At 43.9% G+C, this 576716-nt stretch overlaps 3 protein-coding genes and 1 long non-coding RNA gene across 12 annotated transcripts in view; 3 read left to right on the plus strand and 1 right to left on the minus strand.

The window, feature by feature from the left end:
- Positions 1–140911: 140911 nt before the first annotated feature.
- LOC123621590 (cytochrome c oxidase subunit NDUFA4) lies at positions 140912–141379 on the plus strand. The gene has a single exon (XM_045527438.1). The coding sequence runs from the start codon at positions 140962–140964 to the stop codon at positions 141208–141210; it is 249 nt and encodes an 82-aa protein (XP_045383394.1). The 5' UTR covers positions 140912–140961; the 3' UTR covers positions 141211–141379.
- A 6192-nt stretch (positions 141380–147571) lies between these two features.
- On the plus strand, positions 147572–459771 carry NEDD4L (NEDD4 like E3 ubiquitin protein ligase). Of its 9 annotated transcripts, none has more exons than XM_045527439.1 (32): positions 147629–147732; positions 246021–246094; positions 317518–317599; positions 320514–320552; positions 322976–323029; positions 384798–384848; positions 392709–392770; positions 392917–393019; positions 394645–394811; positions 401173–401305; positions 402465–402641; positions 404997–405071; positions 406674–406733; positions 411599–411730; positions 412242–412361; positions 413470–413667; positions 418983–419060; positions 420497–420551; positions 420650–420703; positions 425984–426042; positions 433194–433259; positions 434950–435179; positions 436680–436801; positions 439023–439093; positions 440698–440793; positions 448536–448609; positions 451105–451165; positions 452644–452703; positions 453813–453920; positions 455218–455314; positions 456365–456437; positions 459352–459771. In XM_045527439.1, the coding sequence occupies exons 1-32, from the start codon at positions 147685–147687 to the stop codon at positions 459452–459454; spliced, it is 2982 nt and encodes a 993-aa protein (XP_045383395.1). In that variant the 5' UTR covers positions 147629–147684; the 3' UTR covers positions 459455–459771. The 9 variants fall into 9 exon arrangements, with proteins under 9 accessions (XP_045383398.1, XP_045383395.1, XP_045383397.1 ...); XM_045527444.1 differs by lacking the exon at positions 147629–147732 and adding an exon at positions 245678–245693; XM_045527441.1 differs by lacking the exon at positions 406674–406733 and having other exon boundaries at positions 147657–147732.
- A 44902-nt stretch (positions 459772–504673) lies between these two features.
- On the minus strand, positions 504674–549900 carry ALPK2 (alpha kinase 2). Its single transcript, XM_045527626.1, has 12 exons — positions 549755–549900; positions 545589–545790; positions 543539–543925; positions 535733–538973; positions 530966–531113; positions 527714–527841; positions 527582–527617; positions 522019–522293; positions 520472–520560; positions 517459–517676; positions 513209–513257; positions 504674–505456 (listed from the first exon to the last, which is right to left on the minus strand). The coding sequence occupies exons 1-12, from the start codon at positions 549898–549900 to the stop codon at positions 505240–505242; spliced, it is 5136 nt and encodes a 1711-aa protein (XP_045383582.1). The 3' UTR covers positions 504674–505239.
- Positions 549901–565203: 15303 nt separating this feature from the next.
- The window catches only part of LOC123621593, a 12296-nt gene continuing 783 nt past the window's right edge, over positions 565204–576716 (plus strand). The window contains exons 1-3 of the long non-coding RNA XR_006729194.1: positions 565204–565355; positions 569325–569467; positions 571280–571386. This is a non-coding gene — a long non-coding RNA (uncharacterized LOC123621593). The remainder of the gene's footprint in view (positions 565356–569324; positions 569468–571279; positions 571387–576716) is intronic.

Genomic DNA, 576716 nt, shown 5'->3' on the forward strand with positions numbered 1-576716 from the left:
GGAGGCCCGTCCGCTGGCGGTGCAGTGGGAACTCGTGAGGCTGGGGAGGAGGGGATGGGGACCCAGAAGCCCTGAATGCCAGGCTAAGAAGTTTCAACTTGTTTTTGGTAGCACCTGCTAGCCATGGAAAGTTTATGGTCACAGCAGTGACACATCAAGGTTGTGTTTTAGGGAGAACAATGGGGACAGTCTAGAAAAAGATAAGCCTGAAGATGGAAGTGTCACTTGAGAGACTAGTACAGCAACATAAAGTGGGCCGGAAGGGGTCACGCGTGGAAGTGGAAAGGAGAAGGAGAGATTCACGGATGCCGTGGGGGGAAACGGCCAGGGCCTGGAATGGCAGAACCTGCTGGGAGTGTCAGAGGGAGCGTGGAAGATGAGCCCCGTTCTCAAGACTGGGTGATGGCATGCTAGGAACAGCGGAGTCCACAGGAGGAAAGTCCCTTAGGAGGGCTCCACCCGTATGGGACAAATGCCTGCAAACCTAGGAGTCAAGAGAGGACTCTGGATTAAAGGAGGGATCCTGTGCTTACAGATCCACTATCGAGTGCTCAATCTGTTGCCTAAAAGAGATTACACTAGGACACATCCAATCCACACCTGTACCTAGATCTGATAAGTGCCACTCCAATGGCTGCATTTAACACCGCTGTGTAGACACCAAAGATTTCAAGCTAGGTTTCTCCTCTGCTCTTACAGGCCACACTGGGGGGAAGGGTGAACATGGGACATGATAGGCATTGATTCAAAGATTCATTTATTGGACAAATATTTGAGTGCCTACTATATATCTGGCACTTGTTTGCTGATGTATCCAAGCCACCAGAACAATCAAATTGGATCTTAAAAGGTGACAAATGCTTTGAAAAAACAGAACAGGGCTGACTGGCAGAGAGGTAGCTTCTGGGGTGTTGTAAAAGTTCTATATATTTTTTAAGCGTGGGGGGGGAGTGAAGAGGGAGGTTTGATTTCCTTTTTTTTTTTTTTTGAGTCAGGGTGTCACTCTGTCACCCAGGGTACAGTACAGTGGTGTCATCGTAGCCCACTGCAACCTCACACTCTTAGGCTCAAGAGGTCCTCCTGCCACAGCCTCCTGAATAGCTGGGACTACAGGCACTCACCATGACGCTCTGCTCATTTTTCTAATTTTAGTAGAGATGAGTTCTTGCTCTTGCTCAGGTTCAAGCAATCCTCCTGCCTTGGCCTCCCAAAGTGCTAGGATTGCAGGCGTGAGTCATTGCACCTGGCCAAAGTCTGTATCTTGATATGGGTGGTTGATTATGAGTGTACACATATGTAAGAGTTCATTGACCTGTACACTTAAGATTTATGCATTAAAAAATAAAAATCGAGCAGGGTTAAGAGATTAGGACTGGGAGATGAGTGACAATTTGAAATAATGTGGTAGGGTAGGCCTCTTGAAGAGTTGCCTTTGAAAAAGACTTGCACGAAGGTGGAGTTTCATCCTCAATGAGACAAATCCTTTGAACACCCATCTTGCATGGAACCTACCAGAAAGGGGCACGTTCAAACCTTATCATACCGCGTTTCCCCTCATGTAAGTCTTCTGCACCTTGGGAAGGAGACTCTTGGAGCATGTCAGCTAATGTTGCTGATGAAGGACATAGGACCTGGAAGTCCTGGCCCTTGTCCTCTCTGAAAGAACCATGCCGAACATGGGGATGCCTTGTCAGATCAATCATTGAAAGTGTCTCACATGCAAGAAGGACTGATTCTGATATGTGTCTTACACGAGTCACTGAGAAATAGCTTCTTTGTCCTGGCAAAGATCTGACCCCACCAGCCTCAGCAATTCTTTCCGAACATTCCCAGCTGGGATTAAATAAACACTCCGGTTTTATTTAGAAGTCACTCCCACTTAGCAATCAACACCTTTACTTTACAAACTGCTGTGGGAAATGATGAAATTTAACAGAGACAGCCATTTCTAAAAGAGAATAACAATGCTTTTCAGCTTTTGTAGTTCATAATTTCCTCCAACTGTTTCTTTTTTCCCCCTTTTCTTGGCAACACTCTTGTGCACATTTACATAATGTGGGTAGAAAGGCTGGAGAGGTGGCCAAGAGAGCCAGCTTAATTTTACTGCAAATTCATTTCCTAGAAATTTTTTTTACCTACAAGATAAAAACTAAGCAATGAAAGATATGTTTAAAGCTAGGCGATACTGTCTGTATTCAGTTCTTTGCTAAGCCCAGTGGTCATTTAAGCTAAAGCATTTAATGCCAATGGAAAGGTATTCATGCTGCCCTAGGTGCTATTCTAACCTGTGCTTGGCAATCAAGATTAACTCAGTTGGAAGGCAAATTCTTCACAGCCATTGTGTAAGAGCGCCTCCAGAATTTTACACATGATAAGAAGATACCTGTTAGGAAAACCTGTCTTGTCAATAAATGACATTAGAAGCTTTAACTACCTGCCCCACTTCCTTTTAAATGGCATTTAAAACAACAGATACAGATGACATATTCCATTGTCTCTGGCACAAATAATTTTCTAAATTCTTTCTGAGTTACTTGGCATTCCACGTCCTTTACTACTTAGTGACTTCTTTCTTCTGAACAGCATTTTAAAATAAAAAACTGGATTGCAAAAGAAGCATTAAACATCAAGTAACTAAATGTGTCTCAATTATTTTGGCTTAATCACTCAGGCTTAACAGGCATGAGATGTTAGAGGAGGTATTATTCCTGGGCCTGCTATTAAAATTTACTTTTCTTTTTTTCATATTCATAAGTCACAAATGTGTAGGATTGTCTACAGTTCACTTCTATAAGGAGGAGATTTTAATAAGCCACTTGCCATCTTTCTATATGGAAATGTAATGAACATGACATTGACCTGGTGTTGATACTATAACACCCGTTAAACTTAATTAGTATAATTAATGTAGACAGTTAACAATTCTCCAAAATACCTTGTGATCCTTGTTAGCATATGTTGCCATGTCTTCATGTAGTTGTGAGGAGTTTGTATGTATCATCTTATGCTCTGTTTTCATCACTTCCCCATGAAAACAATTTCCGTTTACAGCCTCATCCCTCATCCCTCCTGACCTGAACACTAGGTTTCCCCCATTCCAAGTTGCTTCCTATTGGCTGGACTCCTACGAGCACTTGCCATTTCCTCTTTGTGAAATACCCTATTTGCCTGATCTCTTCATCCTTCACATCTCAGCTCAAAGTGGCTTCCTCTGGGAAAGCTTTGTCCTGGTCTCCCCAAGACTAACCAGAGTCCCTAACATTTAATTAATCCTTGCACGTCCCACAGCATTTTGCCTCTAACTTCTAGGGAAAGCTTCCCATTGGAGGTTCACTGTTTACCTATCTCATTCCTCACTGCACTTTGAGCCCTTTTGATACCCAAGACTCTTCTTCTTGGTCTCTCTTGGAATAGAACATTAAATAGAGCACCCTAAGTGCTCATTAATTCTTTTAGAATGAATGAAGGATCTGCATAGTCATAATGCTCAATAGTTGTATAGTATTTTCTCCTGATGATTTCTTTAATCACTTGCTATTATTGGCTATTTATGCATTTACCAGATTGGTTTCTGGAAATATTAATCACAACCCACCACTGTTTTAAGGCCTATTTTAAGACCTAAGTAAAGGTCATATTTCTCTCTGGTTCCTGTTATTTTGCAGGCTGTGATTTTCTTCTTTTTATGTCATTCTAGAAATAGCATGATTCCAGTACAAGAAAAGTTTTTGTCTTATTAGAACTAGAATATGAGTAAGCCTTTGCTGCTGTCACTGGAGCAATAAAAAGCGGGTATTCAAAAAAAAAAAATTCTTCCATAACGTTACAGGAGCCTATGGTGTGCATGAGCACTGCCTTCCTTATTTTCCTAAATTTCCAGCAAGCATGAGTTGTTATCCCTCCCAATTAAAGAAAAGAAAATTAAATGCAAAATAAAGCAATGAGAAACAATTTTTCACTTATCGCATTGGCAAAGTTTTTTTTTAAGTTTGGTGTTACACGCATTGGCAGTGTTTATGAGGAAACAAATACTCATACACGATTGGTAGGTGTGCAAATTGTGCAACTTCTTTGAAAAGAAAGTTAACAATATCCCAAAATTTTAAGCATGTATGCCATGTGCCCCAGGAATTCATGTATAGGAATAGAGACATATATGAACATTTACACAAAGGTGAATGTACACATATACTTGTGGCTCTTTGCTTTTTCTACAAAAGACCAGAGGTGGTCTCAATGTCCATTAATAGAATCTACACTCATGCAATAGGATACGCATCTGTCATTTTTTTAAAATTACAGAAATCTAGTTGTGCTGATGTTTAAAATATCTGCAAGATACGTTATATGAAAATGCAAAGTACAGAAGGATATGTGTGTGTAAATAAAATGTGTGTAATGTTTATAGGTTGATTTCATTTGTGTAACATAATTATATATGTGTGTGATATATCCATTATCTAGAGAGAAAGGATGCATGAGAAATTGGTAAGAGTGCTCATCTCTATAGAGGTACACTAATTTTCACATATATTTTTCATAGTTGAAACTTTGTACAACTTTTTAATTTAATTTTTTGTCAAAGTAACATAAATTTTTTTTTTTTAATTCAAGTAGTACTCCAGAGTTTCTAAGGAAAGACATACCCCCCACTCTACCCCTCCTCAGGCTCAAATTCTATTCTCCAGAGACAATCTTTTTTAAAATTTAGGTGGTTTTTGTATTCACTTTCTATTACTAATAACATGCTCTTTTGCCGTATTTTGATGTTTTCCCATTTTAGACGTCATCTGTTGACTTCCTATCACAGGAGTCAGGTTTAACTGGCTTACGCTTCCCACTCCTGACACCCTCACCCCCACACTCTTATTCTCCCTCCATTATTCCATCATAATTAGATTGCAACTTATAGCTAAATCAGTATTCAGTGGGCACCTCTTTATGACTATAGAAATATTGTTCAAAGCTAAACTGTGTGGTCTACTATAATTGCATTTCCTTTCTCATAAGGTTTCCTGGTTTTGTCTTGAGTTAATAATTGCCTTTTCTATGCATGTAACAAAATTTCACATGTACCCCATAAAAATGTACAAATGTATCAAAAAATAAAGTGAAAGGTAAATCTAAGTAAAAAATAATAATTGCCCTTTTCCCCATTTACTTTGTTCTCCATGTGCCTGTCATTAGTTCAATCTCAAAATTTCTCATGTAACAATAAAATTCCTCTCAGTATGGCCTGACACAGAATTTACCAGTTTATATTTTCTCCCCTTGAGACAGTCCCTGCTGTGGCCTCTGTCCTCTTGCTCCGGTATGGATAGATTGCTGTCGTTATCCTGAGAATTCCTTTTACCTCTCTCTTTCACATCTTTTTTGTTAAACTTGCTAATTCTGGTGGAGCACATCTGAAAAAAGGAACACAAGAGAGAACTTCTGAGTTCTCGCAAAAGAACTGTATTGGTTAGGATGCTTTCAACTATGAGTAATAGTATTCTGGAATAAAAATGAGATTATCATTATTACTATTATTATCTCATCTCTAACTTCCTAGATGTTTGGTTAGTGGCTCAATGATGTCATCAGGACCCAGGCACTTTTCTTTTTTTTTTTTTTCCATTTATTTTTTTTAGTGACAGGGTCTTGCTCTGTCACCCAGGATGGAGTGCAGTGGTGTGATCATAGCTCACTATAACCTCAAACTCCTGGGCTCAATGGATCTTCCTGTCTCAGCCTCCCAAGTAGCTGGGACTACAAGCGTGCACCACCACTTCTGGTTAATTTTTTTCCAATTTTTTAGATTTGTTGTAGAGACAGGGTCACATTAAGTTGCCCAAGCTAGTCTCAAACTCCTGGCCTCAAGGGATCTTCCTGCCTTGGCCTCCCAAGTGCTGGGATTACAGGCGTGAGCCACCACACCTGGACTACTTTTCATACGTTTGCTCTACTTTCATCCCAAGGATGATGATGTCCCCCATTTAGGTCACAGGTGGCTGTAGCAGCTAGCTAATTTCATTTGCCAGCAGTCGGGTCATATGACCAATCCTAGCTGTGTGGAAGAGTAGGAGAATGAATATGCAGCATTTACAGTGTCTATTGTGGGAACAGGTCTCTGTCAATAGGAAAGAAGGAATTGGGGGAATAGCTGTTGGACAGGCAATCCACAGGGGCTGTATGTCAAACATGTCTTTATTCTACATTCATAGTTTGGCTGGGTATAGAATTCTAGGTTAGAAAGCATGGGTTTTTTGTTTTGTTTTGTGTTTTGTTTTTCAGAATTTTGAAGGCATTGTTTCATTATATTCTAGATTGCAACATTGCTGTTAGATGCTGGATGTTTTCCAATTCCCAATCCTTTGTATGTGACCAGATTTCCACTTTCTGGAAGCTTTTCCTTTGATTCTAAAATTTTACTGTAATGTGCCTGAGTGTAGGTGTTCATTACTTTTTCAAATTAGGTTTTGTTTCTGTTTTTGAGATAGGGTCTCACTATATCATTCAGACTGGTCTCAAACTCCTGGACTCAAGCAATCCTCCCACCTCAGCAGGTTAGCAGGAATTGCTTATTAAGAATTTCCGTGGTATTCTGTTTCCTGATTAGTATAAGACTCAAACGTTTTTGGCAGTGTTTCCTTTTACTTGTCCCTTTGGAACAGGATTTACTAGTACTGCAGAATTTGACTCTGAGGTGGCAGGAAATCATCTATCCTGTTTCTCTGGCCTGCCCCTCACCTGATAACCCAGAGTCCCCTAAAGTTCTCCAGTGAAGTCAGTCCCCAGCGGCCAGCTCGTGAACATGCACACACAGGTCTGCATAAGCACCAGGAGCGTCCTTCATTTCTTTCTTGCTCCCACCACTGACTCTAAAGCTGCCGTCCCCAGTTCCCTGGAGTTTTGAAGTGAAGGAACCTGTCCCTGCATTTACAGGAGGAGGAGGAGAAATTGTAATTACAGAAGATAGGCCCCTCATCCCTCTTTCACGTTATCCTCTGTCTGTGGGGACCGGAGCACTGGCTTGTGTGCTCTAATATCTGACAGCATTTCTAGAATCCCAAACAAGCCATAAGGACAAGGGATAGAGCTAATGAGTAAAACCCTACTGTGTGCACAATGACTTCATCCTCCGAATTATTAAAGGATGAGCTGATGCGTAAAGCTTGTTGCTTCGATCGCCTTCTTTCCTTAGGATAAGAACAGTCCCAGGATAGTCCTCATATCCTCATGTATTAAGAATTAGAGCTGAGTCTCCTTCCCCCAGCCACTAATGGAAGTAAATTCCAGTATTTAAAACACATGCCAAAAAAAGAAACTACTTGGCTTTTTAAAGCATGCTTCACTGGAAAGCTATTTTAAAATCCACTTGTATTCAAATCTAAGCAATCTGTGACATCTGATTGTGGGGCACCTGCTCAAGAATGATTCAGATTCCATCTTATGAGTCAAAGGTTGCTGTGCTTTCCTGAGTCCCAGCACTTAAGGCCGATACAGGCATATTTCCCATGACTCACCGAAAATACTTAATTTCTCAAAAACATAGATGATTAAATGCTGGCAGGGAATTGTGTCTGCTACACTGCCTGGTCCTAGGGTGTGCTGGGTGACAGTGACTGCTTTATAGTGGTCTTTAAACATTTTTGTATTCAACTTTTTTTCAGGTTTTCTTTTTAACTGTAACATCTTGAAACAGAGTCATGTGTCAAACAGGAGAGACCGGATGGGGCCCCAGTGGCAGGTTTACCATGCAGCTAATGACACTTGAACTTCAGGGACCCTACAAAGCCCTGTGCCTGATTTTGTATTCTTGCTTTTGTAATTTTTTTCTGATAGAACTTTCCCTTCCCTCAATTATATAAACTTTGGGCTCCATGAAACCTAGTTTCACACCTGATGGGACCCAGAGCCTCACTCTTCCTTCCTCTCTTCTTTGGCCCTCCCCAAGGAGCCCAAGTCCTCTGTGGAACAAAAATAAAAAACAACTCATAAGGTGGCACAATTCCTGGAGACACACACCCAGGCTCCCTGCAGCTGGATGTGGCCGTGTCATGAAGTGCTGACCAGTGGGGTGTAGGCAGAATGCGACATGAGACTTCTAAGAATGCTCTAAAAGTCCAGAAACACACTCTGTTCCTCAGCCTCCTGGTCAGCGAGGTGATCATGACGGCGGCCAAGCTGGCCTCCACCCTGCACCGGAGGGGACTTTGCAGATGGAAGCCGTTTGCTGAGGAGGGTGAACCGGAAAGCTACAAAGAGCCTGGACCCCTTATGACATCATGGTGCCACTCTATCTGCCCAGACTGCCTCCCTCTGTACTTATTTTCCATGAGAAAATAAAATCTTTATGTGTTTAAGTCACTATCTCTTCAGTTCACTGTTACAGCTGAACAGAGTTCCTCCCCATTCTAAAGAAAGATGCAGCAAATAAAAATAGGTCAAAGTCTAGGAGAGGTGGGAACAACCTGAAAACTCTCAACCATCCACCCATTTTACACAGAAGGACGCTGAGGCCCCAGGAGAGGGAGTGGCAGAGTGAAGCAACACTGACAGCCTCAATGGCCCTGGTACAGCCGCTTAGAGGTAGGTGCAACTTGTTCCGATAAAGTGTAAATGCTTTTCAGCTGTTGCTAATGCCAAATGACACTCTGTAGCAGATGGTGGGCGTTTGGAACATTGGAGCTTTAAGGAAAGCAGAATGGGATAGTATGTACAGTAGTCACCCCTTATCTGCAGGGTGGGGTGTGTTCTGAGACCCCCGTAGATGTCTGAAACAGTAGATAGTACCAAACCTTATATACATTATGTTTTTTCCTATGCGCACATACCTATGATAAAGTGCAATTTATAAATTAGGCACAGTAAGAGATTAACAACAATAAGAATAAAATAGAACAATTATAACAAGATACTGTAAAAAAAGTTACGTAAATGTAGTCTCTCTCTCTCTCTCAAAAAATCTTGTTGTACTGTACTCACCTAGTTTTGGACCATGGTGGTGGACCGTGGGTAACCAAAAGTGCATAAAGTGAAACTGTGCTAATTTATTTATTTTCCTAGACAAACTTATATGTACGTTATTCATATACACACATATAATATATATGTTTTATTGAGACCTACTCAAGGAGGCATTCATTTCAACCCTGAATCCCAGAAATTCAATATATTGAAAGGAAAAAGAAAAACAAAATTGGTGGGTCATTGTTCCTTCCCCACAGGGTAGAAGATGAGCGGTTGGTTGGTCAGAAAGTGTGACCTCTGTGCACAACCTGGGGTTGCTCCAGAAGGAGAGATGCCCAGAGCTTGAGCAATGCAGACGTGACTCGTGCTCTAGGCAAGCCTGACATCACCTGCACGTGCTCAGTCACGTCCGCCCTGCTCCCGCAGCGGCTGACTCCCAGCACGTCCCTCAGACCCATCTCTGTTTCGGTGCCTGTGGCCGTAAAATCTGCACAAGCAGAGCTGGGGACACAACTGGTGGCCAAGCCGCAGTGCTGGCCCTGAAGGAGATGACAGCTCTGTGGGTACACGAGCGAGGAAGCCAGCAGTCATCACCCGGGAGGGCAAGAGCGCCCAACAGGGAAGGCCAGCGAGAAGACAGAGGAGGGGCCCCTGACTCATGCTTGGAAGTCCCAGAAGGCTTCTTGGAGAAGGTGACATCTAAATAAAGACCTGGAGGATGAGTAGGAGTTTCTGTCCTCCGCTTAGTCACTGTTAGTGGTGGCTGCTGTCATGTGACAGTTCTTCACCCCAGATTCATAGAGTGAGGCAATGACGTAGGGAGAGAAATAAAATGCCCTCCCTTTTCCTTTCCTGGAAGGCTGAAGGCCTGCTCTGGAAAGAGTCAGAGGCCAGGGTCAGGGAGGAGGGTTAAGGGCCAAGGATGTTTTCCTCCCCTGAGGATGCTGGGTCAGGAAACACCCCCCTTGGCCCTTGGGGGGCTGTGCCCATTCCAGCAGTGGGCAGCAGTGTTTATGACCATGGGCCTTCTTCTCATACCCTCTCCCCACCATATATTTTATTTTGGGAACAGCTTTATTGAGATATAATTTACATACCATACAATTCACCCATTTAAAATGTGTAATTCAATGGTACTTAGTATATTCATAGAGTTGTTCAACCATCTCCACAATCAATTTTAGAACATTTTCATCCCCTCTAAAGGAAACCCATACCCTTTAGCTGTGACCCTTTGATTTCCCCCAGCCCTGGGAACTACTAATCTCTTTTGTCTCAATAGCTTTTACCTATTCTTAACATTTCATATAAATGGAATCACTTACGTGGCCCTTTGTCACTGATGTCTTCTACTTAGCATAATGTTTTCAAGGCTCATCTGTGTTGTAGCATGTACTTTGTTCCTTGTTATGGCCAAATTATACACACACAGAATTTTGCATGTGCTTCAGGCTGGCATCTGGGCCAACCATCAGTCCTGTACTTAAACATGCCACTGCCGGGTCAAACGCATCTAGAGCAAACACCATGGAATACATAGGATTCTCCGTCCCCTAAAGCTTCCAATCCATCTTCATCACCACCCCCCGACTCTGCCGTCATTGGTCTTCTGGACCAGGGAGCTTTCCCAAAGTGAAATACTAGCTTCAACAGTGACTGTCCCTAACAATGCCTGGATTAGAAATACAGAAAGGATGTCGATAGCAACATTTATAGAGTGCCCCCTATAACCAGATGCATTTACAAACACTGTCTCATGTCATCCTTATAATAATCTGATGTGGAAGATATTATCAGCTTCATTTTACCAATGAGACAAATGAAGCTGTGATAGTATAAATAACTAACTTGCCCAAAGCTGCTAAGTGGCAGAGGAAACATTCCATTCCAGGCCCATTGAATTCTCAGTTCTAAGATCTTTCCACTAACACCACACCGTTTCTGGAAGTCAGAGCGCAAATCCCTCCTGTCCAAGAGCCACTACACAAATCCTTGCTCGCAAACGCCAAGTAAGCTCAGAAAAAGAGCAACAGCGCAAAAGTTTGTGCTCGAGGAAAGCATAAGCCAAGGGCTGCAGGGCTCGCAGTGAGATTCTACCAGGATTGGGCCTGTGGGGGAAGCGTCCTGATATTTGAGACCCATAAAACAGTCTCCCTGCTGGTTGTCAGTTTGGTTCTTATTGGCTTGCCGGAAGTCAGTTCTCACATTTCCAAATGGAGACAGAGTATTTCCTTTGGAATTTTCTTACCCTGTTTTATTTTTGGGTGTCAACCTTTTCATTTTAGTCCAGGAAAGAGCTCGCTGTTCATTTCCTTTGGGGGATTTTTTTTCCTCCTTTTTCTAAGACAGCAGTACCTCTACCAGGAAAAACTGGCTACCAGAGCTGTCCCCAGAGGGTCGGCTGCTTTTGCATAGTTGTCACTGAGGCGTTTCCATCTAAAGCTTCTCTGTCATTTTGAGGTCACCTGAGAGCACGCGAGCCAGGCTCGTCAGTGACCTCATCCCTCTGGCCCTGGCCCAGCCACTTCAAGCTTCATCACCATAGTGTGCTATTTGCTAACATGGTTACGTCACTAATAATTCTTTTGCAAACCAGGAATTTCCCAGTTAATGTTAAATGGGAAAAGGAAGGTGCACTGGGGCTGCTGGCAGTAGGTCATCTTCATATTACAAAGGGTAGCCCACTTAGGGGAATAACTTTGGTCCTACTTAATAGATTCCTTCTGCTCTGAAGCACTCTGGGTGTGTTCTTCTGTAATCAAAGCAGCTGATCCCTGTCTATTTTCCTACAGAGATACATGTACTAAAAAATAATGCTTCTATGGGCTGGGTGTGGTGGCTCATGCCTGTAATCCTAGCACTCTGGGAGGCCGAGGCAGGAAAATCACTTGAGGTCAGGAGTTCAAGACCAACCTGAGAAAGAGAGAGACCCCCATCTCTACTAAATTAGAAAAAATTAGCCGGGTGTGGTGGTGTGCATCTGTAGTCCCAGCTACTCAGGAGGCTGAGGGAGGAGGATTGCTTGAGCCCAGGAGTTTGAGGTTGCTGTGAGCTAGGCTGACACCTCAGCACTTTAGCTGGGTGACAGAGCAAGACTCTGTCTCAAAAAAAAAAACCAAAAAAAAAAAACACCGCATCTGTATGTAAAATGAAATGTTATTCAGCCTTAAAAAGGTAGGAAATTTTGACAATTCGATGACTTTACGGACATAATGATGAAACAAGCCAGTCATAAAAGGACAAACACTGAATGATTTCACTTATGTGAGGTGCTAGAGTAGTAAAATTTATAGAGACAGAGAGTAGAATGGTGGTTGCCAGGGGCTAGGAGAAGGGGGTACTGGGGAATTATTGTTTGACGGGGACAGAGTTTTAATTTGGGAAGATGAAGAAGTTCAGGAGGTGGATGGTGGCGATGGCTGCACAATCAGGCGAATGCACTTAAGCCACTGAACAGTGCACTTAAGATGGTTCAAATGGTCAATTTTATGCTGCGTATGTTTTCCCATAATAAAAAAAATAGTGCCTGAAGGTGTTTTTAAAAGTCTTACCTGCTATCCTGCCAATTGCTCACTAGTTGCACCTTTGTAGCATGCCACCTACTGTCTTGAGCCTTGTTCCTCAAAATAGGGTCCCTAGACCCACAGCCCCAGCCTCATTTGGAGCTTGTTAGAAATGCAACATCTCAGGCTCACTCGTTAAATGCAAATGATTCCTGTGCAGGTTAAGGTTTGGGGGGGAGGCGCTGCTCTGGTCCCGTGGTGGGAAAGTTTGCATGCACAGTGGGATCACCTGGGGAGTTTTTAAATGACTGATTTGATTGGTTAGGTGTGACCAGGCATCCTGATTTACAACGGCTCACCAGGTAATTCTAATATGCAGCCAAAGTTGGGATTCACAGATCTAGATTATCTTGTCTTCTAAGACTTGGCACTTTAGTGTTTTCATGATTTTCTCATCGCAGTGCACCTTCATTTTCTGGGACATCATTTCTGAATGAAACACTCTGAAGTTCTGTTCAAAAAGACTCATCATCTTGACTTTTTCATAATCTAAATGCATGCAAGAAAGAGACTTCTTGTGAGCTCCCGTTTAATTGAACTCATCATAGAGCACAAGATATTTTATATTAACCAGTTTTCTAGATAACTAAAACTTACCCCTTTTGTGACCAAAAAAAGATGATTCAAACTTGTCATCATTTGGATGAAAATATTTCTAAAAAGGATTCATGTTTCCGCCATTCTTAAATAGTGGCTCCAAGGCTCATTCAATTATTTGTGAGTATGCTCAGGTCTCATGCAATATTTGGGGGTGGTATAGGTTCTCTTATCAGGGTTCCTGGGACTCAGAAACTCAGGACAAGAATGGTGATCACCGAGCTGTATCAACGGTGTGATTAATAGAAAATATTTGGTAACAGAGATGTTTAATACTAGACTAGGAGACTTCACCTAGACATTGAATCCATCCTGGGCAATTTTATTAATAGTTGTCCAAAGCCATTCACCTATGTGGTGTGCCTGAGAACCGAGTCCTTTCTCCACAAAAACAAATGTAGACCAGCAACTGTATAAGATCTAGGGGACAATGGTGAATTAGGACGTCCTCATGCTCCCTGAGCTACACTCTAGTCTGAGAGATGGGCAGGAAACGAATGATCAAAGTTATAGCTTCATAGCATCGGCTGTTAGCAAGAGCCGGGGAAAAAAGAAAACAGGTTAGGACGGGATTCGGAGCTACTATTTCAAATCAGTGCTTCTCCAATGATCTGCGGTGAAGGGCCAGTTTTTCTTTTTTTCAATCTGTTTCGGACCAATACCTTTTTAAAAGTACAATAAACATCAATTACTAGAAAAATAAAAAGAAACGGGAAAATCAAAGACATTTAAAACACAAGCTCAGGGCCAGGCGTGGTGGCTCACAACTATAACAAGCAAATGATGCTGTATTTTGAAAATGTGTCTTTGAGCCATTCATCAGTAGGCAGTTCTTAACAATTCATTCTGTAAAATTATGGGTCAATTTGAGTTATCTTTTCATGAAAAAAAATAGAGTCTAGATCTAAGAATTTCCTATTTGTGTGTCTTCTATTGATGGAAAATAAAATTCAAAACATTCTGTCGAATTCATAAGGTATGTGGTGATGTTTTGACAAATGTGCAATATCAAGATTATCACCTATTTTATTGATAATTATGGAACGTATTATGACAATCTATAATCATAGCATCTGTAGAAACTCTACTGACAAGCTTCTAACTTCTACTTTTGCCATTTAATCTTTTGAAAAATATGTTGTATTTCTTCCTTGCATGGAAGTATTAAGATTATTAAAAATACTGAAGATATCAGACAAACGAGATTGTCCTTACAATTCACATCTTTGAAAAGGTGGGGCAAACCTAGTTTTTTATCTTTCAGAGGCAAAGCGTTCATTTCGTAGTTCAAACCTTCTTAACAGAACTCCTACCCTTAATAAACATTATACCCAGCATGCAGTAAGTTATATATGATCAGCTTTCACATTATTACATAAAGACAGTAATCTCAATTTTAACACATTGGCTTTTCCTTAATTCATAATTTTTACTATGACACTAGTCACACTGTTTTGTTCAGCTGACTGTTTTTGTAGCAGGAATTTATGAAGGAAGCAATATGTTGATTTATTCCCATGTAAAATCCTTCATCTCTGTACCTGTTCCAGAAAACTTTCCTGTCATTGCAGCTACACCATCAGAACTCACTCCTACATAAAGCTTAACCTCCAAACTACACTGAATTGTCGATATAATCCTGAGTTTTATACAGTTCAGAGCAGTTGCCCCAACCTCCTTGTCCTCCCTACCCCATTTCCTGCTTTACTTTTTAAATCTTAGCCCTTGTGATGGTTAATGTTTTGTGTCAACTTGATTGGGTCGGGGATCCCTGACCCAGGGAGAACGGATTGGTAATTGCCAGGGGTTAAGGATGAGGGATGGGGGATAGCAAAGGCAGCCTTGGGTGATGGTGCAGTTGTGTATCTCAACTGTTTTGGTGGTTACAGGGAGCTACCCATAGACTAAGGTTGCACAGAACTACATACACACACACACACACACACACACACACAAATGTGTGCTTATAAAACCAGTGAAATCTGAATAAGCTCTGAGGAGCATATCAACGTCAATTTCCTGATTTTGATATTGTGCTATAATTATTCAAGATGTTACTACTGGGGGAGGCTAAGTAAAGGGTATACTGTACCTCCCCGTACTTTTTTTTTTTTGCAACTTCTGGTGAATTTATCATTGTTTCAAAATAAAAAGTTAAAAAGTTTACAGTCCGGCATAGAAAATGTTTTAATTTCACATTACCTCAGGATATACATATGTGTAGAACTAATAACTTACACATAATCGTAATTTGCTTTGGTAAATACATCTACTTGTAAATGTGTCCCACCATTGAATTTCCTGCATTCTGTTGCTAAATATAGTGTTATAGCATTTTTGATATCATAGTTATAGACTGTTCTCTGATTTTCCACATTTTTGCTAGGGGTACCTAAATATGACATGTGGGCCGGGTGCAGTGGCTCACGCCTGTAATCTTAGCACTCTGGGAGGCCAAGGTGGGAAGATCGCTTGAGTTCAGGAGTTCAAAACCAGCCTGAGCAACAGCAAGACCCCATCTCTACTAAAAATAGAAAAATTATCTAGGCATGTAGTCCCAGCTACTTGGGAGCCTGAGGCAGAAGGTTCACTTTAGCCCAGGAATTTGAGGTTGCTGTGAGCTATGATGATGCCACTGCACTCTAGCTGGGGCAACAGAGTAAGACTGTCTCAAAACTAAATAAATAAAAATAAATAAATAAACATGACGTGGGTAGAAACTTGATTGCCTGGTTTGATCACTGTGGTTACCTTTGTAAACATCTCATGGTCCATCTTGTTGGAGCACATACAGATTCTGTGATTCCACATGGTCATGGTAAGTTTGCTGTGCCCCGAGTAGTTGGAGGGTTATGAGTATTCTTCATAACTGTCACTTTCCAAACTTGTCCTTTGGTGTACTTTCATATTTAGTAATGCATCTGATATGCTCTAGGTGTGTGATTAATACAATGTAACTTTTTAAAAGCAAACATTACCATTTTGATCTTCTATTATTAATATTTACTAGTTGTTTTACATGTATTGTCTTATTTAGAACTCACACTAAACCAGTGAAAATATGTTTTTTCTTACATTGATACATAATATTTTGTACATTTTGGGATATATGTGAATATTTGTTACATGGATAGAATATATAATGATCAAGTCAGGATATCTGGGGTGAAGCCTGGCCCGGTGGGCTTGTCCTCAGGCCCCCTGATGGTGTGTGCAGGCACCAGCTGTGGTTAGGGGGCCTGTGATCCCCAGGCCACTGGTGGAAAACTTGGGTTGGATGGCAGTAATGCCACCTTCAGGGACAGCAGCCTAGGCCAGTGGGTTGGAAATATGTGTGCCAGTCAGGCCTCAGTCCAGATGGCACTCACATCTCAGCCTCAGCTGTGGGATCCCACAGTTGCTTGTGCCTAAACCCTGGGGCAGCAGCCTGTGCTTCTCTTGCACCTTAGCCCAGGCACTGCCAGGCCCCAACAGTGCACAGTCTGTCAGTGACAGGGCTCTAAAATGGTGCCTTGTGTGGCTGCTCAGGTCTCAGGGAGTGGGGCTACGACCCAGGGCAATCTTCCTCCCTGGGGCAGTGCTGTTGCATAATCTCCCAGCAGCTCCCTTGGTTATTTTCAGAGCCTGTGAGAGTTGAGGGGCTCTCCCCTGGCTAGGCTTGCAGGAGTCCATGGTGGAAGTGTGGACTTCTGGGGGTCTCTCTTACCCTTTCCTGGTACTGGCGAGTCTCTCTCAGCTCCCAGCCCATCCTGGCAGGGCAGGCTGCCTCACTTCCCTCTGCTTCCTTGCTTTGGGGATTTCCTGCTACTTTCCTGTTGAGTTCTAGTGTTGTCTCTTAGATGATCTATTCCAAGTGTGGTGATCCACTCACTGTTTTGGATCTTCTTAGTGGAGGAGCCAAGTATGAAATGACTCTAGTCTGCCATCTTGAAGCCCCTTCTGCTTTTTTTTCTATTTAAAACATAAATATGAGAAGTTATTTGTTCGAATAAATGTTGTTCCTTGAGTACCATTATTCCAGCAATACTGTTCTTATTCATAGCCCTGCTAAACTTTTTTTTGGCAGCGGGCGGGGTGGGGTGGGGTGGGGGGGAGCTTGTTTTTTTAACTTGGTAGCACATTCTTTTGACTGCACTCAGCTGTAGGAAATTTTCATCTTTTAAAATTTAGAACTTATCTTTCTGTCTGTCTGTCTACCTCTGTGTCTACTTACCTACCTATCTACCTACCTACCTGTATCTGTCTATCATCAAAAGTAATTCAGCACAAATTAAAGCATGGTAGTGTTTTTCACCTATCAGGTTACAGAAATTCATTTCCAATGCCAGCCAGGATGCAGAGCAACATAATACATTATTGAGAAAAATACACACACATATACACCCCTAAAGATATGGAGAAACAAACCATGTTCATAGATTGGTAGAATAAATTGTATAAAAATATCACTTCTCTCTGAAAATCAGTAGATTCAATACAATTCTAAAGAAGATCCCAACTGATTCTTTTTCCTTTTTCTTTTATTTTGTGGAATTTAACAAACTAATTCCAAATTTCATATGCAAATGCAAAAGGCCAAGAATAGCCAAGGTATTCTTGAAGAATAAGGTGAGAGGATATATTTTACTAAATATGAAGACTTACTATGACATTCATATAAAATGCACAATATACAGTGGACATTCATGTACAGAAAATGAAACCTGACTTTACCTGACACCATATACTAAAATTAATAACAGGTTGATCATAGATTTAAATGTGCAAGATGAAACAATAAAGTTTGTAGAGGATAATAAAAGATAATATCCTCATGTTTTTAGAATAGGGGAAAATTGCTTAAACAGCATACAAAATGCATTAAACATAAAGAAAAAGCTTAATGAATTTCCTTAAGAGAATGAAAAGCAAGCCACAAAGTGGAAGAAGATATTTGTAACATAATGAGAAGAACTTGTATTTGGAATATACACAAAATTTCTACAATTCAATAAGAAAAAAGACAGACAATAAAGGGAAAAATAGGCAAGAAGTTGGAATGTGCACTTTACAAAAGGTGATATCAAAATAGCTAAGGAACATGAAAATGAATACAACCTCTTCAGTCTTAGGAGAAATGCCAGTTAAAACTATAATGTGAAATGAGTATGTAGGCACCAGAAAGTTAAAAATTAAAGCAACTAAAAAGAATGGGCTGGGTGCAGTGGCTCACGCCTGTAATCCTGGGAGATCACACTCTGGGAGGCCGAGGCAGGAAGATCACTTGAGCTCAGGAGTTTGAGACCAGCCTGAGCAGGAGCGAGCTCCATCGCTACTAAAAATAGAAAAATTAGCGGGGCATTGCAGTGCGTACCTGTAGTCCCAGCTGCTGGGGAGGCTGAGGCAAAAGGATGTTTAAGCCCAGGAGTCTGAGGTTGCTGTGAGCTATGATGATGCCACTGCACTCTACCCAGGGCAACAGAGTAAGACTCTGTCTCAAAAAAAAAAGAAAAAGAATACAACATCATTTGCATAGTATTCCTTTCATTTGTGCACAACCTGAACTTAGTATGAGGAAATCACAGACAAACACAAACTGTGAGACATTCTACAAGGTAACTGTATTCTTCACAAATTCCAGTATAATGAAAGATAAACAAAAGCCGAGGAACTGTGCCATTTTAAAGAAAACTAAAGAGACATGAAAACAAAATGCACAGAGTGATCCTGGATTGAATTCCATACCAGAATAATTTAAGAATTGCTATAAAGGACATTTTTGAGACAATTGGTGAAATTTGAATAAGGTTAGATAATAGTGTTATTTCAATGTTAAATTTTCCAATTTTGGACCAGGCGTGGTGGCTCACGCCTATAATCCTAGCACTCTGGGAGGCCAAGGCAGGAGGATTGTTTGAGCTCAGGAGTTCGAGACCAGCCTGAACAAGAGTGAGACCCCCTCTCTACTAAAAATAGAAAATATTAGCTGGGCATGGTGGCAAGCACCTACAGTCCCAGCTACTTGGGAGGCTGAGGCAGGAGGCTTGCTTGAGCCCAGGAGTTTGAGGTTGCTGTGAGCTAGGCTGAGGCTACTGCACTCTAGCCTGGGCAACAGCAAGACTATGTCTCAAAAAAAAAAAAAAAAAAAAATCTCCAATTTTGGTAATTGTACTGTAGTTATGTAAATGAATGTTTTTGTTCTCGGAAAATAAATACACTTAATCATTTAGGATTAAGGGGCCTGGTATCTGCAACTTAGCATTAAATGTTCAGAAACATACATTATATAAGATATACTATATATAATAACTACAAATAGATAATAAAACAAATGAAGCAAATGTTTCCTATAGGCTAGATTGTTTAAAGACATTGTACTAGGCTTTTAATGCAACTTATAAATTTTTTTTTTTTTTAAGACAAAGTCTCATTCTGTCACCCCAGGTAGAGTGCAGTGGCATCATCATAGCTTACTGCGACTTCAAACTCCTGGGCTCAAGCGGTCCTCCTGCCTCAGGCAACTTATAAATTAACATTGATTTATACAAAACAAGGCTGTGAAAGTCCATTCAGCTATTGTATACCTGGTCTCAGGTATATGAAAGAAAGAGGGCGGACCTCCCTTATTTCCTTTGCAAATCCCCATAGACCTCTTCTATGGCAGGTCACCAACTGCCTTTTCAGACATTCTAGAGGTCCAGAGGTCTCGCCCGATGCAGGAGTCTCACTCTGAATTGTGGACAGCACCTTACCGAGGTACAATAAACTTTGGCGGATGGTGGTGACATTTACAAGCAATAAAAGAAGGTTGGGTTGATGAATCCATTATAGAGGTTATATCTGATAGCAGTAGTCTTGCTTTGTAAATCTAGTTTAATAGTTTTGAGCCACAATTTAAGACTGTTCATTTGTCATCAGAGGAAGTTTAGGTGACGCCATGGTCTCCTGAAAGGTAATCCTTAATACCGTCTTCCCGCCCGGGAGCATGTGCTTGTCAGAGACCACCGTGCACATGTCCCATTTTGCCTTCACACTCCCAGATGTATATTCTCTCTTTCTTGGCTGAAGCACAAGGAAAAACAATGCAGAATTATATTTTAAATTAATGGTACACCTATTGACTTCTAGTACTAGTTAATAGGCTGGGCTAGCTCTACTATTGCTAGAGAATGAAATTATACAAGGTTCATTATAATATTTTTTTCTTCCACCAAAAAGGAAAAACATCTTGCAAAAAAAGATCATTTCCATCAGATATAGTGCTCTTTAAGTGATCCACAGCTTAAAACATATATGAAGTCATATATGTTTATATTTGCCTAAAGAAATTCTGGGAGGATATACTTGAAGCTAATAAATAAAAGTAACTATTTACCCGTGTGGGTTGGAGAGATGAAAACTGCACAGATGAAGGACCCAAAAAGTATTCACTGAAAAATAATTTTCTATTTTTAAATTCATGAACTAAGTGATATATTAACTACTGAGGGGGGAAAAAATCCACAGCTATCTGGATAGACTCACCAAAGAGGCCACTTTGACTTTGTCATTGTATAACTGTAGTTTTCTGCCCCCTGAATGCCTCTTTTGTTATCTTCAGTTCATCCTGCAGGTGTTGTTGATAACAGGTGGCAAATAATAAGTTACAGTTTATGAGGTTACGTTCTTCCTCAATCTTAAAAGATGAACTTAGTACATTAAGAAGGAAGTTTGTGGCATTGCACAAGAGAAACAAGAGTAAATAAAATCTTCTCAGTGCAAAATGGACGACAGCAAACTAGGACAACCTCTATGGAAAGCAGTATGGAGATACCTCAAAGAACTAAAAGTAGAGCTACCATTTGATCCAGGAATCCCACTACTGGATATTTACCCAAAGGAAAAAAAGACATTCTATAATAAAGACATCTGCACTCGAATGTTTATAGCAGCACAATTCGCAAATGGAAAGTTGTGGAAACAACTCAAGTGCCCATCAATTCATGAGTGGATTAATAAAATGTGGTATATGTATACCGTGGAGTACTACTCAGCCATAAAAAATGGTGAACTACATATTGTGTTATTCTGGATGGTGCTGGAGCCCATTCTTCAAAGTGAAGTATCACAAGAATGGAAAAACAAATACCTCATGTACTCATCATTAAACTGGCACTAATCCATCAACACTAATGTGCACATCTGGGAAGTGACATTCATAGGGTGTTGGGCAGGTGGAAGGGGCGAGGAGGGGACAGGTAAATTCACACCTAAAGGGTGTGGTGCGTGCTGTCTGGGGGATGTAGCTCTGACTCAGGCAGTGCGGAGGCAATTCCGTGTGACCAAAGCATTTGTACCCCCATAATACTCTAAAATTAAAAAAAAAATCACATGAAAGGAAGCCCTTTAGTCTATTTTTTAAAAACTATTTGTTTGTTTTTCTTATTGCAAAAATAAAAACATTATTTCTGTAGTAACTTCAGAATACACAAAAATTACAAAGGAATAGTCCACTAACACTTAAGCCATAGTTTAACAGGAACTCAGCATTCATACTTTGAACCCATTTATATGGCAGGGAATGAATTTCAATTCTGTTGTAATATGATAGTTTATTTTATCTTTAGATAGGCTGTACCAATCTGACTGTTGGCAGGAACCACAACCTCCCTTTGAAACCAGAAATCCGTTGGCCCAAGTTATAAATGTGTTGTTATCTCAAATTCATTTGGAATTTTATTGTTTGGAATGCGAAACACAGTTTTCCCATAGAGACAATATAAAAATTATGGCTGGATTCTAACGCAAGACAGCAGACGTCCGTGTAATCCACAGTGACTCAGAGTGTCAACTGTCCAACTGTGCTGTACTATGCTTTAAAAAAGGAGGCTAGACCATTGCTTTACCCAAGAAAAGAAAAAAAAAAAAAAGTTTATACAGAAAGTATTTTGTTATACCGATATGACAAAATACAGTGGAATAAATGTAATGATTCACCTAAAGTGATTTTATTTCTTATTTATCAGCTTTATCAGCTTTACTGTTAGCTTTATAAACTTGACCTCTCACTTTTATTCATAGTTTCCACATCGCCTTCACTTTTTTCTAATGCCTCCCCATTTTTACTGTCATCATTATACTCAACCCTGCTTATGAATTCAAACAAATCATCTTCAATGTCACTGCGGAATTTTAAATTTAAAATAAGTCTTGTGCGTAGAGAACACAATCATTATTTTTGCCTTTTTCCTAAGGGTCTCTGAACCTTCTGGGGCTGTAAGGTGGTCTGAGTCACTCCTCCTCTAACCAGTGAAAATCATAACAACACAACCACCACCAACAAAAACAAAAATGGTCACAGCAACAACAACAATAACAAAATTAGCAGTAGTTCCTAGCAGTAGATCACTCACTCTGTTCCAGGCACCAAGTTTTAAAAGGCAATGTTTTTTGCCTTTCTGGACCATGAGGATTAATCTCCCATAAACAAACTAAAAAAGTGAGGGCCAACAATTGTCTTGGGGTAAGACTTGCGACGTATTGGGGGAGACAGATATTAAACAGGGCACTACGCCAAGGGCGGCTGGGAGGAAGGAGAGCACTCAGAAGGGCCAGACGCAGAGGCCTGGGGCAGGCATCTCTCTTGGGAGCCCCTGCTGAAGGTGGGAGAAGAAGCTGGAGCAGCAGGGAGGGGTGGGCGTCCCCTTTAGGGAGGGATCAGATCTGCATTTTAGAGAGCCATCGGGTGGGGATCAGCGGGAGACCCTGGCAGCAGGCAGGAATGAGTGGTGGGCTCCCCCTGGGGATGGAGCAGAGCATGAGCTCCCTCACCCCACTCTTCTCCTTCACAGCTTTCAAGTGAGGAGGGGCACCCACTCTGCCCCCATCCTGGGCAGCAAGAGACTTTGTCCCTCCCTCCTGAGCCAGGCACAGAGAGACTCCTGTCCCCCACTTTCTGGCAATGAGAGGAGATTCCTTTTCTCCTTCAATTCTCCCCTTCTCCTGCAAGAGCATCAAGGCAGGACCAGGTCTTTTGGTACAACCTTTACCTGACTCCTGAAATGGGTACAGTTGGAGGGGAGCCCTGGGCTGGCAGTGGGAGCCCTGGGTTTGACTCCCTGTGCCACCACCTGATCTTCTGAACAGGCCACCACTGCCCTGTGCCTCCATTAACTCCTTAGCCAGAGGGCGAGTTAAAATCTTGGCCTGTAAACCAGATTTCAGAACAGCGTTCACAGCGAAGAAAGTCTTTTCTGAAGCTGTTTACCTTAGGGTTTGATAAAGAACATTAAAGGCCCTGATTGGCGCTATTTAAATATTTGTTCCAGGACTGACATTTGCATTTAGGGTGAAATGACTTAATGCACATTATTTATGATTAACTCCGAAGCTCAGGGGAAGGGGAATAATACACTGAGTGCACATATAGCAGACGGATCACGAGTAAGATAAAGTCCTTGTTGTCCACTCTTCGTCTTAGTCACAAACTGTATCTCCATCTTGCCTCCACATTTCCAAGTGGATTTTTAAAAACTATTCTCGATGCTTTTAAAGGTTTTACGATCTCAGGGGGAAAATGCATGCAATTGAACTACACAATAAACAGTAAACACCAATTGCTCCCCTATGAAAAGCTAATGGTCTTCGAGAATTCTCTACAACAGACTCCACTTAGCAGCTAATAGTCTCCTGCTAATGGTCAACTTCACTCTCTGCAATAAGGACCAAGGCAAACGACCTAATAATTTTTAAAGAACAAAGGATACAATAAATGGACTGCAAATCACCCTATTCTCTGCAAGCAGCACTCTCAGGAGGGGAATTTCAAATTGCTAATGGCCAAAATATTGGACAAGTGGAGATTTTCCTATGGAGAGACCAGAGAAGGTGACAAAAGATAATGGCTTTCACAAAGACGACTGAAAGCTGGGAAAATTAAGTCCTTGGGTCTGTGGCACAATTTGAGCTGTGAAAGTAATTATGACCAGAACATTGTCTAGCCTTCTCCGTGGTAGCCTGGGAAGCAGCTTTCTGATTGCTTGCTGTTTAATAGTATATTGAGGCCAGAATAAGATGTACTATTAGAACCAAAAATCCTGGATAGATTTAACAAAATCCACCGACCTACCAGGGAGGATACATAAAAATAATTTTTTTTGCACTTTGATCTTGTGAGTACTTTAGAAATACCAGTTGATTCATGACAGTAAATATCCAAAACTAACCTAATGACATATGAATTAAGTTCTATAGATTAGAAAAATCAAAATATTGTGGAAACGTTATTGTAATGGACTGAATATTTATGTTCCCCCCCCAAATCATATGTTTAAATCCTTCCTCCTAATGTGATTTCTTCCTTCTAAGAAATTTCTGTTATTTATAGATTGTTCAGTCTATGGTACTTTTCAGCCCAAATGGACTAAGGCAATTGTGGAGCTAGAAACAACTGTGAGATCCTCTTATGAACAGAGCAGCTGACATTAAGGTTTTGTTCTGCAATTTCTCTCTTTGTTTTTCCCTGAATCATTAATTCCCCCTTTCTTCGATCCTAGGTTTTAAAAAAAAATTCCTCTCTTGACCCTTCTTTCTGCTCCAGGTGTGTCTCATTTTCTGTCGTCCTTTACATCAAAACTCCCCCAAGGTGTGTCAGTCTTTGTCTTGCCTTCCTTTCCTCTCATGTCTGGCACCTGCTCCACTCAGACATTGGACCCAAAACTCCACCAAAATTACCCTCATCAAATCCACTAGGCAATCTTCAGTCCTCGTTTTATTGGCAAGTCAGGAGCAATCCAACCAGTTGATCACCGTCTCCTTCCTCAACTACTTTCTTCACTTGGCTTTCATGATGCCTAATGAGGAGTCAGACAGATGGATACTGCTTTGGCTTGCATGTGGCCCCCAAAATTTCATGTGTTGGAAACTTGGTGGCCATGGTAGTGGTGTTAAGATGTAGGGCTTTCAGGAGGCAATTAATGGATTAATGCTCTTATTGCAAGAGGGGGTGAGTCCACTTGGAGGCTCAGTCCCCTTTTCCTTTCTGTCTCTTGATCTCGCCCTTTCTCCTTGTCCCACCTTCTGCCCTTCCACCATGGGATGACCCTCTCCAGATGCCAGCAGCATTCTCTTGGACTCCCCAACATCCAGAACCATGGAAAATAAATTTCTTTTAAAATAAATTACCCTGTCTTGGGTATTCTGTTATAGCAGCAGCAAACAAACTAAGACAGCCGCCAATGACTCATGCCTCCTTTTCCAGGAAGAAGAGCGCTTTCTGGGGTGTGGCAGCTCTAGGAGTTGGGTTTCCCAAACCACTTTTCCCCCTAGGTAGGGGCAATGGCACATGAGCTGAGGTGGTTAGGAAGAGCCTTCTTTACCCTTCTCTTCTCCACCTGGCTGCAGGTGGATGCCCAGGGTGACTTTGTCAGCCTGAGTCCCTGAATCACTGTGTGGAGCAGAGATGAACTTCAAAAACACAGCACAGCATCAGAGTTCTGATGGACGTGCCCTCTACCAACACAGACCAGGCCTGGAAACGTGAGGAGACCTTGGGGTGTACTCACTCGATGTTTCTCCTGCTGCTCATCGATGAGCATCCGATTCAATCTTCTAATTGCTTCTCTCTTTCTTTAAACTGAATTTTGCTTATTTCAGGACTTGTTTCCAACATTTCCCTTAATATTAATATTCCCAGAAAAGTATCAGAGAAATTTGAATTGATCATAGAATGAAAATAGATGTTCTTGGAAAGTAGAATTAAGATTCTTATTGGTTGATGGTCAAAGATTTATCCATGTTCATTGTCAAGGGTATGGATGCTTTCCAGTCTTCTCAGGGCTTCCTAATTTTGAAAAGACTGGAGATATTTTGAAATGGGCTAAATTAGAGAAATCAGGCAGAAAGATAAATTGTCTGTAAGATTACATGGTATATATTTTTTCTTGCCTAAATTTTTTTATTGATACATAATAGTACATATTTTGGGGTACATGTGATATTTTGATACATATATACAATGCACTGGGTATATTTTTGTATTCTCATTACTAAGGAAAGCAAATGGCTCAGTAAATATTTGTTGAATAAGAAAATGAATACATAAATGAATATATGGAAAGCTTCTATGAAAATGTGATTTATTCAGTGTCTGGAAGAACTTTATGAGCTTTGTGATGATTAGCAAATACTCAATTTTTCTCCATTTCACTTTTCACCTATAAAATATGAATGATGGAATATAACACAGGGTTGTTATGCAGTTCAAAGAAGCAGACATAGGGCCTGGCGTAGTGTCTGGCCTATGAGCTATGACTATCAGAGCAAAAAACCAAAAACCAAAATACAACTTTTTTTCATATTTAAATTTTAAAACCATTTATTTTTATGAGAGAAGGATCTAGCTTTCTATTTGTCCCCAATCAACTCTGTCACAGTGAAAATGTGATTCAAAAACACAGCACAGCATCAGAGTTCTGATGGACGTGCCCTCTACCAACACAGACCAGGCCTGGAAACATATTGAAGTTGTTGCCCTGTTGGTAGGAATTCTTTTTACTTCTGTAGTGAATGCAAACCTCACAGCAATGCAAACTCTTTCTTATGAACCTGGTATATGCTAAAAAATTTATTATCTTGAATCACTAGAGAATGAATTGCTCCAGAATTGTGCCTAGTTTCCTGTATTGACTCTGAATTGTGCAGGTTGGAATGAGAAGCATGTATTTTTCCCGTCTCTCTCCAGGGAATTCAGAGGTAGGGCCATGTTTGGGAACTCCTAGTGCAGCTTTTTACTTCACAGCCGAGGACGCGGAAAGACCTGCCCATGACGGTCAAAGCCGAGAGCTGTTTCTTGACCTTTGGTCTTTGCCAGACTCACTAGATTGCTCACTCAGCTTATCATTTCAAATGTACATTTCTACCCAGCTTCTTGTACTTTCCTGTGATTTTGGCCTTGAGGCTGTTGTGGAGACTCTGTACCAAGGAGGAGAGACAACCCTCAAGACACTGAGGACCACTGGTGGCGTTCATTTCCAGCTAGTCTCCATGCAAATCCTGCTGCTGGGCCCAGGCCAATAGTTAAATTCTATAAAAACAAGCCAACACCTACACTGATACAGGAAGTTGAGCTAGTCCACTCCCTCTGCCCATTCAAACTGGTGCCCTTAAAGCCCTGGAGCCACAGATCGGCACACAAGGCATTCTGAGAGCTTCTAGAAACCAACGAGGCAGCCCAATGCAGTGGTGATGAGCCTAGGCTCTGGAGCCAGAACCCTGGGCCACATTCCAGCTCCCACTTAAGATCTGTGCCACCCTGGGCAAATTTCCTCCTCTATGAAATGAGGATAATAATATTACCCACCTCGTAGGGTTGCTATGAGGACTAAGTGGGCTAATATTTGCAAAGAGCCTAGAATGCTGCTTGGCACTCAGTTAGGGCAAGGTAAGTGCCGGGTAAGTACTTTATTGAACATGTTTTAAAGCACTTTCCACCTGTCAATAATGGGCCCCTGGAACTTCTTAAGTGAATGAGGAATAGACCCTATCCAAACACATCCTGCTTTGAAACGTAAATTTCTTTATTGGGTCCCCAGGGGGTCCACTGCTCTTCCACCCAGTGAGACCCCCTGACCAAGGGACTGGTATTCCTCTGGTGAGAGAAGATGGGGCCTGGCTTTCTTTGGGGACCTCTAGGCTGTCATATCGTATCACACCCACCCTCTTCTGCAGTCGACATGTACTGAATCTTGCCTGGACTGGTGGGAAACTTGACCTCTTGGGGCTCGCCTTTGCTGGCGAGCCTCCATTTCTGACCCTTTGGATCCCAAGATGGCAAGACAGGGTGATGAAGCTCACATACTCTGTGACTCGGTGTCGATTATTAAAGTTCTCACATCCATAGGGACCTACCTCAGGCTCCACCTCTGGAGTTGGAACACATCATCAGTGATCACATCTGAGCTTCCCCAAAGTCCTGTAGAGCAATGAGGACAATTGTCACCAGGAAGTGGAGATCCCAAGTTGGGGTCATCTTATTTTTGATTACTAGTGATTTTGAACATCTCTTCATAACTTTTTAGCTTCTGTGGTTTCTCCTTCTGCAAATTGCCTGCATGTATCCTTTGCCTATTTTTCCATTGGGATTGGTATTTTAGTTTTCATTGATTTGCAAGAGGTCCATGTATCTAGAAAAACAATCCCTTGCTCAGAGAAACTGCAAATATCTTCTCCCATTCTGTTATTATATCTCTCATTAACTTTGTCTATATCCTTTTTGGAACTTAAATATTTTACTTTGTCTTATGGCTTGTGCTTTTAAAGTTTTCCTAAAACCTGTCTTTTTTTATCTCTAGATCACAGAAACATTTTCCTATGTTTCCTTCTATTAACTTGATGGTTTTATTGTTCATGTTTAGGTCTGTCATCCTTCTAGAATCCACCTTTATATGTGCTATCAGATAGTGATCCCTTTTTATTTTTCTCCATATAGTGAATCTGTTTTCCCAGAAACAACTACTAGATAATCTTTTCTCCATTGTTTTGTGTACCTCTCTTTATCATAAATACAAGTTCAATATGTAAATGGATCTATCCCTGAGCTTTCTGTACTATTCCATACATCTTTATGTTTGTTCTTGCACTAATGTCATTAAAAATACAATTATTAGAAAACTAGGAATAGAAGGAAATTTCTTTAACTCAACAAAGTTTATCTATAAAACATCTATAGAAAATATTATATTAATACTTAATAGAAAATCTTAGACATACTTCTTTTAAAATTAAGAACAAGAGGAGAATGCCTACTATTACTGGCACATTTAACGTAGTATCAGGAGGTGCTGGTCAATTCTATAAAGTAAGAAAATGAGATCAAAGAAGTACTAGAAAGAGATAAAACTGTCATAATATGCATGTAATATGATTATCTTCAGAGGAAAGCAAAGAGAGGAAGCACAAAAGTTATTAGAAATAAGAGTTGAGCATGGTTGCCTGACACAAGGTCAACCCACAAAATCATTAGCACTTTTCTCCTTGGCAATGACCAATTAGAAAATATAATTTAAAAAGATATCATTCCTAATAGCAACAAAAACTACAAAGCAACTTGGAATTAAGATTTTGAGGACCTAGAAAAACTTACTCTAAAATATTCACAAAAATAAAAGTCCATGTATAACCTCCTATAAAGGGATAATTATTTCAAAACAGAAGGATTTTTTTTTTTAAGTCCATGAATAGCTAAGTCAATCTTAAAGAAGATGGTGATGGGCAGCCCACCCTGCTGGACATATTTATTTCTTCTTGCTACAAATGAGTATATACAGTGCTATGGTAGCGGCCACCAGCTGGACCGCAGAGCTGGCTGGACATTCAACAGGGTGAAAAGCAGCTACCCCCTGCTGCCTGGGAGAGGTAAAGCATCCGGCTTGTCATCAAACCAATGCCAAAGAAAGATTTCCTGTTCCCTGTTACCTGAAAGGATTTTAACTCATGGGTATATAGGTGAGTGCAGTTAGGTCAACAAACAGTTCTACTCAACAACCACACAGGATGTAGAGCTTGTCCAAGTAAATTGTGTGATAACTGTGTGTTTTCATAGACAACAGAAGTCATTGCTACATACTGCACGTAATAATTGCTGGCTTGTTTAGCGTGGTTCCGGGTCTGTTAATCCCTTCACACATGACTCCAAGTTTGAGAAGTTTGCTAGACATCCACATGGTGACATCAGGTGACACTCTGATGTGAGTCTGGTGCTTGCCAGAGAGGGGGCTATGAGTTTGACAGCAATCAGCTATCAACCTCCCTGGGACTAGAAGAGATCACCTAGAGGAGTGTAGACACAGAGAAGAAGAGGGATGAAGACAAAAGTCCTCAAGAACATCTGTAGTGAGAGGTTGGGGAGCTGAGGAGGAATGGGTCACAGAGGAGGGGCCAGCGTGATGGGAGGAGAGTCACAGAGCCTAAAAGTGTTTTGGGGAATGAAAGAGCATTCAGCTATGTCAATTGCTGCTCACAGATCTAGTTAGGGGAAGATTGAGAACTGGCTTTGACATGGGTCACCATATAACATGATAATGACCTTGAGAAGTACCATTTCAGTAGGATGGTGGACACTGGGCAAGCTCAATTGGAGTTGAAGAGCTAATAGGAGGTAGAAAGGGAGCATCTGAAGTAGCTGGAGTGAGACAAGAGAGTTATTTTTTAAAGACATATGTAATAAAATCATGTTTATTTGCCAGTGGGAATAATCTGGTTGAGGGGACAGTCCACATTGTATGAGAGAAAGGGATAATTGCAAGAGCAGAGTTCTTGAGGGCAGAAGGGGATTGAAACCCAAAGCACAAGTTGGGGGTGGCCTTCCTCATCTCCAATAGGAGAGAGGGTGGAATGTCAGGTTCAAGCACAAGTAAGTTGTTGGACGTGGCGGTGGAGAAGGCATGGCTCTTTTCTGACTGTTCCCACCTTTCTGTGACATGCTGGGCAATACCGTTGACTGGGACAGTGGGGGACTGGGTGAGGGGGATTCGAGGAGAGAGGAGAAGGTATGAAATAACCATCACGGAAAGTGAGGAGGGAATGTTTTAGGGAATTGTAAGAGGATTGACAAGTATTCCTAAGTGCTACATGACAGTGGTGGTCAGGATTTGGAAGTAAATCAAATCAGCTTGGTTTGTATGATTTTTTTTTTTAAAGTATTCATCTGTTTAGGTGTAGTTGTAGAGTCAAAAAACAGTGAAGTTAGATCAGGGTTAGGTGTTTCTAGGTGTATCAGTTGGGATGTTTTTGATTGCAAGTAACAGAAAACCTCTCTCAAGCCACCTCAAACAATAAGAAAATGAATTATTTAACTTAAAGGAAGGTTCAGGCATAGGTCAAGCTCCAGGGTTGGTCGATTCAGTGGCCCCATAAGTTCATCAAGGGCCCAGGTTCTTTTTCTCTCTACTCAGCTGTCTACATAATTGGCTGCTTCTTAGGGCTCACATCTTGCTGTTGCGATGTGGCCACTATTAGGCCTTTGCAATTAGGTGTACTTGCCTCCTCATTCATGTGGACCGAGAGAGAAAGACAGTCTCTCACTAGCCAGGGAAGAGAGGGCTTTTCCTTCAGATCCCAACAGTCACTGGGGGAGTGGCATGTGCTGGCTGGCGTCAGTCAGGTCCCCTGAATCAGTCATTGGTGAGGGCCATGAGATTTCTAGGATGGATTTAGACTGGTGGTTCTCAAAGTGTGATTTTTGGACCAGTAACATCAGCAATACCTGGGAACTTGTTCAAAAAGCAAATTCTTGGGCCTCACTCCAGATCTAGTGCATCAGAAACTCTGAAGGAGGGGGTGGGACGTCGCAACCTGTGCTTTAACAAGCCCTCCAAGGTGATGCTGGTGCACAGCAAAGTTTGAGAACTAAAGGCTAGGAAAACATGGCGAACACGACGAGGGTTCTGTGAGGAAGGAGGCTATGGGAATAGACACCTGCTAGTGTCCACTTGACCAGGTGAGCACCTCAGAGTGAGAGAAGGTCGCAGAGTTTAGGGTGTTTGCAGTGGAGACATTCTAAGGATGGGCTCTGAAACAAGGACTAGAAGAAAAATGAGGACACAAAGGAATGATGGACGGTGGAAAAGTGGTGGTGTTAGTAGACTGAAGATCTCAGTGAAGTTGGAGAATTGAAATGAGCTGGCAGGGTAGAAGATGTGAGGGCCGTGAGAATGTACTCACAGGTCTCCAACTGCACGTGGATCTCCAACTCCACCCCTCACCCCCAGCTTTGATGAGTGCTCCTTGGACTGGGTAGCATTCTGAGAATCTTCCACCCAGCCTTCTCTCCCATTCTCCTCCGCTCATGGTTAGACTGTATCACAGTTCGTCAGCTCTCCCAGATTTACCCAACTCCCTCCTTCATTTTTTTTCACACAGGCACTTCTTCTTTTTGGGATCTGGTTCTTGGAGGGTGTAGACTGACACAGAAGGTTCTTGAGTAGAGTTTGAAAACGAGATTATGTGCCAGGTACTGTGCTAGGGTGGTCCGTGCCCTGCAGGAGCACCAGTGAGGGATACAGATGCACAATTGATCGTCAGAGGACAGCACAGTAAGGGGTGATGGGGCAGTCACAGCATTCTGGAGTTGACATGGGAATCCTTACAGATGGTGGGAGGATGGTGACACTATTGGTAGGGTAGATATCCTACCAGCAGAAAACACACCTATTAGTTTAGTGAAAGACCTGGTGTTCGGCTGCTAGCCTCTCAAAAAGTCCTCCCCACAAGCACCTGTGTGGGTACAGCTCAACTACTGCCCAGAATTAGTACAGTCTCAATGGATGTCGTTGCTTCTGTCAGGCATTAAAGGACAATTTCTAACATCGTTTCCCTTTAACGTGGCCATCAGCAAATAAATGGATGACTTCATGAGTATTGAGGAGAGAGGCAAATATTTTATCAAGGTTTGGTTTTAATGACAAAGTCCCTGTTTTCTGCCTGCCTTTCTTGGGTATTCCCCTTGGCAGCTGTCAACCTGCATTGAAGGGTTTCTGCCTCTACTGATCTCACCTGGTGGTTGTGAGGGATCATGGGATAACACAGGTGAGCTGCTTTGGAACCGGTGGGCTGCCGTACCGCGCGATACTTATTACAACTCGCCCTCACGTCTGACCACATACACCCAATGAAAGGAGTGAGCGCCATTCTCCTGGGCTCCATACACCCTTCCCTACTGGAGGGAATGTCGGGTCCCTTTTGGATTCTTAACCTGCCATCCAGGATCCATGAATGGACTTTAGGGAGACTTAGTCTCCCAGAATTGTGTGTGAACTTTTGCATGTATGTTTATGGTATTTTAGGGGCATAGAAAGGGGTTGGGTCCATAGTTTTCATTACTTCTCAAGTTTGTGACCTCAGAAAATATTGTCAGTCACTTCTTTTTAAGAGACAAATAACCTATTGTAAGGTTCTGTGTTGTGAAAACTTTGTCCTAGTTTAAAGCATACCTGTTGTTGTAGTTGTCCATTTTAGATTAAAAGAAAGGCCCCTTTAGTTTTGTGATAATATAACAAATACTGTACTATGGAACTCTGTGGGATAATAATAAAAAGGGCTGGCATGTGGAACAAATAGAAATTAATTTTACACCTAATACATCTCCATAGAGCACTGTCTTGGAAATTGAGAACTATTATAAAAACAAAAAAGTATAATTTTTCTTTTTTAAAAATTCTTTTGTTCCTTCTTTGCCTTCCTTCTTTCTTTCTTCCTTTCTCTCCTTCTTTCTTGTTAATCTTAGTCCTATATGTTTTCATATTAACACACAAAAGTTTGCATTAGAGTTATAGTCAAAACGTGGATATTCCATGACAAACTTAATTGTGTTAGAAGAATGCCAGAGGGGAAGTTTATGGTGCTTGTTCGTCTGACCTTTCCCCCGTTGAACACTAGAGGGCGCGCCACACCGCAGAGAGGGCTCCCTTCCCCACTGTTGTAAGGGTCGCTCCCTTGCCAACATTTTGCATTACGTGCACAGAGCTCAGCAGAAACATGGAAGAAGAGGGCCTTGATGATTTTGTACAGCTGTCATGAGGGGCCCCAGCAGAACTTCCCAGGTGTCTGTTCAGGCTGGCAGCTGTAGCTGATCCCAGATGGAGCAGCTCTTGACCAGACCCTGTGGGCAGCCTGCGTGCTGTCCCCTAGCGGATCCTGAGGCCTTCCACCAATTGCTCTTTTCTAGAATGAAAAGCCAAACTCAGGTCCTTCCTTGACAGGTGATGAAGCTGGTAGATTAATAGATCTGAGCTAATAGATTAGTAGACATGCTAAGGCATTTGTGAGATCTATTACGATCTGTGAATGAGAGGAAAATGATGATATAGATGGGAAATCGACATCAGGTTCGTTTCTTTATTTTTATTCACAATTTTCTATCACCAGCTCTATGCTGCAGACTGATGGTTGTATTCAAAGTATAGGGACTCAAGCACTGGTGACAACTGGAGGGCTGTCCTTAGACAATGGCCATCAAGCTTTGTGGGGTGGTGGTGGTTGTTTTTAATTGTCAAATATACATGAAATAATAATTTTGAAATGTACAGTTCTGTGGCATTAAGTCCATTCACATTATTGTGCAACCATTATTATCATCCATTTCCAAAACTTTTTCATCGTCCCTAACTGAAACTCTGTCCCCATTAAACAAGAACTCCCATTCTCCCCTCGCCCCAGTCCTTGGTAACCCTGTTCAACTTTCTGTCTCTATCGATTTGCCTATCCTAGGTGCCCCTCATAGGTGGAATCACACAATATTTTTTTTTTGTATGTTTAGCTTATTCCACTTAGCATGTCTTCAAGATGCATCCACGTAGCATATATCAAAGTGTCATTCCTAAATATAGTACATATATACAATGGAATGTTAGTCATCCATAAAAAAAATGAAATCCTGCCATTTACAGCAACATGGATGGAACTGGAGGTCATTGTGTTAAATGAAATAAGCCGAGCACAGAAAGACAAATATTGCAAGTTCTCACTTACATGTGGGAGCTAAAAAAGTGAATCTCATGAAGATAGAGAGTAGATTGGTGGTTACCAGATGCCAGGAAGGGTAGGGAGGAGGGGCATGAAGAGAGGTAGATTAATGGGCACAAATACACAGTTAGAAGGAATAAGACCTAGTGTTCAATAGATTAGCAGGGTGACTATAATTAAGAAAAATTTACTTTCATACATTTCCAAATAGCTAGCAGAGAATAATTAGAATGTTCATAGCATAAAGATAAACATTTACGGTGATGGATATCTGTATTTATCCTGATGTGATCTTTACACATTATATGAATGTGTCAAAATATCACATGTGCCCCCAAAATATGTACATCTATTACTTGTCAGTTTAAAAAATGAAAAAAATTTTTCTGTTGTTTAAGCAAAAAAAAGAAAAAGTCATTTCTGTTTAAGGCTGAATAGTATTCCATTGTATGTATATGTCATTTAGTGGTGCTATAACAGAATACCTGAGACTGGGTCATTTATTATATATTAAGAGGTTTATTTAGCTCACACTTCTGTAGACTAGAAAGTTCAAGGGCATGGTGCTGGCTTCTGGCGAGGGCTTTTATGCTGTGTCATCCCCTGGTGGAGTTCAAATGGGGAGCAGGTGTGTTTAAGAAGGAACAGAATGTGAGGGGGCAACCTTGCTTTATAAAAACCTGCTCCTGCAGAAACTAATTCATTTCCGAGAGAGCAAGAACTCGCTCACTGCTGTGAGACAACATCAATCTATTCATGAGGACAATGCCCAGCCCCCCAATCCAAACACCTCCCACTGTGCCCCACCTCTCAGCACTGTCATACTGGGACTAAAATGTCAACATAAGTTTTGGTGGGGACAGATCACATCCAAGCCATAGCAGCGTACACCACGTTTTGTTTACTCATTCGTCTTTTGATGGACATTTGTGTTGCTTCTACCATTTAGCTATTGTGAGTAACGTTGCTATGAACATCTGTATTCAAATATCTGTTCAAGTCCCTGCTTTCAATTCTCTTAGGTATATACCCAGAAATAAATCATCTGGTAATTCTATGTTCAATTTTTTAAGAAACCCACCATCCTGTTTTCCACAATGACTGCATCATTTTACATTCCCACTAGCAATGCACAAAGGTTCTGTTTTTTTTTCCACACCCTTGCTAGCAGTTATTGTTTTCTGTTTTTTTAATGACAGCCATCCTAGTGGATGTGAAGTGTCATTGCAGTTTCAACAAGTCATTTTTGACTAGTCTTGTTCAACCATTTTATCAGTGATTTATGTGGAAACAAAAGTTGCTTATCTGATTTGCTGATCAAAAGAAGGTAGAAGGCATGGCTGATGTGTTGTATGACAGAATTGAGAACCAAAATAAAGCTGACCACTTACAAAGGAATTGACAAACTACAGCGTAAGGGAGAATCTACCTTGAAACCTGTTTTTGTAAATAAAGTTTTATTGGAACCCAGCTACCTACATCCATTTGTACGTGGATGTCTATGGCTGCTTGGTGCTATAATGGAAGAATTGATAACTTGTAACAGAGACTGCTAAAATATTTACTATTTGGCCCTTTCCAGAAAAATTTTGCTGACTTCTAGGTTATTTGAAAGAGACAAATTTAACCATACAATAGTTAATCTACATGAGTATAAAATATTTGCTCTTAAGTAATAAAAATCAAGCATACGACAGGGATCCATTGGCTTTCTACCACATAAAGAAGAATATGGTGATTTTTTTTTTAACAATAGACTAAATATGACTCAATATGGAGTCCAGCAAAAGTCAATTGTAATATTACACCACATTAACAGGAATAAGCATCTAGAACAGTGGTTCTCTACTTTGGCTGCACATTAGAACCACCTAGAAGCTTAAAAAATATTGACATCCAATTCCTGGGGAACCTGATGTATAAGTTCTGGGGTGTGGCCTGGGCACCGTGAGTTTTAAAAGCTCCTTAGGTGTTTCTGACGGGCAGCTGTGACATTCCTGTTCCGCTGGGCTCGGGCCCAGTCACACCTACGGCTTCATTCCACGTGTCTCACTTTAAGGGACATAAAGACAAGCTGGTTCCTTTTCAAGGAGGAGGAGTCAGAATTGTGAAAGAGCAAGAATTCGTTTGTACAAGAGGAACAACTGCAGAAAGCACCTATGGGAGAACTCTGGAGTGACGGCTGGAAGTTCACGACTGGCATTCAGCATGTGACGGCTGCCTCGTAGAAGAGTCAGACGTCTTTTATGTGGCAGGCCCCAAAGGGAAGGGCAAACAGGGAGTAGAATTTATCAGCTCTTATTATTCCTTTGAAAAAAAACAAACAGCACCAGCCAAAGAGGGATGTTGCTGAGGGATCTTTTAAGGGACATGCTGAGGGTCCTCCCATCCACCAGGCCACTGACAAGGGGGCCACAGAGCAGATCCCCGAGGGGAGTGGGTGACAGTAACAGTGAAAACCACTCAGTCCCAATGGCGGGCATCGACTGGTGCTTTCTCGCACAGGGCGCTGTGCTCAGACACCGCATTGACTCACTTGTGAGTTCACACCATTCCCACGGGGAGGGGCTATGATTTTTCCATCCTATATTTGGGGAAGCCGAGGTTCAGAGGCTCTGTCACACATGGTGGCAGAGCTAGGACCCATAAGCACCCTGATGGATGGTTTTCCAGCCTGGGCTCTGCTGATTCTAGAAAATACAGTGTATAAATAACCAGAAATCTTAGGCTGAGTTTAAGCAATAATGAGGCTATTTTAAAAACAATTCCTTCAGCAATGACCCACGTAGATGGGAGGTGGTATTCAATGCAGTCACCTGAGAAAGCTTTATCCTTAGAATCCAGAATGTCAGGGCTCCAAGAAAGGCAAGAGGTGATCTAGGCCATACCCGCCCCCCCCCCCACATTTACAGACTGAGGACACTGAGGCCCAGAGAGGGTCTGGAGACTTTTCCTGAGTTACATATTTAATATTCGGAGAACAGCGTTCTTACTCCTGCCGCTTTAATCAAAGAGCCTTTTGGATCTCAGCTCAGCTCAGAGAATTGCTTTCCAAATCCATTCGACAGGCACACAAGGTAATCGATCTCTTCACTTTAGTGATACATTTTGACTTTGATTCAAAACATTACTGTGCACTCTGCACTCACTTCATGCCCCAGACTTGACTCTCAATGACTCACGAATACTTGCAAGAATTAAATCAACCCACAAAGAATGCATATTGCCACCATTGAGGGATTTACAAAGAAGAAACTTTTGATTCCAAATTGCTTTAAAAGTGACTTCCAAAGAAGAGTTGCCAAAGACATGTCGAGCAACATCAGAGTCACTGACATGGGGCACCTGCCCCGTAAATGCCCCTAGAGGGTCTAGCACGCCCAGATAGGTGCACTCTGGTGTACTTACCACCAATCTGCCACTGAATAGCTTTCACACCAGCTGCCACCAAGAGGGAGGCCCCTTCTGGGAAGAGGCTGCCGAGCCGGGCTGGCATTTCCCAGCACCCCACCCCCATCCACCCACCTAGATCTTGCATCTGGGTCTTCACCTGTGTAACAGTGAGCAGAAAGGATGCATGAGACTGTTGGACAAAGGTAATTAGAGAAAGCTGTGCCTTCTCTACTCTTGCTCATTTCCCATTAAGCAGCTGAACGCAAACGACTCCCAAGCTCCAGGGAGAGAGGGGAGACACAAGAGGGAAAGAACCTGGGTCAGAACTGGTTTTATACTTTATCTGCACAAGAAATAAACTTTAATCTGTAAAGCCTGTGAACTGTGGAGATTTGTCTGTTAGAGCAGCTGTCTAATTCTAATGCAGCCACCCAAATCAGATTTCACCAAATTGTAACATACAAACACAGAGCCTAACACAGTACCTGCCACACTAAAAGTACTCAGGAAATGTGTGTTGGTGAATGAGTAGATGAGTCTAAAGCCTATGATAATGGTATACTTAGTGAAAAGGAAGCTAAAGAATGCTAAATGGCTTTCAGAATGCAGAGGGTGTTTTGCGACATGCTGGCCACTGGTTTTCCAGCTGCACTCAGGAATAAATGAGGGGAAATGGGTTGTAATTGAGACAGCCACACCGGGGAATGGGTTTCTGAATCAAATGAGGTCATTTTTATGCATTGAGAGCTCAGAAAACAGACCGAGGAGCCTTTTCTGTTAGGTGAATTTCAGGTTCTCGGGTGGCTGATGGGTCTATACGTAGAGCCATGTCTATACGCTGTCGCCATCTTGCAATGCTGCCTCCTGAGCATCAGAGCTGGAGCAGCCACAGAGCACCTGGTCTGTTCTTCATGTCACAGACAAGGAAGCCGAAGCCCAGGGAAGTGGGCCACTCACCCAGGTCCCTCGGTCGTCACCCCAGGCAGGATAGTGTGGCTTAAGGGTGGGGGCAATGGAACCCAACTGCCTTGAATCCTAGCTCTTCTCCTTGCAACTAATTAACTTCTCCATGCCTCTACTTCCTCACCTTTAGAATGGGGATGATTAGAATAGCACCTACTTCATAGGTTGTCATGAAGCTTAAAAGTGTTATATTTAAAGTGCTCACAATGGGACCTGGCATATAGGAAGTACCGGGCAAGTGTTAGTGGTTGTTGTCGTCACTATTATTAATGAATTCACATTGCCCTTGTGCTGTGTCAGTGTTCTTAGGCCTTCAGAATAAAGACATTAAACACTGTGCAAAATGGTGAACCATAATGCATCAGAGGACGCAAGGAGTTCTTATACCACAGTCTCAGAACACACAGCCTAAAAAACCAAAAATTTGTTATAAAATAAGATGTGAATTGCTATTTGGCACACTTGGAGTCACTCATGAAGAGTGGTGAATTCAGGCCTTATTCATGTCTCAGGAATGCCCTAATGAGAGTCTAAGTGCACCATTGCGCTTCACTGTGTAAAGGAAAAGAAAACACGAGTGTAAAATTAATCCTAAACAAGACAGATAATGGAATATGAGAAGCAGCCCAGTGTTTGAACATGCTTTTCTCTGATAAGACCCAGAAGATATTGACTGCTGTGGATTTAATATTGCAAAGCAGTTTACCAGGTTTGGGGAATCCTAAAATGCCAGGCTTTTAGAGAACTGCCTAGACTGCACCAGGGCTTCAGTGAACAAAGCACGCACATCCTCTCATCAAGTTCTCCTGGCTCAACCTTCTTCATTCCACGGCGAAGTCCTTAATACATTCAATGGCAGATGATCGGCGACTTCTGCTTGGATGCCCCGTGATGGGAGACTCAGGGCGCCACAGGCCGCCCGCGTGTTACCAGGCAGCTTTGCCTGTTACAGAATTCTTCCCTAGGCCGGGCCAGCAATCTGCCTCCCTGGAATGTTGGCCCAATGTTCCTACATTTATCTTTTGGTGTAAAACATAATAAATCTCTTTGCTTTCTCCCTCTTGATGGTGGAGAGAGAGGGGGGCATTAGACCTTTTAGGGGGAATGCTGGTCCTGCCATTCGCTTAGCTATTGGACCTCAAACAAGTTGCTTAAGCTCTCATTGCCTTGTCTTGACTTGCTTATCTTTAAAGAGAGCCACTGAATTTTTACAAAGGGCTTGTGAAGATTAAGTTAAATAAGGCCGGGCGCGGTGGCTCACGCCTGTAATCCTAGCTCTGGGAGGCCGAGGCGGGTGGATCGCTCGAGGTCAGGAGTTCGAGACCAGCCTGAGCAAGAGTGAGACCTCGTCTCTACTAAAAATAGAAAGAAATTATCTGGCCAACTAAAAATATATATACAAAAAAATTAGCCGGGCATGGTGGCTCATGCCTGTAGTCCCAGCTACTCGGGAGGCTGAGGCAGGAGGATCGCTTAAGCCCAGGAGTTTGAGGTTGCTGTGAGCTAGGCTGATGCCACGGCACTCACTCTAGCCCGGGTAACAAAGTGAGACTCTGTCTCAAAAAAAAAAAAAAAAAAAAAGATTAAGTTAAATAAACATAATATAAAGCAGGAAGTGAGAGCTTAGAACTATTTATCCAATAGATGGTAGTTCTAATATCATTATTTGAGTTCAGCTCTTGGGACTCCCAAAGTCTTCTCTAAGCTGTCCATTTCCTCCAGCTGTCCCCACTGGCCTGGTGGCCGGCCCCCACCCCATCTGATTGCCTCCCTTGGACTGCTCACCTGAAGGCTTCACTTCTCCCTCCACTTGTCTCATCTCCATTGGTCCACATCCTAGAGAGATAGTCAAGGCAAGAATGAGTGCAGCTGGCCCCTGAAGGAATGCAAAGATGGTAACTTTGGGGGCTGAGCCATTCTGGTGGGGAGGAGGCCTTTGAGGTGCCCCAGGAGGAAGTCAGGGTCAAGGCATGAAGCACAGAGGTGGCTGCTCCAGGGTGTGGTGTGTGGCTAAAGAGAATGCTAAAGGGGAGATAGAAGCTTTCCTCCCAGAATGTTCAAGGCATCTCCAAGGAGCAGGAAGCCAGCCAGGGTTCAATGAAGTTATTATGTCCACAAACAAGAAACTAGAAGGTACTTCTTTTATCTTGTGTCCCTTGCTGAGCTCAGATAACGAGGTGCAAGAGGGAGCCTCTAGCTAAATTAGGTTTATTTACCACCCTTGATCTGGGCAGTACAGTTTCATGAAAACTGCTGAAATTTGTGCCCCCTTTTTGCAGCCACACATATGGATGATGTCTCTGATTTACTGAGCTTGCAGTCAACTAAAATCTTTAGATTTTTTTCATGAGAACCACCTTCAAGCAAGTTTTTTCCATTCTGAACATGTATAGCTGACTTTGGAAATCGAATAGGGACATGTATAAGAAACTAACACTGCGCCTAGCTTGTTGTAAGCATTAAAAAAGTGATAGCTCTTTAGGATAAGTATTATTCTCCTTACGTTTCATTTTCCTGGTTTCAGCAATCTACCTGGTTGAGGTTATTCTGAGTACTAATCCTGTCTTACACACACACACATGCAACGTGACTCATGGCTCCTAATTCCTTGTGATTTCCTGGGGGATTGGAGCATTTTTTGTTCTAATGAGGTGACTCTTGGTGGCTCCTGGCTGAGAGCTGGTCACCAGAAAGACAAAGCCATGATCAGAAGCTTGGAACTTTCAGCCCCGCACCCCCAAGGGTGAGGGCCTGGAGATTGAGTTTATAATGGGTCCTGCCCACGTGGGGAAGCCTCTATAAAAATCCCTGCACTATAGAGATTGGGGAGCTTCCAGGTTGCTGACCGTGCGGAGGTCCTGGGAAGGGGTGCACCCAGGGAGGGCAGGGATGCTGTGTCTTTTCTCCCGGACACCTTGCCCTGTGATCTCTTCCACCTGGCTGTTCCGGAGTTGAGCTGCATCGTTTTATAACAAACCAGTAATCTAGTAAGTAAAGTGTTTTCCCGAGTGCTGTGAGCCATTCTAGCAAGTCATCAAAGCGTGAAGAGGGGATTGTGAGAGCTCAGATTCATAGCCAGTGGGTCAGAAGCACAGGTGACAGCCTGTACTTGACATTGGCATCTGAAGAGGGGGCTGTTTTGTAGGTCTGAGCCCTTAACCTGTGGGGTCTGCACTCATTTCAGGTGGATAGTGTCAGGGTTGAATTGTGGGACGCCCAGTTGGTGTTTGCAGAGAATTGGAGAATTGCTTGGTGTGGGAAACCCTGCCTCCCCGCCTGGTATCAGAAGTGAGGTGTTCTGGAAGTACTGAGTGTTGTGAGTATAGAAGGAAAAACAGCGCATTTTCTCATACACACAGAGGCTAAGGGACTAACTGCGAAGAAAGGCGCAAACAGGTAAAGCACAGACTTCATTTATACCCCACAGCTGTCTTGGGAAGAAGTTTCCAGGAAGCTACACACAGAGAGTGTATATCCACATCCTAATCCTTGCAAGCTGTGGCTATGACCTTATTTGGCAAAAGGGTCTTTGCAGATATAAATTAAGGATCCTGAGAAAAGATCATCCTGGCTTATCCAGGTGGGCGGTAAAAAGAAAACTGGAGGGAGATTTGAGACAGAGAGAGGAGCTGTACGAAGATGGAGGCAGAGTTTAGGGTGATGCAGCTCAGAAAGCCACGGAATGCCAGGAAGCAGCCACCAGAAGCTGGAAGAGGCACGGAAGGATTTTCCCCTAGAGCGCCCGGAGGGCTCAGGGTCCTGCTGACATCTCGATTTAGGACTTCTGGCCTCCAGAACTGTGAGGGAATAAATTTCTTCTGTTTTAAGTCACCAAGTGTGTGCTAATTTCTTACAGCAGATGCAGAAACTAACACAGAGGACATTTTCCTTCCCCAGGGGACCCTTCTCAGAGTCTGAAGGACCTGCCCAGGAGAAAGAGTAAATCACCTACCTGTTAGCTTTCCGGCCACCTCAGACCCATGAGAAATAGGAAGTGAGGCTGGCGCGCAGTGGGACGGTAGTCACAGTAATCACTGGGCTGCACCTCATGCCGACCCGTTAAGGACTCTCTCCAACTCCCAGAAGTGCCCGATTCTACCCCAAAGCCAGACCACCCTCCCCAGGCCGAGGCCCATGCCCACCACAGGCTTGGCAAGCTGCAGGGTTTGGAGGAAGAGCCACATCACAGCCGGGCACACAGCAGGCCTCAGCACATCATGTCTGGTAAAAGGTTCAGAGCCAGAGCCCCGGAGCAGGTACCTGGGCAGACACTGTCACAGGCTCTCTTCACTTCAGCTGGGACCTGAGGTCTGAGAGCAGTCCCGATTATGCCCCTTGGTGAACTTCCTCATGTCCCCTTTCTTTCACTTTGGTGCACTTACCATAGTTGAACTCTCTCTTTATCACGTGTGAGGTTGTACGTCTGTCCCCTCCCCTCTGCCTGTCGTAAGGTCCATGAGAGCAGGCGTTCTTCTTTTCACACTGCATGCCCAGCACCTAGCACATGGCCTGGCATGTATTAGCTGCTCAAGTAAATGAATAGATGAATGGGGCGAAGGGTGATCAGGGCCTGGGGGAAGGTAGCGGGGGATCTAAACCAGACTCAGTGTTGCTAAAGGCATCCCTAAGGAATGGCCTTGCAGCTGGGCCTGATGCCTGGGGGAGAATAGTCTGGCGGGAAGGCGGGCCCAGGGCTCCAGGCAGGGGGAGCAGCTTGGAGCAAGTCCCTGGGCAGAAAAGTCATATAGGAAACCAGGGGCAGGGCCAGGCCTAGAATTTGACCCTTCCCACTCCCTGTCACAGCCAGGAGAGTCCCTGGTTTAGTTTTGTACTGGAAGGATTATTGTCAGTCATTGTTTTTTCAGCTCCAACATAGTTAAAACCATCACCCAAACACTTGCACCCAATCAGAGGACTCTTAATATTGAATATTCCATCGACTCTCAAGAGGAAACTGTAATTGCCTATTAGTCATATTGCAGCTGGCACCAGATGACTTCGGACAGCATGTACTCCGTGTTTGTGTGTGTATGTGTGTCAAGGGCTGAATACCGAGAAAATGCATAAAGGCTTAGAGGGCTGAGAAAATAAACAAGTGAAAAGATTAGTAAAGAGGAAAGCATTGAGTCATTTCTTTGAATTATTTGATGGATTCAGAATGGACTTAAACACCACAAATGGATAGAGCTGATGCTTTTAAAACCCCAAAAGAAAACTCTTTTATCTACTGCGTTGGCAGTGTTGGTTCCAAAGAGTTCAGTGTTAATGCAAATACAATGTGAAACTGCCCAAATCAGAATTAAAGAATTCTTAGTTCAGCAAACGCCAGGACAGAATAACAAGAATCCACCACCTACTCAAAGCTAAAAAATGCTTTGTGTGGCTGAAGCCCTTCTCGCCAAAGTGGAAACACCAACGCATTAACAAATATTTAATGGGGCTGACCGCGTGCAGGGTACTCATGGAGAAGTTTCTAAAATTAGCAACTCACTTCTGTGGCTGCCCTGAGAGATCCCTTCACATCGATTAATTGCACCTCAGACCCATTGTCGACGAAAAGCACCAAGCAGATGGGGGTCCTCTACCAGGAGTTTGCAAACCTGCCCTCTTGTGATTTGGCTTTCTTTTCTGGAAGTATCCAAAACTGGAGGCTGAGCTCATGTTCTCCTCCTCTGTTCTCTGTTCCCGTCTTCCCTCTTTTCCCACCACCATTCAGGAGGCAGGTTCAGGAGATACGGCTACAGATCTCCCAGCCCAGTTGGACCCCTTTAAAAGTTGTCCCGTGGCCTAGAAAATTGTCCTTCCACTATACAGAGTCCCCCTGAGGACACCAAGGATTCAAGGATTCCGTTACCATAAAATGACACCCCTGGGAAGAGCAGTATTTGATGAATGAGTCTCCCTTGCTCCCCTGGGGACCCACAGCATTTCTTCCCAGGCCGAGTTCTAGAACCCATCATCCTGTTCCTCTATCCGTACCGCTCTCTGATAACAAGTGTCTGAAACATTTTTCTCCAGATGCCTGGGCAGACACCTAGAGTCTGAGGGACCATCAAGTGCATCCAGTTGAGTATTGTTGGCAGTCGGAGGCGGCACTACACCTTTAGGAGCCCAGAGGCCAAGCCCACAATGGAAGACTGTGACCAGAGACCACACAGGGGCTAAGTTTCCGTGACTGACGGACAGCTCATTACAACCAAGCGATTGTCACTTCACCAGGTGTAGTAGATGGAATAATGGCTTCCAAAGATAGCAGGCCCCGATCCCCGAAACCTGTAAATGTTATGTTATTTGGGAAAAGGGGCTTTGTAGACGAGATTACATTGAGGATCCTGAGATGGGGAGATTATTCTGGATTAGCTGGGCCCTAAATACAGTTTCATTTATTCTTAAAAGAGGGGGCTGAGGGAGGTTTTACACACACACACACACACACACACACACACACACACAGGAGAGGGTGAGATGGAGGCAGAGATCAGAATGATGTGACCATAAGTCAAAGAATGCTTGAAGCCCCTAAAAACTGGAAGAGGCAAGAACAGATTTTCCCCTGGAACCTCCAGAGTGAGTGTGGCCCTGCCGACACTTGATTTTGGCCCAGTGAGAATTGATTTCAGACTTCTAGCTTCTAGAATTTTGAGACAACATCTTTCCGTTGTTTTAACTCAGCCAGTGTGCGGTGCTTTGTTGGGGCAGGCACAGGAAACCAGCACACTGGACACGGAACGTAAACAGAGGCACCACGTGTGCGAGACACGCCTTTCTCATCTGGCCTTTCCCAGAGTCAGGTGTGGCTAGGAAGTGTCAGTGCTTGGTGTCAGAGGTTGATTGCATGTGACCCTGGAGAATGACGTATGAGGCTTTAACAATCCAATGAGTAAACCAGGGGCAGGAAGTCGTGGAGGCGCCTTGGTGGCTGCCTGTGACCGGGTTAAGCCAGCATTCCTGTTGGAACATGTGTTTTGTACAAACAGGCCAGACATACCTGAAGACATGATCTCTGGGTTGACAATGGGCTCGAGTCACTTACAAACTTCATAACGCCAGGAGACCAGTGAGTTATAATCCCAGGGCTGGAACATAGGTTAGCGCTCACTTTGTTCAACCCATCTGTCTGCAAAGTCCCAGGGCCACGCAGCCCGCTGGGAGGGGAGCCTTTCCTAGGACGCTGTGAGTCTCACAACTCTCGTTCTCTGTTGGTTTTATTTCTGGCTCTACCTACCTGGTATGGACCAGGGGTTCAACCAATCCAGGGTCCTCTGTTTCTCTGGCGCTGTGTGAGGCATAGTCAAGTTCAAATCATCCCAAAGGGCTTAGAGTGGGTCAGAACTGACACAATCAACGCCTCGGCAAACAAGCCCCTAACGGGCACCTCCACGTGCTCCGCAGGAGTTGGAAGCCTGAGCTTCCGTCTTACATTCCTGTCTCCAAATCCCTTTTCTCTTCTCGCCTTCCCAGGCCCAGAGGTCAGCCCCACATTCTGCAGAGGGTTCACTGAGGGAGTGTTTCACATCAATCATGAAAAAAACGATCTCGTGGTCCCAGTGCCATGAAAAACAGGAGCCACACAAAAGGGGACTTCTTGGACCAAGAGGACCATGAGCTGTGGGATGGCAGACAAAGGGCAATGACTTCTTGGGTCTCCTCCATCACAGATTACAATAAAGGTAGAAAGGGACTGGGAATTTTGGGGTTCTCATTGTCACTGCCCCAGGGCCCCAGAGCCTCACCCCACCTGCTCCTCCCACAAGATCCAGCCAACTCTCAGCCACCCCTGAGGGGTCCTCACTTACCTAGCCCCAGTTGGTTCTCAAGCCAAGATGTCACAAACACCTAAATGTTTTGAAATAATCCCAATACCTGGGTCCTGTCCTGGAGGACCCTCGTCTGGAGGGGAACCCAGGTATCAACACTGTTTAAAAAAGAACTCTCCAGGTGATTCTAACGTGCACCCAAGACTGAGAATCCCTGAGCTGCCAATGGTCTTCAGGTTTCCATTTTGCACGTCCTCTCAACAAGCTACGGAAAACCTCATCCCCGCCACCCTGTGATCACATATCATAGCTTAAATAAGTGGATGCACAGGATGTTATTCCAGGCTTATTTTGTATATTATAATATGAACATTTCAAAATGAAGCTATTTGAAATTTATTATTTAAACATATCCAATGACCTCCAAACACCATAGTGATTTAATATCTATTATTCATAAAATACATAAACAAGCTCCTTATAACAGTCTAAAATTTTACACTGCTTCTTTTTCTCTTTGAAGTCATTTTTTCATTGCCTTTCCCTAAGGTATAATTTTAATGTAATGTATTTTTACACTCTAATGCCTGGCATTGATTGCCCTGTTTTATTTCTCTGTCACAAAAATATCTATATGAATTGAAATTTTATAAATAAAATTGTTTTCCTGTATCTGTAAGCCTCTAAGTGTCAAAAAGTTTCTTCTTGGTTATCACTAATGTAATTAGTACACATTATACAACATAATGTAGAGATAGCACAAACTAATTATTAAACAGGAAAAGTAAAGTTGTATTTGAAATGCATTTCTTAATGAGCCAGATGAAAGCATTTGTTGACAGCAGTGCACTCCAATGAGCTCATATATGTGGGGATGAATGAGACAGTTTGCAACAGTTTTATTTTTATCCTTCATTTTATAGATTCAAGTGCTGGTAAACATTGGCTTCCATAAATATGTAGGTAGAAACAGAAGAATCTCTCTAACAGCGGTAGCACTCGATTCCTTTTAGCTCTTTCTAAAGCATATGACAGAAATCATATTTTCTATCTATTAGTTGAGAGTTCAGTTAAATACTCCTTCCATCTTGCTCCAGGCAGAGAATTGGGAACCACTTGACTTGCAAAAGGATTTGTCATTCAGTCATTAGAGTCACTCGTTTCTCTCACTCTCTAGGAAGCACACCAGAAAGTTCTACCAAGATTTGCCACGTGACTCCTAATTAAAATAGTTACTCTTACGTTAGAAGCATATTTTAACACCTGGCATGTTCAGAAAAGGTTGGAAAAACCTGAATTATCATTAATTTCAATTCTTGTTTATTAATGTAATTTTTAAATATATAATTTTTAAACTACATGCTTAAACTCGGAGGTTTTTTCCCCAAATCTTAGAGTTACCAATTTAGCTCATTAGATACGTAGAAAATGTCTGCCTGTCATCTAAACAAAAAGGCCAATACTCACCATCAAACCAGACTGACTTTCTGTTAGAAAAAGTCCAAATTTATTTTTTAATCCACATCATCCTGTTCACACATGTCTTCCCTGCTGGCCCCCTTGCATTTCTGACTCGTCAATCCAAGACAGATGGGGAGCTGTCACACAAAGCTCTGCCAGGGATGTCATGCCTGTGTGACATAGGCATGACATTCGGGCATCTGCTTTGCACTCCTGGGGCTCCACCTAAGGGGGAGTGGAGTCTTTGACAGCCAGGTAGAGGACTGGTTACGGTGGAAGAAGTGATGTGTGTTAGTCTGGGTTCTTCAGAATCAGACGGCAAGATGGGCTTCCACATGCACAGACTTCACAGGCAAAGACTTCATTAGAGGAAACAAGGATGAGAAACAGTGGAGGTGAGTGTGGGGTGTGGGGTTCCAGGGAAGGCTGAGACACCTGCCAGATGACAATGCCAGTCTGAGGTCCCATGAAGGAAGCAGGGTGGAAGTGTCCTAGGTTGTCAGGTAGTCTCAGAAAGGTACAGCAAGCCATCGGGGAGTTCTCAAAGCTGGCTGTCGGAGGAGTCCCTTGTCTCCCAGGAGCAGATCTGCCTCAGTTTCCCAGTCACACTCAGTGGTTGGTTGAGAGCAGCCCATGGTGATGGAATTGTCCACATTTGTGCCCATGGATGTCCGAGGGCAGTAATTGGGGCCTTTAGTCGACTGAGCTCCCTGCAGTTGGAGGTCTGTGAGGAGCCATCTCCTGGCCACTCGAGCAAATGTTTAAATGAAACTAGGCGTCACTTCTGCTGCCCTGGTCTTTAACAGATTTGAAACAAGAAGAGGATGACACAGACCAAAACACCCCATTTCTTATGCCATGACTTGACCCTTAACAGCAACATACTTAAGACTGAACCAATCATCGGTTTGTAGTACCTTGATTAAAGAAGGCCAATGCCAATATATCAAATTGTCCTTGTTTGGCACCTGGGACATCTGTAATACCCCTGGAACAAAGTTCCTACTGGGACTCGGGTGAGTGAAAGGTTGCTCTGTATTCTGCATGTGAGAGAGAGGCGGTGATGAGAGGGCAGATGGGAAAGGACTCCGTGCACATAAACCAGGATGTCCCTACGGAAGACGTTCCCTTGGACATCCCAGGGGGGCAGTGGCTGTTTGGGTTTTCTAAGAAGCAGACACCAAGAGAGAATCAGATATGCAAGAGATTTATTAGGGTCACGTGTGGAAGATAAAGGGCGTGCCTTCAGAGCACAGCTCAGATCCGACACCTGTGGAGGGAGAGCAGGGAAGGAAGGAGGACGGGGGGAGGTGTCTCAGGGCAGCCAGGCAGAGGGGGATCCCCAAGGCAAAGGAGGGTCCACCTGCTCAGTCGAGGGCTGGAGTAGCCTGGGGACGCACTGGGAGGGGGGCCCCGTGCAAGGGCTGAGACCCCTCAGAGGATGAAGGATGCCGTCCAGCAGCAGGTTGCACCGTGTCCCCTCCTGGGGACATCTCTTTCCTCCCATCTTCTCTCTCTCCACAGTGTGGATCCTTCAATATTTCCTCTCCTTCAGGTCCCAACATACCCTCTTCCTGGGCTGTCCTGCTCCCCCCTACCCCAGCCCCGATTCCTGTCCTAGAAATCTGTAGGCTCCATCCAGGTGCACATAAGTCAAGGCTGGTCTCTCTCCTGCCCTCCCTGCTGTGTGGGGCGGGAGTGGGGAGCCCTGAGCCCTGAGGATAAGAAGAGTGGAGAAAAAAAAATGAGATGGTCTTGACACAAAGTGGCAGTTCACATTTCTTTTGCTGATTTTTCTTTGTCAGCCTTGGGCATCTAAAAATGCACTGGTCCTCCAGCCACGTGAGGGTTAATTTCTGCCTTCCCTGGGCCTGCAGGAAGAAACTCTGGGACATGTTGCTAATAGAGTCCCTATCATTACCTGGGTTGCATTACAAAGCTGCTCTGGTAATTTGGCCGTGGGAAGTGCCCTGCCTAGTCACTTTGTACTTTTTCCCTTGTGTGCAGCAGGTGGAAGAGGGAAGGGCTGTCCAGCTCCCCAGTGGCTCCTGGAAACCTTTATCTTTTATTCAGAAGCCTGGACTAAAATTTGTGTCTTTCACACTTTCCCAGTTCTAATCCTAAGTAGATGTAATACAAAAGAAATCTCACCCAAGATTAAAATATTATACTATTTGTGCCTTGTAAGAGTCTCAGAAATCAGTGTCAATAATCTCTGTATATGATTTTTAAAACTTAAACTAGAGTTAAACTTGTGGAAAAGAAAGAAGCGAAAAGTCAACACTAATTCACAGCAGACATGTTACCTTGTAATAATACAATTGAATTTTTTTTTTGCAAAAAAGAATGTATTTACAATCCTTCTCAATTAATGATCACCCACTTGATTGCAAAATTAAGTTTATGACATGCATTACCGAAAACTTAAAAATGCGGCATCTAGAGCCCAGAGTGATTAAGCAACCTATGCAAGGTCACACAGTAAGTAAGTAGGAAGGCTGGAATTACAACTCCTGTTTTTAGGCTTCTAGATCAGACTTCTTTGCTGAAGGGGATCTTGAGTGTCAAGTCTGGAAGACGAGGAAGGAAGCAGTGATGTCTGGGCAGATTTTGCCATCTGTAGCTCAAGATAAAATCCTGTTCTAGGAAAAGGTTCAGATTTCTTAAATACCAAGATTTGATCACAAGTCAATGACTGATGAAAATTTATCGTCTACAGTGATGTCAGACTCTGGTCCAAGCATTTAATTTTCTAATCATATGTTCTATACATTATTCCAAAGAGAAGAATCCAAAAGAGCATTCTTAAAGATGCAAATATTGCAAGGAGCAAAAAGTATAGGCAAAGTAAAGCTCTGCAGACCTGGGAGGTGGAAAGGGCTGTCAGATGCCATGGGAAGGGAGCAGATGGGTTTCCATGGGGCAGTGACAGACCTGTGAAGAAGTCACTTCACCTTCACAGCAGGAGTTCTCAACCCTGGCTGTGCATTAGAACCACTTGGGAAGCCCCATGCCCAAGCCACAGCCAGGACCAGAATCTTCCAGAGGTGGAAGGCCGGCATTGGGAAGTCTTTAGGGCTCTCCAGGTGACTTCAGTGTGTTGCCAACGTTAAGAACCACTGCTCTAGTGGCTAACATATAAGCACTTAATAAATATTTGTTGAATGGCTAGATGGATGAATGAATATCAGTGATAGAACTGAAAAAAGAAGAAAATTTGAGAAACTAAAAATGATGGTTTTTACTCAGACGGAAGACCCTGAGATCCTCACTCAAATTGCATACACTCTTCATTTAGAAGCCATTCTATCTACAAAGTTTGGATGTCAGGTTCTCAGCTCACAACAGGGATGAGAAGGGAAGATCGTGCTCTATGGAGCAGATGCACCAACAGCAGCAGGAAAGACATGTGTGATAGACTGAAAGACAAGTAAGAGATATAAACCCTACTGCTACGGTTGAATGGGTCCCCCAAAGTGCGTGTGTTGGAAATGTAATCCCCAACGCAACGGTGTTGAGAGGTGGGGCCTCTAAGAGGTGATTAGGTCCTGAGGCTCTGCCCCGTGAATAGGTTAATGTCATTATGGAGGGAGTGGGCTAGTTATCACGGGAGTGAGAAGGATGAGTTCTGGCCCCTTCCCCTCTCTTTCCCGTGTACTCTCTTGCCCTCACAACTACTGCCATGGGGTGACGCAGCAAGACGGGCCGTGCCAGATGTAGGCCCCTTGACCTGGGACTTTCCAGCCCCCAGAACTGTAAGAAAGAAATCTCTGTTCTGTACAAATTATCCAGTCTTTGGTATCCTGTTATAACAAAACAGACTAAGATACCTACAAAGCAGGAGATAGAACTCTAAGGAGAATTGTCTGGGGCAGTTTAATATCAGGGCAAACTGACCCACTCAGCCAGTTTCCCTGAAGGCGTCACTGTATTAGAAAAGCACAATAATTGGTGTTCGAGAATGAGTCATCCAGCAGGGGTGAAGATCCGTTCTGTCTATACCGTGTAAGGAGTCACAGGAGTACAGGCAGAGCACTAGGTTTCCATAACGCTGGCTGTGACAGGCTGCCCTGGCTAGAACCGTGATTTGTGTTTGGAAACCCTGATAGATTTAGTAGTTGGTAAAAGCATCACTTCGAAGTCTGCAGCAGAAACTGCTTCCTAAGAGAAACCGCTTCCTAAGAGGTAGATACGACATTTCTCACCAGGGCAGGCTGTCTGTCCCTTTGTCAGAGAAGACCCCTCTCTGGCAGGGGTGGAGCTACTGGTTGATAGACCTCTTTGGAGAGAAAACGTGGACTGGGCAACGTGGTCCAAATACAGATTTCTTATACTGAAGAGTTAAGCTTTTTCTTAGTTTTGCAATTAAATGTCTTCTTTAAGCAGAGATTTGTTATTTTCTTAAAAGAGATTTTATTTTCTCAGCAGGGAGTTCCATTGCTCTGGGTCTGTAACACATTGCCTGTTCTCAGGAGTAGTGTATGTTCCCAAGCAAGCTGGAGATCTAGATGAGTTTCCATGGGAACAGGAGGGCTCTGTTGAACTTGACCTCAGGCTAAAGGAGACTGTGCAAAGGAAGTAGCCGCATCTTGGAGGCAGAGCCATTTAAGCCTGAACGCCCCAGAACATGGGGGTGTTGGGCTGCCACTTTCCAATGCAACTTCATGTGTCCCACTCAAGGCCGTAGTGCAGGTTCTTAGGGGGGAGAAGGGACTTCCCCGAGAAGAGTGGCCATGGCCACCGACAATCCGACTAGCCCAACTCTAGGTCAGGAGATGAGAACTTGAAAGGTGAACTTTACACTGGGGGAGGTAGGGGGGAAAATTCCATCATCCCCCTGCACTTTCATGTCAGTTTTTCTGGACCCGCGGCGGTGCAGGGCGGTGTGGGAGCCGGCCCCCAGAGCTACACACGGTTAGGAACCCTCAGGGTGTGTCCAGGATGGAAGCGCCCAGTGTAGCCACATCTGTTTGCAGGGATCAAGTATCAGCTGTTCTTTGGGTTGTATTTCCTTTTTTCTGTCCCTAAACGACACATGAGGGGAGTTTGCCTGCAGGCAGCCCCAGAGGTGCTGTGGGGAGAACAGGGAAGGCAGGTCCCACGTTGGAATGAAGCAGCAAAGATGGCCAGAGGCCACCAGCAGAGGGCAGAGGTGTGCAGCGGGGCAGAGGGCACAAGATGGTCATTCGTGGCAAAGGCAGGAGTGGGGTCCCATCATAACGCCGTCAAAATGGAGGTTTAGGGGGACCTGCTCCTGGGAGTGTGGGGAGCGGCCCCAGGGGGCTCACAGAACTCTCTAGAGCAGTGGTCCCCCACCTTTTTGGCACCAGGGACCGGTTTCACGGAAGACAATTTTTCCACGGATGTGGTGGGATGGTATCCGGATGATTCAAGTGCATTACATTTATTGTGCACTTTATTTCTATTATGATTACATTGTACTATATAATGAAATAATTATGCAATTCACCATAACGCAGAATCTAATGCTGCCGCTGATCTGACAGGAGGCTGCAAACTGTTGGGCCTTCAATATTGGGAAACACTTGGAATCAGATGATTTGTATTCAAAAATTATATCTACCATTTACTAGCTATGTGACTTCAGGCAATCCACCCAAGACACAACAAAATGGGTACCTGATATTTATCCTCCAACCTCTTGAGGTTGTTTCAAGGATCAAAGGAGATAAAGCTCAAATATATTTTGTAAATGGTAAAATACTATAAGAGACTTAAAGTATTATTTTATCTTTGAAAGTTTTCCAACTAAAATGATGAAACATGTTAAAAAATCTTTGTTTTTATTAATAATCTGTTTCCCTAATACTCCAGGGGATTCTCTCCGGCAGGTGTGGGAAACACAGAGGGCATCTTTCCCAGCTATGAGTTCCACTGTCACCCCTGTGGGGGAAGGACTGTTCCTAGGAGGCAGTGCACGGCGGACAGGGCAGAGGCATGGGGTGGTGCACATGTCTGACTTACAGCAAAAATAGAAGCTGCCTCTTAAGCAAATAAATCAAATGCAGAAAAAGCAGCTCAGCATATACCTAAGATACCCAAACAGAGAAAAATATTTTTTAAGTCATGAAATGACAGTTTAAAGAATATTAAAGTTCTGAATAAAAATTCATAAGACAACACGTTCTTATTTGATTAACTTTACTTGGCCAGTATCTGATAAGCAGCTCTTTTAGGCAGGGCACTGTGGAACTTACAGTGTTAAGTAGATATCTGTCTTACGCTTAAGGAGCTGCAATCTTCAGAGAAAAATACACATGTGCAAAAGCAGTGATGGGCCAGACATGAGCCGTGAGGTCCTACACCTATGCCGTCCAGTATGGCAGCCAGCCACATGTGGCCACTGTGCATTTGAAACACAGGCAAAATCGAGAGGGGCTGCATGTATAAAATACACCCTAGAGTTCAAAAGGCTGGTGCAGAAAAGAGAATGTAAAATGTCTCATTAATCAATTTCATGCTGATTACATGTTGGAATGATATTTGGAGTATATTAGGTTAAATAAAACATATCAATAAAAATTTTTTAATTGGCTTTTCAATAGACGAGCACCAGTAATCTGTTAAATTTATTCATGTGGGAATCCTCGCACCCAAATGAGGTTTAATGAGATGCTCTGGTGTCCCTGTTAGAGTCAGTTCTGTCAGGCTAGCACCATTCTCAAGAGCCTCCTTCCCACCACATCTCTTCTTCCCACATGAGCAGCAATCCTCAAAATGTAGTTAGAAGACAGAGACTGTTTTCACTTGATTCCAATCAAGATTCTAAAATGCTTATTCTTTATCCCAGAAACTAGTTTCCCGGATTCAGGGAGCAACATAGAACACACACCTAACAACAGCAGGTGTCTGATGCTTCCAATGCTCTAGGCCAGGGGCACTTTTGCCACTATTCAGTTTCCTCCCACAAATGAGAACTCCTTCTCCGTAACCCCCTGGTATGGATGGTTGACTAACTAGATGAAAAACAGCCTGGTTAGAATCCTTTAAGCTTCCGGATGATGTGTACCATGCAGTTGTACCTTCACCATGTTTGAACTGTGCCTGATACATAATCAGTGCTCAGTAACTGGTTGCACTGATAATTTCTAAATGTTGTTATCCTTTAGGAAAGCTAAAGTCCAGTCACTGAAAGAAGCATGAACGCTAATGTTTTCTCTTTTAAAGGGTGAGCAGTGAAAAGTTAGCCCTTTGGAGATTCTGACTTTATTCTGCATAAAAGCTGCATAAAACCTGATGCCCTTATGCAAATGTCACCACGTACGCTCCTTGGCCCCACAGCCCAAGCACCACCGCCCTTTCTCCCCATGCATGCCTGGTGCTGTGAGCTCTCTGAGTTGTTTTCCTTTTGCAGCACTGAACCACACAAACAAGGGCTCTGGCAGCAGCAGGTATGTTCACCTCAGCAATTCTAGAAAATGCTTTGTAATTACTAAGCAGAAAGCATGAAGTCTGAGGCGGCTGGAGGACTGAGTCTTCAAACACAAAATCTGCTTCTAATTGACATTTCATATTTATCTCTTCCAGTGTGATGGAGAAATGAGAAAGCTTTGAACAACTGACCAGATGAATTTTCATTAAGAATTCATAAAAATTGGGCGACCTAAGATTTTGAGCACTATTTTGTGGGTTTATTGGCCATTTGTGCACCTTTTATGAAGTGTCTGTTGAAGTCTTTTACCACTTTTAATTGGGTTCTTGATTTGTGGGCATTCTTTATATATTCTGGATACAACTCATTTGTCAGCTATATGTGATCCAAGTATCTTTCCCTGTCTGTAGTTTGTCTATTCATTTTCTTAATAATATCTTGTCACGAGCTGAAATTTTAACTTTTGGTGAAATCCAACTTTTTTTTATGGTTAATGCTTTCTGTGTTCTGTCCAAGAACTCTTTGCCCACCTCAAGGTCATGAAGTTATTATGGTTCCTTCTAGCAGTTGTGGCTGTGGGTATTTCACTTAGGACTATGATCTATTTTAAGTTAACTTTTGTATATGGAGTGAGAGAGGGATTGAAGTTCAATTTTTTCCACACATATCCAGTTGTTCCAGCAATATTGTTAAAAAGACTTTTCTTTCCCCATTGAATTAGAACCAACAACTGGAAACAATCCAAATGTCCAACAGCTAAATGGATTAAACAAATTTCCATTATTGGATTCCAGTTTCAATAATGGAATACATTTATGGAACAATGAAATACATTCAGCAATTTTTTTTAGAAAAGAGCAAACTACGAATATATGCAACAACCTGAATGAATCTCAAAAACATTATGTTGAATGAAAGAAGCCAAACACAAGAGTTCTTACTGTATGATTCTACATACATAAAATTCTAAAACAGACATAACTCATTCTATATTAACAGAGAGCAAATCAGTCATTGCCTGGTTGTGGGTAGGGACAGAAACTTTTTGGTGGGACAGAAATGTTCTAGATCTTGTTTTGGGTGTTGGTTAAATATGCATTTGACAATTGTCAGATTCATCCATCTGAACATCCAATGTCTGCACATTTCATTGTATGTTAATTACACCTCAATTTAAAATACATTAAAGAAAAAAAAAGGACCTTCCTGGACTATGCCTAAGAAATAGCAAAGTTCCTCCCTCTCTGCAGATGGCTTGCTGTTGAAGGCTGAGAAAGAGATCATGCCCTTGACTCCTCCCTCTTTGCAAGACTGTGGGATAGATTTTTCAAAACATTGGCTAGGATACTTGCATTCAAAACCAGCTGAGTAAATAATGGGACTTTGGGAGCTGTTTTTTTCCCCCTCTGTGTTTGGAAATTTGAGTCTAGTGTATCTTTCTCAAGCACATTTCATTTAGAAGGTAATTTACATTTGCACGGAATCATGGCAACAGCCCATCTGGTCGATGGTTATGTAAGATCCAACGCTCATTAGAGTGTGACGTGCATTGATCTTAGTGAGCATATGAATTTGCACACTTGGGATTCAGGTTCTTCTGAAATAACTTCCAGCTCCAACCAACTACCATAGCCTGTTGTTTCTGACATTTTCTTTGCAACATCACAGTTAATACCCGTCTTAAGGAAATGGAATTATTGGGGGGCTTTAAATTCCCAATCACTATAGTAGACTTTCTGCTATAGTTAAGCAAGATGGTGTTGGCGGTTACGGGGGGGGTGCATGCTAGAAGAAGAGCTGTTTGTCATTTATACCTGATGGTTTTATCACTGAAGATTATTTGTAACAATGCAACAGCTGGAGCAGTAACATGATTCATATTAATATATGCATGTAAATAGGTTAGGAATGGAATTAACATAATTTCTGTGCTATGGTTTTCCCTTAGAAGTCGAGACTACTGGTTTATGTACAGTCTGCAGTAAGCACAGCCAGGCAGTGACATCGCTGGGCAGATGGCAGGCAAGGGAAGGCCATGTGCTGTGGATCCATGGGCGAATGCTAACGTTACAGTGTATGGGCGCCGCTCTTCAGAGAGGCCAAAGCAGATGAAAACAAAAGCTCCTTTTGTCTTCCAGAGTTCTTAACCCTTTGTCCTAGTTTCACCTGCCAGGACTTTAGAGAGAGGGGGATGGGGAGACACAGGGAGATGCCAGGACCAGGGCTGCCAAAGCAGAACCTTGTAGGAGGAAGGAGCTAGAGAAGAGGCCACAGCCGCCTGACTCCTGGGCTCTAGCAGGCAGCAGAGCCATAGCCAGGTGAGAGGGTGGGCTGAGAGATACTGGAGACAAAGGACAGGTCAGAAAAATGGTCCACAGGCCAGATAGAGTCTCAAAGCTGGGGGAGGGGGAAGGGTGGCAAGAAAGTACAGGAAACACCCTGCTCTAGGAATAGGAATCTGGCCAGAGGGACGGGAAGTTGAGTGTGATGCACCCAAAGACTTTGATTTCTCTGTAACTGAGAAGAAATTCTAGGCCATTTAGGAAAGAACAGAATTCAGCCGCAGGGCAGAGAGGCCTGTGGGTGGAAAGTGAACGTCTAGCTGGAAAATAGGCCTGGGAAGGCGACTCCTAAGTAGTCTTCTGTATTTTGGGTAGGTACCCAGGCGTGCAATCGCAGAATCGTATGGCAACTCTCCGTTTAACTTTTGGAGGAACTGCCAAGCTGTTTCCCACAACGGCTGCACCAGTTTACACTCCCACCAGCAATGCACAAAAGTTCCAATTTCTCCACATCCCCACCAACACTGTTTTATTTTCTGTCTTTTTTATTTTAGCCTCTTCGCGAGCGTGACATTGCAGGTGTGATTTGCATATCCCTAATGACTGATGATGGTGAGCATCTTTTCATGTGTTTACTGGCTAGTTATATATCTTTTTTGAAGAAATGTCTGTTTTGCCCATTTTTAAATTGATGTTTTTTATTGTTGAGTTGTAAGCATTCCTTATATATTCTGGATATAAGTTTCTTATTGGTATATGATTTGCAAATATTTTCTTTCATTCTGTGGGTTATCTTTTCACTTTCTTGATAGTGTTCTTTGAAGCACACACATTTTTAATTTTGATGAAGTCCAGTTTACCTATTTTTTCTTTGGTTACTCTGCTCTAGGTGTTATATAGAAGAAACCATCGCCTAACCTAAGGTTACAAAGATTTGCTCCTATGTTTTCTTCTAAGAGTTTTACAGTTTTATCTTTTATATATAGTTCTATGGTCCATTCTGAGTTAATTTTTGTATACAATATGAAATGGGTGTCAAAATCCAGTTATCTCAGCACCATTTGAATTGTCTTTGTGACCTTGTCAAAAATCAATTAACTATAAATATAAGGGTTTATTTCTAGACTCTCAATTCTATTGCATTGATCTATATGTCTATCTTTACACCGGCATCCTCTAGAGGTAAAAGAGCAGCAGAGTGGTTCTTAGCAATGGAAACCCCTGAAGAGCCCACCAAACACCCCATAGAGACAGTTGTCTTAGTGCAAAGCCAGCTTTCCATGGTACCAGTTCAAGACCCTAACAAGTGCTAGAGGATTTCTGGATGCGTCATGAAAAGGGAATGGGAAACTTGGAGGAGAATATAGTGGACTTTTTTGTACTCCCTAAATCCAACAAGGTGGGGGATGGGGAAGCCTTGCACTCAACCGTAACTTGGGCACATTAGTTGTGCCCTAAACAGTATAAAGGGCTGTCCTCGTTACATATAATGTATGTATAGGACCGTGATTACAGTCTTGCTTTGACTCTGGCCACAGGTACTTTTCTGGATGCATCCTACACTTGTCCTGTCCCTATCTGCCCACAGATCTCAGGCTCTCTGTCCCTCTACCTGGCTCCATGCTGGCTGCTCTGGGGTCCCAGCCCGGCTGAGCCAGGGTTTGCAATGCCTAACTCCTCTCATGCTTCCAGCCCTTCCTTGGCCACCTGCAGCCTGATAGTCCCAGAGGTATTGGTTTCCCATGGCTGCTGTAGGAAATTATCACAGACTTAGTGGCTTAAAACAACACAAATTTATTCTCTTACATTTCTGGAAGTTAGAGTTCAAAATCAGCTTCACTGGACTAAAATCAAAGTGTTGGCAGGACTGGTTTCTTCCGGAGGCTCTAGGGGAGAATCTATTTCCTTCCCTTTTCCAATTCTAGGTGGCACTTGCCTACCTTGGCTCACGTCCCCTTCCTTCATCTTCAAAGCCAGCAGGGTAGCATCTTGCTTCCATGGTCATGTTACCTTCTGTCTTCTCCTGTCAAATCATCCTTTCCGCTCTCTTAAAAGACACTTGTGATTACATTTAAGGCCCTTCTGGATAATTCAGGATTATTTTTCTATCTCAAGATCCTTAATATCATCTGCAAAGTCCCTTTTGTTATATAGGGTAACATTTACAGGTTCTGGGGGTTAGGACAAGGGGCTGTTATTCAGTTTGCCCCACTGGGGGTGGCTCGTTTGGCTGCACTGGCTGATTATAGCTGGTCTCTGTTCTGACTGGCTGGGTCTGTGCCAGTTGTCTGTATTTTAACTGTAGTTTCACTCTGAGCAGTTGTCAAATATTTTGATTATGATCCCCATGTTCAGCCCTCTTTGTTAAGGAGATGAGCGGATATAAATTTGTAGGAGGCTAGAAAAGACACAAGTGAGCTCAAAAATGTGTGAAATGGTTTGATTGGTGTTCTGCTATAAGAAAGTCAAGTGTGAATCCAGAAAAGGAAAACCACACACTAGAAAAGTCCAGAGATGGATTGGTCATATGAATCTGAATTATCAGACACAGTTAAGACAGAAGCCACAGTAAAGAGCTGTGACCTGCTATGACCTGCAGTTTCAAGTTGACCTGAATCCCAGGTAGAGAGACAGCCCAAGAAACCAACGAAGAAGGGCCTATTTCTGTGCAAGAAAGATAAGGCAGCCCCCAGAACATTCCTGAAACTTGGACTTCAGATAGGACTGAACAGGAACAACCAACAACTGGGCACACACATGTAGAACATTTACTTCCCACATGGGTCTCTGAACCCGTACTGTTAGCCTGTGACCTCCCGCCCTCCTTTGGTGGGAATGCTTCCCAGAGGGTAATCACTGGGTGGATCATTTACACAAAATCACTTGGTAAAACCTAGGATCTGGGCCTCTTCCCATAACAATCATAATCTCTGGGGGTGGGGTTCTGGAATATGCATTTTAATGAGGTCAGATAACTTTCACACGTTGAAGTTCCCAGGCAGTTCTGTGACTGTCACATTTGAGGAGACTTAGGAACATCATTTTTTCATAGGATTCTGTACAAATTATTTTGTGTCACCCAGGAGTGCAAGTGAAATATTCATAACTGTCATGGGAAGAGACCCTAAAATCATGGAAGACCTGAGAGGACAGACAGGTTTCTACTTCACTGGCCATCTGTGATTGCTTGGTAGTGGCTGCCTGGATCATGGCATTGAGATGAATGATGAGGCTTTGCCTGAGCTTGGATAGGAAGAGAGCAGTGATCAATTAGTAATGTCTGCCATGGCCAGAGATTGGGGATGGTGAGTGGTGGTAAATGAGTGCCTCTTTCTGCAATTTCCCCCTAGAAAAACCTAGTTTTACCTTCTCCTTTTATGGTAAGATATAATGTACATACAAAATGCTGGATGGAAACATGTATGTACAGTTTAAAGAACAAAAATAAAACATATCCTTTAAAAAATTTCTCTAGAGAGCAATTTCCAAAATCTTCTTGGATAACATGTTGCATTGTCTCACAACTTTCTTAATGTCTAATTTAAATAAATCCCTTTTGGCACAATCTAAGTCCAGTGCCTTTCATTCTATCCTCAGAGAAAAACAGAACAGCTGCTCCTGCTTTCTTATTCAATATGCCTCCCTATTTTAAAGAATTCAGTCCTTCATAAAAAAAAAATTAACGAGAGTCTTCTATTTTAATGAGTTATTTGTTTGGTGGATTGGCATTTTTTCCTCCCCCAAGCTCAAAATTCTTGGTTACAGAGTCAAATTAGAATAGAACATTGAGAGTAGAAGGAATTTAGATGTCATCCAATTCTTTCTTTTCACAGATGGGACAGAGGCCCAGGGAAATGGAGGACCTGGTTTGCCCTCATAGCAGAATCAGAACTAAGACCCAACCATCCTACCTCTTAGCTCAGAGTGACGTCTACCAGACTGTGATATTTCGACAATCAGTTTGTTTTGAAGTAAGAGAACAAACCCATGACCAAACATGTGTTGGGGTTCATTTTCCATACACATCACTGGCTTCCTGTCTCAGGTTCCTGGGTCTTTTTGCCAAAGGGCTTTAGATCCACATCTGGGGCAGGTCAAAAGGACTGGGGGTGCATTCCCCTGGGGCAGCCCTTAAGCAATGAGGGACCTGAATAGATGGATAAATACCCTGGATTCCTCCCCCCTTCCTTGTTGAGACAATGCTGGGGTCTTTGTTCCTGGTGACTCAAGCTCCGCAGCAGGTCTGAGCACTGGCTGCTCACCCCAGCCACTCTCACTAACGTGCCCTCTCATCCCCCCCAATGCCCTACTTTCTCATTATGCTTCTGAGATCACCTCCCAAATAAATTATTTGTACCCATATCCTTATTTCAGGATCTTCTTTTGGGGAAAAGCAACCTAAGACCAAGCTTTATAAGAAAAGAGCTGTATAAGAAGCTCAGCAGGAGCTGTGAAGTCAGGAAACTGCCTATGAATGGATTTCCAATGGTATAATCTTCGGGACCAGCTCCACAATTTACGGAGTGCAGTGAAAATGAAAATGTGGGGTCCTTTCTCGTTGAAAAAGTACTAAGAATTTCAAGAAGATAATAGCAGAGCATTAAGACAAGGGTACCCTTTTCTCAGTATGGGCCCTGAGTGACTGTGTAGGTTGCACACCCGTAAAGCTGGCCCAGGAACGCTTCAGTGTAAGAATCACTATGACAATAGCGATTCTGAATCTGTTGAGTCATTACTATGTGCCAGGCGATGTGCTTTAATTTGCATTACACCATCTATTCCTCATGACTACTGCAGAGGAGGAAAAGATTTCTTTTCCTTGCCCATCACGAGGTTCGTAGCTGAGGCCCCTATAACAGAAGGGAGATTAACAAGAGACAAACATACACATTTATTTCACATAAATTCTACATGACCCGGGAGCCTTCAGAAATGAGGACCCAAAGAAACAGGTAGACGAGTATTTTTATGCTTGGGTTTGATGAAGTGGCGGATAGTCATGGAGAAGTATGACTGGGCAAAGGGGATCTGATCTAATGGTGATGAACTAGGGAGGAACTTAGCAAGGCCTGTTTGTGCAAGGTTTTCTCTGCCCCCGGTTTCTCCAGAGATAAGGATGCCCCTTTCCTCTCTCTCTCTGCCCAGAAGGTGAGCACCTCTGGAATGAGGATTTTATAACCTCCTTTAAGGGAGAAGGGGGAGGGGAAGATGAGAGTGACCTTCCTGCTTCTGCTGTTTTCTCAAATGCCAACTTGCCATGTTTTGGAATAGCAGGTCCTGAACCCCATCACTACCCCATAGATCAGATATCATTTATTAGAAAATCTATCGTGCAAGGAGAGGAACACATGAGAGATGCTGAATGGGACCCTTCCTGTGGTGCTGGAAGCTACCAAACAAATTCTTAAAAGGCACCAAGTAAACTCACAGTGGTAGGCAGAGGCAGGGTCCATGAGCCAAGGAACGTGGGCAGCTCTAGGGGCTAGAAAGGCAAGGAACCAGATGCTGTCCTGGAGCCCCCAGGGCAGAACACAGCCCTGCCAACACCTTGGATCTAGCTCAGTGAGACTCGTGCTGGATTTTTGACCTACAGAACTGTGAGGGCGTACATTTCTGTCATTTTAAGGCACTGATTTCTGGCAATTTGTTACAGCAGCCATGGGAAACGAATACATCCACATTCTAAAGAAAGCAGCCAACAATCAGCAGATGCCTTCTTATAGAGCCAGGGAGGATGTAGCAGTGTGGGTACGATCACCACCCGTAACCTCGTCACTCTCCTGCCCTCGGCCAAGGTCGGTGGGGCTGGGGGGAGAGAGGCCGTGCCCGGGAGCCTTGCGGGGCGGACAGAGTTCCCCTCACTCATGAGGGGCTGCTTTCTCCTCTCTCAAGGGGATGTTCTCCCTCCTCCAAGCAAATGAAGGAGAGGCTTCCAGGAGAATCACTCTTCTAGACTGGGGGTGCCTGCCAGGAGCGGGAACTGGCCTTTCTGGGGACTTGCTAAGCTGGAGTCCAGGCAGGTGATCGGTGTGTCCCCAGCTCCACGGTCAGGCTCCGTTGCACTCTGGCCAAGCAAGCACTGCAGCCCCTCTGGCGTCTACCGATTCTGCCCGGGGACACAGTCATCGTTGGACACAGTCGTTGAGGCCATGGCAGCAGCAGGCTGCACACACTGACCTGACGGACCCTCCATGCTGCTTCGGCCGGAGCCCCACGGCCAGACCCTGCCGGCTCTTCTCAGTCCTGCATGCTGGGGCGTCCCTGCTCTTGGCCGGGGGAGGGCCCCGCTCTAGGAGGGGCACCAGGAGGGAAGGGGTGGAGCTACACGGAATGAGAGAGGGAAGGGGGAAAGCGGTCAAGGAGTGTCCCAGGGCCAGAAAGCAATAAAAATTAGTTTCAAAAAATAGAACAGGTAATCTTATTTTTTCCACTGTAAATAATATTTCCTCTCATCATCAAACTAACACATGTTCATTTGTATTTACCAAAATATTTGTAGACATAATAAATATTGTGAAAATAAAATTCACCACTACCCAGCAACGGTCACTGTAAATAGTGTGTTTCCTTTCAGCCTTTTTTTAAAACATGAGCTCTTACACATCTATCTTTATCAAAACTAAGAGTATATGTAGTTTTTTTAAACAACAAGGTTAAATTAGTATTTTTCCCACATGGTTGTTGGTTTGGGCTCTGGAGGCTGCTTTGGCCTATAGGAGGAGGGCCGGACACAGTAATTTGACCCCTGGGACATCCAAGAGTCGGTAAGCATCTTGGATGCTGTACTGGATTGAATAGCGTCCCCTCCCCTAAAACGTCACACTCATCTGGAGCCTCTGAGTGGGACCTTATTTGGAAATATCTTTGCAGATTGATCAAGAAAGGTCATATTGGATTAGGGTGGGCCCCAAAGCCAATGGCTACGGTCCACAGACACAGAGACACACAAGGAAGAAGGCCATGTGACGGGGGAGGCAGAAATTGGAGGGGTGTAGCTGCAAGGCAAGGAACACCAAGGATTGCTGGTACCCACCAGACTCAGAAAGAGGCAAGGAAGAGTCCTTCCCAGCACCTTCAGAGAGAGCATGACCACGAACACCTTGATTCAGACTTCTAGCCTCCAGAACTGTGAGCAAGTAAATGTCTGGCATGTTAAGCCACCCAGCTTGTGGCACTTCATGGCAAACCAAGGAAACAAATACATAATACATAATAATACTAATACATAATAACAACCCTAGGTCTTGTGGAAGGAGGTATGAAGGAGTAAGTAAAATCATTTTCAAGGGCAAACAAGAGTGAAAAGAAGCTGAATTTTAAGTTACTAAATTTAGAGAAGCAGTAGGAATCTGAGTCACCCTGGGGTGTCTTCTACTGTCAGATCAGCAATTAGAGCAGAAGCTTGGGTCAAATCCAGCTCCATCCCTTACCACCTGTGTGACCTTGAGGACGTCAATTCTCTCCTTTGGGCTTCAGTGTTCCCATCTTTAAACCTAGAATAACAACAGTTCCTACCCAAAGTGTTACTGTGAGAAGGACATAAAACCGAGGGTGTGAGCATCGTGCAGGGTCTGGTCCCTTGAAAGTGCTCACCAGTAGTAGCTGTTATTATTGCTGTTAAGTTATGGACACAATGATTTTTCTGCAATAAACTTGACTCAGTTGGTACAGGAAAAAAAAAATCTTGACCAGGCCAGCAAGCCTCCCAGCAAACACAATCTTTCCAGAGTTCCTGAGATGCCAAGATCCCTTTCTTACGATATTAAAGTCAGGTCCAAGAGATTCAGTCCACTTATCACCATCATCTGTGTAGATGGCTATTTGCTGGCCATCAACATTCCCAAAGACACAGGTGCTGTTTGGTTTTCTGCCAAGAACTTTCACATCAGATGACTCCTCAGTGTCATTCATTGCTTCATGAATCAGTAGAAACGTGGCAATCAGTGGTTTGGGGCCATGACCAGCTCTTGCTACCCATTCAACTCACACTCCGAGAAGACGTGACTCAGTGGGCCAAGCCAGCTTGGACATCTCTCCGCAGGGGTATCGTATATTCCAGGGAGCAGTGACAGGCACATTTCTGCTTGCTGAAGACCCCGAATGCTCAGCATTCTTTAGACTGTCACATAGCACTTCTTCCTCCCAACATTCGGAATCCTGGCGAGGAAACAGCCTTATGCTATTTCTTAGCTTCTTGGAGTTTGTAGTCACTTATCTTTTTTTTCTCCATTGGGATATATTTTTCTATTGCCTATTTTTTAAGCTGAATTTCCTGAACTTCCTTATAACGTTTTTCCTGGTGAGTTACCTCTTGAATGACTCTAGAACTTTCACCTTCTCCATCCTAAAGGATCTCATATTTGCCACCAGTCTCTTGGGAAGATCTGGGCTCAGCACACACCACACAGGTGACTGTAGGACTTTCTAAAGATTTGCATTATCCTGTACCTGTATGTAATTTAAGGTCTGCTTAAGCTCCGAAGAGTTTAAATAGATTCCCACCTGCTGGGCTGGCTTCCAGGGAAGACACAGGACCAGACACTTAGTTCTCTGATTGATCGAAATATAAGAACTAGTACTTTCTCCCTCTGTCTTTTCTTCTTAATCAAAAGTTCAGTAATTTACATGACAAGCACCCTTGTATCCACCACCCAGATTTAATAAATGTTAAAATGTCACCTTTTTGTGCTTCAAACATTGCAGGTACAGCTTGAGGAACCTCCCTCTTCCCTCTTTCTTATACCCTCAGAGAGAAATATCATTAATATCTTTTCCAGACATGTTCTTCTTTCTTTGCCCCGCTTGGTGGCTGAGGGGCTGGGGAAATGGAACTCTACTCGCTGCCTTTTCCTGCTTTCCATTTCTTTTGGGGGCTTGGATTGTGCTTTTTGAATGAGAGGAAATAGGCCCTGAGAGTCGATTATTTGAGATGTGGCTTGCAAGCATCTTTGTTAAAGCCGCAAATAGTCTACATTTCAGAAAAGCAACTTGGGTTATAGTTGAAGGGTCCTTGTAACAGATCTATCAAGCCCTAGAATATTACCTATCTTGCATAAGGCCAAAAATTGAGTTTATAATCCTAAATTAGCCTCTTAAATCGATTCATGCCCACAAGACTTTTTCAGTGCAAATTTTTTGCTCAGTGTTGGCTTGAGTGCCTAGGCAAAGCACCACTTTATCAATCAAAATAAAAACATTTTTAAAAGAGAACAACAGGAGACACTATCATCAAGCTTAAAACTGTGTGTGGTGGACTGATCTGAGAGCCAAAGGCAGTAAGAAAAGGGTGAGTTGGGGTGAAATCAGGATACGAGAGCGTGACAGCAGAGAGAAAAAGCAGCAACATGAGTGGAAGACAGTTGAGTATTAAAGTCGTGTGGGAGGCTTGCTGTCAGTTTCCTAAAATCTTTTCTTTGAATAATTCACACAGCACTCAGCAGAGTGTCATTTTTGTTTTTAGACCACTTAATAAATATTGATTATAATAGCAGAAAATGTAATTAAAAATTAAAATGCTATTATTCTTCAGATACTGAACCTAGCTTCCTAATATCATTTGGTAAAATATGGTCACAGTCTTGGACATGGACTTCAGGGAGACACAGTGAATCCTTCAACATCACCTGGGCAGGTACGGAATTGTTAAGGTAAAACCACTAAAGGAACAAATTTCCCTCCATGGTGCATCTGTGTCTTTTACATTTTAAAAGGCTCTTTCAGAAAATTTTCAGGGTAATCCAAATATAAATTTACCCTGTAATTTAAACTATTTCCCATTAGCAGCTTCTTTCACTGTGACTAAAGCAAAGTTTCGTGTATAACTTTTTTTGTTTACTTTCCCAATTTGATTGTAAATTTCATTAATCTCAATCTTACTTTTTACAACTTCTTTTTATGAAATTACAGGAGCGTTCCTTTGGAGAAATGCTTTTAATATATAGATTTTCAAGGTTCATGTTGACATTGACAAGCTAGGGAGCTACAGACTGTCGCAAGCCAACATCTTTTAAATTTGCATTTAAATTTTTTCTGATATTAAAAATGATACATAATGCTAGAAAAATTGACACTACAGAAAATTTTTTAAAAGGAAAACAGATAACTCATAAGGAATACAGATTATCGGTAGTATTTTAGTATATTTCCTTTTAGTTTTTTCCTCTGTGTATATAAGTTTTTAATAAGTTGGGATCATGTTGCATGAACAGTTTTGTTTCCTGCTTTTTTTCACTTTTCATTATATCCTATCATTACCTATATTATTAAATATTATTTAAAAGCATGATTTTTCAGTGACTGTATAATATTTTCTAGTATGGACTTATAATTAATTCAAATACAACTATTATTATTGGGTATTTAGGTTGTTCCTAATTATCTGTTATAACAAATAAGACATGTCCTTTACATAAATATCTTTGTAGCATCTCTGAATATTTCTGTCATATATATTCCTAGAAGTGGGATTATAGGGTCAAAGACTATGGACATTTTATAGACTTTTAACAGGTATGGCTGAATTGAATTCTAGAGAAGATGTACTAATTTGCTTTCCCACCAGCAGTTTACCACATGCCTGTGTCACTGCACCCTCGCCACCAACAAATATGGTTTGTAAAGTATTTTTCAAATCAGAGGATTGAAATGGAATGAAGAGTCAGAGCTTCAGAGATTTAGGGCCAAGTTCAGCAGGTCCAAATGAGGTTGTGGAGGAGACCTGAGAGGGGAAAGAAGCTGGGGCACACGGGAAGGTCTGCAGGTACCACGACACCACTGTGTGTCTGCAGAGTCCTTCCACAAGCCAGCACGTGGGTGGTGTGTGCTTGGGTGTGCCGGGCGAGCTTGAAGGTGCAGAGTAGAGGTAGCACCACGGGCGTTTCTTCTTGACGCCTCTGCCTTTGCCATAGGTCCTCCCAGCATGGCCTACCGACAGCCCTAAAGCAACCAAGAGCCCAGGCTCACTTCCGTTTCAAGCCAGTCAAGCAAGGACAAGATGAATATAAACAACCTCTATTCCATTGGAAGCAATTCTGGAATCAAGGCCCACTTCCAGGCCCAGGAGCCAGTGAGCCCCAAAATAAAGTGATGTTTCCACGTCACATCTTGAATTGTCTCCATTTCCAGCCAGTTGTAAGATCCAAAGCTCAGAGATGAGGGAGAGGCGCCTCCCAGTTCCCACCGGCTTCCCTTCTGCTTCTTTTCCATTGTCTATACCCCACCAGGGCTGTGCCAGGCTGGCTTATACCCGCTTGGGAAGAGCTGGTGGCTAAATGTTTGGGAATTTTGAGAGAGAATTGTTAAATATAGTTATTTAACAATTAATTGATGTAAACTTACCACTAAATAAATTATATCAAAAACAAAAGTGATAAATCCTCAACACTCACCACTTTTTAATCTTACTGCATTTTACTATTATTTACATCTGTCAAATCTGTAAGGGAGAAATACAAAATGGTTTGCTGCTATGTATCTTTTCAACTCCAAGTTCAGTGATGTCACAGTGGTGGCTTGAAATCGGCCACGGTAGAAGTGTTTGCACTGCAGAAATTGGCCAATGCTATAAGATGGGGCTTGATCTACTGTTTCATTGATTGTGTAGGCTTAGGAAAATAATAGAAAAATGTTAATAATGTGGATTAAACTTAGAGGTGTGTCATCTCTGCAGCTGTTACATTCCGAATAACATAACAAAATTGAGGAAACAGCGTTCCAGTATTGAAAACTATTGCCTGACTCAGCGAGGAAGTCACTCATGTCGTGATGAATTAGTGAAATTCTAACATTTGTCTTCCTTGTTTCACTTTCATCTTATGCATTGAAGAACATGAAAATATGAACCAATATTCATGTCATTACCACACTCATCTGTCAATGATGTGAGGGACTTCTTTGCTGGATTGGACAATAATCAAGCCTTTTTTTGTGACACAATTGTTGTGTGGTTTTTTTTTTTTTTTTTGAGACAGAGTCTCCATCTGTTGCCCAGGCTACAGTGCCGTGGCGTCAGCCTAGCTCACAGCAACCTCAAACTCCTGCCTCAGCCTCCCGAGTAGCTGGGACTACAGGCTCATGCCATCACACCTAGCGAATTTTTTCCATTTTTAGTAGAGACAGGGTCTCGCTCTTGCACAGGCTGGTCTCAAACTCCTGACCTCAAGTGATCTTCCCGCCTCGGTTCTAGAGTGCTAGAATTACAGGCGTGAGCCACCATGCCCAGCCATGACACACTTGTTAATGACAGAATTATTAAAAACAACAGATTTTGAAGAAATTGTAAGTCACAGTGATGCAGAGGTATAAACTGACAACGAAGGTAACTATTTTAGCTTAAATTTTTTTTCTAAAATTACATAAAGAAATTATTAACAGAAAATTTTACATCAACCCTCAAGCAGTCTTGTGACGATTACTAATGCAACATAAAATTATTTTTCAGATTCTGACCCCTAAAATACCAAAATGACAGAGCGATCTTGTGGTAAAGCTGAAAGAGCTCTCAGTTCAATAAACACAATTTGTGTGAGGGTGAGAAAGGCTAATTGTAGATCACATATCAGATTTAATGAAAATAAATTTATTGGGGAATAGGTATCAGCTCAGGATGCAAATCAACTTATTAAATGATCATTGACTTACAACCAACAGGTTGACTATAGGTACAAGAATGTGACAAAAACAACAAAACTTTCTGTGAGGATCACATGGCTATATGGAATTTTTAATGAAGAGTATTGTATGTTACTATTATTTGTGAACTGTGTGCTACCAATCCTTTATATCAGTAAAATTTGTAACAAACACATGTTTTTCGAGAGAGTTGGTTGTTAAACCCCTACCAGCACACCACTGCTCCCACTCACCCCCCACCCTATGTGACTGCCCCATAGGTTTGAGTTTCCGTCTAGGCTCCCTCTCCTCAATTCTGATCATGTCCAAAATTCCAGGCTCCTGCCTTTAGGCCAGCACTTCAATGTCATTGCTATTGCATTTGGCAGAAGGCTGTGTGCATGTCTTGGCTCTGAACAGCATCCTTCCCCAGGTTGGACGAGGCCCCAGTGTCCCTCGGGTCCCTGGCTGGGTTCCTATCACTGCAGAGACTCTTCCAAGGCTTAGTCATCGATTCCAAGTGTTGGCCTCCAAAATCCTGGATTCAATTTTAAAATAGTTATACAAATGTCATATCACATTTTTTTTCCCCAGAAGGAGCTACCAGCTATATGTTCTCCAGCCTTGGGAATTCTTAAGTTTGATGCTTTGACTTTTTGTGAATGCTGAGTTTTAAACAATTTATGATGAATTTGCCTTATATGAATGTTTGTGGGATGGAGCAGGGTCTGCTAAGTGCACATGTGCGAATGTGTGCTGGTATAAAAGAACATTTTTTTCCACTGGGCCAATATGGCTTTGTCAGCTTATTTCAACAGTGAAGTCTTATGGGTCTTGGTAAGAAATAACTTCTTTTCTGATCCCAGTTGAAAAACCCTAAAGAAATGAGGAAGGAGGGTGGGAATAATCTCAGTTATTACTTCAACAGCCTCTTCCTCTGCATTAAATTTAGCAAAGATCATTGCCTTAGACAGCCCCAAGCTCTTTCTTCTTTTTGCACAGATTTATCCCTGGGATCGTGCATCCCCATGCTAAGCCCCAGAGAACTGATTGTGTCGGTGTTTTCAGAATTAATTTATGGGCCCCTGGGGGCACTCAACACAGTCTCCTTTGCTCAGGTAACACAGGAATTGGCTGAGATTTTGCACCAGACAGATGTTGTCTGGAATACAAAACAAAGTATCTGCGCTACAAAACAAATGCAGGGGCTGAACCAACAGCACAAACTTACCATTTTCACTGTACAAACATCATGGCGAAGTGAGGTGGAATTCATCTGGCTTCTGGACCATAATCATTTTATTTTTGTTTGAAATTATTATATTACTCAGAATCATTTAATTTTTAAAAATAGTGTGTGAGAGCCATCTTAGAGATCAACTTGAGAGCATAATTGAGCATCTGAATACATTTACATCCCTTAAAAATAGCTGGTAGATACAAATTTGACCCCCTTTCTCCCTGAATCTAAAATTTCCTAGAAAACTTGAAACACCAGAAGGAGGGTAAAGCGGTGCTAATTTTTATCTGGGCTTAGTAACTGAATTAAGGTGAACAAAACTCAGGGTGCGTGGCAATCTTAATAAAGATAAATACCCCGGAGAGTAGAGTTTCAAAAAGAGAATTCCTGCAACCGTTTCATTAAGAAAATTAGCCTAGTTGTAAATATCACCTACTGAATCCTCCCTTATGTAACTCTTGGTTAATCACACAAAGAGCCACACATTCATATTCAGAAGCTAAAAAGAGAAAACAGCATATGGCTGACAAAAGGCGTGTACCCAGTGCAAAATTTTTCAGAGAGCATGTTCCCAGCAAACACAACGTCCTGCTGGCAGTTCCAAGAGCCTTAAAGTAACAGGCGTTCTTAGGGCCAGGGCTGGCGAGCCTCAGGGACGCCCTCCACCTCCCCACGATCTGCCCTGAAGTCCCCCTTCCCCCATGCCCCAGCTCAGCGCCACTCAGCGTAGATGCCGACAACCCCAGGACCAGCCCACACCTATCAAATAAGTCACTGCCTACTGACCAGTGCTGTCGAGGGAGACATTTCCAGCATTTAGGGTTGGCAGGGGAAGTCCATAAACCAGCAGGCAAATGAGCCTGCTGATGAAGTGCTTAAAAAAAAAAAAAAATCAAGATTTTTCTGTTCCTCTTCTCCCATGTCTCATCATATACTGGCATTATGCAAGGGTGTGCCAGGGACTGGGCTTTCTGCCACTTCTCTGCCAGTTACAAACTGTGGGATTTAAAACACCCCCATACAGATGAGACCTCGGTTTCCTCTTTGGTAAAATGTGGGGGTAGGATTAGATGATCCCTGGGGACCATCCTGGCCATAACAACTCAGTGACCAGGACTGCATCTCACACACGGTAGAGGAGGATTCCTTTAGGGCAGTGGTCCCCAACCTTTTTGGCACCAGGGACCGTTTTCAGGGAAGACAATTTTCCCATGGATGGGGGTGAGGGGGGAATGGGTGGCGGGGGGATGGTTTCGGGATGATACAAACACATTGCATTTATTGTGCACTTTATTTCTACTATTGTAATATATAATGAAATAATTACACAACTCACCATAGGTTGGGGACTCCTGCTTTAGGGGATTAAACCAGCCCAAACATGCAGAGGGTTTCCATAGTGCAGACAATGAGAATGCTCCTTCCGGAACCCAAACAACCCCAGTGATGAATTGTCACCTCCCGCCAGGGGCCGGCAAGTGGCCAGTGCCAGGAAGTCTCCCTGGGCACTTTTACATGGCTTCCTCCTCCTCAGAGCACCTCCACTCCCTCATCCAGCTGCCTTTGCTCAAGTCTAAGTTCAATTAAAACAATTAAAGCAGTTAGCAGATAGTCACTACGGAAGAAAGGCATGGAAATTTCCCTGGGAGAACGTTTTAAGGAGTGACTTAAGCGGCTGAGGCCTGTGAAAAATAGAATTTTTCTTACTGGAATTCACCAATCAGGGAGCCCGTGCGCTTCCCAGAGGTTTCCCCACGGTTCTTACAGATGCCAAAAGGAAGCTCACCAAGCAGGGAAGCCCAGCAACTTCTCCACCCAAATAAAGAGCAGCTCGTGTATAAATAGACGTAGCCCACTGTTCCAGTTATCTCTCGCTGCGTGAAAAGCTAACCCAAAATGCACTGGCTTCAAGCAGAAGCCTTTTTGTTATATTTCCCAATGATGTGGGTCAGAAATTCAAGCAGGGCATGGCTGGGGGATTCTTCCATGTCGTGCACAGAGGTCATTTAGTAATCTATGGACAGACTGGCCTGGAGGCTCCTCTTGTATGTCTGCTGCCTTGGCAGGGACTGCTGGAAGGCCAGTGGGTGCTGTCAGCTAAAGCACCTACATGCTGGTGGCTTAATGCTAATGGTCAATCCTTTGTTGTATTTTCTGCTTGTACTTGACCCAACCTCCTCCTCCTTCTCCCCATTCTTCTTTATGTATTAGTAATAACTATTATGGTATTTGTCCCAGCCTGCTTGGCCTTCTAGAACAAAACAGTATACCAAGGGGTGGCTTAAAGCACTGACATCTATTTCTTACAGTTGTAGAAGTTGAGAAGTCCAAGATCAAGGTGCCAGCAGATCCAGTGTTCAACGGGGGATTTCTTCCTGGTTTGTGTTTTCACATATTTGAGAGAAAGATCGTCTTACTAGTGTGTCTTCCCGTAAGGGCACCGACCCTCTCAGGAAGGCTCCGCCCTCATGGCCTAATCACCTCCCAAAAGCCCTACCTCCTAATACAGTCACACTGGGAATTAGGCTTCATTTAACATATGAATTTCGGGACACACAAACATTCAGTCCATAGCAATCTTCTTTTTAGTCCCAAAGTAATACATTCTCTTTGCAGAAAAATTAAAAATAAAGAAAATATAAGGAAGAAAATGACTCATCCTGCCACAATCTGGAAATAACCAAAGTAACATATTCTTCCATTCTTTCCTCTACACGTGTGTCCTTAGATTTACAGTTTACATTATATTTAGTTCATGTCTTGCTTAAATAAACATCTCATGACCATTTTCTTAAGTTGTCAAATATCCCTTGCAAACATTATTTTTCAATGCCCACATGGTATTCTCTTTCATGGAGTGCCATGATTTATCTGTTTCCTAATTGTAGTACATTTAGGTTGTTTTCAAGTTTTGCCTTTGGTAAATAATACCCTGAACATTCTCATGCATCAAACTTTGTTCACGTTTTTTATTATTTCTTTAAGGGAGATTCTGCTAAGTGGAATTCCTGGAATGAACCCCATCACCCTGAAATCCTTCCTCCCTTCCTTTGACGTAAGGGTTACTTTTACCCCCAAGATCCCATCATCTCCCAGATAATTGGTTCTTAACATAAACCTTCATCTTTTCTGTATACAGCTGATTATTAAACACATGGGACCTGGTAAGATGCACTGGGAGAGTTTAAAATTCTAGAAAAAGAAATAAAAAGATGATATTCAAATGGCAAAAATGTATTTCTAGTAAACCAAAAGAAATAAACACAAAAATTAGTGAAGACTAAAAGTTCAATAAAATGAGTGGTTATGAGGGCCATCTCCTAATTTCAGTTCCATATAGAAAAAGAAAATATAATAAAAATATTATGATATTCATAAAAGTGGGCAAAAATATAAAATGCCTGGGAGTTTATCTAATGCAACTGGAGCAAAATGCCATTTTCCTTAAAGGAGAGAGAAAATATGGTAAAGGTGATAATTCTCTCCAATTGTGTCAGAATTTTAACACTATTCCAATTAAGATGCTAAGAGCCTACTTTATAGACCCTAATAAAATAAACCTGAAATTCACTCAAAAAAATAAAGAAGGCTGGGTGTGGTGGCTCATGCCTGTAATCCTAGCTCTGTGGGAGGCCCAGGCAGGAGGATTGCTTAGGAGTCAGGAGTTCAAGAGCAGCCTGAGCAAGAGCAAGAACCCCTCGCTACAAAAAAAGAAAAATTAGCTGGGTGTGGTGGCAGGTGCCTATAGTCCCAGCTACTCAGGAGGCTGAGGCAAGAGGATCCCTTCAGCCTAGGAGTTTGACGTTGCAGTGAGCTATGATGCCACTGCACTCTAGCAAGGGTGACAAAAAAAGCAGCTTTCTCAAAGAAAAAAAATAAAATAAAATAAAGAGAATACTGGTAAAAAGAACAGTCAGACACAACTAGCTTTACTTGAAATTGATTTTATTATAATACCAAAGTAGGCAAGATGATATTTTGGGGATTTTTTTCTAAAACATAAGGATAGACCAAAAGAACAAAACAGAAATAAAATAGGTTCTAATTTGTGTATAAAAATTTAATATACAAGAAATCAAGCAAAACAAATGAACAGATGATGGAATCATTACTCTTAAAATGGTATTCATGTGGCTGGATATCCGTAAGTAAAAAAATTAATATGAACCCATACTTCTCATCAGATATTAAAGAATTAAATTTTTTTAATTGTAAAGACCAATGGAAATACAGAAAAGGATTATTAATGAAAGCGACTAGTAAACATTTTTCAATGGGAGTACTTGCACAGAAAAGGACATTTTTAACAAACTCTTAGAAGATTAGGGAGAAGTTGATTCTATATGTCACTTTTAAGTGAGAGAATTTTTTATTCCATGATCTGGAAAGTTCTGGATATTGGCATGCCTCTGGGTCCTGGGGAGGTACAGCTTACTTGCAGGCGAGTAGGGTGTATATATAAGGGATAAAAACCTGCCTGTTGACCTTCCTTCCCACCGGTGACAGGGGAACCTGTCCAACCCAGACCCTAGCATGTAAAACAGCATTGGTAGCCAGCTTAGTGTTTGAGGCATTGAATTCCAAGATCAAGTGGCTGCTATCCCAGGAAAGAGAAGAGAGATCAGCAAGGGTATTTGTGAGACAGAATTTCTTAGGAGCCCAGGGAGGTAGAGAGCAGGAATCTGTGCATAGTACGGAGGATCTTGGAGGAAGATTATGCCACTGAAATTCAGGTTCAGAATGTTCCTACATTATACCTCTTATGAGATTCCAGGGTTCCCCTGAACCTTAGGGGAAGCTCTGGTGGTCAGAGCTACTACGGCTAGAAGAGAAGCCGGGACTGTCAAAAAAAAGAAGCCACAAGTTTACTGGTTGTCTTCCCGGATACTTTGAGGGTGAGGGGTGCCAGCTCTGTGGGGAACCAGGCTGGATCACACCCAAGTTGATCCCAGCAATAATCGTGTGCCTACCAGATGGCCAGACATCACTCTTTCTCTACTTCCTTTATTGTTTGAAAAGCAGAGAAAAGTGGAGAAAATGCATTGTATACAATTTCCCATCTCAGCAGACATCTTTAAAAACGCAACAGTTCTGCCTGTAAGAACAACACATATTTTAGGAGACCTACATTTCTTTATGTATCGGATGTGTTCTTAACACTGTATGTGTAAACACATTTTTATAAGAGAGCATTTTATTTTAAGCACACCTAGGGGAGCTGACTACATAAAGGAACCCTGTGGTGAAACCATTTGTAAAGCAAATAATCACTTCCTGAATAAATCTGTCTCTAAGTCTGGATTTTCATATTCTGTATCAGATTTGCCTGAAGGAAGCACTCGCTACAAATTTATCCTCTGTTCCAATTAGAATTCATCTGTATCCATGCAACCTGTAGAATATTATTTCTATAACAAGTCACCAAATGTACATGCAATAATAGTCCAGCTCCATCAATAACTTTAGTTCATGTTTCACCTCTTATCCGTACTTCAGAAATGCAGCTCTATGTCTTAGTTCAGGCAGCAGTAACAAAGTACCCTAGACTGGGTGCCTTACAAACAACAGAAATTTATTTCTCATGGTTTTGGAGGCTACAAGTTCAAGATCAGGTGCCAGCATGGTGGGGTTCTGGTGAGGGGCCATTTTCAAGTTACAAACTACCAACTTCTCTTTGTAGCCTCACATGGCAGGAAAGGGGGTGTGAGCTCTCTGTGGTCACTTTAATAAGGGCACTAACTCCATTCATGAGGGCTCCACCCTCATGACCCAATTACTTCCCAAAGGCCCCATTTCCTCATGCCATCACCTTGGCAGTTAGGATTTCAATGTACGAGTTTTAGGAGATACAAATATTCAGTTCATAATAATATATTTAAATTTTTTTATTTTTAAGTATTATGAGTACATAATAGGTGTGTATATATTTATGAGGTGCATGTGATGTTTTGATGCAGGCATACAATGCACAATGATCGAATCAGGGTAATGGGGGTAATCCAGCACCTCAAGCATTTATCATTTCCTTGTATTGGGAACATTCCAATTCCACTTTGTTATTTTAAAATATGTAATAAATTATTGTTGACTATAGTCACCCTGTTGTGCTATCAAATACTAGATCTTAATCATTCTATTCAACTGTATTTTTGCACCCATTAACCATCCTCTCATCTTATTGAACAGAGGTATGTGGTCATTTTTGTAAAACCTTATGACTTAATCCACACCCAAAAAAGATACAAGTGGCAATTAACATGTGAAAAGAAGCTATGTCTCACTAGCAGTAAGAGAAATGCAAATTAGCCAAAACAGTGTACCGTTTTTATTCATCATACTAGCAAGACATTGATAATATCCAATGTTGAACAAGTTGTGCAGTGTCTAAATTGTAACAGATTTTTTGGAGAGCAATTTGGCAGGTTTTGTAACAGTTTTAAGTACACATACCTTCCCACCTGTAATCCTAGTGACTTGGGAGGCTGAGGCGGGAGGATTGCTTGAGCCAGGAGTTCAAGACCAGCCTGAGCAAGAGCAAGACCCTGTCTCTACTAAAAACAGAAAAATTAGCCCAGCGTGGTGGCACATGCCTATAATCCCAGCTACTCAGGAGGCTGAGGCAGGAGGATCGCTTAAGCCCAGGAGTTTGAGGTTGCTACCTCGGGGAACAGAGTGACACTCTGTCTCAAAGAAAAGGAAAGAAACAAATCAAAACACTAAAATTGTATAAGAAATAGATATGATGGACAGATAGACTTAAACATAAACATATATTGAGATATTAATAGGAATATATGTTAAAATTCCAAGAGGTTAGCCTTTGAGAACTGAGTGGGAGAAGTAGCACTATACTTTTTAATTCCATCTTTGATATTGCTTGATTTCTTATAAAGGGCTTATTATTTATGTAATAATTGCATGACTTTTAATTTATATAAAATTTAGGACATTTGTCATATTATATGCAAAAGGGAAAAAATTTACTACTGAAATAGACACTATGAGAAATACACACTAGGTGGAAAATACGAGAATTCCTCTCCTTGCCCCAGGTTCCCCATCATCGTAGCAGGAAAGCTAATCCTCAGTGCTGTGGACGTGACAGAACCCTGTGCACTAAGGTCCCAGTGGGAGAGAAGGCTCTTTTTCTGTTACCTTAAGAGAAATAAGCTCCAGAGGATGTCACTCGTGGCCACCTGCAGACGTGTCCTGCGAGCTGACCAGGGCTTCCAGGTGAGGAAGGCACCGGCTGGATGGAGAACGGGGCAGAGGGGCTTACCATGATTGAAACCCCAAGATGGTGCTGGGGAAACAGGGAATCATTGACTTTCTTTACTGCCTCCTCCCCCTTCCCAGCTTCCTCACCTTGCAGTCCACTGATTTCCAACTTCTCCAGGTTCCTCCTCATCCCCAGATTTCCCACAACCTCAAAGTCAAAGCCTCACCTTGGATGGGGACCCACCTTCCCCACCCTTCCCTCCATCTCTTTTGTCCCCTTGTTTGCTCCCAGTGGAGGGATTCCCTCTGAGTGTGCTCTCCCTGATGTGACAGCCCAGCTCCTGCTCGGCTGTAATGATTGGAGCAGAGACAGCCCCGTAGTTACTTAAGACACACTCTCAGCACTAAGGGACTAGAAATATGAAGAGTGAGAATTTGAAAGATGAGACCATCCTACACACTGGAGTTGGGATGTTCTCTGGGATGAGCTGGGTGTCCCTCAGATCCTATCAGGGAGGGAATCTGCTCCACCTTTCAAGTTATGGGATAATAGAAAGACCACTTTCCAAGGACCAAACTCACAGCCAATTCCCACATCGCAAAGCCAAGTCTTTCCTGGGGCACATCAGTCTCATCACTTCTTCAATGAGGAGGGTTGGGCCAAATAAGCACCTCTAGCTCTGATATCTTGTCATTTTATTCTTAAATTTGTTTTTCCCTGAGAAAGCAAAGGAAAGACCATTTAGCCACACTGGAGGCAGGAATGTAGTGTAATGATTAACCACTTAGGTTCAAATCCCATCCCTTCCCTTGCTGTGTATATGGGTAGGTTAACAACCTGAGTCTCAGTTTCCTCATCTATAAAATGCAGCTAAGAATGGCAACCACCTCCTGATTCCTTAGAGCTAAAAGACAGAAAAAAAACTTATCATAGCATTTGCAACAAAGTTAACTCTCTATGCACTTGGATAGGGCAGGCAGTAAGGCTACATATCTTAGAGTTGAACTCACTTTAAATACTGATAGCTAAATAATATTTTACCACTTGTAAAAGCTCACAAGGCCAAGCTCATTAGATCCCTAAACAACACTGTGCAAACGTGGGCGGGCATTAGCATCTCCATCCTAAGAGCAGGACAACCAAGGCTCAGGTGTTGGCAAGGGTCAAATGCTGGGAAGTTGTGAAGCCAGAACTTAGACATGTCACTCAGTATTCATTTATTCAAACCATCTGAGGGCCCACTAACTGTTGTATATTGTGCTAAGTGTAGGGGTAAAAAGATGAAGGCCAGGTTAAAGGGGCAGGTAACAGCTTCCCATGGCAGAGCCACAAAGGTAAGCCTGTTACAGTGCAAAGAGCCTGGGCTTTGCAGCCACCTGTCCTGGGCCTGAATCCTGGCTCCAGCACATAGAGGGGGATAACTTGGGCAAGTTACTAAGAGCTCACTGCCTCAGTTTCCCCATTGTGAAGATGGCAGACATGATGTTTACCTTGGGACTCAACAATGCAGGAATATTGTGAGACAACTTTGCAGGAAGATATGCAAAAAAAAAAAAAATTCACAGGGACATCCCCTTGATGAATTCACCGTGGTCCAGGCCAGAGTCCTTAACACAGAAGTCTTCAATCTGATTTTCTCAGCAACACGAGATCTCCCATCCAAGTGCTAACCAGGGCCGACCCTCTTAGTTTGCGACACCAGATGAGATGGGGCGTATTCAGGGTGGTATGGCCATAGATAGCAGGAGGCCTGATTCTTAGCGGCGTCTTCGTAATTGGCCGAGCCCGTGGAGACTGACGATGAACACTCATAGTAACTCATAATTCATGGTGAGAAATAAGATGACATATATCTAAAATCACTCATGTCATCATAAACAGTGTGCGTCGTCCCCCACGGGCAGACCAGCATAGGAAGCTAAAAACAAATGAGTTATGGGAACCGAGGGCTTAACGGCATCAGCTCTGTTTACCGGTTACACGTATCTGCCCGACAGAGAAGCTGCTTCCCGGCGGTGCAGACCGCGGTATTTGCTGGGAGGCGCACGCCCAGGATGGCGCTGGATTCCGACTGCACAGTATCTGCACTTTTCCCGATGTCGTTTTCTCTGTGTTCCGTGTTAGCTTGTCCCACTTCTGACTGACACTGTTTTCTGTTTGGTGTGTCAGCACCATCACTATGATCTCAGCCACTGGGTATTTTACTAAGCAAGAACAGAGACCGTCTTCTAAACAATTCAAATTAGAACCACTGCCTCTTTCATGTGACAGTTCCTTAGGTGTTTGTGAGAACAGTGAAAGTGCCTTCAGATGACAGCTACTCCCCAACACCACCCAAGGCAATGGAAACACCAAACAAAAGCCACCAAAGCGGCCAAATATGATCCAAAGCTCTCACAGCTGGGGGAGCTGAGAAAGCCAGAGCAGAGACATTGCAGACCCTGCGGTGTGTCAGGGGAGGAGATATAGTAACATTTATTTGACATATATTTGGACTTTTTGAATACTAAAATATAGAGGGTTAACGATGCATTTGCACCACCTCCTCCATGTATAAAACCTGGTCTGCTCAAGATAGTATCTATTTTAACACATCAGTGAAAAATATCAGCTCCATTTTATCTCCCATATTGAATGATAAGATCACGTCATTTGGACTTGGACCTCAGCAGACAGCACTCTGTCCTTACAAGGCTGTAAAAACAATCTTCTCTTTCTCTCCTCCCTGGTACGTTCCCTGGACATCTCAAGCTCTGTGCTAGATCCATGACATTTGAGAAGAGAGACCTCAGGGTACCTCTTGCCCTCTCTTTAAGCAGAGCATTGCATAAATACCTCAGCAGCATTCGGAACTAAAGCTCTGTTGAAACACTTGCTGAGTAGTTTTAATTTGTGGAAAGGAAATGTTATCTGGAAAAATAAAGTTCTTAGTGTTCTGCAATATTTTTACATTGTGGTAGGGCTCAGAGTGCTGGAGAAAGCACTCCAAGCTCAGAAGCCCAGCCCCTTTATTAGTAATTCATTTGCTTTAGCACATATGGGAGATAATGCGTTCCTTGGCTCTGTGGTCCAGGTGGGCAGCTCTGCCAGCAACGATTTGGAAGCACTTCTGAGCTGAGTGTCACGTGGCCTGCTTCAGGGTGGCAGGGAGGCCACCCTCCTGCTGGAGCTGCGAGGGCAGCTGGGATGCTGCTTCTCCTTCTGTCTGGTTCAAGTAAATTTCCAGGTTTAGCTGACGATAATGTATTCTGCAGCCTAGATGCTCTGAATGCCTACGGGAATGCGCTGAGATGCCCAGCGAGCATTTTTGGTGCAATGGTGCATTTTCATTTTCAACATAAGACTCTTTTGAGCCCAGTTCTCGAATTATCTAACAGTCACGTGGTGTCAGGGCCAGGGGGAGCAGGGGGCATAAGGGTCACAGGTTACAATCTAGAGTGGGTTCCTGTAATTCTCAGCATATCCTGTGCCAGACTATGGGAATGAACACTCTAACATGGGAAGCACTCATGTGTAGTAAGTGCACATGTAAACTGATTAAATCATCTGTCAGTCATCAGCATTTATTCAGTGTCTCTTAAATTGTCAGTGGTAGTGGAGAAGAGTGACAGTATAACCTATCTATTTTGGACACTGTTGGATGTAAGTATCCAACAAGTACTTTTTGTTAATTATTATATTAATATGAATCAGTGCTTGGTCAAAAAATAATTCACTCACTATTTTTCTTTAGATTGGGATTGCAGGATATGATGTCCACCCCCAGGTGGTGTGGCCCCATTTTTAAAGTATTTTGCTCAGGCTGTTGCTGAAATGAACTTGCATTTGCAAGTACAGTACCCACAAATTAATGCTACGAAGAAGTGGCCAGGAAGCGTGCTGCGTGAGAAGAGGAGCTGAGTTTGAGATTAAGCTTTCTGCAGCATTTGCTGCAGAGTCCTCCCGGCTTGATCTGCTGGGTGCTCAGGCAGCCCCCCTCCCCCGGCTGCAGTATCGCTCACATTGCCTTCTTGACAACACCCAGGGCAGAGGCAGCTGGTTTTCCCACCCGTGCAGAAAATAGCTTTGCTCATATGACTGGCACTTTGATTCTAACACACAAAGAAGTCTTTCAGACATCCCTTTTTATTAGTTCCCCTAACAGGCAAGTAAAAGATGTGATGTCACACATCACATGCGTCAAGATACTATTTACCTGGTCACTGATTGGTGGATCTGTTGGGGACCAGCACTGTCCAAGGCCCAGCAGGCCCCGCCTTGAAGGGCAGGATTGAAATCATGCTCAGCCAGTTTTTAGACAACATCTGGCCAGTGGGGAGGAGGGAAGTGTCCAGAATCTTGACATGTCAACTCATAATTCTCCAGGACCATGGTGAGTCCGAGCCTTTCCATCAAGCTTCCCTGCCCCTCTGGCCTCCCTAATGTCCCCCTCCGGTGACCTCCTCCCACACTCATGCTCTGCACCCCCTCTCGGATGTTGACCTCAGTCTCGTATCATTCTGTAACGGTTCAGGAGTGTTTGTCTTCTGTCGACAATGGGATATGACCATAGGTTGGGTGGTCAGGCCTTCTGGAAGAGTTGACATTGGGCTGATACCTCAGTGATGAATGTAGCCGGTTGGGATCCTCAGTAAACAGACTCTGGGAAGAGACTCTGTTTCTCAGGGAATGTTCCTGGGATCACCACCCATGGAGGGGAGAGGAAGGAAGCAGCACTGGGCAGAGGGAGGACGTTAGCCAGACGCAGGACCAGTGAAAGCCTCAGCCACACCCATAGGGGACTCTGGAGCTAAGACGCCTTGCAGAATTGCTCTGAGATGAGGCAAGAGGACAGGCATACACCCCTAAGATAATCAGTCTTTGGAAAAGGAAGCATGACCTTGGGAGAGGCCTCTCTTTTTGGCAGAGGCGACTCCCAAAGGGGACTGACAGCTGAGGGCTGTCTGTCGGCAACACTTTCAGCAGCTAGGGGAATGAGTCCTTCATTTCAAAAGGGGGGTCTGTGATAACTATGATATAGCATCCACCACAATGAAATACAAATATACAGAGGAAGAACATTCCAGGTAGAGGAAAGAGCAAATACAAAAGTCTTATGTCAGGGTGAAAAGAACTTTCCTTCCACTCTCTGAAGGTTTGATTTCTGGAATAAACTTGACAGCAGACAGATTAGCAGGAGAAAAAACATACAAATTTATTAACGTGCAAGTGCACGGAAGTCACACAGAGTGTGAAACTCAAAGAGGGTCCAGATAGTTGAAGCTTAAGTACCCTCTTCATACGGAAGAGGGAAGTGGGAGACACAGGCACATTTAGAAGGGTAAATGATTTTTAGAGATGAATGAGCCCAAAGAACAGACAATAGCAAATTTCGTCTGGGCTGCGGGTGTGGGGTCTAGTCTTTCTTCATGCGAAGATATCTGGTTGATGAGCTATCTGGGGAAGGAATTCACAATTGAACATCTTCTGGAGGATCTGGCCTCTAGGTAGATAGGGGAACTTCAGAGACAGCCCTCCTCTGTGTCTGCTGTACCAGGTGCTCTCAGTTTGAAGTCCAAAGTGGCGCATTTTGGGGTATCATTTTCTGAGCCCCAATACCTACAATAAGAGCTAGCTTGGTGTATATAAACAGTGGGAAGAAGGAATACAAATCTATTAATGAGAATGTCACAAAAGATAAGGAGTGGAGGTTGGGTGCAGTGGTTCATGCCTGTAATCCCAGCACTTTGGGAGGCTGAGGCAGGAGGATTGCTTGAGGCCAGGAGTTTGAGACCAGCCTGGGCAACGTAGTGAGACCCTGTCTCTATAAAAAATTTAAAAATTATGGCTGGGCGAAATGGCTCACACCTATAATCCTAGCACTCTGGGAGGCTGAAGCAGGAGGATTGCTTGAGCTCAGGAGATTGAGACCACCTGAGCAAGAGTGAGACCCCCCCCCCATCTCTACTAAAAATTGGCTCGGTGTGATGGTCCACACCTGTAGTCCCAGCTACTCGAGAGGCTACCACTGCACTCCAGCCTGGGTGACAGAGCAAGACCCTGTCTCTAAAAAAATAAAGAAGAAAACAAGGAGTGGGTGGAGAGCAGGCAGGAAGCTGGTGGTCCATGAGTTCAGTATTTACTCCATTTTACTCTAGTAGCACTGGGGAACATTTTGAGGGTTTTAAACAGGGGAAGCACAGGATTGATCTATACTTTCAAAGATTGCCCCGGCTGCTGGCAGTGAGTGGGCTGTCAGGGTAAGGGCACCCCCAGGGACATAGCAAGGTGCAGGTGCAGCGGTCAGGGAATGAGTCAATAGCAACATGGATTAGTGGTACGGCAGTGAGCTGATGAGGAGTGGCCAAATTTAAGGTTTATCTTGGGGGCAGAGACAACAGGCCTTGCTGATAGGTTGGATATAGGATATAAGGGGAAAAGAGAACTAAAGATCACTCCTAGGTTTGTAGCCTGCCCAACCGCAGAGGTGATTGGAGCATTAGCTAAGACTGGGAAAGAAGAAGTCTGGGCGTGGGTACGTGTGGAGTGGGAGGAAGAGAGAGGGCAAAGGAAAGCTAAGGATTGTCTTGGACATGGTAAGTTTGAGATTCCTGTCTCAATTTTGGTTCCCAGAAGCAAATTCTGAGACCAGAGTTTGAATGCAATAGTTTATTTGGGAGACGATCCAAGAAAACCTAGGTTGGGAGGTGGGGAATTAAGACAGGGAAGAGGAGGCAGGCAACAGGGTGTACTTTATGAAGCAAGTCAACCATGTGTAAACAACTGGAGCTTAATGCCACTGGGGAGCTCTGCAAAGCAGTATAGAGCACGTTCTTCAGAGTGGTCCCCACCAAAAGGTCAGGATGCTGGGGTGTTTATCAATGACTCACATCAGTGTTCTCGGGACTTCTGCCAGCTGGAGGCTGGAGCAGGGCAGGCTCTGACAGCCAGAGGAGGTCCTCGGGCAAAGAGGCAGGTGTGGCAACTGGAAGTCAGGCTGGCAGGCACTGAGGTGGCAAAGGCTAAAGGGATACCGGCAGGCAAGAAGGGCTCCAGAGTCAAGGTCTAGTTAGGACACCAGATAACACTCGGAGAGACGCTAATAGTATCCAAGGAGGCCAAGTGCAAGGGTCAATATCATTGTGCAGTTGGGAGTCACAAAGAAAAGACAAGCAGCAAGTGAGGTGGTGGCTGGACCAGAGTGATGCCCGTGGCCAGAGCGTATTGGCGCTGGCACATCTTTGGAAGGCCCTGAGTCGATACCTACAATGAGTATCTCCAGCTGCAGCGGCTCAGTGGATTGATTGAGATTGAGTGCACCATCAAAGCACGTCAGGTTGCTTCTGTGGGGAACCTGCTGCCTAAAGACTGATTACGGGACTTTGCAAGGTTATCTGAGATTCTATAAGATTCTGCATTTACAAATGCAGAAACCAAAGTATAATATAAGAAAGATAAGGGTTTTTCTTAGATTCTAAAAGTTTGCAGGCTCCCCTAGTTAAAGAACACTGTATTAAAAAAAAAGCTTATCTCAGTAACTTTTTCCACAAAGGGGGCTTAAATATTTTATCATTACTCATGAAAAATTATTTTTAAGATAATGAGCATGTGAAAACATCTCAAACCCAAATGCCGCCTTTTTCAGAATTATTTTCTTCCCATATTATGCCTTAATGCAGTGTCATTTTTTTTTATGACAGCCCAGCATCTATTCCCCCAGGCAATGGTAATTATTACTTAATTGAGGTCCTAATTAATTAGGAGCTATTGTCACATGTAATCATTTATTTATTTTAAATAGGCTCTTTTCACTTCATTAAAACCACAAATAAATGAAAGTGTTGGAATTTTCCTATAAGAATAGTTGACCTTAACTTCTCAATGTTCCTTTTCCTAGCCCTAGGTCATCCTACCTTTTTGAACTGGTAACTATTTTCAAGGCTTGAGCTGTGCTTTTTTTTTAACTAAAAAATGCAGAAGCTTTGTGCTTTAAATATATACAGTCTCAGCCAGGCGCGGTGGCTCACGCCTGTAATCCTAGCACTCTGGGAGGCCAAGGTGGGTGGATTGCTCAAGGTCAGGAGTTTGAGACCAGCCTGAGCAAGAGTGAGACCCCGTCTCTACTAAAAATAGAAAGAAATTATCTGGCCAACTAAAAATATATATAGAAAAAATTAGCCGAGCATGGTGGCACATGCCTGTAGTCCCAGCTACCCAGGAGGCTGAGGCAGTAGGATCGCTTAAGCCCAGGAGTTTGAGGTTGCTGTGAGCTAGGCTGATGCCACGGCACTCACTCTAGCCCGGGCAACAGAGCGAGACTCTGTCTCGAAAAAAGAAAAAAAATAAACAGTCTCCAATTTGGGACATACTCCTTAAGCATCTTCATGACACCCTGGGATAGCTGCTACTGTCCTCTCGGCTCTAATTCCTACAAATTTGTGTCCTTCACGATTGTTTAGGCTTAACTTTACTCTTAAAAAGTGTTTATGATCTTATATAAATAAACTCCATCCTTTTGGTTCTCCCAATCAGGGGTTCTACACCTTGATGCTCACTCTAAGAACTTCTATTAATACAATGGCTCTGAAGATTCCATGGACCATTGAAATTATAGAAAATTTCCTGCGACCAAAGTATTTGTACCCCCATAATATTCTGAAATTTACAAGAAAAAATAAAATAAAATAAATACTCCAAGAGATTAAAAAAAAAAAAAAGAGGAAAGCCCAAGAAAATTCTTTTACCAGATGATTATCTTTTAGAATTATATTACAGTACTCGGGTAAAGCCAATGTCTATTATTAAAACCAAATCAAATGCATGTCCATTATATTCTTGCATAGTATAATGAAAACCTATTACAAGGAAAAGGAGAATAAATAAGAAACGAATGAAAAACCAACAAATAAATACATTTTAAAGAACAGATGCAAACACAAAATAGGAAGAGATTAATGAGCCTATCTCAGAATGTAAAGTTTCAGAGGGCAGAAACCATGACTTTTTTCCTTCCTTCTGAAAAATCTAAAACAATATACTCCATTCTCCAAAGTAAATGCCTGTGTCCTGTGCTGCATAATAAAGCACGTTCCTACCAAAAAAAAAGAAAGAAAGAAAGAAATTATAGAAAATTTGATGTGTCTCTGCATTTGGACTTTTCTAGGGTAAAAATTTTCCTACAGCTTCTCAAAGGAATAGGTAACCAAAAGCCAAGCTCAAAAACACTTCGGTTTTTTTTACTAATTCCCATTTTTAAAAAGGATTTGTACAAATAATGTCCTTTGTTCATCTTTCTCCCCTTTAAGCCAGCTGTTCAGGGCCTGGGTCAGGCTGCTTCTGTTTATTGGATCATCCCGAAATAGCTTCCACGAACCTTCTTTGTGCATTCAGACCCAATAGCGCTCTCCTTTGTACTCTAAACTCACGTAATGAAGTACAAAATTATATTTCTCACCCTCTGATTCATAAAGTGGTTAATTTTGTTTTCCAAGAATGGAAATTATTAAGATTTTAAATTTGTCCTCATTTCTTTATAAACTGAAACATCGGTCTTGCTCACATAAAGATGTCCCAGGGTGTTAGTCATGCCAGGGAAAAGAAAACCTCAGGGACAATCAGAATGACAGCCAGAAGGCAACAGTTCTTTTCACGTGATACCTGGGACTGCGACTCCTGCTGTTTGATGTGACATTCATGGACCCATGGTCAGTGTGTGGCACCTTGGTGCCGGCTCACCAGCTCATGTGCCAACTCTGTCAGCACATGTATGCTAATTAGTTATCAGCTTGTCTGCCTCTTCAAAGGGGTGGGGACATAACCTCCTAGAATTTGTCTTCTAAACTCTTCTCCTGACCCAGGAAAGAAAAGTTGGATGTCATCGCTGTAGGTGTTCCATTGTTAGAACATGATCTGAAGATAGGCTTATGGGTGACCAAGAGGAGCCATGCCAAGAAGGTTGGCCATTTTGCCAAAGGGAATGGAAGCCACTAGAAGTTTTAAGCAGAAAAGAGTGATGATCAGACCTGCATTTGAGAAGCACCATTTTGGAGAGTAAATTAGGGAGGCAGAAGATTTGGGGGCAGAGAAGCCAGTCAGAATGTTGTATTTCAGGCTAGAGAAGTGGTGCTCTGTTCTAGATTGGATGCAGGAGGTTTGGAGAAAATGGGTCAGATACAAGAGTGTGTAGGATAGACTGACTCACTGGGGAGGAAGAGGGAGTGGGGTCAGAAAGGAGTCAAAGAGGACGTCTTGGCTTCTGGATTGTGTCAAGGTACATGGTGGCGTCAGTTACTGAGATGGGAAACACAGAGAATGAGCAGTTTATTCATCCGGGAAGAAAGAGATGAGGAATTCAACATTGGACGTGTGGATTTTGAGAGGCCTGTAAATCATCCAAGAAAAAAGCCCCACAGACAATTGGAGATACGAAGCCAGGAGCTAGGGGAGCGGTCTGGGCTGGACACACAGGCCCGTCCCCCTTAGGGTGTGGATGGTAACTGAAGCTTGTGAGCGATGGTTACCCAGGGACGGGAGACGATGAAGCAAGAACGGGGTCCAGGGCAGGCGCTAAGGAAGACCGATATTCCAGACATGGGTGAACAAAGCGGAGACTAACAAGAAGTCACCAGGGGTTTGGCAGGAAAATCGAGAGTGTGTGTTGTCCCACAGGTGAGCCATGAGGACATTGTGCTAAGTGAATAAGACAGTCTCAAAAGGACAAATGCTGTATGAGTCCACTCATAGGAGGCACCCAGAGTGGCCACATCCATTGAAACAGAAAGCAGAATGGTGGCTCCCAGGGGCTGTGGGGAGGGAGCATTAGGGACTTAGTGTTTAATGGACAAGAGGTAAAGAGTTCTGGAGGTGGGTGGTGGTGACAGCCACACAACGATGGCAATGCACTTAATGCCACTCAACTGTTCACTTAAAAATGGCTATGATGGTAAATTTTATGTTTTGTGTATTTTACCACTATCTTTTATAGAAAGTGTGTGCTGTCAGGGGAGCCAAGACAACAGAGAATTTAGAGAGCGAGAATGTAGCCAATAGGCAAGATGCCAAAAGGCCATGCATGATTATAACTGAGACATCTTTATTTAATTTAGCAACGTGGTGACCACAGATGTTCTTTTAAAAAGTAGTTGTATGGGTGTGGTGGCGACAGAAGGCAGATTTCTGTGGATTAAAGAGTGCAGGGCTTCCAGCCAAGACCATTTTGTAGGGTTAGGACAATAAATATATCTGCAATTTGCTACAATATAACAATAATAAATAAAACCTAAAAACGTGAAAATATAAAAACAAATGAAAATATAAAGACAGGCCACTAAAAAGAATGCAAACACTATTGCTGTAATAATCCCGAGCTACAAAGGGGTTGACGACTGATCTTAACTATTCTCAGTATCAACATAGGGCAGTATTTCCAAGTTGCAAGACCCAGGTCTGGACTGGCCAGGGGTGCAGGCAATTGTGAAAATAGACAGGGAGTGAGGAGCAAATGAGAAAGAGAGAGAGAGAGAGAAATAAGCCAAAATTCCACTGCAAATAAGCCAAAATTCCAAAATATATGAAAAAGTTTTAAGAAAGGCATTCAACAAAATCAACAGTCAAAAGATAAATTTATTCTTGGTGGTTGCAGTAATAAAACGTTATTAAACGTTTTAAAATAAGTATAAGATCTACAGAATGATAAATGAAGAAATCACACACCTAATAGAAATTTTAGCAGATAATACAAACAATTCATGAAAGAAGTAATGAAGAAGAAATAACGAAGAGGCAATATTTGAAGAGATAATGGCTGAGAATGTTCCACAATTGCCAATAAGTTCTTAGATCAAATGTGTTCTCCTCATACCGGAAGATTAAATACAAATAAAACCACACCCAGCAATAACATAATGAAACAGCAGAATGAAAATTCCAGAGAAAGAATCTTAGAAGCTACCAGAGGGAAAAAGTAGTCGCATTACCTAAAAGGGAATAAGTAAACAAGCCCCACGCTTCTGTCAGCCACAACAGGAGCTAGAAGACCCCGGGGCAGTACCTTCATGGTGTCAGGGTAATGTAAATGATTTTCCGAGCTATTATTCAAGACTGAGGGTGGCCGGGTCCGGTGGCTCACGCCTGTAATCCTAGCACTCTGGGAGGCTGAGGCGGGTGGATCATTTGAGCTCAGGAGTTCGAGACCACCCTGAGCAAGAGTGAGACCTCGTCTCTACTAAAAATAGAAAGAAATTATATGGACAACTAAAAAAATATATGCAGAAAAAATTAGCCAGTCATGGTGGCGCATGCCTGTAGTCCCAGCTACTTGGGAGGCTGAGGCAGGAGGATTGCTTGAGCCCAGGAGTTTGAGGTTGCTGTGAGCTAGGCTAACGCCATGGCACTCTAGCCCGGGCAACAGAGCAAGACTCTGTCTCCAAAAAAAAAACGGAGCCAGGCACGATGGCTCATGCCTGCAAGCTCAGCATTTTGGGAGGCTGAGGTGGGAGGATCGCTGGAGCCCAGGAGGTGGAGGTTGCAGTAAGCTATGATGGAGCCACTGCACTCTACCTGGGGGAACAGAGTGACAGAGTGGGACTCTGTCTCAACAACAACAAAAAAAGGAAATGGAAAAGCAAATCATAATGAAGACATAGGAAAATATCTTAAGAGACAAACAACACAAATCATAATGGAAATTATTTAGTCAATTATTGACTAAATTAAAATTTTAAAATTCTTGCAGCTGAGGACACCATCCATACATAGAAAAGACCAGGTGCTCTGGAAGGAGACACTTGGGATGCATACACATGACACAGGATTAGTTTTCAGTGTATTTAAGAACTTTTACAAAGCAATAGGGTAAGCATAACCTTAACTGAATAAAGGAATAAGCAAATCATTCCAGAAGGGGGAAATGTGAATTGTCAGTAAGCATATGGAATGAATGGTGCTTGCCCTTATTAGTGAACAGGGAAAAGCAAATTAAAACCACAATAATTTACCTTTTCATACTTATCAGAGCCTTGATTTTGTTCTGATAACCATTCCTTCCTCTATGGCTTAGGTAAATCATGGTTTAAAGCAATCTCAGCTAACAAGGCACCATGAGGCAATGTTTCCTGGAGGGTTCTGGGAAAGTTTTTTTTTTTTTTTTTTGGTGCTAAAAAGGAAATGTATCCAAGGAAGTAATATTTTTGTATATTTTTAGGTTTCCTGGTGATGCCTGGAGCAATGGCAGCCATTTTGTGAGTGTGAGCAGAGTGGGCTGGAAATGAAGACCCCAAAGATAACACAGCAGAACGATGGAAGGAATCTGGTCCTAAATGACATTGTTGAGCTGCTGAATTAACCATCTCTGGAACTGCCCAGCTGTCATGTGTTCTGGTGTGTGTGTGTATGTGTGTATGTGATATGTAACAAATTCTTGAAGACATTTTGAGTTGGGTTTTCTAATACATGCAGTTTAAATTATCCTACATGTCTCTGACACTAAACTGTGAACTACTCTAGGTAAGGGATGCATCCTGCTCAGCATTATTCTCTGCACTTCACACAGATGCTGAAAAGCATTTATTGAATAAAGAGAGAATACTCAGGCTGGCTCTAGACAGAATTGTAAAGTAAGAGAAGTTTCTTTATATTTCTTTCTTGGTCCCTTTTTTTCCTTCATCCCTCCCCACTTACATAACCCCCATGCCCACAAGGGCCCTCTAAGTTCTTCTCATGCAAAATGACTGGTGATAAAAATCTTCTTTCTCCACGACCTTCATCAAAAACACACCTCTTTTATTCCCATTCTTCCCCAGCCTCACTTACTGCAAAGGTTAATATTACTAACCATTGCACCAAAATTATTAACTCCTTAATTTAGATTCCTTCCGAGACCACATGTCCATCTTTACAGCTACCTGCAAAATGCCTTAACCAAAGAAGCAGCCAACGGTGGGCAAAAGGAACCAATGACAGTGAGTAGGTGAGGTGGCGAGGGATATTGGGGTCTTCCAGTGCCCACCATAGAGACAGCCGTGCCTCTCACTCCCCACCTTCCTTTACGGCCCACCCCAGCCTAGACTCACGAACCACGGAGTGACTCAAGCACCTCCACTAGAACCACCTTGAGGAATGAGTCAGGCAGAGCTCAGGCTGCACCCAGGGGTGGAACAATGCTGTTTTCTCCTCAGAGTTAAGAGGAACATGAGATTAATTATTCACCTAGACGGGGCCAGCATTTGAACCATGACTAGCCTGTTACCCAAGTCCGAGCGGCACCATTCACAGGAAATTTTATTTCCTGGAGAGTCTCTCATATAAAATATGGTGCACCCAGTGTCCCCTGGAATCATGCGAGGATGCCCTACTAGTTTGCACTCAGCCAACAGTTGAGACGGACATGGTGGCCTAGAGATGAACTCTCTTTACTTGGTGAGTGGGAGAACTCTCCAGAACCTTCTAATACAGACTCTTGCCCATCCGTCGGTAGAGATATGGAGCCATAAACAGGTGGACAGTAGAGACCAGAACCAGGAAGCATCCCTCCAAGGCAGTGATTCCAGGCCTGGCTGCATAGTCACATCCCAGTACCGGTGCCTGGGTCTGATATAACTGGTCTGGGGCGGGAGGAGTCTTGGACGGCGTCACCTCCTCCCGGCCGCCATGTGCCGGTACACACGAGTGCTGCAACCAGGAGGCTCACCCTGAGCCTTTGGAGTCCAGAGTTTTTAGTGGGGCTCACGCCTACCCAAGTGACCTTTAGTCTCCAGCCCTTCCCAGAGGTCGGGCTGACAACTTTAGTGTCCAGTTCCTCCAGAGGTCAAAACTGATATGCTGTGGCCCCAAGACCCCCTAATAAATCACATTGCCAGACAGTCGGGTGGCCAAAGCCCCCAGGCAAACAAAAATACTCTCATGCAGGGGGGACACTTCAGAGGCCTGGAGATCACCTGTCAGTAGCTGGGAGAAGAGACTAGATCTCAATCTGAGTAAGTTTAATTCTCCTCTGCACATCCTGCAATGCAATGAGCCCTTCCTTCCTGTTGTCTCTGGCCCTCCGGTGAGTCTCAAGCTGTGATAGAAGAGAAATAGGCGTTTCTGCTCTTCTCGCATGACCAACGACAAGCCCGTGTCTCTTCTCCCTGCGGTTTGTGGTCTATGCAAGACAGGGGTACAGCCAACCCTGAACCAATGCAGTGATGAAGGCCTGAGTTCAAGAGAAGGCATGGTTGGAAGATGTGTTATTCTACGTTTAGACTATAAAATTCCAATGGTACATTTAACATGACCAGAAAACATTTGGTATGCAGAATACATTTTCCTGCATACTTTAGGCATCTGTGAACATCATCAACAAAGCACAGGGACATTTGATTGAGTCATTGGAAGCCAGCATTCACGGGTGGCCAAGTGGATGACAGTGTCTTGAGCAAATGGTATTAGGGAACTGCAAAGGCAGGAAGAGCTCTATCGTTTCAATACAAACAGGATCTGAAGAGCCACAGCGTGAGTAACAACAGCATTGCTACCTTTTCTCCGTGGTGAGAGGTATGCATTTAGCCACGGACAGCACTTTTGACAATGCAAAACAGGAAGAGATGGTGCCTGGACACGAGGAAGAATCTTCTTGGGTACAGTTGGAACAATCAGCACATGCAAGACGCTCTTCTCTATCAGTCAGTCTAAATAAATCACTGTCCCTTACTTGGTCTCATGAATTTTGTAATATATTTTTTAATGAAAATGTTTATACAGACAGAAAGCTTACGGAAACGATTTGCCTGGTGTCCCGCATACACAGGGGCAGCCCCATTCCTGGCCCAGCTTGTACGGACTCTGCCCCAGCTCTGGAATCAGTCTTTTCTCCACGAAGCCTGATTCCTTATTGCCACTGGTATCAGAGAGCAAGTTCTGGGTGTTAGGTGAACTTGATGAACACAAAGCTTTGACCTTGGGAGTCACGGTTAATAAGACTGCATTGGTCATGGTGGTCTTTTATCAGATCACCATCTGTAATAGATAGTTGTCATTTTGGGCAGTCCAGCACACAACCCTCTCTTCCTCCTGCTACCCCCCCCATCTTCTGTGGGGTGTCCCTGTGGTGTAGAGCTGGTGGGAGGTGGTGACTATCACTATGGAAATGAACAAGGTCAAACCACTCTTCTCAGAGCTGCATGACTTAGCCTCAGCCAATTGGATGCTTTCCCCTGGGAATTAAAACCTTGAGCCAATATTACAGGAATGTAAGTGATTGGAGGTGACCCCAGTGGCAATAATATGTCGTACAATCTTTGCCTGTGTTTCTGCTGTCTCACCCTCTGAACCCCCTGGGTCTCTGACCATTTCCCAAGATTTATTTCATCATCTACCTGTTGATTTTCTAAGCCCCCAGTATTATTGTAATAAATCTCCCTTTTTTTCTTCCTTTTCTTTTTGTATAAGATAGTATTGGTTTTGTTTCTTAAAATGAGGAATCCTATTTGAATTAGCATACTATTTATTTCCAGGTTTTGTTTTTTTTTGTTTGTTTGTTTTTTGTCATTTAATATGGAGAACATTTCTATCCACTCAGTTAAGGTTTTGCAAATGGTAATAATTTAACAGTCTGTCTTGCAATCTTAGGATACGCTTAAAGTCCTCCAGGAGCCTGAGCCCATTAGAGGAAATTTCCATTTTAAAGTCAAAGCAGGCAGAGTATCTAACAACAGCTCATAATCCTTAATTGGTGATGGTTTAATTTTGCGGGTGTTAATGAACAGCTTTCTCAGCCACTTAAAATTTTTTGTTTTTAGAAAATGCTTTCCAAATATACTTTATAACAATAGGAAATGTTCAGTGGTAGAAATAAAAAGAAACTCAAAAATCTCAGTGCTGATTCCTGACCTTCATTTACTCAAAGCTTCAAAACAACCAATAAACTTTAATTAAGTTTATTTCAAACACATTAAGTTTTAAACAAAATAAACGGACAAACTTTATTTCATTTTCATCCCTGGTGCATTATCTGCATTTGGAAACATAGTAATAAAGAGACTGAGGTCAACACAAAACGGGCCAACCTTTTAGCACAGTTAACACATTGCAGTCTCCATTGTTATTTAACTTTGTATCTATTACATTGAAATGTATGTGAGTGTGTGTTGTTATAGTTCTCAAAAATAGTAAAAAAAAAAATTGTGAAAAATAAAACTTAAATTATAGGTTTCTATGTAGAATCCTAAAAAATCATCTAGGAACCACAGATCTGCTGGTAATGTTCTCCTTTCTCCTGTTTAATTTTCTAAATCATTCTCTTCTGGGCTTGGGTAGAGTCCCACCTTCTTGCTAATATCTTCCCTACGCCCAGCCTAGAGGGAGTTTTCTTTCTTCTATGTGCTTAAAGCAATTATTTTCCTTCCGTGGTAGAAAAAGAGGCAAGACATGCTTTTCTCTGACTGTTCACCATTTGGACTTGATATTTATTTTATCTTCATACATATATGCCTTATTTTTTCAAATTATTATAAAATACATTTTAAGCTCCTCAAAGGAGCCTCCAGGTCCTACATGAATACTTGCCACTTCATCAGTATTAAATTCCACTTCTGCCCTTCAGACCCATTTTTATCCACTTAATACAGTGTGTTTCCCAAACGTGTCACCTGCCACCTTTCCAATTTTGCCTTATCTGCATGCCACATATGCTATTTTTACTAGGCATGTTTTTCCTGCTAAATGAATTCACTTCGTAATCTAAATGAATTAATTTGAAAGGAAGCTTTCCATAAATGGAAAAACCAGTATTGTTTGCTACGAGTTGAAGGTAACATAAAAATAAAAACATTAAAAAGCAAGAACAGCACACTGTCATTGATTGAACTCTAGCCAGCTACTCTTGCCCTTGGGTGTTGAGTCTCACGGAGAAGGGGAGATCAAGGAGTGTTAGAGAAATTTCTCCTTGGATTGAGAAGGAGCACTGGAAAGGGAGTACCTTCCTTTCTCAGCGTGGAGTTCAATGCTACTTAGTTATCCATCCCTGCTCAGACCACCTGGGTGAGACGTCCACATGCTGAGGTGAGAAGTAACCGTGGAAGCTGAGCCCTGGGAACCCAGGAAACGTGTCCTGGACTGAGGGCCTTGGTTCGTGTGTCTGCACAACTCATTCTCCAAGCTCTCCCCCACTCTCTCTTGCATACCTCATCATTATCTGGGCCTTGCTTCTCCCATCTATAAAATAAGAGACTTCTACCAGACGCTTTTCCCGGTTGCTTCCAGCCCTGACTTTACCAGAATCTGCGATTACAACATCATGAAAGCAAAGTGTTCCAGAACTCATCATCCAGCAGTGGATCACCATCCAGCAGTGGATCACCATCCATCAAGCGCTCAGCACTGGCTCACCCACCGTCACCCTGAAGCAGGACAGCACTGTGCCCCCTCCACAAAGGACCAGAGCCACACACTGGAGAGACTCTTTTCCCCCAAGAAGGGCGGAGTGCCCAGGGAATACAGAGAGGTTTGAGCTTGGCTTACCCCTAGGATTTCCATTGTTCTCCCAAGTGCCAGTGACTTCTGACACTCTTCACATTTAATGACTTATTTAAATTTGTATCTATTGCATTGAAGTGTACGTGAGTGTGTGTTTGTTATAGTTCTCAAAAATAGTAAAAAAAAATAATTGTGAAAAATAAAATTTGAATTATAGGCTTCTATGTAGAATCCTAAAAAATCAGCTGGGAAGCACAGCTCTGCTGGTAATGTTCTTCTCCTTTAATGACTTAATTAAAGGGAAGGGAATCATAGACAAGCTAAATATGCTTTAGTGTGTAATCCAGTTTAAGTTAGCTAAAGGGCAGCTGAGCTATAAAATTATACTGAAATCACCCAGAAATAATTTTAAAAAAACAGAATGTTAGGGCCTATATCAGGATTCGGGGGAGTTAGAATATGTGGATTGTACGCTGGCCCTCCCCGCTCCTGGCAACGTGAACTTCTGGAAGCATCAGCTTCCCCATACAGTAGATGAGGGATTGGAGCTTCACTAGAAGATCTTCATTTGCTCTCCTAGCAGTTACCTTAAATATTTGCAATGACCCTTAGTTCTGAGCAAAAAAAAAATCCTGGAATCAAATATGCATTTGGTCCTGAAACCACTAAATAATACAAATGAAAATGGGAGTTGAGATTTGAAAACTGGCCTTTATAGAGCAGTTCAGAAAAAAAGCTTAGGTGAGTCACATTAAAAATAAATGGGTGAGACTTAAGAATTCTCAAAAATAAGTAAATAAAGTAAATGGGAATTTTTATATAAAATATGAGAATATATACTTCTCCAACATGATTCATATTAGTATACAAAGTTATTTTATATAATGATATTTCTGAACAAACATCATCTCATTTCATTTATTAGCAATAAGAATATTTGCCTGCAAATACATTTTGAAAAACTGTTGACTAACTGACAAAATATTGGCAAGACATAACACTTGAGTCTACAAGTCTGTTTGGGGATGTGTCATATTTCAAAACTAAACACTTAGGCCAGGTCACCTGCTTAGCCATCTGCTTCCTTACAAATTGGCCATTATACTAGCAAGGGTTACACACAGAGTTTAGAGACAAACCGTGAAGCTAGTATGGGCACCATCCCAGGAACATAGTCATGTTTTAGCAACAGCCAAGCCCCCGGAATTCTCATGCTAAACAGACTTCTGGCCAGAGGTGAAGCTGGGCTTTCCCTGTAGTCAACTTCCTCCATCACCAAAACTGGGAGTCCAGGCTTTTATTGGTGACGTTTGTGTTACAATCTCTGCTGACAAAGGCATTTAGAAAAGAACAGACAGTATAGTTTTATCTAAGTAAAATTTGTCCCCGTACAGGAACAAGTTCAGATGCACCTGAGAAATGAACCCGTCATTCTCTGGTCTTTCTGGCAGCCCTTGTCTACCTAAGTAATTAGAGATGAAAAACTTACAAGAATTACACGTAGTTTGTCTGCACTTGGAGAAAACCATATAAAAGTATGCACAACTTCATTCACTCAGACCAGAGCTGGGTAGAGATTTCTTTGACCTATCTGTACAGACTTGAGTTTGCTAAGCAAACTAACTAGATAAATGGCACAACGGAAGGGGGATGGGGCAGAAATGTTAACTACTAAAGAGAAGGCCGGGCGCGGTGGCTCACGCCTGTAATCCTAGATCTGGGAGGCTGAGGCGGGTGGATCGCTCGAGGTCAGGAGTTTGAGACCAGCCTGAGCAAGAGTGAGACCCCGTCTCTACTAAAAATAGAAAGAAATTATCTGGCCAACTAAAAATATATATACAAAAAAATTAGCCGGGCATGGTGGCGCATGCCTGTAGTCCCAGCTACTCGGGAGGCTGAGGCAGTAGGATCACTTAAGCCCAGGAGTCTGAGGTTGCTGTGAGCTAGGCTGATGCCACGGCACTCACTCTAGCCCGGGCAACAAAGTGAGACTTTGTCTCAAAAAAAAAAAAAAAAAAAGAGAAGAAAAGCAACTTTAAAGTTGCTTTTTAAAGTGTGTTCAAAGCATCTACTTCTTCAAAAAAAACCATTGGCACACTGATGTTTTTGTTCATTAAAGCAGATGAATTATGGGATTATTTTAATTACTGGAGAACTCTTCCTTTTACCAAAGATTTCTGAAGAGTTCCTAGAGAGACATGACATTTGAATGGAATTAGTTATAAAGTTCAAGCTACATACAACTGATGACGAATCTAGTTTAGGTACTGAGTGAAGGGTTCATGCATTTTAGAGGAGACATCGAATTGCCATCGGGGACTTAGAAAGCTTCCAGAAATGATACAACGTCTGGGATTTCCTTCAAAGGGATCTGGTTGGGGGGAGGTGGAAAAAGGAGGATGTGTAAAGAAAAACCAGATTGGCCATTGATCAACGTTGATGCTGGTGGTGAACACCTGAGGGCTCATTATATTATACTCGATACTTGCTGAAAATTGTCCATAATAAAACATTTAAAGTCTTAAAAAAAAAAAAACAAAAAAACAGAGAGGCCACAGAGGGCAAATAGGCAGATAGGAACCCGGGCAAAGGCACAGGCCATGCCGCACCTGCAGGGAAAGTTGGACGAGAGGGAGATGGCAGGCCGGCCGGTGGGTGTGGGCCAGTCTGGGTCCCTTTGCTGGTGCTGCAGGTGGCATTTTTGTCCCCTCGGTAGCAGGCAGGAAGGAACACAGAATGTCTGCCAGTGGCTGCCCTGGGTCAAACTGGGACGACAGCGAAAGCTGCCGCTGGTGCAGCCCACGCGCTCAGCTGGGCCACCTCCCCGCCCGCAGCGCCGTGTTCCCACCCACGCACACGCCGGGCGCGCCCCTTGTCAAATCCCATCTCAGGAACGTTCTGAGTTCATAGAGTCGATGTCTTTAAGAAAATACGAAGGTGCTTTTCTCATTTGCATTTTTGTGTCTATGACCTTGACATTGACTTGATATATAGACAGATCGGCGGGGCAGGGTGGGAGAAGGACTTGGACGGTGCAGGGCTGTTACAACGGGACTTCAAGACAGACGAAGGATTCACACTCCGTTTCTGGCATTTAACATAGGATTTTGCCCAAAGATCTAGTGTGACAAACCAGTTGTGTTGAGAAATATGATTTGCCTTTTATCTCCTCCCAGAGACCATCAAGAGCCCGGCCTGGCCACCTGCACTGTAGAGTTTTGGGTTAGAGACGGTCCCGTGGTGATACCAAGGACAAAGGAGAAAGCCCACCCCTTCCAGCCCAGGGAGGAGCAGGGGGAGAAAGGAGCAAGGCGGAAGGGAGATGCTAAGTTTCTCCACTTCTCTCCCCATCCCCTCAAGGAGTAGGTTGGAGGCAGCTTTAGAAATATCTAGAAATGTGTTGGAAAGCTGAAGAGCAGAGAGTCATCTGTTCCACTCTTGTCCATGGCTTTAGGCTGCCTCCCTGCCCTGATTTGGGGGTAGCTCTGTCCAAGTGAGCATAGCAGCACAGTAGGGTTAAGCAGATGGAGGGCAGGAGAGAAAGAGGAGGGGAGGAGGGAACGGAATATTTCTTCGATGCTCATCATTTTTAAGTAAAGAAGCTGTTACAATTATTGCAGATTACCAGATTAGGTTAAAGTTCACTAATTTCGTTGTTACCCAGTGGGTGGGTCTCTAGAGGAAGACCCTACATTTTATCTGAACATCTTGAGTGTGGCATCAGTGATTTTGTAGTCCTGCACGTGGATTTCCTGTGAATTTGGGTTCAGCCGTTGTCCCTTGCAGACACATCAGATTTATCTCTATAACTAAGGATGGAGCGGCTGTGACCCCAGGGGCCCCAGACACGCCCCTGCTCCTGCCAACTACCTCCTCTGGGGTGCCGGTCCTGTGTCTCACAACTGCAGCCCCCACGAATAGAGTGCCCACCGCACGAGACATCACCTTTGTCTAGCTGCCTCCTACTGTCCCCTTCACCCTCAATGAATTTGAACGCTGACCTTTACAATGACTGCATCACAGCTAACATAGACTGTCACTTGCCAGTGCCAGGCCCTGGACCAAATGCTTTGCATTGTCAGCACTTTCAATCCTCCTGTTTACCTTCTGAGGTAGTTGCCAATAATATCAACATTTTCCAAACAGGAAAATTGAGGCTTAGAGGGTTTAAATAGCTTGATTCCAAATAGTAAGGGGTAGAGCTGGGCTTTGAACTCAGGTCATCTGGCTTTAGAGTCTGTAGCTCTTGACGGCTTTCACAGGCAACACTACAGCTCAGCAACACGGGGCTTGGGTCGGTGGGAGCTGCTGTGTCCCCTGTGTTTGACGCCCGGGCCTGGTCCACCCGTTCATCCAGGCGCCTACCCTGCGGCACGCCCGAGCTGCAGTCATTGCTGACGTCCCTCTGTGGCCGTAGCCTTTCGTGATACTCTTTCTTCATCTTCCCCTCACAGTCAGGACTCGGGTCTCTGACATCAGCTCCTTGTTGGTAAAGCTGTTGGTGACTCCCCGTGGCAGTGAGTCACTCCCTCCTGCATGGTCCCACGGCATTTGGCCTGTATATAGTGCATTTCCCATGAAAACATAATTACATATGTACCAGGCAAGCACCTGAGCTAGACTGGGAGCCCCTGGCTGGCAGGTTAATGCCATGTTCATCTGTGAGTTTCTAGATTAGAGAGAATATGGCAGAGACCCTGGACTGCCTTGCCCGAGGCTCATTCAGCCCCTGGCCCGCTTGTCTTTCAGTATAGCAGAGGCCAGGAAGCAGAGAATGACAGGTGAAGCCAGGTTTCCATGTGTAATTTAGCTCCTGCCAATCAAACGCATTCATGTGAGGCTCTGATTCAAGACCGAGCTATGTTGGCAAAAGGCACAGGGCAGAGCATTCATTTTGCTGGAGTCAATCTTGATTTTCAAACTGCCACTCAATCTCTGAGTCAGACATATCTACATAGTCTGTAGTCCATATATTTGTAATAAAAAAAGAAGAAGCAACTTAATAAAACTGCTCTCTTGAATGTTACCAACAGCCTCCAAGACTCAGTTTCAATTTCCATCCATGGCCTGTTAGCCATGACCTTCTCACTTGCCTTTTCAAAGAAACCAGGCTTTGCCTTGCCTTTGTGATTTACATCCATCGGAAATTCTGTTAAATTTGCAAAGGATTCCAACTGTTGGGAAGAGAATGGGAAATAGCAATACAGAAAGACGACGTAATCAAAAGGAAGGATTATCGCTGGACAGCAAAACTTAAAAAAATGTCCACTGAATCCCTGAAATGACACACGAAAGTAATCTAAGCGTCCATGTATTCATAGCTCTCAGCTTTAACTTTTGCTTTTGTATTTTATATTATGGTTCTCTCCACTTCTAGGATTCTGTGCTTGTCTGACATCTATGATGTACCCAATAACCATAAAGTGCTCCAGGACATCTCCCATGGGCAGGGGAGTGAAGCGAGGGTAGGATGTCCTGGTAGAGTTCGGCCAGTGAGACAGAGGGAGGCCCAGTGATTTATTGAAGATCCAGAGAGTTGGCAACCAAACCTCAGGCAAGTCTCGAGATGCCTGCTCTGGCCTTCTACCACGCACTTCACGATTGACACCTTGTTCAGAGTGGCAAATGGCAGTAGCAGATGCCCCAGAACCAGAGACTGAGTCTCAGGAAATCTTGCCTGGCTCCAGGGGCAGTCGGATGGGGACCCAGTAGGTCGACAGAGCCATAGGAATGATGGAGTCATCTATCGCGAGGATTTGGGTGCATTCGGGTGATGGGCAGGGGTGTGAGGATGAATGAACCCTTGAGAATAAATCTTAGTTTAAAAATCCTGGAGGCCAGAAGTGATGGATTCTCGACAGCTCTATACCCACTGCTAAAAATAAAGTCTCAGTTTTAAGGCGGTGCCCACAGTTTGCTCTACCGGGATGGCAGCGAACTTCCTGCAGTTTGAATATTTACATTGTGTTTTCAGCACTGCTCGTTCAGATACTGTAGCAGGCAGCCACTTAGTGGGTGTTTAAAGATAACAATGCCCCCACACTCAGTCCTTTCTTTAGTGTTAATGGACAAGAGCAAGCTGTATGGATTCTTAAATAAAACAGCAGCCTTTCGTGACCTCCCCCTTCTCAGCCAGCTACTGGCACCAGCTCAATTATTCACTTAGAGCTGCAAGGAACGTTTCAGACATTAACCAAGTATTCATTATCCACGCCCACCCCCACAGATGATATAAAGGGAAAATAATCAAAGACATTTAAATCATCACAATTTTAAGAATTATAAAGCAGGATGACGGTTTTATTTTAGGTCTTAAGTGAAAGTGGATTCATGTTTTCCTTAGAAAACTGTTTTATTTGAAAAGTTAAGATGAATTTCAGCTCTGCTACCTGGTATCGAATCCTGCTTTTTTAACTTTGTCTCTGCAGATTCACCCCTTTTTCTCCAAACCCACTGTCATTGCTGTCAGTGTGACTTCGTGTGTCAGTTACTGGATTAGATAACAAATGTCCCCAAGAAAGGTGTGGTGCAGGAAAGTTTGGATGTCTTGATGTCCCTCCTAAGACCCACGCCTACCACCCTTGCCAACACCACCTCTTCCCAGGCCCTTCTGTGAGCACTTAGGGGTGGCCCAACCTCTGTTCATGCCTTCCCTATTACCTGGGTCTTTGAGATCAGTTTCTTAGGTGTAGAATCTGTATTTTGAAAGCAGAATTCCTATCCAAAATACTAAAATGCAATGATCCAGAAATGTATTCAATTATAAAAGTAATGTGACTGGCATGGTGGCTCATGCCAGTAATCCCAGCACTTTGGGAGCCCAAGGTGGGAGGACTGCTAGAGGCCAGGAGTTCGAGACCAGTGTGGACAATGTAACCAGACCCTGTCTCTACAAAAAATTTAAAAATTAGCCTGGCATGGTGGTGAGTGCCTGTAGTCCCAGTTACTCTACTTGAGAGGTTGAGGCAAGAGGATCCCTTCAGCCCAGAAGTTCGAGGTGACAATGAGCTGTGATCCTGCCGCTGCACTCTAGCCTGCGTGACAGAGCTAGATCTTGTAAAAAAAAAAAAAAAATGATAATGAGGATATAAAAACAAAAGTTAAAAATGTAGAAGACTCTTGAGTAAAAATTAAATGCCCTCTTGCCTTTGCCAATCCCAATCTCACTCCTTGGGGAGCTAGTTTTGACCATTTCTCTTTGTAAATTATAAGAAAGTATCCCGTGACTCTAAGTACTATAATATTATTTAAAGAAATATATGAAGGAATAGGATATATCTATTGACTTTTCCCCATGAAAAGGAAGAGTTTGGTTCATCTTCTCCCCTTTCCCTCCTTCAATAAATTTTCGTTTATGATATATTTATCTTTTGGTCCTTCTATGAGTCAACTGTGGAAATAAATAAGGACGAACCAAATGAGAAAAGCAAAGGCTGTTTATTCTGAGAGTGCTGTAGCAGGGGAGGCAGCCACCCACCACCACTTGCGTTTTGGCAGAGACTCAAAGGCAGGCAGGGCAGTGGGAAAGCTTTGCAGTGGGAAAAAGGGAAGGCTTCAGGTGTGGCCTCACCCAACGCCGTCGGCCTGGGGAAGCTGTAGGTGGACTGATTAGGAGTGGGCGTCCTGTGTGATTAGTTAGGGGCACACATGCGGCTTCCCCTGCTTGGTCCTAAATTGGGGATAAATGATTAGGGAAGCTGTCAGTTATTAGTCGAGTCCTGGCCATTTGGGGCTGATTGTTACAGAGGTTATTGTTTAGTTTCCTGGATTGTCACTAGAGACAGCAGTTTGGTTTCCTGGAAGTCTGACTTACGAGGGCTGTCTGGAAAGTATCCAGCCATTGTTTACGTAATGTGTTCCTATTACATGGCTGGACACTTTCCGGACAGCCCTGTCACTGGCTGGCTTCAGAGTTGTTTATTGTAGAGATGGGGACTGGTTTCCTGGGCAGGTTGCTGCAGGTTGTGGGTCAAAGTTCTATCTATCTATCTATCTGTCTATCTATCTATTATCTATCTATGTATCTGTCTATCTATGTATCTGTCTATCTATGTATCTATCTATCTGGTCTGGCCATTGTCTGTTTGGATATTTAGTCTCTCACAACTTAATAACTTTAAATAATAGAATTAAACCTCTATTTCTTGATCTTTCAACTGTAAACAGTATTTCTTTCTTCCCATTCTGTAAGATCCCACCAATCACCACCAATTCTCCCTACCTCTACCTCCCAACTTCTGCCAGCTCTACTGTTATTTTTATGATATGAAGATGCATAATGTCACTATCTCTTTTGGTATGTATAAATATTCCATGATGTGTCTATAGATCAATTTTGAAAATCAAGAGCCAATAAGCAGCATTTACAATAGTATAATTATGTAATATAAATATAAATAATATAATTAAAGAATATAAGTATTATTTACTATTTGAACAAAATAGTGGGACTTCATCCATAATAGAACTTAGGGACAGTGATTTTATGTCCCTAAGCCTGTACCACTTAATGTTTTAAGCATCAGTATGAAATTGATTCTGTTTCATTACTCTTGTGAATTTTTTCCCAAAGGTATACATGTCAGATCAACTTTCTTGGTCTTGAATATCTGAAAATGTCATTTTTTCGGTCTCACATCTGATTGATGGTCTGACTCAGTACTTAATTCTATGTTCTGGGTTTAGGACTTTGAAGTCATCGCTCTCTTGACATCTGCTATCAGTGTTGTGGATATAATCATCCCTTATCAACCCAATTTTCATTCTTTTGTAAGTAATTTGCTTTTTCCTTTCTAGAAGCTTCCAGGATTATCTCATTATCCTTGGTGTTCTGGAATTTCACACACATATGTGCTATGGACTGAATGTTTGTGTCCATGCCCCCACCAAATGCATATGTGGAAACCCTAATGCCCAGTGTGGTAGTGTCTGGCCGTGAGGCCTTTGGGAGGTGATTAGGTTGTGAGGGTGGAGCCTTCGTGGTGGGATTAGTGCCCTTGGTGGAAAAAACGTGGAAGCACTTGCTTCCCCTCTCTCTGCTCTCTGCAGGGTGAGGCTGCAGCAAGACGGCAGCTGTCTGTAAACTAGAAGGAAGGCCCTCACCAGAGTCTGACCGTGCGGGGCCCCCGACCTTGGTCTTCCAGCCTCTAGAGCTGTGGGAAATGCATTATTATTTAAGCTGCCAAGTCTGTGGTATTCAGTCCAAGCATCCCAAACTGACTAAGACAATGTGTCTAGGAAATTATTTTGGATAAAGCCCAGTTACTCTGCCTATGACTAGGGTTGGCATAATCTCACCAGGATTGCTATAATCTCCTCCCCTTAAGACAACGAATCTTCAAATACTGATTTCCGAGCTCCTCTTCTAACTCTGTGCTCTGACTATGCCAATCCTATTTTAAGTGATTCCAGTTTGTTATTCAGAAAGAGAATAACAAGAGATCTTTCTTAAGGGAAAGATCACTCAACCTCCTGAAACCTTCATTTTATTATCCATTACATGGAGATAGGAACTCTACCTGTTAGGGTGGCTCTGAAGCAAAAATCAGATGAGAATTTGAACACAATTCACTACCACAAATTATAGGAGTTACTGGGAGCAAAGAAGTGAGGGAACATGTGTACAATGATGGGAACTGTGGGTGTGTGGGTGTGAGTGAACTAAATGTTCATGAAATACCATCAAATACTCAGTCTCCAAAAGGATATACATGTGAAAAGAAAACCTGGCCTGGTAGATGTCCCTATATAAATGGAAGAAAACTTAAACGCAGCAATTTTAAAGTGTAGAAGAAGCTTGATGGTTTTCAAAAGCACAAATGAAGATTGTGGATTTCCAAAACAAATGTAAATGGACAGGGAAACCACATACAGGCTGAGCAGCAGAAACTCCCATCTGGGCCAAATGTGGGCAGATAGTGTCTGGGAGGGTGCATGGACCCTCTCCAGGAAAACAAATGGGAGAGGAAGATGAAGGCAGAAGGAATAGAGAAGGACAGTGACTTGGGAGAGCAATAACAATTTCTCAGCTGAGAACAGCTAAGATAGAAAACATAGCATGTTTGTGGGTGTATGTGTACGTGTGCATGTTTGTGAGTATGTTACAGGCCAAGCCAAGGAAGAAGAGAAAGAAAACAGCAATGAGAGTAGTTTGTAGTAAAATGAGCGATGGCAGATAAAGTCTGAAATAGAGTTAGTAGTTTTTGAAACATCAACAAAAAAGTGACTGGGAGGCTGGGCGTGGTGGCTCACGCCTGTAATCCTAGCACTTTGGGAGGCTGAGGCAGGAGGATCATTTGAAGCTAGGAGTTCAAGATCAGCCTGGGCAACATAGCGAGACCCCTGTTTCTACAAAAAAAATTTTAAATTAGCCAGGCGTGATGGCACTCACCAGTAGTCCCAGCTACTTAGGAAGCTGAGGGCAGGAAGATCACTTGAGCCCAGGAATTTGAGGTTACGGTGAGCTATGATGAATGCATATCATATGTTTGGGGCAGGGGTTGGGGTAATGCTAGTTAGTAAATTCTATTCCTGCAGTACCATAATCCCCTACACCATGAGAATGAAGTGGTTTAAGGGATTCCTTTAGGTCCTTGGGGCCCACTAAATGGTCCTCTCCTGAGGAACCCCATGATTCAAAAGTAATGAGGAAAAACAATAATGGCAAGGAGGTTTGCTTGTCTCTAAAGAATCAGTCACACAGCTCAGCAGTCACTTTGGAACTACAGAGAATACAGTACTTGGCTGTCTCGTCATCAGAAGAGCTTTCATCGTGAGCTGCTTCTCCAGCAAAGACCAGTTACCAGTGATCTATGCACACGTCTGCGTCGGGCCCTCATTTCTAGGGGAACTCAGGACCCAGGGCAAGCCACGTGGAATGGTCCCAGGTGTGTTTTTATGTCAGTGAAATCACATTAAAATGAATGTCACTGGGCGAGGTGGCTCACGCCTGCAATTCTAGCACTCTGGGAGGTTGAGGCAGGAGGACTACTTGAGCTCAAGGAGTTCGAGACTAGCCTGAGCAAGAGCGAGACCCACGTCTCTACAAGAAGTAGAAATATTAGCTGGGCGTTCATGGCGCGCACCTGTAGTCCCAGCTACTCAGAGGCTGAGACAGGAGGATCGCTTGAGCCCAGGAGTTTGAGGCTACAGTGAGCTATGATGATGCCACTGCACTCTAACTGGGGACTTGGAATGATAATGGTGTGTCACCACAGGTTCATCCCTTGTGACAAATGTCCCACTGTGGTGAGGGGTGATGACAGGGAAGGCTTTGAGAGTATGCGGGGGCAGGGAGTATATGGGAACTCTCAACCTTCCACTCACTTTTTCTGTGAACTTAAAAGTACTCTAAAAATAAAGTTTATTTAAAATATGTACATATAGTGTATATACACACACAAACATATGATAGTTACAGTACCTTGTATATCTTTCTGTGATATATTCTCCTAAAAGTAACTACTATTTTGAATTTGAAGTTTATTATTCCCATTTATGTCTTTTTAACGTTATGTCATATGTAAGTATCTGCAAAGAATTAATTGTATAGCCCAGGTGTGGTGACTCACGCCTGTAATCCTAGCCCTCTGGGAGGCCGAGGCGGGTGGATCGCTCGAGGTCAGGAATTCGAGACCAGCCTGAGCGAGACCCCGTCTCTACTAAAAATAGAAATAAAAATTATCTGGACAACTAAAAATATATATAGAAAAAATTAGCCGGGCATGGTGGCACATACCTGTAGTCCCAGCTACTCGGGAGGCTGAGGCAGCAGGATCGCTTAAGCCCAGGAGTTTGAGGTTGCTGTGAGCTAGGCTGACGCCATGGCACTCACTCAAAATTTGAAAGTTATCCATCTTGATTCACGAGGCTCTAATTCATTGTCTTTAACAGTGATACAGTATTTCATTGTATGACAAAACCACAGCTTATTAATCCATTTCCCTTTTGAGGGAAATCTAGGCTGTTTCCAGTTTTTGTGCTATCACTAATAATGCTGCCAAGGACAATGCTGTACAATGTTGTACATTTCTGCTTATGCTCATGGTGTTATGCTGGCTTCTCTGACGTAGACTCCCAGGAGTGGAAACCCTGAGTCACAGGAAATGCACAGCTTCGAGATTAAAGGTGTTACCAGATTCCTTTCCAAAGTGATTGCACCAATTATAGTCCCAGCACCAGGGAATGATAATCACCACTGTTCCACCAACTCATCAACACTTGATATTGGCAATCATTTTAATATTTGCCAACCCGTTAAGAACATAGTGGCAGTTTCTTGTGGTTTTAACAAGCATTTCCTCAATTAGTGAGATTGAACATACTTGCATATATTTATTGGTCATTCATATTTCTTCTGTGAATTGCCTATTCCTATCCTTTGACCATTTTTTTTCCTATTGGGTTGTTTTGTTTTTCTTATTGATTTATAGGAGTTCTTTATATAATCTGGATATTAATCCTGCATTAATTGTATTCATTTCAAATATTGTGTTCCAGGTTAGGGCTTGTCTCTTAACTTTATGGTGTCCCTTTGTTGCACAGAAGTTTTATCTTTTCAAGGAGTTGAATTTTATTAGCATTTTTTATGTTTATATTTTGTAAGGCTTATTTAAGAAAGCCTTCTCTGCCATGATGTCTTGATGATATTCTCCTCATTTTGAAACAATGTTTGCTTTTTTCATTTAGATGTTAATCTCCCTGGGATTGATTCTTGTGTATGGTGTAGGGTTAGGGGCTGTTTGGAAAAACTCAAACCGTGATTTTCCTCTGGTCTCACACCACAGCAGTCAACACAGACGACACCTTCTGTGGCCAAATGTGGATTTTCCCCCACACATGCCACGTAGCGGACACCAGCTGGATGTCATCGAATTCAATCCCAACACTATTTAACTGGAGATAGAGCCACAGGGTAAGGGCTCGGTTCCCAAATCTGTCCCCTGCTTCAGGCATCAGTTGCAATCCGGGGCCTCCAGAACTTCTGACCAGTTGGCTTCAAGTTGGGGTTCCCACAATCTCCTTCTGGGTTTGATTAATTTGCTGGAGCAGCTCGCAGAACTCAGGGAAACACTTGTCTGCATTTACCGGTTTATTATAGAGGATAGTACAAAGGATACAGATGAAGAGATGCTTGGGGTGAGGTATGGGGGAAGGGGTGAGGCATGGGGGAAGGGGTGCGGAGCTTCCATGCCATTCCTGGGCGTGCCACCCCCCAGGAACTTCCTCCTGTTCAGCTATCTGGAACCTCTCCATGCCATCCTCTTGGGTTTTTATGCACCACCATGTAGAAATGTGATTAGCCTCCAGGGTACGGGGCAGGACTTCTCTGGAATGAGGGTTTTATGACCCACAATCAGAAAGATAGGGGAAGAGTAGAGTTCTGCCTTGGGCAGGTGAAAGGAGGGCAGGATGCTGTCTCCCCAGGCCTGACACACCCAGCATCTTCACAAAAGACAAGGGCTATGGAAACTATGAGCCAGGAACTGAGGATGAAACCGTATATATATTTATTTAATCTCAACACCCCCGGGACCTAATTGCATTCTCTTCTGTAAGGATAACCAATCGTCTCAGCACCATTCATTAATTTTAAAGATATCTTCCCATTACCTGCATGCACCACCTCTGTTATTTACCAAGTGGCAGAGTGAGCCTGTTTCTGTGCTTCCATTCTGTCCCATTGGTCTATTTGCCTGTCCCTGCGTAATTGTATGCATTCCTGCAGTTCCTTATTATCTTATCTGATACAGCAAATCCCTCCACCTTGTTCTTGTAAGTTTGTTGTTTTGTTTTGTTTTGACCCTTGTTCTTCCAAATAAATGTTAGGGTTTGCTTGTCAAGTTCCAGTGAGGGGGAAAAAATTTCTGTTGGGATGTTAAAATTAATTTGAGAAAATTTATCAATAAATTAGGGAGGAGGTACTTTCTTATAATAAGGAGTCCTTACCATGCCGTCTTATCCTTTTTCTTTTAGGTTTTATTTTTATTAACATGGATACATAATCCCTTAAGCTGAAACTGTTAGGGTGAGCATGTTTCAGAATTCAGAAATTTTCAGATTTAAGGCTGGAAGCTGTGGCTCACGCCTGCAATCCTTGCACTCTGGGAGGCCAAAGTGGGAGGATCCCTCGAGCTCAAAATAATAAAAATTAGCCGAGTGTGGTGGGGTGCACCTATAGTCCCAGCTACTCAGCAGGCTGAGGCAGGAGGATTGCTTGAGACTAGGAGTTTGAAGGTTGCTGTGAAATAGGCTGATACCACGAGCACTCTAGCCTGGGTAACAGAGCGAGTCTGTCTCAAAAAAAAAAAAAAGAAAGAAATTTACAGATTTAAAAAAGGCAATATGATCCATATATCACATATCATTTCCCAATGTAAATGCTATTTACAGCTTGCCCCATCTTGGTGGAGCACACCCTCAGGTGTAGTGCGGTCCAGTAGAAGTTCTGGAGTGATGGAAATGTTCTATGTCTGCCCATTCAAATCAATACTCACTAGACACATGTGGCTATGGAGCATTTGAACTATACATAGTGTAAATAAGAAACAAAATTTTAAATTTTATTTAATTATAATGAACGTAAATTTAAATAGCCACCTGTGGCCAGTGGCCACGATAGACGACACAGCACCAGTAGCTTCCAGAGAAAGGTTTGATGGGAGATAAGTTTTTAAAGCCCTTACACTCCAAAAATATCTTTACTCTATCCTCACACTTAATTGATGGTTTGGCTGAGGACATGATTCTAGGTTAAAAAATAATGCACTTTAAAATTGTGAAGACATTGCTCCATATCTCCCTAGTTTTCAGTATTGCCTTTGAGAAATCAAAAGAACATTCCAATTCCTGAGCATAGGATTGTGATCTGTTTGGCCTCTGAAAGTTTTAAGGTTTCATCTTTGTCCCAAGTGTTTTCATACTTCCTGATATAGTGTCTTAGTCTTGGGCCTATTTTCATCCAATATCCTGACCATTTGATGGGTCCTTTTGATCTGAAAATTCATATCTTTCAGTTCTGAGAAATTTTCTTGAATTATTTCATTGATGATTTCTCCCCTTTGTTTTTTTCTTTTCTTTTTTTCCTAGGGCTTCTATTATTCAGATGGTGGACATCCTGTACTAATCTAACTTTTTTATATTTTTCTCTTCTCTCCATCTATTTGTTTTTACTCTGCCTCCTGGGAAATATTTCAACTGTATTCTCTGAACTTGCCATTGAGTTTTCAGTTTATGTTCTCATATTTTTAATTTCTAAACTGGTATTTTTGTTCCCTAAGTGTTCTCTTTTTATAACATTTTGTTCTTGGTTTCATGGTTGCAATTATCTTCCTTATCTCTCTAAGAATATTGGTATATTTTTAAATGTTTTCTTCTACTTGCATTGTTTCTGTTTCCTCCAAGTTGCGTTTTTTTCTATTTATTTGCTTTAGTTTCTGTCTTGTTCAAGGCTTTCCTTGGAAGCTGGTAAGCCAGTAATCCTTGATTGTCAACTCATATGTAAGATTTGGGGAATAAAACATTCTTAGAAAACTCTGGGCATGTGCCTGGAGTTTTGTCATCCATTATCCTCACTGTGGAATGACTTGTCTTGACCATTCAGTTGAGAAACCTGATATCATTTATGTCTTTAGGCATTTCCTCCTTTTCTGGTCACTTTATTCCCAGCAGACTCTTCCAGTCTCCTGCCAGGGGCGTGTTGTCTGACTGCTAGCCTCCTGCTACCCCAGAGAAGAAAGAAGGCAGAGGTTTAGCATCCACTACTCGTGGGCTTACTCAGTCCCTCCCCTTTTCAGTTCCATATATATGTACTTAAATCCAGAGACTATCTTCAGAAGAAAAACTTTAAATCTTCTGCCAAAGGGAGGGAATTATAGGGGAAGATCTATTGATCTGACTGATTTTTAAAGAGACGTTCAGATAAGCCTCCTTACTTTATTTTCTTTTTAGATTTTTTCTGTGGAATTTTGTAGCGAGGAAGGCCTCCTTACTTCAGCAATGTTTTTTTTTTTTTAAGGGACAGGGTCACCCTCTGTTGCCCAGGCTGGAGTGCAGTGGCCTGATTATAGCTCACTGTAACCTCCTAGGCTCAAGTGATCCTCCCACCTCAGCCTCCCAAAGTGCTGGGATTACAGACATGAGCCACCATGCCTGGCCATAATCTCTTTTTATCCCTCAATTTCAAAAGTATCTGGTGCCACTAATTTTGGAGCCTTTGGGCCATCCGTTCTGTGTTACAGAACAGGCGGGGTCTTTATTTTCCACAGCGCCAGCTTAGAATTCAGTTTTTTTGTTCTGCTAAGCCCCTTTAACAGCCGGGTCTCCAACCTGCAAAATGTAGTTGCTGTTGTCTTCTCTTCCATGCTCCTCATTCTTATGGGTTTATGTCTTTTTTAAACATCATTTTTGTGAAGTTTCGAGAGGAAGAAAAGTAGGTGCATTTGTTCCTCATTTTTTAAATGCCAGATGGCAAACCAATTTCCTTTCCTCCTCCTCCTCTGCTCAAAACTGGCTGATTCCAAAGCACGGTGCCTTTAATTGCACAAACATTTATTGAGCAGCAACTCAGGGTCAGCCCTGTGCTTGTCACTAACCAGAGCCACCCAAAAGAACAGACATTGAATGAATTTTGCTGAATTGCATTGCGGCAACAGGAGAATTCCAAAGCAAGATATTTGAGCTGACTGTCTGGGGTCTCCCGGCTTCGGAGGTCACCCAACTTTTGCCTACTACCCCATTGCGGCCATGATTGGCTCTTCTGGGCTAGTAGCCTGTCCGAGGTTCTCTGCTTGTAGGTATTAAACACATTGGACCTAAACCTTAGTAGCACTCTGCTCTGGCTAAGCGTTCCAATGAAAAAGAATAGAGTTGGACTCCTTGCTCACTACAAATATTTTCCACAAACATCACACGAAAGGAAAGGGCAGAAGCAAAGTATATGAAAAACGTCTGTTGAGTCACTGTCATTAGTCAGCCCAATTCCCCTTCATTTCTAACCCTATAGAACTGAACTGAGTTATTCTTAGCCAAGGTCACCCATATGGAAGTAAAGATCCGTCATGTGTCATTAATATAAAGCACTGATCATTCACTTCCTGAAATGGCATATTCAATGTGACGTGAAACATAAACAAACCTGAAGCTAGAGCTATTGCTGCAGATGGCAGGCCACTCTGAGAGGGCCCTTTTAGTCCAAAGTATATTTTTATACATTTTGCTATATGCCAGGTACTATTCTAAGTACTTTACAAATATTGTTACTACCCTATTCAAACTCTATGACAACATTATGACAGAAGTACTACCTGTATCCTCACTTTACATATAAAAAAAGAAAACCGGCCCAGAAAGGCTAAGGAACTGAACAAGCTCACACAGTCAGTAAGAGAAAGAGCTGAGACTCAAACCTTAGCTGTCTAAATCCAGAGTCTAGAAAGGTATGGACTCTCTGCACATGACTCTAAACTGGTGGTTCTCTGCTGGGGACAAATTTGCCTCCTGTTCCCCAGGGGACCTTTAGCAATGCCTGGAGACATTTCTGAGTCTCAGAACTTGGGGAGAAGATGCTGCTTGCAGCTAGTGGGTAGATGTCAGGGATGCTGCTAAACTGCCTACGATGCCCGGGACAGTCCCCCACAACAAAGAAGTGTCCAGGCCACGTGTCAGTAGCGCCAAGGATGAGAAGGCATGTTGATGTGCTAGTCAGTGACATTCTTCACCCAGTTTTGCAAGTTCTTCCTCCAGTCATATGTGGTATAACTTGCATTTCTTGAAATTAGTGTGGCCATATAACTTGCTTTGGCCAATGTAATGTCACTTGAAGTGACATGTCGCTTCTAGGCAAAAATTAAAAAGCCAGTGGATGACACCATGGTTTTTTTTTTTTTCTACTTTGGTCATCTTGGAAATCTTGGACACTTCCCTCAGCCTGTGTCCTCACGTGAAGGTGAAACAGAAGCAGAGCCTTTCAGATGACCCGTGACGGATAGGCAGCCTGAGCCACAAATACTCTTTGTAGTTTTAAGCCACTGAGATTCGAGGTGGTTTCTGCAGCATAACTCAGACTACCCTGACTGATGGGGGTGTCATTCTAATGCAAGTACCTCTGTCCCTGTCTCCTGTAACCTGACTCAGGTCCTGCCACTCAATTCCCAGCCTCCTCCCAAAGGCGAATGGTTTCCTGCCCCTGTACAACGTGGCCTGTGAGGTGTCACTCTTCCTACGCTGGAAGTGTGGCTTCGTCACTGGGCTAAACATATCTAGATTCCACAATGATGGACTTGCTTCCTTTTTTATTTCATGGTAAAAAGCCTCTGACATAACTTGTACAGTACTTGTTGCCATAACAACCAAGCAACTCAGATTTTCCAAGTTAATACACACACTTTCCAATCTCACTAGGCCTCAACTAGCTCTGGTGAGGTCAGAATTATTACTATAATACCTGGGATTACATGAACCTCAAATCCCAGGAGGTGTGGGCAGCCTTGAGTTATCGTATTCAGCTTTATTCACAAGTCTTCTCAGGGCTTCAGAAATCTAAGTGCTCCGACTTTACAATCTGTAGAACTTTCTTCATACATCAAATTAATCTACCTAGTGATGAATTGGAATTCCACTGGAGTTTCATCTAGTAGGGATTGATATGGAATGAATCAGGGCAAGCTAACAATATAGATTAATAAACTATCTACATAACAGTTTATTGTTTCAACTAATGAAAAATCTGAATACTCATTGTTAAATATATCATAGAATTAGAATGAAGCAGATAAGCAAGATTTGTGGGATCCAAATAAAGCCACGTAAAGACAGTAGAAGTAAGGACCATCACTATTACTTCCTCCTGGCAAAGAGCTTCTGCCAGGGGCATCTCTTTAAGGCCCTTAAAATGCCAGTCCTTGGCTGGGCGTGGTGGCTCACGCCTGCAATCCCAGCACTTTGGGAGGCCGAGGTGGGAGGATCACTTGAGACCAGAAATTTGAGACCAACCTAAACAACATAGCCCAAGACCTACAAAAAATACAAAAATTACCCAGCTATGCACCTGTAGTCCCAGCTGCTCAGGAGGCTGCAGCAGGAGGATTGCCTGAGCCCAGGAGTTTGAGGCTACAGTGAGTATTAATATGATGACACTGCTGCACTCTAGCCTGGGCAACAGAGCAAGACCCTGCCTCAAAAAAAAAAAAAAAAGTTATAGAAAGTCAAGAAAACACCAGGAAAGACAGAGCAAGGTAAAAGGAGCAGATCTGAATGATTACCTATATTTGTTCTAGTTACTGTGGCTGAATAACAAATTATCCCCAAATTTAGTGGCTTTGAAGAACAACAACTTTAATTTTGCTCGTGAATCTACAATTTGGACCTGGTATAGTGGAGATGGCTTGTCCCTGCTGTACTTGGTGTCATCTGAGGGGGCTCAAATGCCAGAAACTGGAATCAACTCAAGGTCCATTTACACGTCAGGTGGTTGATGATGGGGAGACTTAAACAGCTGGGGGTGGGACCAGCTGGGGCTCCTTGAACTGCCTCTTTAGCACAGTGTGGCCTTTCCGTGTGGTCTCTCCAGCGTGGTGACATCAGAGTAGCCAGGTGTTTGGGTTTCCTATTGCTGCACAGCAAATTTCCACAAACTGTGGTGTAAATAACACACCTTTATGCCACAGTGCCTGTGGATCAAGCTTAAGCCACATGGCTTCTCTGGGTCTTCTGCTTAGGGTCTCGGAGGCTGCAATGAAGGCGTTGCCTGGGCTACACTCTCATCAGGAGACTCAACTGGGCAAAGCTGCTTCTGAGCTTATTCAGGTGGCAGAATTCATTTCCTTGTGCTGTAAGACTGGGAGGCCCTGCCGGTTGTCAGTTGGAGATCGTCCTCCTGCCCAGATTCAAAGGTGCGGAGTATAGACCTCACCTCTCAGTGGGAGGACTACCCATCACACTATATGCAAACCACCTGGGAATGGGAATCATTGGTGTAATTATCTTTGGAAAAGATGATCTGCCACTCTTTGCCCCGTGACGACGACAGTTCACATCACTCTCACGTGTGCCATATATTTATTTCCTCTCCCTCAGTCTTTTATTTGCTTACCAAGATATGGCACAAGGGAGTGCTGCTACCTGTTAAGAGCCAAGTGGAAAAAAATTACTAATACAATCTGGCAGAAAACATTTTGAAAAGAACGTTTTTCATCTGAGCTGAATTTTGAAATGGGAACCAGTCAGTGCTACATAGGAGTTTTTAAATGAATGATACTCTCTCTTCGGCACCGTAGTTTGTAAGGTCTGGCATTGCTTTCTGTTTTATTTGTGTCTGTTTTCTCTCCCTGACAAGACTATAAACTTTTAGAAAATAGAGACATTGTATTTTGTGTCTTCTGTATTCCTTGAGTGGTAGTGCTGGTCCCGCGGGAGGAATTCAGCTTGTTCCTACTAAATGCATGAATTCCTCAATTCCCCCGAGCCCCCAGTGTATAAATTACTGCCAATCCTCAGGAAAGCCTAGCTTGAAAAGGTCGCTATTTATTAACTTTGCTATCACAACAGTCCTTTATCTCAAGAAGCACTGGGTGACTTTGAAAAGGCGGCTGGATGTCCAATGAAATGTCTTCCTTTCAGGAATATCTACAAAAGGAGTGGAAGGAAAAAAGAAAAGACAAATCTACTAAGGCACGTGGCTGTGCTCAGACATTTGGACAGCTCAGGGGAAGGTCTGGTCGTGGAAAACGTGCTCAAGGGACATTCCTCCCGCCCCACCCCACCTCCAGTGGAAGTAATTTCTAGTTTGAGGAGTTGAGCTGGTGAGGTGGCCTAAGGTACAATTCCATTTCCTCATTGTGTAGAAACATTTTGTAAAGCATGTTTGGACTCAGATATCTTTAAAAAAAATTTTTTTTAAATCAAAGCGAACCCTGAGCAGAGCTTTGATAAAAAGATTTTCCCCAATGCGTCCTACCTCCCATTTGTGCTATTCTTGCCAAACTCGCCTCTCCCCAGACCATTGCAAAATACTCTCCTGTATTTAACCATAGTTTCTCCTCTTTCTTCCTCTTACACACATACAATCTGCAGTGAGGAAATTATTCAGGTAGAAGTGGGAATGACTGACTGCAAATTGCTCAAAGCTCGGTTCTCAAACTTCTAATGTCCATGAACCCACCTAAGCAGCTTGGAGAAAACACAGGTCCCTGGCCCTACCCCCAGCCCCTGAAGGCTAATGTGTGCATGAAGTGGGCTAAGTGTGCATTTTCAACACGCGCTGATCCAGTGGTGGTCTTCTCCATGTTTTCCCAGGGCCAGCACTACATCTTACGGCAACGGCTTCCAATGCTTGCATAGCAAATTTTCTTTTCTCTTTTCCACTTCCCAAGTTTGCCTTTGAGAAGAACAGAAAACAAAGGATAGGACTAATTGATGAGGAGCCTTCCTGCTCTAACATCTATGATTCTATTAATTATATCTGCCCACAATTCCCAAATGTTCATAGCTTCCTTGCAAGACTGGATTTTTCTCTTGAAACCAAGCTGGGTGACTACAAATGTGTTCTAATTTCACAGGCTCTGTTCTCTGTGGAAGCACTTCTGATGAAACCCTATTCCCATTCAAATTAAAATTTAGCATTAGGGATTAAAATGAGAGCTAAAGAGGATCTCAAATTTGCTAATTTTTTCTTCTCTCCCAGGGTTCTTAGCACCATTGTAGTTTTGCTAATAACACCCTTTCCCGACTCATCTTGCATCCAAGGTAATATGGGCCTTTTGGGGTTCAGGGGCTGCAAACGCCTTGCACTGCCCCTCTGGCCAACGGCTCCTGTGTCATCCAGTGTAGACCTGTGTTACAGCTCCTGGACAATCTCGTTGACAGCACTGAGCTCAATATCCCTATTTCCTATTGGTCTGGTGGTAACAAGAGTCATTCGTTCATTCATTCATTGTGCCAGCTATTCCAAGCATGATGGCAGGAAGCCTAGAGTAGGAGGTATGTCTTCATTCCTCAGTTTATAATTGCTCCATCCATAATGACAGAGGGTATGGCTGGAGACCCACTCCCTTCATCATGGGAAACTAACGAGAAAGGAAAACTAGATTCAAGAATTCTGTAACTGTTTTCACTTATTATATGGATCATTAGGACCAAAATGAACTTAGAGCATCAGTCCCATCATTTTTTGTTTCATTTCAAAATATTAAGGGGGTACAAATGTTTTTGGTTACATGGATACTTTTTGTAATGCTTGAGTCATGGCTGCAAGTGTGCCCATCACCCAAATAGTGTTTACTGTGCCTTTTAGGTAGGTTTTGCTCCTCCCTGCTCCCGGTTCCCCTGTCCCATCATTTTGCTGATGAAACCAAGACCCAGAGAGATGAAGGAAGTTGCCCCGTGTTACACAGCCTGTCCCTGCTCTCCTCATCCAGGACTCTGCTAGAGCAACAAGCAAGCTGAGAAAGCCAATAATGGGCTTATATTTGCTAGCTGTTTTCATTAACATCTTCCTGGTATCCAAAGAGAAAAATGGCTTTCTGTTTCTTTGGTAAACATTCTACATTTTGGGGTAGGCCAAGCTAGAAAAAAAGATGCTAATCATCACCAACCATGAGACTTTAGGATTTAAGAGGCCTGTCTTCCAGCCATTCCCCTAATAGATCTGGACCATGAGGCCTCGGGGGCGGAGCCTGGGTTCACAGGAGCACCCGGGAGAGGCAGAGAGACCCGGAATCCTGGATCCCAACCCCTAGTGAATGACCACTTCCAGCCAGCTACATCTCTGAAAAATACATCTTGGTGTCAACCTAAAGTATATTTAAAAGGCAATGTTAAGATTTTTTCTAATCTTCATGTATTTGCGCTTGGACAATGTTGTGCTTTTATCTGCCATGCTTTGGTCCTTAGTGCTTGCACATGTCTCAACAGTGGCAGGAATGACATTAGAGGAAAAACGGCCTAAAGACACTTAAAAAACGTCCCTAATTAGATGACCTATATATGAATGTCTTCAGCGTTTTTTCAGAACACAAGAAATTGCAGCAGATTTCACAGTTGATAGAATGTCAGAACCAGTGCAAAATCTACACACAGTGAGCCAGAAAAGGGCCCCACTGATGACAACTCTGAGCTGGAGACGACACAGCGCACATCATCATCCGGAGCCTTCTCACACAGTATGACTGGGCACCAACAGCGTTGGCACAACTGGGAGCTTGTTGGAAATGCAGATTCTTGGGTCCACCCCAGAACTGCCGAGTCAAATCTATTTCCACAAGATCCCCAGGGGACTCGCACGCAGGTAAAGTTTGGGAAGCACAGGTCCAAAATATTTCTCCATCAATCAACAGAGCATTGGGAGGGCAAACAGGAGGCCCAGCAACTCAGAGTTCTACGGTTCCTAGCCTGGCCCTTGGAAATTTTGCCCAACCTTTCTGAGTATCAGCTTCCTCAAGTATAAACTGAGGCTCTGGTTGAACAGGCTGCTGTAATGAGCTGCTGGCAGAGAGCTTTTTTCAGTTCCAAGTGCGTAGGAGGGTTTGTGTGATGAGAGCTGAGTGACATGCATATCACGCCTTTGGTATGCTCCGTGAATGCTATTTATAAAAATGTGAATCACAAATGTTACTCCCGTTTACTTCCCAGCTCAGTGAAGAAGCGGGATGCATGGCACAAGTCATTGAATTGGGCAGCCAAAGTCTAATTTTTCCTCTGAGTAAATCCTGACTCATGTTTCGAAAGCAAAATTGCTGCCATTAAAAGGCAACATGTGATTCTTCTCATTACATTGCTTTAGTTTCTCCCTGTCTGAATCTTGTTTAATCCGAAGGCTTTGGGCACCACCTTTAAAGTTTTGACTTGTATATTGATCCCAAAGTAAATACTGACTAAGGTGGCGGCAAAGTCAACATAATTCTTTGAAAGGCAGTTAATCTGGGTGTTGAATGAAATCAGATGCCAGCAACACACACATTATTGTTACAGTTCTATTATACAACAGGGCTTAGAAGAATTTTTTTCTCCAGGTAGCAACTACCTCATATTGTGGGTGTGGAATGGCATCTCTGTTTGGCAAGGACCAAAGAATATTTGGCTTCATAAATCAATAACTATCCTCAAAGCTACTAGTGACCTCTGATCCGCAAGTCTGTCAGCAAGGAGAGATTATGGTAGCTATACTGCTGGTAAAATGCAAACCTGTTGGTTAAACATTTGCTGAAAGCCCTGCTAGTGACCTCTGATAAAAATGAACCTAATTTGGCCACGTGCCCTTGCAATGCTCTGGAATATCAGAGAAAAATAACTGCCTGAACCAACACATCCTAGCTCCTGGAGTAAGAGATTTCTCTGGGCTGGAACAGTTTTTTGGCAAAGATCATTCTCTTCTCGGTCTCTCTCTTCTACCACTGGGACCTAGGTGGTGGGATCTGTGTTAGGAGCATTTAAGTAATAATTACTGTTGTTAACCCTTCTGAAAATCCTTAAAATTATTTCATTTTCTACCCCCACATAGAGAAAAGGTGTAAGAATGTTTTTTCCTATTCGTCTCCTTCAATGCCTAACGTAGTGTTTGGCACACAGTAGGTACTTAAGTACTTAATAAATACTTCTAAAATGAACAAAGTATTCTTTCCACTGTACTACAACTAGACATTGTACAATCATCTTCTTCAGGGGTCCTCAACCTTTTTGGCACCAGGGACCGGTTTCATGGAAGACAATTTTTCCTTGGATGGGGCGGGGGCGGCATGGAGCTCAGGCAGTGATGCGAACCACGGGGAGCAGCTGTAAATACAGATGAAGTTTCTCTCGCTTGCCCACCACTCACCCCCTGCTGTGCGCCCCGGTTCCTAAGTTTCATGGAAGACAATTTTTCCAAGGACAGAATGGCGGGGGTAGCGGGGGGAGGCAGAGCTCAGGTGGTGATGTGTGGCCCCCGTTCCTAACAGGCCACGGACTGGTAGCCGGCCGGAGCCGGGGGTTGGGGACTGAAGATGTACTTGACCGCTTACCATATTGAATTATGTGATTCATTTCTATGGCTATTTCCCTTTCAGTGCAACATCCTTTTAAAGACAGAGTTTGTGTCTTATTCATCATTGTTTCTCAGTCACTTGGCACAGAACCCAAGGGTTGTGGGTTCGGCTTATTTTGTCTGGGGAAGTGGAGTAGCAGATGAGAGCAAGATAACCCTGCTTACAAATACCTTAGTGATGGATTTAACAAGCTTTTTTAAAAATGCGAGTGCAATGAGACCTCGACTAAGAAGGTAGGATCCAGAATTTCCCCATAAAAGGAAAATTAGGAAGTCAAGTACTTTCAGCTACATGGTAAAAGGGTCGGATTCCAAAGTTTAAAGGGAGTCTAGGAAAGCCCTTATTAATATTTTCTGTTTTCGCTGAAGGAAAATGAGCAGCTGAGAGCATACTAAATAAGAAAATACCAATCATGCATTACACATCTTTAATTAGTACTAATGGGTACTGTGTAATTAATTCAATTTTCCATCCCTTCTTCAGTGGAAACATCTCTCTTCCCCACAGTTTCCATTAGATGTTGTAAATGTGTCCTGATTTACTGCAAATAAGGTGCTTTCACTTGCTGACAGCAGTTCTCCGACATGCGAACGCTTGCTGCCTTCCGTTCTTATGAGCTGGGGCTGGCCCTGTTGGTCATTTACAGGAGAGGGACTCAGAGGATTTCGACCTTTGGGGTAACTGTGGTTTCCTCTACTTGGCTTAGCTCGGGAGACATTTCTCTAGCTCCTTCTCCAAGACCCATGACTATGCACATTTAACTCTGTCCCTGCTCACTTGAAGTCCAAGTACAGAGGCCACCCACTCCTTACCCACGTCCTAGCTCCTACTTCCTAATGGACACCAGGGTTAACTTCAACTTCCAGCCTTATTTTCCTTCAGTATAATCAGCACCATATAAATGTCTGCCTTTGTTTTCTACCACTAATTCCTGTTCTGAGAGTTGTAAATGATCTCATTCTAATTGCCCCTCTTTCATAATATTTCAAGTTGGGCTATTAACCAACAACCATCCCTTATTCATTAAACTTCCTGTAATATAACGTGTCAGCTGATGAAGTATTGACTTGCTCTTTTGCTCAGGGACTTCGGATAATACAGTACAAAGTCATGAACAGTGAGTATCTTTTAGATATGGTAGTTAAATACCTTACGCACTTCAGAATGCAAACTCATGTGCATATTGCGTTGCATACTCCAAGCTAAAAAGAAGATCAAATTCTGTTTTCCACTCCAAAATGTATTCAGGAAGGATGAGAAGAGAAAGAAAATGACAATGGAGGAAGACAATAGCAGAACCCTGCATAAGGCAGAACCTGGATCTAGGACTATAATTGGCTATAATCAATCTCCGTGAAACAAATAAACATGGATGTGTATTCATTGTTTCTTAGCAGTGTGACCTTTTGGCTGTATATGGAGAAGAAAAGCCTGGGAGTATGACCTTTGGGAGAGAAGATGAAAAACTGATCGGATACCACTTTTTTGGGGGGAAAGACATTCTCTACACTACACCTGAAGAGCAAAAATCGAAACCCATTATGTCAGGGCCAGGGCTGTGCCTAGCCGTGCGGTGTCTCTGTGGGAATCAGAAAAATGCTCCGCTTCCTTCAGGCAGCTACAACGCCTCACCAGGCACATGGCCTGCGAAGTTGAACACAGTTGCTTTTCAGCCCTTTACCCCGCAGCCAAATACCATGGAGCAGTGAGTGACTCGACTGCACCATCTTTTGAAGCAGCCCTCATCCATGCCCTGCTCGGAGTCTTTCTATGGTTTGTTATTGTTCTCGAGATAAAATTCGGGTTCCGTATCACAGCCCCAATCTCACTCTCCTCTCTTCTGTAACTCTATAGGCAAATGTGAGACCTTTGAACTATGTCTTTTGTGTCTTTTCATGCCCCTTTTATCGTTTTCAACTCTGTCTGTGCTGCAGTCTGTGTAATTTCTCCAGACCTATCTTCCAGTTCATTAATTCTTTCATTAGTCATGCCTAATGTTTATGTCCATGGAGTTTTTCATTTCAGTTATTGAATTTTTTATTTCTGTAAGTTCTAATTTTAAAATCTGTTATCTTTTTTTGATTGCTTCCTATTCCCTGAAGCTATTTTCAAGCTTTTGTACTCGTTTGTTTTTAATCTAGTAGGCTTAGTAATTTTTTTTACATATTTTCTTTTCACTCGAGTGCAGTGGCATGATCATAGCTCACTGCAACCTTGAGCTCCTGGGCTCAAGTGATCCTCTCCCCTCAGCCTCCCAAGTACGTGGGACTACAGGTGTTCAGCAACACACATGGGGTCTCACTATATTGCCCAGGCTGGTCTCAAACTCCTGGCCTCAAGAGATCTTCCTGCCTGAGCCTCCCAAAGTGCTGGGATTACGGGCATGAGCCACTTATTTTTTATTCACATATATTCATGGGGTACAAGTGCAATGTTGCTACATTGATATATAGGCTTTGTATTTTTAAAATTAATTTCTTTTGGATAATTTAAATATCTGAAATGTTGTGGGTCTGTTTTGCCCTCTACTTTTCTATTGGTTGGCTTTCACTCATGGTACCTGATTTCCTTGAGTGTTCATTCATTCATTCATACATTACTGTGAGCCATGTATTTTCCTTAGGAAAGGATTAGACGGAATTACTCCAGGCCTAAGATGAAAGTGATGTTCCCTGATATTTACACTTGCTTCCGCCAGGTTCCCCAAAATTTTAACAGTCTGGAACAACTCCAAAATAAGCTTATAGCTTAAGGTTTCCTGGGCTACCTGAGTGATAAGAATTTGGGGTATAAATCCATGGGAAGACTTGTTTTCCATTACAGCTTCTCTGGACCAGGGGTTTAATTCCTCCTGAAGTGCTCAGATCCAAGACGACTTTCTTTGGGGGTGAGGTTATTTCTGGTTCATCATTAGACATGAAGGGTAGGACCCCAACTTTGTGTGTGGGAGATCTCCTATGAGATTCCTTGCTGAAGCAAGCCCTGGGCTTTTGTCATTTATGCCCCTTTTATGTGAGTTGTACCCCTTGACAACTGGAGTTCAAGTTCAGAAAACACTCTCAATGTTCTGCTTATTTTGGGAGTTTTCTACCTTTACATGTATTTTAGCCTAATAGCTCTTTATTATCAGGTCAGCTCTTAAATGCTTTCAAGATTTAAAAAGACATATTTCATGCAGGCTGTTTGTAGTTATTTTCAGCAGGAGGGCCAGTCGGAACCTCTAGGTAACCTCAATACTAGCAGTGAAAGTCTGATCTCAGTGTGTGACCTTGGGCAAGCTACTTAACCCACTGGTGCTCAGTTTGTTCCTCTGTAAAATGAAGAAAATAATAGTACCCAGCTCAAAGAACTGTCGTGAAATATCCATAAAGTGGCAAATATAAAGTGCTTAGCACAATGCCTATCCCATAGTAAGCACTCACTGGGGCTTAACCTCTACACTTTTCCAACCTGCAGTATGCACCCTACCCACTCTTAGCTGTTCCTGCTGTCTCTCCACTTCTCTTCTTAGCTTTTTACCACAGTTGAACTTAAACAATGATTTCCGTGGCTATTATGGAACACCTGTCTTTCCAGCAGGACTGTCACCTCTTGGAAGCAGGGCCCGTGACTGTCTTATTTAATTCGATAGTTTCTCCAGTTCCCTGGTTTCCTACTACATGACATGGCATGCATTAGGTCCTCAGCATATATTTGTTGAATGAGGGGATATGCATTTCTACATTTCTAAGACAGCACAGACAGAATGTGTACTGTCTAGATGGAGAGGGCTTACTGGATAATTCCCAAGCACATGAGCTCGAATTGGATCAGACAAGAAGATACTAGTTTTTGATATCTCAGTTTCCTTTTCTGTAAAACGGGGACAACAGTAGCACCTACTTGTAAGCTTGTAGTAAAGGTCAAACCCATAAAACACTTAGTACAGTGCCCAGCGTGTGGTAAAGAACTCAATAAATGCTAGCTGCAATTATTTCTACTATCCTTTTTGTTTGTTTCTTAGGAAAATGGTCCACTTTAAGAAGGTCTAGGCAAAAAAATAAAAAATAAAGGCCTGGGGCTATCTGGAGAGGTAAAGTATGTCAATGTTTTAGCTTGTTTTATTTCTGAAAATGTGTGTGACGTGTGTTTAGATGAAAACCAGAAAAGGGCTTCTCCCTGGGCCTGTGCTGTTACTCTTTTCGTTCTGCGGGGTGTTACTCCAGCACCTAACTAGAGAAGATGCACACACGGTTACAGAAAGAGCTGGGGGCTCCCCATAGCCGGTCAGGTTTCGCCATTTGATTTACGTCAAGTGAAACAGATTAAAAACATTAATAAAAGTCATCAGAGCAGAGCAAAGGAATAAAATGTCCCGAGGAGACCCAGGAAGGGAATCCATCTTTTAGGTTGGGAACGTGCGCACCAGGCATCCAAGGCATAAGATACCAATTGTGCTAAGTGCAGGTTGGAAATCCTGTGGTCGTTTTGTACATCAGCCTTCAGACAGGTCTCATAAACTTGCAGACCTAGGTTTTCGTTGATTTCCACTCATGCAGACCTTATTCATCATCATTGCAATGTTGCCGTCACTGTTTGTCACCTCCTACCGCTGTGGTGTTTGCACCGTGGCACCCTGTGCAGGGATGTTACAGAAGTGAGTTAGGTCCTCGGGTGTATTTCAGGCCAGCTTTTCCTATCTCATGTCTAAGCCAAAAGGAGAAATGATGTTATAAAATAGATAACACTGCCCTATATCGAGGCTGGAGTGTAGTGACTGTATGAGTGGAAATAAGCTACAACAATAACAAAAAAATGAAAACATGTTTTGTTCCCACTGGAATACTGCCCCTGCACTGTGCAGCGAGCTTGTGACATAACTGCCAATGTGCTGTCAATCCCATCTGAAAGGAGAAGTGGCACACTTGGGTTTATTTACGTAACTTTTTAGAAAATGCTGATTTACATGGAGGAATCGTATTCAAGCCAAATGACAACTAGGTGCTTTTAAAATTAATCAACTGAAGTGTTTCTCACCTTAACCACATATCAAAGGACCCAGGGAATTTAAAAATACTCTGAGGCCCAGCTCCCATTCCTGATGGAATTAAATCAGTATTCTGGAGGTAGAGCCCTCGCTTTGGTACTTTTTAAGTCTCCCCGGATTATCGTAACATGCTGCCAGGACTGAAACTAGCTGACCTAGCCTCTCGTTATTGTAGTATAAATTTTAATAGCACTTAGGCTTGGAAAAACATTTTTCCAGCTGATGGTAGGAGAGATAGTATTATCCCCAATTTACAGATGGGAAAGCCAAGGCCAAACTTATTTAAAAGGTTATTGGAGGTTTAAGATTAGCCACTGATGGCCTGGCGGGGTGGCGCGTGCCTGTAGTCCTAGCACTCTGGGAGGCTGGGGCAGGAGGATCGCTTGAGCCCAGGAGTTTGAGGTTGCTGTGAGCTAGGCTGACACCACTGCACTCTAACCCAGGGTGACAGAGTGAGACTCTGTCTCAAAACAAAAAAATTATAAAAAGATTAACCACTGCTCATGTATCAGATGCAATAAATACCTTTGAGGAGAACACACCTCCTTAACTTTTCCTTGATTTTAAATAAAGGACCCTGGAATCAGACATTCTTAGACTGTGGAAGGACCTCAGCTGAAATGAGGAAACTGGGAATTAGAGAAGAATATGAGATTATCTCACCCATGTGAATGGCACCGGTCCCTGTGTGGCTATGGGGACCACACCTCCTAGACTGTATGGGCAAGTCAAAGTTTTACATGGTCTGCCTCCTTCCCAAAGCACATTTGTTTTGTTTTTCAAGCATGTGTAATGATTTTTTTTATTCCAAAAATATAGTAGCTGTCTACAGGACAGAAATATGTTTCTAAGTTGGAGTCTAGATCCCCCCACCCCCACTTCCCTCTCCCCTTCCAGTCTAACACTTTTAAAAAGCACAGGAAAGCAAGTTCATGAATGGCCTTGGTTTTGTGCAGGAATCGTTTACTCATTCACCCTGGACCTGTCTTTGCCCCAGTTACAAAGAGGCATAGCCAGCCATATCTTCTTTCAGGGTTTTCTTAGGCACTGTCATTTTCTGGTTTCTTTCTTCTTTTCTTCTTTAAGATAGGGTCTTGCTATGTTGCCCAGGCTGGTCTCAAACTCCTGGGCTCAAGCAATCCTTTAGCCTTAGCCTGTGGGGTAACTAGGGCTACGGGCACACACCACGGCACCAGATTCCTCTAATTTCTGATTAGTGGCATTTGTTCCCAGCCTTTCACGTTTTACTTAATTTCTTCCTGCCCTGTCCGTGGGCCGCATTCTCTCATTCACACTCTTTTGTGCCCCTGGGCATTGTTCCAACCTCAACCACTGCCCCAGTTCTCCCCCCATTACCAGCCTTGACTTGTCCACCTAATTCTGAGGCTGGTGGGAGTGAGGCTGAGTCTGAAGTCATGACCGTGGTAAACTGGGCGTCTCTGGGACTTGGGGTATGGGGAGAGTGAGCGACAGGGCAGTCAGAGACCAAAGAAGGGGATAGAGGCTGAGACTGGATCCTGGGCTCTGAGGTGCTGCCCGGGGTTTGGGAATGTCAGGGGGAGCTGGAATATTCTGTTGCTATTGCCGTTGAGTGCAGGGTCTTAGGTAGGGAATGATGGGGGCCTATAGGTCTGGGTAACAATGACACCGTCAACAAGAGATGAGCCAGCCTATCAAAGAACCCAGAGGAAAGGGGGAGTCTTTGCCTGAAGACAAACCAGCCTTGGAAGGAGGGAGACCTCTCAACATGGAGATGGCAGTCACGGTACTGTACGTGTGTTGTCACTCATCCTCCAACACAAACTCTGTGAGGACAGGGGTTGCTTGGTGAGGGGCACATAAGCTCAGTGAATTGTTGGGGAAGGTGTATGTCACAGAATGCAGTCACTCCACCGTACAGACATGGAGACAGAAACACAGTATTGCGTCAGACTTGCCTGGGTTCTAATCCTGACTGTGTGACTTCAAGTTAGCTCCTTAATTTCTCTGTGGCTCAGTTTCTCTCTCTGTAAAACACTACCTATCGTATAGGGTGATTGTTGCTGCTGTTATTTTATACAAAAAATTTTTACATTGCCCATGTATAGATTTTTGTGTTTGGTACTAAGATAAAAGGGATTTACCGAAAAAAAAAAAAAAAAAAAGGACAAAGTGAACTTCCTTTTACTATGCACTTTATTATCTGGAAGTCCACAATAGAATATGAAGATAATTAACATTAATCATGACCCCAAGAATACTTTGTCACTATATAGAATAACATTTAGTACCACTTACTAATTGTGACATTTCTATTGAATTCTCATTTAAAAATTAATAATCTAAGTATGTTATATGATGTTTCTCTGCTTATCTACATATATAATTAACAAAATCAAATTTTGGAACTGTGCCAAAGAATTCATAGTTGCAAATGTGGTCTCATTTTCTAAATTAGTGAAAAATGGGATGGAAGCAAGAAATGGAATCAGAGCGTGGATTCTGGCCATCTCTCTGGAAGGCTCATAGTGTGTTGTGTCTTTGCGGCTGTCGGGTTATGTGTGTGTGTGTATGTGTGTGTTGCTTAAACTAGGATTCAGGAGATACCAATAAAGTCAATTCGAAATGGCCTTACAGGTACTACATTTTAGAAGTAAGAGCTAAAGCCCATAAATTTCAGGCACAATGAGAACAAATTAGATTTTTTTTTTTTTTTTTTTTTTTACAAAACTGGTAATGACATTATAAAATCTTATAATTTTTTTTATTTTACTACCTCAAAATGTACTTTACCAACATGAGCTAATCAATCTTAAAACTACTCCTACATATTACTATTATGATCTCTATTTCCTGCTGGGAGAATGGAAGATAGAGTCATTAAATGACTTATTTAATGAGGATCCAGGAGTCTTGGATATTAGTCCTCAATTTTAAACCAATCATTGGAACATTATTTAGGTTAAAAAAAAACTAATGAATAATCTTTTTGACCGTTATTCATTTCAGAACAGCCTGGTCATAAAAAGAATTCTAGCATTTTCTTCCTTTAATAAAAACTGTTGTCATGGAAATATTTTAATTCCCTCTGTCCTCCAATTGCTTCCATCTGAACAGGACATAAACAAGCAGATTAACTGAGGCCAGTGAAGTCTTTTATGATGGAAGCAGTAGCAGGCTGTATTACAAGTCTTTCCAAAGTCCATCTCTCAGGATAAGAAAGAGTGAATAAAGAGCTCTTTGGAGGCTGGGCTCTGCTAACAATGGCTCCTTTTCCTGACTGGTTTGGTTTTCTCTCTCTCTTTCTAAGCCAGACACACTAAATCCATGACTATTCCTTGTGCAGAAGGCTTATTTTATTTTGATTCGAGAATAAAAATGAAGTTCTGCTTACTAGGAACGCCATGGTATCTCTCAGAGACTATTTCCCCCAAACATTTGATGATGTTTTTCAGGCAGTTCAGGCCTGTTGTTTGCTTTTCTTTCTTTTTTTTTTTAATTTTTTTTTATCGAGCCGGCCAGGAGACGAACCTGGAATCTTCTGTGTTGTTTGCTTTTATTTAAGTCATTTTGTGAGCCGATGCAGTTGCTCATCTCCTTCATGTTGGAGGACCTGACCAATGTATGCTTTTATATTTTCGCAACAAAATATTCTCCTTAATTCCTCCATATAGGAGCTATGCATCACATCACAATGCATGAATTTGTTTAAATGCAGTGGAGTGTGAGAGCAATTATAAAATTCAACTCAGAGCAGGAATGATTTATATCATGAATGAGTAAGAAAAGGGAGATTGAAGGCGCTATCTGAATTTGTGCCTGGATCCATGATTCCTAGATGTGCTGTTTTTTTTCATTCTGATGGGATGTTCCGCCCAGCTCCTGAGCTCCATTTGGCATATATCTTTTTGCAGAACTGGAGAAAACAAGAGATGAGTTTTGTTATGAGAGTTCTACAACCACCCTAGAAGTGGGTGATAGCCTGGGAGTGAGTGTGGAAACTGCAAGATTGGCTTTTGAGACCATGAATCTAGAAAGGTTATCCACTACTTTCTAGATTTTCATACTTAGCTGTGTGGGAAGACAAAATGTGGGATGAAAAGATTGCGCATAGTTGCAGGCATACAAACACATGCGTACACGCACGGCTGGTCTAGAAGGCCTGGAGTGACGTATGAAAAGGATTGTACTTCTTTTTCAAGAGAGACAAGGACAGTTTGTCTGAACTTGGAGCATTTATAACAAACACGATAAATCATTCATATAATTTCTTTTGTAATGCTGGAGTTGAAGGACAAGAACAAAGAGCTCATCATACAAGGTCAGACTGGTGGTGACTCAAGCCAGTATTCTGCCAGCAGCATGAGGGGGTATGGCACGGTTGTAAACCTCAAAAGTTTAAAGGGCCCTAAGTGAAATTCCCAAACCTTGTGCCTCTCACTAAGTGTTTGCTGTAATGATAAATGATATAAAAGCTCTCTCTAAATCTGTTGCCCACGGACTTAACTAAACATTTTCTTAAATTTATTTTCATTCTGAGGCTCTATCACTTCTGGGGCTAAGTTTTGTAAGCTTACTGTCTGTGGTGTAAAGTATAAAATGACTTATTTTAAGCTTCAAAGGATGTTCTTCAACTTGGGTGTTTCAGAATTTAATGAACAGACTGAGCCAGTCTCTCTTGTGTGTTTATGATTTTGTAGCCTTTCTTTATTTTAACCTGACCCTTCATTTTTCCAGGCTGGCGACTCATGATTTTCCAGGGTTAGTCTCGTGTGAAAACACATATATATCAAGCTTTTACACAATGTAGTTATTACATTTTGGGGAATGCGGTTGGATGTGTATTATTAAGCACATCCTAAAGTCTGCCGAGTATTCAGAACTTATAGATAATATTTCTGAAGGCTGACTGTATTTATTTTATTCACATAACTGCTTTGTGTGGCAGGAAAGAGTAGGCTTACGTGAATACCCTTATTTTCCTTACTTCAGTGGGAAATTCATCCTGGGGGAAGGATCTACATGAGACAGACATTTTTCTCTTCCAAATGAGTATCTTTGAGTCACAGAAGAGTTATTTGCCTCAAGAGGACTTATATAAACTCAGGAAGAAGGTGAGGTGGGTTGGGTGAGGCATGACAGCTTGAAGCAAGACAGAGGTCATGAACTCACTGACTTTAGTGATCTTCAGGCCTATTTTGCTGCTGGGAGTACATCAGAATACTGTTTGGAATCTCCTTATCGATAATTTTGTGAACTAGACCAGAATTTCAGAACAACATTTCCCTGTATCGGTTGCTGACATGATATCCACTCACTGACTAATGATTTAATAGGTGCCCACTACGTACAAGGCAAAGGCTCCTCGCTGGGGCCGTAGGGAGAGACACCATCTACAGAGTCCCTGCCCTCCTGGAGCTTACACTCCAAGGATAAAATCTGATGTTCCAGTCAGAAAATAAAACTTGTATTTATAGGCAGTTTTGATCTCCACGCATCAGAGGCTCTTCTTTAACCACCTGCCTATTTACAGTCTGATCCAAGGCCAACCCATCCGCTTAATGACGACACGGGGGAGATCCCAGGGAGAAGAGGTGGGGCCAGCAGGAGATGCTGTATTTAGGAGTCAGTGATACTACGTGGCCAAATGCTGCCTCTCCCATGCTCTCTTTTCCAACTCTACTCTTGGTCATTTCTCTCCTGGAAAATGAGGGCAAGGACATCTCAAGGAACTCTGTTGGATTCTGTCAGAACTGTCTGGAGGGGATTAGAATGCAGAATACCATGATCACATGGTCAGTGTGTGGGGGAGTAAATTAGTTTGCATGTCCTTTCTTGAGGAACTAGGATAGCGCCAATGGAGCAAGGAAGAAGGAAATGAATAGAAGATAAAAAACAAGGCATTGGTTGTGGGGAATAAGGAAGGGGAAGTACCTAGAAGGGCTCCTTGTTTTCTGTAAAACTATAAAATAATGGAACTGATTCATAAGGAAGCAGGTTTTGGGTATGGGAAATGCTTACTTTATTTTGGCTATGTTTGTGTTCACATGGAAATGTCTAATAAGGGTTGACATGTGAGTCTGGAGCTCCTAAGAAAAGTCTGGGCTGGAGATGACAAACTGGAGACCTCATGCTTCCTAGTTCTCCTTACCCAGCTTCTCTGATGCCAGCCATTCGTGGTTTTTGTTCTGTTTCTTTGGCCACTGCTTTTCATTTTCTTTCATGAGTGCATCTTCTAACGTCTTCATTTATGTGTCCTTCAGGCACCTCAGACCTTCAAACCCAGCCGACCAAAATTAAACCTGCCATCCTCCATGTCACCCCCAGCCCTCCCCCCACCTCCCCACCGCTAGCCTCTACTGCTTCCGTGGTCTCTATCTCAAGAATGGCGAAAATACCTATTCAGCTACTGATCCAGAAAACTGGAGGGGTCCTCAACTCTTCCATCTCCTTTATCTTCATATCTAATTGGTTCTCTACTCTTAGGAGCCTACCACCCAGATGTCCTTCAGATATCTCCTCCTCTTTCTGTATCTACTGCCACTACCATAGTTCAAAGTCCTCACCTGGGTCACTGCAACAGTCTCTTTACTGGTTTCACTGTCTCCAGTAGATTACTCTGTGGTCAGAGTAATCTTTCTAAAATGCAATTCTAATCTTATCACACTGATAGCGCCTTCTTAGATAGGTTATTCCTAGATGGTGGCAGAGAAGAATGCCTGTAACGTTAGACTTGCAGCCTATTGCATCATCTTAGAAACTCAGTGGAAAAACCAAGCCATTTACACCTTATTCCAGTAAAAAGTCCAGCATGTGACTCTCACTGATCCACTTGGGTCACATGCCCATTCCTGAACCCCATCACTGTGGCTGGACAGTCTGGAGTTCCGACTGGCCAACCTTGGGTCAGGTGCCCATCTTCAAGGGATGGAGTCGGCCCCATCCAAATCAGATGGATGGGGAATGAGGAAGTGTTGATTCCCTTTAAATAAAGAAGGATTTGGCTATAGAAGGAGTAATGGCTGAAGGGCAGAAAAAAAATTGCAGATGTCACAAACATCTTTTATTTCACTTTTTAAAAACTGTTTCCCAACATGTCTACCCTCATAGATTCACTAACAGCTCCAGGTCTCTCTCACTCACTCAGACCTCTATGTCACTGGTCATACTACTGGTTCTCTAGGAGTTTATTTGGGAGATGGGTGGATGGGAGGGAGAGGGGATAGGTTCAGTGGAGGACATACTGAATTTGATAGTTCCAGAAGCAGCTATGTGGTCAGTATGAGGGCTGTCTGGAAAGTATCCAGCCATGTAATACATTTTTGTTATATTAACAATGGCTGGATACTTTCCGGACAGTCCTTGCATACATACACACAGGTTTAGAGGTCTGGAACAGAGATGTGTATTTTAGTCTTTAGTGAAGAGATAGTAATTAAAGTAACTAAAGGCAGAGGAGAAAGGAAGATCATTGAAGACATAATAAAAGGTAGAAAAAAAGAAAAGGACCTCACAATGAGGCCCTTGAAGCTCACTGGATAGAGGAGAAAGAGCCGTGATGGAAACTGAATAGGAGAAACCACACAGGTAGAAGGAAAACCAGGTGACTGTGTTATCAGTGAGCCCAGGAAATACAATAGCAAGTTTCCAGAGAAAGAGATCGCTGTGGTGGACACCATTAAGAGAAAAAATAAAACAAAGACTAAAATGTATCCACCGGCTACAGTGCCCTGTATGTCTTTGTTGGTGAATGAAAGACATGTCAGTGAAGTGTTGAGGGTGAGACTCACACTGGAGGAATAAGGGAACGAACGGTAGTGAGGAAGTGTAGACAGCCAGTGTAGACATTCGATTGTGAAGAGAAGAAGGAGATAAGGTGGTCATTAGAAGGTTGCTGAAGTCCAGGGAGGGCTTTTTCTTTCTTTCTTTTTTGGGTTGGAAGAAAATTTAAATGCGAATGGAAAAAAGCCAGTGGGCAAAGAGGGGATACTTGGGAGGGGATGGGGCCCAGGCTTCCTTGGCATGACTGAGCTCTAATAGGAAAAGGACAAGGAAAGAAGGGGTAGGATGGGTGTGGCTGAGGGCATGTTTCTAGGTGTGGCTGTGAGAGACCTGTCTGACAGTTCCCGCTTTGTCCTAGAACTAAGCACGTAAAGTCACATCCACTAGAACGAGGAAGGAAGAGGGAGCTGGGGAATTTGAAAGCCTAGTTGAAGTTGGCAACTGTGAATTCAAAGTGGGTGCAAACTGCTGAGCTTCTTTATTTTCTTCGATGATTCTCAGCCACTTAAGGTTCAGACTTGGATGAAGCAGAAACAGCAGAGAACAGAGGGAAAAGCACTTTGGGAGTAATTGCAGGAGAGGGACTGGAACGTGGGACGGTGGGATCTAAGCTAGACAATGAAGGTGGTGAAGTCAAGACCAAGAGGTGGCAAAATGAGGGGAAAGTGGACGGAATAATGCTCTTCATGACGTCAGAGAACATGTGAGGCTGTAAATGGGGCGTGAGGAGTCTGTGGTCAGAGACTTGGTGTTTACATCACTGAGTTTCGAGGTGGAGCAGTTTGGAGTGTTGACAAGGTCTGGGACATAGGGAAGAAAAGAGAAAGTCATGAGAAATGAGGAGCTCAAGGACCTGAGGAGCCAGGAGGTTGGATGGCACATCTTGGCACATGTTCATTACATCCCAGGTGGGTTATATCGCAGGAGTCGAGCTGGATAGAACCGTGGTGAACCAGGTGCCAGTCTTCACTCAGTGTAGCTGTGTGGAGGGAGGGGGAATCTGCAGATGGCGTTACCCAGAAAGTAGTTTACAATGACACAAGCCTCAAAGAAGTGCCTTACAGAATTAAACTTTAAATTAAAGAAAGAAAATGCTTTTGTAATGTCCTGCAGTATTAACATAGGGCAATCAATGCTATAAAATAACAGAAGATTTCTTGTTTTAAAATTTTTTTTTTTTTTTTAGAGATGGGGTCTCTAGGCTGGTGTGCAGTGGCTATTTATAGGCATGATCATAGCTCACTTCAGCCTCAAGCTCTTGGACTCAAGTGCTCCTCCTGCCTTAGCTTCTCAAGTATGTGGGACTACAGGCATGCACCACTGCACCCAGCCAAGATTTCTGATCTTTTAAAAGGACGTGAGTTTGCATGATTATAAGAAATTTATGCTATCCTAAAAGCATAGGGGTTTTGTCTGTTTTATACTAACTGAAGTTGAGGCTTCACTGAGCAGATCTTGGGGACCTTGCAGAGCAAGTGGCCATTAGCCAGCAAGGCTTACTGGTATTATCCATCAAAAGGTAACAAAGGCCAATTCCTCAGGCTCAGTTCCAATCGTGGAAGACAGAGGATTCTCCCAGCTTCGGGTCCAAAGATGTTTGGTTTGGGGAGAAAAAGAAAGGAGGAGAAATTGTCTTCGTAAAAGTTTATCGTGGCAGTTGGCCTTAGAAGTCTTCATGCTGAAACAGGTAGGAGGCTGCAGAAAATGTGACTTTCTTAGCCAATAAGGCCTTCTGATGCCCAGAAACGTTGCTTTCATTTTGGATGCTTTTGCCTGTCTTTGGAAATGCTACGATTGGGCAGGCGGCCTGCGTGTGTAAGGCCAAAGGAAGCGTCTCTGCTTGTCTCCAGATGCTTCTGAGGTCATTAACCTCCTTCCAATAAGCAACACCCACTGTTTCCTGGCAGATCTTCATTACAGCTGGCTCCAGGGAATTCCAGAGACAACCATGCACTGCACTGGGAAGCAAAGGCGGAGCTCCCTGGGTGTGAAACACAACACTAAAAGCTGTTTTGTCCTTAGGACAGGCACGAGTCCTGATGTTTTTATTCCACCTTTACAGTTCAGAATTCACTTTCTAAACTCCTGGAGATAGGCTTCAGATTCCTTTAAAAATCTAGTAGGTGAAAAATCAGCAGCAAATTACCAGGCAACCCCCAAATTAATTCGATATATTGCTATGAGTCCTTGCATAGGAAGTTTTAAGAAATGTTGACAGCTGCTTCCACCTGATAGCCCAAGATCAGAAGGCTCAGTGTCCATTATCTCTACATGTTTTGTGTACAAATTTGAAGTCTGGACAAATGACATCTCCCGTTGTCTCATTCTTGGAGGTCTGAGCCTGTAGTGGGCATCTCTTGTCCTTGTGTGTTCAGTATTCCCATTTCATTCAGGGTCCTTTTCTTTCCTCATGCCATATGGTCCTTAGGGGGCTGTCCACTGTCAACTACCTTACCCTGTCCTCCCTTCCCCCTTGCACAGGGCTGGGGCCTGTGATCTAGTCTGGACCTTTCTTATTCAATAGTTTGGGGAGGGACCAGTTCTTCCCTGCACACCCCCCCCCCAGCTTTATTAAGGCATAATTGACACAAAACCACTTCTCTTCTGCAGGCAGGATGGATAGCTTGGGCTGCAAGCAGATTTCTCATTTATTAATACTATATCGAAAGAACCAGGCTGCAGCATGGAGCCAAGGGGAGACATGCAGAGCCAAGAGACAGAGCTTGATATCATCTGCACTTCTAGACTCAGGCATGCTTTTCCATTTGCATACAAATGGTAGCCCGGGATAAACACAGTTCTGCACTTCGATTTTTTTTTTAAAAAAACAACATATCCTTGAGATTACTCCATATCAGTGTAGAGAGAGTGTCCTCACTCATTTATACAGCTACATAATACTTCACTAAGTGGCTGCACCAATAACTGATTCAACCACTTCTCTCTGTTGATGGGCATTTGAGGTTGTTTCCAATTTTTTGATATTTCAAATGTGTGTGTCACTTCATATATCCTTTTGCTAGGGTGGATAGTCTCAAAAGTGGGAATGGTAGATTAATGAGTAAATAGCAGTGTGATTGGCTAGATTCAGACAAATCCCTCTCCATAGGGGTTGCTTTTGTACTCCCACCAGCAATGTGTGAAAGTCTCATTTCTCCACTAACTTGCCAAGATTGTATTGACAAACTTTTGGCTTTTTTTTCTCTCCTGTATTTTAAAATCATGTTCTCTCAAGTTTTGCCCTCTTTGGAAAGGCAATGCAGTGGCTCACCTCCAGCCATGGTAATGACTTGGGGTAAGACTCTGGAACATTCTCAGGGGATATGTTTTAGAGATGCTGGTGAACAGAATCTATAGTCTAGGGAGGAATCATCTGTGCTTAGGATCAAATTTTGACATAACCAATGATACCTAGGGAATATCCTATAGAACTAGAATATTCCATTCCAAAAGGGGTGGGAGTGGAAGGGGGAGTGGGTACAATGGGGTTTGCATTTGGGGAGGAAGATAGAGAAAATTATAGAGAAAAACATAGGATGTTAATTCACCATTATTAGCTGAAGGAGTTGGTTTTATTAATCTCAAGTGCTAACTAATAAATTGTGAAGCCACCACTGGTAATTAAAGAGGATTTCCATTATGTGAATCTTTTTTCTCTTTTTCATTATATTCCCCTACACACACACACACAGCAGAAAGCTACTTCAACATTGTTAGTGACATCCTTGGAATTGTTAGTTGAGTCATTTAATGACTTTGTTTTGGTCTTTCTTCTTTTAATACAAATAATAAATGTAGAGAAAAAGTAATTTAGAAGCATACTTTTAAATTTTATTAGTGGAGCAGTAAAAGAGTTCTAAAATGAAAAAAACACATTTTTCATCTTTTAAATTAAGTAGATATTTTCAGGCTACTAAAGAAATTATCATTTTTAAAATAAAGGACCTGTCAAAATTATTAAAGCTGCTGTTCTAGAATTTCTACCACAGAGTTGAAGGACATTATTTACTTTGCTTCTGGAAGATGAAAATGCAAAGGATGTAGGAAAAAAACAAAACATTCCCTTTATCTACCAAAAACTTTAACTCAAATAATTGCACAATTTCGACATCTAGAAAAGTATGGACTGAAATTTACTGCTGCACTTCTTGTGGTTTGCTGAATAATGGCCTCTAAAGATATCCAGTTCCTGATCCCTGGAACTTGTGAATGTTACATTATGTGGTAAAAGAGACTTTGCAGATGTAATAAGGATCTTAAGATGAGAGATTATTCTAGATTATGTGGGTGGTTCCTAAATATAATCACAAGTGTCTTTACCTGAGAGAGGCAGGGGGAGATATGACTGCAGACAGAAGAAAGCAGGTGACTGATGACCTCAGCAGAGAGGAATCTGAAGATGCTACTGGTTTTGAAGATGAGGGGAGGGGCGGTGAGCCAAGGAATTTGAGGAATTCAGCTCTAGAAGATGAGGCCACTGATTCCCCATTACGATGAACTCCAGAGAGGGCAGAGCACCTTGGTTTGGCCCAGTGATCCTGATATGTTGAACTTTAGACTCCAGAATTGCAAGAGAAACAAACATATTTCTGTTGTTTTAAGTCACCAAATTTGGGGTAATTTGTTACAGTGACTACATGAACTAATACACTTCCCAATTTCTAAGAAATAAGACCTTGTGTTTGAATTTAAATTTCATTAAATGAGTTAGTGGGGATGAATAAGAACATCAAGATATTATTGAAAAGAACAAATTTGGTTGTGCTTCTTTTAAGCAAAAAAATCCCCTAACTGTATTAAATTTCCAGTGCTTCATCTGTAAGGAAGGCCAATAGAACTTCCTCAGCTGGCATTGTGGTGGTAGACCAATGATCGGTCAGGCTTCTCTAAAGGGTCTCCCTGCTATAAACCATCCTAACTTTTAAAATATATTCCTAGGCTTGCAGTAAGCAAGGGAAATTCATCCCTGAAGGTCCTATATATTAGTCAGCTTTGGCTGCTATAATGATGTGCAGCAAAAATCTCAGAATCTCAGCAGCTATGACAATAAATATGTATTTCCAGTTTGCATTGCATTGGCAGCTGTACATTGGGTGACCCTGCTCCAGGCTGCAGGTCAGAGTTCAGGTCTGTTTCATGTGTCTTCTCATTAAGATTGAAGGAGCAACCCTTATCTGAGATGTGACGTTCTCATGGTGGAGGGCAGGAGCACAAAAGAGATGGCAGAAACTTGGAAATCAACTCATGATCTCTGTTTTGAACTGACCACACTGCCACTTCTGCTCATATTCCACTGGCCAAAGTAAGTTACACTGCTAAGTGCAATATCACTGGAGAAGGAACATTTACTGCAGGTGGGGGAGTGAATATTTGCCCAACAGTAATACAGTCTATGATACACCTGAAAGAGTTAGCTAAAACCAAAGACTGATGCAGTAAGCAGCAAATAAATGCTGTATCAGTGCTGCAGTAGAGGGGAGACTACCCCTATCCCTTCAGCCAGTGGCTAAGCCTGAGACTTCCATATTAAGTCCAGACTCTCAGAGGGGCTTAAAGTGGTCCCAGAGTGGTAGTGTTCCCTGGCTCTTAGTTAGCAGGAGCAAATACAAATTCATTTTGGATTCCCATAGACTAGGATTAACCAAATAAAACCACAACCAAATGAATTCCCAATAAACACACACACAGGATGAAGTTGCTATGAGTGAGAGTCAGCAGAAACAATGAAGACATATCCCAAACTTTTAGATACTAGACTCAGTTCAGGGCTTGCCAAGCAGGTTTGTTTTTCTCTCCTTTTAGACCCGAGGCCCTGCCGCAAACATGCTTCGCCAGATCATCGGTCAGGCCAAGAAACATCCGAGCTTGATCCCCCTCTTCGTATTTATTGGAACTGGAGGTACTGGAGCAGCACTGTATGTCTTGCGTTTGGCATTGTTCAATCCAGATGTTAGTTGGGACAGAAAGAATAACCCAGAACCGTGGAACAAGCTGGGTCCCAATGATCAATACAAGTTCTACTCAGTGAATGTGGATTATAGCAAACTGAAGAAAGAAGGTCCAGACTTCTAAACCAAATGTTTCACTATAAAGCTGCTTAGAATGAAGGTCTTCCAGAAGCCATCCGCACAATTTTTCACTTAACCAGGAAATATTTATCCTCTAAATGCATGAAATCATGTTGATGTATTGTGTTGAGGGTTACACTGATTAATAAATATCTGAAACTTGAAAAAAAAAACTTTTAGATACTAGAATTAGCAAAATATAAAATAATTAGTGATGAAATATTTAATGAAGTAAAATTTGAAAACACAATAGGAAACTATCAAGAACAAAGAGGCTGATTTGAAGAGAATGAAATAGAACTTTTAGATGTAATTATTGAATATAATTATTGAATGAAAAACTCAGCTGATGGATTAAACAGAAGAATGGATTCAACTAAATAGTTATTTAGCAAAGTAGAAGATTTGGAGAAACACTCAGAATGTAACACAGACAGACTGGGAGAGAGTATGTGAAAGAGGTTAAGAGTTACAGAGACTAGAATGAGAAGGTCTAACCTATAATTCACTGGAGTCTCAGAAGGTCAGAATATAGAGAATGGAGAAAAGACAATCCTTGACGAGATAACAGCTGAGCATTTTCCAGAAAGGATTCAAATCCACAGATAGAAAAAGTACAAAGTATATTAGCAGGATAAAGCAAGGAAAAGCCACCTGTAGACAAATTATAGAACCTTTAGAACACCAAGAACAAAAAGTAGCTAAAGGCAAATGACTCCCAAAGGAACAATAATTTGACTAAGAGCTGACCATTCACCATCAGTGGAAGCCAGAAATCAGAGGAATAATGTCTTCAAAGTGCTGAGACTCAGACAACAATTTTACCTTGGATAAGATGATTGACTATTTTTTCCTAAGGGGTGTTCTGTCCCTTGGCACTCCCAACATAAGTTGATTACAAACCTGAGACTTCAGAGTGATAATGGCTGGGTAAAACTGATCGAGGACACTAATCACATTGAGAACACTGATTTACATCCTGCCACATTCCACAACAGCTTGGAATCTGCTTCTAATATATAATTTCACGCTCTGTCATGGGTGAGGGTATTTTCAGATAAGCAAAACCAGAGTTTATTACCAATGGACTTTTACTAAAGGAATTTAAAAGAATGTCCCTCAGGAAGAAGGAAAATGATCCCAAAGGAATGTCTAAGAAGCAACAAGGAATCCTTAGGAAAGAAACTGCAAAACATACTGGTAAAACTAGAAGAAATCGTATAATATAGTAATATCTGATTTGGTGGTTAAAAAAAAAAAACAAAAGTACATAGCAATATCATAAAAAATTGATAAACATTTTTTAAGCTTCTTGTGCTGTTCAGATCAGAGGTTAAGATATTAACTTTTGATTTGCTATGTTAGGCATTGTTAAAAGAAAAACTTTAGACAAATTAAATTTAACAGAGTTTAATTGAGCAAAGAATGATTCTTGAATGGAGAACCCCACCCCACAACCAGAATCGGTTCAGAAAGAATCCCATGCCGTCATGTGGTGGAGATTTATGGCAGGTAAGAATTCTACCACTGAAACACCAATGCAAGATTTATGGACAAAAAACGGAAAGTGACTTATAGAAAACAGAAGTGAGGTACGGAAACTGCTGGATTGGTTACAGCTCAATGTTTGCCTTATTTGAATGTGGTTCAAACCTTTGATTGGCCAAAACTCAGTGATTGGTAGAAGAGTAGGTTATAGTCTGTTTACATATCTAGTTAGGTTACAGTTCCTTATGTATGGAGAAACCTTTAGGTCAAACTTAAAATATGTAACAAGGCAGCTTTAGGGTAAACTTAACAGCATGCATGTAAAATGTCAAGTGTAACCTGTAAAAGAATAGAAAGGCAGTGATTAACATTTCAGTCATAAGGAGGAAACAAAGACAATAAGAAAACAAAGAACAATAACATTATGCAATAAAAACTCACTAAAAAGAAAAAAAGGACATAGTAAAAATAAATCCAGATATTTTAGAAATGATAATGTTTAAGAAAAGTTAAATCGTGGCTGGGTACAGTGGCTCACGCCTGTAATCCCCAGCACTTTGGGAAGCCAAAGTGGGAGGATCACTCGAGATCAGGAATTGGAGATTACAGTGAGCTATGATTGATTGATTGCACCACTTCACTCCAACCTAGGTGACAGAGGCAGACCCATCTCTAAAAACAACAATGACAAAAACAAAAAACAAAAAAACCCAAAAAGGACAAATCACTAATATAGCCAGTTACAAGGCAGATATTTTGTCAGATTGGAAAAAACAGGAATCATATCTGTATCTTACGTAATATTTTACTTTTAAAGCACTAAAATAAATAGCACATAGGTATTCAAAATGTATTTCTTAAAAAGCTTAGCCATTTTTATACAAAAAGATGAGCTATTTACAAGTCATTCCTTGCTACTCACACCTCTACATTTGTCAAAAACATAGGGATGGGTAGCACCTTATATAATCATCAGCACCTTAAATTTGTGAGATTTCTTTATGCGTCAAGGAATGTTACTAAATTCCAAGAAGACACCAATTTTACAGGTACATGGACATCTTCAAAATGTCTGCTTAATGGGTTTTCTTTTTAAAGAATACAAATCACCAACAATTGAAGAGAAAAATCTAGTGTTATTTATGTGAAGCTTAAACATATGACATTATGTATTATTCTGCTTTGGGTACTTCCCAGATGTAATTACGATACACGGAGTTTTGCTAAGACAACACAGTAATTTGTAAAGAAGCTTAGCGTTAAAATGTTCCCTATTTGTGATTACCCATTGTACTTTAAAATTGTTCTTGCTAATTTTTCATTTCTGATGATCCAAGTGAAGAGTACTTGCCAACGCCCATGATATCACATCTAATATGTTAAAGGCAGCCTCCAAAGGGAACAAAATGGAACAAATTCTAGAGAAGAATCTACAAGTTAAGGTTCTATATAATCGTTGGGTAGATGCAAAAGTGAAGAGAGGAAACTGATTGCTTTGGATAGAACTGTTGCCCTCCCCCAGCCCCAAAGAAACTGGATTATTAATCTGAGACTTCAGAGTGGTAGAAAGTGGGTAAACTAATTGATTATACTAGTCACATTAAGTATATTTGTTCACATCCTGCCTCATTCCACAAAAGATTTGAGTGTACTTACAATAATTTCCTCTAAATTTTAAAAAAAAGGAATAAAAAACAGGATCACAGAAAATATATAAAGAATGGAAATATAAATCTACGCCAGAGGTCCCTAAACATTGCAGCACATTAGGATCACATGGGGAGCTTTTATTTTTTAAAATTTTTTAGAGACAGAGACTCACTCTGTTGCCCTGAATAGAGTGCTATGGCGTCAGCCTAGCTCAACTCCTGGGCTCAAAGTGATCCTCCTGCCTCAACATCCTGAGTAGCTGGGACTACCGGTGCGCACCACAACGCCCAGCTAATTTTTCTATTTTTAGTAGAGACAGGGTCTCACTGTTGTTAAGGCTGGTCTCAAACTCCTGAGCTCAAGGGATCCTCCCGCCTCAGCTTCCCAGAGTGCTAGGATTACGGGGTCAGCCACCCTGCCTGGCCACAGGGGGAGCTTTTAAAACTCCTGATGCCCACCTGGCACCCCATACTAATTAAATCAGAATGTCTGGGGGTGAGAGGCAGAGAGCAGTAGTATTAAAGATCCCTGGATATTTTTACATGTAGCAAAATTTGGGAACCACTGACCTAGGCAGATGTTCTCAACCTTGCATGCATATTATAGCACCAACTGTGATGCTATTGCAACTACTGTTGTCTGAATTGATTAGATCATTGTCTCCTGTGCTGGCTGCTGGGCACTTAGTCTGTTTTAAATCTCCCCAGATGATTCCAATGTGTGTCCAGGGTAGAGAACCACTGCATTGGGCGAGAGTTGATACATAATTACAAAGGGGATTGCCTCTTTCCTTTTTTTAAAATGGGTTCTTTTATGGCTTAAGGTCATAAAACTGGTTCTTGAGTTTTCTGGTGGCCAAAGTAGATAGAAAATCACAATCGGTTGAAATAATTTTTGTCATCCACAGTACAAAAGCTTACCAGCTTCTTGAAAACAAGCAAGCTTTTCCTCACAGGTCTGAAATAAATGTCTTGTTTGAGTCTTCTCACAGGGACGTTGAATGAGGTCATGGATCACGATTTTATAAACACCCCACAATAAATGACATATGGTAAGTTTTGTATTGTATCTAATAACCATCCCTCAGGGAAAGCCAACAACATGACCTCATAGTTGGGGAGTACAGGCTGCGGTGGCCGACATGTAGGAGCAGATGATAAAGGACAGGAAGAGCCACTGCCACACCCCTCTACAGCTTCTACATGATACAGCATCACCCGAAGGCTAAGCCTGGAACTGTGCCCCTCCGCGGTATAGAAAGGGTGTCCTGGGTAATCAGATATTATAATTTTCTACCACAACATTTTTAGAATCGATGACTTCTTTTATCTTTAAATAATATAAACTGTTCAAATTTGACAAAGGCCTGGCCAGGGAGGGTACACAAGCACTGATTCCCAACCATAGGAGTGACAGGCAGGGCGAAGGGCATCTTAGAATTTTTGTGCGTCTGTATGTGCGCTTGTGCCTTTTGTTTATCAAAAGAAAAACACTTTAGGTTTGAAAAGCTTGAAAAACCATGGTGTGGAAAGAACGAACAGAGAGATCTGACTTCTAAATACTCCTCCCTCCATAAAGATTATTAATTTTTTGTCTCAGTTGGGATTTTGTGGCATCCAAGTACTGCGGACTTAATGGTACAGGATTTTTAGAGAAGGCTCTTGAGTACGGTGTTGACTCTATGGGGCTAAGTCTTGAAAGGAAATACATTGTATAGTACACAATTTAAGCAAATCATATTGCAGGGAGGAAAAGGAAAGCTTAAGTTAGGATGGCTGTGCCCCTCTTTTCTTTTGGACGTGATCTAGCAGGGCCAAGGGCAGATTTTTAGTAATGGAGCTGGGGACTGGCAAAAAAGACGATTCTTTTGGGTCACGTGAGTTCTCTCTTCACTTCCTTGAATGAAAATCCTAAATGCACCCTCATAATACCCAAATGGGCACTTTGATGTTTTCTTTTCAGAGGCAAATGGGATGTTCTGCGTCTGTTTTCTTTTTGAATTCACAAATGTACTTAACACGTAAAATGTAAGGAAAGGCCTCCAAGAAAAAGTCTTGGAGTGACGAACTGCTTTCACTTATTTAAAGTAGTCTCTTGCATTCCTATAAATCGGAAGGATTAAATGAACTGTTTGCTAGAGAAACAGTAGCTAGGATGTAGGAGGAATCTTACGGTGGCTAATAAGACGTCTCAATCGTTTGCATATGCAAAGGATAACCTTAAACTTGAGTTTGATATTTCACGTTGCGGCTCAAAAATGAGTTGCCTTTTATTCAAAGAGCCACGCTGTCTGTTTTCCAGTGGGTGGGTGTGTACTCAGGGCGGGCGCTGTGTTGGTTTTGTTCCCTGTAAAGTTGATACAGGCAATGGCGACGCGCGGCCACACCGGGGCAGCCTCTCCCCGGCTGGTGGCCTGGCCAGGCGGATCGTTCCGGGGAGCTGACAATGTAGCCAAGTCCGGCTTGTCGGGGCTGCCAAGAATTTAAAGGGGTCTAGAAACATCCATCGTTCCCCCTTTTAACAATCTAGAGTGAGCTCAGGGATCTTGGTTAAAAGACCACAGGGGGAAAGAAACGGGCAGGGTGTTTGTTTTTTTGTTTGGAAAATGCCTTCATCGCCCCCAAACGTCCAGCCGCCCCCTCCCCAGAGCAGAGAGAAATCGAGAGAGGAGGGACGGTCAGCGGCGCAGCCAAACCCGCTCCGGCACGCCTCTGCGGACCCGCCCCGCGGCCGGGTGACCCCCGGGGTGCGGCGCTGGAGGCCGGGGGTGGCGTGGGCGTGGGCCAGAGCTCCGCCGCCCCCGCAGCCCGCGGCCCGCCCCCCGGCCCGGCCTGTGATTGGCTTGGGGGGCGAGTGCGCCCGCCCCGGAGAGCGGGGAGGGTCCTCGAGCGGCGCCGGGTGGGAGGAGGCGGAGGAGGGGCGGAGAGAGCGGGGGCCCGGACGGAGCCAGCGAGGGGGCGGGCGAGCCGGGGCCCGGGGATCGCGGAGTGAGCTCGGAGAGGGGCGGAGAGCGGCGCGCGGGCGGGGAGGGAGGCGCGGGCCGCGGGGAGGGAAAGCCCGGCGGGCTCCGCGCCGCTGCTGCTGCCGCCCGCTGCTCGGCGCGCTCTCGGGAGCCGCCAGCCCGCACGTCCCGCAGCCTTCCGGGAGGAAGCGGCGCAGGCAGCGGCCGGGGCGCGCGCGCGGCACCCTCACCTGCCGGCGCCGGACCGCTCCCCCGGCGGGGCGCGCGCAGGGCCGGGCGCGGGACCGGCGGGACCTGGAGGCAGAGTGAAGCCCCGGCCGCCCGCGCCGCAGCACAGCCGCCGGCAGCGCCTCGGGCCCCGCGCGGGGCGCCGGCTCCATGGCGACCGGGCTCGGGGAGCCGGTCTACGGACTTTCGGAAGACGAGGTGAGTGCGCTCCCTTCCCGCCCGGCACTCCCTGGGGAGTTCCTGCCCCGCGCCGGCAGGGGGAGGGGAATGGGGCTACCCCGCGGTGCTCGAACCCCGCGCCTGTAGGGGAGCCCCAAACACGGGAGCGCCCCGGAGCGGGGTCGGCTGGGGTCCTCCTCGTCGGGGTCCTCCCAGCCGGGCGCATTGTTTGCAAATGAAGCAGCGCGACGCCCTTGGAGCCGGGGTTCTTTCCGCCGCTCCCTGTTTTTGGGGAGGGAGCGGGGCACGCGCGCCTCTCTGTCCCTCTTCTCCAAGCCGCGTTTCCCGGGGCTCCTAGGCAACTTTCCGCCGCTCGCCCCTGCAGCCCGGAGTCCATGCAGGGTGTCACGTCTGAGTCGCGGCTGGAGACCCGTAAAGCGTGGGGGAGCCGGGGCTGCAGGGGAGTCTGATCGTCTTCCCTGGAACTTACTTTCTAATGTGTGTGTGTGTTATCAGCAGGCGCTCTGAAGCGTGCGTGTGCTTGTCCCGGTGGGAGCAGGGGGCCCGCGGGGAGCTGCGTTTGTCCATCCTCCAGTTTTGCAAAGTCTAAAGCCAGGATTGTGGGTTTCGGAGTCTTGGTCGGGGGAGGTGGTCCGAGGTGGTGGCAGGTGCTACTGGAAACTTGGGAAGGAAGCCTGCCATTTTTTTCCTCCCGAGGATTCAAAGCCCGGCACCTCCGGGTTGGGTGGGGGAGGAAAGCTCAATTGATCCCTTTTATTAATAAAGCGAATGAATAAGCCACACCCCTAGGCGGTCGGTTCGACTGGAAAGGGCTTTGTTTTTCACCTCTCTCTCTCCTCCCCGTTACCCACTCCCCGCTTTTGAAACAATCCTGCTAAATCACTGCTTAGCCCTCTCCCGACCAGCCTCGCTCGGCTCTTACTGGTGTGCTGCACTGCCAAAAAGGGGGTGGGACGCCTGTCGCGGGCGCGGCGTGACGGGCAGGCTGGATGGAGCAGGTAGGAGGGGTTTGCCATCTGGCGGGGCGCGCGCTCAGGTCTGGCTCCCCTTTTCGAGAGGTGAATTTACAATCCTTGAAGCATTACTCAGCAGGGAGGTATTTCCGATCTTGGTTGTGCATTTCATGAAAAGTTGATGCCTGGCAATTCAGGCTTTCTCGATTCCTCTTTATTCTCCCTCCTTTCTTTTTCTGAGATCCCCTCTTTCTCTGGCGATGGGGGTGGGGTTTGGAAGAGACAGGCTATTATCTGAAACAGGCTCACGTTATGGTTCCGCTCTCAGCGGCTCTCCTACTCTGTGCATGTGTGCGCGCGTGCATGTGTGCTACGTAAGTGGAATGAAATAGGTGTCTCGGGGTGGGGAGGGTGTTTGGGGCATGACTTTTTTTTTTATGATGGTGCTAGGTAAAGCTTGATGTGATATTTTAATCAAAGAATGATCACAAGGCAAATAATGTGTGATTTGTGGTTTTGATTATCTTGCCACGCCGTGCTGGTGTGAAATAATTTCTCTTTGTGTAGCTACCTGGGGATGGGTGAAAAGTAGCATTGTTTCATTTACCCTGGGGATTCTCCTCTCCCTCCTGGCTTCTCTCTTGCAGGAGCTTTGCCTTACATCCTCTACTTCTCTATTCAATTAGCGGCAATAGAGGGCGGGCAGTGAGCTCTTAAGAGGTGTGGAGATAGGGACATTCCTGAACAATGGGGCTGCTTGGGTTGAGGTATTGTGGGGGATGAAGACAGCTGTCATTCATCCTAGGTACTTTTCTAATGTTGCAATAAAATCATTATTTTTAATAGCTCCGTGAAAAAAATTTTAAGAATGTTTTGGGAAATGCAACTGGATAAATGAATCACATGCATGTCACTGTTGTTTGTGCTTTGTTTACACTGGCAGTGTCAGAATCTACCTAGAGCGCATCCTGCCACTTTTGTCTAGGTGACTCAATCTGATCATCTTAATTGGTGTCTAGTGTGAAAGTGGAGGATGGAATATAAACAGAATCTGAGTGTGTGTGTTGGTATGTGACTGGGTTCACTCCTGCGTGTTGCCACTCCTGCATGTTGCTAGAAGAGTATTTGGGGCTGCATGGGAAATAGCAATAGGGTGATGAAGACACCTTTTATTACTTGTTTATTGCTACGTTGCTGGTACTATTTAGTTCCACACACATTATTATTACACAGGACTAGTCCCCGTCTTCCTTTTTCAACTTTCTTCTACCAGTGAAAAAAATACACCAGGGCAATTTTGATGACTTCACATTTCAGTGGTATTTGCTTTTTATGGGTGGTTTCATGCTGCCAGGTTATTCTTTGGAGAATTAGGGAATGCCTGTAGAATATTAACAAATTGTTGAATTCGCACTGCTCGTTTTTGTTTCCCTGAGTTAGTCTGTGTAAGAAAACCGACAGAAGATTTTAACAGACTCTGAAAGTAGAATGCTTGCTGCAATCAACAGCGGGATTGATTTTCCAAGGCAGGTTAAATATGGGTGTGCTTCAGTTTGCAGACTTGGTGTCTGCAGAATATCACACGTGAAGATGTTTTGATTGCTATTTAGAAGAGTTACCTTATAAAACTCTTAGCAAAATAGGCACCTCTAGCTAGCACATTTCTTAAAAGTAAATTTGTATTTTTATTTGAGGTTGATGAAAACTATAATATGTTTGGTATACACTTAGTTATATACCTTCTCATAAAGACTGTTGAGCGTTCCGTACCGTAATGATGAATGAAGAATTGCATTAACCTAGAAAACAGGGGTGCCAACACTGGGGCACCACCTTATTCCATGGATGATCAGCCTAGGTCTATCCAGTTTGTAGAATGAAAGGGATTATAAGATGGGACCCTTTGGTTGCGTGATGGTATATGCTGTTTAATTTTTGCTGTGTGTTTCAGGTGGAGGTCCCTCTGGTGAGATAGAATTCATACTTAACCCTGATTTAAATCATGTCATTTTAGGTAACCAAAGATGAAGGATTTTTTATTGGAGGGATTAGCAGTTTGACAAAACTTATGATTCATGGGCCCAGGGTCCGATTTCATTTGGAATCAGAACAATTTGGACTACTTTCTGCAACTGGCTTGAGTCGTTAGTGGTTTTCTTTGTTTTTATTTGTTTTTGGCAGTCTGCAGCACAGTTGGTCATAGTTTACTTCTGAATGTCACTGTTAACTTTCCAAAAGCTTTTATTACGTCTTAGAAAGGTATCTTTTATTAAGAGGATTTTTCGCTACTTTCAATACTAGGTGAGTGAAGTACTAGGGTTTGAATGCCAGCCTTGTTATAATATTACATATGGCATTTAAAATGTTTTTGGTTAAAATGAGGCGAGTGGCATAGAAATGAAGGCTGGGTAGACCTGGGATTATACTTTTGACACCTTCTCTCCTTATTCCATACAAACAAGGATAGCTGGGCTAATGTTTCAGATGCTTCCTCTGCACCTTACTATCTCATTTAATCCTCGTAAGAACTCTGTGAGGTAGGCTGCGATTTACGCATAAGGATTGGAAAGCTCAGAGAGATTAAGTGACCTGCTTACGGACACATGGCAAGTAAATTAGGGAGCCAGGTCTGTTGAATCCAAAGCCCTAGTTTTTATAACATGCTAAATAATCCTCCCTTTCTTTCAAGGATTTTAATAGCTAGATTGTTCAAGACAATGTAAGATAAATATCACGGGTTGCAAACTGGTGGTTTCCTGGCCAGGTACATCCAGAGGCCCTGCTTAGCGTAGTCTCTAGAGTATTTTAAGGCTTGGAAACTTCATGAAAATGTTCACCTGGTGTAAAAAGGCAGTAAGTGTGGAAATGTATTTTGGTAAGAAAGGATCTTGTGAATTTTTTGTCCTAAAATGACTGGTTTGGTCCGAGTCGTCACCTGGGGAGACCTAGCTCTGACTGACCCGTTTGGCCATGAAAGAGAAAGGACAAGACAAAGTTTCAGGCATGTTTTTGTAGATGCTCTGTGCAGGTTGGGGTCCAGTTTGTAAAGGAAATTTATGAAGGAATTTAGTGTGTGATCCAGTTGGCTATAATTAGAAAATTTTAGTTATGACTTTTTTTGTTTAAAACATTAATTCTCTTGCTTTAAATTTTCAAAAGCCATTGAAGTAGCATTAAGTAAATACCAAAGTTATTATTCTCCAGGATTTAAACTATTAAATTCCACCTGGCCCAACTTTATTTATCCTCTCTAGGTGTAAAGGCTATTGCAAAAGAGACAGGTGTATAAAATGTAAACCCGATTTCAAGAAATAAAAATTAGTAAGTTCAGTTGGGCTCCCTTGTCTTTTTTCTACCACCCCCACCTAGGGCCCACCTGCCAGCAATGGAACTCACTGGATGGCTTCTTAAAAGGACTGCAGTACTTACAGCCTAAAGACTGGATTTTACTCAAGGATTTCCCAGAATAATTTGGGCCTCCTTCAGTTTTTGTTTTTTTTTTTTCTGGAGACAGAGTGTCGCTCTGTTGCCCAGGCTAAAGTGAGTGCCGTGGCGTCAGCCTAGCTCACAGCAACCTCAAACTCCTGGGCTCAAGCGATCCTCCTGCCTCAGCCTCCCGAGTAGCTGGGACTACAGGCATGCACCACCATGCCCGGCTAATTTTTCTCTATATATTTTTAGTTGGCCAGATCATTTCTATTTTTAGCAGAGATGGGGGCTCGCTCTTGCTCAGGCTGGTCTCGAACCCCTGAGCTCAAACAATCGGCCTGCCTCGGCCTCCCAGAGTGCTAGGATTACAGGAGTGAGCCACCACGCCCGGCCCTCCAACATTTAAATAATTCTCACTGCTTCCACCACTACAGCTAAGCTTCTGGAAATCTCATCCCAGAGTCATCTCTCCGGACTCTAACCTACAGGCCCCTCCAGAACCTGCTTCCACCCACGGTGACCTCCCCAAAAGTCCAGCCCATCAGGGATACCAGGCTCCGATAACATGCTGTGGTATAGACAGCTCCGTATCTTGCTTTGCCTCCTCCAAATACTTCTCATCACTCTCCAGGGAAACCCCATCCTGCCTCTAACTTCAAAACCATGCATTTTCAACCCCCTCCCATTTTAATAATTTAAATGAACTCCATAAAAAGATCTCTACACCCCTCTTTAGCAGGAAGTAGCTACACAAGGAAGATGTCTGCCCATTTTCCCAACTTCTGAGTTCATTTTAAATAGAAATTTAATCTTAACAACAGAAAAGGGGGAATGTTAGGGCGGCCTTGAATCTCCTAATTCTCTAATAACACCTAAAGATCCATCTTGAGCTCTCCCTACTCTTTGCTGCTTCTCCCCCAAACTAGCAGCAACCTGCTGGGAAAGACAAGGCCGCCTGCTTCCCAGTCTTTCTGTTTAATGTTTTCCCCTTTCTCATACCTTGCCCTTCCTTTTCTTACATGTATGTAATAAAAAGGGTGGCATATTCGGTTTAAAGAATTCAGCCGCCCCAAACTTCCATGGAAACCTCCTGTAGATCCCACCCCTCTCCCCTTCCTAGGGGCATATTAGGCCCAGTAACCTTTGCCAGTCCCCTAGGGAGACACAAGAATGAAATGCAGGAGGGGAACTTGCTTTCCTTATTCCTCCTGGTTGTTTGAAAAGAATTTACTCCTCCCAGAAAAACCCTCTATAAAACCCAAGGCTCTCCCCTTTTCTCTCCTGGATGGCTTTTTCGGCCTCCACCCATCTGCACCCAGATGCTCAGAGTAAACATTTTGCTACACATGAGGCTTCCTGTGTCTCTCTCTCTCTCCTCCAGACCTAACAAAGCCTTTGGTGATTTCACTGCTAACTGGCTCTCCAGGCTTCTTTGCTGCTGGCATAAACAAGCTACCATCAAGATGGCAAAACCATGTCGATAGTTTAGGTGCATACTTTAATTGTACTGCTTCTTGTTTAAGATATGATAAACTAAATTTTGATTCAAAATCGGACGTATTCTATTCTGTCACCTAATAGAAACAGAGGGACACTTGGGCTGGACTCTGTTTCTCCTGTTCAGTTCAGAATGGAGACAGAAGAGGAAACGGATAGAGGTGAGGAAGGGAATTAGCAATTCCTGAGCATTGTCTGCCACCTAAAGTCCCTGGGCTAGGCTCCTTAAATACATCTTCTCCTCTAATCTTTGACGGCTTTGCTCTGAGGTAGGCATTTTTGTCATTCCCATTTTATAGATGAGGAAAGGAGAACAGACAGAAGTTAAGCAATGTGAGGAAATTCATAAAGCAAAGAAAGTGGCCGAATAGGGCTTTGCACCCTGGCTTTCGGACCCCAGCTCTAGCATCTTTCCTGCTGGGCCCCCAGGTTGAGCCCTCACTGCCTCCTTGGCACCCTGGTTTCTGTTTTCTTCCTCCCACTCTCACACACTGGGTGCTAAACCTAGCCAGGGCACCTCCCAGGCATCCCCCTCTCCTCCCCGGCTTGTCCGGGACTGGTTATGGGGAGAGGAGCGTGTCTCCACGCCTCTGCTCTTTTATTCCGTTGCTTATTGAAATCACTTGAGCTTAAATACTACTGATGCTCAGATCCCACCCTCAGAGGTTCTGATTGAATAAGCACGGGGTGCAGCCTTGGCGTGGCACACTCTCCAGGTGATCCTAATGTGCAAAAAAAGCTTAAGGACCTCTGTTGTTTCTGTTTAGCATAGTTGGCACCAGTGCCAATGACACCACCTGGTTTTATTAGAAATGAGAAATCTCTGACCTGCTGAATCAGAAACTTTCCGGTGGGTGGATGGGGTCACGGAAGGGAGCCAGTATTTCTTTTTTTTTAAGAGATGGGGTCTTGGTGTCTTGCCCAGGCTGCTCTCAAACTCCTGGGCTCCAGCGATGCTCCGGCCTGAGCCTCCCCAGCAGCTAGGACTACAGGTGCACGCCACAGCACCCAGCTGGGAGCCAGCATTTTAACAAGCCTTCTCCATGATTCTCAAACTCTAAGATTTGAGAATCACTGTTCAAAGCAACAAAAGCTAGAGACAGATCATATGCTGTGGTTTGTCTGTCAGCTATCACATAGCTGCTATATTGATTGCAAAATAAGAGAAGTTTAATGGCCCCAGAGAATGAGTGTATTTTTTTTTTAATTTTTTTTTTTTTTTTTTTTTTTTTTTTAGACAGCGTCTCACTCTGTTGCCCGGGCTAGAGTGCCGTGGCGTCAGCCTAGCTCACAGCAACCTCAAACTCCTGGGCCTAAGCGATCCTTCTGCCTCAGCCTCCCGAGTTGCTGGAACTACAGAGCACGTGCCACCATGCCCGGCTAATTTTTTTTTGCTATATATATTTTTTTAGCTGTTCAAATCATTTCTTTATGTTTTTGGTAGAGACAGGGTCTCGCTCTTGGCTCAGGCTGGTCCCAAACTCCTGACCTGGAGCAATCTTCCTGCCTGGGCTTCCCAGAGTGCTAGGATTACAGGAGTGAGCCCCCCCACCCGGCCCTCCTTCAACTTTTAAATAATTCCGCTTCCGCCATTACAGCTAAGCTTCTGGAAATCTTGTCCGAGAGTCATCTCTCCAGACTCTAACCTACAGGCCCTCCAGAACCTGCTTCCACCCAGGGGAGCTCCCCAAAAGTCCAGCCCATCAGGGATACTAGGCTCCGATAACATGCTGTGGTATAGACAGCTCTGTATCTTGCTTTGCCTCCTCCAAATACTTCTCATCACTCTCCAGGGAAACCCCATCCTGCCTCTAACTTCAAAACCGTGCATTTTCAACACCCCCATTTTAATAATTTAAATGAACTCCATAAAAAGATCTCTACACCCCTCTTTAGCAGGAAGTAGCTACACAAGGAAGATGTCTGCCCATTTTCCCAACTTCTGAGTTCATTTTAAATAGAAATTTAATCTTAACAACAGAAAAGGGGGAATGTTAGGGCGGCCTTGAATCTCCTAATTCTCTGACAACAGCTAAAGATCCATCTTGAGCTCTCCCTACTCTTTGCTGCTTCTCCCCCAAACTAGCAGCAACCTGCTGGGAAAGACAAGGCCGCCTGCTTCCCAGTCTTTCTGTTTAATGTTTTCCCCTTTCTCATACCTTGCCCTTCCTTTTCTTACATGTATGTAATAAAAAGGGTGGCATATTCGGTTTAAAGAATTCAGCCTCCCCAAACTTCCATGGAAACCTCCTGTAGATCCCACCCCTCTCCCCTTCCTAGGGGCATATTAGGCCCAGTAACCTTTGCCAGACCCCTAGGGAGACACAAGAATGAAATGCAGGAGGGGAACTTGCTTTCCTTATTCCTCCTGGTTGTTTGAAAAGAATTTACTCCTCCCAGAAAAACCCTCTATAAAACCCAAGGCTCTCCCCTTTTCTCTCCTGGATGGCTTTTTCGGCCTCCACCCATCTGCACCCAGATGCTCAAAATGAATATTTTGCTACACATGAGGCTTCCTGTGTCTCTCTCTCTCTCCTCCAGACCTAACAAAGCCTTTGGTGATTTCACTGCTAACTGGCTCTCCAGGCTTCTTTGCTGCTGGCATAAACAAGCTACCATCAAGATGGCAAAACCATGTCGATAGTTTAGGTGCATACTTTAATTGTACTGCTTCTTGTTTAAGATATGATAAACTAAATTTTGATTCAAAATCGGACGTATTCTATTCTGTCACCTAATAGAAACAGAGGGACACTTGGGCTGGACTCTGTTTCTCCTGTTCAGTTCAGAATGGAGACAGAAGAGGAAACGGATAGAGGTGAGGAAGGGAATTAGCAATTCCTGAGCATTGTCTGCCACCTAAAGTCCCTGGGCTAGGCTCCTTAAATACATCTTCTCCTCTAATCTTTGACGGCTTTGCTCTGAGGTAGGCATTTTTGTCATTCCCATTTTATAGATGAGGAAAGGAGAACAGACAGAAGTTAAGCAATGTGAGGAAATTCATAAAGCAAAGAAAGTGGCCGAATAGGGCTTTGCACCCTGGCTTTCGGACCCCAGCTCTAGCATCTTTCCTGCTGGGCCCCCAGGTTGAGCCCTCACTGCCTCCTTGGCACCCTGGTTTCTGTTTTCTTCCTCCCACTCTCACACACTGGGTGCTAAACCTAGCCAGGGCACCTCCCAGGCATCCCCCTCTCCTCCCCGGCTTGTCCGGGACTGGTTATGGGGAGAGGAGCGTGTCTCCACGCCTCTGCTCTTTTATTCCGTTGCTTATTGAAATCACTTGAGCTTAAATACTACTGATGCTCAGATCCCACCCTCAGAGGTTCTGATTGAATAAGCACGGGGTGCAGCCTTGGCGTGGCACACTCTCCAGGTGATCCTAATGTGCAAAAAAAGCTTAAGGACCTCTGTTGTTTCTGTTTAGCATAGTTGGCACCAGTGCCAATGACACCACCTGGTTTTATTAGAAATGAGAAATCTCTGACCTGCTGAATCAGAAACTTTCCGGTGGGTGGATGGGGTCACGGAAGGGAGCCAGTATTTCTTTTTTTTTAAGAGATGGGGTCTTGGTGTCTTGCCCAGGCTGCTCTCAAACTCCTGGGCTCCAGCGATGCTCCGGCCTGAGCCTCCCCAGCAGCTAGGACTACAGGTGCACGCCACAGCACCCAGCTGGGAGCCAGCATTTTAACAAGCCTTCTCCATGATTCTCAAACTCTAAGATTTGAGAATCACTGTTCAAAGCAACAAAAGCTAGAGACAGATCATATGCTGTGGTTTGTCTGTCAGCTATCACATAGCTGCTATATTGATTGCAAAATAAGAGAAGTTTAATGGCCCCAGAGAATGAGTGTATTTTTTTTTTAATTTTTTTTTTTTTTTTTTTTTTTTTTTTTTAGACAGCGTCTCACTCTGTTGCCCGGGCTAGAGTGCCGTGGCGTCAGCCTAGCTCACAGCAACCTCAAACTCCTGGGCCTAAGCGATCCTTCTGCCTCAGCCTCCCGAGTTGCTGGAACTACAGAGCACGTGCCACCATGCCCGGCTAATTTTTTTTTGCTATATATATTTTTTTAGCTGTTCAAATCATTTCTTTATGTTTTTGGTAGAGACAGGGTCTCGCTCTTGGCTCAGGCTGGTCCCAAACTCCTGACCTGGAGCAATCTTCCTGCCTGGGCTTCCCAGAGTGCTAGGATTACAGGAGTGAGCCCCCCCACCCGGCCCTCCTTCAACTTTTAAATAATTCCGCTTCCGCCATTACAGCTAAGCTTCTGGAAATCTTGTCCGAGAGTCATCTCTCCAGACTCTAACCTACAGGCCCTCCAGAACCTGCTTCCACCCAGGGGAGCTCCCCAAAAGTCCAGCCCATCAGGGATACTAGGCTCCGATAACATGCTGTGGTATAGACAGCTCTGTATCTTGCTTTGCCTCCTCCAAATACTTCTCATCACTCTCCAGGGAAACCCCATCCTGCCTCTAACTTCAAAACCGTGCATTTTCAACACCCCCATTTTAATAATTTAAATGAACTCCATAAAAAGATCTCTACACCCCTCTTTAGCAGGAAGTAGCTACACAAGGAAGATGTCTGCCCATTTTCCCAACTTCTGAGTTCATTTTAAATAGAAATTTAATCTTAACAACAGAAAAGGGGGAATGTTAGGGCGGCCTTGAATCTCCTAATTCTCTGACAACAGCTAAAGATCCATCTTGAGCTCTCCCTACTCTTTGCTGCTTCTCCCCCAAACTAGCAGCAACCTGCTGGGAAAGACAAGGCCGCCTGCTTCCCAGTCTTTCTGTTTAATGTTTTCCCCTTTCTCATACCTTGCCCTTCCTTTTCTTACATGTATGTAATAAAAAGGGTGGCATATTCGGTTTAAAGAATTCAGCCTCCCCAAACTTCCATTGAAACCTCCTGTAGATCCCACCCCTCTCCCCTTCCTAGGGGCATATTAGGCCCAGTAACCTTTGCCAGACCCCTAGGGAGACACAAGAATGAAATGCAGGAGGGGAACTTGCTTTCCTTATTCCTCCTGGTTGTTTGAAAAGAATTTACTCCTCCCAGAAAAACCCTCTATAAAACCCAAGGCTCTCCCCTTTTCTCTCCTGGATGGCTTTTTCGGCCTCCACCCATCTGCACCCAGATGCTCAAAATGAATATTTTGCTACACATGAGGCTTCGTGTATCTCTTTCTCTCTCTCTCCCCTCCAGACCTAAGGCCTTTGGTGATTTCACCGCTACTGGCTCTCCAGGCTTCTTTGCTGCTGGCATAAACAAGCTACCATTAAGATGGCAAAACCATGTCGATAGTTTAGGTGCATACTTTAATTGTACTGCCTCTTGTTTACGATATGATGAACTAAACTTTGATTTTAAAAAAAAATGTTTATCTGGCTTCATTGGGACCACATTCTAACCTAGCCACCATCAGTGGCTTTTCATTATGTCCCGTGAGATGTGGCAGATGTGCTGTAGACTCCCCTCATCACTGCTCCCTGTTGTAGCAGGGGTCTCTCATTTGCATATAACTATCCAATTCATAACAAACACTTAAGGTTAACCTTTGGCATGGATACCATGTTTCTTTCTTTTTAAGATATGGTCAATTTTAAGATGCACCATTATTTTACGTACCACTAAGAAAGGGAAAAAAAATTGCTGTCAAATTTTGATACACTGTCAATGTTATGAAGTATCCTTATTTCAGAGATGTTGATATGTGAAAACAACGGTGTTTTAGAATTGATGAGTTAGTGATTAGAAACCTGGTATGGGATGGGCTCTGACGCCTGTAATTCTAGCACCTTGGGAGGCTGAGGCAGGAGAATCACTTGAGGCCAGGAGTTTGAGACCAGCCTGAACAAGAATGAGACCCTGTCTCTACTAAAAATAGAAAAATTAGCCTGGCGTTGTGGTGTGTGCCTGCAGTCCCAGCTGCTCAGGAGGCTGAGGCAGGAGGGTCGCTTGAGCCCAGGAGTTGGAGGTTGCAGTGAGCTATGATGACACTGCTTGGTGTGCTCTAGCTCCTGGGACAGAGCAAGACCCTGTCTCAAAAAGAAAAAGAAAAAACCAATTGGAATACCTCCAAGCCATCAGTTTCAATATATCTAATCATTTAACACTTTTAAGTCAAGTAGTAGTCAGATTTCTGCTTTTCTGTATCTGAGAAAAGGTCCAGAAGAAGGGGATTGCTCATAAATGGGCATTAGCAAAAAAGAAACTGGTAGCTTAGATGATATGTCCCCCGAATAACCATCTGTAAGTGATTAAGCATAGTTGTTAATTTAAAAAAAGTTGGTACGTGTGTGTTTTCAAGAGATTACTCAAGAAACCCTACGTGCCATCTTTGCAGCTGTGGAAAGGGGTCAGGACAAGATTGCTTTCAGAAATTACAGTTTAGATAGTGTTTGGATCTAAAGGTGGATGCAGCCAGGCGGTTTTTAAAGAAAGATATGGCTTGCCCGGTCATGCCAACTCCAAGTGCCTGTGTCTGGCTTAGCAGGCTTGAAGAAGGACAGTGCACCCAGGACATGACAGCTAACGTTTGAGAAACAAACTCAAAAGGGCCTGGGTTTTATGGTGACTTTTAAAATCAGTTTTTTAAATTGGTAGATATAATGCATCGTTGTAAATTCTGTAATGAGTAAAATTTATTTTCTTCAAAGTCATGTCTGTAGAATCTGTAGACACTGACATTTTTTATTTACATTACATTTAGTTTTATTAAGTCAAAATGTTTATTTTGTTACTGAAAAGCAGTTTCTCTAACTTAAAGGAATAAAAATAATTTTGTTCAAAGGGTGAGGACAGTGACAAAATGGGAGTCTTCAGATGATTGCAATTTCTTTGACCACTACCCAGGGCACAATTTAAAGGAAAGCCATTGCATGGGACTCGGGCATCTCTTCAGCGTAGTGGGTGCCCACATCAGCAGGAAACTTTCTTGGGAAAGTTTGCTTTGGGATTCTGCGAAGCTTTAATATACATGATATTAATATATTCAGGAGAAAAATGAAAAATATCAAGGGAGAAATTCCTGTGAATATACTAAAAGCCATTGAGTTGTATACTTTCAATGGGTGAATTATATGTGAATTATGTCTTAATAAAACTGTTTAAAAAGAATGATTTTAGAATGTGACATTATTGCAGCAATACATTTGAGTTCCTGCTCAATTGCTTCTATACACATTTTGAGGGGAAGAAACTATGTTCCTTGTTAATTTAATCACCTTTCTGCCTTGTGCAGTGTTTAAAATGGCATCATGAAGGCATGGCATCATGTGATAGATTGAGAACATATTAAAATTTTATATTTTGAGTTATAAGATCTGTATTAAAGAGATTTTATTGGTGTCCTTGGATTTTGGGTCTTAGACAAGTAGCCAGCAGTGAAAAAACAAATCCTGACTTAAGAGTTTTTAAACTCTTCCATGTTTTGGGTATTTGAATAAGTTTGTCTTATTGAAATATATCTTAATTGTTAACAAAGCAAACTATATATTGATCTTTAGACAATCCGTGTTAAAAAGGATCAAAATAACATACAAATAATACGATGATAGTGTTAGAGTAGTAGGATTGATGAAAGGTGTCAGAAGTATAACAAAATGTTACTTTCTGTTTTTGTATTATTATTTTCCAGGTCACTGTATAAACAAATATATTTCATTTTCTGACTATAGGTGGCAATGTTTGTACTGTTTAACGTTATTTTTGGCTTGGGTGTTGTTTGTTGGTGGAATATGGAAATGAGAGCATGATTTAGAGATGAGAATGAAGAAACTAGTTTTAGAAAACAGTATTTTCCTACAAACTTAAAAAAATAAATTATTTAACAAAAACACTTGAAGAGATATTTCTCAATATAGGCAATGTCAGGAACCATCAGTTTTCCAAGTTTTCAACCTAGAGCATATACAGATTTGGGAGAGAGGGACAGGTGTTTAGATTTGGGGAATGGAGTCCCTGCAACATACACACACAGAAGAGGTCCTTTTTCTCACAATCCTTCTTGGGTGCGTAGGGACTTTTAAATGATTTTAGTTCTGCAGTGTGGATCCTTGTATAACTTGCTGTTGACTTTGAGAAGTAATGGATTATTATCACTTATCCCAGTGTTTGCTAGAGACATACTTTTTTTTTTTTTTTTCAGACAGGGGTCTTGCTCTGTCACCCATGCTGGAATGCAGTGGCCCAGTCATAGCTCACAGCAGCCTTAACTCCTGGGCTCAAGCCATCCTCCTGCTTCAGTCCCCCAAGTAGCTGGGATTACAGGCGTGTAATACCACCCCTGACTAATTTTTTATTTTTATTTTTTAGCAACAAGGTCTTGTAGCATTGCCTGAGTGGTCTCAAACTCCTGGCCTCAAGCAATCCTCCTTCCTTGGCCTCCCAGAGTGCTAGGATTATACGCATGAGCCACTGCACCCAGGCTGGAATGTTCTTGATTCCCGATGTAAGATTGTGGCTCAGGTTCTAGCATAGAACTTGGTGGTGTAAAGATCTGGGCCACTTATTTCATGAACATACAGGGTCTCATTAGAGTTGTAGTGTTTTATTCTGCAGCTGAGCAGTCCGAATGCTGTTACTGTAATTCTTTTAGGTGAGAAAAGCCATATTACATAAGCGTATCTGGGGTAACTAGCTAAAATTTGATACTTCAATCGACTTTTTGTCCCTGACTCCAGAGTCCTGTATTGATTTACAGTTCACCAGGTTTAATGGCAAGGCTCTCAGATTCCCTTGCTGTCATCACATCCAGTGTTTGGTGACTTCTTGGCAGGCAAGCATCCACCAAGAGATTTTGTGTTCTTTTCAGACTTCCTATTCACCAAGAGAAAAGAGCCATTTAACAGTGAGTTTTTCTTAAAGTGTAAAAAGCTGTAATGTGAAATCCATCCTGTGAAAGTGGAACTTGGAAAAGCCTTGTAGGGGTGGTGGTCCCATGAGGAGAATGAGCAAGTGGAGGGAACTGTCCTATTGCTGGTTTGGGGGATACCCCATCTCCTGTCTCTTGGCTGGGCTCCAGTGGGCCATGGTCTTGGGCACGCTGGGGTGAATGTTGATGGGTTGCTTGAGTGGCTCCGGCAGGTGTCCACCTTCTGTGCTCCAGGTGGAGGTCGTGTTCCCTGTCTGGAGGGGACCTGGTGGCACAGTCGCAGGCTTGAGTTGCATCTCCAACTCTTGGTCTTGCCTATGTTGACAGGTCTCACATTCCCATTTGTAGCCTGACTCAAAGCCTGGCTGTCTATGTCTCCTTGGGTACAATTCTGGATCACATTGTATAACGTGTCTTTTAAGGCGTGTTGCAGAGCTGGAATTCCCATTGTGATAAACAGTGAGATTGTTGTAACGGTGAGAAGAGGTATGGTTGGCAGCACTGGCCAACATGCCCCAACCTGACGAGAGGTCACACTGACTTGTCCCAGTTGAATATCTGTTATGAAACAAGTGTTTTAAAGTGTAGAGTTAATCAGTTTTTTAAAACTGACTTACATGATTTTAAGTTTTATATTAGCGTTTTGGCACGTTAGACACCCCCAATGTGAGGAGTCTAGCGAGGGCAGGCTGTGGGCCAGAGATGTAGGAGATGAAGACCCTTCTATTAATTTTCAACGTTTGAAGATGTTTGTATTGTCTAGATTAGTTTTATTTACATGTGACTTTTTTTTTTTTTGAGACAGAGTCTCACTTTGTTGCCCGGGCTAGAGTCCCGTGGCGTCAGCCCAGCTCACAGCAACCTCAAACTCCTGGGCTCAAGCAATCCTCCTGCCTCAGCCTCCTGGGTAGCTGGGACTACAGGCATGCACCACCATGCCTGGCTAATTTTTTCTATATATTTTTAGTTGTCTGATTAATTTCTTTCTATTTTTTAGTAGAGACGGGGTGTCCCTCTTGCTCAGGCTGGTCTCGAACTCCTGACCTCGAGCGATCCTCCCACCTCGGCCTCTCAGAGTGGTAGGATTACAGGCGTGAGCCACCGAGCCTGGCCAACCTTTTTTTTTTTTTTTTTTTTAAAATGCTGGAAGTCACTTTGGTCTGGTTTTTAAGAAAATGAAAGCAAGCCTAATCTATTTAGTTACTTTGCTTAGTAAGTACTCAATATTAACTATTTAACAATAGGAAAAAAAAGTGTGTGCATCCTACAGAATTATAAGCTCCACATAGAATCTTCTAACTACCCTTGAAACCTGAGCATGGGAGTCTGGAAAATCCTGTGCTTTCTTTATTCTGCTTAGTTAATAAATGAGCTGTCTTTGGGTGTCGTCATAGAGCTGACAGCATCTGGCCCAGGGTGGTTTGGGCAGAGGAGGGAGTCTGAGGCTTTAAGAAGAAGCAAAACTGAAAATCAATTTGCATCCTTTTATCCTTTCCTCTCTCTTTCCTTCTGTGCTTCACGCATCGTGTGTGACAGATACCCACAATTGCAGTCAGCAAGTTAGTTTTTAAGCTTCCAACTGTCTGTATTCCTTCACCACTGGTTAATACCGGAGGCTAAGTGACTATGGCTCTAGGACTGAGCTGCATCTACAGGGAGCTAAACTCTCCTTGTTGATTTCGAGTTCTAGAGTATCTTTATGCTGATGCCTGAGACATTGGTATGTGCTGCACAGGCCATGCCTGCCTTTGGAATCTGTACTTTAATTTTCAGTGAATACTGTTAGTGAAAGAGAACACTTTAGGCTGGAGTGAGAGCTTCTCCTCCTCTGCTTTGAGAAGTGAGACAGAGAAGAGTAGATGCAGATGTAGCCATGGGAGTGATGGGTGGCCTGGGAGACATTGAAGAATATTTAATAACACGGAGATGTCAGTAATATGATACTAAGCAGAAAAAGTAGGTTTTAAAACTGAGGGTGCAGTAGAATTCTATTGTGGTTAAAAGTGTTTACACGTAGAAAAAAATGACTAGAAATATATCCTAGCATGTTAATGTTGGTTATCTTTGAGCAAAGGGATTACAGGTAATTTTTTATTATCTCTTGTTTTTGTTGCTTACTTGTATTTTCTGTATTTCTATAATAAACATTCTTTTTGTTAATATAACAGAAAGTTAAGTGAGGTCCAAAGACACCCTCCAAATGCATGTGCTTCAAGCTTCAGGTAAAAGTTAAAGCACTTGTCCAGTACAAATGGTTGATACAGTGTTTGTTCAGTTGCACGTGTGTTTATCAAGGGCTCACCTTGTGCTTTGTATCTAAGGATACCAAGGTCATTGCATTGTCACATTAGGAGCTCACCACCAAGTTGGGAGGTAGAAGGGTAGAGCAACAGTTGAATATTTTTCAGAGGAAGGGACTGGTAGATTGGATTTTTTTCACTTGTAGCTTACAAAAATATTAATAGGTGTATCATTTTTCTCTACTATGAACACTTACAATTTGTATTTCCATCCTGTGCATAAAAGTAATTTACATTTTTAGTAATGTTTTGTATTCTCTGCAATTTTTTGTGTGTACTGTGAAAATTGTGGTCTGTGATCAAATTCAAATCTTTCTCTATATTTCTGTTTTCTTGGGTTTTGAGTTAGAGATCTTATAATTACCCAATTGCTGTTTTGAATAATTTTAGATGTCAAAATGATAGCTGTGCATAGCTGTACTCAACTGTGTAGATGTCTAACTAGCTGTAAGCTCTTCATTTTGTCTTTCAGCTGACTTGTAATGTCCAAGTTGGGTGTGACCTAGAGTATGTCCCTTCCCCCAAAAAAGAGCAGAGTTGACAAATACCATGTTACTTCTAACTGGGGACTTGTCTTTGCCCCTTCCCCCACTCAGCCTTATAATATTTCTGAAATAGGATGCATGTTACAGTTGATACGTTTAGTGTGTTGGTGTGTTCCTTACACTGACACCATCCTTTCCATTCCTCTCACTCCCCCAAAATTACAGCTGACAGTAGTTGATGGTATCTTAGAATTGTGGGGCTCCAGTTGACCAGTCTTAGTTTGTGTTCTGTGGTGGTACTGGGATAGATTATTGGTAATTGTCGCGGGGACTATAGCCTTATCTAGCTTGTTCAGTTATGATGTGTGAATTAGGAAGCGTCCACCTAGACAGTAAGGAAATGGGCCAGCTCAGGAGTGTCATCAGGAATCAGATTTGTTCTTTTGTCTGCTTTAGCATGTATAGCCTGGCTCTTTTGTGCCCTCCCCTTTTTTTTTTCTACTATGTACTTGAAAAGGAAAGAGTGTCCTTCTTTGGCTTTCTTTTAAGATTAAGGAAGGCCGGGCGTGGTGGCTCATGCCTGTAATCCTAGCACTCTGGGAGGCAGAGGCAGGAGGATCGTTCGAGGTCAGGAGTTCGAGACCAGCCTGAGCAACAGCGAGACCTCGTCTCTACTAAAAATAGAAAGAAATTAGCTGGACAACTAAAAATATATATAGAAAAAATTAACTGAGCATGGTAGCGCATGACTGTAGTCCCAGCTACGTGGGAGGCTGAGGCAAGAGGATCACTTGAGCCCAGGAGTTTGAGGTTGCTGTGAGCTAGGCTGACGCCATGGCACTCACTCTAGCCCAGGCAACAGAGCGAGACTCTGTCTCAAAAGAAAAAAAAAAAAAGATTAAGGAAATCTTATTCCCAGAGTCACCCAGAAAATCTCTCCTTATGTGGCTGTGGCCTGCAGAGGCTTAGGTCTGCTTGTCCCTCAACCAGCATGGGAAGGAGTGGGTGGAGTGACCTTTATTGCCTTTGCCCCTGGAGCTGGGGTGAAGTTGTACATGATGACCCTTGGGTAATTCATCCACCATCAGATATATTATGCCCTTGAGAAATACCCTTGGCTTCATGGAACGCACATGCCCCCTTTCCTTATGGAGGCAGCCCAGATATTCATCTGAGTATTGCAGGGATCGCAGGGTGATACATTGTTACTTCTCTTACTCCTGCAAGGAGGTTTTTTTTTTTTTTTTTTTTTGAATCTGGTGATTTATGACCAAATAGGTTATGTTCCTCACAGCATCCAACCAACAAAGGGGAAGAAAGAGCAAGGTAACTACAATAACCTTCTGTTTGGAGAGGGGAAAACAAGAAACTCTCAGCGGGGCAGCCGGTGGAGCAGGAAGAGCCAAGAGTGCCGCCTTGGTCAGCCGGTCTGGCGGCTCTGGTTCCGCTGGACATAGCGTGAGCTTGTCCCTCGGTCAGTGTCCTCTCCAGCCGCACCTGCGTGGGATGGCACCGGCCAAGTTCCTTTTCCTGGGTCCTGCTTGGCATGAGTTTGGGGCTTCAGGATTGATTGTCTTGGGGTTGAAGAGCCACTGGCTGGTGGCAGCCAAGCTGGGAGTCTTTGGTAAAACTGCTTCCGTGAAGACGTAGGTTCCCGGTTTGTTTGCTTCTAGTCAGTTCCATGGGCCGATAACCACAGCCAGTGAATGATCTTATGTTGATGAAGTTGCTGGTTCTGGGAATTTCTGGGTCTTAGCCGCAGGTCTCAGTGCCCTGCTCATCCCCACTGCTTCTGCCCCGAGGCCACTTTAATGGCCTGGGATGAAGAGGCACATAGTTTGGCTCCAGCAGACAACAGGGCAGTTGAGCTCACTCTGCTTTTGCTCCCACATATCGTAAGTGACCGTGGCCAACTTCCCCAGACTGTGGGACTCACAGTACCCTCCCCACTTCCCTCTACTCAGCCATTCCAGTTTTGAAAAACAAATTTTTAAAATGGTGGTAATAGAGACATAACATAACATTTGCCGTCTTAACCATATCAAAGTGCACACTTCAGTGGTGTTAAGTGCATAGACGTTGTTGTGCCACCATCGCCACCAGCCATCCACAGAACTCTTTCCATCTTGCAGAACCGGCAGCGCCATACTCATTAACCAGCAACGTCCCACGCCCAGCCATCCCTGTTTTATTAGTAGCACCTCCTTTTGATACAAAATCTGTGATAGGGTTCTTGATTGTAAGCAACAGCAACTGATTCTGATGAATTTAAACAGAAAGGGAATTTATGGAAGTAATTTTGGGTAGCACAGAAGCACCTGTAAAGTTGGGGAGCCAGGCCTGGGAGTCGGACACCAAGGAAGGCTGGGCTTCTGGAATTGTAGCTATTTTATTTTTATTGAAAACTCAGCTCAGAGGTCACTGTTCAAAGCTGGCCACTCTGTCTCTCCACTCTTCCACCTTTACATTGCAGACTCAATAGCACCTCCTGCATGGTTGTTTCTACTAGTACTTCACTGACAGCAACGGAGGCTCGTTTGTTTATGTGCCTGTCTGAAATAGGTGAGACACCTCCTCAGAGCCAAGGCCACTTCCCTTTGGTCTGTCTCCAGACCCAAGCACCATGTCGGGCCCCCTGAGTGTTTACTCCATTAAGTGAAGATCTCAGATAAGGTGATCTCATGAGATCAGTTGGTCAAAAAACAAAACAAAACACCTTTTTAAAGATCTTTCTGAATCCTAATTTATGTAATGTAGATTACACTTCTATGTTCTAGTCTATATCATTACTTAACTATTTTCTTAATTATTCTCCTTCCCCAAAGTTCTAAGAGAAAAGACCTCCCTCCTCTCTAGACCCCAAGAGACGAAGGGCACAGACTTACCTTTGCTTGTTTTGTACCATTTTCCCCCCACAGATTCTTGACTGGGCAAAGACTGTCAATGCCAGAGCGTCTGCTTGAAAGCATCGTTGCATTTCAGACTCAGGATTAATGCTGCCTGGCTAAGCAGGGCAGTGTCCTTCCTTGTTGCCCAGGTGTTAAGCCACGACAACAAACCTGGAAAACTGAGAAGTCGCTTCTCCCCTGGAGCAACAAGGGTGTTATGAAATTTGAGATCTGCCAATCCAACCTCCTATCCACAGAATTGTCCACGTGCTAGGTGCAGACATAAATGTGTTACAGAAACTAACCTATTGTACAACATGGTGACCGTAGTTAAATTTGTGACATTTTTGATTGTCACAACTTGAGAGATGCTACCGGCATCTGGACAGTGGGGGCCAGGATGCTGTGGACCATCTTACACGGCACAGGACAGCCCCCACAACAGTACTCTGGCCCCAGATGCCAGTAGTGCTGAGGTGGAGGGACCCCGCGGTATTACCCTATCAGTTTTAATCCACATCTGATTGAATCCACAAACCAGTCATGTGAGATCACAAATAATATTTTTCTTGTTTTTCAGATGAGAAAATTGAGGCTTAGAGAGGATGGGTCACTTGGCCAAAGCTACGTAGCTAGAAAGTGTCAGAGCTGGAATTTGAACCCAGGTCTGTTGTATGTCACAATCCAGACGTGCCCTTTCTGTTCACTCTGCCGCTTCATTTGTCACCGTGATGTGAGGGAGGACACGTGGTGGATTTTGAGGTTCTTTTTCTGTGGTAGTGGCTCCAGACTAGAGGAGGCAGGAAGGAGGGTGGCTATTTATAGTCAGCTCTGCATAGGATCGAATTTTTCAATCCTGAAGGACTTGCAGCGGGTAGTTCAAAGAAATATGATCATTTAGAAGTTGGCTTTCCCCCACGGATAGAAATATGGCAACATTTACCATCTTTTCCTTTAAAAAAAAAAAAAACTCTTATAATTAAGGTCAGATAAAATGCAAAAGTTATAATTTAAAACCCTATTTATTCCCTGTGGATGTGAACTATTGCAGCCTTCTCCCGTTAATTACTATCTCTTTGGGAAGGAATAAGAGGAAAAAGGGAATGTGGAGGATCATATAGAAACATTCCAGATTTAGTGTTAGTTGAACTATTAAAAATATTTTGATTTGCTAGAGGTAAGGAGCCATTTTGAGATTGATTTGTTTTAGTTTAGAAGGATTAGAGGCTTTTGATAGCTCCAACTAGAATGTGGGGTTTACATTAATACTTCAGCTGCTCTCTACTTTTAATGGTTATTATCCAGTTCCTGGGAAGATTTTGGATGTATATAGCAGCCTTCCTTGGTGACCCGTGATATTGGAGCTTTAGGGACAGAGTCTTCCCAGTTGAACTCTTCATACTATCTCATTGTTGGCATTTTCAAAGTTATGTGTGTCCTTTAAGATAGTCTTTGGATGGTGCTCTGAAGGAGGCTGCTTGATTGAGATTGACAGAGTTGTTTTTGTGGGTGTGATTTCTAGGTGTAAAATAAAGTCTTTTTGTCAGTTCCGGGTCTTATTTTTTGCCTGATGCCGTGGTGCCCTGGCGCACTTGGGCTGGTGGGCCCTGGTGAGCATGAGGTTTCTGTACTTTGCCTGTAGAGTCGGTTGTCCTGAAAGGTGTTGGGACTCCACCACCAAGGCAAACTTGTTTGCTGCACCTTCTAATCTGCTAGGAAACAGATGTTCGAAGGGCATTTGGGGATAGGGTCTAATCGTGGTGCTCGGTAAGCAAACAAGGCTTTTGTTGGGAAAGATAAAGACTGAGTTTATGTTTTAAATGTGATACAGATTAATACAAAATCAGATAAAAATATGGAGAAAAGGAGAGCTTAAGACCTTGCTCAGGTATTACTGCTGTCAGAGTGTAGCTGGTAGCCAGCCTGGATTGTACTACAACATCGGACCCAAGGTCAGCTACTTCTGTTAGGTTCCTTGTTGTTTAGATTTACAAGTACAGTATGAAAGGAGTAAGGGAAAATTTAGACTAATTGAAAGGTTGATAAGTTAAAAGAACACTTCTAAACTTAGCCCAGTAATTGAAGGATAAACATAAAAATAACAAATGTTTATGTGTTATATTAAAGTTACTCTTACTCAGTGTTTAAGTGATTGTGCTTGTTTTTATCCCTCCCCCCAACTCCAGAATTTCCCGTTGAAGAATATCTTATTCTAATATTTCTTTCCTTGGGAAGAACAATTAGTCTTGTGTTTCCTTTTCTGCTGTGGGAAGACAGCAGGCAACATGATACAGTACAGCATTTTTTTAAGCTTGAATAAGGATGACCCCTTTTAGAGAGAAAACGTCAGTGGGGAGCCATGTGTTGCCTTAAATTCTTTTTATTATACTATTTCTTGAAATAGATATCCAAACATAAGAAGAATAAACATGTTTGTAGCTGGTATATCACCATAGCTATCGCTATAACACCCTGACAAACATAGAAATGTGTTACAAATCTAATACTCAAATGAATACGGTTCATATCAGCAGCATGACTTTAATGTGACAGGTGACGCTGTTTTGTTAAAACTACATGTCATCTATGCTCAGGAAGTCCAGGCTGCTGGGACAACTTTTCCTTTCCTGACCTGTCATGTGCCAGGTGTGGTGGTGACTTACCGGTTTCCTTTATTTCCTTTATTCAGACTTGTGTTGTTCTATGTGCTGAAGCGTGAAGACATCATTGCCCTAAAGTCTTATTAGCTGGAGAGACAGGAGAACTGCTGTTGCCATCTTGATCGTGAATACAAGGACAATGAAAGCCCCGCAAATCCTGGGGGAGTACTCAGTTACATAAGGTGGTCATGTAGATGATCTAGAATATGCTTGTATTAATGTATTAAGATCATCGTTGCCGGAGACTTCCTGTGCCAGGCGTGGTCTTTGCTCTCAAAGAAGTCATATCCAGCAGGGGGGGGGATCTTCACGGGTAGGGGAGCCTCTTTGGACGGCTTGTGTGTTTTGTTTGCCAGCTCTACCACTACACAGCTGTGATTCCTCAGAATACGGATAACTATCACCCGGCCCCAGTAACTTATCTGCCTTGAGATTGTCAGTTAGCTCTAAAACGTCTTGTGCATTTGTTGCTCTTTGATCTTGCAGAGATCTTGTCTTTTAAAGACAGTTTGGTACTGAAAATCTCCTTGGTAAATTAACACAATTCATTTAGTCTCTCATCTTTCCATTCCTTAGCAACCCTTATTCCATTGTCACTAACAGTGACCTTGCTGATTTTCCAAGTGGTAATTGCTTTTGTTGTATTTTTCTTTTAAGGCAAACAAAAATCAATTCTTATTGGCGCTGGAGTGTCTGAGAAGGTAGAGCTCAGAGCTTTGTGTGCTGCTCAGGGTGCGGCTCGTGCCTCAGCTACTCCACTTGTAGTTGCACTGTTACCTGTCTAGGTTTGGTGTTCCTGTCTTTCAGAAATTCTTTTTGCTTTTTAAGCCAGGGATGACAATAAAATATGGAATGACCTATTTATTGTTTTTAAGACCCATGCTGGTTGTTGCCCATCTCAGTATGCATTGCCACTCAAAGGTGGCTTCTTGGGAGCATTTACTGTAAACGGGGTGACCATGGGTCATTGTATTTTTTGGTTATCCTTAAACTCTGTCAAAACTGCTGCCTTAGCCAGATTACAAACCATGTTAGTCTCATTACCTTATGATAACACCTCGTTAAAATGGGCCTACCTGGGCTGAACACTCATCTTAGTTACTATAGTTGGCTTCGAAGCTGTTTCTAGAAGTGAAATTTATACCCTCGGAAAGCACACTTGCCCACCACTCAGAGTGTTGGATGTAGTGAGATACAGGCTTCAGTGGCAACTACTCCAGCAGAGAAGGTCTAGGAAGGTATTGAAAGATGACTTAACTGTTGAAATAAGTGTTTAGGGTCCCAGGGCTGCTATAACAGCATGCCAAAGCTCTTAGCACTTAAAGAATATTCAGAAAGAATCAGTCACACTCTTTAATATTCATGTCTTGTGGAGTTAGCGTCAGGAAGGAAACTTGGTAGATCTGATTCTAACCAAAGAAAATAATAGAAATTCCTGGTGAATTTCTATACAGTAGAAATGTATACATGTTTTCTTATTCCAACCCCCCCCCCCCCCACAGTCACTTCAGTTGCTTGTCTATTTCTTGTTAACATCTCATGACATTTTTTTGGTGAACTCTTTTTTGAAGCCTCCATTTTCATAGAAGTTAGGTGGTTTGGGGCTTTACTTTTGGCATTGATTTCTAGGCACTAGGAAATTAATTAACTGGCTGAGAGATTTTTCTCATCGAATACTGCAGCTTGTTTGGGGATTGGGTGTGTTTGTGTGCGGTTTGTAAATTTAAATCCCTTCATACAATTCACAGTGTCATTCAGAATTCATCATTTTTAAATATTTTTAAATATGCTTATCAATTTAAAGGTTTTAAGCCCTGAACTCTTTTAAAGTGAACTTAAACGAGTTTTGGGTTTTGGCAAGAAAGAACAACAGTAGAACAAAAATGAGAAGCGTAGTAACACTTAGCTGCAAAAAAAGCAAATCGGTGTGGAGAATTATGTTACTGGTTTATAGTTTTGATCAGCTAAGCAGATTGTAGTCTTAGTTTAAACCAGGTTTGGGTAAAAGTCCAGATTCAAATAACTTACTTACAAGTGTTTGAACCTAACTTTGTCTAACACCATGGTGACTTCAGGCTTCGAAGAGTGAAAATCAAGGGAAATGACAGTCCTAGTTCAGCTGCTTCAGCTCTGTGATGCCCTTTTGCTATTCTCACGTGGGAGATTATCAGGGAATGACTTAATTTGACATTTTCTGCTTAAAGCAATGGTTGGGGCTGAGGCTGGAGTGGGGAGAGCTTGCAAGGGCAAACCTGGATTGCCTGGTACACCTAGCACACCTGGTGCAACTATAGATTCTATGGAATTGGATATCAGCTAAGAAATGGAAGTGTGAGCTAGGAAGTGAAAGGAGTGGCTCTCTGGGGATGTCACATTTTTAGTGCTTCTGTAGCTGCCACATATATTGTCCTTTCTAATGTATAATTTGTGTCCCAGTGGAGCTCTTGAGGGGTAGCTGGCGGAAGGAATGTTGTGCAGTGTCGTGCAGGGTGGGACTGGAGGTGATCTGGGAAGCTGGCATGTCTTAGCTGGCCTGGGAATGCATAGATCTCAGATGACAGCTGGTGGTGGCAGCGGGGTGGGAAGTGGATGCAGGCCAGTCTGTGTCAAGGTGGGGGATTGGGCTTGGAGGGAGATGGAAGTTCCTGAAGGCAAAACCCGAGTGCACTGTTTGGCAGCAGGGCTGCAAGTTCTTAAACACAAAGAATAGAAACATCTCTGTCCCTGTTCTCAAACATGATTCGCTTTTAGTCTCGGCAGATGGAGAAACGATCATTACTTATTACTTGCAAAGTGAGAGAGCTAGATGAGGAAAGAGTAAGTATGATTCTGGGCTGCTCAGAATAAACTGAGCACATTCTCTAAATTACTGTCTTGTGTTAGGTGTTAGCCATTGATTCACAATTGCTCCGTAGGGTGGGAGAAGCTTGAGCGGGATGTCGGTGAGGTGGATGGTCCAGCTTTGACCCTGAATGGGGGGGAATACTCTGTTGTTGAGGGGCAATGCCGGGCCTCTGAGTCTTTTATTCTCCTTTTGAAAGGATGTGTTCTCCTGTGGCTCCCTGTTACACACTCTTCTCTAGAATAGTTTGTCAGAAGGTACGACTAGCTCTGCATGGCCTTGCTCAGCAGGTGTTAACAGTGTGATGAACACAATGGTCAAAGCCTGCATTTCTACAACTTTTCACATAGCAGAGCAGCAGCAGTGACAGAATTGAAATTGAGGCCATCTCAACTTTCAGGTGTTGCAGCCAGTATAAATTTAGTAATGTAGGAAACTTATTACTAAAAGCATTCTGGATTCTAATCATTTTTCTCTTTATTAGCTCAGTTTTAGGAAGCATTCCCAGGGAATCCCCTGGAAGAATGTTTGGCTGGATAGAGGGCAGTGATTGTGAATTTTCTAGATTCTTCTTGGACTGCTTCTGTTAAAAAAAGGAGTGGTCTCTTGGGACATGAGTAGGAAGCATTAATGCTGTACGGCTGTGTGACAGTAATCCTGAGTTTAAAATAATGGTAAGTGTCCCCTTAAAATTTCACCTCCTTGGTGGCCTTGAAAACCAACAGCCTCACCACCGTGGCAGATGTGAAAACCAGCAGTCTGGCAACCAGTGGATGGGAAGAACAAAACTGGAGCACCTCAAAAGGACCATCCCCCAAGAAATGTCACTATTTGACCTGCTTGGCAGATTGCTTTTAAAAGCTCCTGAGAGCTTGGCTTTATTTGACCTGACTCAGCTCACTTTGTGCAAACAGCTCTACCCACTGAGCATTTGTTGAAAACAATCAGTGATAATTGTTTAATCACAGCTGCCTGAGGTGGTGGTGCTATTTGAGGCCAACAAATGGTTGACCAAAAAAATGATAAGAAAAAAATGGGGGGGAATGAGGGTTTTGAAAAGTTCCCAGCATATTCCTGGGAATCTAGAAGGCTCTGTGTTTTCCCAAGAAAGACCTAAGAAGGCCCTAAGTTCTCACCTGTGGCTCACCTTGAGGCTTTATGCTAGCAGGAAGTGAAGACTAAGGTAGAGCTATAAACCATCTGGCAGAGTGTTGAAGGCATGTTCCTCCCACCCCCACATACATACACAGAAACCCTTGATAAAGGCTGGAAAATTTATTAGTTCAAGGCATTTAAGGAAATCTCTGTCTAATCATTAGTGACTTACTAAACTAAGCAGAAACTTCAGTGGCCACATGTGACTAAAAAGTACAGACTTTACAGAATCGGTTCAGGATGGTTACTGAGTAAACAGCAACAAAACAAACTCTAGGGCAGGGGGAGGAATCTGATTTTCAGAATGGACACATTGTATTATTTAAAATTTCTGGGTTTTGACAGAAAATAAGACATCCAAAAAAAAAAAAAAACAGGAAAATATGGCTTATACACAGGAAAAAAAATCTAGTTACTAGAAACTGTCCATGAGGAAACTCAGATTTGGGGCATACTACACAAAACTTAAATAAACTATGATAGATATGTTCAAAGAACTATAGGAGAGCATGTTTAAAGAATTAAGTGAAAGTATGGGCTGATGTATCCCCAAATAGAGAATGTGAGTAAAGAGGTAGAGATTGTTAAAAAAAGAACCAAATAGAAATTCTGGAGTTGAAAAGTATAGTAACTGAAATGAAGAATTCACAAGAGGGGCTGAAGAGCAGATATGAACTGGCAGAAGGAGAAAAATCAGTGAACGTGAAGACAGTTCCATTGAGATAGTCCAGTCTGAGGAACAAAAGGAATAGAAAAATGGAACCTTAGAGCCTTGTGTGACATCATCAGGCAGACCCATAATGGGAGTCCCAGAAGAAGAGGAAAGAAGCAGATAGGCAGAAAGAAAGTATATTATCGACAGTTGTATGCCAACAAATTAGATAACCTAGATGAAATGGATAAGTTCATTTAGATATAAATTACCATAACTGGCTAAAGAATTTAAAAATCTGAATAGGCCAATAACAAGTAAAGAGATTGAATTAGTAATCAGAAAACTTCCCACAAAGAAAACACTGGGCCCAGATTTCTTACTGGGTGAATTCTGCCAAGTAGTATCACAAACTTTTCGGAAAAAAGTAGGGAGGCAAAGCTTCCAGATTCATTCTGTGAAGCCATTATTAACCTGATACCAAACCAGACAAAGACATTACAAGAAAATAGCAGAACCAATGTCTGTATTATGAATATAGATGCCAGAAATCTCTAATCCTAGCAAACTGTATCCAGCAACATATAAAAAAGGTTGTACACCATGAGAAAGCAGAATTTATCCCAGGAATGAAAACTGGTTTTAAAATATGCAAAACCACTCAATATAATGAGGCATATTATTAGAGTAAAGGACAAAAACCACATGATCATCTCAGTAGATGCAGAAAAAGTATTTAACAAAATTCAGTACCTTTTAAGGATGAAAACAGTCAACTAGGAATATGAGAAAACTTTCACAATTTGATAAAGACCATCTGTGAAAAACCCACAGTTAACATCATACATAATGGTCGAAAACTGGATGCTTTCCTGTAAGATCAGGAGTGAGACAAGGGCAGTCATTCTCACCACTTCTATTCAACATTTTACTGGAGATTCTAGCTAGAATAATTAGTTAAGAAAAAAATAAAGACCTTGAGATTGGAAAAGAGGCAAAACAGTCTCTTAGTCACAGATGAAATGATCTTGAATATAGAAAATCCTAAAGCATCCACACACACACACAAACTTGTACTAATAAATGAGATCAACAAGAGTGCATGTATAAGAACAATGAAAAATCCAGAAATTTAATAAAATAATTCCATGTACAGTAGTATCAAAAAGAATAAAATACTCAGGAATAAATTTAACAAAAGTGTGCAACTTGTGTACAAACTACGAAACATTGTTGAAGGAAAGTAAGGAAGACCTAAATAAATGTACATTGCATGTTCATGGATTTGAAGACTTCTATTGTTAAGATGGCTAAAACTCCCCAAACTGATCTGCAAATGGAGTGCAATGCCTATAAGATTCCAGGTGGCTTTTGTTTGTTTGTTTGTTTGCATAAATTGACAAGCTGATTTTAAAACTGACATGGAAATGCAAGGAACCCAGAGTAGCCAAAACAATCGTGGAAAAAGAAGAACAAAATTGGAGGACTCAACTCACACTTCTCAATTTTAAAACTTACTATAAAGTTACAATTATCAAGACAATGTAGTTCTACTATGTGGATAGCCGTAGAGACCAGTGGAATGGAATTGAGAGTACAGAGATAAATCCTTACATTTATGGTCAGTTGTTTTTTGACAAGGGTGTGAGGACATGAATGGATAAACAAGATGTGGTAGATCCATACAATGGAATATTAATTCAGCCATTAAAGAATGAAATTCAGATAAGTGGTATAGCACATGGATGAATCTTGAAAACATGGTAGGTGAAAGAAGCCAGACACAAAAGACCACACATTTATTTGAAATGTCCAGAATAGGCAAATTCAGGGACAAAAAGTAGGTTAGTATTGACTGGAGGCTGGTGGGAGGGAAGATTAGGGTGTGATTGTAGTGGGTAAGGAGTTTCTTTTGGGGTGGTGAAAACTTACTAGGATTAGCTAATGTTGATAGGTGCATAGCTTTGGGAATATATTGAAAATCAAGAAATTGTATGCTTTAAAAGGGTAAACTTTATGGTATCTAAATTCAATCTCAGTAAACTGTTGTTGAAAAATAACAGATAAGCATTTGGAGCACCCCTCCATTCCTGAGATAAGGAGGTTAAGAGGGCAATGTGCGCTCTAGGGCCACAAGTGCCGTCTTATCTAATATGTGAGCATAAGTTTCCTCCTGTCCTCGCTATTCCTTGTACTCTTTTACTCTTAATCCTACCAAAATTATGATAAGATATATATATATATATATATATATATATATTTTTTTTTTTTTTAACACAATGAGGAAAAAAGCCATATAGATGATCTTGGGCAATTTGAGGGTATCCCAAAGCATCTGCCTGGTAGATGGTGTGAGACACTAACGTGGAGTGTGTGATTCCAAAGTAAGGAAGGATAATCTGTCTTGCAGAATAAAACAAATTCTAGTCTATGATGGTTAAGTCGAGGGAAAGAGATAGTGCTACATGTTAAGACAAGGTGACGAAGTCCAGATGGCAGGGAAATGGGAGAGAAGATACACTGTGCATCTGCGCACAGTGTTGGTGGTAAACGTTTTAATATGTGAAAGACGATTGGCTCAAAGGAATAGGACGGTGGGAAATACAGAAGAGAAATTGGTAATTCAGGAGGGTGGTGAGTGAGAGAAACTTCTCCATAGGGGAAGAGTTGGATGGGCAGTTATTGTTAGGACAAAATAAGAATAATAATAATAAACCCTGTATATCTCAGATGATTCTGTTACAGAGTCATCTTATCCACCATTCTCTTGGGAGGGAGAATGCTTTGCACAGACCCAATGTAGGATAGAGTTTTAGGACCAGAGAGCATCATAGTAGCAGGGACTTTTTGCTCCTAAAGAGCAAAAGGAAAGTAGTTTTAAGACCATTTTTTTTCCTGCGATGGCTGGAGATTATGTATTAATATTTTGTTACTGATTTTCCCCTGGTTTAGCAGTACCAAGTAATCATTAGGTCGGCACAAAGCTGTGTGGAAAATAACCCTTATTGACATCAAGAGAAATGCTTATGCCACTTGGTAAACATAGTGAATTGTATTACTTAAGAATGTTTCCCTTGATTGCTTGAACCAGGGTTCAGTGGAAGTGTGACCTGTCCATTCTTCTGTGGTCAGGATGTTTTGAGAAGCCCGCAAGTATGCGAGCTAGAAGGTGGTGTGTTCTGGGGCTAAGCCAGACTGCGGCTGGGTGTTAGTAACTCGAGTTGTATAAACTAATCTGGGGAGGCAGAGTGGGTGGCTAATGTCAGATGAAGAGCAAACCCTTAACTTTGTTCATAATACGTAACAGGGCAGTTTTCTACCTAACACTGGGTGAGTAAAGGATAAAAAATCCTTAGTAGCCTATGAGGGACTCTGCCTCAGGCTTGGGACTACTAACAAGGAAAATTAAAACAAAATTAGGCAAGATGGTAAGTTTTTATTTGTTGTAATGGACTGTTAGACTATAATGCAAGTGGTAGCCGGGGCAGCAGACTTTTCAAAAATCCAATTTGAGGTTTGGATCCATTTTCTTGAACTTCTCGCGTTACCTCTGGGTAACCACATAATGGGTAAAGTGAGAACTTGGCAAGATAAGCCGGCTGTCTTTCAACCCAGGCGGGAGCTGGAACTCCTGTTTCAGTGGTTTTCAAATCCTGCTGATCCTCAGAAATGCTCCGGTGTGTTCCCCCAGTGTTTTATAATGACAAATTCCAAGTCTACAGAAAAGTTGAAAGAATGTACAGTGAGCACCCGCGTGCCTCCCGCTTGGACTCTGCAGTGAACGTTTTCCTGTACTTGCTTTGTCATGTATTTATTCCCTCTCTCATTCTTGGGTGATGGATCCATTCCCCCGCATCCATCTGTCTTTTTTAAGATACATTTCAAAGTATGCAGTAGACACTAGCACCCCTCAGTCCTTAACCCTGCGTGTGCATGTCACTAGCGACATGTCAGTATTTGTTTGTGGGTCTCTTCCAGGAATTTTTTCCAAGTTTAAATTCCAAGTGGCATCAGAGAGCTTCTGAAGAGAGGATGGGGCAGGCCCAGGAATCTGTACTTGGAAAAGCTCACAGGACCTTGCTGGGATCCTCTGCCCTGGGAGTGCTCCTGGGGTTCTTCCTGGGTGACCGTAACCTAACATGCAAAGCAGGATTATCACCCGTGACCTGACCACGCATCTCTATTTTGGGCTTTCTTGGAATCTTTTGCTTAAAACAGTGGTTCTCAACTGGGGGCATTTTTGTGTCTCAGGAGACTTCGGGCAATGTTTGGAGACATCTTGGCTGTCACACCAGGAAGCAGGGCTGCCACTGGCATCTAGTGACTAGAGCCCCGGGGGTGCTGTGCAATGACCTCTGATACACCGGGCAGCCCCTACAAAGAGGCCTTACCTGGACCAAAGTGCCGATAGTGCCCAGGCTGAGAAACTTTTTTTTCCCTAGAAGAAATTGCCTAAAAGGAAACTGTAACAGGAAGTAAGTTTTTAAGCACTGAACGGGCCCTTTAGTGATCATCTCCTCAGTACCTCCCTGGTTTCTGCCAAATGCAGATATATGCTCCAGCAAGTGTCTAATTTCAGTAAGCTGATGTTTCTAAAAGTTTGTCAGAAGGTCAGTGATCTCAAACTTTGAGCAAATTCACCAGTAAAAGTAGTGTTGCCTGTAGCCTTTAGTTTCTTTTAATATATTTTAAAATATTATAATGAAAAACAGAAAACGGTGCTTTGGGATCGCAGTAATTAACATAAAACACAAGTCTCTTCCAGGTCGCTGTGTTCTAGGTCCTGTCCTGCAGGTGGGCAGAGGTGTGCTGAGGAGGGTGAAGCAAAACCACAGAGGGCGCGTGTCTTGGTGGTTGTTCCATGTGGAATGTTCCAAGGGTCCCCCGAGAATGGGGCCATTCTTCACAAAGTCTCATTTGACTGTGCAATGAATGGCTCTCCTGTCTCTTGATAAAGATGCATTTCTAGTAATGCTCTGACTACTTTTAATCCGTGTTATACCTGTTTTTAAGAAAACAAAATGGAAAAGGGAATAGAAAGCTTAAAAAAATGGGCAGGTCTTTTCTTGAGGTGAGAGTGGTTGGCGGAGCCAGTGGATGACAGGGTTTGCTCCGATCCTCCAGGGAGGAGGAAGATGAAGGTGAAAAAGTGACAGTGGTCAGACCTTCCCTTGCTTGGTTGATTTCAGGGACCCGATGAGACAAAATATGAAGGTGAAAACAGACTGCTGGGTTGGACTGGGTTGAGCTGGGCTTAGTTTGTGGATTGGTCAAGTCATTTCCCATCTGACGTCAAGGAAAAATAATACCTTGTATGGCTGCCAGAAGATTAAATGGTACTGTGAAGGGGAATAGTGTTGATAAAGAATGCTAGAACGTGTTCTTGTTACTTCTGGGTGTGGTGATCTGGCTGAGACTCCTGTACCTGCAGGGTGTGTGTAAGGTGGATACGTATAACTCAGGAGTGAGTAACCCGCTAGTTACGCCACAGCTAGTGCTGATGAAACCATCTCCATGGGAGTCCTGGCTCGGCTATCCTTGGGCAAGTCACTCAGCGGCTCTGATTTTAATTCCTGTCATTTTTTCATATCTGAAATGAAAAGAGCTACCTGGATGATCCTGAGGGTTCATTCATCTTTAGCATTGTCTACTTCTGGTGTTGAGTGTTCTGGAAGAAAGGGCTCTGGGAGCCGGGATGGCAGTAGTGATGAGCGTGGTTAACAGCACTGAGCCTCCGCTTCCTCATTTATTTGACGTGACAGTCACAGAGCACTTACTGTGCTTCAGGCCCTATCCTTAGGAATTTAAAAAATACTCACTTTTAATTTTCATAACAACCTATAAAGTAGGTACTGCTGTTGTCCCATTATATAAATGGGGAAACTGAGACGCAGCGAGGTTCATGATTTGCCCCAGGTCATAGCCAGCAAGTGGCAGACCTCAGTGGGGTGCAGGCCACCTGCCCGTGGGCTGTTAACCACTTGGCCACCTCCTTGGCTGAGGCCCTTGGGAAGGCCGCACGTGCCACCCGGAGCTGGGACGCTTGTGGGCTTCAGGGATGAGAGTCGTGGGGAGTGTGTGTGAAGAATTGGAGGTGCCATTTCCTTGTGGGTGGGGTCGTGGAAGTTTTTATTCTGTTCTTTTTCACCTGGGTGAGGTATGAGTGTGGGAATACTGAAGGGAATGTGGCGAGGGGAGGGCAAAGGGGGGACCGTGAATGTGGACCCTGGGGAGGTGGGGTCGTATGCTCATGGGGCAGTCCCTGAAGATGGGGAAGCCACCTGGGCAGGACACCAGACATCTGGCTCTGACATGGGCACGGCTGTTGGAAACAAGCAGTATTTTACTCAGGTTTCAGAGTTCTGGTAAAAGCTTTAGGTTTGACATCTGCCCTTTGAGCATTTTGGTTCTCACAGTATTTGATAATCTGAATGAAGCTTGTGTGTTGGATATGGGCAGTAAAGTGGGGTTATTTCTGCTAGATATCCTTGTTCCTTAGAGATATTTTTGGCCTGGAAAGGTGAGAAGTATATATTCATTAGCTTGAACCACCTCATGGATAATTTGTTGGGTAAAAAGAAACTATTACGAAAATATCTGTTGCTGTAGAGAGCAGAGCCGGGTGAGCGAGGCACATGTCCTTTATTCCTGCACCTGCTGCTTGTAGGAACCTGTCCCCACAGGTGGAGATGTGCAGCCACACTTGCCTGCTGTAGATGAGCACTGCAGGGGGGTGGTGTTTGTTTTAACCATCAAGTATAAGCAAGCAAGAAAAAGACAAAAAACCATCATTAGTAACTGACAGAGTGAGTATTGGTGCTTGGGAGACGCCCCAGGTGAGCTAATGTGTCTGAGGTCTGACAGAAAGTTATGCTAGTGGCTGGCTTGCCTTGTTGGTGGGGACCCTGGACAACTGTTCTTTTCCCTGATGTCCACTCAAACCCTACCAGGAAGATAGAGCAGCAGTTCCATAGAGCAATCCCTTAAGCTTTTTTTTAAAAAAGCTTCATTTGGGGTGAGGAGAGATGGTAGGTAGGTGGGTGGGTTACCTTGTCAGAGAAATGTGAGCAACCAGCATCCTAAACATCAGAACTCCAGAAATAAAAAGTTGTCTGGGTCTTTTAAAGGTGCTATTGATGATGTCACCATAACAGTGTTCTCTACTACTTTCTTTCTTTTCTTTTCTTTTCTTTTTTTTTTTTTTGAGACAGTCTCACTGTGTCACCCAGGCTGGAGTGCAGTGGCATCATCATAGGTCACTGCAACCTCCAACTCCTGGGCTCAAGCAATCCTTTCTGCCTCAGCTTCCTGAGTAGCTGGGACTAAAGGTGCGTGCCACCACGACTGGCTAATTTTCTATTTTTAGTAGAGATGGGACCTCACTCTTGCTCAGACTGCTCTTGAACTCCTGAGCTGAAGCTATCCTCCCACCTCGGCCTCTCAGAGTGTTAGGATTACAGGCGTGAGCCACGTCCAGCCCTCTACTACTTTCAATGAATAAAAAACATAGCTACATCGTGAATTAGTAGACGGTTGTGGACTAGCTTTGGAAGCTCATTTTCTGTTTGGGCAAATGCATTCCAAATTTCAAACTACTAGTTTACAAATGAAATTTTGGAATACAACCCATTTTTAAAGCAGGGAGTTTACTATTACTTGTACAAAAGGACTTTGAGCACTGGTTGTTGGAATTATCTCCATCAAAACAAAACACAGAGATAAACTCTATCCTCCCCTGCCTGATGCTGGACCGCAACCTGGGTTTACTTTGTTTTCCCACTCCTGCTTCTGAGCCTGTGTGGTGCAGGGTGGCCACTTGGCTCTGCCTTAGAGCATTTACCTTAATTATTATAGAGACAATTAAGAATTGGCTGACTCTGTGCTGAACTTTCTGTTTTTTTCCTGGCAATTTCTCCATAACAAATGAGTTTTGCACAGAATTGAAATTCTTATTTCCCCCAATGACAGCATCCTTATAGTTGGTGGTAACTACCTAATTTACTAATCTCTCATTGTATTTGACAGGGCTGTTTATTATATTTTAGAGTGAAGTAATGCATTTCTTTCATTTTTAGAAAGGAATGGTACAAAAAATGATGTTAACTCAGGACCAAATATGCAACTTGAAATCTTTTTTGTTCTGGTTGTTTTCTAATTAATAGTCTTTTTTACACTGAGATAGTACTGTTTATGCATTTTTCACGCTACCTTTTCAATTTATAAAATCAGCATTTCCTTTTTTTAAAGAGCATTAGTAAACATTATACATGATTGTAAAGCATTCCATTGTGTGGATGTTCCCTCAGTTACTTGTCTAATACATATTTTTGGACTCTCTGGTTGTTTCTAATGTTTCCATATTATTAATACAAAGAAGTCTATGGGAAACATTTTTACTCATCAGAATCTTTCTTTTTAAATGTCCCTTGGTGTCAGTTTCTCTTAATGAGTCAAAAAGTGTATATTAATACATTTTTAGTAGGAACTTAAATTCTAAGCAGAAATCTTAATAGATTAAGATTTATAAGAGAAAATACCTGTTTTGTTAGCAAAAGTGTAGATCTGGCATGATGCCCTAATACAGTAAAGGCTCAATAAATGTTTATTGACTAACTGATACAGTTTTGAACCTTGACATGTGTAAATGCATCAATGTGAAATAGGGAAATTAGGTAAATGAGAATATATGTCCCACTGTTGAAAAGATATGTAAAATGTGATTGATACTGCCTTCACTGTGCTGTCTTTTAGTTAAACAGCTTTCATAGCTCTCTTCCAAACTGAATCTTTGCAACCAATTCTTTCTTCCCCCTATTAACAGAGGAATCTTTTACTTTGCACTTTCAATTAACCACAGATTTTCTTAAGACACTTTTCAGGAACCTAACCTTTGGGGTTGGATGGAGACAAATGTATTTGTTAATCATTTGTGTTAGGTCAGATTATACAATTTTTAACAGATTTTTTGGCTAATTATTATTTTGGCTAAGGGATGGTTGGGATTCCTGCTAATTATTATTTTATAACCATTAGACCATGGGAGTGTACTCCTTGGTTTGGGTAGATTTTGCTTAGAGATATTGAAGTTTGAGCTGTTGAATTTCATACATATTTTATTTTGACTTTTGATCTTTTGAAACATTTGACTCTAACTTCATTGAGCTCTGTAGAACATTTATTGTCCAGATCTTTGTCAGCGAATAGAGCCTTGAATGGACAGCTCACCAGCTAATGTAAAAAGATTCCTAAGGTACAGAATAGGGTGTAAAATATACTACCTATTGTGTCAAAAGGGAGAAAATACGATGAGATTTTCATATTTGCTTGTATCTGCAGGAAGAAACTTTGGAAGAATTCCTAAGAAACTAGCAATAGTGGTTCTGCGTGGGTGTGGCAGGGAGTGGGGGAGAGAGTGATGCTTTTGTAATGTATCTTCTGATTTTTTTTTAACTATTTGAATATATTATTCATATAGGAAAACAAAATTTTATCTTCTAAAAATGTTAGGGAAAAACTTTTGAGTCTCTGGTGTTTAGCTGTTATTGTAAGATATCACACAGGACAGGTGGTTACATGCCTGATATATTGTAAGCATAACCAGGGCTGTTAGTTGGCTTATTTGACTTTACTCTTTTCTAATCAAAACGGTTTTTTCAATCTAAGGGAGTTGGAGGAATAATTTTGAATCTCTCTTCTGTTTTGGGAAAAAAGTATATTATCAACACAGTAGTTATCTAATGTGCAACAAATAACCTCAAAATTTAGCATTTTCAAACAGGAAGCATTTATTATGTCACACATTCATCATTCCTGTTTGATGAAAGTTAACTTATGTTTCCAGCTGTGTAGATTTCTCATTCTGCTTCTTGCCAGTAGAATTTTATTTTGCACTGCCTCTGGCCTTTTAGTCCAAGCCAGTGAGGTTCTGCTGGTATGGTTCTTTTACAAACGTTGTGGGTGTCCTATGAATCTTATTGGGGTTCGCTTTACTCGACAAAAGCCACACCCACAGATGTCTTCAAGATAAGCCATTCTGTACATTGGACTTCTGCTGAGGGACAGCACTCTTACTTCTCAGGAGCCTTTTTGTTTGCCAGAATGGGTCTCTGAGGCACTGCTTTGGATTTTTTCCTGAGTTCTTATTAACAAAGGATTTCACAGATGGTACCTTCAACACTGTCTGGAAATCTTAGCTAGATCAGCCATTTCATTAGTTATGTTTTCCACCTTGCACATTGTAGCAGCAACAGTGTTGGTAAACTTTCTGTCGTGAAATAACAAAAGCCCCGTTTCCTGTTTTCCAACTCCATTTTCCTTTTTTTACACTGTCACTCACAGCCTCCTGCAAGGCGTCAGTTCTCAGGCTCTTTCAGGCTCTGCAGGGTTTTGCTAACACTCTTTTTAAAGTCCTTCCAGCTTCTGCTCATTGCCACTCACACATTTTAGGTTTTTTGTATGTTTGTTTGTTTTTTATAGTGGCACACCAATTCCCATTACCAAAATCTGTTTTAGTTGTTGTATGTTGCCAGAGTTCACATTGCCCCAAGCTTAGTGGCTTCAAACAATGAACGTTTATTATCTCTCTCAGTTTCTGTGAGCCAGGGACCCTCGAGTGGCCCAGCTGGGTGAATATGGCTCAGGGTCTCTCGGGGGGCTGTTGTCAGCTGGGACTGCTGTCATCGGAGGGCTTGAATGGGGTTGGAGCACCTGCTGCCAAGCTGCCTCACTCACACGCCTGGCAGGTTAGTGCCTTGTTGGCAGGAAGCTTCAGTTTCTTGCCAGGTGGACCTCTCTGCAGTGTGCTTGAATGTCGTCGCTAGGTGGCAGCTAGCTTCCCCCAGGACACATGATTCAGGAGGCCAGGTGAAAGCTGCAGTTGATTTTGTCACACTCTCAGAAGTCACTTCTGCAGTGTCCTATAGGTTACATGGCGGCATTACTCAGTGTGGGAGCTGACTAATGGGGGTGTGAGTCCAGAAGGCAAGAATTATTCGGGGCCATTGTGGAGATTCAGTTAACAAAATTTGTATGACATTTAGCGACAGACCTCATAACTAATTGTGACACACCACTGTGTTGTATAACTTGCGAGATTCTGGTGTCTATTCTTATGTTAAATTGGGATTGCTGTTTCCTTACCATTTGGCCCCTTATGCAAAGCTTCCCATAGAACAGGTCTCACTGGGTTGAAGTTTATTATTATGTATATGCGCTCTGCTTGTATTAATATATGCTACTGAAAGGACCATACGAACTTTCTTATTGCATTTATGTATAAATGTAGCTGGGCACGTTGTTTTGTTACCCAGTGTCCACTTTATAAGTGTTTAGAGAAATGTTCCCTCCCCATCCTCCCGAAATCAGTGTAAGCAGAAACTTGGTTTCTGTTCTTGCCTTGGCTGTGAGGAAGCAGAGAGTGAAATTTGTAGTTCAAGCGTGGCAATTATGTTGATCCTACTGATTGATGTATTTAGATTCTCTTATACTTGATATTTTGCTAGGAGATGTTCCAGTTTATTTGTGGGAGTAAAAGCCAGATATTCTTGATGCAACAAATGTTTGTTGAACTCCACTTGCTTGCTGGACGCCGTCCCAGGTGCCGTACTCACAGCAGTGGACAGGTAGATGAGCGCCCCACTCTCCCACAGCTGCAGCCTGGCAGGTAGAAAACACCTTTGCCCCAGCGTGCAGAAGACTTGGCCTCAGGGAAAGCCTGATTCGTATATATTACCTTCCTGTCTTACGCCTCTTCAGTCTTGATTTCATAATCCTATAGTTTGTTCATAGAAAAAATGGCTGGAGAAAATATAGCTGATGAGAGTTATTGATTTTGGAGAAAGCTTTCAAAAGTGGTTGATGGGCATTGAATGAAATGGGATGATGGGGGTTTAAAATAACATTCAAATTTTGGGATTCGGATACATCTCAGAAAGGTGAAAGGTGAATGGAAATGCTACATCCCTTGGGAACAAGAGCTCCTACGAAGTGTGTTAGTCAGCCAGGGTTGCCTTAAATGAGCACCACACACTGGGTGGCCTGAACAACAGACAGTATTTTCCCACAGTTCTAGGGGCTAGAAGCCTGAGATCAAGGGGTTGAGTTTCTTCTGTGGCCTCTCTGCTTGCCTTGGAGATGGTCATTTTCTTTCTCCCTGTGTCTTCACATGGTCTTGGTTCTGTATGTCTTTGTCAAAATTTCCTCTTCTTATAAGGATACCAGTCAGGTTGGATTAGGGCCCACTCTAATGACTTCATTTTAACTTAACTATCTCTGTAAAGACTCTGTCTCCCATTGTAGCTACATCCTGAGGCACTGGGGCTTAGGACTTCAGCATATGAATTTGGAGCCCAGGGCACGTGTCAGCCCATAACAAGGAGTTGCTAAACTTTTGGACCTGACCGTGACACTTTTTGGGTGTTTGTGCTTCAGTTCTTGGCGTGTCCTCTGGCCATGGCTCTTAGTATCATCTTTCATTCTCCCTCCTTTTGGTGTGAGTTTATACCTGGTGGTCTTTGTTCCCTGCTCTTGGGGGAGATTTGTTGAAACTGTATGTGAATAGTTTAGGAGCCCAGTAGAAGGTTTTACCGTAAGTGTAAATTAATACGGGATTGGGAGGGGGGACCCTAAAAGTCCTGGATGGTGAGAGCTATTGAGCACAGCCTGCAGACCCTGCTTATGTTCTGTGGCATGTGAACATCTGAGTTTTGTTGGTTCCTTCCATTTTCTCCAGTGAATTACACTTTCCCATCACATTGATATTGTCCAGATATCACTCAGGGTTCATGGCATGTGCGATTTCAGACTTTGTCGTGTGTTCTTTCTGTAGGATGTTTTTCATAGAGGCATGCTGTTTCAAAACCTTCCAGTAGTAGACTGCTAGCCTGGATGAGAGTCTGAAGGTGTCTGAGTCCAACATCCAAGCAGGTTACCTCTCCATAGGTGCTCATCTGGCCAACGGCTGGGTGTCCCTGCTGACCAGGAACTTGCTACTTCCTGAAGCCCCTTACTTTACCCTTGGGATAGTAACATGGATGCAAAGGTTCTTCCTTGTTTTATTCACTGACCTTTTTTCCACCGTACAAGCTGAAAAAGAGACAGGTTGAGCCTGTGTCCCCAGGTCAGCCTTTCTCGGACCTCCTGCTTCGATTTCCCATGCTCCCTGCTCTCCACTGACTAGGTTCCAGAACGTCTGTATCTTTCTTAAAGTGTGGTGGCCAGAATCTGGCACGGTGAGGGAAGGTTCCAGAGCCTTCCGGTACAGCAGGTGGATGGAGCTCAGGCTTTGGAGTCTCTTAGATTTTGAGTTGATTTGCACTTCTTGGTCTGTGGACAAATGATTAAACCTTCTTGGGTTCTCATTCCACATTAACAAAACGAAGGTGAAATCAAACGAGATAGGATATGTAAATTACCCGGCAATGCCTGGTATGTGGTTGGTGCCCAGTGCATGGTGGCTGCTCATGGAATGGTGAATCGCTGTCACCTGCTTCCTTTACTGAGCACGTCCTCTGTGCCGGGCACGGTTGCTCAGGGCTTTACATGGACATACTTGTTTCATCCTCACTCTGGCCTGGAGTGTAAGTATTCACTTTAACCCTGTCTTACCAATGAGGCATTTGAGTCTAGAAGAGGTTTCGTGACTTGCCCACACTCATGCAGCTGGTACGAGGAGGAACCAGGGTGTTCATCTAGCTAGAGGTCCTCCCAAACCTGCTTTCTTAGCTGCCGTGCTGTGTTCTGACAACAGACGGTGGCAGGAGACTTTGTCTCAATGTCAATACACGTCTAATAGTTGCCCGAGACCACAGCAGCTCCTTGGGCAGTCACACGCTGCTGGGGGCTCATTTTACGCTTTGAGAAGATTCGAGCCCCTCCATGCCCTGGGAGCTGTGTCGCTCCCCTACTGCCCCTACACTTCTGCTTTTCGGCTCTGAGTTTGGGATGTCCCGTTCATCCGTTAAGTGTCATCTCTGGAACTCACGTTTCTGTCACTCCAGATACTAGGTTTTTTTATAGCTTTGTGTCAGCTCCAAGCCTGGTAAGCGCAGATGTGAGTCAAAGATGAAATGGCACAGGGCAGAAGTCAGGGCAGGCCCTGTGACTCACCACCAGCATCCTCCTTTCTTGTTGAGTTGTCTTAATCTCCATGCTAGCTGGAGGGGGTTGGCAATGTACGAGATAAAAGCCTGGACAGACTAACTGAACATCTTACTCTTTCTCCCATTTTGCGTAGAAGATGGATGATAGGATGTTAGATTTAGGTCTGTGTGTATGTAGTTGGAAGTTGTGGATGGGGGGTTGTGTGTGGAGTACAGGAAAGATTGCTGAACAACTCTTTGTTTGGAATGGAGGGTGGAGGAAGGTCTGGTGGGGCGGCGTATTCTGAGCCCTGGGGCGTCCTAGGGCCATAGCAGAGATCACAGGTGTTGAACAGCAGATAAAAAGCAATCAGCAGGGGATTTCTGATCAGACCTCTGATAGGGAAGGTATGAAAAGTTTTACAAGGAATGTTGCTAAACTGTTTATAATAAATGGAGCTGAGTAAAAATTGCTATTTGTGTACTGACTCCACAAGCCACTCTGCACAGCTCCGTGCCCACTGCTACAGAGAGAAGACAAGTAGAAGAGAACATTCTCCATCTAGAAGATCTGTGAGTTAATTTAAAAGCATAAAAGCAATAACCCTTGAAATGCAGTGCAAATGGCCAAAATTTCGACTTATGTGGAATTTTAGACTCACAGATTTAAAAAAGAGAAAAAATTCTGTCCCTGGTACCAGAGGGGAAAGTTCCATGTTTCCCTCTTTTGAGTGGTGTTTCAGCAGTATGTGCACAGGGTTGTTTTTTTTTTTTTAAGGTAAATGGTCAGGGATTTATAAAATGAGTGTGCCTTATGCAAAAAAGGACATTTCAATGAAATGGTGATGGTGGTAGGTTCTTTTATAGCTTGTCAGCTCTTGGGAGCATGGGTTTTGCCAAATATAGTGATTTTTAAATTTTATGACACCTAGCATGGTGCTTTTTACGTAGTTTTTCAAGAAGTATTCATTTTGTAGGCATCTTGAGTAATAGCGAGATGTTTGATAAGAAATCCGTAAGACAGTGTGTTAAGCACTCATTCTTACTCAGCTTTCCAATCTATGATAGTTGGTTAGTAATAACATTTCAAAATTACCTTTGTCCCTTAGGCTAGCTGATATTACAGTTTAGCAGGTTTTTCTTGAAATGTAGGAAGAGCAGACTAGAGTTGTCTACAGGTGGGGTAAGAAATCTACCACCCGACTGAGAGTGAAGTTGAATAGTCACTACTGTGCGTATGCTCATCTTCCATGGTTAGAAGTGCACTTGAAGAAACTTTCTCATAGAGAGAAGTGTGCTGCAGTTGGTGACAGTCTTCTTTTTTGGCAGTGCTCGTATGTTATCTAATGATACAGCACAGAGGTCAAATGTTGCACAATTTCTGCCGGGGGAGGAGGATTTCCGTCCACTTTCCAAACATAATAAACATTTTGTTCAGCACACTAAAGAAATTGAATTTTTTTTAGAAGAGTGATAGATAAGATTTAGAATAGGTAAAAATTGGAGGAATTTTAGTGTCCGTTATAAAATTGGATCCATTTTTTAAAAGTTGCTTTATGCCCCCAGGAAATGCTAGACAGAGACACAGGGCCCCAGCCCCGCTGCTTCCAGAGTGGTCGAGGCAGGACCGTGACACGGCTTCTTGAAGCCTGACTCCTCTTGTCACTCCTCATGCTGCCACAGACAGTGGCAGATACAGCACCGATGGGGACGAGCTACTCTCCACTTCCTGCAGAATAAAGGCCCGGTTTCCTGGTGCAGCTCGCAAAGTCCTCACCTGCAGGCCCACCCCCGCCCCCTTAGAGACTTCTCCTCCAGTGACTCCTGCACCCTTATCCCTGGCCATCCTGGCCTGCTGGACAGCCGCACCCATTTGACCTGGTGCTCTTGTGCCCAGCAGGGCTCTGGCCATTTCTTCCGCCTGGAATACCGGAGTTCCACAGTTTCTTCTATTTCTTAGCATGAACATTTTCCAGTATTTTATTTGAGCACTAAAAAGAAAAAAAAAAAAAAGGTGTGCCCACATACTTAAAATTCTGCCAGAAAGCTTTGACTTACATGATCTAGAGTTTTAGGGCTTAGCTTTTGGAAATGCCAAATGTTTACATTTTGGGGCTGCTTCTATTGGGACGAGCGTGCTTCCTAATCAACTCCTTGCTAGAAGCTAATGTTAGTGTATGGCTCTTACTTTTCATTTATTTTGTTTTCATTTTTTTTTTTTTCCTGGAAACAGAGCCTTGCTCTGTTGTCCAGGCTAGAGTGCCATGGTGTCAGTAAAGCTCACAGCAACCTCAAACTCCTGGGCTCAAGCAATCCTTCTGCCTCAGCCTCCCGAGTTGCTGGGACTACAGGCATGTGCCACCATGCCCGGCTAATTTTTTTTTCCTCTATATATTTTTTTAGCTGTCCAAATCATTTCTTTCTATTTTTAGTAGAGATGGGGTCTCGCTCTTGCTCAGGCTGGTCTCGAACTCCTGAGCTCAAACAGTCCTCCCACCTCGGCCTCCCAGAGTGCTAGGATTACAGCATGAGCCACCGTGCCCGGCCTATTTTGTTTTCATTTCTACAGGGTACTCTATAGCCAATAGCTATGATTCTGAAAATGTGGGAAAATTATTTTTGAATATTGAGTGACCTTTTCAGAGTGGTTTGATGATAGAAAGTCATTCAATGGTCATCCTGTCTAAAGCTAATCCACTTTAGTGTGATTCTAGATTTTATATTTTGAGTTTTCTTTAAAACAAGGAACATCAGTAGGTTCAGAAACTAGTTCCATGCATCCACTTGCTATAATGGATTTTTCCTTTACAATGGAAAAATACCATTGATCTGTCAAGAAGGCCCATAAATCATGGAATGCATTGTGTTGGGATGTGATTTCTTTTTAACCTTGCAAAGTCCTCATGATTGTGATAAATTGACACGTGGAAGAAGAGCAGGTGGCAGTTACAACTTTGGGATTTTTATTCTCTACAGATTTCACATTAGCCATTTAAGGTTCTGTTCGTCAAAGCATTAAAGTCAGTGCTTCATAAAATTTTAAATCAAATTTTGTCATCTCAAGAGGCAAACCATTTGGAATTCTTCCTTAAATTACAAAGAGGGAAAGGGAAAAAATGAATGCACGAGGACTGTTTTGTTCCTAAGACTTAGGACACAACCCTCCAGCTCTGTGGCTTTTCATTCTGATGGGAAGGAAATGAAACCATTGTAAATTACTGTTCAGAATAATATTTTAGTGCCAGCTCTGTGCCAAGTGCTGTTGAGAACATAGAGAAAGCAAAGAAAGTCCTTCTGAATCTTCGCCCAGGCCGCAGCTTGCAGTCAGGCTCCAGGGTCCATTCCAAGTGGGAGAAGCATTCCATTCCCAGGAGGGGTAAATACAAAAGCTAAAACAAACACATGTTTAGTTGAACTAATACAGCACCAGGCAAAGGCTTCTGCTTTTAATTGGTGAAGGACTTCACAAACCGAAGGTCAGAGCCCCGTGTTGCATCCTCAGCCATTTGTAGCACAGTAGCAGGAGTCCTTAGCTCTTTACCTGGGTGAGTTGGAGAGTATGTCAGGCCTTCTCTAAAGTTTAAAGTTAATTGAGTACAAGGACCTTAACTTCTGAGTAGACACACACAGGAATCAGACGTGCAAACGGAGCCAGAAGAGGTGAGCGGTTTTGGATGCTAACTTGGTACAATTGCATGCTGGAGGAGATTTAGAAGAAGACTTCAGCAGTGTTAAAAAACTACAGTTGCAGAGAGTGGATTTTCCCCTTTAGTTTTGTCCAGAAAATTGTCAGAATAATGGGGAGAAATCTGGCAGTTGGCAGGATGCAGAGCCCTGAGAAGGGAGGAGAGTTCCAGCTTGAGGTCAGGGCTGAGCAGAGGAGGTGGGGCCGGAACTGAAAGGGGATCCTCTCCCGGGTTTGTTGAGAGGCCCAGACACTGTCGCACCAGCCTGCAGGTGTGGGAAGGGCCCCGCCAGGGGACACCCCGGCCACTGCCTTCAGGAGCTGTTTTCACTTTGCCCGATGAGGGGCCTGCCAGGGCTCCTGAGGCCTTTCCATTCCCCCCCTCCCTCCCTTCTATTTCCTGTCATTTTCTAAGCACCCACAGCCTCCGGGTCTTTGATCCTAGGGTGCTGCAGAGACAGGGGCATTGTTCTGCGAGGTTAGGAGCAGGGTTCCCAAGGCCTGCTGTCTGGGTTCCAGTCCAGGCTCTGCCACTTTCCAGCTGGGTGACCTCTTTGTGCCTCGGTTTCCTCATCTGTACAACAGGAATAGTGATGGTCCCCATTTTATAGTGTTGTTGAGCTGTATAGAGCTGTATAGGTGTTAGCTGTTGCTGTCGTTGTCCTCGTTGTCATCATCGTGGTCGTGGTCGTCGTCGTCGTCGTCGTCGTCGTCGTCATCATCATCATCATCATCATCATCATCTCCTCCTCACATCTTTTAGGCCCAAACTCTCACACTTCCCTGAATCATTTCCAGAGCTCCCCAGAGGGAGTTGATCTTCTTTATTTTACATTCCTGTGGAGTCACAGAGGGATGCTAGGGTCAGAAGGTGATGAAGCACAGTCATCACTCTGTACTTACTAGGTTCGAAAACATCAAATCACTTACGCCCCTGAGCCTCAGTTTCCCCATGTGTTAAGGAAGGATGGTGATACCCTGCCCGTCTCTCAGGGTTTTGTCAGTAAGTGCCACACCATGCCATGAGCAGATGTTCTCAGCAGGTGCCAGGTCACTGTCATTATACTACTTGCCGTGACAAGTTTTACTTGCCCCCTGGTATTATAGCTGTGATGACTACCTTTTTTCCAGCCCCAGATTGGGACACGTGAAATGATGGAGTCAGACAAACTTATTTGTAGATACTTGAAATTGCAATTAGGTTTGACTATCTGGTACCTGCTTTTGTCCAGATTCCAGTTCTTTTGACTGCCACTCTAGCGCCTTCAAAGCAGGCTTCCTGGAGGCCAGCACCTGGTATCTTACCTTGTTTACTTCTCTCGCTGCACCTAGCACGGAGCCTTGCTCGTAATGGGCATTTGGCATGTGTTTGCTGAATGCATTTGTTATTACTTAGTAATAAATACCACACCTTTTTCATGGAAAAATAAACAGGCTTGGGTTCCCATGCACATGAGTGACATTTGTTGAATGTCTGCCGTGTGCCAGCCAGCAGCTTTGTTCTCTTAGTGTAACTCTTTATTTGATTGGGATAGTGACATTTCAGGTCATCTGTTGACCATTTAGGACAATCACTTGTTAAAAGGAAATTTAATTTATGCACTAAACAAGGCCACCACGTTGTACAACACCAGGGGGTGCTATCCACATCATAAGCAAAAGGCCTGCTTAATTGGTTATTCGGTATATTAAGAGAGTTGGAGAATCTGACCCTAAGGGATGTAAGGCTGGCCCTTTGGTTTTGAGATTTAGTAGCGGTGTGAGTGAATGGCAGGTACTACTTTAGTGTCCAGACCTTTAATAGAACACACACAACGTGGGAAAAGCTCTTCAAGGAAAAATAGCCCCAGGACAGATAGGTAATGTTCCATTTCTATTGCTTTATTTATATTCTTCCTGATTTACAAATTAATCTGAGACAGCTTATAATAAAAATGCAGGCCCAGTAAAATGAAAATGATCATCATAGACTCAGAAAGGAAGGGATAAAAATTGGATTTCGAGGAGACAGATGGTATCTTTGAGCTTCCTGGCAGCCAGGACAAAGAAGGAAGCTGGCTAGGATGGTGAATTCTCAGGCTTCTTAAAGGAGGCAAGGGCCCATCTACTGCTGTGGGTTAGTCGAAGTGGGTGCTGGAGTGTTTTTCCCACCTGGAGCTGTAGGGGCATTTGTCTGCAGTAGGGTGATGAGGGGCTCTCGGTCAGTAAGACCCCTTAACACCATGGCTGATTTTGAAATCACCCTCTGAAAGCTGAGGTTTGTGATTGATGGATTGATTGATTGAGACAGAGTCTCACTCTGTTGCCTGGGCTAGAGTGCTGCAGTGTCAGCCTAGCTCACAGCAACCTCACACTCCTGGGCTCAAGTGATCCTCCTGCCTCAGCCTCCCGAGTAGCTGGGACTACAGGCACACCCCACCACACCTGGCTAATTTTTTTCTCTTTTTAGTAGAGACAGGGTCTTGCTCTTGCTCAGGCTGGTCTCGAATTCTTGATTGTCCTGCCTTGGCCTCCCAGAGTGCTAGGATTACAGGCATGAGCCACTGTGCTTAGCCGAGGTTTATAATTTAGACTGTAGCTTTCTGAAGCCATTTCTCCTTGAGGACCAGAGTAATGACTGAATAAATTGAACATTATCTGTCACCTTCTTGTGAGAGATAATTGGTGGTGAAGGGACTTTCCCAAGGTCATAAATCTTTGCTTTAGTGAACAGACCTGGAGGGCAGTTCCTTTCTCCTGACTTATGTAAGCTCTTCTCCTGCCAGCATGTTATCTTAAACCCCAGTTTTATGAGTAGGATTAATATATTTTTGGGGGACCCTTCCCGCATTGAGAGCATAGGCTGGGTCTCAGCTTAGCTAAAATATTCCAGGTCCCTCTTCTGGGCAAGAGATTTTGACTCTTTTGTACACCACTTCGCCCTGACGGTGGGAAAGGCCTTACAACAACAACAACAACAACAAAACCAACTTTTTTTTTTTTTTTGGCTTGCTTTCCCTGTGAAACCTGAAGGAAAAAAACCTACTTTGCTTATGTGGGAGTTAGTGGAAATGGATGTTAGAGTATGAAGCCGCTTTTAGGGGGCAAAAAAGAAATAATGAATTTTAAATTAAGGAAATTTAGCGATAGCTTCAAAAAATGTCAGCAGGAAATGCACATCTTATTCTTTTAGGTGAAATTTCAGTTTTCATCTAAGGAGAGAGAGCTAACCAGGAGGAGGAAAAATACTAAGCAGAAAGACTTTGGTCAGTGGAAACGAACATTTCTGGGCTTAAAAGGAGCATTGCTTCTGGAATATTCAGCGCGGCCCAGCTGTGTTTCTCTGAGGGTGATGTCCTCCTCAGGGTTTGTGAAAGGCTGAACTTAGAACAAGGCTTTTGCAATCTGCGCCTTCTGAATACAGGTTTTGTTCTGTTGGTTTAATTTGCATTTGGTGTCTGGAGTGCCTGGTCATGGAAAGAGCCCATTCTTTGTTTTGGGTAATGAGGGCTGAGGTTTCCAATAAGTATGTGCCGGTTTAGTCAGTGTGGAGTGTCATTTGAGTAACAAGTGACTGTTGCTCATTGCACTGGTCCTGTGGGCCTCCAATTGCACACTAGGTTTTCGCACACCCGCCATTTAGTGGATTACAGAATGACATCATGAAAAAGAAAATTCTGTTTGCAGATGGAAATTTTGTCCCTATTTTGTGCATTTTTATTCTAGGGCAGATGCCTTTTTAAGCCTCTTCACATGGTTGGTTCTGCCCTTGTCTGTTACTTCATAGCAGTTGTCAACTGTACACCAAGAGAAAGGAACAAGCCGGGATGGAGAACTTTTTTTCTGTTTAATTGTCGTGTTGGGTGCTTCTTGGAAAGTGGGTGAATTATTCACGATGAATGGGGGTATTATTTTAAATTAGTATAGAAGCAAACGGTTAGCAACCCATTTATTAAGATCCTAAAGTTGGCCCGGCGCAGTGGCTCACGCCGTGTATTTCCAGCACTTTGAAAGGCTAGAGCCCAAGAGTTCAAGACTAGCCTGGGCAACATAACAAGGCCCTGTCTCTACAAAAAATTAAAAAATTAGCCGGGTGTGGTGATGTGTGCCTGTAGTCCCAGCTATTCTGGAGGCTGAGGCAGGAGGATTGCTTGAGCCCAGCAGTTTGAGGTTGCAGTGAGCTATGTTGCATTCTAGCCCAGGCAACAGAATGAGACATTGTCTTAAAAAAAAAATCCTAACATTGATCTGGCTACCAGGAAACTTTAGAACCAAAATGAGCCAAAGTGTTGTGTTCGTTGCTTGATTGGTTTTTTTTGTTTGTTTGTTTTTAGAGACAGAGTCTTGTTCTGTCACCTGGCTAGAGTTATCGTAGCTCACTGCAACCTCTAATTCTGGACTCAAGTGATCCTCCTGCCACCCGAGTAGTTGGGACTACAGGTTTGTGTCACCATGCCCAGCTAATTTTTTTCTATTTTTAGTAGAGATGGGGTCTTGCTTTTGCTCAGGCTGGTCTTTAACTCCTGATCTCAAGTGATCCTCCCGCATCGGCCTCCCAGAGTGCTAGGATTACAGGCATGAGCCACCTTGCCTGGCTGGTTGATTGGTTTTCATATATTGACTTAACTCCTAGCCTAGTTTTATTCTTTTCTCTGCTTTTCTTTTTCTAAACTTTTTTTTTTTTTTAAAGCTCTCTGGTAATTCATTTTGGAATAAGTCTGGGTGTATAGTTTCCCTTCTTCCCCTCCATCACTTGAATACATTCCTATTATGTCAGAGGCAGCAATGGATAAAGTTTGGTTTCTAAGGTCACAATGAACAAGAAAGGTTGAAGACAGCAAACTGCGTAGTTATGTGGCCTTCTTGTCTGCCAGAGATAAACCAGTATAACATTTTACAAAATTGTCAGACTGAGAGGAAATTGGCCAACAGAAATAAAAGTGCAGCAAAGAAGCTAAAAGTGATAATGCTGGAAGTGAAACCAAAACCTGCACGGCGCTTCAGAAGAAATAGCTGACTGTGGGAGTGTAGACGGTGCCTGTGCCGGGGAGACCACACCTGCAGCCCAAGGGGCACGATGAAGGTTCATCCACGTTAAACAAGGAAGGTGGTTGTGAGGAAAAGTATAAAGGTGTCCTAGAGGAAGTGACGTTGGCAAAACAAACTTCCCGCTAAAGGAACTCTCAGAGCTATTTCCCAGCATAGAAAATGCAAAGGATAAATCGTGTGCTTTTCCAAACTTACGGCTCCTAGCAGCAGCTCACAACAGCTGAAAGGTGGAAGCAACCCCCTTGTCCGTCATTGGATGGGTAGATGAACAACTAGATGAATAGATAAACAAGTGGATGAATAGATTAAAAAATAGATGGTGGTATATCCATACTGATGTAAAATTAGTCACAAAATGGAATAAAATACTGATACATACTACATGTGGACGAACCTCGGAAGTACTATGCTAAGTGAAAGCCCAGACACAAAGGCTTACGTAAGATTGCATTTATATGAAATATCCAGAATAGGTAAATCCATAGAGACAGAACACGGATGGGTGGTTGCTAGGAACTGGGGTTGGGTGAGGGAACAAGGACTTACTGCTTAATGGGGACAGGGATTCCTTTTGGGGTGATGAACATGTTTTGGAATTAGAGGTGGTGGCTGCACAATATTGTGAATGCACTAAATGCCTCCGAATTGCTAACTTTAAAATGGCTAATCTTATATGAATTTCATCTTGGTAATAAAAAAGTATGACATTTCACCAAGACACAGAAAAGATGCTGCTTTTGTATTGTAAGTTATGCAACAAAAGGTGACAAGCACTTTTAAACTATTCTTAATAAGTTCTTTACAAAGAAATAAAATAGTTTAATTCTCTGTATTTCTAATGTTTTAAATGACAGTGTGCTCTTTTGCTATTTTTTTCATTTCCCTATCCATTTATAACTGACTGTAATAGAGTTTTTAATGTGTTGACAAAAATTTTTAAGGGTCACAGAACAATTGCAGTTTTTTCCATTGATTACTAAGATTGCTTAGCAGCGCTTCAGCGTGTATGGTCATTTTTATGGTTTTGTGCTACTGCACAAACTGATGATTGCCTATATGCATATGTTTCACTACACACATACCCGTTATAGTGCATGGTTGCAGTGTATGCCATTCACTCTGCCAGGAGGGGTCTCTGCCGTAGAAAAAGGTGTGCTGGGCTTGCTGTAAGAAAGCAGGGGAAGTCATAGGTGGGATATTAACAGTTGGATTGGTGGAGCCTCGGCCGCTTCTAGGAAAGAGAAGAAGATCAGTAGGCATTTGAGTGGTGGCGTCTGTGACTTACAGGTGTGGTCAACATCAGAGTTGCGTGTGGGGATTGGCTGGCAGCTGTGTGACCAGCAGCTGGAAGAAACAGTGGCACTGGATGTGTCCTTGCTTCAGGAAGGAGAGCACGAGAGCCGAGTGCACAATGGGCCATAATGACGCTGTTTAGCGTGAATTTATCTGATGCTTTCAAGCATCTGTGCCCCATCTTCCCGTTCTCCCTGGACGGTGACACAGGCCGGGCTGGCGTTCCAGTTGGGCTGGCGTGTTCGTGTCCCCCCAGGCTGCACGGTGACACGGGCTGTGCTAGGAGTACAGTTGGGCCAGCGTGTTCTCTCGTCCTCACCAGACAGTGACTTCGTAGGGTAGAGAAGTGCATGTTAGTCATTTTGGAGGCTCCTATGCCTGGCAGTGCATAACAGCTTAAATTCTTATTAATGAGCATAATATAATACAAAAATCAAGATTTTAATCTAAATCTTTTAAAATTACCAAGGGAATCTGTTTTTGCCTAGGATCATTGGTAATGTTTTCTGGCCAAAGCTGCTTTTTTTTCTGAGCCGTGTGTTTATTTTCCATTCCTCTCTTTTATTTATATTGTGAAAATGATCAAGAAAAATAGATGGTATGGATCATGGCATGATATCCCAAGTCAGTGTATTACTGTGGAGCTGACTCCACGAATAATAGCTCAAATCCTTTGACTACATCTTATTTTTTATTAAGCTAAAATTGAATAACTCTAGGGTTTCTCCATCAATGTTGGTTGCATATTTCAAATGGTATTTTTAGAAGGAAGAAATACAAAAGCTAACCCACAAGAAATCATGTGGTGGAGGTCAGAGTCTGTGATGGTGGCTCAGTTATCTTGTACAGCACACTCTTTGCCTTTTCAAGGGGCCAGCCTTCTGGAGTGTTTAGATTTCAGGAATTGTCTTGAAAAAAGGAATGTTAGAATACCCAGCAGCTAAATGGCAGTGTCAGCTGGCAGCTCAGCCAGGGCCATTTTGCCCTGTGGAAAGAAATCATAATTGGGCCAGCTGTTGATGTGTCCACAGAGAGGAGAGACCTTTCTTTCACCTGATCCAGGTATCAGATGACTCTCATGTAGGCACAGGTCCTGCATGGGGACGTCCCTGCTGCAGGGGTGGCCCGGGATCCTGGGGCACTGCCCAGATCATCTTTCAGGCTGAGAGCCTGTGTCCTGAATTGTGGTTGGAATTCATTCTGGGATTGCAGAAGTTCCTTTTTATCCATGCTTAAGTTTTCCCATTTCAACTGTAGCTCAGGTTTTTTAACCCTAGTAGAAGCCTTATTTATCTTTAGGGGTTTAAGCTAATTTTGAAACGGTTGTTAGTGAGAAGGTACTAAAAACTGCAGCTCACAGATCTCCTTTAATGTTTTTTATTTGTTTGTTTGTTTTAAATATGAACAGATTTCCTGGCTAAGACAAAGCAGAAACCATCTTTGAGCTTTTAGGGCCGTGCTTTCTTAAACAACTATCTAAGTGACCCGTCCATAATTAAAATTCATCATCTAAATTAGAAAATGTGTTTTCACAAGTTTCTAATACTCAGGCAAATTTGTTATTTACGTTGGAAGCTGAAGTGTCGCTTCTAGTGACAGTTTTGCTGTTGGGCAGCATTTGTGTAGCGTAAAGGTGTTTTTTTCCTCTGGAATCCACTGGGAGATTTTTAAAAGCCGTTATCTTTTTCTTATTCTTTTTTTGTACCACGTGAAGGCACAGCAGCATCTCTTCCTTTTCAAAATCCAGTATGTCTTTGTATGGCACTGGACACTGATTAGCAGAAGTCATTCTGGCACATAGAGAAAGGAGCCACAGACTTTCTGCACCATCCAGGGTAGGTTTCCTGTGGCTTGCTGTAACAGATTACCACAAAGTGGCTTAGAACAACGCGGATTGATTGTCTTGCAGTCCGGTAGGTGAGGCGTCCAGCATGGGTCTCCCTGGGCTAAACTCAAGGTGTCGCCAGTTTCAGCTGAAGGCTCTGGGAGAGGATCCCCTCCCTGCGTGGTCACAGCCAGCAGAGTAGCATCTCCAGCTGTCCTTGCTTAGTCACGTCTTCTCCTCTGCCTCCCCTGCCTCGCTTTCCGCTTGCAGGCGTCCTTGTGGTTACATTGTGCCCACCTGGGCAATCCCAGATAATCACCCTATTTTAAGGGAGACTGATTAGCAACCTTAATCCCCCTCTGCCATGTTACCTAATATAGTCACAGGTTCTGGATAATTAGGATGTGGGCATCTCAGGGCACCGTTATTTTGCCCACTACTGTGGTGGACTAAGTCTTAGGTGTTTATTATCATTGTGAACCTGGCTCCCTGGCCTTTGTCTTCTCATTGATTCCTGTTGGTGTTTGCATGAGATTTTTTTCTGATCTGGGCACACAGTAAGTGCTTTAAAATCACAGCGTTCATTTGCTTTCTGGGAATGTGTCTAACCCCCACTGGAATCCGTGGTAGTAAATGATGGAGGTTTTTAAAGCAATCTTAGGCGAGATGCAATTCCCTGCCCCTTGGGGTGGGGAACCTGCGGCCTTCTGATTTCAAGAATGTTTTTTTTAAAGCACCAAAGCAGGCAAGAAAAGCTTCATCTTTCTCTGATGCACGCCTTTTAATAAAACAACTTGTTTTGTAAAATTTGGATTTAGTCAAAAGGTAGCAAGCGCTTAAGGACCTAGAAGGCCACATGTGGCCTTAAGGCCGCAGGTTCCTCACCCCACTTTGTTTTTTCCCATTAATGCAGGATATTAATATACTAAGAGGGACACCCAGGAGTCCTCCCAGGATGAACTTAAGTTTGTCATAATGGTAGAGGTTGTTGAGAAATACTGGCTTCTAATTCCCAGGGCTTTGGTGGGGGATGAGGCCATGAAGACAGTCTGGAGCAAGAAAGGGAATTAGGATTTTAGGACTTTTGGAAGAACAACTCACACTTTCCTCGTTAGTTCTGTTTAATAGCTGCTTAAATGGAGAGAACGTGTGTCCTGGATGTGTTGTACAACATTGTAAGAGGGACAGTTGGGACGTGAGCCAGACGTTGACAGATGGGAGCAATTCCTTGAATATTACTAATACAGAGTGAGTTAAGTTTTAACTTCATCTTTTGTGCAATCTTGACATTATAGATCTTGGAATAGGATTATTTTTCCCTTGCTAGGAGGTTAGAAAAATCAATGCAGTGTGTCCATTTGGCAGGCCCTAGAAAACATTCTGCATTTGTTAACTTTAAATTTGGGTTGGAAATTAAGGTTGTTGGAGGAGCGATGTAGGTTTAGGCCTAATGATTTTTAAACAGCTTGGTCATACTCAGTCCTGCCAGATTTCCCCCAAAACTACTGTGTCCTTCTCTGGGGGTCCTGTGCCTCTACAGGGATCATGCACACCCCCCAGTGTGCCTCCGTGGGCTGTGGCTAACTTAAGCTGGTCCTGAATGAATATAGTGACCAACTGGTCATTTGGCTACAATTCCTATTCCAGACAACATAGTTGGAATTGCATTTCTCACTCATAGTCTTCTTGCCCTGTGAACATAAAACCATAATCAACCATAAAACCATTTAATTTTATGGAAATGGAAAATCAGACTTACTTTTAAAATACTATATTTTTTTAAGCTCAGAGGAACAGAGAGCCATGAATTTTTCCATGCTTTCTCCAAATGTGGTTTTGTTTTATCTGAGGTTGTCCCAGGTGCAGATTTCTGAGTCCTCCCCAGACCTGCTGCATCAGAATTTACGGGCCTGGGTCTCAGGAGTTTGCATTTTAAAATAGCCTCTCCAGGTGAGTCTGAGACACTCTAAATTTAGGGCCAGCCCATGCATGGCTTGTGAACTCTTTTGCCCTATGCGATAACACAGTGCCTTGAGTCTGGTGTCAAGTGGGTCCAGTAAATACGGCCCACCAGAGAAATAACCACCAGAAGAGTCACAGAGGGAGACCAAAGTATCATCTTCCTAAGTGCTAAAGCTTGACATAGGAGAATGTGGCTTGTATGGCCAGGCCAGTGGACTTTGTAATACAGAATGTGGATGGAATTAGGCAGACTTAACACCCCCTGTTGTCCACCCTGGTCAAGTCAGTGTGGGCCTAGGCTGCCTCCCCACGCAGACGGTCCATCCTCGAACTGGCCTCCATATGGAGGATGAAGTGCAACAGGAGGAAGGGGCTTGGCTTGGCACAGCCGGTTCTTCATCCAAACTCATGCCAAGCCTGGCCTGTTCTTTCTTAACCTGGTTGGAGTGTGTCAGAGTGGGAAAGACCGGAGGATTGTGCTGGCCGGAGCTCCCTCCATCTAGAAGGGAATTTCAGGAATAGGAAAGAAGCGTCCCCCAGCATACCCAGGATAAAGCAAAAGCTTAGTAAATAGTTGAGGAATGAACTAAGAATTTTAAAACAGATTTTGGTCGTCCAAAGCATTTGCAGAACTGCCTCTTCTTTTTTTTTTTTTTTTGGATACATTTAAGGTCATGATCCCAGACATTAATTTAAATCAGCACATATATTATTGAGGATGTAGGAATATATCCAGGCCCAGTTGCCTTGGAGCAGGAAAAACAGCCCATCCTTATTACCGTCTAGAATAATTTATGTTCAAGATAATATGCAATCAATTTATTTTTTATCATGTTCAAATTTGATTTGAGTACATTTTTGAGTTTGGATGTCAGCCACATTGCTCCTTTGCATTAGTCCTTATTTGCGGGAATAAAGATTAATAATAAATGGGAAGCAGTCAGCCATGTTTTGCTCTTTATTGGAAGCCATATGGTAGTGGAAAAGGTAAAATCCTAAGCTAATGAGACTGGGTCTGTAAGTATGAAAAATTGTCCTCATTGCCCTCCGGTCACCTTCGGATGTGTTTCCCTGGGATTGTTTGAAATGATGCAAACGTGGCTCACGGTAACCCCGACACGCTTACCCAGTGACATGCAGTATATAGAGCATTTCCTGTCTTCCTTGTTAATGCTGTCAAGAGAAGCCTTCTCTCTCCTGACCTCTGGGAAGTGGCTGCCTGTGCTTTATGCAGGTGTTCTCATTTTTTAGAGTAGCTGCTCCAGATGCAGCATGTGTGAATGCCAACCCAGCAGAAGGAAGGTACCTGACACTGGAGGCTGCACAACCCTACGGCCCTTCGTCTCCCCCAAGATGACTTAACCAGCTCGCTTTACTTCCCTTTTCATTCCTAAAACAGTCCCCGAAGCTCAGCAGAATTTCAGAGAAGTTCGATAAACCTTAACCTTTATCTGGCTCATAATTCGCATGTGCTCCATTAGGGAGCACACAGATTTGTTCACGGACGCGTCGTTATCAATATGTGCTTACTCGCCTGCATTCTGCCGGCTTCGGCTACGTCATCCCAGGCGTGGGAACCGCTGCTTTGCAGGCGCTTACGCGTGTGATGCGAGGCTGTTGACGCAGAATTCGTGGTCTGAAAATTTATGAGTAGATAAAAGTGGAACTGAATTGGTGAAGCAACCTTGTGGCTTTGCTTATTTTTTCATCTCGTTTACTTGTATAACTAGAAGTTCTGCTTCATCAATAATTGTGTTAAAACAATTTGTTTATAAAAATAAATTAAAAAAAAAATCAGTCTTAAGCATTGCTCTGCTGATTTCCAGGCCTGTTCACCACCCTAGGAACTTGTATTCCTCCTCCTCTTCCTCTTCCTCTTCTTCTTCTTCTTTTTTTTTTTTTTTGTTATCATTTGGCCAAATAGTCTTTTGTGCCATATCTTTGAGAATGTCCTGAAATGCTTACTCAAACCATAAGCCATTAGAGCTGAAGGGAAGCCTGTCTGGCTTCTTTACTTTCCAGCTGAGGAAGTGGCTGTCACTTCCACCTAAAATAACTGTCAGTCGAGGACACGCTGTCTTCAGTGGAGGCCGCTGGTCCCACTGTGGGGGGAGCTGGCCTCACTCAGCACTGGTGCATCTTTCTTGTTCCCTGGGTGGGCACGGGCTCCCGATCCCCTTTGGCCCCTCCAACCTGAGGAGGGCTTCTTTTGAAGATCTGACCTCAGCTCACACTACCTGCACCCACTGTTCTGGGGTGACACCTCAGCACCTGGGTCTCGGTTTTTGTCCTTACCTGGCCCCCAGGTCATCCTAAATAAAGGCCCTGTGGGTCTGCTGCTAGTATACTGGCCTCATCCTTTCTTGTTGAAGTAAATCCAACAGTATTTCTTTCCCTGTAATCCAAGCCTGTATCTTAGTTGATAATGCTTTACCTGTGGCGCTTAGATTCTGCAGTCTGCCCTCTCTGACCTTACCCCTGTGTCCTGCCTTCCTGTTGTCCCCACCTTCCCCTTCTGTTCTGTGCTTCTCCTGGGGCAGGGATATCTGAAGCATCTGGAAGGACTTTGCTAAACTCCAGTTGCCTATTCACGGTGGCTAAGGACCAGAACAGTGTGGGAGGGGGAGGGAAAGGGTGGGTGCCTGTATACATCTGCATGTTGAAAGAGGTCCCCAGGCCATTCAGATGTCCCTCCCTGGCCCCAGCCTAGCCCCTTGGCCTGCCTGGACCTTTCCATTCCATCAGTTGTGTTACCCCCGTATTCAGCCTGGACGCCTTCATCAGCAGCTGCCACAGTGCCTTTGCACCCACACCACGTGCTTTTACCCCTGATCTTTTTACTGACCTGCTGTCTGGATGACCCTGGTGTCCTCCTAGCTGCAGAAAATTACTGGTGAATGTCACCAAGCTAAGCTGTGTGGCTTTATGACAAGTGGATGCTCCTTAGCTTGGGCTGGACGACATACTGAGAGTTTGCAGTTGAGCCTGACCCTTGTTGCTGCCCAGTCCTGGCTGTTGGTCTGGCCCAGTGGTTCTCAGTTTTGGCTGCACATCTGAACCCCCTGGGGGAGGTTTGAAACCTCACCAGTGCCCTCATGCCTTGGGGCTCACACCCAGAGATGCTGATTTCATTGGTTTGGGACCACCATGCCTGGCCATTGGCAGGTTTGTTTAAAAGCCACCCAGGTGGTTCTAAAAAGCAGCCAGAGCTGAGAACCAAGGTCTGTTCTCTGGCTCCCCAGACCTCCCTGAATCTCACCTTTCAGTAGAGCGTTGCCCATTGCACCTGCACTGTCACGTGAGCCATCCTGCTTGATGGATGAAATCTTTGAAGATCCTCCCTCTGCCTGTTGATCGTCTTCTTGCCAAAGTCCCCCTGCCCATCTCTGGGTCTCCCCCTCAGCTGCTCTCTCTGCAGGACCCTCGGCCTGTGAACCATCTTGCTGCCTGCCTTGACCGTCAGCCAGATGAGACGGCCCAAATAGAAATGCTGGAATCGTGTCAAGGCCAGATGGCCAGGAGGGGAGGGCTGGGGAGTGAGGCACAGGAGGGAGAGTGAAGGCAAGGCCTTGCTCTGTGCCCAGCCACGCGCAGGTGTGGCTTAGCGCCCGCCCCATCAAATCATGGCTCTGCTGTTCACCCGCCAACTGTGCGAGGTTAACTATAGTTACCACATCTCGTTTTGGGAGGATGCAGTGAGGTATTGTCATGTAATAATAGACTCTTAGCACAATGCTCGGCTCATAGTGAGCATTCAATAAGTGTTCCCCCTTACAAAATGTCCCTCCCTACCTTCACATTCAGGAATATTTTCTTTAGTCCATGAGATGTAATCTACCTCCCAGTCCCCCCCTACCCCCATGTGAATTTCTTTGTGCTTGGGTGGTCATTACCATATTCTGCTTGGGCTGTTTTTATAAACTGCAGATATTTTGAAGATCCAGAGTAGGTAGGTGTTTAGTATTTATATTCACTAATTGATGATGATGTTTTCTATCAAGAGATGAACATACCAACAGATATTTGTTAAAATTGAATTTAACCTGGGGAAGACATACTGTTTCAGGTACATGATCTCTTAAGTGTCTCTTCCTCCCTGTTGGGGAGGAGTAAAAGGACAAGAAGAAAAGAGAATGATATTGGAAAGAGAGAGAATTGATAACTAAATGTCAAATGCTAACGTTTTATTGTAATAGAGGACAAAACAAAGGATTCCCACGTGTTGGGATCCAGGATGAGAGTTGGGTATTATTTTAATTTTGCCTGTTACTTGAGCAAATTAATCTTTTGGGGCCTTATTTTCCTCAGGGACAACACATAGAATTAGATGAGGTGGATATTAGATCCCTTCCCTGCGCTGCTGTTTGGAGATTCTGCAGTGAGTAGTGTGTCTGTTACTTTGTCTCTTCCTAAAGTTTCATTCAGCGATATGTTTTCTATGTATATTGCATCTTCTGGTTTTTAATGCATTTTAAAATGATACCAATAATATGTGCTTATTTGCATTCTTGAGAAACTCGGAAACAGCACAGCACGTGGGCTGAAAAGTGAAAGTGCCCCGCTGCCTTTGTGTCCCATCCCCCTCCCCCGCCTTCTTTTCCCCAGGGAGGAGCCGCTGTGCGCAATTTGGGGTGAAGCCTTTGAGAGATCCTTTTCTTTGCATGCCCATACACACGGTTCTCTTCCTGCCTTTTTTATAGTATTATTTCAACTTACAAAACGAACTGAGTTTTTAAACTTGAGAGAAATTTCAACCTGTGTCTCTGCTCGTGCTTAGATCTTTGTTCCACTAAAATCAGCGTCTGGGAGTTGCTCACGTCTTTGGGCTGTGTCGCCCTCTCGTGGTGGCCGACTTTGGTTTCCAGCCGCCATCCTGCCCTGGGGCTGGAGTGCTAAGTGATGGTTGTGTGCTGACGCCGACCAGCTGATGACAGGGTTGACTGTGTTCAGTTGCTGACAAGTGTCTGCAACACAATTTAGTGAGCTCTGGAGTTGCTGTTGCCTTTCTCCCTGCAGCTTGTCGTTTGTAAGAGACTTAAAATCTACGTAACTTTTCAAAGGAGGCGTATTTAGGTACTGCTGAATTCATGAGGCTGTACTCAGATGATTTATTGTTTGCCATCCAACCAGTTTTAAAGTGGTGTCCACCCAGGGCAATGACTGTTTGCATCGCTGTACGGTTCTTTCTCTGTGCCCTTGGGGTCCCCTGTCTGTTGCGGGCAGAGTCTCCATGTCCCCTTCCTCCTCTGAATGTTCTGTCACTGCCTGGCTCTGATGCAAATGTGGCTGGCTGTCCCCTGAAGACACTGCTTCCCTGCTAGTCCCCTCTGGGAGTGCCCACCCAGCACCCTGCCTCTCTGTCCGTGAGCTCTTCCTCTCCAACCACCTTTCTGCACCTCATTTTGGCAACCCTCTTTAATCTTGTCGTCCTGGTTAACTTCCAGAACCCTGACAGAAAGCATCCCACTCCATATCTTCTGTTCCCATCCTTCCTACTTGAGACTCTCCGGAGCTTTGCAGCTCTGAGGACCGGCAGCATTTGCACCAGCCTCAGGTGCCCTCCGGGCCGTGTCTCTGCAGCCCAGACCTATGGACGCCCTTGCAGACAGCCAGCCTGCCTTGTGCTCACTGAGGAGACCCCAGCTCTGGTTGGGCACCCAACCCTGGTGAAACCTATTTTCTCGATGATTCCAAAACTGCCAGCTGGACTCATGTCACATTTGTGACCACATCCTTCAGGTGGTCTGCCATCATTCTATCAGGAATCTTACTACACTTTTCGAGCAATTTCACCAGTCGGAAAAGATTGTTTCACACCCTGTGCACTCATCAGTTCTCCACCCCTCCCTCCCCCTTCTCTCAGCTGATGACTTGACTTCTGTCTCACGGAGGCAGAGAGGTGCCCTCCCCATCTCACCTCTGCCTTTCCACCTGCCTGCGGCCCCTCATCTACTCCAAGACACCTCTCTGCATCTCAGGGATGCTGCTCCTGCAGCTCCCCCTTTTCCTCCTGCATTATTAGTTTCTTCCTTTCTTCTAGCTCATTCCAAATAGCTTAAATGTTGGTATTTCCTTTTAAAAATTTCCTTAAAAGTGCCGTCCCCCTTCAGTCACTGCTTGCTTTGTGCCTCTCTCCATAGAAAGCAGACCTTGAGAGAATAGATCCTGCCTCCTCCCTGTCTACCTTCTTGCCCCCACTTCAGTCTTGGAACCACATCTGTTCATGCTTCACCAACTAGGATGACCAGTTGTCACTTCCAAGAGTGCCAGAGGATGTCACCCTATGGGACACCAGATATCAGTGCCCACTTGTGCTGCCCTGGGCAATCAGTCAGGGATCCATGTCTGGGCACACACGTGCATGGTCTGTCCCCTTCTTCCTCAGCCCTTGGTGTATTTGAGAGTGTTGACTCCCTCCTTGCAGCCGGTCGCCTCCCAGGTTGCATGGAGGTCTGTTCTTCCTCTGCCTTGGTGGCCACACCCCTCCAGGCCTCCTTTGGCTCCTCCTTTGCTTCTCTACCTCTGGATGTTGCCAGCTCTGGCTTCTGCCCCACACTCTGTTCCTTCTTCAGTCTGTCTGCTGATGTTTCATCCAGCCCAGAGCTTCAAGCACCCTGTAAGCTGAAGACTCCTTACCTCTGCACTCTGCATTTAGACAGCCGTCTGTCTAATGGGTCCCCTTGACGACCAAAAAGAAGCTCAGACTTCACAAGGACAGAGTGGAACCACCTTTGTCCTTCCCAAAGCTACCCCATTGGCACGTCCTGCCCATCATCACTGAATAGCACCATCTTGTACCCAGTTTCTCAGTTAAAAACCTGATTTATCTTCTTCCCTCTCAATCTTCATTCAATAATAATAATGATCACAGAACATTTATTGAGTGCTTACTCTGTGCCAGACACTATTCTAAGCATTTGAAAAAGAGTGTCTTAAACTATATGAGGAAGGCTGTTAATAACCTATTTTGTAAATGAAAAATCTCAGGCACTGAGAGGTTAAATAATTTGCCCACAGTCACAGATTTCCTAAGGGTTGGGGCTGAGATTGAAATCTAAGCAGTGTGATCTTAAACCTGGGCTCTCAGCTGTAACACTGTCCTTCCTACATCAGGAATGGTGTGTATGTGCGTGTGTGTGTGTGTGTCTGTGTGTGTGTGTGTGTGTGTAAAATCTCCCACATCTGACCAGCTGAGCCATCATCCCTAGCCAGGACCTCCCAGCCCCACCTTCCCTCCTTCAGTCCTTCTCCATGGCACAGAGTGATCTCTGCGTGGGAGAAATGGAGCACATCACTTCCCCAACGGGCCATCACGATTAGGACAAAAGCCTACCCCAGTCTCTAAGCCCTTGTAGGGCCTGCCCCCAAGTCCCCAGCCCACAGCTAGCCCTCCCACTCTTCTCTGTGCTCTGGCCTAGTGCTGCCAGTAAAACAGAACACGAACCCCAAACGCCAGCCACACGGGTACTGCACCTTTTCTAGTACTTCCATTAAAAAGTAAATAACAGGTGCACTGAGTTTTAATACATTTTAGTCAACCTATCATATCAAAAGTATTATCTCAAGAAGTAATCGGTATTCATACAAATATTAATGAAATAGTTGACATTCTTTTAGCCTGGATCCTGGAAGCGCAGTGGGTGTTTGACACAGCACCTCTCAGTTCAGGCAGCCACGTCTGAAGTGCCCGGTAGCTGCTTGTGGCCGCCCTATGGACAGCGCAGGTCCCGCCGCAGGCACCCTCTGCCCGGCACACACAGCGGGCGGGCTCAAGCCTTAGGGACTTGGCATCTGCTGTTGCATTGGCTCAGAATGCTCCTCCCCTAGGTATGCACAGGGCCACCTCCTTCAGCCGTGACCAGGCCCATCGCCCTGAGAGGCCGTCCCTGAAACTCTAGCGGCAGCCTCTGTCCGGTCCTTGTCAAGACAGTTCACACATGGCACAGTTCACCCATTTAGCGTGTGCAAGTCAGTGGCTTCTGGAATGTCCACACACATGTGCAACCGTCCCCAGTCAATTTGAGAACATTTTCATCACCTCGAAAAGAAACCTTGCAGCCTTTAGCTGTGACTCGCTATTTCCCGTTCCCTCCAACCCCTGGCAACCACTAATCTCCTTTCTGTCTATATAGATTTGCCAATTCTGAGTATTTTATATAAATGGAATCATACAGTATGTGGTCTTTTGTGTGTGGCTTCGTTCACTTAGCACGGTCTTTTCACGGTCCATCCACGTGGTGGCAGGTGTCGCTGCTGCACTTTCTGTGGCCGAGCAGTAGTCCGTTGTGCGGACGTGCCGCCTTGTTGTTTTAATATGCACTCTCCCATTCATGGGCATTTGGGCAGTTTATACTTTTTGGCTGTTGAGAGTGATGCTGCTGTGAGCATTCGTGTACACATTCTTTTCGTGGACGTAGGTTCATTTCTCGTGGGTAGTGTGGCGACTCTACATTTGCCCATCTGAGGGTCCGCCGGACTGTTTCCCATTCCTCCCGGCACCGCACGGGAGTCCCGTCTCTCCACGTCCTCCCCGACACTGAGCGCCCCTTTCAGTCTCTTGCGTAGCACTTGCTAAAACCTGGAATGTGTTTATGGAGTGTGTTGGTTTGGGACTCAGAACCTCAAGTTGCCAAGATGCCTTATTTACTCGGACAGACACTTGCGGGTGTCTGTGGCCCCTCTCGGGAGCGTCAGCTTTCTCAGGATTCCGGCTGTGCTGTCTTGGCCACCCCCACCGCAGCCGCTAGGGTGGTGCCCACCTGGGTGGCCCCGGCCTGCCTTGGTGTTGCCTGACAAAAGGACGCCTGGTTTTCTGTGTGTTTCTGTTCCCTTCCCTCCTGGGGTCGGGGAGACCCGGATCACTGCTCCTTGCTGCGTGTGTAGCCTTTCTCTCTGCTCCCTACTGGTGCTGTTCTGCTTTCCTCTGATAGCAAACCTTGTATCCTGGCATCCTCCGCTCCCTGTGGACGAGAGCTATGCTGGCCACAGGAGGTTGGGTATTCAAGTGGAGATTAAATTAAATTAAAAATTCAGGTCCTTAGTTGTGTCAGTGACACTTCCAGTGCTCAATAGCTGCCATAGAAGACACTGCCAAAGTAGACGTCCCCGTCATCACAGGAGGTTTTGCTGGGCAGTGCGGTATTAGTTTTAAAATATGGTTGCTTGGCTGTGTGAAGGTTGAAGATGATACATTTCCCGTTACGATTCATGTATTCATTTGAACATCCCTTGTTGTGGCTGGTTGTGCAATTCATCTTATCCCAGGAAACTTAACAGGTGAAAGAACCCTAGGTTTGAAGTGGTTTAGATGGGGCTCCCTGGGAATTTCTATGGCCATCTGTCTGTATCGTGGCCTCTGAGTACCTAATACAGGCATCCCGGCAACTTGAAGTTTTGAGTCCCAAACTAACACGTTCCGTAGTATAAACAACCAAATGCAGCCTAAACCCTGTTCCTTTTCCCTCTTCCATTGGATACCCTTGTTTTTGTTGTCTCAGGGAACTACTTGTAACAAGGATGAGTGCTGGACATCCTGGTGGGGTCTCTTCTTCCTAGGATTTGTAGGCAGGGATGCTAGATAGTACTTGCTGTTACCATTATATAATGTTGGGATTTTTAAAAGCCCTTTCCTGCTTAATGCACTGTGGCTGAATAGCACATTTAAATGCCTGACGCGTAAGATGTAGTCTCTCTTGGATGTTGTGGGCAGTGGTGGCTTTTATTTTTCCTGGTTGAACTTGGCCTTCGGATTGCTGGGAGCGATCTCACTGTACTGTTAATGATTTCCCACCTACAGTAACCCACTCTGCTGAGTACATCAAATACAGTGTGGTTAGTTCCAAGCTATGAAGCACCCGTCACGCATGTATAACAGGCGTTCTCTCTCATTAGGAGAGGATTTTGCAGGGGGTAAGATTTTCTAGCATTTATTTTCAAAACAAAGATTCCGATCATGCATGTGAGTCTTTAAAAAAAAAAAGTGGCTTTGTGCTTTATCATTTTATTTAACAAGTATACGTGTTTGTTCAGCCCAGATTTCTGAGAGAGAATGTCCTAAGAAAGTTGCCCAGCCAGTTGCTTGTGCTTCCTTACACAAAAGAATAAGAGAGGCCTGCTTAGATCTCCTCGGTGCTCAGTTATCAACAGTGCGGGAGAAACAGAACAGCGGATTCAGGAGGAACAGAGTCATCTGCATTTGGCTTCAGTGTGTGTACCGCCCTGAAATCCGAATACAGCTGTGTTCATCCTGTCCTGGGATCAGATAAAAGAATGGAGGCACATAGTGAATTCATCTGGCTCCTCATTTCACTTGGCCACCTTCTGCCCCTCCTTTCTGGAAGCTTCTCCACTAAAGGAGAGCGCCTGACTCAGTTCTTACATTCTTTCTGGCCCATCGAAGTTAGGGAAATTCAATGTTACAGTTTCAGAACTCTTGCTGGTGGGGGGTGGGAGAAGATCAACAAATGAGGTCATTAAACTACGTGTTCTGCACATAATAAACTCTTGAAAGATTCGTCACAAAGCCAAATACGGATCTGGTACTCTCAGCAGTCAGGCGGGATCCGTTGTGTGCGTCTGTGGCTCCATTGTGATTTGGTTGGTAGTGCATTAGCAGAACAGTTGTGCTCTTTGAACTTGGGTTTCATGTAATTTTACAGACAGACGCCTCTTGGGATCTTGCGTTCATGTATACCCGGAAAGTTGTGGGAAGAACAATTTAGAATTTTGAACCAGTTTTCTCAACAAGTTTGATTATACCATTTGAGACATGTTCTTGTGTAAATGTATTCTGAGAAGGTTAGAGAAAACATCCACTTTGTATTCTAAAACAGGTCCCCTTCCCTCTCCCTCTGCCAGTGAAACCCTTTCCTCCGTTCTGAAGCAGAGGAATTAAGCCTAAGTAACACGAAAAGCACCAGAGGTAACTTCAGGAGATGGAAACCACAGAACCGGGACTCATTGATTGATCAAGTTTCTAAGCCCGTTTTTCCCCTACTAGGGCAATCTAAACAGTCTTTAACTGTATCCTGACTGGTGTTATCTTAACACTTGAAAGTTGTGTGGTTTTTTGTGGTGGGGGTGGTGGGGGTGGTGGGGTTTTTCTTTGCCAACCCCTGGAGAAAGGGGGTTAGGAGAGGAAGACCTATAGAACTTCCTTAAGATGAATTAAATGTGGGGCTGCCACATAGGAATGGATCCAAAGGATGCTGAATTTAAACGATTATTTTGCAGAGGTGAATTTGGCTTAGCAATATAGTACTATAGAGTAAAAGTTTGCCTGTTTGGAAGCATAACAAAAGGTACTTTAATAATTGAGTTTCTTTTTCTTTTGAGCCCTCTGTTGTCAGGTAGGGTAGTGGCACGGTTGGTTACCTTGTAGAATGCTCTTAGGGAGTTTATGAAATTGTCACATATCCCAGTTTTCTCATTCGCGAAGGGGCATGGAGTTGTCCTGCAGTTTAGTGAGTTAATGAGTGCAGGGTGTTTGGCAAATGGTAGGAGCTCTAGCTGATCCCACTTGCCTGTCTGAGCTGAGAGGGCCTTGGACCTGTCGAGGACTTTGAACTGAGCAGTCTGTGTTATTCTCTGTTTTTTTTTTTTTTTTGTTTTTTTTTCTTTTTTTTTTTTTGGTTGTGTTTTGATTTGATTAGAATTTTTTTTAAGGGGAGGAGTGTATGGTGTCATAGATTTGAGCTCATAAAAACTTTATGAAGAATGTCAAAATGAAGTTAAAAGGCAATGGATGGGAAGTGAAGTGATTTTTAACAGATATGGTAGCTAGAAATTTGAGATATTTAATGTATCAGGAGATCAGACAAATCAATGAGGAGATCCCTAAACTCAAATAGAAAATGTTTGTTAATTCATACTTAGGAGATTAATACTGGCTTTAAAAACCATAGCGTGCATTCCAAAGCCAGATGGAGAAGCCTCTTTTCTCTGTAGATTTCCGTCATTTGTGATGTTGTCTGGCTTCCCTCCTCTTGTGTGCGTGGCACGTGGTGCCAGTAAACTTTTGTCAAAGGGACTTTTAGAAGGAACATGAGTATCAGCTGGGAATTGGATGTCTGTCCTGTTTTATTTGGGAGAGCCTGTGTTTTGACCCAAGTGGAATTCTTTTGGTTTTATATGCTTAAATGTTAGTGTTTATTTAACAGTTTGAAGCTTTTGAGGAAAGGGATAATTAGGAGAATGTGCTCCTAAAGTTTCTATGAGAAACTCTAGAGAGTTTTCACTACTCTTCTGGTCTGCATAGCTCTGGGGTTTGCTCAGGGGTCTCTACAGCCCCTCATTGAATCTTGCCCCAGGGAGGTGGATGGTCAGATGAGTTCGAGCTTGGAGGAATTCACATATGGAAATTTGTGCACAATTACTGTGCCTGATTTAGTGGTTAAGACAGGACTTGAATTTAAATCTTTTTTTCTTTAGATCTTATGCTCTTTCCATTAATGAGCATGTGTTGGGAGGAGGATGTATGTATTTAAATAAGGAGTAAAACTCCTAAATTGCAAGTTGAATTTTTAGCAATGTAGCATTTCCCCTCATGCACACTAGACTGCCTTGTGTAATGTCACAATAATGAAAGAGCTAATGTGGTAAGTGCATATGCCATGCCATTCCATGCTCTGAAAACTTTACGAGTATGAGCTCATTTAATCCTCATAATTATGGGAGATAGATATTAATTTCAGTCTCATTTTAGGGATGAAAATGAGAGGTACAAAAGAAGTGAGTTTTAGAGTCTTAATTTGGCTGTCATTTGTCACCCAAGTCAATTAAAGCAATTCCATTTCCTAGGTGAAAATTTAGAATTTTTTTTTCTCTCTCTCTCCTTTTTTCTCTTCTCTCTCTTTTCATTACTCCAGGGTTGCTATGATTGGACCATTAACAGCCTCAAATCAGTGGTTTCACATTTGATGGAATTGCCTGCTTAGGTGTTTCCATCTCTGTAAAGGCGAGGACTGGCCTTCTTATTTGTCTAATATTAGCCCCACTGTGATGCGTGTCCAGAGGAAGCCCTGAAACAATCTGTGATGAATGAATGAAGTGGAATGAATGGGCCAAGAAGTGGACGTGAGCTGTCCAGGACGAGGGGAGACGGGGTGCGACGCAGCACACTTACCCAGCCTCTTAAGACCCGTCTAGACTTTGGCTTTGTGCGGTAGTTCAGTAATATTCTCTCTTATTCAGGGAATGTGCTTTTTAAGCTGCAGTTTGTTGCAAACGTGTGTGTGCCTTTTCTGAGAGCCCAGGCTGTGTATGTTGTGTTTGTGTAATTCTGCCTGATTGTAAATTAGGCCACTTAGGCCATCTGACCTTGTACAGAGAGATAAAAATCACTTTCTTCTTCTCTGGAAGCTATGTTCGTGCAGACTGTGAAATTCCAAGTTGTGATCCCAGGCAATCTGCAAAAACTAACCTTTGGCACACTTGGCCAGAGCTAACCTCTTTGTAGTAAATTCCCCACTGGTTCTTGGCTTTTCTGCGGAATTAACACATTTACAAAGTTTTCTTCATTGGTATTCCTGGTGCGTGGATGGGAGTATTCTTTACCCTGGATTTGTGGGAGTGCTTTGTTTGTCCTTGGGTCACACGTGTGATGAGAGTTAAGCCAAAGCCAGACTGAACGTGGAAAGAACGGAAGATCTCCTGTGGGGAGGTCCCGGGGTCTCCAGTCTTGGCCGAGGCTTCCTGGAGAAGACACTGGGTTTGGTTTTGCTCTCCGACAATACCCTGCGTGTGGTTGCCCAGGAAGCTAAACGCGTGCTCCGCCCTGTGGCTAAATAGCGGTAGTTCTGCTGGCAAACCCACTCGCCAATTACCGCATCTACTCAGGAATCAAAAGATCATAAATGTAAACTCAGTTTGAAACTTTTTGTGACTTAGAGGTAAAGCAAGAAAATAATTAAGATAACAACTCACATGCTGAGGGTGTTTCGTGTGTTATTATTGTGGATGTTAATAACAATTTGGGCTCTCTGTGGGAAGCATTTTCCTCCATTTAATCAGTTGGCAAAGAAAATGCTTCAGGGAAGATTGTTCTACCTGAGCGGAGAAAGTGGAGTTTCAAGTAAGAATCTGACTCCATGCCCTGCACTGAGTTGAGATAATCTCTTTTTGATCTACCTACTGATAAAGTGGTTTTAATTACAAATTCTCTGCTTGCTTGGGGACTGACACAGACACTTGTTTTTTTTTTTCCCCCTCCTAGAGTTGGGTTTGGGTGGGGCAAGGACCACACAAAGAGGTTGCCGTCAGTGTCTCCAAGGGGCTTGGGTTTTGTTTGATAGGCAGGAAACTGGAGGAGAATGAGCAGTAGGAACCCGGGAGACACGGGCTCGGGTTGCGGTGGACACCCACAGAGGAAGACCTTTAGTACAGTTAGAAGTGGTAACGGAGCGGGGGATGGAGCAAGAGCGACTTAAGTAAAACTTTTCAGGTTTAAGGTCAATGGAAAACGAAGGAACATTCCGAAAGGACTCAGAAAAGCCAAGGAAGTCAGGCACTGAGATCTTGGGATTGAGAGGAGAGGCCAGTTCAGATCCAGCACTGTTCTAAAACTTTCCTTTAGGCACTTTTTTTTTGTTTCACCAACTCCTTCAAAACGTACAACCTAGCATTGAACATGGCATTGCACAAGGGGCCCAACAAATATTGTGTGCACTGACTGACAGGTTTTGCCACTAAGATGGAATAATAACGTGATTTTCTTAATTCATAGAAAGGAAAATTCAAGAAGCAGATAAGACATGTTTAAAAACAACATTTAAAGATTTTCTCCTATATATACTTCATCTTAAACTTTTGGTACCTACTACCGTATGTGTCTGTTGAATTCCAGGGTAAGGTGATATGTGATCGTGGGCCCAGAAGCCCTGGCAGAAAAAGAAGTTGCTGGAGGACAGCGGAGGGACGAGAATGAGGGTCAGCTGGGCCTGGGAGGAGGGTGAGGGTCAGCTGGGAAGGGCCTTCGGGGCAGGAGAAGTTTGCGCGTGAGAGGGTGTATCAGAGGAAAAGACCTGGAGCCCCGAGTGAGTATCCACTCCCCACTTCTCAGAGACAACCACATCCATCGCTTGACTGATTCCTTCAGCTTTGACTCCAAATCTCCAAAACATGATTTTGGAGCTACTTGAATTTTCAAACTTGCCTCCCGTTTTGGAAGCTAAGGATTAACTCTCTTTCATCCGCTTACCCTGTCTGTACCACACGCAGTACACTTCTCTCATCACATGGGTCAGATTGGTTTTTTTTGTTGACCTTGGATGACTTTGTAAATGCTCTTGACACGTAAGCTACATAGTATATATGCTACGATTACTTTCCCTTTCCAACTTTGCCTTTTTCTGTCTTGCATTTTATTTGCTAAATATTCCCCAACTTGTCCCCACTTGAACCCTGTTTTCAGTGTGCTCAGACCCGTTAGATACTGTCTGTATTCGTGAAGAAGTCCTCCCCAGAGCCCTCTGGGTGGTTTGGTCTGGACAGGTGCCCGAGGGTCTACCCTCGCCCAGCCGGGGCTCTAGGGCCACCACCCCGAGGACTCCCTTCACCTCTCTTGGACATCGATGTCTCTGATGGCTCTTCTGTCTTTCTTGGCTTCTTATATTTTCTAGTTGAGTGGTGCTAGTTTACTCTGTTCTAATCTATTTTTATTTCATTAAGTAAATAGGATGCACTCAATTGATTTTATTAATATAACGATGGGTTGAGTGACTTGCATTTTGAGAAACGCTGGGCTAGGTGACCACTTTGAATGATTCTCTGGCATTGCTGGGTGACTTCTTTCTTTCCCTCCCCCCCCCCTTCTCCGCATGAAGCATGTGTATACCTGATGCATACCTGATGTTTTGACACCACCTGGCCTGAAAAACAAGCCATGTTAGTTTTTTGATAAATTATTATACAACGTGGGAAATCAGCACCTTCACCAGTCTCTCTTCCCTCCTTGGCTGCAGGATGGTGTCTTAGCTCGTGCTGCTGTAACAGAGTACCGTGGACTAGGTGGCTTAAACAACAAACACATATTGCTCGCGGTTCTGGAGTCTGGGAAGTCCAAGATCAAGGTGCCAGCAGATCTGGTGCCAGGTGGGGGCCCACTTCCTGGTTTGCAGATGGCTGTCTTCTCATTGTATCCTCACATAACACACCCCACCCCCACACCCTCCAGTAGCAAGCTCTGTTGTGTCTTTTATAAGGGCACTAATCTCATTCATGAGGGCACCACCCTCATGACCTAATCACCCCCCAAAGGCCCTTCCTCCAAATACCACTATCTTGTGGGGACACATTCAGTCCCTGCTTTGCTGGCAATGAGAAAACAGGGCTGATACAATCAGAATAATTCATTCTGTCAATTTTATAATATCAGCAGCACCACCCTCATGACCTAATCACCCCCCAAAGGCCCTTCCTCCAAATACCACTATCTTGTGGGGACACATTCAGTCCCTGCTTTGCTGGCAATGAGAAAACAGGGCTGATACAATCAGAATAATTCATTCTGTCAATTTCATAATATCAGCAGGAATTTGCATGTTTGTTGAAAACAACCAAACAAATACAGAAGAAGAAACAAACAAAGTAGGAAGTGACAAACCCCTAATTCTGGTGGTGGTTAGGGACAGAAGAAGGGTCAAGGATGCCGTTTGTCTGCATTACTTGACAACAGCTAAAGTCAGTCTCCATTCTCGCAGAGCCGTGGAGATTTGGCAGAGCAGAGGCAGCTGTGTGTGAGGAGCCCGGCTTCAGAACAGCTGTGTTCACTCTGCTGCCTCCTTGCCAACCTCCACAGGGGCGGGGCAGGGGGACGCTGATGAAACCACTGCAGAACCCTTAAGAGGGAAGCGTGGCTGCAGCTGAGTGTGTGGGGGCTCAGGAGTGGAGCGAGGTTAGGGTGGCGAGTCGGCAGGTGGGGTGGGGACTTGGAGGTTATGTTGAGGCCCCTGGATTTAGAGTTTTTCACGGGGGTGTGACCTGATGTGGTCTGTATTTTGCTTGCATTGCTGACGCACACTGGTTCAGTGCTCTTTGTACTGGAAGGGGGGAAAGAGCAGGTACAGGGACCCAGATTGGGAGGCTGCCCGGGTGATCCAGGTGAGACGTGTTGGGGGTCTGGATTAGGACTGGAGCATCCAGAAGGTGGCTGGAGCAGTGATGTCCCTGTGTCCAGTCTCAGAGGGCTCCTGTCTGGCTAAGGACAGGGCGTGCAGTCTTGCAGCTGCTACGCAGGTGAAGTATGGACTATGGAGAGGGAGTGAATACCGGGGAGATTCTGTTGCTCAAGTCTCAGCCCGTGAATTTGCTACTTGATTAAAATCATAATTCCCCTCTGTCTCAAAAAAAAAAAAAAAAAGCCCTCTGCCCCGCAAAAGGCCACCAGCATGAGGAAATACACAGCGTGTTCCCTCATCATGTTACAAACGTGTGGATTGGTGCTGCCTGCTGTAAAAATTCCGACCAGATTGGTTCCTTTGTAATCAATGGATTCCTTTGTCCATTTCTGAGCAAAGGATTCCAGTGCTTGTCTCAGAGGAGGAATGCCTTTCTGGTGTAATCCATCCTTTTTTGCCCAGAATTCTGCTGCTGAATTAAACCTCTGTGCCGGCCTTGGCCACTCGCACTTGCGTGACTCCACTGGAGAGAAAACAGGTGGAGTGGCCTTGGCTCTGCCCAGGGTGCTGCTTGGTTTTCTGAGATTATCGGAGGCTCTGGAGGAAGTGTCAGGGTTTCGTCATTGTGCTCCGATGACCATCAAAGTGGCCACAATGTGGCTCTGATGAGAGAGCGATGGGACAGGAGCGTGTGGGTTTTGGGTTTGACTGACCTGGGTTTTAGGTCCAGCTGCCCATCACAAGTCAGCCTTAGGCCTGTTGTTTCTCTTCTCTGAGCCTCAGTTTCCTCAAGTGGGGATGAAGGAAGATACCACTTTCCTGATGGGCTTATTGGGAGGTTGCGGCTCAGAGGGGAGGGCTGCTCGGTTAGAGTTAATTAGCACCTCCGTGGGCCTGGGGATTCCCTCCCTCCCCTGATTGGGTCGGAACCTTGCTGGGGATGTAGGGAAGTGTTTTAAAAGCACCTTTTATTGTCCCTCAACAATGAGGCTATGGGAGAAAAGAGTATAAATTATTCAGATTAGAGAAAATATGAACTCTTATTCAAATATTATCACAGAGAAGTATAGTTTGTTGGGATGAGATTTGAAATCAAACAAAATTCCTCTTCTCCATTAGAGATGGGATGAAAACAAGGCAAAATATTGACCCCTTCCTTGAAAGACAGTTGTTTTTTTTTAAACTTCATTTGATGATAGTTTACTCTGGTCTAGTGAGTCCTCCTCTGATTCTGAAAGCAGGTTTCGATTTCCTGATTGTGTGTGCAAACAATCGTGATTCACATGAAGAAATTCTATTTCCCCACCAGACTAGTGTTAGGCATATTTTAATGTATATGTGTGTTCTGTGACTAGTGTTAGGAATACACACGTATGTGCGTGTATCTCATTTAGACTGAATGTAGCTGCTGCGAATATTTGAAAAATTTCCCCCACATGTCCCCAGTCTCTACGTTTCAAATTAAAAGTGTGAAGCAGTCTTAGAACCCACGCCTGTGGGCATGAACCCAGCTCTGCTCTTGCGTTCCAAGCCACTGTCTGCTGAAACTCACAGGGGCTGTGAAAACAACGCCGCCCTGTCCTGTGCAAGCCAAGTAGGAGGTTATGGTCACAGCAAATTTCAGATAAATGTTAATGGAGCAGGCGCCTGTTAGTTTTGTCTTTTCCTCTACAAAACTTCTCATTGAATTTCAACCTCCCACTTCTAAGTTCCTGTTCTGATTTATAATGTCTGCATAATTGTCTTCAGTTTTCAGAAGGAATGTCTTGTGTCTTCCTGTCGGGGTGTTTGGGGAGCTGATATTGACAGATTTTTCTGACATTTCGTAGCTTAGCAAATGGGCTCAAACATGGTCCAAACCTCAGAGGATTGCTGAGTGGCAGGTTTCAACTCAAGTTATGTAAAAGAAGTTTTTGGAATCTTAGCTTGTACTCTGTTTTGTAGAAACAACTGGGTTTAATGTATTTCTCGTTACTGGCTTAACAGCATCTGGGCGTTCAGGAAAAGATCTTTTCCACTTACCATTTTAATGCCAGATATTTAAGGAGCATTTAGGTCCAGATCATGACAGCTCTGGAAATAAGAATTTCGTTTCCAATCTCCTGTGCAGTAACAAGAGGAGCTTGAACATTGTAGTCACAAACCTCACCTGTCACCATTTTTTCCCCTGATTTTTAAACAATATTTAAGAAGAGTTTTTATCTCAGATGTTTTTTGGTTATCAAACAAGTCACCAATATCTGGATGCTGGCAGAGTCTTCCTTTATAAAGGGACGTGTGAGAGAGGAGTCCAGACTACAGGTTTGGCTCTGCGTTGAAATTGTCCTGCTGCGGGAGAAGAGGCCACTAGCACAAGTGGACAAGTACCCGGAGAGAGGTCAGGAGAGCTGGCCCCGAGTCCTGACGTGGAGGGAAACGACATGTATTGATATCTTTTGTGTACCAGGTATTGTCCTAGCTGCTTAATAAGCATCACTCAAGCCCTTGGCAACCCTCCAATATACATAACAAGGGATGTGTATATTATACCCCTGTTCACAGTAGGGAAACTGAGGCTTAATGTGCCCTGGGTCATGCAGCTGGTAAGTAATCCTACACTCTTGACCTCACAACATGACGTCTGACTAACTTTCAAAAGAGCTGGGAGACATCAGCTATAGTATCTGTAGTGTTACTAGAAGTTTCTATGATTCCTGTAAATATTCTTGAAGGGAGGCCGTTTAGTTTAATTCTGTATTTCTTCCTTACCTGCAATAACGACAACAGGGTCTGGGACAGGCTCTAAAGATCGCTGTGTGATGGCGTGTTGCAAACCCAGTGCCAATAAGGATGCGGTGCTGTTATATTTAGAGATAATAAGTAAGGCTGGCTCACCGGAGAGAGCGGGCGGCAGGATGTTTATGTTCTAGGACATAAACACGTGACGTGTGTCTGCCCCGTGTTCTGCATTCAGGTCCTCAGGGAGACTGCGGATGGTGTGGTGGATAAAGACAGCAGGGAGGAAAAGTAATCCTCCCCCTTGCTGGTCCCTGTGAAGAAGTCTCAGTGTTGGGCGGAGTGACAGATAGGCCAGCGGATTCCCATGCTGTCCAAGGAAGGGAGAAGGGAGGCCCAAGGGCCAGCGCTAGGAGTTTGCAGACATTGGTCCTATCAGACCATGAGGCTCTAGGTTGTCCTACATCTTGGAAAAAAGGATGTTAGTTCATATTATATAGAAATAGGCATTTTCCCTGTGATCTGATACTAAGTACCCAAAATATCACTTTAGCTATTATTAAGTCATAGGTTTCCATTTTTGTAGAAATAGCAGGTGCTTTAGTTAGTATTTTGTTGTTGTTGAAGTAATGGGATCTCAGATCTCTTTTGTTTTTGTTCTCTGTGGCCCAGACAGCAAACATTCTGCCACATTGTTTTATGACTGGTTATAAATTGAGAGCAGCGTCTTTTCTTTTTTCTTCTTTTTTTTTAATTTTCCAATTTAGTCTTAAGGGAATCTTACCTCTTTGAAGTATTGTGGCTTTCAAAGGGAGTTTTTCTGTTAAATGGTTTTTAGAAGTAGACTGTTTGCATCCAAATCTCCACCGCTGAAGGCTCTTCATGTATTTGCCAAATTGCCTTCTAGAAATACTGTGTCACTTTTCAGCCTTCCTTCTAGCAGTACCCGCCCCCCACGTTTTCACCAGTCCTGCGTCTTGTTATTCTTTTTGCTTTGTCAATTAGTTGTTTGAAAAAATATACTATTTTTTATTTGCATTTGTTAGTGTGCTTGAGAGTGTTTCCCATAGACGCAAATGGAAACAGTTCTGCTTTGTCATCAAGTGTGAGGGTCACTTACTGGCTTGTTCACCCAGATCAGTTTTCTCAAACTCCCTCAGCATCATTTTTCTCCCTGAAAATGGGTCAGAAGTAGCAGTGCCCGTCTCACCAGGCTTACTGCGAGGACTAAATGAGATGATGCAAGAAAGTGTTGAATTGGTACCTGACTTTCGGTGGATGCACAGTTGGCCTTAGCTCTTCTTAGCTGTCTGGCGTGTTGATCCTCGGGGAGGTGAGCGGGAGAGACGTGGGGCAGAGGGTGGATGCTGGAGTTGGGGTGTTCAGAGATGGGGCAGTGCGTGGTGGCCCAGTCTACTGTGGCTGCAGGTGTGGGCACAACGTGGGCAGAGAGGCTTGGGCCTCAGGACCGAGGGTGCTACGTGGGCATGGACCTTGACGTCATCTAGGATGATGCAGGCTTTGGGCTGGGGAGGAAGATGGTGCCTTTGAAGAGGGGATGAGTCCTGGGGTGTGGAGTGACTGGCCAAGTGGCCTGTAGATAATAAGGCGAGGAAAAGTCTTCATGACATGGAGGCTGTACTGGAAAGTGCAGGAAGTGTGGGAGAACCCCCTTCCTCCCCGGGCCTGTCCTCTGTGCAGAGCCAGCTTCAGGGACATGGGGCAGTGGTGGGAACGGTCTGGAGAAGAAGGAAGCCAGGGTGTAGAGGGTAGGGGTGGGCGAGGGGATGCTGAAGGGTAGGGAGCCACTCAGGGTCACTCCACGGGCGTGTGACCTGTGTCATCACTGGCCCTACAGTTGGAAGGGCCCCCTGTTTGGTTTAATGCTCTCCTCTCGCCATCTTGAACTTCTTACTAATTTCTGAATGAGGGGCATTTTCATTTTTGCACTGGGCCCTGCAAATTATGTAGCTGGTCCTGGGAGGATGTGGGTGGGAGAATTGACTGAGGGAGCGCGGGCGGGAGGCGGGATGGAGGAGGACGTGTGGGCAAGGGTGGGGTCGGCTGGTGTCAGGGCTCTGAGTGGGGCCTGGGTAAAGGTGTTTGCTGCAGGTGTCGGGGGGCCCAGGCTGGGGTGGGAGGCCAGGTGACTGGGAGATGTCTCTGGGTTAAAAATAGAGTAGCAGAGTGGCCGATAGCTCTGTGTCTGTGTGTGCTTTGGTAGCTTTTTTATTTTGAAATAATTTCAAAATCGGAGAGGTTGCAGGAGTGTGGTTGTGCTGGCTTGGGATCTGGGACAGGTTTCCCAAGGACAGCAGCACCACAGACCGAATGGCCGGGATCATTCTTTGTTGTCAGGGGCTGTGCTGTGTCCTGTGGGGTTTCCTGCATCCCTGGCTTCTACCCACCAGGTGTCAGAGCACTTCCCCTGGTGTGGTAATAAACGATGTCTCTATGCACTGCCACAATGTCGTTGAGGGGGGAGGGGGGGAAGACCACCCCCCAGTTGAGAAGCCATGTTTTAGAAAGATCTGGATTCTGTCTGGCCGCTGCCTCTCACAGCTGCGTGAGCTTGGACGCGATACTTGGTCTCTTTCCCGAAGCTTCGGTGTCCCTTTCTGTAGATGATCAGGATGGTTACTAATACCACTGCTCTGAATGTGCTCATTGCTGCATAAACAGCGTCGAGTGTTAAAATTTTAATCTTTGCTAATGGAAGAGGTATTAAAGTGCATGAGATCTTAATTTGAATATGGTGATGAGCGAGACTAATGTTTTATGTGCATATTTGCTAGTTATGTATTGTGGGCTTGGTTCCTGCTGCCCTTTGTCCAGTGGTCTCGTTCTGTTCTCAGTTGGGGCTTTGAATGTCCTTTTGCTGCCTGTGGCCTGTCTTTGCTACACCTTTTCTTCTCTGCCAGCAAATCATACCAGTCCTCCCAGGGCCACTTGACCAGCCCCAGTGACGGCTCCATCCACAGGGCTGGGCTTCTGTGCTCCGGCCATTACTGTGCAAAGGGCCAGGCTTGGAATGGGGCTTCCAGTCAAGCTGTGTGCCCAGGGAATGACAGGGACCCAAGAGGCCCACCTCACCCACCCACCACCCCCCCCCCCCGCCCCCCGCCATTTTTTTAAGTCACTGAAATCTTACTTTGTCTTTTCAACTCTGCTAATCTGCCTGGGCTGCCATAACAAAATAGCACAGACTGGGTGACTTAAACAACAGAAATTTATTCCTCCCAATTCTAAAGACCAGAGTCGGAGATCAAGGTGCTGGTGGGGTCGTTTCTCCTGCGGCCTCTCTCCTTGGCTTGCAGGTGGCCACTTCTTGCTGTGTCCTCACTCACATGGTCTTTCCTCTGTGCACACCTGCAGCCCTGGTGTCGCTGTGTGTGTCCAAATTTCCTCCTCTTACAAGGACACCAGTCGGATTGGATTAGGGCCCACCCGTATGACCTCATTTTAACTTAATGACCTCTTGAAAGGCCTCGTCTCCAAATACAGGCACATTCTGCGGCACTAGGGGTTAGGGCTTCAACACGGGGTTGGGGGGGGGAACCCACATCAGCACATAACACCAACTTAATTTTAAGCTTGTGAGAACAGACCAACGTGTACTGGATCACCGAATCCATATGCTTGGTATTTTAAGATTTCATTATTTGATAGCTCTAAGAAGCTGGTGAGAATGTCAGTGTCACTTGGCTGAGTGATACACCACTAATGGCCTCACACACCCGAGAAGCCTGATATTTTTGTCTTGATCGAAACAATGCAGATGGTTGCTGGAGTCACAGCAGCTGTGTGACTGCCTGAACTGAAAGTGGCAGAGAGGAAGCTTTTGCACAAGGAAGGTGAAATGTTACGAGGATTCCTTTAAGACAGGGTGTACCTGTAAACATTGACCGAAGGTGGAGGATGCTGACAACCGATGTTATTTTGCACGGAGTGTTCTGGGTCCTATTTATTGCATTTTCTGAAGAGGTAACTGACTTGCAGGCCTCAGAGAGTCTGAACTTGGTGTCCAGGTGGAACGTTCCTCAGACACCTGGGATTTGACATGAGCCGGTAGCAGAGCAAGGCATTTCCAGAGAGCACTGACCCTGTTGTCCGCTTTCCTGGGAGTCAAGTTAAAATTGATCTCCTTCGACCTTGTCACCTGGCAGTGGAAAGTTACCCTTGGCTGCAGCCAAGACTTCCTCATACTCTTCAGAACTTGCTCATGCCCTTGAGTTTTCCAGCTCTCCCTCACCGTTAATGTTTAGTGTATCCTCCTAACAGAGACGTCTCGCATTTGAGAAACTAACGCTTGGTAAGACTTTTCTTGGTGGGGGAGAAGGTTTTACCTTCCTGCAGCATTCTAAAACTCTAATTCGTCCATAATCATAATCGCATTATGTCACCTTATTATCTGTAAATGCTGGATCTATTATTAATAATTCATCTTTGACATAGTTGACCTATTTTTCTTCTTTCTTGAAAGATTGTGTTCAAACCTCAGGGTTTATTTAGGAACAAGTCTAAATGGGCCTGATTGGTTTTCTTAAATGGAGACATTGCTTTGGGAAATAAATTAAGAAAATGAATGGATTTAAAATGTATGAACACTGGGATGAAAGTTGTGAATTTGTTTTCTTTCTGAAGGGAAAAGAAAAATGGGTATCTATGCATGTTTCTCTTAAATCGTGCAGTGGGAAATGAATCTTTACTGTGGAGAGTAATTTATTTCTATGTAATTTGCCTGAGTAAGGCGCCTTCTGGGATTGAATACTGAGTAGGATTGTTAGATTACTTTTGGAAGAAATGTGAGCTTTCTCTTAAGTTTTATATTTCTTATCTGCCTGTTAAAAGGATTTGACGAAGATTTCCATGTAATTAGCCGAAATAGCACAGCATTCTGTATCCTGGGAAGGGGTGGTGCCTTTTAATTCTAGAATCAGTACGTCTACTTACCTGCTGTCTGCCTGGCTGGCCTGAGCATTGACTCTTCTGTGCTTGATGAATTTTAACTACTGGTTTGAAACTTTTGTTTCTAGTGCTTAAAAGGAAAAAATTAAAAGCACTAATGATTTGGGCTAAAAAAAAAATGCATTTTAGATCTCAGATAGCTAGATCGCTTTGAATGTTTCTTTGCTGAGGAGTAGGGCAAGGACCTGGAACAACTCTTCTTTTCCGAGAGGGGCACCACGTGTCCCTGCAGGTGACTGTCCCTCTGTGAGCTGTGTTGGTTGTTCTCGGGCTGGCCTGCTCTTGCTGGCTGCCTTTGCCGTGGTGGTTGGGTTGGTGGACACCCCGGCCGGGGCACTGTTTTGCATACTGGGGGGCCTTGGTCCACTGGGGTGGTGTTTCCAGTGACCCCCTTCTGCCGTGATCTTGCCTCACCACCCCAGATAAGTTTGTGGAAATCCTTGACCTCTACCTAGAAAAGAACTTTGAACTTTGACTCTGTTGGGACTTCAGGCCACACCTCAACCAAGCAGAGAGATTGGAATCTAACCTGCTCTTGAAAACCTCTACAGGGGAGTTTATAACTTTCCTGAGTGCTATCTCCTGGAGACTAACAACCTTGACTTTTTAGAGTCCTTCCTTTGCCAAACATGCATTCCTCAGTTACTTGCCTTAAAATGATCCTTAAAAATACGGCTGTACGTGGGTCTTCTGGCACAGCACCCTGGGGTAGGGTAGACAGAAAGACACGTGCTGCTTCTGCCGTGAAGGAACATGCACGGGAGGAAACTATTAGTATTTGAGGACGGCTCTCTGTGTGTTGGTTGGCCTTGCCTTCTTTGTTCTGCTTTGTTCTCGTCAGTGTTTGGCCGTGTTTCCTTTTTCTTTATTGAGCTTTACCACTCTACTCCTCTTATCTCCATATACTTGGATGTTCCTGTAGCAAGGGCAGCTTCGGGAGGTCACAGACGAGTTGAAGTCATTGCGAAATTTAAATTTCGGGTGCACAGGAGTTGCTCAGTAGCATTTGAGAAATGTGAGGGTGAGGATCTAGAACCAATGTGAAAATACAGAAATCACCGCTGCCCAGGAGTTCACGGGTGGTTGTGAAGGATGGGGCTGTGTGCTAAGTGGGCTGCTGCCTGGACTGAGTATTGTGTGCGTGCATGTGTGCATGGTGTGTATGTGTGCGTGTGTGTGTGCACGTGTGTGCATGTGCATGTGTGTGTGTTGCCTGGAGAGGCTAACTGGTGTACTAAGTAGTGCTGGACACGCAGGGCCGAGTGCTCATAGTAAGTGGGGTCAGAGAGCAAGGAGGCGTCTGTGGAAGGGGATGGGCTGGGACGTTGCTCAAGGGGAGGCCTGGACTGAGGTGACCAGCACTGCCCAGATGGCTTCAGGTCAGGACAGGAAGGGAATGTGGTTATTGCAGTGGGTGGGGTTATTCAAACCTATATGAAGTTATTATTCATATGTGTTTGAAATGGAGTATCCAATAATACATACCATAGGATCGAAAGATAGGCAGAATCTGCAAGATTTAGTAAAAATTGGATGAGACAAAGGGGTTGCGCCTCTTCCCCATGAAAACTATTTCATTTCTTATTATGAAAGTATAGTCCATGCTGTTTGGAAAAATAGCAAGACCCAACCCAGACATTATAGAAAATCATAGTCACAGTGAAAACACTCCCGCCTGCCACCATCCTAAAGTAACCTTTGTTAATGTTCAGTGTGTCTCATCATGAAGAGGGATTCTGGATCAGAATAAATGAGGAGCCACAGGGCTCTGGAACCAGATGGATGAGGGGCATTGTCTGAGGACCTGCTCGGTTTTCTGCGTAGATCCAGTTCTTCCCAGCATCACTGGCTCTGAGAGAGTCATGTGTTCAGGGTTGGGGTGCTGGGGAGGAAACGGGGCAGGCTTGGGGATGCACATCTGGGAGTCATCTGCATTTGGAAATTTTGTTTGCTCTTCTCATTCATTTCCAGCCAAGGTTTTTTGGAGAAGAGAGGAGTGAGCAGGCTCCCTGCAGAGGGAGCCGTGTTGCAAATGCGAAATGTTAAAGAAATGTGCAAATGGCATATTTTACACCATGGTATTTCCATGTTTGTTTTAATAGAACATTGTTTCTCAAATTTTATTGTGCTTCAGAAAATCACCTGGGCACTTGCAAACATAGATTGCTGGACCTGGGCCCCAGGGATTCTGATTCTGGAGGTTTGGCACAGGGACTGAGAATCTGAATTTCTGCCAGGTTGCCAGGTGGTGCTCGTTGTCGGGGGTCCACACTTTGAGAACCACCCTTCTACCCACCAAGACTTCCAAGAAGATGCTCTGTGCCAGTCCTGTGGCTCCTTAAGCATATCTTTTGCCATAGATGCTTGAAGGGAACCCAGTAGCCGTCCAGTGTGGGAAATCACAGGACAGGCGTCAACGTGCCGTGATGATTGACAGTCACATGCGGGATGGCTGATGCTTGTCCTGTGTCTTCAGGGCTTGGTGGGGAGGGGAGTCACAATGAGCAGGTCCAGGTTGTGGGAGGAGCGAGGCTCCGATGCCCAGACACCTGATCCCAGGCTGGGTCACCCAGATTCACCTGTGGAATAGTTATTGCCCTGTGGGTGAATCATTGGTTCCTGTCTTTCTACAGCCTCTCATTTGATGATAATTTTTTTTAAAATCACCCTCAGAAACATAACAGACTCTTTGTAGATAGCCCTAAAATACAGCAGAAGCTTTGTAAAAAGGTACAAAACATGTTGCAGGGACTGTAGTTGAAGAGATTTAAATTGGAAATGGGAAGAGATTGATACTTGTGTCTCCCTGGGGTGTGTGTTTGAAGATTCAAAGGAAAACCAAGTTGGTAAACTTTGTGAAACATTGTGAAAACCAAGTACAAAGTGCTTGACATTAAGCTCAAACATTAATTTCAAGTTATAGAAAGAAATAGCATTGAGTAGAGGTTGATCTATTTAAAAAAAGAATAAAATATTCTGTAGAAATTCCTCAAAAATAAAGTAAGAAATGGACATGTGATATGAGACTAATAAAAAGCCACAAGTCCAAGAAAAGTTCCCTAAAATGAAAACTAAACAATCCTCTCTTTGCAGGATTCCCTGGCGACTGAGCTCAGGGACTGTGCAAAGTAAGGACTCTCTGTATGTTTACTGGACTGTCTAGAACCTTCCACGTCTTGGGGTAGAACTTGGTTTCAAAGAGAGAAAACTATGAGGTGAGGAAGGAAGATCTGGGATTGTGTGCTGTAACCCAAAGGGCTGAACTAGGTAACAGTGACAGCCCCTTTAGCACCTGCTGATCCCAAGCTGCCCTTTGGAACTTGCGAACCTCAGAAGCTGCTTCCAGTGCAGGATTGGTTAAGCACGAATATTATTGAAAATATGCAGTTATCCTTCAAATATGTATGAAGCCCTCCTATGTTTCAGACACTTGAGATGCAAGAAAAATGTGTGTGTGTGTAGATAGAAAAACAAAAGCAATGTTGAAGGGATTGCTTCTGTCTTTTTGCAATATCCCCCCTCCTAGATTATGTTAAATCCATATTGTGACAATTCAGATATAACCAAACTTCATAAGATATTACATGTGAAAGAAATAAATATTTAAAAATGTATTTAGATGGTCTTTCAGAAATCTAGTCCATTGAAACAATTGAGCGTCCTGCACCTGCCTTAAAGAATACCTTAACGTGCTTGTTTGTTTTCCTCCCAAAGTGTTCTGTTGGAAATAACATAACATTTGTCATTTTAGTTTTGATATTCCTTAGTTATATACTCTTTTGAAGCAGTTCACACCCACATAGGAATTGAGGTTATCTTGTAGTTTGAGAATAAGCTAGACAACTTGACTTTGATAGTTTTAAGTTAAAAAAAAAAAAAACTCCAAATGAAATCCTTTAGTCTCATGTATTTTATGAGGAAACTGGAAAAAAATAATTTAACGGATTTATGTTCTGCTTTTTCAAAATTGCATGATTCAGAACACAAGACACAACCCCTATAAGCTAGGGAATAGAGTTTTTCAGAGTAGTTGTATAGCTAATGAGTTATCTCTAGGAGTTATGTCTTGGTAATAAAATGGTATTTCTGGATAATGAAGCTGAGCTGAAATGTTACAGCATATAATGGACATTTGCACATTTTAAGGAAGGAAAGCTCTAGAGGCATGATTCTGGTCTGCGTGAGGTCAATAGCATGTTTGTCTCCTTCTAAACAAGAAGCCAGTGAGTGACATGGATGGTTGGTCTCTGTTGCACAAGTGCCTGGTACATAAATTAGAGGTGGCCACCACTCACCGTGTGCTCAGCTGCATGCTTTCCAGCGTTCCAGCCACAGAGATAATAGAAGGGAAGAGGAATCGGGGATGGGTTCAAAGTATGAAGTTGCTTTGGGAATCTCTGGCCAAGTCCCTTGCACACATACATACCCTTATCCTTGTCACTCAGCATCTTCTTGTCTGGTGGTTGAAGCCTGCAGCTCTCCTAGGTTTGTGGCACTGGGCCTCCTGGCTTCTTGGTGTTTCTAATGAGACAGCTCAGTCCCCTTTGCAGCTCTTCCCTACGCCAGGTGTGTCTTCACTCTCTCATCCCAGCTGGTGATCCGGTTTCTCAGTGCTGTTTCACTGGAGCTTTTGTGCAGGCTTCAGGCTGGTCATCAGCCATTCCTTGAACCAGTGACCTCTTTCACTTTGTTACCTAGTCCTTCCCTTCCTGTTCTTATATCTTAAAACTACTCCAATTACCAGCCCGTTGTAACAGTAGTGTTGGTGTTCTTCCTAAAAGTTTTTTTTTTTTTAACATCTCTTGTAGAGCGGGTTAGACACTGTAATTTTTTTGAGGACTAAGATGGAATGGCAATAACAATGAACGGACCCCCCCCCAATTCTGTTTACAGATTCTCATTTTGGTTCTGTTGGTTATTGCGTTCTGGATACTTTGAAACTGATTGCAAACAGGAAGCATTCTGATGGATGAATAATCTGCATTTCACTATGAAGGAAATGGGAATTGTGATTACTATTCCTGTGCTTTGTCTTAGAGAAGTTACATACACGCCTGCGCTGTCGTGTGATCTTGCACAATTCTTAGACTGAGTCTTTGGTTCCCCATGTGCAGGTCTTCTAAAATCACAACATCCCGGAGTTGGGCAGGGACATTGGGGACCATCTGGTTCATTCTCCGACCTGCTGTGGTGTTCCTGGCAGGCCGCCAGCCTCTGCCCCCTCACCTGTGCTAACTGGCCAGCTCTTGCCTTGCCTCGTAGGCCACCTGGTCCATGTTTGACTTGAGTTAACGGCCGGAAGTTCCTTCCCCTCAGTAAGGCACATCTGCTTTCCTGCAGTTTCCACTCTTGGGGTGAGGTTTGCCCTCTGCACCCTCATGACAGAAGATGACTTTGCTTCTTCTGCCACCCTGTCCTCAATGAAAGAATCTGGTCTTTTATTTTATTTTATTTATTTTTTTTCTGACCAGGTTAAACATTGGAAGTCATTCTTCATGTGAATGTTGTTTGTTGGTTAACTATTCTGGCTACTTAGAACAGTTTTTTTGAGTTAGGAATACCTACAGATGATTTTAAATTCAAAGGGCGAAGAAAGCTGTGTAGTGAAAAATCTTTCTCTTTCTTAGGCACTTCTGTGCCCAGCCAACGAGTTCCTGTCCCCAGAGTCACCACTGTTACCAGTTTCTTGTGTCCTTGCAGAGTTTACGTTAAGCACATGCAAGCAAATATTTGTGTCTCCCTCCTTCCCCAAACACTCACACCCTTCCTTCCTTTCCCTGTTTATGCAAAGCCTGGCATACCCGACAGAGTGTTCTCTCTCTCTGTCCTCCCTTCCTGGGACAGTCTATCTTGGATTTTCAAACCTGTACGTACAGAGCACTGTTATTCTTTCCAATGGATGCTTATTGTTCTGTTGTTTGGATTTTGTCATTTTAAACAAAGCAAAACCACAACCTCCCTCTTAAATCATGCCCCTTGGGTTTGTAGGTAATGCTGGCCTGGGGTATGATGACATTGCTTGCTCTGGGCTTTTAACAATGCAAGTGGTTTACGCTGTCATTGTTCAGTCATATTGAACTAGAGAGAAAATAAAATCTTAAAGGTTTCTTCCCCCACTTTTGATATTCTCTCATCCTGTTTCTTATCCTGGTCTCCTGCATGGACTCAGGCAGCCAAGTGTGCACAACACCATAAAACCCCATCCTGGGCGATTTGGCCCATCACCCAGTCTGATGAGATCTTTCTGGATTCTGATTTAGTCATCTGATATCCAGTTGTGTATATTTGCCGTAAATTGGATTAGCCTTCTATCAATACCCTCAGCCAGATTTTCCTGGCTCAGAATGTTGTAGAGAATGGAGCCAATAATAGAGCCCAATAACAGTAACCCCCAGATACCTCCCTGTAGTCTTCTAATGATTATACTTTGGATATGAGTTAGCAGCTGGGCACAACTAAGTCCTGCCGAACTTTACTATCAGTACATCTTCACGTGATGATCCTGTCTGGAAAAATATGAGTGTGCCATTGGTGTTGCCATCTGGCTGGCCAAAGTCTACATACACTATGGATGCAGCATATCCTGGAACTATTAACTTTATCAAAAAAGGAGATAAGTTTGTCCGTGTGTCTTATTTTTAGCAAACCTTATCAGTAGATTGTTCTCCTTTGCTATGTGCTCACAAACTATTTAGTCATTCACTCTACAACTTTGCCTTGGGTTGATGTCATTTATTCACTCCCCTCTGAAAAATATTTGGGTTCCTAGGTCTTTGCCAGAGTCTGGGAAGTCAATGTTGAGCAAGGTAAGGGATTGCTTTGTGGCTTTCTGGCCGTGGACTTTTGCACATGTCCCATTGTCCTTGTCACTCCCTGTGATCTGTCGTCCAGCCCCTGCCCTCCGAGGACTTTGTCTTTGGGCACGACAGCTAATTTAAAAAGCAGTGACACTAAAGGGCAAGAGGAGAACTGTAGGGTACTGTGGAGCTGATTGCAGGAGGACTTACTGGTCTAGGAGCCCTGGAAAGACTTTTCAGAGAGTGTGACATTTTGGCTGATGTCTAGCGGACGAGTAGGAAATCTGAGCAAAATGAGCAAATTGGTGGTTCTGACAGAGAGAATAACTGCTGTAATTTCTTTGAGTTGGAACATTTGCCCATCTCTGTAATTCCCCTGCGATGAGCAGCAATTTCTTTTGGTCATTGTGGGATGTGACGTGGTAGACCCAGTTGTAGGGCCGGGTATCAGGCACCATGCGGGTCCCTCGCTGTTTGGGGGCCTTAGTTCTCCTTGTCATCGTCTTCTGGTGCCCTCTGATGTGGTCAGTAAGTCTTAGTGCAGGGAGACTTCAGACTGCAGCCCAAGAGTGGATAGTTATTTATCAAGAACGTCATGCCTACCCAGGAACTAGAAATAGTTACTTTCTGAGGATTAGGCTAACAGCAAATAAGGTATTGGTGGAAGTAAAATCTGTAAATAAGGGACTGAGGAATTCGAGAACATCCACAATTCCAGTGGAGGTGACTTGAGTGAGATCTGCAGGAGGTGGGGTTGGGATTTGATTGCAGTCTGGGGAGGGGAACATTGTCCATTATGTCACACTGTCAGGCCAGAGCCTAGGGGTGGAAGGGGAATGTTTGTTTGGAGATTAGGAGGTAGAAGCCTCGAGGGGATTCTGTCTGGCAGTGCCCTTCGAAGGCCTGTCCCGTCCAGGGCCCGGGAACCGGCGGCAGGAGTCTCCCTGCTGTGGAGATGGGCACAGCATGTGTTCAGTGATCAAGCTGTGCTCTGGTTCTGAGTGCTCACTCCCGACACAGCAGCCAGTGGATTAAGATTTGCCTGTGGAGTGAAGATGCGGTCATTGGTCCTGAGCCTTCAGATCCATGCAACAGGCCATTTCTCATTGTAAAATCGACGACTTGACACTTGTCTGAGTGTCCTGAGAGCTTTGTTCTTGTGTGTCCTATGAGATGCTGGGAGCTGCTGGCACATTGACACAAGCCCCGTGTCTGATCCTACTTAGTAGGACCCAGAACTGAAGGCCCCTGGCAGGCCCTGCCTCACGAAACCTAGACTTCTGCCAGTTTCCCTCTATTCAAACTGCCCATTCCCTCCAAAACCCAGCCTTCAGTTTATTGTGAGAGGTCAGAGTTACAGTTGCCTTGAGGAATCTAGAATTTTAAACCGTGAGCTATGATTCTTGGCTTTCAACAAAGTGCCATTGTTTATATGATCATTTTTAGAACTGTAAACACACGATAATTCTTAGGAGTCTTAGAGGAATTTAAAAATGTTTCCTGTCTTATGATTTAGAGATTTAGAACAAAAGAACCATTGATAAATGGATTCTTTGAAGACCTTTTTACAGGGAGTTTTACCAACTATTCTGGTAAGAAGAGAATTTTTAATTAGCAGAATAGGGTGACCATGTCCTTTGAGTTGGACCTCTTGCCAGCTCATTCCTCTCATGGTCCCTGCTCAGTGACAGCCTCCTCTCCCCTCCCTGTAATCATCGCATTACTGCGGGTTCTTGGCATGGGACGGTTTAACATCTCTCATTGAGACCCACTGTCTAAAAATCCATCCACTCATGGAAGAATTTGCGTCCTTGCTGAGACACACATTTGAGTCGTGTTAGATGTGAGTTCGTGGGAGCGAGCATGTCCCTGAGTACGAGACTCCCTCAGCCTCGCCTCCACCCACTCCTAACCTCTCAACCTGCCGTCCCCCTAAACCCAACTGCTTACCCATCGCGTCCTAGTGATGCATTTTACGAGTGAAATCATGTGGGGTAGTGACATCCACAAAGAACTCAGGAAGATCACCTGGAATGCTCTATTCAAGAGTCAGAAACAAAGGCATCTAATGTCACTGAAAGAAATGTCATGCCAGAACTTTTAAGGGATGAGTCAGAACAGTATTCAGTTACCTGTGTGATTCAGTGCGAGCCATGTGGAATTGGCTCTGGAATTGGTAGAAATCTTACTGGGTGCTCGAGTGCAGTTCTCTTGGACTTCGATTCCCACAGCAGCCCTACCTTTCTGGAACTGGAGGGTGTGGTTGTGTCTGCTCTGCCAGCCCCTCGCTGGACAGATGTCATTGTTAGAAGGCCTTCCTCCTCCCTTTCTCTCGCAGTTGGCTTCTCCCCTGGGCCTAGCCGGTCCTAACAGGGTCCCCCAGAGGCAGTTTTCTAGGTGGTTGGCCACTGCTGTTCCTTCAACTGTCCTCAGTTAACTGAGTTTCAGTTTCTTTTCCTACCAGCCCATCCTTCCCCTCTGAATATTTTCCAGTGTGCCAGTGGTTCTCATAAAGGGCCCAAGAGCCCTCGTTGGGATGTTGCCTCTTTTCTTGCTTCCCGAGTGCTGTGTCTGTGAATGCTGGGGGAGATTTAGCAACCTTGTTAGTGCTTTTGGCCTCTGCTGGTCTCTTCAGAATCTCCTGGTGTATTAAGCCACCCTCCCTGCTGTTGCTGTCTGTGCGATGATATTAAAAATATCTAGTTGCAGGAATACTGTACGCTATGCAGTATTTGCTTTACTAGACATTACAGCCATTAATTGATAGACACTTAATTTGCATGCCAGTATTTAATACTGCGGAGGAAATACTGACCCTAGAACACGTGGTGACAGTGAAGCCTGTCTCATTTCCAGGTAGCAGAATGCGCAGGATAACTCTTCCGATGTGTTCTCAGTTATAATCAGGCTGAGTATAGGGGTCCCTCTCTCCCTCCTTCCCTCCCTTCCTCTTTTCCTGTCTTCCTTCTTTCCTTTCGCAAGAGGTTATTCAAATCCTGTTACATCGAAACTCAGATCTTGCATTGAGTTAGTGCCCTTAGAGTCGCATCGTCCAATAGAAGTTTCTGGATCGTGGAAATGTTCTCTGCACTGTCCAATATGGTGCCTGCTAGGCATATTGAGCATTTGAAATGTGGCTAGTGTGTGACCAAGGAATGGAATTTTAATTTTAATTGACTTTAATTAAATTTAAACAGCTTCATGTGGCTAGTGGCTAGCCTATCAGACAGTGCAGCATTAGAGTCTAGTTGAGGAAATAAGACTTAACCTACAGGAAAAAAAAGACTGCATTGATTTGTTGCCTAAGTGCCAGAATCAGTGGCAGGTCTGAGAACGGGCCCAGACACACAGCCAGGCCTCCCACACTGGTGTCTGTGTCTCATCTCAGTACTGAGCTCGGGTTTCTGACTTCTAACTGCCTCTTGGACATCTCTACCTGCCCACTGGGAAGATAACCTCAAATTCAAGAAACTAACATTTTTTAATTTCCCTTAGCCTAAGACCTATTCTCCTTCCTTTATTTTCTACCAGCTGATAGTGGCAGCCCCCAGTAACACTGAAACTTTGCACTTGAGCAAGGTCCCCTTCGACCTTGCAGAGCCGGTCTGTCACCGAGCTGTGCTGTTGCCTTGGGAGTAGCTTTGGAGCCAGCCCTTCATCCTCCATCCTAGAGCCACTGTGCTCATCTGTCAGACAGTGGAACAGGTCATGTGATTAGTGTCCGTCCTCTCTCCAGGCTCGCCTCCCTTCTGACTGCCCCCTGCGCTTCTCATCCAGGGCCCTGAGCCAAGGATGGAGCCAGGTGCAGGCTGCTCTGCCGCCCCCACCCCTGCTTCCCTGCATGCCAGCCCCTCCCCACATATCCTCTTTCCCCTCTTCCCTTCCTTCTCCTCATTCTTAAAGCCTGGCTCAAATGTCCAGTTGTCTGCGGCTGTCCCCAACTCCCCAGCCTCCCTCCTGCTCCCCAGCCCTTGCATGTACGTTAATTTCTTCCTCCTCCGGGTTCCTGCAGAGCATCATCCATGCCTGCTGTTAAACCTGCTGTCTCAAGTTGTGATCACTTGTGTATATGCTGTTCTCCTGGTGTATGGGAAGTAAATTCCTGGAGGCTTGAACTCTGTCTTATTGGGTCATTGTTCCTGTGCTGTTGTCAGCACGGAGCACGGACTTGGGCTTGAGTCACTGCATGAACTTGAGCAGACCATTGGGGCTGGACGGGTGTTGGACGGGCAGGTACTGGGAGGAAGAGAGTTGGGTTCTGGTGAAGAACATGGGTTGTTCCTACAGGCAGCAATTAAAGTCAGTCATGGTGAGCCTTCCTTGCCAGGCCGACGAGTTTTAGTTTGATCCATTCCATCCTAGGGAAGCTCTATTACTGGGATGGTGAAGAGACAGTTTAGGAAGATTAGACTAATGTGGCAGCGTGGGAATTAGGATGAAGAGAAGCTGCCGCACATCAGCAGCAGCTACTCAGAGCCTGGCTCGGTAGTTTCTGAAAAATGAGCAAATGAGGTTATGCTAATGGCATAATGGCAAGTGTTGGACCTGCCTGCTATTAGTGGTAACATGAACTGAGGCTGCGGGATGGAGAAGGAGGGTGAATTTAGAGTTGTTTCGTTGGCACATGGAAGTTTCTCAGCTGTTCTTTATTGTTAATCACCATTCTTGAGTTTTTTCAAAATTTTACACTTATGAAATAATCACATATCCTAAAGTTTCTGGAGTTGCCTTCGTTTCAGAAATTGTAGTTATTAGGGCATCAGGTTCCATATTTGTTAAAAATAATACAACCACTGCATGTACATTGAGCAAGTCACCAAGCTCTGCTAATTCTGCCTTAAAAATGCCACTGCTTTTACATGGTAGAGAACACAGGCGATAGTCTGTCTTTCTCACTGGTGTCTTTTCCTTGTTTTGAAGCATCATCCTAACACAAGGAAAATCTCAACTTAGCAAAGAGATAAATTAGACTCTAATTATTACATGGGATTGTCCACATGTGTGTTAGTTACGCATTGCTATATAACAAATTATCACCAAACTTAGCAGCCATAAAGCAGCAAACATTTATTATCTCACAGTTTGCATGGGTCAAGAAATCAAAAGTGGCTTAGCTGGGTGGTTCTGTTGCATGCTTTGCATAATTACTGGCATATAGCAGGCAAGGGACTCTCATGAGGTTGCAGTCAGGATGTCAGCAAGGGCTGCCATCGTCTGAAGTCTTGACCAGAACGGCAGGATCCATTTCTAAGGTGGGTCACTCATGGCTGGCGGCTGGAGGCCTCAGTTCCTCACCACACAGAACTCTCCGTAGGGCTGCCCGAGTGCCCTCACATCATGGCGGCTGCTAGCTTTCCACCGAGTGATCTGAGAGAGAGGGGAGGAAGGAAGCCACAGTGTCTTTTATGACCTTGTCTTCAAAGTCATACACCGTCACCTCCACGTTCTGTCTGTTTGAATGAACGGAGTCACTAAATCCAGCCCCAACACAAGAGGGGGAAATTAAGCCCTATCACTAAAAGAGAGAAATATCAAGGATTTGTGGACGTATTTTATAACCACACAGCATAATTTCTTGAAGTTAGAGTCACCTTGTGCATTTAAGTTATGATTCTGCTCTGAAGGTTCATCTCTTTGCTCTTTCCCATTTGTTAACTTTTTTCCTGCTTAACATAATAATGGCCATTATCTAGTAGGGATTGAGAAATTTAGGTTGCGCAGAATCCTTTGTTCTTGCAAGTTTCTCGGGAACTAGTATTCTTTGGAGTTGGAATTGTCTAGAATGTTGTAGGACTGAAACTTGACCATGTGTCGTGTGTTGGGCTGACCATGGTGACCAGATGGCCACGGTGCATAGCCCTGTGAGTGGGGCTGTTCGTTGTCATAGGTCTTATCTGAGCTTCAGCTGGACCCATAGTCCAGGTATTGGGCTACTCTTCTTTTCTACCGTCTGTCTTTGTTCTCACTGCTCATATCTTATGCCTCTTTTCCACTGCTGGATAAAAGGCAATTTTGCACATGTCTAACCTCCACAGCTGATTGAAAGCTCCTAGGGGACAGGAAATAATGCATCTTGTTCAGCTCTGTGTTCCATTTTTTTTTTTTGCTAGCACAATGCCTTGAACACAGTTGTCACTCAGGGCGTTATTGTTGAATGTGTAGTTAGATGGTCAATGTGGAGAACTGAGAGATTTTAGTAGGGGTAGGAGCAGCATAAAGTCAGGGGACCCAGCAGAAAGGGGGAGGGAAGGGTTTAGAGCGCAGGCATTGGAGTGGAGAAGGCAGAAAGAGAGGGAGATGGGATCTAGCAAGAGTAGTTGGAAATGACAGGAGTGAGTGGAGTGGGCAGGTGATAGGACTGTGGGGGGGGATTTTTAAAAAAAAATACAGGTAGGGGAGGGATGAGTAGGCAGAACACAGACTTTTAGGGCAGTGAAACTGTTCTGTATGATGCTATAACATTGCACATTTGTCCAAACTCATAGAGTGCACAACACCAACAGTGAGCCCTAATGTGAAATAGACTTGGGGTGATCATGATGTGTTAATTGTAACAAATGTGCGGCTCTGGGGCAGGATGTTTATACTAGGGGAGGCTGTGCCTGGGTAGGGGCAGAGAGTACGTAGGAAATCTCTGGGTCTTCTGCTGTGAACCTAAAACTGCTCTAAAAAACCCCGAAGTCTTAAAAACTATATGACATGGGATACTGTCTCAGGGTTGGGGCAAGAATAGGTAGGAATGGAAAGAAGAATAATACCAAGTGTGTAGCAGGCACACAGTGGGCATGGTCCATATGTTACCTTATTTATTTTTAAAAGCAACTAAAGTTAAGTGATGTATATATAACTTCCATGTTTCTGTAGTCCAAAAATGTTGGTCATCTCTTTTAATCCAGAGAGCGTTACTGTGAGTCTGAAAGTGTTATGGGTTATAGGTAGAATTATAAATATACTTTGGAATATGGAAGGTATACATAAATTCATTTAGGGGAGAATGACCAAAATGTAGAAGTCCACGACTTAGGACTTCTTTGTCCACGTGGACAGCTTGTATGTGCGATACTGGGGTCACAGTGGCTCCCTGTGAGGAAAGAACACTATTTCCCAGCCTAGATGCCACCTTTTTTCGGGAGGGCAGCTGCCATTGTGAAGAATAAAGATAAAAAATAACAAGTCACCTTCCTAAGACAGTCGTAGGAGGAAAGGTAATTCCAGTCCCTTCAGTTTTGAGTTGGAGCTTGAAATTTATTTTACCATGGGAATACTTGTGATAGATAATGTATCTCATAGGCTCTGTGGGTGGGCTTGGGAATCCAGCAACTGCTTATACGTGCACAGTTTATATAAGCCAGGACTGCTGGAGTCCCAAACATCTGTCTTACAAATGAGCCTTCAGAATATCACTTGTTTCTCAGTTTGGACACCTTACTTGTTAGTGTGCCACTGTCATTTTTGGCTTGGGTACCTTGTCTTGTTCTATGTCTTGATAAAGAATTAGAAAATTCAGTGGAAAAGAAAAGCACATGTAAAGCACCTAGAGTCACTGCTGTTACACAATAACAATGCAGAACAATAGATTAATAACAGAAAGAGACCCTGAAAGTTATGTTTGGCCTAGCCTACTCCTTCTCTGCAGTTGTACAGTCAGTCTGTGAATGATGTTTTCATTGTCTAAGCCAAGCCACCTTAGTTAAATATTTATTTAATTCTACTGGAGTCATAAACAAGGTTCAAAATATCATGCATAGATTTTATGAAAGTAATAAAATGCTTCACAAAGTACAGTTGCTTGGCCTGCGGTCCATTGTACCTGATAAACTCGTCACACACCTTGTCACGTGCTTCCTTACAGAATGACGATGGCTGCTTTTCTGTGTTTGAGCTTGTCATTTGGAGGAAACAAAGATAAGAAATTTTTGCTGTATCTAAAACCAATTTGTAAAAACTTTTTATAGAGTAATGCTCTCTTGCCTCGATCTTCAGAGGAGTAAAATTTCCTGCAACAGCTGCTTGTAAATAGTAAGTGCTCAATAAAGGCCCTCTCAGCTCTTCACCTCCCAGCTGTTGCCAACGTATTTCATCAGACAACCGTTTCACATCTTCCAGGCATGTGGCTCTGTGCCATGGTCAGATGGCTAAAAAATAACTTGTAGGTGTGTATTTCTTATGACAAAAGTAGGTTTATTCATTTTAGAAATACAGCAAGCCTGGATGGTGTCATTGATTTACCAGTGATTTAAACTTATTCCTTTGTTTATCTTATGTATTTTCTGAAGTTTCTCACCAGAATTCTCATGTTATGCGCTGTGACTTGTGAGTGACTGTACCTGGATTTCCTTCCTAGACACAGTTGCTTCTCTGACTCCTTCTGATCAGTTACAAGTGCAAGACTAGGGTGTGCAGATGGAGCTGCTGCTGGATCTGAGCTGGTCGTAGGCAGGACCTGGTGCTTCGCAGATACCCCAGATTCTGTTCCTTAAAGGCCACGTCAGCCTTCCTGAGGCCAGATCAGACATCTGCTGCTCCCTCGGCCAGCTGCGAGGGTTGGCCTGGAGATTTGCCACTTTCCTTCAGCAGTATCCACCCTCTGTGGGTTGCAGTGGAATTCCCCCCTGTGTGGTAGTAGTTGGCAGAATTGCTGGTTTGAAGTATCTGTGATGGCAGGAGGGGTAGAGAGTGGAGGTGGGAGAAGTAGGGAGACAAAAATTAGGTGCCTCTTCTCTAGCAGTTTCTTGTTGTCTTTGCCCATTTTTGCATTGCTGTAAAGGAATACGTGGGGCTGGGTAATTTATAAATAAAAGAGGTTTATTTTGCTCATGGTTCTGCAGGCTGTACAAGAAGCATGACACCAGCATTTGCATCTGGTGAGGGCCTTGGGCAGCTTCCACTCACAGCATCAGGTGACAGGGAGCCCGTGTGCGCAGAGATCACATGGCCAGAAAGGGAGCAAGGTCGGGGGGAGGTGCCAGGCTCTTTTTAACAACCAGCTTTGGCAGGAACTAAGAGCAAGAACTCCCTCATTACCTCGAGGACAAGGATGGCACCAAGCCATTCATGAGGGCTCTCCCACCAGGCCCCACCTCCAGCACTGGGGATCAAACTTCAGCATGACGGCTGGGGAGACAAACACCCAAGCTGTACACCTGTCATCCATTTCTTCTTCTGAATGAGTCCTCATTCCCTCTCAAGTCAAGTTTGAACCCCTTAGCTTGGCAGACAAGGGTTTTGTTTCAAGCCATGATTTTCACTTTCTATGCTATGGGCACGAGTGGGCCACGTGCTCTTCTTACGTATAACAGAGAACTCCACTCAGTGTGTTTTCAAGTTTTGAACTATGTATAGAAAACAATTTCAGTGTGACATCCTCTGAGCTGAGCAGGCCATGGGAGGCATCAAAGGACTAGCAGCAGGGGACAGCCTGCTGTGAGGAACAGAAAAGAGCTGTGGCCTGCGTGGCATCCAGTGCTAAAGAAAGAATCCCCCGCGACCCGCCTGCGAGTTTGCCAGAGATAGTCGGGTGTCCCCGCAGTGGCTCAGAAACCACAGGAAGAGCTCTGTAACCCGGCGCTTCTGCAAACACCGAGGTGCTCTTGTGCCATAGTGAGGTTGTGTTTCAGTGATCCCTGCCTTGGCCGGCGCTGCTTTTCATCTCTTAATCCTTTCTCGAGGGCTGCCAGACGTTTCAGACGCTGCCGAACTTGAGTGCAGGCCACGTTTGAGAGCATAAGTACACACGCGCCCAGAGCGCTGTCTTCCCCGCGTCTGTGCGCATCGCTGCGTTTGTACGCGGGCGGCAGGTGTCAGGGCACACGGCTGGCTGGATGGAAGATTCCCAGAACGTAAATCACCTCAAGGACGTGCTCTGCCTGCGTGTGCGTGCGTTTGATCTGTGCGGTGGGTTGACAAAGGTCCACCCTCCCGTTCTTCCCCTGTTTTGTTTTGTCTTTATCTCCTTCGATGCTATGTGATCATTTAGGTTTTCTTTCCCTCACTGGGGTCTTAATTAAACGTACTGGCAGATGGATTTCCTGTTGCCTCTCTCTGGCTGCTCAGCACTTGAGCTCTCCAAGACTCAATCCCTGCCCATTTTTCCTTCTCACTCTTCTTGGATAATGTTCTGCAAACCTTTAGCTGTAACTGTCAACTCCCAGCTCCACACTGATAACTCTGAAGTCTCTGACTCAAACCAGATGTTTCTCCCGATCTAGCCACTATGTTTCCCCATCTGGTTGTTCATAGATACCTTGGACTCAAGCCTCTATTTCAATTTATGTTAACAGTTTGTGATCCACAGTGGAAGCTTAGCAGTTACCCCAGACTCCTGCCTACTGCTCCTCCTGAGCCATCTCAGCTACCCTGAGTGTCTGAACCCTTAAACACTTCTCTCACCCGTGCTCTCTGGCATGGTGCTGTCACGGGGTCCTGTGGGTCTGTCTGTCACCTTCAGTAGACCCAGGAACATTTCATGTTGACATTTCAAGGCCCAGTGAAATGGGTGAATGAATGAATGAACGGTTGACTGATTTCTGAGACACTTGGGATGATTTCCATTTACGATAACACTTTTTTAATTTCTTTTTACTGGAACTACAGAATTATTTTTGCTTGCCGATGCCAACATTTTGAAAAGCACTGTAATTTTGAGGAAATATTTTACCATATTAAATTCCTTTCTATCCCAGGCCACACATACGGATATATAAACTTTGAAAGGAGGAATTATTTGTTATATTCATGCTAACTTGTTGCGCTTGGACATTTCCCTCAGTGGTTTTATGTATGTGATTGTGCTCTTGGTACAACTGGGAAATAGTTCCTTTAAATGTCAGGGAGAATTGATGTTAATAACCTAGTTGGAATTAAATTTGTACTTAATTAACCTGGATGCTGTAAGTTTCTAGAGTCGAAGAATTTTAGAGCTGGAATGTTGCTTTTTGAACTTCAGTGTAAGGAGAATTGCTTATGCTTGAATTGATTTGCTCTGTATCCAAGTACTGGGCTGAGTAGAAATCATTGACTTTAATATTGGATCAGAGGGAGCCACTGAAGATCAGTTTTTTTAACCTTTTTTTTTTTTTTTTTTTTTTAAATTCCCATCCAACAGGGAGAGTCCCGTATTCTCAGAGTAAAAGTGGTTTCTGGAATTGATCTCGCCAAAAAGGACATCTTTGGAGCCAGGTATGTTTGCTTTGTTTTTTTTTCCCCCGTGAGTTCTACAGAACTTGGCAAATACTCTTCAAATTTAGGTGGGAATCAGAATCCCCTGGAAGGCTTCTCAAAATGAGTTCACTGGGCCCCACCTGCAGAGATTCTGATGTAGTAAATGATGCTGCTGCACCTGGTCCAGGGGCCACATTTTGGGGAGAGCAGGGGGATATGGATGGTTTTGCATCACAACAGTGGTTAACAGGTTTGTCCTTCATATGGGCTGATTTCATGAGGAAATTAGGTTCTGGTGTTTTTTTTTTTTCCTCAGTAGAAAAATATAGTGTGGGGGCCGGGCGAAGTGGCTCACATCTGTGATCCTAGCACTCTGGGAGGCCGGGGTGGGAGGATTGCTTGAGCACAGTAGTTTGAGACCAGCCTGAGCAAAAGTGAGACTTTGTCTCTACTAAAAATAGAAATACACGCCTGTAGTCCCAGCTGCTCAGGAGGCTGAGCCGAGGAATTTGAGGTTGCAGTGAGCTATGATGATGCCACTGCACTCTAGCCAGGGCGACAGAGTGAGACTCTGTCTCAAACAAACAAACAAACAAAAAAAACACTTGATTGGTGGTTTTTTTTTTCAATCAAACCCTTTCATTAAAAAAAAAAGTAAAATTGATTCAGATTGTATTTCTCAGTCTGTTAAGAAGATCCAAGGTTAAAATTGTAGAGGAATTGCATTCTAAATCTTAGAAGAGGCAAGCAAATTGAGCCTTGAGTTTTGACTGTTTATATGATAGCAGGCAGGTTCATTTCTAGGGCCCAGGGTGGAAAGGAATTATCCTTCAAGATGTTAATTTGAAAGATAAATGGTGTGTGGCCTCATGGACCAAGTGCCAGAAAATGAGTCAGAAATTCTGAACGCTGGTTCTGTTCTTCATTTTCTTAAATTAATAAATAGACACACACACCCTTCCCCCACTGGCCTCTCTCAGCCGTCAGCTTTCTCTGAAGCACCGTAGCTCTCCAAGGACCCACTTGCCGGTGGGTCTAAAATGCAAGTGTGAGGTGGCGGTGTAGCGTAGTGCCAAGTTGGCTTCTCACTCTGGGGTGTCACCGCCTTATAATTTTGCCAGATGACTTGCATTCGCCCTCCAAGTTATCTTGGGCAAATCCTTTCAAACCACTTGTGTCCTGTATGTGAGTATAAAACAAGGATAACAGTTTCTTCATAGCTGGCGTGCTGGAGTCGGGGAGGAACCATGGAGAGACCAGAGTGACTGTCGTGGTCTACAACTCTGTCGTGTTTTAAGGTGGCAGTCACAGCGTGGGAGGTTTCATAGTGTTTGTTCTCTGCTGTCCCCATGCCCTGCAGAGCCCCGGGCCAGGAAACATGCCTTCTCCCCCAACCTCATCACTGAGTGTCCCCTCCAGCACTGTGCCTGACCAGACACCTCATTCTCCCTTGGCAGAAGAAAGGCTGGATAGGAATTGGAACCTGCAGACAACAGGATAATGGACGGGGGAGGAAGGGCAGTTTCACGAGGCATGGTCAGAAACTTTCACGTGGTGGAAATCCTGTGGACGTTGATGTGTTTAAAGACAGGGGTTTATGGTCTGTGGGGCTCCAACTTCTTTGTCTCCAAGGGAGGTCGCCTGGGTCACTTGGCCTGAGGTGGGGCTGGTTGGAGGGGCAGAGTGAGACGGGCGGGCCGTGGTGGGGGGAGGAGAGCACTTCATCTCCCCCCCACCCCCAGCTGTGGCTCCAGCTCAGGGGACGGGAGTTGGTGGGGCGCGGGGCCTCCCTCCCCGGGCAGGTGGCGGATCACCCGCGGGAGGCCTCTGCCTGCAGCGCCCTTCTCCTTTTCAGCCTCTCTGCCCCAGGCCGGGGCTTAGGATACAAGATCGTTTTCCAGCTCCTTCCAGACCAGTCTCACTTTATTAAAGGAACCTTTGTTCGAAGAAGATTTGATAATTGAGCTGTTGCTGCGCTCGAACATTTGAGCCGTTGGCGCATGTGGCAAACAGCAGCGGTGGAGAAAGATGTCTGTCTCCCTGACCATACCTTGAGGTCGAAAAAGGGCAGTCATACAATCTGTCATCTAAACTGGGACACGTTTGTCTGGAACAAATGCTAAATCGAATGGGATGTCAGGACATAAGATGTAAATTGAGACTGTGGTCACCTTGGGTCAAAGGCATCCGGTCTTTATTATCCGTACAATGGAAAAAAAGGCAGTGTGATTTTTTTTCAAAATGGTTTTTAAAAAATGCTGAGCAAAAGAAAGTCTAGCCTTTAGAAAAGCAGGCCACGTGTAAAAATGCTACTAAGACTCAAAAGGGAAGGGAAACCCTGCTCAAGAGAAGTCTACCTAGGGAGCCCCCAGCACACCCCTGTTTGCCTGTGAGCGCTCTTCTGAGGGTGCGCCCCACCCCAACCTCGCCCAGATCTGGGGGCTCCTCTCACGGCTTGTCCTTAATGTTTGCTCGCTGGGTCCCTACCTCCTCCCTTACACAGGCCACCTACCCCACCCCCAGCAGGCTGTGTCCTGTCTCGGGCGTGCCGTGCTGCCTGGGAAGCACTATGCATGGTTCTATCAGTGGGCTTGACTTGTTCCATCATTCAGAATTGTTCCTTTCTCCCAAAGTAGATTTTTAACTTCTGCTGGCTAGGATTATATTTTATTTACTTGTTTTTTATTTTCCTTGGCCTAGAACTGCACCTAGCACAGTACTCCAGAAGTATTTACCAAAAAAGTGCATAAATTGGGACCAGATCTCATTCGTTCTCCCCTCCTCTTCCTACGCCTTCACTGAAAACTCACATTCTCTGCATGTTCCATTAAGTGCCTTTGCTTATGTTCTCCTCTCTGCCTGGAACCTGCTCACATCCTTTCTGGCAGCTACTTACTCATCCGTCAAGGCCCAGTTTGGGTGGCCACACACCTGGTAAGGTGTCCCCACTCCCCCATCATCCCCAGCCCCAGAGGACAGACACCTCCTGCTCCCTGGGCTGCAGTGGTTCTGCCCGTCTCCTCCTTCCTCCAGCCCCTGGTCTCAGCAGAGTCGGGAGGCTCAGAGTCTACAGCCCTGTCTTACTACTGTCTGGAGGCCCAGAGATCTTGGCACGTGGCAGTGGCCCAGTCAGTTGACTTGCATTTGTTGAGTGGAATGTCGTGTGTTATGCTGTGGCACAGGGTCACCAGCCTGGAGGGAGGGGCACCTTTTCTCTTCCTCTGGAGCTGCCAGTGACCCATCAAGCATCTCTCCCAGCCACCCAAGGGAGGCGCTTTTGTCTAATCCTTACAAAGGCTCTGTGTAGACCAGCAGAGGAGGCCCACGAGGACTTGGATAAAAGGTGCGTGCAGAGAGAAGGTTAAGAGAAGTGAGCTCCAGGCTGGGGTCAGAGGAAAGACTCGGGAGAGTCAGTGGGACGGCAGGCAGGGAAGGGGGCTCAGCGGACCCCTCTGGGCTCAGCCGGCTTGCCTTTTACACACTGGGTGATGGGGCAGGGACCAGTCCTGGTGTTTGGCCACAGTGACATGTGCAGTAAGGGGGTAGGTAAGTCGTGCTTTCTTAAAGTGGAGTGGAAGGAAGGAGGGTAGCGAGTCACAACAGCTCATGTTTCCTGAGCACTCACCATGTACCAAGCATGGTTGGAACTATTTATGTGGGAACTCATTCGATCCTCTGCAGCAGGTACTGTTGTTCTTTCTATTTTGCAGATAAGGAAGCTGAGGCAAAGCTTCAGTTCATTGTCAAGTCTACACCCCTAGTAAGTTGTGGAGCTGGGAATTGACTGAGCCAAGGCCTAGGCTCTTCATGTCAGTTACGGACTGTGATTTGAGTGTTTGCAGGTTGCCGGGCAGTGTGCATGGAGCCCAGTGTAATGCCATCAGATTCTGCCTAAACTTACGAAGAAGGAATCTCTCTTTGATAGGTGAGGAAATTGAGAGGTTATCATCATCCCAAGATCAAACAAGGATGTAGGGAGTGGTAAGAACAATTAAGCTCAGATTTATGTGACTTCTAATGGCACACTCTTCCCAATGATAGGTTAATACTCTTCTTGGAGGATAAAGGTTCAGGCATTAGGTAGGTCATTGGACTAGATCAGTGGCCCCCAGCCTTTTTGGCACCAGGGACTGGGTTCATGGAAGACAGTTTTTTCACAGACCAGGGATGGAGGGGATGGTTTCACGATGGTTCAAGTACATTACATTTATTGTGCACTTTATTTCTATTATTACATTGTAATATATAATGAAATAATTACAGAACCCAACATAGTGCAGAATCAGTGGGAGCCCTGAGCTTGCTTTCCTGCAACTAGACAGTCCCATCTCCGGGTGATGGGAGACAGTGACACCCAACGTGTGTTGCTTATGTCCAGTCTACTCTGTAATCTTGTTTTGGTTCCTGTCACTGCAGAAAACCCTGTTTCACAAAGATAGGATGATGGAAATGGAAGCAGGCTTTTCAGTGCTTTTGTGGCAATCTCAGGGATATTCCACCTTGACTTTAATCCAGAATGTATGGAGATTTGAAGTTGTCTCAAACATACTTGTAAGGCCACTGTCATTTGCGATCTCAAGCAGCTGATCGTCTTCTAGCATTGACAAAGTCGCTCACCTGGCCTATTCACTAATGGGTCAGGGATCCATTCCTTCCCCGTTTGGGGGTCCTTTGTGGGTGGGAAGTAATGCTCAAACTCTACTGAAAGCTGAGATAGGTGATCATGCACCAGCTGGGAGACAGAAGGCCCTGGCTCAGTCTCTTTCAAAATCTCTGCTAATGTTGGAAACATGTCAAAAATCCCAGTGTTCACTCGTCACCCCCATATTTCCAGTTTGGCTCTGAATGCAGCCACTTTATCTTAAGCCAGTTTGAACACAGTCGTCGTTCTCCCCAGAAGTGACAGATTTGAGTTTGTTGAGCAGGTTGAATATGTCACACAAGTAAGCGAGTTTTGTGACCTCTTCTATGTCACTGAAATGTGCTGTCAGTGGTCACTGTTTTTCTAAAAGAAATCTCTGGAGCAGCTCTTGTACCTCAAAAACTCTGGCCAGTGATCTACCTTTAGAAAGCCACCTCCCTTCTGTGCATAAGAGAAGACTTGTGTGCTCTGTGTTCATCTCCTCGCAGAGCTGCATGGACAGATGTTAAGTTAAGGGCATGTACTTATAATGTGGTTGATAATTTTAATTGCATCCTGCAAAACATTGTTTAGCTCAAGTGACATTTTTTGTCTGTCAGCATTTCTCTATGGATGACTCTATGGATGACTCACATTCAGAGCGACCTGCTTGATCCAAGTAATGAAACCAGAAAGCCATCCAGTCACAGCAGCCGCTCTGGCCATGCATACACTAACACAAAAAATAACCAATGTAGTTTTCCTGATATGTAATCATTCAAAGGCTTGAATAGTTGTGCAGCTGTGGTGTTGATTGGCAACGAAAGTGCACATAACATATCCTCATGCACATCTTCCTGAAAAACATATCATACAAAAACAAGCATTGTTGCCTTGTCGTCAGCATCGGTAGACTCATCAACCTGGATTGCATACCATGGTGACTCATTAATCCTCTCTAACCATTTTGCTTCAATATCCTCTGCTGTTTTATCATTTCATCTAGTTATGGTGCTAGCCAAAAGAGGAACACATGCCACCTTTTGAACGGCAGCCCTCTCCTAAATGTTCATGGCAAATGTCCTTAGCAGCAGGCAGGATCAACTCTTCACCAATAAATAGTAAAGGGCTTCTTAGCTCCAGCAGTGCTGTTAGCCACTGAGAATGATACATTCAGTGCAGACACATTTGGTGAAGTGGTGGCCTTCAATAATTGCTTCTGTTCTTCATGTCCATGTTTTTTCTTTTGAAAAACTCCACAGGCTTGTCTTTTAAAGCAGGGCACTTGATCTCCATGTGGCGAAGCAGTTTTGAAAGTTTCATGGCTTCATTGGATAGCCTGTCAACACACATTATACAAACTGGGCTTGGAGAATGTGAATCACCTGTTAAAATGAACCCATAATTTAAGTAAGAAACTTGGTATTTTCTTTTAAATGCAGCTTTCATTTTGTGGCAGTCTTAGAGTCTTTTGCTATCTCGTCATTAGGTCTTTCCCCCTTTTCTTTTTTTCTTCTTCTTCTTCTTCTTATTTTTTTTTTTGAGACAGAGTCTTGCTCTGTTGCCCACGCTAGAGTGCCGTGGCGTCAGCCTAGCTCACAGCAACCTCAAACTTCTGGGCTCAAGCAATCCTCCTGCCTCAGCCTCCCGAGTAGCTGGGACTACAGGTGCTCACCACCACACCCGGCCAGTTTTTTCTATTTTTAGTAGAGACAGGTTCTCGCTCTTGCTCAGACTGGCCTCTAACTCCTGACCTTAAGAGATCCTCCCTCCTTGGCCTTCCAGAGTGCTAGGATTACAGGCGTGAGCCACCATGCCCAGCCTCTTTCCCCCTTTTCAAAGCAGCTCTGCGGCAATGTTAATGTTTTACTCGTTTGTGCTAAGTTAGCTTGTGGGCTCACCAAAGCTGTGACTGAGACAAGTGCGCAGTGAGGGAAAGTGGTGCAGATGGAAGTGGTGAAATAATAGGTGGGCCACACGTGGACTAAAATACTAATCACTGTCAGATTCTGACTTAAAGCCTGCCACCAGATGCAGCTTGATTGTCACTTGCCACTGACTGATAGGGTTTTGATGTGAGTCTGTAAATACAGGTGAAGCTTCACTGGTTTGCCTGCTACTTACCTCCTGCTGTGCAGCCGGGTTCCTAACAGGCCACAGACTTTACGGGTCCTCAGCCCAGGGCTTGGGGACTGCAGGACTAGGTCACTATTAGTGTACCTCAGAAAACCTGAGATTTGATGATTGGGCCCCTTTTTTGTTAACAGATTTAAAAAACTGGCCATTGTATTTGATGGTAGCTGGTTACACTTTTGAATTGGAGTGAATATCATCAACTGTTAGATTTAGAATAGATGCATTTTGCAAATTAAGATCTTAAAGTTTTCCTTTTAAAGTCAGGATAGCTTTTCAAGTTTCAGACTATATTCCTTTTCAGTTAAGCTTGCATCTCAAGACATTTAACCTTTTGCCATAGGCTTAAAGCAGTCATTGAAGAGAGTCATTGAAAGGCAGGTTTTAGACGTAATCTCTTTCCCTTTTCCTTCTTAAATTTTGATCAGTGCCTTCATTTGAGATTACCTTAGATGCATTTGAGACTCTGAAGCTGCTTTTTAAAATGTAGCAATGCTGGCTGAGAGAACCCAGCTCTAGAATGTCGGGCTTCCATACGGAAGGTTCCAAGACACTCCCTGTGCAGTCGCTTCTTCATTGTGTGTGGTTGAGCCATCGGCATCAATTAGTATCTATTTGAGTTGCTCTCATTTTGTCTTTTGTCAGCTCATGATTCGAAATTTAAAACACGCATTGGAGGGACGTGGCAAAAGTCCTTCTGTCTCCTGGTGATTGAGAGTGATGGAGACTTGGTGCCGTGTGGGGACAGCTCTGTGACACCGGCCTTCCTCAGCCTCCTGTCCAGATTTCTTAGCATTTTACTGCATTTGCTTCATCTTTTTCCCCCTGAAGTATTCAGAAGTGAATTATAGACATCATGACATTCACTCCTAAATACTTCAGCCCACATCTCTAGAAAACAAGGACATATTTCTGTATAACTACAGTACTGATTTCACAAAATCAAAAGTAATTGCCTAATGGACTCTATTACCTGGTCCATTATCTGAATTTCCCCAACTGACCCTAAAATGCCTTTTACAGCTGGGCCGTTTAAACTGGAATTCGGTTGAGAATTGTGTATTGCATTTAATTGGTTGGTCTGTGAAGACTCTTTTAATTTAGAATAGAGGTGGTCTCACTTACCACATTGGATCATTTCCTGGTGGTATCATCGATTAAGGAATTAAAGTGTCCTTTTTTCACCCTGTGTTACCTGCGTAGTCCTACCTATTAGAAGTTGTACCTAAAGTCTTGATCAAATTTCGTGTAAACATTTGGGGCAGGGATGGTTGCTGCTGTGCGTCCGGAGGGACCCCACGTCTGGTTGTGCCATTATCGCTGGTGCCAAAGTTGATCCCTGGACTAACGTGGGGTCAGTCTGACAAATTACATTTTCCTCCCAGGTGACCAGCAAGTAATTGGTGAGGTGATGTTTTGGCATTGTATACGTGTATATTTTAAATACTGGTTGACTTTTTCTCTCAAAGGATTGGAAATTCTGTGTTTTTTTTTTTTTTCCCCTTTGCTTTTTAAAAAACACATTGTACAAAGGTAAATCTTCTTTCTCTAATAGAGAAACCTCAAGGCTGCTGTAAGTCCCTTGAAATTCCCTTACTCACCTGTAAGCACTTCTGGGTCAGCGATCAGACCAGGGTTTGCAGACTGCTGCCCCTGTGGACCAGACTGAATCCTCAGATGTGTCTGTCTGGCCTGTGGAGCATGAAAGCAAAAAAGCACAAATCTTGAGCCAGCGTTTCGGCAACTGCATATTAAAAATCAGGATTTCTAGGTTTCTGGAAGATCTTGGGCCTGTGTCCCTCTGAGGCTATATGCCTAGAGGTATGTGCTTTAGGTGGGACTGTGCCCTTTCGGCCACCATGGATGCCACACCTCCTGGGGTATGCTGATGTGGCTGTGAGGCCCCTTGAGGCATGGCCTACATTCGGTTTTGTCCCCTGCACTGTGTTTCTTTAGCATTTAGAAATGACCTCTCTTCCTCTCCCCTATGGCAGAGCAGTATCTTACACTGTGCAGACGCTGTGTTTGTGATCTGCGAGCTCCTTGCAAATCTGCGTTTCTCTCAGGAGGCCTGTTTCAGCAGCCTGAGCTGTCTAGGGCATTGCTGAGAATCACAACATCAACACTAATGGCCTCTGGGCCAGAATGTGTTTGTCTTACAATCCCTGCACCAATAGCTCGTACAGTTATTCTTGTGAGAGCCCCAGAGAACCTAACTCTTACACTCTTTGTTCTAATAGTACTCCTCCCCACCCCCCAAAGCCAAAATGATATAATTAACCCTTTCCCCCCAAATGTAAATAAAAACCCTTTTTGTTCCATAGCAACCACACAACTGTTTACATTTTTGTGTTTACCTCCTAGTCTTTAAATATATGAATGTAGCAACATTCTTTTAAAATGTGCCCATCCTAGCCTGCACACCATCCAGCCCACCAGGTTTCCCAGACAGGAACGTTAGAAGTGGTGAGTAGGTCACTGCATAGGGCAGGCCAGGCTCCATTCTGTGTTAGACCCCAAGGCTCGCTGTGCTACAGCCGGGTGGCAGTAATGGATCTTCGTCATCTTGAATCACTGAGAAAAGGATGCGTTGTGTTCAGTGTGCATGAATGGAGAATGCAGGAAATATCTGATCAGTTTTAAAAGATTTCCATATAAACTTTTTTTTTTTTTTTGGTCTTTCCAATTTTGGTAAATAAAGGAATGAGCTAGAGAGGTCACATTTCTGATGTTGTTGGACTTGTAAGAACCTTTCTGCAGAGTCCTCTCTGCTTGCTTTTCCTTGACTGCAGATGCTTGAGTATATGGGTGTTGCCAAAGGAAGCTTTGCCCCACCAAGTGGCTTGACAGACAGCAGGAGGAAAACTGTGGGACTTACTGCCCTCATTTTCTTCAGAGTCTAAATGAGGCTGTGGTCACAATGAGTCTGTAGGGCAGAGAATTTGATGCATTTTAGGAAGATGAGAGTGTCCAACCCTCAGTAGATGCTTGATAAATTTTGTTAACCTGGTCAGAGTGGAGCCTTAGAAAATTGAAAAATTTAAAAGCTGCTAAGAAGTTTTTTGGGAGTAGGATGTGTTTTGACTTAATTGCAAAGGTACCTGGAGGGGCAGAAATATGAGGCCAATTGCTGAGGTTGGTGAAGTCCTGAACGCACCCCGTGTCCTTTCCTCTGCCTCCTGCCCCGCAGCCTCTCCGCACCCTCCCTCTCCTTCATTCCTGAGCCCCTGGTGTCAGCATGCGCCCCCCAGCCCCACCCCCATCCCGACCCCCACCCCCATGGCCGACACCAGCATTTTTATCCTGGTGCCTTCTGTTTTTCTCACCATCTTTCTCTGTTTTTTGTTTGTTTTTTTTCCCCCTTGGGGGGAGAAAGAGTGTAAAAAGCTAAAGTATAAGGAAAGGAATGTTGCCAGCTCGAGATGAGTCAGAAATGAAAGCAGTTCTGAATGTGTAAGACAATGAGGAAAATATTTATTTTACGAAAGTTGAACTAACAACCAAGCCTTCAGGAACACAGCCAGAAGGTGCTGGTAGAGAGAGGTGCCGTTAGGATGGGGGGGGGAATGCTGCTGGTCCCCTCCCCCCAGCAGGGGAAGGGATTCCTTTCTCTGCCTGTCAGTGGTTCCCCGCCACCCCTGGGGGCTGGCTCTCCACCCCATCCTCAGTGGGACACCTTTGGGGAGGCCCTGAGAATGGTGTTCCCAGAAGCCACCAGGCGGAACCCACTAGGCGTCTGTCTTGTTGAAGGTGAAAATGTTCCTTATCCCTGAAAGTCATGCTTTTAAACAGGCACAATCCTAAATCCATTTTGGAAACATATCTTTGGAACTCCAAAATGTTAAACTCTCAGATGTACATCTTCTATGTTGTATTAATCTTCTAAGAAACATTTTCATAGACTTCATAAAATTATTTAATGTTAATATTTGGGGGAGAGGCCTGGAAGATAAGATTTTAAAGACTCTTTCTTTTATAAAGAGTGATCTGGAAGGAAGGTTAAATGAACTGGAAGGTTTTTCAGTGGTAAATAAAACCTTTCCTAAGTGCTGTAGGGAGTTATCCAAATCAGAGCCAGCAATTTTTTTTTCCACCTATAAAGGACCAGATAGTAAATAGCCGAGGTTTTGCAGGACTTATGGCTCTGACATAGCACAAAAGCAGCCTTGGGCTGTATGTAAACAAATGGGCATGTCTGTATGCCAGTGGCCCATGGGCCACAGTTTGCCAGCCCCTGACAGTGTAAGCCATTGATTCTCTACAATGTATGTATTTAGAACTAGGAGTGTTAGTATTATTTGGTCATGCTTTCTAGATTAAAGTCTCTCACAGAGCTGCTGGTCGGTCAATGATAGACAGTAATTCTGCTAGTATTGACTTTTGGGCTGGGGGAATGGGGTTCCTAGATAGTGTGGCAGCTTTTTTTTTTATCTTATCTGTTCAAGGGCAGCATGCTTAAAATATAGCTTATGAAACTTTTAGATATGCACTGTGAATGTTAAGGTCTATAAATGGATGCAACTATATAATGTTTTTGTCTTAGAGAAAATTATTCCCACTGCTTTGCATATAAATATATGAACAATAAATAACAATGAATATATATGCATACGAGCAGATGCAGACACATAATTTAAATGAAGGTATTGCAATTAAAATAATTGCCTGCTTTCCCTACTGAATACTACTTAGACTTATGACCTTAGTATGAGAAATATTTAATAAGGAATCTACAATGTGTAACTCCCCAGTAAATTATTAAAAGAACTGGCATTCCTACTGTAAAATATCAACACAAGTGATGTAAAATATGCCTCGATTGTTAATGAATGTGTGCTAACATTCCTTCTGGCATAAACAGAGGAATGGGTAATAAATATACTTCAAGGGTTGTTTGCATTTTCCTCCTTCCTTGTTGTGGGTACGTTATTGTACTTCCCCTATTGAAGAACTGATTATTGTTTCAAATCACTGTTATTTTTAAATGCTCAAAATTAGGCATTCGTGGTGGCAAAGTAGAGAAACATTTGAAAGAAATACTCTGTTTTGAGTATGGGAATGACTGGTTGAGAAGTCAAAATGGGCCAATCTTATACTTTATCACCCTTTCTTTTTCTAGTCAGAAAACGATAGTATTGTTTATATATTATTTCAAAACTTTCTCTCTTATACTGACTTGAATCACTTGAGAGTTCACTGAGAATAGAGACTTTCACTTTGGTGGAGTGATTTTAAACGTTATCTAATGAGTGTCTGCAAAACAAAAATTTGCAAACTCCTTTCTTCCAGGATGGTTTACTGGCCTCCCCCTTGTGTAATTGTATTTTCTCTTGTTAGTAAATATATTGTCAAACCATCATGTTCTAGAAATGAGATGAATCACTAGTGAGCCCAGGCTCTTTTGTTTGCCCTGGTACAGTGACTTGGTCTGGAACCTCAAAATATCTGAAACTGTTCTTTCTCTGGAAGGATCCGTGTCAGCAGATGGCTTCACCGTCTATCCAGGCACCCAAGCTGGGGACCTGGGGGTTGTCCTCGCCTCTCTCATGCCTCCTCCTCCATGTCTGGTTCAGTGTTTGTGTCCAGGGCTTCTCAAGCAGTGCCTGTGTCTGCCTTGTTCTCTCTGCCCTTCTACTTATGTACAGAATTCTCTAACACATAAACAGACGGTCTTTTGCCTGGCCACACTTCAGTGATTGCACGAGGCCGTCGGTGCAGCCCTGCAGTGCACCCCTTGCCTTGGGCTTCTCTGAGCACCCATGCTCGGTCCTGTGGTTCCCCAAGACCGTGCTGTCCCTCCTGGGTGCCCAGAACCACCACCGTCTTCCTCTTTGTGCAGCTGGCCTGTTTCTTGTCCTTTCTCGGGCCAGTGTTGCTGACCCGCCACCACCCTGCCTGGGTGGAGGGGACCTTGGCTTGCCTTGGCTGAATTTCTTTTTCCTGCTTTTGTGCTGTCCAATGATTAATACATGCCCTGATTTTCCTTACCCTATCATTTCATTAATTTTACTGTTTTATTATTTTATTATTCTATAAATAGGTATCTTTAAGAGGCTCACATTCTTTAAAATATACAGGTTATAAATTTTAGTAATATCAAAATTCTCTGTCAGTGACCATCAGATTATTTTCCTCTCCTTTCTACTTTAAAGTTAGCAGAGATGCCTTTATTTTTAAGGGAAGCCTCACCCGGAGGGGTCTGTGCCCACGTGGTGCTCATTAGAGGGAGGGTTTTGTGGAGCATGTGGAACTAGGAAGGTCTCAAGTGGCTTTTCCTGCGTGGGTCCCACTGCGGTGTATTGGGGAGTTACAGCTCCCTCTGGTGGCCATATTGTTGGGTGCATTTTTGTTCTAGACAATAAAAATGGTACACAAATCTAATAGTCCATCGAAGTTTTTTTTTTTTTTAAAGGACATTGTTAATTAAAATCTTGTTTGGTTTGGCAGGTCTCTAATCATGCTTAAATAGTGACACTTATGCAGAGGAAAGAATGGTTTTAGTTTAAGCAATTCCTACTTCTTAAATAGTGTGTTTTAAAATAGAAAATACATAGTATTAAAATCTATTTCCCCCCCTTTTCTTTTTTTCCCCTCTGTTAATTAATTCCTAAATTTGTAGAATCATCAGTAAAATGACACTCAGTAAAAAGGAATAATTAACTGATACTGGGAAGAAATTAAATTCTTCAAATGAGGAGTAGTTGATGTATTTCAGTATGTTGTCATAGACAAAATGAATTATAGATTTTTATTTTCAAATTTTTATGGGCCATAACTTGAACACTGTTTCAGATTTTTTTACAAAAGGAATTCCAGACTGATATACTTCATATAGAAAAATAAATATTGTTACAAATGGTCGCCTATGTCCATGGTAATATGGGGAACAGGTGTGGATCATGTCAAAAGTATTTATATTTGGCTTTGGAATAAAACATTTTTTTCCTTTGCATATGGTTCTGAGGTTGTACGAGTTTTTCTTAAAGAGACGTTAGTGAAGCAGCCCATGACATGGGAAAAACTCAGAAGGGGCTAGAGAGGTCTTTAAGACATTTTTTCCTATTGTCATCTCTTCCCTGTAGCTAACTGTGTAATAATGCACGTAGACAGCATTATTTTTCAGTTTAATAATAGTGTCCCTGAAAGAACCATAGCAACAGCATTTTTTAATTTTAATTTTTTAAAGTGCAAGTTTGGGTCTTTCTTTCTGGCATGCTTGAGTTTTGTTTTTTGATAGAAAAATTCTACTAGGAGCAGAGGAAAGAGCCGGGGGAGTCTTGGTGGAAGAAACGTGGGCAGACTGCCTAAGTGGTATGTTGCAGCGGAGGGCTTGAAACACAGTAGGGGGTGCTTAAAACACCCACAGAGGACAGTGGTGTGGGGAATTTATCTACTCATTTTGCAATCACGTCCTTCCCTTCCTTTGCCGTCTCTAAATGTCTGCAAATACTGACAAATTTACAAGACAAAAGCCATGCATATGTTCAATGGGACAAAATTGAGGAGGCAGGAAGAAAAGTGTCAGTTTGGGGTAATGTTAAAATAAAGTTTATTTTCTTTTCAGTTGCAGACATTAAGATTTATTCTCAGGGCTGTTAGGACAATTATTGCAGCTCTCTCCAGGGGCCTAGACATTGATACATTTTGATACTTAGTTTCCTTTTATTAGAAGATAGTTTGTTCTCATGAGACAGTGTTTCCCTGGGACAGCCGGATGGTGTTAAAATGCTATATACATACAAGGTCTTATTGTTCATTTTCTTTAGACACCTCCCCGTGACAAAGCAAGCAGATGAATGGACAAATGAAAATCCTAAAACAATCTCAGCTGAGACCTTCCTCTTTGCTTGACTTTATCCTCCGGGGCATTTGTGTGGCTCTGAGGCTTTCTCTGCAGAGTAAACTGAGTAGAAAGTGTTCCTACGGGGAGGGAAGAGCTAATACTATTGCTCTGCTTGCTGAGGCTGTAAATATTGTAAGCAAGCAAGGCCTAAAGTTGGGTTGAACTAAGAATGGACATATTAAAGAAAATAGTTTGATCGTCCATTGAGGAGAGACCAATTCTGTCCCCTTCCGCACCTCCCTCCCCAAAGAAACAGCAGTGCCAATAAAGCAGCACGTCATAGATCCTTTTCCAGATTACTTTAAAATTTACCTATTTAAATATTGAAAATGATGCATGTTATTGTGAAAATCTTATCAGACATGGATGAGGCAGGAAACAAAAGCTCCGCTAGGCTCTCCACCCCCAAGCTTACTTATAGACGCCTTTGAGAATAGCCCCCAAAGCTTTCTGTGGGGGGCGGTAAGGATCACATTAGACGGTCTTGTTAACTTGTTGTTTTTAATTGCACAGTTCACTGTGGAGCTGATTCTGGATCATATCGTATGCATATCTGTCTTAGCGTTTTCTGTGGCTGCACAGAGTTCGAAACTGTTCAGAAGCCACTGTGTTAAAGGGCAGCGGCCATCCCTTCAGATCCTAAGCTGCCAGGACTTGGCTTGAGCATGTCCTCGTAGTTCCTTTGGTCAGAGGAAGTGACTGCTGCAGCTGGACATTTACTGTTTGTGCCTTGATTTTTTTTCAGATGTGTTTTGAACCCATAATGTTTTGTGCACTGTGGGCGGTACTGGGCAGGGAGGGGACGTTATACAGGGTCTCAGCCTGGTCAGGGCTTAAATTCTGCACCCCCTTCATCTTTTAAGTGTTTGGCCAACTACAAAGGAAGCCACTTTGGAAGATGATCCCTCTCTGCCTTTGCACCTAGCTCTCCTGTCGTGGGAGACCTGGCCAGAGCAAGCTTCCTCCTGGTCACCTGGGTTGTCCTGGGAACACATCTTCCCGTAGAAATCGTGCTCTAGGTGAAGGTTGCCCGTACTGTGCCGGCCATCCTTGGTGCAAACGTTTGCCCCAGGGGGGCATCTGTGCTGGTTCTTAGAGCGTTTATTTGGCTGGGCAGTCACGGGCTGCATCACCCCCCCAGCATGCTCTCTGGCTAGGTAGGATGAGCTCTCTCCCCTGCGCTCTGAGCCACAGCTGCTCACCTGCAGGCCCCCTCCTTGGAGGGAGCTCTTTGAGTTGTATGTTACTTGGTTTGACTGGGTGTTCATTTCAAAGCTGTATGTGGTGCTCACGGGCCTATTACCTACAGCTGACTACGTCCTGCACGCGTGGGTATCATTTAAGATTGTTTCATCAGATTCCATTTACCCAGGTTTTACTTAGTTTGCTGTAAGTTTGCAAAAAAGATTTTTTTTAATTTAAAAATTGCAGGTAGAAACATTAATTTTGAATCATTTTTATTTAACTTCTACTCTCTTTCCTCTTTGTAGCCTATTTTACTCATTTTAACTGCTGGTGTCCAAAGAGTTCCAAGTTCATTTATAGGAAAAAAAAAAGTTAATTATCAAAAAAGAAATAACCACCTAAAAGAAGTAGGCTTGTGTTTGCAATCTGAAGGATTTAATATGTTGATAGGAGGGACTTTTAGAAGGAGGGTGTCCTGGTGTCCTGGTAGGCATGTCTGGCTCCAGTGTCACCAATCTCTTAGGAATTGCTCTGTTGGGAACTCGCAGCTCGTGGAAGGGTCTGAGGTCGTGGGTTTCCCCCCAGCAGCCTGCCCGGTGCGGTTTGGAAGGTGGAGAGACCTGGCTGGAGATGCTGCCGGGATCCTCCCAGAGGCCTTGTAGGGCACTGGGGGTGGCAGGATGGGTGGTTGGTGGCTCACAGATGTTTTCCAGAGGAGCTGGACCCATTCTTGAAGTTTCTCGAAAGGATTAGCATGATGTAGTTCTGTAGTTCAGAAATGTTTTTTCATGGAGTTGTGGTTTTGGGGTACAGAAATATGTTTGTCTGAGCCCTGCCCACTCTTCCCCCGAAACACAGACCTCACCCTGAGCGGGAGAGAGCACCAGGCTGTGTTTGTTTGATCAGCACTGGGAGTGCCCAGCCTGGTCCTGGTCCTCCTCTCATAGCGACAGTGCAAACGTGCAGCCGAACAATGAGCACAAGTTCATGCTAAATGCCACAGGAATGGCAGGGAGGCCTTCTGACCAGACTGTGGGGGTCATATTATGCCAAACTGTGGCTCAGTTCCCTGTAAGCTTCTGATAGAGAGTGTGGAGTTGGCACTGCTGCTAGGCCCAGAGTCCAAAGGGAATGATACCTTTTCCACATCAAACGCTTTACAGCTAGTCAGTGTCCACACACCTTAGTTTTTAAAAAAGAGGTTTAAAGTGGTTTCATCTCAACAACAACCCAAAATTATGGAAGCTATAAATGACCAGACTGATGAATACATCTTAAAAACCCATAAAGTTAAAAAAAAAAAACAAATGGGAAAATATTGCCAGTTTCTATCACAGAGAAAGAACTACTTTCCTTAATATATAATGAGCTCCTACAAATCAATAAAAAGAATAATAAATAACCTCTCATTGGAAAATGATTATTGGAGAATACAAATAAACAGTTCAGAGAATACAGCAATTAAACATACTGAGATAGTATTACTTATGATAAAAGAAATAGCAATGAAAACGCCAATGAAATGCCACTTTCAAGTACCAAATTGTCAAAAATTAAAATTTTGATAGCACTCTGTGTCAGGAAGGGTGTGAGGAAGCAGCTGCCCTCAAACTGTTGTTAGACCGTGAGTAAGTGGGTACAATCTGTGGCCATGTGGGAATGTTTATCAAAATGACAAATGCCTGCACTCTTAGACCCAGCACTCCTGTTTCTGGCAATTTATGTAACAGATACACGCACGTGTGTGCAGTGAAAGATACACCAGAACGTGCATTCCCTGCTTGATGCAATCACAGAGATTAGAAACAACAGGGGTGTCCATTAAACAACAGCTGAATCTGGGCTGTGACGTCAACATACCGTCTTCCTCTGCCCGCTGCTGCTTTTATTCTCAACTGCATTTTCTCCATTGGATGGCAGCTCCAGGCTTACATTCCCGGCAGAGAGAGGCTGGCTCCTGCAGCGTTGAGGGCTTGTGTGTTATTGGGCTGCCTTGAGTCATCCTGATCTCTGAGTAGGAGAATGGGATGTTCTGTAAATTGGCCTACAGCCAATCATGAATTCATGTATTTTTTAAGAAAAAACCCAGCCCGTGTGACTCACATTCCCGCCTGTCTTCATTTCCTCTTCACAGCCCAGCACATCTCTCTCCCTCCCACCCCCCTCGGCATTCTGTAGATGAAGGAGCAGAGGCTGAGATGGGCATTTCGAGACACTGTAGCTTTATATGGCATAATTGAATCATAATCACCCATCACTCTCATGACGTGGGAATTATTATTTGCGTTTTCCAGATGAGGAAAAACTGGGGATCAGAAAGGTTAAGGAACTTGCCTAAAGTCACAGCAAGTAAGTGGCAGAGCTGGAGTTGGATTCCAGTTCGTTTGCGTAGACTCTGTTCTCATGCTCACTGTGCCTGCCCGTCACCTGGGGCGCGGTGGCCTGGCGCCCGCACATCCTGGTCTGCTCATTGGCGTTTACAGCGCCCAGGTGCTGGGAGTGAGAGCTGGGAGCCCCTGGGCTCCACCACCAGTAAGTGATGAGGTCCTCACTTGGTCATTTCAGTATCCCTAGTGCTCTGCGTCCAGGAGAACTCTTTTATTTGTCTTTTTTATTGATACATAATAGATGTACATATTTTTAGGACACGTGATAATTTGATACATTCATATAATGTGGAAAGATCAAATCAGGGTAAGTGGGATATCCGTCACCTTAAATATTTATCTTTTCTTTATGTCAAGAATATCTGTTACTCAGGGGGATGGGCGGGACATGGGCAATATATATAATCTGAGCTTTTGAACCCCATAATAAGCTGAAATTAAAAAAAAAAAAGAATATCTGTTACTCTCTTGTAGCAATGTTGAAATCTACAGTAGATTATTGTTAACCATAGTCACCCTACTGATCTGTCGAACACCAGGTCTTCTTTCAGAATATCTAACTATATGTTTGTACTCAGTAATCAACCCAGGCTGGGAACTCTTGTTCACGCTGTCAGGCCTGTCTTCACACAAGAAAGTCATCTTGGAAATCAGTAATGGGTGCTTGGAGAGACTTTTAGCAGCAGCCAGTGGACAGTAAGAAGGACTGGCCGGGGAGCCTGGTACACCAAGAACTTTAGTCTCTGTGGCTTAAGGTCTTCCCTGGCCAGCAGTTGTCCGTTTCATACGAGGTGGCTCTGGAGGGACCTGGGGGACCCAGGGGAACTTTGTGACAAACTGACATTTGTCTTAATCTTCTGGGTGTTGGCTTTCTGCACTCATTGCTCACAGGGCTGCTAAACCAGGCAGGTGGGTAACCGGAGGACAGGGCAGGGGGAGAAGGGCACCTTCTGGAAGGAAAACCAGCAGCCAGCAGAGGTGGGGACTGGGGAAGAGGGATTAGGAAGTGGGGAAAAATCTTCCGGTTCTTCTACATCAGAGGAGCAATAAAAAGGAAATTTAAATTTAAACTATGTGATTAGGATTTAAATCCGGTAAGCTTCATCACATAAACCTTTGACTTTACATTTTCCATAGTAGATAAAAGTAGGAAAAATAGGACTACTTTTGTTTTCTTTCTCTTTACATGCATTACTGAGATTTTTTGTGTTCTTAGTACATTTTAGGATTAATTATGAAAATCAAATTACCAGACACGGAAAAAGAAAATATAAAATTAGTAATATTCGAAGATGGTTAAATGCTTCATTTCCTTTTCTCATGAAAAAAGCAGCAGACAGAATTTATGTTCTGAAAGCAAATATGGAAATCACATTAAAAATCAGAAGATCCTCACCACCGTCCCCCATGTGGGTTTCGTTTATCTTTGGTCTGAGTTAGAGGCAGAGAGAATTTGAATATGCTGCTAGCTGGGGGCAGCTAAGTTCCTTGTTTCTCAAGAATCGGGTGTATGTGTGGGGCTTATTTTATCTCGTTTGCATTTTTGCCACTTTGCTTCCATTGAACCCAGAGAGAGCTTCATGGTAGGGACTTGACATGTATTTTGAGAGCAAAAAGGAGGGAGTTTGCGGATGCACAGGCCAGTGTTGGGAATGTGAAGGGCCTGGAAGCAGAGAGGCCCTGCAGGAGGTTGTGTGGTCCGAGGCCTCAGCGTTCAGCCGTCGTCCCCTGAGACTAGGACCTGCCTGTGACGTGCAGGCTGACCCATGGGACTGTCCTCTGGCACACTATTTTCTCCTCTCATAACAGGTCTTCACTTGCCTTCTGGAAAAAAATAAATAAATATGAGTCAAAACATCCATACAGAAGTTTTGAGCTTAAGAGACCCCAGCGCTGGTGGTTCTCCAGCCTGACTTCGTGTTAGAGTCACCTGAGGAGCTTCAGAAATACGTTGCTGCCGGGACTCCCTCTGGAGATTGTGACTCAGTGGGCCTGAGTGAGACGAGGCTGGCCAGGGTCAGGGAGCACTGGGCGAGTCGAATTTTGCAGGCTGGGAAACTGAAACAGAGGTTGCCTGTCAGCTCAGGGACCCAGAGTAACAGGTGGAGACAGGACTAGACGTGGGCCTCCTCACCGAGGCTGGGCTTGTGTCCCAGCGTGCCACAGGCACCTCCAATTTGAGTCTTGTCCCGGCACCTCTCGAGTTCTCTGTTGCTCTAGTCTCATAGTCTCTACTCTTGACCTTGCAAATGACAGCCATCGGTGGGCAGGGCTCTGCACCCCTCTGCCTGCCTCCAACGTTATTTTTGAGTAATGGAATTTAAGCAAATGCGTATTCATGCCTGTGTTACGGAGAAGACTGTCTCTTTTCCCAAGGCATCTGTAGTTGTTAGTCTTGCAAGTGGGGCAGTTCATTGTCCCCCTGGTGAAAGCGGACGCCCGGCCTGATATTCTTCTAGTCTTTCTGTGTGGCAGAGATAGAAGTGGGGAGTTATTTCTCAGCTCCTGTTCAGCGGCTGCTTTCCTGACTCGGAAGCCCAGCCTTGACCTTCTCTCCCAGGCTGCTTTGTCCTGAGCAGGACTCTGAACAAAGCCCTTCCCTTCACCTGCCCAGGGCGCCCTCCCTGTGGGCTTTGCACCCCCTGACTGCTTGGAAGCCTTTATCCTCCTCTGATATTTGGTGAACAGCTGACACCTCCTGGGAATCTTTAAAATTGTTCTCTGAAGAAACCATTCTGCCTCAAGTGCCTATTTTTAGATTTTATAAAGCCCACGTCAAATTGTTGCTGCCTTTCCCTCTGTCTGCTAAGCCTGCTGTTTGAAAGGCAGCGACAGGATCTTTTGTCTTTAAAAGTTCAGCCCCATCTGGTTCATTCCACAGCCTCAGAATGCTCTGGGGTATATCTCTCCCCTCATTGTGACCAAAATCAAAACCCAAACCACAAGCAATAACCTTTACACCGCAGGAGTTGAAATAATACAACCGGGGGAAGAAAATCACTTCCAAACAATGAACCTAGACTATGGATTGCTGTGTCTTAAAAGTCTTGGTTTGCTCTGGTCATATTTAACCTATTCAACTAGAATGGTTTGAGCTTCAGGCTCTCCAGTGGGCCGTCCAAGTTCAGAACAAGTACATGGGATGGTGACTGGCTGGCTGAAGGGGCTGGCAGCCGTCATGTTCAATAATGAACTGTAGGAAACAGAATTCAGGTGTTCCCGTGGGGCCTTGAGCACCTCCTGCTCAGCCTGGGGTGAGTCCCTCTTTAGCCAGTGGTTTTGGCTTTTGTTTCATTACATGAACCCTTTCATTGTCACTGACGGCAACTTGAGGGGTGGTGAGAATTCACAGCAAAGCCCATGACCCAAGGCGGTGCTAGGAGCAGCTGTACCCCAGCACGGGTTGACCTTTCTCCTTCCCCTCCGTTTCCCACCTTTCTCAAGTCCTGCCTTCATCCCTCCCTCTCTCCGTATCGGCTCGCACAACAGAAGTCAAGTGTTTTTTATTTTGTATTTTTATGGAATAAAAGTTTTAGGGTCCATGCTATTAAATTTAAGATAGGTAAATGGAATGGTTTATATAGAAGCCTCTAAAAAAAACAAAACTCGAGTAAAACCAAAAACCAAGTATTCCTTTAGGCAAAAATTAAAAAAAAAAAAATAGAATTTTTTTTGGGGAAAAAAAGATATCCATAGTTAAAAAAAAGATTAGAAAGGGTACACAATAAAATATTAACATTATGTTAGGGTGGCAGGAGTATGAGTTAATTTTGCTCTTTGTGTCTTCTAAATTTTCTTCAATAAATATATTATTCAATATTATCAAATATATAAAGAGAAATGTCCATGCCTGTTGATCTAGCAAACACGTCAAAGGAACTCATCCTAAGAAAATAGTGAAGATTATGTCCTTATATGTTCAAAGGATGTGTGTGTGTGTACCCTCATATACTTGAAGAATTAGCTACAAGGATGAAACATCCTTTATTACAACAAAAAGCTTGAAACAACCTACATTAGCTTAATTGTACATCTTTATAATGGAATAGTATAAAGCTGTTAAAATGATGTTGCAGATAAATATTTAATGATATGGAAACATTTTATAACATAGAATGAAAAAGTAAGTTGCAGATTGGTTCCTATCATTTGATCCCAGCAAAGAAACATAATACAGACATAGAGAAGGAGATCTGAAAGGCTATTGATGCCCTGGTGTATTAGTAGTGTTACCTCAGAAAAGGGGTCAACAGGTGTTTATTTTCTTTGTGTCTAACTAAATATGCATCCATGTCTGTACATGTGCACATACAGTATATGCATATAGAATTTTCCTGTGAAGCACCTGTATTGTTTTTGTAATAATTGGAAAGGTTTATTTTAGATTTAAAAAATAAAGTTACCTCTATTTGAGGGAGAACCTATGATTTATACCTCATAGTTGACCTTTTACCTCCATTATTTAAATGCATCTTCTACCTTCAAGTAGAAGATTTAACAGTGATAAAAGAGCTTACAATGACAAACTGATTTCTGAATGGATGATTGATAATTATAATGGCTGAGATTTTAAATTGCCATTTATAATCAGTTAGTGTTCCCCCTTTTTCTGGTGTGTCTGGTTGCAGTAACGCTGTTTGGCCCACTTTATTGCAGGTTAGAAGCCTAATCTTTGCAGTGGGAAGCTAAATAATGAAGCTTGTTCAGAATTACATTACAGGGGTTAGTGCAGCTCTGAGCTCAAGAGCCTGGGATTTTGTGGCTACAACTTCAGCATTCAGAGCCTATTTCTGTTTGAGTTTTGTAGCTAAGGTCCTTGGCCTGAGGCTGTCTGAAGGTTCGCTCTGATATAATTGGTAAATTGCTAAGGAGGACACTGGCATTACTCTAGCATTATTTATTGGTGAGATAACATCATTACAGAACAATCACATTCAGCTAGAACTTGGTGTATAACTGGAGCACTAAATTTGTATGCACAGATGACAGGCATTGGTGACCTCAGAGAAGTGGACCTAGATGGTCAATGAGAGGCAGGCCCTGACAAGGTCTTCCGTCCGGGAAATCCCAGTGCTGACAAGGTAGCCGGCACAGGGTAGGAGTTTGATGAATACTTGCTGAATGAGATAGTGCTGGCGCTGGCTTTTCAAGTCTGGGTTCCTAAATATGTGAGCCTGGAGGATAAAACTACAGGACAAGGAGCTGTCACCATAACATATGGGCACTCTGAAACCAAGAGATTAAATGCATTGTTCAAGATCACAAATGATTCTTCGGTTCTCAGGCACTATTAACTGCATGTAAGGTTCATTATTAATTTAGTAACAAGGGGGACAATGGCAGGGAGGTTCCTTATGCCTTTGTATGATAGGCTTGCTGATTTCTGAAAGGTTAAGATGTTAAGTTGTCTTATATCAAGCAAAGAAGGTTGGGAGCGAGTTAGGGCATCATTAGAATTAGTTCTTCAGTCTCCTGATTCTTGGCTTATCTAGTTTAACGATTCATGTTAGCCCTTTGACAGTTTTGCACTCACTTGAGTGTTTTTTACTAGCTGCCTTGACATGCTTTTCAGTGCTTGCAGGGTTTGTTTCCGACCTCGCTGAGCACAAGCACCAGTGCCTTCTGCTGGGTTAGTTGGTGGTGATGCAGCCCACAGGTACTTGTCTCTGCCTTTCAGTGGGGTTCAGCAACCATCTATTTATGTTGAAAGGCGCTCTGCCGGGAGACGGAGAACACGGAGTTCTATGTCTCCAGGCATTTATCATGGCTTGCTAATTTGAGCTCAGCCTGCCACTTGAACATGGGCCATAGATTTCCAGATGAAAAAAACAAAAGGATCCTTTAATGTATAGAGTTGTCTCTCTGCCTGCTTGCTTCATTTCTGATTGTTTTGAACAATCGATATCCAAGTTGGGTATTGTCATGTTGCAACACAACACAAGCCTGTGTGGCCTTGGGCGTGCACTTGTGCTGGTTGCAAAGGTTTTTAAAGTGAAGTGGCCAAGAAGAGAGCAAGGCCAGTGTGTGTGTGTGTGGTGGTGGGGGGGTGAAGTCAGATGTGAGCACTGTTTCTTGCTACAAGCTATTTTATGTATGAGCTGTTTCTTTGGATTATTTTATATATGAAAATGTACATCTGATTGGAAGACAGAAGGTACTGAAATTTACCTCTTGAAATTGTTCTAGGAAAAATTAAACTAAATATCAATCAGATTCCTAATTTTATAGTCTTGCAAATAATATAATAATGTGGGTAAGAGTATCTTTTATGTGGTATTAAGTTCTGATGATTCCCATCTTCCTTTGTACCTAAAAGAGGCACCCTCTTCTGTCATACTGCAAACAGATGCTGCTGCCACATGCAGACGTGATTTGCCAGCTGTGGCACAGCTGGTCACCCAGGCCTTGTTACAGCTGCCTATAAAACCTGGATTTATTGTCCTCCCCCTAAGTACTTTCTTAGAAACCACTCGTATCATTTCAGAGAGTATCCCAGTGACACTGCTTAAATACGAGTCTTCTTGTTTCTTCTTTTTCCACAGCCTTCATTTCCTCTGGTAATTTCTCCCTAAAGGTTGACATCTGCTTTTGAGACCCTGCTGGGCCTAGATACATTCACTGGCAGTGGATGAAGCCTTTGGGGGAGTGAAGTGGTTGGGAGCATTTCTTTCTACCCATGTACCTGATGGGTAGCTCATGATTTCTGCCCTGATTTATGACACATTCTCTACTCCAGCCACACAGAACAGCTTTGCCTGAGCCCAGCCAAGGCTTGTTCACTGGTCTGGGCCCAGCTCAAAGGCTGCTGCTGCTTTGATACCCCCCGGGTCTTCAGCTGGTCTCTTCACTTCGCTTGGTGGGAATGCCTGCCTCGTGTTTTTCAGTAGTGTTGGTGGTTCTGTCGCTGTTGCGTTCTGGCAGCACACTGGCTCTTTGCTTCCCTTTTCTCCATGTGTCTTGGGAACTTCATTCTTTGTCACCACAATGTCACCACCCAAGGTGGGTGGGGAAGAGCAGAACTTTTACCCTCGCTCGTGTATTTAGTGGCCTGATCAAAAGTCTGTGGGGGAAAAAATGAAGGGTTGCACAGCCACACTAGCTGTCAGAAGACTAATGTAATAAAGGCAGGAGTTCGGCGGCTGCCCCTTGGAGAATGGGTTGAGAAGGGTGCGGGCTGGTGAGTGTAATATGCGAGAACCACCACCAGGTGGTGATGGCGGCTTCCTGGCCCAGGTGGGACTCTGGGTCTCCCCCTCCCATGGAAGGTCACTTGATAAGCTTAGTGTTGAACCATGTCCTTCTCATTCTTATTAAAGAGTGGTATTATAAGTAAGCTGTGAATTCCCATTATAAGAAATAATTGCTTTTTAGAAGGAAGCGTTAAAGACCTCTAGCGCAATTAAGATCCTATTCTTTTCCTTTTTCTTTGGCTGTTAAAGCCAAAAGTTCTTGGCCTTGAGATGAGAGTTTACATGGAACTTCGGGCAGAAGCCTCGTCTGCCTTGGGCTGCAGCTTGTCCCTGGCAGGGTTTGGGCTGAAGGGTTATGGGCTCTGTCTCTTTGACACTGCTACATGCAAAAATGACTTTAAACTTAGCCTCCCGAACCTGTTGGAGACATTGGTGAAAAAGAGAATAGGACAAACATCTTTTGCTGTTGGATATGCGTTGAATCAGTTTGTAGCCAGGGGAGGCTGACAGGGGTGACCGTGGTGGATTTAGGACAGTACTTTTAGACCCACAAGCTACTGACAGGTAAGGAAATGTAGAAGGGGCCAAGGCACAGTAATCGCGGGACTGTTGGTCTCTGGAACACCTGTGATCTCCTCAATTCTTCACAACAGTCCGTGAAGGAGGTTTCAGGATCCGTTTCTACAAATGTGGAAGCCGCAGGTGGGATAGGTCAGGAAATGTCCTCAATGTCACCAAGCTAATAGGGTGGTGGGGATGGAACCCAAAGCTGGTCCTGGAGGATGAGAAGTAGGCTCATTCCTTATGGATGGGGACAGTGGAGTGGTTCAAACAGAAGAGTCCAGAGGGGTTTCCTATCCCTCAAATATTCTTCCTTTTAACATTGGCATGGACATTTAGGGGAAACTGCCATTCATTTTCACAACGGGCCACTCCGTATGCCTTAGGGACCTCTGAGGTTTCAGGGTGACCTCGGCCAAGCCAGGTGCGCACACGTCTCACTGTGAGTTGGCTGCTAACTTTCATGATGTTTTGCTGCGGGGGCAGCGTCGTGGGGCTGTGGTTTGAGTTGGTTTTCGTGTCTCCCTTGAATACGCAAAGTTCCTCCTATAGTCATTGGCTGGGCTGCTGCCTCCGAGGAGCCTCTTCCCCACACTTGAATCTGCTCCCGATTCCAGAGAGGCAGCAGCTTCCAGCCCAGACGGGCTTCGGCACAGCACAAGCCATGCAGCTCGGGGGTGCCGGGCTGGGTGGCAGTGCGAGGGGGTCACCTGGGGGGTAGCTGCTGCGGAGCCCTCCCCTTGCGACTCTCCCAGCACAGCACCTCCCGCTCCAGGCTGTTAATCACCTGGCCGGGAACTGGAGGGGACCAGGATTTCTCCGTGCCTTGCTGTTGTTAGGGGAAACGGACCATCTGCATCCAGACCTGCCGGTCTCTTGCCTCTCCTCTTTAAAAACGAGCTCTTCCTGCCTGGAGTCTGGTAAGTGCCACCAGAGGTTCCGTTTTCCTTCCTTACCCGATCTGCGCTTATAGCATCAAGAGAATATTCTCATATAATGAGTCCATTAGCTTTAACTTAAATGTACCAGGATTTGGGTGACTATTTAAATTTGCTTGCGTGCTTTTTTTTTTTTTAATGTCCATTAAACATTTTTTGCCTGCTTCAAAAATCAAAAGGTGTACAGTGAAACATTTTAATTCTTTATGTGTGTTTAACCTCTGTCATCTTGTGTGGAACCTTTCTTTTCAGGGTAATGCACTGAAAAATTACACGGATAATGCTCTGGTGCCTCTCCCCTGCCCCCTTTATGAATAAATTCCTGCATTTGTCATCACTGTGTGCCTGAATGTCAAAAATAGACACAGTGAAGGGATCTGTCATGCAGAGTTCAGAGATTCGGTACAAAACCCCAGGTGAAATGAGGACAGATCTTTTATTTAATTTTTTTTTTCTTTTTAGACTTCATTGTGTGTTAAGTTCAATTTAAAGAACAGCTAATGCAGCCAGCCGGGTCGCGATGGGACCAGGTGTACTTCTTCATTGTTTCAGACTCACCTCCTGGGATACGCACACCTTGCTCGCTTGTTTTATAACCTTTACAGGAAATACCTGGGGATTCGTCACGTGACTCCTTACTTCAGTTTTCACATGTGTTCCCACAGATAAATCGTTTTGCTCTTATATGGATAAATGTTCAGTTAGGAACTTCTAAAAATTGTAAATGAGGTGCCTGACAGATCCTTATTCATTATCGCTTCTCGCACTCCTCAGCCTCCAAACGTATGAACTTTTATTCCCTTTAAGAGAAAATAAAACTGGCACTTATATTTTAAAGAGTACTCATGTTAATTGTCATTAAAAAACATATAGCAGTTAATCTCCAGGAATAACCTTAATCTCACTAGCTGGGATGGTGTGACTTGACCTTTTCTTTTCTTTTTTCTTTTCACATCAGTTATAAATAATGCTCTATGGTAAATATATAATTTGAGGAAAATTGCATTATGTAATACTGGAATGGAAAACCAGGGACGTGCGTGCTCCTTTGGGGTGATTCTGTAAACCATGAGAAACTCTCGGGCTGCCAGAGACAAAGGCTGAGACAGGTGTGCCTGCTGGCTCAAGGGGACTTTCGTGCGTGGGGGAGGAAGCTGAGCATGTGTAGCAACTTGAAGCATGTCAGAAAGAACATTTGTCAGGAATCTTCAAAACCGTGGCAGTTTGTAATGTGTGAAATTGAACTTCTGACCCTGTTTGCTTGATGGTGACTTCTTGTTTTGCTTGAGAATTGTGTGGTGTTGGGCCCCTGGGTGTGGGAGAAAGAGCAAAGCAGTTTTGTGAAGAGGGAAATGCCATCATTTTTGTGTGTGACTTGAGACGGGAGAGCCTAAACCATCACCTTAAAAGGAGAAGTTTCTGTTGAGAAATAGAAAATTGGCAAGGCACACACCACAGACCTTACCTGTAAACTGCTTTGCACAGAGGTGATGGTTACGCTTCATAAGGGATAAGAAAGAACAGAAAATAAACCCGAGGGAATGAAACGCGGCTACGTGTGGGCAGAAAGAAACCTGCACTGTTCGTTGCCCCTGACGCCCAAGCAAGACACCCCCATTTGGTTCTCTTCCTCCTGCACCATTGACGTGCCCTTCTCCTGAAATGACCCAAGCCTGTGTTTGACAACAAGAGGCTGCCACTTCATTCAAATGCATTCTTTCAACTAACGAACTCTCACCTCTTGCCAAGGGGCCTGAGTGCCTGGTTAATGATCTTTAATGTAAGTGATTCTCTGCCTTGATTAACGTTGAGCTTGGTTAGTACCGCACAGGTGAACTCCATGATCCTCCCACGTGATCCATTCCCTGCCAGCCACCTCCACACCTGCAGGAACTGGGCATAGCCGGTTTTCTCTTTATGTGCGCTCTTCCCCTCCCGTGGAATTTGGGCTGAGACAGTTGAGGTGGAACCCGGCTGTTCAGCAGAAGAGCAGCTACAGAGCAGTCTCTTTGGTGGAGGACGCGAGGGTGGCGATTTGGCTCCTGAAATCCGAAGACCTTCGGGTGAGCCTCCCCCTGAGCACGTTAGGGAAGGTGCTGCCCTGCGCTGTGTCCAGGTGGTGGTGGTGGGGCTGGGTGATCAGGGTCTCCCAGCTGCGGGTGCTGGGTTTCTCGCAGCCACCATGGCAACCACCCGCCTTCTTCACCGTTCTGCTAGGACACCCTTCAGCCCCCGCCGGAAAGGAAGGAGCCCTGTGGATGGCCCTGCAGCTCGTAGGGTAGGCAGCGTTAGCCATTTTCTCCTGACCTAGATACGTGGTAGTGGTGATTTCTGCATGGACACGTTGATACCTAAAAAAAAGATGAGAAAGAGCTTTCATAGTGGCAAAAATGAGAAATGTCCCCCTTTATGATTTTAAGGGACAACAGTTTTTAAAGAATCGGATGGCCTCAGCCTGCGGTGTCGCAGATTTCCCTTGAGGACTTATTTATCCTGTTGAACTGTTGATTAAGGTATTCCTCACCACCCCTGTCCCAGAACCTGGGGACGTTAGCCTGAAGCATTTACTAGGTACGTCCTTCCCAAGTGGATCTTCCCTTTTCCCTGGCCTTAATTTTTTTCTAGAGAACAGGGCTGTTGTAATGGCTGGTGCTGAGCGTCCCTGGTCCTCTGAGGTGGGATGTTGGTGGCACACGGTGGTCGACTTGCCCCATCTTGGCCCCTTTCCCAGACCAAGTTCTGCCGCGGGCTTGATTGATTCGGCTGCTGGTGGTAGAATCTGGTGTTTTAGAATCCAGGGATGGAAAGGATTAAGAATGATTCCTGATTCGAATTCCTTGTTTCTAGGGAATTACTGAATCTATACATTGTATTTATTGTTTTAAAAAGTACTAATTCGTAACAGTGGAGGGGAAGAACTATGATTTTGCTTCTTTGATCTTCCCTAGTGATCATATTTTCTGAGACAAATACTGGTTTTTTTTTTTAAAGTCATATAATTCACATTGAAATCTTGTTATATATGTTACAAATCACTTAAAGGCAGTGGTTCTCATCCAGTGGCAATTTCTACTACCTCTCCCACTGGACATTTGACAATATCCGGAGAGGTTTTGGTTGTCACAATTTGAGGGGGAGGGGCGGCGGGTGCCCCTGGCCCCTGGTGAGCAGAAGCCTGGGTGCTGCCCCACTGTCTACACGGCACAGGTAGCCCCTGCCACACAGAAGTACAGCCCGAAGTATCGGTAGTGCCCAGGTTGAGGAACTGTGCTTTAAAGAATGTACAAAATAAGAAATGCCGTGGAAAATCGCAAGTCTCTGGGTACCCTGTCCATAAGGAGTAAATGTTTGTTTGGTTTTTTTGGTACAAGTGCTCAATTGAGCCTAGTTGAATTAGCAAATGAATGGAGCATGTGAATTCTATATCATAGCTTTAATAAAATACATATTTCTTTCAAGTTCAAATTATTGGCAAAGTATGTTATTTTAACAAAGCTAAATAACTAACACAATAGATGGCTACTTGATCATTTGCTAGCGTCCACTGCCTGAAGAGCATCTTCCTTTCAACTGCGAGGCAGGAGAAGCTCCACGTGGGAGCCAGGGGGAGTCCTGTGGCTGAGGACGGGACCTGGGCTGATTTCCTCGTCTCTGTAGTGGGTGTAGGGTAGGGATGTCTCAGCTGCTTACCTCTCTGCACTGAAGGCTGAAATGTGGAGGAATTGTGGAATTTTAGAAACAGAAAGGGGATCTCTAAGTTAATTTAGTCTAATGCCTTCTCTTTGGAGATAAAGAAACTAGCCCAGAAAGGTTAACTTTCCTTTTCTAATCCATTCTGATGTGGTTTCTCCTTTGTTTCAGTTCTTAGGGCAATTTTTGCCTATTTAATTAATTCAGTTTTCAGTTAATCATGTGCTCATTTCCGACACCTTTCATTGTCATCCTGCCTTGCTATTTGAAATCTTCTAGGTTAACTTTTTATGTGTTTCCTTCTTGGCCCCTTCATCAAGCTCTAGATGAAGCTAACTTTGGGAATGGGATGATGACTCACACACCTTTGGGTCCTGCCAGTGCCCGGAGAAGAGTTTTGTAAGTTTTGGACCCCAGGAAGATATTTGTTGATCTGATCTGAATGACACACAAGCTTGGTGTGACTGAGCCATGTGAGAATTAGAACAGACATCCAGAGTGGTTATCTTCATGCCAGGACTCGCCTGCTTTTCACTTAGGGAAACCCGTTACATATTTGAGAAGGGGAAGTTCTCTAAGTTGGTGGTTCCTATAGCTGAAGGTCAAGGTTGGTTTGCTGAAGCACTGATTCTTGATGATGTTTCATCCAACATTGGCATTTTTCTTTGGCTTTGGATGCCTTTGAGGAACATCATTTTAGTCTTTTAGGCTTGGATTTGTTATGTTAGCTCTAATAGGCTTCCTATGGTTATGTTTTAAATGGGGAGGAAAAAAACAAAATTGCATCTTGGAACAGGAAAAAGGACATTAGGGAAAAACTGAGGAAATCTGAATAAAGTATGGACTTTTGTTAATGATAAATCAACCTTGATTCATTAATTGTGAGAAATGTCCTGTACTAATGTAGATTTTAATAATAGGGGAAACTGGCCGCAGGGTACATGGGAACTCTTGTGGTGTCGTTGTACTAATTCTGTAGTCTGAAACTATTCTGAAGCAAAATGTTTACTTTAAAAAGCACATGTTGGCGTGGATACGGAGAGGTAGGAACACTCATACACTGCTGGTGGGACTGCAAACTAGTACAACCTCTGTGGAAAGCAATATGGAGATAGCTCCAAGAGCTACAAGTAGAACTACCATTTTGATCCAGCACCTACCCAAAGGAACAAAAGACATTCTGTAAAAAAGGCGTCTGCACTAGAATGTTTTATAGCAGCACAATTCATAATTGCAAAGGTGTGGAATCAACCCAAGTGCCCATCAATACATGAGTGGATTAATAAAATGTGGTATATGTATATCATGGAATACTACTCAGCTATAAGAAACAATGGTGATCTAGCACCTCATATTATCCTGAATAGAGCTGGAGCCCATTCTCCTAAGTGAATTATCACAAGAATGGAAAAATGACCACCACATATTCTCACCATCGAATTGGTTTTAACTGATCAACACCTAAGTGCACATATAGTAGTAACATTCATCGGGAGTTGGGCACATGGGAGGGGGAAGGAGGGGATGGGCATGTACACACATAATGAGTGCAATGCACACCATCTGGGGGATGGACACGCTTGAAGCTCTGACTTGGGTGGAGCAAGGGCAATATACGTAACCTAAACATTTGTATCCCCATAATATGCTGAATAAAAAAATAAAAAGCACAAACAAAATTGCTGCCATTTTCCTAACAGATACAGTAGTACATTTTATTGTTTTATTTTTCTTTAAGACAGGCTGCTGCAAAGTTGTGTTCTGTGTTTGACATATCAGCTCTCTGGTCAGGATAGCTATCAAAGTGTCTCTTTCCAAAATGTGCCCAAATAATTTTGAACAATTTCAAACCACAGTATGTGATTTAAATTTATTTGCCATTGCATTTACTAACTCATTTGTAGGTGGTACATTCAAAAGACTAGACATAATTTTCAGGTTTAAAAAGTTACATCAACCAAAGTGTATTTGTAGATGACATTTGAAATACTATCAGCTGGTAATGCTACCACCAGTGTGCTAGTTGGAGAAATGTGTCCCATTTTTTTGCTGGGCCTCCAAAGGCATTTGGGTGACAGATATCACTGTCTCTGGGCAGGCTGGTGTAATTCAATGCCTCTGAAACCAAAATAAGGAACTTTGGTTCCTGGGTCCGATAAAGCCATAAAACACATATGGGCCTATTCTGTTTGATGATATGTCACTAAATATACTATTCTTTGTATTAAAACAAACATAGACGTAGTATAGACTATATGGATTTTTAAAGTACTGCTTGAGATTGCTGGCTTTAGGTTCATGGCCGCCAACCCCTCCTCTGTTTCTGTGGCTACCAGGGGACAGTATGAAAAAGCACTGGACTTGGAGATAAAAGAATTTGAATTTGAATCCATTTGAGTCACTTATCTTAGCTGTTAATGGACAAAATAGTCATCCTGTGCCATTTTGTTGTGAAAATAGAATGAGATAATAGAAAATGTATTTGAATACAGTGAGATCTGTACAGATGCTGAATATATTACTTTGCAGGAGTTAGGTGCACCCCACCCCACCCCCTTTTCATCTATTTGTATGGTAGATCTTACATTATGTTGACATTCACCTTGGGGGGGCTAAGGTTGGCTTTGCAGATCTATGTTCTCTTGCATTTGTACTCACGGGTATGTGTGTTAGTGTTAATGTTAGATGAAGATTACTTGGAAAGTTTGTTTTTATTACTCAAACATATACAGAATAGCATCATAGCAAGCAGCATGACGAAACCCCACCCCCCAGCTTTATTGCTTCCGAGTGCAGTTGAATGATTCTTCGCAGTCCTTTTTTTTTTAGCATATATACCATTTGGAATGACAACGAAAACATGTTTCAATGTCAGCTAAAATAATGTTTCTCTATAGGTTCACCACTAACTTGATGTTTGAGTTTGCTTTTTCTAAATTTAATTTTCTTTTTAAATTAGATAAAACGCTGACCAAGTCATAATAATTAGGTATATTTAAGTCTTCCTTTCATCCTTGACCCCCTATAGGTGACCGTTTTTATTAGATTTGGGGTTATCCCTCCATTGTCCTTTTTGGAAATAATATGAATATATTTGTATTTCTTTTACTCATTGAGTAGCACATGATACATACAGTTCTGAGCCCTGTTGTTTTCACTTAGCACTATATCCTGGAGCTCGCTCACTGTCTGCTTACAGAGGACTCCCTTGTGGTGGTTTATAGCTCTCTGCTATGGGGGCAATGTAGTTCAGTCAGTCCGCAACTGATGGACACTTGGGATATGCCCAGGCTTGTCTTTGTGTGTGTGCACGCATGGACAATAAACAGCCCTGGGCATGTGTCATTTTGTTTCTATCTAGGCATTCCGATAGGGATAAGTAAATTCTTCCTTTCTTGCCTTGTAGATGGTGTAGCTACTCAGTAAACTTTTATTCTCTCAACCTCTATCCTGCTCTTAACCCCTGATCAGAAATGCAGCTCTTTAGTCCATAACCCTTTCTTCCTGCCCCAGGTTTATAAAGTTAGAAAGGAACCTTAGAGATGGGTTTACCCTTCTTGTTTTATTGATAAAAGACCTGAGACCAAGAAATGAACTTAGGTCTTCTGTTCCCCACCCCGCAGGTGACGTTCTGTCTGTGAAACTGTCCTTCCCTCTGCCTGCTGTAGGTGGGCGGTGCTCTAGGGCTGTGCTAACTCAAAGGCTTGGTCCACGGACCAGCAGCATCACCTGAGAGCTTGTTAGAAATGCAGGATGTCCGAGGGACTGAGTTAGAATTTGCTGTTTACTGGGTTCCCAGGTAACTCACGCACAGTCAGGTTAGAGACTTGCTGGTGGTGGTCTCCTCCAGGAGGGGATGCGGCAGCGGTGTGTAAACAGGAATGGCACGGGCTCTTTTTGAACAAGTAGACTCCTCCCTTCCTCCTGATGCTCTCCTCCAGCCTGCCTGTCTCAGCTCCGTCCCTGAAGGGGTCCAGAGTGGATCTCTTTGGGGGTGGGATCTTTCCTGGGTAGTGCTGCCTTCCCTTCCTGCTCCATTCATTCAACACAGCCTTCATCCCTCTCGATTTGTCTTGGATGCATCATATTCCTCTTGTTTGGCAAGTGCTCTTGCTTTATTTCAGGACTCTGTTCATGCTAATTTGTACATTCGTCATGTGTTCAATTATGCATTTTCTCATCATTGATGTTAAAGACCTTAAAATGCTTTTGTTAGCATATATACCACAACATAAGAGTTACTAGCTCCATTTCTTTGCTTTACTGCTGCTGTGTGTGTGTGTGTGTGTGAGCATGTGCATGTGTGCAGGCATGAATATCTGCATTTGTTAGTAACTGATAACATTAGGCCTCAATGCATACTTGAATAAAAACTTAATAGCAAATTACTTCTTAAATTATCCACAAACTGTCTTGGGAGCTAAAGTGACTATAAGTAGTGAAATCATTGTCATAATAAAATCCTTTACTGTTAGATCGAGTGTTTCTAGTCTCTTAAATTTCAATTTTGGAAGGTCAATTTTGGGGAAGTGGTAGTAATAATCTAAGTATTAATATATCTAAATGCAGTGATGAGGTTTTAGTATGCTATAGGAAAGATTTTAGCATAACAATATGTAGTGTTAGTAAATGTATAGGGTTTTTTTTTTTAAAGACAGCTTTTTATACTAAGAAACAGATGATGTCTTTTTCTAAAGTATGTTAGCTGCATCTGAATTAGTAAATGTTAAAATAACCATGACTGGTTAAAATATTTTGCAAATTCTTTTTACTTTTTATATAATTAAATGAAATTCTCCATTTGGTAGTTGAGCTTGCAGATAAATTAAATCTTGCCAGACAGTCTGAGACAATTAGTGATTCAGACCCTAAAAACGTGTAGCATTTGAAAAATAACAACTATGTACTGCAACTTATAAAGGCATAATTAATTAAGGAAACTTTTTCAGTATTTTAAGATTTGTACTAGTTAATCTTAGCCTGGTTTAAGTCAATCCAGTTCAAACCAACTGTTATGAAAAAGCCATTGCTTTTAGCTACAGAAAATAACCAGTTTCATAGAATGACTTACAATAATAATTCAACTTTTTTGAATTCAAAAGCCTAGCTGACATTATACCAGATCTGTTGTGGTATCCGTCTGTACTTCACTTTGTAGGCACTAATACATTTATAACATAGTTAATGGTGATTCATTTATTCACAGTAAGCATTTATTTTGCCTTAGGTGTGTATGTGACAAGGTGGGTATGTGGAATACAAAAAGGATTTAAGGCAAATCCCTTGACATCAAGATGCTCACAATCTTTTTTTTTTCTTTTAATTTCTTCTTTTTTGGAGACAAAATCTCACTCTGTCACCCTGGTTAAAGTGCAGTGGCGCCATCATAGCTCACTGCAACCACAAACTCCTGGGTTTAGGCAATCCTCTTGCCTCAGCCTCCCGAGTAGCTGGGACTACAGGCACGCACCACCACACCTGGCTAATTTTTTTTTTCTATTTTTTTTCTATTTTTAGTAGAAGTGCAGTCTCACTCTTGCTCAGGCTGGTCTCAAACTCCTGAGCTCAAGTGATCCTCCTGCCTTGGCCTCCCAGGGTGCTAGCAAAGATGCTTACAATCTTAATAGAAACCTTGAGGTTTCCACTGGGGTAGGGTTTTCTCGGGGTCACGCCAGCCAAATGAATGAGCAAGTGTCTAGGTAGATGAAGAGAACACTTCTCACTTTATGGATACTTAGATTTTGTTGACTGGTATGACTTATGGGACTTGCTTATGTTTCGGAGCCTCAATCTTTTAAAAACAGGTTTAGAATTTCCTCAGTGTTAAGTATTGTATATCTTTATGAAGGTCACCTATTTGAAAGTTTAAAAGAAAAGGAAGAAGGTGCCATGAAAACACTAAGGAAGACATCAAATAGCTTGTGAGAGAACATGAACTTCTCCAACTCTGAAATCTCACGGAGTACAGTGAAGATAGGAAAGAAAAATAGATTAAAAAATAAAAGGCAGGAAAGAGGGGAACTCAGCATCGTAACGATAATAAAGTAGCACATGTATCAGACGCAAATATCCAATAGGCCACGAGCACCTCGGTATAAGATGTTTGAGTTGAGAGTTAAACTCATTGACTAAATATTATTTTATCAGCAGCCACAAGATATCCTAAGATCTGCCAAGGATAGTTAGCAGTGTAGAATCAATTATAGGTATCCTCTTTATTCATCTCCTATTTGTGTTTCCTGCAGTTTAGATCATTATTCCTTTTAACTCATTCCTAATGAACTAATGTGGTTTCATGGTCACCAGCTTCCAGCTAGTCCTTGGACAGTAGTGGGTAGGAGTGTGAGCAGTAAACCCTGAACTAACAAGCCTGGTAATCTGTTGTGTTCACAGATGGCCAAAGGAACAACAGATTAAAGAAAGGTAAATATAGTCACCTGGCAAAAATATTTGCCCTTTCTAAAAATTATGAAAGTTCTATTTAGGAGAAATGTTTTTGGTAAAAATATTTGAAAGTTTGTTTTATAATCATAAGTAGCTTGGGTTCTTTTGGCCAGAGGGGGGTGTGTGTTGTGTGTGCGCTCCTGGGCGGTGGGGAGGGAGGCAGCTGGCAGGGACTCGAGCGTGTCGATCGGGAGAAGGAAATGAGATGATGAAGTTAATTGGCAGAGAGTAAGAATAGAAAGCATGTAGGAAGGAGAGTCCTGAGATTTCAGGGCTAGTCTTTAGTCATCAGTTGAAGACTTACAGAGAAATGATGGAAAACACCAGTAATTAAGAAAGAATTATTGTGAAAAAGGGTTCCAAACCCTTTTCCTGGTATTCAGGTAGAAGATTATGGTTCTGGTCCAACCCAGTTTCCCTTTCACTTCCTTTTCCACCTGCCTGGTTGTAGACAAACTGAGCTGCCTGCCTTCCTTGTATATGTTCTGATGTTTGTTTCCTCAGAATCTTAGTGACCCGGTGCCGCCGCCTCTCTTTGTGTGTCTGAGCTGTGATACCAACTTCTGTATGAAGGCTTCCTTAGTTCTTTTCAGTCCTCGTTACTGAAATAAGGCTCTTCTCAGAGAAATGAAAGATACTTCCCTATGTATTGGGTACAGGATCCATCGAAACTTCCAGCAGGAGTATGGTGTGGTTCATCTCAGCAAAGTAGTTTGAAGATTACACCAAGTTTTCCAGGCAGATGTAACCAGTTGACAGACCTGTGTTTGCACTGGGTCCCTACCTCCTGTCCTAGGGTGTTAGCCCTTGGAGGACAGCACACTGTCCAGAGAGCACATGAATTCATCTTGGCCTGGCACGGTAACTTACGCATAGATATCTGGCATCATAGCTGAAGATAGGTGGGAGAAATAATACACAAAAACTGGAACTAGCACAGGTGAGCGAGAAGAGGGAAGGGGACAGGTATGTCACAGAAGTGACAGGTAGCAGAACTACTGGCCGAGGTTGGAGGCATTAAGGGTGTGGATGTTTGGGGGAGGCATGGTGGTCTACCTGTCCTTGACCTCATTAGGCAGATACTACAGCACTAACGTGCAGGCAGGAAGCAGCTGTATCCCCACGTGGGCACCTGTACAGGCCGCCACGGCGCACCATCTATTGTGTCGGGACGGAATTTGGGAGGATCCGGAGGCACTCAGTCCTCCCACCCATCCCATGCCCAAGAAACAGCCCCTTGAAGTGTCTGTGTCTCCTCTTGTCCTTGGCATTATGAGAGTGCACATTAGTTCTATTGTCTCTTTTCCTTCTCTTTAAGCTTTAGCATGTGGTTGTTTGCTAAGAATGGAAACATGTTTCCATCAGAAAGTGAAATTTAAGTGCTTCAAAAGAATATTACGGAATATCTGGAAATTCCAACTGGCCCAACCAGGTTATTTATTAACTATGACAAGTGGCTGACTGGTATTGAAGTTTGGAAAACAGATTATTCCTTTTAAATTTTCACAGATGAAAACTAGAGTGCCATGTGGTGGGTGAGGGGGTCGTCAACCAATTACCCCATTTTAAAGATTTTTTTTCTGGGAAATTGGAAACAATGATTGTTTATAGCCAATATGGGGCCTTGAATATGTCTGACTCCTAGTTCTGGAGTGTGTTTTCCTCCTTGAGAAGTGGGCTAAGGTGAGTCGGGTTATGTGCGTAGATGGGGAGGGGGGTGCTTTGCGGGCATTGTTACTTCTAGTGCAATAGGAATGCATTAAGGTACTTGGGCTGCTGGTCTTGTGCAGAGCCAGCCAGTGGATTCTAAGAGACTTGAAGGCTTAGAGCCCCCAAGCCCTATTCCACCTTTTTAACGTTTCTGTGACTTATTAATAGTAGCAGGAGTACCCATGCCACTCCTCAGTGATGTTCTCAGGGTGCAACCACACCCTTGACCTTGCCTCTGCACTCTAAAAGAGTCTGACATCAGGATCTACAGATTGCTTAAGCAGGATACAGTTCGGTTTTTTTTTTTTCTTCCCCATGTAAGGTAGAACTGTACTTTCTCCAAAAGAATGCACGTAGCCTACAGGGAAGGGATGGATTATTTCCTCACTGGTTTCCGATACCCTTGGAAACATTAAATGGTTTCCTGCCACCAAAGTGTTCCTGTTACAATGGGGATTTAACAGCAATATTTTACTTACTGGAATCCACTAGGGAAAGTAGGAACAAAGTGAAAAAATTAAATATAGGGCATATTAAAATGTTCATTTTGGTTCTGGTTCTTACAAGGACTTATGGTAGCAACCCAAATAGAAGTATGTGTTTTAACCAAACAGATAAATTATTAGCACGTTGGTTGTTTACATATGAGTCAGAGCATCTGAAATTCGTTCCCATAAGTAGGTTGAGCCTCCTTCTCAGCCTGTTGTCATAGGGTCTAAAAATGGAAATGTGAGTCCAAACTCTTTCCAGCTCATAAAAATAATTCTGAATTAGTAGAGCATAAATGAATGTGATTTTATTTGAGTGTCATTTTCAAGTTCCCCAGGACAGGTTGGGACCTTTTAAGTCTTCTAAAATTCCCTGTAGTGAGGATTAAGAAAACAGTAGCAGCTTTGCTTCTGGCCTTAGACAGTTTTCTAACTAGGTCAGAGCCTCTTACCCTGGAATAAGCAGATTCTCTTTGCCCCTTAAGCATCAGTTTTTGAGAGTTGCTGTTTGAAACTATCACATAGAGAAGGTCACTTTTTATAAAGATGCATTGCTGAACCCAGAAAAGGAGTGGGATCTGCATGATTGACTCTTCTGCTTACCAGGGTTATATATCAAATCTGGGCTTGAAAGTGCTCTTCCAGTGTATTAGGGCACATTTGTGCCTTAGCAAGATCCTGTGGTGCCTTAGCTTTGTAACACTGTCTTGATGACAGATAGAAGTTTAGGAATTAGGCTAAATGTAGTCTGACTGCAGAATTCATTCTGGTGGTAGGTTTTTTGTGTGTGTGTGTGTGTGTGTGTTGGTTTGTTTTTTAAACCTGTATATGAACCCAATCATTTTTTTCCTCAGAAATGTGAAATAAAGGGTAAAAACCTAACAATTCAATAAGGGAGATAGATAAGAGATGAAAGTTTAAACTTGGCCTGTACTCAGGAATTGGAGACAACTCCTCCCCCTCCTCTTTCTCTTGCTCCTGTGGCTGGTTTATTAATCCCCTTTTCTTAGAATGCCTACTAGCCTGTTAGTCCCACTGCCAAGCGGTCTTGTAGCTCTTAACGTTTTCATCTTAGGTATTTTTCTTTCTTGTTCTTTGTAAAAGTTCTAAATATCTAACAACATATCACCTAGAAAGGAAGAGCTGGCTTCACTATTAAAGAAGGTGAAAAAATAAAGGAATTGATTATGCATCATAAGAAATTAGAAAAAGGACAACTAGGTAAACAAACAGTAAAACTAGGATGGAGGAATTAAGAGATGAAGTTAAGATTTAAAGGTTAAATAAATCCAAGAGCTTGTTATTTGACCAACTAAAATAGACTTCCTTTCTCTGAATTTAGGAAAACGGAGAGCAGAAATAGATAGTAGGAAAGGAAATAGAACCAGAGATGCAGGAGGGATTAATAGACCTTATAGGAAAACATTTCATGCAACCCAACACATTTGAAACCATAGGGCTAATTTTTAAGTAAAACAGAAATTGCCAAAATTGATCCAAGAAGCATGGAAAAGTTGAATAGACCAATTACTGTAGAAGAGATAGGAAAGGTGATTAAAAATTACCATTGAAAAAGCCACCAGGACTCTGTGGGTTTCTAGCGGAGTTTTATCTAGCCTTTAAAAAATACAAAATCTGAGTGTTTTATGCTATTCCGGGACATAGTAAAATATGGAAAGTTCTCAGTTCATTGTATAAAACTAGCAAATTTTTAATTTAAAAACTTGATAAACTTTATAAAAGGATAGACCAATATTATTTATGAAAGTAAATGCAGAAATTTAATTTATTAAACAGACTTTTTAGCGTATCAAAAGGGTATTGCACTGTAATAGTTTTTTCTAGTAATGCCAGGGTGATTAACTATTAGGAACTCACCACTGTCATCCATTGTTGCACCAACATATTGAAGGAGAAAGTTGTGTGACCAGGTTAATAGAGGCTAAAAGGCCATTTGATTAAGTTTAGCAGCCATTCCTAATGTAGTACAATCTGAAAAAGCAAACTAGAAATAAAAATAAATCATTTAAACATAAAAAAGGCCACACACACCCACATACCCCCACCCCCACCCACCCACCCTCCCCCGCCAACAGCAGATTATTTCCTGAAAGGGAAAACACTAAAACTATAAATTAAAATTAGGAATCATTACTTCTGATACCAACTACAGGTAAAATAAATAAATAAATAAAATAAAATTAGTAATCAAAGATGTCTTCTTTTACAATTATTAATATTATTTAACATTGTCCCAGAGGTTCTTGTGAGTGTGATAAGACAATGAAATGTTTGTATGTCTAGAAATCTCAAGAGCCTATTAATAAAAATAAAAAATCAATAGAAAAAATTGTTAAGGTTGCTGGATAAAAAATACTGTAAGTCTCTCGTATTGTTCCTCTGTTTTGAAGATAAGCACCCAGAAATGAAAATTAAGTATTGCTTTCACAATAGCAACAGATAACCTGGGAAGAAATTGAACTAGTATCTGTGCCCTTCTTAGTGAAGGATATGAAATAAAATCTAGAGAAATACAATTATGTAACACATGAATATATCATATTACAAAATTATAAGTAAATGTATTATGATTCCAATTAGAATTTCCAAAGTGATGGGAAATTCTTTTTTCTTGAATGAAATAATCCTAAAGTTTTAGTAGGAGAATAAATGCATAATACCTGAGAAGTGCCACGATGAATATGAAAAAGAAAAGCAGCTATGGCAGATTTGGCTCCCAAGTGATGACAATATGCTAAAAGATCTTTGTGACCAAAGCAATGTGGTATTAACATAAACAGTTCAGTGGAACAAAATAGAGAATCTAGGATTATATCTCATTAAGTAAGGGAATTAATAGATAATAGATGATAGTTAAATACTACTATATAGTAGCATTCATTGGATGGTGCTGGCATAACCATCTCTCTGTCTGGGGAACAACACAGACCTCTATCATAAATTATAATCAGAAATAAATCTCAGAGTCTTCAAACACTTAAATATAAACAAGCAATCCAGTTTTTACAAGAAAATATTAGAAACTACTTATATGATCTTGGGTGAGGGAGGACTTCTTAAGCAAGATTTGATACTCACAAGCTATCAAAAGACACAAACATATATTCTAAAACTTCGCTGTAGCAAAAATATGTGGTTAAGTCAGTAGATTGAGGAGGGGTATTTATAACATACGTGGGGTTACTGTCTGTAATATACAAATAACTTAGGAATTGGCAAAAAAAAAAAAGAGAAAAATGGATTAAGAATATTGATACGCAATTCACAGAAAGCAAATGTAGACAGCCAGCAAACCTATGAGTAACAGTCCATATTTGCTAGGGAAATGGCAGATTAAAGCAACGAGACATTGCTTTAAACCCATCAGACTGGTAAAAATAGAGAAGAATCATCTTACTACCAAGGATGTAGCAGAAGTGGTCTTGTTTCTCATAATACTGATGGAAATGCGAATTGTCATGGCTTTATTTGGAAGCAGACTGGCAATGTATAGTAAAAATAATTATACCTTTCTTCTAAACAGCCTTCATCCTGGATATCTATCTTTTAGAAACAAAAGCATACATAGTCACAATATTATAGTGGCAACGTACTGAAAATATGAATACCCATTGGTTGAAAAATGGCTAATTTGTAGAATATGTGTACCATGTAATATTATGAAAAAATTAGAATTGTGTCAGAGTTGGCTTCGGAGGGATTTCTATGAGAACGTGATGAATGAGAAGCAACGTATGGAAAAGTATGTAATATCCAGTTGCCAGACAACCATTCCCCTGTATATGCCCCTGTGTGTAAATGTGTGAGTGTGGAGAAAACAATGTGAACACCCTAATTTTCTAAGTTAAGAGTGGGGTGGGGGCTGATGCAGATATTGGGGGTGGGGGCGGCAGGGGTTTCCAAGCCACCCACCAGTGATAAGTGTTAACCACCTCCTAGTTTTTCCTGTGGGGGAAGCTGCAGAACGCTGTGGTTTGAGGTTAAGAATCTTGGCTCCTTCTCTTAGGTCTCCAATTTTTTTTTTTTCTTATTCCATTTTTGTTCTTGTTTGGATGCCCTGATATCCTCTCAGATTTTATGAGCTTATCAATTAATTGTATTTAATGTCTTTTTTTTATCCTAAGACCCTGTGTGCTTGTCCCTTTCGTGTCTTTGGCGATTCTTGGTTGTCTGGGATCCTTCTCTTTGTGCCTCCTGGTTGCCCCTTTGTTCACTGGCAGGTGCCAGGTCCAGGCAGTGGACAGGGCTTGGCAGGATGGGCCAGGAGGTGGCCTCTCAGGTGTGGCTCCTGCATGTCCCTCTGGGCTCTCTTGAGCCGCCTGCATTTCCGGTGTTAGGACCATACTCCTGCCTTGGCTGCGTAAAGTTACAGGGTAGCAGTGGGAGAAGCGAGAGGTGGTGAAGTTTCCTGGTAAATCACCAGGCTTGTTGCCCCACCGACAGTCCCTCCTACCCACCCCTTGGATCTCAACTCACTTCTGAATTTCTGGCATGTGGAGAATACTTCCACCTGTACGGCAGCTCTCCTGGATTTGTTTTTCTTTCAATCCCCACCCATCCCATTTCTGTTCAATTGGTGATAGTTTCCTACTTTCCCAAGGACTCTTAGGGATGTGATATTTAGTCTGGATGGAAGAGAGAGAGAGACATGTGCACTCAGAGGGCCATTTGGGTAGAAACTTGTGCTGATCTCCCCAAGCCCTAATGTGCTTATCTGTAGAGCAGGGATAATGACATTGCCTATCTGGTACTGTTAGGGTTACTGTGAAGATTAAAATAGGTGATGCTCATAAAGGGCTTCTAGAACAGCATCTGTCATGCAGTCAGGATTCCATAACCGTTAGCTGCTGCTGTTTTAAAAAATGAGATCATGCTGGACATACTAGATTACAGTGTATTTTTTTCCCCAGTTAATAAATCTAGGAAATCTTCAGACACCTGTCATGTTTCAAAAGCTCTGTAATGTTTACTGATATGTCTATGCACGAGTGTTTCTGTAGCTAAATTCCCAGAGTTGAATTCCTAGATCAAAGGACAAGAATGTTTACAATGTTCATAGACACTGGGGAATTGCCTTCTCTAGTGCTGCACTACTTTCCACGGCTCCAGTAGTACACACGGGCACCAGTCCCCCCATGTTCGGCATCACCCCAGTTTAGCAGTGTTTTCATCTTCAACAGTTATGGAAGGTAAAAATACAATATCTCATTTTGTGTCTTTTGTCAGTGAGGTCAACTGTCTCTTCATATATTTGTGTTTTCACTTTTATGAAGTGCTAATTCACATCTTTGTGTCCAGCTTTCCTGTGGGTTATTAATTTTTCATTGATTTATAAGAATTCTTGTAAAATAGGGAATTTAACTCCTTATCTGTCTTGTTTTATTTTATGTCTTGTGTAGCAGCTTTTAATTTTAACACTGTGTTTTCAAATGTCTTTTCTGTGGTGACTTGGAAAGCTAACAACCATTTATAGGATTATTTCTTTGTGTTAAAAACAAGGGATTTTTCCACTTTAATTGTGAACGTTACACATTTTTCTAAGTCTGAAAAAAGAATTAGGGAAAAAAAAACAGGGAAAAAAACTATCAGCCACAGAAAGAATATCAATCACTCTTAATATTTTGGCATTTTCCCTTTAGTTGTCTTTTGGGAAGGAATATATTTTTATAGGTAATTAGCATCATAACATAGATATAGCCTTTTTTCATATATTCCAATATGTGATCTATGACATTCCATTTTCTGAACATGCAATATCTTATTCATGTCTTTTTTGTTTAAGTTTCTAGTTTTTCATGTAAGAGAGAAAAGGTGCTGGATATATCTTTGTGCAAAAATAAATTTTTTTTTTTTAAATTTGGACTTATGGTCTTAGGACACCTCCCCAGAAATGGGGTTACTAAATCAAAAGGATATTAGGATTTAAATATTTTGGTACATATTACCAGTTTGGTAAAGTTGGGTACCAGTTCATGTTCGCATCAGCGTGAAGACTGATGACCTGTCATCAGAAGAGAAGGGACAGCCACCCTGAAGATGTGGGGGAAGAGCCTCAGAAAGAGGGTCGGGAAGTGAGTTTGAGAGGTTTGAGGCATAGCCTGCAGGCCAGCCGGGCTGGGGAGAGAGGGAGGGAAGGGCAGAAGGTGGAGGTGAGGATAAGGAGCCGGCAGGAGCCAGGGCTCATCAGGGCTGCGTGGGCCACCAGGAGGAATTTGCAGTTTACACCTCAGGTTATGGGAAGCCGACCTGGAGAGTTACAGGAAAGGGGAGTGGCTTGGTGTGACTTGTCGTTGCAGGTGAGTGAGAGTGTTAGGAGGCTGTTGCAGTGGCCTTGGTGAGAGAGGATGATTAGAACGCCGGGGTGTAATAATCCAGGATGGGAGGAGCAGGTGAGGCCGTCTATTCTGGAGATGGAGTCCAAGGCCTGCTGATGGACCGGATGTGTTGGAGATTAAGAGAAGAGCAGCATCCACAAAATTCAACTTGTACTGCCCGGTGGCCCCCGAGAAGGGGAGGCCTACCTGGGGAGCAGCGTGGAGGCCGAATCAGAGTTCCTGTTAGGTCTAAGGTACCTCTGAAATCTCCAGGTGAGAGTGATGATGATGGTGGGTGAGGATGGCGTCCCAAGGGGAGGCCAGTGTTGAGTAGGCATTTGGGAGTCATTTGCATTTAGGTGGTCTTTGCAGACTCAGGGGCTGGAGGACATCACTAAGGGTGAGGCATTTCTTCCTCTGAAAATGCATTGGGGATCCTAAGGGCCTAAGTAATTGAAGGTTGGGAGCACAACAGTATGATGAATTAGGAGCTGTCTGTAAGCTGCCAGCCTGTAACTGCTTTGAGGATATAAATCCTTGGGTTTTGTCTAGTGCTTTGAGCAGATGACACATGATACGATGGTTACTAAATGATGTTTAAGAGTCGAGACCTTTTCCCCTTCTTGCTGAAGCAGTTTCCTTTTCAGATGCTTTGATACAGTGACTTGGTTGTATTAACTTATGAAGCATATAAACCACACATTGTCCCTTTTTTGTAAGGCATTGGAAGAAAAGGCTGACTAACCCAAGTTAGGAGGGATTTGTTTTAAGACCTTGTGAGGAAATTCAAAATTTCATGTTATCATCACCAACTCTTGCCTGTGTTATGTAAAGACTTTTGCCTGTGTGATGTCATCCTTGTTTTGTTCAATTTATTCCTCCCCCTCCAAGCGTCCTAGTTTTTCCTCTACTGTAGCTGCTTTTGAACAAAACAGAGACACTTGGTCCTCCCCACCCTCCCCTCCAAGCATTTGGATTCTTTTCATTTGGTGACTTGTTCTTTTTAACTGATAGGTTTGTTAGCAATTTTTAAATAACTATTTTTCTGATTATAACAGATTGAGACATTGGAAAAGATAAAATATAAAGCAGTGATCTTCCTGTAAATCGACATAGCCAGAGAAATAATTGGTTACCATTTTGTTTTATTTCCTTCCAGTCCTTTGGCTATATTTATATTTATGGAAATAGTTTATGAATTTGGAATAATACTATAATATTGTTTAGAATGATGCTTTTTAGCCAGTATTTTATGGTGAGCATTTTATGAGAGCTTATAATATTGTTTTTAAAAACATGCTTTTTGAAGGCTGCAGGGTATGGATAAATTCATGGTGGCTTTTTAAGGGGGGAAAAAATCTCAAGATGATCTCACTAATTGACAAATCCTTTCAAGATTAAAAACAAGAGCAAACAAAATACAAACACTGAGCCATCTTTGGAATACTACTGTGAAATTCAGATTTTATGTTCTTAATAAAATCTTGTTTTGGATGAGGTCAGTCTTCATGCTTTTCTTATTCTTTTTGGTTATGTTACCTAAAAATTGAATTAACTGTTTTAATATACTCCCTCTGCTTTCCATTGGAACACACTGATCCAGTGTGATTCTTTGTGGTATTTGGTAAAACCCCACCCTGCAAAGCAATCTTCTAATTGTAGTAAACAGTATTGAGCAATTTTTTTTGGGGGGTAATATGTCAAAAGTGCTAGGAGCTATCCAAAGATTTACATTTAACTGTAAGTAATATACAATTAAAGGAACATCCTGACTTTTTAACATTGTTTTGAAATTTGAATTTAGGGAAAAAAGTTCCCAAGGATGCAAGCAAGACCGAAAGCAGCTTCTCCTGTTGCCAGATGCCTGGTGGCCCCACCCTCGGTCATGCACAGGTGTCCCTCCCGTGGCCTGTCCTTGGTCAGCCAGGCCCAAGGGGAATTCCCAGGGAGGCCGCTCTTCCCTCTCCTATTGTGGAGAACTGCATTCTGCCCAGAAGTGTCTGTGTCAAGACACCAGCAACTTTCTGGTCATCGAATCCAGAGGCTTTTATATTCTTGGCACAAACCTCTTCGACCTTGCTGAGGCTCTTGGCCCTTGACTTTGTTGGCCCCCAGCTCCACCCCCTTCCTCTCTAACCTCTCTGCTTCTGTTTTGCCTTCTTCTCCAAGGCCCTCATCACATTTCTCTTTTTACCTTGAATATGGAGAATAAGATTCAGAAATTATAAAAATGTAAGCATATTCTTTTTTTAAAATTGGGGATGTTTTACATAGTTCTATAGCTTACTGTATTTTTTTTTTTTTACTTGTGTTTCCCCACGTTTTAAAATATTCCTTGAGGACACGAACATATAGATGTCTGTAATTTATATTCTCTGTGATCAAACATTTTGTCTGCAGACTCCTCATCACTAAGTCCTCCTTTAGGCTTTCTTCATCTTTATTTATTGTATCTCAGTGGATTCCTAGCAGGTTTCCTTGTTTTCAGTTTCCTCGCTGTGGGTTACCTGGTACCACCACTCACCACAGTGACCCTGGAAACCCAGGCACGTTGGTGCCATCTCTGTGCCCACACCCCTCAGGTGACTCCAATTATGTTCAAACACCCAGTCTCCATACCTTCTTCCTGGATGCTCTGACTTGCTGGGGGGACCTGCAGGGTCTCGCTGGGGGCGCTGTCAGCGCGTGGCACCATCTTCCATCAGACCTCAGAACTGCGGGGCATGCCTTGACTTGGCCCAGCCCTGCTCTGTCCTGCACTCTGGTTGTTCCAGACGTTGATGTTCTTGGCTTACTCTCTAAGCCCTTCGCGCTCAGCCTATGACCTTGTCTTCTACTTCTTTGGAAAATGAAACAAAATAATAAAGCAGCCCTCAGTTGGGGAAATACTGCAAACTCCCCTTCCCTCTCCCCTTTTCCTTCCTGTCTACAGCAGTGCGTGTCCGTCTTCCTCCCATGTTGCCCTGGAAGCGGCTTCCCTCCTCTCCAAGGCCTCCGAAGCCTTTGCTGTGCATCGGGCCCTGTCCTTTTAAACCAGTGGTCCCTCAGCTGGGGCAGTTTTGTCTCCCAGGGGACACTTGGCAGCGTCTGGAGATATTTTGGTTGTCACGCCTGGGGAGAGCTGCTACCTAGTTGGCACAGGCCAGGGGTGCTGCTAGACATCCTACAAGGCACAGGACAGCCCCCACACCCAAGGATCACCCCACGTGTCAGCAGTACCGAGGTTAAGAAAGCCTGATTTGTTTCAGACATACTCTCAGACTCTGGCCTCCCGTCATTGGTTATATGATTTCTGTGTCCTTGTCTCTTTTCACTACAGCCTAAAGGGTGGCAGTTTTCGTTTTGGGATACTCGGGAGATTAGAACAGTTCCAGGCTCCCCCCAGTCAGTAGTGTATCGGGGGACAGGTGGTAACCACTGGATTAGGGCTGGGTGTTGGGGATGAGGCCACTCTAGCGTCTATTCCTAGGTCATGTTGCTGCTGGGGTCGGGCCCTAATTTTCTTCTCTAGACAAAGGGAATTGAACTAAGACTTCTAACATCCCCTCCAATGATAATGTTTCTTAATTTAGTGCTAAGATTGTCTAGTTTCAGTTGCATTTTACTGCGAGTTTGGCAGAAGCTGATTTCTGGGGGTTAGGGAAGATGACGTAGGTGACGGGGAAGTGGATGTAAACCCCTTGTCCAATAAGTTTGACTAGAGTGGAGGTGGCAGAATTGCAGTTGGAAAGGTCAGGTGTAGCCTTCCCTCCTGCTCCCATGAGGTTTTTCTCTGCAGCTTTTGAGGCTGAGCCTCGCTGGACACAGCGGAAGTAGTGAGTGTACTCAAGTGAAGTGTCTGGTTGTGGGAGAAGGCTTATTAATCAGACATTGGAACTGTCTCCATTTTTTAATATTCTTGGAAAGAGACAATCATTTGATTAGTGTACTAGTTTGCTAGGGCTAAGAAAGTAGCCCAGTTTGGGTGGCTCAAATACTGCAAATTTATTTTCTCACAGTTCCGGACGCTGAAAGCCAAGTGTTGTGAAAGGTTGGTTTTGTCTGAGGCCTCACTCCTCGTCCTCTCTCTGTCTTCCTCTCTACCTGTCTGTGTCCAAACTTCCTTTTTACGAGGACACAGTCATATTAGGACCTGCCTTAATGACCTCATTTTAACTTAATTAACTCTGTAAAGACCTGTGTCCAAATACAGCCACTTTCGGACATATTGAAGACTTCATCGTACAAATTTTGGGTGAATACAATTCACCCCATCACAGTCAGGGAACATTTGGGCAATATAGGTGCTTTTTATTTTTAAGGGAACAAATTGTTAAATAACTTACTCAATTTGTTCAGGGGTATTTTCTTACAGTGTGTTGTGTGTTTTTTTTTCTTAACCTTCTGGCCAGTATGTAAATCTGAAACATTGTGTCTTAAATTTTATGATTTTAGATATAATCAAAGAAGATGGAATACCTATTCTTTATTCAATCTGCCTAGCACTTGTGTGCCCTTCACCCACTGAATCCTAAAAACTCGAGGTGTTTGCCTTGTTTTGAGAATTGGACAGAAAAGGGTCGGCACTGCCAGCCTGTCGCGGGGGGGGGGTGGTGGTGGTGGTTTCCAGTTGTAACCGGGTCCCCACTGGTTCCACGTGGCCATCAGCAATCCTCCCACCCTCAAGGGGTGGTTGGCTCCCCCGGGTGAACTGTTTGTTTTTGTGCTCCTCTGGGAATCCCAGCCCCTTGAGCGCTGGGGGGGACTTGAAAGTCTCGTTCACGTGGTTTCTCAGCTGACATGCCAGGAACGCTTCATGAGTGAGCATGCCACCAAATTGAGTGACCATGGAAAGTTAGCTTTTTGCTACAACTGGGGACACTTCCTATTCGAATCACATCTGCTGGGGTGGGGGTAGGTGGTTTCCTGGCTTCGAGAGGAGGGTGTGACTTCTTCAAGCAAAAGGAAGGAGTAGCCTCATGACAGTCACAGCCAGGGAGAGAGCACATACTTGCACTTGCACTTGGGAGTTCAGCACAGTAAGGGTGGTCAGGTTGCCAAACTACCCCCCAGACGAGGACACGGTGCTGCACGTACTAGGGGTGAGCTCTACTGGCTGCCTGCAGTGCCCTTGAGAGCTGGGATTTTGAAACCTGGGGTTGCACTCCAGGATTGTGGATTTACAGAGTGGGGCTCTCTCTCATCTGACACTGAACCCTCCCCTATTGATTCTGTTTTGGGTTATAGTCTGTGTCATAGTTATTTCTGTCCCTGCCTCCTCCCCACCCCAAGACTATAAGCTCTTTGAGGGCCAGAAGGCCTTCAGTGCAGGAACCGCATCAAAGCCCAGTTAGCTGGTAAAGGGTGAAGGCTGACTTCTGTCTGTAATGCCACAAAACTCTGGTGCAGCTTTAAATAAGCAAAACAGCCCAGCCAAACCCAGAGTCATTCACAAAACCTTGTGACCTCTGCTTATTGCCCAACCTGTGCGATAAGCCCACTGAGGGCTGTCATTTGGAGAAAGAGACTCCCAGAACAACTGCAGGTAACTCTGAGATAAGGCAGGGTGTGATGATGTAAGCTAATTGCGGAGCTGGGTGGAGTTACCTAATCCTTACGATAGGGGTGGAGCTTGACTCTTGCTAGCTGTCATTGAAGTGAATCATCAGTATAAGTAGCAAGCTCTGTGCATTCCTTCTCAGTTGTGTTAAAACTCGCTGGTGTTCCCGGAGTAGCCACAGAGGTGTGTGTGGATACTGCTTTGAAACAGGGAAGGAAGACGCCGAGGCCAGGGAGCCCCAGGGTCACCGAGGTAGATTTCCAGCGGGACAGATGCCTTGTCTTTCGTGAGGCTTGAGGAAAATTATAGGTAAGAACAAAGACTCCTCTGTATGTTCGTTATATGAATGCATAACATCTACTCTTGGCACGGAGTTTGATTTTCGTGTAATACTGTTTTTATCTTGGCACTGTTCTAGCACATACCAAGATTTTCCATTATAAATGCTCTTTGATGTTCAGAGTTAGCTATAGTTGGTCAATTTTTGCTCTCCTTATGTTTAAAAAGGATGGTAGGCAAAGAATGAAACTGGCAAAGAATTGTGATCTGAATTCTGATTCCCTATTCTTTGCTGCTTATCTCTGTCTTGATTATTTGGAAAAATGTACAATTTTTATTTTAAAATGAAAGTAATAACATGGATACTTTTTGTTTTCTTTTTGAAAATAATGGAAAATGGAGACCACTTAAGTTCTGTGAATATTCTCTGATTTAGAAATCTTGGGTTTGGAACGAAACAATTGTGTTTTTCTTCTTGTTCTGTTTTGGGTCTCGATTCTCTGAGTATTTCTGACTTCAAAGCCTCCCTGGAGAAGAGGGGGATACCAGCTGTATTTGGTTTGAAATGAAATACCATCTTAGGTCATGAAATGGTTTGCTGGGAGAATTTGAATTTTTGGTTAGTAGCAACACATGATTACACTAAATGCACTTTGTTGTTGTTGTTGTTCAAGAGAACAAAAATCAGAGACCAGAACATATCCAGCTAAGTTTTTCCTTTAGGTTTCACTACCATTTTCCCACCCATACTACTCATGCGTGTGAATTTACTGTGTGATTAACACGTGATTTTTCTGTTTCTTTACTGTCTCATTTGATGGTGAGTCATAAACTGTTAGTTAACTAGTTAATGTATATTCATATGTTGCCAAAGCTTGAAATGAATTTGAGCATGGGCCACACCTTCACATTAATGAGCCAGGTAACTTTCAATAAAGTCTTCCTAATGTCCTTAAATGCTAATTAAGATGTCTGGAATCCTAAGAGGATAAAAATATATCAACAATGTGAAATATCAAGGCCTGCAGTCTAATCTGAGTATTCTTTAATGCAATACTCTGTTTCTCATTGAAAAGTACATTGTCTACATGCATTTGAATGGGTTCCTGCCAGTCAAACCACAAAAGCAAGCAAATAACTATATAAGCGGGAATTTAAAGTACCTACGTGGTACCCCTAGGCTGGTGCGTTTATTAGCAATGAACAGGAAGAGAAAGAGTGGCCACGATGCCACGTGGTGGGCTTTTTAAATTTTTATTTTAAACGTTTGTGCAGAGGACAAGGTGAACTTTAATTCCTTTGGGAATCTGGGTTAAAATGACGGTGAAGTCAAGAAGTGAGGAATAAAGAAATGCTTTTTATTTAACTAGACAAAAGAAAAGAAATGGGAATCATTATCAGTTAAAGATGTTAGGGCTTTCTTGAGATTTTCCATTGCTGTTATTTTCATGAAAATTTGCCTTTTTAACTTAAAGGTGGTTTCGGAGTGCAATATTACAACCGAACGTTGATTTAAAACATGTTCAGGACGTTCTCTCGTCACTGTGGAATATAATAAAAAGATACAAAATGAAGGCAGGAAGGGAGTTACATGAATTCCGTGACTTGCGTACAGAAGTTTTACTCTAAAAAGGTTTGGCGGTTGTGGTAATGGTGGGAGGCCTGTGTCTTTGGCATCCTAGAGGCAAGTGATAGCACAGAAAGCTTTTGTGGTTATGACGGTTCTGTTGGGATGGGAGGGTTGTTTTGGTTTTTTAATATTTCATTCCAGGCATTGTTTGTTTTGTCAGTCTGTTAGGGCTTTACCAAATCAGTTATCGGGTGAAGCCATTTACATATCATTTGTTTCCCCTTGGTGGAAATCTTTTCCTGTGTGTTTTGAGTTGGTGTAAGCGCTGGTAAGACCCAGGGCCTTGCTTTCTGCAGGGGCTCTGAAATCGAGTGCTCACCTTGCACCCCGGCAGTTTCTGAGGCCATTCACCCTCGGGGTGCTGGCAGAAGCACGTGTCCTCAGTTGTTTTCAGAATCTGTCTTGACTGTGTTCCCAGTGGCTCCGAATTCCACCGAGGGTCACTCGGCACACCCTCGCCTACAGTAAATATTTGTGCTACCTGTGCCCGGCCTGGTTTTCTCAGTTCCCAGGAGCACAGGTGGGCAGGGGGGTGTGGGCAGCAGCTCCCAGGTGCCATCCGCAGGTGCCACTGAGAGCACCTGGGCACCGCCTGCCGACAGCCACTGCCCACCTGTGCCCCCTCTATGTGCACGTTCAGACTAGGTGGAAACACAGGTACCAGAGAGGCAAGTGGAATCAATGAGGGTTCGTATTACAGAAATCCATGGAAAAGCACGGCTTTCCGTGATGGGAGCTGTCTGGCTCACTCCACTGTTACTCATTCGGCCTGCTGCGGGTGAGAGGATCACATGTAATTATAAACAGCCTCCTCTGACTAAGGCCAGTGACTGGAAACCCTGTCATGTTATCAGAGGGCATTTGGTCACAGATTCTTGGGCAGAGTCCGGGGGTGTGATCTTTGGGAGGCTTTGCCGGTGCAGGGATTTTGAAGCTTTCAGTTTAATTCACAGGGTCGGGAAGTCTATGTTGGCCAAGATCTGCCACGCTAGGTTGACAGACTGAAGACCCGAAGGAGGTCTCTAGCTTTGTCACAGGCAGTGGCATGGCAGGCCTTGAGGCATTTTAATACGTGGCACTTCTCTCTTGTCCTGTTTTGCTGAGGTTTTCAGGGGCCTGATTGTATCTGAGGTTAATCAGTGAGTGAGTTATCGGAAAGAGATTTATTCTCTTTGGACACTGTCGTGTGTGGTATTCTGTTTGTGTGACTATTCATTTTAATTCATTAAAAAGGTTAAGTCACTTGCCTTGTTCATTACTTGAAAACAATTTGTCGTCTTGTTCTGAGTTACCAAATATTTATTTATTTTTAAAAATCTACCCAAAGATAGTACTTCACAAATATTTATTAAGTATCTTTTGTGATAGACACTGAAGGGGACTTGTTTTTCCCTTTGACTTGTCAGTTTTTGTTGAGTTAAATTTTTCTTTAAGGCCGATTTGATTTTTTTTCCTCTCTTATTCTTGTTTTCACTTGATTTGTTTATTTATTTTTAATGTATCCTTTAATAGCCTTGAAACATTGGACAGAGTGAGGATAGTGATCAAAGACAAGTAATTGATTTGTAAGATTAATCAGACCGGGAAAATGCTCCATAATTTTGTTAAGCTGGTTTTAAAAAATTAATTTTCTTTTTAACTCTTTGTTTATTGATGGAAGGCCACTTACCCCAGGCAGAATGGTTTTCCTTGTGTGTGTGCCAGGGGAACTCTCTGTTTCTGGGAAAAACAAAGAATGCAACAGCTAGAAAGATTATGAAAGCTGGAGGGTGTGAGTGTCAAGAGGGGAGGGGGGGGAAGAGAATGAGAAGACAAGACACAGTCAGGGCCCTGTCACCTGCGTGGAACTGCAAATCCCTGGAGATGATGAATTTATCTCCTTGTAGGGAGATTGCCATTAAAATTCGATTTTGAGCATGACACAGGACTGAAAGCTTTGATGACAAAGCCAGCATCTCAGTTTAGCAATAACCAGTTTAGGGAATAAAAAACATTCTAAACTCCACAGCGAGATTCAGCAGAGCAGTGTGGGCGGGACACCCCGGGCAGGGAGCAGCCCAGCCTCTTCATCTGCCTAATCCTGGGTCTTATTCTTGTCACAGTTAAATCGCCTCTTTGTTGTGCTTGTGTACATCTATATTTGGCTCTGCTGCTTTTTGGGGGGAGGGGAGAAGTGTGGGCTAATTTGCAAGCTCCCAAGTGGAGAGTGCACCAGTTGGAGTCTGATGGCCTTCCAACCTTAAGGTGAAACTCGTTCATTTACTTAGCAAATATGTACTGAGCCCCTCGGGGGCCACTGCCCATCTAGGTGGAGACACCAACATAAACAGGAGAGGCCAAGTGCTCACTAGGCCTGGTCCAGCGACCTGCACAGCCACCTGTGGCTACCTGCCTCTGCCTACAAGGAGCTTCAGCCTGCTGAGGGCCACCCATAATGACCAAGTCAACAGCTAAACTAATTAGAGATCGTGTTAGGGTCCGGGGGGGATGTGGGGGGGAAGGAAATCAGGGTAAGAGAATAACAGTTGCATGGGTGGGCAAGCTTTTGTAAGACAGCACACTTTTGTTTTCTTCTGCCATCATGGCCTCTAACATTTTCCAACGTGGCTGTTTTTGGTTAGCATGGAAGTTGTGGATGACATGACGTTGAGGTTAGTGGTTTAAAAAAAAAAACAAAAAACTCACTTTAAAAAATCTTTTAAAACATCATTGCCTCAGAAAGCTATCAACTGTTATGCCTAGCAGGGAAAATGGTCAATGATCTTGGAGCAGAATGAAAGGCTATTTCCTGGAAAAAAAATATTTCCACTCATCCAAGATGGCACAAGGATCATGTCATCTAATATTGGAAGCTGGGAATGTCTGTGCCCGTGGAATATCCTCGGAGTGAATTAGTTATTCTGCCCTCTGAGAGCTGTGGCGGTTTAGGTAAAGGGTTGAACTTGAGGCTGTACGACTGGCAGCCAGGAGACCCTTTATCTCCCAGTTGCATCGTTTGCCAAGTGGAATTGCGTTAGATTAAGTAACCTCCAATAGCAAGGCTCTGATATTTCTTTTTCTTTCTTTTCCCAAGTCAAGATTTATTGTAGTGATCCATCAAACCAGACCTGGTAGATGGATGATGACTTTGCACCTGTAGGGTAAATACTGCGGGGGAGGGGCGAACGCGAGCTCACGTGCAGAGCAGCACGTTTGTGAGACTGTTCCGTTACTTCCCAGGCATCTTCATTCAGCACCACTGAGAGTAACACTGTCTTTTTCTGAGTTTCTAAGTGAGCAAGAGCATGAGTTCCTGTGCTGTGCCTGGGGACAGGGGAAGCCCTTGAGACCGACTGTGGTCTAAGTCTGACCGGTGCTGACAGTCACCCAGGCTCACCAGGTGCTGGCCCCTGTGCTGGAGCAAAGGGCGTGCGTCCTGTCATCTCCTGGAGGCCTCACTGTTGTAGCTGAGGGAAATCATGACACCTGATTATTTCAAGTTGCTGTTGGCAGAGCTAAAAAACAAACCTGGGTGCGTCTCACCCTAGACTGCATGCCCTCAGTGACGCTGATGTGTTACCCTAAATCAAGTATACTAAGGCAGCCATTGCAGGAAAAGGTCCGATCTTTGTCCGGCGTCCAACTGTTATATTTTAGCTAGGGTCTGCCCCTCCGGTGAGTGACATATTCCTTCACGTTGCTGCTCAAAATCACAGATTTCACAAAACCAGGAAGGTCCTCTGCAGCCAGCGCCTGCCTCCTGCACCCCCCCAACATTAGTCCTGCTGGCTTTGTTTTCTGTCTCTTTAGATCTGTCATCTTCTAACACTATGGACGCTACTAATTTATTCTGTGGTGGTTGCTACCTGTCTCCTGTAGCTAGAATGTAAACTCCACGGAGGTAGAGAGGCCTGGTCTCTTTTCCTCCTTGCTGTTTCTCAAGTGCCTAGAATAACAGGCCTGCCAGGGAGTGGTGCTGGTTGGTGAGAATTTGCTGGAGGAGGGAACGAGAGAGGAAAGCAGAGCCTGAGCCTTAGGAGGGTCTGCGAAGGGAGTCTCCGGGTGGTCTTCCTGAAGGTGTTCACAAGGAAGGACTTCATGACCCTGATTTTGGTTATTTGGAGGCTGTGGTTTCCTCTGAGCTGCCGATCCTTGGAGGCGAGTTGTCAGTAGGCCACCTGGTTCCTGTCTTTATGGATTAGTGAAATGGAATTGGCTGGGCGGCCCTCACTGCTTTGAGGTCAGTCTAATTGCCAGACGTTCCTACCTACTGTACGGCTGGACTTTGCTCCTCTTACAGAAAGATCTGTCCACAGGGGAGTAGTTTTGTGAAGCTCTTTACAGCTGTTGATTGAGGTTACGAATGTTTTACCCATTGTGGGTTTTTCCCATCTAATTGCCGTTCTGATTTTCAGTGTTCAACATGCTGCAGTTACGTGTTCCATTGTGGTTTCACTTAGCCTTAATCCTTTATTAATTGCCTCTTGTTCAAACTCCCTGAGAGCAGATTATCCTTTACTTTCGACTTCTGCTCCATTGCCATTGGATTTCTTTGTTTCAGTCAGGACTTCAGAAAAACAACCAAAGGTGGGTTGGTAACAGCAAGTGAGGCTGTTTTATTTTTCTCCAACATATGCCTGTTTTAGCAGTATTACACCTTAAAATGGTAGAGCTGGTGGCTGCCCAGCTTGTGAAGTCAATTTGCTTAATGATGGACGGTGATATTTTCCAGCATCTACTTAGTACAGACCTCAAGGCTTACCCCGGACCCTGCCCGCCTTGTGCCCAACCTGCCCTGGGGCCATCACGCTGCCCTGTGAAGCAGTTCTTTGTTGCAGAACTACTGTGTGACTGGGATGTGATGTACACAAGTGACCGAGACATGGCCCTGTCCACAAGGAGCTTCCAGACCAATAGTAGAAATGGACACGTAAGGAAACTCTTGCCACGCTTGCCCTACGGAGGGGCTTCTGCCAACAAGAGTGGAGCTTGGGGGCTAAGAGGTCTTCCTGGGGACAATGGAGCGTGTTGTAAGGGTTAGTTGCAGACCAGGTAGGGGCAGGACATTCCTAGCAGAAGAAAAAGCACAGTGTCTTCTGAGAACTAAAAGCAAAGTCGCTCAACTTGGCTAACTGTATATAAGGCACAGGGGAGATGGTATTGGAGGGGCAGGCAGGGGCTAGAGCTGGGCGTGGATGCCTGGGTAGTTTGGACCTTATGTTGTAGGTTACAGAGAATCAGTACAGAGTGGGTGGCTTAGGCAATTTGGGTTAATAGTTGACTATATTAACAAGATGTGGAAAAAAAGAGATTGGGGCTTGCAGTGAATTTTGTCCTCAAGGTGCTTAATCAATGAGGTTGAGGCGGCCAGAAGGGGCCCTCATTTGCTTGCCTGGTGCTGAAGCCCGAGACCAGACTTGGCCGTTAGTTAGTGGTTACTAGTCAAGGAGGAGGAGGTGTGAGCCCAGCAGGGACAGCTACAGAGTGAAGAGAGGCTGAGGATGGAGCTTTTGGGAGCATCCACATATAACTTGGTATTTCTCAGGTCTGCATTCTTTGTGGCAGAGTCCACGTGCTTTTCCACACCTGTAACGCTTTGCTGAATGTGCAGTATTCCATCTCCTTAGAGCCTTGCTGCTTCCACCAGCTGTGTTGGCATCACCCGGGAGCTTGCTAACAAAGCACATTCTTGGGGCCCACCTCGCACCTACAAATCAAATGCATCATTCTAACCAGATCCCCAGTGTCACTCTGCACAGGCAGTGCTAGGAGGAGACTCCTGCTGCGGAATGTCTTTTCCAAGCACATAAAGCAGGGGAGCTTTTTCGTCTCCTTTTGTGGTCTTTGTACAAACTATTTACCTTTTAAAACTTCCTCAAAATTACAGACTACAGAACATATGTAGAGTGTAAATCTAATTCGCAATTAATAAGTGGTATTTGGCTAGAAGACATTGTCATCTCCACATAGATAACCATGTCTTTCATTTAGATGGCATGTGTCTGGTTAGGGTTTGGGGCTCACTTAGGAGGCAGTTCGTTGCCGGAACATTAGTTTGTTGGGGTCCCACGTTGCTGCTTCAGTGTAGCTACAGTGTGTCATTCCTGCAAGATGAGAAAGTCCCTGTGCAGGTTCACGTTGCCTATAGTAATCTAGCATGATTTTTGCTCCCTCCTGACCCCGTGGCGAGAGAGCTCTTCCTGTTTGTGGGGATGCCTGCTGCACCCACAAGTGGCATATATTCGATATAATTGCTGTTACTCTTTAATGGTCTTTCATGCCATGTCAGTGGCACAGAAATTGGAGGTTAATTCCAACAAATGTTTTCTCAATCATTTGCCTATATTGAGACCTATTTAAGAGTTTGTTTAGTATGTGAAGACTCAATCCAGATTGAGGCTTTTACATCTTTGTTTAAAAGGAGCCTTTCAGGAGTGGGGGAAAAAAATCAGCAACAGACATCAAAAATGACCCTGAGAACTTAAGCAACTGGAATAAAAATTTATAATGGTACATAATGAGCCAGGGGCCCATTTTATAATGTGAACTCTCTTTCAGGTTTATAAGTGATTATCAACAGTCTAATCAGGGTTTCTGGACTTGACTGTTTTCTTATCTTCTCCCCGAGTCCTCAAACATTAATATTTCCTTCGTCCTTTAGATTTGAATATTTGAGTTTTTCTCACATGAAGAGTATATCAACTCCACAAGTTAGTTAAAATGTTCATGGTTTCAGTTAAAAGTGACTCATGATTTTGGTTTTTGGTATCAGGTGATACTGCTGAAATGAGGTGCACTGTGAAACTTTTTTCTTTTTCTTTTTCTTTTTTTTGAGATAGAATCTCGCTCTATTGCCCTGGCTACAGTGCCATGGTGTCAGCCTAGCTCACAGCAACCTCAAACTCCTGGGCTCAAGCAATCCTTCTGCCTTAGCCTTCCGAGTAGCTGGGACTACAGGCATGTGCCACCATGCCCGGCAAATTTTTTTCTATATATATTTTTAGCTGTCCAGATCATGTCTTTCTATTTTTTAGTAGAGACAGGGGTCTCCCTCTTGCTCAGGCTGGTCTCGAACTTCTGACCTTCAGCGATCCTCCCACCTCGGCCTCCCAGAGCTAGGATTAGAGGCGTGAGCCACCCTGCCTGGCCTCCTTTTTTTTTTTTTTTTTTTTTTTTCCTTTGCTACTTTGTTTTTGTTTCAGAATATTTGAGCTTAGAATTTAGGACTCTCTGGGAAATGACCTTGTGGTTCCCACATTGTGGAAAAGTGAAGAAAATGAAGCCAGTTCAGGAAAATGAGATTTATGTGGAAAACAAATTCTATATCTAGTTATTTATTGTCAGGTATGAGATAAACATGCCAAGAACTCTACATTTTGGCAACTTGGGAAAGACAGTGTTTCCAAATACATAACCCTGGGAAGAAGTGAACCTATTATAATTGGGAAGAAGTCAAGGAACCAAGACATATTTGTTGAGACCCCATTTGGTGCAAGGTTCCCTGGAAAATACAGACACACTTAAGACATAGTGGCCGGAAGTGACTTGCAGCTGGTTCAAGAGAATTAAGATTTACACACTTGAAAAGGAACAAACAATACAGAAAGGCACAAGATTCAGTGGCAAAAGTAGTGTAAACAGACTGTAGGAATTAAGAGAATGGGAATCTCATTATTATAGGGTAGTTTGTCCTGGGAAGATGAGGAGGGGGAGGTACTGGCTGCCTGGAGCCCGGAAGAATCAGAGATTTCCGTAGGGGTAAGAGAAGAAAGCATAGAGGATCCCCAGTGAGTGAGGAGACACCAGGGCTGGGTGGGCTGCTGATTTGAAGATGGTAGATTGGTCTGTTTGGAGAACCAAACAGATGTGGCTGTTACTGACAAGCGGTTTAAATTGGATTCTCCACTCACTGCCTAACAGAAATTCTAAAGCATAGGGCAAAAGTGAAAGAAGGACCCGTGTTCTGTTGTTACACAGAAGTCCGACCTCCACAGTTATTAGGGGAAAGGTGCATTTTGTTCTTTGCACATTCTCTTCATCTGTCCTGTTTACCTTTACCCCATGATTATTTAACACATTTTTCTTCAGGGTCACACGGAGAGGGAGAAACATATATCCATAAAGCAGAGTCATCTGGTGGAATAAACTCTTGATGCTCAAGTAGACACCCTTACGAGTGGGGTGCACAGGAACAGCACCCTACTCATGAGAACGGAGCCTGCCCTAGGTTTTCATTGAAGGTCCATCGATATCCATTCTCACCTAAGACAGTAATTTAAGGGAGGATTTGTAAAAATCAGAAGGCCTTCAGATTTCTATCAGATTAACCTTGCCAAGACCACCAAGATCCAAATGCACATCCTTTCGGGATGAGTCAGACGTAAAGTCTCCAGTGTGTGCCCAGCTTTCGAGATGCAATAACGGACTCCGGTGTTCACAGTGGTGGGTTGGCCAGCCAGGATTGCTAAAGCTTCATTTCTTTTATGAACTTCCTTTCTTCTTGAGAATACATGGGCCCAGGGGTTCCGAATGTGAGCACCTGCCACATATTTATCTGTGTAACTGGGGAAAATATGCATCCCCTGGCACCTGTGTTCTCTCCAGCATTGGGGTTTGGGCGTTCTCTCACAGTGTAGCCCTCTTTACTGATCATGGATTGTTCTTTCTGTAATAATACTGTAAAGCACAATTGTTTTCCTCTTGATTTTAAAATTCCGTTTTAAGAAGTCTTGGGTAGGGGTATGGTGTAGTACTCAGAATAACAGAAAGTTCAAGTGTCTGGTGGTTTGTTTGCATGTTTGATAGACTTGAAGATAAAACTTCAAAAGATTTATTTTCCAAAATACTTTACTGAGAGTTGAGGGGGTACTTTTGTCTCCCTGAGGAATCCCAGGATTTCACAGGCAGTCTTGTGTTTTTGATAGCAGGCCGAATGTGGTTGGCGCGGTGGCGTTTGGAGTACACGTTTTGAGTGTTCTTTTGCAACTTAGTGCAAGTGCACGATCCCTTATCTGCCATTCCAAAGTGCAGAAAGCCCTGGAAACTGAAAACATCTTTGTAGGTTTGTAGGAAAGTCATTTGCGAACAAAACCCGACGTGAACAGACCTGCGAGTGATTCTGGGCTATACTCGTAACACGTGCCTCTTGTCACACAGATACTAACGTTTGACTGTGGGCCCTGCTGGGGGTGCTGTGTAATGATTGGAATAATCACTGAGTCGTCCTTCTAAAATGAGGAAAAAGTCAGAATTCTGGAGCACATGTGGCCTCAGGGGTTTCTGATAAAGGCTGGCCTTAATGGGGTGTTAGTTTGCTAGGGTTGCCATAACCAAGCACCATGAACTGGGAGGCTAACAACGGACATTTTATTGGCCGATGGTTCTCCAGGACAGAAATCTGACATCAAGGTGTCGGCAGGGCCCTGGGAAAAGTCCTTTCTCGCCTCTTCTAGCTTCTGGTGTTGGCACGATGCTTGGTGCCCTAGGCCTGCTGCCGCATCGCTCCAGCCGTGTGGCTGTCTTCTCCCTTAGTCTTCACATCCACGTCCCTCCGCACCTGTTGGTTCTGTGTCCAAATTTCCCCTTTTCGTAAGATCACCACTCATACTGAATTAGGGCCCAACCTCGTGACCTCGTTTTAACTTGATCACCTCCGTGAAGACCGTCTTTCCACATCAGGTCACATTCTGAAGTACTAGGGGTTGAGACTTCGAGGTATCTCTTTTGGGGAACACAGTTCCCTGCTCCATAAGACAGAGAATGGTTCAAGACAGGTTGCTCCATTTTTGTGTGTGTGTTCAGGCCAATGCCAAGTCCAAGCCCTTTGCCTCCTGGCTTGCCTGGTGCCCCTGGGAATGTGTGTAAGCGGCTCCCTGAATGGGCGTCACCTTTGGAAGATGCCGCATCTCCTGGTAGCCCCGTGTGAGGGAGGAATCCCTCCCCTTGGAGAAGCTTGTCTGTGAGAAGACGGGCAGGTCCTGCAGTGAGAACTGGGTGTAAATTCCCGAGTACCTCTGGCACCGTTGTCTCTCCCACCCACCCCTGAGAATTCTAGAATGTTCCCAGGTATGTTGAAGTTTTATACAGAAAGTGCTTAGGATGGTGCTTGGCTTGTAATAAACACTTGGGTGGCGAGGTTGACACTTACACATGGGACATGCTTACCCAGAGTAAACTCTGTTCCCGTGTGTGCTGGGTAAACAGACCCTGTGAAGCCACTCTCGGTGGCATAGTGCTGGCAACAGGTTGTGTGTGTCCCCCTCAGCTTAGACCCTCCTCCTGAGCACCAGGTACACAGGTGCTCAGCAGGGCCCCTCCCTGGGGTGCTGAAGGGATGTGGTGTGCCTCTGTGTACCCGTCTTTAGTCCTAGTATCCCGGGAGTGATAGTGGGAGTGAACTGCAAGCCACGTTCTGGGAACTGATGACTCTTCCAGAATTAATTAAAAGTGTCTTTTTCTCCCTGTTTAGTTAATAAAGGCTGAATTCCCCGAGGAGTTCTGTACTTTAGAACTTGCTCTCTTTTCTAGTTAGACACAGCTCAGTGTTAACTCGACTTTGGCATCAAGTTCAAAGTCCCTATGCTTGACCAGCTTCATTTTCTTTTTGATCGCAAGGACATGGGTGAGATTAGCCGTGGAATTGACTTTCAGGGTTGTGAGAGAATAGTTTGGAAGACTGTTCCCATGCTTGATTTCAGTGCAGTTCTGCATCTCGGTAGGTGTTTTGTAGGCAACTTACATTATAAATTGAGGATGGAAGGAGCCAGTTTATAAAGTGAGTAAAATAACTGAACAGTTAAGAATGTATTTTTGAACTTTTGTTTCATGAAGTTCTAGTTGGATTTGCTTTTCTTTTTCTAATCACAAGGGAAGTGGGTGAGCTGGTCTGGTAGCTCGGTGTTCCACCAGGCTCGTGTAGGAACAGATCCTATCTTGGAATTTTTCTCTTTGCTTTCTGGTCTCAACAGCCATTCATTTCCGTTTCCTTATCCGTGAAATGGGGATACGGAAATAATCCTTGCCGGGGTTGTTAGAGATTTAGAGATGGCATCTCTGTGAGGCACCAAGCACGATGCTGTATACCCAGAAGGTGCTTAATAAATGATACTGGAAGTTATTACCATTGCTCATAAAGTTTTTCCTGCATTTCTGATCATTTTAGAAAAACAATCATTTAGAAACTTTCTTGAGTTCTTAATACATACTGCCTTTCATAAAGGCAAAATCCAAGTTACGAGCACTATTGCCTGACTGTGGTCTCTCTGGAGGAGGGTGGACGGCCTCTTGGTGGGCAGGGTCTGTGTCTGTTTACCTTTCTCCCCTGCCTCCCACTTTGGTGCCACACCGGTCCTTTGTACTGGTGGGCACTCCATGACTATTTGAGGAATTAAATCCATTTCGAACCAGTTTCCAAAAGGGAACAGTTGTTTCCCCTTTTCTTTATGGCCTTACAAGATGCTATATCTCTTGGCTCTAGTAAAATATTTATGTCATAAAAGGCAGATGTTTTCTTAACCTCAGGTAGTTGCACATATATGGGGAAAATACATAATGGAAGATGCTGGTGATAAAGGCAAGTCATAGATTATCTTCCCCCCCCCCCCCCCCCCCGGCTGTGTGGGTATTTCAGTTAATTTGTAAGTAAAACTTTTCCTTTTAGTGACTTGCGCTGAATATTTATACTACCAGAAGATAAGAGAATATTGGTCTTGAACAACTTTTTTAAAAAAGAAACTCTTTTAGCTTAATATTTTTATGAACCACCGCATGTGCTCATGAAATTGTCCCCTGGTTTCCAGGGGTATGTGTGACCCAAGGTTGGGACCCCCAAGGGACTGGTTATAGATGGCAAGGGCAGGGTACAAGGAGGAAGTCAGTCTTGACTAGAGAGTTCAACTTGACTAAGGAGGTCTTAGAATGCAAGTAAACCGCTAGTTGCTCCAAACAACAAAACCTGAAGTATCCAAAAGTGCATTTTTCAGCAGCTTCACAGAATATCCGTAAGTCGTAAAGTTTCAGTGAGTTTTTTTCCCCCTGCTTAGCACCAACATAAGAATGAATTTGATTGTAATCTAACGCTTGCTCTCTTGTGTTTCAAAAATCATACATATTTAAGATAAAGTGGCTCATTGTCAGTATTGGTGACAAGGGATGTATTTCAAAGTATACTTCATGCCTTTAAGTAAGTCTTGAGAGCTGGAACATATGTACATATTCTTTCAAAAATCTTCAATAGTCATCTGTTTAAGGCAATTTTCTGGGTAGAAAAAAATATTTGAAGCCTTTTGGGTTTGGTACTGAGACGTATGCTGGCCATGAAATTACAGGGTTCAGTGCCTCATTGAAGACTAGATTGTAGTTGAAGTGTATGTGTAACTATGGTTGGCATTTTCATAACTTTTTTGTACTCGTAGAAGTTGGTACTTGCCCACAGTAGAAAATTTAGAAAAAAATAAAAACCATAAATAAAAAAATAAACATAATTCATAAGTTTATTATATAGAATAACTATTAACTTTTTAGCTATGTTTTTCTCAATTTCTTTCACATGTATTTTTTGAGTTAGTCATATTTTTAGACCCTGCTTATTCCTTAATGTTATGCCATGATTTTCTCTCATTTTAAAATACTCATTGCAAATCTGATTTTTAATAGCTTATAATAATCTGGCATATGATTGTACCATTATTTATTTAATCACTTTTCTATTGGCCTAGAAGGTTGCTTCTAATTTTTTCCTATTATATATGATGCTGTAGTGAGTATCTTGCAGATAAATATTTACCTGCATCTTTGATTATTTCTTTGGGATTAATCCTTAGAAATAAATTTGATGAATCACGGGGCATCCACTCTTGGAAGGCTCTGGATACTTCTGCCGCATTGGCTTTTCAGAAAACTTTGCTAACTTGTAATACTTTGTCTTTCCAATAGTAGAATATTAAAATTGAAACGTCTACCTGTCTCTAGAAAGTGTTAACTCTTTTCAGTCTTTGACACTTTGTTGGCTAAAAACTTCAGTTTCAATATTATTGCACGGATTCACGTGTTTTATTTCTTCTCTCACCCTTTCTAGGTATTTTTTTCCTTATCACATGTAAATGTTTTTGTGTTGTTTCTTCATTGACGATACAAGTAGTTGACGTAACGCTGACAGTAATAGTCAAAGTGGAAAAGAATGAGGAACTCTTCAACAAAACAAGTTGTCATTTAACAAAACGGGTTTTGCAATGAAACTTTCTCTGGGTTGGCTAAGTCTTAGTGTGTCAAGGTAGACAAAATAAATTAGGTCTGTGGTGCTGGGTAATTAGCCCTCTGCTCTTTGCTAACAGGGAACTAAGTCATGATCCTTTCACAGGCTACCCCAGTGCCATACTGGGAACCTTTTACAGGGAAGAATTGTTGCTTCCCTTGTGTTATGGTAGGGATGTGCCCTCAGGAGGCACGGTTGAAAAATGAAGACCTTTCTCATTGTTCTTCTGATATCCAAGTATCTTGGAAGGACACCTTTATAGCTGGTAGACAAGGCAGTGTCATTGTAACCTGGCTGCAGTCTCAATGTCATCCACCTTGACATTTTGCCCTTTGGAGGCAAATTTTGCCCTTTGGATGCCTGCCCCATCCTTCCTCCTCACTGCCCTGCCCCCACTTAAAATATGTAGATAGCAGCGAAGACTATTTATTCTGATAAACATGAGTAAACAGTAAGTCCAGTGAGTCAGGTGGAGATGGTTAAGCATCACCCTGTCAATGACACGTGGGGACTGACTATCCTTGTTCAGTGTGTCCCAGAAGGTTGAACGACAGGGCAAACCCAGGTCTCATTTTCAACTCCCCCTAACAAATGACCCCGTCTGCACTGTCTTTTACTTAGTGGTGGTGAAGGTGGAATGAGACCCGAGTAAGATTTCTGTGTCTGGATTCTTTAAGCCCGGTTGAGATCTACTAGGCGAAACAGAATTTTTAGCATGGGGCTCCATGCTGAGAAGGAAAGAGACAACAATTAAAAAGCTTTTCTCTTGGAAGTTTTGCAGCATCGAAATGGATTTTACCGAGATTTCTTGGTGGCTTCTGAGAGAGCAGATACTTGGGAATTTTTTTGCTGAGGATCTTAGCACCTGTCGGACTCCTTGTGATTTCATTCCAGTTACGAGGCTCTGCCTTCCGGCCATTGATTTCGTGCAGTTTCTGGTGTGTCTCATATCTCTAAGATAAGGTGATGTGTCCCTTCTATTTTTTCCCTCAAACGTAATCTTACGTGTACTGATGAGGTGTCTAGTTTATGAGTCAGCAATGAGATGTAATGCGGCTCCTAAGATCCTTCAGGGTGCATTTTGGGGTCTGCCCTACCTAGACAGGTGGATTTGGAGGCCACTTGAAATAGCACCAAGTTATTAGGCTCCTCTGATGGCAGACAGCTCAGACCATCGTCACTTGATGGGCGCTTGCAAACTTGGATATAGATGCATCATCATGAGCAGGGAGCAAAAGATCTGAGAGCCCCTTGTGTAATGACATAGTTGTCAAGAGCCTGAGATCTGGAGGTTTACGTGGACTCCCCTGTCCTCTTAATCTACCTACCTGCCACATTCAGTTGGCCACCCAGTTCTTTTGATACCATCTTTGAATGAGTGTGCAATCCTTTCTTTTTGATCCTCACCACCTCTCTGTGTAGACCTTTCTCGTTCTTTGGTGCGGAAGCCTTCTGGCTGGTCTCTGTGCCTGCTGTTTCTCGTCTACTTGTAATGAATCTGATCTTGAATCTTCTGTACGTCAACAACCCCACGATGATGGTGATGGCTAACATTCTAGTGCTTGCTATATGTCCAGCACTATTGTAATTTTAATCTTCCCAATAGTCTCCCTACAAGGGAAATACTGCTATGACCCCCATTTCGTAGATGGTGAAGGCCCAGAGAGGCTACGTGAGTTTCCCAAAGTCGTGGAGCTGCAAATAGGAGAGCCAGGATTCGAGCCCAGCAGGAATGTCTGGCTGCCCTTGCTCCTGAGCCCTAAACTACAGCTGTGCCAGACTTTTCAGTGTTCCAAACCCCAGCTCCAGCCTGTGGTCTTTCTGCCTGGAAAACCCTCACCTTTTTCTTGGCCCAGACATCCCAGCCCTGTGTGGGCCTTCAGACACCTCTCTGGCAGCAGTGCCCAGATGGAGCAGTGCACAGCGGTCACCTGGGACACCCCATAGCAGATCCCCAGACCCTAACCCTGGAGATTCTGATCTAGCAGGTCTGGGTTGGGGCCAGGCACCCAGATTTCAGGTGATTCTGGCTTGTGAGAGATCAGTGACTGTTGCTGCTGCTGTTGCATTCCTGGGTACTTTGTCACAATCATTGTTTTATTTCTCTCTGCTCCGTTCAAATGGGCAGGGATAGTACAGTGTCTTTTATTTCTGGAGCTTGTCTCCTAGCCTGGCATAGAGTAGTAGGTACTCAGTAAATACAAGTTTGTTTGAATCCTAGTCCCACTTTGTTGTCTCCTTGGAAAAGCTGAAAGGAAGATTGGCATGGGATGCCTAAACAGCTTTACTAAGCAGAGGAAACAAGGTTTGCAAACTAGAATTTCTCTTCTAATCTACATGTTTCTACCAGGTGGTGAGCTTCTTAATGAGTCACATTACTAATGCTAACCCTGAGTTGTACTGAACAACAGCCACTGGAAGAGTAAGTAGGTGGCAAGAGTGAGCTCTGGGGATCTTTGTTGTGAATCAGATTCCCAGTGTGATCATCTCTGCCGAGATCCCCAGGGGCTTCCACACGGTCTGAATGAGGAAGCATGGAATACTCAGCAGGCTGTGGTTGGCCGGCACCCAGTGTGTGCTGTGAGGTAATCAGCGTCAAATCTGTACTCACGGCAGGAGGAGGGTGTCAAAAGGAGCAACAGAGCCTCAAGTGTCTCCAAAGAGAGGAGAGGAGAGAATAACAATTATGGCTGTGGTTTATGGGGGCACTTGCGCTGTGTGTTTGGCACTGTACTGGGTACTCATATTAGTACATAATTTTCTCTGATCCTTACCAGTGACCCGAGTTAGGAATTGTCATTCCCATTTTATTCATGAACAGGCTGGAGTTAAGACTAGTTAAGTACCAGCAGAAAGGGGGGAGGAGCCATCTGGGGCGACTGTTTCCCCCTCCCGTAAAACTTACACCGTAGTATCCTTTAACCGGCTCGGGCACCTTGGCCTTTGGCTGAATTCTGTTCCAGGAAGTTTCTTGGTCAATTTTTCATGGATTGAGTATAGCTTAGTAGCTACCTGGAGGAGCACTTGAGATGTTACATGTTCAGATACGACTTCCTCATTACAGCTGGAAGGCATATACTGTCTGACACTGAGACACCACCCACCCCTGCGTGTGTCGCTTACTGTGAGCTATTCAAGGGATACAGACTGGGGTAAATGAATGACCAGTGGAAGAATGTGGATGTTCTATTAAGGTGAATGCTTAGCGCTTTATTGCAGTTATATAGTAGCCAGCATCATGATAGCCGAGGGGTGTAAAGAGATGGCAGCAGAGTTTATGGTCTTTCTTACAACCTGGGATCGTGTGTGTGTGTGTGTGTGTGTGTGTGTGTGTGTGTGTGTGTGTGCAGGCGCCTTCACAGCATGCTGGGAGCCTGTTCTTGAGGTGACATTGAAAATCAGGCCTTGAGGTGTGTGTTTTTTTTTTCTGTTGTTTATTTTTTTAAAGCAGTAGCTTGGTGCCTAGAAATAGAAATCTTAGTTTATGTAGCTAAAAAAGACTCTTTTCAGACACAAATCTAGAACAATGGTTCTCTGGGTGGTTCTGGGATCGGGAGCCATGGAGACACCACTTGGTGAGCATCAGTGGGAACTTGATAGAAATGCAGATTGCTAGGGCTCCACCCCAGGCCAAATTCAACGTTGGGCATGGGGCCCAGCAGTCTGTGTTTCAACCACCCCCTCCTCCAGGTGATTCTGATACACTAAAGTCCGAGCATCACTCACCTGGAAACTGACACCTGATTCATCCCCGAGACCACAAGCTCCCGTTTAGGAAGGTGCTCAGGAAGGTGCTGGCTCTTGGTTCATCTTTCTGATGCTGAGGATTTCCATATAAGGAGAAGTGGGTGCATCTGGTTAGATGTTCTTTAACCAAATAAAGATTTATAGCTTATGGATAAGAGGCAAGATTGACTCATATCTTCTAAACCAGAATGTTAAAAATGGGATAACAGAACAGAACAAATTCTGTTGCGTATGTTTTTATTTTTTAATTTTTAGGATATGTTTCATAGCTTCTATTAAGATGCATTTTATGGGCAATAAATAATGCATATACGCTAATAATATTTTTCTCAGACCTTTGATTTGGGTTTTTTGGTATTGACTACAGTCCTATTACTACCAAACTTTTTTTCATACTTTTCTCTTAAAGGGTTTCATGGCATGTTTATTAGTTGAGATATCAAATAGAAATCAACAGAGGCTCAGCATTTTAAGGTACTCTATATAATCTTTGGAAATATCTTGGACGTTGCAAAGTAAGGGTTAATAGTCCTGGTATAGCCACTAAAGGATAATTCTCAAATTGCATGAAGTTAACATGATGGATTAATGGAAATAAATCATTAGCTATAGATAATCAGATGAGGGGAAATTCGGAGGTTGAATACATGAGAGCCTTTTTGTGATTTTCAGGATCACAAGTGTGAAACAGGAATTCTCCTAGATCCCGAATTCTTACAAAGTGATAGTTTGACTAGATCTGAGCTACCCCGGGGTTAGCAATGCTAGAAAGTATGAGTGGACTAAACTCTCTTAGTAGATAGTCCACATTAAGTAATAGTTTCAATATACATCTTGCCAGAAGTTTTCAGTTTCCCACGGAAATAATTATTAAAGATAGTGTGATGTGTGCAAGAAATTCTGGGACTTGTAGTCAGGAAACCTGAAATTTAATCTAGACTTTACTCAGATTTATAACTTCAGGCAAATCTCTCTTGAATTTCTAGGCTTTAGTTTTGGGGGATTTTTTTTTTTATCTTACTGTAAGATGGCAGGTGCTGGTAATGGCTGTTTTACCTCCACTAATTGCTTACACACTGGAAATAAGAATATGAATAAGATATAAACTAAATTTTCTAGCAAAATTTTGCTAGTCTGAATAAATTCTATATGCCTTTTAATATGTCTTTTGATCTTTTCAGAATCTATGTTTAAAAAAACTACAGCAGATTAATTATTTTGAATTATAGGGAAAATTATCTTTAAAGTTAGAATGTGGGTTTCTTTTTCTTTTTTTTAATTTGCTTTTAAATAAACATTATTGGCTCTGGTTGATAGAAACTTTTCTCAGAGTATACTGATGTAGTAGGCATGTTAAAAATGTTATTGCTCAGTGTGTGGAAATAACATGAGCTGGGACTTTAACTGATATATGCATTTTCATTTAGGTTCAACTACTTTGTTTTAAATTAAAAGTATAATCCTGTTAAATCTGAAATATTTTCTTGCAGTGATCCATATGTGAAACTTTCGTTGTACGTAGCGGATGAGAATAGAGAACTTGCGTTGGTGCAGACAAAAACAATTAAAAAGGTAGGTCTCTATCCTTTACTAAATTTCATTGATGTCATCAATCCAATTAAAGAACGTGCAGTCATGCACTGCATAACACCCTTTCAATCTGTGATAGATCACATATACAATGGTAGTCCCATAAAATTATAATGGAGCTGTGCTGTACAGGTGTACCACTGATTATCTTTTATACCGTAGTTTTACTGTACCCTTTCTATGTTTAGACATGTTCAGATACACAGATACTTACCATTATGTTACAATTGCCTACAGTATTCAGTACAGTAACATTGCTATATAGGTTTGTGGCCTAGGAGCAATAAACCATACCATATAGCCTAGGTGTGTAGTAGGCTATATCATCTAGGTTTGTGTAAGTACACTCTGTGATCCCACAATGACAAAATTGCCTAGTGACACATTTGCCAGAACATATCCCCATTGTTATGCAACACATGACTGTATTTGGTTTTGTAGAAGTTTATATTTTAAGGATAAAATGGCAGTATTTTATTTCAAGCATATTTTCAGCATTAAATCTGTAAGATCTCCATAGACCAAAACTTTTCAGTATCAGCTCAAGATATCCATTCTGGTTTTTAGTTAAATGACTGTAAAAACAGTATTCTAAAAATCAGCCTTATTACAAGTAGTAATTTTTTTTGTGCAAAGAATATAGTAAAACGAGGGTTGTTCTAGTTGGCTTGTTATTTTTCATAAAGAAACTAAAAATAATTTAAAATACATTTAATGAAATGGAGTGGTTTGTGGTATTGGTAGGCACAAAAGGAACGATGTAACTTGAAACAACTATTACCAGTGGAAGGGGAGAAATACTGGGTTACCTACATGAAAACATAAAATATATTAATAATAAAACTATATGTGTATATATATGTATATGTTTTATTTTCATAGGTTTTATATACATGTTTCATTGAAGATTTGCATCCATAGTTATATCTTAACTTGCCTATCTCCATATATTTATATACATATGTACAATACATACAGATATCTACCCCATATTTGGGAGCTTTACTGAAGATGCATGTTTTCTTCTATGCTTTAGTATTATTTATGGATTACTATTTTTTTTCCTTTCCCTTGGGGAATGGTTAGTCTAACACTTTGTTAAACATTTCCTGGACAGCATGATTGCTTTAAAAAATTCTATTAATAACTCTCCTGCTGCTATGCAGACACCTCAGATCCACGGCTGGGTCATTTTGTGTAAGGCACGGTAGCTGCAGCATGTCCTCCACCTGCCATTGGGACGGGCATTAAAAATCTGTTTTGCAAACGGGAGCCAGTGTTGTGATTAGTGGGGAGGATGCCTGCGAAGGACGGAGGCCATTGTTCCCCCTGTTAGGCGCTGTCGCTGGCTCAGCCACCAGGCGAGCAGGGGGCCCCCTTGCATCCTTGCAAGCGAGGCAGCCCCCTAGGGGACTTGGTTCCTTGCTGGATGTGGAGCTGAGGACCAAAGCCGGCGACTGGGGCTATTGCAATATATTTCCCTCCAAGGGGAGGTCCTCCTTCTCCCTCCCTCCCCGCAGCAGAGCGTGCAGCTCCGTGGCTGGGGCTGCCCTGCTTCTCCTGGTTCGTATGTCTGTGCTGCTCTCGGGTGGAAGAACTGCCCTCGTGCCCTCATCCTCCTCTCCTCACGGTGCTGTGGCTGGTTCTTTATTTGTTTTGTGCTCTCATGTTGTTGTTTGCTTCCCTTGCCTGTCATTTCCTGTGTGCATTTCCACCCAGCTGTCCCCAAGGACCGCTGCAGTCTGGGGTGGCCAGGCCTGCCACCGGGCTCCCGGCTCCCCTGTGCATTACCATCCCCGGCTCCGTTCATGTTGCAAAGTGTGAAACCCCATTATTTAGGGTTAGATTCACTGTGGAGTTGTGGGTGGAGAAAGTGCTGATTTTTTAAAATGCCAGTCCAGTGTTAATACGAGTTCTATGTTTTATATTTTTATGATGTGCTGTATTGCTTTTTTTTTTTTTTTTTTTTTAAGAGAAACTTCTTCCTGAACCGGTATGTAAAAGGAAATAGGTTGATAAAGGCAAATAACATTTTGACTAAAAAATTTCTGTAGATGCTGGTGAGATGGTGATTTTCCGGTCTCAGTTTTTTACATATAATTTTTAAGAGCCGTGTTTAGAAGTATTAGGCATGTGCAAATGCACACACATACATATTCCTTCACAGAATGGGCTTCATCTTAGTTTTGAAGGATATTTGGCAGCCTGTCTTTAGTCCATTCCGATGACAAAATTATCTTTGCCTTGTTCTTATGAGGTGTATGTTTCAATAGATTGATGGGTGGATGGATAGAGGGAGAGGAGGATTGAAGGATAAGTAGGCAAGTATTTTTTAACCTGGTTATTTTAGGAAAAAAATTCCCTTTTGGCTTATCACTGGCAGGGTTTTTTTTTTCCTGGTTATAAAATGTGCTCATTAATATTGTTCTCTATAAAATGTTTAGATTTCAATATTTATATAAATAATGAACACTTTCAGCCGTCTCCTACCTACTCCATTGCTCTCCAAAACACATTTGTAGCAGGTAGAGGGGAAGTCAACAAAGTTAATTTCCTTCTTGATAAAATAATCATATCAGTGCTAATTTCTTGAAGGAAATTTTTATATTTTCGTGAGGATGGCTGTTTGTATGTCCCTGCTGTTTTTTCTGGTGATAGCCTGCAATTTATGGTTTCATATCTGTGAATCATCGGTTTCATAAATATACTCCCTCCCCCTCTAGTTTGGTTTATAGAATAGTCTTAAATAATTGACGAAATGCTTTTATTGCCGTTTTGAAAATCTCTTAGCTGTTTTTTTAATCAAGAAAAATGTTTAAGCAAATATGTAGACTGAATTGTATTAGTAAATGTTTCAAAGACTGTAAAAAATATTACAAGATAATTTCTCTTCCAGACGCTGAACCCTAAATGGAATGAAGAATTCTACTTTAGAGTAAGTGTTTCATTTTGGGGGGGTAATAATTGTTATTGATATCTAGATTTGATATATTTTATATCTAGATTCATATTGAGAGAAAGCTGGTACATTTTTAACAAGAAATTCCTTTTGGGATGAAAAATGGCTAGGTAGCCTCTTAATGTGTCCTGAATTTTGAAAGACTGTGAGTAGTGGTCACAAAATTTGGACTTGTTCCATTTGGGGATGTTTTGGGGAAATAAAAACAAAGTTATCCAAATACCATATTATATCTTTTCAACTCAGCTTGTCTTTAAAAAATAGGATAAAATATAATTTAAAACAGTGTAATTCTATGAGACATAGGTTATGACTTATTTTAGAGTAAAACACTAGCAGCAACATATTAAAAAGAAGTATAAAAATTGCCAATTATGAACCAGGTAGGAAGGAAAATTTTTGTAATTCACATATTTAGTGTGTATATGTGTAATATATTACTTCTGGACTCTGAGTATGGCTGAATTAGGTAAAATTCCCTAAATCTTTTATATTTAATATTTAGAATAGCTTTATGGAGAAATAACTGAATTCTGTGAATTGGCAAAGATTTCTTATTAGTGAGCCGTTGTGATTTTGCTGTGTTTTGTTACCAAAATTTGGGAAATATTAAATAGCTCAGCTATTTCTTTGAAAGAAAGGTTTTTCCCTTCAAAATGAAGATATTTTAATTGTGTGACTGTGATATTTAAAGCTGCTTATCCCCAAGTAAGATCTTCTGATTAGTGCACAATCCCAGATAATAATAATACTGCCATTAGACTTATTGGTCCTGATTTCCTTCTTTCAATCACAATAGTATTTTTGTGTTTCAGACTTGGATTACTATATGCAGAATCTGTTTTCTATTATGTTCAGAGCTGAAATATGGCACTGATATTTTAATACGTGGTGAGATCCTATGTGTGGCCTCCACCAGATGTATTTTAAATTACTCTGTGAAAGACTGGAAGGCTAATTGGGGCTGATGGGTGCTTAGTTAACTCTCAGATAAGCTTTCTACTTGTGAAACTCTGAATTATATAGAGTTCTTTCAGTTGAACACTTTGGCCATAATTATGTAAATGTTAGTACATCTAAAACTTTTTCCAACTAATCTTGGCTACAGATATATTTAAATTCTGATTTTGTGTTTTTTTTAAGGCTTTTGTTTTTATTGATCCTACAAATCTTAATTGAGTACCTACTACGTGCCAGTTCCTGCCTATAGGCTGTGGATGGATTGGTTAGCAGCCACAGAGCTTCTAAAGAGACAGCAAACCCACTGTCCATCTGTTTGCGCTGTCGTTAAGCTATAGGCAAACCAAGTGGCCAGAAGTACAAGTCGAGCTCTCTGTCTTGTACTGTCAAATATTACTTCATTCCACTCCCCGTCATAAAACAGCCAAGGCCTAGTAACAGGAGACCTGGGTCACATCTCTGGCTTTACCATTTACAGCCTTTGTGACCCTGGAAAAGCCACCTGAGCACTCTCCATCTCCTTATCTCTCATGTAGGAGAGAGAAGTCCATCCTTGTTAGGGCTGTTTCCAGGATTTACACGCAATGATGTAAATGAGAACACGTAGCACCTGGTCACACACATGGTTGTACTTAGTAAATGATACCCAAGTGTGGATGATGATACGGGCCGTTTTGGTGAGGTTTTGGTAAAGTGAAAGAAGCAAAAAGACATTAAAATCCCAGTAGCTCTGACATTGGCCCCACATTGCTGGAAGTAGGGCATCTGTTATTTCTGGTCTTTCTAATCACAGTCTAAGCTTTGGAGACAGGTGTGCCATACAGGTGCGGGTCCTGGTTGCCCTGCACACTAGCTGTGTGCTCTTGGGCAAGGTACATCACCCTCAGGGTCTCGGCTCCTCATTGGTAAAATTGGGGTGATAGTTATATGTCACAGGATTGCTGTGAGGATTAAATGAGATCATGTATTGTTGATATTTAAGAAGGAGACAGTGCCTAAAAAATAGGCACACAGTTGTAAATAGCTGCTGTTACTATTTTTTTCATTTTTATCATTACTTCTATTACTGTTAGGCCTAAGAGTTTTCCTTAGGCATAGACCTTTGTGAGGATGTGACCTTGGTCTGTAAGTGTGAGGTGGTCTTTTATAAAGGAGGCTAGGAACTCCTTAAAGTTATTTAGAATTAGCCTTTTTTATTTTAGAAAAACAGCTAAGAGCCTTTTCTTCTTTTGATATGTCTAAATTAGGGGGAGAGTAATATAGAAATCAGTAGTAGAAATTTTGCTTTAGTAGACACAGAATTTCCAGAAGAGTAGGTGAATTGTTACATATTACACAATTTAATGGTTTGCATTATAAAGCAGTATTTTAATTCTTTCTCTTATTTCATTGTTCAAATGACTTCTGCTCCTTTAAAAAATACTCTTTTACCCTTATAGGTAAACCCATCTAATCACAGACTCCTCTTTGAAGTATTTGATGAAAACAGATTGGTAAGTGTGTCCCTGTTTTTGAATTTTGCTTCGTTTTTTTATAAACTGGATTTTCGGACCGGTGTCTTTACAACTCTGTATTTATGTTGTACTTAGGACAGTGTATGTGCTCAAAAAGAAGACTATTTTCGTCCCATTACTAGTTTGACATTTCTAAAAAATGCTTTTGTATTGCTAGGGTAGAAAATTTATTTGTATATATGTGTATTTTTATTGCAGTTGATATAAGTGAAAGGCACTGGCAACAGATTAGCCCATGTGCTTATGCTTTTGTGTTGGGAGTACAGACGGCAGGCAAATCTGTAAAGAGGCTACCGGGCATGTAAACACACCTTGCAGAGTTTTAGGATATAAGCCACACTGTAACTCTGCAACGCATAAGCAAAGCCATAGTGATTGTTTCTGGGAAAATAAAAAGCTAATTAATGGCCTATAGCAAAAAGTTAATCTACATTTAGCAGGGAAATTTAAGCTATATTTGAAAAGTGGTACTTTCTCAAGAGAGATCCTTAGAAAGTACCTTGAGAGAACCAGAGATATGCCTGAGGCATATAACTGATATAAGCTAACATTTAATTAATTTAGATTGATATATATATATAGAAAGTGACATATATAACTGATATAACTAAGATTTCATTTTAGAAATGGAATTTTAGAAGCAACTTCGGCTTAAAGCATTTTGCTTTCTAACTAACTAGGATGTATACATGGAGCCACCCCTAAGCCAAGTGTTCCAAGTATGAATGAACACAGTCATGTTATATTAAGTCCTTAAGTTCCCCTCAGAACTGGTATTATAACTCAGCGCAGTCAGTAATTCTCAAATTTACCTCGCCTAGAACTTAGGTATGTTGATTGGTTAAAAGGAGTGTCCTTATGAACCTTTCTTTCTGCAGAATTTAGTTGAACTTTGAAATTTTTTTAATAGTGTGAGGTTGGTAGAATATTTGATCTGGAGGAAGCTTATAAAACAACCCATTTAACTCTCTGTTCTTATAGATGAGAGAACTCAAGTCTAGAGCTTTTACATAATTTAAACAAGTCAGTCAGTGGAAGCGCCAGGGTCCAACCTGCTGGTCTCCTAAGTCTCAGTCCCGCGGTGTTGAACAGCCAGGCCTGTCATCCTTATTATAGAATTTGGGAATGCATTTAATCTCATATACTTGGTAGTATTCTCCAAAATAGAAAACTAACAGATTCTGCCTTACCACCCTAATATGTTTTCTGTTAAAAATATGGGATCTTGGTGGCTATGCATTGAACTCTACATTTTGACCCTTGGGTGACAATTAGTAGTACAGAATAACTAAATCACTTTTGTTGCATGCATGAAGTTACTTTCTTGTTAAATTGAATGAGAAATTCTGCTGAGGGTGGAGTTCTTGCCTGTCTCTCATCCAGCAGGGCCTGCATGAATTAAGCAGGATTCGACAGTGGCGTTAAGTCCCTGGAGACACGGGTGCATCCATACACCACTCCTTTTTCTCTGATTTATGGAATATAATAACTCTTCTTTAAGGTGAAGAAAGGGTCAAGTTTGAGGGAAAAATTGCCTCTTAGCCGATGTGTTTTAATTCATTAATTTTCTTCTATTAAGAGAGATTCACTGTTAAAACATTATTTCCCATTTCCATATTTCAAATAATGACTGTTGTTGAGATGATCTTGCCATGGGTCCAAAACTATACTTCCAAACCAAAAAGAGCTTTGAAGGCAAAACTTTTGAGAAATCCTGTGTGAATACAAGCTGTCTGAAAAATTGTGTTTTATAATATTATTACCTAGCTTTGCCCTGGGCCATCTGCAGTGTTGTTAGTATGCAAAGAATGCTGGCAGTGGTGTTTCCTTTGTTGGCTATCAATCCAGTGAAGGCAGTACGTGACTATAGTAGTATCTGGAGGTTTTAGCATTAAGTAAACTAGTTTCCATTTCTCTCTTAGAGGTCATTTTTGGCATTCTAAAAACACATGCTTTTAGAAAACAGGTTGGGATGTATGTAAACATAGGGTTAATCCTCCACACCCTGGACTCCAGAGCTGTTGACAAAGTCATGCTTTGCAGATTTTAAAATAAACTTTTTGTCACTCTTTGCAGCTTGGTATTTTCCCCTCCTATTTTTTTTTTACCCCCTCCTAAATAAACCTCTTTGTTAAATAGCTGATGTTTCTGGGTCATAGAAAATAGTAAGTTTAAAACACACAGAATTTTTCCAAGTCAGCTACAAATCTGCTGACATTTTTTTGAATGTGCACTTTTATTTCTTGGGTCCTTTTTGGCCCTTTGCAAGCATAGCAAGATTCCATGTTTGTATCCCAACCGTGGTAACATTACCGATTTCTTACTGGAAAGCAGTCAGCTCTAGGCAGCCTTTCTTCTGTATGGTATTTAAGTTAAATTATTACAAAAACCAAATGCACACCCTTTCTCAATTTTCTCCCTTTTTTTTTTGGAGGGGGGGTTCCCTCCTACCTGACATATGGGCGTCAATGTTTTCTCCAGCTGGGTTCGTTTTTTTCTGGTACTTACGTGTCTGACAATCATATGTGAGTTATACGCGCATGCAGACCTTTTACATGAAAAATGCTGTGGTAGCAGGAGGCAGACCCGACTGCCAACTGGCTGTGTAGTAAGTTGTGCCCCTCCGCACCTCCACTTAGCTATTTTGTTACTTGCAGATCATTGTCTAATTATTTAGCATTAAAGGGACACTAGTTCTGTGGGGGGTGTGTTCGTATTTATAGTACGTTTTATTAGTTTACATTCCGTCATGGTAGGGTAGTGATATCATAAATAACTGGAAACGTAGCATCCCGTGCCCGTGAAAGGGTTTACCGGCAGCCAAGCCATATTTTACTTGTCATTGTTTGGTGGGGGGCGGGGGGGAAATGCCGTGTGCGTGTGTTTAATGCCAGGTCCCTCGTACTGCTGGTTAAAGAGAGACAGACTCCCAGCGCGCTGCTTACTTGGGAAAGAAATGTCCTGTGAATGTGATGTGGTTTAGATTTATAGCAGCAAGGCTTGCAGTGTGTTTGCTGCCTTAGTCAGCTGTGAGAGGTCCCTGCTGGGGCCACTCCTTTCTGATGGAAAAGCAGCAGCTGGGAAGGTGCTGTTTCAGGCTCTTGCTGTTTAAAAAAAAAAAATGAGAGCGAGAGGGGGGAAAACTCCACTCCGTCCACAAGCTGGCATTGGAGGGGGAGAGCGCGGTCATGTGGTCCTGGCCACCCTACCCTCTGTCACAGTTCGGATGAGAGCTTTTTGCTCTTACCCAATCATGCCTGGAATGCCGCTTGCCACTTGGGTTATTTCTGCTATCTGTCGCTCTTGGTGCTGCAGTGCTAACGGTTTGGCAGATGGGACACTTTTTCGTGGAGTTTGTGTCTTTGGTTTTTGACTTCTGGCAGCGCCGGGCCTGTTGTTGCCGCTCGCCCTCTGCCTCCCGGCCCCCCTGGTCACCATGGCCCATCGGCTTCGGTTTCATTTTGGCTCTGGTCGCAGCAACACAGCCCCCGAATCAGAGATCCTAGACCAGGAGAGAGAAGAGGACTTTTTCATGGCATTCCACACCCTGCCGCGGAGGAGCAGCCCGCACCCCTTCGCCCCGCACGGCGCGGAGGACGGCGGCGGCCTGCGGGGGGGCGTGGGCGCGCTCAAGCGGAGCTCGTCCATGTTCATCCCGCAGCTCCTGACCAGCCTCGACGCCCGCCCCACCCGCAGCTCGTCGGTGCAGATCTCCCTGCAGCGCAAAGCCTCGGACGGGGCCACGGACGGCTGCGGGCCGCCCGAGGGCCCCGACGACAGGCCCCCGTGCGCGGCGGCCGACCTCGGGGACCAGGCCACCGTCGCAGCGAGGGCCTCGCCGAAGAGCGGCTCGCGGGAGCCCTCGCCCAGGGACACCCCCGCGAGCTCCCCCCCCAGGGCGGCCCGCGACCTGGGGCTCGAGGCCAACGGCACGTGCGGCCGCGTGCGGGGCCCTGGCCCGCTGGACAGCGCCGGGGAGGCCGGGCCGGGCCTGCGCCTGCAGCACCGCGCCTCCAGCGCCGACGTGCGCCCGGCGAGGCTGCTGCCCCTCGGCCCCGACGGCCAGGGCGGCCCCGCGGCGCCCGAGCCCCGGCGCTGGTCCCTGCAGCACGTCCCAGATGCTTCCGGAAGCTCCAGCAAGCGGTGCTTTGTCTTCCAGCTGCAGCAGCCCCAACAGGGCGCTCCGGGGCTGGGCGGTGACTTCAATTTTGGCTTTACCGGCACGAAAGGCGACAGGCTGGTGAGGTATCCCCGCATTCGGCTGGAGAGGAGCACCTCGTACCCGACCCAGCCCCGCGCCGAGCGAGGGAGCCCCACGGAAGACCGGGGACCCCCGGAGACGCCCCCTCGGGCTGGCAGGGTGGCCCCCGAAATCCACAGGACGAATTCCGTGGAGAGGACTCCGCAGGGTCAGGGGTGCACGTTTAAGATTAGGCAAGATCAAAACGCAGGGCAGCAGCATTTCAGAATTCTTGTGACTCGGGGGCCCGAAGACGCTCCCCAGACACCCGAGGACAAGAGTGCCACCAGCCCCGCTTCCACGGGGGCCGACGCCCCGGTAAGTTCGCGGCGTGTTTACCCTGGGAGAAAGGACTGATTTCAACCCAGAAAGCTGCAGCAGCATTAAAACAAACTTCACCTTGTGTTCCTGGAGTTTCCCCGCCTCAGGCCAGTGGAGCTTGGTGTTTGGTCGCATTCTGGGGCGGTGATTTGTGGTCCAGCATTTTGGTAGAGGTCCACGAAACTAGTTCGCATTTAAGAAAATGTCTTTTCTTTAGGTCCTCAAAGTCAAAGAGCTTTGTTTATTGGGGAAGTCCAAGCAAAACACACACTCCCCCCCCTTTTTTAAATATCCTTCTGAATAAGAGAATTTTAAAAATGTATTGCTTTAATCTGCCAAAAGCCAAGTCAGTGCCCCAACATGTTGATGTTGTAAATACATTTAAAAAAACCACTTGCAAATACCACCCGAGACAGCACTTTCCTTTAAACCTAATCAGTTCTGATAAAGGTGAGGATATTGCAAAGGACTGGAGTTTAGTCTCTTAATAATTAAAATACCTGTATGTAAAGTTTGATTCATTCTTCTTAATGACCTTTTTGCTGGGGGCAGGGTCCGTCTTTGTTATATAATTTTTGGGTTTTGTCCCATTAAGTGATACTGAACAAGAGTAGTGGTCGCTTGTGGGACAGTAAGGGATGTGTTTTTGAAGCAGATTGGCTTGTGGACCAAGGCTGGGGAAGCTGTGATGGGGACTGTTAGTGGTCAGATGGCGTGGTGTGCAATTTAACACTGCCCACTTGAGTGTCTAAGCCGGGATGCTGGATATAGAATAGCCAGTGCCCTGTCTCCAGCTGTGGAAATAGACGCCTTAGAACAGATTCTGGCCTTTACCGCTCCTGTATTCTCGATCGCTCTCTTCCAGTGAAATGGAGTACAGAAAGACAGCTGCAAACGCCACCAGGCATATGATGACTCTGCAGCTTCCATGGTTTAGAGTGGGATGAGAAGTTTAATCAGTTAAGTTTCTTTTACTAGTAATCACTAGCCATTGAGTGCTTTCTTAAAGAAGAAGCTCCTTATATTTTGAATTAGATTTTTTTCCCCTCTGAATTTCATGTGATTACCAGTTTAAAGATATGATGATGAAATATCTAGGGGACTTTTTGTTTGGATTCACTTGTGAATTGTGCCTTTGGAAAATGGGTGGCTGAGTGTTACTCTAGAGTTTTATTGTCTTTTATTGCTTTGTGTTCAGAAATATTTGTCGTCATTCAATTAAACGTTTTCACTGCTCCATCATTGCTTTCACCAGTTTGAAGGTATAATCAGATGCCAGATGCAAAATAATATAATTTTCTTCTCTTTCCTTCCATATGTTCTTTCCTTTATTATCTCAAACTCTTTTATTAGGAAATGGCTAAGTGCTTTGTCTTGGTGTGAACCCATACCATTTATTGTACAATGGTACAAATTTCAATAGAGTTTTGTTATTATAGTCACTTTTAATCCCTGCTCCAAGAAATTACCATCATGGCACTTGTAGGCTTTTGTTCAGCAGCACAATTCCATGCTGACTTGGACCAGCATGGTCCAATGAAGATTGACAAAAATGCATTTCCTAAAGTTTTGACAACTATTCAATTATATTACCAGAAACTAAAATCATTTTGTACACCAGATGTAGAGGAAAAAATGGATTTATAGAACGAAAATTTCACTTAGTTTGAAGTTTCTAATGTAATTAGCAAGCAAATGGAATATACTAAAAATTATGAGAACTTTACTTACAAGAGCTATTCTAACTTGCTGCAAGGACTATGTAGTGGAAAACAAATTGCTACAAATTTGGAAATATAAATTCTGGAACAAAGACCTTTTCTTGGAGAGTAAGTTCCAGCTAGTGAAGAGTAGTTTGCATTTTCGTATATATGTATTTTTATACACATACATAAATTAGTACATGGTTAGTAGGCTGGTTTTCTTTTAAGCAAAAGCTTTTTTTCTTTAAAAAACAAAACCAAAACTGGTCGCTAACAAAACCGTCTGCTCCATTCAGCGGCTTTGTACTCGTTTCATATGGACAGGGGTGTTAAGTGTAGGCAGCAGCTGCCACGGCCTTATTTATCTTGAAGGAAAACATTCACTTGGGCGTCTACAGTCTGGCTGCCACCAAGCTTTTTTGGCGTTTCAAATATCCGCTGCTTTGGTCAGAAGGACATTTCATTAAGTTTACATGAGAAAATTGAAAAATTGATTACAGTCTGGTATTTGAATATTATGGAAAATCTTTCTTGATCTGGGAATACCACTCGGGATTCCTTTGACAAAAGTGCTCATATTCCATTAGCTATGCCTTAGACCTTACTACAAGGTTAAGTTGTTGAGTACTTTTATCTGTGCCTCCTAAACATCCTGCCATGACTAAATCTAAAATGTAACATGACTCCAAAAAATGTTAACCAGCTAAATTCTTAGTAAAAATACAGGAACCCCTTGTGATGATAGATTTCCCACCTGGTCTGTCACCATCAGTAAAGGAGAATTAATTCTTATACTCATATCAATTATAATCAGTTACGATCAGTTAAAGTATTTCAGAAATCTTAGAACTGATCAGTTCAGGCATTATTAGTAATTTAAATTATTTTCTTAAATTAGTTTTTGGGTTATTTGGTTCGGTTGAGCCTCTTAACTGCATTAGAGTTATTCAGGCGAAGTTGGGCCAGCAGTTACCAGCATTTTTGCCCCCTTTAAACACCATTTTGTGCATATTAACTGGTATGCTCTGTATTTTACAAGTTCCAGGAGCCAGTTTTCTAATCCTGTTAATGCAATTAAGCGTTTAAGGTCTACTGTGTATATATAACATTACACTAGTTACTTGGAAAGTTTCAGGGACTATCTCAGTTTCTTGCTGACACAGAGTTTGTAAAGTAAACAGAGGAAGGAGAGCCCAGAGGGGCCAAAAAACAAGAATTCTAACACCTGGTACTTACAGGACAGAGAATATTCCTTTTTTCCTTCCAGCCCAGGCTCTGTGAACTTTTCTCTGTGTCCTCTCAATGGACACATACTTTACAGAAGTAGTGTGGTAACCTTTTGTGATTAAAAATTTATTTTACTGAATAACAAATGAATATCCAAATTGTTTTCATTTGGGGAAAATTTTAGTCACTTTTACAAAAAATAGTTTTAATATACAGAAAATTTTTAACATTAATATTAGTGTCTCTTTTTTACCCTAAAAAAATAACTCTATAAATATCAAATGCATTAACCACCCCTTTATTTGAAAACACAACATCGTAATAGATAAGAGAAACAAGGAGTATTTCTTTCATTGACTTGGTTTCTGATTGGAATCTATAAACTTGTTTTTCCTTGTGCTTATAGTAATGATCTCTCTTACTCTGTGGTCATGTATGAGAATAACCTGATATTATGTGACTTAAAATTTCAACTATTTTCAGGGATGTTTTGAAAAGTTGTGTAGGCAGTACACAGAGTTGACACCAATATGTGTTCGTAAACAGTGACAGTTCGTGTATCTATGGCATTTCACAATTTGAAGAATGCTTTCATTTATTTCCCTAGTGTGTATGACTGTCGCATTGTCTCCTTTGGCCTTCCCAACTGTTGTGTGAAATAGTGTCATTTCACTGTTTGAGATGAAGGTCTGTCATGTTGTCGTCAGGTGTGTTAACTTCATGCATGTATGATGAGAAAACATATATATCCTTGTGCAGTTAAAAAGCATGTGTGAAGCCACGAAGCAGTTTAATGCTTTCTGTGATGTGACATTTTTGCTGGAAAGTTGGGAGATGATAACTCCATTTGTGGCCTTGCAGCAGTGTCCTAACGGAGAGAGAAGGCAGCTTTGGGGACGGAAGAGCCAGTCTAGCCTCGGCAGTTTACTGGCTTTGAGGCCTGGGGTGGTTAAACTCCCTCTCTAAGCCTGTTTTCTCATCAGTAAAAATGAAGATAAAAATGTCCAGCACATAAGTTCATAGTTAGGTTTAAATGAGGCAATATCTGTGGATGTACCTGCTTGATGATCTACATGTCTATAATATATGTCTTTCCCCTGGGAGGTTAATTAGGTTAACTGTGAACACTTTTTGATCTGCATGGCATTCGACACAAGGACAGCATGCGTTTATGGCTTACCTGGAAATGTTTAATAGCCAGCTTTGATGTCCTTTCTGCTGTCATCTCATTTTCCCTGAGTATTTGTCTTAGCACCGAATGCAGTCCTTGAAAAGAATCGATTATTTGTGAGTTATGTGTTGTAGAAAAGGACCTTTAATTATATTTACTGTGTTGATTTTTGAAACTTTAAAACTTTTTGGCTGGCATTTCTGACATGTTACATTTTTGCCATGTCATTTTGCTATAACGTTTCCAGTGGTTAAGTTTACTTGTACTCCTTATAGACTCAGGCTTTTGAGAAGCAGTGCAGTGTTAGCTGTACAAAATTTCCACATTGTGTCATTTAAAAATCAGATATTTTGGAATACGCCTTATTTTAGATACTGCCTTTTAGAGGGTTCCCATAAATGTTGCAGCTGCTTCTCTTGGCCAAGCCTGGAGGCACAGTTCCTAGTCATTGAAATAAATCTCCAAATTTGTAATATGTGCTAATAAGGAATTTGTTATCTATACATAAAAGTTCACAGTACCAGAAGAAATTTATTCCATGAGAAAATTATCTTGAAGTGTAATAAATGTTGGCTGTTTTTATATAGTTGATGGTTTCTGTGTAATTGATGGATATTTCTGTATAGTTGAGGCTAATCTAAATGGTAGCGCTGCTTGGGCAACTTGCAATTATCAAGCAAATTTTTAAATAAAAATAATTGACTGCATATAATTACTGAGGGGGTATATTAGCTATCTGAAATACATTTATCTTTTTAAGTCTTAATTATACTACCAAGACATTTGCAGTAATTGGGAAGAACAAACAGGAAGTTCATAGATAGTGTTGAAACTGTTGATTCCATGTGTGGATACCAGAATGTCTAAATTTCCTCTGTAAATGCCAAAAGAAGCTTGGAAAACCCAATCCAGCGTTGGCTGGTGATTATTCAGAGGTTTATTATCCTGTGTGCAATCTTCTATTCAATAGTTTCCTTAATTCACACCAAGCAGCTTAGTAGTCCCTGCCCTGCACAAAAGAGAGCACCAAATAGTCCACCTGCTCTGTATGCCCCGCTCTGGATTGGAAATTTAAAAGGCCAAAAGGATGGAGAGTTGAAAATATTAGCAAAAGTAGATATTGCAAAATGTCTGTGAACTTCTGGGCAAATGGAGATTATTGAAAGAGTTGTGTAAGTCTTGACTCAGTGTACGTCATGAATGCATAATGTTCTCCCTGGAGTTCCCTGTTTGAATCTCTAGATTATTCAGCCGTGGCTTACTTGGGCAAACTGGGATACAGAGGGTGATAAATAAGTGAGACAGGTGGCATGATGTGAGTGGGCCTGAACCTAAGTCCCTGATGTCCTGGCTGGTTTTGTGCTCTGTCCTGAATGGACACTTGCCTGGTCTCTAGGCATCACCACGTTTTGACAGGAAGTTTATTTTTCAGGATGGAGTAGATTGAATTTCAAGAAGCCTGCTTTTTATACCCCGATCATTTTAGAACCACGGAGTGTCCTGACACTTTTGAGTAAAGTACTCAAATCTCCTTGTGGAGGGACAAATAAAAGTACAGTATGATAAATTGGGCTGGAAGGAGGGACCCTGCTTTCTCTGGCTTGACTGTTGCTACACTTTGATTATCCAGATACTTTGTATCAGTTCCTTTATGTGCCTGCCCAACCTGCCTATTCTTTGAAACCATTCCGTGTTTGTTACTCAGTAAGCTGAAGGGAGGAAATTCCTTCAGGTAGCAAGAGACCAGAATTTCCCCAGACATATCTGCCTTTCAGCAGGTTCCTGGAGTTTACACGCCCTTCTTTTGAGCTTAATTTTTATAGCTCACGGTGAGTCAAGTGGCTTTTACTTCCCCACGCAATGACTTTGAGGAATCTACTTTCAACCCACAGCATCATTTGTTACCCTGCTTGTTTCTTTCTTTGAGGGGCTGGGATGGGCTGAGGATGTTACTAAACATATTAAGTACTTGGGGGTTCAAATAGTTTCCTATAGATTACAGTTTCTCCTCACTTGCTATAGGTCAATCAAGAACAGCAGGTGGATTTTTAAAAATATATTTAATGACTCACACATCTTGAGAGACATTTTAAAGCTTCATAATAAATCATACTTCTTGAGTTTATTCTCATGTTCTTTTAAAATACATGACTAGGTATTTATCTCATGGAGAAAAAAAAAACTGATTTGGTCCAAATTTTAGAAATCTATTTGTGAAGATAAAACTTGAAGTAGAACAAAAATACTGAAATGTACATATTAAGTTCCAACCAAACAACGTAGCACTTTTCCAAATCCAGGAGTTTTTTAGGCTAAAAGTTACATTGCAGAACTAACATTTCTCTCTAACTTTAAGGCATTGGCTCCAGTTGAACACTGTAAGCTAACAGCACAGCTCTAGGGTTCTTTTGTATTGTCTTCCTCACCAGTTACAAGGCCTTAGTGTAATATCTGTTCAAAATGGCATCTTACTGATGTGCTTTGCCACTTGAAAAAAAGAGATACTAAGTTGTAATACAACTTTAAACATTTTAATTTTTTTAATATATAATTTGAATTTACCTCTTTCTTATTATAGAGGTTTTGCTTTTTAAAAATCCTGATACAGTATTATACACATTAGCATGCTTTTTAAAAATCCTGATAAAATGTTATTCATATTAGCATGCTTTTTAAAAACCCAGATACAATGTTACAGACATCAGCATGCATTATTAGGGCAGCTAGGCTAGGTGGGGAAGGTAAGGACACAGTAATGCTGAGGACTTGGTGTGCCTAAGGCCTGCTTTTACCCTCGGTGGAAATTATATTAGCAGGAGATGCTCCTGCATTATGCAGTCCAGCAGTATTTTCCAGCTGGTATGCACGGGTCATTTATAAATTTTAGGTTTCAAAGACTTACAGAGCTGTGGAAATTATGTAGGCCAGTTCATTTCATTTTAAAAATGAGGAAACCGCTTTGCTTTTAAAAAAAATTGATATATACATAATGGTTGTACGTGTTTATGGGATACATGTGACATCCTGAGACATGCATACAATGTATAATGATCAAATCAGGGTCATTGGGATATCAGATCAAACATTTATCATTTCTTTGTGTTGGGAACATTCCAAATCTCCTGTCTGTTTTGAAATATACAATAAATTCGTCTTAACTCTGGAACTTATTCCTTCTAACTTTAGTTTTGTACCCATGAATCAACCCTGAGAGACTCTTTTGCAATGCTACTCTTTTTATCTCTCAAGTGTGAAATTATTTTTGAATAACTACATCTGAAGTGCTGTCCTTCTTGATGTTGGAAATAGAGATGTTTGGGAAGCCTGGTTTCTAGAGCTTTCACCTCTGCAGACAGAGACAGCTGAGGCGGGGCCAACCCAGCAGAAGCCTTTACTCCCCATAGCAGGACCGAGCAAGGGCCGAAACCCAGCACGGGCAGCCAGCGACAGGTTGCTCACGCACAGGCTGGGAGAGACAGGAGCGATGTCATGGAGGGGCAAGATTGGAACTGGATGCTGAAAGATGACCAGATTCATCTCAGTGGCTCAGTGGGAGGAGCCTCATCAGAAGACTGAAGGTGGAAGTGCCTGCTGGGAAATTGGTGACCACATTTGCCCAAGAATTGCTTTGTTCATGATTAGCAGATTTCCACAAATTATTTTTTAATGTGAAATGTCACTGAAGAATTTTTGGGTGTCGTCATCACAAACACACACTCCTTTCCATCAAATGTGGGGTTGAATGAATTCCTTCCTTGCCGGCCAGTCTTCTGCAGAGCTGTTCTCTGAGCACCTGCCTGGGCCAGGCTGAGGACAAAGAAATACCAAGATACAGTGCCTGCCATTGAATGGGCGTAGTAGAGGAATGAAAGGTGACTGTCACTTTCATTGTATTATATTGTAGGATCATAACTGGAACAGAGGATGAGTAAGCTTTCTTTATAGAGTTTGACACTATTCACTGTTTATGTATGCAGTGGAGAGTTTATCCTGAAGAACTAAAGAAATGAATATGCTTAACACTTCTCTGCATTTCTTTTTGTTTGAAATGACAATGAAAATGCTAACTCTTACTCTGCATTATAATATGGGAAATGTTATCTTAATTCTGTTAAGTACATACACTTAAAAATTCTATGCATTTAGATTTATTAAAAAATAAGGAAATAAAGCCTACATTTCCACCATTCATATACACTATATTGAATCATATGTGGATATAATCATTGGGGAAAAAGATCTTAATACTGATTGGATCTACAACCTAAACCAAGCACTCAGTTAAGATCGAGATAAGTTCAATAATTTCATGTAAAATGTTTCACATGATAGAATAAAAAGCAGTTAAAACTGAGTATCAGATCTGTGAAGGATGGTACATTCCTAACTTTGGAAGCAGAAAAGGAAATTGCAAAAGTTGGACAGATTCAGCCATATAAAACTATTAAATTTCTGAACCATGAATAAAATAATAAAATGAGGAAAACAACAGATGTTTTTCTTAGTGTAATGGGAGTTTCTCATATAGTGTATCTTCTTAGTGTCTGGTAATGATGTATTTTGGCCAGTGGGCTATATCTGTGTAGTGAAAGTTCTAGTAAATACTAGAAAAATATTGAGGGTTCTTCACCCTCCTGACTCTACCTTTGCTGTGTTGAGAAGTACTTGTGTGTAGGTGACTCACACAAAGGGATTAACAATAAGGGCAGAAAATCCAACTCCCAGGTTTCTTCACTATACATTTGCATTATAACAATAGAAAATAACCAGAATGCATAAAATTGGACACTTTGTGGTTGAAAAATAGTATACTCAAATAGCTGGTGGTTGTATTCATAGATATGACTTTGGGGCGATTTTTCATCATTTAAGTATTCAAACATGATAAGGCCAATTATATGAACCAAATCCTTGTGTTTTAAAGTGTTAGAGTTAATCCAGATGAAGTCACAAATCTAAGCAGAAGCCTTTTTAAAAAGGCTTTTTATTCTCTGCTTTTGCAGTAGCTTTGCTTTTCATAAAGTTACAAGGGAAGAACAGACTGATGGAAAGAAATGTTAAGATTACTGGCTACTGTTAAAATAATTTGGGGATTGTGCAGTTACATCCAGATCTAAGCCATTAAACCTTTTGAGAAATGAATGCTTTTCATCTTTTCTGCAGCATACTTGCCACCCAGTATTTTAAACTTTGAAATTTTAATTTCAGCCAATCCATATGTAGAATAGGTCAGTTGGTAATTTTATGGGTCATTATTTTTTGCTCATGAAACCTCCAGGACAGCGGTCCCCGACCTTTTTGGCACCAGGGACCAGTTTCATGGAAGACAGTTTTTCCAGGGACTGGGGGTGTGGGGGGGTAGAGCTCAGGTGGCTATGCCAGCAGTGGGAGCTGCCGTAAGTACAGATGAAGATTCTTGGTTTGCTGCCCCACTGCTCACCTCCTGCTGTGCACCCTCTCCCCGCCTTCCTAAGTTTCATGGAAGACAGTTTTTTGGGATTGGGGGGTCGGAGGGAGGGAGCTGCGGAGCTCTAGCACCCGATGTCTAACAGGCCACAGACCAGGTTCTGCTCTGCAGCCCAGGGGCAGGTGGGGACCGCAGCTCTAGGGTCACAAGAATATGCTTTCTGAAGTTAACATAATTTAGTACTTTGAAATGTACCAATTCTAATTGTTAGGTATTAATCTCCTGAGTTCAGATTGCCACTTAACTTGGAGCTTAATTTACAATTTACAGAAAATTGTTCATATTTCATATTTAAAAATCAAGTACTCTAAAACCCCAGTGAAGACCTGTTACCTTAGGGGTAATGCTAGAATCTCATGAAATCATAACAAGGAACAACTCCCAAGGAACTTGGGACTTGGGTCTCTAGGAGGAGCACTGACGAGTGGTTTGCTTTCTCTTGGCAGAGAGGTGTTTTACATCAGATGCACGTTTTAAACTTGTGAAGGACACGTAGCGTTTGAGGGATGTAGGAACTGTCCTTATCCCCAAGGAGCTATTTCTTTTACTTCAAAGAGAAAAATTGCGTACAAATGAGAGAGTTATTGAGGTAACATAAGGGTGGCCCATTTCTCCTTTAGTAGTTTACTGCTTTCAGCGAGCTTCTGATCTAACAGAAGAACCCTGGGAAAAATTAGACAACAACAACATTGGCCTAATTGGCGGAACCCTGGAAGGGACCGTAGGCATCGATCAGGTGTATATTGACCATGACACAGCAAAAATCCTGCCAAGGTCATTCTGAGGGTGTCTAGAAGCCAAAGGTAGGTGTGACTAATGAATAATACAGTTTATAAAAAGGGACGTAGAAAGAGACAAAAAGTTCATCTTGGAGCGATGGAAGTCTCTAGTTGCTTAATCTAGAAAAACACCATAATCTGGGGGTCAGGGTCGGGGGGAGGAAGTTTGGGTTTTTTTAAACCAAGGACTTAGGTTAAATTATTTAAGTAATTAGGAATTTTTTTGGAAGAAGGTTGTGTGGGGTTTTTCTGTTTGTTTGGGGGTTTGTTTTTTTAATGATTGAAAAATCTATTGTCTCACAGGTACACGCACACTCTCTTTTTGTTGCCTTTGGATTAAAGAACAGCCTTAATTTGAAGAACTGAAGCAGTGAAGTAAAAATATAATTCTGTACCTAATGTGTATATCCTGATAATAGAACAGAGGAAGACTGGATGGCTCTAAGTATTGATGATCTTCATTTCAGTGTCCGTGTTTTGTAGGAGTACTTAGGAGAGAACTGATGTCGGGTTGAAGGAGAAAGCCATGCAATTCTGACTCAGGCAACCATAATATTTACTTATACCTTTTCCAGAACCTTCAGTTCTAGTCTCTCCATTAAATTGCATATTGTAGTAAAAAGTGATCTCTCATGGTTCTTGTGTATTGTGTATTTTTCATCATGTTTAGTGCAATGCCAGAAAATTTAATGATACCATGGAACCCATACGAAGTATTACTGGTGATGCCAGAAGTGTTCCCAAGAAGCAAAATCAGGACATTACAGGAAAAAGTTAAAATGCTCAATATGTGCCATAGATTGAGGTCTGCTGCCAGTTCTCACAGGTGCAGCTTCGCTGCTGCTTGAATGAATGGGTAGAACTCTCCAGTTGGGCCCTCCAGAGACTGACGAGACATCTTGTGGTGTCACTAGTAGATAAGGTGATCAACATTTAGTATATGAATTCAGTGAGCTCCTACTGCATGCCAGGCACCATTCTAAGTTCTGAGTATACAGCAGTGAACAAAACAGAAACTCTGCCCTCTTGCAACTTACATTCTGGTAGCAGGGAGACAGATGAAGGGAATAAATGTGTAACAGTTACTGTGTTAGATGACTGTGTCACAGGGAATAGCAGGGTGCAGGGACATGGGGTGTGGCCCATTCAGGGTTTACCTGCAGTAGCTAGGGAAGGCCTACACGAAGCGGTGATGGGCAGGCCATGTAGAGAGCTGGGAGGGGACCCTTCCAGACAGAGGAAAAGAATTAAGTGCAAAGCTCTCGAGTGCCAAGTGTGCTTGGAGAGTCGGGTGCACTGGGATGGGACACAGAGGTTTTGAAGAGGGAATGGTCATGGGGAAGGCAGGTTGCACAGGGCCACCATGCAGGACATGGAGGTGGAGGGCCACAGGAAGGGCTTGAGTCGGGGAGTGGCTACTGAGGTCCTGTTTTTGTCTTCGTGGACCACACTGGCCATGGTGTGGGATGGAGGGCAAGGCAGGAGCAGGAGGGCCAGAGCGGGGAGGCGGTTGCAGAAGTGCACATCGATCATCGATTGTCTCAGGGCTTAGTCTTCCCCCGAGCGCTTAGCCTGTCATTTTCCTGTTGCAGTGCCTAGAAAATGGGAGGCTCTTATGCTCCTTAAGGAAGCGTTATTTCAAGATGCTTTCTGCTGCCTGTGTCATGCCAGGGCGTGGGTGGATATATTTTTGCACTTTTGCACCAGAGAGTCTGCTTCTGATTTGCAGATTGCATTTATTATAAGGCATATTGTCCATTGATGAATAATGTGTGGGCTGCAAAGCAGATACATAGCTGTGAAAATAGCTCATTTATCCTGCAGGCTTCACCTCCAGAGAAAGGCAGGCCCTTCAAAAGTGTTTTCCTCGGTTTCTGAGGTCATTGTTTTTTGCCCCTGTAGGGGCCAAGGGAGAACTTCCCTTTTACCCTCTGAAGGCTTGCTGAAAAATCAACTGACAAAAGGCAGATTAGTAGAAGAAATGACATACAAATTTATTAATGGGCATGGGGGAGAACCACAGAGTGATGACCCCAGGCCCCCCAGTGGGGTTCAGAAGCTTATATATATATCATCTTGAGGTTACAGAAAGATCGGGGGCTTGAAGCATGGCCAGGAACAGGTTATGGTGGTAAATCAGGTTATGGTAGCAAGACAGGTTATGGGAGGAGGCTGGCTAGCACAGGTGGTCTTGTGAATACAGGTGAAACCTCACAGGGAGCAGCCCTCAGAGAGAAAAGATAGTAAATGTTTCTTTCAGACCTTCAAAGGTGTCAGACTCTCAGTTAATCTTTCGTAGATCCAGGCAAGGCAAGGCCTCAGAGAAAGATGGACTATTCTGTTTGCAGATCCTCTGAACAACCGCCTCAAAATATGTTAAATATATTTAGGGGTGAAATATTTTGGTTTCTTTCACCCCTAGTTCAGCATGTGTTTCCTTAATGGGCTGAGGACTTGAAGGATGGACAGATACAATCTCAGTCCATAGAGAAGATGTGAATAGACGTGGGGAGAGAATGAGTCTCTGCTGGGGAAATAACTCCTTTGTCTCAGCTACTGAAAACTTCCCTTATAATGTGGATTTAAAGAGACCTCATGCCTCGTCCTGAAGTCCTGTGGTCATCATAAAGTGGCCACTGCCAGTATCCTCCAGTTTTTTTTGAGCTGCCCAATTGAGGCTTGTGTGGAGGTTCAGTGTTTGGGGACAGGACACGCTCCCGGGAACATTCTTACAGTCTCGTGACCATGTAGGGGTCGTGGCAGGGTTTGGCATTAAGTGATTCGGAAGCTCTCCCTTAACCGAGCCTGAGCCCTGCAGTTCAGATTCACTCACAGAAACCTCACTGGAGATTGTTTTTCCTTTTGAACAGATTTTTTATTTTGCCTAATATGTTGCAATCCCGTTAGTGACCAGGTGACATCGGTTGGAATGCTGGTGTGTGTTGCCAAGCTAAACAGATGCAGGAAGGTTTGTCTGCAGGGTGGGGGAGGAAGAGAGGGAGGAAGAAAGTGGGAGGTGTAGGGTGTGTTGGGGGTAGGGGCAAAGGAATTGAACGGTATTTATAGAACGGAAATCAAAAGGGTTTTTCAAGTCATTGCTTTAAAACTCTCAGAAAAGCATTCTGGGTTCTTGCGAATATTTCCCAGCCTATCGAATGGCTTTTTCATTTCCCACCCTGCCTTCGGAATGGTGTTTAAATGGCTCCGCACAGCAGAAGGGATTAATCATTAACCTTCTGCTCTGCACAAGCCACTAGTCATCAAGAGTTTTTATTTTCTCTTAGTTTATTGATATTTCTGCCAATTAATAAGTTGAATATGTCAAGGAAAATGCAGACTGGATAAAAGGAATTCCACTGGTTTTGATTATCCAGCATGTTAAAAAGACCCATGACCAGAAGTGGATTTATTGGGGTGCGGGTGTGGGGAGGGGGTGAAGCGGCATAGTAGCCAGGTGGTACCCCAGGGATTCTGATTTGCAGTCTGGGCTGAGGACAATTAAGAAGTTAATGCTACTGACAACCTAAATCTGAGTTTGGTTAATAACCCTTGATGTAAATACTGATTTAGTGCATTTGTTTTCACCTGTTCTTCCTTCATCCACGCCCCGCCCCACCCCCATCTACAATGCGTTTATGTGGTGCCTCTTTCTGGAGGTGGGAGGTGTCCTTTTGTGGCTCAGAGGTCCACAAAATATTTATAAATTTCCATTCCAGTGAGGTGGTACAACACCTGTGCAACAGTGTTCCAGCTGAATATTTGCAAAGTATATATAAAAGAGCTTATCTCCCAAAATAGCTTAGAAATGAGAGGATCAATTTTCTTCTCAGTTTCCAACTGTAAGAAGTGAATGAAAGTGAAATTTCGATTCTAGCCATGGCAAGACCGGTCTATCCTGTTACATGTTGTGCGCCAGCACCACTTTTCTCCAGGTAACTAAAGCGTCTTCCTGCTGTAAATATTAACTGAGAGCATTTTTGTGGCTTTTGAAAACTCCACTTCTTGCAAGGGTTGGCCAGCTGTCAAATTTTCATGAGTTTTAGAGAAGTAGAAATAGGTGGTTTCTTCCTTACGGTATTTAGGGCAGAATATTAAAAACGAAAAGGGCTGTAAAGGTTCCCTGGGCCAACCTCTCGTTTTTTAAGGAGGAAAGTGTGCTAGCTTGTCCAAGGGCACACAGGAAGGTGATGGCAGAGCTTGGACATCAAGTGGCCTGATGCCCAAACCACCAGCCACTCTTCCTGCTACACTTGTCACAGGGGAGTGTTAACTGTAGCTAAATCTCGGCCATCTGGAGTCGCTTGCAAATGAACTGCCCATAGATTGGCCAATAGTTCACGCGGTCCTGTTGCTGTCTTTCATGCCTTCTTCAGTGGAACATTCTAAACATGTCCCAACAAGTTTTTGATTCACTGTCACCTTCCTAGCCATGGATCATTGTATGATCTAGTCATTCTTTATGTAAACAAACATTTATCTGTCAACAATACTGTCAGGGCCTAATAAGGTATGAATATATGTTACAGTATACTTTGCTTCATCAAAGTTCTTAAACCACCATAATCTTTAAGATGTTTGCTGCTTAATGTTTATTTCTCATTTCTCTTATCAATACCACTTCTTGTGGCTTGCAGTATGGTAGCTCACTTCCTTTTCTAATTTGCTCTTTCTAATGTGGTAAGGCTTATTAGGTGTTTAGCTGAGCTTGTTAGCATAGTTTAGAAAGTAAGAATCAATAGGCCGAGAATCAGGATGTAGGGTAGTTATTTTTTTTTAGTAAAGTGCATGATCTGTCTTTTGCTTTCTCCCCCTTATCTCTCTGCTTATTTCACCCTTGTCCTCTTGGAGCACCTCTCGAATCAGATTTTTCTAAGGTTTGAATGTAAGAATTCAGTGGGTTAATATATACCAGCTGTTCAGAATAGTGTCTGGCACATATTAATGCTCTATAAAGGTCAGCTGTTTTGATAGTTTTTCCCTGTGAAAGCGGTGATGTTAATGCTTTACATATGTTTAGGGATTGGGATTGGATATGCAGCAAACTTATCCACTGAATTTATATCAGAAAATATTTTAGTTCATCTTAGTTTTTTTATTGCTATCTGGATTAGGCCCTTATCCTTTCAATGTTAATGAATTTTCTGCTCTACCATTATGAAAGAACTATGAAAAAAATCAATAAAAATATTTTTTAAAAAGATTTTATGATTCACCTGTCTACCAGGCATCAGCAACTTTTATTTTTATGACCATAAGTTAAAAGGACTTTGAAAGCTTTGGTGGCTTATTTTCTTCGTTTTTAAAGGCCAAACCAAGATCACTGTTTGGTAATGGCTACCTTTGCTCTGAATGTATTTCTCAAAAAGTTCTTTTTGGTTTTTATTACACCCAAATAGTTTTTTTACAATTTAAAAGTTACCCTTTAGAGTGATGTCAGTTAAAATAAAAATTAAGGATTATTTTAAATAACTCATAGCTAGCAGCCTTTTCCAGGAAGTTTTAGAACTCTATAAATTATGAAAACCAAATTATAAACCAAGCTGTGTGGTTGATCGTGGATCAATAATTTTATCAACAGTTTTGTTATTGCACCTACCAATTGTGTATTTTGCTGTTGAGTAGGATAAAAGCATAGGAATTGAGTGAATAGTTTCCTTCACTGATTATCTTGTTTGATGATAATTATATCTTTTATTTAAAATGCATCTTTTATTTTTTCATTTTTGTGTTTTCCCAACTTAATACTGACTGTGCTTCTCTCTAATCTAATCTCTGAATTTCAGGAGTCTATTAATAAGTATGTGTAAAGAATTAGTTGCTAATTTTGGATGTGCTTGAAATGAGATTGTCAGCAAATTACAATTTAAAACCTAGGACTGCAGTGTGTTATGGATTAGACGTCATCCCTGGTATAAAACATAATTGAAAATTTATGAAAAATGGAAAAATGTTATTACTTCTGAATTTTTCCCACATATTAGACTTTCTTTGTGCTTTTAAGATAGTCAAAGTGTTATTAAATAAGATCATGGAAGGTTTTTCTTTCCAGATTTATTTCGTGTTAAGATTTGACAATATTAAATTTTATTATTAATAGGTAGTAGAGACTAGAAAACCGATCTGTACGGATAAGTTTTCTTACTAAACAATAAACATAAATAAATGCTTATTCCCAAAGCCCAGTGAGTAGAGAGTAGCTGTTCAATGGTATTGCTGGGAGGAAGTTAATGTTATTTAACTCAGCTCTTCCCCCCAACTCCTGCAACAAAAACCAATAAATTAAGCCCAGAAAGGTTGGTGATTTGCCTGCTGTTGCCACCTTTATAAACATAAAAGTCAGTAAGGCTAAGTGACCCTTCCTTTTATGTTCCAGGTACTGGGCAAAGTTCTAGAGATGCAGGTATTAAATAAGACAGACGAGGCCGCTGTCTTTGGGGGGCTTATACACTACTGTTGTTTTTATGAATAATGGAGATACTAATATGTAAAATAACTACATACTTCACCAATATGCCAAAGGAAGTAAACAGGAAGCTGGGACAGAGGAAATAACGGAGAGGCCGACCTGCAGAGGGAACTTCCCTCTTAGGGGCAGCTGTGAGCTGAGGCCTGGCGGATGAGAGGGAGCTGGTGTGGGCGAGGTCCTGCCCTGGGAGAGGAGTTGCATGTGTTGGAGGAACAGAAAGGGTCGTCTGAGTGGGTGAGGAGGACAGTGGTCCAAGATGGGATGAAGGGAAAGCAGGGGCCCCTGTACCCTTCACGCCGTAGATAGAATACATCTACTCATCTGATCGTAAATGACACGCAGGCACCTTGGTAGGTACGATCGAATGACCTGGGCTTCTCTGAAGCCTGGGAAGAGAAAGTCGGCATCCACGGGCAACATCCACGTTTCCCGAGGGAAAACAAAGGCTGGGATCCAGTGTCTCTGCCATTGTTCCTCTCACAAATGCTAGGAGGCCACTTTTTTTCTCTTCAAATATTCCGTGCCATGTGTTTTGCCTCTGCCGAGATATTAGAGACAAAGTGCAGTCAGGAATGTGTGTGAGGACTTAAGATTTCTTTATGTCTTTAGAATCTATCTGCACTTTGGCACTGGAGTTTAGTCTTTTGTTTTTTGTTCAGTTTTTGAATACCAGTAGTTGTGTCCATTGTGCAGCCAATTGTGTGATTATTGACAATGTGGCATTGTAAACAGGGCATTGTGACCACTGGGCAAATGGACTTCCCATCCTGTGAGCACTGACCTACCAGGTGCTGAGCTTCACTCCAAAAGGTTGTGTGATCTTTGGTGTGGATTTTAGGATCTGGCACTAAAACTGTAGTTAAAGAGTACATCAGCATATCAGTGTGGCAGAGCAAAAATGGCCACAGAATTTTTTTTCTCCCTCCCCCATCCAGAGATAGAGTTTGTTTCCCCTCCTGTTGAGTCCGGGCTGGCCTTGTGATTGTAGTGAAGTGATGCTGGGTTTGTTCAAAGCTTAACCTTTAAAAAGACTGGCAGCTTCCACTTCTGCTTGTGGAGGTGCTTCCTTTAGGAATCCCGCTGCCACGTAAAGGGGCTGAAGTGAGCCACGTGGAAATTCCAGCTTTCTAGCTGTCCCCACCAAAGTGCCAGGCAGATGGGAAAAGCCATCTTGGACGTTCCAGCCCATCACCATCTGTACACAGTCAAATAAGAGACCACTGTCCTGCCCGGTCTGTCTGCACACTCTTGAGAGATGATGAATGGCTGCCAGGTTATGCCCCGAAGCTGTGGGGTGGTTTGACAGATAACCGAAAGAGACAGTGTCCTTAGCGTTCAGTCCTGGGGTACTTAAGCTTCGCCTGTCCAACCGAGCCCGCTCCCGTAGGTAAGCTCTGTGCAGTGTGGGATGGTGGTGCCCTTGGCCAGCTGTTTTCCCGGAAGCTGGAGGAGGGTGGCCACGCACAGGATGGGCAGACCAAATAGTGCAGGGACACACTTGGCTCAGACAGCTGAGAAACAGCTGCAGTGGCCCAAGGGAGTTGAAAGGGTGGATGTTTTGTTATCAAGAATAGAATTACTCAATTGAAGGGAAAAAGATGGAGTTTAAGGAAATTCACCATATTCTTAGAAGTTGCTGAAAGGGAAGAGTTAGCCTAGGCCTATACCAAGATCCAGTTCTTTGTTAATCTGATTCAGTAGGTGGATGATGATGGACTTCTTCCCAATTAATAAATAATGGTTCAGTATAGGATGATAATCTTAATTTTCTTGCCTCTCAAATGCTATGAATTTCAGGTCAGATACGTGTCCTATAGGCCCCTATCACCACAGCACTCGGTAACATGTTTTTTACATAATAGGTGCTCAATAAGTGGGTTAAATTTAGTTTCTATAATAATTTAATTCAGGTAGCATCTGATTAAACTGTTTGCCATAAAGCAAAATCTGTCATTGTGTACAAAATCACAACAAGCAGTATCTGTTACAAATCCTACTTACATACTTTAATGGATTTTTTTCCATCTACATCTTAGATACCCCCCTCCCCAAAAATTGACAAGCATAGAATTTCGTATTTCTTGAATAATTTGGAGAGATACACAGGCCAGCTTATACATCCTACGGGCTAGTGAAGTCCTCAGGCAGTTTGACCTTGGGTCTTCTTGGAGGGAAGTGCAGTCTGGCAGCTGCACCTGCCTCTCCCCTTACTCACCTCCACGTAGCGGGTGCTGCTGCACACCTCGCCCAGTCCCTGACTGACACTTGGGTCAGAGGTATGTCATTTGGAGAAGGATGGAGTGGCCGAGACAGGAAAACTTTAAAAAGCAAGGACTCTCCACCCCCTCGGTGCGTTAGAGCGCTCTCTGGGCATTTAAGCTAAAGGGCTCTGAGGTCGCATTTCCTGGGCAGCTCTGCAGGAGCCCCAGCTTGTGTGTCATCCTCTTCATGCTGTATGGCTTAGTGTCTGCAGGAAAAACCGGTTGGTTTAAGTCTTTGGCCTCCTTTGACACTTTCTAATACTAATGTTTTATTAGAGATTTTTTTCAACTTAATAGCAATAAAAAAATTAATACTGGCTTTATGTTTAGGTTTCGTTTGCAGTTTTTAAACAGCCTGCTGGAGTGTGGTAACTACATAAAGCACTTGATTTAAGGTCCATTTCTGCCACTGGCAGGTTCTGTGATGCCTGGTCACTTAACTTCTCTGAATCCACTTCCTTATTTGTAAATTGACAGTACCTGCAGTAGAGTTTCTATAAGGAATCAGATAACTTTAAGATCTGTGGAAATGCTAATGTGTTTTACAAATGTGCTCTATTATAGTTTTATTACTATTAATAATAAAATGCTTCCTAGAGGAAGTTAATAGTCCCCCAGCCCCCAAGACTATATATATAAGGAGGATTTTTAAGCTTAAAAAGCATGATGTCACAGACAAAGTGGTCAGTTTGAACCGTGCGTTTGCTGGGCCCTGAGTAGGTAATTGCGGGACGGTGTTGAGTGTTACGAACTTTCATACGGTTGTGCCAAGGCATATTTCGGTGGACCAGGCCATGTCCTGCTGCTGATCAAACACTTCTGTGTCGAGGGACTCAGTTTTTTCCCTGGGGCGTGTTTATTTCTTAGTGCCAGGCCCTGGGTTGGCTGTGCTACCCTTGGCTTTCGGCTGCCAGACACACAGGCGGTCCGGAGAGAGCCGGCACGGCGGGTCCCAGAGAGCAGGGCTGCTGAGGAGCAGAAAGCAGACACGGCTGCCCGTGGGATCCTGTTGGCCGTGGCTTCTCTGTGGCCGCTTTGCGTAGGAGCTTTGTATCCTATGGGTCCCAGGAGGTGAGGAAGCATGAAGTAAAGAAAAGAAAAAAAAATGCTCTGGTCAAAACATAAGCAACAAATCAAATAGAGGACGGTGATCTCGGATAATCCCCAAGGCAGCAGAGGAAGGCAGGCTCTAGCCTGCTTGTTGGGAGCTGGGTTCCAGGTGGGGCCGATGAGGGAATGGAACATTTTGGGATGAGAGAGTGTCAGGCTGGTTCAGAGGAGCCTGGTAGCCATGCAGAGAGGGGTTGTTGACCAGGTGTGGTGCTAACATAGGAGATCTCAGTTTGTAACTGTTGACAGTCTCCACAGGGTGGTTGCTGGGTTCATTGGTTACCTTTCATTCTCCGGCTGGCTTCTCGGTGGGTATAAATGGGGTCATTAAACCCTGGGGTTTCAAACTTTGCTTCCAAGGCTGTTGAGATTCTGCAGACATTGACCTAAAATTTGTTATTTTTAACCTTTAACACCTATGAAGATATTATAAATGTAAAGATATAAAATATCACAGTAAAACAGCCTATGTCTGTGTTTTATATTTTGAGAGTCTATATATGCTATTTGAAAGAAAATGTTTGGAATCTGTGGGTATATTCTGCTAGCTTATTTTTAGCTACTTCTGGATTGTTCTAATATCTAAACTGGTTGGACAGGCTAGACTGTGGTCAGAAATCATCAGTGTTTTGTAAGCACCCAGGTGATTCTAACACAGGTGGTCCATGGTCCACTGTGAGAAAACGTAGTCTAAGAGTGTGGTCCCCAACCCCCAGGCCGAAGACTGGTACTGGGCCACACAGCAGGAGGTGCTCAGCCGGTGGGCGAGTGAGGGAAGCTTCATCTGTATTTACAGCTGCTCCCCATCCCTGGCCAGCCTGCCCTCCCCCACCAGCCTCCCCTCTCCCCAACCGTGGAAAAATTATCTTCCATGAAACTGGTCCCTGGTGCCAAAAAGATTGGGGACCTCTAGTCTAAGAGGTATTGAATGCCTTATAAAAGGGCAATTTCTGAAATACTTTCTCCCTGGCTTAGTTATTTTCACTTTTGCCATTATTGAGAAATTTTAAAGATTCCTTCTTTTTTACAATTAAAAAAGTTGAAGCATGTCCCTGATCTTGTCTAGTTCTTTGATAGAATTAAACCTCAGATAGGCCTAAGAAAATCCAGAGAGGCTTTCTTTTCACCGGAAATCTGTACATTTCATAGTTAACGGTGTACGATACAGTCTGTTCTGGAGTTGTGGGTCTGACCACCACATCTAGCCGGTGGTCAGGCCCTGCCTGTGCTGCCTCTGGCCCCCCACTGCTGCTGGGGCCAAGCTCTTATCCGGAGCAAGGGTTTCCTAACTGATTAGGCTCCTTACTACTTCCAGACTAAGCCCCCTAATCCACCTTCCACAGTATAACCCAAAAGCATGACTTTCTGAACTGCAAATCTTATCCTCAAACCCCCTAGTGGTTCCCATTACCAATAGGATAAATCTACGCTTCTCACCTTATCAGCCTCTTGGCTCCACCCCGGAAAGCACCCAGTGAAGCAGTGCACCGTCTCTGCACTTACTCCCCAGGGCCCCTCCGTGCAGGGCGCCCGCCCTCCTTCCTGTCACGCCTGTACTGACAAGCCTTTTGCTGCCTCGCTCTGCCCCGTTCCTGCCTCCATTGCTGGACCTGCAGACATGTGCGTATCTGTCTTCTCTGTCACACCAGGTTGAAAAGTTTTTGAAGATAGAGACTTGAGGAATGAAATTGTTCACACAGCGATCATATATTTGACTGCTTTTACTTTTAAAATGCGTTAGTTAAGGTGGGAGAGTCCAACGGACTATAGACCCTGCCCTCAGAGAGCTTCCAGTCTAAGGAGACAGGCAGGTGCGGAAAAGACACGTGCACTAAGTCACGGAGTGGAAGTTCAAGAGGAAGACAGGAGTGAATAAAGTTTTGGATTCTCACTCATCCATTGAGGATGCCGAGAGGCCACAGAGGAAGAAAGGTGTGAGGGTGCAGAGAAGGACTCTCCCAGCAGGAAGGCTGGAGGTGAGAAAATCTCAGGTGAATAGGCCTGTGTTGGAAAGACAAGAAGTGTCACTTGAAAAGTAGGTCAAAGCAGGGGTATGTAGATGTTGTTCCCCAGGCAGTGGTATCAGGATTTTTGTTGGTGCAAGGGTGGGCGGGGCGGGGGGGGATCACATCTATTTGTGAGCCATTTGAGAGCTGGGCTTTTCTGTGTTAATCTCTTCTTTGTTGCACATGTTGCAAGACAGTTGACACTGCTTGATTTGACAAGAATTTGTTTTATGCTCTAAACCGGGAGTCAGTGAATTTTTTCTGTAAAGGGCCATATAGTAAATATTTAGGTCTAAGTGTATAATGTATATTCACAACTAAGGATTATTCACTCACTTGTGAAATATACAGATTCTGAGCGGAGAGAAAGCCTCTCTGAACTTTCTGGTTTCTGCTTTAAGCCAGGCTGGGTGTTCTTGGCAGGACTCTGGCATCTTCCATCCCTACAGCATGCTCAGCAAACCATCCAGTGTATAAGCCACAGTGTGCTAGTAGGTGCCATGGGCGTCATTTTTAAAGTTAGACAATGCCTCCAGCTGGCCTGTACTGCACGTCTGTGTGTGTGCACAGCGTGACGGTCCACCTGTGACTCAGAAACAGGGGTAGTGAAAAGAGGACGGGGGCTGGCCTGGCTGGGAAAGCTCTCTGGGCCAGGACTGAGGGAAAGAAAGTTTGAGCTGAGCTCCAGAGTGAGCAGTTTGATGTGAATTTAAAAAAAGGAGAGCTGTTGGGGAGACCAGACATGGCAGGGAGTGAGACAAGTCAGCACAGGTATCTGGGGTTGGTGGGTTGTAGAGACTTGTCAGTTGTGCATCTGGTTCCTGGAGCCTTTCCAGGAAGCCGCCCTTGTGCTTCCCCTGGGAAGCTTCAGCAGCAGAGATGGGGGGGCAGGGGGCATATGGTAATGGGGAGTTAGCCAGGGCTGAATCTGAGAAATATGCTATTTAAATTACATTAAATGCATTACCTTTTGCTATGTCTAACCATAGTTAATATGTTCATTGTGGAAAAACTAAGAAGAAAACCATTATATCTTACAGTGCATCACCAAGAAATTGATTCCCTGCTACCTGTTTGAGAGACATTTAAAAGATACACAGTGGAATTTGGCAAAAGATTAATCAAAGAAAATGACTTATTTCATAATTAAGTACTTTCCACTTAGGTGACGCTTCCTCGTCTCTGCTATATTTTCAGTTTTCTTTTTTTTCTTTTTAATCTGTAAAGGATAACCCCTGTGGAGGTGGTGAGGCTGCCGGGAGAAGGTTAGTCACCATTATGGACAGTGCAGAATTTTAAAACCTGTTGGAGTAGTGGCCTTTGTTCCTCATTCTGTGCCTTTCTGCCCACTCTTTGGCACCATGTTCATCATGTTTTCTCTCAACTGCTCCTGCATGGGGCCCTCCTTTAGATTATACCATCTCTTTTAATCGTTAGGTAATTATTCCTCCTCCTAACTCTCCATGCCCGCCAAACAATGTTAAGAAAAGCAAGGTGTTATAAACAAGTCAGTAATGACTTCCACTAACGTTACGTAAGTTGTTTTAGAGGGGGGAAAAAACTTTTTTATTCCTTAGTGCATTACAACTGATCTATCTGAACAGTTTTAAAACTGTTAAATGTTGAGTAGTTAAAAGGTTAATAGAGGTCCCAATAGTATACAATTCCAACAAAATATCTAACTACCTAGTTTGTGCTTGCTTATTTTCATTTGTTCATTTCATTTCTGGTAACCCAGAAGCATTTTCTAATCTGGTTAAAATGCTGTCCTTAGCTGGTAAATCTAATTCTTCCACCTCAGAGGAGAGACAGGAAGGAGCTCTTTCTAGAAAGGAGAATTGAACTACTTCTCCTGATCTTATACATCACATTTATCTATCTGATTTTAAGACACCACTGAAATTTATACACTAAGGAAGTTAAATGAATGTAATAATTGCAAAAAAAAAGTTTGCAAAATCAGTGATTGAAACTAAATAAAAAGAAAGTACATTTTGGATCAATCTAAATGATCTAAAATTAAAAATGTGCAGCCATTAAGTGGTTGAATAAATGAAAAATGAATTTTGCGTTGTATGGCTTCTCTCAGTGACCTGACCATACTCAGGCTTGATCCACAGAGCTCTCTCGTTACAAGAATTTTGATACCCCAGTTGAGTTTTAGTGCTCTCAGTGGGCAGAGTATAACATAGATTGCTATAACATTCTGCCTGTAGTTCTGTTACTTTATATGAGCTCCTGAAATGAACTTCTCTCCCTCATAATATAGAAAAAAAAAGAGAAACCTAAGGAAATACAGAGAAATTCAAAGTGGGAAATTCCATCTGTATCAGTCGAGGGTAGGCTGGGTTGTGCGGCATAACAGAAAAACCAAATGTCAATGGATTAGGCCACAAAGGTTTTTGTTTTGTTTTGTTTTCCTGCTCTTGGTACATGTACAGCGCGTGTCAGCAGGAGAGCCGCGCTCTCTGTGGTCACGACGGTCCTCAGGATGATGGTAGCTTATCCCCGTGGGCTTCCACCGTCACTGCAGTAGGGGAAGGGAGTCGCACACTGCTCTGAAGGCTCAGTCTGGGAGTGACACACGTCACTGCCACCCCATTGCATTTGCCAAAGCCAGTCACGTGGCCATGCCATTTCAGATTGGTGAAGTCTGTTTTTACCATTGCCTAGAGAAGGAAATGTGGAATATCTGAGAACAGCCCTAATGACCAACACCACCCCATTATCCGCCTTAATGATCATGAGGCTCTGGGTAATCAGAAATACTTCCTCTTCGAAAGACCACGCAGTAAGTCCCCCAGCCAGCTGCTGAGGCTACACACCATACCCTTGACTTGTGCGAAATCCCTTTTGAGAAGGTAACTTACCTGGCCAACTCACTGTTACTCACTGCTACAGGTTGTGTCCTGCAAAAAAGATAGGAAGTCCTAACTTACGAGTACCTCAGAATGTGACCTTATTTGGATATAGGGTCTTTGCAGACCCTCTTGCAGATGTGGTCAAGTTAAGACGAGGTCATTAAGGTGGACCCTAATCCAATATGACTGGTATCCTTGTCAAAAGGAACATTTGGACTCAGAAACAGACATGCACATGGGGAGAATGTCACGTGAAGGTGAAGGCAGAGATTAGAGTGACGTTTCTACAAGTCAGGAAACACCAAAGAGTGCCAGCAAACCCCCAGAAGCTAGGAAAGGCTTGGAACAGATCCTGAGAAGGAACCAACCCTTTCCAACACCTTGATCTTGGACTTGCAGCCTTCAGAACTGTGGCATAGTCAATTGCTGTGGTTAAAGCCACTCAGATTTTGGTACTTTGTTAAGGGAGTCTGAGCAAACTAATGTGCTAATCAAGACACTTTTTATCATTTGCCCTGGGCGTGGCAAGGAGACCCACTGGGGAAATCGAAACAAGGGATGCCCTGGGAAAGTTGGGTGAATCCTGGCCAGGGTGATGTCTAATGCTGATTGCAGTGCAATTAATTTTTTTCTTTTCCTGGAAGTAGCTTTTAGCAAGTGTTTCTCATGTCACAGCTCTAGAAGTGAAGAGTAAAATGTGTTAGTGGAAATGCAATATTAGTAAGAAGAGGAGTAAGGGACTGTGCTAGGAAAATGAATAATCCATTTTTATTATAGTGTTGCTGGTAGTTATCAAGATAGATGTTTTTGTAGAATAAAAAGCTTGAGGGCCAGGAGTTGCTTTTGTCAGTGGTGGGGGAGAGAGAATTGTAGGAGTAGAAGGCTAGTAGCTTCTGTTAGTACCTTCATTGCATGTGGTAATGCCCAGCCTTACGGGCAACCTGAATTTATATCATCTTGGTCTTTTCAGTAAAGGTGGTTTATTAAATACTTAACTTTATTTCTTTGAAAAGCTTTTTAGATAATTGAAGTTTATACACTAAAGCATTTTGTTAAACCATATGTCTGGATATCTTTTTGGAATATAAACCTGTTTTGATGCTATAGCCATACAGAATGATGCCATGGATACTGCCAGGAGTCTTGTCCTTGATTGTACAAGGTTGTGTGGGAAGTAGGTGGTTGGCCCTGCTGTCTGGTTGGGCCTAGGTAGTGATGCCCCAGGCCAGCTTCTGTCCCATGCGTGGTTCTCCTGGGGCATTCTTGGGACTTGTTCTCTCCCCCATACATCCAACACACACGTGTCTTAAAATTCTGAGTAGATACTTCAAGCAAAGGATTTCTTAATTGATCGTTGCTAGAGAAGGAGATGCTAAATGGTCCAAGCTATATGCTTTTTCCCCAAACAAAATACTTCCCCTACTACTGCTTGTCAGGCCCAAATTGTGTATGTCTGCACATCACATGCATCTAGTGCTCAAGGCCAAGAACCTAGTGAGTAGTGAAGTGGTTTATGTTCCCAGTAAGCGGACCCATCCTAAAAGTCCCCGAGAAGCCAACTCACTGATGAGATATGACAAACACAGGTGTGTTTTGAAGCCAGCACAATCCATATGAATCTAATGTATTCCTGATACCTTTTTATCCCTAGTTTGGATGTACTGTAAAATTTAAAGTTTCAAAGCTGCAGAATTTTTATTCAAGTCCACTCATGTTCTAATGATGTCTTGGCCTTTTTTAGTAAGGATTTATATTTATTTATGCATTTTACTAGGTCTTTTTTAAAAGGCAAAGGTAAGTAGCATCTGGTTATGTTTGCATAACCATCGTATTAAATGTTTTTATTAAAGTTAGTAAATTCCAGTATTTCTTATGGATAGATATGTGAGCTATCCTGAAATCCTGTCCTGACCAAACTGCTGTTGAGATACTTGTCCAAATTGACTGAGTACTTTAGACTTTTCTATATAACCATGTAGGAGGGAATGCATAGCAAGAATACCTTTCTGAAACATTTTTCTGATCCAGGGGTGAAATAGATGCTAAAAATTGTTTCATCGTTTGCTAAAGAGTTGGTATTAACAGAAATTGAACTTTCTGGAAAAGAGGATAGCAGGCAAACATAATTATCCTGCATATGAAACTTAATTGCAAAATCCCTCTCAGTTGTGATGCTGTGGAACTGACTTCAAGGTTCAGTTTGAGGTTTGAAGTGGCAAAGTGATAGCTGAAAGAATCAGTGAGCCATTGTTTTGTAATTTTGGATCATCTTTTATTGTTTCTCTTGATAGCTAAAATGAAAATTGGTCCGCGAATTGGTCTGTGACTAAGGACTGATGAGGCATTTCTCATTCTACCACTGAGTTAATCAGGGAATTGTGACACAGTTGCTCAGGGTCAGGGAAAGTAAAAAATTTAAAGATTCTATTGCTCAGGGTCAGGTAAAATGAAAAACAAAACTTAGTTCAAAGATTCTGAAATCTGTTTGCTTTGAGAAATAAAGAACTTGCTGTTCTTAAATTGTTGCAGCATTTCCTTAGGATATTGTAGTTTGGAATTTAACATTTAAAGAGACCTGGCATGTTTCCTTTTGTGTGACATAATGGTTGCCACCGGCCCGGGTCAATGTGTTGATTACTGACCCTGCAAAATCATCCTCTTTGCTTAGAGGGAACTTGGATTATTGGCCCTGGCTTCGCCCTCTCTGTGTCTTGAGGCTGCGCTTGTCTTTCCTATCTCTAGAGGATTCATAGGGGATTTTTTTTCTGTTGTTTAAGTAGGTAACTACTTGGGTGTATCCTTGCATTTCTGTGTTTTCTTGGTTTGTTCCCATGATATCACCAACCAGTGAGCCATCTCCCACTCTCTAAGGTGTGCTACGAAGTAGCACTGTGCGCACGCAGGGGAACCACTTTACCACCGTGACCACGACTGTGGCGTCAGTGTTAGAGCTGAGGGCTGCGTCTTCCCCTCTAGATGCTTGTTCAGGGAAATGCAATTTTGTTCCTGAAGTTTTTCTTCCTGTAAAAATCCTCATGTCACTTTTATTTTGTTTAGCAATGTAGCAAGGAAAGCAAAATATGAAACTTAAGCCATTGGAAAGACTGTTTTGGACACAGTGGATCTAGCTTTGAGTGAGACATGGTGTATTTCATGTAGAAGAAGTCATTAGCAGTTTACCACTAGGTTAAATTAAATAAGTATTTTAAACATCCTTGTATCCATGTGTCTAGCTCTGCTAATGTCTACCATGAGGAATTTAAGTTGGAGTTGTGGGCCCCTGAGCTCAAGAAATACTAATATACATGCTGTTTGGAAAGGTAAGTATATCTTAGTTTTTAGAATTCTATCAGAATTATGGTGTATACTCCTGTGTTGAAAAACAACATGTGAACTGTGTTGAAAAACAACACATGAAGTCGTATCTTATAAATATTTGCCTTAATAATGAGAGTGAATATTGCTCTCAAATCTAGTCTCAGCTCTCTTGCTTACTTGAATACCAGGGAAAAAAAACAAAATCCAACAAATAGTATAGTAAATAACCAGTGGTTTCTATATAGTTATCCTGACAGCTATAAAGTTGGATTTTGGGTTTTGTACTGATCAGTCATCATTTTCCCTTTCAATCTGTGAAAGTTTTCCTTAAGATCTGGTTAGATCTGGCTCTTTAAATCTCCTTAATCTTGCTATGATCACATTATTGTTTTAAGACATGGCAGAGTCATTTTGGTGAACTCACAAGTTTCTCTCTTCGGGCTAAAAATACATTTCTCTTTTCATATTTCATCACACATTTTGAAAAAAATAACTCTGTATATAGAAAGGGTATTTGTGAAGATACCTAGTCATTTTCTGGGTTCTATGTGTGTTCTTTCTTGCTTTTTCTTTGTATTATTTTCACTCATTTGTTCAGAATTAGGTCACTTGCCACCTAGTGTTATGTATTGAAGGTGAGGGACAATAAATAAATGTTGACTGAATGAATGTATTCAGTATGTCCTACGGTACTTAACAGAAAAACCCAACCCTTATTGTTACTTGTTAACTCCAGGGAAAATGGCCTTTTGTGTTTCAAAATTTTTGTGAATGCCTAAACTTTGCCATGTTATAGGAATTAATGCAAGTCATTCCTGTTATTTTGATTTGTTTCCAGGAAGGTCAGGGCTTGACCTCCTCAGCTAGTGGTGTTCACTATTCTAAGTTGTCTTTTAGGTCTGTTTGGGAAATAGACAAAAATCTACCATCCAGAATTTACATCCTTTCTCTTCTAGATTTTTCTTCCTTTGGGTTATTTCCCATGCCTGCAATCAGGCCTTTCCCCGAGATCCGGCTCCAGTATTACTCAGTTCAGACAGAAAGAAATCGATAATAGAGATTATCTAAAAAATCTATAGGATGAAGGGTCAGTTCTCATTCATTCATGCTGGATGTTTCTAACTCTTATCTTGGAAAAATTCACACTCTTAGAACAGATACTGAAATCTGTTCTTTCCCAAATGCTGGCTCTTTCTAAGACTCTAACACTTTTAATCAAACTATTTTATGGAAGCAGACTACTGAAAAAGTTAAAAGTAAATACTAGATGAACTATATAGTCAGTTGTTTTCTTTGTTTTCCATCTCTTTACAAATCTTATTCAAAAACGTGTGCAATAAGCTGTTACCGTGTTTGCACAATAAATAGAACATTATGCAGTAAGGTGCGGTCTGCTCTCCTAGGAAAAGAATTTAACTTCTAAGTAGCTATACATAATTCTCATACATCAAGTTTTTAATTATTTATACACATTCTTACCCAGACAGTGTCATCATTTATAGACAAACACATGGATATATGTAAGTCTAGGGTGATAGAGAATATAAATGTCATTAACACCAAAACACTGCCAACTCTGAATTATGCTAACATTAAGTATAAAATGAGCGCTACAAGCATTTACTGTGTATTTACCTGTGGACGTGCAGTGCTGTGTTCTGTAGATTATAAACTGATGCCACCCTGGTCTTCAGAGCTTCAACAAAGTTATCATCATACCAATAAAGGTGCCAAAAGATATTAATTTGACATCTATAAAAATTTACTGCCCTTTTCTGAAAGATGAGTCTTATATAAAGTATCTTTAAGTATTTTATAGAAAATACCATGTTCTTTTCAATTCTGGTAATGTGTTTGTTTGCTTTTCACTTAGGCATAAACTTCAGTCATTGGATGTTTTACATATGAAGGCATCCTATGAAAAACAAGTTATGCTTATCTAGTCTTCACTCTTTGTCATGTTGATAAAATGGTCCTTACCAGAAAACAAACTGTTTTATTATGTGTAAGAGTAAGTCTCAATAGACTTAGGGTTTCATAAAGTTAGTGATAATCCCAGCATCTTGAAATGTCAAATTGAGGGCTGATCAGAGCTAATCAGGACTGAGACAGGCCAGTTTGGATAAGCAGTTGAATCTTAAACACCACTAAACCCTATGCTGGATGTTGGGATTGTGGTGATGAAGATGACCTCTTCCTGACCCTGGAGGTGATCTTCCTACACATAATCTGCATTGGGAAATTTTCGTGATTTGAGGGTCATCTTTGGTGGCCAGTAGAGATTTTCCCAGAAGGCCAAGCATATATGGGAACATGTGATTATTCTTTGACCATAATTATATAACCTTTTTATTTGCCCAGAATGAACAACTGCAGGCTAACATTTACACAAAAGGAATTTAGTGTGCTTACTGTGCTGATTATATTTGAGAAGCTAGAAGAGCTATTTTAAAACACATCTTTCTTTAACTTTTTTGCTGGACTCTTAGAGTTTGACATTGTTCAAGTTTAACTTTGTCCTCATTTAACTTTATCCTGTACAAATGCTAAGGAGCTTAATAAAGGTCCGTGTGATCAAAAAGGCAGCTCTCAACCCAGCATGAAATTCCAGTCTCATTCATTTCTGTTTGCCCACTGCCAAGGAATTCAGACAACTGCATGCTTGACTTACAGACAAATAGAGGACAAAGTGTTGTTCAGTAATTGTGTTTAAAATATGGAGCTGACATGTTTATATAAAATAAATCCACAAGAAGAAAGATAGAGGAGTATACCATTTCTCTTCTAGTACCAGCTTCCTGCTTGTGGAGACCACAGAGTGGAATTGTGGTGGTTACCCTACAGGGGACAAGCCTGCAAGGTGACATGGGCCTTCATGATCATGAGTTCACGTCTATCCCATGAGACATTTCTGAACAACATGGGATTAGACAGAGTAATTAAGTTCTGACTTTATATAGCAGAATCTAAACCCTTGTTCATACTGCTTTCATGTTCTCAGACTATCTAAAAATCTTTAATATGTGGTCTTGCAGAGGTGTCATGGTACATATTTCCACTTACTTCCTTATGCGTCATATGTTTTGTCAAAACGAAAACATCCAACTTGATAAACAATTGAATCGTTGTGTTGGGGTTTTAATTCAGGTCAATGACCTTTTGTAAGTTGCACATGCCTGGGTGTTTTGCTTGGAAGAGCAGTGATGAAGCAAAGAGCAGAGCTCATTTGCTTTTTGTAACAGAGAGTGGGACAGATTCTCTTAGAACTGTTAAAGAAACAAATAAGAAGAAAGCAATAATGATCATCGTGTGCGTAGTGGGTACTCCAGATTCACATATAGTTGAGCACGATCTTGGATAATACAAGGAAATAAGTTTTAAAACCAAATTATAGTAGAACTTCGCTAATTCAGGCGTGACTAATTTGCCCACTCTGTAGTTCTCACTGAAATCTTACCATTCCTCTACTAACTTTCAGAAAAATTTAATAGTAGGCTGTGGAGAAGGTTCATGTTACTTCTTATTTCAGGGTATCATAGATAAGAGTGTACCAGATATATCCATCAAACCATGAAGAGAGAAAACATCTGCTGAAAAGCCAGATTCTTTTTTATTGTGGTATGTTTTTGTGTATGCATCAAAGAGAAACATGAATAACTGAGTAGTCTCCTAGTTTAAGAAAACCTACTATAAAAAAAATTTCTTGTTGTAAAATAAAATTGTAAAAGGAATAAACTGTGGAAATAAATACCAGACAGTTTATGTAAGACTTTTAACAAGATGTGAGGTAGACTTTAACATGATTTGGTAGTAGTTTTACGATAGACTTTTGTCCTGTATGGGAAAAAAACTGAGTGAGTGTATAGCTTCATGTGTTGCCCACTAAGAGCTTTAGTTCGCTATTTGCAAAATGAAAGAGAAAGACATTTTGATTACTGACTTTATTTCCAAAACCCTGTGATAGGTGCTGACCAAGTAATATTGCCATTGAGGGTTTTGGGGTTTTTGTTTGTTTGTTTGTTTAATATTTAGGTGCTAGTCAAAATGTGTTTTGAATCTTGAACATTCACTATATAACTTTCTCTGTGGTATGGATAAATATTACAAACTTGCTTCCAAAAACCTAAGAGGTTCAGATAACTAATGGTTTCTATCCCCTCTAATTAGAAAATAAAGTATGAGATAAACGAGGTGTCACAGTTATACCACATTTTCAGTATAGATTTAACTTACTTTCTTGCACCACACACCCAGAGGCATAAATGTAAACATACAAAGAGAAAGGGATGAGTTTAAATAATAGGTGTAAGGTTTAAGTGTTTGATCATTCATTCAGAGAATTTAAACATTGCTACTGCAGTACCACTACATTAATCTGCGTATTCATTTAACTGTGTCATTTGTAAGAATGATCTATGTTGTAACATGATCTATGTTGGTGCAGTGAACAGAATGCTAGATCAGTTGTGAACATATTCACAAGTAAATTTGGTAGTTAACTGCTAATGTTAACAAATGTTTATACTTTGTATAAATTAGCTTAGATGTAAGGTTTTTGCTCTAATAATCTAACTCTCAGTTGCATCTCCAAGGGCTTGTTGAGTGCAGGGGCTGCGGGGTAAGTGGGAGGGAGCAAGCAGCTTTCTGTCTCTGGAATTGCAGGTAACCCTGGGTGCTGCTGGGTCGCTTCCTTGGGGTGTATCACCTGACTTGATGGGGGAAAACATGGCTGAGCAGCAGTGAGCCAAAGCATTCTGTTTATTGACTTCTTAGTATGTTTATTACTAGAATCTGCTTTTGATAGTGCTTTCAAAATAAGGTTATAAACAGAAGTGTGTCTTGCACACAGCCTGCAGAGAGCATGCTTCCCGAGGTGTCGGATGAGTCAGCCACACAGGCTCAGAGGCCCATTCCTCCAGCTACAGTAGCTGCTGACGGTGAGAGCAACTGAACCAGGAGCAGCTTTTGGTAATTAGGACAAGGAAGCCTCCACTTGACACCTCATCACCACCAAGTATTTATTGAGTGTCTTCAGTGCCCAAGGCAGGAGAATGTCTTCTGTGGATTCTGCATATTTTAGAGTTACTAGACTTATAAAATCCATTGAGATCTATATGTGCTAAATGTTAATATCTATGTGGCTGTTTCCAAGGTTCAAATTTTGCCTTAAACGAACCTAATTACACTCATGAATTGGTGTCTTACCCCAGCATTATATACCATTAATACAAATTAATTGAATTGACTTTCAGGAATTTCATTTCTTCTCCATCAGGTTCTCAGGTGACAAAAGTGGCATGTTTAATATCCATCTATTTGCATGATTAAACCAAAATATCCATGAGTACCAACTATTCAATGATCAGACAGGTATTTTATTACAAATTTATACGATTATTATAAATTCCTAGATGGGCATTAGGCTTTTGATGTTCAACGTCTGTTACATTCTTGGCACAAAGCAGGCACTAAATAAGTGTCTGTTGAATGAAGGAACAAAGAAACAAATAAAGAAATGACTAATGCCCCAATCATTTATCCTATGGTTTAGTAAACAGGAAGTTCAATGGGGAAGTACAACAGCCAGATTTCTTTTGCTAATCTCACTAGCGCAAAGTATTTGTTGTAAAAATAGATCTATGTTCATTGTTTGAACTGGACAATCTAAAATAGATCCAAACCCATTGTTTGACTGGACTTCATAAATGCAAGGTGAAGTGGATTACGCTTTCTGTCCTCTGCGTGATGCTGTTGCTGACGACATCCCACTCTTGGCAAATGCGAAACAATGACCGGCATGAAAGCCTGGAGATTACTCCAGACGTATATAAACAACAGCGGCCAGGCCCAGAACTGGTGGAGCATCTAAAAATAGATAGGTGATCCCTTATCTTGTTGCATATGAAAATAGTGTTTATGTGAAGCGGTATTATTAGAAATGATGTGTGAGGAAAGAATCCCTACAATGCCTCCTACAGTTTAGAGTGAGAAAATGTGTTATACCTATGGGACTTGAAGCAAAGGATCATTATGGCTGGAAGGTGAACTGAAATTTTAGTCACTTTCTCCTTCATGAAAAGAAACTGTTCATGCAGACGTACAACCGTCTGTCCCATAGAGACCCGTCCTCTGCTCACAGAGTTAGCACCCGGGTTTTCCTCGGGCTGTCCACTGAGAAACCCACTGGTGTGACGGTCATTGAAAAAGGTGTATTAGGACGCCTGAAGCCGTAGTAGCTCACCACACCGAAGATCTACTTCTCACTTGTGCTCGGTGCCAGTGTGTCAGCAGGCGTTAGGATCCACGCAGGCACAGAGACCCCGGCCTCCAGAAGTTTGCACAGGAGCTTTTTGTAGCCCCCACTCACCTCTCCTCTGAGTGCCTCGGCACGGACGGGTAATGTGGCTTTGCCTGACTGCAAGGAGGCTGGAAAGTATGGTCTTCTCTGTGCCTAGGGAGGGGAGAGAATCGAAAATTGATGAATGATATTTCTAATACTAAAATCAGAGTGTTGGTGCCATGAATCTAGCACTGTAGGTTCAGTTTTAAATGGACTAATACAATTTGACTACTTCCTTGTCAGTTGGCTATTTTCTTTGGTTTTTTTTTTTTTTTTATGCTAAAGAAGCAAGTTCTGAAATTGGCTATTTTCTGAGCCCTGAGAATAACTAATTCTTGTACCCACATGGTGGCTCCCATGAAGGGATTGTTGCCTCTGGTACAATCTTTGCTTAGGAAAGAGCCCTCATTTTTATGGATACAGTGAACATTTGCCAGCAGCTGGTCCTGGCCAGGATAAAAGGTATTTAATTTTCCCCTTCCCTCCTTTCTTCCAGCCACGCCCCTCCCAAACACTTCTGCTTATTTTGAAAGAAGCAACCCAAGTTATCTCTTGGAGATAGCCAATTTAACAAGCTAGACATTGGCTGGGTGTGGTGGTGTGCTCCTGTAGTCCCAGCTGCTTGGGAAGATGAGGTGGAAGGATCGCTTGAGCCCAGGAGTCAAAGGACAGAGTGAGAACTTGAGCCCACAGCTGTTGGGTACTTTCCAAGGTGTACAGACAAGAGGGACTTTGACTGTAAAAGCACACAGAAAATTAAGCCATGTGTTCCTTCTCAGTTCCAAGTGGCTGCCAGGACTTCTCAGATGAACTGATCCTGAGTGGTTTTCTTGAACCTCTTTATCTATCCTCACTGATGCCTTGTGGCTTCCCATCTCCCTCCAAGTGGCATCCAGATGCCGCTGGACCACTGGGTAGAACTCTCTGCTGGCGCTGCCTGAGAGGGGTCCCCCTTCCCACGGCCTTCTCGCCCTGCTGCCTCATTACTCAGCCTCTCCCTGGGCTGCGCCTGCTCAGGCCATGCTCTCACTCCCCTACCTCCCCATAGTATTTTATCTTTGCCTTGCTCGTGGCTGATACTACTCTTTGTCTTGCCTTTGTAGACAGTTCTATGTATGGCCCCTTGTACATCCTCTTCTGTAAGCTCCTGTGAGGCCAGGGATTGTTTTGTTCTTTCATCCCCTTATGGTCTCCTAGTATAATGCCTTACATGTGATTAATTCTCATTAAATCTTGAATGAATGTTGTATGTTACTTTTTAGTACAAATAAGTATAATATATGGAATGCAAACTCCCTAAGTTGATATGCTTTAGATGCTTAGATTACATAAAATGTCCTTAATAAATGAATGCCTGTTAAATGGAATTCAGTCTAGAAGGTAACATCTTTTGATGTATAAAATATTAAAGGCAACATAAATAGACAACCAGGTAGTTTTTTGCTCTGTTTTATGAGTTTAGCTTACTGAGAGCCCAAAATATATTAACCTTTGAGCTAGGATATACCTAAAGTAATATTTTTCTCTCAAATCATTTTCCTGGGTTTCATCATATCCAACTGGTAACATTCAGGAAGTTAAGATTAGTGATTCAGAGAAACTCGTCAAACAATACAGGAAAAATTGTACTTAACCAGAGCAAAATCGATTGGTGATTTACCTGTGCCATGCATGGATTTGTTTTTATCAGGTGGGCGGATAATTGTATCCTTAAACTCTTCATTAATTGTTAGATCATGTTTGTTATCAAATTATTTTATGAAGCTGATGAGAAATGGCTTTGTTCTTGGGAAAACTAGTGCCAGTGTAGTTAGTATACAAGTGTAGCTGGGTTTTAAAGAACAAATTACCTTTTAAAATCTTAATAAGTTCCCTTTGGGAATAGCAAGAAGACATCAGTTGTTGCATATAGAATAATTATTTTGTGTTTTGATGTCGTTAAAACGTGCAGTAATTCTAATAAACTAGGTTGTATACAACAAAACTCAAGTATACGTCAGCTATGTTCTAGGATCGTGTAATAATAAACTGCTTTTTACTTATGCTGTTATTTATTTAAAGTTTTAATTAACACAACCTAGCCATTGCAAAGCATCTTATTACCTTTGACTAATATATTTTCTGATGTATAATAATGGGTTCTCCTGAGTTGTTTATTTTATAAGATCTCCTGTTCACTCTGAGTCAGGGAATGTTGATATTAGGTTTTTCACATACCATTTGTCATCAGTGCCATGAACGCCCATCTTGCTCTAACCTTTATGCCTCCCTTGCACGTTAGCCTGTGGGAAATCTGATAACGAGACAACACCACGGAAATGTGCACCACCCTTTCTGCCTGCTTCTTCCTCCCAAAATAGACCAAAGAATTCCCTTTTCCATCACTTTCCGAGAATATTTTCTCACTTAATTTAGATAACCAAGATGAATGATGAGAAGGTTTTCATAGTCCATGGTGGGATTTCTTATTAAGACTATTGAATTTGGTTCAGCATTAACTAATTTTGGTATCCATGTTTTTTCAGAAATAAGTTGCATCTGGGATGGGGTGGGGGAACACTTTAAATGAATGGCTCCAGATTCGATGTCTTCTTTTTTAACCAAGCAGCTGTTCACAGAGATTTCTTAGGAAGTGGCTAAATAAAAATGTGGCAGCTCTGAAAATGAACAGAAACCATTGCTCTTTCAGAAATTAGCACCTGCAAATATGTGATTTCTGTGCCACAAGTACTTGTTTTTCTGTGATAGTCTCATTGTTGTACATTTGGTTAAACTCCCAGACTAGGTTGATTTTTTTTTTCCCCTTTTCATTTTTTGAGCTCATAGGTAAACACAGTTGAAGTGATTTTCACATTGTGTATTTGTGTTCTGTTTTTAACTAATGGCCTCCATTATTTAGGCTGTATAAAACAACAACAGTATAATAACACAGCAGCCACAACAAAACCTTCAAGTATTTGGATGGCCAGTGGAGTCTCTTTTGTTTTTTTTTTAAACAGACTTTTTTTTTTTTTGGAGCTGTTTTAGGTTCATTCACAGCAAAATTGAGCAGAAGATACAGGAATTTCCGTATACCCCCTGCTCCCACGTGTGCACAGCATCCCCAGTTGTCACCATCCTGTGCCCATGTTGTGGATTTGTTACAGCTGGTGACATCACATTATCACTCAAAGTTCATAGTTTACATTTGGTTCCTTCCTGGTGTGGTACATCCTGTGGGTTTGGGCAAATGAATAAGGACATGTATCCACCGTTATAGTATCATACAGAATCATTTTACTACCCTAAAATTCCTCTGTGTTCCACCTGTTTGTCTCTTCCTCCCCCCTTAACCTCTGGTAGCCTCATTGTACTGTCTCCATAGTTTTGCCTTTGCCAGAATGTTCAGTAGTTGAAATCATACTGTGTATAGCCTTTTCAGGTTGGCTTCTTTCACTTGGCAATATGCATTTAAGTTTCTTCCATTTCTTTTCATGTCTTGATGGCTCATTTCTTTTTAGTGCTGCATAATATTCCATTGTCTGGATGAACCACACCTCATTTAACCATTCACCTACTGAAGGACAGCTGGCTTCCAAGTTTTGACAATTAGAATCAAAGCTGCTGTGAGCTTTGAAAAAAAAAAGTCCAAATGAAATCTAAATACTTTGATATTCAGAACGTCTCAGTCGATCACATAGCCTCAGAAAGTGCAATTTAAGAGCTCAGTGTGGTGTTGAGGGGTGTCAGAGTGCTGCAGGGGTACGGGATTGTGAAGAAAGGTGATTGTGGCACACTCCTGCATGTGGGCAGGTATACGTGACCCTCAGCTGTTGTGGGCACTCAGCGCAGGCAAATAAAAGTGGGGGAGGATTTTTGAAAGGAAATTCCTGGCAGATAATAGAGATTCTCTTCAGAATCCTTCGGGTTTTACTGGGGGAAAACAGTTGTTTTAAACAGACTTGAAGGAGTTTAGTTTGGTGCAGGGGTGGGGAACCTGAGGCCTTAAGGCCACTTTTGGGCTTCTAGGTCCTTAAGTGTGGCCTTTTGACTGAATCCAGATTTTACAGAATAGATCTTTTTATTTTTATTAATACATTTTTGTTCATCTTTTATATTTTGATTTTATTTTTAAAATGAAGATTTTAAAATACCAAAGAATAAAATAAGTTTCAATGAAATAATCCTCCCGGATTGATCAGCGCAATTGGAACATTAGTAAGCCATAAGTGCTAAATTGACGGCTGCTATGCTCATGATTTAATTCTAACTTTCCCCCACCGGACCAGCACCACTACCGCACGAGGCTAGTTGGTGAAAGTTTATGGGGGTCAAGTACGCCAGCCTGTTAGCAGCTTTTGAAAACGGTGCACTGTGTTTCTGTTTGAAGTGGAATTTGTGAATAGCTGCACAGCTCGACAGTATTGTTTTAATTCTGTCACATTAAAGAAGACCAAGAGAACACTGAAGGAAGAAAACAGATTTTTTTAATGAGGATTGGGAATTGCAATGTCATCTTGTTTCTGCTAAAGATAAAATGATTTGCTTGCTTTGTGATACTACATTATCAACATTAAAGAAATTCAGTGCTCATCAGCATTGTAACACTCATAAGGACCATAAATAAATTAGAGGGAGAGGCACAAAAGGTTGTATTGCAGAAATTAAAAGATGAAAAGCAAAAGCAAAGACAATTCTTTTAAGCAACAATAAGACCTGGAAATAATGCCACTGAAGCAACTTTTGCACAGTAGTTTATATACTTGGGGAAAGAAGGGAAGCCACTCAGTGATGTAGAAATTGTGAAAGAATGCACTGTTGAAGTTGTAGGGTGCTTAGACCCTGATGTTTCAAAGTACAAACAGCTGCCTCTTTCAAGGAGAGCCATAACTGATCAGCAGCATGAATTAGCCTTCAACTTAACAGAACGTCATGCAATACTTCAAAAGGAAAGTATATATTAATCAGTTGCTTTGGATGAATCAGCTGTTACTACCGGACTTGGGGCAGGTTTTATACTTCATTTCAGTCATAATAGAAGACTGCTACGAAAAGTTACTCTGTTGGGGCACTCTTGCAAATAGAACACAGGGAATAGATATTTTCAACAACTTTCAAGATAAATGTTGTGAAGTTGGAATGAATTTGGTAAATTTAGTGAGTGTACGTATAGGTAGTGCACCTTCCATGATAGGAAAACATGAAGGGTTTATTGTACAGATTAAAAAAAAAGTATTAACAGATCCAGATGCTCTCATTTCTTTTCATTGTATCTTGCGTCAGCAGAATCTCTGTGCTAAAGCTATTTCAAGTGACACTTTGCAACAAGTTGTAAGTATTGTTAACTATATTCCTGCAAATGCAACACAGCATTGTCAGTTTCTTAACATGCTAAAGTTGAACAATGAGGTATTTAGTGTAGATTTGCCATATCATTCTAAATTGTGTTGGCTATCACAGGGACAGGTGTTAGCCAAAATTTTATCTCTGTGAGAACAGATGGTTAAATTTTATGAAAACAGAATCAGCAATGTGAATTATTGAAAGAAGATTTCTATAGGAATGCAGCATTTCTGTGTGATACCATATCAAACCAAAATGACTTGAATATTTCTTTGTAAGATAAAACTATTAATAAGTATATATATGATATGTGGCAAAAAAAAAAAAAAAAGCATTTCGAAAAAAGCTGTTTTCAAAACACTTCTTCAAAAGGAAATTTCTAATGAACATTTTCCCCAGTTAGTAAAGGTCATTGATGAACAGGATGATGTATGTGAATCATTTGAAGAATATGCAGCTGTTATAGACCTATTAATTGGAGAATACAATGAAAGGTTCACTGACTTTGAGAATCATGACATCACACTGAAATTAGCATTTCAGCCTCACCTAGTTGATACCACCAAGGCACCTAAAAAAACTACAGATGGAATCAATTGAGCTCTCAGTAGAGGACATTTTAAAGCCATTGATGCTAAGAAAGTTCCAATTGAAATATGGAAAAATGCAATAGAATACCCTTGCCTTTGGCAGCATACCCTAAAAATGCTTTCTTGCTTTTCAACCACTTATTGCTGTTTGCGAATCTACATTTCTCCTACCTAACCCAAAGCAAGACGCCCTTGATCAAGGTCACAATTGACTGACACCCATCTAGAGGATGGGCTGAAACTGCAGACCTCCACGCTGCAACCAAATATTCAAATGCTTTCCAACAAAAAGCGGTCACAACAAAGTCATTAAATGGTTAGTTAACTTTAAAATTAACAGTTTTCATTTTTTGAAATTATTCAGTACATAGTATTTAGATTTTTACAAAATAATGTACATTTTTAAGTATATCTAATTGAAGTTTCTTGAATGCAGCCTTCCAACATGAAAAGGTTCCCCACCCCTGGTTTGGTGAATGGGTGGGTATTTCATTTTGCGTATTGCCTTTGTTTTTCCAGGAAGAAGGCTACTCCTGGTGTGTGAGCACAGGTCAAAAGGATTTGGGCAGAATAGGGGGAATTTACTGTGTGTGTCACCAGCCTGGAATCATGCAATAGTTGTCAGGTAAACCCTGGGGCAGACTTTCAGACGGGATCTCCTAATCTCTCTCAGAATTTGCGTTTGACCCATGAGTTTTTATTTTTGGTGGTATCCAGGACAGAGGTTAATATGGAACCTGACAACACTGCTAGTTAGGAAGGGGATTGTCCCAGGCAGCTCCGTCTTGCATGAGCTTCCTGGTGGATCCAGGTGTCTGTCACCCAGTCCTCCAGTTCTTTTCCTCCTAAAATAGGTTTTGGGGATTGGTCTTTGCCTGTGTGTGAGTTTCCTAAGGCTGCTGGGAAACTTGGCTTAGAACAACAGACACTGATCCTCTCACAGTCCTGGAGGCCAGTTCGCAATCAGTGTCACTGGGCTGCAGTCAGGGCGTCCTCGGGGCCTAACTCCAGGGTCTCTAGGAGACAATTTGTCTCTTGTCTCTTCCAGTTTCTGGTAGCTGCCAGCTTTCCTTGGCTTGTGGCTGCATCACGCCAGTCTCTGCATCTGTGGACACATTGCCTCCTCTGCTATCCGTGCCAAACCTCCCTCTGCATCTCTCTTATCAGGGCACTTGTTTTTGCACTTAGAGCCCACCCAGATAATGCAGGACAATGCCCCCTCTCAAGATCCTTAATTAGTCACATCTGCAAAGGCTTCTTCATGTAACATGTACAGGTTCCGTGGATTAGGACCTGAAACCTTTGCCAGCTGTCATTCAGCCTACTATCCCCCCTTTTCAGCAGGGGCAAGGCAGCTTACAGAAGAGAGAGCCAAAAAATTCAGAGTCTGCCCTGCAAGGGTCATTTTATCCTGACGTTAAACTGAGTGATTATTGAGAACATACTATGTGTTGGTGCTGTTGCTAAGCAGCGTGGGAGATACAAAGATACCTAAGACTCTGCCTGCCCTGAGGTCGCTTGTGGTTCTGCTGGAAGAGAAGACATGTGCATGTAAAATGAGTCATGAGAAAAAGGTCGTGTTAGATCCTGAGAGCCAGAAAATGGTACCCACGGTGAGCATCCAAGCCCCTGCGCCTATTCTCAGCACATGTGGATCTGTGTGCTGGAACATTTGACAGGCAGAGGTTTAGGAGATGATCCTTCCAACCCTCTACTTAAATATTTCCCATTCCATAATTTTTCATTGTCCCTGGGTCTCTTCCCAAGGGCTCCCTCCTGCACACGAGCCTCGCAGTGTTTATTGTTCTTTCCTTGTGCTTTGACAATGCCCTAATCTATTCTTCAGTGACTCTTTCTCCAGTAATATAGCAATTCAGATTCTTGAAGGGAAATACTTCAAAAATAATGCCTGCGTGTTAAGTATGATTAGAATCACCTAAATCAGTGATATTGACTGAGAATAAAAATCGAGCAAACTGAGAGGGGCAGGGGGAGGGAAAAAATTGAGCAAACTTATATTTACAGTAAACCAATGTATGATAATATAATTTATGCTAGCTCAGTCTGTCTATATGAATGTCAATCTTAGTGTGTAAACTATGGAAATATACCTTTAAACAAAAAAGATAATTATTTTTTTCTGTGTGTATCTTAAGGGAACCTGAATTGTAATGCATGATATCAACCGGGGACTAGGGATGCCTGATGTTCCGCTTATTGCTGGGACTGCGATTATCTTAGTCAAATCTGCAGGGACAATATTGAAAGGCAAGACAAGCCTGAGGTTGAGTCCTGGATCTTCCACTATGTGATTCGCCTGACTCACTGTATGACTTGAGCAAGTTGCTTGACTCTTCTAAACCACACTTTTCTGATCTTCAAAGTAGGATTAATAATGGTATCTACCTAAGGATTGTTGGGGTGATTGAATGAAATAGTGCATGTAAAGTGTTTAGAACATTGCCTTAAAATCTCTCTTTCCCTTTTCTCTGCCCATTTTTCCTTTAAGAAAAAAATGTTTGTGGGCTGGGTGAGTTTATTGGCTCTCTTTTGCACCACCCTAAGTAATCAAACACTGTTCTGTCTGGTCCCTCCGACAAGCACATGACAACAAATTAAAGATTTCTTGGGATACCATTTCACCTTGGATACAGAACAAGCTCCTAAATTACATTTTATATGATGATGTCTCCCTGTGTTTTTCTCCCCTTGACTTCTTGAATTGCAGCATAGCATATTTCTTTCAGTAAATAGCAAAATTTAATAAATGGTTAAATTGCCGACTGTAGCTAATACCAATTCATAACCTGACTGAGGATTACTTAGCCATTACACTGAATTGATGACAGTTGCCTTCTAAATATTATTTCTAATCAAATCACTTGAATGTTTGTACCTTTTGCTTCTAAGCTAACATGTGTGCATTACGTATACACACGTGATAAGGTTGAAGAAGGCCTCTGGTTTAACACAACAATTTGGTCTTGTTTGAGCAATAATCAGTCTGGAGTTTATGGTTCTGTTTTATTAAAAATTCTTACTTGAATTTCAAGGGTATAAAAGAGGAATCCTCCCACATGAAGCTGCTTATTGTTCGCACACTGCGTGTGTCCTGCACGAGAAGCGATTTTAGAAGGTGCCACATCAGTGCCTTTGTCCAAGTGTCATCTTTTGTCTTCAGTCCCCTGTGCAGGGAGAGACGTAAAGACTGAGCTTGACTGAAATGAGTGTATTTCTGTCCCCTTGACTTCTGGAATTGCAGCATAGCATAAGAATGACTTTGATACATTTCTTGACTGCTGCACACCAAGATACTTTTTTTTTTTTTTGACAGATTGATGCCTAAAAAGAAAAATACAGTATGTACTAATGAATCAGAAACATTTTTTCAGTACCTTTGCATATGTTGAATCTATTTTAGTTTCTTTTTGAAGCTAGTCACCATCACTGTGGCTTTGAAGTACCTTAAGTTATCTTATGTGGATGGGTAGAATCTATACCGCACATTGACAGCTTTTGCAGATGGGGCCTGAAACAGGTATAATTAAGTCATATTTCATAAATGAATAGATGTACAATCTCCTCCCCCACCCTGCTTCCTTTGGGACTTGAATTGGGATCAGGGTAGTGGAAAAATCAGAAAAGCCTTTTCTGGTGGTTAAAAGATTTTAAGAGTGTCACGGTCACCTATGTTCAGTTTTTCTTGAGCTGGCATCCAAAGTAAGGCTCAAATTTGTAGTTTATTCTCAAAATGTACTTAAGTGGTCCATTTATGATCTGTCAGATGTCTCAATGACTCGTTCCCCAAGGGATAGTCAAGGATGTGGTAGTGTCTGGGCAAAATTTTTATCTAGCAACAAAAGAATAAAACATAAGAACTGGGGTTTTTACTTTGAAAAGTAAAAGCAGCCGAATCTGTGTGGCTTGCAGAGACTGTGCCTGTTGTCCTGGGGTGGAGGTTAGGTCTCGCCCCACTGCTTACCAACAGCCTGACCTCGGACTAGTCACTGGCCTCCCTGTCCTTGCCTTTGATCTTCTGTAGCATGACGATGCTTCCTGCATTACAGGGTTGCGAGGTTGAGGTGAGGTCAGTGGTCGGAAGCACTTAGAATCGTACTGGGCACAGAGTAGGTACCTTGTATGTGCTCACTGTTGTTGTTAATTTTAGCTTAAAATTGTCACGCAAATAGTGACCTTCCACTTAAATGGAAGTTTTTCCAGCGCTTTGTGCCCTGGGGGACTGCATCTGAGTCTGATACTACCTGCCATCTAGTGCACAGCTCCGCCCCCAGGTCATTTCCATACACAAGGGGTTGCTCATCCTCCCAAACACCCCTCAGTGTTACTGTTGTCCCCACTTTGCAGATGAGAAAGCTGAGGCTCAGAGAACTTAAGTGAACTGCGTCAAGTCACCGTCTGATAAGGCACGGGCAGGGAGTAGAACTCAAGTCAGACTACGGGGCCACACTGCCTTTCCTGGTGCTCACTCTTCAGAATCATCCGTCTGTAGAGGTCATGCTTGGAGTTTCCTTGGACTTGGCAGTAAACAGTTCCAGTTCAGTGCGGTATTGCTGAATTCCGGAGTCCGGTGGGCAAGGTTTGCACTACATGCATCTCTGTCTGCTTTGCTAGGTTTTCCCTTCAGTTTAAATTGAAAGTAGATTGTGTATTGCTTGATTTACAGATTAGTGCAGAAATTTTTTAAGTCAGTATTTTTTCCAAAATTGACCATAAGTCCAAGGGAAACTGATACTACAGCATAGTTTATCTCGTAAGTTCTGAGAACTGTACCACGTATAAAGGATCTTAGAAAGACCAAGTGTCAACCCCCATATCTTATGGAGAAATAATGTGACACAGAAAATGTAAGTGATGTTCCTGGGGTGCCGTGGGAGTTAGGGACCCCGGTTCCCTCAACTTCTTCAATACTTCTTCCCTTGAACTATGGAGAAAGAGCTCAAATTACAAAATAGATAAGGGATTGACAACTTAGAACTGATTTAAGTGTTTGAATATACAGTCTATTTAGTGAAGAGCATTTGAACTCTTGGGCCGTTGCGTTTCTCGCTGAGTCTTCTTGTTATCTTCCAGTAATTCAGCCCATGAACGTGGTCATGAGAAATTTATTTTTAATTAATTGGGTGCTTTGATCAATGGGAAGGTTGGAACTATGTGGGAATCATCTATGTGGCTTATAACAGTGAAAACATAGGCACTCTCCTGAGTACGGTTTGCAGTGTGTTCCTCTTTCTGGTTTTCTTCCGTGGGGCGTGGGTACCCAGTAGAATAACAGTTTAACTTATCTCCCAGGCATCTGCTATGTGCGGGGCCATGTGTTAGTTTTGTGCATACTATTTTCACAATTCCAGTAATAATGCATTGCATTCTACACTGCTGCTCCCACATCGAAGCTGCTCAGCGAGGCGAGGGCGCTTGCTCAGGGTCCCAGAGGAAGCCACTGGTGGACAGGTGTGCCAGGCTCCCGGCGGTTGTTGGGGAAGCCTTTGCTTTCTCAAGCTGGTGTCTGTGAACCACAGGATAAAAACATGGTGGATATTCGTGAAGCTTAGTTCTACTCAAAGGTTTTTGTGGGAAAATTACAACTCTTACATTAAAATAAGCTGTTGAAATATCATGGAATTGGATGCAGAATTCTTCTTAATGTTTAGGATGACCAAGAAACTTTGCCCTGGTCCCAAGCCCACTCCAGTGGCAACTCCCCTCTGCTCTCAGGAAGTGCCCCATCCCCTGTGGTTCCCTGCAAGCAACCTGGAGAGGTGCTCAGCGGAGTGAGCTTAGAAGGGGGAGACCTTGTTGCTCACCGATGGGGGAGTACTCACTGCGACCTCAGCACCTGTGACTGTAACTAAAGCTGCTTGGTGCCCCAGGTACTTTGTAGATTTCAGAGCGTTTTGCATTCTAGCCCAGGGATTACTATTTACGATACAGTTTCCTTTAGGATTATAGGTTTAACATTTCGAACATCCAGTATATACATAAATGGACTCTGGAGTGTAACTTATTCATAAATTATTGAATAGCCTCCTACCAGATCATCTTTTAAAGAAAAAAAATAGAAGAGGTCATGTGTAAAATCCCTAGAGAGTGTCCCCATTTCGAGTTTAGACAAGGCTTTCTAGTCTTGCATCTTGGTCCTTACATTACCTTTCATTGCTTCATCTATTTATTTTTTTAAGGGATAATTAGCTTTATAACATTCTATTCCATTGTTTAGAGCTTTTCTTATATTTTGCCTTCACAGGATAGAGCAGGGTTCTCAAACTGTACATGCCGAACTCTTTGCAAAACAAGAGTTCCTTGATTGGAGACCAGACTAATTGAACCACCAAGCTTCTCAAAATAGCTGTGTGCTTTCCAGTTGGCCAGTCTTGGCAGGGACCCACTATTCCTCCTGTTTCTCAACAGTCAACTTAAAATACTCACCACCAGTAGCTTAATAACATACAATAGTAACTTGCACAAGCCTTTCACATACACTGACATCTGAGATGTGTAGCAGTTTATGAAACAGAGTACGGGTGGTCTGAACCCCGTTTTCCAGATGAGGAACCTGGTCCAGGGAAGGCTTGGTGCCCAGGGTCGTCCAGCCAGTTAGTTCCTGAACCAGGAATGGTACTCTCAAGGCTCTGTAGCCCAAGCGCACGAGGACTCCTTGCCCTGGCGTACTTCAGATCCACACGTGTGATTTAGAACACAAGGTAAGCCAGGCATCGAGGTGCACAGTTTAAGTAGGCGCTTACTCTCAGCACTGGGCAGCCCTGCTCTTGGGACCTTACGGCCTATCCTGGGGGCGTTTCCAGATGGCGGGGATACACCTCCACTTCTTGCAAGCATGGAGACGTGAGTTGTAGCTCCCGGTGATTCTTGGAAAAAGTCACAGGTGATGAACTGAACTTTTCTTTCCTGGGCGTATCTTGTGTTTTGAGATGTAAAGAGTTAAAGCTTGGTGCCTAGTATGCTCATTCTAATTGTCTCTGGTGGTTTGATTGTTGAAAACCTTTGCTAGGACATTGAAGGGAGTATTTGGGGCATTCTTCTCACCTGTGACTTTTCTCTTCCACATCTCGTGTTCGTTCGTGGGCCTTCCTGGCTTTGAGGCCAGCCCCACTGTGTTCTCCCAATTAGAGCCCTATGCAACATGCCTCCTTGTTCTGGAAACTTCGTAGCTTTTGCTGTTGATCTTAATCGCCGCTCAGTCAGGCGAGGAGCTCAGCCTTCGTTCTCAGCTTCTCAGGGATTTTCCTGGCGGTCCCAAGGCCACACTCTCTGTTTTACCCATTAATTAGGAAATGGACTGGTGCATGGAGCTTTGCTTGCAGATTTTTTAAGTACTCTTGAGGCAGGAGGAAAACCAACTGGAGAATAAGAACATAACTTTCTTCACATAAGTAATTAAGCCATCCTGCCTGTGGTGGAGAGATTGGCCTCTAAGAAATGACATAGAAGAAACAAATAACTCTTCAGTGTTAGATTCTGGTTCAAATCCTAGCCCTGCCACTTTCTAGTTATGGAAACTGACAGTACTTTTCCTCCTCCCCTGGCATTTCAAGGGGATGGGAGTTAAAGAAAAATAAACACCAGATTACTAGAACATTCTTACAGACTTGCCCAAAGATAAAATGAATACATTCCAGAGTAGTGGGAGGGAAGTGGGATTCGACAGTGGTTCTCAACTGGGAGCAATTTTGCTCCACACCTGTGGGGATATTTGACAATATCTGGAGACATTTTTGATTGTCGGAACTGGGGGGCAAAGGGTTGCTGCTGTGTCTAATGGGCACAGTAGTGTAGTGACTACAAAAGATGTAATTTCAAGTATATTGAATATGACATGTGTCCTTAAAACATATGCCAGCTCTCTTTGCTGCCTCTGGAGCTATGCATTTTCAAACTGTCCGTTCGTTTTGTCCTCCATAGGTTTTTATACCCAGCAAAATGGACTGTGGTAAGATTCAGGAAGGGTGAGACACACACCTTCCTTTGGGAAACTGGAGAAAGGAGGTTGTGATTTAGAAAGGGGGAGGTAGGAAAGGAGAGCCAATGGATGCAGACCTGTTCTCAGGCACACCGGTGCCAGGGAAGAGGGCGTACAGAAGGATCCAGGACTGATTTCTTTAGAATATGCCCCAGTCCCCTGGAAAGGCTTGGTGTATCTGTGTGGGTGTGAATGCTGCAGTTTGAAGAGCTCTGCTTTAAAAGATATTGGGGGAGCGTCTTGAAAAAGAATTAAAACTATTCAGTTCTCCTTCGTTTCTCTTTCAAGCCTTATACACTATTCATTTTTATACTAAAATATAGATGAGGAAAAGGGGCATATGCAGAATCTGGCGAGTGGACTTGGAAACTAGAACATAGCAAACCAGGATTTTTGATCAGGGATGTGGGGAGCCTGTTCGTGTTGTCCTTGGGCCCCTGGTACGTGGTGTTAAAGATTCTACGTCACGGGGGTCAGCGTGTAGACCTTAAGCAAGTTTCTTAACCTCCTTATTATGGTGCCTGGCGCATGATAGTTGAGCTGCGAGTTAGCTTATTATTATTCACAGTCTCGAGGTTTTCCCCGGGGTATAGCTGGATTTTTTTTTTTTTTTGTCCTCCAGTAAACGTTGGTGGAGTCCACTGGCCAGAGATGTGATTTCAGCCAACATATGGCCAGAGGAGAAAAGGGTCTACTCAGGATGCCACAGCCCATGTTGAGGCTATGTTAACGGAACCTTTATGAAAAATCAGTTAGTGTCCTTGCGTAAACCTGTATGAGGCTAGTTCAGAGTCTTCAGTCATCACAGTTCCCAGAACGAAACCACACTACTGTTACGTTGCCATGGAATTTGTTGCAGCTGGTGCGCGGTATTCCTCACATCCGAACTGTTGGCCCGACGATGAGACAGACTTCTAGGTTCAGATGCCCTGAGGTGTGTGAGGAAGAGCTTTTAGCAATAAACACGTTAGTGAAATCAACGTATAAAACACTGAATGACACTGAATCCTTGATGTACTTAGGCTCACTTTTACCCATTGTCCAAATCATTCCGTGACTTTGCATGGTTCCTGAGGGTGGCTGTCATTCAGTATTGCAGGTTAAGGTCTATTCTTTGGTAGCTGAGTTCAGAGAGAAAATACAGGATCTAGACATATCATTACTTTTTTCTTCTTTATACATGTCATCTGTTATCAAAGTTGCTTGCAGGAGGTTTGATTTTAAAACTTCTTCAGAGTAGAAATGACACTTACTCTAAGAAAATTACCCTGAAATCTTAAGAAATTGAAACAAACTTTACCATAAAACCAGAAGCACCCAGTTAAAGAATACTGTGTCATTAAGTGAACCCAGTGACATGTTTTCCTTTTCAATTAACTTTGAAGTTCAATCTCAGATAAGTTTGCTTTGTAACAAGTAGAATATATGTGAATGTTTACCTTCGTTTTAGCAGATCATATTCATTAAAAATGTTTATTCAGCAGATAAATTTTGCATTCCTTTCACAGGGAAGCAATAGAGGAATGACATTAATAAGAGAACAACAAGTAACACCTAAGGTTTTTCTACATCTCATTTTTTACAAAGATAAAATAGCCTTACAAGAAACTGTCAGTGGCATTTGGCCCGAGAGCTTTTGTGCAGCTGGATGGCTTTGAATCGGATGTGACAGATAACTGTGATGCCAAGTCGTGCCCCAGAACCTGTAAGGGTGACAAGCCATGGCTGCTGCTTCCTCTGCAGAGATGCAAAATTGTCGCCTCCTGTCAGTTCTCCCAGATCTGTAACCAAGCACGTGTGGGCTGAAGGAGGAGACTCGTCTTCACAGAGAGGAGCATAAAGGCGCTGAACATCGGGGTGACAAACAGCACAGTCGCGTGCTGCCCGTGCCCCCAGGCGGCCCCACCACCCTACACGGGACAGCTCGCCCTGCACTCAGGAGCATCTCGGCAGCGCTCTGGCCGCACCCTCCCCGGGGTGGGCATCTCCCTCCACCATCCTCCACGTTTCTGTATGCCAGCATCAAGTCAGTCACCCTGGTTCCCGGGTGTTCCTGACGGGCACCCTGCTACGGACTTCACAGATGTTATCTTACTCCCTCGTCACATGGTGAAGAAACACCTGCTGACAAGAAGCGTCCACGAGGGGAACCTCTCGTACAGGGCCACTGAGCCTTCCGTTTCCTGAGTGGCCGCACCCCGGTGCAGCGCCAGCTGGACGGCGTCACACCCTCCCCCGCGCCCTCCCCTCCCTCCCGTTAGCTCTCCCCGCAGCTGCCGGGGCCTTCCTAGCATCCGGTCCTTGGCAGTTACTCCCTGTTTACCGTCCTCACATGTCTACTCTCGCCCCAGGAGACCCAGCATCTCTCCCGCCACCGCCCCCCCCACCCCCCTGCTGGGCACACATCAGTGACACAGGGCTTCTCTGCACAGAGCGTCCCAGCGTCAGCCCCATGACCCTGCTTGAAGATTACGTCCTACAAAAAGTCATCCCTGACCTTGACCCTTGGCAGAGTCAGTCACTTCCCCTGGGCATTCCTGCAGGGCTCTGCTGTCCTCTGTTACGTGGTGGTGCGGTGCTGTGTGGTGACCGTCTGTCCAGAGCTGGGCAGACCTGGACCCTGTGGCTGTGGCACTTGACCCGTGGCTAGTCCGGGTTCTGTCTGTGCCGACCCCCAGCCCGGAGGAGCTAACGAGGAAAAGGTTCTGAGCTCAGCAGTGCTGTTCACGTCATGTGCGTCCGCTTCCCGGACTTCTTCCCCGGCATCTGCACCCCCGGAGTTTCCAGGGTCTTAAGTTCAGATTATCAAGTGCTGCTATTGCAAAAACTGCGATCCCTGTGGCCTTCAGTGGACCCCACACCTAGAATATGCTTATATTAGGAGCAGGGCAGAGAACTGAGTGTTCTCGAACCACCTCCACCCAGCCAGAAGGAGGAGGGGACAGCAGGCACATCTCGTCCCCTGAGGCCATAGCTGGGTACCTGGAGCAACCGGGACTCTCTCTGAGCCCGGCCCAGTCAGTACCGGTCAGTTATGTGCCTGGATGAAAGCCGGCTCCTATCTCAGGGTTGCTGTAGTCCTTGCCGGCACGGTTCTTTGCACACATGCATTTTCTCTACGTCTTCAGTTTCTGTTTTCCAAATTTCAGGAAGAAACATCCCTTGAAATAGGTGGTCTTCCTGGTCGCAGACATAGCCAGCGTGGTTTAGTTCTGCCTGTCGCCCAGTGTGGTTTTGCTGGACCCTATAAAAGTCCTGAGTTTGCTCTGGCACTCTGTTGACACGGAGGTCTTGCTTGTCGTTATAAATGAGAACCAGTGTCTCCCGGATGCACCTTGCTCTGTTTCACTGAGTGGCGGAGGAGGTGGCCATGTGAAAGCCAGATGTTTGTTTATGAAAAGTTGTGTTTGGGTTTTGTGTTCTGATGCACATAACGTGAATTTTGGTAACAGCATGTGCATTCAAAAAGCACTTCATTGCGGCATTTTTTTCTTTATTTTTAGTAGAATGTCACATGACTATGATTAAGGTAATTTCAATGATGTATTTTGAAGCAATTCACCTTGAAAACCAGAGGCCCCGCCCGGGTGCTGAAACGTTGGTTGCAGTGCTCTGCGTGGGTGGGGGCCAAGTTCGCTGTGCATTTCTTCATGAGCTGCAGCCGCTCTCCTGTCCGCGTGGTAGACGCTGATGTTAGTGGATGGGGAAAGAAGAATATTCTTCCCTTTGTCTGTGGTGACAAAGCACTGGCTTCTAGCTTTACCACGGCATGAAACCCCGTCCAAAGATTAAATTTACCCAGGACACCAGGTGACTCCCCAGACAATAAGCTGTCAAAGAGTCAGTGTATTTTTAGCATTTGGCCTAAAAGCTTCTGTAAAAGTTACTCAAGCCATTCATTATTTAGATAATTCAGAATGCGTGCTTCCGAAGTCGCTCTGAAAATATAACCTGTCTCCCATCTCGTCAGTCCTGCGGAGCCCTGTGCTTCGGCAGGAAGCAGCAGACGGGGAAGCTTCATTCAGTGGCCTCATGAGAACGCAAACGTTATTTTTCTGACTTAGTGTTGGAGAGAATTGCGGTGCTTACCTTGATTTGTAACATACAAACATCTAATTATACACTGTCTTTGCTCTTACATTCTTACTTCCTGGCTTATGTTCTAAATTCTCTACAGTTCTCTTCCATTTGTCTTAAGAAATTCTAAACATAATTTTCTTGGAAATCACTGCTTAATGATTTCTAGGATGAAACCCCCAGGCAGCTGGTGGTACTGGATGGTTTTTGTTTTCTCTAGTTGAGCAGCTTTTGATGGTGGCACACAAAAAGGAATTAATCTTAGATCACAACTTGGTATGCACATTTGGTATGTGTACATAACTGAAATGAGTTTCTCAAATAGTACTTACTTGTATTACAGGTGAGGCACTAATATTTTTCTGTTATATTACACTTAAAAATTGCTTCTTGGTACCCATTGTGGGGTTGCAGCTCACAACTTAAAAAACACTGCCTTGACATGTAGCTCCAGAATGATGTGTGGGTCATTTTACCTTCTAAGACTCACCGATCCTTTTTTTAAAAATAGAGACAAGGTCACACTCTGTTGCCTGGGCTAGAGAGTAGTGGTGTCATCATAGTTCACTGTAGCCTCGAACTCCTGGGCTCAAGTGATCCTCCTGCCTCAGCCTCCCGAGTAGCCAGGATTACAGGTATGAGCCACCACGCCCAGCAGTCATCTTCAATACACCTTTCCTAATGAGCCTGGAGGACCCCAGCGTGGCCTGTGGGCCACCCCTTCCTGTTTCTGACCCTTTCCCCTCCCCCGTCACAGACCCCTGACCTCCCTTTGAGCCTGCATGCGATGTTCACACTGTGCCCACCCTTGCTGTAGCCCCCGCCTCTGTCTTGACTTGAAAGGGCCAGGATGATGGGGGCATCAGTGTGTGGTAAGATTCAGATTATATGCTTTTAAGTACAGTTCTAACCTATAAGATGAAGGGTCTGTGTGGGTTTTTTTGTTTGTTTGTTTGTTTGTTTTTTTTGAATGGATGTGTTATTTGAGAAATTGAGTCACATGTATTTGTGAGGACAGCTAAGCCAGACATCCATGTCGTGCTGGCAACACGGACCCGAGTGTGCACACAGGGCCTGGGGGAGGGCTCACAGGCTGTGGTCGGGTCCCGGGGGTGTCCACTGATGGTGGCAGCACACTCCACCTCCCCCCATGAATGTGGTGCACACTTGGCCCCTTCCTTCTTAGTTAAAAGAAGAGGGGCCATTCCATCAACAGTGTTTAGAGAGTGAGCTCTAAGTCAGTGTGTGATTTGTGTATTTATTTAACTCTCCCCTTAATGGAATATGGATTTTTGTTTCACCTGATGTGACATGTTTCAGGGGCTGTGTTTGACCTTGTCATTACACTGGGAAAATATTTGATGGCTCGTCAGAAAGGAACATTTATAATTGTGTTACCGACCTGCACAAGTTGTCAGCCTTGAGGACAGTGTGACAGGCAGTGAAGGTTGAAATTGACAGCATTTGCCACTTAAAGATGGGCAGGAGAAATGCCAGCATTCACTGGATGAGTTAAAATTAATTTGGGTTTTGTAGGCTCTTGCAGCTAACATGATGTTTGATGGGAATAATTTTGTAAGGGAAATCATTAAAAATTGATTTGATTAATGTGCTTTTATAAAGTTGGTGTGAGATGGCATACTGTGGTGGTGTTGACCCAAGGGTGTTGTGATGGCCTCAGACATTGTCTCTGCAGGGAGCATGGGCAGGATCCTGACTCCTTGTACCGTCCCAGAGAGGTGTCCATTCCACACTCCTGCTCCTCCCCTTGACATAAAGGCTACCAGGAGGCTCTCTGGTCCCCTACTTGATCTCTTCTGCAGTGATGCAGTTTCTCTTGTGCAGTTTCTTTTAATGATGTAATTTCCTTAACTTAAATATTTTATGTTGCCTTAACCTTCTGTAGTTTTAAAACATCCAACAATGGGATGTTTTATGTCTTCCCTTGACTGGTGAAGCATTGGTTTAAGCCAATTCGTTTTGACCACGTACTATTCTGTGCTTGATCTCTTTTCTAGTCAAACAATAATTATATTTCAATCTCCCTTCATGTAAACCAATGAGACCCTTCTGTTTCCTTTAATGGTGAGGCTGCTTCATCTTCTGCTGTTTCATGAATTTTTTTTTTAATGTAATGAGCAACTGTGATAAGGTACAAGGGAGGTTTCCTAGCTTTACAGTGCCTCAGAGAATTCCGGAAACTGTTTCATTTGAGGACAGGAGCAGTTGGAATAGGAGGTAGTGTTGAAGGTAACATGCCAAGTGAGCATCTTAGCAGAAGCCCCCTGAAATGTCATTAGACTGTGCTGTCATCAGACTCCCTTCTCATCCACGCCATTTAGAGGTAGCCCATGACGGGAAGCCCAGAGCTGGTACAGAGCCTTGCCTCCCTGCCGGTTACTGAGATGTGGTATGCAGTATTGCTTGAGAGCTGGGCTCTGGAGCCAGCCTGGAACCTCAGGCAGGTCACGCACTGCTCAGCTTTCCCATCTGTAGAATGGGCGTAATCGTTGTGCCTGCCTCCCAGTATCGCTGTGAAGACTCGACGCAGCCTTGCTGCAGAGCCTGCCTAGGCTGAGCGCTAACGCTGTGTGAGGCTTTGCTGCTGCAGCCCACAGCAGTGTTGGCCACCTGACTTTTGGTGTCTGGGCAAAACTTAACTCATTCTGTCAGTTTAGAGCTCTCCCTAGCAAACCAACACAGGCACGTAGATGTGTAAATTTCTGCTAAAATGCACTTAGGTTAATGATTCATGCATAGTCTTTCAGAGCGATCAGGTTCTGAAACACAGCTCTGAATAAGATGGTCTTGTCCTTCTGATGATGGCATCCTGTGTCCTCTTCCTTCACGTGTTAGCAGCCGTCACAGGAGGAGGAGGAGAAGGAACAAGTGCCAGTACCATTCCTCCCACGCTAGGTAGGGATCCAGTTTATGGTCAATATTCAGTGAATTTCCATTTTTTGATGGTAAACTGACATTAAAGTTACAGCAAAATCAGCCAAATCGAGAACAAACAGGTATGTTCCCCAACTCCCTGTGTGACTGTCGTCAGTGTGAGTCACTGGCACAGTGGGGCAGGCGTGTGAGCTGGGCAGCGCAGCACCGTTACTCTCGGGGCCCGCTGCTGCTCTTGGTGAAACATGCAGAATTTACCGGCACTTCCCTGACAGCTTTGTGCTAGAAGAGGTGTCTCCCTGTTGGACTGTAGCAGATGTAGCTAAGAAAATGGAAGAATTGGAAAGCTCGTCGGAAGGACAGAGGCTAGTCTCATTCTTCATGCATACCCGACCAGGGGTGGCTTTGATTTTTTATTATCCTTCATGCATTGTTTAGAGGAGACAGATGGCTTTCCAGTTCATCAAATTTTTTCAATTATCTAAAAGGAAATTCCTAAGCCTAGAGCAAATCATTTCAATAAATCTCATTCATACTTACCTGCTGCTGCTTTTTAAACGGAAGAAGAGTGTTTTTCAAGTGCATTTGGAAAGTAGTTTTCTGTAAATTAGAAAAATAGAATTTTCTCCGTAAAGCTGCAGAGTGAGAAGAAGAGGCCAGGATTGGCCGTGAGGAGGTCTGGGGCCTGGGCCTCTCTCAGGCTTCCTGCTCAGCAGGCTGTGGGGCAGGGCTGCTCACATCCAAAGAACTTTCCTGCTTTCGTGCATTTTGAGTGTGGTAGAAGGAACTGCGTGTTTGCATGTGAGGGTGGCGAAAGTCATTGTGTGCACATCAAGTCCAGTGTGCATCTCGGGTCGTCTAAACATCTCAGGCCACAGCACAAGCAGTGTGACAGGAGGGACACAGTGTGAACATTGTCTGTCGCACACCCTGTGGTCCAGGCCGGTGGCCCCTGAAGCTGACTTATGATTTCCCAGATGACTCCCAGAGTCTGAGAGGGGACTGGTGAGCGTCTCCAAATTGGATTCCCTCTGGGTGGGCCTCTTTCGAGTAGGGAAGACACACGCTATGAGGTCGATGGAGAGAGGGAGGGACATGGCGTGTCCAAAATCAGCAGGACCCAATCCGTGAACGTGGATTCTGAAACAATGTACTTCCTGGATTAAAAAAGGTTGTTTGGATTTTTGTGTGTGTGATATGCAGTTTATAAGATTTATTAATAACTAGGCTATGTAGACTCTCTGCTCTCAAGAAACTCTTCAGTTCACTTAATAAATACTTGTTAAAGTGTTCCCAGCATTTCGTCACCACACCCTCCTTAAACGGGGCCCAGCTCTGCCCTCAAACCCTCTGTGGCCCCATGTACCTCTTCCCCGACTGCCCACGTGCCCCCAGCTCCTAGCGGTGACACCTTACCACATAGTGGACACCAGACTGTCAGACGGCTGTGGTCCAGGAGCGCTGGTCTGCAAGGTGACGCCGCATCTCCTCAGGCCCCGGACCTTCGTCTCTATTTGTAATGAAACATTTTTAAGGAATGCTGACACTTGGTGAATAGATGGAAATACTAACTCTTTCTTTGTTCTCTTCCGAACAGACGCGAGACGACTTCCTGGGCCAGGTGGACGTGCCCCTGAGTCACCTTCCGGTAAGGGCAGCCACGTGCTTGCTGCTGCACATGCTGGCGGTGGTTTGTTTTCAGAGGGCGTTTCTTCAGCACGTGGAGAAGGCTGAAATGAAGCACATGTACTCTGGCCCTCGCGCCTTTCTCGAAAGGGGTCCTTTCAAGGGGGTAGAGGATAACGTGATCGTGAAAACGAAGTGTCTCTGGATCCTCTCAGCTGTCCTGTCCCTTCCCTTCTCTTCTGCTCTTCAGTTGCTCGCCTTTGTCACAGCCTGCAAAACAGCCACCTCCTTTGCTCAGTCCCTTCCTTGTCACTCGGTGTCTGCTTCCAAATGCATCCTTTGGGTCTAATCAGGTGTTTGCTCCTTTGTCTGGAACTGGACAAGCTAGTATTTCCCAGACCTTGGTTTATGGCCTTCTCAGTCAGCATGGAGACAAAAGAAAAGACGCCATGCATTCCGAGTGAACTTGGCAATTGGAAACACCCAGCCTAGCTTCAGGAAGTGTACGGGGTTAGCTCTTGGGCTGCCGCTGCTTTTCTCTCTGCTCAGATGAGCAGCAGGACAGTCGAGGCTGCTGACCAGTGACTGAGGTTAGGGGTGTCAGCAGCAACATGAGGCAGTATCGATAGAATGTGGGCCAAGACCTGCAGGCCCTGGTGAAGGTGGATCATCTCCTACTCCAGCTTCACTGTTCCAGATTGTTCCACCCCTCCTCCTGGCCTTCTTCCCTTGGGCAGCACACAGTGACATATGGAGCAGCTAAGAGAGGAAAGTCAAATGTTTCTGCCTTACAAGGGCATTGTGTTATTTTTTTTTAAATGCTTTGTGTGAGCAAGTAGCATAAATAGTCTATAAACTAAAATGACTTAAACCCCACCTAGCATCAGCTTCCTGCTGTGTTGAAGTTGTGGCTGTTGCCATGTTTCAAATACCGAGAAAGACTGACTCTTACCGGGGCAGCTCTGAGGATGTGTCGTGAAGGAACGTGATAGCAAGCAGTTTGCTCTTGCCACCCAGGGGAGCTATTAAGGGAGAAAGGTCTCAAGTGCATTCCCTTTCCAAGGATTGGAAGCGAAAGTGATAACCTTAAAATATTTTGGTTTCTATATAAAAACCTGACGCTCCCAGGTGCCACAGGAGAGTGCCCGTGTGTGGCTGCATGGCGTTTCCACGGGAGACCGATTCCATGAGCCGTCAGGAACTGGCTTATTCGTTTGAGGTCACATGGAGAGTGTGTGCATGTTTCAGCATTTGCGAGGAAGGACCATTTGTGCAGGTCTGCACCGGCAGGTCTGGTCGTCCTTCATGTTGAAACTGACTCTTCCCATACTTTCAGACAACACTGGTGGGTTGGCCAGTTCTTTTGTGGATGTCCCCAACCTCCCTTTTCCCTAATGTAAAAAGCACATCTTGGCCATGGGAAATTGTTTACTAATATTCTACAAGAGGCACAGGTGAAAAATTTTAAGGACTTGCTCCAACAAGCCTTTGTTTGAGTGATCAAGTGGAGATTGGTTTTGAAAGATTGGGCAGGGCTCCCAGAGAAGAGAAAAATTTTCCCCTTCGGAGGCCAGGTCGGTAGAGGTTCAGTTTTGGATTTGGGGTGGAGGTCAGGGAGGCTTCGAGGAAGGAAACAGTGCTGAGGCTCAGGGCTGGGATAGAAACCCGCAGGTAAAAAGAGTGAATTCCCAGAGAGGACTGAGTCGGTCCCAGTTCTGCATCTGCCCAGATACTGGCTTACAATGGAGTGCCGTCATCTCCGTACTTAAAATCAACTAGCTATTTGGAGCCAACTACAGTCAGGGGAGATGGACCACAAAGAAAACAAAAGGAGAGAAGTGAAGGTACATTCTCTGTCCTCCATGTGGTGGTCGAACCCAAGTAGCATATTCTGGCTGGACGTGGCCTTTGAGCACAGGATTTCAGGTGCTGTCGTGCATCTCTGATCGTGTGTGTGGCGCATTTGTGGGGAAATTATACAATGTTTTTCTGTTCCGTGTGATAGCACACACAAGTGTGAGTGTGTGAAGTGTATGTTAGCATGCAAATGTGTTTTTTTTTTTTTTTTTTTTTTTTTTTTTTTTTTTTTTGAGACAGAGTGTCACTTTGTTGCCCGGGCTAGAGTGAGTGCCGTGGCATCAGCCTAGCTCACAGCAACCTCAGACTCCTGGGCTTAAGCGATCCTACTGCCTCAGCCTCCCTAGTAGCTGGGACTACAGGCATGAGCCACCATGCCCGGCTAATTTTTTTGTATATATATTTTTAGTTGGCCAGATAATTTCTTTCTATTTTTAGTAGAGACGGGGTCTCACTCTTGCTCAGGCTGGTCTCGAACTCCTGACCTCGAGCGATCCACCCGCCTCGGCCTCCCAGAGCTAGGATTACAGGCGTGAGCCACCGCGCCCGGCCTCAAATGTGTTTTGCAGAGTGATTCACGACACTCTGTTACTGATATTATAGCTATGTGGCCATTGTGAAGGCAGATTATATATGGCCTGTTGATTCAATATTTGTCAAAATCATCAAACTTTAGATTTAAAAAAAAAATAGGAAAATGATGAGTAGGACACAGAGTGTGGTGAAGTGGCCCTTGCCAACCCACTTGGCTTTTTCAAGATTGAAGATCACTGATGTGGTGCTCGATGATTCATTGATTTGATAGGGCCCCATTAGCTAATGGAGCATTCCTTCTTTCAACAAATACTTGTTGATAGGACTGTAATCTCTGATGGATCCGTGAAGCAAGTTCCTCCCTAGCATAGCTTAGCACCACCCATGACGGCAGTGTGTGTGGCGGACGGGCATCGGAGATGTGGCCAGTGTAACAAAGGAGCTCCGTGTATTGTTTGTTGTTTTGTTTTTGTTTTTGTTTTTGAGGCAGGGTCTCGCTCTCTTGCCCTGGCTAGAGTGCAGTGGCATCATCATAGCTCACTGCAACCTCCAACTCCCACACCCAAGTGATTCTTCTTCCTTGGCTTCCTGAGTAGCTGGGACTATAGGTGTGCACCATGACTCTTGGCTAATTTTTCCACTTTTAGCAGAGACGGAGTCTCAGTCTTGCTAAGGCTGGTCTCGAACTCCTGAGCTCAGGCGACCCTCCTACCCTGGCCTCCCAGAGTGCTAGGATTACAGGTTTGAGCCACCGTGCCCAGCCTGTGTATTGTTTTATTTCATTTTAATTAAGATTTAAATTTAAGAAGCCACATGTGGCAAGTGGCTACCACATTGGGTGGCATGTGTGGAATCAGACCAGCGTCCCCTGCCTCAGGTAAAAAAGATGTGGTTGTGGCTTCCCTTTCCTTCAGGTGATCATGCTGGCTACTGGGGGAGCCTCGGGGGAGGACTTCTAAATGCAGGCTTTGGTGTTCGTAGTGCAAAGCCCTGCTTTCAGAGTCTTAGGGTTGGCTTTCCTAAGCTTTGTGGCCGTACATTCCCTGACCCAAGGAAGCCTCCCAGGCAGGAGAGAGGGTCAGAGGGTCCCCACTACTCAGTGGCCCCCAGCAGCAGGCCCCTGGGGAAGCCGCACTGCATTAGGAGCACTTGGGCATCGAGGACCTGCCCCACTGCCCAATGCTGGGTGCCTGGTTTAGTCCCCTGCTGGGCCTGTGGCCCTTACGTGGGAGTCCAGGTTGGAGCTCTGCCAGGGAGACAGGCAGAGGCTGTGACTTGGCCTAGGGAGGCCGAGGCGGGGCGGGGCAGGGAGCATTGTTGGATGCTGCGTGCAGTCTGTGCAGTGGAACGTCTCTCCCTAAGTCCCCAGCGGCGGTGGCCAGAGGAGGCAGTGTCAGCCCTGTCATTAGCCCCTGAGCCAGAAAGAGGAAGGAGGAGTGGTAATGAGAAAATCACCTCTTTCCCCGCTTTGCTGGTGATTCCTCGGTGCTTCCTACTTACCACCTGCTTGCGGAGGAAAGAAAATGATTGAGTCGTGATTCACGGTCATTCCCGATCTCAGACTTCATCCTCCCAGTTTTATTTGTGGGGGGAAAAAAACAGATGAGACATAGGACTGGAGGAGTCTAGAATGGCAGGGGCTTCTGTGTCCTTTGCTTCTACGTTTGTCGCTTGTCCTTAATATTTCTTTTCCATTTTATTCAGTGTTGAGGGGAGGAGTGAGTACAAGAAGAGAGGCCAGGGGAGAGCAGGGAGGGTTGTAGGCTGACCCTTCACGCAGGCCAGAGAGTGGAGGAGGCACAGGCACCTGCTCTCAGAAGTCTCCAGTGGTCAGGCTTTAAAGACGGAAATCTGTCGGTGGGGAAGTTGTTGATTTCCACCTGGGCAGCCTTAATCCATTAGCCCCCAGTTTCCCTGTATCCGCATAGACATTACCAGATTTCCCTCCAGCTCTGGGGTAGAACATCCTCTCTGTTCCACAGTAGTCACTAAGCAGAGGCACCAGCGATCACGATGACATACGTGTCACCCAGGGTACCTGGGCAGTGTGAAGCACGGGGGATGGAAATGGGAGGCCTGTGTCCATGCTTGGCGGAAACACAGCTCCTCTGTTTTTCTCTTGCATTGGGGCACCAAGAGTAAACTTCACTGTAACTGTTCCATTATTTTCTGTTATTGTTGATTTTTTTTCAGTGATCAGTTTCACATTTGTTTAAATTCAGTCTATCATTGTCTAAAAGTTCGTACAGTATTTGATAACTTGTATCTACTAATTATTTAAGGATAAAAATCACGCCAAGACTTGTATTAACAACAGAATGAGATTCCTGGCGGTGTTTGCATTTCACACCTCTAAATCTTTTCGTGCCTCTTCCCTGGCCCATTGCGTCTCCCCTGCCCATGGAGTCCCCAGGGTGCCCCCCTCTGCCCAGCAACACAATCTCTGCATCCGTGGGAAAGGCACTGGGGCAGAGAGAGCTACTTTAAAAACATGAATTTCTCCCATTTTCAGGGTGGTGGTGTTTGACACCTTCCATGTACTTAGGTGGCCGACATTCTTCTACCGCCTTGTGTTTATGGCACCAGCAGAGTGATGGTGCCCTCTCGTGTGCAGGATTCAGTATCATGGAGCTTGGAGGGACTTAGGGACATTTATTCACTCCAAGTATTTTCCAGGCGAGGAAACCTGGACTCAGAGGGAGGTAACTTGCTCAACAGTCAGCAGGTCAGTGACAGTGCTGGACCTGACCCTGGGTCTCCAGCGTCCTCGTGGTCAAGGGCATGGGGGTTGGCTTAGCCTAGGGCTTGGGTGTTTCTGGTGGTTGCATCCAGGTTTGAGTTGGGAAACCTAGTGAGTCCCTCCCCCTCCGTTTGCCTGAGAATTATCTGTCTCACCCTGTACCTTAGTGACAGCACTTCTGCTGAAAACAGCTACTCTCTTCAAGATGAAAGCACTGTGTATCCAAAAGATTTGCTTTTGAATGCTCATACCCTGGAACAGGAGGCAGCATTTTGGCTATTTTGGCCAACAGTGCCATTTACCGCAATCTGTTTGGGGTGGTTTCCCCCAGGACCACCCTCCGTGCCATCCGAGGAGTCTTCACTAGGCCTTTCTCCAGGGAACATGGTCAGGTTGGAACCTGGATGAATGCCAAGAAAAATCTTGTAATTATCTCCACGGTCATCTTGTTGTTCAGACTAGAGAATTTCCGTGAAAATGAACCTTCATTTTCAGTGCCCTGCCTGTTACTGCTTGGCACGGAGTTGGCATTACTCACAAATGACATGAACAAGTAGAGAATGGGCTGGTGGTGATAATGGCCAGTGTTTGTCGAGTGTGCCGGGTGCTCTTGGGAGGACTTCATAGAAACCAGCTCCATCGGTTTAATCCTCACAACAACCCTGTGAGGTACAATAACTGCCCTGTGTTACAAATGAGGACAGTGAGGCACAGAGAGGTGAGGAACTTGCCCTTGGCCTCTCAGCTCTGTAACAAAGCCAGGACACAGACCTGGCAGATCTGCCTCTTGACCTGTGTGGTAGGGGTCATCTAAACTGCACAGCGTATGCACACGTTCGCTTGCAGTCCCGCTGTGCTCTGTGGTTTTCTCCGTTCGTTCTTTTGTGCACTCACTGCTGCTCCTAAATTCCTCGTGCCCACTAATGATCCAAAAGGCTTTGCTCATGCTGTTTGATTTCCTAAGCTTAAACTGTCCTTCTTCCCCAATTCTGCACCTGTCAAAACCTCGCCATTCCTCTTGGATTGGACCACACATCTCCAGAAACCATTTTGACCCCCAAGTCAGAATCAGTCTCTTCCCTCCAGCCCAGGTCTTGAGTTCTGTATGTCACTGAACTTGCTCTGCCTCAGTTTCTAAAGAGTTGTTTATATGCAGGTGCCTCCCATGTCATTGAACCACAAGAGCAAGTAATGTGTTATATCCTCATCTTTCACATGGTATTGCTGTAAAATTGCTAGTTGAATAAATGAAAAAAGGAAGGAATACCAGCAGTAGTTTTCTTGATTAATGAATTTTCCATTATAAGTGATGTGTATTTGGAAACTTTTTGTAGAAAGCATTTCCAAATTGTATATGTTTACTGCCTTGTAAAAACAGTCTAGAGAGTATAATTGACTGTCTTCAGCAGTAATGAATTTTCAGGGCCTCAGTAGTTTGCTGTAAATCAAATGAATTAATCAGCTCGGCACCAGTGATACAGTGGCAAGCGAAATCAAGTTTGATCTTGTAGGCTCACAACCCAGAAGTGATGGATGATAAACTAATAAAGTAATTTCAGCTGGTGATACAGGGAAGCTAAAGCAGGGTGATAAGAGTGGCTGACAGAGGCGATTTAGGATGGGAACTCTGAGGATGTGACCTGGGATCTCACACACGTGGGTGGAGACAGCCCTGCCACCCGGAGTCGGCTGTCGAGCGAAAGGACCTGCCCGTGCGTGGGCGCCACGGCAGGATTCAGTGTGATCTGTGTACCTGGCAGATGAGGCCAGGGTGGTAGGAATGTAAGGAAGGAACAGACAGACTGGTTCACAATGAAGTTAAAGGTCATTAAAAGCCAAATCATAGTTGACCTTGTAGGTCATAGGAAAGAATTTTCATTTTATTATGAGAGGAGTAGGAAGCCATTGGGAGTTTAAAGCAGGGAATGACATAAACCGACAACGTTTCAAATGTAAGTGCATACATATACCACAGACGTGATACAATAAATCATCCAACTGTGGTTTATCTCTCTTGCTGCAAAAGTAAATATTTGAAATTATATTTAATTTAAGGGTCTAGGTATTTAAAGTTCTACTACATATAGTATTCAAAAATTAATGAAATAGTAGCACTTATTTTTCCAATTTCTTGCTTTGTTAGGCTAAGTTTTATCAACTTTATACGATACAACAGATACTGATTTCTTTTAAAATGAACAGATATCCTGGTCTCACTCGTAACTTCATGAGCTAAACTCCAGGACAAGGCTAAATGGCAGTGCTTCTCAGGACAATCTCCGTGCAGGAAATAATCTTTCGATTATCTTAGACTGATGACGTGATGTTTTAGTATGAAAAATAAAGTTGCTTTCCAAGGATAGATCTTGTATGTTCTCCTGTTGACTCCACTTTTAGGCTTCTTGAGTCACAGGGACACGGCAGGGCACCAGTGACCGCTGGTTCTCCAAAGTTAATCAGCTCTGTGCGATGGAGGCCACACCCTACAATTAGAAATTACACTTGGCAGTGACGGCTATACTTTTGTCATTTGTCTGCGGCTGGGGTTGGCTCCTAGAACCCGATGTGGATGGTGACATCTAGTGGATCTCGAGTAGATAAATTCTGTGGCCTATGAAATGTTTAATTCATTGTCTAGTACCAGTTGAGGAGCCAACATTCAAAAATAGGAAATACATTCTCTGTGCTCTAGTGCAGTGTATCTAAAATACAAAATTAGGAGGGTTGAAACTTATTTTTTTCTTCCCATAGACAGAAGATCCAACCATGGAGCGACCCTACACGTTTAAGGACTTTCTTCTCAGACCAAGAAGGTGAGGCTGGAGGGGGCCGGGTGCGGGGGTCTGCCCTGCAGGCTGCGGAGTTTAGTCTTCTCTGGGGACGAGCTCAGCAGTCACCATAAACATGAAAGGTGTAACCAAGTCGTGTCCTTTGTGACCCATTTTCTTCCGTCATGCAGTCATAAATCTCGAGTCAAGGGATTTCTGCGACTGAAAATGGCCTATATGCCCAAAAACGGAGGTCAAGACGAGGAAAGCAGCGAGCAGAGGGACGACATGGAGGTAAGCGCAGCGCTTCCGGGCTCCGTCTGCTTTCCGGCTGCAGATCCTGTTCATATTTCACTCTGACTTTATAATTGAAGGATGTATGAGTTTATAAAGCTTAAATACAGAAAAAACTTAGGTATGTCTGTGAGTCTGTCTCTGATAGTCCACCGGTACGCTTACCTGCCTTGGTTTTAAAAGATGCACTTTTCTTTTTATATTGTAACTTCAGACAGTGCTACATCCGCCTCTGGGACAGCGCTCTGTGAAATTCCCCTCACGCATTTAATTCTATTACTGCTTTGGACTTCCAGCTCTCTGTAAATCCTGTTAGCACTTGAAATTGCCTCAAAGTGGATGAGGTGATTTAGAAAATCTTTTCCAAGTTTCTTACTCATTTGGCCGACAGGTGACAGCCTGCGGTAGAAAACCCTCCCCTAGAAAGGCCATTGTGGGATTAGCTGTCGGGAGGAAATTCCCTTTCTGCCCTCCTGACACAACTGCCCTTTCACTTTCTGATCACAGACCGATGCTTCGGTCACGTCGTACCCTCTCAGCACACGCCACAGACAGTGCTGTGCTGTTCGACAAATTCTCACGTTGTTCTCGAAGCGTCCATGAAGCAAGGCCTCCCCCGAGCTTGTGCTCACATCTGTTTGCAGCTGTCGCATATACGTGACACGTGACTAATGTGCCGTGGGCAAGTTCACCGAGCCCCCTCCGACCGCGAGGTCATGTTTCAGGCGGCATTTCATTTGTGAGCTTTCATCTCTCTACGTACGTGAGGAGTGAAGTGGGTGGCAGGCAGCTATGAATGTTAAGATTTCATGAGCACATCAACAGATTTTTATCTCAAATCCGGGGAATTTTTTACACTCGTCTTGCCTTCCAACTGCAGTAACCAGTGAATTACTGAATTTTCCAGTGATTTTACCAGGGGATGTTAGGAAAGGAATACTTAATGCCTAAAATATGCATTTCAAAAATGTAACTCGAACTCTGGTACCGTGAAGGAAGCCTGTTGGTGCAGAGGCGGCAAGCGTGGAGTGCCGAAGCAGAAAGCCGCGGTCCCAGACTTCTGGCTCCTGTGACTGCACTAGAGGCAGAGGGTCAAAGCTGGCCTCCCCGGGGAGCAGTGGGGCCCTGGGCCTCCTGGTCACCTCGGCTGTGATTGCTTTAGGACACAGGTGCAATGTGACTCATCCTCCCCACTCCCTTTTACCTCATGGAGGTGCTGAAAAGGTGACAGTTGTAATGTGACCTGTGTCATTGGCATGGCTTTGTGTAAGCCCTGGAGGCCTTCAAGTCAAAATAACAAACATGAAATATGAAGAGTATAATGTGACTTAATGTTTTAAGTAAGTCACTAACCAACTGTGCATATCCAAATCTCTGTTGCTCCCTGCAATATAGTCATCTTAGAAGGTAGCACAGTTGGCCATTGCTCAAAAGATTTTTGAGGCTCCCCTAGAATTGATTTTTTGACCCGATTTTGCGAAATTATTCAAATGCGGCACATGAAGCCACTGCCCGAGCCCGAGTGCAATGGAGCATGGGAGAAGGGCACAGAACACGCTATAATTGTCTCTGCCTCACATGTGAAGAACCAACACCATAATCTTCCACTGAACTTCATTCCGCAGCACGGGTGGGAAGTCGTTGACTCGAACGACTCGGCCTCCCAGCACCAAGAGGAGCTTCCTCCTCCTCCTCTGCCCCCCGGCTGGGAAGAAAAAGTGGATAATTTAGGCCGAACTTACTACGTCAATCACAACAACCGGACCACCCAGTGGCACCGCCCAAGCTTGATGTGAGTACATGTGGCGGTCGGGGACGCGGAGTCCAGCTCTGTGCAGTCAGGTACCAACGCAGCGACCCTCTGCGGCGGGGCTGGGAAATAAGTCTCACGGCAGCAAGACCAGGTGGTTGGGTGGCACGACGGGATTCCTCTTCATTTAGGGGAAGAGCATGGGGGTACCCAGGATTTTGTATCACGTGCTGCTGTTTTAACATGAAGTGATGTGTTTTGTATGGCTTCTTTGTATAGATTCCTGAAACACGGAGCAGAGGTTGTTTTTCCTAGATCTCCCTTATGTTTGGTGACGATACTGTTTCCTTCCCCTGCAGCTTTCTCTCCTGACTCACCCAGAGTGGAAAGCAGCTAGCACATTGGCTTTGCAGTTTTCTGTGTTGTTTTTGGATTTTTACTGCCTTTAATTATTTGATTTGGAAATCTTCTCAAAAACTTGTTGTTTTTTTTTTTTCTGTTTTGGGGAAATTTTACCCCCTTAATATAATTAGAAACACATGAGAGGGTTGCAGACTCAGAATTAGTAATTACTGTTTATTTTAATCCCTCACCAGCCTCAGGGATGCAGTAAATTGATTGCTGGTTTGTTCCCTCCACAGTTTTTGGTTTGATTGATAGCAAATAAACACTAGTTAAAGCTCAGCTCCTATCAAAATGGTTTTGAAGCAGCTTGTTGTTAAGTCATAATATACAGCAAGACCTCAGCCAAGATGAGGAGGTAGTTATCAATGCATTTATATAATTTTCGATATGTAATAAAAGCCAAGTATATTAGGTAAGGTAATTTTTTCTTCAACCCAGACTCTGAAACAAATTTGCTAGTGATGCTTTTTTGACAAATGGTAGTAGTAGTATGATGGATGTTGTTCTTAAAAACCCTTTTTTCTTTAGAAATTACAAAGATACTCTGCACATGACTGTGGGTGGGGAGGGTGGCCACGTTGTCTGGCCTGGGTTTTAACGTAGAGATGAAGCTTGCAGGTCTGGACCACCGAATAGCCTGTCCTCTCTGAGCCCCCAGTGGAGTCTCGGGGATATTGGCTGTCCTTGGTCAGCTTCAGACTACCCAGCGTGGGCTTTACCTCATGGTCCCAGGACAGCGTGAATATCACAACGTCTGAGTAATGTTAATCTATCTTTTGTTAAAAATTTTTCACCTAGAAATATAAACAGTTTAGTTGATTTTTCAAAATTTTATTTATTTTTTTTACTACTTGTTTTTTTCTTTTTTCTTGAGTCAGAGTCTTGTTCTCTTGCCCAGGCTGGAGTGCAGTGGCGTGATCATATCTCACTGCAGCCTCCAACTCCTGGGCTCAGATGATCCTCCGCACTCAGCCTCTTGGGTAGCTGGGACCACAGGCATGCAGCATCACGCCTGCCTGGGTTTTATATTTTCTATAGAGATGGGGTATCACTCTGTTGCCCAGGCTGGTCTCAAACCCCTGGCCTTGAACTCCTGGCCTCAAGTGATCCTTGACCTCCCAGAGTGCTGGGATTACAGGCATGAGCCACTGCACTGGGCCTACTATTTCCGTTTCATTAATGACCATAGCTATTAAAACTGTCGTAAGCCATTATGGCTAATGGTAGTAAAAACAACTCTGAGCGCACCTTGGGCTTGGTTTTTGTGTGGTGATCAGAAGTATCTTGGTGGCAGTACCCTAAGCAGAGCACCATTATCTAACCAGCCTGGGAAAGAAATACCTGAAAAAGTAGTCTCTGTGCTGATCTCTGCAAAAAAGCGACAGCAACCCGCAAAGGAAGAAATACTAATAGCTAATTCATATATGGAAGAGTGTTCAACTTTGTTAATAAGTATCATGCAGATTAAAGTCTTTGTTTTTAGAACAAATGGGGGATAACTGCAGCTTTCTCTACCACAGTTTGTTGAAACTCTAATGAGGGAAGACACTTTATCCATCTTTCTAAATATACTACCTTTGTGATGGTTTCATCGATGTCCTTATCCCCAAACTCATCACGATGTACACATTAAATATGTACAGCTTTTTATGTGTCAGTCAGACCTCAATAAAGTTGTTTTAAAAAAAGATAACTATCTTTGGAGGCATCACCCTGAAGAACCAAACTAAAAAGATAAAACTTGGGCAGGGCGCGGTGGCTCACGCCTGTAATCTCAGCACTTTGGGAGGCTGAGGCAGGAGAATCTCTGGAGGCTGCAAGTTTGAGGCTGCAGTGAGCTATGATCGCACCACTGCACCAGCCTGGGCGACAGAATCAGAGCCTGTCTCTTAAAAAAAAAAAAAAGTAGTATAACTTTTATGATGCTGGCTCATCCTCAGCCCAAAAACAACAAGGGAAAAATGCAGTTCTTAATCCAAGTTCAGGTTCACATGTAGTTTGGGAGAAGTCAGTGGCATGACTGTCCTCATCAGTGAGGCAGCAATGCCAAAAGGAGAGGCTGAGCCAGGAAGGACGTCAGCAGAGCTCAGTGGAACGCAAGGAGTGACTCCTTTTCAATGGGCGTGACTTCTAGAAAGCGAGAGAGGGAAAAGAGTTTCCACAACAAACCTCTTCATCCCATGTGAACTGTTTATGAATTTGGGCCACTGCTTTCTTCTCAACTTTATTTGCCTTGGCCAGAAGCCCTTGGTCCTCCCAGATTTATTTTTGAGAATTGTTTGAATTCAAAAGTAATTTGTTTCACAATTCAGTATTTACAGAACGCTAAAGCACCCTTTGGAGGAAAATTAATACTGTCAGGAAGTATTTTTATTAAAAGGCTCTATCTGCTGAGAATCAGATGGTGATAACCATGAGTTAAACGAAGAATTAAGACTGTCTTGGTGACTCATTCTGGCCCAGTTTGCTACGGTCTTGTGCCCCACACTTTGGCCCACTGAAAATGGGGTTTTGTTTTGTCTTGGACTTCCGGTTGCTCTCAGGACGTTCGTACGAGGTCCTTGTTCATCCTGGTCCCTTCCCAGACACGCCACCGACAGGCATAAGCAGGCAGTTCGTTGCGTGGCCCCACCTTGCACAGCTGCGTTCTCCTTGCTTTCTCTTGTTCCCGAGTCCTGTGGACATGGTAATACTCCTTCCCCCCAAAATAAAAAGCAAAAACCTAGAGCACACCCCTCCTCCTGGCTAACTCAGAGGTCTCAGCAAGGAGCCTTCCCCTGGGTGTCTGCACCTCCTGTGTCCAGGGTTCCCCCGGCCTGCCCTGGAGCACAGAATATTCCGATTGCCTTTTGGGCTGGGGCCATGTTTTCTTGTTTACGTATCTGCCCCTCCTGCCTGGTACAGGCTGGGAGCTCAGCAAAATACATTTCAAACAGACGAAGGACTGAAAATGAGCCCTTTCTGAAAGTGATTAGGACCACAGGGTTTAGTGAACTGCCCGGGCCAGGTTTGGGCCTAGGCTCCAAATTTGAGAACAGAGGGTAACCTGGAAGGGCCCCAGCCCTCTCAAGTCTGGTGGCGGCTTTTAGAACACGCCTAGTTTTAGATTTGTCCTTATCTCTTTAAATGTAACCTGCAAATTTTTACTGTAAAAAGCTCAATTTTCAAAAAATAAGCTGAAGAAATTATGACATTCTGTAAACGAAGATGAGGTTGCTAAACACTTTTTTAAATCCTTTTTATTTTGAAGCACTCTGTGTATCTTCTTCTGATTTAGTAATTTAATCGTACCTGGACAACTCTGGTTATCATTACCCTAATACATTGGGAGTGTAAGTGACTGGACACACTGGCCTCAATTGGCACTGAACTTGATTTCTTGATAAACTGATGGGGTTTTTTTATTATTATTTGTGTATTTCCTGTGAAAGTCAAATCAAGAATGTATATGTGAAATTAATAACTGAAGAAAAATTGAAGTAGCCACTTCTTCAATTATCTCCTTGCCCCCAGTAAAATAATTTTTCTTGTTTTAATTTGTCAGCTCAGAAATATTTTAAAATGGTCATCTTCCTATTAGCTCACTGCGATCTTGATCTTGTGGGCACAAGGGATCCTCCCACCTCAGCCTCCTGAGTAGCTGGGACTGCTGGCTGGTCTCGAACCCCTAGCCTCAAGTGATTCCCTGCCTTTTGCCTCCAGTGCTGGGATTATAGACTTGAGCCACTGGGCCCAACCCCCATTAGTGACCATTTAAACTTCTAGTCAGTTTTAACAACTCTCACTCACTTCCTTAATTAAATGCAAAAGCCTCCCTTGTGTGAACATTATCATATTATCACTTAAGACCCTAAAAGCTCCTGGTTGGAATTTCAAAATCAGAGGTATCTTCTTACGCTATTTAGTTGTTTCTGCCTCACACTGGTTACTGATTATTTGAGCATGTTGGATAAGGAAGATTGACATAATTAATTTTAAATATACCTTCTTTTTTTCTCATCCTCCCAGAGTAATGGAATTTTATGTACTTCTGAAGGATGTGAGATGCAGACATAGTAATATCAAAGCTTTATTCTTCTCAGCCTATCAGAAGTCATTGCTAAAATTCAAGTAGTGCAATATCAAGCACCTCATGTAGGACCTCACACTTAGTAGGTCTGCAAAGGTTAGTCCCTCAGTGTTGATTGAATAAAAGCCATGACTGACATTTTAAAGGAAGATTTCAGATTTTGATGAAACTCTTAGATATAAAATATTTTCAAGTGAGGCTGATTATTACAAAGTGAAATTGCTTTCATCCTTAATTGTTACAGGATACCGAACAGCATCTTCTGCCTTCTTAGACACTACTGAAATGGTTTACATATTTCATGAATGTATGCTGATCATTTTCTTTCCAAGTTTCATCCTGTTCTGCAATAATGTATAGTTTTTATAATCATTGTATGCTTAAGAATTGAATGTCATAAAAAGGACTATAGTAGCAACATAGAATCACAAATACAATATTACATTTTTCTAACATTTCCAACAAAGTGCCATTTTTAATCATTCTGTTTTTGTGGTTTCAGAAGTTTTATTAGTATACTTGTGCATCCCTTTGTTTTATTTTCTCTATGGCCATAGTTAATGTCAGTTTTTCTGAAGACACCTCTATTATGGTACTATGTTAATCGTTATAGTTTAATATATAACTGTAAGATATGTAGAATGTATATTTCTGTTAGAGTGCAAAATTTTGTATGGGATGTGCAGATACAACCACACTTCATTGATTGAGAGTTTAATAAGGAATTACAATTTAAAGGTGAATTAAATGGAAGCTAACCTTCACACTGTTGCCTTAACTAATCAAGTTAATAGTATAAAGACGTTTGATGGAAATACTTAAACAATTTTGGAAACTGGTGTTAAAGAGTCACCTATTTATTTGCAAGCAGGGCTGTCACTTGCAGGCTGTTTGCTACGACAGGAGCCTAGCAGGTTCTGTATTAGGACAATAGTATAAGTTAGTTTGAAAATGTGTTAGAAAACTTTAAAATCTATTTTGTAGAAAGAGTCTATAATAAAGGCTCGTGATTAATACTATATTTAGCCTGAAACAATATCTACAATTATTTTGAGATACTAACTTTCAACATAATTTTTGTTAACTGAGTATGGTGTCTTATCCAAAGTATACATGGGAGTTTTCTCTGAAAAACATTTTGGCATTTAAACTTCTATCATAAAAGCCTCAAGTGGTATTTCCCCGAAACATGACTGTCTGTAATTGACAGCGAAAAAGTTTTCAAGATCGAATTGATGCTTTCATGTCCTGAATTTTGAGCATTATATAACAAAAAATAGGGTACATGTTGTAGTGTTCTTCAAATCCCAGTTGACTTGGGAAGTTATTTCCTGATGTTTATTTGGGTTTTTTAAAGTAGGTTAAGGTAGGAAATGCAGTGTCATAATTCAGTCAAAATGAAAGAAAAAGCAGCTGAAAAATGTTCTTGTTGGATCAGGAGGACTTCCCTGTGGATAGCAGCTTTGCGTTTGTACTGTTTGTAGGCTTTGGTCAATTGTGGATGACCAAAAGTAGCTGCCTTGTGATTACCAGGCCTTAGGAGGGTGAGGACTGAGTGGCTGTGGTGTGACCTTGCCTGTCACCTCTCCTTGTAGAGGCCTCATTTGTCACTGTGGCAGATGGGCGGAGAACTTTGATTTCTGTTCTTTCTAAAATACTAAAGTATGTTTTGAAATATATGCCTGAAGGATGTTCAAAATGTTATGACTGACGCATTTAAAAACTGCATTTATTTGACTCAAATGGACCTTGCACCACACGTAAGCCGAGACCTGGTGGAAGAGTTCTCGTACTCAGTGGCCAGCCGGTGGTTAGTGTCAGGTGCAGACGTTTTCTGGGGGGGGTGGGCCCTTAGTGAGCGCGGGGCTGTCTGAAGGGCCGGCTCTCAAGCGCTTCTCCTCTTCTTCCCCCACACCTGTGCACACTCAGGGACGTGGCCTCGGAGTCAGACAACAACATCAGGCAGATCAACCAGGAGGCGGCCCACAGGCGCTTCCGCTCGCGCAGGCACATCAGCGAGGACTTGGAGCCCGAGCCCTCGGAAGGCGGAGATGTCCCCGAGGTACGATGTCCCCAAGTGCTGCCAAACCCTGCAGCTCTTTCTTTCCACGTTCTCCAGGTTGATTTCATGTGGCAGTTTCTTCTCTCAGTAAATGTTGTCAAGAATGTAAACATGATGGTCTCACAGTGAATTGATTACTATCTGGATGTTAATTCAGAAAGTGCTTATAAAAGCCATGTTTGATTAAGTACATATGACTCTGTATTATTACAAAAATGAATACCATTATTTTTAGTGTGAAAATCTTAAGATATTTTCACTTGGTAATTTATTTTTCCCCAGAGTCTAACCATATCTCATTAAGTGATAACATGGGGTGTCATATTTGTATAATTAAATGAGCCCTGTAACTTGTTTGGGTATTATATACACGCATTTACTGAGTTGTTTCGGCACCTTAAAAGAGATTTATTACCAAGAAAATACAGATTTGGGTGAATAGAAATGTTTGTGATTTTCTCTTTAAATGGTTATAGTAAATTACTGAAAAAAAGTATGAATTGAACAGCAGATTAGCAATAATATTAACTTCCATGCTGTCTTATCATCTCTGCTGACGTACTAGAAATCCATTCTTTTCAGACATTGTGTTCAGAAGATGATCATTCACAAATGTTGCAGTGATCAAAATCAGGAAAGCAAAATTAATGATTCCATAATAAATTCACTATACGTTACTTTACACCAGTATTTAATTATAGCTTATGGCATCTGTGCTGCCTTCATTGTGAATCTTTAGCAGTTGGAGTAAAAGAGAATCCATGAAAATCATTTATAAATTCCCAAGAAGGTTTTTTTAGCCCGTGCGTATAGTAGCAAGTGGGGGAAACAGTCACTGCGCAGAGAGGTGGTTTTACTAATACAAGGCGGTTAAGGGCGTAGCCGCCGGAGCCAGGCTGCTCGGTGCACAGCATGGCCCTGCCACTCACTGGCTGTTCCTTTGGGCAAGTTGCTCTCTGTGCTGCAGTCTCCCCATCTGTTAGTTGGGATAGTCGTCACGTCTTCCTCGTGATTATTGTAAAGATTGTGTGCCTCGTAAGTGCAGTAGATGTTAATTATAGCTGTCATAATGGTTATTGTTGTTGCATGTGTTTGTTGGGGAGGAAGTGCGTGGATCTCCAGGTCCTACCATTGACCTCAGTGTCTCATTCCCTGCAAGCCTTGGGAGACCATTTCAGAGGAAGTGAATCTCGCGGGAGACTCTCTTGGGCTGGCTCTGCCCCCACCGCCCGCCTCCCCAGTGTCTCGGACCAGCCCTCAGGAGCTGTCAGAGGAGCTGAGCAGAAGGCTTCAGATCACTCCGGACTCCAATGGGGAACAGTTCAGTTCTTTGATTGTAAGTAGTGACCTTGTGTGGAAGAAAAGCTGAGCAGTATTTTATCAGTTTTTGTTGCTTTAGGAGAATCTTGTATGCAAGTAACAACCCAGGGTCTTCAGTTCCCAGTTAACTCCGACATTTTCCAAAGTTCATCCTTCCCTAGAAGAGGAAGGACTGCACTAAAATTAGCCCAAGCAGGTGAGACTGTTTCTTGATTTGGAAGGCAGCTATGCCCACCCTATACCACTAACACTCTTTCTTGGTTTATAAAGAACCCAAAGGAATAAGATTCTGTGACTTCTGTTATTATTAGCTTGAACCTTGTAGAATTTCTTTCCCAGCCAAAAGTCTCATAAAAATAGTTCTTTCATCACAAAGCTACTATTTCACAGTAGAAATTAAGAGCTGCCGGGCCTCCTAATCAGTGCTCTTAAGCCACACTCTGCATGCTTTGTCATTCCCAGTTCACAGATGAGGGCTGGCGTTCAAGTGGCCCATCCAAGATGAGGTTTGAATGGGAGATGGAAGACATCTCCTAAGTCCCAGAGTATGACCCCTTAAGAAAGGTTGTGAAATTGTGACACTGAAATCAAGGTAGCATTTGAACTTGGGTTGTCAGCTATCATAGAAATACATAGAAGCTTCAGGTGGGACAGAGCCCCAGTGAGAAGCAGCAAAGTCAGCAATGAAGACCTGCATGTTTGACAATACAAAACTATGCAGAAATAGCCCAAAGAAAACTCCTGCTTGTGCATAGAATTAAGAGCAAATGCAATCTCAGTGTTTCTCAAGAAATTGAACTTAAACATGTACTATAGTAAATATGATAGTCACTCTCCACTGACAATGGCATCCTAGAAAAAATAGTGATTGTTAATGACCATGTCAAATGTGAGTGATAGGAGGACTGCATGAAGTATGAACCCAAGTAAGTGCTCACAAAGTTGTTACTCCTTCCATTTACGGTGTTTTTATTTTTAAAAACACCATGGGGCCCTTTTATGTGAGTTGCAGTGATTACTCAGTTAATGTGAATAGTGATTAAAATTCTGCGAATATTTTTCAAAAAGAGAAATGCCACTGACATGAAAATTGAGTATTAGATAGTATAAAAGAGATTACCTATATGGAATATTTGAATTGGTAAAACTATTGCTATGGAAACAACTTATGCAATGAAGCCATATATTTAAAACCTATAAGCACAAGGAAGTACCACAGAAACCATAGCAATTAGACATCTTTAGTCAACCAAGTGAAAAACATTGTAATTTTCTTCAGCAGTAAGTTAGCACTTCTAGTTATTTGTATGGGGAGCTCCTGCATTTAATTATTCTAGACTCACGAAATAGCCCTAAGACCCACGTGCAATATTGTGCTATTTCCACATTGTGTAACTATTAAATGAGAGCGTTGACTATGGGACTCTTCTCCAGTTTCACTTTATCCAGGTCACTCCAAATTCAAGGACAATAGCATGAACTTGTGCTAAAGAGAGACTCCATCACACAAACCAGTATAGGGAGGTGTGGATTGTCCTCTGACCCCACCACAGAGTCTTTCCTGGACTTCGTCCCATTTTGCTTACCATTGCAATATATTAAAAATTAGCAAATGCTACAAACCTGTACCATTCACTGATGAATCTGCTGATAGGAGACGCAGCTTCTGTGTGTGACCTGCTAATCTTTGTTCGTAATCTGTTAGGCTTTATTTAACCACACAGACTAATACCAACATGTGGGGGAACGTTATACATTACACACTAGATTTTTTTTTTTTAGATTGACGTCACTGGTTTCACTCATTGCTATCCTTATTACTTGAACTCCATTCAGAAGCTAAAATTATAAATACCTGATCTTTCAGAAGTAGGACAAGATGATATCTGAGTTCCTCTGGACATGGAATCCAACTGATTATCTTTGTCAGTGGTGATAGTAAATGTTTAGTAGCCACATATCACTGTTCCTTCCCCTTTATTTCCCCTGTTCCTATCACATTAGAATTTACCCAGAGATTGCATCTCACGGCAGAATGCAAGGCTGCTAACTCCTGGTTTCTGTCTACAAAGCAGCACCAGTGCATTGCAGGGCCCTGCTGAGTCTCCTTTCCGAAAGTTTGGGTCTCCTTCTGTCATTTTGGCCACTAATTCTAAAGACCAATCAAAATTCCAGTCTCCTTAAAACACCGTGAAAATTAAAGCGGAAGATGGTTTGACTTTTTAAAGGATGGCTCTCCCTTTTCTGAAAAGATGTTTCACTTCATTTCCTCCCAATGTTGAAGAGGGTGCGTAGGATTGAGTGATGTATTTGTGAAACCTGCTTCTGAGAGTATGTTTCTTGTTGCTTCCTGTCTTTTCCTCCCCTTCAGCAAAGAGAGCCCTCCTCGAGGTTGAGGTCGTGCAGCGTCACGGACGCGGTTGCGGAACAGGCCCACCTGCCACCGGTAACCTACGCTAATTTCCAGTCGTCATTTGGCTTTTTCGGCACTTACGTAAAATCATCTGGGCTGCTGTGAAAAGAGTTTTTCCTGTGCAAATCCATTTACCATATAAATGAGACATTGTAAAATTTCCTAGCAAATTGCCCGAGAAGAGTGGATTTCCGATACAAAGAATTGTCATCGCCACCAAAGTCTCTAAAACGCTAGAACTTTCATTGCTTTAGTTTTTCACCCAAATTTATACCAATTTTGATGTGCTTACTTAAACTACTTGGTACGTTAATAATTCCTTGTACTTTACCCGGTTACTGTAGCTGTGCTCCAGTGATTGTACTGTGAAAACACAGTGAATACATTGAATGCCTTTTAACAGGAAGAACTCTTCCGGGTGGCTGATCAAATGTTCCTTTCCATACCGATGACCTAAACTCCTGACTCCACAAAGCCTCTGTACCTTCTCTTTAAAGGCAGCTCTGCTGACCAAAGAATTAGCTATAGTTTTTTCCAACTCTTCCATCATTTTAATAGCTGTCAGCAAATTTACAAGTGTAAGGGATGTAATAACATCCAATATAGAGAGAAACAAATATTCACATTGGAAGACAGACCAGAACTGCCTTGGGACATGTTTAATGTGCACATTAAAAATAAGAAATTTTATCAAAGTTTCTTTTGGAGGTGAAAATGTTATGTGGTTTTAATGTGTTCAATTTGATGTTTGACCTTGACCAGTGTCTTTTATTGCTACAAAACGATCATTTTTGTGATTAACACTTTATTATGTATGAGTTTGAGGGGGGAAAAGGGCAGTTAAGGTTTTTGAAATCACAATGTCTTCCCTCTAGTATACATTTTTGCTTGGCTTCAGAGGATATTTTTCACTTAGGTTTTAGTTTTTTATGTTTAAAAAATGAATTAATGAGTATACTAGTCAGGTAAATAGATTTCATTGTGACTTACCCAGATAAACTGGTGAATAATAAGCTTGGCAAGAGTGTCCTTTCTGGGATGGTTTCAGTACAGCCCACCCCCCAAAAAGAACAATCAGCGGGGGTGGGGGGGGGTGGGATCCTTTTCAACCTGATGATTCGGTGATTTTTCCTTGAATGAATGGCACTTTCTCTCTTTTTCAAAATCGACATCAATTTTATTTTGCCAAAGAGCTCACTTTCCTGGAAACTGATGATTCCTCCTTTTTCCTCATACTCCATGATGCTGTCAACTCACTGATCACCAGTGGCCTCTCGAGTTTTGAGTGTGGCAGATGAAATGTGCTAATTGTTTGACAGTGGGGTCAAAACCAGGCCAGTTTTCCATTTTTCCCTAATAGGACGTCTCACTTTGTTGAGGTTGTCAACAAAGATCCAGGATGCAGCCTCAGCCGTCTCAGGGTGGCTTGGGGTGTCCTTGTTTGGGGGCGGGTTATGCTTCCTCTCTGCCTACTGGTCATCAGTGACTGCCCAGCTCGGTTTGCACAGGGTGGATTTCAGGGATTCTGATCTCACGTCACCTGCCTTTCCACACTGCCACCGCAGTGACTCCTGATTCAGTAAGCCATGGGCCATCCCCCAAGTGCATTTCACTGATGTGAGTTGTCATTTACAGCCCAGTGCCCCAACTAGGAGAGCACGGTCATCAACTGTCACAGGTGGTGAGGAGACAACGGTAATGACACTTACTTTATCAGACATTCATGAGAAAAGTGGGGACAGTTGTAATATTTTGTGTGATGGTGAATATTTGTTCTCTTTTTAAAAATAAGACTCTCTTTGCTACGTATCTACACATGTTTCTTATTTTAAACTTCTCATTTGGGGATTGTTCAAAGGTACTAGGTAAACTAGAACGATTTTCAGTCCCATGTTATTTTATTAGGAATACTGGCAGGCCTTAGTTAAGTGTGTTTAATTTGACCGTTTAGCATATATTTTTGCCTTTTAGTGTTTGTACTCCTGATAAGCTTTTCCTTTTTTATTAGAATGCTTAGTTAAAATAATTTGGTTGTAAGATAATCAGAGAAGCCACAAGAATCACATGAGGTTGTATGTGTGATTCCCAGTTGTGCACAGAGCTGTTCTCTCCCGTATCTGCACGCCACGTTTCTAACAGGGGATTAGACTTTCTGTGTCTCCAGTGTGAACCAGTGACCTTTCTCTGCCACCAGGGGCTCTACGCACAGAAATGAACAAGTGTTCCTAGAATTCTGGGGTGGGAAGCATAATTATGATATTTAAGTGGTCCAGAAATACTGGTGTTTCTCCAAACCAACTATCTATTATTCTTACACATTATTTGGAATAATTTATAGCATTCATGTTTGAGGGTAACTTATATTTGACTGTGTATTTTAATTGCCTGTTTTCTAGTTGATCCCTAAAGCCAGGCTAGCTTCTGGTCTATGCTTTGAGCTGCCATAGCTATTTGAAGAATTTCCTTATTGTTTCACCTTTGTTGTGTTTGCCATAACTGCTCATTACTTGTGAATAACTTTAACTACATATAGAATTGCTGATTATCTGGAGGTTGGTGATTTACAGGAACAATTTAGTTACATTGTTAGAATTTAATGCTCAGTATTGTACAGAGGAGAATCAAATTGGCAGTCAGTGCCAATCAGCTCAGTTTAAGGTACTGAACTACGGCAGCTTATGTGAAATTCAAGTGTTGGGTGAGCCAGCCTCCAGAAAAATTCAAGGGGTTCTAAATGAACTAGCATATTTCCTACTGTGCATTAGTAATTTCTGTGGGAGCAGCAGAGCCGCAAGGTAGGCAAGATCATTCCATGAAATAATTTCAGTAGAATTCAGTGCTGATGAATATCCTCTCTGTATCACCTATTTTTGCATTTTATTGGCCTTCCAACCTGCTTTTAGCTTTTGAGTGCTGTAATATCTGATGTAGTAAATGAAGGATAAATCAATTATCGTAGTGTCAGGCTCTGTGGTCAGAGTACCTGGCAGGACCAGGTGCTCTATCTGAAAGAGATCCCATGTGGCTCTTGAGACCACACTTCTCTTGCCTTCTTGCTTATAGTCTTCCTCCCCATCGATGAGTTGAAATGTGGGTTTGCTTTCTTTTTTGATTTTTCAAGACTTGGCCATAGGAGCTCCTACTCTCATGAATTGCTTTCTCTGCACCTAGATAGGATTGAAAGGATCACATCTGTTTCTCTTCTCCTGTGTCCTGAATGTTTCTCTTCCGTATCCTTCATCATGGACGCCCTTGACCTTCTCTTTTCCAGCTCTCTCTTAACACGGCTTCTGCTTCTTTGACACCCTCTCCTTTTCCTCTCTATATCACCCCGTGCTGGAACTACCCTGGGATGTATCATCTCACTCCCCCCTCACCCCGTGCTCTCACAAGCGTACATGTGTATACACATGGGCACACATTGTGCTGCTTTATTTTATTTTAGAAAATTTGGATGTCATGGGCAATTATTCAGCAACTTGATTTTTTTTTTATTTATGGCCATTCTGGGACATATGAATAATACATAATGTTCAGTGATGTGAATGTACCACCATTTATATAATTTTTCCATATTGAAGGGCATTCAGCCACCACCACCCCCACCTCCAGCCCACCCCACTCTGGCTACCTGCACTGTGTTGGGCGGCCATCCTGACAAGCCTCTCTTTCCGTGATAGCAACGGTGCCTTCATTCTTCCCGTAGCATTAATATGATGAACAGGCCCTGATTCTCACCTGAGAAACCACAGTCCTTTGATTTATGGCAAATAAATGCACACTGGTGTCACTTCCCAGCACGCTAAGCCAGGGCCCGCTCTGTGAGACAAGGAGAGGGACGGTACAGTCCTTTCAGTCTTCACTGTGTATGTTCTAAAATGTCCAGAGGCACCAGCATGGTGAGTCTTGGAGAATCTGTGATGGTCAGTGTCAAAGTGGCTGTTTTTAAAAGCATTTTGAAATGCTGACAGTTTAGTAATCGAGTTCTTTATTTTAATGAAAGTAATGCAGCCCCTCGAGTTCTGGTTAATGCCTGTTTGGCATCATGAAACAGTAGTATTTTCAGTCTACAGATGGAAAGCTGTGAAATGTTAAGCTAACTAGCAGTTTTTAACTTGGTTCTTGATGACGTGTTTCTTGAGGTCGCATGGAACTTGCACATTAGCAGAGAGCAGAAGTCAGGTTTTGGCTGCAAGGCTGGCGGCCCCTGCCATGGTCTGTCTCTAGAAGCTGTGTCCTGCCTGCCTCACCAGCCGCGTGGGGTGGGAGGCGAGGTTTTGAGTCACAAATGGAATTGCCAGCACAGGTTGTTCTCCATGCTCATTTGGAGAGAACACTGTGGAAAAAAAAAAAAGAACATTTTGAGAACACCATCACACATAAATGTAACTAAATTGTAGGTTGCCGGTTCAATTCTCCATAAAAGGGAGAATAAATTATTTTAATCAAATCCAATGTTCTCTGCTACACTCCTAATTTTTCATAAACTGATTAGTCCTGTTAACTGTGGATCTGCGAAAGTAACCTCGTTGCTGGAATTGATACAGCTTTAGAATTCAATTCTGAGATTATCTATGACACATCCAAGTTATCAATCTGCCACATAAATATCCTAGAACTGAGTTTTCTGAAGTCATATCTAATTGCCTCTCCCAAAAAATAGCTCAACAGGGAGGGAGGAAAAGTAACACATTCCGTTTAGTATTCCATGTGGCCAAAACATTTTTGGCCAGTCACATAAACAATAGTAGGTCAAAACTTTGATAGCACACAGTTTGCCAAAAGTACTAATTGACAACTAAGGTTACAACTCAGGTTGCTAACTTAGTTCAGCAGAGTAGATTTTTAAGTGTCCAGATCAAAAAGTAGCCTAGAGGTGGCTCTTTTGTGCTGGAGTCACAGCTAGAGCAGGGGCGTGAGGAAAGGGCTTCATTCGGGCTGTACTCTAATTTATCTACCTGTAGCTCTCAGGAAGGGATTAAATCTGTGTGTTGATGTGTCTTCTGCTCTTGTTGAATCTCCACACCTGGGTCCAGAAGGCTGTACGGTCAGAGTCTTGGAATTATGTTTATGGAGCCTTTAGGATATCTGCAAAAATGTCAAGGAAATGGTTGCCACGTTTTTAGCAGGAAATTTAATTACAAATAATCTAAAATCAGCTGCCTTGTGATTTATTATGAAGTTAATTTTTTTCCGAAATGTGCTGTTAAGCTTATGAAGTAGAATGTCAGATCTCTGTAGGTGGAGTCCCCAAATCACCTGGCAGTGACTTTGTTGGTGCTTTCTCGAATTCAAGGTCCTAAGGGCCACTGAATGACCTTTTTCACCAAGGCACATTGTTGATAGTGAACAGAAGAGATCTCATAAGTACAGGAAGAAGTTGGGTTAAGAGGAAATGTATATCCTCAGCCTAATATCAAAACAACACCTGCTAAAATATCTAGAGGGTCAGGAGAGGATCCTGCTTAGGGAAGGGAGTACCCCAGAATAACCTCACATAACAGGTTATTCCTAACGTTTGGCCTCTTGTTTCTTTCACATTCTCCCAGGAGTCTCAGTGCAGCTGTGACAGGCGTATTGCTTCTGTGCCCCTCCCCATGTAGAGTGCTCTTTCCCAGGTAGAAGCACCTACGTATCCAGAACTTCCTGGCACAGCCCTGATCTCCAGCATCCATCCCAATGCCTCTGCAAATCATTGACATTTCCCTTCTATTCCAATGTTTCTCCATCCAGACTACATTTCTCAAACTGCTTCTTACAGGCAAAAGTGTCTCAGGCATCCTTCTTTTGATCCAATTTGTACTATCCAAGTACAGTCACTCTGCACGGGCCATGTCTCAAACACAGAGACCGCCAATCTCTGGCCGCCCTTCAGAGAGGCACTGTCAGTGGACTGGGGTCACCCCAGCCTCAGGTGCAAGGCTCCTTTGGAATTCTTGCCTCAGGTGGCCAGGGAACTCCCTGAGCTGGGGCATGCAGGTGACCTGGGTGGTCCTAAGGATTATATGCCATCATGTGACCGCAAGCTTCCTAGAGAAGGGGCTCTGTGTTGGATTTTTAACTTTTGCCCTGATGGCTATAGTGTAAGGTCCTACGCTGACGGAGAAACTTAAGACTAAGTTAGGTGAGCCCCCCCAAGGCAGCTAAATTGAGGAAAAAACATTCAGAGCATCCCTCTTATAGATGGTGACACCGGGCAGTTTGAAATACTTTTAAGCTCTACCTAGTTTGGCAGTGAAATTTAGTAACTAGAATGGATTATAATGTTTTCTCTTTCCTTACGAGCACCCTAGCGATGACCCTTTATGTTTAAAGGCTACCGGGTCTTAGAACTGAATTCTGTAAGAGTTTGGGACCCACTGAGGTTCATCTCACAGTAGATTTAAAGCTATTGGGAATCTATTGCTGTTTTCCAGACATTCTTTGAAATGTTTTCTGTACAAATAGAATTAACTTACTTTGTCTAGAAAAGAATAATAATCTGGGTGTATGTTACTTTATGAAACTGATTAGAAAACAAATGCAAGTTCTTAAATAATGATGATTTCTTGCACAAACAGCCATCAGTGGCCTATGTACATACCACGCCGGGCCTACCTTCAGGCTGGGAAGAAAGAAAAGATGCTAAGGGGCGCACATACTATGTCAATCATAACAATCGAACCACCACTTGGACTCGGCCTATCATGCAGGTACGAAGATCGCCATCCAACTTAAAATCGTAGGCCCTAGAAGCCAAAGTGTACATGCCCTTCTTCCTGTTCCTGATGTTTATGAACTATTCTCAAAGACCCATGGTTTAAAAAAAAAAAAGAAAAAAGCTTTCTCATAAAGAAAATGCATTACTTTTAAGAATAATAATTGCTTAAGGCAGAATTTGGTCCTCAAATCAGTCTGTCCCTGAATATGTGACATGAAAGCTATTTTCGAAGCAAGAGCCTATCACAATGTGTAGCTTCTCCCCCAGCCCGTGCCTTGTATCTGAGGCTAGTTTTTATGCTGGGCTAGTGATTCATTTTTTATTTCCCTTGAATGTGTTTCCCCATCCTTTCCCCCATTATTATGTTTAATTATTTCCTCCAGGCTTTAAATAGGCCAGACCTCTTATTATTGCTGTTTGTGTTGTTGTTTGGGTTCACGCTCCTAATCACACACACAGGGAGATCCTCCTATGAAGCTAACTTGTTTTTGCCTCCAAAATAGCTTGCAGAAGATGGTGCGTCTGGATCAGCCACAAACAGTAACAACCATCTAATCGAGCCTCAGATCCGCCGGCCTCGTAGCCTCAGTTCGCCAACAGTAACTTTATCTGCCCCACTGGAGGTGAGAAGGCTACATCGTCTAACTGGGGTCACTTCTGTCCTGTGACTTCTTCTCATTCTTTCTTCTCTCTTAACTTTGACTTCCGTTTTGCAGCCACCCTTCTCTCTGATCAGTCGTTGTGTTGCTGGTGGAGGGTGTTCTTGTGCGGCCTGACCACATGCTTCTCTGTCTCACCCAGTTAACATTCCCGGACTCTCACCCGATTCTCATTCTCATTTGGCTGAGGCCATGGTGACTTGTGCTGGACGTGGGCACTCTCTTTTCGGAACTTTCACCATTCTTGTTGTGTTTTGCTCTTTATTGCCTATTACCTCATTAGAATTGCATAATAACTCTTTCGAATATCAGTGCTTCTATTGAGTTTCAAACATAGCTGTTGCTTTGATCATTTTTTGTTTTGTTTCGACTGCAGGGTCTTTCATTGTATGGGCATACGTGTTTCCGATGCGTATTTGCATCTCTAAGTCATGCTGGGCATCCGCTTGTGCTCTCTGTCCTGTTTGTGTTGTTTTAGTGCCATCCTTTAACATCACAGATGTCAGAGAGTTAGAAAAGCCAGAGAGTAAACGTTTGGGGTCCTAAACCTGCCCATGTCTTAGTGACAGCTATGGGTGTCTGCATGCCCTGGGTCAGGATGCTGATAAGTGGGAGTGATCTCTCTTCCAAACTCTAATAAAATGTCACAGGTAACAACTGTGAGATTCCAGGTGGTTGTGTCCATGATATAGGTTTCTCTTTTTGTGTTCTAAAACTTGCCAATCTATTCTTCATTAGATTGTGAGCTCATTAAGAGCAGGGGTACGTTTTACTCCAATCTCTGTAAAATCTCCATCCATAATGCTGAAATGCAGAACAGTAATTTTGATACGTACTGAGTGGCTACCAAAGGATGGTGGTTATAAGTACTTAATATTGTTTTTTATGTTTAACCAACAGAAAAAATAAAAAGTTAGATTGACTTAAAGGTAAATGAGTGACAGAAACAGGTTTTGTAGGAGCTTCCCCTGTGTCCATCCCCAAAGAGGCGCATTCTACAATACCCGGGTACATTTTGACACGTCGGAACAGCACGTGACAAAGAGTTCTAATGCTCATTATTATTCCTTAGGGTGCCAAGGATTCACCCGTACGCCGGGCTGTGAAAGATACCCTTTCCAATCCACAGTCCCCACAACCATCACCTTACAACTCCCCCAAACCACAACACAAAGTCACACAGAGCTTCTTGCCACCCGGCTGGGAGATGAGGATAGCTCCAAACGGCCGGCCCTTCTTCATTGACCATAACACAAAGACTACAACGTGGGTAAGGCTGCTGCTTTTATTTGGCTCCATTTTCATCGCGAAGTCTGGCGTTAATTCCTTTATGTCCTTGCTCAGTAGTCATCATTCTTGTAGAGGAATTTCATTAACTCTCGGATGTGTCTCCAGAAGGTCTCTGAGCCTGCACCTCGACTCTGCAGGCATGGGCTGGGGGGAGCGGTGGTACAGGCGCAGGCTGATGGCTGTCTTTGGAACTGGTGCCAGGTTGCACTGCCTTTGCTCATAGCACTCCTGGAAAGCTCTAGCGTAGACCGCTCACCATATTTGGAAAAAAGATAGTGCTCCATGTTGCTAGAATTTTGATGTTACTGCATCACATCTCTTCCTGGATGTATTGCAAAGGTGGCAACAAGAGAAAAAAAAAGAAAAAACACATCCCTTGACATAATTTCATTAGGAATTATAATCATTTGTCAAAGAATTTTTTCCTCCTTGGTTTCTTTTTCCATTTTTATTGACATTGCCCATCTTCATTTGATTTGTTGCTTTAGTTCTTGCTGTTTATGTTGGATTGCTGTTTGACACTTCTGTTCTACACATTCATTCCTTTAATCATGGGTTAGGAGATACACTGAATAACTTTGGTTGTAAATCTGGTAGCTCTTTTTTGTGAACATTTTCTCAGAATTGCTTTTTCTTACCATGTTCCTTTTTCATGTGCTCCTGAGTCATACACAAGAAGGAATCTGTATGTTGAATTAACTTGGGCAAAGTAGGATTAACCCAAGGTGAATAAATATGCATATCTTTGTATGTCTCTGTCAGTCCTTCATTTCTGTATCTGGATCAGTTCTGGCTTTTTCAATTTAGTATATAGTTGGTATTTTTCTACTGTATAATCCCCAGACCTGAAATTGGTTCTCTTAAATTTCTGGCTGTTTTTAATGCTGCAGACAGTTTGTTTTTCTTCCTGTTCCTTATATCCCCATGTAATTGGGTAGATTTAACTCAGTTTAACTTAGTCCTTCTGTTATCTTGCTATCTTTGCCTGACATTACTGGACTGCTGGTTGAGTTTTGGGGATTATCATTGGCCCTAGCTCTCTTTGGTCCTGGATCAAGAATGGACACTTTAAATTCTTGCTTCTAGTGATGACACCCAGTGTGTCCATTTGATAGACCAGCAGTGTCATGTTAAGGAAAAGGCCTTACCAAGGTGACTGGACTATCATTTTACCCTCTGCCTGTGGTGTGATATTAATTCAGTCTGTTGAGATTGATCTAGAGGGTGCTTTCTCTAAAATCTATGGATCAGGGGACACTGTGTCTCCATGAGGCCATCTTGGCATTTGGGGCAGGACTGTGCCTTCACCTGAAGGTCATTTAACATCCTCAGCTCCTGCCGCTGAACGATGATACCCACTGTCACCCCCCACCCAACAGTGATGCCAAAAATGCCTCACACGTTTCCAAACACCCCTGAGAACCACTCCAAAGCCTTTTGAAGTAAAGGAATGGCCTGCCAAGAGAATTTATCATTTAGATCTGGTGACATTCATTTGGTCGACTGATAACTATTAATACTTCCAAGGCATATAATGACATGCAGGTTTGTTTGACTCACCTTTTAGTCTGAAGATATAATGTTACAGGTTTGTGGGCAAGACTTGAGAGTAAGCGACAGGCAGCTCTTTGGAAAACAGATTGATTTTTATGTCTTTTTTTCTCATTGCCATAGAGCCCCTGGCTGTTCCGCCAGCGTTGCCATTAACTATAGCACTGCTGTAATTTCAAATCCTCAGCCAGAAATCGGGGCTCCAGAAATAGGGGGCAAATATTATAAAAGTAGATGGATTAGTGTATGGAGCCACTGTGGCTTGCCAACATAAGCTATGATTTTAGTAATTTGAACCGGCTTAGTAATCAAATCCCCTAACCTTTTCACAGCCTTTCACACCACAACTGCCGTGTAATTGCAGCTGGGCAGCTATTTTAAATGGCAATAGCTTTATTGCCTGCATCGTTGCTGAATGAAACCCAGTTTTAATTTCCATTTGTCCCTCTTTACCGAGATACTTGTTATTGACTCATTTACTAATGTAACATTTCCATTTGTTACAACCACGTTTTGTTGCTGCCATTGTGGGAAATCCTTAAGGTTAACAACTGGAAATTCCACAAGTCACTGCCCTTCTTCACTAAATGCAGACGTGCTGACACAGCTGTGTCATTGACCTCTTCTAAACAAAAGCCCGAACAGAATCCTCACTGTGGAAGACAGGCTCTGAATCGCCTGTTCATTCTGACAAAGGATGGAGGGAAGTGTAAAGATAATTTTCAGCTTACAGTCTGTTTTGAGTTCGTTTTGGAGTTTGCTTTGTTTTTTTAAAAGAGAGAAAAGAACAGCATAGCTATTCTTAGAGTTGAGCATCATAAGAGAAAAAGGAAAAAAACTGGTAGGACAGGTTGAGAACAATGACAGTAGTACTCCTTCCCCCGCTGGCCTGCCTGCTGCTGATTCTTGCACTAAGGAGAGTCACGAGAAGATTCAGGCCAACGTGTCCCCTGTGTACGTTGAAAGAGGAAGATTCCATTTGAAGCATATTTATAAAACACAGCCTTTCACACAGACAGATCATGAAGACAGTATGCCAGCAGTCTATTTGGAATTAAGCCTGATCTCATCCGCTGAAAAAGACAGAAAATGTTGGCTGGCTTTGTCCCTACCTGGGTCAGACCTTCCGGTGAATACATGCTGGAGGCCGCCAGGTGGCTGAGGCGAGACTGCAGCTCGCCCTTCCTTCTGCTAAGGGAGCCGCTCAAAGCACATGTGTACAGATTGGGTAGCCCTCGTTCGAAAATCCAAAATGCTCCAGAATCTGAAATGTTTTGAGCACCACATGATGCTCAAAGTAAATGCTCATTGGAGCATTTCAGATTGCAGATTTCCGGTTTAAGGATGTGAACAAATATACAAATATTCAGAAATCTGAAACACCTCTGGTCCCAAGCATTTCAGATAAGGGTTACTCACCCTGTATTAGTATACCTATGCCTTTCGTGGGACAAAACATTGGCTTATTTTTGAAGCAAGATAGATTACACCCTAGTTAAGTTGCAGGTTTGTTTTCCATCCAAGTTCAAACTACTAAAACTCACTATAGCCTAGGCATGATTGCTGGTCTTTTCCCGGATGGACAAAATAAAGGAAAAAAGCACAGTTGTTTTTGAACCAGCCAGTATTCCCATATTGTATATATTTTTAAGTTAGGAAACCCTTTTTTAGAAATGGGTAATGATCTGTGAATTCTGTTTGAAAACATTTTCTGCTGGATCGAGGGAAGCAGTTACTCAGGAAAGAGTTGCCTTGCTGTGCTGAGGAAAGGGAGAAACAAACAGCCGAGTGTATTTTAAGTATTTGATTCATTTATGTTCACATCATCTGAGACCTCATTAGTATCCAACTTGTTGTCATCCCTAAAGTCGTCCCCAACTAGTAAACTAATACAGAACCTTGGCTGCCGCTCAGCTGCCGGGTCAGCCGTGGAGATGCCACCTCCTCAGGTGGTTCAGCGGAGGGTGGATTCAGTAGTGACCGCCAGCCTTAGCCCACAGAGCTTGATTAATGGCAGCTGCTGGCATTATTTTGATTGTTGTCGGTATAAACCACCAGCTTTTTGCCAAAAGGACCGATTGTCTTTCACAATCGGTGAATAGACTATGTGTGATTCCAAGGCATGGCTGGCCTTGGTGGAGAGCTCAGAGCCCTGGGTGCTTTTGTGGAATAGCAGCCCCAGGCTTTCTCTAAACCCGGCATGGTCGTTGGCTGTGTGCAGTCCCAAGGGTCCCCTGGTAGTTGGGGCACCTACCTGGTCCAGCTCAGAGCTAGCATTGAATGGGTAGCTTTTGCAAAGGTTAGTGCTTTAAGGTTTTCCTCTGTCTATAGTTAACGAATCACAAAGGTTTACCAGAGTATCAGGTTCTTAGACTTTCTAAATCCCAAATCTGCTTAGCATATTTGTTTATTCTATACATGTTCCAGTATACTACAAAATACTAGGCTTACTTTGCCTTTTGAAAAATATATTAGGTTCACAGTCAATATTAATCACAAACTGTCAACTTGATTTATTTCTTCCATTGAAAGTTTGCTATAGCTAACAGAAAGCAAAGGTTGGTTTTATTGTTTGTGATCTTTTTTGATTCTTGCCAGTTTCCAAAATCTATCACTGTTATGCTTCAGTGATACTATCTGTGGCTTACGCTGTTCTTGGGAAGATGTTGAAGCAGAAAATCTTTTGGTAACTTGACAGCTGCAGAGGCTTTAATTAAATGAAGCTCAATTGTCTTAAAGTCTTGTTTTTGCAATCTTAGACTTATTTCATTGACAATGTGTTATTCTGAGTTCTGTTGCTCGTTTTCTAATATTTCGAGTTTAAAGATGTGGATTTTCAAGTTACGCTGCATTTTAATTGAGTCTGTTTAGATGAGAGTCAGCTCTTGGACTCAGGCTCGTAACCTCTGGGCGACTTGTTCTCTGAAACTCAGTTTTCTCATCCAACAAAGCAGATCTTGTGCCCAACCTCTCCTAACAAGAGGTGTTGTCAGATCTCATATCCGACTGTTCTTTGTAAATCATAAAGCATGACCCAAGATGTCAGAGTGTGTATTTCTCTTTCGTTGATTCTCTGTGGTATCTTATGAAGCATATCTCTTAAGAAAGATTTTTTTTTAAACTTTTAAATATTAAGACATACGTGAGAACCTAGTCTGCAGAGTTTCCTCAAGATCTATAGTAGGGTATATGACTTTACGTGATGGAGCAGACTGTCTGGAGTAGCCGCATGGCTTGACAAGCCAGGTTCAGGTTCTCTGCTCAGTTAGGAAGGAGTGCAGGGGCAGGGAAGTTGCAGGAAACACAAGTACTGACGGAGTGGCTCTTCCTCACGTGTCCAGCTGGGGGCCTCCCCAGGAGCTCAGGATCCAAAGGAGATTTACAAACCCTTGTCCCCACTGCCTGTCTCTGGAGTAGCGTCTAGTCTCTGGCTACTGGTTTCTAACGTAGCATCATTGCTGGGACTCTCTTCCCTTTCACCTTCTCAAAGTCTCAGGGAAATGGTTAACCTTTTATTTAAATATTCTTACTGTCCTCTTTTCACCCAGCACACGGAGGAAGAGTACAATCTGTCTTGAGAGGTGGTGAGCCAGGCTTCCTGTATGAAGCAGAGAGATGGGACCCTTCCCATGTTCCGTGCACAGGCAGACTGGTTGCCTTGCAACACACAACTCCAGAAGGAAGGAACCATTCACTGCACACAGTTCCTCTTAACGTCTACTGCCTTCTACCTTTTTCTTGCAGGAAGATCCACGCCTGAAATTTCCAGTACATATGCGGTCAAAGGCATCTTTAAACCCCAATGACCTTGGCCCTCTTCCTGTGAGTACACCGGAGGCACATGGAACAGTCTGCAAATGTCCATTCATCTGTCTCCCAATGTTGATTGAGGGGCCCCGTGGGCCTTCTCTTTCTCAGGGCTTGTTGGGTCCCATTAGTCTGTTTCTTAATAGAATGAGGTGCTTGGCTGAATTCTAATGGGATGTCATAGCTCACATGGTACCTAGCACTTGTGAAAGAGGTTTCTGAATTGCTGGCTGCTAGTGGAATTAGCCCTGTAACTAGGATGTGCAAGAGACGTTCTCCACAGGTGTCAGTTTAAGCTGCGCTCACTTACTTTACAACTTGCCAACTGCTGAATTCCATCCATGTGGCTGATTTTAGTCACAGGAACAAAAGTAGTAAAAAACAGTGTGGAAGACAAAGGCATACGTAGTCACAGAAAGTTTCTGTAAGTCATTTAACCTTCACATATTTTAAGTTTTTCTCCCTGTTGGTGAACTGTTTATAAATCTCATTTTTTACTAGTTTGTTCTCTTTGGGGCCTGAGTAGAAGTTGAGCTATTTACTTCAAACTGGATTTTGAGTGAAACCTTCACATGTACCCGCCTCAACAGCCCATGCTCAATTTAAAAAAAACAAAAACAAAAACAGCTGTTGGAGGGTGGGTAGGGGTTGAATTCCTAAGACTATTTTTAAATGGGAATTTTAATATTTCCCAGCATAAGGACCTTTCTGTTGCCTGGTATAGGTATATTACGGCAAAATTTGAGGCTGAAAAAGTGAAGGTTCAGTCATTATTCGTTAAGTTATACACACACCCCTCACTGTCCAAATCTGTTTGGTTCCTGGGTTCACATGGAAATGCTGAAGAATGAGTTCAGAAAAGTGAAAGAGAGCATTTTTTCTGAATCTGCTGGATTCCTGAGGTTCCGATTGCAAATAGGGAGAGTTCAGATAACAAGGGCATACCAGCCTTATCTTGGAAAAAATTATCCAAATCTGTTTAGTTCCTGAGTTTGAAGAGCAAGAGTTCATGGCAGAAATACCAGCATTAGATTGTCTAGCTGCCTGGAAAGCATGAGTGAAGTGATTGTGGCTCATGTTTTTATATTAACCCTCCTCCTCCCTTCCTTTAGTATTCAGTATTTACTTAATTAACTGAGCTATGCAACCTCAGACTCATCTGTTCCATGGTGTGCTGAAGTTTCCCTTTGAAGCTTTGGAGATAGCAGCTCATTTCCTGTTCTTCAGACAGTGGGTGCATCTGAGACTGTCAAACATGTGTTGAAGCGTGTTGCTAGACATTGTCAAGAGTGAACTTGAAATGTTTATATTTGGTTTATTTCTCAATGTACAAATGTACCCTAGGAGAGAAGAGTACAGAAATGTCCTGCAATTTTTAAATTCTGCCTTTGGTTTGGGAACTGCTGGCTAACTTTTATATTTTCTCCTCCTCCCCCTTCCCCGGATACCAGCCTGGTTGGGAAGAAAGAATCCACTTGGACGGCCGGACGTTTTACATCGATCATAGTAAGTAGGCACCGTTCTGGACACGTCGGTATTGCAGGTGGCGGGGAGGGTAATTCAGACATGATAGTTGAAGCTGTATCGTTCTGCTCTCCGTCTAGGCAGCCAGGTGTTATGTGGCGAGAGTGATACCAGAGACTCAGTGCCCCCCTACGGTACTGTGCCTTCACCCCACGTCTGCCTGAAAGTAGCCCCTCAAGCTTTCACCCGATTTGATCTTGTGACCTATTAACTTTTTTTTTTTAATTAAAAAAACTTTTCTGGTTGATGATCCCTTGACTTTTGCGCTTTTAATAAATACACTCTGGTAATAGAAAATAAGATTAGAAGTGATGATCAGTCCAACATGTGTGTGTGAACAGTGCGTGAAGCGGCACATACATGTTTTAGAACAGCGGTCCTATGGCCAGGTGTCCGCTCTGACCTTATTTTCTATTCGTGGCATGTTTCCTTGCACCCACCACACTAATGCATATGGAGTTCTCTCCTTGAAGCTGTAGTATATTTGCTGCAGACATTTGCTCCAGCACCTATGAATAAATGTGTGGTTTCTCATCTCAACTAAAAAGTTAAACTAATAAAGGTTTGCTTTTAGCTGGTGGCGGGGGAGGGATGGGAATTTTTTTTTTTTTTTTTGGTCCTTCTTTTTTGAGGTGACATGTTCTTCATAGAATCATGTTTATATATCCCTTAAAACTTCTGAAAAAGAATATTAAAAAAAGAAGGCCGTAAATCATTGTAAAGTTTAAATCATGCATGCAACTTGGTAGAATTTTGGTCTTTGTTTTCATTTGGTGCAGAAAGTCCTTGCCAGCTTTCCCCACCTTCATGTTTTTGTCACTAAACAAAATTACATTGATGAGCCACTTGCTGAGAAGTCTGGCCACAAGGACTCCTACATTACAGGACTGGTCACTGTCTCACAGGCACAGTACCTCCTCCAGATGTCACAAGGGGCTGAGTGCCTTGTAGATGGGACTTCGCTTTCAGGCACAAGGGTTTGAGGGATTGTTACAAATGGAATTAAGCAAGAGGGCCAGCAGTTCAGAATTAAACCAAAAGGCAAAGTCCTGGGTGTATTTAGAGGGGTGGGCTACCCTTCGTTTACATCAGATATTTCAAGGTACATAGGCTGAGCTTTTGTCTTTGATTAGAAAAAATACTTCCCAGAATTGTACAGGGAGCATAAAATTGCTGCCATAGTGCTTTAATACACATGCATACCCCACTTTTCTAATTAATGTGCTCCTTATTTATAATTTTACTCTACAGAGAATTTACTAAAATAGGAGAGAGGTCATACCCCTTTTTCTCACTCAAAACAAACAAAAAAAAAAAACAGTTTCCTTTTTTTTGTGCATTACAATTTCAGTTTTCAAAGACAGGTATGAACAATACTGACTATTGTACTAAAACAAGATCTTTACTAGCAACACAGCCTTGGTCTGTGACACACACAGAGCATTCACACAACATGGTGACAGTGTTCTGGCTGGGGGTCTGATGCCTGTATCAACCTGAAAAGAATGTCGTGAATGCTCTTAATGTACGACAAGGAGCCCAAAACAGGAAAACACGATTGCTAGGGGCCATCCTAGCGTACGTTAGAAATAGTAAAAATCTGTTTCCCTAGTGATGTGCGTAGACCTAGTATCACATATAGTAGATGCTTGATAAATGGTCACTTGAAGTCTGGTTCATGGAGGGTCAGTGGGGAAGGTCTCAGGCCATCACTGTCCTTGATCACAAAGTGGAGAGAACTTGCTTAAGGAGGCTGGCCCAGCTGGCTGTTGACGGGGAGGCAGAAGAGGGTAGCTACTTGCTGGGTGTACCTGGCTTCTTCCTGACTCCCGGTCAGTTTGCCGGTTACTCCAGCGCACTTCTCAGACGTTTTCCTCATTCCTCGGAACCTGGGAGGCTCCTCTCCGCTCCTGGGGGTGGAATGATGTGCTGTAGACCCTGTGCAGAGCCTGGTTAAGCTGAGCTGCACCAGTGTGATGTTTGTGGCCATTTGCTTGGGGATTAAAATTTATTTTGCCTCTGCACAACCATACTGAAATGTTCTCTTAAACAGAGATAGCGTAAATCAGGCAACCAAAAACCATTTTAAGAAAAAGATCTGTTTATGAGAACCCCATTAGCTGTTAATGCTACATTTCTGCCAATTCTCCGTAATTTGTCAAGATCTACTCAACAGAAAGCAATAGAAGGGTACACGTCGGTGAAACAATTCAATTCATTTGCCTTTCTGCCGAAATTTGGTCTTTGAAAATGTGGAATACCTGTCTCTGAACAGGCTTTGTCAGGCTGACACTCCAAAATGGATAAATGATAAATAATGATAAATAATGTTTAGGAACTGTCTTACTGTCAGAATGAAACCTCACTTTCTAAACAGTTTTCTAACAAAATTCGGCATCCAGTTTTGCTATCATAATGCCTACCTGGGCCATTTTACTGTGAAAGCCATCGTCTTGTAAGTTGTTTAGAGTCATCCTGTCTTCCAGCATAGCTAGGATATGTGACTACACGTTGAATTACAGATAAGGATGCCCTTGTCTTTTAAATAATTAGGTTATGTAATTATTTTTCTGCTTCATAAATTCTTCTTGAGAAGTTAGACATTTTCAAGATTAACAATATGCAACCATCTTAAAGATTTTATTTCAAAAGCACTAGTGCTCAGTACTAACCTCTTCTTCTTAGACTCCTTGATTTGTTGGGTTGATGGACCGTTAGTGAATAGCTTCTGTGTCTCAGGCCTGGCATGGGAGATTAAGGGAAGATCTTCAACTGGATCTCTCGTGCTCGTAGGAATGATGCCATTCTTCTTAAAGACCAGGTACGGCCGGCAGCTGAGTGATTGTCCACAGGGGTCTTATATGCAAATTTAAAAGAAAATACAATTCCGGTTATTCTGTAAAACTCTGTTTTAGTCTTTCCTGCCAACAGTCTTACCAAACCTGTTAATAGTGGCTAAATTGATGGAGTTCTTTCTTCTTGTTCTTTTATTTGAAATATGGCTCAAAAAGGAAAGGCAAGTTTAGACTAAGATTCTAAAAAAGAATGGATAACTGGCTACCATACCTCGACAATACTTAGCTGCGGAATTGACCTTTGTGGCAACCATGTAGAAACTTGTGTGGTTTTGAACGCTTAGACTCTTATAAAGGGACTTTGTGTTCACCATCAGCTTCATTCGGTCGTTTAAAGAATAACGTTTTAAGCTCCTGCTTCGTGCTGGGACCCCCATGGAGCGGTGGAGAGCGGGTGGCAGAGATGAATAGCAATCCCTGTCCTCAAGGGGCTTGTATCCAGTAGGTGGTACCAGGGGGTATTTCAGGGTTTTGTATCAGAGGGCTGAGCCAGTTATGTAGAAGCGGAAGAGGCAGGGACTGCACTTGCTCGGGGACGTGTGCAGGGGGCGGGGGATGCTGCAGGAGAGCCTGACAGAACGGGTTGGCTTTCAGATGGATGTCAGCGCTGAGTAGCACTGAGCTGGGCGAGCACAGTGAAGAGTGATTCTAGGAGGGGGTGATGTGGGGGGGGGTGCGTATGTGCAGATCATGCCACGTTCAGAGAGACAGACGCAGCATTGCCCCAAATGGCTGGTGTGCGGCAGAGGCCGGCATGGCACGCAGGCCAAGCCAAAGGGTGTCTGTCAGGTGTGGGGACTGGAGTTCATTCTGTAGGCAGCTGGGAGCTCCTGAGGGATTTTTCATAGGGAAGCAACCGGGGTCAAATTTGTTCTTAGGAAAAATCCTTTTGCCAGAGCTGTAGAGGAAGTTTTGAACGAGGTGAACCATGGCCAGGGAAGCCTAGAGAGGATAGTCCAAGAAAAAGATGAGCACCTTGGCAAGAAGCTTTATCAGGGAGAGAGATGGGGACATTTCGGGATGTGGCCCTGTTCCTGATCCTAGAACTGAACTGATTGTGATGCCACTAACCGAGAACATGGAGTCACATGAACAGGTTATGGTGTTGGGTGATGATGGCTTCTGTTTCCGTATTGTAGAGCTGAGGTACCTATGGGAAGTCCAAGTGCAGATGTGAAGGATGGAGCTTGACGTTCAGGTGTGGTCTTGAAGATTCAGGAGTCCTCATGAATCGGGAGTAGTTAATTTATTTTCTGCTTTGATGACAACATCCAGCCGATAAGGCTATAATCTAAGTTGGTATTTTAAGATATTTTAAGGCACAGTTTCCATTCAGCTGTATTCCATTCCCTTTATTTGGTTTTCTTTTCTCTTGTTTTCCATCACAATAGCAACTTTTACTTTCCAAAGTCTTCTAGAAGTTTTCAAGGCAAAGGGCCCCAGCATGGCCTTTGCCTCCATCAAGGTTCTCTCAGTACTTGAGACTTTTCTTGTAAATTTTCTGCCAACGTGGAAACAAAATACAGATTCTAGAATCATTATGTGCTTTGATAGCTTTTTTTTTTTAACTTTTCCTTTGCTTTCATTAAAATAATATCAGGCTTTTAAAAATTCCTGGTAGAGTCATTAAAACTGAATTCATAAGTTATTCTTATCAGCCCACTTACAGAATACAAAAATAAACAGAATCAGTGTTCATTACTTCTCAATATTTTTTAAACCAATTTAGATTTTCTAAAACTCCAGAGAGCCCATTCTCCTCCCGCCTGCCCTTCCCATATCTTTCGTGTGAGTCCATCCCCACACACAGGTATCCATAAAGTCATCTTCGTTATGCACAGGTGCAAATCCCAAGGGATCCAGGGAAGCTATTGTGTGTTGGCACCTATACAAGTAGTGGTGTGGGTAGCATTGAACAGTCTTGTTCACATTGACTCATTTGGGAGAAAGAAAACTGCCTCTTGCCAACTTGGCTAAAGGGAAATCGGTCTCTGGAATTTTCCTCTGCTGTATCTAATTCTCATTTCTTGGACTGCCTTTAGCTGTTTTGATTATTGTGTGTGTATGAATGATGCATGTGGTGGATTATTCATTTGTTCAGAGTAGGATTCTTAATTGAAAGCAGTTTTTCAATACTGTAAGCAAATAAAGTATTTGACATGACAAAAAAATCATGTGTGTGTTAGCCTCTTGGGGAACTAAGACTTTTATGCCTTTTTTCAGTGAAATGAAAATTAAGATCAAATTATAAATCTTTGAAAGAACAGGAGTTTATAATTGAAATTTCGACAGATTGCTTGCCAGAAATGGTGTGAATAGATAGTTTTACTTCTACTTCAGTTGTGCATTTTTGATTCAGTGTTTTTAACTAAACAGTGTAAGGGAGACCTGCCATACTAGACCATAGTACCTTCTAACTCTGAAATAACTAAGTTATCTTTTGTGGGGGGGGGGGGTTATGGACAGCTTTTGAAGAATCCAGAAATACTTCTTTCAGAAATATTATTTACATAGACTAGATATGAACTAATGTGCTAATTTTTTTTTAAACATTTTCAGATAGCAAAATTACCCAATGGGAAGACCCAAGACTGCAGAACCCAGCTATTACTGGTCCGGTCAGTATTCTCAAGTTCTGGCTCTTTAGTATAAGATTTTGGTTGCCTCTAAACATGCATTTCTTGTATATTACTGATAACTGATGCCAAGGGACTGGTGTTATTGAATGGTTAAACTTTACTCCCATCTTCTCCTTATGGAAGCTTCCAGGTGAGGTACAGCTGTGTGTGCCTTTTGGGAGCCCTTTCATTATAAAGGAAAAGAAATGGTTTGATAATGATGGCAGAATTAAACATTTTTACCTTCTCCATTGTAAAAGAATAGATTAAAAGTATAATCAAAATTTCCTCCCTTGTTTTTTGTACGAAGCAAAGCCAAGCGCCATATTTGTAGAGTTTTGTCATCTCTTTAGGCCAGGGATGGTAAATGCATGCTCATAAATTTAAATCTTTTCCAGCTTTAGAAATCCATAGATGTTTGGGTGAAGGTGTAGCTAGCTTTGGGAGCTGGCAGAGTTCAGAATCTCTTACTCTGCTGACCCACTAACTTTCTCACAGTCCCCCTCACATGTGCTGGGTGGAAAAATTATCAGTTCTGACATGTCATCATAGTGACCTCCTAAAAGACTGCAGCACGCTGTGTTCGTAAGAAGTGGGGCTCCCACTGTCCCACGTAGCAGCAGCAGACACTTGGTATCATAACACCTGGGGATGAGTCTTTAGGATGAGCCCACGTTGCTGAGGGTGGCACATCAGCAACGGCTGTCAGTGGTTGTACAAGTGGGAGGAGATAATTTGGAATTATAGAAAATGTAATGGGATTAGCAGAAGATTGCAGATTTGGGGTTCTTTTAAGAAACTAGAGGAATAAAAGGAACTAAAGTTGGTTTATCACATGCTGAGCTAAGAAGTCTATAGGTATAAAGTACCCATTTCATGGCTTTAATCTGATTCCATTCAGATTATGTTTTGAATTAAGGTATGTTCATTTGAAAACTTAAAAAATACTAACATTGCAGATGTGCATGGATAACTAACACTCCTTTTGTTACTTCTTGGATTTGTGTGTGGAATTTGTTTAGCTACTTTGGTGGTTTTTCTGGGCAGAGTACCCAGTAATACCTGGCTTAAAACAGTTAACTACTTTTTCATTTATGTAGCCTTAAAAAACTCTGCCTTACTGTGATATGATGGCTTCCTTTTGATATATATATTCATAGTCCCAGTTGGTTGATAGAGTAGTATTTTCCCTTCTACATCATTAGAAACATAGGTAAATTCAAAAAATCATGCTGTTTTCAAATGGCAGAAGACTTTTGAAGCCTTTTCAAATATTTCTGTCATGTATCAGTTACCTTTGTTCAAACACTGCCGGTTTTTATTAATTATTGTTTAAAATTGTTTAGCATCATAAATCGAGGTAGATTTACCCCCAAGAAATATCTGTTTCTTTCTGTTTTCTATTAATGAAAGAGCCTTGTTTCCTCTTTTATTATTATTGTTAGTGACATTGCTTTCAATAGGAGTGTGTATATTTAGGTAATTATCAACTTAGTGTAGACATTTGGCCTTTATTATCAAAATGTCTACATATTTTGGCAATTTTCGTTTGATTTTTCTCCTTAATTTATAAATTCAAATGTGCTTTTTTAGTTTCTGGGAGTATGAAATGATTTTTGCCTGTCCTTTCTTACTGATTTTTAATTCTTTTGCATTGTGGTCAGAGAATATTATCTACAGAATATTTATTATTAGATATTTGAAACTTCCTTGGAGTCTTGGTCATTTCTTGTAAATTTTTTGTGTGTGTTTTAAAAGAATGTGTATCATGTCTTTGGTTGGATATATAGTTCTTGATCTGTCCGTGAGATCAAGCTGGTAGTGTTCCAGTTATCCATATTCTCGTTACTGTTTTCTCTCATTATTTGATCTAGTCAAGAGAGTTGTGTCCAAGTTTCCATGGTGACTGTTGCTCTGTCTTGTCTGAGATGGATACAACTACATTCGCTTTCTTTCTTCATTAGTGTTTGTCTAGTTTATCTTTTTCTTTCTTGTGATGTTTTTTCTCCTTTCTTGCCTTCTGTTAGATTGATAGAGTACCCTTTATTTTCTTCTATTTTTTTGTACATGCTTGCCAGCTGTACTTTTCTGTTCTTTCAGTGCTCACGTTAAACTTTTTAGCCCACATACTTCAGGGAAAAATTAATCACTCTCCACTTTCTTCCAGGATAACATCAGACCACAAGGAGCTTCATTGCTATTCTTCCCACCCCCATTTTCCGTGTCACTCTTGGGCAGAATTTTAAAGCTACCTTATCTTTAGACTTTCCAAATAGTCATTAATAGTTTATCTTATTTCCCCAACAGTCAGTGCTGATTTAATTTTACCTATATGTAAATAAATTTGTTTGCCCACCATTGATTCTTTTATCCATTTTTGTTTTCTGGGTGAAGTTTTTTTCTTAATGGAGCGCAGCACTGTTTCTGATTGTCACTGTGTGTTCTGATGACCAACAGTATCAGTATCATCTAAGAACTTGTTAGAAATACAAGTTTTCAGGTCCTATCCCAGACCTACTGAATCCACAGCTCTGAGAGTAAGTATGACAATCTTTATTCTAAGAAGCCCCCCAGGGATCCACTGCCTACTCAGGTGTGGGGACCTCTGCCCAGCAGCACTTGGAGTGAGTCTGAGAGTGGTGACCGATGTCTCTTAGTCTTTGAAGCTCAGCTGATTATAGAATTCTCAGTTAACTTATTTTCCTTCAGTACTTGGAGATATTCCTACATGTCTTCTGGCCTTCATACCTGATGAGGAGAAGTTTGCTGTCAGTCTAATTGTTGTTACTATGTAGGTGAATTGCTCTTTTCTCTGGTGATTTTGAATTTTTATCTGTGTCTTAGATGTTCTGCAATTTCACTATCATGTATCTGTGTGTGGATTTCTCTTTGTTTATTCTGCTTTGGACTCATGATTCTTTAATATGAAGATCATGTCTTCCCTCTGTTCTATAAAATTCTTAGCTATTATTTCATTATATACTGCATTTTCCCCACTTTTCTCTGATTATCTGTTTCTGTAACTCCTATTGGGTACTTGGTTCACTTTCATGCTATCTTACTTGTCTCTTAACTTTCATATTCTCTCTCTCTCATTACTATATTATGAGTTATTACTCGGCTCTTCCAGTTCTTTCTTGAGCTTTCTTATAATATCCTTATCAGTTCATTATGTTTATTATTTCAGTGACTATGTTTAATTACTCAAAGTTCTAATTGGTCTTTTAAAATTTGTGTTGTATTATAGTTATTCTGTCCTGTTCTTTCCTTTTTTTTAATTCTGTCATCTCTTTAGCATTTTTTAAATACTTGTTTTTTAAATAGCCTCTTTCAGATTATTATCTCTGGGCCTAGGAGATAGGCCCATAACAAATCTCCCATTTGTTATGTCTATAGACTCTCCTGAATGGTAGCGTATTGCCTAGTTCAGTTTATAATTTGTGCAAGTGTGTGCATGCAAGAGGGAGAGTGAGCACGCACACACATCTTTGGTTTTTTTCCTATGGGGCTTTTCTAAGTCCTGACCTGTGTTTACCATTAACTTCTTGGCTTGGATTCATGCACTTCCTATTAGTATAACTGTGGACCTCATACTCACTTTGGTAGAGGCTTGGAGTATGGCTTTATTACAGGTCTGTTTCTTTTTGTTTTTCTTCCATTTATGGTCCTGGACAGAAGGTAAGCTTTCTTGCAACTTCCCTGGGCCGGTGGGTAGAATTTTCTTGTCCTCTTGTCAGATGTTAAGTTTTAAGCAGGGTACTCTGTTCTTTCTAGGTCATATAGACAGAAGGCCACGTTCTGTGTCCTCGGGAGGATTAAAACACAAACCCAAGCACCTATGTGTCTAGGTCCAGCGCCCATTTAATTCTCTAATTTTGAGTCTTTTCTTTTGGTACCTAGAGTTTCTCTTTTTCCCAAGTTTTAAAAATACTCAAGTTGGTCTGGCATGCCCACATATTTTTACATAGAGGGGACCTTTTTCTGGTAGCTCAGCTTGCAGCATTACAAGTCAGTAAACTCTCTATATAACAGCACCATTAACAGCATTTATTAAGTGCTCTCCATGCATGCTGCTGGTCATGAACTAGTACCATCTCATGTTCGTGTAACACTTTCGCTTTTCCAAGAACTTTATAATCACGTGATTTGATACCCACAGCAATCCCCTTGCGAAGATAGGCAGATGTTATTATCAGCAGCTTTTCAGAAGCTCAGGGAGGTAACTGTGTTGCCGACAGTCTCTGCAAGCGTCAGAGTCAAGGACGGGAGCCCCAAACGTGTTGGCATCGCCAGTGTTCTCATGTTGGGCATGAGACCTCTGTCCAAGGAGCTCCAGTATCATCTGGACAATGATGACATGTAGGCCCAACTTGCACAATAAAGCACGCTGACGTTCTGGACAAACAAGAACTCATATTTAATACAGAGCAAAAGGCTTTTTAATCAACAGACATGTTAATTTTGCAGATAGGCTTATTTTACAAGTTAAACTGCTTGTGAGAAAATGAGATGCCAGATTTTCAAGAGGGAACAGATAACTTGGACTGTCCAGTCCAATAAAATATACATGTAAGTCTCTTCAGAAGCTGCATTGTAGGAGTTTTGTGTGTCCCAGTCTGTTGTTGGAATCTTTTTAGGAGAATATACAAACGTACTCTTCTCGTTCTATTGTGAGAACTACCTCTAGACAGAAAAGATAAGTATGGGAGGAAGGTAATGATTTTTCAGTTTTCATGCATCATTCCGCAGAAGAAAGACCAGAAATACCTCAGCATTTGATTCCCACCCACACCTGCTCAGCACCTGTGGGTTTCGAGGCAGGCAAGAGAATGGAAGTCACAGGCAGGGGGGCGGGAGGGACCGTTTTGAAATATCTTCCTTGGGGAATGTGTCATTTAAGACAGTTGAACATACATATACTGTTGAATGTTTAAGCTTTTTTCCCTACCATTTTCAGCGGGGAAAAAACAAAAACTAATTGCTGGGAATCACAGATTTTGGAAATGGAAGAGTCTAGTCAGATTTATGCATCTCGTCACATCCTACTTAACTGAAGAAATTGCTTACTGGAGACCTCGCATTGCAGAGTGGGCTGGCGGTAGGGTCTTCCCTAGAATTCAGGTCTTGTAAAGCTGGCGTGAGAGAATGGAAGGAGGTCATTTCTTCAGTTTAATTCCCTCCATCATAGTTACAGCTACAGCATCAGCCAAAGGCTCTCCCTCCTCGGGACGTAGCACCCTGTTTGTGCTGTGGTCTGTCCCCTCCTCTCACTCTGGTCTCTGCTCAGAGCTGCCTTCCTTGGCCAGCTCCTCTGAAATAACCCCACAGGAGCTCCTTGTCATTGTTTTACTCATTTATTTCTCATTTCCTGTTGGTCCCGACAGCTCATAAGCTCCAGGAGGGGACTGGGAAAGAAACCTTTGCTTTTTATCTACCGTTATTTTCCCAGCACTCAAAATGCCTTGCACAGAGTAGGTGCTCAAGAAATATGTGTTGAATGAATCAGTGAATGAACACCAAAGAGTGAGAAATAAACTTAAGGGGAAACCCTAGTTTGTGATGGGATTTGCTGTTGGCAAACCAAAAAACATATCTTTATTAGCTTACATCAGAACAACATATTCTTTTCCATATTTTGGTGATTGTCCTGGTATTGACAAAGTTTGTGCCTTGCCAAGAATCAGAAAGGGGTGGGGAACCTGCACCCACCCTTGGGGGCCACCTGTGGCCTTTTGGATCCTTGTGTGTAGCCTTTTGACTGAATCCAAATTTTCCAGAACAAGTCCTTTTATGAAAAGGGGCACAACAGAGAAAGATGAAGCTTTCCTTGCCTCCTCTGGTGCTTAGAAAAGAACACTCTTGAAATCAGAAGGGTGCAGGTTCACCCCCCTACTGCCCAAAACAATTAGAATATGTGGTCAAATCAGTGTTGAATGGAAAGTCAAATGAAGACTGGCTTAAAAACTAAGAACGGACCATAGGCAGTATACATTTTCTTTAGAGTGTTCTTAAGATATATAAGGATGATGTCTTTATTGCTCTCAAATTACAAAGCAAAACACTGACACGATTTTCTGTAAGAGTGGTTGCTTGTTTTGTTTTCAGTTACTTGTGTAATCATGTCTTAAAGCAGTATGAAGAATGGAAGCTTTTCGTCTATTTCTTCTCTTTCTGTCAAGAATAAATAAGCATGGTAAAAGGTATAGGGTTTGGAGTCTGGAGACATTTTACTAAGGATCAGTATATTTTATTAGTCCAAAATGATATCAGAAGTATTGTCTACCAAAATTCATAAAAAGCAGTGAGTTGCTCTGAGTATGAGACTGTCATAGTTCCGTCTGTGTGCATGCAGAAATCAGTCCTTTTTGCTTCATAAAAAATACTGCAAGCTTTTTCCATAGCTTAAAGTCAGGGCTCTGACTCTAAGACATTATAAACTACTTTACAACATAGCAAATAAAGATTAAGTGACTACATTAAAATGTTTCTTTTTTTTTTTTTTTTTTTGCCTAAAGAGATATCAGAACTTTCCAATAATTATGGTTAACTCAGTTCCTGAGCCCACACCTGGTTCCATCACTCTATTTTATAGATAAGGCATTTGATATTTAAAGAAATCCTTGCCAAAAACCACTAAATATTAAGGGACAAACCTTCCAAAATCTAAATTGGAAACTTTTCAAGAATGCCGTCTACTTGATGTTGTGTTCCTTGATTCAGAGTGTCCCTTTCTGCTCCCCACAAAGATGAGGCTTTTCAAAATGACCATTATAGGTCATTTTGGGTTGTGTGTAAAGTATCATAGCCAATAACTTATCTAAACTATAGACAAAAAAAATCTCACCCTGCCTCATATTCTTGCTGCAGTTACATGAAAAGCATGCTTAGTTTGCACGGCATACCCCTAAATAATTTCTTGAACATCCGTGTAGCTGTTTTCAAGGGTGCAAGCTCCATTGACTGCTGATATCCCTGATCAGTTCTAGGACTCCCCCATGTGCTTGTGGACATTGTGTACATCTTCTGTGGATAATATGAAGGGTGAATTTTTAATGTTTATGATTCATGAAATTCTCTCAATGTTGGCTCAGTATATGTGAAATTTCAAGTGTATTGTTTGCATTATCTATATTTATAAATTTATCTTCCAGGCTGTTCCTTACTCCAGAGAATTTAAGCAGAAATATGACTACTTTAGGAAGAAATTAAAGAAACCTGTGAGTAATCACATCTTCCAAAAATGTGTTGTAGTCATTTGCAAGTTACCAAAGTTACTTCAGTGAGAACAACTTGTTTTGTTACTTTTATATGTGTACTAAAAATATTACCTTCCTTTTCCCCCTGCACTTTGATCCACCTGGATCTTCAATCTGAATTTTCTTTTTAACAGAAATGGTAAGTGAAGATGAACTCAGTATTACATATCAAATCACCTCAAGGGTAATTTCTTATGTAATACGTAAAAAGACAGAAATGATTTTTATGAAATGTAAAATAATTCAGGACGCTAGTCAAAAAAATCTGGGGAGGCCCCTGCAATTATATGTGGTTATCCTACTTACTAAAACCTAGACCCTAGTTAGAAAATTGTTGAAATCTTTCCTGTAAATTCAAAAGTATGGTTTTTAACCATAACATTTATATTTGTAATATAAAGTTTATAATATTTAAGTATAATAATTGGCAGTATTAGGTCCACATGTAATTTTCTGAGTACAATTCTCACTGGCAATTTAAAACTGAGACCTATGAGATTGTTATAGTCAACGTTTTAAATCACAGTGTTCTATTTTCTGCTGACATGCCACCCCCAACTTCTTCCACATTATGCCTTCTGCTTTACTTTACTTTCTGACTCTACCTCCCTAGCGTGGGTTTTAGCAGTTTTCTCCTGTTTGCTCAACCACTGGGGTTGCACCGTTGGGGAAGGGAGAGACCCCACGGCCATTCAGCCCATCCCAGTTCGCCTGTGCGCTGCCACCGCCCTCCTGTCCCCTTCCCACGGTCTCGTCCTGTCCTGAGTGTCTTCTCTGGATCGGGCGTGGTCTCTGCTCTCACTTTGGGGCTCTGTTCTCTGTTCCCAAGTCCAAATTCAAGTAGCTTGTGAATAACCACTTTTGAACTGATTCTCTGCCTTCAAAACTCAAATTCGAACACACGAAATCCTAGTGTTTATTTGTGAGTCGTATCCCCTGGTAAAGGCGATGACTTCGTCCCAGTCTCACTCTGTGGCACTCACACTACCGTGTCTTCTGCCTGGAAACTGTCTCTGCAGATCCTTCCTGACAGCAGGCAGGGTCCAACCCGGGACCTCACCTTGCCTGGAGACGGTTCTCACCACCTCAGTCAAGTGTAATGTTGATTTCCTGTCAATGAACTAGGGACTTTGGGATGCTTTCCCCAAACTTGGCATGGTCAGGGTCCCACTCCCCACGGGAACAAAATTGACATTAGGCATCGTGGATCGTATCTACTACCTGGAGTCCCTGCCAGAGTTGAGCGTGGTCCCAACCTGGCCGGGTGGGGATTATTTACAGGTTTTAGTTATCTGGGCTAGAGTCTCTTTCCTTGACTGGAACAGCATGTAGAGTTGACTCAATTTCGGTTGCTGTTGGTGGCTAATGCCCACAGTTGTTTATAAAAGGGGGCGAGGATGAGTTTCTCCTCCTCGGCAGAGCCGCTGAGTCAGCCTGAGCAGCTGCCGGGGGATGCTGTGTGTCCCATCGTGACACAGCGAGGCTTCCTGTCTGTGCTAGGGAACCCCACAAAGGCGAGAGTGTCAGCTGGAACCATTCGTCACTGCTCATTTATTTGAAGACTGCCATCATTTCTACCCTTTGTTATTTTTTTTTATTAGGAAGTGAGATGGATATTTATGATTATGTGCTTTTCTTCTCTTTTGTGTAGGCTGATATTCCAAATAGGTTTGAAATGAAACTGCACAGAAATAACATATTTGAAGAGTCCTATCGGAGAATCATGTCTGTGAAAAGACCAGATGTCTTAAAAGCTAGACTGTGGATTGAATTTGAGTCGGAGAAAGGTCTTGACTATGGCGGTGTGGCCAGAGAGTGGTTCTTCTTACTGTCCAAAGAGATGTTCAACCCTTACTATGGCCTCTTCGAGTACTCTGCAACGTGAGTACACGGAGCGCGCTGGGAAAGTGGAGGCAGGAGAAGCGCTCTCCCCGCGAGACGGAGTAGTGCTGCTGAGTTCAGTCTCACCCCCCCCGCCCCCCCCCCCCCCCCGGTTTGGAGCAGGTTCTGACTCTGCATGGTGAAATAATGTACTCTGTGAACCCCTCACATTGATCATGCTCTCGTCTGTCTGGTTCGTGGAATTGAAATTGAAAATGGGTTGGGTAATTATGGTAAGGAACAAAAGGCAATTTTCATTTGTAACATGACTTTAATGCAAGATGAGAATTTGTCAGTATTAAAGTTAGGGGAAAGTTCTTTTATGAGCAAGAATGGTTTCTGAAGTCACACTTCTTAAAAGCATATTACGAGGACTTTGAGGACCCATGCTTGAGGACGCAAAGAACCGTGCCCTTGTGCTATAGGGAAGAACCAATTTCCCCCATGAGTTAATATTTCTTCATTGCCAGGCCTGGAGACTGAGGCAGATTAAACTGCTTTCTCGGCCGTCAAACATTGGCTGCTTCAAGGCCAGCTGTTCCTCCCCTAGGCTGTGGGTCCTCCAGGGCATAGGCTACACCTGAGGCCCCCGTGGAGTAGCTGTCAGTGCTGGGCTCTAAGGGATTGTAGATTCGCCCACACCTGCCACTTGCTGCCATTTTGTGGGGGCTCTTTTGGGAGGCAGCCTCTACATCCTTCCCAGTTGCCTTAGCCAGGAATTGCCCAATTTGTTTGTTGTCATTGTTACTGAGTCCCATGAGAAAGCCCACCATGTAAAATTGATAAAAACCATTGAAGGAGAGGGCAGGGTAGGGAGGCAAGATCCTCACCTCTCACCCACATTCCCAAAGATGCCCCCCGTCCGTGGAGCCCAGTATGAAAACAGCCGGTGCTCACAACTGTGCGGTTAAAGGGAGGGGGACCACTGGACACACCAAAACATTTGGAGGTTTGCATTGTTGAGTTAGTCGTATCCTGTTCCCAAAGCCCTTGAGGCCTTTTCAGGGCAGAGTAGTTGTCAGACAGACCAAGGGTTGGACCAGCAGGAAAAGATCTTATGCCCAAACTGAAAGCCTCCAGAAGGAATTGATGTTCCTCTGTCACAGAGACGACCTAAAGTACGCATGTCATCAGGAATCCCTGCACGGCCATTTTGTTATGTGGGGTTTCTCATCTTAAAGACACTTGGCTGAACCGTATACATGAAAGACACTTTTAAGGTCAAAAATAGTTAAAACATCAGCAGTTTCTTATAGCTTAACTTACTTTCTAGGGCATATGCATCAGTCTAGTGGACCTCCATGGTCAGTCACAAAAACGGGCTGAGCAAATGGTTAGTGGTGTTTTCTATTTGTAGCCTACACCTTTTCCCACTAGGTACAGAATGTTTGTGGGGCACTGTGTGAAGGTTGAGTGACAGGCGGCAGAGCAAAATTCCAATTCCTGCGTTTCTTATTTGAAAATATGATTGGGCTTTTCTTCTCTCTTCCTCCCCAAAAGGGACAACTACACCCTTCAGATCAATCCCAATTCAGGCCTCTGTAATGAAGATCATTTGTCCTATTTCACTTTCATTGGAAGAGTTGCGGGTCTGGCAGTATTTCACGGGAAACTCTTAGATGGTGAGTTATTAAAAAGTCTCAAAGTGATAAAAATACGCCAGTGCTGTTTGCCGTTCAGTAATAGGTGTCTTGTCTTTCATAGCATAGATTTTTAAGCAGGTGCATCACTGGTTCTCCTTAATTCAATGAAGTATTTTTGTATTTTACCCACAGTGGAGGTGCTTTTCCCTGGTGTCATCGTAATGTGGGTCCTGCACACATAGTGTCTACAGTCTTTAAAATCTTTTTGAAAAACTTAAGTGTAAAGCACAGAACGTTCTGTATTTATACATTTTGTATGTTTTCTGGAATAGCTTTACTTTAGGGAGAGCTAGATTTGGTGACAGATGGAAAAGCTAATTGAAAAGTTAATTAAAATTATCTAATCCATCCAATATCCTGTCATTGTTCCGTTTGTCCCCAAATTATTATTTTTCTAATGTGAACAGACTAATTTCAAAGTAATATTACAACTCAGCTAAGGTTAACTCTGAAACAGATGACACAAAATAATTCTGTTCTTATTTAAAGCATATAAATCCTGGAAGAATTTCAAGTGATTCTAACCTTGGACGTTAGAAATCAAACCCCCTACCTGGCAGTATCTTTCAGCTTATTTATAATAGAGACTTTTAATGGATTTGGTCATTTCAAAACTAGCGCCCTTAAGAAAACACTACAGAAATCATCAGTGAGGAAAAAGAATAAAAAATATTTTTTAGTAATTTAGGGGGTACAGTGGTTGAAGACAGAAGACACAGAGATTGACATTGCAGTTGCTAACAAGAAAGATATCTCCAGGGAAATAATATATTAATTGCATTTATGGAGCCTTAGCTATCCCAATAAATAATCAATATACCCTCTGTCCTTTCCCCTTTAATGTATTTTTACTCTTAATTGCTAACTGATTTTGATGCTCTGATTTCCATACTTTATTTTTAGGGGGCAGGGAGTAAGTGCCTTGTTCCGACCAGAAGGAAACTGCACTCACTCTTTGCATGCGTAGAGTGTGAATATATTTTAATTTGCAGCATTGGCCTCATGCCATAGATTATTTCAGCCAGTTCAAATTTACTTCACCCTTCTTAGAAGAATGTCAGTTTATTACCTTCTGCCAAGTGAGAAGACACTGTTAGTTGCTAGGGGGGAATATAGTGAAGAATAAGATGTGATATGACCTCACTAAACTTATATTTAATGGGACAAGATAAAAACAAAAAAACAGAAGAATCACAGGGATAGTGTCTGAGCAGAAGGGAACGCAGTGAGTACTCAGAGGAGAAACTGATGTGGCTCAGGGGAGTCTTCAGGGTGGGTGGGATGGCACTGTCACCAGGGTGGGTGGGGTGGCACTGTCACCAGCATCGGTGGAGTGGCACTGGAGCGCTCAGGCTGGGGTCGGCTGAGAGGATTGCAGACCGGCCTGAGAGGCCAAGTCCTTCACGGAGGGTGTGAATAGACACAGGTGCAAATGGGGGAGTCCAGGAGGCAGCTGAAGTGGCCCCCACAACGATGAGCACCGTGTAAGCCAGGAATCGCGGAGTTGAGAGCCAGGATGCACGCAGATGAGCCTGGTCAGCGTGTCTCAGGGTCCCGCAGGGCGCACTCTGCACCCCTGCCCACTGCTCCCTGTGGTCGGCTTCATGCTTTTGTTTCTGCAGACACTACAGTCTGGCAGAGTCTGCAGCCCTGGTGCCACGCCGAGCCAGGGAGCCTGGCCTGTGCTGAGAAGACTGGCGCCTGGGGGGTGAGGGGGGAGGGGGACCACAAGCCTGAGTTGCTAGGTCTGGTGGGACGGCACCCACGGGAGGCAGCATGTGATGCCAACCTGCCTTTGGACCAGGTGAAGTGATGGCCCCTGTGGGACACCTGCGTGGTGGCAGAGTTGTCCCCATGCCGTGGCCCCGCCAAGGCATCTGCCGTGCCTGGGAGATTGCACGCACTTCTCAGTGCTGTCCCCTTCTGGTGTTTTCTCCCCATCACTGTCCAAGCAGTGATACCGCAACACAGATGGACTTTTCCCCTGGCTTGTCATTGACTCCCCGTTGCCCTCAGGGAACACCCCAAACTCTCCGTGGACCAGGCCTCACCTCCCGTCCGTGGCATTACTGCAGAAGGCCCTCGGCCGTCCCTCCCTGGTTTCTCACTCAGGTTGAGAGCAGGTTAAGCCTTTCTCTCATGCTTTGATACAAGCATCATCGGAGACTAAAAACTAAACCCAGTTTTTCCCGTATTTCAGGTTTCTTCATTAGACCATTTTACAAGATGATGCTGGGAAAGCAGATCACTCTGAATGACATGGAGTCTGTGGTGAGTAAGTCCGGGTCCCACTCGGGCCACTTGTGGGGCACTGGCGCCTCGCGGGGAGGTCTCGGAGGCCGTGTCTGCAGTCACGGTGGTTGTCACGGTGCTGTCATTCGATACGCACAGCAGGGAGCATTTCACTGAGACGTTAACTGATCGCCCTCATTTTGGTCATGAGCAAATCATTGTTCACATTTCCTAGAATTGTGGCACTTAGGGTGGACACACCCACGTCTCAGTCACCGCTGCTGACCCGGCACAGACTTGTGTGAACACACGAAATCAAGGGACAGCTGGGGCCCTCATGGTAGCCTGTGTTTTCCATGCAACACTGCTCGTACTGAGTGTCACAAAACAGAGGGACAGCGGGTGAGTCTCTGTTTTCTGACCACCTAAAAATGGCAGAGACAAAGGCCAAAACAATAAGAATATCACACAGTCATCCGGGACGTGGAAGGGCAAGTGACCTGCAGGATAGGAGAGCGAGGAAGTAAACATTATGAGAAGTTCTCCAAAAAGTGGCCTGAGTTTTGACGTTGCATTTAACTTACTAAATTTTACTTCCACGGACCGTTTCAGAGTTGAAAGGATTTCCTATAAAAACAAAAAGTGGAGTTCTTTTCTTAATATGCTCTTGCTTCTGTGTTTCTTTTAACTTCCCTGTACCCCGCCATCTACCCCTGGGGTGGGAGGGTGTTTGCCCGTGTGCCGGCGCACGCCCGAGGCCAGCGGGAAGCGTCTTTGTCCATTTGGGGTCTTTGCAGCTCTACTTTGGTGTTCTGTCGCTTGAGTGAGAAAGCACCTGCGTCGTTGGCACTGACCGACACTGACCGGTGTTTCTGCTCCCCATTGTGTGAAGGGGAGGAGGCGGCTGGCAGTGCCCCGAACCCACTGCTGCTGTGGATCTTGGAGGGGTGGGTTTGCACGTCCGTGGTACCTCGGCTTTCTCTCCAGCTCTCACCTCCTGCTTCTGTTACGGTAGAATGAGGAAGCTAGGAGCATACGCGTGTCTCTTAGAGGCTAATTTTATATGACATGCTGGCAGCTCGTGCTTTAAATACAGTGCACATATTTTTTCCCTTTTTAGAGGAGAGACCTGGGCCTGAAAAGAGAGGGGAGCTGAGGGCACTTCCGCCTCCTGCTCTGGATTCTGAAGTCAGAGCAGGTGCCCTTTTTGCTTAAATTAACTTGCAGAGAGCAGCACAAGCTCAGAAAAGGGCATAGCTTAAAACCCTGGCATTTGGGTAGAACGTTCCCTATCCCTCCTGTTTCACTCTGATATTTCCACTCTGTAAAGACAGGCAGTGTATCGTCTCTGCCTGTTAAGTTCTGTGCAGCAGTGAGGCTCGTGGCAGCTCTGCCCCCCATCAGGGTAGGGTCCCTCCACGGTGCTCCCCAGAGGACAGGATTCAGCTGCAGACCCCTCTTACCGGCAGAATGTTTTTTGTTTGTTTGTGTTTTAAAGAGGAAGATTCAGTTTGGGGTGGAGCAGGAAACCTTACGTTAGTGAGGAATGGAATTTTTGAGAATTCTGACATTGGAAAGAAGTGAAACAGGTTTGCATTTGGGGGAAAAACTGCTTAATTTTAATTTCTGTGTCATCTCTATAGGACAGTGAATATTACAACTCTTTGAAATGGATCTTAGAAAACGACCCTACTGAGCTGGACCTCATGTTCTGTATAGATGAAGAAAACTTCGGACAGGTACGTGCGGGTAACCCCAGAGCTCTTCTCCGCCTTTCAAAGGATGTTTTTTTCTTCATAGGCTGTGATGCAACTTTGCTGGACAATTAAAAACAACCACCAGGAGCTTTAGATGTTAACTATCAGCTTACTGTAGCAGGACCTTCCTGCCGTGTCAGAAAGCCACTGTCCCCCCGCAAAAAAGCACAACCCTTTCTTCCCGCAAAGTCATACAGTTCTGAGAGGCCTCTGGGGCAAGGACTAGCGCCTCTTTCTAATCCGCAGTAAATCCAAATGTGAGTGTTTCATTTGTGCCTCGCTTTTAGAATTTAGGTTCTTTAGGACTTAGGTGGTTGTTTATGTATCGATGTCAATCCGTGCCCGAGCGTGGGTGGTGCTGAGAGGCGCTGGTTTCTCCCCCCATGTTAGGGTTCTGCTCCGCTCAGCAGCAGCCCTCGTCTCCAGCCCACACCCGCCTTCTAGGCTCCACGTGTCCCGGGTCTGACTCCTAAACCGCTTCTCCCGAAAGGCCCAGGGGTCCCAGTGCTACAGCCAAGCGTGTCCTCCTCCCAGCCCCCACGTCTGCTGTGCTGCCACCGGCCCCTCCCACCCAAAGCCTGGGTGTCTCCTTGGAATCCTCCCTCTGTCGTCGTGCTGTCTCCCCAGCCCCTTGTCCTGTGGATTCGCTGTCCCTCTGGTGTCCCTGTTCACACTCCCCTGGTTCACGCTCCGCTCGTTTCTTGGTTGTTGCTGTAACAGCCTCCTGCCGGCCACCTCGTTCCCTCTCTCGCTCCCCTTCCCAGTCTGTTCTCTGACGCCCCCGAGCGTGTGCCCCCATAGGGAATGTTTCTGAAACGCAGACCTGAACGTGTAGTTCTTCCGCTTGGTTGTCTTGTGACCTTCAGCGTAAGTGAGAACTTGCGAGCGTGGCTCCAGAGCCCCGATGACCCGACACTGCCCACCTCTCACCTCCCCGACCGCGCGTGCCCTAGCGCTGCTTCCAGAGCTGCCTCGGTGCGCGTTGCTGGCTGCACCGTGCCCCCTCCACACCGATGCGGTCTCCGTCCCATCCCCTCTGCTCCTGCTGCCCTCCAGGTACGGACAGCCGTGCACCATAAGCCCCCTGGGGTCCTGGGTGTGTCCAGCACTCAGCGTGTAGTTGATGCCTACTAAATGCTTACTGAGCACGTGAAGGAGTGGTGCTGCCTACTTTTTTAAAAGACGTTAATAGTGTTGTAAGTAATAGAAGTCCTAAGTGCGAGAAAACAAAATTAGTTGACTCTCAGCGGATCCTTATTTTTAAGCTAGACTCTATTGAAGTGTCTTAACAGCCAGTTTTCAAAGGATAAGACATGGATAGTTATCCTGGCACCGTCTTCCCTTCATTTTTAACATATGAAGGGAGGAATAGAAACAGAACCAAGGAAGACTTGAAGTCAGTCGTGTGTGTCAAATACGCAAAACGTCTCTGTGTCTCCACTTATAGAAAACCATCTGACCACCTTAAATAACACATCTCAGAAAATTATTGGCAGTGCCGAAGTTAGAAGCAAGTGATCTGGGAAACCTTCCTTAGTTGGCTAAATGTAAGCGTTTCCACTTAGAAAGTGAAAACCAAACACAGGATGTTTGGATTTTCAGTAGACTTCTAATAAAGGTTCTGATTATCGTTTTAGTTCATGCCAAATATTCATTAAAAATAATTCCCAAACCTCCTCATTTAATGTTGCGGGTTCTTCTGACTTTGGGTAGAATCAGGCAGAGTCATCAATAATCAGGACAGACCCACGAGATGAGTAAGGTGGTGATTAGGTGCCCAGTTTGTTAAATCACTGTCCTTCCTTTGTAAGAGTGTGGACCTGATTGCCAGGGGACTCGTGTGTTCTGCTCTCTGGGAGGGAATTTGGAGTGAGTTAAGCAGCCACATAGTCCTCTCACCTCCCACCTCCAGCCCATCACCAAGCCTTGTTCCTTGCGCCTCCCAATGTCCCTCACATCTGTCCACTCTCCCTCTGTCCCCCGACCAGCGCCCAAGTCCAAGCTGCCATCTTCTCTTGTATGCTCCTAACTGGTTTCTTTATATCCACTTTGGCCTCCTGTAATGACAGAGGCAGGGACTTTCCGCTGCCCTTGAGATAATGACCCAAATCCTTAATTTTTCCCATGAGGTCCTGCATGGCCGGTCCCCGCCTGCTGCTCCTCCAGACTTGTTTCGTGTCACAGACTTGCCCTCGTGCTTTCTGGGCCTGGCCCCACTGGCCTCCTTGGACACAGCAAGCTCCCTCCTGCCTCAGGACCTTTGCTCATGCTGCGCCCGCTGGGGAAGCACTCCCTCCCATGCCCTGTTCAGACGTTCCTTCCTCAAAGATGCCAGCCCTTGACCTATACCATGAGCATCTTCCGTGCCTGCCTTGTGGCGTGTACCATGGATGACTGTGTCTGTCTGAGTACGTGTTTAGCCTCATGTCTCTCACACCAGGCCTCGTCTCACCATTGTACACTTGCCATTAGCAAAGTGCCTAGCACACGGTAGGCACTCAGGTACAGTTGTTGATGGGGAAGTACAGGCACTAATGATGCCTGTCCAAGCCTCTCAGCTCCCCCAGCCCTCTGCAAAACCATCGCCTGTGCACTGCGATTGACTCTAACCCGGGAGGAAGCCCCTGCCTGCCTGATGGCAAAAGAGCAAGTCGTGTCCTCAGTGAGAGGGAGCAAGGGCAGTGCCACAAGGTGAAATGGACAGGCAGTGTTCTGAGCTTTTTCTTTTTCCCTTTCCCGATTAGAAACAACAGACTGTGAAGTTGGATGGCTGTTGCTTCGTGTCATGAAACTGCAGCTGTTACCATTAATTTGCAATTTCTATTCTTTCTGATTGGTGAGAATTTGGGGCCTGCTTGTTTCTGGGACCTAATAGGAATGTTTCCACTGAAGACATTTCAACATTTGCACGATTATCGTATGCCAAGCAGGAAGAATAAACCGTATTCCGATGTGCTGGTGCACACAGCCTCCCAAGAGAAGGAGCCTCTTTAGAGCTGTAACAAGTAGAAGTTCCTTATTCCCCACTCAGCAAAGCAGCATCTGATTTGGTTGTGTGGAAGAGGCGCTAGAAGCTTCAGGAGGGAGGGAGAGTGGTCACTGGTTATGTCGGAAAGTTCTTTAGGGCCAGGCCAGGCCAGGCCCGTGCTAGGTTGAGGTTCGGTTCTCAGCAGGATCGACCCCTCCAAGCAGGCAAAAACCGGTTGTGGAAGAAGGCAGCGGTCTGTGGCCCTCACGAATACGTCCCGCAGGCGCACTGAGGGCCTGTTTGTCACGATGTCATGGAGGGAGGCAGCCACTAGGGGGATCTAACAAGGTTCCTGAGGGAGCGATGATGAGCAGGAAGGTGGAGAAGCACTGGGAGCGAGTGAAAGGGCAGAAACTGTCCCCGTGGGGGCGTGGATGGATGCAGCAAGGACATGTGAAGTCAGGAAGGTGAGAGTTGACTCGGATGCCTGTGTCCTGTCCGTGCAGTGGCTTTGATGTCACGGGGAGGGTGCGGAAGGCCCGGCGGGGACAGTGGGCTGGGAGGAGTGTCCCGTGGTGGGCTCCAGGTGCCGACAGCCCCCCGAGACCGGGTCCCATCGGGTTTGTGAGGTCACGTCAGGGCGGGTGTTGGTCCAGCAGCACTCACCACCCAAAACAGAGTCGAAAACGCAGACAGGCCTTTACTCTGCCTGACTCCAGTATGATCCAAACCGTTAACCACCTTCTCAGACAAATGGCTTAAAGCGTCTTTGGAAGGTCAGGGAGAGGTGTGTGACTCCAAAGCTTTTAATCTGGTGCAGGAAGGACTCCAGTTCTGTGGTGGTCGTGCATCCTCAGAGGTTGCACTGACTCCGTGAGGAAGAGAGAGGGCTTGCGCTCAAGCCGGTGGTAGGCTGCAGAAATGGAGTTCTCTGCCTGCCGCACGCGCCTAGCGAGCGCTGCAGCGTGCCGGCACGTGGTAGCGTTCTTCCCGTGGGGTCCTTCGGGAGTCTAGACTCGAGGGACGACGGTGCAGGCCCGGGAGGCCAGGGCTGGGGCGGAAGCGCATTCAGTGCAGTGGGACGTGGACGAAGGTGGCAGGATCTGCCCAGAGAGGAGGTGCTGAAGACGCCTGCGTCCTGGCACCAGCTCCAGCTCTGGTTTCCTGCTGGTCCCTTCTCAAAGCCACCCCACCTCCCCAGGTCTCTGCCGCCTCCTGGGAGTGCTGTGCATGCCCAGGACCCGTGCCAGAGCCCTGCTGCGTCACCTGCAGGGGTGGGCAGGGTTGGGGGACCCCCTCGGGTCTTCCCCACCTCTGCATTACGTGCCCTGCCACTCTGAGCTCACTTACGGCTGACAGCCCCTGTACCAGGTGGCACCTGCCACTGAGTCGTGAGGACACATAGTCCTTCCCCTCCTGTGGTGGCAACATCTGAAATTAGGGAGTGTGAAGTGTGGGGGAGAGCGAAGGCACAGCAAGGCTCTGGTTAGACAGATGCACTGGCAGAAAGGGAAGGTCTGCGGGAGAAACTGCACAGGGAGTCGGGCTCTGGAGTCAGCCACACTGGGCCTTGCGTCCCAGCCCTCCCCGCTCCCGTGAGCCTCACACCTAACCGGGACAGCCAGTGATGGCACCTGCCCGGTCCCAGTGATGCAGTGATTGATCCTGTGATGGGCCTAACGCCGCTCTGCGATGGAGGGACAATCTGACAGCCGGCCCTGGCGGCCATGCTGAGAAGTGGGATCTGAACAGCGGTCACCGCTTCCCACAGAAATGTCATCTGCAGAGAACCCAAGGGGGACGGAAATTCAACACCAGCAGGTGCTTGAACTGGGAAGCGCCTGTGGCCAGAATCTTGGGGTTTTCCCCTAACCTAGTGGCTTAGGGAGCGGAACTGAAAACCACCCTTGCTGTGCCTGTCCCCAAGCCCTCCTGTCACCACCTGGGGGAGAATCCCGCGGTCAGAATCAGCCACAAAACCGGACAGCTGCCCACGGAGTGATGTATTGCTCACAGCCTCATTACTTAGCATAGATAGTATGATCCTTTTCTTTCAAAAACAGTTCTGTTAGTTTATCTGATTATAAAATATCAACCTTTATAATAAAAGTAAAGCCAGTACAATAAAAATATGTATCATCTGTTCCCACTATCTCAAGAAAAAACGTGATTAAAATTGATTTATATCTTCCAGAATTATTCCCTTCAAGCATACACATGCCAGATATTTTTTATGGAGATGGAATTGTACTGTGCATATGGTTTTCGAATTAATATATCGCAGGCACCTTTCCACTTCATTAAATATCCATCTATCCCATTTTAATGGCTATACTGAATTCCACGTAGTAGATGTGCCATGTGTTTTTAACCATGCCCTGTTGGCAGCCATCTAAGCTATTCAGTATTTACTAACTAAACATACAGTCCCGTATAATCTTGGAATATCATATATGCAACATATAAACTGTAATCCTGGAATACCTATTTTGTATACTTGACTAATTTTTTTCCCTTAGCGTAAATTCTGAAAGAGAAATTATTGTGAAAAGGGATACGCACTTTAAAATTTTGATGCCTGTTGCCAAAATGTCTTCCAAAAAGGTGGAACCAGTTGGACCCCCCCGCAGTAGTGTAGATGGAACAGTTTCTCCACTGTCTGCGACGCTGGCTCCGTTTGCTCTTGTCATTGCCAGGGGATGACAAGGAGGAGCTTGGGATGGGGGGGGTGGATTTTCTCCTTCACTCTCCCCTCCCTGCCTTGTCCGTGGCTGACCCTCTCATTCAGCCACTCTCTGGAAACCGCAGCTCCCAGGCAACCCCTGGGGAGGCCCGGTGAGCAAAGGAAGAGGAAGGCTGAACACTGGCAGGAGCATGTCGCAGGGCTTTGGGACATTTATCTGCTTCACCTGCCTAGAACACCAGAGAGCCGTGGGGGAAGGAGGGGAGGAAGGTTCCATCTTAGCATCGCTGAGCTGTACTGGAAGCCTTCTCAGTACCTAGAACTGGGCTTGGATTTATTAACTCGTCACTGGTGTGGATCTGCTAGAAAGGCTCCAGATGAGGGAGCAGTGAGGCAATCTTTGAGGAGGAATAAAAGGGGAAAAAGAAAAAAGGAAAACCAATACAATATGGGGCTTATTAAAAAATAGAACAGAAGGTATAAAACTTCCAAAAGGTATAAAATCCCCAAAACACCAGCAAAGAGCTGGAAATGTTTGACTGCAGGAATCATCCCCACCGCAGCCCAAGTGAAAGCTGTTTGGCATCCTCTGTCCCCGACGTGTCCTGTGCTGGGCAGGAGCAGATGCCACTGGCAGAGGACGGGGTGAGCTGGGAGGATGGCAGCAGGGAAGGGGGAATGGGGGGTATCAGGAAGGATTTCAGGAAAACCAGAAATGCAGCAACAGCATTAAAATCCACACTGAGCACAGTAAAGAGTTAAATTGACTTTATGGGAAATGGAGTTCAGTCGTGGTGGAGAAATGAGATCCCTTTCTCAGTAAAGAAGAAAATGTAAAGGGACTCCAGCAGTCGTCAGTGAGCTTTAATTTAAAACGCTCTCGGTGTGAGCAAGAACGAGTCGTGTACATAGAGAACATGTGTGGAGATAAACGGGGTGTGGGCGTCGAGTCCGAAGGGCTCAGGGTTCCCCTGGGTGTGGGCAGCGGAGGGTGAGGACCCACCGGAAGTGCCCTCTGCCAGGGCACAGGTTTCATTACAGATTGGATCTGTGTGCTCGTCATGGTTAGAACCCTGACAGTTACTCTGGAAAACCCTCTCGCCCTGGCGTGGTTTGCTCCGTAACACGGCCAGGCAGGCAGAGGACAAGAAGCCACAGGGACCCCACCAAAATAGTGACGTGGCTTTATTCCAGTAGGGGAGTTGCAGGTGGTATATTTTTCTACCTTTTTGCCCCAAAATTTCTACAGCGAGAATAAACATTTTATTCTAAAATGGCCGGCCTCTCTCCCTTCCCTTGTGCTAGTCATGGCTTCATACGTCATGATGTGAAGCTGGGACCAGTTCACAGCATGGGGGACTTGCTTGGTGTCAGCTGATGCGCTTGTTTATGATCATGGGTGGCTCTGAGGGAGGGAGCTCCGGGCAGACGGGCTGGGAGAAGGTGTCCCAACGCAAATAAATGTCTGTGAGTCTTGGAGAGGCAGATAAATCCACCTTTTCAGCCTGGCTTCTGAAGCTTTTCCCCTTCCTTCCTTCCTTCCTTCCTTCCTCCCTCCCTCCCTCCCTCCCTCCCTCAGAAATTCCGTGCCTCCTTTTTTTATGACCCTTCCTTCCTTCCTTTCTCCCTCCCTCCCTAAGAAATTCCGTGCCTCCTTTTTTTATGACCATAAAATTTAATTGACAGAAACAAAATGCATTAGAATTTGGATCTCTGTAATTTTGGTGGATGTACCCTGTTCTTTTCTCTTTTAAACATAATTAATTTCTTGATAAATGAATAACAGATGAAGCAGTGTTACTCTTTCCCATTCTTGCTAATGTATGAAGAATAATTAAAACTCATAAATAACCATAAAATAATTTGCCTTTAATGATAACATCTTTAAATGTGTGACATCTTAACAATTTATGAGCCTCATTAAAAATTCTCTGGTGTACAGAGCCCATGTGCTGGGAAGTATTTCTGAATAAATTCTGCTTATCTTCCTTTTATAATAAGACATTATTACTCAATAACAGTACACAAAATAACTTCCTGCTGGTGATTGTTGTTTTATCTTTGTAATTACAGACATATCAAGTGGATTTGAAGCCCAATGGGTCGGAAATCATGGTAACAAATGAAAACAAAAGGGAATATATCGAGTATGTATACACATATTTACAACCTTTTAATATATTGAACAGTATATTTGGTTGACATGCATTGCCAAAACAGCTCGTGTATGCTATGGGCATGGGTTAATTGGCCAGTTTTCAACAATATGAGTTCCTTCTTGGCTTGGGTTTGTGGGAAGCTGGATATGGGATGGAAAGTGTGCCTAGTATAGTGTCGTGCTCCATTGAGCCGCCCTGTGAAGGAACAGAGGAAGAAGAGAGGGTGTGCACCATTGAGTAGTGTGGCAAATACTTTTGGAGCATGTGGATCTCACATCTAAAATTTAGAATTGCAGGCTGGGCACGGTGGCTCATGCCTGCAATTATATCACTGTGGGAGGCCAAGGTGGGAGGATTGCTTGAGGCCAAGAGTTTGAGACCAGCCTGAGCAACATAGCAAGACTCCATCTCTACAAAAATAAAAAAGAAAGAGAGAAAAAGTAGCCGGGCATAGTGGTGGCACCTATAGTCCCAGCTACTCGGGAGGCTGAGGCAAGAGGATCACTTGAGCCCAGGAGTTTGAGGTTGCTGTGAGCTAGGATGATGACACTCTACCCAGGGCAACAGAAAGAGACTCTGTTTCAAAAAATTAAATAAATAAATAAGTAAAATTTAGAATTGCAACAGTGGAACACAGTGTCAAGGACCAGTGAGGTAAAATTAGGAACCAACAAAGATAAAATGTTTTGTTTCTCCCCTAACTTCTTTTCTATAGTGGAAATGTACAAAAATAATTAAAATGGGTAGGAAGAATTCAGCATGTGCAGACATAACGAATTGCTTCTGATACTTGTCATTTTCTTTATTCAATCTCAGCCTCAGTTGGTGGAACAAAACAAGTCCTTTTGGAAGTCTAGCTGTTAAGTAATCCCAGGACATTTTTACCAGGAACGTTATATTTTCCCTATATATCCATATATATATATATATATATAAAATATGCTTCGAACACATAATTCTGGGACCTTTCAGAGATTGCCAGGTTGCCCCTGCTGGCCTGGCCCTGGTGCAGGGACAGGGTAAGCGCGCGTGTGTGGTTCCTGGGTCCCGGTTTCTGCTCACCTTACCGGTCGCCGCGGTGGCCCGTGCTCCCTGTTTGCTTTCAGTGCTCTGGTTCAGCAAGGCTGCCCTCCTGTCTTATTTGAACTTGGTCGTAGGTCTTGAATTCACACAGTTGACTGAGGGTCTTAGCATCTTTTAGTGTGATCTGTGAAGAAAAACCTACCATCCTTCCTACTTAGAAAGAAATGGAGTATGTTAGAATGAATACTTACAACCCTGGCAGAGAGTGGAACTACTACATAGCAGACTTTTTTCCACTCTCAAATCAAAAGCTTGCTACACTGAATAAATAAACTTGGAAGTAAGATACTTCAGATCTTACCTGCCCACCACACTGGTTCTGAACTTGGACAGGCTTAGCTTGCCGTGTTGCTCAGGCTGGTCTCGAACTCCTGGCCTCAAGACCTGGCAGACACCATTGTCTTCCTTTGGAAAGTACAGACTGTGAAGGGGTTTTAAAAAAACACTCGAGCCCGGGGTGACTAGAGTCTGAAGTCTGAGGAGTCTGCGTGTGTGATATGTCCTGTGCATCATTCTTTGTGGTTAATTCTTTCAGGGTTCAAATTTGGTGGGGGCCGGGGCCAGGCAGGGTCTCAGCTAGCTTTACTGAAAAAAGTGTGATTGGAATCTCCGGCTGCTGCGTGGCTCCCCTGGTGACTGCTGTTGGGCTGGGGGTTGCAGCCCAGTGCAGCGAAGCCTGATGTGGCTGAGCAGGGGTTGCGCTGCAGGCTGGTCCTCGGGGGCTGTCACCGTGGTGCCACCTTCATGGCAGCAAAGCACCTTGGATGAAATCCTGAGTGGATTTGCCTTGTAATAAATGCTGGGCTGTACTAAACACTGTCACAGGGAAAATAGTCTCAGTGACTTTCAGTTACTTAAAGAGGTCTTAACCATTCATCCTCCACCTTTTGTTACTAAAGTGCGAGTGTCAGTCATTTTGCTGATAAAGTTTACGTATCATTGCTGAATATCAGTACATTGGATGCTAGAATGAAATATCATATAACAAAATACATTCTACTGAGTACTCTCTTTACAAATCTATGTACACATTTGTACACACATGCGGGGGGGCGTGCGTGTTATGTACACATGCCTGTTCATACCCATGACCTTTTCTCTCTTCTCTATGTAATCACATTTCTAAAGTAACTTTGATCAAGTAAGGCTTGGTCAGAAGAGAAATCACGTGTTCTTTTGAAATCCTCAGTGAGACTGTAGGGTTTTCACGGATGATCAGTGTTTCTTGAAGGAATTCGTGAATAAACAGTGGGTGCACGGCAGTAGACCCCCCTTTGTGCTGTGCTGTTGTAGAGGTTTCTCTCCGTTCCCTGCCTGGAGAAAAGCTGTGACGTTGCGGTGAAAGCCGGGCGCGCTGGTGGTGGTGGAGGTGGTCACCTGTCATTTGTTTTCTCCCGCAGCCTGGTCATCCAGTGGAGGTTTGTGAACAGGGTCCAGAAGCAGATGAACGCCTTCCTGGAGGTGAGCCGTGCTGACCGGGGTCTCTGCCACGCGCCGAGAGACGGGGTGGGAGTGGGGACACTGCGGGATGGCCAGAACTCACAGCTGGCACCACTGTCCAGCCTCCGGGACAGGAGTGTCGGCCGGTGTGCCACCAGCTTTTTTTTTTTTTTTTAAGTATTATCTTACTTGGCTTCTCTTAGTTTTTTATTTGTCTTAAATGTTTTTTAAAGAAGACTTTTTACAAACTTGATCTACAAGATTGTCTTGAAGTTTCAAGTGGTGCCTGCAGTGACAGCATCCAAGAAGTCCGAGGACTCAGAGCTGACCAGAGTAAGGGCAGGTTCCCACCAGGCCACCCCTCCCTGGAGTGAAGCCGCCTCCTCAGTGGTCAGGCTGTTTTTTTAATCCCTTGCCCTTTCTTCATGGCTGTCTTAATAGTCCCTTACAGATTCTGTCCTATACAGGTACAGGGAAAACACATTTTCTTAACCCAAGATCTTATTTTATACCCAGCACCTTGTGCCAGCTTTGTGTATGAAGCAGGCGCTTCCCAGATGCAAGTTTTTAATGTCAGTGATGCTCCCAGGCCCCTTCCAGAGGCCCCCAGCAAAGGGTGAAGGAGTCATCATTTTAAAAAGTGTTTCGCTTGAACCAAAAGTAAAATTCTTTTTTAAATATGATAGTCTCAACTACTTAAAAGATCACTTAGGAAAATGCCCCATGCCCACGTTGTTGATTTCTACTGAAGTGATGCAAAGTTCTCATTTGGCGATGCTCTCTTAAGCCCACCCCGCGCTCAGGCACCTACATGTGATGTGTAAAGCCCGGGCAGAACACTCGGACTCAGGGCCTTGGGGACATAAAATGTGAGGACGGACTGGACAGAGGCAAGACTTACATTATTTAGGAACGAAGCCACAGGACGCAGATTCTGGGGCTGCATCTCAGGTGATCCAGGACCCAGCGTCAGCCACACTCAAGCCCAGCGGCATCGAGGGTCTCGTCCTGGGTTGCTGCGCTGGTCAGTGATGAGCTGGGAACGAGAGTGCGGTTCTTGGTGTTCACTCTCTTCCACACCAATCAATCACGCTGCCTGCTGGGTTTTGTCTCCAGGCCCTCGGCACGTTATTTTTAAACATGTCTCTTACACATCTGTGGCCTCTGCATTTTAGGACACACTGACTCATGGCAGTGTATCATAAATGGCTTTTAGAATCCACCTGCCTGCAGTATCCCCTATTTTCATAGGGTTTCAAAAATTAGCCAAGTACCTGAACCTTCTAGATTCCACAGTTTTTCAGAACTTTTGTATGGTGACTGTGCTGTTTTTCTTAGAACTGTAGTTACTTGATACTGTCACTGATGTAAGAATCATCAGTAAAGAATACGTTTTTTCTGGCTAACCCAATAAAGTTTGCTCTTCCTGTAAAATTTGTCTTTTTCAAAGAGAAAGGTGTTTAGGGTGATCTTTTTTTTTTTTTTTTTTCATCTTCCAGGGATTCACAGAACTCCTTCCTATCGACTTGATTAAAATTTTTGATGAAAATGAGCTGGAGGTTTGTATTATAAACATTACTTCATGTAAAGTAGATTTTTTTAAAGTACCTCTCATTACTTATTACAAATGATATTTTAATATTCTCTTTGCTCTGTAATGTCCCAGAGCATAAGTTTAGATTAATTCTATCTCGTGTGTCTTATGGGACTTGTGTGGAGATTTGGGAGTGAGGAATAGCAAAAGTGGTCAACCACAGTTTCCTTGCCCGTGAGAGGGCAGTTCTGGAAGATGCCAAATAAGCCCACTGAGCTGAGTTGGGTTCTTGGCCCTGGGCACCAGGTAAGGAAAATTGCTGCATCAGGTAGAGCCGAGGTTTGTGCAGTCATAGAAATCATATACTGAAAGCCTTTCATTGTACAGGTGGGAAACTGAGACAGAGAGAAGTTAATGACCCTGGGTTTACCTAATAAGGTTTTGGCACAGTCAGGCCTAGGAACCTGGTTTTCAGGCTTCTGGTTTAGTTCTCGTTCCGTTTTATTCTAGTACCTCTGCAGGAATATTGTATTCAGTTGTCCACGGGAAACCTTCCCTGTCGGAGGGTTACATAATAAGAAAAGCAAACCTTAGACTAAATGCTAAGTCAAAGAACCCGTTACTGCCTTAGTGCACATCTGCAGTTCATCGGCCTCTGGACAGAGGAGGTGACTTGTCACCTTAATTGATGAATCTGAAGGAGATAAGTTCTTGCTGTCATAAGCACTAATTCTTTTGTGGGTAGGGAGATTTTTTTCAAATATTCAGACAAAGGACCCCTCAGGAGGAGGAACAGCTGGGGCTGTGTGCATATGCTAGTGGAGTGTGAGCAAATCTGTGAGCTCTGTGCTTAAGATTAGAGGTGATTGGGGAGTTTTTGTTTCCAATGTGAAATGCCACGGTCTTATACAGGCTTAGAATCAAGTCACCCTCATTACCTGTGCTGTCTCTGTGACCTGCTGTCGCAGGTAAAGTTTGGAACAAAGTATCCGCCTTCGTTTGTTTGTATGAATTGCTAGCTAACCTGCTTTGCACAATGACAAAATGCTGGCGTGGAGGAAAGGTAATTTCTCACTGTGAATTCTGCAGCTTTCACGCCCTGCCTTGTTTACATCTGCTACATTTCCTTCCCAGTTGCTGATGTGCGGCCTCGGCGACGTCGATGTGAACGACTGGAGACAGCATTCTATTTACAAGAACGGCTACTGCCCGAATCACCCTGTCATTCAGTGGTTCTGGAAGGTAACTCCAGGGCCCAGCCCCTGCCCCGTGTTCTTCCGCCTGTATCAGAACTGGTGGCTCTGGGGGTGTCCTTAGTACGGTCTGACTTCAGGACTGACGCTGACACTGGAGTCTGTTAGCACCTGCCCTGCGGGGGGAGGAGAGGCAGACTGAGCTGGCCGCCCTGACTGTGCTTGTGCCGTCACTGTAGTGGACAGCTAGACTCGAACAAAATGATCCTTAACAACACCTGGTTAAAGCGACTTTTATTGGAGAAACCCATTGAGTGAGATGATTCTGAAAAGGAATTAATCGGCTCCAAGAGTACTGGAACTAGTGCCCCGAAGTGTAAATAAGAATGGGTGATTTCCCAGGGCGCACATGCATAAGGGCTGGCTTTTCCGAGATACCATTTCCTGTTAGGAAGTCATTTTCTTCATTTTTTTGAATTCCAACAAATATTTTGATCTTTATATCTTTCAACCAAAGATGCAAATGAAATTTAATATCTTTGGGCCAATGTTTGCATCCTGTTCAGTTTTTAGGTGGGACATGAAATAGGAGTAGGTTAGTCCAAGGAAGAGACAGTAAACTAACTTTTAAAAAAAAAGTTACCCATGAAAAGGTTGATTGTTTACTTATAAAAAAAAGAAATCACTAACTTTTTAAAATTTTTAAATGTCTATTAATATTTCAAGTGCCAGCAGAAGTCTAGAGAGAGAAAAAAGCAAAATCTTCAAATCTTAATCTAAGTCTCACTTAGCTTCAGTTGTGGATATTTTTCTATAGCAGTTAAAATATAACATTACCAGTAAAGCCAGCTCAATTCTGGTAATAATTCAGATATATAAGATGCACAGATTGCTTTAGATGGCCATCCTTGCCTCTGGTTTTTTTTTTTCTTTTTATAAAATGTTGTCTTTGGGAATGTGTCTGCAATCTGAAACCCCATCTCATAACCCAGATTCCCCTTGTGTTGATGCTTCTTGAACACTGTATATTTATAATTGACTTCGGGGGAACTGGCCAGCCTCACACACAGAAACATGAGCTCGATGCCATCAAAGAGTTTGCTTTTTATATCATTTATTTTGGCATATTGGCAGGAGAAGAAAGAGACATTGTGATCAGTCACTCTCTAAGATGAGAGAGGCTGATGCTATGGTGGCCATAAAAAAAAAAGCCTCAGTTTTCAGAGTCAACTGTGTGTGGGTCTTACAGTGCAATATAAATAAGATTAAGCTTTGCCTGCTTGCGTTACAGCGGCATGTGCAACTGTCACGTGGGGGACATAATGACCTTCTGCCTCTGTTCATAGGCTGTGCTGCTGATGGACGCCGAAAAGCGTATCCGGTTACTGCAGTTTGTCACGGGGACATCCCGAGTACCTATGAATGGATTTGCCGAACTTTATGGTAAGCACAGGATGTGGTTAGAGTCAGTTCTCCTCCTGTGAGTTTCTAGCCAAGCATCAACTGTGGCCCAAGAACACTCTGTCTCTCTACACAAGGCTGAGAAGTGTGTTTAGGACAGGGTGCTATGTGTAGGTTCAATAAAAGCACCTCACATACATAACAGGTGCTTCTGCCTGGAGGGATGGAGGGAGCAGTTTGTGGAGAGAACCATGAGGGTTGGTCTTCTCTTTGTTTTCTCTTTTTTTTCTAGTTCTGTTTTTTGGTATATCTTTAAAAACTGGGTTTTGCAGAATCATCCATGGGGCTATAAACTGATCACTTAAAGGACACCTCACCTCCAGGTCACAGAATTCTTTAGTACTTACTGTAGATTTTCAAAAAAAAATCACTCTTTCTGCTTTGCATACTGAAGGTCACATTTTATTTTATTTTTTTCCCCGAAAGTAGTTTTAGATTTAAATTTCCAGGCTTCAATTGAGAGGCTGTAGCTGTCTGCCCTTGCGTATGTTGTTATGTCTGCTAAACTTGGTGGGATTCTTTTCTGAAGGTAGTACAGAATCTATGTTATGAGGTTGTGTAATCTTTTTACTTCTCCCAACAATAAATATTAAATATTGGCCAGGTGTAGTGGCTCACACCTGTAATCCCAGCACTTTGGGAGGTTGAGGCCGGGAGTTCAAGACAACCTGGGCAACATAGGGAGAACCCTGTCTTTACAAAAAAAAAAAAAAAATAGCAGGGCACGTGGTAGCATTCCCCTGTCATCCTAGCTACTGTGGAGGCTAAGGCAGGAAGATTGCTTAAGCCCAGGAGTTTTAGGCTGCAGTGAGCTGTGATTGCACCACTGCACTCTAGCCTGGGGGACAGAGCAAGACCCCATCTCAAAATAAATATTAAATATTATATTGTAGCAAGAGAGAGCATCTCAGGACTCAACCTGGGGGAAACCTTGCCCTGACGGTAGCTGGTCTGTCCTTCCTCCAAGTCACACCATAGCTTGCTTCTATGGCCTCAAGCGCTCTTAACATTTCTCTCTCTTTTCTTGTCTAGGTTCCAATGGTCCTCAGCTGTTTACAATAGAGCAGTGGGGCAGTCCCGAAAAACTGCCCAGAGCTCACACATGGTGAGTGACAAAAACATGTAGTTGTCAACAGGCAGTATTTTATATACTTAGCTGTGCGTGGTGCTGGGCTCGAGACTATAGAGCGCTGTTTCCGGCCATAAATAGCTTGGAGAACGAAAAGGCAGTGATAGGGATGAAGATAGAAATTGTACGGAAACTGAAACCAAGATTCAGATGCACCCGGTGTGCTTGGCACATAAAGGACTCAGCGCTGTGGGCAGCCCCTCCGCACCTGGTCCTTCCCTGCCTGTCCTCCGTAACAGAGGTTTCACTGTCACCATGTGGGGATAAGGCAGCTCCCACCCTCTCAACAGATTGGGTTTTCACTGTAACCTTACACGGGGTGTTTGGAACTTAGGATAAAATTCCCTGGAGAAACATCCTTTTTAAAAGGCCTCGTGTGCCCGTCCATAGCTCTTAATTCCCTGGAATTGGGTAATAATGTGATTGCGGCCAAGGAGGAGAAGTGGTCTGACCGATGACCCGTTGCCCAGGATAACAGGTGCAGTGCGGCTGCCCTCTCGGGATGCAGGGCGAGGCAGAGGGTCTCAGTGGTTTTCTTCGAAGAGTTACATGAAACCCAGCACACGTGCAGGCTTGGCGCAATCAGTTTTCTAAAGCAGTGTTCAGTGAGCTCTTGCTAATCCAAGTTCCCGTGTCCCTCGTCTTGGGTTTTCTGCACAGGCTTTTATTTCCTGTTCCGTAGGAAGCAGTGAAAGTGGGCCTTCTAGAAAATGCTGAGCAGCTTAGCCCTGCTTTTCTCGTGCACAAGGAGGCTTCAGAGCCTGCTTCCACCGTACTGAACTTACATAAGCAACAGAGCACTCCCTGCAGGAAACACCCTCCCTTAAACTAGAAGTGCCGGCTGGGAGAGAATTCTCATGAAAATGTATTTGTGAGAAATTGGCTGTGAAAGGTTTTTTGCTTCTGTTTGATTGCCTTGCTTTGCCAGAAAGGTCTTTTTCCCCCCATTCATACCATTCATGTGACTGAACAGAATGAATATGGTCACTGCCGGTGAGACCCTGCAAAGCAAGCTGACTCCAGCCTGAGATTGGTGACTGTCCAGAATGGTCATTGTCCCTGGTTCTCTATCTTTATTCTGGGGGGAGAATGTTTTGGTGGTTTAGAGTTTTTATTCCAAACAGTATCAGAGTTAAATGTGGTTTTCTGGGTTTATAATAGGCGCAGTTTAAAGGCAGCCAGCACTGGGCAGAGCCCCAGGACTGTGGGTATCGGTGCAAACTCCCAGGCTCATAGCGCCCACAGTGACAAATATTAGCAAGAGCTAAATTATTGGGCATGGTCATCTTCTGCGGGTCAGGCACTATGTGATCTTTATGGCAACCTTATTGTACATTGTTACTGTCCTCCTGGGCTGTCGGGAGGCTGGCCCAGCATCACAGTTCACAGATCCCCAGGTCACAGGATTTGAACTTGGGTCTGGTAGAATTAACCCTTAACCGCTGCACCAAATATACTGCCTCTGATGAAACAAGCACTTTCTTTTAGACTCTTCAAATAGAACCAAATTAGTGAGCCAGTTTAGCGTTCCGCCCCTGTGCGTCTGTGGACGGAGGGATAGCTCACTGCTGAACTTTTCCTCTGCTCTGCAGCCCACATGCTTCAGCCACAACTAAAACAGGGTACTGCCCGGATGAGACCTCTGAACTCAATTCTCCACCTTGGCTGCATGTGGGAACCATCTAGAGAGGGTTAATAAAAACATACTGATGCCAAGGATGTGGACTTAGTTGGTCTAGCGTGTGGCCTGGGCGGTGGGATTTCCAAAGCTCCGCAGATTCCTGCAGGCAGGCAGGGCCGAAAACTCACAGCTCTTCCCTAGGAAGGGCCAAGGGCTACCTAGAGAGGAAAACCACCCAGCAGGCTCTTGCCAAAACTTCTTTTCCTCTCTGTGTGTCGTAGAAATAAAGCAACCAAGTAGTTTTCCTAATGGCACTCTCCCCGGGCCACCTGGCCATCTGACAGAGAGCGCTGGCGGTCACATGCAGCACTGGCTAGCATGGGGGGTGGTCCAGGGGGCTGTGTCCCCATTTCACAGATGAGCAAACAGGCTCAGAGAGGTGAGGTAACTTGCCCAAGGTCACACAGCTGGCAAATGGCAGAGCCAGAATTTGAACTTGGTCCCATAACAACGTGGTTGCTCACAGAGGCCATCCATTTGTCTGAAGACTGTCACTGTCACCAGCGTGATTGTGCAACCCCCCAAGTGAAGCCTCCAGATATATAAGGGCTTTTTTGTAAATGCAGCTTTTCACTTTAAATGTCAGTTACTTGCCTGCCCTTGATGAGAGCAGGTAGCTTCGCCTCGGTGTTCCGGAGCCCCGGACAGCCTGGGCCTGTTCATGGGTCTGCCCGGTACTAGAAGTGCGACCTCGGGCACCTTGACTTTACCTCTCTGCTTCTGGGTCTGCCTCTGCAGAACGAGATAACGTTACTTGCCTCACAGGGTTGTGCTGAAAACAAAATGAATGAATAGAGAAAAGCACTTGGCTCAAGGCCTAATGTAGAGTAAGTGGCATTAGGGATAGACAGAGTCTCAATGCATGTGTAACTCCAGAAGCATGAATTCTTCGTGTCGCAAGCGTTTGGAAACCTGGGGTGTGTACGTGAGTTGCTGTGCCTCTCGTGTCTGCCTTCCTACCGGCACTCTACCAAGATCCACGTCTGCCCACGGCAGAGGTTTCCTGGCCTGTTAGAAAATTGTTTTCTCTCCTCTGGAGGTTGTGGACAGTTGGTGTGGACAGTTTCATAGCTAGAATGTATTTTTTGAGATTCAAAATGATTGGTGGGGGCTCTCTTTGTATTCTCTTGCTCAAACATGATGCCCCATCGGCCAAATCTAGGAAGTGACATTGTGGCTTTTCACCTACACTTTCTGTTCCTTTTGCAGCTTTAATCGCCTTGACTTACCTCCATACGAAACCTTTGAAGATTTGCGAGAGAAACTTCTCATGGCCGTGGAAAATGCTCAAGGATTTGAAGGGGTGGATTAAGCGGCACCCCATGCCTCGGGGGTGGTTGTTCTTTCGAGCAAGTTCTGCTTGCACTTTTGCATTTGCCTAACAGACTTCTGCGGAGATGCTGGCAGAAGAGCAGCTGCAGGCGTGGACCCTGGAGCTGAGCCTTCGCCCGCGCACTCGTCCAAGTTCAGACGCGGGAGCCCGGTCCCAGCTCGAGTCCCTGCACTTCCCACCACAAATTACCGACTGGTTGATATGTACACTAATTACATTTCAGGAGGACTTATGCTATTTATGTTGTGCCTCTGCAGGCAAAGCCCTTAATAAATATTTTACATACTTTCTAATGACAATGAATGGAATTAATCACTCGACAGGTATGGTATTACAACTCATGTTTACTTTTTAAAATGATTTAGACCGATTTTCAGATTTTATTTAATTATGATTAAAGATGTCTCATGTCCTTAGAAAAGTCAGCATTTTTTTTTTTTGTATTTGAATTTCATACCAGGCTTACTGTCAATGACATTTTTATTTTTGAAGTACTTTGACACCTCCACCCTCTACTTTATTAGAATTGGAAGACTAACTTTTGGCCCGAAAACCTTCTACAGACAAGTACTTTGAGAGAACTTCCAGTTCCCGTATAATGTTAGACATAATGATAATTTTTTTCCATACTCAGAAAAACTGGGTATTACATTTTTGGTTTTTTGTACAAATCTAGATCACAGCTACAGGCTGCGAGACTTGTAACATAGCATGACAAATTTTGTGTTGACTTGAAAGGAATCACACCATTATTCCTTAGAAGTACTTATGTGTGCTCCAACACACTTGAGACAGGGTTGGACGACCGTTTCTCATAAGAGAAATTACTCAACCCTTCCCGATGCTGTACAGACACTCTTTTACCCAATTTCCTCTTCGCCGTTTGTAGTAGAGACATTTTGAATGAAACTTGGCACTGCTTGATTTGAAACTGTGGAAACCAGACCTGTTCCGTCTCTTTGTATGCGTTTGCTAACGGTCGCTGAATAACCCGTTTCTGTTCTAGCGGCACCAGTTCCGAAGGCACTTTATGTACCACATGGAGGTCATATCTGGTTTTGTTTTTGATCACAAACATTAAATGTGATGATTATTTCTCCTCCCTACGCACATCCTTCCGGTGCAGTATCTCTCAATTGTGAATCTGGCTGCTGGCGTGTAAATACCGGATGTGAAGCTGAGCCTACAGACCTGTCCTCCCCGATCGTTGTGTGATTTCTACTCAGCTACAAAGATTTATTTAATACACACTTGATCTGAGTTTTGTTACCTATGACCTGTTGCATGCTTCGAGACTGCCCGCGTTGTGTCTATTGTGTACTGCCCGCGTTGTGTCCACTGTGTGCTAGATTAACAGAGAGAAGACTTGATTTGACCCACGGAGGTCAGGCCGTTGAGCTGGTCGTGATAGGGGATTGAGCGTATCTGCACAGTTTGATTCTTCTCCCCTTGGAAGTCTCTGTGGCAGAATTCCGTTGTGTTTTGTGAAAATGCCCGAGACTTGGGGGTTCGGCAACCCTGCTGTCCTTTTTAACCGGTGTTGTCCTAAACCCTGTTGTGGCAGTTAGAGGACACTAGAGATGTGATCTCATGCCAGTCACAGATAAGACCAAAAAATTGTGGTTTCGGGAGCTGTGTTCGGTAAGAAGGACCTTTTGGCGTAAGAAATTGCTCATTTATACCCAGCTCTGGGCGGCATGGGGGAAGCCATGAACGTTTTGTGGTTGTAGGTGAATTGTCTGAAGGGGTGCAGAGGCCTGAGGTTTCTGAAAGAAGGTGGATTTCTACAGAGCTGAATATTGGCTCCTTGTCCACATTGGTTTAAAAATATACCTAGTAGTGATCAGAAAACTTAGGTGTTAAGTAATTATCAAAAAAGTAATTATCAAAAATAATATCGCTCGTTATTTTTGTCTATTGGTGGTGTTTTTTTCCTACAGTCGACATAACAAATGTCTCAGTGGCAAAAATCCCCCTTTTGTAAACCCTAATAGTCCAGAGTCCATTTTCTTTTAAAACTCATGCCAACGCCCGTGTGGAGCAGTAATGTGCTTTTGTGGGTTTTGAGAGTGATCATGTAATTATAGGGGGAAAATCCAATTCTAGTCTAAGAACTGGGATCCTTCTGTCATTTTGCAAACTGTATATTGAAAAAAATCAGAATATTCACTAAATGCAAATTCAGCCAAGTATTGAAAATACGAAAGAAAAATCATTCAGATAATTTCTAAGCCAGGAACAGATAAAAATTATCAAAATCTGCCCTATGAATACTTGAAAGGCAGTGATTGTGAATGACACTTCAGTTCCTCTTTCCATTACTAATATCTGGTTTTAATGACAAGTAAACATTGCTGGATTGGGGGTTTGGTTTTTTTTTTTAAAAAAAAATCAAAATAAGATTCAATCGTCTGCAACAATTCTCGCAGTTTCACTCCTTGCCCAAAATGGTCGTATGTCTTGTGTTCTCCAAATCTTGATGACCGTGTTCAGTCATCTCATAAGGTCATTGCAGACGGCAGCAGGGGCAATGTGCTGTGCATGGGGCAGGTTGCTGGCTTGTTCCTCAGGCGTCTCCCCCCCACCCCCGCCACCCCTCATCAGCATCCCAGCCAGAGGAGGGAGCTGTCACCCATATCACCCATCCTAGTGGTCCTAGCCACTGGGCCAGGCTCTCTTGCCTCTGTATTCTTCCAAGCCCCTCAGTTCAGTGTCTTTAGTTCTCTGCCGAACTCACTTTCATGCCAGAGCTCTCACACAGCATGGTGAAGGTCTTTTAACATCGTTTATTGCAGTTGCCTGTCGATCCTGGGTATTTCCATTCCTGCCCCTTGGTGGCCGGAGGAGGAATTCGGGCAGTCTTGGTAGGATTAACTGCAGACAGTGCTGCTTCTCCACCACTGGGGCAGAGCAGGCAGCAGTGAGCATGTCTGTGTTGTGGTGTGGTGGGTTTCAGTGCTCTCTCCTTGTTGGCCTGAAACATTTATTATTGTTTACTTCTCCGTAGCCAGTACACTCATCACTACAACAAACCTCTAAGATACTCAATTTTTGTTTCCAAGTCCCTTTGGCAAGTGACAGTGGATATTCCCTAAATTCAGATGGCAAGTGATATAAAGTGACTTCACATGAATTATTCCTCCCACGTAAGGACACAGTGACAGATCCTGAGAAATGGTTTGCGAGATATTTGAACCACTTTCCGCACCTCCCAGTGTTACATGGACAGCATGCCCTGTTGCTGTTTGATCTCACCAGATCCAAAGTGGCTCTCTCGAAAGCCAAGTTCATATGCCTCAACTTTCAAATTGTTCTACCAGTTAACAGTTAACCCTTGTATTTTCCTAAGAGTATTGTATGTCACCTCTGAAATTGTAAAGTACATTTTTTAAAAAAGCCTGGGTTAATCAGTTCTCCAGCCCCCACTCACTGCGCCAGCCCTGCTCTCTCTTTTCCGCTGTCCTGCTCACCCTCACTCTGCACCCCTGTACTGAGAGAGGGAGGAGGGGAGGTGCTATCTGGTGTCACTTTCTTCCTTGCCAGTAGGGGGTGCTGCTGTGCAGGGCAACTGCCTGGCCTGCTCCCTTCCCGGCCCCCAGAAGATCATGCACTACCTCTGTCTCATTCAGGCATTGGGGTACATCCTGGTAAGTCATGTCAAAACTGCCAGTTGCAGGACTGAGATGTGTTTTTAAAAAATCCTTATAAACTCCAAACTTTGTATGAATACTCTAGATTTTAAAACTGGGGAAGAAAATGTGATATACTTTGGACCACTTTTTTAATTTCTATAAGCCTTAATAAACAGTGTATATATACTTGCCTACGCACACCCCCGCCCCAGGATGTTCTCAGTGTGTCAGAGAAAAATGCCGTCGTACTGGGACGTGAGCTTGTATGATGTTTTATCGGAAAGGGTTAACTTTCTGTTGGTATGAAATTTTCCAAGGAAACCAGGTGTTACACACCCATCCTTTGTTAAAGATGCTATGCTCAAAGCAGCGCATGTTGACAGTGCATGTTTTTGTCGGTTGGTTTTATGTCTGTAAGGAGTAACAGTAGGAATCTAAGGGCATTGCTCTTGGCTCCTGCCCGCTAGTGTACTGCATTCTCAACCTTGCATCCACGCCTCGGAAGCCTGTCTCATGACCATAACCCTGTGTCTGCAGATACCTGTTCCTTTGTAAGCCGGTTGCCCCTCCTACTCAGGCTTATGTCACCTAGCTTTTCACGGTTTCCTTCATGTTGACTTTGCGTGACTTTGTTCTTCCTCAACTACTATGTATGTAATATATATACATATATACGTACATACGCTGTCCAAATATATATGTATATATTTATATAGCATTTTTACACCTTTATCGAGTAATCTGGTTTTGAGAAAGAGTGAGAGCTTAGTCCTTTCTCCAGTTTTCTCCAAGCTGTGTCCTGAAAATTCTTGCCATCGGAGCCTGAGAGAACCCTAGGAAGATGATGTTAATTTGCTGTTGATTTCTTAATTCAGGATCTGTTATCAAATGAAACATGAAAAAAACAGTGACTTTTAAAGGTGAAAGAGTTTCAAGCATTCCAAATGAATTCTCGATGTTTCATAACTTTTTATTATAAACCCACCTCCTAATACGAAGCCCAGTCCTATTTGATACAGTGGTAAAAACCAAACTACCTTGAAGTTGTTTTTTAAGACAACTTACGGATAATGCTCATTTTCACAATCAGAATAGCTTTAATGTACGGTTGAATTTGATACACACAGGAAAAGTTTTGTTTAAGAACAAATCCTTTTTGCTTTGCTTTTTTCTTGAGAGATCTAAACAGAAATTGTAGATTGTTTTCCTGACAGCAAAAGACTAATGTGACAAAATGAAGTTATTGTAAAGAAGTGATGCAACTTATCAAATATTTAATAAAGAATTATGGAAGCTGGAACATTTTCTACATCAAGTATTATGGGTTGTTTGATTTAAAGCTGCTTTGTGAATGCATCATAATTGCTTCAGAGGGGGTTAAATGCCTGCACATTTACAATATGTTCACTTCCTTCCTCTCCCCAAAAGCTCCATACTTTTAAAAAATGTTAAAGTCTGACCAAGCCACGTAGCCAAGGCTTAATGAGAGGGTACACATTTATTCTTATCCATCTGCTGTTTTGTCTTTTTATTAAAGTCCTAGGGCAACCACTGTCCTGAGTTTTTTCCACCATGTATTAGTTTCACCTATTCTAGAAAGCCATACAAATGGAACCATACAATTTATTACAGTAAATCTTGTTTATTCCAGCTGGTATCTTTACTCCGTTGAAGCAGTGAAACCCACTAAGTCAATTGATGGGAAGCCACGGGGCATCATGAAAGAAAAGACATCAAATAGTCTTTCACATAGTCATCAGATATCCAAATAGCGTCCCCATTTCACTTGCTCTGGACTTCCCAAATACACACAATCCTTGTATAGGATGTTGGAGCCTTGATCATTTGCATACAGGGATCACCTTGATATCCAGGTACCTTTTTCGAGAGGTGGTTGTCAGTGCCTTGTGGTCTGGGTGGTTTTCCGTTCCCTGGGCCCTGCCCACCTGCTCCAGCCTCCTTCCTCTCCCTTGTGCACATGCTGAGGAGGAAGAAGAGGCAAGAGTTTATCAGGGCAGAGTATCCCATTAATCCCCAGATCACAGTGGCTTAGTAGCGGTGCGTTTCTCAGTCCCCGGTAGGCTGGAGGAGAGGCTGTGTTCAGCATCTCCACAACCCCCGGGGACAGGGTCCTCTGCCACCCACAGGCAGAGGAGGAAGAGAGCCTGTGGAAGCTGGTGCAGGGAGGGCAAATCCCCTCTGCCCACCTTCCCCTGGCCAGAAGTCAGTCACATGGCCGTGCCTAAGGGAAGCTGGGAAGTATCTAGTGGCACCCAGAGGAAAAAGGAAGGAGTTTGGGAACAACAAGCCGAACTCTGCCATGAAGAGTGTATTTTCCTTCCGCCTTCAGCATCCCTTTGCAGAGTCAGTTTCCTACTACTTGATCGAAATTTCCACATCTGCCTAATAAGCACCAATTTATATACAAGGCAAAAGCCTTGGAGGTTAAGAGGCCAGCAGAGCCATGCCCTGGCCGCAGGTTGTCTAGTTCAAAGACACCATTCGACCACTGACTCTACTGCCCATCCACCTCCAACCCCCTCCATCAAACTTCCTGTCTGAAAGAAAAGCCAATAAACTCATTTATACTAAGATATAAGTGACTGATAGGCTAACCACATGACCCTTTCCAGAAGTGTTTTTATTTTAACAAATGCCAAAGGTGATGCTTGGCTTAAAAGGACTAAAGGTTGAAATTATGGTATTTACATATCAGGAAAATGAATACAGGAGGCTTTTGAGGGGAGGGGGCCTGCTTCAGTTTACAAAATCCATTGTGAATATGGGACACCTGCACAATGTGAAAGAGCAGCCTGTTCTCAGGGACAGTCCTAGCCTCGGCACTTAAAGAAAGCTGCACTGCCTCTCTGGCTGCCGCAGAACAGGGCACCCTCCCCACCTTCCGGCTTTTCCCCACCACAAAGCAAGTGTCTGGTATTTTCCAGGGACAGCATAAGCATCCCTTTGTCCAACAGAGTTGAGAGGCTGAAGGGACCAGAGACTAAGCACAGGATTTTCTACTCCCAGGAATTCAATGATGGAGCTTCAGGATGTTGGATTTTTAAAAGAGTTTCTGTTTGATAAAAAAAATTCTAGATATTAACGTGTAACATACAGTCCTACACTGCATAATGACATTTCAGTCAACGACAGACTGCATCTATGACGGTGGTCTCATGAGATTATAAAGGAGCTAAAATATTCCTACTGCATGATAACATTATAGCCATGTTCTAGCACAACACGTTGCCTTTTGTATGCTTAAATATGCTAGATACACAAATACCATTGTGTTATAATTGCCTACAGTATTCAGTACAGCAACATGCTGTGCAGGTTCGTAGCCCAGGAGCAATAGGCTATATCATGCAGCCTAGGTGTGTCATTAGCTACACCATCTAGGTTCAGGTGAGTGCACTGTCACTGAGGTCTTCTCCCCTCCCTCACTGACCTCAACCCCCCTCCTGGCGCCCTCTTGCCTCCTCTGCAGTCTGTATTTACTCAGAAGATCCTTGCCTGTTCATCAGTTGCGATTATCAGTGGGACATTCCCTCCCCAACGTAATAAGTGTTTAACCAACAGGCCTTTGAACCCTGGACTCCAGTTAAAGAGTAACAGGCTGGGTACTGGATCAATGGGAGACAAATATTAGCTGCGGAGGCTGAGAGACACGGTGTTGGGAAATACCTGCTGCTGGTGACATGCAAAGAGCAATGGTCATACCCAACTGGGAGGTCCAGGAGCCCCTCAGACCCCGGTGACCTTGGGCCTGTCATTGTCCTGCTCTACATGTTGAACGTTAAAGCCACCAACCCTTAAGTTAGCTTCTAGAACTCCCTTGGTCTCTACTACTGCAATATCCTCTTAAAGGGTGTCCACTCTACTCCCCCTTCCCAGCCTCCACCAAGCTCTGGTCGTATCAATCTGCTGCTCCAAAATTTTCCACAGCTCCCGCTGCACTCCTGCCTGGGGCTCACGGCCACCTGGGATGTTCGGGCAACAGGATAGCAGATCTCCAGGTGGTCAGATTTAACAACTGTTCCCCAGTGCCCATCCTCCCCTTGTGCAGTGTTCAGTGTTATAGACAATTTCTTCGTTTTTGAACCAGTTTGGTTTCCATGACATTTCAATCCCCTGGTTTTTCTATTAAAATACTCCTACTGGTTTCTCTTCTCCCCTAAATGTAGATGTTCCCCAATAATTTGTCCTTAGCTCACATCCTCCCTCTCTCTCTCTCTCTCTCTCCCTCCTCTCCCTCCTCCTCCTCCTCCTTCTCTTTCTCCTCTTCTTCCTCCTCTGCTCCTCCTGGCTTAAGGCATTAACTCCATGTTGGCGATTACCAAATCTACCTCTAGCCCTGTTCTCTCTCTACCTCATCTCTAAAAGCCTGATGGACATCACAGACCATTCCTCAAGTCACTTAAACTCAAAATGTGCCAATCCGAACTCACACTCCTTTCAAACCTCTCCTCCATGTTTGCAAATCTCCAGGAGCTGTCCCCTTGTGTCTTCCAGGCCTCTGTATTGGAACATCGTCATTGACCTTCCACATGGCTGTGCCCCACAAGTTGAAAGGATGACAGTGTGGTTTTCTATTCATGCATTCACTCATCGTCCACAAATACGTGTTGAGTGCCCACCATGTACCGTGCACTTGTGGGGGTTAGAAATATAGCAATTAAAGCAAAGCAAAGAAGAGATCCTTTCCGCCATGAGCTATGTATTTGAGTGGAGGCAAACATATATCAAACATGTAAATAAGTACAGTGTGTGGTATGTTACATGTTGATGATGCCAAGGGAACAATAAAGCAGAGAAAGGATCCAGGTGGTCTGGGAGGGCCACTTTAGATGGGGTGAGTCAGGGCAAGGAGCTTCCGGAGCTGAGAGAGTGGGCTGCAGTGTCCCTTGGAGAAAAGCACTGGGGCAGAGGAACCAGAAATCCAAAGGCCGTCGGGATGCAAACCCCTTGGGGACCACACTAACGCCAGCCATCTGTTAGACACCCGAATGGAGAGGTCAAGTGGAAAGTGGAGAGAAGTTCAAGGAGAGGCCCAGGCTGGAGACAAGCTGAAGTGTCATCAGCATGCAGATGGGATTTAGAGAGAGGAGGCTGAAAGGAGGGGTCCAAGGACAGCACTGTGAGCGTGGCCGGGGAGACGGAGGCAAACCAGGAGGGAGCAGTGTCCCCGGGGCCGGAGGGGAGACCGCATGTGGCAAGTATGGCTGGTAGGTCAGCAAGGTGAGGACCAAGAAGGGACCGCTGGAGTTATCAATGTGAATGTCATTGGTGACGTCAATAGGAGACGTTTGGTGGAATTTGGGGACAAATGCCTGACTAGAATGGGCCCGAGGGAGAAGGAACCATGGATAGCAGGGACACCCGTCCCAGCCCAGCCATTTGTATGCTCATCACCTCCACCCTCCCCACCTCACCTGCCTCAGTAACTGCTGCCCACGTTCAGACCATGACCCCCTGACTCTGCACCCTGCCTTCTCCATCCCAAATCTCAATCCAGTTTGCACACAGCCACGAGGACAGCCAGCTAGCTGCAGGAACCCCTCAAAGCCTTGCCTCTGTCGACCCATGAACACTCATCTCAAGTCTGAACTCCTTAGCCAGGCAGTCAGGGTCAGGCTCACTGTCCCTCTGTGCCCCCTACATTCACAGCCTGGGCCTTCCTACCTTCTTGCCCTCGCTCACGCTGCTCTCTGTTAGGAGTGACCTTCCCACACGTCCACATCTAGCCAACCTTCAGGGCCCATCTCAAATGTCCCCTCCTCCATGAAGCCCTTCCTGATTCCCGACACCGAGTGACGTTCCATCCTCCTCTGAACCTACAGCGCTTTGCCCCTTTCTGCCCCTGATGGTGCTTGTTTGTGTGGCTGTTTCCGTCCTGCTCATCACTATATAAACAACCCGAGAGCGTGGGGTTAAATCGACACTCTCCGTGCCTTGGGTGCTCGATAAAACTGGATTCCAGCGAACTGGTCGGTGCTGGGCTGTGAGGGGGAAGCTGGGCTCTAGGAGGTTGGCGGTTGTGGGTTTTGGTTCAAGGACTGTCACTGTTTCCTGCCTCTGTTCGATCCTGAACAAACACTCAGACATCCGCCAGGCTAAGGATTGTCCACCCTGTGACCCTGACAGAGGGGCCCAGTGGACTGTAAGAAAGTCATCTGGGGACTGTGGCAAGAGAACCAGAGAGGAGAAAAGGCGACAGTTAGCAAAAGACACTGAAACCACGGAAAATTCTCCACTGAGTCACGCTGCCTTGGCCTGAGCATTCAGGGGCCCGCTGACTCCCCGAGTTTCCTGAGGATCAGCAAACGCCTGCGGCGCCTGTTCGCCCTGCCTCTCCAATTTACAGACGCAATTTTCAAGCCTCAGCAACAATTTAGTTCTTGAGAAATGCCAGTTTCCCCAGAGGCCTTTGGGCGTCTGAGCCATACTTGGCCATCTAAACAGAGGTGCCTGGTGGCCACTTAGCCACCTTCTTTAGGTCCTGACCGAGGACACAATTAAGGGACGTTGATTCTGGGGGAAGGTTAGCCCCGGGGGAGATGAGCCCCCCCTGCTCCTTGGTGGGGGGCTGAGAAGCTGTGGACGGGAGGAACAACCTGCACTTGGCATCCTCACGGCCCGGAATCGGGAAAATCGCAGGCACTCACGAATGGACTTCCCAAAGCTCACCCGGGGGGCACCCAGGATGTATGGAGAGACAGGGTGTGAAACGATGGGTGGGTCTCAGCTTGTCTGCCTGTGACCTTTAGTTCGCCTTCCCAGGATTTTTTAAATAGGAAATTCTCACCTACAAGTTAAGTTTTCCAATTTCTCTTTGACAATCAGAAGACCTGGCATCCATCAGCAGGAGCTCAACAGGGGCTGCCTGTTTAGATGGGGCACAGACCCTCCAGGTTCCCACGCTCCTCTCCACTCCCTGTTGTCACATCTGGCCCGTGTCACTCAGTATCTGCCTGGCTCATGTAAGCGTTTGAGTTTGCAGCCTCTGCACCTGGTCACAGCCAACTGGGACCACTGTGAGATGTGAACTTGAATTATCCACATAATCATCCCATTTCACGCAGAATCCCAAGGGCTTGGGCCCTGCTCACTCGCAGGCATTGGGAGCTCAACCTCTCCTATCTCTGAGTCTCCCCATCCCCCGTCTTCTAACAGCTCAGCTGGCTGGGAGCTGCCAAGGTGTCTCTCCCAGTCTCCTGCCCTGCAGTTCTTGCCATTATCAAGCCCGGGAGGGCTTAGCCAGGAGCGCTGTTCCCTAAGCTTTATCGTAGGAAAGGAGAAGAAAAACGGGATCCCAGAGGTGAAAAGTCTTCGACTCATTCCCTCAATCTTCAAAAATTACTTTATTAAAGACATCCCAGTGCCCCAGAAATGCTTCCTCTTTTTCAAAACCCTGCTCAAATGGGGAGTGGAAGAGCCTGGAAGTTTGAAATATGATCTTCCCAGAAAGTCCTACTCACCCCAATTTGGGGACAGCCAACCCCAGTGGCAGGCCTGGCTCCAAGGAGGAGAAGCCAAAGAGCCATGTGAAATTAACTTCATGAACCCTACATGAATGTTGTCCAGGGATGGGGAATGTGACAGAGTGGGAAAGACAGGTGCAGTTTCTTCTCTAAGAAACCATTTGTTCATTCAGGAACAATAATTGATCATTATTTGCACCAAGGATCGTGCTAAATTCATGGCCTTTGCCCTTAGCATTTTCATTTTATGTCAAAGCAGAGGAAAAAGCCACCAATCAGAGCAAAATGTGCCACAGATGCACCATCCAAAAGACTTAGGTCCAGATGTATTATGAAATGCAGGTTTCCTTTTTTGTTTTTGCATTTTATGAAATACATTGTATATGCCACACATAATGGAACACCCCTAAGCAGTGTCTGGGGCAGCACCGTGTCAGCAAACCCATTAATATTCCTACAGCAGACACAGGACTCCCCACACTAAGTGGAATAAAGGCTATAAATAGCCTCGTGTCAGTTCAGGCCAGGTTTTTGCCATCAAATGAGGTTCTTGCCCCAAATCAGATTGCTTCACATTTATAAAAAATGAATTTTGGAATTGCAGGTAAGGGCTGTGCCCCTACCCGGAGGTCCCGGTCCAGGTGAGGGAGGTTCCATGGAGGAGGCATTGCTCCAGCTGAAGTTTGAAAGATCAGCTGGACAAGAAGCAGAAGGACTTTCCAGGCTGGTGAGCCACACATAGCAGACAACAATCTGCAAGGATTTGAGCAGCCCACAGGGCAACACATGCCAATGCTGAGGGAAGCAGGGTCCTGCCTGGGGGGCCAGATGGGGACCCAGGCACAGCAGTGACCAGGTGGTGCTGACCACCTGCATCAGAATCACAGAGCCCCTGGGCCTGCACCTTAAGCCTCCGGGGAGTGGAACCCTGCAAACTGCACTTAAACAAGTTCCCCTGGAGATTCCTATCCATGCTGAAGTTTGAGAACTGCCAATGTATTAGATACATCCTAAGAGCCAGGCATTGTTCTAAGTTGTTTTAGAAATATGAGCACCTTTAATCCTCCTAACAGCCTTAGTAGGTGGTGTTATTCCCAGTTTTTCAGATGGGGAAATCAAGATACAGGCAGGACAGAAAACTCATGCAAGGTTGCAGAGCTCGTAAGAGCTAGACCAGGCGGTCTGGTTCCAGAGTTTGTGCTTTGAATCCGAATGCTGCCTTTCCGTTGATTTAGACATCTGTCCCAAGCCAGAGCCTCCCTCCACCTGCAGCCGTAGCAAACCTGGGGCCTTGGTTCCTCTGCAGTCCTGGCTGTGTCCCCTGAAGGTGCAGACCCGGCCCCGTGTGCCCCCACCCACAGGGACCAGGCCCCCCGCTCAGGGCAGCTCTCTCAGGGGTACGAGTGGAACTTTGGTCTTTCACCCCTGGGATTGGCAGCGACAGGGAGAAGGTGGCCAGTATGCAGTAAGCCCGTTAGCCTTGGGCTCAAAGCCCATGTCACTGCGTTTTATCTGCGCTATCGATCTGTTTCAGTGGGCTCTGTTTGAGGAGGCAAAGCCAGAGCGGGGACGGGGCTCGGAGTCTGCTGACCGGATGGTCAGGCCTGGCGAGCAGCGTGCCCTCTTCTTGTGTCAATTCCAAAAGGCAGGGTTTGGAAATAAAGTCAACAGAGAGCTTTCCTTCATCTCCACATAAACAGCGTTCGGCCGTGTTTGGAGAGAGTTGGGCAATGCTGGACAGAGGTGGGTTGGTGAAAAGTCAACTTTGACTTTTCAGTCTCTGAGCTGGCCTCGGTTTCCATGTCTCTGTCCGCTTGCCTGCAGCTCACGTCAAGAAGAAAATGCTCCAGGCTTATGCATAGCCCCCTCCCCCAGCCACCCACCATGAAATGATCACAGGCATGGGAGAATGTTCTGGAACATTCGGCCTTCTCCCTTCACACGGGGTGTATACCATCGGTATGAGCAAACTGTCGCCAAGCAACCTCTTTTTGATGGCCCCAGAGTTCTCTCTCAAGGACAACTGCTCTCTAGCACGAGCCAATCCAGAGAGGTCTGGAATCAGCCACACAGCAAGGACAGTGGCCCAGTGCCGGGTAGGCATGGCAACCATCTACTTAGAGAATTGTAAAAATAGAGAGGGAACATTAGAGACTATTTGCTCCAAACCCCTTGTTTTGCAGATGAGGAAATTAAAACTCTGAGAGGGAAGGTCTCTTGCCCAAATTACCCAGTTATCAAGTGCTGGGGTAAATCCGAGCCCACTCGCCAACCCCCAGGACCAGGGGTGGTTGGGTTTTTCCCACCACATTATTTGGCCTCTTGTCATTTGTCTTCAAAACTTTCCAGTTCATATTCTTAATCATCTGCTCAACCCTTTTCTCATTCATTCTGGAGAATGTTCTACGAGCCAAGCAACAGGCTGGAACCTGGGGTGAGCTGACAGCAAGAGCCGTCCCCTCCTCTGAGGGGCTCCTGCAGGGACGTCGTGGCTGCCTCCCCTTTTCCCTGCTCACTGTCCTCTTCCCTTTGGAGCCTTTCCCGGCTGCAGAGAGGGGGAGTGGAGGGGTCTCAGCCCTGTCATGACACTCTCACCCCCTCACTTGCCAAACTTGCAGAAAGGAGGCCACTGGAGCCACCAGCAAAAGCCTTCAGGGCCCGAAGCCACTGAATACAAAGAATGACTTCTGCCATAAGCACCTCTAAAGGAAAAGAAACAAATAACAAATGGGCTGGGAAAGTTCTGGAACTCACAGCAGGAGCAGATACCAGCCAGTGCAGTGGGAAGAGCTTTTCCCTAAAGAGGACCTGAGCTCACCATGGGTTCAGTCCCAGTTCTGCTGATGGGGGTGCAGGGTTTAAAGGATCTTGCAAAGCGTGTGATGTGCCCTCAGAAAGCCCGGGGCAGCTTCCTGCAAAACCGCTAAGAGGGTTCTTGACAGTCAAAGGCACACACACACACAAAAAAAAAAAAAACATGAGAAAAGGCCTGATGTTCTGGTGAGATCTCTGCTCCCCCTTGAAATGCAATCTGTCATTCCAAATGATTCACCCACTGACAAGAAGGACTAAAAATATTTCAACACAACATGTGCATGTATTAAATAGTCATTTCATCACACGTGGCTGGAAATTGAGTTTTCTGAAAGGTTCCCAGGGATTGTCTGCCTCTGCAGATATTGTAGCTTTGAAATGAACTCGAGGGTGAGGGGTGCTCAGATGGGCTGAATGGGTCTCAGAGACAGGCTGAGCCATCAATTCACTTATTATCAGCAGCAGCACCAATCAGATCCAACCGCTTTGACAGTGCAGTGGGAAGTGCCTGTGGTGGGGACTGCCTTCCACCTGCTGCAGGGAGAGCAGCCTACTGTCTAGCCACGGGTCCGCCTGCTCTGGAAAGCAGTTGACTGGTTGAGTTTTGCTTCTAGGTGCTTAAGGTACAGACACCAGGTTTTGCTGTGGCTTCTCAGATGCTGTCACCCAGGACAGATCAGTGAATTCAGAGACCCTCGTTGTGTGACTCAAACTCATAGAGTTTCTTACCCTGGTCCATTTCACAAGCAAGGGCTGACCATCACTCTCTGGGGTATGAGCCCCTAAACCACGTGGGTCAGAGGAGCCAGAACATGACCTCAGTGGGAACAAACATGAGGATTCTGCCCCTAAAGGATGGGGAGGGAAGAGGAAGCCACTGAAGGACTGACAGCAGAGAGGCAGCTGGAAGAGACAGCTCTCTGGAGGACAGACTTGGTCATCCTTCCAGGCCCCAGTTAGGTGCTGGGCAGATCCGTGAAATAGCCACAGCATCCCTTCCTCATCCCTGCATAGTCACAGCCATAGACCCTGCCAAGGGAGCTGGGGATGTCTGAGAGTCTGAAGAACTTGGTATGGGACGGAGCTGCACGGCCCAAGACTGCTCCACGTGTGCAAGCCGATTGGGGAAACAGATTGAGGAAAGATCAGACAGCAAATCTGGTAAACTTTCTTGTACTTAGTTTTTTGAATCGGTATTATACTAACGTGGTTCGCAACTGAAATTATAGAAGAGAGTACAGTGAGAGGTGTCCCTACCACTTCCAAGATCGAAGTCACCCATTTTCCTTGTCACGGTAACTACCACAAGCAGATTCTCAGATGTCCTTCCAGACAAACAGGAACACAGTTTTATTCGCCTTCCTGGTTTTACTGAAATGGAAGTAACTTATACCTGCTGCTGCTGGACTTCCTACTTCTTCTACTTAATAAAACTTGGAGATTTGTAAAAAAAAAAAAAAAAAGCACATTTCACATTATTTTTCATGGCTCCAGAATATTTCACTCTATGAATATATACTTTATGCTATTTGACCGGTATCTTTCAAATAGATATTTGGTTTGTTTCCAATCTTTTGCTATGTAAGCAATACTACAATTTTGCACACATGTGTAGGATACGTTCCTAAAGGTGGAACTGTGGATCAAAAGATATGAACATTTGTAATTTTAATAGATATTCCCAAATTGCCTTGTGATTTAAACAAATCTACACTCCCACCAGCAGTATGTGAGCACACCTGTTCCTCATACTCTCGCTAGCACTGTGCAAAGCCAGTAAAGTTTGAAAATGGGCAAAAGGCCAGAAGGTCCCCAGTATAGGATGGTGAGGTCCTGCTCAGGGTCCTGTGGAGCCTTGTGGGGCCTGGGGAGAAACTCTGAGACCAGCTCCACCCGTCTTTCAGCCCTGCCAGGGCAGAGCCAACGGAAATGGTTGAAAATCCACAATCACATTGGGGGTGGCAGCAAGATGTCCCTTCATCACGTCCAGGGGAGGTAAAAGCCAAATGCACAAAGGCAATGAAGTGCCCCAGTTTGCTGATCTTCATGCACTGCTGGCCTCTGGATTGTCTTGTACACAGCACACGTGGGGCCAGTCATAATTAGTTCTCTTTCTTAGCAGGGATCTGGTTTCGCCAACAAGATTGTGAAGTCTGAGAAAGGAGGGCCCCATCCTTGCCCACCCCTTCCTCTCACTACCCCTGCAAGGGTGGTCTGAGGAACTGAGGCCTCCAGAAATCATCTGTGACCTCTGTCTTTGGTCGTCTGCTTAGCAGAAGATAGGCTCCTCTTTAGCCTGCTGAGGACAAGGCTGGTCTCCTTTGGGGCTTAGAGAGGAGTGTCCCGTGAAGTGTCACGGGAGAAGAAGGAGAGAAAGAGACACAATGGAGCAGGGACCAGGCTACCAAATATACTTGCCACAGAGCAACTGGATAGCAAACCCCAACCCCAGAGCTCCAAGGAGGCCTATGTGAGCCAGGCTCTTAATTTTATCAGTGAGAAAACCAAGGCTGAGCAGGTGGGGTAACTCGTCACCAAGCAAAGTCACCACCATCAAGAGCCAGTCTCCACTGACAGGTTGGGTACTTTAACTGGAGCCTGTACGAACTTCACAGACACTGACGTTTCTGCCATTTCATGGACATTGACCTTTCTACCTTATAATAAGTGGTGGAAACACTCTCCTTCACCTTAAAGTCTGTGTTGACACCAACCCGGCTGATGAGCACGGGCACAGCAGGTCTGTGGCCTTTCTCATTTTCTAGTCAAATCGAACTTGGCCACACCCAGATGAGCTGACGCTATTCCCTGCCTTCGCAGATGGGTCCCCAACATGATAATCATTAACAACAAAATACACCTGATTCACATTACTTAGGGAAAAAGCTCTTCAGTTTGATCTCAAGTTTTTTTTTAAAAAAGGCATTTGGTAGTCTAAGAAGGTAGAGAAATGATTCTTCAGTGTCGACCATCTGGCCTCTTCTCCATTTCTTCTCTTCCCCCTTCCTTCCACCCACTCTGGCCAACAACTCCTCGTGCCTCCAGACACCTGCCCAGCTGTGCTGCTCACACCACCCGTTACCCCACCACCTGCAGGCAATGGTTCCTCTCCACGTGCCAGCTCTTACCAGCCTGCTGGGGCTCAAATTCTCTCTCTATTTTTTTATGTTTGGTCTTCTTCTTTTCTAGAACTGAATTTTTGGGATGAGGGCTCAACTTCTTCAGTGATAATAAAGGTAACATATTTGACATACCTGAGTCCTTCTTAATTTTTTTGTTTGTGGCACTTTGTTAGCACAGATATTCCAGGAATGGGTACAGGAAAGAGAATGATGTATTCCCATCAACTTCCAATCCAAGGAATGAATCTCTAATGGTGGAATTCAGGTGCCAGGTTAGGACATATGTTGAGAGCAATGGAGGGAGAAAGAAGGGAGGGGAAAATATTTCTTGGTTTTTTTTCAAATTGCTCTAGAAAGATGGTCCAGTTATTTGTAGCATCAGCCTGCAGCAAACACATGTGCTCTACCCCACTCCCCAGCTTCCCTCCTCTCAAGACTATGAGCGTTAATGTATACAGTAGCCATTATTTTGTACTGGCTGCTATTTTCACTTAAAAATACAAGGGATCACTGGGGGGGATGGGTGGGACATGGAAAATGTATATAACCTAAACTTATGTACCCCCATGATGAGCTGAAATAAAAAGGAAAAAAAAAAAAAACAAAAAAAATAAAATAAAATAAAATAAAAACAGGAAAAAAAAAAATACAAGGGATCTACATTTTACTAGTTTTGTTTGTTTGTTCTGAGGAAAAGGTAGGCGATTAATGGTGAAACCACTCATGGAATTTTCTGTTTTAGATGTATTGGTTTGTTTCAGATTTTAATTTTTTGTTTGTATTATTAAGGTATTATTCACATATCATAAAATTTACCCTTTTAAAAGGTATAATCCAGTGGGTTTTAGTGTATTAACAAATTTGTGCAACCATCACCACAGCCTAATTCCAAAACATTTTTCTTACCCTCAAAAGAAACCTCATACCCATTAGCCCTCTTCCCCTAGCCCTGGTTGCCCCTGGCAACTACTAAGCTACCTTCTGTCTGTAAGGATTTGCTTATTCTGGACATTTCATATAAATGGAATCATTCAATATGTAGCATTTCATGTCTGGCTTCTTTCACTGAGCATAATCTTTACAAGGTTTGTTGATAGTGTGTCATGTATCAATATTCATTCCTTTGTATGGCTGAATAATATTCCATTGCATAGATATACCATATATGTTTATTCACTCATCAGTTGATGGACCTTTGAAGTGTTTCTTTTTGGCTATTACGATAAAGTTGTTTTGAGCATCTGTGCACAAGTTGACATAATTTGTCAGTTCTTCTGGGTGTATACCTAAGAGTGGAATTGCTGAGTCACGTGGTAACTCTATGGTGTAACTTTCTGAGGAACTGCCAAACTGTTTTCCAAAATGGCTGTACCATTTTGCAGCCCCACCAGCAATGCAGGAGGGTTTCAATTTTTCCAAATCGTCACCAACACTTGTTATTCTCTGTCTTTTGTATTACCGCCATCCTAGTGCCAGTGAAGTTGTATCTCATGTTGGCTTTTGTGTGCATTTCTGTAAGGACTAATGATGTCAAGCATCTTTCCCTGTGCTTACTGCCATTTGTAATCTTCTTTGGAAAAACATCTGTTGAAATCCTTTGCTCATTTTTAAATTGAGTTGTCTTTTTATTCTTGAGCTATAAGATTCTTTATATATTCTGGATACTAGATCTTTATCAGATATATGATTTGTAAGCATTTTCTACCATTTTGTGGGGTGCCTTTTCATTTTTTTTGATGGTATCATTTGAAGCACAAAGTTTTTAATTTTGATGAAGTCCAACTTATCTATTTTTTATTTTGTTGCCTGTGCTCTTGGTGTTATATCTCAGGAACCATTCATTGCCTAATCCAAGGTCATGAAGATTTACACTTAAGAGTTTTGTAGTTTTAGCCCTTACTTTTAGTTTTCCAATCCATTTTTTTGTTATTTTGTATGGGTCCTTTTGCACATGGCCATCCAGGTGTGCCATCATTCTTTGTTGAGAAGACTAGTCTCTTCCTGATTGCATTGTCTTGGCACTCTTGGCACTAGCACAAGAACAGAGGGCACAGATAACCCTAAATCCAACAAATGAATGGGAGAAAAGCAACATTTGTTTTTAATGGGCAAGAAAATAAAACTACAAGACACTTAAAGGAAAATATAAGTTTGAACAATCTTAAGGTGGGGAGAGATGTTTTTAAAGCATATAGCAATGGAATAAATGACTAAGTAAATGAATAATAAATGTAATTACATATACACAAATTTAACCTTTTAAAACTAAGTTTGGAAATTATTTGCAATAACAACTTATATATCTTTAATATATCCTTAGTATGGATATTCTAGAGGCTGATCAATGTTAAAGACTAGCGCCGGTGCATGGAATTAATCAACATCTCGTGCACAGCAATTCCAGGGAGCAGGGGAGGCCAAGAGCACAATGGGAGTGTGGGCTGCAGACCGATGTCTCACAGGGCACGGGGCTCCCATGACTGGTGCTCAGACCTGCGGATCGTTTTCATTGCTTTTCACTTTGGGCCCCCATCCCCACCAACAGACCCACGTTGCAAGGCAGCTCAGAACAGAGGCTGTGCCCGTGGGTGTGGCCCTTCTGAAGGCACAATCACAAGAGGCACCTGTGAACTTCCATGCACCTTTGCCACCAGCTCCTGCCACGGTCACCCTCTCATGAACATCACCAAAGCTTCTTAACATCCATTCGTCTTTCTCCATCCCCCTCTTCCCACTGAGCTCCCCATTGCTCTTGGGATAAAGAAGAAACTTCCACCTTTGTCCCCAAGGTCCTGCAGGGCAGCATCCTGCCTACCTCGTGGCCTCATGGCGGGCCTTCTCCCACTCTGTATCTGCTCCAGCCACAGGGGCTCACCTTCAGGTCCCTGCTCCAGGCCTTCACAGACGCTGTCTCCTCTACCCCGTATCTCTCCAGCCCCACTCCTTTGCCTAGACAATTCCTACCCCTGATCCAGAGATCAGCCCAGCACCACTTCCTGGGGGAAGCTCAGGTCCCCTCATTATATAGGAATAACCCCCCAGACCCCTACACTGCAGCACTCTGAGCTGATCCAACTCCCTTCCAGAGTCAAGTTAAAGGTCCCCTAACTCCAACCCTGTCTGGCCTCTGGACTGCCGAGTGTCAAAGCCTTCTGCCTCCAAGTGGAGATCACTTTTGTTGGTACTTACAGCTTCACCGTGACCTTTAACATCAAGCCAGCCAGACTTTGTGCAGAAATTTTAGTCCTTTGATGTCTTTCTGCACTTGTCCTCAGCTTTGGGATGAGAGACAAAGTCTTCCTGCCTCTGTTGCTGGGGTCAGAGGCGCAGAGCTCCGTTTCCGACCATGCTTCCAAGCAGTTAAACAAGAGCAAGGTAAAACGCAAAGCCCCCAAACGCAAGCCTCCCACCCCTACCTCCCAACCACTAGCCTGCTCCCCAAAGGAACTACCGCCATTGTGCCCCATGTATCCTTCAAGGAAAAAAAAAAGAAAAAGTATGCTATTACCACCAAATAAATACATATATAAATAAATACCTGCACAGAAGTATGTATTCATGTCCTTTTTATTTATATCAAATGTATTCTTATATATTTTAGACTTGGAAGCCATGGGGTTAATCATTATCCTTAACCCCAACTCCTGGCATTTTTCTTTTTCTGCTTAAATGTCTACATAGTATTTCATTGTATAGTTGTATTATTATGTTTACTTAACTAGTCTGCCATACCGATATTAACTTTTAGTTGTTTGTTCTTACAAACACTGCTATAATGAATATTCTTATGTACATGTCTTAGTGTATTTTTGTGACTATATCTATAAATTCTCAGTAATGGAATTACTGGGTCAAGAGGAATATACATTTCCAATTCTGATAAATATTGTCAAATTGTCCTTTCAAAAGTAGACCATTACCATTTCCGGCAACAGTGTTCCAGAGTGGCAGATGGCCCACAGCGTGGCCTGTGCTGGATATTGACAAGCTCTGAATTTTCACTTACCTGTTCACTGAGAATTGATATCTCACCTACATTTCTATAATTATGAGTGAAGTTAACCATGTATTCATGTGTTTATTTTTCTGTAAACTCCATGTTCATATCCTTTCCTCATTTTCATCTTGAATTATTCAATGTGATATGCTCTGTATTGCTAATAGTTTTCCTCGGGTTTTTTTTGTTTGTGTGTGTGTTTGTTTTTCTCTTTTGATCTTATTTTAATGAACTAATGTTCAGAAATGCTTGACTTTAGGCTTTGTGCCCTGCTTAATAATGCATGCCCTGGCCCAAAATTATGTACATTTTTATCAATTTTAAAGTGCTAGACAATGGCCCCAGGCTGTCCAAAGATTCAGCCTAGTGTCTACAGCCCCCCAGCCCCCTTGAGACATTACAGCTTTAACAAAATGCTGACAGTTGATCTTCCTTTTGGCTGTCCAAGCCAGAATTTTCCCCTACTCACAAATTCAGCCAAAATATACTCGAGGTTAATTCGATTGATTTTTTTCCTGGTTCCAAACTTTTGCCCAGGTTATTGGTTATTTTTTAACACCCTTTACACAACCTAGATTGAAGAAGACGTCCCTTAAATTCAGATATCCAGGTCTAATTAAATTCCTGCTCTTAAAACACAAGACTCTATTTGGATGCTTTTCCTAAAGCTTTTGGAGAAAATGACTTCCTCAATTGTCTTTGGCCTTCCGTGTGCAGCACCTTCCGCCGCAGCACTCCTAAGAGAGGCTGGGATTTTCCAGATGGCCTTGTCTGATGTGAGCACTCAGCAGTGTCTGTGTCTTGTCAGTGTAAACACCATGGGACTGGAATTGTGTCTTAACCACACTAATCCTCTGGCCTGACATTTGGACCTTAAGGGGTGACACAGAAATCCAGGTGGGGCAAGAGTAGAAGAGGGACAAAGGGGACGGCATGCCATTCTCTCAGGAGTCAGGTATGGCATTAAGACCACTGATCAAAGAATTAGTTTGGCATCTGCCTTGGTAAATTCCAGAGGAATCTGTGGCTGTGCAATAGAGGACAAACTACATGCTGATTCACGCTCTGCCTGACTCTAAAACAAAATGAAACAGGAAGCAGCTGCTCCCAGGACAGAAAGCAGATAAATTAACTTGATGTTTTAAAAATTCTTCCTACTGGACCCTGTTTTAATTCAGGGTAAATCCTGGGTTGATTCTATCGATAGCTAAGTGTCCAGGCAGGGGACATTGAAGAGGAAATGAGGAAAGTAGGAAAAGCTTTGGTGGAAGGTGCTAGTGGACAGACCTGGGGTGGGGGGACCCAGGTTGGAGGGGGATGCTATAAATGCCTCCCTGTGCAAGACAATGGGAGAAAGCTAAGAGAGGATGGGACAAGGACACAAGGGGAAGAAAGCAACCTACACCAAAAGATGGGGGAGTGTTTCTTTAGGGAATTCTCCGTCAAAGTGAGGACTATAAGAAGCACACTCAGAGAAATGGGCGCACGAGCTCCAATGCATAAGAGAAACATGTGCCCAAGATTCGCACTCACCATTCACTTGGTACTAATTGATCAAAACTTATGCATCCAAATTTCTTTTAAAGCCACAAAGCATTAGAGGAAGAACTGGGATTGGTCCCTCTTTCCTGAGGGTCTGTGGTCGGGGACTCAGCCTTTGGCCTGGGTGTCAGCTCCTTGCATGAAGGGGCCCCTGTTCACGAGGCTCCTCTCCCTTCTCTTCCTTCAGAAAGGAGGCCTAGAGTTTTGCTGCTACACAGGTCTGGTCCCAGGGTCCCCACCCACACTCCAGCAGAGGCCTGCGCTCTCCTTGCACATTCTTGTGTTCACTTGGAACAGTCCAGCCCATGCCTTTTGTATAATAATTTCTCTATATCCAACTTTGTTTTTCTCTATCCATTATTAAAGCCTAATTCATCTCGTGTTTCACTGGAGGTTTCAGAACAAACGACCAGTAACTATTCTCAGCTTTCAGCTTTGCTACACAGAGAGGAAACTAAAGTCTCAGAAATATGAAGTATCTTGTCCAAAGGCAAAAATCCAAATAGCAAAGAATCTTGAATGAGACCCAAGATTCCAAGTTCCAAATTTCAGCATCCCTCATGACAAAAGTCATTCTTCAGTGGAACTGATCACTTTTTTTTTTCATTTCAAAAAGGCTGCAGCTGAGGCAGTAAGATGAGATAACCCTGGAACTAGTCACCCACAGCGGGTAGGGCTTGCTTCCAGCTGCAGCCAGTGGAAAGTTACCTGATTTTGTTTTTCACTGTTGGAGAAGCCCAATTTTGCAGCCTGTATCTGAATGTAAACATTAGGGAATTAGACACTCCAAGCTGAACTTCAACCTTGCAGGACTCAAATCTGTCTTCTCTTTAAAACAAGGCACTCCCCCTTCTTTATTTCTTAAAAAATAAAAAGTCGGTTTGAAAGGCAGCTGAAGTAGAGTTCTGTGATTTGCTAGAAGTTTGAAAAAGACTTATCCCGTCTCTGAAATTGAGAATCCTTGCAAATGCTATGGGTTAGAATTTAAAGAAAAATCATCTGAAAGTTGAACATTTATCCTCATCATTTTTCAAATGAAGGGAAAACTGTCACCAACTTTCACAGACCAAGAGAAGCAGATGGATGTGACTTGGATGATGGGGGCTGAGACCTGGGAGTAGGAGAGATTTTGACCTGCCCTCTGAAAGAACATCTACATGGGGCACCCTGAGAAATCTGTTTAACTTTAAAAGAGAAAAACCAACATGATTCTGAAAAGAAATAGGATTGCCGTGACCAAGAGAAGAAATTTAAAAAGTACAAAACAAGTTACCCCAGGCAGTACCAACACCGCAGCGCCTGTAATATCACCTTAAAAAAAAAATCAGATTGACGCCATATCCACTGACTAAAGTTGGAGAGTACAGGGCTTTGGCGATTTCTAGAAGGTTCTTAGGATGTTTTTCCATCTCAGGATGCATGTTTGGGCTTTTACCATATGAGTGTGTTGGCCAGTCCCTCAGCCCTCACGGAAGACCCTGGACTTTTCCAGAAGCCAGTGTGCAGGATTTCCTCAGTCAGTCAGAGGAAACGGGGGGAGAACTTAGTCTCCCTCAGGAACTTAGGGAGCAGTAGCAGGACCAAACAGCAGTGGCGACTCTTTGGGCTCAGCTGTTGAGATCAGCTCTTAGGCAAGAAAAAGAAAAGGCCACAGTATATTTAGCTTTTCATTTTCACCTGAAAAGATTGACGACAACCGAGAGAAAGTGTGGGGCAGGATGACAAGCCCTGCTAGTTAAGTGAAGGCCGCCCAGCTCCTCACGTCATCAGCTCTGACTGGAATGACCAGACCTCACCTCACATTGTCACTCGAGAGGGTAACTCGAAACAGTTTCCTGTTAAGTTTTAAGAAAGCAAAATGACAACAGGGCCTGAGGAGGAAAAGAAACGATCAGAGACATTAAAAATAATAGCCAACAACAGAATCCATTCAGGGCCGGGGCAGCCTCTAATGGCGGCTCCGGCTGTTGCGTGTGTATCCGTCCTCACTGCCGGATGGGGAGCTCTGTTTTCTTTGCTCCCCATCCCGACACCAAAGCGCAGCAGATAAACAGGTGCTTAATAAATAACTGTTGGAGTGAACAGATGAATAGATTATAACTACGTCAGAAACGACCAGTTCCAGAGGAGAATGAGATTGGCGTCCAAACGTTGGTCAAGAGCTCAGAGTAGGATGCCCCAAGGATACATTTGATGTCATGGGTTCATATGACCGGATGACTCTTCTGGCTCTAGAACTCTGAGGAGGTGACAGCGTAATAAACCGCGGTCTTCCGTGAGGGAAGAGTTAAACAAGTTTAAACGTGGGTGTCTGAGGGGGAACCTGTGTCCCCAGGGGCCTCCGTGGCTGCCCGCGGGCCGCGCACCCCCACACAGCCGAGGTGTGTTTGACCAAAGGTGACGCTGACTAACTGGCCTGAGGTCGTGCCCTCCCTCCCCACCAAATCGATAATTTAATGTGACTTATCAGAAAGAGAAAGACTTGTTTACTTTTAAATCCTGGATTCCATAAAGGGAGAGGGGAAAGGCCTAAAAGCTCAGAAGCCCGGGGCTCTGGGCCGAGGCTGTCCCGGCACGGCCACAGGAGAAGGGACAGCGGAAGGTGCCACCCCGCCGGGGCCTCGAGAGGACCCGAGCCGACCGCGGGTAAGTGCGTCTCCCCCGGTGCCGGTGACCCCCCTGAGTGGGTCAGGCCGCTCTTCGGGGTGGCCACTGACCAGAAATGGGGCTCACTCAGGTGCGGAAAGAGACTCCACACGGCGCCTGAGCAACAGGAAGCATTGAACCCACCGTGTTTGAATTTGTCTTCTGTGATTACTCTGTTTCTTGAGGAAGCTTGAGGAAAACGGGAGCCTTTCTCGAAGGTTCTTCTCACCCTTGTGGAGGGAAAGGAAGAGGCCAGGGAGGAGCTGAGGGCTCAGAGGCAGCGTGGACTTTCATTTCTGCCCTTGGAGTGGCTGTATATTCAGCCATTTCCTATTTTACTGTGGTCTGATTTAACAACGACAGACAAAATTCTGCCAGCGTGATAACTAAAATTAGGTTTATTTGACCAGGAGTCTCTCCCCTGCAGGGCAAACACACAGGCAATAGTCACAATGTTTTGTTCTTATCCTTCTAAACTGCTGGCATTAGAGTTATTCCTTTCGCATGTCTCTGTACCATTCGTATTGTTCCCTCAACAGCACTAAAAATAGCTGGACACCTGCGCAGACATGAAACTGGTCCTTAGGAATCCCCAAGCCTCAGCGATCTCTTTTTCAAAAGTCCACTGAGGCTCCAACGTGGCTGAGAATTTGCCCAGCGATGCCCGTTTCACGCTGGTTGGTGATAAACACAGGTGATAAATGCATGGATGAGGAACCTTCCAGATTTTCCCTTCTAGAAGGATTTCAATGAGAAAAGAAATGCTGCTGTACTCCCTGTTAACAGGAAGATTCTATTTTAAAATTTCCATGTGCTTTAAAAATGACAAGACTCAGAAGTATAATACTGACTTCTTTTGTCATCTAGATTATAACAGCCTAAAAGAATCAAACTGATGCATTTAACACCTCTATTTGAAATGGCAGTAAATGTGGATTTGCAATAAAAAAAAAAAAAGCAACTCCATTTATCTTTTGCTTTTTAAGAAATTTTTTTTTTTTTCCTGGTACAGACGGGTTGGGTCTGTACCCAGCAGCAAATTGACACATTTTGCAGTCGCAAAAGCACTCTCTTCTCAGCCCTCTGGAGTTGGCACTAGAATGTTCTTAGCCCCTGGAAACAAAATATTAAAGCAAAGACAAGCTGCTCATGCCCAGAGCTGACCTGAGAAAGAATAGGGAGTGTTGTGATATTCCTGGTACTTGCAAATCTAAGAAGACATCTTGCTGGGAGTTATGGAATGGGCATACAGAATACTTACAGGGTGATGAATTTGCTGGAAGTTAGGCTTTGTAAAGCCTTCCTCCTTAATACACTTTCTTTCCTACTTATGAAAAGAAATGTATGGCATTAAAAGAGTCTAGCCTGTTTTTCATGCTCTTGGGTTCAGTGGGAAAACCGCATTCTGAATTGATGGCAGCAGCTAGAAATGCTTAGAGATCCTTTCACAGCTGGGAAGGTGAGGCCAGGAAGACGCTGCACAGAAGTTTAGTTTTTGTTTTGTTTTGTTTTGTTTTGTTTTTTTAGAGACAGAGGTTTTGCTATGTTTCCCAGACTGGCCTCAAACTCCGGGGCTCAAGGATCCTCCTTCCTCGCCTTCCCTAGTAGCTGGGACTACAGGAGAAATTTAGTTTTAATAGACAACCATTTAGGAATGCCCAGAGCTCAGCCTCTCTTAGGGAGATCTCTGGAACTAGGGCATGAAGAGAGGTGGTGAGAGATTTGTGTGAGTGGGATCAGAGGCCTAGAGAAGCTAAACAGGATCCCTCAGGGCTGTTTCTAAGCTGTAGAAAATTGTGCTGGCATTTGGACAGGTCACCCTGACTAATATCCAACATCTTTGCCTTAAACATTATTTTTTTCCCCAGGAAATAGCAGGTGTTATTTTACAACCAATGTATAAACTTTGTTCTTAACTGGTACTATTTAAATTCTATTGTTAAATTTGAAAATACTAGAATATAAGACTTTAAATCTGCAGAATCAGAAATGACTATGTGAATTTTTAAAATATCTAAGAGTAGATCCTGGCATTAACCACTTCTAATTTTTTTTACTCATGATATATTATTTTTTTTTTTTTTTTTTTGAGACAGAGTCTCACTTTGTTGCCCGGGCTAGAGTGAGTGCCGTGGCGTCAGCCTAGCTCACAGCAACCTCAAACTCCTGGGCTTAAGCGATCCTACTGCCTCAGCCTCCCGAGTAGCTGGGACTACAGGCATGAGCCACCATGCCCGGCTAATTTTTTTGTATATATATTTTTAGTTGGCCAGATAATTTCTTTCTATTTTTAGTAGAGACGGGGTCTCACTCTTGCTCAGGCTGGTCTCGAACTCCTGACCTCGAGCGATCCACCCGCCTCGGCCTCCCAGAGCTAGGATTACAGGCGTGAGCCACCGCGCCCGGCCTACTCATGATATATTATTGATGACATTTGAGGGGAAAAAACACCAACATTCTGCTTGCTTGTTTAAACTGCTTTGTGAGTTCAGAGTTCAACCACTCCTGCAGAAACAATCAAAGAAGTAATAAATGATGATGGCTGGTTTAGCAATGTATTCCATTCATCATTTGCTAAGAAATTACCCTGAAGCCTATCTCTCAGCACAGCACTAACTTCTCACACTTGCAGCAAACAATGAGTAAGGTAGGTTACACCCTCCCAATTTCAGCAGAGTGTTTGCAAGAAGGAATTTTTATTAGGGAATCCAGAAAAGAAACTGCTTAAAAATTTTAAACTTTTCATTTTTTTTTCTCACTACAAAAATACTACATGAATCATAGAAATGAATAAATGCAGAGACACAAAAGAAGAAAAAATGAAACCATAATTCCTCTACTCAAAGATAACCATGGTTAACATTTGATGTTTTTGCCCCAGGCAAATGTGCATTTTTCACAGAAAAGGGCTCATACAGTGTATATTGTTTTGTAAACTATTTTTTTCATTCAATAACATCTCTTGAATTTCTTTCCAAGTCTACAACCATTTTTCTACAGAATGGATTTAAATGACTATGGTGTATCATAAATGTATTACTCTTCCCCTATATTTGGACATTTAGGTTGTTTCCAGTTTTTACCATTAACAATGCCACCATAAACAACAGTATAGATAAATCTTTCTACAAATTTTTGACATTTTCCTTGAGATATATTTCCAGGCCACAGAAATAGAAGTTTATGTGGGGGGAGGAATTTGGTAAGATTTACCTGCAATGCATTAACTTCTTCCTCTCTTTTCCCCTTCCCTGTGTCTTTTGCAGATTATTCAAAGCCCAAAGGAAACAGAGCCCTCATGGAGAAGTGGAGGGTATTCAGACATTGCTAGGATGCCCTGAGAAGTGAAATGAGCCCAAGCCCTTGCCCAGTACGGATGTGCCCAAGCATGTCCTCTGGGGCCCTTTAGCAAGTGAATTGTTCACCTCTCAGGGATCTGTCCCACCTGGGCCAAGAGATTTCTAAAGCCTCTTGCGATGGTCAGCAATGTCCCTGATGTGACCAAGAGGTAGGGATTTCTGCAAAGGCAAAGCAGGAAGAGCCTGGCTGCCTTGTTAGGAGGAATAGTAGGAAAAGGAAGGACAAGAAGACAGTCTGTCACGTGCATGTCCACCGCTGTACTGTGCTTGGAGCACTAAGGGTTCATAGTAGTTACTAGGGCCACCCAGGACTGTAGAGTCCACATTCTCTTTGAGTCATGAAAAACTGCCCAGGTGACGAGTTCGGCCTGAGGAGAGCATGTCTAACAAGAGGCCAAGTGGCACTTCCTGTGGCCTCACAAATGGCCATACCCCGTGAGGGCAAGCCAGGCCACAGACAGGAACCAAGGCAAGTCAGTCCCTTAGGGGAAGAGGTGCAAATCAACCAAGTGAAGAAGGAAAAGGGGAAAAAGAGGCAGGATGGACACTCCCGACACTCCCGGCCCACAGAAACGGAGCAGCTTTCTGCAGTGTGTTAACGATAGCTGCGAGTCTAGCTTGCAGAGGGTGATTTCTCGTCTGCATGTGAATAAGGGGCATTTTTCCTGAAAAATGCACAAGGGTTCATTTTCAGCTGTTAAAGATGGGCCAGTTTTCTGGCTAAAGCAGGGATCTGGTCAGCTGTTAACTCAGTTACCCTGCGGGGGAAATAACTGGCCCCCAACTCTTTCCTTTTCTAGCATTTGGCAGAACGAAGGATTAGGTAAAATGCCTTATTTCCTCCCATTCTCCACTGTGGGCAGGAGTTCACATATCAGTTAGTTAGAAACCATTTTTTAACAGGAAAACCAAGTAAATCCAGAAGAGATTTATTCATGGGGCTCCCTTTTTACTAGAAAATGAGTGTTATTAACTAAAAATTGATGCTTTCCTCTTTCTCCATCTCCTTCCCTTCCTTCTCTCCCCCCCCATCTCCCACCCACTGCTATGGTGGAAAATGACTGTGGTCAGTGAGATTTAGAATGTGAGCAAGGTTGGACGCCTCCATGCCTGATAGATGCCACTGAGGGTAGATCACAGCACATCTAAAGGCTGTATCCGCATATGAAATAATTTTCATTTTCTTAGACTGCAGAATTTCTCACATTAGTGATGATGGATTGGGGAACATGGTGAGGTGAGAGTTGCGAAGGCTCCGTTCGTTCAGTCGATCATCCCCGTCTGCAATGTGGTCTTCCACTAAGTATTTGTTTTCTAAAATCTATTCCCCTCTGGGGATTCTTTCTCTCTCAGCCCTTTTAGAAAACTGATTCAAACAGATTTCCCATCCATTTTCATAGGAAGTCTTTGTTCCTGCTGGCAGGAGGCCTTTGTCGGGAGGTAGCGGGACAACAGGCAGTGGGCCCCTGTGTGACGCTGCCCTTCCAGAACACAGAAGCCTTCCATCTGCGAGTCTTTATCTCTCCCCATCGGCTCGCGATGCTCGCCACTGCCTCTGTGGTGCCTCTGTTCTCTGCTCAGGTCACAGAGATGGAGCTGGCCAGGTTCCCCGCTGGGGGTCAGTGACAATGGTGGAACCCAGAGGTGACATTAACACCTTCACGGCTACAGAGTTTCCTTAGCAGAGCTGTGGAGTGTGACAATGGTGTTTGTGTCCAAACTATCAAACGCCATTATCACACTAAATAGCTACTGCTAGGCAATCCTTCCACTCCCTAAGGGTCTTGGCATCTGCTTGGTATGGGCAAGAAGGTTCGTCTGGTAGCAGTGCCCCCAGTCGTGTGTCCTCACTGAATAAAGTCTGGCAGTCTTGTGCTCGTGACTAACATGTCTATCTGAACCCCGACTCACACATGCTGTTGTTAACCACTTTGGCTGGTGATGAATTTTCTCATTTTCTCAAGTCAATAAAAAGTTTGCCGAGTCCCCTGGAACACCTGGCATAAGTCTAGGCACCCGGTAATCATTCGACACATGCTTATGGAGTTGAAATGAGCACTTAGGAAGGTGTTAGATGCAGAAAACTGAAACTGGGTTAAATCTAGGTTATGCAAACCACAGGCTCATAGGTGCAAAATTAAGGTATGTGGGTCCTCCTGTTTCTTTCTGATAAACTTGTATCAGGCTTCACTGACCTTTCAGAAATTCTAAAACATGTTTGCTTTCTACTGATTTCAGCCAGTTACCAAGCTGATGACTGAATTTGTGTGCTAAGTCCTTCTTCCCTATGTTTGCACGTATTACCGTGAGAAAATGATTTATGAACTCTGCGTGAGCTGCCATAGCAAATCTGAATGTTTGAAACCCATGCGGTTTCTGGGACAGTCGGCCCAGCTGGGTGGTCTGGTTTGGAACACATTCTCTCTGAGTCTGTGTCTAAAGTAAGGAGCAGGTTCTGCTTGTGCTGGGCTAAAGCCTGTCTCCTGAGACTCAGGTAAATGAACTAGTGCATGTTTAATCACAGTGACCGGGTTGGATCAACCATCAGAAAAAAGTGTATTCAATCATTCCACTATTCACTTATCAAATAAACATGTATGGAGTGGCTGCCATGTGCCTGGTGCTGTCCTAAGCCCTGGGGAATACTTTTAAATTAAATGTGCCTGATGTAATTTCCAGAGGTGGGCACTCACTGGCTCACATTCTGTTTGGGGACCATTGTAATGGTTCCAATGACATTTATTAAGGAACCAAATGAAGGAAACTTTGCAAAATAATTCCAAGTCCCTCGCTGGGAAGCACCACCTGAGTGCAGCCCACACATCTATGATACACTGCAAAAGCTTCAAGGTCATGGCTTCAAGCTTCAAAGAAGCTTCTGTTCAAAGAAGAGGAAGTGAATTCCTTCCTGCCCTGCATCCCCTCCCACCTCCCATTTCTTCCCTCCTGGCATCATCTACTGTCAAAAGGACAGACCCCCTGAAATAATTAATACACTGACATCCCTTTGAGTGTGTGTGTGTCTGGGGAAAGCTCTCATTGAACAGGCACTGATAGAGGGCTCTGCTGTTGTAGAAACCGCTCCCATGCACACTGTTTCATTTGATCCCTACAAAACAGGGCAAAGATGACAGGTTTGGGGCCCTTTCCACAGATGGCAAACTGAGACTGGGTGGTTCTGGAACCATCTGGTCTCGCAGCCACAGTTCAACATGGGTCCCTTACATCTGACATTCTGTCCTGTACCTGTAGCCTTCTTTGGCCTGGTTATTCCACTAAATCTCATGCTCCACGGTTGAGTCTGTGTGGAGCCAGGTTGATCATGCCAGTATTCAATCAATATCCTCGGCTCCCCACCTGCTCTGTCACTGGACTTTGAGGGGAAACCTGTAAATAAGAGAGGGATGAGTCACAGAACAATGTCTCCTTGTGAGTGTTCATAGTGCAGAGAAAGCCAAATATTGCAAAACACTGTCATCGTGAACTGAAAAGAAAGAGGAGGAACATCTAAGTGGTAGCTTTGGGGTCAGGAAGAGGGTGGCCAAACTGTTCAGATGTGGGGCCGCGGCTCAGTGACTGACCTGCAGATGCAGCACTGAATGATCCCAGCTCAGAACTGTTCCCAGACCCGGGGACAGTGTGAGGACTGGCCCCTATACACTCCTCTTCATTCCCACTCGCCCTGCAATTTTGTTCAAATAGAATGAAACAGGGAGTAAAGTGAAGGACAGTCTATGTCCTCTCTACTAGGTTGGCTCATTTAATGGTTGATTACGATTTCTTCTTGGATTAGTTCTGCATTTGAGATTGGAGACCTGTTCGTTCTGTAGAGCTCTAAGGTGCACACGCAGGAGGCAAAACTTCCACATCCCCATTTTAGAGCCACTCCTCTAATACACAATCCTAATCCTACTGCTCCAAATCTCTCTGACAGTATCCTTTCATCTCCCCCTCCCCTTGGGATGATTACTGCCGGTGTCTCCAATAAAGCATTCCCGGGGACACTCACTGACCCGAATGCTGTTTGCAAGATGAAAGGGTTCACTTGGACAGGCAGTTAAAAGCCCAAGAGACAGGCCACTTGAGCATAACTTTGCTTCATGGATCACGCCATTGAGTCCCTTTGAATCCTTTCATCTTAGTCCAGTGTGTACCTTGAACATGAAAGTTACCCCTTAGGGCCTGTCCGATGTTCCCTCTAGCCCCAGCGGAGGTTTGTGAAATAACATAGCAGTTACCATACATCAGTGGCTCATCTACGCATTTTTCTGAACTCTTCTGAAACCTATATTTTCCACTTGTGTAGCTCCTCGTATCAGAAGACAAAAGATTGCTAGAACTGGAAAACAGTTTACTGTGTGTTCTGATGAGGAAATTGAAGCCCAGTTCTTCTAGAATTTACTAGGCAGGTCCATGTTCACACCCCCTCCCTCACATCGCCAGCTGCCCACAGAGCAGACGTGGGCAGTGCGGTTACCAGGTGCCAGGTGTTGTCCTGGGCTCCGGGATGTGAAAAAGAAAGGCCAGATCCTTTCCCTGGGCTGCTCTCAATCCAGGAGCTGGACAGAGGCCTAAACAACGACATTTCTGCCTCGGTGTACTAGATACCAGCACAGAGGCAGAGAAGTGTGCCAAGAGACTGTAATTATGCACCTCATTTCTATCCAGATACAGAAACACTGAGTCTTTGATGTTATGATGTTGTTTGTCGCTACTGGGAAAATATTCCTGCTTGTTTATTTTGGCGATTCAATTGCCAGCAGGTTACGGAGAAAGGGCATTTTTTTGTTTCCGTGGCAGTGCTGTAATATGAAGATCTTGCTGCTTTTACTTTGCCACTTGGCAGCATAATGAGCAGTGCGGCATCTGCTGAGGGATTAGGGGGTGGCTGGTACAGTTTCCAGTTATGCGTGTGAAGAATTTTAATTTCTCAAAGGAGCTTGTTGAAATGTGAGCTGGTTGTTCTGCACATTCAGGCTGGGTTAACACTATTTCTTCCATTGCTGCCTCTGCCCCAGTGACAAAAGGCCTACTTCAAGGCCCCCCAGGTGACACCGCTCTCCCCCTCAGCTTCCCCTCCTGTGGGACAGGCTCAGAGAAGCTGCTGGTTGCAAACCCACTGCTGGAGCCCCCAGAGCCGGTGGAGAGGTAGAGGGATGAGGGCATCTACCTTCTTCTCTTTGATACCCATGTTTCCTTCCAAGCTTTCGGAAAGAAAAGAAAGAATTGAAAAGCACACACAAGCTCACAAAAATGTAGATGTCCACTGAAGATTCTGAACGGCCTAGTCACAAGATAGCTTAATTTAGAAAGCTGAATCACCATATGTACTCTGGAAAAAAGATTTATGTGACACAAATTTATTGTGTACTTAGACTATTTAAACACTGTGCATAGGATGCAAAGATGAGTCAGGCAGATTCTGGCATTCATTCACTCATTCATTCATTCAACCAACAGGCAACCCTGTGTTCCTAGTACATGCCAGGCACTAGGCTAGTCACTGAGGATTCAAAGATAGGATGCTGTCCCTGGAATCTAGTTGTTGCCAGTCTAGTGAGGACACAGACATGTGGGGGCTGGGGCTAGAAGAAAGGGTGGATGGATGGATGGAAAGAACGTGAGCGGGGTGAATGAAGGGTCAGGTGATAACACCTGCCCGAAGCTGCTTGTTTGCTGTGTGCAAATTTCAGCTGAAAACAGCTGACCTCTATGGAAGTTGTTAAAGAAATTAGCAAACGGCCCTGACCCTTTGCACGTGTCCTTGGAAATAAATACTGGGAGGAACTGCGTTGAGGAGGCCATTTTCTCTTTCAGACTTTGGCCTCTGCTCTTCTCTCTAACCCCTACGTGTTTCCAGTAATTATTCCTTAGCTACCGAGCCCAGGAGCGAAAAGTGGCCGCTACAGGTGGTGACCCAGACATGATTCAGGAATCTGTGCATCCAATGGGCATTTTCGTCTGGACTACAAGGGGAATCCCAGTAAGGGACAGTGCCGCCTGCTGCTTTGGGAAAGGGACCGACACGTGTAGTTCAGAAGGGAATTTCCAGTATGGGGCAGCACCTGACAAAAGATCAGCGAATTTATGTGTGTACTTTGCAACAACTCTTAAAGGCTGCCCAGTGTTCTGTCCAACCAAAAGCTTTACAACAACTCTTACACACAGTGAGACAGAATTGCCCCTGGCTCCCAGATGAGGGCATGTGAGACTAAGAGCTCTGGGAGCAAATAGGGAAGGTTTTTAAGAAGAATCTTTAGGGGGTTTTGGTGCCCCTTGCCATGTTAACTACATGGAGCCTGGTGGGTCCCCTGCCATAAAATTCCCGAATCCTGAGCCATTCTCTCCACCATGTCCTTTTGTGGCTCAACAGGAGGAGCAGCTACCTCCTTCCCCTCTCAATAGAGGGGATCTCTATTCCTCCCCTGGTAAACCATCTGCTTTTCAACATGGCCTATGAGAGCGCCAATCTTTATGGGGCGAGATTTGCTAGAACAATGGAATCTACTCAGCCTTTTCATTAGGGGCCACTACTCAGGTAAACCCACCACAACCCACGCCTTCACAATGGACTACTAATTCACCCACCTGGATAGAGCAGTGGCCCATTAAGCAGGATAAATTAAAACATTTAAAATCTCTTGTCCAGGACCAACTTAAAGTGGGACATAGAGAACCTCTCCTGAGCCCATGGAACACTGCTATATTCGTCATACCTGAAGAACAATAAGTGGCATTTACTACAGGACCTAAGAGCTCTCAATGCTATTATAGTCCCAATGGGACCCCTACAACCCGGCCTTCCCCAGCCACTGTTAATTTCAAGAGATTGGCCTTTGATTGTAATTGAGTTAACGTGGGGAAGAGGACATATTTGTGTTCGAACTTCCACGGGTCCCGAGTGGTTCCTTCCAGACGAGTTTGCCTACATCATGACCTGGAAGAATCAACCCAATAACCCGGTTCCATAAATAAAATGTCTCTTTCTCCAACCGCCCCCGACGGGGGTCCCACCACGACAGACATGTAACACCACGACAGAGCCTAGGATGACATGGGGTCATATTGTAACAACGAGACACAGGCCTTGGCTATGATGACACAGCTGGGGGCTCCTACCCCGAGAACACTTTGCTGGCGTATGTGGCTATTGTTGTCTGTAATAGCGGGTACCCCGGGGCTGCTTTGCAGCCATTTTCTCCTTTGATTTCTCCCAGGCAGTCCAGCGCCAGTTCACAGGGCTCATGTCTTAAACCCGCCTGTGTTTAAGGTCCTAACATGGTGGGACTCGGAGGTCCCTCTGTCTACCAATGACTCGACGTGGCCTGGAGGGGTGTGGCTGCCTCCACCTTCCTGGCAGAGAAACGGAACAGACTGGCTTAATATCACGGTCAGCAGTTTATCATTCCTCTAATCCTCCTGTGGGTGTCACCAACTTACACAATACAACATGGTGCATTCCCATGACCACCCAGAAATATCTATTTTAACCGGTCCTGCTTGGGTCTTGTCACTTTCTGTATCTTTCTAGGACAGACCCGCCAATTGATGACCTCCCAATGCCATTATGAAAAGACACTGGCTGAAGCTTACAGCTTTCTCCTACTCACACTCCATCTCTAATCTTAAATAAAAAGGGGGACGTGTCGGGGCTGGGGCTAGAAGAAAGGCTGGATGGATGGAAAGAACCTGAGCAGGTGAACGAAGGGACAGGCGAAAACGCCCGCCCGAAGCTGCTTGTTTGCTGTGTGCAAACGTCAGCTGAAAACAGCTGACCTGTATGGAAGTTAAATTAGCAAACGGCGCTGACCTTCTGCATGTGTCCTTGGAAATGGGGAGGAAGTTAGCTGAGGAGGCCCTTTTCTCCTCGAGACTCTGGCCTCTCTTCTTCTCTTGAAACACTGTGCGTTTTGAGCAACTATTCCCTGGCTACCGAGCTCCGGAGTGAAAAGCAGCCGCTGCACAGACAGGCAAAGGCGTGACGGCTGTGTTGAGCTGCAGGCTCTCCGAAGCAGGTATGGGGGGCCGAGGGGGCGCAGAGGAGGGAAATGTGAAGGAACGTGAGGAAGACGGGCACCCCAGCACTAGGGGCCGTGCCGGCAGCCTCCACTGAGAGAACGCCGTGATCTCGGCCAGTGAAGTGTAGACGTTTTCACCTTGGCAGAGGTTAGCTCCTTCACGTTGCCACCGTGTTCCCTAGCAATTCCCTGCAGAGAGCGGTGGGGCTGGGAACCTGGAATTACCCGGTGGGGATTTTCCCCTCAAAACTGCAGCCAGGCATCCACAGGGAAAGATGACCTCTGAAATAAAGGAAGCACATTTTACTCTCCGGCAAGTGACTGGGCACAAGTGTGTATCAGCGTACATGTACATGAAGAATTTTATTTTCTCAATGGGGCTGGGTAAAATGCCCTTAAAGTCTCATTCAACTAGGACTTTTTTTTTTTGAAACAGGGAAAAGCAGGTGGGCGGACTCGAGCATCCTGTTCGCCTACGCGCCTGGGGCCACGCTCGGGATACTGCCCCCTCGTGTCATGCCCCTGCACAGCATAACAGTCAGTGGCTCGCAACGATTTTTCAGGTTTACTACCTGACTATTCAAACTGATTGCATTAAGGGCTTCCCCTGACAGCAAAATCCGGCTTTAATTTTGATAAAGTACATTTTCAAAGGCTTGGGGGGAAGAAGGAAAGGAGTGGAAGAGATTGTTCTATTGAGTATCTATTGACCCACTAAATACACCAGACAAGAACTAATCTTATTTTACCTTGAGAACAAGTCCCTTCCTTTCCATTTTCCTGGCACATGTAGCCCAGTCAAGAGCTAATTAAAGTCCCCTCTGTTGTTTAGGGCCACCTGTCTTCCCTGTAGCACATCCTGTCCTGCTGCTCTGCTTGGCTTCCAGTTGTGGCTGGACACAGGAAGTCAGATGATGCCCCGCTTATCTGGATGTGCCACGACTGGGTCGCTAGGCCCTCTCCCTGAGCACTGGCAACCTGTGCCTGAGATTTTTCTGGTCTCTTCAGGAGCTCAGAATCTCTCAGATTGGGTCCTTTGCTCAGCAATTAGAGTGAACAATATGTCGGGTTGGGTAAAACATGGAAAGGGCAGTTGTATGTGTCCCAAAGGAAGTACTAATAGCTGCAAAGGGCCACCCAAAAATGTAAATGGTATATTAGGAAATTTTGTTTGCAAGGAGCAGTTTTTTCTTACATTATCTCAAATAATTCATTCTCACAGCAATATTTCTTAAGCACCTACCATGTATAAGACACTAAGCGGGGGTAAGTTTTTTGGAGGGCCCCACGTAGCAGGGAGACAGAAATCATGTGGAAGCCCCCAAACAGTCATAAGGCAGGGCCTTGTGGAAAATGGACAGGCAGGATTTGCAACCAGGTCCAAGCTTATACCACTCGCCATACGACAACCAATAAGAGATGAGGTGTTGGGGCAAGGAAAGAGACTTATTCAGAAAGCCAGCAAACCGGGAATACGGTAGACTAGTGTTTCAAAGAACCATCTTAAGTTAATATGAACTTTAGGCTTCTTTTGTGTTAAGGGAAGGGGAAGAGGAGGAGGGTTGCAAGAGGTGACTGATGACTGCAGACATCTGGGCATCAGGGAGGGTCCGAGGGGGCTGAGAAACAACTTTGTCCTTGGTCAGTTAACTTTGGATGACATAGGTCAGGTCACAGTGTTCCTATAAATCTTTAACATGGCATTGTTACTTGTGTGCATACCTTCCTTATTTCCCCAAAATCAGTTTTGGGAAAGGGATGATTATCATCTTTCTTTTAGGGTTGAACTACAAACTAAATTCTTTCTGTAATTGGCTGGTCTACACGCAGAGCTAAGTGTTTAACCTAAAGAGGGTCAGAAGCAAAATGGAGGTAGTGATGCTAAGCCTGCTAAGCCTCCACCGGAGACTGGGTGTCTAGTCACCTCCAAGGCTGTAGCGATAAATCAGGCCTCTACCATCATGGTGATGTGTGTGCTCCCCTCTGCTCTTGCTGCCGCCACGACTGCCTCCATTTTCACCCGCGGTTTCTGCTCACCTCGTGTCTTCTGCTAATTCTGGGGTCCTGCGGCCCCTGCTGCTCTATGGCCTCGGCTTGCCTGCCTCCTTGTGTGATCGTCTCAGTTAAGCTGTGTGTTTCTGCCGGGGCAGAACTTTTCACTGCAGGCCAGGACACAGGCGGTCGACCTGTGGGGCAGGAAAGCACAAAGAGGGTGTGCACGAGAGTCTAATGTGGGAAGTAATATGGAAACTTTATTCTGGGCAGGAGCTACCCGTCCTCCAGGTCAAAAGTGGGGGAAGAGTTCTCAGGCAAAGGGAACATCATGTGTGAAGTCTCCGAGCAGGACGGAGTTTGGGTCAGCCAAAGAATTCGAAATAGGCTGGTGTGGCAGGAGTGTGACAAGCAAGGAGGTGATGGAGAGGAGGCAGGGACGGCTGCCTGTCCCTGGCATCAGGAGGGCCGATGAACGTACGAGGACAGTCGTGGGGACCACTGCCATTTATCAGTCACGCATTTTACTGACGGCATCATCAAGACCAGGGGTTGGTAACCCAGAGCCTGGGGCCAAACCCAGACTGATGCCTGGTTTTCTATGAGCTGAGTGTGGTTATCACAGTTTTTATAAGTTGAAAAAAATCAAAAGATGAATCTTTCATGTTATGTGAAATTTACATGTAATTCAATGATACGTAAAATTTATATGTGAATCCCCAGGAAAAGAATATGACACATAATATGTGAAATTTATATGATTTATATGAAATCTCATGATATGAGACTTATATGAGAAAAAAGGCACAGGTTGTCAGTGATCAGCGAGAGGGACTAGAGATACAGTAGCACATCCAGGTCGGGGGAGATCATCTCTGCCTTCTTTGTAGCTAGCTGCAGTGGGAATGTAAATAAAGTTTTAGTGGAAGTTACCAAAGTCCCTGTTTGCCCAGGCTATCTCGGTTTAGCTCTGAAAGTCTCAGATCCTAGAAAACCTCTTAGTCCCAGGCAAACTGGGATGGTTAGTCACCTGGAACTCTGCCGGGCTCATTCACTTGCATATTGTCCATGGCCGCTTTCACGCTCCTGTGGCAGAGTTGAATGGTTACAACAGAGACCACCTGGCCCCAAAGCCTAAAATACTTACTCTCTGGCCCTGTATAGAAAGTTTGCTGACCACTGATCAAGACCAAAGAAGAGTAGATCATTTATCTGATAAGGCAAGAGGATATCACTTATTGTAACTGTCATAAGTATTGCCTGTGCTTATTTATTTTCCCATTGGTAACAGATCCATTTTAAAAACCTAAATTAGATCGTGTCACTCTCCTGCTGAAAATTGTCCAGGGGCTTCTCTTCCCACTGGGAATAAAATCCAAGGATCCTCTCATCCCTTTCAGACAGACCTCACCTCCTCTTCCTCTGACTCACTCTATGCCACACCCATCCCCGTGTTCCTCAAACATACCAAGCATACTCCTGCCTCAGGGCCTTTGCATATGCTATTCCCCTTATCTGGATTCTTTCTCCAAATATAGACGTGCTGATTCCTTTACTTCATATTGCTATTCAAAGTCGTCCTTTCAGAGAAGACTTCCCCATCACTGTAGCACTCTTTGCCTCCTGACATCACTTATCTATTTTCTCTGTCCACACTAGAAGGTCAGGCACATGAAGATGGGGACCTTGCTGTATCCCCAGCTCACAGAACAGTCCCAATCACATGGTGGGTTGGCAATGAATATGTGTTGCATAAACGAATGTTTGGTAAAGTCAAGAATTTTGTGCCTGTCTCCAGGGCTCTGTCCCCACTCACTGGACCATGTTACTGCTAATCAATATTTCATTTTAGCCGATAACCCTTCTATTACAATTATGCAGCTGCCTGTCTCTGTCATCTGCTGGCCTCGTTTCCTGCCAAACACCTTGTCTTTAATCATCTGAACATCTGCCCTGTGCAAATCTCATGCCAGATGCTGGCCCAAGAGGCTGCCATTTCTCTTGTTCTAAGGATGGATACATTAATCCTGAGCCCAGGGGTGGAATCAGTGTGATTCTTCAACCCTTTGAAACTAACAGTGACATCTCATGCATAGTGCACTTTTCTGGGGTGAGGGTCCAGAGCTGTCACCCAGTCTGTAAGAGGGTCCTCTACCCTCAGAAGGCTGAGGAGCTGATTTTAAGCAACAGCAGTCCGTTTGTCTAAAGTACGCTGAGCTTTCTAGTCTGTGTGCCAGGGCTTCCTGGGGGCGCCCCCTGTCCCTGACCGCCCTGTTCTGTGAGACCTTGCAATGCCAAGCTGGTTTCATGGGGACGCTCTCTGTGTATCTCTGCAAGATTCCTCCCTTCTGCCGCATTCTGAAACCGCCATGCTCTGCTACAGTGAGCAGGGTCCCCAGCGGCTGCCCCAAAGTGGCTGTTTTCTTCCAGGCAGTGAAATGGGATGAGCTGAGCTTCCTGCAAATCAATGAGCAGAGACACTCTTCTGGGAAGAGCTGGCTGCCAGGTCCCGGCAGAATGGTGTCAAACCTGCAAACCGAGGCCTGCTTTCCACACACGGTTGGCTGTCTGTGCTGAGGGACTCATTTCCCACCAAGCTCCCTGCTCAGTTATTTCTCAGAGTCACTGAGGCGAGGCTGCCTGGCTGTGGGAGCCCAGAGATTCCACAAGGCGATTGCACCCAAGTGCAAGGAGATGGAAGTTCCAGGGGCTCGGAGGGCGTAGACTTGGGGCTCAAAGGAAGACTTCTTGGAGGAGGTGGCATCCAAGTGGAGACTTGGAAGACAAGTGGAGGTTATTCAAAGAGTAGGCAAGAGACCTGGTATAATTTTCTAGGGTGCCACTGCCTAAAGTTCCGTTAAAAGGAAATAAGCTGTTTGTTCTGTTTTTAATAGTGGGTAAACAGTAAAACAAAGGAGTCGGGGGGCGGGGGGTGGACAAGCAGACCAGGACAAGGGGACGGAAAGAAGAGGATGGAGAAGAAAGAACACACCTGAGGACACCTAGGATACCAACCAGCAGCACCAGAGCACCTGGGGGCTTGTGAGACAGGCGCAGTCTCTGCCCCTCCCTCACCCAGGCTCATTAAACCAGAGGCTCTGGGGCCGGGGCCAGCGCCCCGTGTCTTCACAAGCCCTCCAGGGGCCTCTGATGCACGCTCAAGTGTAGAACCACGGGGCCATCAAGCTTGGGACACTGTGGTTCTCATTAGTGCCTAATGAGAGAGTAACTAGAGAATCAATCAACCAATTACTCCGCCTTGGAAGAGAGCAGAGCAGAGTGTTCTTGGCCTTGGCAGCACATCGGCGGCACCCCGAGAGCTTTTAAAAAAATGCCCGATGCCCAGGCCGTGCCCCAGACCTGTTACATAAGGATCTCTGAGGGGGACCCGGGCACTGACGTCTTTAAAGCCTCGTAAGCGATTCTAACGTGCAGTCAAAATTGAGCACCGCTGCAGTGAGAGAAGGCTCAGCCAGATGCTCTGTTTTGAATGGCTTAGAGCAGTGGTCCCCAGCCTTCTTGGCACCAGGGGCCGGTTTCATGGAAAATGACTTTTCCATGGACAGGGGGTGGGGGGTGAAGCTCAGGCAGTGCTGCGTGGCCCGTTACCAGTCCACGGCCTGGTGGTTGGGGACCACAGGCTTAGAGAACCTTGTTTGAAAACAGAAACTTACAAAAAGTGTATATTAAGTAGCAAGTAATTTAGACAAAATGGAGCTTTATTTTCTTTCTCCTTTAATAAATCTGGAGGCAGAGAGCCTAGGACTGGGGCAGCAGCTCCATAATGTTTCAGCAGTTTGGGCTTCTAGATGTCTGTGGTCGCAATGGGATAAGTAGAGCTATCACATTCATGTTCCCGGAAGGAAAAACTTAAAGAGTGAAGGGGTAACAGAGTAGCTGTCCGCTAGTTGAATCCTCTTTAAGGAATGCTCTTGGAAGCCCCACCCAGACTTACACTTAGATCTCCTTGGCTAGGGCTGTGACACATGACAACTCTCAGCTGCAAGGGAGACTGGGAAATGCAGTATTTTAACTATTTTAACTGAACATGAACAAAATTGGGTTCTTTGACTAAGGAAGAAGAGGGAAATGGATGTTGGGTACAGAGACTGGATAATGGGTAAGCAGCTGCCGGTCTGTTCCTGGATTAGTCAGGGTTCTCCAGAGAAACAGAACCAATGGGTGATATATACAAAGGTATTTATTATGAAGGCCTTGGCTTGCATGATTATGGGGCCTGAGAAGTCCCACGATCTTTCTATGATCTGGAGACCCAGGAAATCTGGCAGTGCATTTGTAAGGCCTGAGAGGTGGAGAGACAATCATGTAGATTCCAGACTGAATCTGAAGGCCTGAGAACCAGGAGTGCTAAAGACCCACGTCCCAGCTTGCACAGGCAGAGAGGAAATTCCACCTTCTTCTACCTTTGTGTCCTATCCAGTCCTTGAAAGGCTTGAGTCGTGCCCACCCACGTTGGGGAGGACCATCTGCTTTATTCAGTGCACCAATTCAAGTGCTAATCTCCTCCATAAACACCCTCTCAGACACACCAGAAATAATATTTAACCAGATAGCTGGGCACCCTGTGGCTCGGTCAAGTTGACACATAAAATTGACCATCCCAGCCAGTTACTTATAGAGCCACCAGGAAAGGGCAGGGGGAGAGTGAAGACTGGAAGAGATGAGAAGAAGTGGAGATATAAGAATGATAGATAGAATGATAGATAGATGGATAGACAATAATTCTAACCAAAACATGCCCTGTGTTTTTTTGCTACTGTGGAACTTTCTAGAACTTCACTGCTAAATACATCTGTAAGAACTGGGTGCAGTGGTGCAGGCCTGTAATCCCATCTAGTTGGGAGGCTAAGGCAGGAGAATTGCTTGAGTCCAGGAGTTTGAGGTCAGCCTGGGCAACATAGTAAGATCCCATCTCTAAAAAAATAAATAAATAAATTTGTAAAATCTTTACGGACAAAGCAGGCTCTAGGCTGCCTTGTAGAAAAATGAGCATTTTATAATCTGCAGGCCAGCAGAACCACCCAGAAGAAAGGCTAGAAATGGCAGATTTTCTGAAAAAGATGAGATGTGACAACCTGAAGTGTTTTCTCTTTCAAATTCCTTTTCAAAACAAAAATCCCGCCTATGTTGCCTTTTTTATCAAAACCCCATGTGTAAGGAGAAGCATATTCTAAAGCAGAAGAGGAGACAGTTTCCTACTGAGGACCAACCACCCCTCTGAGAGGGATGCATGCAGAAACCACTGTGCTGCCGGTGTGACCCGTGGCGAGCATCACACGTGGTGGCATTTCTCTCCTGCTGCCACGCTGTAGCTTCACAGATCAGAATCTAGAAGTAGCTGGGCTCTTCCTCAGACTGTTGTTTGAGCTCCAGGAGGTCTCTCACCCCCCTCAGTATTTCAGGACTCTTCTCCCATGGTCTGGACTCCGCCGCACTCTGAGTGTGGCCCTGGCTAGCGGCAGGAGATGCCCACGGAGCATGTTAGAAATGCAGAATCTCAGGCCCCACCCAGACCTGCCAAATCAGGACCTGCATCCCCCAAGGTCCCAGTGATTCCTGTGCGTATTCAAGCCAGAGAAGCATCCACCATGCTGCTCAGACGTGGCCTGACAATTCTCCCAGAGATGGTCAGAGAATAGATGAAATGTATCTTAGAAAACAACAAACTATCTGTTAAGGCTACATACTGTGTGATTCCAACTATATGACATTCTGGAAAAAGCAAAAACTATGGAGACGGTAAAAAGATCAGTGGTTGCCAAGGGTTGGGGGAGGGACAGACATGTAGTTGGAGCACCAGGGGTAGATATTTGGGGTGGTGAAGCTATTCTGCATGATATGACAATGGTGGATACATCGGGATACATTTGTCCAAACTCATAGAATGTACAATGCCAGGAGTGAACCCTAATGTAAAACTAATAATAATGTATCAAGATTGGCTCATCAGTTGCAACAAACGCACCACACTAATGCAAGACATTAATAATAGGAACTCTCCATACTTTCTGCTCATGGTTTTTGCAAACAAAAACTGCTCTAAATAATAAAGTCTATTAATGACAAAACAATTACAACAAACCGTTGGGGCAGCAGATATTCTCACACTTTAGGGTGCATCAAGCTGTCTCTAAGTTGTCTTTATATTGTTTTGTCTTGCTCAATGTGAATTGCTGCTGCCACCTGGCTTTGCAGCTGGGTGTGACTCAAACAGGTACAGAAGGGGCTCCAGCGTGTAAGGAGACCCATGTAGGATGGGGGCAGGGGTAGGGCCAGGATCCCTGAGAGCAGGGGCGTCCCCGCCAGGATTAGCAAGCACCTGCCAGTGTCATCCACTGTGGGTCAGCCTGGGTCTAGAGAGCCCAGATTTAGGTAGCAAAGTAGAAAGTGATCGAAACTAAGTTGTAATGTAAGAATGAGGGAAAAACACAAATGTAAATATTTTGTGCTCTAGTAAAGCTATTAGAAAATTACTAAATCCTGGGGGAATGTGAAATACAGCACAAATTCTAAAGAACAAGAACATATGTATCATCTATGGTAATATACGCATCTTACACTTTTTGTTTAAATATGAATTTAATTAAACAGAAAATTGTACCTGGCTGTGTGACTAATGGTGGGAAATGGCTTTATGTTTCAGAACCCACCTGCAGCAACAAGAGCGTATTGGACGTTAGTGCGACAACTCGACGCAGTGGGGAATTCGTGATTTCTGTTTACATCGTGGCAGGACGCATCTAGAAAGCCTGAGGTTAGGAATGGTGTTGGGGGGAGGGAGTTTGGATACACCCTGCTCAGCACCAAGTCCTTGACAACACAACCACGTGTAAATGCACAAATAGACACACGACGTGAGGTTGATAAAAACTCTAAACGTGTATACAAAGAATAGATTGTCTTTGAGACTGACGATTGATTCAGTTTCGCCATAAATCTGGTCACAAATCCTGTTCCAAAATCATTCCAGGGAAGACAGCAGGTGACTGGGTTTAGAAGCATCCTGGAGCACAGTCAGCTGGGAGTCAAGATTGTCACACCCTCTCTGCAGGCTGCGTGTCCTCTCTGGTGTGTTTTCTGATGTCCACTCACAAGACCGTGTGCTGCCAGCCCTCAGTCCTTAGTTAATGAGGGACGTTAGGTTTTCTTTTCTGCTGGGGTCCCAGATTCTGTCTTCTTCATTGTTGCAGAGCTTGTTTGAACCCTGCTTTTCCCGATGCTCGGCTTCCTCTGTTTCTGGTTGCTGTTTTGAAGGGATTTGAGCCCCAGCATTTTACAATACTTGTTACACTGGTGTAGTGCTTTAAACTGATCGATGAAGGTCATGGAACAGTTGCCTTTAAATCCTTTGTACCTGTGAGTTTGGGTGGAAGGAAACAACATTTTTAAAATCAGGACATTTCACCAGTTAAAAAAGAAAAATTTTAAAGGGAAAACTAATGATGTATGAAAATATATTTATTCCTATTTTAGGCAAGAACACCCACATGGTTGACATGCTATTATTGAGAGGAAAAAAACAAAAACCATGGACTTAAGTAAAGGCAGAGATCCATCAACATGCACGGTCAAGGTCAAGGGCCTATAATTATGAGTGTTCCAGGATAGATTTATGCATTGGTAGAACAGATTGTCACCTACGTGTAAAGGGAGGGGCTCCGGGGAGCCTCCTACCCTGGATGCATCTATTAATTCCTGAAATTCCACTCCTATCTTTCATTTTTTCATGTTTGTTGATTTATTTCTTCATTGATTGGGCACCAGACACTATAGGGGAATTACAAGGGATTAAGGAGCTCTGTGGTTTTTCCGAAGCTGCCCATCTCGTAGGGAAGACAGACACATGAGCAAAATGTTATACTGTTAGGCAGTGCTGTGGAAACAGAGAAAATGCCATTTTCCACACTGCCTAGTGGGTTCCGAGGTTTCACAGAGGAATGATGGCGCAGGGCTTATCTGGCAGAGGGAACAGTGTGGGCAAAGGTTCAGAGGCTCGTTCTGAGCAAGAGCTGCCGCAATGAGGAGAGAAGAGGCCGGAGGACATTTGTGGAAGGCTTCAAAGCCACGCTGTGTCATTGTCCCTGTGGGCCCGAGTTTCCCAAATACATTCCAAGGGACAATAGTCCCACAAGGTGCTTTGAAAGTCTGTGCTGTCGGCGCTGCAGGAAATGCCGTGTGATGTCTCTCCTTGCTCCTGGGACGTTCAAAATACACAGCAGCTCTTTAAAGACCCTATGAAGTCTCACATTAAAGGGACCTCTTAAACTCATTCCACTCGGGGGTTCCCCAAATTATTGGACAACGAAAATCTGGTTTTCACATAATGACTTTGTAAAGGTCACTGAGCCTTTTTAGAGGATGTTGTAACATAACCAGATCTGTGTTTTCTAGAGAAGTTGTACTCTGAGGATGTCTTATAGGGTGACCTTCAGCAACCAATTTCAACAAGCACTGCAGGCACACAGTCCAGCCCCCACCACCCTCCACTGCACCCATGGACCCTCTCGGCAGTTTGCCCTTGTTTCCCCCTTGTCCAGACAACTGCACGTCAGGTCTTGGTCAAGCAACTGCTCAGATGGTTCCATCTCCCTTGGAACAAAATCCAGCTCATCCCCTGGTGTACCGGCCCTCTCTGCCCTAGGTCCTCCCACTCTGCCCTTCTTCCTTAGTGCTACGGCCCCTCCTCAGGCCTCCGTGTGAGCAACAGCCCAGCTGCTCCATGGAAACCAAGCCCTGGCATGGTCTTCCCTGACAGCCACCCTGGCTGCAAAAAAGCAGAACACTAAGTTTCCTCTTTTGCAGAAAATGAGAGGTGGGCAGACGCAGCCCACCCATGAGTCTGGTCTCTGGGTCTGCTGGCAAGGGCATTCTAGAATCCCTGTGCACTTGCCCAGTTCCTGTTCTCACTGCTTTTGAAGGCACCCCAACCTTAGGGTTGTGTGACCCCGAGGAAGAGAAAGCAGGGAGGGACCTGGGGGATGGAGGAGAGGCCATCATCTGCTATGGGCCTGTTCTCGAGGTCACCTGAGTCCTGTCCCCATGAACATGCAGGAAGCATAGAGTCCTTTCCTTGATATCTGAAGCTGAAACTGGAGTTGAGGACAAAGAGAGCCGAGGAGGAGGTGCCGGGGGTAAAAACACTCATCAGAAAAGCAGGCAGAGACTCATCCACTGAACTGCGCCCCAGAGCTCTGGTTCCCAAAGGCCACCCCTGTGTTCTCTGCAGATAGGAACTCCCAGGGCCACAGGGCTGGCAGTTGGGATGAGGGAGCAGCATATTTTCATTGTGTGTGTATGGGTGGTATGAGATCTCCGTTCAGAAGAGCATCTGGGCCGACGTCCCGGGCAGGGCAAGGCCACACTGTGGGTGTCTGGCTTGGACAGCGCTGACCATGGGGCCTTCTTCACTGACAAGCTCTGAAATCCTCAGGGCGGGCGTTCTCTCCTCTGGAACATCACCCGACAGTCCCTCTCTCTTTGTCCCCTTCCCTTCTGCCTTCAAACAGGCATCTGGCTCGCTTTAGACAGACAGACACACACACACCCCACACCTCCTTTTCCTGGCTACTGTCTAGGCTTTTCCTCGTCTTCTGCTGACGAACTCCTGGAGTCCACGGCGTCTGGGCAGCACGTTCCCTCTCCCACCCCTGTCACCTGCTCCACCATCCCATTTGGCTTAGACCTTCCTGAAGACACTGATTACTTTTTTCCTGGACAATTCTGGTCTTCGCCCAGTCCTATGCCCCCGGCTCTCTGTCACCCCTGACCCTCCCAGCCGTCCCTGCACCTTCCTCGTCTGTCTCCCTCCCGCTGGCCACCAGCCTGTCCTTCAGGGGTGAGCTCGAGTCCACCAGGCTCCTCTAGACGTTCTCTCTGCTCAGACTTGTCTCTGAAGCTGGAGGACAAATGACGAGGGGCCCATCTGTGAGTCCTCAGGTCCTGGGAACAGACTGGGCAGGGGACAACTAGAACCGTCCCTTGTAAGACCTCCAGGCAGAGCCCCTCCGTGGAGGGAGCGTGTTCTGGCTGGCTGTGTTGGGCCCGGGAGACTCCCACACACACTGAGAGCTGCAGCAGGGGCAGCCTCGCCACAACTGTGGAAATGACCACTCCGTGGGCCTCCAGACTTCCTCGATGGCAAACACTGGCCAAATCAATCAGCCAAATGCCGCTATGGTAGAATGTCTTGATCAGATTAAATGGGATGCAGGCTGCCCTTCAGGGTAGGTGACAATGGCAGCAACCTGGGAAAGTAGATATTTGGGGTAGAAAAGTAAGCACCTTTCTCGGGTCCATTATGCCCGTGAGACTGGCCCTCCGATTCCTGGCACCAGGTAGCCGGTCCAGATGTTTGGTGACCCACAGTGACACGGACCCTGCTGTGAGACACACCTAGAAGATGTCAGGAAATTCTGTTCCAAGGTCCCTCTGTTGCACCCCCTCATGCATTGCTTTAAACAGTCTGGCTGGAGTCACCGCACACACACACACACACACACACACACACACACACACACACACACGTGTGCCTATTCTCCAGTGTGTTTCTTAAAGAGTAGATTCCATTTCTTCCCACGTACAAGTTTGTTTCGGTCCTTCCTCTCCCAGGATGCCGGTGTCTTGACTTGTGACTGGGCAAAGCGTCCCAGGTGGCTGCTGAGCCCTCTGTCTGCCTGTGGTCATTGGGGCCACAGCCCCGCTTTTGGAACTCAGCTTGGCCAAATGCAGGATTCTATTTTGACCTTTCCTCTATTTCATGGCTTGGGGGACCAGAGCTGGGCACGCAGAGGCCAACGGAACCTGCTTTCTCAAGGCCACTGTCCTCCCGTGCGTCTGCCTTGACACGTGGCCTCTGATCACCTCCCATTTGCCCCTTCGCAGGGAACAAGTCATTCAGGCTTCTGTCAGGGTCTCCTGACTTTGGCTTCCACGTCAGGGGTGCCTGGCACGTGCCACCTCCTCATTCCAGCTTCCAAGGTAGAGAGACGCCACGCTGGCCACCACACCGAGGGGAGTCCTTTGCGGCTATTCATACCCATCTTTCATTTCGGTCCAGTGCTTGCTGCCTGGGAAGAAATCTGCTCGTGGCACTTCTGTTTTTTCTACATCAATCCAGCAACACGGGATTGGCTTTTTGGGGACACTACGGAGGACAAAGTGTTGGCTCTGGTGCCCTCTGGTGGCTGAATCGCAGTTCCTCCACCTCCCCCAGGACCTGCCCGCGGGCTGGAGGGGACCAGGGTTTGCAGGGCCCACGGCAACTCTGCTCCCCGGCACGCCTGGCTTTAGATTGGTTTGGGGTGAATAGGTTCAATTTCCAAATCTCTAGTTATGAAATTAGGCATCTTCCCTTGTCTCCTTCAGACAACTCTAAATGGCTGAGCAATTTCAAATCAGAAATGTGTTCATGGGTCCAGTTACTCTCTTGGGTCTGCCTAGAAAATGGATTACTGGATGTCAAGAAAATCGTGTTTGCCATACTTTATAACTTGAAATTTTCGTACTCGACATTTGCCCAAAGATTAAGGGTACCGAGGTACAGGGGATGGATTTCCAGACATAGTTGTATCGTGGGCTCCCCAAAGCAACATGAAATACTTCTGTTTTAAGGAACATACTGCCAAGTAAAGCTGAATTAAAATGAATAAGTCATGACAGTTCTCTGTTTCTTTTTAAGATTATAGTAATTATTTTCCCCCAAATAGTATCACAACTTCTGACTTCATTAAAAAAGGAAGCAAGGCAAGTCACATCCCTGGGGTGTCAGCAGCTGTATAATGGTCCAGATGGAGACAGAAGGGACTATTTTCTGTAAAAGACACACAGGGCACTGCTTCTTATCATGCGATTCTGCGCAGCTGAGCACTGCCAGGCACCAGCCTTCTGCAGAACTCGAACTTGCAACTTTCCCTTTTCATCACAAATGAACTAGGCTCCCTCGTGGGTGCTTGCGAAGAACGAAGACAACCGTGTTCAACCAACCCTTGGTTCTCCACCCCCTCGCCTGCTCTCTCCGGAATCCCTCTGCAGTCTGCAATGCTCTCCTTCCTTTCTTCCCACCTGGACTCGACTCTTCCTGTCTGCAAAGTGCCTTTGAACCTGAGCCCTTTCCAAGGCTGTTGCCATTGTTCCACTCCCTTCTGCAGCTTTGCTGTTCACTGGAGAGTTTCTTCGATGGAACCTCACCTCCCACCATGGAGGATCTGCCTCTGTAGCTCACGGTGCTGGCCTGGGTCCCTGACTTCAAGCAGAAAGGACTTCCTGACTCCTGCCTGCGTGCAGGCTGTCCCATGCCCCATGCCTCCTTCTCACCCACGAAGTGAGAAGATTGGACACGGTGGTTGGTTTTCATTCCAGAGCAGAGGGGTCCCAGGAGCCTCGAAGGAGGCCTCCTACCAGCCCTTACCCTCTGATTAGAGTTCCCCTTTTCATCAGTTTTTCAAACTGTGATTCTAAGATATATTTCTTCAGGGAAAAATATGTTGCTTCAAATATAAAGTTTAAAGAAAAGTTTTTAAAAAAGAAAAAACAATGGACAAGAAGATCAATATCCCTTCCAAAGCTCTCAAACACTTTGAAATTCCCTCTTGTCCCAGCTGCTGCCCCTGGCCTGTCCTTGGGTGGGAAGGCAGTGAGTAAGTAACACTTTACAGACAGCATTTTGCTCTGGGCTCCAGCCATCAGCTCTTCTAATGGGTCTTGGGCACCTGTCCCAGGCCAGATAAGTCACATTAAAGCTGAGAACAAAACCAAAGGGTTGGATTTCTTTTTAAATTAGGAGAAAAAAAAATGTGCCATTTGAAGCTCCCAGTTGGTCTGGGTTCCTGGAAGCTGTTGATGTGCTTTTAGAAGATGTCTTAGATAATCATGCTCTTAAGCCCACTTAGTTTTTGGAACTTCCTGGGCAGGTTTCTTCTTTGTTTTGGTAGAGAGTTGGTGTAAACAACAACATGGAATATTTCTACTCGGGTGTCAGGCTTTGTCGGGAGGAGGGAAAGGGAACTAACATTTATCTAGCTCACACCAAGCTTCAGGGACTAGACGTAGATTCACTGGGGACCCTCATGGCAAGCCCGAGTGTCCCCATTCTGTGCATCACTGGCTTCAAGAACTTAAAGTCACATCCCACAGTCACCCAGCTGGTATGATGAGAAGCCAGGATTCACACCAGGTCTGGTGATGTCTGCATTTGCAATGTCCTGCAGGGGACACGGAGTCTGGAGAGGGAGGCTCCGTTTGGGAAGTCCTTCTGGAGTCCAGAGGCCATCATAAATAGGGCACCATCTAATTTGTCTTCTACATGGGGACCCTTGTCCAGGGCAATTGCTAAACTGGATGGGATGTGAGGACATCAGACCTAAGCTGGTACTACCACAGGGAAACTGGGATACACGGACATCCTGCTCACCAGGGCGGCTAGACAAACCCCCAAGACACTGAGAGGCAAGGCTACCACCAGGAGAAACAGAGGCAAGAGGCAGGGCTGGGATTTGAACCAAGCTTCCCTCTAAAACCCCCATCCATACCTCACCACGGCAGCACAGTCCCTCCTGGTGGGCTCTTTTCACAAGGCCAAGGCTGTACCAAGCTCCCTGATGCATACAGCAGTCAGGGCTCTGCTCAGCACTGCGGGGGAAGCCTGAGATAGTTCCAACATAGAACTTTATTGTCCCTGAGCCACGGCAGAGAAAGTATCCAAGTTGCACCTTGGTTCCAAAACCAAAGTGGAAGCTTTGTACAATCAGAACTTCACACGTCAGACCTATCCATCTGCAGGTTACAAGAAGGAATGACCCCTTTCCACTGGTTTCACCTCCCTCCACTTCTCTCTGCCCTTCCTTAAAGCTGACAATTAGCAAGTTTGTTAGAGCATTGCTGATGCTGAAATAACCAGAAAGCTTAAGTGGGAAGCAAGCCCCCCATGACCTCCTCTAAGTCCCCCACACTCAGGGCCACTGTCCACCTGCCCTGACGGCCACGGGACAGAACCAGACTACTTGGGACAGCCCAGAGCCTGCTGAAAAACGTCAAACTAGCCAATGCTGAGCCTGCTTACCCTGCCTCTTCCACTCCTTCCTGAAGAATTCACAGCAAAGGATCTCGCTCATGTTCTCCTTTCACTTCCTGTCTCTTGGCTGACCCGGCGCCACCCCACGTCGCCCCTAGTGGCGTGGCGCACCCCCTCCTCTCGGGATCTGTGGGTAACACACTTATCTTTTCAATGGCAATTGTCTCGTGATCTGTTGGCCTTACCATCCCTAGTAACAATAAAGTCTACGTTTTAATACAGAAGCTGTCCCCTCCAGAAGCCACGTGCCCTCTTTCCCTCCTCGGTACAGACGGCCTCAGTATGCAGAAAGGGCGGACGTGGGCAGGGGCGGTGGTAGCGCCAGCACCGAAGTGCATTTGCACCAAGAACCACACATGGCTGCTTCCTCCTCAGAGGGAATCCAGTAAAGACGCGAGGCGGAAAGTTTGTAAAAAACACACCCCAGTAAAAAGTTTTCATCCCATCACCTTGGCGTGCCTCACACTAAGAAAAGCAACAACCTAATTAGAAAAATAAAACCATCGATGACAATGACATGTAACTAATCACAGCTCTGTGACAGCCATTTGCTCCTGTAATTATCGTCATGGGGGTCTGTGAGCTGCCTAAAGTACTTTTTGGGGAAAAATAAATTTAAAATATACAAATTGAATTCACTGCACTCAATTGCAAAAAAAAAAAATACATATTTTTCAAAGAAGCTCTTAATAGTGAAGATGTTAAATGTAGAAGAATGAACTATTCCTAGTTAAAAGTCATCCCAGTGATGCTGGCACTTACCCCCATGGCACTCCTGTTAGTAGTTAATCTTGAAATGCATTTGCAAGAGTTCTTGTTTGTTTCAAAGTTAGGAAACAAAGGCGTCCTCCTGAGAGAACAAAGTCCGTAAATATTTTATGTAAGCAAGAGAAATGAATTGAATTCATCCCAAGAACGTTTGTCACCCAGAGTCAGGACAAGAAATTCTCTCCGCACACCTCAGCCTGACAGCATCTGCCCGCGAGATGTCTGGAAGGCCAGCGTGAAATGACAAGCACTCCGTTTTTGTCTACTCACCCTTTAGCCAGCGTTGCTATGCCAACGTCAGTTAACTTCATGCCTACACCTACGGGGAGAGAGAGCAAAGATGGCGTTTGTGTTACTCAGGGCTCCCCCACGAGCTCTCTCCCCAGAAATGCACCCGTTTCAGCTTGGGTCTGGCCCCCCGCCGTGGAAAGGGGGGTGGGCACGGGCAGGGTGGTCAATGTCAACAGTGAGAAAGTTCCAGGCAGCGTTCGTTCAGTTCAAAGCCACACTCCAGACATGTGATTTCCCATTTCCATAGACCTTTCCCATCCGGAACAGATTTTCTGGGTCGGCGTTAGATCCAGGGAGCTCGAGTTATATGTAGACTTTGAACAGCGGCCTGGGGACGCTGACATTTGGACCCCATTGTCTGACCCTTTGACACTCCCCTTAAACCATGGTGGGAGGGGAGGCTACCAAAACACAAATGATGAAACAGCTATCTGAGCTCCGGTTCAGCAAAGAGCCACAGGCGTCGCCAACACAGAGGAGCCTTTCTGCGCTGCCGTCCCAGCCGGAGCAGCTGGGAGGGGGGCCAGGGACCTGCTGTCGTCCACCATAAGGGAGGACAAGAACAGCCATCCCCTCGTGCGGTAGGCAAGAGCCACCCCCTCTCGCTCTACCCCCACCCTCAGCCCACATTCTCAACCTCCCCCAGGAGGTAACAGCGCCTCCCTCATGCCCACAGTGCAGGTGGGTTCTAGGCCTTTCCAGAATCTCTGTGCCCTGACCAGGTACCAATTCTATTCCTGTCTCCCTAGGGTGGTGGCTCTGGGCACTGGCTGCAACTCAGTGGGCCTCTGCTAAGGCCTTACCCGTGCAATCTAGCAATGACCTTTCATCACAGGGCGTGTGAGCCCATAGCACCACGCCCCCCACCCCCAGTGTGTCTGCACCTGCCGGACACCAGGCCTGCGTCTTGCCTCCTCCTCTCTGGCCCCTGACACTTGTGCTACACACGCAGGGCTCTGAGCACTGGCGTTCCCGCCTCCAGCGGGTGCCCTGCCCACAGAGGGCCCTGGCAGCCTAGAAACTGGTCTAGGCTATGCGAGAAGGAACCAGCTTCCCTCCAAAGCCAAGCATGTCATCAGATCTGATGACAACTTAGTATTCCAGGGGTTCCCCACCCCTGTGAGCACTGTTTTCTGAGGCCCAGGAGAGGCATGCTGAAGGGTTAATGCTCTGATTCAGCAGTGTCTGCCCGGAGCACGGCAAAAAATACAGGACATGCTGCTATTCAGTGTGGCTAGTGAGACGGAAGCGACGAGGTCTGCCTTTCTACCGTGCACCTGTGAGCTAAATCAGACGCGGCGCTCTGGGAGAGCCAGTGAACATTCTGAAAGCCTCTTTCACAGTTGCTAACTAATTCATCTAATTCTTTCAAAGCTGCTAACAACTCAGACATATGTAGAAATGTTTCCTATAGTTTTTATTGCAGAGACTATGCTTTTTAAAAAACCCATCAAATTGCAAAAGCCTTCAGACATCCTGTTTCATGGAACGTCATATTTAAAAATCATACCTCTAAGCTGCACAGACGTCCAGTTTTTAAAAGTCATTTGGCCAAAGGTTTTTCAACTTGGAAAATTGCTTTCCCTTGTTTCTTGTGATTGCCAGCTGGCATTTGCAGTTCAGAAAGAGAGAATATAATTTTTTTTTAAAAAAACTTCTCTGTTTAATAATTTGCCAGCATTTCAACCAAGGTTATTAAGAGTCTTTAGAGGATAATAATTTAAGTTCTAGTGTGCAGCTGTCAAACTAAGTTGGGGATAATATTTAATAGTAATCCACAGGTTGTTTCTGATAGAAGGATGGAAGGAGGCAGCATTAGAATTCGTTCTCCAAAATTGAAGTTCTTGAGTGTTTTGGGTGACAGCTTCTTAGAAACTCGGGTAGTCTCACTAGTGTACAGGTCTTAGGTCCAAATCACAGGTTGCTCTTTTACCCCACAAACCTGCAGGACCGGGCACAATCCTATAAAGGAGCCAACACAACCAGGGAGGGGATAACTTTTAAGAGTCTGAGAATGTGCCAGTTGAGCTGGGGTTTGTTTTTGTTTTAATTCTAATTCCAGCGTCTCAGCAAAATTATAAAAAGTAGAGATTGCTTAGAGAATGGATGTGCTATCTCACACCACACTGACAACGAAAAGATTTTTCCCAGCAGAAGAGAGTAAATAAACATTGTTATAAAACACTGTACCAACACATTAAACCACACATGTCATTTCCAGAGAGATGTAATAGTCCACAACAGTGGTTTTCTAGTGCCTGGAAGCTAAGCTGGCTGTGCATGAAGCTCTGGGGTGTTGCTTTTCGGTAGAAAAACTGTATTTAATACAAAATTAATTCTGAAGGAGAAAAGATGGGGGAAACACAACAATTGCATAGCCAGAATTTAAACAGAATAAATAAATAGAATAGTTTCTAAGACTAAAATGTGTGTGTGTGGGGGGGGGCAGCAAAGTCTCTACAAAGAGTGAGCATGTATGTCTGCCTTCAGTTTGGAGATTTAACCTGCAAGACTGTAATGTTGCATTTCCCAGCCAGCCTGTGAGGGATCCCTCAGAGGGCTCAGGAGAGGAGGAACAGCACACACACCGGAGCCTTCTGACAGCAAGAGACTCTTGGAAAGGCCAGGAAGGAAATCTCTTGCAAATGTGTTAAAATGTGCTTTAGTGGAAAGAGCTTGGGATCCAGAGTCATAAAATGTGGCTTGGAGTCTTGGACCCCTCGTCTTACTAGCTGAGTAACAGCAGGCAATTCAATCACTGTCTCCAGGCCTTAGTTTTCTCATCGGGAAAATGGGGATCACAGTATCTTCTTTGCAGGGTTATGATGAAGATTAAACCAAACTAATAGAAAAAAATGAGTGCATACAAAAACTGGTGAAACCCAAGTAAAGTCTGTGGTCAAGTTAATGACATTGTGCCAGCGTCAATCTCTTGGTTTTGATAATGTACTGTGGTTATGTGAGATGTCACCGTTAGGTGAAGCTGGGTGAAGCGTTCATTTTTGCAAAGACTTGTGAGTCTATAATTATTTCAAAATAGGGGTTTTTAAAACAGGGAACATTTATTATGTGGCGATGCTACAGCAAATGTACTATTTCATTTAATCCTGACAACAACCCTGTGTGGAAATTACTGAAACAGAGAGGGACGTGCTTTGCCCAGAGGGTACCAGCCCGGATGTGGCGGTGCAGGGAACAGAACTGAGAAGTGGTCTTGCTCTTCAACACCACACTGTCGCTAGAGCTAGGGAGGGATCTTTGTCCAGGACAATGTCTGACGTTTAGTAGGTATATGATAGTTCAGATTTTTCTTAACGGCATTATTATTTGGAAAGAAAAAGACATAGGGAACCCCCTGCGGTGGAGGCTGCTGGTGCCTTACCCATTGCCCTCATCCTAACCATTTCTGTGAGCATTGGGTCCCCGTCCAGGTGCCACCACCTGCCCGAGGACTTTCTCTGATCGTGATTTGCCCAGCTTAGCTTGCCCCTGTGGCAGGTGACAAGGGGGAGTTAATGCCACCACCAGAAGTGGGCTTCAGCTGGTGATCCTGGTAGCTGGTGTACAACAGCCCCGCTCCCTCACAGAGAAGTGTGTCTACACAGGCTCCCAGCAGACGTCAGCTCCAGTGGCCCACTGTGTAATAACACTGTGGCTGCCTTCCGGTCCCTGACCGCACATCTCCACTCCTCTACTGGTGTGTCCTGGGATCCCCTCCCACGTACGCTATCTGTACATGAAGACTTGTCTTGGGTCTGTCTCGGGGGGAACTCTAATTGCGACCCCCTACACACTTCATACAAGAAATGGTATTCCTAAAAAAATTCTGTATATATTGAAAACACGCTGAACGTTCAGCAGAGGAGCTTAAAATCTAAAGCGCTCTAAAGACCCTTTCACCTATTAAAAATGAAATACTACATCTTGATTTATCTTTTGGTACATCTGGATTTTTATATATATATCTGAGTTTGCACCTATTGAGGATATAACAATAAAGTCAATCTCCAGCCACCTGCTGTCGTGCCAAGGCATGTTGGCATGAATTATTAAAATGACCATCTGGCTGGTCATTTCAGGCTCCTTTGTGAAACCTTGTTTCTGATGAGAGATTAGGAACATTTTCTGAAGGTCAAGGTGCTTGAAGGTGCCCGGCAGACCTCTCCTTCCCCTCCCCCAGGAACATCCCAGGCCCACAGCGTCCCTGGAGCCCAGGTCAAGCTCCTCACCCTGCATGTCTGTGACCAGGAGGCAGCCGCTTGTCTTCTGGTAGACCCAGTGCTGGAAGGTACAACATTTCTGGCCGGCTTCTGATTCTCTCCTCAAGAAGTTTATTTCCTTCCCATCCCTGATGGAATACTTCACAAATTCTCCAATCAGCTCCTCCTCCACTGTTGCATAAGGGATGTTGTTCTCAGGCCGATGAATGAGAAAAATAGGAATGATCCTGGCAGGAGAGAGAACACAGGTGCACAGGCTCTCAGAGGGGAAGGGAGGAAGGAAGCCTTCTACCTGGAGCTGCGCGGAGCTGCAGAATTAATCCCCACGTCCCATTAGGTTTAAAGATCCTCTCAATGACTATCCCATGAGTAAGAGGATATGTTTCTGTTTTTTATTTGTTCTTAAAAATTCATCCTTGGGATGGAGTTTAATTGCTCACGTAGAAGTGAACGTCTTTATTATACTCATATCTTAATGATCCATTGGTCAATGACTATAATCCACCTATCCATCCATCCTTCCACCTGTCCACCCGTCTATGCGTTCATCCTTCCTTCCTTCCTTGTTTCCTTCCTTCCTTCCTTCCTTGTTTCCTTTCTTCCATCCACTCATCCATCCGTTGATCCTTCTTTCCTTTCATTCAGACAATGAATATTACTCAGTGGCCTCCATGTGTCAGAGGCTCTTCCAGAAGTGATTCCCCAAAACAGCAGTAAAGAAAACAAAGCTCTGCTCTCGTGGGTCTTACGTTTAAGTGAAGGAGACAGATAATAAACACGTGGGGGTGTGGTGCTCAGTGCAGGTGGAAAGATCAAGCGGTGAACAGGAGATAGGTAGCACGGGGCGGGGGAGGGGCCGCGGTTCTATTTAGCGGGTCCGAGAAGTCCTTGCTAACGAGTAAAGAACATCTGAGCAGAGGCCTGTAAGGGAGTGAGGGGGGAGCCGCGAGGACGTCTGTGGCAAGGGCGTTCCAGGTAGGAGGAATAGCGAGTCATGCCAGAGTCATCTGAAGCATTGTTTCTAGTTTTAAAATAGAAGCTCTTTGTGTCCCATTAAAGAAATTTCAAGTATCAGCCGGATGGGAGTGGGCACATTTGGGGCTGTGGGCCTTTGCCTGCACCCCTGTAATCCGCCCAGCCACCAAGCCTCCTTTGTCATTCTTTGTCATTTTTGCAGGATTCAGGGCATCCTGGTTTCCTCCCAAGGATCCTCTGAGGACCCCCTCTGCCCACTGACCCTCGGAGCACAAAGGCTCTCAGCTTGCCTGGGTTCTTATTAATTCTGCAGCCCGGTGGGGGAAATAATGCAGAAACAAGGGCCGGGCATTATTCAGGTTCTTAATGAGGCCTGCCTCTGCCCAGTGGGACGGCATTTGCATGGACAATGTGACTGTATTGATATTCATGAATTCAAAAATAGAAGCTACCCTAGCAGCCAGTGTTTTCTTTCCAAGACCCCACAAGCTCCATAAAAGAGAACTTCTCCAGGCCTGCTTCAGTGTCTGGAAATAAACACGGGGGTCTATGCCAGGGGCTCTCTCTGTTCTCTGCAGACACGTGGGCTTTCAGAGAAGGCTGGGAATGTGCAGGGCAGCTGTGTGTGTGTGTGCTGGCTGTGGGATCCTCTGAACATGCAGTCCAGCCCAGATGCCCTTCTGAGGACTCTACCCCTCCATGTACTGCCATCATTCGTGTGGTCACAAATTCTCCCCTTGCAAGCCAGGGAAAGGTGTTTGAAATACAAAAATGTCCTAATCTACCTCCAGGGCAGTGACCTACTTACTGTGACTGCAGTGAAGCTTATTCATCAGCCCCTGCATCCCTGACTTGCACGGGCCCTTTCCAAGTCCCGAGATCAATCTCGATGTTCATAATTTTGTGTTCTTTTCCTTAGAAAGGGCCCCAGATTAAGTAAGAGTCAAGCCACACAAAGCTTGGGTCTGTCCCTGCGGGAGGGCACTGAGGCTCTGTGTGTGGTGGGATTGATTAGTGGGTTCAATCTTTTCTTCCCTCAAGGAAGAAGTTAAGAGGACGGAAACCGGGAAGAGGAGTGGTTGGCAAGAAAGCGCACAGGCTGACTTCTGACAGCGTGACACCCTAACTCGGTCCAAATGGCTGGCTCAGTGTAGTTCACCGAAAAGCAACTGTAAGTGCTTTTTCTTTGCATTACACTAAATTTTCTTGACATTGCTGAGAAGTATTTGTGTATTAAATAAGTATGTGAAGCATTTCTTGACAAAGAGCAGAACGTATTAGATTTTATACACGGTCTGCCCAGTGTACCACCTAAGGGAAAGTATTTTCCCCATTTTGGACTTAACAGGGGCAATGCAGACAAGAATTCCTTCCTTCCTTCCTCTCCCAGTTCTTACTAATACATAAACAGCTGCTCTGTCTGAAATTTCCAATGTGCACTGGCAAAGCCCTTTCTTTGTCCGCTTAAGCATGCAAATATGCTCTCAACCAGACAAACAGAACCATAAACACAAGCTCCAGACTCCCCAAAAATTTGCTGGGGCCAATAAATATTTAGGTGATGAGTGGATGAAAGTGATCAGTGCACTTTAGCTCTGGAGGATTCCAGGAAATGGGTACTACATTACCATGTTCCTGATCACCCAACCCACTCTTCCCTGACACATTGCTACATCTTATTTTCTTCATAGAACTGATTGTATTGTGATAGTCTCTTATATTTGCTTCTTGTTTAGACAATATAATATCCATGAGAGTAGATACCTTTTCTATTTAACATGGTAGATTCATTTATTAGATGAATTAATCCACACGCTCACCCATCCATACATACATTTATTTAAAGACTATTTATCAAATATCCCTCTGCAAACCTCTGGAGAGCCAGCAAGGAGCAGGGGAGCAGCCAGGTGAGCCCTTGTGGAACTTACAGATGGACAGACTCCCTAAAACACTTGTCCTGGCCCGCCTCGCACTCTCATCCCTCCAGGTCCCCAAGTCCCCAGCAAGTCAGGGAGGTAACACAAGACAGAGTAAATGCACTTACTCAGGCACTTCTCCGAAGCCCTCCAGAGGCTGCGCTTCAGCCGCGTAGATCTTGGCATAGTATCGGGCGGTGTTTTGAACGTAGCATTCCTGTATCATCCAAACACACGGGAAATGCAAGTGATCAGAAGAAAGTCAGACAGTGCATTGCCTGGGAAGACTATTTGGGAGATTTTCCAACATGGCTCAAGCCAATGGATTCCCAAACCCACCCCCTTGTTGGGGTCACAGGAGCAATAATCATTGCCACCTAGAGTTGGCCACTTACAGAGGAGCTCTGAGACATGAAGGAATTATCCAGGGGAGGGTCAAGTGGTCTCCAGGGTCAGGTGTCCCTGAACTGTACATAACACTTCTAGAACCAGCATGGCTGAAATTCACCCCTGAGCTTAGGGCACGGGCCCCTCATGGCTATGTCAGGTAACACTCAGGGCCCTGCTGGGTTTCCTGAGAGATCTCCCATCGTGATTCCTTTTCCAAGGTGTAATTGGAGCCGTAAATGATGAACACCTTGACAAGGTTTCTGGCTTGGGAAAAGCTACGTAGATTCTGCTTCCTACTGTGCGGGGCCTATCTGGGTGGGATTCTGGATGGGAGAATTTCCAGGACTGGGTCATACTTGAGGTGGAAGGAATACTCAGGGAAAGAAAAAAGAAAGACGGGTATATTAGGAGGAGAAAGGAATTCAATCGGCAAAATTCTATACTTGGGGCAGAGCACAAAGTCCTACCTAACACTGCCACAGGACAGTGATGCCTAATGCTTGACGGTATTCTAAGTTTAACCTATTAATACTAAAGGTAAAAAGTTTAAAAGAGCAGGTAGCTTGTGGAAAAACTTGGCCCAGCTCTCCTGATGGTCTCACAGATGCTGGTGTCAAGAGTGAAACACACGCATCCAGTGGGGATGGGGGAGGGCGAGAAGCTAATGCACCCACCTCTCCCCTCGCACCTCTGGCGTTCTGTGACTCAACAGCACAGAGCAGGGAACCTTAGCTGGGGACCCGGATCGATCTCTCTTCATCATTTGACATTAAGCCAAATTCAGGAAGGCAGGAAACAAGACAAACGCTGACCCTTCTGAATATACTCCACCCTGCCTCCCCTCCAGAAAACAAAACAAAACACTCCAGAAACTCATGCTGATTTTATCTGTCCTTGGGGATCCTTGGGGACCCCGACATCCAGTGTAGCATAAAACCCCCACTTTCTACATCATCCTATGTCCAGGTAGATTCAACCCCCCAGGGGTCTCATGGGGCTTCTCAGGAAGAGAAACGATTACGTCTGGGGTCAGACCTGGGGAGGTGCCCCCAGGCATTGGCAGAGCCTCAGTTAGCTGGCACAAGGCCAGGAAATCGCTCCTGAGAACTAAGAAGTGATCTTCCACCTTCATCCTTATTCCAGGGGCACCCTGATAACCACAGCCCAAAAGAAGGGAAACACCCTTTTGGGGGCACTCCCACCAATTCTGAGTCAGATTTTCATCTCACGTTACGATGAGTCGCTCTCACACCAGAAGTGACAGCTTTCGGGCAGAGGGACCCACCTGGGCGGCGAGTTTGTAGTTCCTCTGGACGAGCTCTTCGTTGTTCCTGGTCCCGTAGGCCACGGCGTTGTGCACCTTGAGCACGCAGGCGTGGCCAGGCTTGAAGACAGGCGTGAGTCCCCGCATCACCTTGCTGCGGAAGGCTTTGCGGTGCACCCCCTCTCCGAAATGCAGCTCCTCCGTGGCAATCTGGCCCCGCAGGCGGCCGCCAAAGTACCTGTCGTTGAGGAAGTCTTCTTTGAAGATGAGCTGGCTGAATTCAATCTCTTCACATCCTGAAACACGGCACAGCTTTGGTTGGACAGAACATCCCCCAGCCCTGCTCCTTGGCTAGCGCCACACGGGGAGAGTTGCCACACGGGGGCGGTGACAAGGCCGACGTGCAGAACCAAGAGGGACAAGCCACAGTGAACTCCCGACAGAGGCACAGCTAACAGAAGAGGTGGGTGGGGTGGTGAGGAGGAGAGGGGTCACTGAGTGGGGTTGTGGGAAGATCAGTTTGAGGCCTTAATGGATCAGACTTTGGAGCAAAACTGAGAGACTAGGGAAAGAATTCTAGAGAGATCTGGAAAATATAAGCAGAACCGTGCAGGGTAACAAAAAGCAAGTTATTAATTAAAAAATGGGTAAAGTACAGGAGAAGGAGAAAAGACCAATGATCTGTTAGTATTGTAACAACGTTTTTTTCATTGCCTCTCTGAAGCCTTTTTAGGTAATGTTTTTCTAATTGCACCTCCAGGAAATTTTGATACCACAGATATGCAATATATCTATTTATGTACCATATGTTTATCTCTGTGCTTTATACACAAAATGAGTAAGATTTTTTTTTGCCTCCCAAGAACCAATTTTGTCCCTCTTGGGGGCAATACCGCCTCTGTTGAGAAACATGTGATAGATACAAGAAACAAGTAGGCAATAAACAAAACAAAACAAAAAGTAAAAGGAATTGTCTTTGAAGAGAAATTGAAAAACAGCTAGAATTATTTTGGATTTATCAGTTAAAAAAAAAAGTAGAATTATTTTCTGAGTTTTCTAGCAGCTGTTTTTTGTTTTTTTTTGTTTTGAGACAGAGTCTTGCTCTGTCACCCTGGGTAGAGTGCAGTGGTGTCATCATAGCTCACTGCAACCTCCAGCTCCTGGGCTCAAGTGATCCTCCGGCCTCAGCCTCTCGAGTAGCTGGGACTATATCAGGTGTGCGCCACCACGCCCGGCTAACTTTTCTATTTTTAGTAGAGATGGGGTCTTGCGCTTGCTCAGGCTGGTCTCGAGCTCCTGAGCTCCAGCCATCCTCCCGCCTCGCCATCCTCCCGCCTCGCCATCCTCCTGCCTCGCCCTCCCAGAGTGCTGGGATTATAGGCACGAGCCACCGTGCCTGGCCTGTTTTTTTCAGAGTTGATACTACAGGTGTTTTAGATGGCAATGGATTCAATTAGGATGTTCCATTTTAAATCGGAGATGATCAAATCAGACTTCTGATTCACTGAGACAAGAAAATAAGATGGCTTTCAATGAAATAAGATTGTTTAAATTTTTAAAAATGCTTTCCACTCCTCAAAGTTGACGAAAACTGACATCTTCCTGAATATTTAAAAGAAGAAAGAAATCATGGGTCATGTGAAAATCCTACTTCACATTTCTACGTAGAATGATGAGAGAAATATTTCTTCTTTTCAAAGTGTTTTCAAATCAAGTGATTGAAGAGCAGTCTATGACTGATGCTAGCTACTAAAACTACAGGGAGACTGGAACTATTCCGAAAGGGCATTGATCAAGGTCTAGGCCTAGTTACTGCCAGAAAGAAAGAAAGGGAGAAGGCAGGATTTTCAAATAGAAAAACTGGGTGAAGATCTAGAAGCCAATGGAAGAATGAGGATGTTCAGAAAGATGCTCCAAATGTCGTCATAAAGGCCAGCAGATGACGAGGGGGGCCCTCCATTTGCCACCCCCACATCTGCCTCTTTGGCTAAAGGATCGTTGAGCTGAAGGCAATTAAGATGAAGCAGACACAAGAAAGCTCTCTGCCCTCCCTCTGACTGCCTAAAATTAGGACATAAATTTATGAAAACAATAGGTATCCCAGCCCCTTTTCTACCAAGGAGAACAAAGATGAGCCACTGAAGAAAACATTAGACCTTTTGGGCCTAGAGTTGGTATCAGAGGAATCTACGTTAATGAGCCTTACCAACTAGCTTCTATCTGCCATTTGTTTGCCCTCCCACAAGTTGCCGCCCCTAGAGACTCAAAGTCCTTCCCTCTGTCTACACTTCTCTTCTCTGTTGAAGATGCTATATAAGCTGGAATTCAAAGCCACTTCTTGGCGAATTACCCATCTCCTGAGTGTCCCCCATGTACATATGAAATATGCATGTTAATAAACTTCCGTTTTTCTCTTGTTAATCTTCTTTTGTTACTGGGATCTGTTCCAACTAAGAACTTATGGGGGTTGAAGCAAAAATTATTTTTCTTCCCTTACAACTCCTACTTAGTGACTTGGTCTGGGTTTCTTGAGAGAACTGGGGTGGTAGCTGCAGGAAAACAGACAGGCAAAGGAAATATTTTCTCAGTTTAATTTTTAGGCAATAGTTGTGTCACAGGTTTTAAGTAATAGAACCAGAAAAAAATTTTAACTTATGGAGAAAGGTATGGTTTTATTTTTTTAACAGTTACATTAAAATTTAGAGAAGAAAATGGATGAGGGAATGCTTTTTATATAACCCAAACTTACTCAGTTCTAATTACATGATTAACTTTAACAATTGTCCTCTATGTCACTTAAAAAATATAGGAAATGTCTTATGTACATACACCAGAGCCCAATAAATGTGAGACGTAGATGCCACATCCTGCTTTCCTTCAAAATCCAAAAATTTCTAAAATTTATTAAATATAAAAAGTTTATACATTTTGTGCTTTTTAAAATTCATCAAATTTAGTTAACTACAGACAAAAGTTGGCCCAGAAATAGGAAGGAAAATTTTTTGTGCAGTACTGTGTGTGGTAGAATGAACAATTCTGTCTATAATTTCCAACAGAAATGTTTACTTAACAAAGATCAAACCATGAAAGAAAAAATAATAAATCTTAGGACTGTTCTTTGTCTCTTGAAAGTCCCGTGGGGCAAGAGCTGGGGTTTTAGGTGGAAAGTTCCAAGCTGAAACTAGCCCATCGGGCCTTCCTTTGCAGAGGAAGCAGGTATTTCCCCTGTAACTTTGCAGAAATCTACAAGGATCTGCTGTCCAAAAATGTCCTCTGTAGCAATGCCTGAAATGTGCGAGTCACCTTAGTTAGCGCTTGGACCTCTTTTAAAGTGAGAGATGGCAGTAAGAATTAGTCCTTGAGACTAATTTCTTCTCTGGTAAGAGTGACTCAGGGAACAGGAACCCAGAGCAACCGAGGGGAGGCCCAGGAAAGACAGGAGCGTGGCAGTTCAAATCTTGTGTCGTGAAGGTGAGATTTTCTCTGAAGCTTTGCAGACTCACCCACTGCCGGGACTCACGTTGCAAGCTGCCCACGGTGCCTGAGAGGGGCAGTTCCATGCGAAAGAACCAGGGAAAACTCACTGGAATCCACTAAACAGACCTGTGCGAATTAGTGTTGGTAGATTGGAACATCTCGCTAAGAGTCTTTGCTATCCCGATAGTTGTGAAATCTGAATCCCAAACTCACAGAGAAACCATGTGCACACCTGCAGTCGCTGGTGGCAAAGACTGCTCTGAGGCGGAGAAAAACAACCCGTGAACATATTCATAAAATGGAATAACATTATTAAGTCGGGCTGGCTTGTGTTTCATTTGGTCCATCACTCATTTCTAGCTTTCCCATGAGCTTGGTTTTATTTGTGTTTTAATTAGAGAGCAACTTATAAATGTTATGTGTTCCTCTCATAGAGAGTCAAATGAATAAAGTGTTTAGGGAGAGATTCTTCTGAATAAAAAAGTGATTAAAAGTTATTTTAAGCATCTTCATCTGAAGGTACCAGGGTAGGGGGAGGCCAGGCATGGCCTCCTCAATCTGGCAAGTCAATGAAATTGGAACCCTCGGTCACAGTGGGGTCAGAGGATGGGAGAAGGTGATGTCATCAGGTTCAGACCCAAACTCAGTGATAGGAGTCACTGGGCTGCAGTGGTGAGACCATTTCCACCAGGTGGCCGGTAGCTCACCCACACTGGGGTCTCACTCTTGATTGGTAAAACCCGTGATTAATAAGTTCATGCAAACCCAAATTAGTAAAGTCACAGCACGTATCTGAGATGTGAATGCCAATCAATGCTAAGAAGCTGATGAAACAGAGAGTCATGAGAGTCATTTTGTTTTCTGAAGTATGAGAAGGAAAGGGAATCCTTTGCTTATTTTGACTTTTGGGGAGATGGGAACAGAAATGGAGAAAGATTTTAAATTATAACACAAGTACACTATACACTGAAAGTCGGGATTTAGCATTTGCATGGGTTTATAAAGAGTTTGTATTTTAAGTTTATTATTTTGGATAAATATCACCACATTTGCTAGACCATTTACAAGTCGAGATCTCAATTTCTTGCTTTTAATGTACGGGATGTCGGGGCATCTCGTTTACTTTCATTGCTTGTTTTTGCAGAGATTTCAGGTATCGTGTTTTAAAAATCACATGTGGCAAATCTTTAAGACGCTGACTCAATTTAATTGTCTGAGTCTTACCCATATCTTTCCTAAAACTGACTGAGGGTCCTACCCTGTGCTAAAAATTGTGGTAACACGCAGGGGAGACAGGACCGCAGCGATGTGTGGGGCCGGAGAGGTCCAGCTCCTGAGAACTGGTTATGGGCATCTCTCCCCAGGACCACAGTTTGTGATGTCATGTTGGCAGTTTAAAATTGGCCACACTGAGTATTTACGCCATGGAAATTGGAAAACTCTACAAATTGGGGGCAGGTTGTTAAATATTTATACCCGCACACCACTGTGTGGGGGTGGGCATGGGAGGACGAGTCATTTTCCCTAAGAGGGAACCCATGGAAAGCCTGGATTCCACCAAACTGTGGACAGCTCAGTTGAGTTGCCACCGAGGGGCAGCAGGAGAGTTCGGGAGCTGCTGTTAGGATGTTGCTACCCCAAGTGTCAAAGCACAAAAACCCAGCTTGATTTTCACCAAGACACAAATGAATGCAGTTGTTCTCCAGACATGGACTCTCTTTGGGAATCTGCTCAGCTCGTCGAGCTGGAAGAAAAATTGAGGAAAAAAAACCTGCTGTATAAGTGCCAGAGGCTAAAAAACCCCACACAGAAGGGAGGAATGCAAGTCTGATGCTTAAAAGAAAAAGTCACATCCAAACTCCCCCTCCCCATGTTCCCCCAAACCACATGGCTACAGTCTAATCTCTTTCATAAATGATACCCTTCAGGGTGTTTGCACCCTAACGAAATTACAATAGGAGTGTGGCCTTCCTACCACATTGAAATGGCCCGTGAATTGTCATTCATTTCTCAGCCATGCCACCATTCTCTCCTATTTGGCTGGAAGAGCTATTTCATGCTTTCTGGTACGCCCACATCCTCTGCAGCCCAAACCAAATTGGCTTACCTTTAGTATCCTGACGACTCGAGAGCTGTTTCAGAACTAGAAGAAGACAAGAGAATGGCTTCAGTGAAAATATCCATTCTGAATTGGTCCAGGTTAGTGGTTTCCATTAGAAATTGAAAAGCTGCAGTTTACCTTCAGCCGTGAGGTTGAATTCAGCAGTCACTTTTCCATAACTGTTGTTGATGCAGCAATAATAGAGGCCCTGGTCCTTCTGACTGGCTTGAACGATGGCAACGGAGACAGTGGAATTGTCCCCTGCACTGCAATGGGGAACATTAACATTGACACGCTTCATCATGCTGAAGTTGCATTTTTCTCTAATACACGTAAGAGGAAAGAAGCTAATGCCTCCCTGCCTTCATGTTTTCAGCTGTTTAAATAAGTTATTTATCCATAGGGGAGGGTCATCACCTTCTAACTAACACCCTCACTCCAGTATGCTGCGTGCATATGCAGAAACATTCGGGAGGTTTAACTGCCATTAGTAGAACAAAGAATTGGAATTGTGAATTCTGGGAGCTGTTGTTAAGGTTTCTGCTCAGAATTTCCCTCAGTTATATTACTAATTCGGGTGTCCTGTGCTTGAAGGAAATCTCTTCCAATCCAAACCTAAACGCAGATATAATAAGGACAAGAGAAAGAGGTTCTTTGTTTATACTGTATAAAGATTCATGACTGAGAGCTCTTTTAAATAGCAAACTGTACTCCCCTAGTGAAAACCATCCATCCATCCATCCATCCATCCATTCGCCCACTCAGTAGTATTAGGTTCCAGTCACTGTGCCATGAAAACAAAAACTGGTGGTGGTGGTGGTGACTGTGATGACGATAATGGCTTATGTGTACTGAGCACTTGGTATGTCCCACGCATTGTGCTAAATCACTTACAGGTCTATTTCATGTCGAACTAATGAAAGAAGTACGATTACTGTTCCCAGTTCACAGATGAGGAAACTGAGGCATAGGGAGATTTAAACAAATGATCTTGACTTCGTTAAGCTGCCTTCACACGTGAATGATGGTCCCTGCCGTCAAATCTGGGATAATTTGAATTATAGTTAAAGCCGCAACCTTCCCATGGCCACCCAGTGAGGTCCTCCCGTCCACGCTGCCAGCTCCTCGTTCACTTGCTGCCCAGCGGGAATGATGTGACTGTGCTCCAAGACCTTGCTCAGCTGTCAGCAGACTCTGCCCTTTCAAAAGCCTGGGGAACTCCAAAGCACCTCTCCCCAGAGTGGAGAGTGGGTTCCCGGTCACCAAGCAGGTGTTGATGGCCAGGACAGCACTGGAGGGCACCTTTTGCCCTCTCCACGGAGCCCGACATAGCCCTGCTGCACAAATGCCTTGGTTTCCTCGGAGTACGCTAATCTCGCCCCAGTCACAAGAAAGAGTCCTGACACCTAATTTCCAAACTTTAGCCTGCTTAGGAAAGTACTCAAAACTTGGGAACAAAGGTGAGAGGATGATTGCATGTCACCGTTCAACAAGCTCACTCGAGGATTACCTAGTTACCGGGGACTGTGTTGCTATTTTTCATTTAAATAGAGCCCACTCAGACACTTTTAAGTTACATGTTAACTTGTAGGTTTCTGTGCAGTAGGAAAGATGACCCCCAAGGTTTATGACCTGTGGAACATTAACCAGTTTTCTATCTATGTGAAAATCTGTTTCCGCATTCCTTTGCCTGATCGGCGTTTAAACCTTCGTTCCGCAAATGTGCCTTTGAGGAGTTTTATCATATAACCAGTCCCCTCATTATTTAATACGTTCAAGAAGACTTTTGCTGTATGTTGGCATTATATTTGAGAGATTGCAGCTCTTTAAAATTGCACCTTGACAAGGCAGTGAGGCAGCTCCTAGACCAACATGGCAAAGGAAACACTCACCCGGGAGCAGGGGGGAGAGAAATTCGCTCACATTTGAAAACCCACCTGAAATAATGCAAATGAGCTCTCAAAAAGCAAAGGCGTTAGAACTAGAAAAAGCAAATGTTTCCAACTAAGCCAGACACTGGCGCCAAGAAGAAATGAAGCAAACATCACTAAGAATTTAAAGACCTTAGGCACACATCGTTAGTAAGTTAGAATGCTTACTAATGACATACACTCCCTAGATAAGGTTTAGGTTTTTGTAAATACACATCAAACGGAAAAGGGCCCTGAAAGTACCAATTCCGAGCTTACAGCGAGGCTGATTAATTGAAAAATGGCTGAAAATGCTGGTTAATTGTTCTTGGCTGACAACTTCAGAAAATAATTTAAAATGAATAACTACTTTCTTTATAAAGCTCTAGGGAACCTCCTTGATTTAAAAATCAAACCATTTCTTTTCCATTATAGTTCTTCGTAAGCCATACCTAAGACAGGCAGGGTAACGGTGACATTTTAGGCAACGTGGTTATTATACCAGTCACGATCCATTCCCTGGAGTGATGTCAATGGAAATGAGACTATAGCTCAAGTACTGCATGGCTGATTTGGGAAATAATTTCTGGACATATGTTCCAAGCAGACACATTTGGTTTAATTAACCAGAAAATTCTCAGATTTTCTCACTTTTTCAGTCTACTTGTGACAAAATTAAGGGAATAGAACATCTGCTATGACTCAGGGAGCTGAACTGGGACCTCTTCCGTGAGAAAGCAGCTTTTGAGGGTTGAGATAAGCTGGTTTCCATCAAACCAGGTGATTTGTTTCTAGATTGTGTCAGATGAAACCTGAGTTCATCAGTTCACTTAAACATGCATTTATGGCCACAAAGGTACTTAAGGAAGCCATTAATGGTTCATTGCATGTGGGGTATTCTTGGCAATGCTTCTCACTCTCGTGTCTCTCCTCCTCGTTCTCCTCTCCTTTAATACCCTATGGACCCAGAAATAAACTGGTTTTCCCACCTTAGCGGTGGATGCCTGTCACCCTCGGTAGCTGTTACTTTTCTGTAACCTCCTGAGTTGTTTTTTCCTTACGATTCTCCTTCTTAGCTTTGTTTGACCTTTGTCAGAGTCCTGGGAATTTATGAAACAGACAACAGACACAAGCAAAATCCACAGACGTACACCAGAGAGCTCTTTCATCTTCGGACCACAGAACCGCAGACTAGAATATTATTTGACGTGTTCCCCTGATTTTAAAAACATAATGCAAGGTTCTATGACTTCCTAAGACCACAGAGCTCAGTGGCGGCAGGGGCAGGGCAAGAGTCCCTCATCCTTTTCCTTGTCTAGACACCCATCTTCCATTACTTACTCTTCGTGGATACTGTGGGTGTGGAATCTCTGCTTCAATTTTCCTTTTCACTGCCTATAATTTATTATTTTCTTTTACAACTATGTTGTGAAATAAATAAGCAACAACTGTGAAAAGTAACCAGGGACAGAAATCACACCTTCTCTGCACTTGGGCTATTGACTTTGAATCTTTTGTCCACGAGATAGTAGAATCTTCATGAATTTCTGCAAACTGGCAGCTTAATTTTATATTTCCGGAGTGGTCAGGGAACATCTCGGCTTGGATCTTTTTCAGTAATACTGGAGCTAGAAACAAGAGATTTGAAGGTCAGTGTAGGCAATAAGGCTTTCCCACTTCATCTCATTTAATTCGCACAATAATCCTGAGAGACAGGAATAATAATTATTATTCGCAAGGTGTAGATGAGAAAATTGAGTGTCTGAGGGGAGATGTGGCTTGCCTAGATGGTAGGAAAAGGAACAAATCAATCTAATAGAAAACTCTCACTTCTACTACTTAAAATTCCTTGGGTGAGGTCTGTGATGCTTCAAGTGAGATAGAACATGAGAGATTTTTTATAAAAGGGGTGAAGTGTGAGAGGACGGTAGATATCTAATCTGTAGGACCTCAGCCAAATAAAGATGCCTTGAATTATTACCAGATGATCCAGGTCAAAATCAGAGCTGAGGATTAGGGAGTACAGTAAAACCTGGATTATCCAGGTACCTGTGATTAAGCCCCCAAAATGTAAAAGACCACTTGACAATTAGTTATTTGCTGAACAATATTCATCCATCTTTCCCCCTTGATCCCAGTTCTATTTGCAGAAGATAGCTTGGTGGCTTGATGGCTGATATCAATCTCATTAGCAAAATAGAATGAAATAATAGAAGCAATAAGGAAACAATTCCCACCTGAGACCTTTGAAAATCACCTCTTATTTGTATCAGCGATGAGAACTTGGCTTGCTGGGCAAATGTGTAATTAGTCAGGGCAGCCACCGGGTGGCAGCATAGACATTAGAACAAGACGGAGATGGAGGACCCCACCCGATGAGCAAGACCCTTGGACAGACAGATTCCTGGAAACGTGGTATGAGTCTGTTACAAATTAAGTACCTTAACTCGATAGCTTTGGTAACACAAAAGAGTGTATGATTACAAAACTATATAATCCACAGCCAAGCCAGAAGGCATCAATCCTGAGGCTTTGTTAGCTCTATTGCCTCCAATTGCACTATAGTGAAATAGCCCCTGTGTTACATAACGGAGAAAAAATACACCAAGCTCTTCTTGATGGCAAACCCCGTGTGGGCTCAATGGGCCCACTGGCTCCTCCCCAGGCCGAGGCTGTGTCTTGACCCAGGTCTGGACCAAGCCCTCTCCTCATCTGGGCCATTTCCTCTAGGGCCCTTCCAACACCATGAGGTGGCGGTCTTCCTGGGTGATTTGGGGACACCTAAGTGTTCCCAGCACTGCCACAACCTGCCATTAAGTATTGAACACAGGGAAATTGGGGGTGGAGGGAAGGGCGTGCAGTGGGCTGCAGAACTGAATGCTGGTCTGCAGGAGACACAGAGCCGGCTGAGACAAGGGGCCTTAGGGCTTTACAGGACCCATCTGTGTGAGACAGAGGTGGAAATGCAGCTGATGAGCCCAGAGAAGACCTGGCGTGCGGCTAGGTTTCTCCTCTGTGTGCATTCCGGCCAGGTGTTGAGGGAAAATGACAGCGAAGTCCCTTGGTGAACATAACGCTTCAGTTGTACTAAGCTTTGAATGTCAAAAAAAGGTTACTCAGTGTTTATTTCTTCCAGAATTATCTAAGTCACCCCCTTACACACACACACTCCTAACTCCTGCCCCATCAGGTCCCTGGTAGGAGGGCATTAAATCTGTGCTCCTTTGGGGGTGGCAGGCTGGGCAGACACTGTCAAGGGTCACCAGGGGCTCTGCAGTGTACCAGCCGGAAGCAGTGCTGAGGACTCAGGGTCGTACGACAGTCAACACCACAAGAAGGAATGAGAACTTCCTAGTCTGATGTTTTCTTGGTGGCAACTTTTTTTTTTTTTTTAACAATAAAATTGCTGTGGCTTAGACTGGAAAAACAAAACCAAAAACCTCTGAGTGCTTGCTGGTGGGGAAGATTCTTAAAGGAATTGGCCTGTAGATAGAAATCCATGATGAACAATTAGAAAGTGATATGTTAAAAGGAAAAAGCAGACCACTGTCAAGGACGGGCCCTCTGAACGCTGCCATCCCAAAAGGTAAATGCTGGGAGGGAATCATTTTCCTGTCTCTTGTCATCACCTGTGTTGGCACATAGGGATTGGCACACACAGCAGATTCTTATTAAATGAATACTCAGTGCACTAATTATCACAAGTAATTGGGGTCACCATGTAAGATGTCACATCCTTAATAAATGAATAAATACATTGGTCAAGCAGTTATTTCCCAAGTCAGGTTGATTGCTCTTTCAGTGGAATGACCTAGTGCTGGCTTGTAGTCAGGACGGGGAGTGGTGATCCTAGCAAACTGGGTGCCAGTGGTCCAGGCAGCTGTTTCTCTGTCTCTCCCTGCAAAGGAAATCCCCCCCAAGAGTGGGCAGGCTGGCCCCCCGTGGCAACTCCTCTGACGCTGCAGAAGGACTATAGGGTGAAGACCTACCCAGGTGTGTGCAAAACCCACCCTGGACTCCCACTTAGCTGCTGACTCGAGTAATTCAGGTGCGTGTCCCCTGCCTGCTCACTCACCTTACAGGTGAGACCCTGAGTTCTGCAGAGAGGAGAGGCTCTGTATACAAGCAGCACTTTTTCTTCTAATACTAATGTCAACTCAGATCATTGTGTCTGAATTAAGTTCTTTTTTTTTTTTTTTTTTTTTTTTTGAGACAGAGTCTCGCTCTGTTGCCCTGGCTAGAGTGAGTGCCGTGGCATCAGCCTAGCTCACAGCAACCTCAAACTCCTGGGCTTAAGCGATCCTACTGCCTCAGCCTCCTGAGTAGCTGGGACTGCAGGCATGCGCCACCACGCCCGGCTAATTTTTTTTCTATATATATTTTTAGTTGGCCAGATAATTTCTTTCTATTTTTAGTAGAGACGGGGTGAATTAAGTTCTTAATTTGTTTCATGAACATAGTACTTGGCATAAAAATGGCCTCATGTTTTAATTTAATAATAATAATTTTTGTAAAACGTAGCTAATAACCACGCGGGCTTGTGCTGGGCCAAGCACCATTCCAATTGCTATGTGTTTTTATACCTGAGATGAGTGCTATGATCAGTACCCCCATTTCACAGGTGAGGAAATTGAGTTACCCAGAGGTTAAAGCATTTGTCCAGGGCGACCCAGTTACTGGCAGAGGCCAGACTTGAACCCAAGCAATATGGTCCTTAATCCATAATCCAGACCATTACGTTACAGCTTCCTCCCACACGGGCCCACCACCTGCACGTATCCCCAGCTCTGATCTTTGCCTCTGAACGGTCTCCGTGTCCTGGGTGGCATTGGTAACACTCATTCCCTGGTCTGGCCTGGAAAAGTCTTTGGTTGTCTACCTGGTGGCCTCAGGCAGGTCCCTCTCAGGATGTGGCCTCCTGCCCTCGCAGGGACCCAGTTCCTGGCACCAGCCCCTCCCAGAATGTTGCGTGCTCTGCCTCCTTCAGTGCTTTGAGGCGGCTGTATGACGGCTGAAATCAAAAACTCTTCCCCAGAAGAGTCCCCATCTAGATAACCCTTTGTCGCACAGGTAACTTGCATAACCACGAGCAAGACTTCCACACACAGAGTTTGGATTGTGTGTCTTTCCCTGCAGAGCAAATCCCCAGGCTCAAGGTGGGAGGCCGGCCCCCAGTGGCAACCTATGCAGCCTCTGGGCTGAAATCACTTTCTAGAGAGTTTTTAAAAAGCAGTTTAGAGCTGCTTCATTCTCTTTAAATATGTTTAAAAACATACATCCTGATAATCGGGTCGGATACCTCCAAACTCTCTAGAAGGCAGTGTTGTCTTTAATCCTCTCTGCAACAGGAGCTATGAGCCGTTTCGATGTGTCTTGGGAATAACAAACACCAGCCTCAAAGTCCGAGGACTCAGGTTAAGGGAGGAGAAAATTCCTTCAGATCAAACAGGGCAGCAGCTTTCTGCTCCAGCGCACGCCGGCCACTGTCACTTGCTGCGATATTCTCTGTCTCCTGACTTCTACTAGGGTACGTGGGACGGGAAAGAAGAGCTCTGAATTAAAAGAGGCTCAAATTCGGGCTATGGAATGGAATTTGGAGCTGCAATGATTCCCTACACAAAGCAGAAACAACTACAGGGCTTTTGAGGTTCGAGTGATCTGAAACCTGGGATGGTGGATTCACATAAATGGGAAGGGTGAGTTGTAAAGACATTTTATACTCAAATTTGGAAGGAAAATTCAAGGTTCCGGGAAGCCATTTTTAATGAAAAATCAATGATTAAAGAGGAGAATCCCAAATTGCAACAAAATATTTATTTCCATTAATCCTGCTTAGTGTGTGGCCTATTTAATTATACTAATTAGCTACACTGATGAATGCTTCTGTTTATCCTTTTTTAATAGATTTTTTTTTTCTAAAAAGGATAATTAAACAGAAAGACACTTCAATCTCATTCCCTCAGCCAAACATACCTACAGGTGGTTCTCAAGTGTCAGTCCCCCCCTGGGCTACCAGGGAACTCGGGAGAAACACAAATTATTGAGCCACACGCATTGAATCAGAAACTCCAGAGGTGGAGCCCTGCAATCTGTGTCTTAACAAGCTCTGCTGGAGATCACGATGCCACGAGCTCAAGCCACTTGGGCACAACCTTAGCCCACCTGGGGACACTCACCCGGATTACAAAGGACTCTGTCACCTGGTCTACAAACCCCAACTGTAACAATGACAGCAGCAGAGCCTCACCTTTTCCTTCTCTTTTGCAAGATGGCTTTTTGGGGTCTTTTTTCTCTTCCGTGTGTGACAAGGACCTTTCAAGTTTAGGCACCTTTTTAAGAAAGCTCGACTTCATTCTGACATTTTCCTTTTCTTCCAGTCTCAGCCTCAGGGCTGCCACCCTGGACAGAACTTTCTTCTTTATTCCCTCAGCTAAATGTCCGCTTCCTGAGGTCTCTTGCTTCTTCCCGACCTCCTCTGACCCAGCCACTGCCGGTGGGGCCCCTGGGAATTTGCCAGTTTGGGCTGCCCTTGACCTTTTCACACAGCCCAGAGCGCCCTTTGGACGTGGGTCCTGCAGGAACTTAGGGGCTTTCTCTGACTCACAGTCTCCTGAAACGGATGCCAAAGTCATCGCTGGGGAGTCTGACGAGGTCAGGGGTTTGGTTTCTCCAATCTGAGGCTCCTCCATTTTAGGTTCCTCAATTCTGTGGCTTATTGAAAAGTTGGCCAGGTCTCCTTGAGGAGACGAAGTACAAGGTGACCTCTTAAGATCACTAGAAGAGGGAAAATGACCCCCACACTCATTCTCAATAGTTCCCCTCTCCTTTGAGTCAGAAAATACATATGGATGGTTTCTGGGCACATCTAAGTCATGTTTAGGGACCACATGGACTTGGCTTGTAGACTTGTGAGTATTAACCCTGACAGATGCATGAGTCATCGTTGCAAGACAACTAGAAAGAGCTGCAGTGGGGGAAATACACTCTGCTTTGTCCTTTTTGCTTTGTCCAGCCTCCCCCAAGCTCCTGTCACTGCCTTCTTGGACTTGGCTCATGCTGCAGCCACGTGGAATTCCTTCCCCTTCCTCGTCAGGATGAGGGACATGCCAGTCAGGATGTGGGACATGCCAGTCCGCAGGCAGGACTTCCGCTCTCTGGCCCAGGTTCCCGCCATTCGATTCACTCCCCTCTCTGACGCCCCCAAGTGCGGCTTCAGAAGGCTCTGGCTCTTGAGCCCCCGTGCCCCCTGCCACACCATCGTCTTCATCAGTGGGGTCCACAGAGGACTCCAGGATTTTAGAGCAGGTCAGCAACTGTTTAAAGAAGGCAGGGCGAGCCACCTTGACTCGCTTTCCCTCCTGGTCTTGACTCTCCTTGTGAGCACGTTTTTTCCCTCCAGTTTCAGAAGCCTCCGACGGTGAATCTGCAACATAGACACACAGTTCCTTTTCATCCACAGGGTCCATGGATGACTCCAGGAGTCCGGGTTGGCTCAAATCCAGGGAAGAAAGACAGCTCCCGTGTGCTCTGACGGCTGGTTCTTTACCTCGATGGGTTTTTATGACACCAGCAAGGGCTGCGTCGGCACCCAGAGCACTGGGAGCCGATGCCGCCGTCTCAGAAGGGTCTGGCTTGAGCCCAGAAGCATCTGCCTGTAGAATGTCAGATGCAGCCCAGGCCCTGTCGGGAATCAGGGGACCAGCTTCTGACTCCTTGCCCTCAGAATTCGTCGGTGGTTTTTGTGGCCAGAGTTCTGAAACAGAAGGCTCTAGAGCTACAATCTTCAGCATGCTGCCTGCTTCCCCTTTCCCTGGTCTGGGCTCTTCAGACTCCTCCAGCAGGATGTCAGTGGGAGGTGGAACCTTGCTCAGACCCTGACCGTCTTCTTCCACAGTTACGCCAGCCACCACAGGGACACGTGTCCCCAGGCCTGAGTTCTGCCCTCTTCCTTCCCTAGAGCTTGCTGATGAGTGGTCCAAGGGCACTGAGTTTATTGCCTCTTGTGCGGCAAACGTCATGGGCCAGCTTTCTTGGGTCTCATCCGCAGAAAGAGAAGCCTGGCAGGGCAGGCTGTCCTGCGGGGTCCTCGGCTCTGTCTCACTTCCTCCTTCTCGGAAACTCTCGTCAAGGCTCCCACTGTCTGCTCGGCCCACGGTCTGGCTCTTACCTCTGGACGGGAGATCCATGTGGAGGCGGGAATGGCTGCAGAAACCCTCTCCCTCCGGGAGCGGGGGAACACGGCTGCAAACCCCTGGAACCCCGAGTGCCCCGCAAAGTAACTCCTTGGTAGATCTGGTTGTGGAACCACTTAAAATATGACCCCACTGTACGTTGGAAGGAAACTGGGAAATGTGTTCATCTGGTACATGCCTGTTCTCTGCCAGGGAAACAGCAAGGTATTTGGCTGGGTGGACTTTGGGGGCAATGGTAACCGTCGACGTGCCCTCAGTTTCCTCGGTCACCTGGAGACACTCAATATGAGCGGCTGATGTTGTTGGTGTCTCCTGAGGGAACTTCACCACGGAACTATGACTGGCTGGCACGTCTGTGGTGTCTGTGGCAATGGCATTGGGGCTCCCATCACCTCCCTCCTTAAGCTGCGCGGAAGAGCTGTTCTCAGAAGAAAGGAGCTGTGTCCGCTCGAGCCCCCCTGAGTTGCCGGGGCTCGGCCTCTCCCGCCCAGCCTCCACCGCGGAGGCCAGCGTGGAGCAGGAATTCTCCACCTCAGAGGGACTTTCACCTTCACTGGCCTTGCGTGAAATGTTCCAGGTGAAAGTACTGACAAAGAGAGGGGACACGGCCGAGTTTTTGTCCCTGCTGCCTTCACGTGTAGACTGTGGAGTCTCAGAACCTCGTGTTGGAAAAAAAACTTCCAGCGTTTCGGCATCAGGAGAACATAAATCAGACACTTCGCTGTGACCCTCTGCCAGCTCAAAGCCCGTGGAGCAGATTTCTGGAGGTAAATATTTATCGAGTGGCGCCTCACCAGGAGAATCCGTGGTGTCACATGTTCCTTGGCCACCGGCTTCAAAACACTCCAACACGCACGCTGCCTCTCTGCCCTGTGGCCCAGCGCACACAATTTCCAGGGTGATGGTGCTATCTGTGGGTTCAGGGGCAGCAACAGAGAGAGCCTCAGGCTCCCTGGGGTCCACGCTGGCATCCTCGGGGAGAGGCCCTGAGATTGCACCTGGGGACATAGTTTCATCATTGGCTCCTGGGATGCTAAGCTCATGTTTTAGGTCTTCCCAGAAATCTCCATGTGTGTTGCCTTCTCTGTCTTGCTTTTCTTTATCCTGTGGGCCTTGCATATAGCCTTCAACCTCCGGGTACTGAGCCAAGGATGCATCTTCCTCGTGGACGCCTCCTAAGTCGGGGAAGGAATTTGCTGTGGTCTCAGTGAATGGAGACTCCTCCGCAGCAGGCTCCGAGAAAGCTGGTGTCTGGCTGAGAGAGATTCTCTCCCTGACCGCTTCCTGAATTTGCACCTAGGAAGATGAAAAGTGGTATTAATGGAATTGTTCCTAGCAGAGCCCACAATAGGACACAACTGCAAGCCCGAGAGTGTTAATCCTTGAAGACTGTAATAATGGAAAAAAAAAAAAAAGAATAGCAGGAATGATTGAAATCTAAACATCAATCCCCAAACTCTCTCTAGCTATTGGAGACTTCCTGGAAAACTGCAAACTGAAACAATTCTGTGTTCCAGGACACCCTTGGTCAAATTCACCAGTGTAGGCAAAAAGCCTCCTGACAATCGTCATATATTTAATGATGTTTTCTTCTCTCTCTTTCAGAAAAGAAGATGGAAATAAATGGAATGTTACCTATTTTGATCAAGTCAGTCACAACAAAAGCTGTGTGCATCATTCCAGAAAGATGAATTTCACACAATTATAACAAATGAAATATACAGGACTTACAAAGTAGTAATGAACAATCGTTGTCCCCAAAATATGAAGGCTTGCTGGTTAGTAATTGCTGTGGTTTGGATGTTTGTCCCCTCTGTGCTCATGTTGAAATTTGATCCCCAATGTTGGAGATGGGGCCTAATGGGACGTGTTTGGGTCATGGGGGTGGATCCATCATGAATAGATTAATGCCGTCCCTCAGGGGAGAATAAGTTCTTACTCTATCAATTCCCATGAGCTGGTGGTTAAAAAAAGCCTGGCGCCATCCTCCTTTGCCTTCTCTCTCACCATGTGATCTCTGCCCACACAGGCTTCCCTTCACCTTCTACCACCAGCGAAAGCAGCCTGAGGCCTCACCAGGTACAGGTGCCCAATCTTGAACTTTCCAGCAACCAGAATCGTGAGCCAAATCAAACCTGTTTTCTTGGTAAAATACCCAGTTTCAGGTATTCTGTAATAGCCACACTAAACAAAAACAATAATGTTACTAAAAAACAAAGAGGCCTGTCCTTTGAACCCACCTCTAATGGAGTAATGGGGTTGTGATTGGCTGTCAGCACTGCCAATCATTTCTGCTCCAGAGAAGGCTATGCCTCCTAGACTTGAAAGCAAATGTCCTGTGGCAGGCAAACCACCTCCACAGGAAGTGGGGGATTCAGGACTGCATAGGTTTTTGAGAAAAAGGGAGAGGGGGAAGGAGACAGGAAGGAAGGGGTGGGAAAAAGGAATCTCACATTCTGAAGACGAAACCTATTATGGCACTATCCAAATATTGTATGATACTGGATATTGTTCAAGGAAGCAGCAACTCTGACTAAATTCTTATCTCATAAAACTTTTAGCTCATCAACTATTTCAAAACAAAACAAAATCGTGTCTAGCCAAGGAGAAGGGAATTGCTGCTAACTTTTGGGAAGTAACTCAATCTTTGTCCCTAGGACTCCTGCCCTGGAGTAGCCCCATTCAGATGTGCAGGGAACTGATGATTGGTCTTAGAGAAGGCAGCAGATAAGAGTCTCTCTCCTAGTATAGAGCAAAATAGAGCTGAAATGTTCATGTTCAAAGTGCAGCTCCAAAGTCCTGAGGCTTTCCATAAATCACACATGAGTATTGGTCTTGCTACATTGTGACCAGTCCCTGTACACACTGCCAGTGGGAACAGGACAACAGTGTAACCACACTTCTTTCCACATGTGCCCCTGGACCCCCCAAGGGTACCTGAGGCCCATTAGTCATTTATCTTTATTTCATTGGCATAAAAATGCTAACTGAACAAGAAGAAACTTAGTATAAGTTCCATGAGGGCTAGGACCATTTATTTTGATCCCACAAATATGTATTGAATGCCTCCAAGGTACCAGGGGTGCTCTAGGTAATTATACAAGACAGGCAAATGCTCGTCTGCAGGGAGCCCCCATTCTGTGTTGTGTTCAAGGCCTGTTATAGCAATTAGCATGTAGCAGGTGCGTCATAAGTATTTGTTGAGAGAATGAATAAATGAATGAACCATGTACCAGTTGAGACAATTCCACCCAACTTCACCTCTTAAACCTCTACATTTGAAAGGGTTTGGACTTTCATCTGCTGCTGACTTTGGGACAACCCTATTTTAAAGGAGACTTTTAACCATAAGCACGACTGGTTCACATCCTGATGTTTCTAAAAAGAAAGATATATGTATTCTCTTTCTATATCCATTTTTCTTCCTCATTATGTTAGAAAGGAAAAGAGAATACAAAAAAAGATAATTTCTGGGAAATAAGAAACAGGGATTTTTAAAGTGTCAAAGACTTTGAAGTATATACAGTGTCTTCTCTGTACCTCAACTTCTATAGCACATATAGAGGGTATTCTTTTCATCTGCTATTTTGGTTCAGATTTTTTATAATATGCAAGAGCACCAACCTACTGAATTATTAAGCACAGAATGAGAGAGTGGACTGCTCAACCCCAAACACCACCACCCCTGGCTCAGGCCTTTCTCTCCTGCCTGGATTTCCGCTTCCTATGTCAGTCCTTTATTTTAAGGTCTTGCTATTGTCACGGTATCCCCAGTGCCAACAGACATTTATGGAGGAGCTGCCATGCATAGAATTCTCTGCCTGGCACTGGGCAATGTTGTCCAAAGACTTAGTTAAAAAGCTGCTATGACACTTACTGGGATGGCACTTTTATTTTTATCCACTGTTATTGATTACTACCATATCTATACAGTTATAGGCTGATACCTGCTAGAGACTAATATCTGGAGAACATGAATCATGAGACAAGTAAGCTTTGATTAGGACGAGTCTGGTCACTAAAATAGACCATCACACTATCATGCCTTGATTTACAAAATGGTCATGTTCCTATTAAGATTCGTTCACTCCTTCCCTCTCTGGCTTTTAAAATAAAATTCCACTTTAAAATACCCTAGTGTAGTCCCACATGTAAGGGAATATGGCGAATCCTTGACCATGTAACTTCACACATTTGACAAACATTTAGTGAACATCTACTATGTACCAGCTACTGTTCTAAGGATCTGGGAAATATCAGGGAACATAACAAAGATTACTGGCCTGTAGAAGTTTATGTTCCAGCAACAAACCATACATACTGCTGATGTGAAATTCCATAAATTTGATTTCAACTAAAGAGATTTTTTTCAAAGCGAAGCCTTTAGCAGCCCGGTACTTATTTGTCAAGGCTCTTAGCATCCATTCCCAGAGCAGGCTCCTTGGTTCTCATTCAGAGGCCAGCTTACAGAGAAAGGGAAACCACAGACTCATACCTTTCAAATGAATCAGACCTTTCTTTTAGGAGTAGATCTCTTAGTTAAGTCATCACAAAAGAATGCCAGCAAATGGTTCTTCTGCTGCTCAGCTGCTTTCATTATAGAGTGAGTGAGGGGACACAGGAGACTTTGTTATGTCTGTTTGTTCTCATGCAGGTGGACAGACGGAGTGTTTGGGGCTCTAGAAGGAAGCCCACCCTGGTATGTGGTGTGTGGACTCAGAGCATTGGCAACTTGGCTGGGTTTATAGCCCAGCTTAATCAAATATAGCATGCATGACCCCAAGTAACCTCTTTGGCCTCTCTGACCCTCTGTCTCCTCCTCTAAGGCTAACCACAGGCACGTCAGCACCATCTTGTCAAGTATCTGGCATATTGCCTGTTACCCGGAAGGCACTCACTGACATTGGTTTCCCTTCTTCTCTGTGAAAAGAAAGAAGTAGCTAAGGCAAAAAGAGGAAATTGAACAGCCCTGCTGAGCAGAGCCTCGAGCTGCAGGCTTTACGAGGGCTTTCTCATTTGATCCGTAAAATAAATCTGAAATAAAGAAGTTATCATCTCTTCTTTACTGATGAGGTACATGGCCTGGGTCCAATCATAGAAAGCACACAGTAGGTTATACAAGGGAAGTTTAATATAAAGAATTGTTAAGTGTGATGGAAGAGTAGTATAAGGTACAAATTCTGTGCAGTGCTCTAAGTAAGGGAAAGTACCAAGGAAGGACTAACTTGGAAGGGTTTAGATCTAGTTGGAGAAGGTGTGGTTAGGCCACCAGATAGCAGAGAAATTTGCTGGTTTAGCCAGGCCAGACTTGGCGTGGAATTGCTGGGCAAGCACTAGACCACCCTTGCCTGTGCAGGTGGGGGGCAGGTGGGCGGCACCCAGTGGCAGGGAGCACAGTGGAGTCTGGGGCGGAGGCTGAGGCCTTTAGTCCTGTGGGTCCTGTGCGGTGAGGGCGGGGGCTTTGCAGAGTGCTGTGGTTTCAATGTCCCCTCCAAACTCACGTGGAAACTTAATCCCCAACGTGGCAGTATTGAGAGGTGAGGCCTTTAAGAGGTGTTTGGGTGATGAGGGCTCTGTCCTCAGGAAGGGATGAATTCATCCATGGATTAATGGGTTAGTGGCTAACGGATTAATGGGTTATCCTGGGAGGGGAACTGGTGGCTTTCTAAGAAGAGGAAGAGAGACCTGAGCTAGCGTATGGGCACGCTCAGCCCCCTTGCCACGTGGTACTTGTATAGCCTCAGAGCTTTAGAGGGTCCCCACCAGAAAGAAGATTCTCGCCGGATGCGACCCCTCGATCTGGGACTTCTTAGCCTCCATAACTGGAAGAAATAAATTCCTTATCTTTATAAATTACTCACGTTCAGGTATTCGGTTATAAGCAGCAGAAACAGACTAAGATGCAGAGGGAACCCCTGCTCTGTGCTCCAGGCCCCGGTGGCTGTGTGCAGGCTGCACAGGGGCTTGCTGGGGGAAGTCTGGCGTTGGTCCAGGCAGCAGCCTTCAGAGCAGGGGGTGGACCATGTGGGGCTCTGGTTTCCAAATAGACAAGGCTGCAGAAAGGCTCTCCCTAGGCCAAGGCTACAAGGTCGCAGGTGGACCACGTTCTGGGCCCCACAGCTGGGGCAAGATGACCACACGTCCATCTCACCAAGCCCACTAATGCTGAAATTACGAATACAAGAATCTTCTTCCCCCTGCAGAGTCTTTCCGGCACCCTCTACCAAGAAAGCTTCACATCGTGCTGACTGTAAAGGACAATAAGGGAATTGTTAGCACAGAGCATATACTGAAGGAGAAATTCGGAGCTGAGGGGCATTAATTGAGAACTGATACATGAGGTCAATACTATTCAGGGGTCAGAAGTCTCCCTGGGGTCCCACGGTCAATGATAGAGCCAGGATTTAAAGCCAAGTCTGCTAGGCTACCTACAAAGCCCTTTCCAACCCAGTTTTTCTAATCAGAGCAGTTAGAGCAAACCCCACCCCACCAAGGGCTGGGAACTCCTGTTAATTTAAACCCAGAATTTCTGACCTCCCAAGACTACAACTGTCCTTACATGCAGAGTGTCCCTGTGTTGATTTGTCTGCTTCTGCACAAGTTCTAAGGGCAGGGACTCTGTTATTCATTTATGAGCTTCTGGAACCTAACATAGAAGGAGTTCAAATACTTTTGTTGAATGCATAACCAGACGAAGGAATACAGGAGGGGAAAGGGTAAACCAAATGTAGTAACACATCCAAACCCCTTTTTGAAAGCAGCATTAAGCTTGAAAACTTAATGCTTGCATAGCATTTTTCAACCAAAACCCCAATCAACATGCCTCCAATTCCAAAAAAAACATTGTTTTCATTTGCTGGCCTTTCCAAAAATTCTGCCTCCTAAGTATGTCTGCATTGGATCTAACGGAAAGGTGTGTTTCCTCTCTGTCCACCCCATAACGTTCAGGGTTATACCCCTCACCATTACTAAGGGTGACCCGACACCAGCCCAGTGCGTGACACTCATTCGAGTCGCTAACAATAGAAGGTGCTATGAGATAAGATCCCTCTTCTCAAATAGCTTGTAACCCAGTTGAAGAGACAAGATGTACACAGAAAAGATAAATAACAATTCTTGACAAGTTGTGCTAATAGCCAAGTGCATGGAACTTCACAGCACTGTTCCAGGACAGAGCTTGGAAGGTCACCACTGAATCATCCTCTTCCACTCTAGTAATAAGATTCCTGCAGTGCAAAAATCAGAGGTTGTACTCTTTTTTTTTTTTTTGAGACAGAGTCTTACTCTGTTGCCAGGGCTAGAGTGAGTACCGTGGCATCAGCCTAGCTCACAGCAACCTCAAACTCCTGGGCTCAAGCGATCCTACTGCCTCAGCCTCACGAGTAGCTGGGACTACAGGTATGCGCCACCATGCCCGGCTAATTTTTTTCTATATAGATTTTTAGCTGTCCAAATCATTTCTTTCTATTTTTAGTAGAGACAGGGGTCTCGCTCTTGCTCAGGCTGGTCTCGAACTCCTGAGCTCAAACGATCTGCCCGCGTCGGCCTCCCAGAGTGCTAGGATTACAGGCGTGAGCCAACCACGCCCGGCCCAGAGGTTATACTCTTATATGGATCAATTCTGAGATGATTCTCGAACATTTCAGTGCAGTCTCAGAGACCTTCCCTACTGATGAACGTGGGCAGATGCAGTAGACACTGTTGGGTGACTAATCAACAGCGTCCCCAAACCCCCTTGTCTCTTGCGACTTCCAACTAAGGCAGCAGGAAAACCACGTACTCTCCCAGCCTCCTGCATAGCTAGATGAGGCCCCGGGGTCAGTCTGGCTAATGACACGTGTGGGGAATTCCACCAAGGGCCTTCTGGGGAAGCTTTGCTTTCCTTGTGTACGGTACAGGTGTGGTGGTTACCTTGCCTGCCCCTCCTTTTTCCTCTATCAAGATGTGACGCCTGGTGCTGCAGCTATTCCCTTCCAGGCCTGGAGCACGCCACATGAGGATGAAAAGCCAACACACTGTGATGGGCGGAGCAGAAAGACAGACAGAAATTGGGGACTTGCAGGCACCCTGAGCCACTGGAATGACACTGAGACCTTCAGTACCCCCAGGGTCCCTGTGAACAACAACAAAGGGCCTTATGTTTTAGGCCACTGTTAGTTGGTTATTCTGTTAACTGCAGCTGAAAGCACCCTAATGGGCACAAGAGAAAAACACATGGCTGAGGAACGGAGGAGAAGGCTGGGAAGGTCACCCTGGAGCCCTCCGAGGCCCCGGGCAGCCCTGGGCAGGGATTAGTCGAAAGGGCAGTGTCCCGGAGGGCAAGGGGTGCGGCTCCCGGGAAAGGAGCTCAAGGCGCTGGTGGAAATGCCAGGGGATCAAAAGGGCCTGAGCAAGGTGAACTTGAAGTAGAGTGGGGGAGGGGCAGCGGGGAAATACGAGAAGATGGTCACCAAAGGGGAGAGGCCACCGCTCTAAAGCCAAACACCCAGGGCCAGAGAGTCAAGCCACTCAGCACCTTGCTTCAGCTGGGCGACATTTCCACATGCCAGCATGTCCTACCACGGCATGATTTTCTTTCTCCAATGCCTTTTCCTTGTTTTCTTTCTTTCTTTGTTTCTTTTAGTGTTCTCTTAATGTTCTGTCCTCCTTATCTGGAGTAGTTAGGTACAAACAGCACTACATCCTTCAACAGCTGTCTACACAGCATCAGTTTTCCCCTGTGGTTCCAGGAATCTTTAAATGAGAACCTTCCTTCTCCCCAGCCTTCCCGGGCTGCCGGTAGCCTCGACCACAAATAACCTTTCCTAAATATCTGCTGAGCCTTCACGATAGGCACAGTGTCATTTGTCATTCGATAGATCAAATCCATACCACCTGGGGCTGCGAAACTGAAACTCGATAGCCCGGTCCCAGCCAAAGAAAGCTTAAAGGCAAACTAGAATATTTCAGGAACTAGAGTCTATTTTTAGGAGTTGCCTGGTTGCCCAGAACAAAGCTTCACTGAAAGGCTTTGAATGTTACAATAACATGTAATAAAGTGGAGGACTGTGCCTTACTTGACATTCCTCTAAAATCCCCAATTCTGAAATCTGATCCTGAACACCCCTGTCATTTGACCAGCTCTTCTTCGTTTCAGTCCCTCCTGGGAGACAAGAAATCTTCAGCCAACTGGTGTTATCATCCTGTCTTGATTTCTTGGGAAAGTTATAGAGTTTGTAAAATGCCCATTTGATCTCTTGCTGGGACAGCACTGGGTTTCCATGACTCGTACCCTTCCTAGGGCTACAGGGCTCTGTGCACTCGGTGGGGTCTTTGCCTGGTCCCCTGGTGTGAGTGGAGGGCACTAGAGAACGGCCCAGGAGCCTGTGTGTGTGTGTGTGTGTGTGTTGTGCATCACGGATGGTGCAGGGTAGGTGGTGCTACTCCTACTACTAACGGCTAAGCCCTATGTAGCCTTATCACATGTTCTAAGTACTTCACATACGTTAATAAAGTTGATGTTTGTAAAATGGCATAGAAATTTACGACCTGAGGACCTTGGGCTGTGTATTGCTGGGGAGGACACACCAGCTATGCCACACCAGAGAGGACCACGTAGCGGCAGACTGGCATGGAAACTGGGTAGAGAGGCAGCTGCCGTCCCTCCTGCGCGCATCTGTGTCTTCCTGCAGAGCTGGCAAACTGCCGGGGGTGGGAGAGGGAGCCCAGATTTCCCTAAAGGGTAACTGAGAGGCAGACATAAGAAAACATGGGACTGCGAAGGCCAGTGATTGTTCTTGAATTCCAGTAGGTGTTTCTGAATAGTCTTTAGATTTTTGATTTTTTTCTTTTTCCTCTGTCTTGTGGAATCCAGGACTTGGAGGAGGAAGTGAAAGGACAGTGAGGTACAGAGGTTTGGGCCTCAGGAAACCCGGGTTTGGTCCTGGATCTGCTGCTACACAGGAAGTGGCTTTGGAGAAGTCACCAGATCTCTCTGAGTGTGTTTCTTCCACAGTGAAGTGAGCGCTTTTCGCTGGAGGGAGCGCCTCTTGGTTCCCGGCAGCATTGGTGTTCTGTCACCTGCTGGGGACAAACACACACGTGGAAACGGGGCTCACACCTCACCTTCCTCGGGACCCAGCTTCCCTCTAAGTGCCTCATCTTTTTGGTTGATCGTGCTGTGTTGGCACAGGGGCCCTTACGCGGACCCTGCAAAGTTCCGGAGGCTCAAGGTCAAGTCCACACCACCGAAAACCATCAGAGCCACAGAAAGGAAGACCAGTGACCAGGGGCCTCCAACTTTGCTAATTCTTTCAGGGGTTCACACTGCTTTGAAGAGCCAAGGAAAGTAATATCTTCTTCCCAAAAAGTCTTGTTTTACCCACACAATGTGGCATGCAGTTTCAGGGGTCCGTAGATCCCCTCCTGTGGGCCACGTGGCTGGGGCGAGTGGAATGGTGTTGTTTACATCCCACAGCCCGAAACTGCCCTGCAGATTTCAGACTGGATAATAAGGGGAAAAAATGAAATCTTAATCAGGTTCTAGGAGAATATTTTCAAATTAGTCTCTCTCTCTTTATGGTTTCTAGAATTTGTGAGCAAAATCAAAACCAAGGTAGTAGCAATTACCGTACTGCACTGACAATAATATATTATATAAGCCAAGTTCTTGTAAACTTTAGAAACAGGAAATACTTGTCATGGTTACTACACTAGTACTTTGCCTATTCAGCGTGGGCTTCAAAGTGTACAGCGGCGATAGTACCCGGCTATTGGAAAATCTGAATATAAACATAAATAGCAGGCAGGTCGTCTGCCTCGGGCGTTCATCGCCAAAGAATGAGAAGAAAATGTAGGTTCGGGGCTTCCTGATTCCCTGTGTCCTGTCTCCTCCAGGGAATCAGCAGGGAGCTATATGTCCTCAGGCTTCTTGATCAGCAGAAAATAGTAATAACACACCCGGCAGTGCAGTCGCAGGAAGGACAAGGACCTAGCAGGCAAGAGCGGTTACCTGATTAGACTCAGAGACAGCTTCGTTCAGCAAAAGAAACAAAATTTCCTGGCATGCTGAGATTCCTGAGAGAGAGGACATGGTTACTGTTGTTCGACTTGGTCCCATGCACATAGTAGGTGCTCAATAAATTATGCCAAATGAGTGACATTCATCCAATCTGATCTTGGTCCAACGCCCCTTTGCCTACATATGTGGGAAGGCTTTGGCGCTTCTCTGGTTCTTTTCTCTCTGTCCAGTCTCTGAGGGGACATTGCTGTCCTACCTGAAGAACCGCCCCAGGCTCCTGTGCTTCGGTTACTATGTAGCCTCTACTGAACTAGAACTCTTCCTCATTGCCAATAGTTTGGTGCCAGGTTTGCCTGGGTCTTCCTCGGGTCTAAACCAAAACCTTATGTTCTCCTTGTAGCAGACAGAGAGAAGCATCTTTTGTTCGAATCATGAATGATTGGGGTTTCAAATATATGCCACCTGGAAGACATCAGCATAAGTTTTCCAGCTGTAGCCGGGTGCCAGGCACGGGAGGCGAGGGTGTCCAATTTACTACGGCACAGAGTTGTAAAATCGCAAGGTGCAATGGAAGGGCTAAGTGTAAAACACCTATATTCTAAAGATGAAGGGAATCAAAGGTAGGGCGAGACACGGAGGGGACCATGGTGCAGATTTGGCCAGAAATTCAGGGACCCCTTTGGATGGAGCCATCAGAATACACTTTCCCCTTGTAGATGGAAGGAAAAATAACGATTCCCAAAGGAGCTTCTGGGAAGCCGGGTTGGCAGGGAAATCCTTTGAGAAGCAAGTAAAAAAGAAAATGTCTGGGATTCAATGTTGTGAGTTGAGCAAGGAAGGCAAAAAATGTACTAAGCTGATGTTTGTGTATGTGGTGGTCTGAAAATTCATAGTCATTACTTCTCAGAATGGTGAGTAAATGCAACGTTGTCTCTGGAACTGATCCGGTCTTCGTACGAGCCACTGGTCACATGCATGGATTTGGGGGCCGAGTGAAGAACAGCACGTTTCCTCCCTGGCTACGCCTGCTCTGCCCGGACACTCCGCAGTCCTCTAGGGGGTGTGGCCCTCACAGTACCGCCTGCTGGCCCCAGCCCTCTGGAAGGTGGCGTCTGAGCCGCCCCACAGCAGTGGGTGGAGGGGTGGCTGGTTCCCATGTCCTGAAAGGGATGCAGGCAAAGCTCTCCTGTGCTCTCGGTTTCCCTTAGCCTGTTCCAACACCATCCTGGCATGGAGAAAAGTGCCCAAGAGCCCCTCTGTGCCCAGACTCTGTCTCTGCCACTTTTGCCTCCTCCTGGCATCTCCGAGGGCAGAGGGTTGGGTTCATTGGTCTACACCCTCACACACTCTCGCCTTCTGGTCATGCAAAGACAATGCCCTGATCTAAGAAGAAGAAAGAAATTTAGAAAACTCCTCTCTCAACAAAGCCCGCCTTTAAGGATTATGGTTCTGCTTAAACAAACACAGAAACCTGTTTCTTTTCATGTTTGTCACAGTGCAACCCTCATCCCCGTCTCCACCACGGCACGGCCCCATGGCCATCTCTGTCAGGGTACAGCCCCCATTACCATCTCCACCTCGTCCCTGAGGTGACCCTGAGCTGCTCTGGAAGAAGGTCTTGGAGGCAGAAATGAAAAAGACAGTTTTCCTAATAATTCCCTGTGTACTCTTGGCAGCTGTATATGTGTCCTAGGGCAGCACATGACCACACACGGAGTGACTTCAAACACCACACCTGTATTCTCTCAGTTCTGGAGGCCAGAGTCTAAAATCCAGGTGTCCCCAGGCCACGCTCCTCTGGGGGCTCTAGACCCTTCCCTTGCCTCTTGCCACTTCTGGTGGCTCCTGGCAGCTCTCGCCATTCCCTCACCTGCAGATGCGTCACTCCAGTCTCTGCCTCTGTCCTCATGGGGCCGTCTTCCCCCCGTGTGTCTCTTTGTGTGTCCTCTCCTCTCCTTTAAGGACACCAGTCATGGAGTAGGGCCCCCTCTGATCCAGTATGACCTCATCTTAACTAATTATATCTGCAAAGACCCGATTATTAAATAACGTCGTATTTTGAGATTCCAGGTGGGCATAAATTGGGGGGGGACACTGTTCAGACCCCTAGAGTCCCCCTTTCCTTGCCCAGCCTGTCCTGCTGGACCCACAGTCTCTGGTTTGCCATCCACATGCAGCAGTGAAGCTATGTCACTTGACTGGGTGGTGCAGACTTGAGAAAGGAGGTTCAGAATGACTTTTTAGGGCAGGAGACGATAGGGAGACTGGCTCTCTTCTGGAAGTTATGGCTACTTCCACGGTGAGCAAAGTCTGTCTGGAGAGTGGAATTCAGTGCAGCCCAAAGACTATTTCTTGTCACCAGCCCAGCCTTCCAGACCTTGTGTTCAGCACCAACCACACATCAGAATGTTCTTACAAAGACCAGTCTATGTCTGAGCTGGACATCCTCCTGTCTGCTTGTGGAGAGGCAGGGAATGGGGAGTCCCTTAAGTTTATTGTCAGATTCAGACCTTGAACTAGAAATTTAAAAGATGAAGATGTTTCAAAGATTCCCATGATGGTTATTTTCCCACCCAGCCCCATCAGTTTGATGGTAAATGTGAAAGCACTTGTTTTTAAACCATGACTTAAAAAAAAAAAAAAATGCCCCAAATCTCAAGGCAGTATCAAAATACCTGTGCTGACTCAGAAAGATCATTTTTCAAGCAGCAGCAGAAACGGGAACTTACAGAATTTGCAATTTTATCTCCTGTCCCCCTCCCACCCCCACCCCAGTTCTGCAAACGCGTTGGAGGCAGGCGATTGCTGGGGTGGGGGAATACGGATTGTTCGTGTTTCTTTGTTGCCTCTTGGACTAGATTTAATTCGGTTCAACAAATACTGACAGGTGCTGTGTTTGTTCTGTGCATTCAATGGTGAACCAGACTCAGCGTCTGTCCCCACGTAGCTCACGGAACAACATCCCAGCTGGGCAAACAAGTAACTACAGTATACAGTAAATGCTAGCATAGAGACAGAAACACCATGCTGGGGGAGAAATTAATTCTATTTCAGGGAAAGGAGCAGGGGCAAGTGTATCAGGGAAGGATACAGAATTGATTTATTTGTGGCTTGTGCATTTCCATTCATTAATTCCCTCATTTCCTTTAATCAACAAAGACTCGTTGAAAGCCCCTCTATGTTTCAGGCCTTGTTTTAGCTCCTGGGGAAAGAACGTCACCAGCCCAAGTCCCTGTTTTCTTGGAACTTACATTCTGTGCAGGGAGGTGTTCATGACTTAGGGTCAGCAGATGTTCCGTAAGGAAGGAAGGTTGTTAGTGGTCTAAACAGAAAGCTATGGCAATGGTCGAGATGAAAGTATGAAGCCTGGGCTACGATGTTGCCTGAAGGGATAGAAAGTAGGTTGAACTGTGTCCTCCAAAAAGATATGTTCAAGCCCTAACCCCTGGTACCAGTGAATGTGACCTTATTTGGAAATAGGGTTTTGCAAATGTCATCAAGCTAAGATGAGGTCATGCTGGATTAGAGTGGACCCTATCCAATGACTGCTGTCTATAAGAAGAGGGAAATCCGAACACAGAGACACACAGGGAGGAAGGCCATATGATGACGGTGGCAGAGATTGGAGTGATGCAGCTCCAAGCCAAGGACTGCTGGCAGCCACCAGAAGCCATGAGGGAGGCATGGAATAGTTTCGCCCTCAAGCCTCCAGAAAAAACCAACCCTGCCAACACCTTGATTTCAGCCTTCAGACCTTCAGAGCCATGAGGGAACAAGTGTCTGTTGCTGGAAAGCACCCAGTCTGTGGTGATGTGTTACGGCAGCTCTTGAAAACTAATACAGAGAGGAAGATTTGGATTCAGGAGATGCTGTAGAATTAGAATTGACAGGATCTGGGACTGGTTAGACACAGGGGTTGAAGACTAGGAATGCAACAAGGACCATTCTCAGGACTCCAGCTCATGGCGTTTGACCTAAATAAGCTGCTTGCCACAGTGCTCCATACACTAAGTAAGTGCTTGATGACCGTGTTAGCTCAGCGATCGGCGTTGGGGCTGTAACAGCCGCTGTACACCTCAGTCATCCGTATGGGAGTTCCACAGGGTAGGCTGCGGGAAGATGAAGGCTGCATGCCCAGCGCTGCCAGGAGGGGCCAGTTGGTTCAGAATGGTAAGAATGGAAAATCTGCCATTCCATTGTCTGATCGCAGGGGCCGGGGGAGGGCATGAGGCACCGTGGTTGCAGTGCAGTGTGACAGGCTTCAGAGTTCATTTCCCTCTCCCTGTCACCACGGGCCACACTCTGAGCTCTGTTCCTGCAGCCATGATTGTGAGACAGATGGCGGCATCTGAGTGGGCACCGACCTGGAGGTGTTTGTGCTCCCACCCAATGTGGGACGCCCCCTCCCCAGCCGTCTGCCGCGTGTCCCCAGCCTCTGCTTCTCTTGAGGATCCTGCCTGGGGCCAGTGTCTCTGCTGCCTCAGTTGGTCTTTCAGATCAGCCAGGGACCAGCAGGCTTCTCCGCCCTCCCCTCCCTCAGAGGTACAGAGGCTGGAAGGACCTGGCTGGGGGGGTGACTAGCCTCGTCCATGCCCCATTGTTGGAACCAGCTCAGCACGCCTGTGGCAGGGCCTGCGGGGTGCAGTCTTAGCACACAACACGTCAAGAGGACGAGAACTTGAAGTACCACAGAAAACCCTGAAGTACCACAGGTTCGAGCTGATCTGAGCCTTTTTGCTGAGAAGACATTCAAAATCTAGGAAGGTGATGACGTCGGAGGAGCCCGGGAGAGGCTAGCTGCTGTTTCTCCTTGTTTCTCCTCTGCCTGCCCCTGCCCTTGCCCATCTGGGGGAAGGTAACCGCAGAGAGAAACTGGGGAACGTGGAGCAGCCTGAGGGATGGATGCCATTTGCCTGGGCTTGGACCTTCAACTTTTGCTAAGTTCAAATCTATTAATGTGTTTTCAAGCCAATCCTCTGAGTCTCCGGGTCCTCTGAAAGGTTCAGCACAGTAACAACCATGAAGGCCGCGTTTGGACGTGGCATTGGCATATTCAGCAGCTCGGCACCGTCCTGCCCTCCACCGTCTCCATGCTGCCACTCCAACCCCCACGAGGCCTCCCGAGAGCTGCTGTGGAACTGCCACAGGGGGAGTCGGAGGTGACAGCGAGACCCTGCAAGAGGAGTGACACGCCTCACTCCCCTCCCCATTGCCTGGCCATGGAGGGGCCGTCACACCACGTTTGCTTTTCCTCTTGTTTCCTTCGTGCTCTGTGCCCCGTCCAGCAGAGGGAGAGGTCATTCCCCACTGCCTCGGGAGGGATCGGAAGACTGAATAAGAGAGCCAGCCTGCATTCTAGACTCTCAGGATCCTGGGCATCAAAATGCTTAAGATCTTAGGGGAATTGGGAAGATTTTAACAGTTAGAAGATTCGAAGAGGTCTGACACCCTTCCAAAAGTAACATCGCACACCACTTCCTATCCTGCTTTCTTCGTCGTCCTTCTAGCACTCATCACTCACCAATTCGTGAGAGTGTATGTTTGGCTCTTATTGTCTGTCTCCCCCACCAGGCGGCAAGCTTGCTGCGGGCTGGGGCTTTGCTTTGCTCCTTGTCACATCCTTGGCACATAGAAAGGGTCTTATACTTAGTAGGTGTTCAATAAATATTTATTAGGTGAACAAAGGGCAGGGAAAGAGCATTTTGATCAGAGACTTGCAGGGAGTCTGACTTCCCGTGCTGAGAGAGAAATTCCCCGGTCTGGGGATGAAGGAGAGGAAAGGGGGAGCTGGTGTCTCTGCTCCCAGATTCTGGGACAGTGCTGTTGCCAGGGAGGCAAGAGCCCAGGGAGGGCATGGCTATGTGGCACCTGCATGATCCTAGTGCAGCACAGAGCAGGCAGGGAGCCACCAGACCTCAGTGGACTGACAGCACAAGGACCGTGCATGGGCATCTTGCCACAACTCTGAAGAACAGGGGATGAGGCCCTCCATAGACTCAGGTGAACGTTTCCTGCAGTCTGCAGAACGTGTGGCTCAAAATGGCACTTAGGTAGAGCAATAGTAATACGTCTCTCGCCTGAGTGCTGGGCTGAGCTTCATTCCAGGTACTTCTGTTTGTTTTCGTTGTGCACATGGGCCTGTATTCCTTCTGTTAAAGAGCAGTCAGAGGAACAGGGTAAGGGCCATGTGGTTATACGGGAAGCAGATGAAGAATTTTGGACTAGTGGTTCCTTTGGGGGCCAGGCAGAGGTGTCCAATGGTATTTTGAACATATCAGACACATGGCTCTTGCATGGCATTTGGAGTGGTTTCTTCCCACTCCTTAGGTTAATGATAAGGCCCTACCAGGCTTTGGCTCTGACCTTTCTAATATTATCATCTACATACACCATCTTGTAGCCAAACTGGCTCTTGCCCTTCCTTAACACGTCCCACAAGCCAATTATTATTCCAATATGAGCACCACTGACAATGGGTAATTACATTGGAAGCTTATCTGTTCAGAAAATCCAGTTAGGCCAGAGCCTCTTCTTGTAAACCTTTCTTAGTAATGAGATTCACTCACCATCTGGATTTGGAAGTAATTAACCTACATTCCTCTAAAATATATGTTATGACTCACATTTTCATGAGCAGAGCAATTAGCTTAGGTCAGTGAAACAGCATTGAGGTTGGAATCGTATCTGAGTACTCACAATGGCTGAGTCCAATCATTTTTTGGTTGTCATGATTTTCTCATCTTTGTTAATGTATAATATTGCAAAAGAGCAAAGATAAGCTCTGCACAATTCAGACTCATGCCAAGTTATCTGAAGGGAAGGAATTCTCAAATCAGACTTTGAATAGCATCATTTTACCAATATTATCTACTCATTGAATTGTTACTATAGAGTCTACCTACTCTGGAGGAGTCCTTGCCAACCAGGTGGTAAACGAATGATTTATCATCTGGTGGGAAGTCGCAGGCCAGCCTTGTTCTGCACATTTCAAAGTCTGGGAGGGGCATGGCGGGAAGAACCTCCCCCATCTCAGCAGTGATGCTGAAAACCCAATGTGGCGGAGAATTTGTCGTCCCCCTGCCCTGGGAACTGGACCCGGAACAGGCTCGGCTGTTGGTATATGGTTCTAACTAAGAAGGCTATGGGCTTAGTTTTTTTGAACTATTTTAAAAACCTATTTATTAATTTATTTGATTAGGTCTCTAACACACAGAGTACAAAATTCAAAGGTATGCAGTGAAAGGGTATACAGTGACAAATAAGTGTCCCTCCCACCCTGCCATCCAGCTACTCAGTCCCCTTCACCGGAAACAACCACAGTTACTGGCGAGTTTGTTTCAGTTTTGAAGAGAGTTGGGGAGCTCAGACCCAAAAGGGAATTAGGGAAGCAATTTAGCATCATGGACGGCAACGAGAGCCTGGAGTCAGGCAGACTCTGTTCAAATGAGGCTCCGGCACTTCCTGGCATAGAGCCTGGATAACAGCAGGATTTATCTCGCAGGTTGTTGAGATAATGAAATGAGCTAACCCGATCCCCGGCCCATATTTATGCGTGATGCGTGTCAGCTGCTGTTAGCCACCGGGCAATTGAGTGCCGTGGAGTAAGGTAGGAGGGAAGGGTGAGGCCTGTTGAATGCTTTCTCAGGAACATCCTGAGCCCTTGTGTGGTCACTGGAAATCCCTGGGAGTTTGTTAGAAATGCAGGCTCTCGGGCCTCTACCCAGACTTGCTGGGGCAGAAGCTGCACTTTGACAAGCTCCAGAGGAGGATTATCTAGTATGGCTGCAGAATCCTTGAGGGCTGGGCCGTAGCATCCCTGCCTCTGGGGAGAGGATGCTGCTGTTACTTCACCCTCAGACATGAACCTTTAGGTTGCACATGATGGAAACTCGTGACAAAAAGCTACCTCCACCACCTCCCCGCTTTCTGTTCCACATGGGGTATCCTAAGCCCAATAACCTGTGACCTCAAAGATGGCTGGAATGTGTCCTGTTTTGTCCTGTAGCTTGACAGTAACCCGATAGATGGCCTGGGGGCGGGGTGGCATGTTGTTTTTAAAGTGATATCAGAGACACAGTGGAGACTGTCCAGCAAGCAGCAGGGCTGCCAGGGTACCAACTGGGACACTGAAGCCGGGCAGTGGGGGTCTGCCTCAGCTAGGGCTGCTCACTGGAAATAAGGTCTGCAAGGGTTGAGGGCCGAGAGGCCAGAGGGGCTCCTGGGTGACCAGTGCTGCTGTTTGCTACTTGTTCCAAACCAGTGGACCATGGCTAGAAACATATGACATACCGGAAGCAGCTCTTTCCTTTAGAATATGAATAGCATTGCATACTTTAGTGGTGGATACATGTCGTCAGGCATTGTCCAAACCCACAGACAGTGCAACACCACCAGTGAACCCTAGTGTAAACCATGGACTTGGGTGATAATCATGCGTCAGTGCAGCGTCACTGACTGTAACAAACGTACCACTCTGGGGGGGCGGAGATAGTGGGGGAGGCTGTGCATGTGGGGGGGGGCAGAAGGTACATGGAAAATCTCTGTAGCTTCTGCTCAATTCTGCGGTAAACCTACAACTGCTCTAAAAAATAAAGTCCATTCAAAAAAAGAGAAAGAGAATTATAAGTTTGTCACTGGATAAGCTGTAAAAGAGAAAGGAAAATCAACATTCAGGTCTGGGGCAATATGGTTTTTCAAAATCACAATGACAGCAGAAATAACTAGAGCGGGACTGTCCAACCCGGGAGCCTGTAGCCATGCACGGTTAGTGAGCACTTGAAATGCGCCTAGTGTGATGGAGGAAATGAGTTTTTGATTTTATTTAATTTTAATTAATACATTAAGTAATTAATTTAATTAATTAAAATGTTATGTGTTTTGAGGTGTCTGTCATTTGAACAGGCCACCTTTTATTTAGCCATTTACCCATAAATGTTTCCTTAGACAAACAATTCTGCAACACATGTCATGTTTCATGTCTCCCTGGACCCTTGTGCAAGGTTTTCTCAAGAGTAGATATTGAGAAGTGAAACTGCCGCATCACAGCTAACGCCCTTTTTAAAGTTTTAAAGGATTTTGCCAAATCACATCCTTGCTGGCAATGTTCCCATTTCCCCATAATCACAACTTGATATTATCTTCCTTTTGATTTTTTTTTTTGTCTATCTGATGAGTGAAAGATGTTATGTTTTTAAAATTTATATTTGCCTAATTACTCATATATTTATTGACGATTTGTATTTTTCTTTACCTTTCTAAAAAAATTCAGTTAGGGGTATTTTTCTTATCTATTTGTTTTTTATCTACTTTGGACATTAATCTTTGTCTATTACATATGTTCTACACATAAAATGTGTCACTTCTAATTTATTTGGGGTATTTTTGTTATATAGAAAAATTTTAATTTAATATAGTTAAAAATACTGGCTTTTTATTTGTTTTTGTCCCCAAGAAATCTTCTATCTCTTAAGGTCATAAAAAGTTTTTAACATTTTTTCCAGTCATTTCTTAAGGTTTTTTTTTTTTTTTATGTTTAACTCAGAGAACCATCAGATTTTATTTGGGGTCCATTGTAAGGCACTGATATTTTTTCCATATGATGGCTAATTGTGTCGACTTTGAAGATTTTGTTTCTTCCCTGTTAACTGGAAGGCTATTTCCATCGTAAACCAAATTCTAATAGTGGATTCTGTACTCTTTGTTCAGTTTGGTTTGTCTATTTGTCTATTTGGGGCTACTCCCACACTGTTTTGATTACCGTAGCATTATCATTTGGATATATGGTTGGTTAGTTCAATGTTTTTTCCGTCTCCTTTCAAAGATGCAAGTTCATCTTCAGTCATAGCAAAAGGAGACCAGCGAAGCATGTCTCTGGCACTCCGCTTCAACCGAGGGCAGTGGTGAGAATTTGTCACAGGTTCTAAAACACACCCTACCGCCCAGTGACCCTCGTCTCACCAGCCTCCCCTGCTGCCACCCAAATTCCCGTCACTGCACTAATCCTCAAAATAAAATGCAGCTGTAAATGGCACACCTGTTCTGGATCAGTTACAATAAATCAGAATCTATGTTTATTTCAGTTACCAGAGCAGGTGAGGAACGAGCTACATTTCTGGCAGCCAACTAGAAAGCAGAAGACAGTTCAAACCGTAAGTTCTTTTCTCCTCTTAGGGCAAAAGGGTTATACTTGAGGAACCTTAAACTTCCTGTTGTTTCTGAACTCCTGTGATTCTTTACGCAAATGCCTCAAATTGTAGTATTCACTCTAGGTCTGGAATTAAGCCTATGGTTTCCAAACTTTCATGCTCACGAGAATCATTCAGAGAGCTTATTAAAAATGCAGGTTCAGGCCAGGCGGGTTGGCTCATGCCTGTCATCCTAGCACTTTGGGAGGCCAAAGTGGGAGGATTGCTTGAGGCCAGGAGCTAAAGACCAGCCTGAGCGAGAGCCAGCCCCGTCTCTACAAATAATAGAAAAATTAGCGGGGTGTGGTGGAGTGTGTCTGCAGTCCCAGCTCCTTGGGAAGCTGAGGCAGGAGGGTCGCTTGAGCCCAGGAGTGTGAGGTTGCAGTGAGCTATGACAACGCCACTGCACTCTAGCCCAGGACACAGAGCAAGGCCCTGTCTAAAAAATAAAATGCAGGTTCCGCAGTCTGGGGTAAAACTTAGAGACCTGCATTATTTAAACCTGCACCTCATCAGGTGATCCCAATGCAAACACTCCAGGCCTCATTGTGAGACACTGCCCTGAGACTCAGAGAAGACTAGGACCACCTGAACAGGGGGCGTCAGAGACCCAGATGCCGTCTGTTTGCCGTAACATATTTCTGTTATGAGTTAGCTCCATGAGATTGGTCTACAGGGAAATGAAGTCAGTACAACAGATGCTGCGTTGGTCCATATGCAATTTGTCCTCGGCAAAGGCAGCCTGAATAGTTGGAGTAAATTATTAAAAAATTGAGCAGAAAAGGAAAAAGCCTTTAACTCAGCTTTTGCGTTGGCAGCAGGGGCCCTTGCAAGTCGTATTTTAACATTAACAGAATTTAAAATGGAGCCTGCCCCCAGCAGACCTCTCTCCTAAGCAGCACACTCCGGGCCTGTGTCTGAGGGCAGGCTGAGAATGCACGAGGGCAGAAATATCTCGTGTGCAGAACACCTATTGCCTGTTTGCAAAGTAGTACGGAATGATCTGGTGCTTTGTTCCTGGGCTAAGATTGCGTGATATCTGGGGCAAGGGCTCCAAAATTCCTGAGAAAGCCCTTCACGATGTATACAACCTTTAGCTCTCTGCAGCCCTGCTTGGTAAGGAGGAGGAGGAAGGAAATTGGAGCCCCCCAGAACGACCCCTGTATTCACCTCCATGTGGGCTCTAGGACTCCCACCCAAGGCTGAGCCTCAGAGCTACCTGGGGTCAGGTGGAGCTTCGGTAAATGTGCACATACCTGGACCTACCCTAGATCTACTGAAATCAGAATCTCCAGGGTGGAGCTTGGACATCTGTATACTGTCAGTGCACTGGATCTATGGGTTCCATGAATTCAACCAACCGAAGATCCAAAATATTTGGAAAAAAATTACATCTGTACTGAACATGTGTAGACTTTTTTTCTTGTTATTCCCTAAACAACACAGTGCAACAACTATCTACACAGCAGTTACCCTGTGTTAGGTATTATAAGTAACCTAGAGATGATCTAAAGAATGAGTTATATGCAGATATTATCCCATTTTATATAAGGGACTTGGGCATCCTCAGATTTTGCTACCAGAGGAGGGTCCTGGGACCAATCCCACTTGGATTCTGAGGGAAGACTCTATTTATTCGGCACCACACATGGTTCTGAAGTGCAGCTAGGGCTCTCAACCTTGGAGGTGTAGAGAATTGCCTGGGAGCTTTTAAAACTCCCAGTTCCCACACTGCAGACCGAATGCCATCAGCATTTCTGGGGGCAGAACTCAGGCAGCCAAATGTTTTAAAACTTTCTTAGGAATCTGGTTAAAAATGCAGATTTTGATTCAGTAGGTCTGGAACGGGCCATGAGAGTCTGCACTTCTAACAAGCTGGTCCACAGACTCCAAGGTGATTCCCAAGGCTGCAGGTCCTAATAACTTTTCACTGATTATTTAACACTGAGTACAATTACTGCAGCAAGCAGGGACAATAAACTGCAGGTCCAGGACAGTTGATGGCAGAAGTTTGGCAGAAGTGGCACAGCAGGCTTTGTGATTTAAAACAAAGCAAATGGTTGTGTTCCTCCCTGGGCCAGCCAAGGAGTGGTGTGTTGACAAGAGGCATGATGGCCACGTGCTGAGAGATGAACAGTTATAAACCTCTGTCCCCTCCCGTCGTCAGCAGAGATCTGGCTTATCAGGTCTCTTGAGTCATTATTTTGACAGTTGTTATTTTGCGGGGAGACATTTTATTATGCAAATGAACTCAAGATCTCAGGTTGTTCTGTCCCAGATATGAAAACTGTATTGCAAAAAGGTTTAGATTGGCTGCTTATATTTTCTCATGCCCTGAAAAAAATTGGCTAGAGTCCTGCTATGTGTCCTGCCTGTCACTGGATGGCTATGCAGATGTCCAAGCTCCTGTATACCCTGTTTTTGCACCACCTGCCTAGCTGAACCTAGATTAACATGCAGGTCATGCCGTATCAGCTCAAATCTGCTTAGCGTAGAAGAGGTAAATCTTCTGCTGTGTTACTTAAACACAACTGGGAATTAGTGGGCTACGGTGGCAGTCGGTCACCTTCAAGGCATGTTCAACCTCAAGATATGAATATATCATTTAGTAGGAACTGTGGGACTTGGATGTCAAGGTCTCTGTCTCTATGCCTCTCTCACCTTTTGGCTTTCTAAATCAGTCAGTCCTCAGATCATGGGCAAATCTAGGCACAATGGCACATCTAGAATTGCCCCTTCTTTCCAAATAGCACAAAATAGTCATATTGATTAACTAACTGCCTCTTAGAAACCAAAACACCCTTGGTTTCTTTGACCTTTAGTTCAACTGGGCCATTCTGTCCACAGCCTCATTGGGCACCTCTTTCCTAGCTATACTCCCAGTTCTTGGCTGTGACATTGATGTTGTCCTGGCCACTAGTAAAATCCCTGGCAGAAAAGTGGCCATAGCTTTTCTCTGACCTCAAAGAGTAGATGAGGCTCTGACATCTTTATTGAGCACTTACTGGGTGCCTGGCAATATACCAAGGGCTTCTGAAAAAAAAAAAGAGAGAGAGATGTAAATCCACGCCTTATCAATAAAGGGTGCTGGAAAAATTGAACATCCATCGGCAAAAAAAATAACCTCAACATAAATCTCATACCTTCTACAAAAAGCAACTCAGAACTGATCATAGATTTCAATATAAAACATAAAGCTATAAAACTTACAGAAAAAAACATAGGAGAAAATCTTTAGGATCTAGAGCAAGGTAAAGAATTTTTAGACTTGACCCCAAAGCAGGAGCCATAAAAGGAAAAACAGGTACTTGGACTTCAACAAAATTAAAAATGTTTGCTCTGTGAATGCCCATGTAAGGAAGATGAAAAGATAAACTACAGACTAGGAGAACATACTTGCAAACCAACAAAGGAGTAGGATCCAGAATGTTCCCAGTGTGGGAACTCTCAAAACTCAACCATAAAATAAAAATCCAGTTAGAAAATAGACTTAACAGACATTTAATCAAAGAAAATATATAGTTGGCAAATTACCACATGAAAAAATGCTCCATTAAAAACCACAATGAGGCCGGGCGCAGTGGCTCACGCCTGTAATCCTAGCACTCTGGGAGGCCGAGGCGGGTGGATTGCTCGAGGTCAGGAGTTCCAGACTAGCCTTAGCAAGAGCGAGACCCCGTCTCTACTAATAAAATAGAAAGAAATTATCTGGCCAACTAAAATATATACATAAAAAAAATTAGCCGGGCATGGTGGCACATGCTACCCAGCTACTGGGGAGGCTGAGGCAGTAGGATCGCTTAAGCCCAGGAGTTTGAGGTTGCTGTGAGCTAGGCTGACGCCACGGCACTCACTGTGGCCCGGGCAACACAGCGAGACTCTGTCTCAAAAAAAAAAAAAAAAAAAACCACAATGAGATATCATTACACACATATCAGAGTGGCTAGAATAAAAATAGTGACAATACCAAATGCTGGCAAGGATGCGGAGAAACTGGACCACTCATACATTGTTGATGAGAGTGAAAATTGGTGCAGCCCCTCTGAAAAACAGCTGGGCAGTTTCCTTCTTTATAAACTAAATATGCAACTGTCATATGACCCAGAAATTTCACTCCTGGGCCTTGGTCCCAGAGAAATGAAGACTTATGTTCACACAAAAATCTGTACATAAATGTTTTATTTATAAGAGCAAAAAGCTAGAATCACTCCAAATGTCCTTCAGCCAGTGAAAGATTAAACAAACTGTGATAGACATATACCATGGAATACTACTCAGCAATAAGAAGGAATGAACTTTTGATATACACAACTGGGATGAATTTCCAGGAATTATGATCAGTGAAAAAAATCCCAAAAGGTCACATACTGTATGAGTTCATTTATATAAACATTTTGAAATGACAAAATTTTAGAATTGGAAGAGAAATTCGTGCTTGCCAGGGGGTAGAGAAAGGGGAGGGTAGGAGGGAGGTATGTGCAGTTATTAAAGGCAACACCAGAGATCTTTATGATACTGGAGATGTTTAATGTTTTGACTCTGGTGGTGGATACAGTAACCTATTAAGGTAATAGATTTCTATAGATCTTAATACAAACAAGTACAAGTAAGACTGGGGAGATCTGAATAAGATCAGTAGATTGTACCCTTGTTTATATCCTGGTTATGATATTATGCTACAGTTTTGCAAACTGTTACCATTGGGGGAACCTGGGAAAAACGTGTATGGCCATTTCTCTGTATTATTTCTTACAACTGCATGTGAATGTATAATTATCTTAACAAAAATTCCAATTAAAAAAAGGAATAAAACCATTTGCAGCCAGCCCTCACAAAAGTCTTTAATATGGGGAGAAAAGACATATGTATCAAGAAGGTAAATAATAAAATAAAAATGGTAGTAAAACTGATACTAAATGTAAACTGCATAACAGGCACCGTGCTGAGGCTTTTCCATGAAAGATTTTAATCCTTAAAACTTCCTTGAGGGGAGTATTATTATTTCTGTTCTATAGATGAGGAACCTGGGGCTGGGAGAGCTAATGTAATTTCTCCCAGGGTCCCAGAGTTAGGAAGTGGTAGAGCAGGAAGCAAACTCAGGTTTGGAGCTCACTACGTTATGCACAGAATGAGGAGGAGAGTGTTATGGGTTTCTCTGAGGGGAGACATCATAGTTAGGGATGAGGAAAGTATCTTGCAGGATCTGGGGCTTGAAGCAGCAGGTTGGCTGAGCCAGCCACAAGGTGTACAAAGGTGTTCCAGACAAGAAGCTGGACAATCCACCACGTGTCTGAGAAACGCTTCCTTTTCCAGGAGAGGAGACCAACATGTACTCCTGCTTTGCCTTCCAGAGATAGAGGCTAAATGGTGGAAGGTCTTAAGTGCCAGAAGAGTGTGGTAAGATCCTCCTGGATCCAATTAGCAATTTGTGAGCGATAAAAAAGCACCAATAAAGCCAAAGTCCTATGTGAATCGCCAGCATTCACAAAGGACCCCGAGTGCAGGGTGTGGATGACAAAAGAAACCAATTCATTCCCACGGCCAAAAGAGCAAGGGGAATTGCGACCTATTAGTGGACACTTGATAGCAGCATCTTGGTCTTCATGCAGGTAACCAAAGAACGTGCTCAGGATGACAAAGGCCATAGAGTGGTTGAGAACAATGATCATTAGAATCCTACCTAACTATACTTGGCATTTATTATTATATGGCTACCTATTCAGTCAATGATTGAATGCCTATTATGTGGCAGGCTCTATTGCAAGGACTTGAGATATATCAGTGGACAAAATACAGTGAACAAATCCTCTTCCATCACGGAGCTCACTTTCCATGCTTACTGCTGATTCCTGCTCAGGAAGATTCTTAACTACCAGAACCTAAGAATACATTGTCATACTGTACATTTACAATTCCATGACCCCAGACAGAAATGCAAACCTCTCTGGGGTGAAGCTGGGCAACCGTGCAGGAGGACAGACACAGCACTTCTGACTTAAGAGTGAGGATGACCTTACCCCGGTGTGGCTGCAGGGAAACTTAAGATGGGCAGGTTGTCAGGCCTCGCCTCTGAGTTGGATCGGAAAAGTGAGCTCAAAACCAAGGCGAAGAGTTGGCGGTGTGACCCTTGAAGATGATTCAAGTTAGCCTGGGGTACCCTCTCTGTTTTCCACTCCAAAACTGGAATTAGCTTTAGAATCTTCCATAAATGTAGAGAAACTGGGGGCTTTCCAATCCTAGCCTGGGTAAGTACTATTGCAAGACAAGTCATAACAAGATAGGCTTGCACTGTAAAAGACAGGAGGGAAGACAGGGAGGAAATACACCTGGAGATACACGTTCAGGCAGGAGACAGTCAGCAACATAGTCTTGTTCTTAAAGGAGAAAATTAGAGACATGGAATTTTTCCCAGGCTGCTAAAAGCAATACGCAGATGAAGATAAAATACTAAGAGATAAGTTGCTGGTCACTGTTTCTACAAAAAGACACCTAAAGGTAAGTGAATCAGGCAAGACCCAAGAGTGGGCAAATTTATTAATATTAACCCCCAACCCAGGATTTTCAAGCCATTTCAAACTTTTAGGTTCCCACAGCCTCCAGTGTCTGAGAATAAATATTTAAAATGTATTTTGACTTAGCTATGGAAAGATTCACCAATCTTTTTTTGAACAATATTATAATAAGTTTCATTTAGTTCCCACTGACTCCCAAGGCTCTGCGTCACATTTGCAATTGATAGATGTTTTCTGTAAATTTGACTCTATTTTGTATGTATGTAAGAAATACATCTCCTACAATTAAACAGAAACTTTTTGCATGGGTAAAAGAATCCGCATTCTCAAATATGCTAGTCCCTTGTGGTAAAATTATCCTGCTGTAGTCAAAGGAAAATAAATGGCACAGATACAAAGATCCTATTTCTAACTTCAGGCTGCACAGAACTGCTCCTAAATGTGCAGTTTCCATCCAAGTTCCTGGCTGTCCCTTGAGGGAGAGGTCAGTTCTGCTACTGATCACAGCAAGTTGAGAAAAGGTCCCACCACTTGCAGGAAATGCAAGCTCTTCTGTGTGCTTTCTGAACAGCAGTGTTCACACCACAAAGCACAGGTGGGACCTCGAGCTGATAGCTGGTGGGGTGGGTCTGTGGTCATGACCTTGGTTCCAGAGATGGCCCATTTTACTGAGCTGCATTGCCAGGAAACAAATGAGCCTGCTGGTCGCCAGGGCTCTCAAGCTCAGAATTGAGTTTAAGGTACAAGCTGCAGATGACAAAGGGGGCTCCTCCCTTCAGCTCCTTGAAATTTGTGGCAGTTGGGGGAGCTAGAAATTTCAGGGGATCTAAAACTGATATTGTCAATCATAGCCTTCCCTTCCTCTTACTCCTTTTGGGCCACTTTATCGCCTCCCCCAACCTTTAATCATAAAAGTCACTTCTCCAATGAAACATGCTCTAATAGGATAAATGACTCCAAGAAAGCACTTAGCTGAGCAAGGAAGAGCATTTTATGAATAGAAAAGGAAATGCCATATTTATTGACATGAAAAAATTCACATTGTCACTTTATTTTGTGTTAACATTTGGTCAAACCAACTCCATAAACTTATCTTGGGCGTGAATCTGTGGCCACGGGTGTGTGAGCCGCCAAGTGGTATGTGCTAAGCCCTCAATAGGATAAAGCTGGCTCTCCTGCTAAAAGTAAGGTACACATGTGGCTTTTATCTGGCTAGTTTAGCCAGCGGAACAGAGCTGTTTGCTCAGTCAAAAGTTACCTCGAATCTGGAAATTTTTAGATTGGCTATTTTATAACTGGGTCTTTAGAAATCAATGTATCAATATTTTATATTTGCACAGAGACAGTTAAATCACTTTGCATTTGGGAATATTTTCTTTTCTTTGGAGTATATCTAGTCTTCTATAAAAATAATACTAAGTTTCTACCACAAAGTTGGGGGGAAAAGGGAATACAAAGTATAGTAAAAATAATTGATAAATAACTTTTCTTAGGTATTTATTTACAAAAATCAAATCTTGGCCATGTACAGCATCTGTCCAAAGCCCATTTGGGACCCTTTAAAATTAAAAATATAAGTTATGTATCAAGCACAACATCCTTTGTGCATTAATTATTCCCATGAATTTAATTCTACTTCTTTACACCCCCAAATCGGTAATAAGGGAAAACAAATTTATTTCCTGGCTGTATTTTCTTAGCCTCTTTTATACTTTGTGGTTTCTAAGAAAAACAAAATAAAACAAACATACAGTCAGAAAATCCCACCATCATAGCAAAATCTACTTTGCCTACTTTCTCCAGCATCACCAAGTGAATTCTACAAGCCTTTGAGACACATCAAAATCTTTCATTTGTACTACAAATTCTGATTAAAGCCCAAACCTACCATTTTGAAAGTACCTCGGTCCAAATGGCCAAAAAAAAAAAGTGTTTTTTTTTCCTTTAAAGACTACACCCAAAACATTTGCTTGAGAAACTTTCTGAATAGTGACATTGCCCAGTAAAACACATGCAGTAGACAAAATATCAGATTTCTTTTTCCAGCTGTCCAGAGTCCCATTAGTGTCTCTTACTTCTATCAGTCTTCTGCTATAATTAGGATGGCTTAGGGTTTATCTGGGCCTTTTTTCAAAACCAGATTTCCTTCCTAGCAGCGGCAGCTGTCATGCACAAGTACCCTGATGGTATCGAGAGACTTATTTTGGTTTACATTATAAGACGGCAATTGTGAACATGAAGTGAAGGGAAAGACACACACATACACATACACACACACACACACACACACACACAACTCCTTTATCTTGTAGTTTTTTTTAAAGGGGAGTCTTACCTGAGGATGATCTCTGAGGTCTGGAACTTGGCTTGTTTCAAATAGATCAGTAACCTGCATCCCTTCTCCCTCGAAATGTGTGTTCCCCAAAGAATTGGGGATGGAGTCTGTTGGAATTTGAAGAGTTTTTGCTTCTTGCTCTGCAAGGGTTGAAATAACACATCCTCCTGCAAGGACATGGGAATTCCCCTCCGTAGCGTCTGCTTTGCCATGAGAAAGGCCCCCGTTATCTCTCTGGGTTAGCGGGTGCTGAGCAGGTTCTTTGGGACCGGGGAGATGCAGGGTGGCTTCCGCTGTCCTTTGTTTCAGGCTGGTGTTCAGCTTCTTGGGTTTTCCTTTAATTCCCAGTTGCCTCCTGCTGGCAGGTTTCTGGGAGCCCCTCTTGCTCCATGGGTCCTTTTCCTCTACTCTTTTCTCAGCCGTGGCCTGCGAACATTGGTTCACCCCCGATTTCTCTAACTCACCAGCCAAGGGCTTCGTCTCTGTCTCTGTCGTGGCGTTATCCATGTTCAGCAGATTGTCACTGGCGAATTCCTCTCTTGCTTGGTGGCTGTCTCTGGTTTCCCCTTGAATTCCTGGATAATCATTTTCAGCAGCCTCAGAAGCAGTGGGGAGTTTATATCTCCCCTGTTTGGTCACCACAGACGTCCCACCCTGGTGAGGTCCCAGAGTGAGAGTCACCCCTGTGTGTGGGCCTGAGGGGCCGTGCGTGGAGGCGCTGCCGCTCCTCACCCCCACTTCTTGGGGTTGTGAGTGATAACCACAGAGGCCACTGGTGGCATCCATAGGCCCAGTGTCACCCGACACCCGAGGCCCACAACCCATTCCACTGAGGAAATGCTCACACCCACCCAGGCAGCACTCGCTGAATTCCATCTCTTCGTCATCGCTTTCTAATAAAAAAACATGCTCAGTCCCCTGCAGGTGCCTTTGCCAGACTGCATTAGAATAATCTGTCATTACGTCGGAACATTCCAGATACTCCAGGTCATCATCTGAAAACTCTTCGGTGTAGGTTAGGGTTATCTCTGGGCAAAGTTCATAGTCACTGTCAGAGTCTTCGCTGGAGACCTGTTGGCCGTGTTGTGTGTTGACGGTGGCACTGTCACCTGGGTAAATGTGTGCGGTTGTCTCAGACAGCGGGAGGCTGAAGCTAATGTATTTCTGGACTTTTGGATTTTGATGACTAGAGCTTAAGACTCCATCATTAGGGCCATCGTTGTTCTGGCCACCATCCATGACCCCTGACACTTGGGAATGCGCTGTCCTGTGGCCGCATGCATCTTGTCTTTTGGGAGTATTACTTGAATTAAGAAAAAGCAGGCCATCTGCAATTTCTTCTGTGCTACTCAGGTCATGAGCCTCTCCAGTTTGCTTTGTTCCTTCAACACCCCAAGGACTTTCAGAACTGGATGCACGGATGTCGTTGTTGGCCAGTAACTGGGGTGAACGGAAATGGCTGAGTTTGGCGGGGGAGGAGCCAGCTGCGGTGGGAGTGGCCAAGACGATGCTTCCTTCTTCCTTACGGGGACTGTCCTTCTCATCAGTGTGATCTGCACTTTCCTCCTCATATTTCCCAGTTTCCTGTTTCCAACCTGTGTCCTTGTCATCTTCCAGGTTAGGAGACAGTTGTGGGTTCTCGGACAAGCACTTGACCTCAACAGAACCAGAACAGCAGATCATTCCAAAACAGTTTTTAGCTGAGATTTGATAAACAGCAGCATCATTTGGGGTACAGCTAGGATGAAGAGAACATACAGGTAAGTTTGCCATCTTTGGACACCCTGGAACATAGAGCAAATGAGCATAATTGACTGCATGTTCAAGAGATCTGTGGTCTCCCTGGAAAAGGGTTTGTGGTTAGAGGCAACCGGCCTCTGGGTTCCACCAGCCTCCAGTGCTGAGTCCTGGAAAGCTGAGCATTTTCCCTTCCAGCTTTCCCCAGTCTTACCCCAAATTGAAAGTGCTGCCAATTACTTAGAGGAACGAGGAAAATGTTTTATATATATTCTAGTTCCTTCCTCTCTCTTTTTATCTTAAGTCATTTTTATGTTGTGAGAACTTGAAAAAGCATTATTTTTCTAAAGTGAGACATTGTACGCAAATAAGTAAAGAATTCTTCACATGGTGGTCGAGCATAAGCAATGACTCTTTTTAGGAGCATGCTAAGGAGGCGTGATTCTTGCCGGGAGGCTGTACAGACAATGCCATGATAGGATTACGTGTAGGAAGGACAGTGCCGTTTCCTTTTTAATTTAATGTGACGAAAAGGTCTAAACCACAGCCCGTGAGCCCCCACTGGCTGGAAACCCACATCCACATGTCACTCAGACTAACACAGATCAAGCCAGGTGTTTGGCTTTGGCCCCGCAGGGAAGGAACAGAATCCTGGATCAGACCAACCCTGCTCTCTCGTTCCAAGAGGGACAGCGCCCTTGGCTCTTCCCGTCACTGATTGGAGCCACAAGGAGCCTGAGCCTGATGTGCTTTACTGAGTCCTTTCTCACTGGGACCCTTCCCCAGACACTGCAGCCCCAGTAAAAACTCGATACACTTGTTTATAAGTCACACTCTTATTTATCTCATTTGACCTCATTGTAACTGCAATGTCGCTGACCTCACTCCAGGTACCAGCCAGCTCAGAAGTCAACAACCCTTTGCTTGGGTCTGGCTTGGACTTAGAGGCAATGGTTAGATCTTTACTGACTGTTCTCTCTATAAAATATACACCAATCTTTAACTCAGGAAGGCTCAGGGTTAAACACAGATGACTCTAACACAGTCTTCCTTATCTTTTCTCTTCCTCACTGAAAGACCCCTTGCATCTTTAAGCCCAAATGTGCTCTAAGCCCTCCATCGTAGGGTGCCCGCTAACATAGGTCTCATGTCTGGAAGTCAGAGACAAATTCCAATTTCAGTAATGTTTGGTTGGTAACCTGGTGCCCAGGTAGAGGCCATTCAAGAGTGGCTGAGGTCAGCCCAGCCTGACTCACAGCTGATACCTGGCTTTCCCTTGGCCAGCAGCTCAGGGAAACTGAAATTTAAGGCAACTTTCTGGGGAAAGTTGTCTCGTCTATTTCACAAAGTTACTCTGGGGTTCAAATGAGAAAATCAACATGCAGAGGCTTTGCAAAGCACATTTGATGCCAGGTATGTTCTCCAAGAAGGTGGAAGTGCCAAGATCAAGTTGTCTCTGGTGTTCTGGAATCGTGCAGAAGAATCATCAGAGAACTCTATTTACAATTCTCAAATCAGAATCCGTGGGTCAGGGCCTGAGAATTTACTTTTGAAGATCCCAAAGCCATTCTGATACAGATTATCCTTGGCCCACCCCTGGAGATTCTCTCATCCTCATCATTAATTCAGCTTAGATCTCTCAGTTAAAGCTGAATCTTTCCAGCTAAAGAAGAGGGACTATTGTGCAGCTTCACATTACCCACATCCTCCCCTCCATGAACCTTTTCAATTAACTCTTGGAGATGTGGCCTCTGTCAAGAGCTGACAGGGAGCATAAAAGAACACTATGAACTACTGGGAAATCCCAAGTAACTCTGATTTCCTCACCTATCCAGCCTGGGGGGCTGTGCCAGAGAAACCAACTATCCTGAAGGTGCGACGACTTGTGTGGAAGAAAGAGAAAGAAAGAGAAGAAAATAGGCTGGGAGGCACAAAAGGCCAGGTAAGAAAGCAGGAGAGATGATCATGAAGAATTAAGGACTCCGGGAGGCCGAGGCAGGAGGATCACTTGAGCTCAGGAGTTCAAGAACAGCCTGAGCAAGAGTGAGACCCCCATCTCTGCAAAAAATAGAAAAAAATTTAGCCAGGCGTGGTGTCGCGTGCCTATAGTCTCAGCTGCTCAGAAGGCTGAGGCAAGAGGATCACTTGAACCCAGGAGTCGGAGGTTGCAGTGAGCTATGATGATGCCACTGCACTCCAGCCAGGGCAACAGAGTGAGACTGTCTCAAAAAAAGAATCAAGGAGGGAAAACAAAAAGAAGTTGAGAAAATACAGAGAAAATAATTGGGTTAAATATACTATATTTAACTTCTTAACAACTAAATAAACAAATGGGAGATTGTCATGATTTAGTGATATATAAACTTATGGAACATGTGTTTTAGTTGATATGAGATTTACAATCCATCCTAAATACACTAAGTAAAGAGGAAAAGGAACTGGATTAAGTATAATTAACTTCTTGCGTAGCTAATGAGTGCTTTTGAAAGGGTTATGATTTGTGGCTGACACGTCCTTGATAATTATCTCTGAGCATCCTACAGAAGCGAGGCAGAAAACTGGGCAAGAAACCCAGCATCTGTTGGATGCCTCCTATGCTAGACAATGTCTGCCAGCGCAGTGGCTCATGCCTGAAACCCCAGTGCTTTGGGAGGCCGAGGCGGAAGGATCACTTGAGACCAGGAGTTTGAGACTAGCCTGGGCAACATAGTGAGACCCTAGCTCTACAGAAAATTTTAAAATTAGCTGGGCATAGTGGCACATGACTGCAGTCCCAGCTACTCAGGAGGCTGAGGCAGGAGGATTGCCTGAGCCCAGGAATGCCAGGCTGCAGTGAGCTGTGATTGATCACGTCACTGCACTCCAGCCTGGGTGACAGAGCAATACTCTGTCTCTAAAAATAAAAAAAGCAAAAACCGATGTCTGCCCCATGTGCAACACTGAGGCTTGAAAGAGTAAGTAATTTCCCCAAAGTGACAAAGCTGGTAAGCGGTAGTGTTGGGACAAGAAAGCAGAGCCTTCTGACCCTGAAGCCTGGCTCTGTGGGTGCCGATAGAAAACTAACATGCAGAGAAAGGAAACGATGGTGTAAAGAGATCATTCAGCAAGTGTTCCTGCTCCCAGTCTTCATCTTGATCAGTCAGTTGGCAGATGTGTCTGGAGTCCGTAGCCCAACATTATGTTAGAGCTGAGGAAGGATAAAGGAGATGCCTGAGACAGTCTGTCCAGCCCTAAAATGACTAAAAATTGACTGAAGGAAAAAGTATTAATTTCTCAGAGAACCTCGTAGGGCCCTCTGTGCTCAGTTGTGCAATATAAACTGGAAGGGGAAAGGAGATCATGGGAGGGTCTTCAACAGCAGCAGGGGAGATGGTGTGAGTAGAGTGGGGTGTGGAATCTTTGCAAGGCGCTGGCAGAGAGACCTGTGTGCCCCACAGTGATTTGACAGGAACGCAGAACCATCCAGGAAGAGATTCCCTGAACAATTAATTGAATTCCCTCCTTGCATACATATCTTTTCTTTCGGCTGAGGGAAGCAGTAGCATTCCTCCCCGATGCTGTGAAAGTCTTACTTGAATTCTCCAGGTTCTTTCTAAATTAAGCATTTCCTTGTTAAAGAAAAAGAGGTCCTTAAGTGGATGGGGCTCCTTCTGATTTTGAACCCCTAGAATTGGTCTAAACTGGAGGTTCTAAAAACATTTTGGTATCAGGACTCTTTCACATTCTTAAAAATAATTGAGAGCAACAAAGACCTTTTATTAATGTGGAGTATATCTATCAATATTTACCATATTCAAATTAAAACGGAAAAAAATTAAAATATTTAATTAATTTTAAAAGAACAAAAATAAATTTGTTACATACTAGTATAAATACAAATTTTTTATGAAAAATAACTATATTTTTCCAAAACAACACACAAAGTTTCATAAGAGTGGCATTGTTTTACATTTTTCATGTATCTTTAACATTGGGCTTAATATAAGACAGTTGGATTTTTTTTTATCTTCTTCGGCATTCACTGTGATGTAATGTATTGTTTTAATGGATGTATATGAAGAAAATTTAGCCTCACACAGATATGTAGTTGGAAAACAAAGGAGTATTTTATTAGTCTTTTCATCCAATGACAGATATTCTTTGATACTATATGTAGATTAATTCTAATGTGGAATTTAAACCACTTCCTGTACTTGTTACATAAGATCTGTTAGTCTACACTGAATTTTAAATGCACCTTTTACCCATGCATGACTTTGTAACATCATATATTGGTTATTTGGAAAAACTTGCCTCAGGAGGTCTTTCAAATGTTAATATATTTTCTTATATAATATTTTTTAAAACCACATTCAATAATATTACCACTAATTTTATCAGGGCAATTTTAAAGTATTAGGAAACTGTCAAGCTTCTAATGAAAAACATGAGTTTTCCAAAATTCTACATAACATGAATATTAATTTATCAGAGAACAGTACAAATCAATTCTGTGCTTAGTCGTATGGTGGAAAGTAGAAGGATGGCAGACATCAGCAAAAATGTCAGTAAATATCTGAAAATTCTCACCTCCATAAAAGCAACAAGAACATTATCAAAACGTGTCTGAATCAACTTTTTCAGGGTTGTGAACATTAATCAAAGGTAATCTGGGGAGCACTTATTTAAGAAAAATGACTGGATCTCAGTAAGAGCAGTGGGTTAACTTGCCCTGGTCTTATACCCCCATAACCAGCCCCACCGTAGTCTTAGAAACCAAGACTCACAATCACAGTGGAAACCAGTAGCCTGGCAGCCTCTGGGGTGGGTGGGAGCAGAGCAGAGTTGGCGCTCCTTCAAAGCCCTATTCCCAGAGAGTGGTCATTATTTGACCTGCCTGGTGGTTCCTTGAAGACCCCACTCACAAGACTGTCTTTATGTGATCTGACTCAGAGCTCACCCAGTGAGAAAAATCTTTTCCCTGGGGGCATTTGTCAAAAAAAAAAAAAAAATCAGAGACGATTGTTGTTAAATAATTGTCCAATCACACCATGGCGGCCTGAGGCAGTAGATAACAATTGGGGCAAACAACAGCTAATCAAAAAGCTAAAAAGGGAAAGTTTAGGAATGAGATGCCCATGGGGTCATTGAAAAGCTTGGACATTTTCCTGTAGTTCTAGATGGTCACTCACATGCATAAGGCTGTGAGCATGTTCAGGGCTATGAATGTGCTTAGGAAAGACCTGAGAAAACACTGAGCTCTCACTTCTAACTGACCTTAAGGCTCCACTAGCAGAAAGTGAAGGCTAAGGAGGAGTGTCAGCTGCCTGGCTGAGTGTGAAAGTGTGTCCCAATATGTACAAAGAGCCCCTCAATAAAGTAAAAAACTTATTGGTTCCAAGACCTCTAAGGAAATCTCTGTCCAATCACTAACTGACCACTAAGCTAATTGAGTAGAAACTTCAGTGGCCACAGACAATAAAGAATACAGATTTTAAAGAATTAAATTAGTTCAGAAAAATCACTAAGCAAGCAAACAAGAAAAATAAGCTCTGGGAAGGGTGAGAATCTGATTTCCACAGTTGTCACATTATATTGTCTAAAATGTCCAGTTGTCAGCGACAAATTATGAGACATGCAAAGAAACAATAGTGTACAGATGGCCTGTATACAGGAAAAAAAGTAGTCCGTAGAAACTGTCCCTAGGTTTGCTAAAGATTTTAAATTACCTATTTTAAATATGTTCAAAAAATTAAAGGAAACTATGTCTAAAGAGCTAAAGGAAAGTATGAGAACAATCTTTCAATAAAGACATAGAAATTATAACTAAGAACCAAATAGAAATTCTGAAGTTTAAAATTTCAATAACTGAAATGAAAATTTCACTAGAGTGCTCAACAGCAGATTTGAGCAGGTAGAATAAAGAATCAATGAACTTGATGGTCAATTGAGATTATCTAGTCTTAGGAGAAGAAAGAGAAAAGAATATAGAGAAATGAACAGAGTTTTGGAGGCCTATAGTATACCATCAAGCTTGCAACATATACATAATGAGAGTCCCAGAAGGAAAGGAAATAGAAAAAGAAGCAGAAGGAATATTTGAAGAAACTGGAAGTCCCTAGTTCAGTGAAGGGACTTATAATGATAACTTGAAAGTTTGGTTTTTAGCACTGGCAACAGATACTTTCAGTTTTCCTTGAAGTGACAGACTTATTTTGTTCATTTTTGAGAAAATATCTGCCAGATACCCAAGGCTGAATAGCCGTCATCTGTCCATTATTCTTTCAAGGAAAAATCACACTCCATTATTCTTTCAAGTGAAAACTATGCTCCACGACAAAAGTTCAGCTTGCAATTTAAGCAATCACACAGGTGCTTTTCCTCAAGATGACCGTCATCTCCGTGAAATCCAGCAGAGGCGCTTGTTTCCCATTTTATCACATAGGGTATTAAATGGGCTTTTACTGAGTTATCAAGATTTAATAAAATCATCCATTTTTACTGAGGCATCAAGGACATTATTAAGCAAAATTTTTTGTTTGTTGTTTTTAACCGTGACTGTATGGCCATGCAGAATTCATGACAACTAATGTAGTTTGGGACCGCTGCTTTGATTCATGCTAAGGCACCAACAGATTCACCCTTCTTTACTTTTTTACCATTGGTGCACATGTCAACACAGTGAAAAGGACAAATAATGTTTGAGTATTTTTATGATAATAGTTTTGACCTTCAAGATCCCCAGAAGGGCTTTAGGGACCCCCAGAGGTCCATGGCACACACTTTGAGAACCACTGATTTAAGCTGTTCACCAAGGGAAGTTTTAATACTCTTAGCATCCTTTCACAGCGGCACACCTGGCTGTCACACCTTGGAAGATGGGCAATAGCATGGAAGATTCACTGGTTTCCTTGGTTTGATCATTTATATGCCCTCTCAGGCAGATAATGTATCTCTGATTTGCAAAGGGGAAAGAACACTTATGTCTGGGCTCCACTCTCAGAGATTCTGATTCAATGCTTAATGTATGGGCCTACGTGATTTAATTTGGGGAAGGAGGAGGCTGGTTCCATCAATTCTAGAAGAGCTAATCCTAGAAGTCCCTTGGGATCCAGCCAACTTAGCATGATTTTGTGCTTTGAAAACAGATGTTAAAAATATGCTTAAGCTGGGCACAGTGGCTCATGCCTATAATCCTAGCAATCTGGGAGGCTGAGGCAGGAGGATTGCTTAAGGCCAGGAGTTCAAGATCAGCCTGGACAACACAGTGAGACTCCATCTCTCTACAAAAAT

The sequence above is a fragment of the Lemur catta genome, chromosome 16, assembly GCF_020740605.2.
Source record: "Lemur catta isolate mLemCat1 chromosome 16, mLemCat1.pri, whole genome shotgun sequence".
Lineage (NCBI taxonomy): Eukaryota > Metazoa > Chordata > Mammalia > Primates > Lemuridae > Lemur > Lemur catta.

Excerpts from the sequence above, each read along its gene's own strand:
- NEDD4L (XM_045527439.1), top strand. The coding sequence starts at position 147,685 with ATGGCGACCGGGCTCGGGGAGCCGGTCTACGGACTTTCGGAAGACGAG. Across the intron at positions 394,812-401,172 it reads TGGCACCGCCCAAGCTTGAT|GGACGTGGCCTCGGAGTCAG; the intron begins GTGAGTACATGT and ends GTGCACACTCAG. Across the intron at positions 439,094-440,697 it reads TGAATGACATGGAGTCTGTG|GACAGTGAATATTACAACTC; the intron begins GTGAGTAAGTCC and ends TCATCTCTATAG.
- ALPK2 (XM_045527626.1), bottom strand. The coding sequence starts at position 549,900 with ATGGTGTTGGAACAGGCTAAGGGAAACCGAGAGCACAGGAGAGCTTTG. Across the intron at positions 545,791-549,754 it reads AGGGCTGGGGCCAGCAGGCG|GGACCCTGGGGGTACTGAAG; the intron begins GTACTGTGAGGG and ends TGTTGTTCACAG. Across the intron at positions 527,842-530,965 it reads ATAGCCCAAGTGCAGAGAAG|TGCAGGGGACAATTCCACTG; the intron begins GTGTGATTTCTG and ends TCCCCATTGCAG.
- LOC123621590 (XM_045527438.1), top strand. The coding sequence starts at position 140,962 with ATGCTTCGCCAGATCATCGGTCAGGCCAAGAAACATCCGAGCTTGATC.